Below are 576,716 nucleotides of genomic sequence, written 5' to 3' on the forward strand. Positions count from 1 at the left end.
ACTACCCCTAAACAACACACTTGGGGAAAAAAACCCTCCTTTGGCTACTGGAGAAGGCTGAATTCAGGACATTAGTGAGGAAAGGAAGGACAGTGTGTATAATGAACAACCCCTGTGGGTTCATAACTTTCAAGAGCAAAAGTAGTTAGGCAAAGTAAAGGGCAAGGAAACCTGAGCCAACATGAAGAGTATAAAGCATTTCACAGGGTCAAAAGCATTTGTTCCCTTTACCTTGTTAGTGGATTAATATTGCCTTTAACCTAACCAATTTTGTGTGCTATTTGCTTCCCTGATAGGCTAGCAGGCTCATTAGCACAGAATTGATTCTCTGCTTTGGACTCTGTTATTCACTGGCTGAGTTATCTCAGAAGAACAGGTAATCATTGTGGCTGAAAGGGTCAGGCTTATCTGCTTTGAATATTTAAGTCGGTCCCTTCCAAGTACTGTCTGTGAGAACATGCAGCCATAATACAGGTTATGTGACAAGACAGCAGATTATCCTGGCAGGTCATCAGAGTGACTCTTCTTCAGACAGCATTTAATAGCAGAACTTTTGTACTTGTAGTCTTAAAAAGAACTGACAATGCATGAAAGGCTTTGGGGTTTTGGTTTTGTTTCAACTAAGAGTAAAAATGTTATTGATGCTTTGATGATTGATCGTTATCTAGGTGCTGCCAAGTGGCCACCAAGGAGGTGTATGATAGAATGAGAAGAGAACATATCTCAGACACAGGACCAACAGTCTCTGTTTAACATGAAAGTTCAAAAGGAAGCAAGGTTTCCTGGTTGCCTGCAGGAGCTTGTTAAGACCACCAATAAATAAATTTACACTTACAAACAAAATAGGCAGGACGTGTGATCATTTGGCCAAGTGTAATTTCAATGGAACATTAATACATAGATTGTAAACATAGCTATGTGAAATTCAACCCATGGCATGATTTTTGTTTCTTACCATAGACACACTATGTGGGAAAAGATCTACAAAGTTACACAGGTCAAGGTTCTGGATTCTGGACTCTGACTGACTTTGGGAGGTCCATACCTGAGAATAAACGGTAATCTGTATGTTAGAATAAACTGAGCTGCTTAAGAATCTATAATGCAAGCAGGGAACAGAAAAATAAAATATGCTTTGCAATAAGCTCAATGAAGGCCTAGTAAAGTATAGTGGTTAGCACTAGCAAGGCCTGCATGTACTAGAAATAAGCAAAAGTATTTGACCTAGGTTTGTAGGAGTTTTTGCTATATGTATCTTGTGATAAACAACCACATAAGAACAGTGTGAGCTTAAACTAATGGATTTCTCAGTACATATAACCATGGAGAAACTACATTTATGTATAGGGTTCCCAACTTTCTAGTGGCACAATACCGAACACCCTAGCCCCGCCCTGCCCCTTCCCCAAGGCCCCACCCCTGACCTACCCCATCGCCGAGGCCTTGCCCCCACTCACTACATTCCCCTTCCCTTGGTGGCTCTCTCTTCCCCATCCTCACTCACTTTCACTGGGCTGGAACAGGGGGTTGGGGTGCAGAAGGGGGTGAGGGCTCTGCCTGGGGGTGCAGGCTCTGAGGTGGAGCTGGGAATAAGGAGTTTGGGATGAAGGAAGGGGCTCCGGGTTTGGGGGTGGGGAGCTCAGGGCTGGGGCGCAGGGTTAGGGTCGGGGCTTACCTCGGGTGGCTCCCGGTCAGCGGTGCAGCAGGGCTAAGGTAGGCTGCCTGCCTTCCCTGGAACCATGCTGTGCCCTGGAAGTGGCCAGCAGGTCCAGCTCCGCGCACTGCTCTCGCCTGCAGGCATTGCCCCCCAGCTCCCTTTGGCCAGGAACCGGCTAATGGGAGTGCAGAGCCAGTGCTTGGGGTGGGGTGCCTGTGGCCCCCCCATCTAGGAGCCGGACTTGCTGGCTTCTTCCAGGGCACAGCGTGGTGCCAGGACAGGTGGGGACTAGCCTGCCTTAGCTCCACAGCACCACCGACCAGACTTTTAATGGCCCAGTCAGCGGTGCTGACAGCCTATGCTAGTAGCTGAATTACAGCTCCCCAGAATACCACACATAGGCAGAGGGCTGAGACTTACCTTAAATATGGTCCCGGATGTCTGTGGGATGCAAGGGGAAAGGATCTAAAAGACTTTCAGGCCCACACTTAGTTGGGACATCTGGGATGACAGAATGGTGGAGGCCTTCATACTGTCAAGCCCATTTATGGTGCTCTCCACTTAATAGGCTCTTCATGTTTATTTCTTATGGTCTTTGTAAAGTTGTGAGTATGACAGCCTTGGGGTGTTTTGTTATATGTATCTGGCTTTGCATAATCATGCTTTTGATATATTTGGATTTGAAGTAAAGTCTTCATGTTTCTATTTGTGAAATTCACCAGTCTCACTCAATAATCTTACATAGCTGCCAGAGTAAAAAAACCTGTTTTTAGCTACTTGAGCAATCTGCAACCTAAACTTATGTAAGTTTACAGTGCTCACCAAGTCAACCTGAGAGAGAGAGAGAGTCTACACAAGCCTCTAAGGTGACTCAGTCTATTTGCTGTGTGCTGCTGCCCTCTCCAGTAGTCCCAATCCCCAGGAGTGTAAGTGGTAGGAAAGCCACTCTTTGGTGATTAGTTGGTTTGTTTCCCTGTTTTAGTATGAGAAACAAAAGACAAAGCCTACCAGTCTGCATCACAATGATGCACAGGGGACCAATGGGAATGCTGGGTCTCAGTAAATCTAGTTCTGAAATGTTTATGATTTGTATTCAGACCGATATTCCTTTGCAACAGAATTCTTTTTGCCCTTTTTTGGTTTCTCTCTCAATAAGCATGCACCTCCTGAACAGTGCTTGGTGCATAAATTCTGAAGCCATATTTCGTTCAGCTCAGTTTCCAATCATACATAATTAATTTTTCTTAAAAACATGTGGCCAGACCACATCATATCTTTTTATATTAAAAAAATCCAGCTCATACAAAACCATTCTTCCAATACTCTCCTTTAAGCAATTCTTATCACTTCACCATTCCCAGGGATTACCACATAAAATATAACAATCAGCAATAACCAGCATGTATAATACTCAGAGGGTTCTGACTGTTTTAATTTCTTTCAGTAATTAACATTTAACTCGTTAGTTTTTTAAAAACTTTTAAAAACAGATATTCACTCACCAGAAACAAGCAATTTAATGAAGTCTAGATGATTTTTGCTTGTTTTCCCTGTATGACAAAATGAAAAGTTTTCTATTTTCTGCCCACAGATCTTCTCTAAAGAACTAAAATAAAACATCTGCTGCATGAAGAAACTTCTTTCCCCCCTTTCTCATTTTAGTGGCTTTGGCCCTGAATCTTCAGCTGAATCCATGCCCACAGACTCTTGTGCCTGGAAGGAGCGCCAATTGACTTTCATAGAGCTGCTTGCAGGGACAAAGAGCCACCCAGATGGATCCAACTGAAGGATCAAGGCCTTAGGAACCATCTATCAAGTCCAAAGGGTTCACTCAGGAACCATCTGTAATGAGTGAAATCTTTTCAATGGGTTAATCTACATTTCCTTTAAAAGAAAATGGATTTGAAAAATAAAAACATAGTAAATGACTGCTCAGAGTAAAGACTAATTGTTTTTGGCATTCAAAGATTTTTTTAAAAAATACTCTGGTTTATACAATTGTTTTCTTGACATGCCCATTCATGTGTTTCCAGACCTTTCAGCAGTCTTTTTACTGCTGAGAAGATATATGTGTGAGCGAAAGCACCCCGTATTCACACCCTACACACTGTTATAGTCTTGTAGAAAATATGCCTTGTGAGGTATATTTGAAAACTAACAACTCACTGCTCAATAATATCATGGTGAAATGTATGTAGCAACTTTATATGTAAAGTTATGAATTCTCCCTGTATGAAGTTATTAGCACATGTTCAAAACCAGACAGCCTTGCCTAGGCAAAAGTTGTTAAACAGGTCTATCCTGAACAAAGAAATGTGTATTTACCTCAAATTACATATAAGAAGTAAATAGGGTCCTTGAGACAGTAGTAGGAGGAGATAGCAGGAAACAAAATAGTTTGCATTTTAGCAAAGACTAGCGAGGAAAGAAACAGCATGGAGCCTCTACCAGCAGACTCCATGTCGCCTTCCTCACTGTTTGGTTAAACTTTATTTTGAGGGGTTACCTTCAGAAGAATCCATTTCAAAGGTAAACTTAGCTATAAAAGAAAGGGGCAGAAAACCTTAAGTTATCTCTTTCACCTAAGAAGACAAAGGCACCAGCACCTTTGGGTCTCTGGGAGAAATTCTGACCAAGGAAAGGGTCAGTCATCATATTGCTGAAAGACTGTGGTAAGAAAGACTATCTTAAAAAAAAAGGTTTCAGAGTAACAGCCATGTTAGTCTGTATTCGCAAAAAGAAAAGGAGTACTTGTGGCACCTTAGAGACTAACCAATTTATTTGAGCATGAGCTTTTGTGAGCTACAGCTCACTTCATCGGATGCATACTGTGGAAACTGCAGAAGACATTATATACACAGAGACCATGAAACAATACCTCCTCCCACCCCACTCTCCTGCTGGTAATAGCTTATCTAAAGTGATCATCAAGTTGGGCCACTTCCAGCACAAATCCAGGTTTTCTCACCCTCTGCACCCCCCCGCCCCCCACAAACTCACTCTCCTGCTGGTAATAGCCCATCCAAAGTGACCACTCTCTTTAAAATGTGTATGATAATCAAGGTGGGCCATTTCCAGCACAAATCCAGGTTTTCTCACCCCCCCAGCCCCCTCCAAAAACCACACACACAAACTCACTCTCCTGCTGGTAATAGCTTATCCAAAGTGACCACTCTCCTCACAATGTGTATGAAAATCAAGTAGGGCCATTTCCAGCACAAATCCAGGTTTTCTCACCCCCCCACACCCCTCCAAAAACCACACACACAAACTCACTCTCCTGCTGGTAATAGCTCATCCAAAGTGACCACTCTCCCTACAATGTGCATGATAATCAAGGTGGGCCATTTCCAGCACAAATCCAGGTTTTCTCAACCTCCCCCCCCACAAACTCACTCTCCTTTTTTTAAAAAAAAAAAAAAAGCCTAGAACTTGCTAGATTAAGTTTTAGACTTTTAGATGTGTGCTTTCACTTTTATTTGCTTGTAATAATTTCTAGCTTTATCTCTTATACTTGAATTCACATAAAATCCTATCTTCTTTTGATAATAAATTTGTTTTATTTTTAATCTAAACCAATCCGGTATTGTGTTTAAGCCAAACTGTTCGGTAACTCCAGTTAAAGTAACCAACTGTTGAATATTGACTCTTTACAGGGCAAACAAACCTTAATATCTGATCTGTCCAGGAGAGGGCTGGACAGCACAGGACACACGTTTTGGGGAAAATCCAGGACTAGGAGTACGTTGGGGTCACTCTGCAAATAGTACCCAAGACTGGTGGAAGCCAGAGTGTGACTGGTGTGTTGCTGGCAAGCTGCTGAACCAGCATTGCAGCTATACACAGACACTCAGGGTGTGACCTGCATGCTAGTATACTGGTTGTGAGGGCTCAGGTCAGTAGCTACAGCAACAGAGCATTATGAGGCACCCGTGGTTACAGAGACAGTAGTGACAACCCTTCACTGATCTGGGTTGCACTCCAGAATGGTGACAACATGTCCCAGTGCAACTGTGCTACAAGCCAGAAAGGATTCTAAGAAGCTGCTTTGGCTTGTCATATAGTTTACCAGTTTGCGCGCGCGCGTGTGTGTGTGTGCGTGCGTTGTTTTGTTGTGTTTTGTTTTACCTATTAATTTCATAGTCACCTGAGATACGTACATGCTTTTTCTCTTAAGAAAATATTGTACCATGTATAAATCGCAGTATGTACATTTATTTCTTTTGCACCTGTTTGCTTTACAGAATGAACAGCCAGTGAATTAAACTAGAACGTCTATGTTTGTGGTAAGGTAACAGCACAAATAGATAAAAGCTAAGGCTAACATTCCCCACCACATTGCCATTAATTTGACGCCTAAGTATTGTAACATATGAGGCCAGAGTCTCAAATGACATACATCAGCATAACTCAGGTGACTTCAGTAGAGTTATGCTGGCTTACACCAATTGAGAATCTGGCCTATGGTACAGAACAAAAATCACTGATAGGGCAGTGCATGAGGGTAAAATGCTGGCATTTTTATTTGTTTGCTAGAAAAATGAGCAATCGTTGTCTCCCTAGGAAAAAAATGCCTATATAGAAATAATTATGAGGGCTTTATAAACAGACATGAAAACAACAGTTAGATCAAATTACAGGCTTCTAAACCTTGCCTATGTCTGCCTAAATTTGCATTGAAATGAGACTTATCATACACACTATCTTCAGGTGCACTATAAATGTCAGATAGCAGAATTATTTCATGACTATTGAAGTGCAGTCAGCTCTGGAATAGATTGCAGCAGCCATTACAGTTAGAGTAGGGATAGAGATGGGAAGGTGAGAATTTATGTTGTGATTTAACTCAGGCATTAGCAAAGGTGCTGGAAATTTTTTATAGTGCAGTGCTGATGATGGAAACTGTGTATTTGGTGTTTGGTTATTACTACGACAAGCCAGTGGGTGCAGCAGTACCCCCAACAGCCCTAATTCCAGCACCACTGGGCATTAGGCTAGTGTCACAGGATGATTGGACCCTTTAAAAGTGACTATGGTCTAGTGCACCTGGACAGATTACCTGCTGCTCAGGGGTGCTTAAGGGAAGATACATAAATTATAAAAGGGGGAGCAGTTGCAGCTGGTTGTTGCAGTTGCTTGCTGACACTACAGGGTGTAAGGAAGCTCCCAGTGGGGTCTGAATCAGCAAGGGGGAAAACCTCAGTAGAAATTAGAATGAAGACTTTGCAGGTCTGAGCTCTATTTTTGAAAGACTTAATGCAGGGTCTGTTTAAGCTGAACCTCAGAGGGGGAATGGTTAGAATATATGGCCTTTCTGGACTTTTTTAAGGGTCTCTGAGTGGAGGAGAGACTGAGGTAAGCCTCAGCAGAGCCACACTGACCACCAGGGGATGCTAAAGGACAGGTGTGCCATTTGAAGCAAGCTTAACATTTATTTAAAAAACACTGGGGTTAAACGCCCTACCCCATTTCTGAGAAGTCCATCAGGATTTTTACTTGTCCTCACAATAGACAAAATACCCCTTAATATGTAGTCTGCTGCTTTTGGAGACACCAGTACCCTCCTACGAAGTGCTCAGCTGATATAGAAGGTTACTCCACATTGAGATACCAATCCAGTAACCATCAGTACATCACCTTCTTTGGAACGCCATTCGTTCAGATACTGACCATGTGTGTTTATTTTGGTAAGCTTTTAAGAGCTGACAAGCTCAAAGTGGTAGGTACCAAATAACATGCAATGAGATATATTCTAAAATCAAGAACAGTGTCATCTGGTTACCTCATAGCATATCTCACAGAATGACTGTTTATCACAAGCATTCTATCAAATCAAGCAGTCCTCTGCTTTACAGGCTGGTTTAATCAAACATGATTTTTAATGATATCTTTCAGGATGTTATGTATGTTAACTATTCTAGGGTTAGAGCTTACAGATAATGGGCCAGCCAACACATTTAGAGCTTTGTAAATTGTATGACACCCAAACTAATTTATGTAGACAGCAAATCCCTTTCAGTGATGCTCTTCAGCGGTGAAGAGGATAAACCTCATTACTGAAGCCCTCAGAGTAAAGTCTTAACCACTATGTCATATTATATCCCTGTATTTCATTATCACTGTACTCTGATATTTCTGTCATAGGTCATTAGCCAGGTACGAAGGAGACAAATGGCAAAACTTGCCACTTAACAACCTGCACCATTTTTATACCAGGAGCTTATTTCATCATCAAAGAACAAATAGTTATATGATTCTAGAGTCACAGTTGGTGTGTCTGACAAGTGCTGAGAAAAGCGAGATGCCTTAGAAAAGAAGAAATTACTGTTTTTCACATACAATTATTTTAAATTAGAGTTTAAAAACTTAATGGAAACTCATCTGCTGTCTACATCATTAGTGTTTCTTAGTCATAATTGACTCTCCCCTTTTCTCCTTTTAAGCAAATTGATAGAAAAAGCAACACAGCCAAATAGATGCACTTTTCAAAGCACTGACAATCTCCAATGGCCTGGCTGAAACGTTTTATTCTTTCAAAGCATTTCAACAACCGTGCACAGATAAGTATTTTGCTTAAATAAATATTCACCTGCTGTTTCCTCTCTTTTACAGCTATTGGAAGTTAAAGGTCAGGTTTACAAAAATATTTAGGTGCCTAAGCATGTATATAGGTTCTTTTCATAAATCCTCCTAGAAACCTAAGTGAGATAGACACTTAGGGTAGGATCCACAAAGGCAGCTAGATGCCTAAACCACAGATCTAGGTGCTTAATTCTCAGGTTTAGTCATGTAAGTCCTAGTCTTAAATTCCACGGAGATCCAAAAAACTCCCACTGAATGCTGTAGGGCAACTAAACTCACTTGGTGCCTGTGTTTCTGCCTTTGGGTATGCACTCAGCTGCCTCGCTCAAGGCATCCAAACACCAATCCCCACTAACCACCGGAGTGATTCATGAATTCCATGTTTGCATGTGGTGCCTGAGCCAGCAGGTGGCCTCTGAGCATGTCTATTGGATTGGGACCCATTGAAAATCTGATCAAAGGAGAAAGTGGTACCTTCAGCGACCATACAACTTTTAGCCCACGGCTTCAATTCCCCCCACCCTCTGCCAGAGAAGGAGAAAGACCCTTGTTAAATCCTCTCTCCTCCTCTGGCAGAGAGGGGAGGAATTGAACTTGGGTCTCCCATATCCCAGCTAAGAGCTTTAACTAATGGACTAAAAAGTTATAATTGGGGTTGTGGCACACCGCCCCCTTCCTCCTCCAACTGTTTTCGTGTGGAGTGAGGTAGGTGTTTAACTCATCCCTGCATGAAATGTCTTGGATGCCCATGCTGCCTCTTAGTATATAGGCTTGTTTGTCAGCCTGAGATAGAATTTTAGGTTTGATTAGGTTTTGATACTCTTACGTGTGATACTAATAGGTGTGAAGAACAGTAAACAAAGAGACTGTGTGTTTCATTTCCCACAACCAGATGGGGCTTTTAGTACAATGGGAAAAGATAGGGATGCAGCTGAAGTGTTACTGGGCATGGTGGGAATGTAATATACGAGTGCACACTTAAAGACTGCCTCAACTCCTTATCTCAAGGCAAGGTCAAGCAACCAGTTAGGAGGGGCAAGGTGGGTTGGGAGGAGGCATAAGAAACACTAAAAGCCAAAGAAAGGCCTGGCCTTGGCCAGAACACCACCTCACTCCTTACCCCGCCCATGGGGTACAAAAGGGGTGGGATGAAGACCCCAACTCACAACAATCGAAAATGGAACAGGACCATAAGTTGTAAGGGGTGTGACTAGGGGTGTGCACTGCAGGTATATTTGGGCTTGATAAGGAGGAGGAGGTGGGAATTGGGAGCAGGGACACAGGCAAGGCTCTGCGGCATTAGAGCTGGGAAGGGGGACCTGGGGTGAACGCTCTGTGGTGGAACACTGGGAAACAGACTCTGCCGGTATGTAGAGCTATGAATATGCTTGCTTGGAACTAATCCCAATAAATGTCTAATTGCTTGCACTTCGGACTTCTGGTCTTCTGCTTTCAGGGTAGACGGTGAAGGGAAAGCCCTCTAACATCTTGGTGCCATGACTTAGATGCATCATGCTGGACAGGTGAGTGGCAGCCAGGTAAGTTCCCCTCTCCAACAGTCCACGCAACTGCTTGGAAGGGGTTCTGGTGGACTCTCATGATGGCAGTTGTGGGTCAGTGCCAGCTGGGGTAATAGTTTTTTTGGATAAGTGGATACAGAAGAATCAGGGCCCATTCGAGGTACGAGGGTCAACCAGGGATGAGATTAAAAAGGAAATGGGGATGGTGTTAGGGGGCCCACCCGCCTCAGTAAATGGGTAGCAGAACGAGATCTGTGCCCACTGGGACAGGATGCCTTCCATGGAAGGGAAGTACTTAAGTCCACTTGTAAGAGGTTTGAAGTAAAGACAGCATTATGGGAGGCTGCCGTAATCTTTCAAGTTTGGTGCTACTCCAGCAAAGGCAACTAAAGGATTGTAAATTAGAGTTTGGGTGGCTAAAGATAATTTGGCACTACAGGGTTTGGAGTCAGAAACAGAGTTAACAGACCACTTTAAGAGAGGGGAGCTGCGATTTGGTCCTAGGGGAGTGAAGAAAAGTGAAAAGCAGAGGGTGAGGGTTTTAACCCATGGAGGTACTTGAAAGCAGTTAACCATAAGGGAGAAGGGCACTCCTGCAACTCACGTGGGGTACAAACAAAAGAAATGGACACTGAGGTAAGAAATTCAGGATTTGCAGGAGTGGGTAACAACTCCCACTCTTCTCCCAGACCAAGGATAAAAATCTAGGGGTAAGGGTTCCTAACTGTTTTAACTGTTAGCCTGTACTTTAAACTAACCTTTGTTGCTCAGTTGCCTTCTACCTCCCCCCTCCGCCCCACTTTTGGTTTTCTGAAGTTTTAATGGACGATACTTTGGATACTTAGTGAAAAGTTTTTTTGGACAAAGCATGACAGAAGTATGCTGGATTCTACTGAAATATTTGGAGTAAAAGATCCATGGGCGACCATGGAGACAAATGTTTTACTGCCTTTTTAAATAATCCCAAGGTAAAGGAAGTAGAGGGTAAGGCAGCTGTGTTGCAGGGTTTACAGGCACAATGTACCACCTTAAAGAATTGAATGCAGAAGTAAGTGATTTAAAATGAGTGAAGAGTTACAAGTAGCTTTTGTAGAAATTAATACGACAGAGTTTGGAGGGATTTGGAGGGAAGTAAATGGTTGGGAGTTGTGGAAATGTTAAAAGGTAACGGTTGTGAAGATGTTAAAGAATAACAGTTGTGGTGTTATAAAAGGGGAATTTGTGGTTTGAGAATAAAACCCAGTTATGTAAATGTAAATATATGTGCAACTTGGTACAGTCACATTGAGTGGAACCCTGGTAGTTAAAAAAATTATATAAGGGTGTCAGGTGGCTACTAGCACCACTGTGTTTTTGTCCCCAGGAGCCTTTACAGCTATTCTGAGGGAAAATGGGGCCCTTTTCCCACAGAAGTGTTTTGTAAATATCATAGAATATCAGGGTTGGAAGGGACCACAGGAGGACATCTAGTCCAACCCCCTGCTCAAAGCAGGACCAAGCCCCAATTTTTGCCCCAGATCCCTAAATTGCCCCTCAAGGATTGAACTTACAACCCTGGGTTTAGCAGGCCAATGCTCAAACCACTGAGCTATGATATTAAATAAGAATTTAATATGATTTCATCAAAATCACTGAAGAAATATAAGGGGCTTCCGTTGAAACTTGATGGTCTCCTATTGTACAAGATGGGAATGTAATCTAGGTACAGCTGTGCAAAAAAATAATGAAAACGGTGCAAGGGGTGTTGGGCAAAGACAATTTGTGTGTGTGTGTAATTATGTAAAATTTTAAGGACCTAAACCAGCACTCAGTTTGTAAAATCCTGTTTGTAGGTTTAAGATAAATTGGGTTGGTTTTGTTTTGTTTTTTAAATTAAAAAACAACACCAACAGTGCCACTAAAACGCCATTTGAATCTCTCATTCAGAATTGCAACACTGACAGACCCTTGTGCCAGACACGGGCAGCTAGTGTGATGTGGCTTTGGTATTTCGCATGTAACCCTTTGGGTACTTCCATGTTCTTATAAAGTTTAATATCTTTTTAAATAAGGACCAGAGAATGTGACCCTGGCTGGGGCAGCCAGAACTGGGAGAATGGGAAGAAATTCTGGATCCATTTTTTGGTAACAAATAGCAGCTAAGAACTGCAGGAGGGGAACAAAAAGTTAAAAGACAGTGTACCTCTGAAGTAAAGGCAGGAGTGAAATGTACAGAGAAGCAATGTCAGAAACACTGAGTCTTGAGGTGGCTCTGAGTAATCTGTCACAATGTTAAACCTTGGGATAAATGCTAGTGAGTAATCCCGTAACAATGTATAATGTGTATGACATTTGGGGGAAAATTTTAAGCATGCTAAATATGGTAATTGAAAGCAAATTTAATGTCAAAGGTCTCATGGTAATACTGCCTCTCAGCTATTAGCTGTGAACAAATTTACAGCTTGGCACAGCAGAGAAACCATTACGAACCTGGTCTGCTGTACAAGAGGGGAAACTGAGGTACACCACCTCATGAATTTCATAAATGAACAGTGGGCTAATTCATCATTTCCCTTTAAGGGTAAAAACCTAGCCTGTCTATAGAACAAAACAAGGAAAGTATGGAGGTAATTCTTTTGTTTTTTTCTGCAGTCAGCCAAAAAAAAAAAATTTAAAGGAAGAGGTATTTTTAAGCAATAATCTGTCCTGACCAAGGGGCTGGGAAATGTTTCTTTTGTTTTTCAGACACTCTGTGGGCAAGCTGGCCAGTGGAAGAACAACCCAGAACATCATGGGTCTACTGTTGTGACGAAGATTGTGTTGTTTGTCTTGTTGTTACTGTTATTTTGGTGGATATTGTACAAGGAGGGTTAACACACATAGCAGCAAAGGTCAGCGCATGGTACAACCTGCCTGGAGAGGTTTACCCAACTTGGGGGTGGGGGGGAAAATCAAGTGATTTACTGCATTCCAGGAGAACACCATCCATTCCCAGTTCTTAAATGGAGGGGTCCTTACCTAGTCTTTGACCACTTCAGGCCCGGCCTGCTGCTATTGGGAATTGAAAATGGTGGATGGAAATGGGTTTATTGCACACAAATAAAAAGGAACAGAATGGGTGTTAAAAATGGGGATGGATAAATTCTGTTGCAAGCATCTTACAGGCGGACCCACAAAGGGAAAACAAGGATGCCCTGGCCTGGAATAGAACAATCATTGCTGCTATTCACAGTTGTTGCTATTGTAAGCCCTACCCAAATCCAGTGATGTGAAGTGGCAAATGGAGGAAACATGTGGACTGCTACACCCCCAGGTTGTGGTAATGAGACAGACAGATGAGGACTTTAAGGATTTACTTGTGGAAAACTGTACTACTAATCCCCCCACAGGAATTTGGCAGTGTCGGTATGTTGTGTATGGATTGGAGGGAGGGCGGGAATCCTAACCTGGTGTAGAACGTCAAATTTATCAGGAAATATTGCATGGTATTCCTTAGAATATGCCATAATGAATGGCAGTGGGCAACACAGTCATCCAGACATGTGGTTTATCATGGAGGGCCCAAAAATATAACCTTCTGGGGTGTTTGGGTTATGGGGTCCCACAATTGGGGTGTGGTGTTACCATGTATAATCATAATGGTACCTCCATAGAGGACAATTCTTAGGCTTGCACTTATGTACATATCAGACTGTGCATGAAGTCTCCCCTGGGATGTTGGGTATATGACAATTTAACTGCTTTGCAGAATGAAACCCTACAGGATGGTTAATATGGATGCCAAGCTGGAAGGATCCTGATTTAAGCTGGCCACAGCCTGCAGCTGGAAATTCTTCCTTATGGGCAACCAGAGCTCTTTAATGTGTCCTTTCAGTCCATTACATGGATGGGTGGTAAACCCAGAGAATGGTGAGTGGACTGGGTACACCCCAACTGCAGCACATACATAGAAGGGTTGAAGCAACAAGTTAATTGGTGGGTGCGGGGATATACATGGAATTGTCTCTGCAGAAGGGATCTATGGGCAGTAGGAACCACAGGGTTGGGTGTACGGAATCTGGGGAACAGTTGGGTTAACTAAAGTAATTGATAAGCCAAAATGTAAAACTTCAACAACAAATCAATGAACTACTTGCCTAGCAACTATCTGCAATTGCAATGGAATGCAAAAGGGTGGCAGAAGCGAATCTGCGGTTAACACAATGGACAGGGAACCTTGTGACACAGGTGGGGGATGGCTTCAAAAGTCTAACTGGGGGGACGACGATGGCCTTTAGGGGAATGCAAAATGCTCAGCGAGGGGGCTAGCACTTGTGTGATTGTTGTAGTATCATCTTGGAATGGGATGGCAGCTAAGGTGGTCCCCATGAGCCCAACGGGAATAATAAGAAAGGGAGGAGCTCGCTGGGAACTACTGGGGGAGGATGGAATGGTGGGGAGGACGGAACAGACTCTGCCGCCATGTAGACCTGTTAATATGCTTGCTTGGAACTAACCCCAATAAACATCTAATTGCTTGCACTTCAGAGTTCTGGTCTTCTGCTTTCTGTCTGTGTGACAAGAATCAGGGGAGAGGGTGAAGGGAAAGCCCTCTAACACAGCCTGACTCCCGGCAGCAGGTTCCAATGCATGGATTACTACAGAGATGTAAGCCTCCCAGAGACGTAAGACCTAGACCTAAGTGCCTCCCTCTCTGAGAGGCATGGAGTTTAGTGCACACCCCTGTTGGCTAGCTTAAGCGGCTCCCTGCCTAGCATCCTGGCTTTTGTGGATTGCATTATAAAGCACCAATGTCTCCCCATTGGTTGTATAGGGATCCTAGGTACCTAACTCAGGCTTTGTGGACTGAGCTATCAAACAGCAGCAACAAACAGGGGAATTTTGCGAGGGCACTCTCCAGGCGAAGGAGGCGCGAGCATGTGACCCTTGGGGTGAGTTTGTTAGGTTTCTGCTACATTCATTTGTTTGTGTGCCTGCTTGCTGGAAGTTTATAGCGAGGTCTGTTAAGGGAAGGGAGCTGTGTACTGAGCCTAGAGGTCAGCTAGGTAAGGCTAAGAGCTTCCTAATGAGCTTCTAGCCTGCCAGCCTTTGATCCCTACTCCGTGTAAGATCCCTCAATAAGAGGGTGGGGCTAACTCTGGGGGAAAAAGGGTTTAAAAAGCCAGCTCCTAAGCGACCAAAGAAACTGGCAAATGGGAGTTTTGAGAGGGAGGGTGAGAGCCAGATACACCTAACAAACATTCTCTAAACATAGGCCAATAAATGCTCCCAAAAAACAAACACTCCTGCAAGAAGTTAAAAATAATGTAGGCAGAAGTCCAGCAGCAGAGTGGGGGCTATGCAGTTGATTGTGCTGAATGAGGCATGTACTATTACCTGCCTTGTGGGCAAGTGGCATGTGTGTCCATTTGGTGCAAACAACTCATGGCCCTCAGAGACAGGCTCTTGAGACCAGTACGGCCCAACTGGAGGAACTAAGGGAGACAGAGAGGTACACAGACAAGACATTACAGGACACAGAGTAATCCAACCCCTCAGTCTGACAGCCTGTGCTGTTGAGGAGGATGAAAGTCTTGGGGAAGGAGAAAATCAAGCTGGAACAGAGGGAAATGCTCCCAAAGTTGGGGACCCTGCTTTCAAATGATGTCATGGTATCCCCTCTCGCACTGAGGATATTCTCCCAGGGGAGGGAACCCCAGTTATTAGGAAGAGAATGGTAATAGTAATGGAGGATTCAATTATTAGAAATATAGATAGTTGTGGTGAATGGAAGAACAGTGTGGTCAATTGCCGGCTAGGTGCAAAGGTTGCAGACTTCTCAAGACAGCTAGATAAACTTACTTGCAGTGCGGGGGAAGAGCCAGTGATTGTGGTTTGTGTAGGTACCAATGACATAGGGAAAGGTAGGAGAGAGATCCTGGAGGCCAAAAAAGTGAACCATTAGGAAAAGGGTAGATAAAAAGACACAAAATATCACAATGCCACTATATAAAACCATGGTATACCCACACCTTGAACACTGTAGGCAGTTCTGGTTTCAAAGATATATTAGAATTAGAAAAAGTAGAAGGAAGGACAAAAAAAAGCGATATTATATAGATAGATAGACATATTAACATGCCTTTTTTTCGCAAGATTTTTTTACACTCCAATTTCAAATTATTTTGACTGAAATAGCAAGCAGTCTGAGAATAAACCATTTTTTAAAAGCAATTATCAATGTAATTGATTATTCAGTAGACGATAGTAAATAACTATTCGACAACTTCCAAAAACGAACATGATTAGTATAATTAATCATGTCAGGCAATAAATTATCCATTCCTTAGTGGTCCAAGGAAATAAATAATCCTTCAAAACAATTAGGAAGACATTTATAATTCAATATCTTATGATCCAGCCTCATGGACATAGGATGGTTTGTCAATATATTTAGTTGTATCAATACCAGATAAATTGACACAAGAAATTATAATTCTCAGTCTGCAATACCTCCAGGGAAACACAGTTCAGACCCACCAGGATTTGAATTGGTTCAATTCAGCCTACCTACTTGTAATAAATACAACAGCTTTCCTTTGACTGGCCTCAAGTTCATTAATTAAAAATGCATTTGCAGGATCTGAGAAGTATATTCCACAATGGGAAGAACTAGTGAAATTTGTGCCATCTCCTTAATTACCTTATTACCACATCTTCGATGGTGCCTTAAATAAAACAACCTTTTTAGAGACATGTTCCACATGACTGTGAGTGAGATTCAATAGCTAATATCTGCTCTCATGGAGGTTCATTTTCAGACCACCTAAAAATAAAATGGTCACTCTTAAAAATTGACAGAGCCTTAGATAATGTATTACCACTATTTCCTAGGTATTCCCTATGGTAAGGTTAGCGTAACATAGCAATCACTGCAAACACTGAAGTAACCATATGTATTTAAAACATATTTTAAGGGTGACCACTGTAACTGGTACTCGTACCATATAGGTTCTCAGATACAATAAGAACAGGTGGAATGACAAATATGTTACCATTGTGACACTTCCCCAGTGTACCCAGGGTTGTTTTGCACCTCACCACCATCTTAGTATGAAGTCTTGTCTGTACTTGCAGTAGATCAGCTCCCTGAAATCACCAACCTCTGGCAACACAATCCCATTGCCTTCTAGTTTTCCACAAGCCTTGCTCTCTATCCCTGTACAGGTTAATGATTGGTGCACACCAACCCAAGTCCTCCAAGCTTCCCTTGTGCTCAGTCTCTGTTCCACTGAACACTCATGGAACTATTAGATCTGTTATTCCCAAAGAAATAGTAGACACTAACTTGTAAGATTCAACTCAGGATCAACATTTTAACACAGCACATATTTTATATATGTATTGGAAAACAAGAATAAGTTCATTATCAAAGAACATAGATTCAAGTGATAGAAAATAAGCATACTGGAAACAAATGGTTACATATAAAACAATCATAACATGCTTTGTATATCCTAAACTTAACTAAAAAGGCATTCCTCAAGTCCTTTTCCCCAGCATTTTCAGCCAGTTTGTCTGAGATCCTGTCTCGTAAAATCAAGCCCACTGGTGGCTTGTGCTCACAGATTGAAGGAACATCTGGGTGTTTGTTTGCACCCCAGAGATAGTTTCAAAAGTTCATTCTTACTCCAAAACAGGATAATCCCTTCTGTTCTTGTCCTTTCCTCCAGCCCCCATAATATATAGGTTAGCATTTTGCTCAGATGGTAAATGGGCCTTCACTGTATATGATATAATATTCACTTTGCCTATGACAAGCCGGACTGAAATAGGCATCTTTTCTCCCTGCCTAACAGGCCTGTGTGGATTACCTTTTAGTGACTTGTCTTAATTCAGACCTGGACAACACAAGTTTTAGTATATATACATAACTGCACATTCTCCACACATACATCTTATGATTATGATGACCAGTGTGGCACAGGCATTCATTAGAGACCTTACAGAACATTCTTTAGTGAACCCATGGGATTCCTGTACCCTTATGTATTCCTGTGACACACTGTCACTGCATCAAGAAGTCCTTGGGTCACAACCATCCGGAATAAAAGCTTATAGTACAGTTCAGTGGGTGCATTACTACATTCAGTCCTTAGGATTCAAGCTTTCCCTGCAATGAAACCCTTTTTATCTTTTTGGCATCTTGACAGAATAAGCTATATTACAATGAAATATCCCTTTGTGACATGCTAGAGTATTGACTAATATATCATAACATCCCAATGTCAGCTTTGAATATGTATTTGAAAGCCATTCTTTCAGGTAAATGTTCTGAACTAAAGGATGCAACCAGCGTTGTTGTTGTTTTTTTAACACACACTCTTTCAGGAACTGAAAAAAGAGAAAGTGAAGAAGGAAAAAAGAAGCCAGAGAAGAAATTAATAAAATCCTTGCCAACAGCTTCAGTTCAAATATCATATTTCTGGTTTTGACTGTTTGCCAACATAATCAAACAGGGTGGTAAAACCAGGTCCCAACACAAGGGACTACTATTTTGAGCAATTTGGGGAGGAGCTGGAAACACAACTTTTTTCCAGTAGAAGTGTCAGAAGCATAGCTCATGCACTCAGGTTCACAACACAGGTTAGAAGCTCCTAACAGTGATGTTACCAAGTTTACAGACTGCTCCCCACCACTACCCAAGTTAGGAATCATCCTACTTCTGTGCTGCACAGTACTGTAGATCAGACATTAAGTTAGAGTAGTAGGTACATCAACTTAAGATGACTATGCAATAGTCTTTCTCATAGGGACAGCTTGCTTTGAAGCCTCCTCTCTTGCACCCGGACCTGGAAGTTCTTTGGCTGTGTGTATATTCTGACCCTGAGGTCTGCTTTCCTTCAGACATTGAATTTTTTTAATAGAGCAATGGTGACTGTTTCTGATGGCTCTGATGTAACCACAAATTGGTTAACAAGATAGGCAGAGAGCCACTGGAAAGAGGAACTCAAGAAGAAAGGTAAGGTCATTGATGTCACAGGAAGCAGAGAGATTGAAGCAAATGAGTGTTGAGAAGAGACTTTAAGCCTTGAGAAGGAATAGGTCATTAGTGACTTTTCTGAAATCTGTTTCAATGGAGTGGAATGGGCAGAAACAGAAATGAGCAGAAAGCGTGACAAAAAATGAAATTTTGTCAAGATATGCTGTTTTGTTGAAACCAGAGTGTTTCAAACACATGCCTGTTTCAACAAAGCTTTTGTCAGGAAGGATTTTTGGGTACAGATCTTTCTGAGAGAGACTCACACTCAGACTATTAGTGTGGTACTGGCCTGTGGGAGAACCCTACTCTGATCTGAATCAAGCAGAACTTTTCATCTCAAGACCACTTTGAATCAAGCAGAGCAGGGACTTGCACTTGAGTGAGAGTTAGTCTCCAATGTGAACAAAAACAAATTCTGAAACCTCAAAATTTGCTATAAAACAGAACTGTTGTCCTCCAGAGAGATCTAGAAAGAAGTCAGACTGGAGAAGATTGGATAGGATAGAATTGCTGCTCAGATAGAATTGGAGAATTAGTGAAGACACTGGGAACAAAGAGCTTGCTTCAAGGAGCTTAATGGTAAATGGGAGGAAGATGATGTGGGAAAAGTTGGACCAAGTAGGGTCACATGAGGATTTCTTCTGGACAGTGGAAACAGTATGCTTGAAGGCAGAGCAGAAAAATTGATTTACCAGCTGATGTGATAAAAGTGCCCATACATTTATTACATTTTTTTGCAGAAAGGGCCTATTCCTGTAAGATCCTGAGCACCCTCAATTTCCAAGTCAACAAGAGTCGACGGTGTTCACATTAGAGCATTGGAGTTTCAGGTGCTGCAGTGGTATCTAACTGTTACCTTAGTGTCTCCTGCTGCAGCTTTGAATACATACTAGTACTAGCTGCTGGTTTGTGGGGAAGAAATGTCTATTGATCTTGCTGCAGCAGTTCGGAGCTGTCACCCGTATTCAATGCTGCTACATTAACAACATTATTATAGCAAAGATAGAGGAAAACAGTGCAGCAAAACAGACACTATAGTCTGAACACCAAAATGCTGAAAGGTGAACTGAAAAAAGATCAAATTTAGCAGCCGAAGTTTAAAACTAAATATCAACCAGATTTTGAATCAGGATTATTAGAGCTTTCCACACTGTTTAAAATTTAAAGCCTTCACTCCACTTGTGTATAGCTTTTGTCCATTGTCCCTATAGGCTGCACTGTGAATTTTTTGGTTCTCTTTGAGAAACTAAAGAGCCTAATTCTGTCATCAGACGATAATGAGTGGTGTTGCCGCTCTTTGTGGGCCGACCTGTGCCCCCATTGTTCAAAACCTCACCTAGATTGTATCATGGGAGAAAGATGGGAGGAATGGTTGCAAATAACATGCAAGAAAGTCCCATTCTTCTACAAAATGTAGTGTCTGGTTTAGTATGACATGCATATAAAGATTTGTATTCAGATATAATTCAGACTGTTAGATTAGAAAAATATCCGATCAAGCAGTATATAGGTATAGAACTGGGGAGTGGTAGGCATGATTCCTGGGCTTCATTCCCTGGTCTGCCATGGACCTGTTGGACCAGTTATTTAACTTCTCTGTGTGTTCCAGTTTCCCCATCTTTAAACTGGTGATAGTGATACTTATGGGTGTATTGAGAGGTTTAGGACTTGTCTGCACAAACACTTAATTTGTGGGAAGCTGAGGTGTAAATCTATCCCTTGCTAGCGTGCCACGTACTGATGTGCACTACCAGTTCTTTAGTGTGCTTTGAGCTATCCTGCTTTGAAAGGTGAGTAGATCAAAACACACTAAGGAACTGTAGTACACATCAGTTGGGTCCAGATGCACAGGGAGCAGGGTAGATTTACACCCCAGCTTGCCACAGACGAAGTGCTCGCTCCTACAGACAAACCCTTAGTTCATAAAGTGCCTTACAAGCATTAGAGCTCATTGTATGAAAGGGGTTAAAAGCATTAACACTGCAAGCAATTCAGGTTCAGGCTCCAGCTACCTGGCTTTACATTTTGTTTTTTCAGGCTGAGCTGTTACAGAGCTACCCTGGTTTACAGACATATACTGTACCATTATAAAGTGCAGTGACAGATATACACACATTTGTTTCCCTTATGCTGGGATCTCCAATAAATATATATATACATACATACATACACATATAGTGGTGCTTTTATGGTTGTATTCCAAATACTGAATTCTCCTGTTGATATCCCTAAGACAGTGAAAGCAATCTGGTTTATTCCATGGAGTAACAAAGGGCTATGGAAGCAAATTCAGAGCTCTGCAACCAATAGCTCGTTTTGTTTTTTAAAATCCAAATATTTAAATTCTAGAGTTATAGATTGGAGACAATGCCCTGTCAATGGCATCCCCCTGCCCCCACTATTGTTGCATCCTCTGGCGATCTGATTAGCTGGGTATTGCTTGTACATGCCACTGTAAAACGTTGCCCTGAAAGGATATGAATCAGGGCGCATATGGGATTATAAGTAAACATGAGCCTAATTCTCCACAGCCTTGCACCTTGTGAAGTCATTTAGGCCAGTGCACAGTGGGACCAAAACACCGCCAGATCAGAATGACTCTATTTTACATTAGTGTAAGTCACCCCGTAAGGTATAAAGCAATGAATAATGAGGCCCAGAGTAGGAACACAGGTTGAAAGCATTTTATAAACAAATTAATTACCTCACCAGGATATTACAAGATGTAAGTGATAAATATATAGTTATACTCACTCTACAGATGAGTAAACTGGGCACAGAAAATTACAGGTCACAGACTAGATGACTTAAATCCAGGAGTCCTAATTTGCAGTCTCCATCTCTAGCTACTAGATCAGGGATTGGCAACTTTTGGTACACGGCCCACCAGGGTAAGCCTCCTGGTAGGCTGGGCTGGTTTGTTTACTTGCCACGTCCACAGATTCGGCTGATCACAGCTCCCACTGGCTGTCGTTCACCGTCCCAGGCCAGTGGGGGCTGCGGTAAGCCGCGGCCAGCATATCCCTAGGCCCGCGTCACTTCCTGCAGCCCCCATTAGCCTGGAGCAGCGAACTGTGGCCAGTGGGAGCTGCAATCGGCCAAACCTGAGGACGCAGCAGGTAAACAATCTGGCCCAGCCTGCCAGGGGGCTTACCCTGACGGGCCACGTGTCAAACGTTGCAGATCCCTGTACTAGATAATACTCCCAATGTATGTCTATGTGTGGAGAGAGGAATTAAGATTATGTCAATTAAACTGCCTTGATTTAGTTAGATTATTGTGCAGTCCATTTATCTACAATGATCCCAAGCCCACTGGAAACCCCTCCCCAAAACAAGGACTCTCATTGACTTAATAGGCCTTTGGTTCAGACCCTAGGTACCCTGAGTACCCATGAGACAATATCCAATATTAAACCATTGCTTTGTCTATTATATAATATCTCCCTCTCTGTTTCCTTTCTCCAGTAATTCCTTTAAAAGAGAAAGCAAGTGATTTGGTAAAGTGATGGGATCATATCACAATGCAATAATAACTGAAGGACTGCTCTCCTGCTTTCTTCATACTCTGAGGAAACCCAGAAAGCAATCATGGTGAAAGGAAGCTAGGGAAGATAGTGGACAGCAAATTGGAAATGTGTTTGCAATGTAATGTGGCTGGAAAAAAAAAGACAAATGCTATTTTGGGCAGCATATCACAAAGGAAAGAGTCTTCTCTTACATGAAGCTAGTGGGACACTCAGACACCTGGAAAACTGCATTAGTTTCTGGATACCACATTATAAGAAATATATTGACAAACTGGAGGGAGTTCAGAGAAAACAAAAACTACTAAAGGGCCAGAAGGACTTATTTCAGAGATGATTAAAAGATGTAACTATGTCTAGTCTGGGTAAGTGATGACTAAGAGGTAACAATGTAACAGGCCATGCATAGCTGTAGAATGTCAACACTAAGGAGCATGATGGACTATTTAGTATGGTACACAGAAATGTAACTAGAATTAATTATGAGAGATTATGGCAAGGAAAATTTAGCCTGACTGCCAGGAAAAAGAGTTCTAGACAGTGAGATCTGATAAAATGTGGAATTATCTCGCAAGAGAAATGGCGGAAGCCAAATATTAGGAGGTGTGAAAAGGATTATGTACCAAGGAAACCACAGTTTTGTCCAGACTCTAGCAAGTAAAGAAGTAGTCCAGCCAGGTGTTCCAATACCCAGATATTTAGCAAGCTGAAACAAGCAGCAGGAGGCTGGCAAATTAGTGTATTATAAGCTTACACTATTCAGCTTAATATTTTAGCATGCTGAATACATTGGAAAAATGAGTTAATTGCAGAGCTATCAGGAGGTAACAGTATAAAGTTAATATGAGATCTCATGCAAATATCTATTGATTCATAGTAATGTGTTGTCTACACAGTAACTCCATTGGAATAATGTACTTGAGTTAATTTGGTATTTACTGTAAAATAATCACTCCACTGACTAGCAATAGCAGATACAAAATAGTCATGAGGTTGGGGGTAAAAGGATTGATTTTCCTGGTTATAATTCACTGCACTATTCATAGCAAACAGCTTTTTTCATTGAAATTTGGCTGTCTTCATGTTCAGGAACAGTTCAAGAATTTAGAGCAGTTCTCTGATATTTTGAGCGATCATTTGTGCTGTTCGGATAGGCTCAGCTTATCGCAACTTTCAGTTTTTAAAATTTTCAAGATAGGCTTGCTGGTTACGATTTGTCATAAGTAATGCTTCTGGGTTTTTTTTTTCTGATTGGCAAAGTCTACCCAGTGTGGTCAGTACAAGTAGCAGAAGCCATTTTACTTGTTCTTTGCAGAAACACTGGCAACCTTTTCTATATATTCCAAAGGAAGGGGAAAAAAAAAAGAGACGCTGGCAACTCCAGCAGAGATTGGGATTATAGTGCTCTCTGTGCTACAGTGCATGTGTGCATGTATTCCGTAGCCCTCAGCACCAAAAACCATCTATCACTGGAGATGGGCAGCGGCATTGCTTGGCAGACCGTGAAAGACCCAAGAAGGGTCATTCTGCCAGAAGGCAGAGATTCTGTGAATGCCTTTTCCTCCTTTTGTAAAGCACTTTGGATCTACTGATGAAGAGTGCTATATAAAAGCTAGGTATTATTATCAGTACTATCCCTTGGTTTCAAAAGAGATTTGGAAATTGTTGAAAACTATTTTGGCCAAAATTTTCAAATATGGATGCCTAATATTGGGTTTCCTTATCCATAGCTAGCCTCTTAAGTAGACATGACCTAATTTTCTGATGTCCTGAGTAGAGCTGGGTGAATTTTTTTTGGTTTGAATAGTTCATTTGCTAAAAATGGCAGATTTTCACGAATTGAAGTTGAATTTGGTGAATATTTTTGGCCAAATAAAAAGTGTTTTTTAAACCAGTCCAGATGGCTCATTTCAATGCTTAAGTGATGTTTTAACTTTTCATTTTGAAATGATGCTTTGTTTTGAAACTTAGCTAGATTTATTTTAAAAAAAGGTAAAAACCAAACATAACAATAAAATTAACAAAAAAAATGTTTTGAATGAAAGGAAACATTTTGTCTGACCCCAAATTATTACTTTCAGTTTTTGTTTCAGCAAGAAGGGGGAAACATTATTTAAGTTTGACCCAAAAGGAATTTTGGTTTTGGGTTTTTCAGTTTGGTCACTGATCTGAAAAAAATCAATTTGCTCAGTTCTAGTCCCGAGCACATGCAGCCCGCACTGATTTCATTGGGAAATGGTGTTACCTGGCACTTTTGAAAGTCAGGCCTCTTCTACTGAGGGATTTAGTTGACTAACTTTAGCCAATCAGGTTAGAAAAATTGGGCCTTAGTTTTCTCAGGAGAATGCTCTGGTAATTGAATTAACACAATTGCTAGCTAGAGATGTTCTTTGTTTGTCGTTTTAAGCGCTGACTTTTTTCCCCCCTGATGCAACAGTTATAGAAACATGCCTAGAGTTATCTGAAGCACATTTGAAATATTCTAAAACAGCTTTAAAATTCTCTGTAAACTCAAGTATACAGAACCATACATCATTTTTTTTGGGAGGGGGGTGATGGGAGATCAAGAAAATGTGTAGTACAGTAGCCTAGAATCTTCCTCAATGGATTGGAACACTACGTGTCAGTATCATATTGCAGTAACGGAAATGAACACGCTTTAGGGCTTTCTGTGAATGTTTTGCTTCACAGATTTGCCTCAGCAAGGCAATCAAATTTTTTGGCATTTACATGGCAGGTGAAACACAGTGTCTATTCCTTAAGACTCAGTAGGATCTGTAAAGTAACAATCTTTTCCCAGTGTGTTTTGTACAATGAAAAAAGACAACATACACATACAATATATAAATCAATTGACTATTAGGGGACTTCTGAGTCTTTGGAGTACACCCTAGATACAGATAAAATCAGCACTACTCAACTGGAGAAATAGCATCTCCCCCATTAAGACCATGACATTCTATTTGCTCTGCACATTTGCCATCCAGCTGGATCCTTAGTTTCTCAGTTTGACATGCTGCTACAACAGATGAACATCCAAACATAAAAAAGTACAGTTTAAAAATGATAGACTAAAACTTGTCCCAATATATTTTATGGGCACTGATATATGGAGGTCTGAGGGAGGCAGTGGCAGCACCCCCTCCCCAGCAGTTTTGGGCATAGTGCCTAAATCCTCTTGTGAATCTAGCCCAGGGATAGGCAAACTTTGGCACGCAAAGCGGTGCGGGCCGAGGGATGTGCTGGCCGCCACTTCCCACAGCCAACATTGGCCTGGAGCGGCAAACCGCGGCCAGTGGGAGCTGCAATTGGCTGAACCTGCAGACGCAGCAGGTAAACAAACCGGCCCGGCCCACCAGGGGGCTTACTCTGGTGGGCCGCAGGCCAAAGGTTGCAGATCCCTGATCTAGCCTGAAAAAAAATAAAATGTTTAAGTTTGATAATGTTGAAACAGTTCAATCCAACATTTCCAAAGTGGTTTTTTCCCCCCATTTTGACCAAAACAATTTGCAAGATATTTTGGTTGACCCAAATCTGCATTTTTTGAGCAAAAAAAAGATTTATCCAACAGAATTTTGCTCAGCTCTGTTGAGAATGTCCATTCATCAGTAACAGTCTTGCCAGTCTCCAACAGCACTGAATGCAAAGCTTATTTTGAACCAGTCTGAGTGCTATGGGAGCAATCATGTTCCTAACATCTTTCCAGCTGTAGCCCAGGCCCCTGCACTCAGCAATATGTGTAGCTCAGATTTCTTTTTCTCATTTACTTGCAGTTGCTAACAGCCACAGAGAAACGAGCTAGAGGCAGGACATTGCCCTACATATTAAGAGGCACAAACAGTTTATAAATATTACATGACAGCAATAATCCTATTGATAACTATTATTGCTTACCACAGCTAGGAACTCGACTGGACTTTGTAAGAGTGTTAATCCACTTGAAGTTCACATTTGGATAATTACTGTAACTCTGGAGGCAGTTACAGCCACTGGTGAAGAGCTAAGTCTTGGAAGCAATTGCTTGAATAAACTGTCATTATACTTATGCTGAATGTCATATGTTATTGGAATGCATTGAGGAATTGTTAGAAGTGAATAACTTTCAGCACTAAGTCTAAATTAGAGATGGTGAGATTGCAGGGTACTGAAACAACAGGGCTGGGCATTTATTTAGAAACGTATAGAATCTGAATGTGCTGTAGAAACATAACTTAATTAAGAAGATACATAGCTAAACTTATCCCCATTTTATCAGTGGAGAGACTGACAAGAAGTTAATTGATTTGCCCCAAACCTTAAAATGAAACATTATGGCAGAATCAAAGACTCCTGCTATAACCATCAGAGAACACTGCTTGTATCACTTTATACTTTCACTCCAACCTACAGTTACACTACCATAAAAGCACTTGGTCAGGCTGCAGCCTGAATATCTTTTCTCTCTGCCCTCCACCATTTCAGATTAGATTCAGAAATCATTTGCAACTGCATACAGGGATTTTAGCAATGGGCAAAGATATCAGAAAAATAATAATCAACATTTTAAAAGATTCATCATAAGCCTTTGTCTGGTTGGTTTTGCACTGCTGTGCAGCAAAAATGACTTTCCTGGTTGAGGGCACCTTCTGACTATAAAGTAGGGAATATGCAGTGTGAGCAGCAATCAGATGATCAGCCAATCAGACATAGGAGAATGAAATAGGAAAAAGTGCAGCAGTACCACAAATAGAGAAAGAACTTTCTTTCACAGACGATCATAAGAAAAGCAAAGAGCACAACAGTGACTCTAAAATTAAGGCCTCGTATTGTTTCCTTTATAAAGCACAATTTTCTCAGATGTATAACTCAGTAGTATTAAATAACATTCTTCAAAACAAGAAGCCAAATAATTAGAGCACCAAAACAAATACATTCTTAGTAGCTTCAAGTGCTTCTCTTGTAAAGCTCTAGCCAAAAATTCCCTGCGTTTATAAAATGAAGTATTGCAGACCATTCTTTTTTGTGAAATGTCGTCTTTTTGGCCCTGAAAAAGGCTGTAAAAGGTTAAGACCAAAATCGTTCTATACAAGGTGGGCTTGATCATCTACAACTCCATTTAATGTTGTAGGGAACCGTGGGTGCTCACCACCACTGAAAATCAGGCTCATTTATTGTATACTACACCAACCCATATCAATGTAAAATATAGACCATCTCTTCACAGCTGCCTGGCAAAATATTTCCACGTGGTTTCTTCAGACAATCAAGCATCCATCTCCATTATGACAGCTGGTCATATGGCATTACAGAATCCTGTATTGATTCCTCTCAATTATTCCATACCTGATATGCTCAATCAAAAGATTATTTTTCTGACTTCTCAGCCTGGACTCTGGAATTCAGTTTATCCCCTTTCTATTTCTGGCATACTTATAGGTGATACACACTCTGCAATTAGAATCTCCTTGTGTGTTTTGGACAACTTGCTTGATGAGGTTAAAATAGGCTTCAGGTCCCACTTCAAAAACCCATAACTGTACTGGTTTTTGAAGTGCTGATAGGAGTAAAGTCATTTTTTCCCTCCAGTAAAAGAAGCAGATCAAATTCAAAGACACACAGGGTATAAATGTTAAGTGGCAAGGTGACACTTTCACTGTGACTCTTCTGATCTTAACCACATTTTAAGCCCTCAGAGCAGACAGTAATGTTATTCCATCTCTGCCGCCTAACGTGTGTTGCTGCTCACGTGACTGTCAGATGTGCTTAAGAACATTGGGTCATACAAAACACATGAGGACAAATTATGTTAACATTTATGCTTGTGTAAAAATGAACTCAGTGGAATTAATTTGAAATCTAGCAGTGGAACAGAGCAGAATTTGGCTGCTGAAATATTTAAACAGTCAGTGTGTGTTTGAAGCTTTCTATGATACAGGACCATTCTAGCCTTAAATTTCCATTTCATTAAAGAATTCTATGGGCCATGCAGGCTAATCTTAACATATTTGCCTCTTTACATTAGAACCATAATGTTACTTTAGTATAATACAACTTAGAAATTGATACGTAAATAAGATGCAAAATGTTAGAGATTTTTGGACAGCGCTCCTCACTATGTATGGCCCTTAGTCACACCATGCAGTGGCCCAGATCCTTGGGTCCAGCTGAGCTGTGTTTGGCACAGGGCACAATGGTGTGCAAATCCCATAGCACATAGTTAGAGCAGTTCTAATGCAGGTCTAATTTGACGTTACCTGGTAAAAGGTAGAGATTCCCAGCACACAGTGTGCTCTGGCTATGTCCCCTCACACTCTGGGGGATAGCTAAAGAGGTGGCTTGGACACAGTGTACATCCAAACACCTACAGACGGATGTTCATGAAGACATTTTTCATCCTTTTGTAGAGATCATATACTGAATTGCAGCTGGCATGCTGTTCTTTTCCACACTCTGAATCAGATTAACAATGTAAACTCTGGTAAGTACCCTGGGAAATTGCCAGCCTTATTTTGAAGAACGGCAGTTGTTTTCCATTAACTGGGCTTATCAATATTCTCTGCTCTATAACTACAGTAAGTCTTAAGCTATAATAAATTGTGTTTTGCAAACTGTATATGCACTGGATGTTAGGGGCCTAAGTACATAAAGCAAAGCTTTAACAGAAAGTCATCTCTGCCTTCGAAAGCCCCAGAACATGAATGCTATCAAAATTGCACTGGGTCAACATTTAGGAAAGACTAGCATTCCCCATACAAGGTCCCATGCAATTTTGCTACAGCTAGAAGGTTATTTTGCCTTTTACACCATGAAGTGAAGATGTGTGACTCAGCGTTCAAAAGACCCATGAATATTGCTGGTTTGAAATTTTCAATGAATCAAAGAGTTTTCCAACTCAAAACAACATATCAAGAGAAAAGTTTTGAATTGTTGCAATGTTTTATTTCAGCATTTTCAAAATGAAGCAAGTCTGGTTTTCTAGTTCAAAATGAGCATTTCAAAATTTAAAAAAGTGTGGCTGGAAAAAAAAAGGTAAAGGGAAAAAATAAAGTGTTTTAGTTGACCCCCAAATTAAAACAACCTGAAATTTTTCAGTTGTGTGTAGTTAAGAGCAACTTTTCAGCCCCATACAAGAAAGGAAAAAAACTCAAATTCTTAAAAATATTCACAGGATAGAAAAACTGTGTCCTACCCATCTCTATTATGAAGCATTTTAAAAGATGAAAGCCACACTTGAGACATAGATTTGGCCAGAGCACTCTATTTGCCTTGCTGCAGGGTGAGAGAGACAGGTGTAGTAACTACAGACTATCTTCCAGATAAAAAGTTTGCTAAGTTCACAGGGCCAACCAAACTCAACCTTGGTAACTGCACTGAGCTCTGTGGAGTTCCTTTGGTCCACAGGATTAGATATTTGAAAAATCTTGTTATTTAAGATGTCTGCATATATTTTACAACCAGCTACATATTGGCACCCCTGCACAAATAATTGCATACTACCCACTTCTCTCTCATAAGTCTGCATAAACCACTTCCTTTACAGCCCCAGAAAGTCCACATTTCTGCCTCCCTGTTGTCTTTTAAAGCCTGATCTGAGCCCATTAAAGCCAATGGGATTCTTTCCATTGATTTTAGTGAGCTTTGGATCAGACCCTCGGAAAATTGACCTGCTGACCTGAAGAAACAAGTGACAAATATGGTATAGAGCCCCAGGGTAGGCAGGTACCCACAATCTTTACTAGTACTTGAATGTTTGTATGCCTGAAACTGTGTTCCTTAACTATCCAGAGCAGAGACAAAGCAACTAAGCCTGTGCAGTCTAAAGAGATCTTCATTAATAAACAATTTGGAGGCTGTAAATGTCATTTTCATTTGGTGAATAAATTATCTGTCACAGTAAAGTATTGTCTGCAATTCACTAGAACAGGGATCAGCAACCTTTGGCATGCAGCCCGCCAGAGTAAGCCCCCTGGCGGGCTGGGCCGGTTTGTGTACCTGCCGCATCCGCAGGTTCGGCCGATCGCAGCTTCCACTGGCCGCGGTTCGCCGCTCTAGGCCAATGGGGGCTGTGGAAAGCGGCGCGGGCCGAGGGATGTGCTGGCCGCCACTTCCCGCAGGCCCCATTGGCCTTGAGTGGCGAACTGCAGCTGGTGGGAGCTGCTATCAGCTGAACCTGTGGATGCGGCAGGTAAACAAACTGGCCTGGACCACCAGAGGGCTTACTCTGGCAGGCCACATGCCAAAGGTTGCCGATCCCTTCACTAGAATATATGTCATGACTAGACCCAGGACACATCATTAACTTCAGTAAGTTTTCCCCTTCTTTACTCTCATATTTCTAGCAGTTTTCCTTCCCTACTTTTTAATGTTTCATATATCAAATTAAATATACATCAGACCTTTTCTGTGTATCCTTCAACAAATAAATATTCAAAATTCTGTATATGATAAATACAACAATCAAAACTTCTTGGTATTTTGCCTTAGTAAGAACTCAGTAGCGTCTTCCAGAGATGGTCCCATGCAAACTAAGATCAGCAAGTAATGCACAACAAATAACTTGACATATTTCACTTTGTTTTCCCTGCTTTAAGTTGCTCCTTGAGACCAGACCTTTGTGGATCCATCTCCAACCTTCTGAGCTATGCTGGGTAGCTCAAGCTGAGAGCACCTTAAGAAGAGTTGGTTTCAAGGATCAAGAGGCAGTACTGAACTACTGCAGAATGAGATATGCAGAATTCATATTAGATTTCTGGAAAACATGAGGTAATGCACAATGAGAAACTGAGATCCTCTAGTCTAGTCATACAAAGCAGGCATTCTATAGCCTAAAAAGCCTTAAACTGAACCACAGAAGCTTAAGCTGAGTAGAAATACTAGAACACCATAATGTTGAGAATGACAGATCTGAGAGAAAAAAGAAAAGGAGTACTAGTGGCACCTTAGAGACTAACCAATAACACGGCTGCTACTCTGAAACAGATCTGAGAGAGAGTGCTCAGATTCCGGTTTCAGCTAGAAAACTCAAATACCCTCTTACTTTCTTCAAGGCTTATTTTCCTTCTATGATTTAACTCAGGGAACACAAACCAAGCAGCGGGAATTATTACAATGAAAACAGAATTTGCAGATGAAGTTGCTCTATTCTTCTCTGCTATATTAAGTGACATACTGTGATATATTGGATAGCATCAACAAGGAAATTCTACTGATATCACTTTGAATTATTGAGACAATCATTTTACAGTGATAAACCAGAAGGAAGGGACCATCTTGTGAAAGACAAGAAGAAGATAGTTGCTGAGAAATGGAGGAAAGGATTGTATTTCTAAGCTACTCCAAAAGAAAATTACCTCAGTGTGAGGCTATACAGGACCTGCTATATGAATGTTAATAGGCTATCTTCAACAGAGGGGAAGCCATGTTGAGGGGGAAGGCTAGTAATGATATAGGAAGAGTGTTCTTCAGAGGAAGACTTGAACTTTTAAGTGTCAGGAGATGGGAAACAAACTGTCTACTCAGGAAAGCAGAGTTCCACTCAGTACTGAATAAACCTGGAATATGCACAGGAAGGACAATACAACCTATGCTTGAGTAGTAGAGACCTTATTAAACTTACAAATGTCAATTTTGAGTAAACATTACTTCCTTATGCTAATACAAATGCTGACTACATGGCTCCGATAGTAATGCAGGCTGGTCAAACCAATATTCAAAAGGAACTGAGCATATACCTGACAGGATCTTTGAGAATGGAAGTCCAGTGCAGGGCTGGGAGAGGGTGAGTGTACACATGAGAGACTGCAAAATTAGGTTTCTCAGACTTTAACAGCCAGAAGAGCTCAGATACATAGAAGGTAAGATGTGTATTGCAAGACTTTTATTGCATTGGCTCAACTCATCTCATACTGTGGCCCATTTGGCTGAGCTGTACCCTAGTCTTCAACTGGACACTTTTAGTCTGTTTGATAAAATTTGTTTAATAGATTATAAGGCCAGAGGGGACCAGCATGATCATCTAGTCTGAGCTCCTGCATATCACAGCTCTCAGAACCTCACCCACTCACTTCTGTAATAGGTCCATAACCTCTGGCTGAGTTGCTGAAGTCCCTAAATCTTGATGTAAAGACTCAAGTTACAGAGAATCCACCACTTACTTTAGTTCAAACCAGCTAGTAGCCCATGCTTCAGAGAAAGGCAAAAAACAAACAAACCCCAGGGTCTCTGCCAACCTGACCTAGGGGAAAATTCCTTCCTGACCCCAAATATGGCAATCAATTAAACCCTGAGCATGTGGGTGAGACCCACCAGCCAGATCCAGGAAGGAAATCTCTGTAGTAACTCAGAGTCCTCCCCATCTAGTGTTACATCTCCAGCCATTGGGGATATTTCCTAATAGTCGCAGATAGGCCTTATCACATTGTAAGGCAAGCTCATCATATCATCCCTGCATAAACTTATCAAGCTAAGTCTTGAAATAAGTTAGGCTCCCCCCTTCCCCCCCCCGCCCACTACTTCCTTTGGAAGGCTGTTCCAGAACGTCACTTCTCTGATGATTAGAAACCTTCATTTAGTTTCAAGCCTGAACTTTCAGTTTTCTTTTAGACTTGCATTTATTTAAGGCACCTAGCCTGTCCTTTGGGTTTTCATGGTTGCTCACTCTCAAAGACAGGGAGAGTGAAGTTCTGTTCTCTAACGCAGGGGTTCTCAAACTTCATTGCACCATGACCAATGTTCCCTCTAATTTTTGACAGGCTGTGTGCGCAAAAAATTTCTTCTGTGCAAATTTTTGTGCGTGCGGTGTTTTGCCGTGTGCGCAGGGTTTAGGATCTGTGTGCATGTACACTATTTAGAGGGAACAGTGACCATGACCCCTTTCTGACAACAAAGAATTACTATCTGACCAAAGCCTGAGTCTGCCCAAGCCCCGCCACCCCAAGCGGGGGGACCAAATCCAAAGCCCAAGGACTTCAGCCCCAGGCAGGGCGCTTGTAACCTGAGCTCCACTGCCCAGGGCTGAGGCCAAAGCCTGAGTTCAGCCGTCTGGGACTGAAGCCCTTGGGCTTCAACCTTGGGTGGTTGGGCTTGGGCTTTGGCCCAGGGCCCCAGCAAATCTAAGCCAAATATGTCAGAGGCAGAGGGAACTAGGGAACAGGAAACTCTAAGAACTGCTGAGTTTGTGGAGAAAACTTAGGCTGAAGGCTCTATTACTGTTATCTGAGTCACCAATAAAACTAAACCTAGGGTGGGTTAAGTTTGGACTATATACATTGTGTGTATGTTCTGCTCAGAGCAGGGTAGGAACTTTGCCTATTTACTCCTTTATTTAAAGTATCACTGTAATTTCAGCTTTTAGCCTAAAAATGGGAACCTATTGAGGCTGATTCACCACTGCATTACTCCAGTTTTATGCTTAGTTAATTGGCATAAAAGTGGAATAAAATACTAGTGAATAAAGTCCATTGTCCCCCATCAGGGAAAATATCTTAATAAAATACTGGCTGCACAAAATTGCATCAGAGCTGTCCTTTAAGCACAGCACAGAGGCTATATTGAGAGCACTCAAAAGCTTTGTGAATGAGGAGTGATCATTGTGCTATTAAATGTATGTTTCAGGGCCCTAATGAGCTATGAAAAAGAAAGGAAAGCTTCATTTTTAAACAATAAGTCAACAAGCAGCACATTTCTAGATGATTATAGAACCCCTCAAGGGTTGTTATGAGGTACAAGGCCAAAGGCAGAATAATTTTACCATCCAAAGCACAATCATCTCCTAAAAATGTTAGTTCCTTATCTTACTACTAAGATGCATGCATCCGATGAAGTGAGCTGTAGCTCACGAAAGCTCATGCTCAAATAAATTGGTTAGTCTCTAAGGTGCCACAAGTACTCCTTTTCTTTTTGCGAATACAGACTAACACGGCTGTTACTCTGAAACTTACCTTACTACTGTAAGTAACAGAATTTACATATAAAGGAAAAGCAAAGGGATCCATGCATAGACATTATTGATACGCTCAGAATACTGCCACAGGTGCTGAGGCTTTCTGCAAGCCAGGTCCTGGGGTTTGTGGGTAGCAAACATTTTAACTAAATATCAATCCCTCTAGACTTGTAAACAAAACACTTAAAGACATATAAGATTTGGACTTTGAACACTGTGCGACAGATTCTCCACTAGCTTGTACATCTGTGTATTCATGAGGTAGGAAGTGTGATTTAATGCATAGGGCACTGGTCTGAAACTCAATTCCCATTTCAGCCACAGACCCACAGTGTCGCCTTGAAGAGGTTACTTAATCTACCCTTAGCTTCCATTCCCCATTTGTAAAATGGGGATAACAAAATCCTCCTATTGCACAAGGGTGTTGTAAAGATATAATCCATAAAGGATTGCAAGGTGCACAGAAATTGTGGTGTGGGACACAATCTCCTGGACAGTCACATCTGTGTGAAGTAGGATGCTACCAGACTAGAATGGTCTGGCTCACCTCTCACTAATGTAAGTGACTGCACAAGGTGTCAGCAGTGGACAATCTCTCTTTGTATCCTTCAGTATACATGCTTCACAGGCCAACAAAGCTAGGACAGGCTTCTACAGGATTCTTCAGCTTCACTCTTCTCCCCTTCACCCATGCTCTCAACTCTCTTGAAGTTACCATTTAGCTGTGGCAGGCATTAGTTAATGCCAGTAGGGAAACACAGATACGTGTGTCCATACAAGGGTTGATTCACCACAGGCATGCCCCCTCGTGGCTTGGCATGGCATAGCAGTTCTCTCTCTTGCACCTCCTGCTGATGATCATTCTGGTCCTACTGTGCTCTGCCTCTTCTTACAACTTGTCCTTCTGGCCAGGTCATGTTTTAGTCCCACCCCTTTTGGGGTAACAAGAAGTTCAACAAATAATAGTCTCAATGTCCTTACAAAAGGTCTTTGGACCTGACTCTAGGCTCCATGGTCTTCTCTCAGGGCTTTCACCTGCCTTATCTCCTTCTCAGTGGATTTCATGTCACCATCACTGGTACTGAAACCAGGCCCCCCCACTACACCGGATTCCGCTCCAGGGACCCTATGACTAGGGTTTCATGTCTGTCACGGAGGTCATGGAAGTCACAGATTCTGTGACTTTCTGTGACTTCTGCAGTGGCTACTGTGGCTGACCCCCAGGGCCACTCAAGCAGATGGCCCCAGGAGCCAGCTGCTCAGGTGGCCCCAGGGACAGCCACACGAGCCACTGCTGGAGCGGCCCCGGGGCCAGCTGCATTAGCTGCTACTTGGGCAGCCAGCCCCAGGGACTGCCTGAGCTGCTGCTGGTGTGGCTGGCCCCACAACCACCTGAGCAGCGGTCCCAGGGGCGACTGGAGAAGTGGCAAGTGGGTGACAGTGATGGGTTGCAGCCAGAGCACCTAAGATTTAGTTAGGGGTATATAGTAAAAGTCATGGATAGAACACGGGCCATGAATTTTTGTTTATTGCCTGTGACCTGTCCATGACTTTTACTAAAAATACCCATGACTAAACTGGAGCTTTACCTATAACAAGCGGATATGAGCTGCTCCACCAGATTGCTTGCTACTATCTTCCTGGCCCTCTTCCTATCAACTGCACATCAGGGCTTCTGCAAATGAGTCCTCTGAAGTGTTCACTTCCTGGGCCTTCTGCTTGTGCGTCTTACCTCTCCCCTTACTCATGGGTCTGGCCTCTCCCTGCTTCTCACAGGTTCTACTTCAGGGCCCCCCAGGAGTGTAACCTGCTCCCTGTAGTTCCTGCTTTCTGCAGCCTCTGCCAGAGCTTCCCCTCAAACTTCAGTTCAAATGCCCCTGAGGCCAAGCATTTTTCTGCTGTTAACACCAGAGGCCATTCCCAGCTACCTCTCAACTGTGTCTTCTCCCTAGCCCTCCTTCCTACTGCCCTGTGCTTGCTCCTTTATGAAGCCCAACTCCTAACACTGTGATAAGAGACACGGCTGGAGCCCAGGCTATGAGACCCCATGAGTGGGGGTGGGGGAAGAGTCTTAGAGTCCAGGCTCCAGCCCACACCGGAATGTCTATGGAGCAATTTGATAGCCCCGCAGCCCAAGCCCCATGAGCCCAAGTCAGCTGACCCCAGCCAGCCATGGGTCTTTTTCTGCTGTGTGGACATATCCTCAGTGGCCTAAATGGGCTAAGGCAGTTAAGCCATGGTTAACCAGTGTGGGGTTTATACCCTCCATCAAACTGCTATTCACAACCAATAGTATGATATGGTTTAACAATCATTAGCTATTCTCTCATTTTCATTAACATGACCAGCCAGTCAAAATTGCATATTTGTGTAAGAGCCCTGCAGCTGGTTTATACATAATATTGGGTGTGATGGAATGTCAATGTAATCAACAATGATCTAAGCTGCACTCTTCCTACTGAAACCAAAAGGCGCTGTATCTGGTAAATCAATGTTATAGCAAGACCATGGTGACAAAGAGAGGGAACATGTGCACCATTGGTCCTCATTCTCAGATTTAATTATTAGCTGTGTAATCATCTTGGAAGACATCCCTGGGCTTATTTCACATCTCTATTATCTTCCCTTTTATGTGAATGAGACATGAAAAATTCCTTATTTCTCCAAGGAAACAGTGCTGAGTAGATGACATTCTCAAAGGCGTAATTCCAATTAAATCAGAGTAAAAATGTATGCATCCTTATTGAATTATATATAAGATTCTTCTGAATTTACTGTAGAGTCCATAAATAACCTTTCGTTCAAGGATTTTTGGCTTGAAAGTACACAAAAATATAATTGATTCAGAAATGGTTGAATAATTTATAATGAAGGGATTTTTTTGGATGAATTTTGCCTAGTTTTCTATTCATGAATTGTAATGGCATTGAGAGTGAGTTGATTAAATGTAGTCCATATTTAAAATTTGCCAAGTGCTTTTTGAAAATATTCTTGGTCTTTAGATTTTGGTGAATAAACTATAGCAAATAGTTGAAATTCAAAAGTTTATCTATTTTAACTAAATGTAAGAGACATATGTTTGTTCCCTAACTACATGAGTTTAACTTCTTGGGATCAGATTTTTTATCTGAACACTTGAGATTTCAAAATAGAAGTTTGTTTTTCATGAATTTTCTGCAGTATTTGCTTAAAATTCACTCTTTTGGCAAACATTCCTGCCAGTGAATGCATTGGGTCTGATTCTCCATTCCATTAACATCGGTGTACTTCTATTGAAGTCAATGTTATCGTAATTTAATGGAATGGAGATTCAGGTTCATTGTATTGATGCAGACAGTCAAAGCAAACTTGTTAAAAATGTAAAAGGCTATTCAAAAAACATTTACATTATTTGCCCTACAAGAATAGTGAGAGACTAAATTTTGCTGAAAGTGGTTCTCAGACTAAATATGTACATTAGGCTTAAAGGCCCAAATTCTGCTCTCAATTAGTATGCTGTAAATCCAGGGAAACTATTAATTCACAGAAACTTAATTGAACTGAAAGCATTATTTGACCCTAAGCAATTTCATCAGCAAGTAGAAAACCAGAGAAAAGAGAAAGCCAAAAAAGAGACAATTTTACACACTGTTTACCAAAATCAAATCAATGAAAGTTTGTTTAACAAGAAGTCTGATTTTCTTTGTTTCATGCAGAAGGAATGGATCCATCCAGCACAAACTCAGATTGAAGTCACATTCTGTCCTTGGTTACAGTTGTGCAACTTCATTGGTTGCAGGCAGAGCTGTCCCTTGGATGGTGAATCTTTGGGGAGCCCCGGGAGCTGGTGCGATTGACCGACGCGGTCGGTTGCGGAAGTGATGGGTCATTCCCAGAAGTGACGGGTTCATCACTTTCACCTTAGGTCCCCCCCCAGGGATGGTCCTGGTTGCAGGAGTTTAGAATTTGACCTTTTGACTTCAATTGGAGTTTTGTGCCTCATTTAGTGATTTTTTCACTATGCTGACTTTTGTTTTCCACGCACTCCATCTTCAAACATTTAAGTATGCTGTCTTCTGTCACAGACCAGACACACACTGCTCCAGACTTTCAGAAGTGCAGAACATGTACAGTCAGCGTTAGATTTTCAGAAGAGCAGAGCACATTAGTACTGAGCTTTGCAAATCTGGCCCAAAGCATTGCAATGGGAGCTGCTGGGCGTGGAGTGTTTTTTAAACCATGTTCCTTATTTTGGAGTATAAATAGAAGCTCGGTTCTTTTGAAAGTCTGGCCTCAGTTGGAGGTGTTGAAGCTGAAACTCTAATTCTGGGTTCTACTGGAAATCTGACTCCACGTGTTCTCTTTCAGGGACTTTTGGTTCTCTTGTTGGCTTTTAGAATAAACACCATTCAGACAGAGTACATTGTTCGTTGTGCATGGAAAAACATCTGAGCCCCTACAACAGTATCTCCTGTCCAGCCCTCACCATCCACAACCACTCAGTAAGGTCCTATTATGAAATCCATTGACGTCCATGTAGACGGATTTCAATAGGATTTGAATCAAGCCCAAAATATCCTTGTTAGTGTAAAAGCAGCATCCACATGTTTGCAAACATTTTCGAAGGTGGGAGATGGAGAATCAATATTTTACTGTCTGGTCTAAGCAGCTAGCACACTTTTGATATGATAATCATAATATTGATTGAATGATAATAGTAAATAATCGTATAGATCAGAGGTGGGCAACCTGCGGCCCACCACGGATTACCCTGACGGCCCACGCAGCTTCCTTCAGCTCCCATTGCCCGGAATGGCGTACTGTGGCCACTAGGAGCTGCAGGCAGCCATGCCTGTGGATGGAAAATGTTAAAAAAACTGTCTTGTGGCCAGCCAGCAGATTACCCTGATGGGCCGCAGGTTGCCCACCACTGGTATAGATGGAAAACCAAAGGTAAGAACATCCACCTCTATTTTGCAGTGTCTGAAGAGGAAAAAAATCTGGAAGGAGGGTTTACTTTTCTCAAAGAAATGTAAACCACCGATTAATATAAAAGCCAAATTTATGACCATGTCAGTGGGATATATTTATTTATATATATTTTTTATTTGTCCATTACAAATAAAAGGTGAGAAACTGGACGAGCTTTTGCCTGTGACAGGGATATAATTAAACATAGTTATATGTTCTAAATACAAAAATTCTAGAGTTTCTAGCTGGTTAAATTTTTCTCAACAAAGATAATGTGGTTGATATTTTTGAAACTCACTCATCCTTGACCCCAGTCTAATTAATTTCTGAGATTTATTGTCCTCAGTAGGTTATATAAGGATGAGAGAAACTTAAGATGTTATTTTTTTGCTTAACAGTCTATTTTTTCTGAAAGTTCAGAAGTCTGGCAGAAAACAAAGAAGAAGTTGGGAGGGAGTCCATTGGAAATTATTCAGAACGAAATTACTGTTGTCTTACAAACAGATGAATTGTTTATTTCAGCAGGAGTCATCCTAGGCCTCCACTTCAAAAACAGAATATAAGATTTCAGATGTGTCACATTACTCTTACAAGAACAAATGTCCTGTGCTGGACTTTTTCTACAATGTCTTAGCCTTCTACTTCCAGGCCCCCTTATCTGCCCCAGATAAAGTATTCCTCAGTGAGTCCCTCTCTTCCTTTTCTACTTCTCTCTCTTCTCCTCCCACATCTTGCTGTTCCCATGTCTAATCACATGGTAAAAGTTCACCTTAAATCCATTTGCAGAAGTGACTTTGGAATTTAGGAGCTCGAGTCTCATGGGAAGTCAGTAGGATGAGGGCTTGTAGGTATCTCCCACCTTTGAAACTGGACTTAGCACTCAGATGCTTTTGAAATTTTTTTCTTTACTGCTCATTATGATGGCAATAGTACGACTCATTAACTCTATTCTTTCATTGTGAAAATATGCCAAACACTTCACATATCCTGTAACGGATTAAGATCCTGGGACTAGTGTATGGAAAAGAGGATGGTCCATTGCATTCTCTTAAGTGTCACTGGTGCTCATATTTAAGGTTTTACTATAGTTCCTATCATTGTAATATCAAAAGGGCTTGTTGCCAGTTCTGGGTGCTCTCAGGGGTATTACTCCCATACAACTCCTGGAGTACAGGTGCATCAAAGACCTGGCAGATGCTGGAATGACAAAAGGGGGACTGAGCAATATGTGATGATTGCTGGTCACTAGGCCTGGGTGCTGCTGTGCAGAGGGTCTGGGCACTGTCTAGCACCACTTACCACCCCAAAACTACTGGGAATGCTATCCAGCAAACCAAATGGTAGGTTTTCCATTGTGGTGCTGCATAGGCTCCAGCAGAGAGTGACTGGGTAAAGACAGGTTTCAGAGGAGCAGCCGTGTTAGTCTGTATCCACAAAAAGAAAAGGAGTACTTGTGGCACCTTAGAGACTAACAAATTTATTTGAGCATAAGCTTTCATGAGCTACAGCTCACTTCATCAGATGCATTCAGTGGAAAATACAGTGGGGAGATTTATATACACATAGTACATGAAACAATGGGTGTTACCATACACACTGTAACAAGAGTGATCAGGTAAGGTGAGCTATTACCAGCAGGACGGGGAGGGGGGGACCTGTTGTCGTGATAATCAAGGTGGGCCATTTCCAGCAGTTGACAAGAACGTCTGAGGAACAGCCGGGGGGGAGGGGGGGAATAAACTTGGGGAAATAGTTTTACTTTGTGTAATGACCCATCCACTCCCAGTCTTTATTCAAGCCTAAGTTAATTGTATCCAGTTTGCAAATTAATTCCAATTCAGCAGTCTCTCATTGGAGTCTGTTTTTGAAGTTTTTCTGTGAGCTAAAGATATCTTTAGCTTCTAACCTTAATGGTATCCTAGCATATCTAGTCAATAGGCTAAAGATATCTGTAACTAAGTCCTTAATATAGAAAACACCTGTACAAGTAAATCCTAATAAGTTAAAATCATCTCTCAGTGGGTTATTATCTCTTTGATCACCCAAGACATTTGTAATAGAGAGTATCTCTCATCAATCACAAGTGGTCCCTTCCTGGACATCTGGACCATTCTCCATGGATCACCAGGGTCACAATAAAAAAAAGTTACACCCCCCCCCATTATTTGGTCACACACCAAAATTCAGCATACACAAGGTCCTTAGTATCATCGATACAATACACTTTGGTTTGTACACAAAGGATCATGGGGTTTTATATATAAAGACATATGGGAACACAAAGAATCATGGCGAGTCTGGTTCCTTTGCTGACAAACTGAGGATCTAGCACATAAACATTGTATCTGACTTATTGTGGAACTGTTGAACATCTGAGAAGGCAGTTTGGTTTGGGAAAAGTTCATTTTTTAAAAGTTTAGTTTTTGGGTGTTAAGAATATATTTTAAAGCTATTTTCACTTCATAAAATAACTTCATTCTTTGGCCTTTTCAATGTACCTTTCATGTTGTAGAGAAAAAAGTTGCAAAACTAATAATTATAAATATGTATCACATCAAAAGTGAACCATTTTAATTTATGGAAGAGTCTGTTTTACTCATGCTTTCTGTAATCCTTTCCATTCTCATTAGCTACAATTTCAATGACAGATTTCAACATATGCAAATTTATTCATAGCATTCTTATTAATGATGTAATACAGCATATTAGAAGTTTTATATTCCATTCCATTCTCAAAATTATATAAATGAATCAGGTTTAAAATGATTTTTAAGTAATAAAACCATAATTGTCCAAAGTCATTTTTGTAAGAGTATGCTAAATACACCAATGTTAAGAGAAATGTACTTCAATAGGGCTTATTGCTACACAAAAATGTACAGAATTTAGTGTGCATTTAATACAGCTCGTATGGGCCTGATTTTCAGATGTGCTGAGCACCCACAACTTCAGATGAAGATAGTGGGAACTGCAGTTGCTAACCACTTCTCAAAATTGTGTCTTAGGAGTCCTAACTGCAAGTCCTCTGTCCATCTTCTCTTAATGACTAGACCACAGCTCTTCACCATGTGTAGTAATTCTTTTAGGTTATCTACAGTAAACAATTAGCATTTAGCTTCCCTGAAGAAGAATCCAGGGGTGTCCATTTTATTGTCCAGTTTCATTCATACATAAAACGTTTAAACTACTAACCTCTGTTATATTCATGAAAATACCTCATTTTGATACTTATCAGCAAAAGATCATCTTTGGCTTTCTTGCTACTGTGCTTCTCAAGGATCTCTGAGGGCATCTGCATTGCTCTTTTACATCACATTCCAATGAATGAAAGCTAAAAATAACCACTCTTATTTGGGGTAGATCACTGCAGCAGAAATCATACAGGTTACTGTTTTTAAAAAACAAACAGGAGTTTTGTATGGAATAAGTTATCTGATCAGCAAACCATGCTAGTATAGATCCTCTGCTTCAGACACTTGCTTCTAAACAGATAATGTTTACATCTTAACAGGAATTCATTGGGGATATGGGAGTATAGTCTTATTTTAAAAGGATCTCTGAAATGAAAAAAAATCATAGCTGTCTCACCACCCAAATCAGACAAGTCTTGTTTCCCCAGTGTTACGATGCACTTATTTTGTGTGGGGAGTGTCCTGTCCAGATCCCAATGTACTGTGGAGTCTTGCAGGCTAAATATTAGAGTAATGTCTGTCCCAATAAAGTCTGCAGAGTAGGTGTATGGCTAGTGTTCAGATAAAGAACAAGGAAGAAGAGCAATGAAAATCACTTATTACTAGGGGCGTGTTCTCATTAAAGTAATGAATATTGACAGCAACAAAAAGGCATTAAAGTCTGCAAGATAAAAAATCCAGAAGGTATTTGCAAATTCTTAATATATCACTGAGTGATTGTAACTGTGAAAGGGTATATTGTTAGGGGCTACCAAAGCCTACCCTCTGCCCCACGTTGTTCATGCCAAGATATGACAACCCTACCATCTCCTGAAGGCTCTGTGGACCCAGATTTTCAGGCTCTTATTCACTCTGATTCACTTAACGGGAGTAAAAAGACCTGAGTGAAAACTGAGCAAGGACTTGTTTAACTCATTATTAATTGATTCATGATTTATTTCAAGCATCAACTGAATCCTTAAATTAAGGTTCTATTCTGAAAAATGGCAATCTTATTCAACACAATGGTCACCTGGGCATATCCAGACTCAGGTCTGCTCGCCGTAGTGACAAAAGTAAGATTTTACTACTGTCAACCTTGAAGAAACAGCACAGCTCTGGGAGAGCGAAGGGGATTTTTTTCTGTCTCCTACTCTGCCAGTATGGTATTGGCAGGTTGCCATGTGATCAGTTCAGGACCAAGTTTATTATAACAACATAACTGAGACGAGACAGAAAGGCAGAAATAGATGTAGCTGCATTGTGCTTTTTGAAAAGCCCCCAAAAATTAGCACCAAGCAGTGATTCTGAGCCTTTTATCCCCAAATAGGGTAATGCAATAAATACCTATTCCATGTACTGACCTAACAAAATGGTGCAGGAAAGTGATTGGTTATAATTTACACAAGTACGTGGAACACTACATTTTAGGGTATCAGTATTTTTCTATGGATTTGTCCCAGGTATTAAGCCTTGATGCCTGTTTCCTAACTAGTGCTGCATAGTCACATTTTCATATATAGTACATCTTCATCAATGTCAAACACATAAACAGCCTCCTGAATATATTTTGCACTTGATATTCTACTGGGTATTAAATCCTTGTTCAAAGGCTGCAGCCTGTTCATTTTATTTCAGAGTTTAGTTTAGTCATGGAAGGTTAATTAGCCTTTGGATACATAAATTAGACAAAACAGCAATCCCTCTCCCCCCTTCCTCATGGTCTGGTCAGCTGCTGAGAGTCATCTGAGAGTCTCAAAAGAAGAGTACAAAGGTTCATAATTTAATCTAAATAGCCTGTCATCTTCAAGATGAAACATAGTTGGAGGGATCTTTAATTCATCTGTGCAAAAATCCACCCCACTATATTTTTCTTGAACCACCAGGAAAAATAAAGGGGTGGGGGGGACGTTGGTGTTAAACTTTGGTTTCATTTATCTAGGCCTGTTTGTATAATCTGGAACTCCAAAAGTGAGGACATTAATAGAATTGGTTAAAAAAATTTCAGCAGAACAGTTTTTCTTTGGAAAATGGTGATTTGATTATATTAAAACATTCTGCAGGAACTTTATTTCAACTCTATGACTTCAACTTTATCATTTTGTCCTTTATATATAATTCATAACAAAGCACTTCAAGATGCTTTGTTATGAATTCTATATAGGTCACAAAACACAAAGGTCATTTGAGATTTCCAAAATGAAATCTTTCAGAAGTTTTCTTTTGCAGGAAAACTCAAAATTTAACTGGACAAAAGGGAAATTTTGAAATGTTGGAATATCCTATGGACCAGAAATTCTGAGTTCTGACCAGCTCTAGATATTAGTTGATAAACCACAATAGAGCAAAATCATCAATAATGTTTCCACTTACATGGTTTTGTGAGCTGTGTTCTATTTCTTCCTCTACCACCTGACTCACACTAAGAGGGAATGGAGTGGAGAACTTTGGTAGGTTACATGACTATTTGGGAAAGCAAAACCTCACAACTCTGTTGGCAATGTACCCCTTTGCTAGCTGTGCATAGAACATCTTACATGCATTCCCATCCTGAGAAGACCTGTATGATTAAAGTTGCAACTTCTGGCCAATTAATGATCATATCTATCTCCTTATCAAGTGTCATTCCAGTAAAGGAGATTACAGATACAGGGTTAGTTATATTTTTAATTTTGTGCATGGAGGTCTGTATATACAATTTCCATTATTGTCAATCAGCATTCTTCTAATCCACTATATCTGATCTTGAGAAAGTCCTTAGTCTAATTTGAGAGTAAACCAAATGCAGAGGCATTCGTAAAGGTTTCATTCCACACACACGCACAGTTAATACATTATCAATGCATACTGCGTTTGTATGCTGGTTCGTCACAGATCTCACGTTGTTGCCATGGTTTACATTTGAGGAATTGTAGTGCAAACCTGGGTTAAGGGTTGAAGAGAGAGAGAGATGAAGAAAAATAGGAAAATTCATGTTATGTTACTGTCAAGTTTCCTTCCCCACTCTGAACGCTAGGGTACAGATGTGGGGACCTGCATGAAAAACCTCCTAAGCTTATCTTTACCAGCTTAGGTCAAAACTTCCCCAAGGTACAAAATATTCCACCCTTTGTCCTTGGATTGGCCGCTATCACCACCAAACAAATACTGGTTACTGGGGAAGAGCTGTTTGGAAACGTCTTTCCCCCCAAAATACTTCCCAAAACCTTACACCCCACTTCCTGGACAAGGTTTGGTAAAAAGCCTCACCAATTTGCCTAGGTGACTACAGACCCAGACCCTTGGATCTTAAGAACAATGAACAATCCTCCCAACACTTGCACCCCCCCTTTCCTGGGAAATGTTGGATAAAAAGCCTCACCAATTTGCATAGGTGACTACAGACCCAAACCCTTGGATCTGAGAACAATGAAAAAGCATTCAGTTTTCTTACAAGAAGACTTTGAATAGAAATAGAAGTAAATAGAAGTAAAGAAATCAACTCTGTAAAATCAGGATGGTAGATACCTTACAGGGCAATTAGATTCAAAACATAGAGAACCCCTCTAGGCAAAACCTTAAGTTACAAAAAAGATACACAGACAGAAATAGTTATTCTATTCAGCACAATTCTTTTCTCAGCCATTTAAAGAAATCATAATCTAACACGTACCTAGCTAGATTACTTACTAAAAGTTCTAAGACTCCATTCCTGGTCTATCCCCAGCAGAAACCAGCATATAGACAGACACACAGACCCTTTGTTTCTCTCCCTCCTCCCAGCTTTTGAAAGTATCTTGTCTCCTCATTGGTCATTTTGGTCAGGTACCAGCGAGGTTACCTTTAGCTTCTTAACCCTTTACAGGTGAGAGGAGCTTTCCCCTGGCCAGGAGGGATTTCAAAGGGGTTTACCCTTCCCTTTATATTTATGACAGTTACAAGAGTGATTCACAGAATATCTGAGTTTGAGCCTTTATCCATGAACACTAGTTAAGTAGCAACAAGAGAGTTCTGCAATGGAATTAGCTGCAGCCACAACCTCAGAGGTTAGGATTTTTCAGCTTCTGAAGACCTCCTCTGCTGTATTTGAAAATAATAAATCCCTGAAAACAAGGAATTGGACTGAAAAAAAAATAAAGGAAAAAATCTAGTTAATAGGAAAACGGTCAGCTTGGCTATTAAATACAATACAGTATTTCTTAATTACAGAGCACAAGAAATGGCAGAAAATCACTAAAACCAAGTTTTTTAAAAGAGATCAATTTAAAACAAGATTTTTCTAAACCTGCTCAAGTAAATCCAGAGAGGAGGAAGGTAATGGCATAAATATGCTGCAAGAGACACCTGGAGCATTGTCTGCTGCTTTGTGCAAAAGTTCTGCAAAAAGAGTGATTGTATCTTCATCCTGATCAAACCAACATTTAATCAGAAATGCCATTCCAGTTCTGCTTGAAAGGGGACAGAGGACCTAAAAGAATGAGTTGAGAGGGTTCATGTATCCAGTTTCATGCAGAATACTCTATAAAGAAAGGGCCAATTTCTCTGTTGATTTACAACATAAGCAATCTTGTTGCAGACAGTAGAGCTGCACAGGCATAAGTGGGGGCAGAATCTGACCCACTACAGAGCTTGTACACAAAAAACACTTCTCTTCTCGCTTTTGCCTTCAGTTAAATACTGATAGAATCATTACACTATCTAACAGTTAATAGGTTTCTAGTTGTAGATATTCCACCTTTATATGCCAGAGGGTGGCACGAAATTCACTCCATGCGTTCTCTCCCATTCTAAAAGCTTTTGTTTCATTGCTTTGGCTACTGTAATAGAATGATTGAAACCTTTTCTCGTCCTCTTCGCTATCACCTACAGTTATAAGAGTCCCCCACACTTCACTGAAGCTAACATGGTCTAAGAACTAGTTACTTAGATTCTGTCCAGCCTGAGCAGCCATGAGTGTGCCTCTGTTGATACATACTGTTTAGTTTGTGTGTGACTTATTACATATTGATCTGTTGTATTTTAAAATCTATACTGATGTTCCTTTTCTCTCTCTTGTGTAGGATCCAGAGACTGAGCCTGGGCACAGGTCCAGTGCAAGAAGGTTCCCCTGGCATAGCCATTGCTGCTCAACCTGGTCCCCTTCCCAGGATGTGGCAGCTTTTACTCTAGAACTGGAGAGTGTAGGCGAGCAGGTGGGTGTTCAGGGAACTCCAAATGTAATAGATCAGGGTTTCATGCACAAGCATGAAAGTCATAAATAAGAATTGAACCTGGGACCTTTGACAGCAGACATTACAGGCCAGTACCTCTTGAGCTCAAGGAGAACTCCCCTTACTGAAAGACAGGTTTCAGAGTAGCAGCTGTGTTAGTCTGTATTCGCAAAAAGAAAAGGAGTACTTGTGGCACCTTAGAGACTAACACATTTATCTGAGCATAAGCTTTCATGGAAGGCATCCAATGAAGTGAGCTGTAGCTTACGAAAGCTTATGTTCAAATAAATTTGTTAGTCTCTAAGGTGCCACAAGTCCTCCTTTTCTCTTTGTAAGACAGTTGTAGGCTATTTAGTTTCTGAGATCAGCCACTTGAGGAAAACATGAGCACACACACTAATGAGCTTATTATATACTCCTCTAAGATTCTGATGTCCACAGAGGTTTGAGTCTCAGCTGCAGAGTTATTTTATGAGCCTTGGCTGCATACTCATATCACAGGTATCAGTGAGGATAAAGCCTGGGACCTTCCAGCACCAAAACCACAGGTTTCTCTCTTGAGCTAAAGGAAAAGTGACCCAAACACCCCACTAATTATCTCTTACTTAGCATATTTGATCTATACAGTTGCTGAGGCCAGGAACTAGAAGGAGACATAACCTCATGCCGTAGGCCAATTTAGCGCACCAAACAGTACCAAAGAATTACAGGGAGGGGGAAGGAAGGAGCTGGGATTTTCTGTGTCTAAAATGTGTTTCTTTTGTCCATCTTTGAAGAGATCCTGCTATTGCAGCTTCCTTACTTCTCAAAGGCAAAGTATTAGTTTGGAGGTGAACATAACTAATATGATTACATCAGGCTGTCTGTGAAATAAAATGTGCCAGTATCAACAAAGTTACATCTGTATCAGTTATTTCACAGGGGGCAGAGGTTTCCTTTAAACTGTATCCAGGGGCTCAAGGACTTTTCCAATATTCTTTGTTCATTCTACTTATAAAAGACAGCCTGTATAAAGTGTCTGGTGCTGTAGCGTATGGGCAACTGTGTCAAGTACCCTGAAGCATTTTTCCACTCTGTAACATTTACAGAAAGGAAAAAACCTGTGAGAAGAGTAAAGAACAGTAAGAACAATTCCAAGCTATGCCTGAAATGTACAGAAGTGCTAACAACTACAAAGGATCACAACTCGGAGCAAAGAAGATGCTCATATGTAAATTGGGAGGAAATTGCCCTGATTAGTCATTCAGAAACAATTAAAGTTTTGAAAGTGTTCCTGCACAAGGAATTTTTAGTCATAGGATGACAGTCTCTAGCCTGCTAATGACAGGTTTTAACACCTGAACACAGTGTATTAAGGGGCTTATAAATGAAAGGCTCTAAAGTTATGAGGGAGCTGACAGATTTAGGTCACAAAGGTCAAAAGTGATGCTGATTTTTGGTCTTGTCATTTCTTGGGTGTCCACCCTGACACCTGATCCACAGAGGTGTAAGCACTCACTATTTCAGTTCAAGTTAATGGGAGTGGTGGGTGGAGAACAGGCCTGTCATAAATATAAAGGGAAGGGTAAACCCCTTTGAAATCCCTCCTGGCCAGGGGAAAGCTCCTCTCACCTGTAAAGAGTTAAGAAGCTAAAGGTAACCTCACTGGCACCTGACCAAAATGACCAATGAGGAGACAAGATACTTTCAAAAGCTGGGAGGAGGGAGAGAAACAAAGGGTCTGTGTGTCTGTCTATAGTCTGTCTGTATGCTGGTCCTTGTCGGGGATAGACCAGGAATGGAGTCTTAGAACTTTTAGCAAGTAATCTAGCTAGGTATGTGTTAGATTATGATTTCTTTAAATGGCTGAGAAAAGAATTGTGCTGAATAGAATAACTATTTCTGTGTATCTTTTTTGTAACTTAAGGTTTTGCCTAGAGGGGTTCTCTATGTTTTTGAATCTAATTACCCTGTAAGATATCTACCATCCTGATTTTACAGGGGGGATTTCTTCATTTCTATTTACTTCTATTTTTATTAAAAGTCTTCTTGTAAGAAACTGAATGCTTTTTCATTGTTCTCAGATCCAAGGGTTTGGGTCTGTGGTCACCTATGCAAATTGGTGAGGCTTTTTATCCAACATTTCCCAGGAAAGGGGGGGTGCAAGTGTTGGGAGGATTGTTCATTGTTCTTAAGATCCAAGGGTCTGGGTCTGTAGTCACCTAGGCAAATTGGTGAGGCTTTTTACCAAACCTTGTCCAGGAAGTGGGGTGCAAGGTTTTGGGAAGTATTTTGGGGGGAAAGACATTTCCAAACAGCTCTTCCCCAGTAACCAGTATTAGTTTGGTGGTGGTAGCGGCCAGTCCAAGGACAACGGGTGGAATATTTTGTACCTTGGGGAAGTTTTGACCTAAGCTGGTAAAGATAAGCTTAGGAGGTTTTTCATGCAGGTCCCCACATCTGTACCCTAGAGTTCAGAGTGGGGGAGGAACCTTGACAAGGCCTGAAAAAAATCAGATCCGGAGATAAAGGTAAGAATCTGGGCCAGATTCAGTTCTCAGTTACGCAGGTGTAAATCCATAGTACCGCCAATAATTTCAGTGGAATTGTTCTGGATTTACACCTGCATAATTGTGATCCAAATCTTCTCCACTCCTTTTTTCCAACTTTAAACAAGTTGGCCATCAGAGATGTATCATAGACTAAAAAAAAAGAGTGAAAGGTGCTAACTACAGTCTGGGCAAGCCCTAGGAAGTATTAAAGACCAGGGTAAAATCCTGATCTAATTGAAGTCAATAGGAATTTTGCCTTTGACTTCTACAGAGTCAGGATTTTACTGCAGGAGGAGTGCTAGGCATAGTGTGTTTAGCAGTTACAATACTTAGATTTTGCTAGCAAAGCCTTTAAGTTTCCACACAAATGCAAGTAGTGAGACCATGGAAAGGAACATATTCAATATCTACATCAGAACAAATAAGATTTAGTTAGAAGTAACAGCCTTTACAGTCTTCAGGGTTTTTTGCGGGGGTGGGGAGGTTGGGGGTGCAAATATATGGGTCTGATTGAATCTAGATAGTTACCATGGGTCATAGTCCCTGTGTAGAATTCGCTTCTGAGATCCTTTTCCCATCCCCTGAATGCACCCCTTTCAAGTGGCAGGCCCATGCCTCCATTTCTCTTTGAGGTGGGATCCTGAGATCCAACCACTCTCTGACTGGGTCTACAGGTTACACTCTCTTGGTGCCAACCATGTTGTCTATCTTAGCCCCAACAAGAATTTCCCTTCAGGAACCTGTGGGCAGTAATAATATGCAGTGTCACAGACGCAGCTTCTTCAAGCAAAGTATGATTTATTTTGTCACAAGGTAGACACCCCACCAAGAAATGGATTTAAAATAACTGATCCATGTGAATACTGTCTTACCTACACTTGGCATTCCCCTCAAGCCCCAAGATAGACATGACTTAACCTTGGTGCACACTTCTGGTTAGGGATACAACCCCAAGCTCTGGGTATTCCTAAGCCACTGACTAGATCAGAGGTGGCCAACCTGAGTCTGAGAAGGAGCCAGAATTTATCAGTGTACATTGCCAAAGAGCCACAGTAATATGCCAGCAGCCCCGCATCAGGTCCACCCACCACCACCCCGCTCCTAGCACCTCCCACCCACCGGCTACCCCGCTGATCAGTGCCTCCTCCTCCCTCCGCACACCTCCTGATCAGCTGTTTCATGGCGTGCAGGAGACTCTGGGAGGGGTGGGAGAGGAACGAAGGCATGGCAGGCTCAGGGGAGGGGGCTGGCAGGGGTGGAGTGGGAGCAGGGCCAGGGGTTGAGCAGTGAGCATCCCCTGGCACATTGGAAAGTTGACGCCTGTAGCTCCAGCCCCGGAGTCGGTGCCTATACAAGGAGCCGCATAGTAACTTCTGAAGAGCCGCATGTGGCTCCGGAGCCACAGGCTGGCCACCCCTGGACTAGATGCTGGACAACAGGGGATGGAACACTCAATAATTGTCCTGTTCTGTACATTCCCTCTGAAGCATCTGGCATTGGCCATTGTCAGAAGACAGCATACTGGACTAGATGGACCATTGGTCTGACCCAGTATGGCCATTCTTACGTTCTCTTGGGGACCACATTACAGCTGGACCAGCGCAGACCCCTACCTCTAAATCAGTGTCTGTCAGCCTGCAGCTGCTAACAACTCCCTCACCACCACCAAACTCTAATCCTTATCAGTTTCTTTTGATTTCCATTATCTCAGCCTTGGCCAATAGCCCTGTTGCCAGGCCCTGCGGGGTTCCCCTCTTCATAGCTATAAACCTCACTCCAGTAGTTGAGGAGATGCTCTTCATTTTGCTGTAGACCTTTATTTTGCCTTTATTGCCTGGCTTCTTTAATAACCCCCTTTGATTTAATTCTATAGACATTTCTTATAACTATTTATCTAGTACAGCCAGACAGGTGGTGAGATTATTTGACATAAAGAATAGTTATTCAAGTAGAGGTTAACCTCTGTAGTGCTTTTCCCCTCACTGTGACATGTACAGCTATCCTGTGAGGATCATTCTTCACATTTCTAGTGCTTTTCTGTTTTCACTTACATACCAATGTAAGGTCTTTCATAACATAACAGTGTGGCCTAGAAGACAAGGCACTGGATTCTATTCCCAGCTCAGCCATTGACCTGCTGGATGATCTTGGTGAAATAATTTCACCTCTCTGTGCCTCAGTTTCCCCCCTCATCCCCCCGTGAAAGGATAACCATACTAACCTCTCTTGTAAAATGTTTTCAGCTCTAATGATGAAAAGTGCTGTTGAAGAGCTAGGTACTATTAATATTTACCTCTACTGTAACCGTTTTGCCGCTGTTGAGTGTTGTCCACAGTCAAATGTATCCTTCTGCAGCAAACTAGCACAAGTCCCACTGAAGTCCTCAAAACAGAGCTTATGTGGGACTGCAGTAAAACACAGGCATTGCGGTGGCCCAGTGCACAGGGGTGAATGTCACTCCATCAGAACAGTCAATAAAAAGAAGCCAGATATCCAGAGATTTGGATTTTCCACTGTGGCAGCGTGGACTAGGTCTGGAGGCCCCCTGCTGGAGGCCTCATGGCCCTGCATCACCCTGCCCCAGAATAGAGCAGAGTGAAATCCCCCAGGCTGCCTAGAGTGGCTGCAGAGGAGCAGCCAATCTGGAACCAGAAAGGCCCTATACAAGACAAGCAGCAGAGCAAAGATGTTCAGTTGCTGTGTGTAGCTTGAGGAGTGAAGACTGCGTGACTGGCTGGCTGGCAGAGCAGTAGTACCACGGACAGCTCACTGCAGACAGGACTGAAGCCCAGGGAAGGCTACTGAAGACCATGTGCCTGGCTGGCAGGAAGAGCAGCAGGACAGTCAGCCCGGGGAGAGGCAGGTGCCTCCCTGATATAAGAACTGAAACCAAAAGCAGGCTCAAACCCAACCAATAAAAGTGGGGTCGCCTGCAAGAGGTGGGTGCTGCCCCATGAAAAAGACTGATTGCAGGCATATCGGCCAGAGAAACAGGGGTGCACCTGAGAAGCCCTTTACACCCACCTTCCATTTTTTCTGTTGGGTGAGTTCCTTCATGATCATCATCTCCCAAACTTATTGAACAAGACTCAAGACATGTGAAGGGACTGCCTTTTTTTCCCCTTCAGAAGTCACTAAGCCTTATGCTTTAGCTAGCATCTCGGAAATTCACGTGCCGTATACCTCAAAATGAGGATCATTTACTCAAGGATAAATCGAAGGGGTTTAGCAGTGATTCACATCCTGTGGTGGTCTTAATTTGGGACCAAACTTTTTCGCAACTTGTGAACAGTGGGACACATCCATCTAATAGTGTGGTAAAAAGGACTTCTTTCCCACAGAGATCACAGCTTTATTATGGCTCTGTGGACAGAAAACTTGATTCATACCTGCCAAATAATAAAACAGTACTCCCGTAGTGGGGCTACATTTTTGGATTTAACTCTTGCAGGGCTGACCTTTTCCAGAGAGAGGATTTAATGGGAAGTAATTCTGTGATTGAGAGTTTAATTTATTTTCAGTCATGGGAAGTCTTATTCCCCTTTGAAACAGAATTATTCTTAAAAAAATTAAATTGAGTGTGGTAGTTTTATGATGTAGGCTTCAGCTTTCTTGAGATTGAAGTGAGTTGACTAATCACCAAGATTGCTAGGTAACTGGGACATACTCTAGCAGTTTCTGTGGCAAAAGGCCAGTCCTTTTACTTCTCTCCAGTGTATTGAATGGTCTCATATTTTGGCTTCAAATTTTCCCTCAGTACTACACTAGCTTGGTTTTGTCCTATTTTTGTGCCCACATTTAATAGAAATTCAGCTGCAGTCATTTTCAGCTCATTTGCTCTGCTGAGTTTTTTATTGTATTGGCTGTGTATTGTATCTCATTTTATCCACTTATCCTACATTTTGAAAGGCAACGTCTGACCTTTGCTTATTAGTAACTTGAAAGCTGGGAATGTCTTGAAGACCTACAGCTACAGAGCTTACGGAAATTTGTGTGCCCTAAGTTTGAAATCAGCAAAATGTTGGGGGTGGGTGTACATCCTAATAAACCTGCCATATGCTTTGGATTTATAATTAGGAAACTTGCCCACCTCATTGCACTGTCTCTCAGACCTCCACTCCTTTGCTTCCACAATCCTGTTATGTTTCTTACAGGCCTTCTTTCTTCCATTACCTTTTCCTCAATACCCCCAAAGGACACATAAGGCCTCCTGTGCCAGCCCCTGTGCGCTGCTTTGGTAGTGCACAGAGGCTGGAAAACTAGCTTAAAAAGTGGCGTGGGGAGCACATTTGAGGTATGGCCAGAGCACACTGTTCACTGAATCGCCATCTGCAGAATGGCTCCTTGGGGGCTAGGGTAGCCAGGCATAAGTTAGAACAGGCCAGCAACCCCAAGGATTTGGGGAGTGCCAATGTAGACAAGGCACATGTGATCAAATCACAAACATCCTTCACATCATTGAAAAATACAGGGAGTACAATCACCCATTGATCCCTTGTTTCATTGGACTACTCAAAAGCATTTGATATGGACTGATGTTTGGAGGCTGTTAGTAGACATGGGGATTCCAAAGCATCTCATAAAGCTCATTGCTAGTCTCCACCATCAACAGACCACGAAGCAAACAGCAGCAGGGAACAGGAAGTGGTTTGGTACTGGACAGGGTGAGAGACCAGGGTGTGTTTTGTCCCTGACCCTTTTCAATATGTACATAGAATTTATTAAGAAACAAGCCTTGGAAGTTTTGTCGAAGTGGATGGAGCTCGAATTTCCATTGGTGGACACCTCCTAACTGACCTCATAAGTTGAATACAGGATGCTCTTTGCTACCACCATTGGTGCAATTCAACAAATGTTAGTCTGGTAAAACCACTAATGAAAAATATGGACTATCCCTCAAAGTGGAAAAAATATAATGCATGCATGTTGACATGATCAGTAACAATAGGAGGCAAGAGAACATCGTGATTAATGGTCAAGAGGTAGAGGCAATAGATGAACTCAATTATCCAGAATTATACATATCCAATCAAGGAGACTGTTCATAAGAAATCAGAAGATGACTAGAAAGTCAGCCATGGGCCTCTTACAAAAGTTTGGAAAAACCATGGCATCTCAAAATGTACAAAGGTTCAGTTGATGAAAAGCTTAATTTTTTTCCATAGAAACGTATGTATATGAATCATGGGAAATCAATACTGCTGAAAAGAAGGATATCAAGATCTTTGAGTTGTGGTGCTGTCTAAGACTCTTGCATATTTCCTGGACAGAAGAGAAGATGAATACTTAAATTAGAAATATTATTGGAGAAAAGCAGATCCTGCTGTCACAGAAATCAACAGGTGAAAATTTGTGTACTTTGGTTAAATCAGGTGTAGAGATGGAAATAACTTCCAGAAAATTGTCATGGAAGGAACAGTGGTAAGTCATCGTAGGGGACAAGGAGTGAGAAGATATATAGATGGTGTGCGGCAGATCACTGGGAGGGCATCTGTTCAAAGTTATTGATGGCTCAAGAAGACTTCCAAAAATTCTGCTACGTTGGCACCAATATTCAGACATGAATAAATGGATTTTAGTTAAGTGGCACAAAGCTGAGCTCTGGGGTAGCTGAAAATCTGGACCACATACTCTTTCATACTCCCTTATTCAAGCCTCATGCTATACAGCCTTGTGTGAATGGAATTAAAGCTTTAATTAATTACATTTAAAGTATTACATTTACCCTTAGAAATCTCACATTAAATTTTTCATTTAAATTTATAATCAAATGAGGTTAAGTTCTCTTTGGTTATGATATTGGTCTGATATTTCAAAAGGACTTTGGGGGTTCAGTTATATGTTTTGGACCAGATTCTGAACCACAGTAACACCATTGCCCTTCAGTGGATTCACTCCAGAATAACACTTTGGTGAAACTGAGATCAGATTCTTCCCACAAAATCTTGGAAACTTGGATTTAAGACCAGCCGCAGAGGTCATCAACGGATATTCCTCATGCATTGCGGGACAGGAAATATTCTTCCTGCCTTGTCTGGCAAGAAATCAAAGTCCTTCATTTAGCCCACTCATCTGTATTCAGTTAGTTTTCTCTTGGATAGATAATGGCTGAACTTGTTGGTTTGTCAATAATATTTCTACAAAACTATTTCAAAGCTGTTATATACATTTTGTTAACCTTTAGATAAATCTTTAGCTACTTCTCCTCATCTCCCTTCAAAGTTTACCAGTTGTCATCTGTTTTCTTGGACTCCCAAATGGCTGTATATATTTTCTTTTGCAATCTCCAATTACCTTGCTATACCCTGATAAATACTTCTAACCCACTGGAATATTTTATTCTTTCTGACGTCTCTCTGAACTTCTCTTTTGTCTATCAGCTATCAAAACTAAGTATTTTCATATTCACCACTAAAACTCCTTTGGAATTGTGCCTCAAACCCCTTCTCACCTAACCAAGCAATTCTCCCACTTCCCTGTCTTACTCTCCATGAAACTGAGTCAAACTGCAGCTCACGCTGTTCTCATACTGATAGTTTGTCCTCTCAGGCTACTTGACAACATCAGCAGTCACCGAATGTGTCTTTCTATGCTTCAAATTTAAGCGTCTCACTAGGTAATTTGTGGGGGAAATTCAGTTTTTAAATCAGATTCTTAAGGGAAGGTAATTAACTCAGTCCAGTTCCACATCATCAGAATTATCATCTGAAATTATTCTAAGTGGTTCCTTTTTCGGACACTTTGATACGGAGGCCAAGGATTTGAATGCGCCTATAGACTGAACTACACTAGGATCCCTAGGTGTCACTTCTCTGCACCTGGTGTGAGAGACATTGCTGAGTTGGGATAGAACAGCCTTCTTTGCCAGAGTCCATGTAATGCCTAGTGCTGCCAATCCATTCCCTGTCAGCAGCACTCCAGTAAATTCATTTATTAAAAGACATCGCATCTACATCAAGTTTCCAAGTTCCTGAACTAAAACTTTTCAGCTACAGAAGTTTAATATATTTCTCTTCTTCATATTGGATTAAAATGATGACTTTTCTATCAGTTTCAGCTTATGCTGCAGTGATTAAATGAAATCATTGTTCAATATGCTTAAATTTAAAGAAGTTTTTTTTGGAAAAAAATCATCAACATTAGAAAGCATTTGGAAAGATGCATTCTTCATATTAGTTTATAAATATGGTTCTCAAACAGTGATGCATGGAATGGAATATTTTGAGAAACATTGTTCAATATGCTCAATATCCTTAGGTTTAAAGCACAGCTGGCTTATTATTCATGAAGTGCTGCCACATATGGGCAGAAACCAGTTGCATAAATGATGTGGATTTCTCTCTGGTTTAATGTACCGGGATTACTTATTTTGGTAAAGAAGTTATTTGACATTAACTGGAGTAGTAGGAACTCTGATGGTGCAATTTTTCTTACTCAGTCAAGACCAATGTTTTAAAACATGGATTGTTTGAGATGTCTATAGTGCTTTTACTTTAATCCTTTATGAATATAGTCATACAACTGAGGGATGTTTTCAGAATTTAATGAAGAGATGCTTGTTTCTCTGATCACTAGTGGGCATATAACCTAGTCTTGGATTTTTCTTCCATTGTGCTAATTCAGAGCCACTTTTAAATGGTTTAAAATGTAAAATAAAAGTATTATCTCAGTTAACGATAAGGCATATTCAGTTGTGTGGCAAGTCAGAACAGAGGACTGGGAGTCCATTCCTAGCTTTGCCCATGACTTGCTGCATGATCCAGCACTAGTCACTTTACCTCTTTACACCTTAGTTTACCTATCTCTAAAATGAGGAGGAAACCATTACCATAAGGTGTACTGGGGCTTAATGGATTAAAGTACTTGGAAAGCTACAGATGGAATAAATTATATAAGTGCAGTTTATTGTGCATTATTAAAGGTGAACACCACCTGCCACCATCTGTGTGATGAAATCATTGCCTGATAAAGGGATGCAATCGAAATGGGCCACATTTTCTGCTAGTGAAAAAGCATCTCTCTGATGATTCAGTTAAGCAAGCCATTTCAGGTGCTGTTTAAGACCATCTCCATTCCGCAAAATACTTAAGCACCTGCTTAGCTTTCAGCATGTCAGTACTGTTGAATTTGATAGGATTTAAGTACCTGCTTGTGTTTTGTTGTGTAGGGGTGGTGTGACAGGGTGCTGGGCTGGGACTCCTGAGCCAGCCCTCTGTCACGCCAGCTCCAATTAAGGGAGTTAGATTGGAGCTGGCTAGAGAAACCTGTGCCCGATTGGCAAAGGGGAAACAGCTGCCAGTTTGATTAGCCTGGGGCTGCATAAAAGCCTCAGAGGAAGGTAGCTGGGGGGCAGACAGAAAGGGGGAAACCAGAATGTGGTACCTTTTCCTTCCTGGCTGCAGAGACCCAAGCTGTAAATGGTGAGAAGGTGATGGGATTGCACCCTGTAAATAAACTGCACTGGTGATTGCTGAACCTGAGGGTCTCTGGAGCCCTGCTATGCCCTGTTACAGGTGGACTTAAGCACATGTTTAAGTGCTCTGAAACAGTCTAAAATTCATTTAAAGTATTGCAGACACAAATCGGTTGGTCCGTTATCTTTTACTGTGCATTGCTACTTGTTCTGCATGCACAAAGGTCCAGTTGCACATGCAAATGAAGACTCTGCAAGCACAGCCAATTAGCTGGACAGACATTCTATGGTTTAAAACCTAAGAGTACAACAGATTCCAGAGTCACTTCAAATCACTACACTACATATACCAGGCATTTTAATTTGTGCCATGGCGGGTTCACATATTCCAAGATCTGAAGGGACCACTGTGATAATCTAATCTGACCTTGTGTATAACACAGGCCATAGAACGTTCCCAAAATAATTCCTACAGCACCCAGGGCTTTAATCATAAATCAAATGATAACTGGGCATAGCTCCTTCCAGGTTTACCCAATGGACTCAGCTCTTTCCCTCTGCCTCACAGTAAGGGGCACAGAGTGACAGAAGCCACAATGCTGCGGAGAGAGCCTAAGTCCACAAAGACTTTAGTCTCCTCTCCCCCAGATGTGCAAGGTCCAGCTGTGCAACCCAGAGTCTCATATAACTTTGTGAGCTGGCCCTTCCAGCCTTTAGCCACACTGGACACCAGCTGCAAATTGCAATGAGTCAGTAATTTTAACAGCGTTATATGTATCTCGGATCCTATTGTTTCTAATGTGTCTGTGGTTCCTGGAGGATATGAGGAAGGCAAAAAAATCCACCTAACCAAATGCCAATTTGGCCAAATTCCTTTCTGAGCCCTAAAAGCAGGTGATCAACCAGCTCTGCAGCAACATAAGCAGCACAGCTCCTAATTTCAACTAATGGGAGGGAGGGAGAGAGGGTGGGACAGCTGACCAGACTATAAGAGGCTTTTGAAAACCCAGGCAATCTAAAATAGGCAAGGAGGGGAGACCTGGCGGTCAACCAGCTGGCCTCTCACCCTTTGCTCCACCAATGGCTAAGTGGAGACCCAAAGGAGATGGGGGTAAGCCCCTCTTCCTGCCACACATGCACTTTCAGATTCTCTCATTGCCTGCTGTCCGGTCAAAGGTCCTCTGCCACAGCTGGCAGTGAGAAGGTATTTGAAAGCACCACGCTTTCCTAAAGGCATTTTGATATAGCAGATTTTTCAAAGTGCTCAGAGATAAGTGTGAAGGTCTTCCAGAGCCTCATTAGCCCTAGTCAAACATGAAGAACAATATCATACACATGCATTTATCAAACTGACAGCCTGCTGCTGAAAAATGAACACTTCAAGGAGATGTTTACTATGTTTACCATGGAGGCACCGTCATGTTTCCCCTTCAGATTCCAGATAATAGATGATCACATAATGTTTTACAATCTAAAAATAAGGTGGAATCAAATATCTTTATAAATATGATGATTGCTTTTGTCACTTCAAAAAAATGACATTCATTTATTTTGGCTTTCGAAATTCAAATTCACAATTAAGGGCTAATCCTAAAGTGGTTAAAATGGTATTACCTTGGCAGTACCAGCAGAGGACATTTGATCTATCAATAGATATATATACACTGATTTTATCTGAAGTTTTAAAACATTATTTAATACAAAAGCTCTAGAATAAGGAACAAATCTATATCCAAGTCAAACCTCTTAAAATAATATAAATATTATTATACACTCCAGAAATGGACAAATGTTCAAGCTGGAAGCACTTATATTTACATTTACAATGCTTATCTTATGAAGCAAAACTTGTTATTAACACGCTCTTATTGTGATTCAATTTCAAGACACCTTTGGATCGGACATCTAAATAAGTGGCCCTCATGGCTGACTTTTGGTTGTTCTTGCAGTTCTAAATAGTATCCTAAGTCATCTCCTAGGCGAGGGGTTCTCAACTGTGGTCCACTGCTTGGAAAGCCCCTGGCAGGCCGGGCCGGTTTATTTACCTGCTGCATCCACAGGTTCGGCCGATCGCCACTCCAGGCCAATGGGGGCTGTGGGAAGGGCGGCCAGTTTCAATTGTGTCGAGTGTGTGTATGTATATATAACATTACACACACACACTATATATATATATATAATTAAAATAATGCAAACATGGTCAACCAATATGGGGACTTAACACTCTACTGTGTAATGCTCTAAGACATCTCACTGCCTTTCTTGATCCTGGGCCAACAGGACAGAGCAGCTGCACAGCTACACTAACTTATGTCAGCTGGAATGGCTCCTTAGTATTCCATGGGCCCAGGGTTGCCACCCTATATAACCACCCCACCATGCTGTAAAATGGGCTTTATGTGGAGTGGGTGGCAAAAAGTCAGTCATGGCAATTTTATTGCAACCAGGTGTTTCTTTTACACCAGCGCAACCCCATGCTGCCAGTGTAGTGCAGCTTTAAGTCACTTTTGTATGACTGGAGTGAGGCAAAGGGGACTTACCCTGGGGCACGGATGTGGGCCAAGGGGTCCAAGAATAAATGGATTTGGTCTCAACTTTATGGTTTCAACTATTACAAATATCCTGTATTCACTAAAGCCTGAGTAAGAAGATAGGCTCCACAGAATGTCCTGAAGGCCAATAAATTTGGGCTTTCTGTTGGACCCACTAGTAAAACAATTTCCACAGTACAAAGCCCTCCACTGGATACACCCGACCATGTTCCCACATGCAAATCTATTTATCACGAGCATGTTGGCTGATTTCAGTTATTATCAGGATGCATGCAGGAGAGCCAGTTTAGGTTTTAGTTAACTGTGAAAGTATTTAGAGATTTAAAGAGCAATATCAACATACTGATTTGCACCTGGAAGTAAATAGTAAACTAGTGCACTGAGCATTCATATAATAGCTAACTCACTTAAGTGTGACATTGAGTTATTGACCAGTTGTAACTTCCTAGTGATATTCAAGGATAATCTGCAACATAATGCATATTTTTATTTATAGTTCTCTAAACATTTTAGAGTGTAACACGGCTACCACTCTGAAACCTGTCATTTTAGGGTGTGTTGTTTAAAACAGGTCTCTCATTTCATGCCTACAAATAATTGTAGGTATAAGTAATTTTGCATGCAAATGATGGTAGATTGGCATCTAGCTATCATATTAGACATTATCTTTGATTTTATAAAAATTCTATCAAAGGCTTAGTTGTAGTGAAAATTCTCTGAAATTGCTGTAAAGCACTGTTTTCCCTACCTCCATTCTCCCCTTGACTTCTAAATTCACTGAGCACACCTTCTATAACAGCTCTCTGAAGTCCCTTTCCTCTAATTCCACCCTCTCTGCTTCACTGAAACTACCCTTTCTCCAGGGTATCTAACCATCTATTCTTGGTTAAGTCTCAGGGCCTTTACTATACCCTTGAGCTCTGTGTCTACTTTTTTTCTCCTTCTTGAAATATTGCCTTTAAAGTTGATTGAACAGTAGAATTTTAGCCCGTAGAAATTTTCTCAGGGAAAAAAACCCTCTATCAAATGTTTTATAATTTCCCAAGGGAAATTTTGAAACAATACAAAAAATGTCATTTTGATTTCAAATATCTTGTTTCAATTTTAAAAACCTGACATTTAATAATTCATATGTTCTGAGTATTTTCCTCCCTCTCGCCCTATACACCAACCTTTTTCCCTTAGCAGGGGAGGGGAAAAGAGGAGAGGAAAGGTTCAAGTTTGGAAAGCCCAGTTTTTCCACACATTTTACTGATTTAATTTAACAAGGAAAAAGTGTGAAGGTAGCTTCTTCCCCTCCCACCTCTACACTTTCAGAAAACTATAACAAATCATTGGAAAGCAGAAAAAACCCACCATTTTCAAGCATACATTTTTCTGTTAAAAACAAACCATTTAAAAATCAGTTTCCCCTCATTTTATCAAAAAAGTAAAAATTTCATCAAATAAATTTTTTTCTGCAAAATTATTGGTTTTCAATGAGACCTTATTTTCTGATGAAAATAAATTTCCAAGCAGCCCTTTGTGTCCTCTTTTGGCTTTTCTGATGTTGGCTTTTCTTGCTTGTCCTCCTACTTCCTCACTGAAAGAGTTGCTAATCTTCCCCTCTCCTTGATTAGAGCTTTAGTCCTGCAACTCATGCACAAGTAGTCCTTACTCACATGAGTAGACAATTGACTGAATGAACAAGGATTATAATGGATAGGTGTAAAAAAAAAGTCATGGACTTGATGCTGAACACTCTAGTCCTGATCCTGCAAAGCAATTAAGCATATGCTTAACCTTAAGCACACAAGCAGTCTCCTATGGACTTCAAGATAAACACATGCCTAAGGAGGGCCATGGTATCCAGCAGCTTGTAAGACTGAGCCACAAATTCTGCAAAAAGTTGCCCAGCAAATCTGCATGTAAGAATGTGCCTAGGTTTTGTGTGATGGCTGCATACAGATACAACTGTCTGCTTTTCTCAAAAACTGATTGGATGTGTGGGAAATCACCTGGAATCAAAAGGGTAAATGGATTCCTCCCTCCTCTTTTTTTATTTCAGATTCATAAGTATATATATTGTTGGATACAAAGTGCCAAACTTTATACTAGGTGCCTGTTATGTTGATAACCAAGCATTACAACATATAAAATGTACGCACACTGGGGCTACTGTATCATTTTTATTTCCAGAGACAGTTGATGTGTTGATAGAAAGAGATAATTTAGCTAACAATATAGGGCTCTCTCCCACTCTCAAATACCCTACGTGGATGCACTAACTGAGATAAAAGATGTTCATGTTATATAAACAAATGAGCGCTGATGCCATCCTATAAAGGATTTGTAGGTGGTTTATTATTTTAAAAGGCTGCAGAATGATTGTATGGCCTTTGTTCGTCAGAACCACAATGGCAAACTATGTCAGCTATGCAACCTGGGCTTTCTGCATCAAACTATTTGAGCTTACATTTAAGAAAATAATTAATTGAACAGCGCAAAGAGTGGCCCTGATCCCTGTGTAGTGGGGGCTCTCTTCTTAGAAATCATTTCAAACTCCCATCCTTTACTTGGGGTGGGGATTACCAGCCTGCAATCTCTTAGGGAGGTAAGAATTCACCCAGGGATTAGTCCAACAACTTTGATCAGCAAACATGTCCCTCCAATATCAGTCCCTTAGTCACAGATCAGGGTAATCCCTCCCTTTGAGCTCTGGCCAGTTCATGCATACAGTGCAGAGCAAATTCACAGTGGCCACACAGCCAGGCTGCTCCGTGGCTCTCAAGCGTTGGGGCTGCTGCATCCTTGAGGTAGCAGCTCATGCAGCCTGTGCAGTTTCTTCTTGACTGGTATTCCTATCCACCAGTTAGGGGAGAGCAGGCCGCAAGAAATTCCTGTCAGGTTTATTGCCAACCAGTATTCAAGGGGGCTGGAGAGGCCAGCTCCTCTTGTCTGCCTTCCTCCCAGGGCTGTTAATAGCATTAACCTGACATGTGGAGTGGGTGTTCCACACATGCTACTATTATTACCATTTTGTTTCTATGTCAGTTGGGCTCTAGGTTTACTAGAGCTGGTTACAATATTTCAAAAAAATCAAAATTTTGACAAAAAATTAACACAAAATATTTTCACACGTTTTTGGCCCACTCTGGTGTGTATTGCCCGAATAGGCCACAGTTCTATAAAAGCATTTAAGCACAAGCTTTATTTTTAAAATCAGAAAGTCATGAGGACATCAATGGGACTACTCACATGCTTAAAGTTAAGCACGTGCTTAAATGGTTTGCTAAATCAGGGCCATAATTGCTCGATGGAGATAAACCAGCTTAAAGATGGAGTAACAAGTCCACAGTTCAAAAAAAAAAACTTTTTGGACACAATACTACCTCACAGCCACCCTTAGTTATGAGGGGAACTAATGGAACAGCAGTAACTGTCAAGAAAAAAAGACTTAAGACATTTGAAAATCAGCTATATCTAACAATATTACTAATGCGTTTTTGTTTACCCATGAATGAGGTCTGATAACAGAATAGAAATGCAATGTAGCTTTATTTTTTACGAGCAACCAATAAGTATCTAGCAATCTCTGAGCTCTCTAACTCAAATTCCCTTAGAGTGGCCCCAGCAACCAGTAGTCCAACAGGTCTGTTGCACTGTTCTAAAACCTAGATGCATATTCATATTGATGAGAGGAAGGACTGTCAAGCAGTTAAGGTACTAACCTCAGACTTGGAAGACCTGGGTTTAATTCCATTCTGTCGCAGACATTGGATGACACTGAGCAAAACACACAGTCCGTATCTCAGTTCCCCATATGTAAAATGGGGTTAATAGCACTTCCTTGTCTCATAGGGGTCTTGTGAGGATAAATAAATTGTGGATTATGAAGCACTCACGTACTATGGTAATAGAGGCCATATAAGCCCCTAAGATCAGCAGGAAGCCAATGAAAACTTTCAAGAGGAATTTCAACTATAGTTGTAAACAATAAGGTCAAGAGGAAATTAGAGATGCCAAAAAGAAATTCCATGATGTGGGTACCTTCGACACAAAGGTACCAGTAAGAAGGCTAAGTATATTGATCAACTTCTTAATTGTTATGTATTACCACATGGAATTGCATTCCCCTTCACCCCCCCACTTCTCCTCCCCAGAGACAATGCTCCATAAAATGGCATTGATAGGAAAATTCTGCCTATGACACTTCTTTCCTAAATGCTGCCATTCAAAGGCAGTGTGGTGATAGCTACTGAGGCAACACGGCATCTCCATAGAATGGTACAATCTGGCAACTAGCTAAGTCATTTTATTATTCACCCTTCTTTAGAAGGAGAGTCCTAAAATAGGAATGCTACCTTTGGTGGGAGAGAGAAAAAATGATAACTTGTGATTATCCCATGCCCAAAGCTGTTACTGCTGAATAAGAAAGTAACATGAGAGAGAGAGAGAGTCAGATAGGCCATGTCAGTTTTTATGAACCCAAGGGTAAGTTTTGTCATTGTACAACAGAACTGCATTTGAAGGAAAGGTAATAGATTGTTTCTGTGGAAATATAGTGACTGGGTGAATCAAGTGTCAGAAGCTTTAACCCAAGACCTGTTAGACAAAGATGTACATCTGAACAGAGTCATCTCTTTCTCTACCACCTTGCAGATCTTCATTTCCATCATAAAGACATTGAACATTGTGAAATAATGCTCCAAGCTGCAGGAAGTCATATGGCCTTTCATTTTAACATGGATTCTATAAGTGAACACATCAGGATAGCTCAGTGGTTTGAGCACTGGCCTGCTAAACTCAGGGTTGTGAGTTCAATCCTTGAGGGGGCCATTTAGGGATCAGGCCAAAAATTGGGGATTGGTCCTGCTTTGAGCAGGGGGTTGGACTAGATGACCTCCTGAGGTCCCTTCCAACCCTGATATTCTATGATTCAGAGATTTATCATTTAAAGTGATGTGGGGAGAATGAGCTAAACTGTGCAAAACGGCTCCTTATTAAGAACAGGAACAAATCCATGAGAAGTCCAGGAGATAATAAACATAACCACACTTTTCATTTCAGCTTTAAGTTCATTTTTAAAAACAAGAAGTCCATGATTTTAATGATGTCTGGAAAAAGTTGACAGGAGGTTCACAGAAAAACCGTTTCAGACTTAGGGGTTCAAATAAATATTCTTTAGTACACAGATGTGCAGTATGTTTTGAATTCTATGCGAGGGCATCATCATCAGCTAGGCTTGTTTTCAGAATCCAGTGCTGTCATTTTAAAAGGAATAAAAGCTGCATTATCATTCCTCATCATGAATCACCAGTTTTCATGAACAATAGCACAGACTTTAAGGCAGAAAGGGAACAGGGGATGTCTGGAACAGCCAAAAGTTGGGAATCTTTGATCTTTGCGATGAATTATGATTTTGAACCTTATAAAACAGAAAAGGTTTTTCATTCACTTTGGTGAATCAGACCTTTTAAAGCCTTGTCAGATATTAATCCCTTACAACTGGCAAAACTGTTGATAGAAATGAAGAAAGGTCAGAATATTCATATCTGTGACAGGAATAAAAAGATCTCACTGGCTACACACACACACGGGTGCTCAGCACTTTCTGAAAAATCAGGCCCTTTTTTAAGATGCCCTCAGGTTAGATATCCTAACATTGAAGTACCCCAAATTGTTGGTCACATTTGAAAATCATGGCCATTATATACTCATTTGTTGATATTTAAAAATAAGTATTTGTAATTATATAACAAACTGTCTAGTGGAGATTTGGGGCTAAGTGTTAGGTGGAACAGAAGGTAAAAGCAAACTATTATGCCTGGCTTTCATTGTGCAGACTAATTAGCAATAGGTACTTTCTGTATTGTCAAATTGTTAGTTCTTAAATGTATATTACTAATGCAGCATACTTGTAAAACAGTGAGAGACCCACCCTAAAATCCAATAGCTGTTTTAGTTGAAATGTAAATCTAAGCAGCTCATCTGAAATATATGCATTTTGTTACTGTAAAATTGAAACAAGTGTACAGTTTTTCTCTCTCCAGAGCTTTTAATATTTCAAAACTGTTGTATGATCAATTAGCTTATAGGTTCACCAGAGAACAGTGCATCTACAGTACATTGAAAACATGGGGTTTCAGTCTTTTGTTCCCTAAAGCAACCTCTTTTTACTTACCAAAAATTAGAAAAGTCAAAGCATTTTAATTCAGTTTTCAAAAGTTTGCAGTAAACAACATTCTTCTATTAGCTATATGAAGTTAATGCTCATTGCACCCACCCTAACTGTATTTATTGACTTATACCAGTCATGAATTTGGTCCATTGTGCTTTGTCCTCTTAGACCCCACTAAAATAAAGTTACTATATTGCAAAATAGTCCAGCTGAAGTAAGACTTCTGGATTGAAGAGATGATGAGGAAATTATCCTCAGTTTTGGCAGTGAGCTTGGAAAGGAAGGGAAAGTTTTGGAAGTGATCTTTGGGGATGTGACAAGATTCTGTGAGAGTTTAGATGTGAAAAGAGGAGGATGGGGAGGAGTCCAAAATAACCCTAAGAATGAAAATGTGACATATTGGGAGGATAATGAAGTTTTCGGAGACAGAGAGAGAATCAGGATCAAGAAAGATGTTTTTCAAAGGATAAATATTTTGTCTTGACTACAACATTATGTTACTGTTATTGAAACAAGTATGAAGTGTGTAATTTGAAGAAGGATCTGGGAGGACATATGAAAGAAATAGGTAGAGCTATGATTCTGGATGCCAAAAAAGAGATTGGTGGTGGGATATAGATCTGAGCATAAAGATGACCAGCAGATAAGCTAATTCAGAGTGTGGGTGTAGAGGAAAGGTCAGGACAAGCACCCAAGGAGAATATGAAGAAAAGAAACCACCTAAGCTAACCCTGAAGGACTAGTTGTTAATGAAGGAGACTTTGGAGAGGGCAGAATTCTAGAAATCCAGAGGAGAAAGTTTCAAGGAGAAAGAGAGAGAGTCTATGGTGTTGAAAACAGAAACGCCAAGGAGAATAACACCACAATCATAGAAATGTAGGGCTAGAAAGGACCTCGAAAAGTCACAAGTTCAGTCCCCTGCACAGAGGTAGGACCAAGTACACCTTGTCCATCTCTGGAAGATGTTTGTCCAACCTGTTCTTAAAAACCTCCAGTATAGAGTCATAGAAATGTAGACAGAGTAATGAAGTAGATACAGTAATAAAGAAGTTGTCTTTGGTTTTGGTGAGAAAAAAAGTTTATTTGTGCCTTAAACGAGTGTATCTTCACTGGACTGGAGAGGATAATAGTATGATTAGAGAGTATCTAGAAAGGAGTTGAAGGACAGGAAATGAAGGCCCCAAGAATAGATTCCATCTGGAGGCAAAAGGAAAGAGGGAAATGGGGAAAATAAAGACACAGAAGAGAGCTTGAAACTAAGGGATACAACGATACCCTGGGAGTAGAGGGAGAAAGCTGAGGAGGTATGGAAGCAGAGAACAGATTAGAGTCCACTTTGTAAGACACTGAGAAGAAGAAAGAAAGGTAGCAGGATGAGGAGGGGAGGTGGCAAATGAGAGTTCCAGCTGGATAATGTTTATTTTTGGCTGTAAGGAATTAAGAAGATATAGGCAGAGAAGGTTCAGGGGGATGGTGGAAAGAAGGGTTGGTAGGATGTTTGAATAAGCAGTTAAAGATAAAGAATAGCTGATTAAGACTGGAGGCCTGGGAGTGGATGAGGGAAGACAAGTTGGATTACTTAGCCAGGAATAGAGACCAGCTGATAGAAGGAAATAGAATTTCCCCCAGACTGGTATTTTCTTTGTAAAATGCACAACAGTTCAATATTAGAAACAATTGGTCATGGGTGCAATAAACTGGACTACATCTACTACCCCCACATATACAGCCAACAATCAAGGTGCAAGGTTTATTACATTAAAATGTACTCAACTGCTTTGCATTATTTAAGTTCTAGAGTTTCAAAAACACTGGGATCTATTTTCAGTGGGTTTATTTTTAAAAATAGGTTCCAGAGCAAAAACAACTTAATAAAAAGAAGGAACTGTCATAAATAAAATTTCCAGGCAGGAACAAAAACAAAGCATTAACTTAAAGTTAAGCTTCCCACAGTATCCTTGTTTAGGTTTTGCTAAAGTGACTATTACTGTGAGTTCTAGGGTCCTTCATGGGGAGGAAATACCAGGTACTAACAAAAAGAAAAGGAGTACTTGTGGCACCTTAGAGACTAACCAATTTATTTGAGCATGAGCTTTCGTGAGCTACAGCTCACTTCATCGGATGCATACCGTGGAAACTGCAGAAGACATTATATACACACAGAGACCATGAAACAATACCTCCTCCCACCCCACTGTCCAACAACCACATACCACACAACAGAACCACGAACGCAGGAACCTATCCTTGCAACAAAGCCCGTTGCCAACTGTGCCCACATATCTATTCAGGGGACACCATCAAAGGGCCTAATAACATCAGCCACACCATCAGAGGCTCGTTCACCTGCACATCCACCAATGTGATATATGCCATCATGTGCCAGCAATGCCCCTCTGCCATTTACATTGGTCAAACTGGACAGTCTCTACGTAAAAGAATAAATGGACACAAATCAGATGTCAAGAATTATAACATTCATAAACCAGTCGGAGAACACTTCAATCTCTCTGGTCACGCAATCACAGACATGAAGGTCGCTATCTTACAACAAAAAAACTTCAAATCCAGACTCCAGCGAGAAACTGCTGAATTGGAATTCATTTGCAAATTGGATACTATTAATTTAGGCTTAAATAGAGACTGGGAGTGGCTAAGTCATTATGCAAGGTAGCCTATTTCCCCTTGTTTTTTCCTACCCCCCCCCATCCCCAGACGTTCTGGTTAAACTTGGATTTAAACTTGGAGAGTGGTCAGTTTGGATGAGCTATTGTCAGCAGGAGAGTGAGTTTGTGTGTGTGTGTGTGTTTCCCCGGGGGGGGGGGGGTGAGAAAGCCTGGATTTGTGCTGGACATGGCCCACCTTGATTACCATGCACATTGTAGGGAGAGTGGTCACTTTGGATGAGCTATTACCAGCAGGAGAGTGAGTTTGTGTGTGTGGTTTTTGGAGAGGGGTGAGGGGGTGAGAGAACCTGGATTTGTGCTGGAAATGGCCCACCTTGATTATCATACACATTGTGAAGAGAGTGGTCACTTTGGATGGGCTATTACCAGCGGGAGAGTGAGTTTGTCGGGGGGGGGGGGGTGAGAAAACCTGGATTTGTGCTGGAAATGGCCCAACTTGATGATCACTTTAGATAAGCTATTACCAGCAGGACAGTGGGGTGGGAGGAGGTATTGTTTCATGGTCTCTGTGTGTATATAATGTCTTCTGCAGTTTCCACGGTATGCATCCGATGAAGTGAGCTGTAGCTCACGAAAGCTCGTGCTCAAATAAATTGGTTAGTCTCTAAGGTGCCACAAGTACTCCTTTTCTTTTTGCGAACACAGACTAACACGGCTGTTACTCTGAAACCAGGTACTAACAGGCTCTTTATTCTAGCAGAGACCCAGTGGTGGGAAGGTGCAGCAAGACAAATGCAAATTGGAAATAATGAACCTGTTTTTACAGTGAGGGTGATTAACCATTGAGACTAACTACCAAGGGAAGTGGTGGATTCTTCATCTTTCAAGGTCTTCAAATGAAGACCGGATGCCTTTCTGAAAAAGATATGCTTTAGCCAAAGACAAATTATTGGACTCAACACAGGAGTAACTGCGTGAAATTCTATAGCCTGTACTACAGAGGACAGACTAACTGATGGTTCCTTATGGCCTCAAAAAACTCAATGAAGAGACTCATGCATTAGTTTAACTTTAAACACTGCGTGTAGTGTCATTAATACCTATGGGACCACTTGTGCAAAATGTTATGCATGTGCAGGATAGGGGTCTAGTGTAATAAGTAAGCATTTAAAAATATAGGCCAGTTAAACAATAAAATTAAATATTTGGAAATAATAGTTTAAGGTAACATACATAACTGTTTGAATACCATAACTATTTACATATTCACGAACAAGAAAATTAGCATTAGACATGTTGCAGTTTATAGATTTGTCTGATGTAATGCAGGGTATCTCAAGGCTAAGGCTAAAATTAAGGTTCTTTTGATTATTTCCATCCAAACTCATTAACATCACAGCATACTAAAAATCTTTGGCATATGTTATCAAACGTGTGTTCAGAGTTAGTTTCCTAAATCCATGTTTAGGCATCTAAATAAAACTCACCTGATTTTCAAAGGTGGCTAGCACCTGCAGATACCATTGACTTCATTGGGATTTGTGGGTGCTCAGCACTTCTGAAAAATCAAGCAGTGTATATTTAGACAACCAAATATGAATTTAGTGCCAGATCCTGCAAAGTGCTGAGCACCTTCAACTCCCATTAACTACAATGGAAATGGAAGGTGCTTAGCACTGGCAAGATCAGACCCATTACAATTTTAGCTTAATATTTGATAAAATATTCTCTTCTGGTTCTTATACCCTCTGCTCACTGTCACCCATTGCATATGCACATTTTGCAGACATGATTTCCAGACCAGTACTGTATAATCTTGCCCTACATGTACAGCAATACTTGGGCATAATGGCAGGAAGTATTTTCTCCTCAACTTTGTTTTTAGCTTTCAGGTTTAATATGTGGTAGAATCTGAGATCAAGCAAAAGTTTATACCATACAGGAAAGAGGAAAAGGCATATAACATAGGAAATATCAGAGCATGAACTGCTTATTAAAGAAAAACAAGCAATTTACAGTAGGCAGAGTAGAATAGCATCAGTTGAGAGACACCCTAAAAGCCAGTTAGTTAAATTCAAGAAGGATTTTAGGAAAGCAGGAATAGTGTTTCAGATACAAATACACCTAGGGCTGAGAAACACTCTTGAGCTTAACAGGGCCCGATGCCACTGACTTTAGCAGCAGATATGGAAAGGGAGGTTTAGTTAATGATGAAGCCTTCTGTGAACCAATAGGCTAACAAGCTACTTAAGAAACAAGTGTATCCTGTGAACAACATTAGATACTAAACTAATCCATATGCACTCAAAAGTTAGAAAGTGACAGAATTAAGGTAGTCTGTGCAACCTTAATTCATCCTCTTGTGCGTATACATTATGATTCAGTTTTCCAGTACATGATCACACACCATGTTTTTCACAGGACACCTTAATTGGAATCTTAACTTTGTTTTAATGTAGGTTTTTATGTAATTTCCTATTAAAAAGCAAATTGAAAAAACAAATTCCACCAACCATTTTGAGCCCACTCCCTTCTTCCCTCTGCCATCCCCCGTGGGTCATCAGCCGTCTCACTGAAACTGCTGTCATGGTGTGTTGCGTAATGGCTGTCCTGCTAACTATGGAGCATCCAGCAGACCACATGTATCTTGAAAAAAGAAGACAACGGACAAACTTTTCTTCAAATTAATGATGGGGGGGGTTTTCTAATATTTTCAGTCACCAACTGTGTTGATCAGCATTCATGCGGAAGATGCTGAAATATCTTACCTCAAGGAACTCTCTTCAGACACCATTCAAAGAAGCCAGTGTCTGAGCGCTGCTTTTCTGTGGCTAAGAAGGCCAGAATGTCATTAGCAGAAATAGGGATGTCAGAGAATAAGAAAAGGTCTCTGGTACAAAGCCTCTAGTTTGGGCCATAACCTCCAGATGAACAGGAAAAGAAGGGAGAGACTGAGCCAGGAGTTGCAAGCATATCATGAAACCGGATGCTTCATAGGCATCTCTCTCACTAGAGCGCTCCAGTCGTTTGGCAACAGGACATACCACTATATGAGTAGTATGTAACATAGGGTTAACACTGCCATTGAATAGGAGTTCTGACAAGGTTATATGGTAGCAGGGCAAATGGCGTGGTTATAATAAAGAAAATGAATTGCTATAGCTACATCAAGGAGACAGGAGTAATATTTGACACAAACCAGATAATAGGTGCTATATGACACACAGAACACAGATACAGCAAATGAATGGAAAAAATAACTATAACAAATACAAAAACCTATTACTATTTCTTTTTCTTCTTATTTTTATACACACAACAAAACAACACACTCATATGCTTGAAAACAATTACTGCAAAAATACTTTTACAATATAAACATATGTTGTACATATACATACCACATACTAGAAAGTGAATCCAAATATACTGTACAAAGATTGTTTAAAATATTTGATTTTTTTATGAGCTTGGATCTTCAAAACTATAGAACATCATAAAATCAAAGGGAACAAAAGTAATTAGCAGTGTCCCTCACCATGTCTCATATCTTGAAAATTGGAAAATTATAGAATTAACTCACTGAGTAATCTTAGCCTTACATAATATAAACAAATATCACCAGCACAATTCTGTATTATTCAGGTATCACAAGTACTTTATGAACCATGGCTTGCAAAAGTCAGACAAAGGAAACACTCATTAGGTCCTCCTGCAACATGTTTTAAGTTCTGAGCCTGCAAAGAGAAACATTCTTCATTTCCCATCCTGTAATCAGTGTGTGACATGAATGGAACTACTCACATAGTATAGTCAAGCACGTACATAATTTTTTGCAGGATTGGGCCCATATACCGTATTAATATTTATCTTCTTTGTTGGCCCCGTGATAAGAATCTATTCATGAATAGTAGGTGGCGTTCCTCTTTTCTAGGTATAGTCAGTAACATTTTGAACAAGAATAACTCTTGCAAAGATCTTTTAGAAAGTTCATCAAAATGATATCCAGAAACAGTGCTTGAAGAAAAAGAAACTGGAGCAAATCAAAGTTGGAGTCCCATAATCTTGATTATGGCATCTCTCACCCTGGATCAGGAATTTGATAGGATTGGAGAAAGCCTTCACAAGTGTATAAAGGAACTAGATGTATTACATTTTTCAATCATGTAGATGCAAGGTAATTGGTTATTTTATGTAGTTTTTAGATGTTTTATACACCCACAAAAACAGTTTGATCAAAGTTTCTTTCCCTAAGTATGACAATGAGCATGTTGACCTAGGCTTCCAGATGATTTTACATTCTTTGTCTGTGATGCTGAAATGTGTGTCAGGTCTCTATTTTTGTATATAAATCTAGGAGGCCTTCAAAAGCTATATCAATAACTTACCATGTAACCTTGACAATAAAAGCTAAAAATGAAAAATAAGACTATTTCCATTGAGTTCAGGGCTCTAATAAATGTAATTTCCTCAAATTTTACCTACAGAGCCAACCAGTTACCTCCTGTGACTATTAAACTCCTGTTTCTTTACTGAATAACAGATTTTTATCAGGCCCAGTTTGTAAAGAAGTGAAAGAAAACTTTTATTTGGGAGAAGAATGTGAAAATCTCTAAAGATACGGGGAGGAAAATCCCCTAGTGGCTGTACATTTGCAAACATTGGGCCCAGTTGCCCATAATGCCAGACAGCCCTTTCAGGATGCTTCAAAATCCCAAATTTCTCCACTTAAATACTGGGAAACTTTTTTTTTTTTTTTTTAAGCTAATGGTTGTACCGATCTCAAATGTTTGGGATGAGTTTTATTCTCAGGTACTTTACACCTTTTCTTCCTATTTGGAAGTCTTTGGCCATTTCCACTAGTTGCACCCCTTTACTGACTTCATTATGTAAGCTTTAGATTGCTACAGAGACCTAGATGATTGTTGTCCGTTATTTGATCATGTTTCTTTAAGGAAACTGGGATTCAGACAAAGGAGGTGAACAAACAGTCAGTAGAATTTTCCTTCCTTTGTGGGTTTTTGGCAGCACAGCAAGAGACTGCAGTGTTCAGTACTTGATGATCAGATCAGGGTTCTGATGGTGAGGATTTTGCAATAGAATTAATTAACGTGTTAGCAGCCCCATGTGTTTTCATTTCACCAGAGCAAAACAAACTATTTAAACCTTTTACAAACACACATCTTCCACACATCTACCGTGGTGTACGTCCAGCATGATGTTTGAGATCGGTTGTTACACTGGAAATCAAGAGAAAGTCATAACATCACAGGCACGCCCAACCCAGTACAGGAGCTATGCTTCATTCAGCCCGACACCCGATCCATTTGATAGTTACAATCCTGTGAAGTAGACTCTAATAGGTCTTTTCCAGCTCTGATTTCTATGTATGAATTCTGCATCTTCCCCTCATAGCTGCCCTGCTGCTGCAGATTCCCACCACCAATCTTCAACCTTTGTTCACAAAAACATCTCTTCTGAGAGGAGACTTCAACTGACAGGTGCTGAGAGAGATCAGGCCAGGGTGCGCAGGGATGACGTCAGTTTCCTATCTGTTGTACATGTCAGTGGCAGTCATATAAATCAAGTTAGAAGAGGACAGCATATAAATCAGACAAGAGGGGAACAAAGGCTTTGATCCTAGTCCCACTGATGTAAAAAAATTCTCACAGATTTCAATGGAAACAGGCTCAGAATGAGATGTGAATCAGCCTCTCCCTTGCTTCATCGTTGCACTGTGATGCTTTTATCCCAATTAGGCTGGGGTAAAAGGGCTACAGTACTGGCATGAGAGGTCACTGGGAATAATCCTAGCTCTAGGTACCCTTAAGAGTGCAGAACAGATTCCAGGGCAGCTCCAGGCACAGTGGGGGTGTTCCAACACAGGCCAGAATAGAGTCAAGGCAGGGCATGGGCATGCTGGTCTGTGACCAGAGCATCCCTAGACCTTGGCTATTCCAAACCTCCATGGAACTTGTGAAGTAAAGGCTCAGTTTAGGGTTGCACCCTACCCTGTTCTGGGGACAAACCAGCCTCAACAGCCACTAAACAGGGGCAGCACAAGCTGACTCTACTCTGTTGTTTGCACCAGTGCCTGCACCAGAGATTACTCTGATTCAGATTCCCCATATTTGGTCTAGCTATCCTTCTTAGTGTTTTATAAGGCACCTATCAACTTGGTACCAGTGTGAGCACCTACTTGTTCACAGTCAACCTTCTTGCTGGTAGAAAAGGGTCAAGAGGGTCAAGGCAGTTCCAGGCAAAGTATAACAAATACTAAGAATGGGTTAGAAAATCAAACCCTGATGGAAAAGGAAAATGCTACCCGCGCCAGAAGGTCCAGTGTCCAACATCTTCATGAGAACTATCAAACCTTGAGTATTGTGGTATGGCCAGGATTCAGTTAGTTGTCTCTCTCACTATAGGGCAGATTTTTCAGACCTTGGATGATTCCTGTATCTCTTTTCTGAACTATTTCCAATATTTAACATCCTTTATGATGTGTGGCTACCAGAACTGTACACTGTATTCTATTAGTAGTCTCACCAATGCCAGATACACTCGTAAAATCACCTCCCTGACTCTACTCAGTGTTCCCCTGCTTATATATATCTCCAAGGACTGCATAGACCTTTCTCCCACAGCATCATAAATAGAAGGTCACTTTGGTTCTCCTCTATAACCCCTAAATCTTTTCCAAATCACTGTTTTCCAGGATACAGTCCCCAGCCTATAAGCACGGCCTAAACTCTTTGTTCCTAGATGTAGATACACATTGTATTTGGCTTTATTACAATGCATCTGGCTCATGAGGCTTTGAACACACCTTTATGCAGATAATCCAATATTAAGCCTTTGAATAAATTGTACTTTCACTAATTAGATCCTACAATCCATACAGAAACGTACATGTTTGAAGAGTTTTCCTTACATTTTAAATTTTCATCCAATCCATCAGTTTGAAGCTAAAACATGCTTTGTATCTTTGTGATCAGCAGAGTTATGTTGTTTATCCTCTAACATTACTCAAAATTGGCAGTGAAAGCCACTTTTTCATGTTTACCCTTTCATCTGCTATCTGTTAAAATTGGAAAGCAGGACATATTACATTAAGGGCAGAAAAGAGTAAACAGCATGTACCCTTCTGAGTTTTGTGTAGTCATAATACTACTAAATTTACTATGTTTTCTATTCTCATTCTGGAGGCCTCGTTCCTTTAAGGATGTCTGTTCTGAGTACTGCCTTATTTTCTGCTCTGTTATCATTCTTCTGGGGATTTTATTCTTATTTTCCTTCCTTCTTAAAACATTTCTTAAATAGTCTTCCCATAAAATATGTGGCATCAACAAATTGCATGATGATATGGAGTACCAGAAAGGTTTTACTGAGATGTTCCCGAATGACAATTAGTGAAGTATTTCAGGATTAGCTTTTTTGATTCTGAAGTAGAATACAATTTTCCACATTTTAAAAAACTGAAATAAGACAGAAACTTTGAAATAAGCTCAGAGACACTGAAAGCCACATCTTTCTGAAAGATTACAGTATCTGACACAAATGGAGAAGAGAGTATTAATGATGGATGTGACAAACCTTATCTTTTAGGAACTTGAAAACATGGTTTATGAATTTCCAGCACAGCAGACCAGATATACAGGCTTTGAAACATACTGTTCATTCTTTAATGGAGAATATAACTATGCTAGTACTCCACAGATATCTTCAAGTGTACATTAGATAAGAAATGAATGGGATTGGGGTAGAGAGAACACCTGCAGAATGCAGGTTCTGGTTGAATGAGCACTCTGCCACCTCCTTGACTTTGTACCCCCTGTCCACACACCCTAGGGAGGACTGAGGTTCTGAGTAGGGAAAGACGGAACTGTAGATTGAACATCCTCCTCCTTCATCTCCATGCAAAGAACTCTGTGAGAAATTCATGTTAACTCTGTCAGGGAACCCCTCCTTTGCTGTGGATTTCTCCTTCAACGCGGGGGGGGGGGGGGGGTTCAATACCAGCTGCTGCCAGTAGAAGCTATACCTGCATAGAGCCATGAGCTAATCATGCTGACAAGGAGCCAGGGGAGAGCCACAAGGTCCAAGAGCTGGCATATGGTTTCTGTACTACTGAACCTAATGTCTGGTGAATTCCCAATGATCTGTGGTTTATGGAGACTGAACACCCTGCTTCTTCCATAAAGGAATGGTCACCAACACTTCACAAAAGGTGACAGGAACCTCACAGAGTTTTCTGGATAAGAGCTCAGCTTGGCTCTGTGGGATCACTGGGAACTGAAAATGTTTGGAGGGTGAACCAGAAGGCAGAACTGGGCTCTGTGATGAAAGGCAAGTCAGAGGAACATGAGATCCCTGGCTTTCCATCTCTATTTACATGCATCATGTGGCATAGCTACAACCTTGGCTGAATTAAATCAAGTGCCTGGCCTTGTACCTAAGAAGCCACATGTGTGTCATGAAATGGAGACCCTCTCTCCCACAAAGCCTTCAAGATATACATTAAGTTTGTTGCTTAATCTACCTAAATATCAAGTAACAAACAATATGTGCTCAATTCTCCCTTGTTTTATTCAGAGCAGGATGCGGGAGGGATGGGAAGCATCAGGCAGCTGGTTACAGGGTCTACAGGGCATGGGAAGTCAGAGTATTCCTGCCATACCTCATCCTTCACACAACCACATCAGCTGCTGTACCAGGAATTGGTAGGTGGCTGGAAAAGAACCATACCACCGCCTCTGTGCCAGCCTGAAAACCCCATAAGGGTAAGATAATGCTGCCTGGTTTAACAGCCTTTTATGCTACCAGAATGACATTAGTGAGCTTTAGGATTAGAGTGAAGCAAGCCCCAGGAGTGCAAAGGGGAGAATGGGGAAAAAATAGAGGCAAGTAAGAAAGGAACTTTGCTGTGGCTTTGCTGTGGCATATAATGCACCTTAACTGATATACATAACAATGGCATCAGAAAATTATATGAAGGCTTGCATTGAGATACAAAATATTTGCAAATATAGATCTCAAAAAAAGCTTATGGCGTCATAAGCATTTGTAACATAGCAAAAGTTTTCACCTTTTAAGTGGAAAAAAGAACTAGATGGGAAACCAGAGCACTCCTGCCACCCTCCTCCCTCACCCACCATGACATCAGCCAAGGTTATCGCTATGTGACATAGTAGAGAGGAAAAGGCAGAGATCTCATGTTACTTTGACTTGCCTTTCATCACAGAGCCCAATTCTGCCCTCTGGTTCACCCACCAAACACTTCCACCTCCCCGTGATCCCACAACCATAAACATTCTCCTTAATATTTGAAGAATGAGGACTTCAGAATGTTTATAAAGATATCAGTTGCAATAAGGACATATATTTGGCATGGGTTTAAACTGAGGTTTCTCTTTGCAAAGGGGAGGGCTAAGAGTATCCAGCTTTTATGATTTATGCCCAGATCCTCACAGATATTGAGGCACTTGTCATTAATTTCAATGAGAGTTAGGCACCTAAAGATCTTTGAGGATCTGGGCCTTAGTTTATAGCTCTGATAACACATTGCAAACATAATTACTCTTTGATCCTGAATAGAGAGCCACCTTACATTCTGTTACACAATCAAGCCTTTTCTCAAACACACACACACACATATTATATATATTTATTTATTTATAAATATAAATAAAATCAGTTTTCTTGAGATACCAGACTGGTGTTGTAGATAAGGAAGAGTACAGTCTTGTGGTTATTTACTTTTTGACCAAAAGGTTCCTAGATTTACACCCTATCATTTTCAGTACTTTTACAATTTGCAATTAAAGATGCCTATCAAATATTCTATACAAAGCACAGTAACACTTATAAGCATCTTTCAAAACATACTAAGAGAGAAAATGTGATAGAATGTAAAAGTAAAATTGAAATAATAAAGCTACATTCCAGAGTCTGCATTAACACACTTGAGGTTTTATGATTCAGGAGGTATTACCTTCTTTGACACTTTTGAGCTGCCCTGATTGACAGAAAACCATGGTCACCAAGGATTTTTTTAAATAATGTGAACATTCCAAAAAGTTAAATAAGCAACTAAACCATAAGTATGTAGGCTATGATATTATCCAAGCATCATGTGTATGAAGATAGTTGTACGTATTTCTTAATAGTCAATAATGGCATAAGCAACTTGATAGTTATAAGAATAATTAATAGCCATTTTTGCACCAGTATTGAGTTCTACCCTCTATGTAGGTAATTTTCGTGCTATCCCAGAGGATGCCCCAATTATGGGAAAATAAAACTTAACAGAAAGTCAAAACAACAGTCAAAAATAAAGCTAATGAGCCGTAAAAAGATTAAAGCAACTTTTCTAAGATAAATGTGTGAGCAGAAGACACATTCTGAGGAACAAGAGAAACAAAAACCAAGAGCAAACATAACAGGAATAGAAAGTACTTACCAAGTAGAAGAGTAGCAAGGAAATGCAGCTTGCAACACTCAGAGGCAAAATGACCCTCTTAGGGCAGCAGCTGCTTGGCTCTCCCAGATTTAAAGGACCAGTTACCAGAAGTGCATGCTGGGAAAGGTTATTTTAAAGGAACTCAGACATGTGCAGTTAGTCATAAAGGAGCAGGTTCTAGACTGAGTAGTGGAGCACTCTGCAAGTAGCAACATTGAAATGAAATACTGGCGAAGGCAGTAGAACATGCCTTACAGAAAGTATCACCCAGGGATATGGCTGAGATGGCAAATGGTCTGAGAGTTTGTGAGCTGGAGCCTGGTGTGTTTTGAGGGAGTTATGTTCCCTTGCTATCCTTGATCGCTCCCTCTCCTGCTATACATAAGCTCTGATTTTAATGCAAAATGTCTGAAGTGGCCTGAGTTTAGGATGGTTATGTCATTCAGGAATGATCTATTCCATCCAAAATATGTGCTGATGAAATCCTCATAGAGTGCTGCACCACAGTCTCATGTATTCTATACATACCATATGTACTGCAAGAAAAACTACTTTCGGAAAGTTCCAGTCTTATTTAGGCTCTCTCTTGTATTTCTCCCTCTGTAAAGTCAAATGTCTGAGTTGTACTGAGACCAGGTTGGTGAGTTTATTGGACCAGCTTCCGTTGGTGAGAGCTTTAGAGTTTACACAGAACTCTTCTTCAGGTTACCCATGGGTTGTTACAGTTAAAATAGGTATTAGAATTACAAGAATGTGTTTAGTCTTCATTGAATGTTTGTGAGTGGCTACATGTATTAATATCACTGATTAATACATGTAGCCACTCACAAACATTCAATGAAGACTAAACACATACTTATAATTCTACAATACAATATGGGATGCAGATGTTAAGCTAATATTTGAGCAGTTGTATTGTGAGCCTCTGTGACTGTGTAAGTCACCAGACAGAAAAGGGACAATCGGCATGAGGGGCTAATCTTTAACAGCAGATGTTACACCCTTCCCAGAACTAAAGATCCATTGATACCAGATAGGATGTTGCAATTGGAATTTCCCTACAGACTGTCAACAAGAGGACAAAAGACTTTGTTGTTCTGTCTTTGTCCCCATGAAGATGAGTCATGCAAGTGGACTTCTCCTATCAGCTGAGCTAGCAGCTCACAGCACATGACAGCAGGAGAATAAAACCCCTAACAAGAAGGAAATGATTATCTCTATGCTGCCTGTACTCTAGAGGGCAAGGGTTTTCTAGGCATAAGTAAGAGAGCTGCTTAGCCTGGGTTAGCCCTAAAGGACATATAGAACTTTGTTATGATAGACGCTTCTATTACCTTTTACAACCTAAGATTGTAACTCATGTTTTTACCTCCTTTAACTTGGTAAATAACTCTTGCTTTCTTTCCCTATTTAATAAATCTTTATATAGTTTATTATAGGATTGGCTACGAGTATTGTCTTTGGTGCAACTGACCTGGGGTTAATGACTAGTCCTTAGGGACTGGGGGGGTCACCTGAATGTTGCTGTAGCTCTTGGTGTAAGGGGTCATCTGTCACAAAGGTATGCTCACAAAGGATGTAAGATAGATCAGCGTACTCAAGGAGACTGTGTGTGACTCCATGTTAAGGCTGTTATCGGGCTTGAAGCATTTACACTTGATAATTGGTTGGTGATACCTAAGTATAGAATTCACAACCAGCTTGGGGTTTGTGCCTTAGATCCTAACCATCTGCCCTGAGGTTGGTAATCATGTTCTTGAGTCACTGCAGGCAGCCTGCCCATTTTAGTTGCACTGAGCCCCAGTTCACAGGGTCTGGGTATGATATGATGGAGTCATAGGGTAAAATTTTCAAAAATGATGTGGGTACTTAACTTCCATTGACTTTCAATAAGTGCCCAAGTCACTTTTCTAATTGGTACCCATACACTCTAAAACCAGAAGCGCAGTGTCTTGTGAATAGAAAACTGGAATGGGACTCAAGAGTCCTGGGTTTTAGTCCCTCCTCTGCCTGTCCATGCTGGGTCTCCTTCAGCAGGTCATTTTGTTGTTCTGTGCTGTTACTCCCCGTTTATATAATGGGACTAATGATACTTCTATGGCAGCTAAGTAGTAGTATTCATTATGGGAAGTAGGCACCTAAATGCCTGTGGGGATCTGGACCAAAGTGATTATCACATTATGGGAGCTGCCAGAAACAAATATCTAAGTCATATAAATACCATTGTAATAGTGGGAGCCTTAAACCTGGTTCTTCACAGAATGGCCAGCTTATTTTACAGCTGCATGGGCTGCCTGTTTATGGAACCTTTGGATGAGACAACAGCACTTGTTCATGTCAAGTGAATCCTGTTTGTTTTGCCTCTTCTCTGGGAGCAGAGCTTCTTTCATTCTCAGGGACACGAAGGCACCAGCTGTCGCCAAACTGCAGCTTCATTTCAACCAGATATCATTTAGTTAAAGGGGAAAAGAAACCGAAAGAAAACACTGAAGCTCACATCATCTAAGCCCAAGCAGTGCTAAAGGAACAAAATGCAGTTGCCTAACTCTACGGTTAACATGGTCGTCGTTAGGGAATGAATCCAGGACCTTTAGCGACAAGCACGCGAGTTAAAAGTTAGCACAAATGTCTGTTTATGTGAGTTACTTGTTGTCTCTTTAATTCTAGAAACCTGGCTCAATGATTCATGAAAATCTTGTGATCCTGAATATTTTTGTAGCATTGCCATAGCAACCCGATGTGATATAATAGATACTGGGGATACAAAGTTGCAAAGATTTAGATAGGAGATGTTCCAGATAATTAACAAATATAATGAAAATAAATTGGGGGAAAAAATAAAATGTTAAATATATTCTTGCAACACATGGAAGTCGCTAGGTTCATTAAAATTGGGTATTTACATTCCTACTGTCACTTAGCACTGGCATTAGAATAAAATTTTATGTCAGGCAAGGAATTAAAACCCATACAAGCTATTTTGAATCTCTATCCCATCCGTGCTGGGTTGCTGGACGGGATAGAGGATGCTGTCACAACAGGACCTTAGGGATGCTTTGAAGCATGTGCATATGCCTTCCAGAGTTTCAGGGACTATGGTCATTGCTCCCTATTTGAAGAGGGTATAGGCTTCAGTCCCATCTGTGCCCATCTGACTCTGCTGGCCAGTGTAATAGGATGGTAGGGCTATTACATCAGGCCTCTTCTCATGCCTCTCTGCTTACTTTGAAGAGCCTAGTCCCACAATGACTTTGTGTAGTTAGGAGAGCACAATAACAATACTGGGCCTGATCTCTGCAGAAGAGCCTGGAGAAGATGCAGGGACTGGAAGGTCCATCTGTCATCCCCCTTCTTCTTCTTCTGGATGTGCACTCTTGGCTTAAAACAGGAAATAATGCAGCACCTAAACACCTCAAACCAGCATGGCAAAAGAATAAATTCAAAGATGAAACTATTGAGTTGTTGACCCAAGAGAAGGATGAGCAGAGGGTGGGGCAGCACAACAACCTGAATGTAGCAAAGGAAAAGTCCTTTTAGAGTCATATTTTCAACTGTTTTCATAAATAGAGCTGATCAGAACATTACATTTCATTGAAGACAAAATATATTGGTTATTGTCATAAATATAAAGGGAAGGGTAAACCCCTTTGAAATCCCTCCTGGCCAGGGGAAAGCTCCTCTCACCTGTAAAGGGTTAAGAAGCTAAAGGTAACCTCGCTGGCACCTGACCAAAATGACCAATGAGGAGACAAGATACTTTCAAAAGCTGGGAGGAGAGAGAGAAACAAAGGGTCTGTGTCTGTCTGTATGCTGCTTTTGCCAGGGACAGAACAGGAATGGAGTCTTAGAACTTTTAGTAAGTAATCTAGCTAGGTATGTGTTAGATTATGATTTCTTTAAATGGCTGAGAAAAGAATTGTGCTGAGTAGAATAACTATTTCTGTCTGTGTATCTTTTTTGTAACTTAAGGTTTTGCCTAGAGGGGTTCTCTATGTTTTTAAATCTAATTACCCTGTAAGATATCTACCATCCTGATTTTACAGGGGGGATTTCTTTATTTCTATTTACTTCTATTTTTTATTAAAAGTCTTCTTGTAAAAAACTGAATGCTTTTTCATTGTTCTCAGATCCAAGGGTTTGGGTTTGTGGTCACCTATGCAAATTGGTGAGGCTTTTTTATCCAACATTTCCCAGGAAATGGGGGGTGCAAGTGTTGGGAGGATTGTTCATTGTTCTTAAGATCCAAGGGTCTGGGTCTGTAGTCACCTAGGCAAATTGGTGAGGCTTTTTACCAAACCTTGTCCAGGAAGTGGGGTGCAGGGTTTTGGGAAGTATTTTGGGGGGAAAGATGCGTCCAAACAGCTCTTCCCCAGTAACCAGTATTAGTTTGGTGGTGGTAGCGGCCAGTCCAAGGACAACGGGGGGGAATATTTTGTACCTTGGGGAAGTTTTTGACCTAAGCTGGTAAAGATAAGCTTAGGAGGTTTTTCATGCAGGTCCCCACATCTGTACCCTAGAGTTCAGAGTGGGGGAGGAACCTTGACAGTTATATATTGGTTTCAACAAGGGAATATTTTTGGTTTAGGGCTCTCTGTTCACTCAGAGATACTCTCTCACAATCTATAGCATGGTGATTAGGACACTGACCTGCGATGTGGAAGACCCAGGTATAAGTCCCTGTCTTCCTGCATCCGAGCAGAGTTCTTCACTCTGGATGACTCTGAATCAGGTAGAGCAGTATCAGAAATGACCAGAATGCCCTAGATCCGAAAAACCTTCCTGAATTGTAAAGTTAAGGTTTTGATCTGAAAGCAGGCACTTCAGCACAAATCTCTTTATGCAAAAACATTCAGAAGTTTTGTTTTCATTGGAATGAAAACAAAATTTGAAATCCCAAAAGTTGCCATTGTCCCTCTCCAGGCAACTCTACTCATAACCCATATTTTCATGGGTGAATGGAGATAGCAGAGGCTGTAGCTGCCACTACAATGTTGGGTTTCAACAATGATTCTTGTGGAGTCCAGAATCATAGGAAGATTGTTTATTATTTACATGATTGTGGGAAGAAATCAAGAGGGGCTGGATTGCCAGAGGCTGAAGTAGAAAGAGAATGCTGGGTGATGTATAACACACATGACTGAAGACCAGAGTTATAGCTGTCCTGGTTTTTGAAACCAAAATCACTCAAAACTTCTGATTAACTGGAACCAAAGGCCAGTCACATTTGTAACATCTTTAGTGGTAACATATCATTCATCCACTAGGTGTGTCTGTGTGCTGTACAAAGTTCCTGACAGTGTGTGATCCCAGGTAAACAAAGAAGACAAAGCTGGAACTCTAGCTTTGTGGTAATCTCTCCCTTGCATGTGTTTTGTGTAAATACATGGCTCCTGTTTAGGAGACAACACTCCATAGCAAGCAAGATGCACTATGCATTGCCCCCACCACTTATCCCAGTCCTTGTAGTGATGAGGGATGTCTTCAAAACAGAAAAAAAAAATGTTTGTACTTTATAGGCTTATACACAGTTAAGACATGGAACATTTTCATGCATATTAGATTTTTTTTTTAGCAATTATATCTATTTCGGCCGTTTGTGGACTGGTTCTCCCATTATCATGCTTGAGATTTGCAGGAATAATTGTTCATAATGCTAATTTAAATACACACATGCTCTCTTGCTTTCAGAGGAAAATTCACCTCTCTGGAGGGTTTACTTTTCTTTCAGAAAATAAGAATCAAAGCTTAATATCTTTCCTTCACCAGGACTTTAATTGCACCATTTTACATTTTTCTTCCTAACTCCTGATCAGATAGCAGATGAAATAATACATTTTTATTCATTTATTCTTCACTCTTGGCTACCTAAATTCTTGTCTTTCAATCTTGTACAGGAATTAACTTGTTTTTCTTATTATTAGGCCCCTTAGCTGTGAGAAAGGATTGAAAAAGAAACAGATGTTCATATTTGCATTTGCACAATCTATACCTATTTGCTGAAACTATGATGTGGGAGTTGGAAGAAAATTCTTACATCTCATTTTTTCCATAATTTTGTTTTATAAATGGTGAGTATGTCTCCAATGTCTTTTCAAAGGGCAGGGTTTGGCTGGTTTTGGATTTCAGTTCATCCTATCTATTATACATAGTGTCTTGAGGGAATATAAGAAATATAAATAAGACAAATGTCACATTTGTCCTGAAACCTTATTTTCACTGAGCACACGGTCGTGTGTGTGTGGTTTTTTTTCTGTTGCTAACAATACTCCTATTAATCAAAAAGAATGAGGCAAACTGCATAATGAAGTAAAGAAGTTAATATGCTATTAGCATATAATTGCAATTGTTCTTTTAAATGATATCACAGATTCAGGGGATAAACACCAAGGATTGATGACTGCACAGCACTGCCTTTTATACCACACTGAAATCTCATGAGAAAAAAAAATATTTGCATGAAATGCAAGTGTGGAAATCTCACATGGGTGCTTTAGTTTGCTACATTTTTATAACATTTAAAAGGCAATGCTGTGTATTGCTTAGTAATAGCATTTTTCATTCAAGTGGCATCAAAACTAGAATGTTTTATCCCCCAAAATTTTGAATTCTAGAGGTTCAAATGGAACTTGGATCCAAACCACGCCTGGGTTTGTTTTTTCAATTCCCAAACCTGTAGGATGAGATCTTATAATTCTGAAAACTGTTATCTGAAATCCTCCAGATTCTGGTAGTTCAGGTAAAATGGAATAGAGACGGGCTTGGAATCACCTTTGGATTTGACTTTGATTCTGCCACACACCAAAACTTGATTGATGAGGCTTTGCAGAACTAAAACATGATCCCTTGGTCTATCTCTAATTTGACCATGTGTAATAATGATTTGGGCCAGGGACCATCTTTTTGTTGTGTTTGATCAGCACCTAGGCCAATGGGCGTCCTGGTCCATGACTACGGCTTTTAGGCACTACCGCAAGACAACTAATAAATAGTGATAATATCAAATGAAATTCCAAACAACCTCCGGTACTCAGAATGAAATTTGGTCTTAAAACAGTATCTTAACATACTTTATATAGCTAATGAGTCCACACAGTGATTGTTGTTCAGATTATGACAGCTCTACCCCTGGGACACTGCCGCAAGCAGAAAAATAAAAGAAATGTAAATGATCCGGAAATCCACATTCACAGATGTTAATTTAACAGAATAGCAGATGAGGAATCTACTTTCTCCAGTGCCCCAGACTATGCAATGCGGAGTTCAGTAGCAGCTCCATAGCAACAGCTGGACTTTGACAAAAAACAGAGGAAAGGATTAACTCTTCAAAGAGCAATCCAATAGCCAGATCAAGATTTGTGGGTCATTTCAGAAGTGTCCTTAAATAACCTGTGTGTGCATGTGCAGGTAAGGGGTTTTATAGTACCCATCTAAAATGTAAATCTAGAATTTTCACTGCAGCGTAGGCAAATATAGCAGCCATTTTAGTTTACGTATAGCCTTGGAGATTACAAGTGGCTTTATTAAGCAGGAATATTAGGTAAGATACTGGAGTTATCCTCTACTTTTGCCAAAAAAGAGATGGGCCTGATTCTCCTTTGCCTGCACATTGTGTTGTCATTGATGCTTGTGCAAAGTGGTTGTAAAAACAAACCAGATCAGAATCACAGAGTAGCACACCTATTTTGCAAAAGTATAAATGACTACACAGGGACAAGAGACACAAGGTGGGGGCAGTAATACCTTTTATTGGACTAAGTTCTGTTGGTGAGGGAGACAAGCTTTCAACCTTACATGGAGCTCTTCAGGTTACAGCAACACTGCATACACAGATATAAGGCAATGGAGAAACAGGCCTGTGACCTTTAACTTGTGCCTTGGTGGCAGCTAGAAATGACATGACAACAATTTGATTATAAGTATGGTATCTATCCTATGTAGTCTTCTGTCCCAATCAAAGTCCTGGGGCAGACCCTGCACTCAAGGATTTTCTGGCCTAGACAAAAGCGTGTTACAAAACCTGATTCAGTAAAATAGACTTTGGTCCCATGTGGTTTTTGTGAAAAGCTAGGGGACAACATTCAACATTTGGAGGGCCTGCATCATGAAAGCCAACTCTAATCAATGTAATTAGATGTAAAAAATTGGGCTATTTGGGGATTTTGATGTTTGTTTTTATTTATATATTTATTTTTAGAAACCATTGCACGTAACCTTAAAATTAATAAGAAGAACAAACGTGGGCTACAAGAGCCAAGAAATTAATATGTAGCTATGTTTTCTACTTTTTCAGGATCCATATATATTTAGAAAGTCCAGGATTGGTAGCTATAAAACAAATCTTTGTATACAACATAATTTTCTGTAGACAGGAAAATGTGGTATATATCATTGTAAAAGAATGACCACAGAACTGTTTCAGTATTTTTATATTTATTCTCAATTAAGGTATCTACATTAAGTGAAAAAGAGAACCGGAATATAAAGCCTGAAACAAAGAATGGACGAAAAGTTAGAAAACTCAGGAAATTATCAGTTTTCCTTCATATGCACCTTAATGTATCACAGTATTGACCTATGTTGAAAGATGCAGTTTCATTTCAGATGATATCCCAAATCTGGGGAAAATCCTTCCATTTGTCTTGAAAATACCTTTAGTATTAATTGCTCAACACTCGATTTCTTCTTAATTTAACTGAGAGTTCAAGGTAGATAATGTCGTTAGCCCCTGGAATTCATAAACCAGGATATAGCTAAAGATGTTTTCCTCTAACTGACCGCCTCAAGCAAGCTTGGCAATCAGAGTGCGATAAACTACATACGCTTTTATTATTATTATTTTTTATATATACCAAAATGGGACGGTCTCAGTTAAAGAGCAGAGATATTCTACTGTCCCTGACCCAGATGTGTGGTTATTTCTCAAAAAACAATAATGATGTCCATTCCTGTACTCTGATTGGCTGAAGGCCAAAGGGGCGGGATCTTCATAAGGACTGAAATGTTGTTTCTCAATCACCATACAGTCACTACGAAAATCCTTATGCATGCAAATCTCTTCACTCCCACCAGAATTATCACTCACATACACACATCAAACCTTAACCTCTCTCTTTAATAACCATACCCATCCCCGGTCCTCTCAAACCTTTCCTCCTCCTTGCTTCTGAGGAATTATTAGGACTAGCCTTTAAACCCCTTAAACCTTCATAACAGGGTCTCTTTCTTAAAACTTAACTTCACTATTTATAAAAGTTTCTCAGCTTCTCTTCTCCCCGCCCTCTGTTATTACTGATTGTGGGCATAGGAACTAATCCTTCCAGAGCATCCTGGGGGGCAGGGGGAAGTGGTGAGAGGCATAAGGCTAGGAAGTGGGACAGCACATTTCACAATAATGATGACAGGCATGCTTCCTATTAACTCAGTAATCACTGTATCCTGGTCTAATACCTACCTCACTCAATGGATGTTCTCACATTGAAATAAATAGGCTTTGAATCAAAATGTGCTTCTATAACATGGGACCTTGGCCTAATTAGGTTAACTATTTCATGGCTTTTAATCCTTCTTTCTTGATTCTAAATTCTGTAGTAGACCTTTCATAGACTACCATATATATGTGTGGTAACACACATAGACACACACATGTATAGACTAAAAATTTTTGTCCCCTTAATGTTTTAGTTTTGTATGTAAAGAAATAGGAATTGTGCAACATCTTACCCTCTGCCTCCCCACACACCAAAAATATATGGATTTCCAAGCTTTTACTCTCACAAAGCACACATTTGAAATTTTGAAAATTGAACATTCTCATACATTTATATATATAATTGAGGAGTATCCAGACTGGCCCAGGTTAAATCAAAAAGCAGATAGCCACTGAACCAACTTTTAAATACATTTTAAACATTATATATCTTTGTCCTATCCCCAGCCAGGATTACTGAACTTCTTTATTAAAAGTGATCTTGATAGGGCTGAGAGTCTTTTAAGCAGGGGAGGAGGATCATAATTACTTGGTTTGGTTTACACCAGACTCTTCAAGTCCTCCCCCATAACAACAGTAGATCTAGAAAGTTGGCCCTGCTCCCACACTTAGTATGTGTTAATCTTACAGCGGGTAGGTAAGGCTGACTTTCTTTTTCACTGATCAGTGATTTAGAAATAAGTAGTACAGTGACACAATGTGTTAAAGTGGCAGGTTTACATTACAATGACAATATTCCCATCTGCAAGATGCTGGGAGGCCACAGAGATCCCTCAGGGGTGACCCCTCCTCCTCCTTTCCCAGATGGCACCATCCAGATTCTGAAGTGCCTTAGGGCTGAAGTGAATTAAATGCCAACATGTTATGCATGAGTTTGCTTGAGAAATTCCTCTGCTGTTCATCAGTAAGGCTAATTGACCAAGAAAATTCAGCCTTATATCAAGATTGCTCAATATAAAAAATATTTCACCACAAAAGTTTTGTTAGAAGTAAAATGTTTTTCCTTTGTAATTTTTCCCCCTTTGCCATAAAAGATGAGTTCATGCTGAGTATGGAACAAGCCTAAATGTGCACCTATATTAGTTCCTTAAACTCTACAGTCCCTCCAGAAACATTTTATGCACAACTCATTATGCCTGTACCTTATATAGCTAATATGCATATACTTCTGCAGTGTGGGGGTACAGGTCACTGACTGAGATAATCTGGGTATATCTCACTTAATTTCCTGCCACTGCAGGGGTCTCAGGCATTGGTGCACCTCAGTTCCTCTGCCTGTGGAACTTCATAGTCTAGTCTCCTGAGGGCTGAAATACCTTGGTCTAATTTCAGTTGCTAGGCTTAGTGTGCGGGTGCTGGGTGGTGTTGGTGGTCTGTGATATACAGGAGATCAGATTAGATGATCTGGTGGTCCCTTCTGCACTGGATCCACTAAGGTAGTTAGGCTTCTAGCTTCCTGTCATAAATATAAAGGGAAGGGTAAACACCTTTAAATCCCTCCTGGCCAGAGGAATAACCCTTTCACCTGTAAAGGGTTAAGAAGCTAAGGTAACCTCACTGGCACCTGACCAAAATGACCAATGAGGAGACAAGATACTTTCAAAGCTGGAGTGGGGGGAACAAGGGTTCTCTCTGTCTGTCTGTTGCTTCTACCCGGACCAGAGCAGGAATGCAGGTCAGAACTCCTGTAAAGAGTTAATAAGCAATCTAGCTAGATATGTGTTAGATTCTGTTTTGTTTAAATGGCTGATAAAATAAGTTGTGCTGAATGGAATGTATATTCCTGTCTGTGTGTCTTTTTGTAACTTAAGGTTTTGCCTAGAGCGATTCTCTATGTTTTGAATCTGATTACCCTGTAAGGTATTTACTATCCTGATTTTAAAGTGGTGGTTCTTTTACTTTTTCTTTAATTAAAATTCTTCTTTTAAGAACCTGATTGCTTTTTCATTGTTCTTAAGATCCAAGGGTTTGGGTCTGTGTTCATCTGTGCAAATGGGTGAGAATTTTTATCAAGCCTTCCCCCGGAAAGGGAGTGTAGGGCTTGGGGGGATTTGGGGGGGAAAGACGTTTCCAAGTGGGCTCTTTCCCTGTTACTTTTGTTAGATGGTTGGTGGTGGCAGCAATAAGGTCCAGGGACAAAAGTACCTTGGAGAAGTTTTAACCTAAGCTGGTAAAAATAAGCTAAGGGGGTTTTTCATGCAGATCCCCACATCTGTACCCTAGAGTTCAAAGTGGGGAAGGAACCTTGACACTTCCTTTGAAATCTGTGGGCATTAGAAGCCTAAATATCTTTGTGGATCTCAGCCAACTTGCCTCCCCACAATTCCTGAGTTAGAGTGAGACCCTAGTTTTCTGTAGGCTTCCAGCAGTCATGTGGTATCTAGCCAATGGAGCCAACATACCATTCTGGCGTAACAATTAGGATCTTTATAATTTCTCAAATTAGGGTTTAATGTGTTAACCTTTGATCTCATCCAGCTGAGACCATTATAAACTCAGTTGAATTTCTGGGAGGTGGAAGGGTCAATTACAAAAATATAATTCCTTGAAAACCATTCTGAAGCTTGATGAAAAACTCTACTTGAAGGATCTTGTAATTCAGCAACCTCCTTGGGGGTTGGATCAAAATATTCTATTTTGAAAATTTATGTATTTATTTGGGAAGATCCTGATTAATTTTGAAGCAAATTCTCCCTTGTTGATTTTAAAGGGAATGTGCATCTATAAGCAGGTTTATAATAGAAACTCAGTTGCAACTTTAACAATGGAATGGCTAGTGTTATTCTATAATATACATTCCATGAAGCTTCCTCATGGACTCTTTTCAACAATCAGACAGTCTTCTTTGGATACACATTCTTGAAGTCCTTACTTAAAAATCACTGGGGGACAGGACCTGAGCTGGTGTCAATGGTCACAATTCCAGCTGCTTCAATTGACAGTATTACTGCTCAATCAGCTAGATATTTTTCCCAAATGATACTTTTCATTCCAATATTGCCTCTTTATAATGTAATAATAAGTTCTTTACTGTACATCTGTAGATTAGTTTGTCAATATTTACTAGGATAATTCCTCTTTCATTCTGTCCTACTTACTTCCTTTTTTATTAAACATTTTAAGGAGGGAAGCTACATTTCCCCCATCCTACCTCTATTTAAGCCCAGAGGAGACTGAAGCATTGTGCAAATGCGGCCATAATAATGAGTGAATACAGATCCTGTCATCCTGAAGTGATTGAGTGAGCATGTTTGTGCAATAGAATAGCAAATTAATTCTAGCTTTGGATTTGTCATTCACCACCAATAGGTGGTGCGCTTGCTGCTATTCCACATACACCCATTTACTCAATGTTGAGGTTAGGAGAAGTGTCCAATTCCAGAAATCCCAAGAAACTCAGGCTGATTACAATTTGTTTGCTGTACATGACACCCTCAGGATAAATGGAACATCCCCGCAACCCTCCCAGCACAGTGTTTATTAAATGCTGTTCACAATTATCTTTACAGCAAAGATATTGGCTTATTATGAATTATCACTGAGTTTGTCATGCCATGTTTCTTGCAGAAATTGCCAAAAATTGATACAGGCAGCAATGGACTCAAGCTGTGTAAATTAGCTGTTGGAATTAAGCGCAGGACTTTCAGTCTTTTATATTTAACACATATCCACACACACTAATAACAATATATATGAACCATAATATTATCATTCAGTTTTCCACAGCAACTGACAGGTTACTGTCACTGTTCTTCTAAGATGTTTCCAGTATGACGGATTCTATTAAGCACCAGGGGTGAAATTAACCCTTGGAAAGAGGGCCATTGCTACGCTTGAATCCTAGGGACACTTAAATGGGACTGCCACTGTGGATAAATACTTAAACAGTCATTGGGCCGGAGTGAGTGGGAATGACTTTGAAGTCCAGTGGTTAGGGTACCCACCAAGTGGTTAGACCGAGAGCTGGAAGACCCCTTTTCAAATCCTTTCACACCCTCTGGCAGAGAGGGGAAAATTGAAGTTGGCTCTCGTACGTATCAGGCAAGTGCTCTAATTACTGGGCTAAAAAGTTATAAGGTGAGCACCACCCCTCCTCCTCCAGCCTGCTCCGGTAGGTGGCCTCTGAGCATGGCCGCTGGATTGAGCCCAGCACGCAATTTAGGTGGTTGAACACCTATATTTCCTGATTGAAGAATCGCTCTGGGGTTTAGGCGGGAGATAGGTGTCTGGATGCCTAGAGAGAGGCAGCAGTGCTCATGCCCAGAAGTTGAAACATAGGCTCCTAGAGAACTTCTACTTTGAAAACATAGGCACCAAGCGAATTCAGACACCCACAGTGTTCGGCAGGAGTTTTGTGGATCACAATGAAGCCAAAACTGGGACTTAAACATCTAAATCCAAGACTTAGGTGCCTAAGGACCTTTGTGGATATGGGCCAAAATATCTATCTGCATCATTGGACACTTAAATACCTTTGTAAATCTGGCTCTAAGGATTATCTTTACAGTACGCCAAGATGGAACCTGAAAATCTAAATGTTTTTGAATTTAGAAGGAAGGTCAATAGGATTAGAGGAGGAGGGGATCAATAGCTGGACCTGAACTCAGACCTGAATATTTCACATTGGCCCAACGCCTCAATCTTAAACTATATTCGTAAGTCAAAGCACCAATGAGCCAAAGAGCAAGTTACTCACAAATCTACTTACTCACAAAGAAGAACAAGTCTATTATTATGACAGGATTTTTTTTGTTCTGAATCATTAGTAGTTAAAAAAAATGAAATGCATTCTGACAGAAACAATCTACACCCGTTGCATCCCCTGAGTAACTCACTAGAGGCAAAACTCATTCAACAATAAATTGTAATTAACTGTCCCCAGAGCAAGAGGATGGAATCTTCCATCCATGTCAACAATGTCATTTATTCCTTTTTTAGACAGACTGCAATGAAGCAAAATTCTTCCAGATGAGCTCAGATTTGAATAATTCACAATTCCAGAAACAAAAATAGGATGACTAAAATTATTCGGTCTTTGCATAATGCTGGTATACAAATTTTAAGGATTAAAATAACCCCCAGTTGTACATAGTATATAAACAGTTCGGGAGATCTTCTCTTCCTTTCATATATGAGAATAATTCCCACTATTTTCTGTAGTTGCTAGTAGTGCATTTCACTGTTACCACTGGTTCCATTTTTGTTCATTACTCCCTGCACAAATCTAACAGCTCTTTGGCAAAAGCTGAATTTTTGGCATGCAATCCCTGGGTTCCATGAAACTAGAAGATGGAAAAACAGTCCTGATCATTAAAAAAATGCTGCAGTGCATCAAAAGATTCCATCAAAAGCAAGACAATTTTTCTGTCTGTGTAGGGTAGAAAAGAGAGCATTCGGTCTTGACTCCTTAGGGGAATTACCAAAGTGCCTGTCACCTAAACCTATGGATCTTTACATTTCTGCATGGATTTTGGGACACCAGCATCTGACAGAACTATCATTGTGAAGGACCTTTACCTCTACATGATTTTCTAGCTCATTCAGGAGCTATGCCACCAGTCTCAGTCTGTGAGGATCAGATCAGTTCTGTGGAGTTCGGAGAAGATGTCCAGATAGACTGGCTCTCTTCCCAGCCCTGATTCACTCCATGCCCTTCCCCATGGCCAGACCCTGCTAGTGAACCTTGGGAAAGGCTTCTGAAGATTTTGGGGGAAAGTGAGGATTGCCACAGTCTCTACATCTTTATGTCCCCTCCCGGCTAGTTTTACTAGACATGCCAAGGCACATGTAAGCGGGGGAACAGTCCTTCTATTGTGGGGAACTTTCCTGGCTTCTGCACTACCCCGGTGAAGTAGGCTAGCGAAAGGATCTGAGTCCTCGCTCCTACTTCCTTTACCCAGTGGCCTCCCTGCCCTTAAGGACTCCCCTTCCACTCTCCTGTCTGGCAGAGTCCTCGTAACCCCACCAAGGCTGGGCCCAGGATCCCTGGGGGGCTCAACCCCCAACCCTGCTGTGGTCACCTAGGACAGGGGCTAGAGTGTCCCCACTCCGGGGTACTCTCTCTGCACTGGGCACTTCAGTGGCAGGGAACATCACAAACAGCATCTCTGGAATGTCCGGGTAGTTCACAGTCTGTTCCTTGCAAGTCCCAGGCCTTCTTCTCAGGCCCTGGCTGTGCTGTAGGGATGCTGTGGGTTGGACACTTGCTCTGGTGGTGGCCACCCGCTCTCACGCTCTAAGTGGTAGGACGCTTCTTCCCAGTGTCGCGCCCGCCCTGTTGGGGTTACAATCCAAGCCTGGACTGCAGAGCTTCTTGGCTGAGGCGTCTTCCTGTGCTGGGCCTGCTGCCCAGGGTCCCCCTCGCTCTCCCCAGCTGCTCACCGCACCCAGCTCCGGACTGCTCCAGGCCCAGCTCCACCACTCTGTCTCAGCACTGCTGCTGCTGCTCTGCCTCCAGCTTCCTGGGCTGCTTCTTTGGCCCTTCTGCTTCTGGTTGCTACAGCTCTGCTCCCAGGAAAGGTCTGCTCTGCAGGCTGCTTCTGTGACTCTGTTCACAGCACTGACCTGCTTCCTGGGCTGCTTTTCTGGCCCCTCTGCCTCTGGTTGCTGCAGCTCTCCTCCCAGGGCAAGTCTGTGCTCTCTGGGTTTGGGGCTGCAGCTCTACTCCCAGGACAGGGTCTGCTCTCTCTGCATCTGGCACAGCTCTGCTCCTCAGCTCAGCTTGCACCCCTGCTTCCTCTTTAGCTCGGCCGCACTCTGTCTGACCCAGGCAATTCCAGCTCACGTGGAGGACGGGCCCTCCTGACTCCCTGATTAGCCTGCCTGCCCTGTCATTCAGGCTGACCTGGAGCATTGGCTTCTCCCCATTGCTCCTAGGGACTGTCAGTCTCAGGGTCCTGATTCCCCATGGACCCTTCTCCCTTTTAGTACTGGGAGCTAGCAACTAAAACACCCCCACTGAATGTTAGTAAGGGGGCAACAGTCCCCTTACACATAGACTGGGTCACTTATTTTTATTCCTTGTCAGTCACATAATCATATAATATTTTTAGGGCCCTACTAATTTCACGGCCATGAAAAATGTGTCACAGATTGTGAAATAAGCCCTTCCCCATGAAATCTGATCTCCCCCTTGCTGCTGGGAGCACCGCAGCCGGGGGCTCCTAGTTGTGAGTCCCCGCCCGGCTCGGGAGGGACAGGACTTGTACTTCCCCTGCATGGATGCTTGGGCAGGGGGCCGGAGGGGGAGGAATCAGACCCACTTCTGGGGTACCTTTGGGTTTGGAACCCCCACAGTTACAATACCGTGAAATGTCAGATGTAAACCTCTGAAAACATGAAATTGACCAATTTTAAAACCCTCTGACCACAAAATTGATCAAAATGGACCGTGAATTTGGTAGGGCTCCAAATATTTTATGCATTTACATAAAGTTTAATGCACTTATGTAATGACTCAGGCTTCCTCCTATATGGGCTTCCATGCACTTCCATTATATTTGGACCAGTCTTTGGTAGCTGAGATCTTCTTCAGACTCACTATGTCAGCAGCTGTTAAAACCTTGTGTAAAGCTGCTGAAGTTCTGCTGTCTCAAAGTGGCAGATGCAACTAATTAACTCCATCCAGCATACAAATGAAGTGGGGGCTGCTCTCTACAGAAAGGAGAAGAAAAGAGCTTGACTGACTGGTTTATGCTGTGTTATTATTCTTGAGCGACCAATAAATCCAACCCCCAAGAAGCCGGTTAGTTTGGACACTAATTCAGGCTATGTGGGACCTTTTAAGACGGAGTATAAACTCATCTCCTTATTTAATAGAATAAATACACTGTATACAGAACAGCGGTAGCAGTGACTGGTGATAAAGCTTTCTCTGTATTGGTTTCTTGCAGTGTTAGTTTTATGGAAGTTCACACTGACAAAAACTAACATTCTTCTAACCTTATTTAATGAAATCCACAAAGGGCTTCCAGATTTACTCAAACATTTACACTGTCTTGTACCTTGTACATATATTGACCTTTCATGTGTTGTTAAGTCTTTCATTCATCACCCTTAGCCACTCTTCCTCTACTGGTGGTTTATCCTGTAAAGAGGAATTGGGGCAGAGACAAGTTCTGTGCAGCTCGTGAGAAGCACCACAAGAGTGCCAGGCTAAAGAAAAAATACCTTCTCTAGGGTTTAAGGGTTTTTATTTTAGTTTGTTTAGTTCTAGTGAAACCAAAGAATAAAAAAATCTCCAAACCCCTCATGGACTCTGCCTACATTCCTGTCATTGCAGCTTAAATCCTTCAGCGCCAAAAATCATATAATCAACAAACACAAAATAATATGAGCAAGGCAACTCTTCTGTCTCTAAAGGCTTATCTACACATAGAGGTGATTTGGAATAGCTTTGTGGATTAAGCTAAATTGGGACAAGATACTTTTTTGGAATAAGAGTGTTCAGACATGGAGTTATTGTGGAATAGTTACTTCGATTTAAAATCTTTTTCCTGTAGCTTGCTCACAAAATCTATGTAGAGAGTTAGGTTTTTGAAGTTTTTTTGTTGAAGAATTGCCACTTTTAGGTCTGTAATCGAGTGACCAAAGAGATTGAAGTGTTCTCCGACTGGTTTTTGAATATTATAATTCTTGACATCTTATTTGTGTCCATTTATTCTTTTACGTAGAGACTGTCTAGTTTGGACAATGTACATGGCAGAGGGGCATTGCTGGCACATGATGGCATATATCACACTGGTAGATGTGCAGGTGAACGAGCCTCTGATAGTGTGGCTGATGTGATTAGGCCCTATAACAAAACAAAAAAAAACCTTCAAAAACAGACTCCAGTGAGAAACTGCTGAATTGGAATTAATTTGCAAACTGGATACAATTAACTTAGGCTTGAATAAAGACTGGGAGTGGATGTGTCATTACACAAAGTAAAACTATTGCCCCATGTTTATTCTTCCCCCACACTGTGTTCCTCACACATTCTTGTCAACTGCTGGAAATGGACCACCTTGATTATCACTACAAAAGGTTCCCACCTCCTCCCCCACTCTCCTGCTGGCAACAGCTCACCTTACCTGATCATTCTTGTTACAGTCTGTATGGTAATACCCATTGTTTCATGTTCTCTGTGTATATAAAATCTCCCCGCTGTATTTTCCACTGAATGAATCCGATGAAGTGAGCTGTAGCTCACGAATGTTTATGCTCAAATAAATGTGTTAGTCTCTAAGGTGCCACAAGTACTCCGGTTCTTTTTGCGGATACAGACTAACACGGCTGCTACTCAGAAAAAGTTTAGAATTCCTAAGGTAAAAGCAATAGAAAACCAGTGCAACCTGGAGAGTCATCTGGCTACATGGGCTGATGAGACCATTTTTAGTGACTTATGAGTGTAAATGGGATTCATTATTAAATACCCACCCCAATTGAAACAATGTAAGATAAAACATAAAAGCCTGTTATTTTGTTCTTTTTCTGAGCCCTTGTTAAAAATTAATCTATTTTTTTTAAACGATTAGTTTTTATTGGATTGCCATGCTCTATAATTCTGTTTTGCATACTCGGGGGAGAGGGGGCAGTGTTACTAAATATATTTGCATTTAATTGTACAAACACCAATAAGGAAATCTTACCTTTTTTGTTAATTAAACTCCAAAGAGCAAGTCATCATTCTGAAGTCATCCTGAAGGGACAGAGATTAGAGTTACAAAAATAAACCTGAAATGTTGTTTTTTAATTTCTCCAGTGTAATATATACATATCTACATCAGGACAATTTTATTAAAGCAACAAGAACATGGTGGGAAATATGCACTCCCCTGTCCTTTTTCTGCTATGCAAAATCCGCCCCAGTGGATGGACAAAGTGGAAGGAATAAAGAGTCCCAAAATACAAACTAATCTTCAAAAAGAGCCCTTGTCACAATTTTGGGGAACTACACCAGTCAGGTCTCAGGCATCACCTCTCTGGGCAGGAATCCTGGTCCTACTCCATTCTGACAGGAGGTTTTAAGGCTGCACATTCTGCTCTCATACACTGTGATATCCCCAGTAAGCCATGGCCAGCAGCTGTAATTTGCTTTATTTCTGAGGGTTATGAACAGCATATTGACAACAGTTACAAGTTACTACATAGCTCTTTCTAAGCAAGCACATTTATTCTGAAAGTAAAAGCACTTCAGAGTAAACATAATAAAAACAATAAAGAGATGTAAACATACCAGGAGCCACCTATCAGTCTTATGGGGCCCTAGTAGGCCCATGTCTTTCCAAACTTTCTGCAAAGGTTCTTCTTCTTGGGCAGAAGGTCCTGTCCATTTGCTCCCTGTGTCAGGTCAAACTCAGCCTTTTTTATACCAAAACTCCTCCTTGTGTCTGAGTCTCTGGAAAAGTCTGTTTGAACCATTATATGCCAACATCCCAGCTGATGGTCCCTCTCTAGTTGTTTAGTCTCAATTACTCACCTGCAAACACTGTTTTTAGTTCCTGGAGGAGCTGCAGTAACACTTCTTCATGAAGAACACCACCACACATCAATCATTCATAAAGTTAATATAATGGCCCTGTCATAAATATAAAGGGAAGGGTAAACCCCTTTGAAATCCCTCCTGGCCAGGGGAAAGCTCCTCTCACCTGTAAAGGGTTAAGAAGCTAAAGGTAACCTCGCTGGCACCTGACCAAAATGACCAATGAGGAGACAAGATACTTTCAAAAGCTGGGAGGAGGGAGAGAAACAAAGGGTCTGTGTGTCTGTCTATATGCTGGTCTTTGTCGGGGATAGACCAGGAATGGAGTCTTAGAACTTTTAGTAAGTAATCTAGCTAGGTATGTGTTAGATTATGATTTCTTTAAATGGCTGAGAAAAGAATTGTGCTGAATAGAATAACTATTTCTGTCTGTGTATCTTTTTTGTAACTTAAGGTTTTGCCTAGAGGGGTTCTCTATGTTTTTTAATCTAATTACCCTGTAAGATATCTACCATCCTGATTTTACAGGGGGGATTTCTTTATTTCTATTTTTATTAAAAGTCTTCTTGTAAGAAAACTGAATGCTTTTTCATTGTTCTCAGATCCAAGGGTTTGGATCTGTGGTCACCTATGCAAATTGGTGAGGCTTTTTATCCAACATTTCCCAGGAAAGGGGGGGTGCAAGTGTTGGGAGGATTGTTCATTGTTCTTAAGATCCAAGGGTCTGGATCTGTAGTCACCTAGGCAAATTGCTGAGGCTTTTTACCAAACCTTGTCCAGGAAGTGGGGTGCAAGGTTTTGGGAAGTATTTTGTGGGGAAAGACGCGTCCAAACAGCTCTTCCCCAGTAACCAGTATTAGTTTGGTGGTGGTAGCGGCCAGTCCAAGGACAACGGGTGGAATATTTTGTACCTTGGGGAAGTTTTGACCTAAGCTGGTAAAGATAAGCTTAGGAGGTTTTTCATGCAGGTCCCCACATCTGTACCCTAGAGTTCAGAGTGGGGGAGGAACCTTGACAGGCCCCAAAGGCACTGCATGGGGTTTCAATATCTGTCACAACACTGTATTTTCTGTAACTGCTCCACCTTGTTTAGCATAATCTGGGCACCTTAGTATTTGCAACATTCACTTATACTAAATTAAAGATAATTTCTCCTTCTTTAACATGTCAAACTCACTCCTGGGCCAGATCCTCAGCTGGTGTAAATCAGTTACATTAGATGTAACAGTACTGCTAGACCCAGGCATACAAAAATCATGAGTCACACCTCAAAAAAATGACGACTTTTCTTTGAAAAAATCATAATGCATTTTTGGTTTCTTTTTATTTTACATCTGCTTTATCAGCCTTTTGAATACTCTTGCATCACATGTCCAAACTTTTCTCTGAAACCATGAGGGATAGAATTGTATTTTAAAAAAATAAAAACTGAGATTTTTATATAATCACATGATTCCAGGAGCTGATGCCTTAAGGCAAACACTATATATGGTGAGACTCATGATAAAAATTACACTAGTTGGCAACACTGAGTTACAGTCAAATCTAAAACAGAGCTACATTAATTTACAGCAGCAGAGGATCTGGTCTGAATTTCTGCCTCTAATCATTGCTGCAGCATTCTACCAGCCTACATTTGCCTGTTTAATAAAACATTAAGACATTTAAGCTAAAAGTTCAACATTCAAAGCAAAAATATTGCAGAGCTAGGGTTTGATTCAGCCCCAGAGTATAGGCCCCCAGTGTCAGAAAGACCACTCGTGTAGAGGAGATACAGCAGTGTAATGCACCCAGTTTCTACACTCCCTTGAAGATGTCAGAGTTGGCAAACATAGCCCCAAAGATGGTGGTGCTAGCCTGCGATGAGGCATGGCCAAGATGGAGGATGCATATTTCAGTACATCCTTCATATAGCTCCTTCTATGGAGCCTGAACGGATGTTAATATTTCCTTTTCCTGGCCGAACTTCTGGGGGTTAGCAATATTCACATTTTCTTCAAACCCTCCTTCGTAAAAATTCCCATGGAGAGCAGCGTTTCAGCATTTTGGGGTGTACCTGTAGGATGATGGGGCACGTACATGATGTCTGGCTGGAATTGCTTGAATACGTTTCAGGAAGCTAAGAAACCTGGCCTGGGATTTGTTTTTGAATGTGATAGCTGCAAAGTGTTAGCTAATCAAGTCTGTACCAGTGTCAGTCACATTATTCTCCTGAGGTGAAATTCATGAGGTAGCAATCTCCACTGGTGACAATTACAGGTTAACTTCAGAGGAGATTTTTTTCTTCCACTTTCCTCCTCCGCTACCCTCTAGCAGTGCCCTAGGTGTCCAATATAATTATTATTTAAGGATATGAATATCCTGGTGTATAGGGTTGCCCTCTGGGATTTGTGGCCATTATTTTTAAAGATCGGCATTGTCCTTATTGATTGAGGCATGTTAGTGAAGTTCCCTTGCTGGTTTAGTTTTCCCTGAATTACTCCTCCTGCATTCTACTTGCTGAAGATTGCTGTCAGACTGCAGCTGTGAAGTTTCAGCGGTTTAGCTGTTCCTGCATACTGCACTGTGTATTAAGAGCTGAGCTGCTCCTTTGCTTTGTGACTGCTGCTGACTTGTGTAATTCCGTATATTCTGCATCTTCCATTTCCTCTCTATTGTAACTCCTTCTTCCACTGTGATGGCTTCAGCTCCTATTATCGGTTGTGCAATTGAAACGTTACCCACCGCTATTCTATATAGAATTCTGTTCCCTATTTCTGCCTTAACTGCAGGGCTGTGACTAGGGTTATTTGACTCAAGACAAAGATCCCTGTAGGCCAGGCTGGATTATGCAGACGAACATGCATCTGGAGAGATCAGCCACTAAGCAATATTCTATTCAATTATTTTACTTATCCTTAATGTGTACTAGTGAAATCTGTAAGCCATTTGCTATCTATTCAAGCCACATGGATTTATGGACATTTGCAGCAGTAGTTGTCTCAGGCTTTATGTTTGATGCACTTGTAGGGTAAATCTTTGGGAGGCTGGGGTACCTGCCACTAATCAATGTTTTCATATAATCACACTTCACTAGTTTTCCATGATAATGAAACATTAAATGTAACATTCTGCAGTAAATTTGTATCATTCACCAGATGTGCTCATTAAATCCTGATTGTTTTATTCCTTGAGTTCATTATGCTCTTAAAATGCCATGTGGGTACCTACTATGAAAAGTGACTCTGTAGAAATGGCCTCACAGGGTTTCCATGCTTATCATGTCTCAATGGTTTCTAAGTCAAAGGTGCTCAGTTTACAAGTAAAGATTTTTTTTTTCTAAATTCCAGATCTACAAACTCAGCCTGTGATTTGAAAGTCACACACTGTTCTTCCTGGCTTGTACCTTACCACCATGAGTAATTCTGACCTAGCTGAGATGCATATCAGCTGCCACTAAGGTACGTTTCATGTGTTCACCTTGCAATAAAGATTTTGCAGTTAGAACTTAGTTAGCAGTTCTGCTGATGATGTGTGATGTGCAAATCAAAAGGAAATCCAGCTCACTTTCCCATCCTCTTGTGGATCTACAGAATTAAATTCACCAGTAAAAACTCAGGCCCTAATCCTGCAAAGATTTATGCACATGCTTAACTTTCCACACTGTGAGTACTCCCATGTAGGATTAAGTCACTTATTATAGTCACTATAATCAAGAGATTCACACTGAGGGTGAAATCCTGGCTTAACTGAAGTTAATGGGAGTTTTGCCATTGACTTAATGAGTCGCAAGGAATACACACAGGGTATAGGATCTGTTAGGTAAGATAGATTTGTAAATATTCACTTTTGTGACCAGAAATGAACTTTCAAAGCCTTTTTGGACACTTTGTGTCCCTTAGAGAGAGAGAATGTTTCACCATAGGGCTATCTGCATATCAACATAGCTTCATCATGAGTTATATTCCAAGTTCTGACTTCAAGGTTTGATTTATTCAGTGAGATACGGTTTACTTTTTATGAGATTTATCACAAAGGCGTTAGCTACAACATAGTCCATTGTTTCCCCACCTTCGATTATGAATTTTCCAGACAATCTCTCTCACACAACCTAGTCCTCTTCAGGATTGAATACCTGGAAGAAATCTATCTGACCCCAAGAGATACGGTAATTTCTGGATAGAGCAGTTCTGTCTCTGAAAATATTCTGCATCATTGCTCTTTTTATTAAAATTTTGATTTGGTTGAATTTACCTCTCACTGATTTGAATATCCTCCAAGTCTATAATTGTGGATGGCTGCATGTCAGATGCTGTTCAAAGGTATTCCAGAATCTGATATGACTCTCAATGTAGGCTACTGCTGCCAAATCTGCACTCTTTTAGTGCTTTAATTTGTAATTAAAGACTGAATAACTCATTTTGACAAATTTCAGAACTAGGGCATTTAAATAGGAATAAAATTCAGCAGCAGCGTGAACATTTTAAATTTCATATCCCATTCAAACTGCTGGAATTCTCCTTTCACACTCACTCTATCACTACTCTGAAATATATCACTGTGTTATCTTCACTTCTAGCATCTTCCTCATGCTCTCAGAGGTACCTATACCATTTCTTCAAGCCCCCTTCCTGAATTAGTAGGAAGAGGGAATTGATCTGGGAATGGGTAGCAGTAGCTGAGTGGTTCACAGAGTGGCTGATTGTGAAGAGGACTGTGTGTGTTGGTTCAATGAGGTCACGGGAGTACTGGATAGAGGGGAAGCAGTAGACATGGTTTATCTTGACATGACATCCTTATAAGTAAACTAGGGAAATGTGGTCTAGATTAAATTACTAGAAGGTGGGTGCACAACTGGTTGGAAGACCGTACTCAAAGAGTAGTTATAGTGGTTCACTGTCAGACTGGAAAGACATACCTAGTGGGGCCCCTCAGGAATCAGTCCTGGGTCCAGTACTATTCAACAGTTTCATTAATGACTTGGATAATGGAGTGGAGAGTACACTTATTAAATTTGCAGATGACACCAAGCTTGGAGGTGTTGCAAACACTTGGGAGGACAGGATTAGATTTCAAAAGACCTTAACAAATTGGATAATTAGTCTGAAATCAGCGAGACAAAATTGAATAAAGACAAGTGAAAAGTACTTTATTTTGGAAGGAAAAATCAAATGCACAGTTACAAAATGGGGAATTACTGGCTAGGTGGTAATACTGCTGAAAAGGATCTGGGGGTTATAGTGGATCACAAATTGTGTATGAGTCAACAATGTAATGCAGTTGTGAAAAAGTCTTATTTCATTCTGGGGTGTATTAACAGGAGTGTCACATTAAAGATCTGGGGCGTAATTGTCCCACTCTACTTGGCGCTGGTGTGGCCTCAGCTAGACTAGTGTGTCCAATTCTGGGCATCACACTTTAAGAAAGATGTGTGCAAATTGGAGAGAATCCAGAGGAGAGCAACTAAAATTATATAAAGTTTAGAGAACTTAACCTATGAGGAAAAGTTAAAAAAAACTGGGGATATTTAGTTTTGAGAAAAGAAGAATGAGAGCAGACCCACTAACATTTTTCAAATAATATGTTAAGGGCTGTTATAAAGAGCAAAGTGGCCAATTGTTCTTGGTATCCACTGAAAGTAGGAAAGAAGTAATGGGCTTAATCTGCAGCAAGGGAGATTCAGATTAAATGTTAGGAAAAGCTTTCTAACTATAAGGATAGTTAAGATCTGGAATAGCATTGCAAAGGAGGTTGTGGAATACCCATGACTAGAGATCTTTAAGAACAGGTTGGACAGACACCTGTCAGGGATGATCTAGGTTTACATAGTCCTGCCTCAGCACAGGGGGCTGGACTTGATGACCTCTTGAGGTTCCTTCCAGCCCTACATTTCTATGATTCCATGAACATTGTGAGAGATTGTGTGGGATAAAGGTTGGAGCCCTAGAAATAGAATAAAGGTTTTTCCCAAGTATCACTTCCTTTCAAATCAAGACTCAGGTTTAAAGATTACTCAAGTTATTTTTTATTAATACTTTGTCATAGTCATGATGACCTTTGGCAGAAGGGTGAAGGGAAAAGCACTGTGAAGGTAGAAATAATGAAAGGGAAAGCTACTGATGAAAGGGTTCAGCTGGATTTCAGGAGATAAGAAAAGGTCTCAGAAAAGAAAAAAATTAAGATGCATCAAAGGGACAAAATAAGGATGGGAGGGATGAGGAGCAGTAGATGATGATTTGCCCTCAGTCTGCCTTGGTACTGGGGTAGCCTTAGTATTAATAAGCAAAATATGTATCTGCCCTTACTTCTCCTTGAAGAAGGTGCCACTGCATAGAGAGAACTCAAATGGTCCTCACCTATCCTACTCCCTCCTAACTAAGAATGTTCTTTTCCAGTTTGGCTACTTGCAGTTCAGCAACTTCAGTTCCAGATTAACCCCAGAGTGTTTGGGCCATGTGGCCAGGCTACTCTCTAAAATTTAGCAGCAGCCATCCAAATAATTCTGGGCTGCCTTTTATAAATGAGGGCACAGAGATGCAAGCAGCAGAGCTATGAAAAGTGAGGATCTTTTCTGAGTGGCCTGGGTGGGAAATTCAGCTGAGTGGAGGTGGTAAAAGACAGGAACTGCATTGGAATAAAGAACTAGCTAACACTAAACTGCTTTTTGGGTTGGGACCAACTCTTTCTGAAAGTTATAAAGTTGCTTCACAAGACAGTGGGAAATACATTAATTTATAAAGCACCCATGTTTGGATATTTTTTCCAGGATTCTAGTCCACCTTATATATAGGAGCCTCGTGTAGGTACTATCATACTTTTCATAATCCAGAATTATATCCCTGCTACAAAATTCTACAGGATGAATTAAAAACCTATAGAAAGGATATACGACTTTATTTATTTCTATAGGATTTTAGTAGTAACATGTATTGGTTGTATTACAACAGTATCCAGAGGCTCCAAATGAGATCAAGGCCCCATTGTGTTAGGCTCTGTATAAATACATAGTAAAATACAATCCCCCCTACCTTCAAAAAAATCTTATGATCTAAATACAGCAATTTTAATTTTACAATATGTATCAACCCATTTTAAATTCTTTAGGATGTGTCCATACAAGAAAGCTGAGGAAACTAGACTTTCCTTCAGAAATCTGTCAAAATCAAACAGCTAAAAATGGAATTGCTGGTGAAATAGAGGGATAAACATGGTCAACAATAGAAAGACTGATTTGATAGGAAAGTCATGCACCAAACCTGTCACACTCTGCCTGCATAGTCTCAGAGATTAATTTTTACAAATTATTATCTCTAGCTCTCAGTTTGATCTCTAGCTCTCTGTTTGTTCTGTATGGGATTCTTTGACAGTAAAGAATCCAGCAGATGTTATACCAATAAAATAAAAACCAGCAGGATCTTATTAAAGAGGAAAAGGCAAAATACCACATTTATTGTGAATACAGAAAGAATCATAGTAAGCAGTTAGTTATAGCTATAACATTCCATTCAATCTCATATTTATTCACACATTCATTCATACAAACACACACACACACACACACGTTCTGCAAGGTTGTTATCACAGTTACCAGCCTTAGAGTTGCTCATGCCAAGCCACTGGCCAGGTGGCCTGGACATGAGGAGGGAGCAGGGCCTTGTCAAATGCTCATCTGATGCTCCTGGAAGTTGGTTTGCAGAATCAGACCCCAAAGTTCTCACTTTCTAGAGTCCATTTTTATAGGAATTTCTTTCTATGCCAGTCTATGGGAATTGTTTCATCATGCTGTTGCTGAATCAATCAGCAGATGGCACATTCGTTTGACGGCTCCGTGCTGCTAGATGTTATCTTGTTCTTTGGTTCTCCCATCCTTGAGGCTGTTGGGTGGATTCCAGTCTGTGCTCCGGGGGTCCTCTGGTTATTTCCACTTGACGCCTTCTTCAGCCGATGGACACTGGATTCTTAGGCTGGCACCTCCCTGATCATTCAGTTATTATCCACACCAAGCATCCATCCACATACATCCTCTATCTCTATTTTAATCACAATGGTTAACAAAGTGAGATGAATACAACAAAAGGGTGGGGCGTCTCTGGGTGCTGTTTCTGTTGTTACAGAGTATTGCTTTGAGTCTCTCTCTGTGTGAGTAGTTGTTGTTACAAAGAATTGCTTTGAGAACAGACTCTGTCTTAGAATGTACTAACACAATTAGCAGCTTGCAAGTTTCACACAGAGGGAGAGAAACAGTACCAAAAACCAAGAGACCTCTTAATTAGCAATACCCTGGAATTTAAACTATGGGGAATCAAACTCATTTGTGATTTTAATACAGAACTTCTTTAATATGATCCAACACAGTGACAGTGGCTTCTGAAAGTAAATTGTCTGATTTCATCTTATAAGTATTACTCTGCAATCCCTTTACTCACAAAGCTTAGAATGGTCTCATTCAAATTAGATCTCTTCATTCCTTACACTCCATATTCTAACCAGGTGTACTCTTGAGATTTTGAGCTCTATTTAAATCATGGAGCTAGATCAATTATTTGGTAATTCTCCTTTTCTTTAAATCATTTACACCTTAAGGGCTCAAACAAATGGACATTTCAGATCACATCTGAAGGACTCTTTGATTAATCCAGAGCATAGTAACTCCAGGAGTAGTTTGCCTCCTGCTTAATTGCTATGTTACATTTTCAGAAAAATTATGTTTAGTACATTTAAATTGGCAGTTATGCTGTTTAATTCAAGATGATGCAATATTAAGTCTCAGCATTTTATAAACCTGATGCATCATTTTGTTTCTCTACTTTCATTAGCTTAAGTGCAAATGGCACTGTCAGCTACACACAATTCTTTCCCTGTTCCTGGGGAGGGCATGAAGAAAAAGTAATTTAGGGCCTGATCCAAAGCCCAGTGAAGTCTATGAGAGTCTTTTAATTGATTCCAATGGAATTCGACTAAAGCCATCCATGGAGCCCTTTGCTGGGTACTCTGACTCTCCCACCTTGTATTGGCTTAGCAGGGAACAGAGATGCAAGCAGCAGAGCTATGAAAAGTGAGGATCTTTTCTGAGTGGCCTGGGTGGGAAATTCAGCTGAGTGGAGGTGGTAAAAGACAGGAACTGCATTGGAATAAAGAACTAGCTAGACACTAAATTGCTTCTTGGGAAGCAGAGTCAAGACTCTACCTACTTCCAGCTCTTCTCCATCCTACCCTGCATATCTGTAAATCCTGGGCATGCAGCATTTATCCGCTCTGGCACCTGAAGCTGCAATTAGGGGAGTGCTGAAGCGCCACTTAGGAAAGTAATGGGGAGATCTTACTCCTCTTTACTCGACTGTGTAGCCTCACATCAATACTAACTGAGGGCTAGGTTACAAGCAAGCCCTTAGAAGTATTGACACAGCAGACTATATTGTTTTCCCTCTTGTTTTAAACAAACAGCCTTTCCATTTGTGTTGGAATTATTTATGGTTTAGGCCCACGTTAAACATCATTGGACCCAATCTATCCTTGATGCTGTTCAATGGATATGAAGTTACAACAGGGATCAATTGTGTCTCTAGGTCTTCTATACATGGAAAAAGCAGTTTCCAAAAAGATAATGGCTTATGCACCTGCATTACCCGGTGCACTAATGGAATAGCTTTAGTAAATTTAATTAATATACAGCAGGAAATGGCACCATTTCCAGTCTGGTTTCCTCCCATTTATTTATAAAAATATTACTTGGAGTTTTACTGAAATAGTCGTTTTCTAATTGCATTTTGTTTACTTTCCTATTACTTAGTAGCTATTTGAGAGTTAAGATGAAATGGATAGTTGACGACATAAAGTGCACCACCTAAGTAATTGAAATTACATGGTTATTCACTTTATGTTCCAGGAAGCCATTACCAGAAACTATACAGTACTCGCCTAATGCTTCTAACACTACCACAGCACTTACAGTTGTTTCATGTGACCAGTTTGGAACTAGGTGACTCAGAACATAGGGAAACATCCCAAGCTTGGACAGTAAATATTTCTGGCATAGGTTATTCTGGGCTCTTAAATGTGTATATGAAGATTTTTAAAAATAATCGTTTTGCTTTGGAGAGTCATGGCCAAACTTTGATTTGTGAATGGGGTATGTGTTTGTATTCCAGGCACACTAATATGACAATTTTTCTACACGTTTCCTCCCTCCAAATCCTTCTGAGATACAACATATACAGAAAGAAACCAAAACAAATGCTTGCACTTCAAATGGTGTTCAGTGCTTTGCATTGCTCAAGTCCCTTTTTACATCCTCTTGGGATAGACAAATTGTCAGTGCTGTTAAGGTACTAAGTAAGCGCTCTGTTGACAAGCATGTTTTCCAGACAAGACTTGATTTAAATTTTTTAGCGCAGAAATAGATTAAGTTGACATCCTTATCTGCAATGATGTGCTCAAGCTTATTTTAAAAAGTTATTTCAAAGGGAAAAATATATGACAGTGCCTAAAAGTCTTTAGAAAGTTGTTATTTCCATATAAATATTTTGATTGGTTGTCAACTGTGTTTTTTAGTTTATCTTCACAGTTTTGTTCTCAAATGCAGCTTTGAATATTCATACTCCAAGAAGAAAAACATGGATAGATTTTTATAAAATCTCTTTACTACAGCTTTCCCATATCACAAAATGTTCGTTTGTTTAATAAAATTCACAAATTTTAAAAGTTAAAGATGTTTAAATAAAAGGTGCAATATTTCTGAGGGCAAGTATAGTGTAATTTGGGGGACATCTATTTTCTTTGTCAGTTTAAAGCACTTCTCTCCTCTAGGTGCATGTACCAATAATAAAATATTACATATATACACCCATCAATTACATACAAAGTAACCATAACCAGCACTCAACACACTCTAAAAGTGGAAAAGGGATAGAGAACTTTTGACTCAGACTGAGAGTTCAAATACAGCCTCAGCTGGTAGTGTATGAAAGTTATTGCCAATTAATGGCTGATCATTGGCCTATGTGAAATGAGCTTGAAGTTGTCACTTGAATTCTATGTGCATTAGTGCCTAGATCATTAAAAAAAACATTGCAATTGGCTTCAACTGACACCTTGTTAGTGAAAGAGTGAGTGAGGAAACTCATTATTCCAGTTGAAGTACTTTGGGGGTGGGCAACAGGGGAAAGTGTGCACTGCTGCTGCATGAGCTGCTGTTCTGTAGATAAATGACCAGATTTCTTCCAAGGCATATGCTAGAATTTGATATAGGTTTACACCAGGTGGTATTAAGTCGGCCAGATCATAGGATAGACATGGTACAAGCCACCTACAACTTCCCCTCCAAATGAGATCCTGCAACAACATATTGCTAAGTACAAGAGGGTGTGTGTAAAACTGTTGGGGTTGTGCAAATTCACTAGGGGACCTGATCCAAAACCTATTGAAGTCAAGAAGAAGCCTCCTACTGATTTCAATAGGTTTGAAAACAGACCCAACAGTTTGTGAAGTTCATTAATAAACTTTCCCCACGGATATATAATTGCATATTTGTTCATTATGGAGATTTCACACGTTCTTCTTAAGCAAATGATACCAGCCACTGTTGGAGATTGGTTACCAGACTAAGTGGAGGATTGGTCTAATCCAGAATTGCAGTCCTTGTATTTTTATGTAATAATCTAAATTATTCTTTCATTTATTATCACTGACAACCCAATGGAAGGCTACAGAGAACTTGAAACGGCCTTGTAATGAAATATTTGACAAGAATTTTAAAAATGGCATGTGGATTTTGGGTGGTTCAGATTTTAGATACACAACTTAATACACTTAAAGTGGCCTGATTTGCAGTGAAAGTGCTTTGTGAAAACCAGGCCCCTTTAAGTTGCCTCAAGGTGGGCAACCCAAAAGATCACTAATACACTTTTAATATCTTGGCTATTCACTGTATATTTTTAAAGAATCCATACCAATACCTATTTGTTTTTTAAACTTGCATTTGTTCAACAGGGTATGGCATCAGTGTCACAAGAGTTATCGGTGCTTTATTCATTCAAATCATTTACCCACGACACATCACACTTGGATACTATAAGTGAGAGTTTGTGCTGTGTCATTTTAGGAAAGAGGGAGTAAGGTGTCATCATGTTATTTTTGTGTCCTCCCTAATAGAGCCAGCCAAAAACATCAGTATTCTTTGATGGGGAAAAAGGATATTTTCAAAAGAAGTTAATAAAAAAAATCCTATTTTCCTGCCAGCTCTACTGCCCATACTGATCTACTGCACTTTGTTTAATCTAGGCACTGCCACCCAGAATCACCCTAACAGCTTCCATTTTAGCCCTGACCCCATCCCACCTTTGGCTCACCTCGAACTTGATGGGGGAGCTGTGACTGTTTTATTCAGCTGTTATGCTGGAGAAATTCTTTCCTGGCTCAGTCTGGGTTTTTATGGCCCCTTTATACTGTTGCAGTATAAAGCAGCCATAACGTGCGGTAGAATCCCTTCCCATGTGTGTATCAATATGAGCACTTCATACATATATGTGTGTTACACATATGTCAGGTTTCTCCCTGGAAAACATAATGCATAGTTCACAAGGAACAAGAAATGCATTCCTTCACAAAAAGCGAAGCACATTTGAAACAATGAGAATTTTATTTTATTTTGAAATAAAACTTCCTGGCTATATATTGTCATGATACAAGCAATCTGTTCATTTCTGATTATCAGGTAAATGACAGCTTTAAAAAAAAACCCACAAAAACTATTCAACAGAAGAAATAGAGCTTTAAAAAGGAGAACTGGAGGCAATTCACAACGAACAGTAGAAACTCCAATTACTTCAAGTAGGCCCCAGGGACAGGGCAATGGGTTTAACAAATTTAGCTAAGACAAAAGATTCTAATAGAAAATAAGCATTGTGTAATTGTTTCATGATGAAGTTGCTAGATATGCAACAGCCCAATTAAATAGAAGCTTTGATGTAACCTTGCAGAAGAAGCGTATGGAATTTATATAATCTAATTGAAGCTGATATCCTAGACCTGGCATAATCTGGATTCAGGCCAGAGCACAGAACTGAAACTGCATTAGTGACAGATGATCTCCTGCTGCCAATGGATGGTGGGCAGATATCCATTCTCATTCTCTTGGGCCTCTCTGCCCCGTATGACACTATCTACCATCAGATATTGCTGTCTCGCCTGAGAGAGATGGCAGGGGTCCAAGGTAACGTGCTAAAATGGTTTCAGTCCCTGGAGGGACGCACTCAATGAGTAGTGGAAACTGTATATCCATCACTAGACCCCCTCACTTGTAGAATCCCAGAAGGATCAGTTCTTTCTGGTACTGGTCAGACAACATAGACGGAAGTGCCAGCAATATGCAAATGACACACACTACTACTTATCCTTTATCACATAGAACTAAACCACTACTACCAAGATGGCCCAATCCTTGGACAAGATCAGCTCATGAATGAAGAACAGCTGGGTGAAGCTGAACCCAAACAAGATGGCGGTGATACCAGTGGGCAGAGGAAAGCATTTTGAAGAGTTTCTACCACAGTACAGACACCTTTGGTTGAAGACACATACCCAAAATTAATTGAGCCAGTCCCTAGTTTAGCAAGCTTCTGGATTCCTCACTGATGCTGAACTCTCACGTAATAGCATACATGACCAATGTTTTGTAAGATTGCCAGTTGGCTTGAGACTCTGCCCTATACTGGGAAATAATGACATAGCCTCAGTTATTCATACCTTCATCACCTCTAGTTTGAATTGCAGCAATGCAATATACCTGTAAGTGATGCCTTCAGCCCCAAGGAAACGCCAACTGGTACAGGAAGCTGCAGCACATTTTCTCAGCAACACAAGAACACATTAAACCTGTCTTCCACCTCCTGCACTGGCTTCCCATAGAATATAGAGTCAAGTTCAAAATCTCAGTCCTTATCATCAAGGCACCAAATTGCATAGGCCCAAGATATCTAAAAGATCACCTAAGGGTCCAGGACGAAGACCACCAACAACAACTTCACTCCGCTGTCAAAGCAACTTTCTGTAATAAGGTAAACAGAAGATCTTTCATTTCAGCTGCATTGATAGTCCTCCAAATACTTCTCAACAGTGTGCAGAGCATAAGAATAGGAAAGAGCTAATAATGCTTATTCTGATTATATATCATTTGTATTTTAGTAATTCCTAGAGGACTGGGAGCCACATTGTGTGCAACAATGTAAAAACAAAACAAACAAACAAACAAAAAAACCCCACCACAAAGCAGGAGACAGTTTCTCTCCTAAAGAACTTACTCTCAAAATAAGAAAGAAATGGCCATACAGGGTCAGACCAATGGTCCGTCTAGCCCACCATCTTGTCTTCTAACAGTGGCCAGTGGCAGATGCTTCAGAGGAAATGAACAGAACAGGGCAATTATTGCGTGATCCATCCCCTGTTGTCCAGTCCCAGCTTCTGGCAGTCAAAGAGTCAGGGACACCCAGAGCACGGGGTTGCTTTTTTGATCATCTTGGCTAATAGCCATTAATGGACCTATCCTCCAAGAGCTTATCTAATTCTTTTTTGAACCCAGTTATACTTTTGGCCTCCACAACATCCCCTGGAAACAAGTCCCACAGTTTAACTGAGCATTGTGTGGAGAAGTCCTTCCTTAGGTTTTTTTTTAAACTTGCTGCCTCTAATGTCACTGGGTGAACCCTGGCTTTTATGTTATGTGAAGGGTAAATAACATTTCCCAATTCACTGTCTAAACAAGTCAGGCAAAGAGACAGAAGAGATATGTCAGTAGACAACGTGAACATCGAGGGTTTGCCAGCCTCATGTAAATTCCATGCTTCTCACTCCAGTCTTTGGTTGTGAGGTTTTTTTAAATAATAATAATGTTACTAATTTATTATTAATAAAGTGACACAACCAAAATCCCACTCCAAGTTTTTTTATTATTAATCTACCTATCAGTTTTTGAATTGGACCATGTCTGAGTCACTTGATTTCTGTTATATTAAATGTATTATAGGGCAGGAGTCAAAGAGGGGAGGAAGGAATAGAGAAAGGAGGGATAGAAGGAAGGAAAGGAGTATAAAAGGAAGTTGGAGTGAGATTGAAGAGCAGTGACTGTGAGGGAGGTGACAGAAAGGACTGGGAGCTAGCAGCCAATCAGCAGGAGAGAAAAAGTTCAGAGTAAAACCTGTAGATAGCACACTGATGACATCATCAGCATTCAATGGCCCTGCTAAAGTTGTTTCTTTAGTTGGCTCCTTCTGACTTGAGTTTCATTACCCTCACCCCTGGGGCTGGCTTCACCTTTCTTCCCCAAGCCCACGTGGCTAAAAGCAAGTTGAGGAAACCCAACGGAGAACAGTGGAGTACCCCCTGTGCAGTTCGGATTCTAAAGGAGGCTGGGAGGTGGAGTGGTAGACCTGGCTGAGCCTGATCTTTCCATCTCTACCCTTGGTGCTACAGTACCTGCCTTGTGGCTGTTTTTTACATCTGTTCCTGCTGGCTTGAGTTTCTCTGGCCCTCAGGACTGGCTCAAAAGTTTCTTTTGATGTTGGTGATATACTGAATAAGAATTCAGGCTAGTGGTTCTGGAACTGGGTTCAGAGCTGGATTATACTCAAAAGGAGTTACGGGGCTCTTTTCTGAAATAAAAAATTCCTAAAAAAATCTGACTTTAAGAGTACTGTGTGATTAGAATTAGATTAGATTAGGTACACTTGGTCTACCTGGCATATTTTAGATCTTCTGTAGTTTTTTCCTTTGAAATGCTGTTGTAATTTGTGCTGTGATTTATTTAAAGATATGGAAATCATTATTTCATTTACTCTTACATTTACCTGTTTCTTAACAAGTCATTATGGTCATATAGTCATATTCATTATTTTGTCATACTTGATTTATACTTATTGGCAATGCAAACTGGCCTTTAAGGAAAAGATAGGCAGCTGCATGTGAAAAACAGTTCTTGGTAGAGAGCTGAAGACTGCATTCAACAAAAGGAGTGGCTCTGCCTGTAATTCACCATTAAGGCCACAGTTCAGCAAAGCATTCAAGCGTGTGCTTAAATCTCTCCATATTCAGTGAAGTAAGTAAGCTTGTATGTAAATCCCATTGGTTTAAAATGATAGAGGACACAGACACCTATAATTATAGCACTTATAGTTGCCTGACACTTACCATTTTAAGACCCTGTTTTCAACTGCTTATGCCTTTGCCATACTTGAACCATTTAGGCTGAAATTTTCTATGCCAGGTGACTGCCACAGGCTGACTTTTGGGGAAAATTTCAGCAAAAATGACTCACTGTTTCTGAGAATAAAGTTAGGGTAAAATACATTGTTTTGACCCATGTTAAAAAACATCTCCATGGACATGGAATTTGGTCAGTTTGCCCTGGTATCAGAGATATCTGACTGCCTTTTGTTGTCCCTGTGAAAATCCACCCAAGTTTGTTCAAGTTATGGCCCTCTGAAAATCTCAGTTGACTCATGAAACCTTAATTCAACATACTTGTGTGCATGCATTGTGATACAGTCCTTAAATATATGATGACATACTATTTTGTTCCCCACATGACTCCTACATTCAGTGTAAAGTATGAAGGGTGCTCAGGGAATGAATCAGATTTGTGTAGTGAATGAATATCTATTTACCTATAGGTGAACACCTATACACACACACGATCTATATGGAGGGAATATCTGTGTAACAAATGGAGATGATAGCTGTGTAATAGATTACAGACACATGATACATTTACTGTATACATCACAAAAATAAAAAGTCTTAGGCATTTGAGATAAATATGTGAAATTATTTGCTATTACCACTGCTGTTCATTATCACCCTGATCCTGCAAACACTTAATCACCTGAGTAATGTCATTCATGAAAGGACTCTCACTGAAATCTGTGGGACTCCTCGAGATACACAAATGTTTAAGTGTTCATAAGATTGGGCTGTCTGCTCAGAAAAGATGGGGTTTGATTGAAACCACACTTAAATTCTGCTGTTTAGTGGACAAACACAGGATATTGGTTTAATATCTTGAAGGATATCTGCAGGAGGCATGGGACCTTTTAACTGCCTAGAATTGTTCAAGTTTGCCTAATTTTAATTGAATAAAAACTAGGGGGAAAAAGGAAGTTTCTACCTTAAATTATGTCTCTGAAAACCCAATAGATTATTCAGTTACAGAATGTTCTGAAAGTAGAAAATAATATGATTTGTTTGGGATATTTGTCTCTAAACTGTAGGACATTCACTTCACAGTTCATCTAGGATATAATCACTGATATATACCGGAGACTTATAGCTTGGACCTAGTATTGCAACTCACACACCCTTTAATACAAATGGAGTCATCATACACATTCACAACAGAAAACCAAAATAGGCGAAGCCTTTCAGCATTATTATTTGTTGTGAGAAGGTACCTGTTTATCAGAACAGTTGATCTGGACTGGAATGGCTGAACTGTTATGTTTATGTGGCTTTGGATAGTATTTGCTTTGCTTTTGGCGCATGTCTCCTCCACCATGTGTGATGTCCTCCATAGCTCTTTGCCTCAGGCATCCTGTGACATCTTGGCATCCCAATATTCACCACTGTCATGTAATTAGGATATGTTTTGTACAAAATATGCCTTGTGAGGTACCATTCGAAAAGTCTTGATCTGCTAGACATTAAAATCTCATTGGATTGTATGTGCTATTGTCATATGTGAAATTATGAAGTTTGGCTATGTATGTGTTACTGAAACATGTTGTGAGGTTGAAAACACCCAGAAGCAGCCTTTCAGGTACAACATTAAAAAGGCCAAACAATGTTAATGGCTTATTGAGGAACTGTGTACTATAGAAACCTCTCAGAGATAGCACTACACAACGGGAACTGTTTGACCCAGCAAAAGAGCTTTCCAGCAAGTGGGGAGAAGATATAAAAGGGGAAAAATGACATCATGAGGGGTCCTCACTCTCCCTACAACAACACACTTGGAAATACCTGAGGAACAAGGACTGAACTGTTAGTGAGGGTCCCAGGCTAGAGGGATTTCTAGCCTGTGTATGAAAATCTGAAAAACCCAAGCTGCAGAGCCAAGGCAGCTTGCGCCTTAAGAATCTGCCAGCCTGTTTATCACTAAGGGAGAGAGTTTGCTAATTCATATCCTACTTATCTAGTGTGTTAAGCTCAGTTTGAGGTTTTGTTTGCTATCACTTATAATCACTTAAAACCTATTATTTTGTAGTTAATACACTTATTTTATGTTTTAATCTAAACCAGTGAGCGTTCAGTGGAGTGCTTGGGGGAAATCTCAGCTTGGTTACCACATGTGTGCGTGGTCCTCTTCACATTGAGGGAGAGGCAGACCAGGTGTTAAACCCATAAACTGGCCAGATTTGAGCAGGGCAGGACGGTACTGCTCTGGGGTCCTAGGCTGGGAAGCTGGGTGTGTCCTTACCTGTGTGAATGCTGGTGAAAGTGAAAGCTTGGAGGGCTTTGCAACTTGTCAGAGCAGCACAGTGTGAGAAGGAGCCCATGCTAGTGGGTCAGAGGGCTCAGAGGCACCCCAGTTCCAGGTAGCACCCCTAGGGGAACCTATCACACATCCGTAATACAGATGGGAGAAATGTAATCACTACCTTTTTCCTTTGAACAACCTATATCATTTTACTGCAAAGCACAGAAGACATATGACATTTAAAATACCCTTTTTGTTCACACATGTTGAATACTAGCCAGACTAAATATACTTCTGATTGACAGAAAAAGGCATTTTGCTGTGGTATTCTACTGATCTATTCATCAACTTTTGCTCTGCATATTATTCTATACAATACCTATGTCTGTTGCTGCTGTTTCATCTGTATTCATATAAGCCACACCGTGGAGCCTTTGTTAGAACTCACTTTTTTGAGGCAAATGAGACTACCCTAGTATCAATACATTTAGAGAAAACTAATCGTTCTGGTATTTGAACATTTCTAGCAAACATGAAATATATTAAAGTAAATGCTAGCTTTCAATATTCAATTCAGTAGATAAGGGAATGTCTAGTTTGATTCCCAAAGGGCCTGATGCCGTGAGGTGCTGAACGCTGTCATGATGGAGGATCAGGCAGTAGAAGAGCTAAGTCTGTAACACTCAAAAGTTGAAGCTCACTGCCACACTCTATTTAAGCAAACCATCATGAAGAAGCAGAATAAAGGCAAGAAGTTCTCTGATGGGCTATTTTAAATGAATACATGTAAACTATATGAAACCATGTCATGTCATGTCCCTAACTATTGTAAACCTGGTTAAGGAAAAAGGTTTTCATTCTTCAGCATGATGGTTTCTCAACTTGTGCAAAGTATTTCTGTGTCTGTCTGGCAGAGGAAAAAGGAAGTTGTGACGGGTTGGACCCCTTAAGGTGCCACCTGATATGCTGACATATCACTGAGCCCACCTATCGATCTGCATTTCCTCTCCAGGGTTAAGCCCATGCGAAGAATCCACCCCTACTCCTGGGATTCCTTTGAGCTGCCCACCCCCATCACTCAGGGTCTGGTGCTTAGCTGTTGGGAGGGGTTTACTTGCCTGGAAAGTGGCTGTCTCCACCCTTTCATCAGGTGGCTTGATAGCACATTCACTGACACCAGAATGCTGGGAAGAACACCCCTCCCCCCTTAGAGGGACAGAGTTAATTTTCACAAGTACAACAGGAAAAACATTTTGCAACAGTGGGACCTGGATTGGGATACTCTCAGTCTCCTGTCTCTCTGTTCCCCAGAGGTCAGCTGTATGGTTGCTCCCGTAAGGGAGGTCAGTTATACAGTTCCCTCTTAAAACCTGAGCCACAGGTGAGGTGCCTGGGATTACCAATGCAGATCCCGAAAATTTCTCCCGGGCAAACCCTTCCCTGTAATAAGTGGGAAGACACTCCTGTACTCCCCCACATTCCTTCTCAACTTCTTTCTCTGGTCCCCCCCCCCCCCCCCCAAGGCACACACCCCCTGTGTTCTTTAGGGCGGAATCTGCAACAGACCTTCACTGGTAAGCTTTGTACCCTCCTCCCTCTCTGAATTGGGTTTGCCTCCAGTTACAGGGTCCATGGAATCCTTAACCACCGCAGCGGTTCTCAGGATTGCACCCCCCTTCTCTGGGCTTTCTCCTAGGACACATTTTCCTATGCATTCTAGAGTGAGTTCTGTTTCTTGCTTAACTGCCACTTCCTGGCAGCCAGCAACCAAGAAAGACTCCCTACCATCAGGCAACATACTCCCCTCCCACTGGGAGAAAAGCCTGTCTGCAGCCTCTGGGTAAGAGCTGGCCTCAACCACACCCACCCTGGCTGGTAGACAGTGCTCCACTGCTCTAGAGGAATTACAGACACTCTCCCATTTCCTCAGCAGTTTCTGTAGCTTTGCTCCTTCCCACTGGGGCTTCAGCACAAGATTCCTCCTTGCTGCTGACAGATCTCTGGACAGCCCTAGCCACATTAAAAAAGTCATTTCCCAGAAGAATTTGTGTAGGATTCTGAGGGACCGCAGCAACGGTTAATTCAGCTTGCAAATCCTTAGTTTCCATGTGCACTTTAGCCAAAGGCACAAGGATTTTGTGACCACATACTAACAAAAGCTCTGCCATCTGTCCTGGCAGTATGTCTTTCTCCTGAACCAGGTTCCTCCTGACCACAGAAACTTCTGCACCAGTATCTCTCCATGCAGGGAGTTCTCTGCCATTTACTTGACAGTCTTCAGGTGCTTACTGCCTGGCTGTGAAGTGGCAACCTTTACAAATCCTATGTGATAAGTGGCAACTGCCTGAGGTGCCTCTGTGCAGCAGCATTTCCATGAGTTGCTTGCTGCCTATTCCCACTCAACCCAGGGCATTTATTCTTCAGGTGCTCAGTGGAATTACAATAGCAGCACCTTCAGGGCTCTTCTGCTTTTACAGGAGATTTGGGACGAGGACTGGAGGAGTGAACCTGGGGAGGTGAGTGTCCTCCCTCCCATCCATCCTCCTTCTTCCCGGGGCAAAACGGGGACCTTGCTTCCCACCAAACTTTAACCCCTCTGCCTGTGATTTATTCCTACTAGGTGCTTGGGATTGCTCAAATTTATCTGCAAAAACTGCAAGTTCATTGACTGTTTCCACCTTTTTATCCCATAAACACTGTTTTACATCATCACTAGACATATTCCGGAATTGTTCCTGAGCAACCAAATCACACATTCCTTCAAAGCTTGGAATACCTTTTCCCCGCACCCACTTATCCAGTAAATCTCTCATTTGGGTCACATAAGCCACATTACTTAATACAGCCCCGCTCTTAAGGCTTCTAAATTTTACTCTATAAATTTTAGGTGTAATCTGAAACTGTTTCAAAACCAAGTCCTTAATTTTACCATAATTGGAAGCATCACCCATTGGCATCTTATTGAATATGTCCAGAACTCTACCAGTCAATTTTGCAACCAAAGTGGTCATCTTCTGATCCTCAGAAATCGATTGGAGCATACACAGCCTCTCAAAGGTGATGAAATATTCAACAATGTCACCAGACTGGTTGTATGCTGGACACAACTTCTCCCACAACTGCTCCCACTGATTTTTGGAGAGGTGGAGCCCACTGGTGGGGGCTTCTGTCTCCTCCACTCCACTACAGACAGTTCATGCTGAATTTCTTTGTCTTTCAACTCTAGGGCTTGGTTCTGGGCCTCAATTTCTTTGTCAGCCTCTATCTGTCTCAGTTCCAGGGCCTTCTGATATGCAGCCTTCCAGTGGGGAATTGGAGGACAGAAGCCACTGAACAGACTGGAGGTGAAAGATCTCCACCCTAATGAGCAATTCAATGGGTCACTGGCCTCATCTAAAGACAAGTACAGCAGGACAGGGTACAACCAATAGTAACAATTCTAAAATAAACCAAAAAAGTGGTTGATTGGCCAGTGAATACAGTCACAACAACACTAAGGCCATGAGGTTTTCGGCAACGAAAACCCATCCCCAAAAAGAAAGGCCAGGATGGAGCCAGCACATTTCTGTAGGTGGTCCTGCACCTTCTCGTCAGCCCCCTCCCAGTTCTTCATCACATATTGTTCGGATCCAAAAGATACCACAGCACTTTAATCCCTGAGCTTCCCCATTGCAATTGCGAGGGCAGTGGTGGGAGACCAGCACTCTGCCAAGAGCTCAGTAAGTAACTGCTTTTGACCCAACTGATACTGGTAGAGAATGCTCATTCATATATTTGCCAACAGGTGCAAACCGCCTACACATCACCCTTGGATGTGATAAAAACTGAGATGGCATCCACCTAGGCTGACAAACAAATAAGGGAAGTATCTGACATTCCTAGCAAGGAGAGATTGGTCATTCAGCTTTCTGGGAGGTGTAAGAACGGTTTGAGACTCAGAGCATATAACATCCCAGACTGAAGGCATACCCGACAAACACATCTGCAAGCTGAGACCCATATTAATCTTTACACCATTAACAACATTATGATATGATGGAAACATATATTAAGTAAATGCTATCCCCAATCCCAAAAGCTTTTAACATTTTAAAAGAGTGTCACGGTCACCCCATTATTCTCCTAGTCCACTTAACGAAACCCCACATCCAGATTGAAAAATCCGCTGACAGTAAATACATCACGTGAAAAGTAAATTAACAGTTGCCAGGGATGCAATCTGTCTGATCAAAGTGTATCAAGCACTCCAGATATTTTTTCAGTCCCTTTAATAAGGCTCTAGGTAATATGTTGTAATTATAACAGCAGAAGGAAATAGGTCTGTAGTTCCACATATCACATAGGTCCACTTTCTTGGGCAGCAGGATAATTACTGCCCTGCAATAGGATGCCCTGCAAAAATTTCTCCCTGAGACATTCAGAATGCCACCACCACAAGGAAAAAGTTAGAACCAAAGAGATCCAAGAAATATTTATATGTTTTGGAGAGTGGCTCATAGATAGCTGGGGTTTTTCCAGGAGATTGTTGCTGGAAAGGGAGAGGGGCATCCAGATGCTGCTGCTCCTCACCAGGCAGTCACAGCAAACCTTGATGCAGCTCTGCCATCACCAGCAGATTGCCAGCCTCAGGTGAGTATACAGCAGTGTAGAAAAACAGCTGCTTCTTGGATCTCTAAAGTCAGCTGTCAGATGAGGTGGAAACAGGGAAGCTGTAGAGAGTCCACGGTCTTCTTCTTCAAGTCAAATAGCCATCTATGGGAGCATCAATGTCATGCATCTAGACCAGTGGTTCCCAAACTTGTTCCTCCGCTTGTGCAGGGAAAACCCCTGCCCGGCTGGGCCGGTTTTTTACCTGCCGCATCCACAGGTTCAGCCGATCGCAGTTCCCACTGGCTGTGGTTCGCTGCTCTAGGCCAATGGGAGCTGCTGGAAGCGGCGTGGGTCGAGGAACCATGAAGGTCTAAAATGTTCATTTCCAGGGAACCCACATGATGCAAGAAGTGTGTAGCAGCCTGGGTGGTGTACTGATGGTGGAACAGTTGGATCTGGACCTTCCTGACAACTCACTGCTGTCGCAGGGATTTATACAAGAGCTCTGCTTCTGCTGCTCCCAGTGCTCCCAGAACACAGCAAAAGCCTGTGTGAAAGCCAGGTTCTTCAACAATCTGGCATTAAAACACCACTGGGGAGCAGAGGTAGGGATAGACAAACTGACAGACATTGTGATGATCAGAGAAGAAAGCAGGGGGACATGGAAGACCAAACAAACATATTCACACTGGACTTCACAGCCTAAAAGCAATCCTGGGAGGTTGTTGGGCGTGGTCTTTGGCTCCTAATGGTATGCCCACCAACCCAAAGATCTGCAAATGACAATGCAGCTCCCTGGCTGAAAGAGATTATGGCTCCTCGTGGTTCCTGCCTAAAATATAATCAATGTACAGTTGAAGTCCTCCCCAGCCTTGTGGTCCATAACACTATCAGGGTCACAGTGAAGCAGGGCCTGGGCAAGCATCTGCAAATACACAACATTGTCCCATCCCAGAGTAGGGGATAGACATTAAAGCAGCTTTAAAAAAACAGCACCAATGTGCCTCTACCTGGAGGAACTGGCCCTGCACAATCTCCTTCACAGAGAGAAGCTGCTCGAAACCCAGCTACCCCAGCACCGAGGTAAGAGTTGTGACTCAACTCTACACGTGCTGAACGGTCAGTGCGTGCTTCCTGACCTTGCACAGCAGCTCTTTCTGAGACAGAAATGTTTCCTACAACTGAACAACACATGCCTCAAAACAAGGACATCTAAGTGGACAGAGCACCAAAAACTGGGGAAACAGGCCTCAACTCCCCACTTTCTTGTAGTGCTATTTAAAAAGTTACTGATCTCTGCCTGATTCAAAGGAGAGATTTGTATCCACATCCCCGACCTTCCACGTGACTGCCTTACTCGCCAATCTATAGAGTTGTTCTCTCTCTTTGGCCCAATGCATAATTATTTATACAAAGTAGAACAGCTTCAATATCAGAGACTGAGAGCAATCCACCCCAAAATAGCCTATAGCCTGGTGGTTAGGATACACACCTAGGTTGCTTTTTACCAAAATCAACCAGAATTTGCAAACTGTTTCAGTTGACCCAAATCTGCATTTTTCAGTGAAAAAAGATTTTGTGCAAAAGTGTTTGCCCGGCTCTACAGCTGAACTTTCAGCCTCCTAACATGAACACTTGACCTGCGCTCACTTGAAGCTACTTAGCTGTTTCATTCACAGCACATTTCATTTACCCAATTCCCTTTTCAGAAGTCAGCTGCCCCTTTCAATTCTGGCTCACTTGGCAGAGCCTTACTAAGCCAGATTTTGGTTCTCTGACTTTTCATCGGCACTCTGCTGTGCACTGATTCTTCTAGAAGCTTCCCTACATTTAACATCAGAGAGAAGTCAATGAGGTCAGTGACTGCAGTGAGCCATGTTCCTGCACAATGAGGCACAACAATATTGTCCTAACTGCCTACAACAGAACTTGTTATCTTAGGCTACAAAGCCCTAACCTCCACCATTTCAGTTAAGTGGGAATCTTTATGATCAATCTCTGTAGCAGTAGTGCTCATATCCTTGACTTACACCTTCATTCAACACAGTGTGGGGCCATTACAAGACTCCTGTATCCTAATAATCCATCCAGTAGAGGACAATGGTCACACAGGCATGTTCACCTGAATGTAAACTGTCCCCATCAATTTCCCTTAATATGCTAATGACCCACAACTAATAACCAACCATAACACAATCCTAAATTATATTCTTACTGTTATTACTCCTGTCCTCCATATATTTGTTGTAATCATTTTGTTTATACTTGGACTGTAGTCTCTTCCCGAGTTAATAGGCATGTGTTTTATTGGTTTGTAAAACATCATTCACACTTATGATGTTATCTAATTGACTGATTAAATAAAAATAAACCAGTATGTCATTACATGTAGCTCTTTCCACAGCAGTCCACAAACAAAATATCTAAGAATAATAAGAAGTGTTTTAGACTGTAAATAAAAACAAAAAACAAACCCAACCCCCCCCCCCCCCGCCCAAGAAAGTGAGTGAAGGCAGAAATGGACAATATATATAGTCAGTAGGGTTGCCAACTTTCTAATCACACAAAACCAAACACCTCGCCCCACCCCTTCCCCGAGGCCCTGCCCCTGCTCTCTACATTCCTCCTCCCTCAGTGGCTTGCTCTCCCCCACCCTCACTCAATTCACTGGGCTGGGGCAGGGGTTTAGGGTGCAGGAGGAGGTGAGGACTCTAACTGGGGGTGCGGGCTCTGGGGTGGAGCCAGAAATGAGGGGCTCAGGATACGGCAGGGGGCTCCAGGCGGGGGCAGGAGTTGGGGTGTGGGCTCTGGGATGGGGCCAAAGAATTTGGATTATGGGAGGGTACTGCGAGTTGAGGCAGGGTGTTGGGGTGCAGGAGGGGATATGGGCTCTGGGCTGGGGGTGCAGGCTCTGGGATGAGGGGTTCAGGGTGTGGGAGGGGGCTCTGGGCTGGGGCAGGGGTTGAGGTGCAGGAGGGGGTATGGACTCTGGGTTGGGTGTGCAAGCTCTGGGGTGGGGCTGGTGATGAAGGGTTTAGGTTACAGGAGAGGACTCCGGGTTGCGGGGCTCAGGACTGGGGGTTGGGGCTGGGGCACGGGCTTACCTTGGGCAGCTCCCAGTCAGCGGCACAGCAGAGCTAAGGCAGGCTCCCTGCCTGTCCTGGCACCACACTGTGCCCTGAAAGTAGGTCCAGCTCCTAGGTGGGGCGGGGGGTGGGCAGGGGCAGAAGGCTCTGCACACTGCTTTTGCCCACAGGCACCACCACCTCCAGCTCCCACTGGCTGCAGTTTCCAGCCAATGGGAGTGCGGAGTCGGTGCTCGGGGCAGGGACAGTGAGTGGAGGCCTGTGACCCCCCCACCTTGGAGCCGGACCTGCTGGCTGCGTCCAGGACACAGCCCGGGGGCCAGAATAGGTAGGGACTAGCCTGTCTTAGCCCTGCAGCGCTGCCTACCGGGCTTTTAATGGCCTGGTCAGTGATGCTGCCCAGAGCTGCCAGGGTCCCTTTTTGACCAGGCATTCTGGTCGAAAACCGGACACCTGGCAACCCTAAGAGTCAGGGTTGTTTCTCACCATTTAAGGGCTTCAGTGTATTTAGTAGCCTGTGGTAAAACACAAACACTTCCCATTTATTGTTTACAAAAAGTGTGCATGATCAATTTGTAATAGCGGCTTTCTGAAGGGAAGATACTAATATCAAGGATTTCGTTTCACCAGTATTAAGTGAATTGATATAAATGATGTCACACATGTTGAGGATCATGTCAAAATCATTCACTGAATCATAAAAGTGTAGGCCTGGAGGGGACTTTGATAGGTCATCTAGTCCAGTCCTTTGCACTCATGGCAGGACTAAGTATTGTCTAGACCACCGGTGGCAGATATTTGTCTAATCTGCTCTTAAAAACCTCCAATGATAGTTTCCACAACCTCACCAGGCAATTTGTTCCAGTGCTTAACTACCCTGACAGGAAGTTTTTCCGAATGTCCAACCTAAACCTCCCTTGCTGCAATTTAAGCCCATTGCTTCTTGTCCTGTCCTCAGAAGTTAAAGAGAACAATTTTTCACCCTCCTCCTTGTAACAACCTTTTATGTACTTGAAAACTGTTATGTCCCCTCGCAGTCTTCTCTTCTCTAAACTAAACAAACACAGTTTTTTCAATCTTTCCTCATAGGTCATGTTTTCTAGACCCTAAATCATTTTTGTTGCTCTCCTCTGGACTTTCTCCAATTTGTTCACATCTTTCCTGAAATGTGGCACCCACAACTAGACACAATGGATAATAATGTCCATTATCACTCTGAAAAGAGCTAAGTTAGCCACAGTTGCAGAAGCTATAGAGGGTTTAGCTAGTAATGAGTAAATTGATGGGTGAGTTCATAGTTGGCTCATATGTAATCCCAGGGTTTCTGTCTTCTAGACCTAGAATAGCTTTCATGTTCAATCAGGATACTTAATTTTCCATTTGCAAACCCAACTATTGCCACTAGTTGAGGGGGTCAGCACGTGGGCAGTTTATTATGGGTGACACCTAAAACAAGAGAAGGATAAGTGAATGCTGCTTACTGTCTTCACAAATGCAGGTGATGATAAAACTGTAACTAGTCCACAAAACAACCAGCAATGTAGTATCTATTTTACAATGAGGAAAATGAGACACAGAGAGGTTATATGATCTGGCAGGAACCATACAAGTAGTCAGTAAAAGAGCAGCAAATAGAACTCTCATTTTTCTGGATCCCAGATCTGTACTTTGTCCCTTTGACTATGCTTCCTCTCTAGGTACAAGGAATGTAAGGCCCTTCTAGTGGAGAGGGCATAGAATAAGATCCCTTGCCTGGTGGGGACCACTATCTGGCAAGGTAACACAGTTAACTGCCCAAATATTGTAGAAAAAGTTCAGAAATAGTTTCACATTTATGCTGCTGATAGCCAAACAAACATCTTACTCTGACATATGACACCCTTAAGCACTTGCAAGCAAGTTGAGAAAACCTTGTTTGTTCACAGTCATGGAAATGATGGAATGTGTCATTGTGAACCTGCTGTCAGAATAGGTCAAGTCAGTGTTGAATACTTTGGTACTTAGCTCTTGGCCTCTTGTAACCCATCATTATTTAGAAAAGCAAAAAAAAAAAAAAAAAAAAATTAAAATAACCAGCCAACCACCCTTTATGCTGTATTCATCTGAAAAAAGTAAGCTAGGAAAGAAAAACAAAAATAAAGTTCACTTGAAAAATGCTCCTTGGAAATGGGAAATGATTCAAAGTGACACTTTTAATATTTTTCCATTTTATTTTGGGCTCTCTTGTCAGGCTCTGGTAAAATAAATAATATTGGAGAGAAAGGAAACTAGAGAAACCAATAATTAAGAGGGGCATGAAGATGAGAAAGTCACCCATATATTAGGCAACAAGATACAGAGAAGTAGGGCAACAGGTACATTTTAAATGCTGAGTAATAAACTATGGCATATTACACTCATATGGCAATTTTGTTCAGCAGATCTCAAAGCATTTTATAAAGGAGGGTAAAGGATCATTAACTAGTTTATAGTTGGGAAAACTGAAGCACAGAATTGCCATCTTTCTCAAGAACAGGGACCGGAGAAGATGACATTCTAATGTTGTCGAAGCCAGCCCATGAAGTGTCATAAATAGTTACATCCTTTTGGTTTTATTTGATATTATGTTTGCCTAATGATAATCTAGATGCTGGTATTTGCCAGTGTGGGACCCATGAGACAGGCAGACAGGTGGAAGGTAAGGCCCTGTGAAGACCATGAGGCGGGCAAAACCAGTGAAGCACAGAACTTCCATGGCTGCAAATCAATGGAAGAGCACCTTGTTGGGATGGTGCCAAATTGGTGTGGCCATACTGAATGAATGGTGTGAGCAAAGCTTGATATGACTTAAACATGGCTGAAAGACTACAGAGGATCCTAGGAGCAGATTAGATAAAGGACTGGCAAAGTCTTTGTGTATGAACAATATTGAACCTATTGGTCAGCAAATATGGGCCCATGCAAAAGTCAATATCCCATGTATAAAGTTCCAGCATGGAGCACAGGTTGACCTGGTTATAGTGACCTTACAGCAAGGACACCACGCAGAGAGCCAGAGTGAATAATTGATGAGTGAATAAACGTGGGGTAAGCTTCATTCAGTACCACCACCCTCAGCCCCTTCTAAAATACTAATCAGATAAAATTAATAACCACACGCCCACTAGGCATGTTTTTAAGACACGTGACTCCTTTGAGGGAAAAGAGTATAAGAATCAAGCAAGTAAATTACTGTGGTTAGGATTCCTTAATTGATGCTTGAAGAAGCAACACTGCTTGGCAGAGTAGCCAAAACTCTGCTCCATGGGCTCGAGTAGGACTGTGAACCAGAGAGGTCTCAAGTCAACCAAGGCCTTACCCCGAGGGAATCCAAGACAGACCAGAGGGCTGAGAAGAACAGACCTGGAGGGAAGAAGCCATCTATAAAATTGGTAACCACCTTCTCTGTTTGCTAAGCAGAAACTGCGTGAGGCTAGCGCAGGGCCTGTTTGTATGAGAGAGACTCGTTATGAGGACTGTATAGCTCTTAATGTCTAAAATAAGAGTTATGTGCTTGATATAACCCTTTACTACTTGTTAATTCCTTCTCAATAAACTGCTGTGCATTGAAGATAATTACTGTGGACCTTTTTCCCTGGTATGACAGTAATCTGCTCCACCGGGAGCCAGGAAAGATCCATTTCAGGGGTAGTAGCACCCTCTGTTGTCAACACACCTCTTCCGCATTGCCTGAGGCAGCTCAGCAGGCATCAAGTGAAAAAACTGTTCATTAAGCAGACTTCTTAAGGGAGGGAAATCCTTATTATCAGGGGAGGGAATCTTGGACACAAGAGTCTGAGAGGGCTCAACTTTGATATCCTCTTTAAAGTCAAGGTGAATACTCAAAAGAATAAAAAGGTGGATTAATTCCTCAATGTAAAAGGTGTTTTCATAGAACTCTATGGTGTTTGCAATGCTACATCTTCAGCAGAAGAAAGAATTAAACCCTCTAGGAATGCGAAATTGATAGCTCCATTAGTCAAAGAGCTAGCCTTTTAGTTTCTGTATGTTTATTACTTTCATACCTGGTCAAAATGATTTATTATCCAGTCTCCATACTTTATTTTCTCTTACACACCTTTCACTAATATGACTGACCATAATTCCCTGCAGTCATTCTAATAATAAGTCTGTTAATATGATTTTTCCATAGACCATTTAATTGTCATTATACCTGGATAACAAATGATTTGTCACATAAGCAGAAGAAAAACCTGCTCTGTTTATAACCAAAATTTTTAGGTATGGTTCGTGGTGTCTTATTATATCTCCATTACACCAATTGACCCATTTTGACTTCAGATCTTCTGGCTGAAAATGAGCTTCAAGCCATACCTCAATGCTAGAGCTTTGTACTACATATATAGATCACAATATAGGCTGGTCATGACGGGTCATCTTTATAAAGATCAGTTTTAATGATTGCAATATAATAAATATACACATGAAAGTAAATGATTCACAGTGTTGAATATGTAGGGTGAATTCCAGGTCCCACTGAAGTCAATGACAAAACTCCCAAAATTCCTGACTTCAGTGGGACCAGGAATTCACCTGTAGCTTTTAGATTTCAAGATTAGTTTTATACAATGCAAATGAAAATAACTTAAGTTTGCAGATGTACTGTAAAGCTCTAGCAGGGTCTGATCCTGAAACATTTGTACACTTAGAGCACCTATTCATATCATTGGCTATTAGTTTTGCACTCATGGTTGCAACCTCCAGCTGTTATGTCATGTACCAAGTCTTCTAAAGACTTCCTCCAGAAAAAGAGGCGAGTCCAAATCAGTTCTTTCTAATGCTTATAAATGCATGTTTAAAAACTTTTTTGAGGAAATATCTTTTATGAGCCATTGTGCTGGGTTTGGCCCTAAATGGAAGAATTATAGTTTGAAACAGACTCAGGCATCCACCCATGCCACAGCTGGTCAGTTACACAACGAAAACCTTTTTAATGCTACCACAGAAGTGTTGGAAATGGAACAAGGATCTGCCCCACAGAAAACAATTATTATTAATATGCCTATTTTGGACGTACTGCATTCATCTCTTGGTTAATTTTATGTTAACCAGTAAGATATCATACCCTCAGGTGCATAGGACGTCAGTTTCTGCCATTTATTTCAATTTTGCGCTAGTCTGTTCAGGCTCCTGGGTGTCACATTGATGAATTTGTTTTCCCCTCCCCTCTATTGTTTTGTATAATGTTTCTCTAGGTCACCCTTTTTCTCTCTTTCCAGGTGGTGTCCATATTATCACCTGCCATGTAAGTCGTGTTGGTGGCATCCTTAAAGCCTGTCCTAAATATGTCCACCATCATCTTCTGACCAAATCTGATGCTTTAGATGGGTTTGCTCTACTTAGAATTTGAGGTTGCAAGAATCACTTCTCTTTTTAGCAGATTGCCATGACTCTCTCACATAATGAAGGACGTATATGATGCCAGTGTTAAAAATTCATATTTTTGTGTCCGTGCCAATTCTGCTACTTTTCCAAATCCTTTCAATTTTATGAAAATTGTTTGCTGCTTTTGATATTCATTGCTTGGCATCTAGCATGGGGTCACCATCATTACACATCTCAGTCTCTCGACAGGTAAAATGACCTATATCTAGTGTTTCTTCATCCACTTTAATTGTTACTTTGGGACACTGATATATTGTGTTTTCACCTTGTTGAGGAACAAACCAACAATGTTTTGCTATAGCTGTCAAAAGCTGGGTCTTTTCTTCCATTAAGCTATGTATCAAACTAAGCAGGACAACGTCATCAGCAAAAGAGGTCATCCAATTGTGCTCTATCATTTACATATTTTGCTGGAATGGAAAATCTGGATAACGCTCAAGAACTGGATCTTGAAACAAAATAGACTCCAGGCATGTTTTTTTAAATAAAAAATGCCTTTGAAAAAGCCCAGTCGCAAATTCTCAAATTGCTATTCTCTCTGTTTTTTATTTATTCAGTGTATTTGTTGTTTTGGACAAAGCATGATACAACATTGTATGAGCTGCTTGGTTATGCAACCAAAATAAAAGAATGTGAATGATCCAGAAATCATGGAGACCAACTCTTTCCTCATGTGAGCACACTCAGGAGCTGGACCACAGCAATCTATTTCTGAATTTAAAAAAAAGAAAAAATTGCTCTCATACCTTGCGGGCCTTCAAATGCATCAGTTTCTTTTCCGTTTCAAAAATGCCAGGGCCTAGGCAAACATTTTGCTGGGCCCAGGGCAAACTCATAACACATACAACCTCCCATCCCACACAGACACATTAATTAATGAAAGAAAAATATATTTTATTTCTGAAATGGCATGGACAGGCCTTATCACTTATAACTTCACATTTCTGGCCTTTTTCATTGCAGAGTCATAAGTGACCTCCCTAAAGTAATATTTTCTTACAGGTTCACACACAGACAAAACAGCAAGATGACTTAAGTGTTTCTGTGCCATAGTAGGTCATTTGCAGTTTTTGATGAGTGTCAATTAGCTGCCACTGCTTTCGGTTTGTGCCACACCCGCTAGCAACATGCAAAAAAATCCTACAGATGTGCACACTTCACTGAAAATTAGTTGTAGTTTTTTGTTGTAAGTCTTCAGAAGCCGGTACACCAGATATTCCAGATTTTGTTTGCCAAAAAATTGTTCTGTGTTTAGTCCACAATCCTGATGCTTAAAAAACATGAATCAGTAAGTAGTGCAGCACTATTCCTGCTTCTTGCAAACCTTCCTCTGTGCCTGGTGGTGACATTACTCAACTATCTGTGGAAGTCATTAGACTGGAATCACATGATTCATCTGGTTGCTTTTCTTCATCTATTTCCACGGTCTCCAACTTCACCTTGCTGTTCATCCAGGTCCCCACTTTGTGCATTGCTTGAACCAGACTGTTGAGAGGCCTGATCTATCTGGAAAAAAGGAAGGCTTAACTAGTGTCCTTTAGCAACTTTTCTTTCCCTGTCTTTAAGCTCCTGATATTTCTGTCTGCCCGATTTGTATTTATAGATAGACATGGCAGTATGGCACAAATAATAATAATGACCAGTGACATATGACCCACAGGGACCCTGGAAGTACTGTTCCCTGTCCCCGAGATCTGATCTCAGCCTTTCTGAGCACCCTGGAGGACCAATTCATTGATCCCTGTCTTGGAATCTAGTCTCAGCTCTCACCCCTGGAGGACCAGCTCACTGTTCAGACGGTTACTTCTGTTCTAACACTGCTTCTGATCAGCTCAGGTAAATCTCACAAGATCTGGACGCCATGTAGATGCATTGGTACAAACACGCTCACTGAGATTATATAAAAAACATTTACTGAAACTCAAATGTCCAGAATTTAGTCTGAATATTTTTCTTATAGTGATGGGCTTGTGGCCGGGCCTCAGTAAAGCGTACCCATATCCCATCCCCCCCCCAACATTTTACTTGGGGTTTGAGTATAAACACATGCACCTCCCACATTTGTATATAAACTATGCTCATAGGATTTGTATGACTTGCTTCTTTTTGCTTGATATTTTAGGAAGTATTACTTTTTCTTACATGACTTCTTGGAATATTTGTTAAATGGCAACAATAAAAAACAGATATTTGTCTGTCTAGATAGTTACATGGTCCCCCATCACCTGGATTGCCTGATGAGGTAAGCATTACTGTCCCCATTTTACAGATGGGAAGCTGAGGCAGGGAAACTGGACTCTTCAAATTAGCCTAAAGAAGATAAATACCCAAACATGACTGAACTTCCTTTGGCTCCTTTTGAAAATTCCATCCAGAGAAATTAAGTGACTTACCCAATGTTGTATAAGAGAGGTTTAGAAGAGCCAGCAATCGAACCCAGGTCATTTGAATTCCAGTCCAATGCCTTAACCACAAGACCATCTTGTGAACACACTATAACCCTTCTAATTCACAGTATGTATTATTTGAATTGCTTATGAATCAGCCCTACTTACTCTCACCTGAGATCAGTGCAGGCCAGGATTGTAACCTATGCCACTGCATCAGTAGCAGCACACAGCAGTTATGGCAGTCCCTGACTACGATGGGTTGCATACTAAATGTGTGTTTGGGGACATATTAAATGCATGTCTGTCTTTGTGATTTCTTAAACGAGAGTATTGAGAAGTTGGGGTGAGGTATGGCGGGGAGGGGAGAAGAAAATAGTAAGGTCAAGCACTTTCCTTTAACAGATCCTAATGAAAAACCCCACAATCCTATCAATTCTGTGCTGTTAAACCATACTTTGGGTGAAAAGAGTTTTCATTTGCATTAACAATAAAACCATGTAGCATTACATGCTCTTACCTTTCGCAAAGTGTTTGAAAAGACTTTCAAATCACCAAGAGTGGAGTAAAGGCCATTAATAACCCCAATTTCTGGTTTGTAGCAAGTACTGTACTTTTATGAGATTCAGCAACCTCCCGCATAAAACAGAACTCTCAATATTTTTGTAGGCTGTAAAATAAATATTCTCACTGCAGGTGGTAATCCTTTTTTTTCAGACTTTCATTTCACATGCTTGTCCAGGCAACGTGAGCTTTAAACACATCAGTGGCATTTATTTGTGGCTATGGAAACCTTTTGGCTTTCATACGCACAGCTCTCTGCAGCCTTTGAGATAGATGATCAGAAGTGCTGCTGACCTGCTTACAAAACCTATCTAGGCGAAAATGATGTAGCACAATTATGGCTTAAATCATGCCTCTCAAACAAGAGACACAGTTTTGATGGGTAGCTGCTTTTCACATTCAAGGACCTGATCAAAAATCCACTGAAGTCAATGGAGACACTCCCGTTGACTTCAGCAGGCTATGGATGAGGCCTTAAGAGTCCTTATAACCTGAAAATTTTACAGGGATCAATACTGTATTCTCTGCTCTTCAATATTTGAGATCTTCGAGAAGCTTTGAGCTGACATGGGCTGCGTTAGCAACAATGCACTTTCTCAGGTGAAAAGCTGTTCAAGGCAAGGCCTGCATCTTTATGCGTGTACATGTATGTGAAGACTCTACCACACTGTAGGAACCACCACAGTAATAGTAATGATAACAGAAATATACATTTCTATTTCTTTCTCAGAAAATGCAACCGTTGCCGTTACTAAAATGTCTACAAGAGATTAGCACCTGGATGAAGAACAACTGGCTTGAACTGAACCCTAGTATGACTGAGATGAGGTAGGTGGAAATGCTTCAAGAAGCTAGCCAAGATATTCAATTCTCCCTTCATTAAAGGCATCTGTACTCTAATTGACAATGTAAAAGTCTCGGGGTTTTAGGGGCCCATCACTAGTTCCCGAATACCCAAGTAGCAACAATGGCAGGAATTGCCTTCTGCCACCTTCAGCTTGTCAGGACACTATGCTTTTCATCTCAGATTTCACTGCAGTGATTTATGTGTGCGCTCCTCACCACCAGGTTGAACTACTGTATTTTGCTGTTCATGGAGCTGAAGATATAAGCAACACAGTAAATACAACTGATACAGAATGCTGCAGCCCTTTTCCATTGCAAAGAATACCACCAAGGACACATCATCTCAGTACCCCACTGGCTCCCTATTTGCTTCTGGTGCTTATTTAAGCCTTGATGTTGATCTTTAAGGTCCTCAGTGATTGGGGTCTGGTTACATCTGAGACTGCCCTTCCATTTGTGACCCACCAGCCTTGTTCTTCTGGGAAGACTGTGACCAGCATCCACTGTGAAGCTCTCAAAAGCTGGAGATAAGAGATTCTTGATCAAGGACTCTTGACAATGAAGCAACTTACTAGAGAAAACAAAGCTGACCACTTTCAGAGCACATTGCAGACCTATTTTTGTAAAAGCCTTTTTTGCAATAACCAAAAGGCACCAAAATAAAATACTACTGTACATAAAACAGTAAACAAAACATTTCTCCTGGGAAGCCAGGAGAAGGACAAAGGTCACTGTGGAAAACTATGGGATTCTTACCATATTTGGTGCATAGAAATTATGGGGATATATACCCTTGACATAACTTACAGCGATTCCATTACATGGCAGCATCCTGGCAAAGTTTGTGGTCCAGCCAGTGATCTCCTTAGCCTTCCATTCCATAGAAGCCTGTAGGAAAGACGAAAGGAAAAGTCAGCCATTCTCAGAATCCCAAGGCAAACAATCTGTACCTCTGTGATGAAAATGTCTCCCTGGCTCTAAGGGCAAACATGAGTTTGTATATAATTTCCTATTAAAGCTCCTAGTGGATTACAACAAGCACAGTTATTTATTACCTTCCACTTTTCAAACTAGCTAAGGTGGTAGTACATGACTTTGGACCCAATCTTACATTTTTTTATGCAGGTAAAATTTCCATTGATTACAGATGGAATTTTGCCTGAGCAAAGATGGAAGAGTCAGGTCCTTTCAAAGGAATTTATGTGCTTCAGAGTGAGAAGAGGCTGTGTCTCCGTGTGTCACTCTGGTTCCACACCAAGCTATTTTTTAGTTGCCTTTTTGGACCACTTTTAGTACAACATATTTTTTCCTATATTGGCCTGAGGTGAGTGTCAGGGGTATTGATGCTTTTGTGCTCAGAAGTAAAATAAGGGACTTTTAATAAATTCTTACGACTTCTTCACAGTGGAAAACTCTACAACTAAAAGCTACTCATTGTACAGAGCATAGAACAAATGAGGTCCCTGCACTCAGGGGCTTGCAATCATTGAACCTGACCAATAAAAAGACTCCCATTAAATTTAAAGGGCTTTGGATGAGGCCAGTAGGCCACCACTTCTGCAAATCGATCTGCAAATCTCTGTACTTGTGTGTAAACCTATAGACTCAATAAGGCTCTGAAAAAGCAAAAGGGACCATATGTGAAGAACCAATTGCAGGATCAGGGCCTAAGTATATATGGTTTCCTAACCCATTAGATACCAACCAAATACAAATCATACAGCATTTCAGGAGAACCACAAAATGGAGAAGTACCAAACTTCCAAAGCAATAAATAGAGTTCTTCAAGCCATTATCCAGTTATGAGAAAGTTCTTTTTTTTTTTTAAACCAAAATTCTGCTTGAGACTCTTTGGAAACAGGCTCCCCCTATAGCTCCTGTAAAACCTGGCTGCTAAGCCTTCTTTCTGAACTCAGCATGCACAATTCAGCAGGAAACCACCACCATGTGTCTTTATTGCTGTTTATGCTCCAGGTACATCACAACATGATATAGAGCTGCCTTCTTGCTCCCTTGCTCAGCCTTTTATACTGCTTGCTTTCTTCCCAGAGCTACCCAGCTGGTCAGTTAATTAGCTCATCAGGTCCCCTACAGGTGCAAGTGCTCCTTTGTACCCTTCCAAACAAACTGGTTAAGTCCCTCCTACTCTAACTACACCCAGTGCTAGCTTCCAAAGGGCTCAGTTCGTAACTGCTAACTGCACCCTATCACATGAATTTGTCAAAACTGGTCACTGTAGCTGGTGGGTTTGGCTCCATTAACTCAGGGTGTTGAGTCTGTTTCAGGGGTTTTCCATGTTCCCATACCTTCCCGCAACAACATGAGTTAAGAATGAGGTATCACTTGCACACAACTCAACATTTTGAACAGTGCACAGACATTTTTTCACATGCTTGACTTGTACATATAATATGCTCAATGCATGTGTGCAAGCAAGGGATATGCAGATACATATACCTCTGTGCACACATAATCCTAACTTGCTTATGCATGCCAGGAAATAGGGCTATAAACCCCACTACATTTATTTAAGTATCTCCTCTAATATCAGTGCTCATTACAAATGTCCCAGCTGGGCTTCTCATAGGCACAGGGATCCACACTCGTGGATCACAGAACAGGATCAAGGCCTAAGGTAGGAAAAGAGTTTTCCCTTTATAACCAGATTGTTCCTCTGCCGCCACTATGGTTTGTGAAACCATAAATGTTGCTTTTATCATAGAGGACTGTGATGCCACAGAGAGTGGGTTTAGCATCAGAGTGTAACTCTAAATGTCAGCGCAGTATACCTTAAAAATCACATCAGCATTATTAACTCTGAGGATCCAATAGGAGTTGTGTGCAGAAGGCATGAGGTTATGATAGGGTGAACATATTTCCCTATGCTGTATATGGGACACCTGGTAAAATTACTCATATTCAAGTGAGTTCAATGGCAATCAATCACAACTATGCTGTCCAAACATTCAAATTAACATCAAGTTGTCTGAGCCCGTTAAAAAGGAATACTGCGAAGTTGGATCCTTTTTATTTACCTTCTTATCTTTAAGGCTTTAAGGTTCACATGGGGCGGGGGAAGGATGACCTGGCCCATGTCTTTGCAGAGCTCATCTCTTCTCTCCCCTCCCCTACCCCGCTCCCCTGTGGCTGGAAGCAGCTTGTCCTTTCCTGCCTGCGCAGTGTCAAAAGGCTGCTAACACCTCCAGGCTGATGCTGGCCACCAACATAACTCAGCCGCCTCCTGTCCCCTGGCTATAGCATGGGCAGGAAGGGGTTAAGCCCTAAGGATGCATTGTGCACCAGGGCCCGGGGAACCTGACTGCAGGGGCTTCAGTGAACCTAGCCAGAGAGGTGGCTCAGCAGGAGCGGGTGCATAGGGGATGGAGCAGCCCCATGCTTGCTGGGGGCAGGATCCAGGGTGGTGGGGATGGGAGAAGAGGGTGCTAAGCTCCTGCCCCGGGGGCTGAGGTGGATTGGGATGTGAACAGGCTGGAAATCGCTTCCCCACTGCCACTCCAGAGCTTAGCTGAGGGGTGGAGAGGCTTCCCCACGCCAGTGCTGTGTGGGGCTTTGGCACTCACAGGGTTTGGTTCCTCCTGGCCAGCGTCCCAAGCCGGAGGGTCTTGGGCTTTCCCGGGGCACCGGCCCAACCAGAAGCAGTGAGGGAGGGAAGAAGCCTGCCGGCCAGGCTGTTCATGAGCTGAGCACTCCAACCAGGGGCTGGTTCTCTGCACAGCACTGGGAGTGGGACGCACCCCGCCGCGGGGATTATGGAGGAGCAGTTGGGCTGAGGGTGTGTGTGAAGGGGCAAAACAGGGAGAGGACAGCAAGAGGGGGAGTATGTAAAGGGCTCATTGGTGGGCAGCAGAGGTGATACGTAACTGGCTGCCACCTGAGGCCTACCTGCACTCACCAGCCACCACAGCTCGCAGTGTGCAGCCAGTGCCGGCTGGAACAGAACGAGGCCCTGCTGGCCAAGAGCTAGCATGCAGCAGGGGCTGCGCTGATGGACTAGCGTGGGAAGTGGCCAGCACCGCGTGCTGCAGCTTTGCCCCACCACCAGCCTTGAACACCCACCCCCACCGCTGGCTACTGGACACCCCCCACACTCACACTCACCACTGATGAGCAGGCAGCTGGCAAGCATGGATCTGGCCAGCAGCGGGACCCACAAGTACTGATGCGGGGAGACAGAAAATACAGGATATTTTTAAAGAAAAAGTCAGGACATCTGCAGGGGGGCTTAAATACGGGACTGTCCCTTTAAAAACAGGACATCTGGTCACCCTAGCTTATGATAACATTTGAAAAGGAACAGAAGATTATATGTGGGGATACAAATTGTTACATTCACATAGAGAAATTAGAAGAAACAAAATGATCTCGCTAGAAAGCTGCTACACTGCAGCATAACACACACACAAAAGCAGAGCAAATAGCAAGCTGCTGCCTAAGGCAGAGACACAACTCAACCCACCTTGCTCATGGCTGGCTCTTTGCAGACTGCACACTGAGGACAAGATCACATGACTTCCCTCAAAGTCTACAGACCTAGAATTTAAAGGGATAGCTATAATTTTACCACAATTTTCAATACACCACACAAATGTGTAACTAAGTATGTAGATAATTTCACGCAACCAACCAACACAAATGTGGCCCATGATCAGGTGATAAGGCAAATACAACAGCACACAACAAATGTTTTAATAGCCACAATACCAAAAATAGCATTTTAACAAAAGAGAGCTCCCAGTGATACTTTTTAGTTCAAAGTAGAGGTGAAGCCACTTGCCTTCATACAAGTTATTACTCAGAAAAAATATAAAGGAAAATTAGAAAATAAAGATGCAGTTTGCCAAGTCTACAAGGCTACAAGATTAAATCCAGAATACTGATGCACACCTGTCTGGGTAGCATTTGTAAGGGGCCCACTAAAAACAAGCAAACAGACAAACGAACACTCTACTCACATCACTGCAATCTGTAAACTTGCTGCTTTTCTCAACCACACAACACTGAGTGGAAGGAAACTTCCACTTACAAACCAGGAAGTAAGAGAGGGGTGGATTATCCTGGGAACTACAGGCCAGTCAGCCTCACCTCAGTCCCTGGAAAAATCATGGAGCATGTCCTCAAGGAATCAATTCTGAAGCACTTAGATGAGAGGAAAGTGATCAGGAACAGTCAGCATGGATTCACCAAGGGAAAGTCATGCCTGACTAATCTAATTGCCTTCTATGATGAGATAACTGGTTCTGTGGATGAAGGGAAAGCAGTGGACATGTTACTCCTTGACTTTAGCAAAGCTTTTGACACGGTCTCCCACAGTATTCTTGTCAGCAAGTTAAAGTATGGGCTGGATGGATGCACGACAAGGTGGGTAGAAAGTTAGCTAGATTGTCAGGCTCAACGGGTAGTGATCAATGGCTCCATGTCTAGTTGGCAGCCGGTATCTAGTGGAGTGCCCCAAGGGTTGGTCCTGGGGCCGGTTTTGTTCAATATCTTCATTAATGATCTGGAGGATGGTGTGGATTGAACCCTCAGTAAGTTTGCAGATGACACTAAACTGGGAGGAGTGGTAGATACGTTGGAGGGTAGGGATGGGATACAGAGAGACCTAGACAAATTGGAGGATTGGGCCAAAAGAAATCTGATGAGGTTCAACAAGGACAAGTGCAGAGTCCTGCACTTAGGACGGAAGAATCCAATGCACCGCTACAGACTAGGGACCGAATGGCTAGGCAACAGTTCTGCAGAGAAGGACCTAGGGGTGACAGTGGACGAGAAGCTGGATATGAGTCAACAGTGTGCCCTTGTTGCCAAGAAGGCCATTGGCATTTTGGGGTTTATAAGTAGGGCATTGCCAGCAGATCAAGGGACGTGATCGTTCCCCTCTATTCGACATTGGTGAGGCCTCATCTGGAGTACTGTGTCCAGTTTTGGGCCCCACACTACAAGAAGGATGTGGATAAATTGGAGAGAGTCCAGCGAAGGGCAACAAAAATGATTAGGGGTCTGGAACACATGACTTATGAGGAGAGGCTGAGGGAACTGGGGTTGTTTAGTCTATGGAAGAGAAGAATGAGGGGGGATTTGATAGCTGCTTTTAACTAACTGAAAGGTGGATCCAAAGAGGATGGATCTAGACTATTCTCAGTGATAGCAGATGACAGAACAAGGAGTAATGGTCTCAAGTTGCAGTGGGGGAGATTTAGGTTGGATATTAGGAAAAACTTTTTCACTAGGAGGGTGGTGAAACACTGGAATGCGTTACCTAGGGAGGTGGTGGAATCCCCTTCCTTAGAACCTTTTAAGGTCAGGCTTGACAAAGTCCTGGCTGGGATGATTTAGTTGGCGATTCCTCAACTAAATCATCCTGCTCTGGGCAGACGGTTGGACTAGATGACCTCCAGAGGTCCCTTCCAACTCTGATATTCTATGATTCTATGGCTCCAAACCATAATACTCTGGATAATTCAATTAATCCCTTTACTGCAGTAGCTGCCCTGATTTCCCCTACTCTATCAAACTGCTGGTACCCCTTAATGTCTGTAGCAAACGGTATGTTCTAAGTACAGGACTTGGAGCTATGGATGCCTGGATTCTAATCCTAGCAGTGACTTCCTTTATGCAGTGGGACAAGACACTTAATACTCATTCTGTTTCAGTTTTCCTAGTTGTAAAATGGGAACAGTAAACAGAGCACCCACCTCACAGGACTGAAGATTGTAAAGATTTGTAAAGCACTTTGAAGAACTTCAAAATACTATTAAAGCACTGCTACAGTAGAGAACTCCATTTAGCCATTAAGGTCCAGTTCCCCAAAGCAGAGTTTTATGTATTTTGCTTAAAGTATATCCCTTAAGTGCTGAATTTCCTAGCTTTTATAGGTCAAAGTCAGACTCATTCTATGAGTTACAAGCAGGGTTGTGGGGTGTTTTGGGGCAGGGTTTAACCGAAATAATAGCGTGCCACCATTATAGAAGGTGGCACGCCATTACAGAAGAGTTTGCATGAAGAGAATCATTCCATTTGTCGTGTCAGATTGGTATAGCAAGGTACTAAATATGGTGTTTTGTGTTAACTGTATTAGTAGCATGTGATGAACTTTCCAAACCCCTCTGAGCAAGTGCATTTATCAGTGCTGTAGTAAGACCTGTAAAACAAATTGTAAGTAACTCTTATTTTGTACCTATTGGTAGATTACATGATATTGCTGCCAAACAAGCCTCACAAGCTGCCATACCAGCTGGAGAAACTTCTGTTTAGTATAATATAAGTGTGATTCTGAACAGCTTTTATAGTTATGACTAATTCAGTGTAGCTTCATTGTAAATTAAAGCATTGGGACAGCCAATAGTATAGCTATCAAATGAATGAAATGGCTGTGGGACTGTCAAAATTTCTCCCTCAACCTGCATTTAAAAGGCCAATCTGAGCTACAGAGGTCTCCTGTCAGAAATAAAGCCAATAATAGATTACATTCAAACATGGCTGCTTTGGTATTCTTGCAGGACGAACCCGAGAAAAACAAACCAGTAAAACCCTCTGAACAAGACATCATGATGTATATTTTAATGTATTTTAAAACACACCATTTGTTACTTCTCTGGGCATTTGTACTATGACTAAAGAAATCAAAATGTAGTTAATTTCAGTTAACTTGACAAAAGAACTAACTCTTCAATTAAATAAAATGCCCCCCATCAAGCCAAAGTCTGTCCAAACAGATGGGCTTCGCAATGAGATTGAAGGTCAGTAGGTTCTGGTGCTGTTTGTACAGATTTTGTCAGTAATTGCCATAGTTTATAACCCTTCTTAGCTACTACTCTGAACAAAGCTGCACATAGCTTATAAGGAATGGAACCTATAGCAGAGTAGCTAGCCAGGAAAGCTGAGAACACTATTAGCTCCTCTTATATAAAAGATCTTGTTGGCCCTCACTGGAATAGGGTTAATAAGAAGGTTTAGCTCACCTGGGGGCTGTTTCAACTTCACTTGCAATTATAAAAACATAATTTAGGATTTTAGGGCAGAGGCATTTCGCAAAGGGTTTATTTTTCCTGTTCTCTTTTTCCTTCTAGAGATTTTGTCCAAGAGGCTGAAAGAAGAGGAGGTATTTCTTTGGGACTTGCTGCCTGTGGGCTGGGGGAATGTGGGAATCGATTTAGACTGGTTAAATCTCCAAGAGAGTTTCCTGTCTGTTTGGAATGCTCTCCTGTTATTTCATTCAATGTTCAAGTATTATTTCGGGTGCAACACTTCTGTGAGCTTTAAAGGCCTATTATGCGTGACATTATTTTGCACAAACACACCCTTCTGTATGGAATACTCTTGGCTTAAGACTGCTTAATAAATACCCAAACCATAGAGCGAAAAAAAGGAAAATCAAATCTGAGCCCTGCTGAAATTCAATGGAAGGGAGGTTGATTTGAATTCCCAAATCTTAATCCCAGGTCAGATCCCATACTGGATAGGGTCTGCTTTCATCTTCTTTTTCAGATGAGGCCTGAAAATGGTTCTTATGAGATTCAGCCAAGATGATGATATCTTGTGAGACTGAGACCCTCAGATCCCTACTTTGTACTGAACATTCTACCCCAAACACAATCTGGATACAAATATCACCGCTCTGATTGATTTCTACTAGCACTATTGAAGGCTTAATTCTGTTCTTTGTTACTGTGGTGTCAATCTCAAATAACTCCATTAAAATCAATGGAGTTACTCCAAATTTAAAACAGCACAACTTCAAAGAGGGTCCTCTGGACAGAGTGTAACTGAGAGCAGAATTTGGCTCTAAATCTGGTATATGCACATTTTAGCAATTGCTGAGCCTTATCTGATTTTTGTTCTTTGCTTATATTTTTCCTAGCTTTTGTTTGTCTCTCTCTCTCCCGGAGTCTTCCAAAGTTTGTGTTTGAATAAGCAGCACCAGTATTTTGATACTTATCCAAGTTACCTGAAAGTCTTGTTCGCAGTGAAATTATGTGATTGCTCTTATTTTGTTCCAGCTAATTCATTTATCTCTGCTTTCAGCCTCCCTTTCTCTCTCTCTCTCTCCTCCTCCACCCCCTTTTTAGGGCCATTTACTCACTGCATACAGAACAAATCCCTAAACCTTTAAAAAACACTCTGCCTTTTCTGATCAATTCATATTAGGTAAGAGAGAAAAATCAAAAGAGATTGTAATCAATTGAGACCACTCTCTTCCAGGGATGTGAAACTCCATTTATTGATCCAAATCTTTAGTCTGGTCTTCAAAACATGGAAGCAAACAATCCTCAACCAGCTTCCCTTTGACACCTGAAAGAAACCTTCCCTCTACCCAATATTTCCTTTTTAAGCACCCCATCACCAGTTTTGCCACAAGAAACCCAAGGATCTCCCATCCTTAACTTAGATGCCTTTGGAGATGGGAAGGAGTGTAGGGCACATTGGAGGACAGGCAAGGAACTCAGCAGAGGTGAGAGAAGTTCATCTTCTTGCTAACTGCATGAAGAATCTGTCTCTGTATAGCTATTGTGATAGCTGGGAAATGGTGGGCTTAGGCCCTCCCCCATCAACCACTGAGCCCAGGTTACAAATGATTTCTTGGGACAACAAATGAGAAAAAAGGAATGCAAGTGAGGATCAAAGATTAAAAATCAGGGATCCAGAAGAGGACACTGAGCAGAGAATCCTGGACAGCACCTGCTGCTCTTCAAAGGTCCTGTTGGTGTCTAGAAAACTTTTGAAACCATACATGGAGTTGCTCCCAACTCCAGTTGATTACCCCATGACCTTTTTCTAAAAAACATTCTGAAATTAAGCTTTAGAGATAAATGTTGTGGAATCTTGCACACCAGCTCTCTACAAATGTACACACAAATCCACTAGAAATCATAACAAGGGCTGATGCTATTTTAGAGAACCATTTTCCCCGGTAGCATCAGTGCAAGTGTGCAATGAAGCAGAGATTCTAGAAAAATGGAAAGCTAGCTGTGCTGCTTTAGCAAAATTAATCGTTTGTGTAGCAACATGCTTTAGCAAATCAGAAACTGGATACACTGAATGTGTTAAGGATTATTGCCTGAAAGGACAGTAAGTCTGCTCTTGCTGGAAACCCTTTCATTTTAAGTCATTGGAGTTTGCAAACCTTGGACATATACTTTACCTTCTCTGTAACTCTTTCCTGGAACCAAGCATTTATTGCTGTGTTGAATGTAGCCTCAATTTCTGTTTGTTGCAAAATTTCCTCCAGTAGAGTTATTATTCAGTTTTCAGTACTTTTTTTTCTTCTAAACCTTTTTGGCCTCCCCCATGGATTGATCACAAATAATTTGATACTTGAATTTGATTCCTGATTCTGAAATTCAAGCAGAACCCTGTTTGACTCATTTAATTGTTTCTGTGATGTGAGGGCTCTGGTGAGTGTCTTAGGGAGACCTACCCCAGCTGTATCACACTGGGTCCAAACCAATATTAAAATATCCCACTTGTAGCTAAGGTGTCAAGCTTGCATTCTGCTAATATTCATGTGCATATAATTCAATACCCTGAATGATCATGGATGGTGAAAACCAAAGGGGCAAAATTACAAATTAAGTGAATTAATTTTGAGCAAATACTCAATGAAAATTGATGCTTGTATTCGCCCAGCTGTATAATAGATTTACTTGATGTGCACCCACAGGCACGAAACTGTGAAAATATAGCCCTAATTCCTTTAAGTTTAAACATTCTTGCCTTCATTTTGGAAGGGCTAGTAGATTTTTCATTATCAGGAAGACATAAGAAAATGTGCAATTTCTAGCTTCCAGGGATAATATGACTGACTGGAGTGTGTACAGGAATTTGAGACATATTTGTGATGTCTGTTTAAAAATGTGAAATCACTAAATCTCTCTCCTTGTCATCTTGCTGACAAATGACACTATATTTTGTTCAGCTAGGGCTGAAGCTATACCATGTAAGAGTCCATAGGTGATTTTAGGGGAAAAAGCAACTGTTTCTATCCTGGTGCCAACCCTCCAGGATTGTCCTGGTGTCTCCAGGAATTGAAGATTAATCTTTAATTAAAGATTATGTCATGGGATGAAACCTCCAGGAATACATCCAACCAAACTTGGCAACCATAATATCTTGATAAAAGCATCTGGTAGACAGAATATTCAAGCTTCTCCAGATCTCTGTGTCCCAAACTCTTGAGCAGAAATGCAAATGTCAACATACTCAGCCAATGAAACAAGCTAGAAAGCAATCTATCATGAACATTCCAAGCAAGATACTGTTTCCTGCAAAATCTGAGAGCTGCAAATATGGATCAGAGTCTTGAAATCCTCCCCTCCCCTGCAAAGTTTGGGTATATTCAGATCTAAGATTTTGTTTCTTGAGGGGAAAATGAGTTCATGTCTATAATTAACTCCTTTTCAGATGGCACTTAAACTTCCAGTTTTATAAAAAGATAACAAAATAATCAATTCTCATTCTCTCTTTCCCATCTCCCTCACAAGAAAGTTATTCCTGATTCCAGCAATACTAACAGAGAAGCAAGGGATGTTTTATGCCCGGTTTTGCCAATGAGAATCTTGTTCATTATACTGAAACAGAGCTTGGGAAAACCCATCTGGCAAGCAATCTTGGGAGCCTACAAAGCACTTAATTAAAGTCAATGGAAAGTTCTTTTTAAAAAGGTGGTGTTGAGGGAGTGGAGAATATTAAGGACTTCAAAGTGCTATTTTTGTTCTGGTTTGATATGCAGAATAAAACAACTCAATCTCCAAGTACACACAGACTGGCAGCTTTCAGGCATGCTTTCATCCCAAGCCTATACTGCCATGTGCCAGACATGTGTCTCAAGATCTGTTGCTTATTCAGAGGGAGCTGAGAGAGAAAACCTCATGATCTGCAGATCTTCTTCCCAAGTGAACAAAGTTGGGTGCAACCCTGCATTTTATAAAACAAATAATTAAATAAATACCCAAATGGTCCAGAGCTGTTTCTTACTTCTTATGAAAGCCTAGACAGCCCATTTCAAACATCAGTGCGTGTACAGACAGCACAACCAAACTAAATCCAGGAGAGGCAGGTTTCCTCTCTAAATCGTAACAAACAGTTGGTGGAAAGTTGTGTGATAATTATGAAGAATCAAGTAATGGAATCACATTCTCTGTGTCACTTCATGTGAACAATTTTCAGCCTGCAACAAGTCATTTGAAATGTCTTTACATATGATCCATTTTTATTCTCCCCGGACCTGAATTGGGAGATTATTTCACTCTCTGATGCAAGGATAATTTGTAACACAAAATACAATCATTTTTCACATCATGCCAGCCTTCCCAATCTACACTTTATATTTCACACACCTACTCATGCTGCCCCATCTTTCCAAGCCCCCTCATTTGAGTGAAACACACAGACCCTGAAATCTGTGCCCTAGAAATGTGCACAAGAACATGTTCCTTGGCAGTGTGACTCACTCCAGTGTTTTAGCCTCATTAGTAGGCAAGACAGATGCCCAGCTACCAATGCTGTCTGCAGCATATACATTTTTATATAACACCTCGTTATTTATATATAAAAAGGCTCGCCTTGGGAACAGGGCATTAATTATTGGTTGAACAGTAGTAAGTAAGATTCTCCTGTACTTACAAGTGCCTTGTTTATTTTAAGCTTACTGTATGGTTTTCTTTTTTAATTTTGTCATGAATTATGCTTACTTAGAAGAAAGCAAATCCCCTTTGGGACCTTTTTCCCTGAATGCAGTGCACATTCCAAAATGTCAATGACAGAACCTCTTACAATGTAGCAGATGACAGTTTGCATACTTTAATCAAGCTAGAAAGTTTTAATTATACTGCTGAAGGCATCCCATTAACATTTATTTTCTTTAATAAGGACTTGGTGTGGGAGATAAAATAATAAAAAAAAAAGAGGTAATGCCTGCAGTTCATAGAAAAGGAAAAGGAGGCACTTCTTGGCATCTTAAACACTACCAAATCTGAAAACGATCACTATGAAACAAAGATACAATCTGGTTTCCTAAACGGCAAAGAGAAGAAAATCATGTGCTCGCTAGTGTTAATTATAAATCCGTTTGGACTTTGTAACTGCTCTAACAATATTAGGACCTTTAAATACAGTTCTCCTCCCTATCCATTTCCCCTTCTCTTGCTTGCTGGCATTCAGTAGTGGGAGTGGGTAGCCCCATGCAGTTGGGAATAGTGCACCAGTTGTATGAACAGCATGCTTGCTTGGCCTATTTAAGCTCACCTTGAACAATGACAAGGCAGGGGATTTTAGTATGGGAACTGGAGCATCAAATATGAGGCCTCCTCAGATGCTTGCTCTGGGAAAGAAAGAGAACATTACAAAATGATTTCACTTTGTAGTTCCTGTTGGTCTTTGAAACAGATTCAAAAAAAGAGAGCAGAAGGGCTTGCTTGCCATCTGGTTCAGATAGAGATTTTTGCCCCAATTAAAGGGTAGCAAAATTTCTAAAAGAAATTTAATTTAGATTTAAATAAAGTCCTGATGTCACCATTTCACCTGTAACTTCAGATACTTTTGAAATATATTTAATGATATGAAACTATAAAGGCAACTAGTGAGTTTAAATGAGAACTTTTGCAACTGGGGGCCCTGCCCACTTGCGGGCCTTATACTATAGATTGCTTGGTATTTTTTGTAAGAGTAGGCCAGCTAGCCCCAGTGTGCCATATTTCAAATCAGGTACATTCTGCCTCTGTAAAATTTCTCCTGCTGTCTGAGTCAGATACATTATTTTTCACTCTCCAGCTTGAAAGCATTAGTTGTGTAGTGCTACTGAAAAAAGATACCTGTTATCTCTCTGCCCCAAGGGTGGCAAGGGAGAGCGAAACGATTCCTCGACAATCTATAAAGTGTTTTGGGTTCTTGTTGGGTGAAAGGTGCTATATAAATATTGTTAAATGTATATCACAAAGTAAAGTGAATGGTTCGGTTTCATTGTAATATGGACTACAGGAGAGGTAGGATGATCATACTCTTAAGGACTGGGACTCCAGAGATCTGGCTTCGGTTCCCGGATTGGCTCAGCTGCAGCCTCCCTGAGCAACCTTGGATGACTCACTTGCAGAAAGATTTACAATGGTATTTAAGGCACGAAAAGATGTGGACAGGTGCCTAGTGGGATTTTCAGATGTGCTGGAAATTAGATGCTTAACCTACTTAGGTGCTTTTAAAAATCCCACTAGATATCCATCTGCATCTTTAGTCACCTAAACACCTCTGAAAATCTGGCCCATACAACCTAATGCAAAATCCATTGAAGTCAATGGAGAGACTCAACAGACTTTGAAATCGGGACCTTCGTTTGTCTGTACTTGATCCTCAAAGGTGCTTAGGTACCTAACTGCCTCTTAGGCACCACTGAGAGTCTCAAAATCACCACTCTGCTGCCACCTAAAGTCCCGTAGGTGCCTATCCCTAAGTAGGCATGCACAAAGCCACCAAATCATGGTGCAACCTTACAGCTAATGACCATCTCAGAGCCTTCACCTAAGGCCAGGCAAGATTCTCAGATGAGGCATTCCCTCATCTACCTCCCTACTGCGGCCAGATCCCATAGGCATTCTCAGAGCATGCACTCGGGATCGGGCCTTACGCAAATGACAGCCAGGGGAAGTAGGTTAGAAAAAGCATGTGGTATGTAATATCCAATAGCACAGTGGTTACCACACTCACCTGGGAAGTAGAAGACCCAGATTAAAGTATCTGCTGTGTCTGAGTTGAACCCAAGTCTATCCCCCTCTAAGGAAAGAGCCCTAGCCATCATGCTATAAGGTATTCTGCGGTGAGGCTTGCTCAATCTTCCCTGTTGGAGCTGTTGAACTTTGTATAAATAATTAAATATTCATGAGGGTGGAGAAAGATTGATTCCATAGCCTAGTGGTTAGGGCACTGATCTGGCATGTGGGAGAGTCAGGTGATAGTCCTGCTCTAATGCTTATTTGAAGTGCTCAGATACTACAGAGAAGAGGGCCATACAAATACCAAGATATGTTTGCTGACCTCTTTAACATTTTAACTGTACAACCTAATACAGGATTTTATGTATTCATTTATTTATTGCATTGAATTAGTTATAACTTTGCTTGATTTATTTTTTAAGAATGAGAGGGAAAAGCTCTTTTTTTATTGTTTGATCCAAGACAAATTGTTCTCAGCATTTCAGAATACCAATAAAAACTATTCTGCTAGATCTAATTTTAACCAGAACACCATTTTAGATCTATAGACCCTTGCTGCAGGTCATTGGACAGGTGGGATCAGTCTAACGCCTCATCTTCACGCTTTCCTGCCTGCATCTTTCTAGGTGCTTTGCAATCCCAGGGGCACTACGAAGAAGCATAGTCCATGAGATCACGCATGGCTATTTTGTTTGACTTTTGCAAGGGCTGTGCAAGGCGGGGGCCACTACAATCTAGTTCTTGGCCACTGGAGTTTGATTAGGACCAGATTCCCAGGGAAGTGTTGTTATAGGACTCCCGCACCCTGAAAGTCTCAGAGAGTTTTTCATCAAGAAGAATTAAAATTTCTTAGCTATATTCTCCTACTGAGAAAAACAGATCCTGGCAGACAGAAAGCAAATTAGAAAATTGGGTTCAGTTATCTTTTCTCTGTTTATGCTTCTAATATTTTGACCTATATGGTTTAATGCCATGTAGGAGTGATATTTCTATTAAGAGTTTCCTCTTTCTTTTGACTATTCCCTAGATATCCACCTAGCTCCTACTTTCAGTTGTAGTTAACCAACTGTGTGATTAATTTTCTACTTTCCTTTACCATTATTGAATTTTTATCTGTTTCTTGATCTGAAATAATTTTGAAGGTTTTCCCCATTTCATTCTCTCTTATCTTGGTCTCAGGCAATTCTTCAAGAATAATGTTAGAATACATAGTCTACAGAGGTTTGTTAACCTATTTGTATTTATTTTGGTGTGAACTGACATTAGTTAGGCCAGTAAGACTGCAGATGAGTTAGTCATTTCTCTTAACAAGCAAGAGATTAAAAGCAGAAATGTGCAAAAGAAATACTTAGATTTACAAAAATAGTAAGAAGCCCTCGTGTCGTCTTAGCTGGATCTTACAAAGCAAACATCAACTGTTCGGCAACTTGACTTATTACCTGCTTAGACTTGGCCCAGATTGCTATTTGCTAATCACTAGAATCATAGAACTGGACGTGACCTTGAGAGGTCCAGTCTCCTGCACTCAAGGCAGGACTAAGTATTATCTAGACCATCCATGACAGGTGGTTGTCCAACCTACTCTTAAAAATCCCCAATGATGGAGATTCCACCATCTCCCTAGGCAATTTATACCAGTTCTTAACCACTCGGACAGTTAGGATGTTTTTCCTAATGCCCAACCTAAACCGCCCTTGCTGCAATTTAAGCCCATTGCTTGTTGTCCTATCCTCAGAGGTTAAGAAGAACAATTTTTATCCCTCCTCCCTGTAACAACCTTTTATGTACTTGAAAACTGTTATCACGCCCCCTCTCAGTCTTCTCTCCTCCAGGCTAAACAAACCCAATTTTTTCAAATTTCCCTCATAGGTCGTGTTTTCTAGAACTTTAATCATTTTTGTTGCTCTTGTCTGGACTTTCTCCAATTTGTCCACATCTTTTCTGAAATGTGGTGCCCAGAACTGGACACAACACTCTAGCTGAGGTCTAATCAGTGTGGAATAGAGCAGAAAAATTACTTCTCGTGTCTTGCTTACAATACTCTTGCTAATACATCCCAGAATGATGTTTGCTTTTTTTGCCACAGTGTTACACTGTTGACTCATATTTAGCTTGTGATCCAGTATGTCCCCCAGATCCCTTTCCGCAGTACTCCTTCCTATGCAGTCATTTCCCATTTTGTATGTAAGCAACTGATTGTCCTGTCCTAAGTGGAGTACTTTGCATTTGTCCTTATTGAATTTCATCCTATTTCCTTCAGACCTTTTCTCCAATTTGTCCAGATCATTTTGAATTTTATTACCTTCCAAAGCACTTGCAACCCTTTCAGCTTGGTATCGTCTGCAAACTTTATAGGTGTACTCTCTATGCCATTATCTAAATCATTGATGAAGATATTGAACAGAACCAGACCCAGAACTGATCCCTGTGGGAGTCCACACATTATGTCCTTCCAGCATGACTGTGAACCACTAATAACTAGTCTCTGGGAACGATTTTCCAACCAGTTATGCACCCACCTTATAGTAGCTCCATCTAAGTTGTATTTCCCTAGTTTGTTTATGAGAAGGTCATGCGAGATAGTATCAAAAGCCTTATTAAAGTCAAGATATACAACTTCTACCGCTTCCCCCCTATCCACAAGGCTTGTTACCCTGTCAAAGAAAGCTATCAGGTTAGTTTGACACGATTTGTTCTTGACAATTCCATGCTGACTGTTATTTATCACCTTATTATCTTCTAAGTGTTTGAAGGAGAAGAAAGCACAAACATGCTATAAAGAAATAAAAGATAAAAAATGCTGTTTAACTATGCTGTGATATCTCTCGTGCTTGTTTTTCAAATGCAGCCACCTCGCAGCTCACACTTACTCAAGCAACTGGTACAGTCTATGGCATGTATTGTGGCTGGTTAAGCAACAGCATATTTACAGGTGTGCCTATCTAGAGCACAAGTATCCCCCCTGATATTTTCTTGACTAGCCTGCCAGCGTAAAGATTTTTTTGCAGATCATCACACTCATCTTTCGTAGAGATAAGAGTGCCTTCTCACTGCTGCTAATAATAATAATAATTTCCTCCATAACAAGCCAAGCCTTTGGGCCAAAGTGATCAGTTTCTCTTTCCCTCCTTATTCAGAGTTACTGTTATATTGCCCAACCTTCTCTCAGTGAAAACTGTCAAATTGTTTAGACTACAATGCGACCAGATAAGGGGGACCCATCTGTTGCAAGTTCTTTGGTGCTTGTAGATTCTCAATATTTCTCACTCTTCAGTTTTTAGCTGTAAAACAGAAGAAAGAAGAACCTTACAAGGTTTCATGCTATCATTAGATAACAGCCAGTATTCATTTGCAACATGGCACTCACATGCAAAAGTTATTTGGGTTAGTAGGTACCTGAAAGATACTGGACACAACAGCAACAACAACATCTAAAGTGATTGCTTGCCCATCTTCATTAACTCTTGTTTGGTGAATGAAAAAGAAGCACTTCCAGAGGTTGGCATATGGTAGAATGGTAGTGGACAATTTTCCTTTTTTTTTTAAATTGTGCCAGGTTACTTAGAGTTTTGCTAGTCTACATATAGCCTGTATTCAATTAAGTTAAATCCGTGCTTCTTCTGCCAAGATGGGAACTACAGAAATAAAAAATAAATAGGAGAAATGGTAATTGACATGTTAAGTAAAAGCAATGCAGATAATGACACTTTAAAAGTTAGGACCTTCTAAAGATGTCAGATTGAGAGATCTGAAGATTGAAATCTCTGTACACACACACTAGATTAAGCACCAGAAGCCCTAGTGTAGGTTCCTAATTGTTCCACAAGTGTGTGGGTTTTACTCTGAAAATTTATTGTAATATTAGCATTGTGAGGGTGAGTGTTTATTAACTCTCAGTGACTTACAATCCAATGTACTTCCTTTCCAAGTACACAGATATTTATTTCTAATTGCTAACTCTGCCTGGTTGGCCTCAAATCTGAAAGTCATGCTAGATTCTTTCTGCCTTGTGCATTATCAGCAATACAGATGCTGTAATCCAAATTTTGCCCTCATCTATTGTGCAAACCCAATTTTACTTTCAATTACATTTTTGAAATGCAAAACCCAATGAATAACTGGCACAGAGATAACCAAGGAAAGGATTTAGTTTTACAAATGGAACTTAGTTAACAATTCTTTTAATGATGCATGAGCCAGAATAGACTCTACATAATTTTCCTGTTGCTTTATTGGCTTTACACCAGTTGTAGAAGTAAAAGGGAGGAAATGTGGCTCTAAATACACACAGAGTGAAAGAAGGATCTGTTTCAATAGTAATTTTTCAGAGTAGAACCATACTTTAATAAGACCCACCTCTAGGGGTAAGAGAGTAGTTCACCTACCTTCCCTTTCACTCCATAGCCTTTTTTTCTGAGACTACCAAATACGGTAACACTGAGTAACAAATATATTGGTGGTTTTTGGCATTTAGACTCCTGTTCACTGGTAACTGAATGGGGCAATCAAATGATTCCACCTGGGCCAACAAACTGCTGGAAAATAATAATTTCTTGCCTCTGATGTGGGATAAAGCAAACCATTAGCCAATATGTTGAAGTCTCTGTAACCTAGTGCCACTCAGTTGAGCCATCTAGTACTTTCCTATTATATAGAAACGTCGAGTCAAATTTTCTACCCATGTTGTTGGGCAACTATGCACTTCATTTGTGCATTTGCAAATGGTTAATTAGGCACATTTGCACACAATTACCAACATATGCAATAATTACACTTGCAAATTAAGGAAACAATTGCACTGTTTGCAAATCCTTGAAACATTTCCTGTTACCACTACTACATTTCTAAGTTTCATTTTTATATCTCCAGACAAGATACTAAAATGAAAATAATCATTTATTGCATGGTAATGAAAGGTCACCATACACTTTTCAGAATCTCTATTGTAGATACCAAATGTCAAATTATTAAATTTACCCGCATTTTACGGAACTTCAATCATGGTTCTGAACTTCTTCTAAGATTTAGCATAAGCATAAGCATTCTTAAGAGATTAGGATAACCTTGAGGTAAAACAAAGCAGAAGTAATTTATCGCAAGCAATACAACCACAGAGGGGATTATGTTGATAAAGGAATAGCTCTGGAACATGACAAATGCAAAACAAGTCAGGCAGTAACATACTGCATGTTTAAGAACTGTGTATAAAATAGGTGTGCTTTGGGAAAAATAATTTCACATACAGTATGGCAGTGTTTGATATATTTCATAACAGCAACATGTTGCTCTCTAGAAGCAGTGTTGCTTATCAACCTCTGTCCCCCCATCACCCTTTTTAAAGAATTATTAAGAAGGACAATCAAAATCAATTCAAATAAACTATTTTATATATCTAAAACAGTATGTGTATGAAATTAATTTATAGTCAATCAGTTCAAAATACATTTAAGAATAAGTTATTGCAACCATATTTAAAGCAAGAGAAAACGTTCTCTGGACAATACTTCAGATGGAGGAAAGGTAATTATGACAACAATAAAAGTAACTGAAGGTTAATAGCTGAAAAATATTCTGAAAGAAATAACAATATTTCATCCAGTTGTAGTAAATTCTGACCAAATAATAGAAGATGGACGAGAACAGGATACATGTTTGTGCCCTAATCTGTAGCAGAAGCTTACAAAATTCTACTCCTTTGCTGTAGCCTATGTCTGGAATCAGTTTGGATTCTTCTAGCTTTTTGTTTGACTTTTCTGGAATTTGGCATGGCAATGCACAGATGAGGTGCTAGACTTATCCAAAGTAGAGTTAACTAGGCAGGACTTCACTCAAAACAACCCAATTCTTGCTCATTTTATCATCCCTTTGAATTCCTCCTCAAGGTCCAGAAGAATTTTCAAACAAGTTCCATTTTTTTTACCTCCATGCACTGTAGACAGCTTTGTTTCCAATGTTTTTAGTCTAGATACCCTGTGTCTTGTCAATTATTTTCATATTATGACAAAGCAGTGTCAGCTCAAAAGACTAGGAACTATCAGTCATTGCTGCTTTGTTAAAGAATTCCTTCATTGTGCATTCCTACTCAAATCTAGCAAACCTTAGCAGTTATCTTCCTCTCAGAGGCTTGTTTCAGAAAGTATTTGTCTGTGCAGAACATTTATATGATACAGTTCAACTTTGATTTGTCTTTTGCAGAATTACACCCCCTAATTCTTCACAGGGTTAACTAACTGTGGAGAAAGAGATAAATTAAAAGGTAGATAATGAGGAAAGATACATTTTTCAAATGATATTTGAAAAGTGATGTAAAGTAGACACATACAATAAAGTCCTTTAATTTGTTTTACAGATATATGTACTCCATTTACTAAGAAAAAATGGCAGAAAAGCAAAATCATTCTCTTTACATTATTAAAAGGCTTTTCTATGGCACTCATCATTGTAGTATCTGAGTACCTCACTAACCTCAGTTAATTGAAACTCATAACAGCATCCTGGTGAGGTAAGAAATTAATAATTATAACAGTTTTGCAGATGGGAAAATGAGGCACAATGGCACAGATCCACAAAGGTATTTAGGGTCCTGACTTTCATTAAATTCAATGGAAGTCAGAAGCCCAAATACCTTTGTGGGTCTGGGCCAAGGAGATTATGTTCAGCAATGCTAAGCCCCACAGCTGCAAAATACTTCATTTGGAGCTGTGGTTAGTCAGCTCCTCTGCAAATAGGACCCTAAAGCTCTACAGAAACTCTGTGTAAAAGCCAAAAACAGAAAACAGACTCCAAGTCCAGTGCTTAACCACAAAATCATACTTCCTCGCCAGATATCTGTGGATTACATTTTCTAGTTGCATTTAGGGGGAATGGTTTAGACACCTCGTTCTCAAATAAACAGTTGGCAAGAGGCTTTAGGGAATAGCTACAGCACTTTGATTTGTAGCACATTTAAGCAGCTACAATTCTATATTGTTCAGAGGATCTTTATATCATCTTCCCTATTTATGAAAATTTGTCCTTGATTCGGGAAAATAATGTAAATATTGCCTTTTTCTGTACTGCACAGTTATTAATTTGTAAACATAAAGTCAAAACTAGAAGGCTCTGAATGGTCACTAATTTGGAATTCTGCTCTGGTTTTAGTGATTTATGAGCAGATTTATTAGAAGCTATTTTTACCTAGCTTTGGAACTTCTTATCCTAATGCCAATTAACACATTATGAATATTTTTCTAAAATTCACACACTGAACCAGAGGAACTGAGAATTGGGGACCTTTTTGGCTTTTACACTACTAGCTAAAGAGAAAAATCTTCACTTGGAGCCATAGAACTTTATAAAGTTCACCTCACACACTTCTCAATCTCCCTGCAGTTCTACATAAATTATTATTGTTTAACTTTTAACTAGTTTTGTCTTCTTTTTCCCAAGTTTGTTTTTTTATGAGCCCTGCACCTTACAATTGAAAATGCTAACATCTAATAATTCATCCGTTTAAAGTCCCTTTTGGTGCCTAAGTGAAAGTTAGGGATGGATCTGGCACTTTCTTTAAATAAGCAGAGAGAAATACAGTACCACAACCAACATTCTTGATCACAGGAAAACAGATTCTATGGTCTGATATCTGTGTTGGGGAGCTTGTATTGAGAAAATTGCAGTTACTTCCTAGACAGTCACTGAGTCAGGAGGATCTAGCTCATTATTCAAAATTGCTTTAGAATACCTTGAGCATGAAAGGTGGAATTACAGTGCCAAATTCTACTCTTGGCTGTATTTCAGATTCTTGATTAAAACAGTGCATGGGCCAGTAGGGTTCCCATTATTATCTCACCTATATACTTTATCCTTCTATTTCTTTCTAAATGAATTTTACAGCTAAGAACACTTCTTCTAAATGTTTTTTGTTATTATTATAACGTTAGATTGTAAAGTTAACATTATATAACATTCCATTCAACCCTCCGTTGTGGACAGTAGCTACTTGCAAAAATGTCTGGGCTGAATGAGCTGTGTCATAATCTTATTTTGTATCATCATAACTGTATGCTCATTGAGGTAACCTAGATAGCAATAGACAGTAGAGCCTGCTGATATTGTAAAAACTTGTTTATAGCAACCAAAAGTCCTAAATGCTTCAATTGCATTGCAGTGTAAACTAACATTTCAGTTACAGTCAGCCTCCGTTTAGAATGAAATTATTCTGTGAAATGAATGTCTTCTCTGTGAGATAGTTCCACGGTACCATTTTTGTTTTGTTTTGTTTTTTTTACAAACAGTATGCATCTCTAATTGTACTAGTATGGACAGAATGCATTATTTTATAGTTAGAGGGCAGGTCTGGGTGTCAGGATTTCTAATCTAGCATCTATGACTGAGGCTATGTCTACACTACCGCGGTAAGTCGACCTACACTATGCAACTCCAGCTACGTGAATAACATAGCTGAAGTCGATGTACCTTAAGTCGAGTTACTGTGGGGTCTACACAGTGGCGGGTCGGAGGGAGAAATCTCCTTTCGACTTACCTTACTCTTCTCATCGGGGGTCGAGTACAGGGGTCGATTGAAGAGCGATCTGCAGTTGATTTGGCGGGTCTTTACTAGACCTGCTAAATCAACCACTGGTGGATCCAGAACATCGATCCCTGCTGTAGTGTAGACCTGCCCTGACTCATGTGATCTTGAGCAAGTCACTTAACTTCACTGTACCTCCGTATATTCAACTGCAGCTAATAATCATTTTAGTAGCTCTTATACATCATGAAGGTTATACATTATAGCATTCAGAGATCTTCAGATGAAAAGCATGCTACAAGTCCAAAATATGAATTATTATTGATATTAAATCATGAGAACATTTGACCTAGCATTGCGGCAGGCCTTACAGGCCATTCACTGATCCCAGGTAGGATCCTGCAACCCTACTGCCCTCCCCTAGGACGTGTGCTAGTAAGCTGGCTGTAAGGCCTGCAGCAGGTTTCCCCCACCCCAATTACAGTCCAGCATGGTTTTCAAGAGTGGTTTACCTGAGATTTGGTAATGAGGTGCAACTGAAGAAAATTATGAACAGAGCCTTAAAAAGTGCCTGTGCTACTCTCTTGTGAGGGAAAGACAAGACCTTACTGAGTAGAAGCCCAAAGTTGGAGTTCTGGGGACATAAGGGCCTGTTTATGCTTTATTGTTGTTTGTTTTCATTGTTTTGTGTAGGTCACAAATTGTTGAACAACATGAAGGGAATGTGGCCAGAGGCTGCATTAGTTTGTGTCTATTTGGTTGAAAAAAATCTATGTAAATACACTGGAAGCCCCGGTGGTATTTTTCTTTTTTGCCCACTTTGGGTGTCCTGTAAACTCTGGGTGGGGTTTTCAAACTTGGTCAGCATTGGCCTGACATTTCCATGGACTGAAATTCCAGATATGCTGGAGGGTAGGGATAGGGTCCAAAGTGACCTAGACAAATTGGAGGATTGGGCCAAAAGAAATCTGATGAGGTTCATCAAGGACAAGTGCAGAGTCCTGTACTTAGGATGGAAGAATCCCATGCACTGCTACTGGGGACCGACTGGCTAAGCGGCAGTTCTGAAAAGGATCTGGGGATTACAGTGGACAAGAAGCTGGATATGAGTCAACAGTGTGCCCTTGTTGCCAAGAAGGCTAACGGCATATTGGACTGCATTAGTAGGAGCATTGCCAGCAGATCGAGGGAAGTGATTATTCCCCTTTATTTGGCACTGGTGAAGCCACATCTGGAATATTGTGTCCAGTTTTGGGCCCCCCACAACAGAAAGGATGTGGACAAATTGGAGAGAGTCCAGCAGAGGGCAATGAAAATGATTAGGGAGATGGGGCACATGACTTATGAGGAGATGCTGAGAGAACTGGGCTTATTAAGTCTGTGAAAAAGAAGAGGGAGGGGGGATTTGATAGCAGCCTTCAACTACCTGAAGGGGGGTTCCAAAGAGGATGGAGCTAGGCTGTTCTCAGTGGTGGCAGATGACAAGGAGCAATGGTCTCAAGTTGCAGTGGGGGAGGTCTAGGTTGGATATTAGGAAAAGCTTTTTCACTAGGAGGGTGGTGAAGCACTGGAATGGGTTGCCTTGGGAGGTGGTGGAATCTCCATCCTTAGAGGTTTTTGAGGCCCGGCTTGACAAAGCCCTGGCTGAGATGATTTAGTTGGGGTTGGTCCTGCTTTGAGCAGGGGGTTGGACTAGATGACCTCCTGAGGTCTCTTCCAACCCTAATCTTCTATGATTCTAAGTGTAGACATAGCCTTAGTTCTTACTGTTAAAATAAATAATGCTTTGTTTTTAAAAAGACCGTTGTGTCACTGTATTCACCACTTGTCACAGGCTCCCAAAGAAAAGAACCACAAATGCCAAAACTCAATCAGACCTGTTGGATAAGCATGGTTGATGCTCAGGGTCCTGTAGTACAGTCTAAGATTTCCACACCAGGATAGGTAAAGTCACAAGGCCCGACTCCTGAGGGGGTGCCCTCAGAGAAACGAGAGAGGTGACAGAGATGCAGCTGGTCCTGGACCTGTCACACCCACATTTCCACAAATGGTATTTCATTTAATAATAATTTAAGTTATCCAGAAAAACCATTGCTTCCAGCCATAAATAAGAAATGAAATCAATCAGTTAGAAATAGAATTTTGATTTTAAAAATTCAAAATGGCTGTTTTGTTACTCATGTTCTCTACTAGGATAAAATAAAAAGCCTGAAGTCATGGATTTCACTGATAATAATAAAGCAACTGCTGTCTTATTTTAACAGTCATTTGGGCCTTCCTCTTTTATAGCTCTTGAAATGTCTGCACAGAATAAAACTGAATGAAGAGTTTATTTTGTTTTCTCACAATGCTCTCTTCATTCTGAATATAGCATCTCAGCTGGTACAGATGGGCATAGCTTGCTCATAGTCAATGGAGTTGCACAACTATTCAACCTCTGAGGGTATCATCTTCTTCATTTTTCCTTACCTCCAAAGATAGTTTACTGACCACAAATATACATCTTCCTATGCCTTTGTCTACAGATTTTATTGTTGCTTCATTCTCTTAGTGACTTCCCCAGGCTAATTGGAGTATTTTATTGCTGGCAGTATATACAGTAAGTTTGATGATTTTTGAAAAAAAAACACAAGGTTAAATCTATGTTGAGTATTTAGTAGGGTACCAGTCAAAATAATGTCTTCATGCCAAAAACAGATCACAAAAAGCAGAACGTTGTTTGAAATAGACTCTGTTCTTGCTATCCTACGGTCTGGATTTTTTAAAATTTCCTGATAGCATTGAGTCTTTCAAAGCTTCTTCAATAAGGACTCAGTCCTGAAAGGTGCTGAATACATACAACTCCTGTTGAATTCAGTGGGATCACCTCTCAGGATCAGACCCAAAGAGTCTATCTAGAGTTATGTTTAGGAAAATGAGTTAGTGAACACATATTAATTAACATGCTTTGAAACACCACCTATTACCACATTTAGACAAAGACAGTACTTTTTAAAAATATGTTAAGTTGTCATGGTCAAGCACCATGATAAGGAACACATATTGGCTAAAATGTTTGTAAACACACTTCATTTTTCCAATCTAGACAAGACCTATGCCTTAATTCTTCTCTTCACTTTATAGCTTTAGATTTGAATAACATGTATCATTTGTCTCAATCTGACAAGTCTGTAACAAATTCTAATTCTTTTCTATGCATTTCAGTTATTTTTTTATTTCATAATTGTATTAAATGAGACCATGGTCTTCTACATATTCATCCTGAGTCTATCTTTGTGGGAACCTTCCAAATAATTTCTGAAAGCTCTTTTAGAAATTTCAGCAAAGGCAACCATGTCATCAGAAAATCATAGATCATTCAGGAAATTCTTGTCAATGACCTTTTCTTCCCATGCAAGGTTTTTGAAGATTTTCAGACAAGAGGTGAAACACTGGTTGAGATTTTGTCTCCTTATCTAACAGTCACTTCAGCCTGCTATCTTCACTCGACTTGTCAAGTTTTAAAAGTTGCTACACTGTTCATGTAAATTCAGCTGAATTCAATTTAGTTTTATCTTGTCTTTTTCATACAAAGGATTTTAAAAAGGCTTTACAGTGAATGATGAGAAATAAGAATGGATTACTTTACTAAATTGGGTACAGTTGCTCTCATACAAACAAAGAAACAAAATGATTTCTGGAGATTGGCTGAAGTAGCAATTTAAAAATAAGTAATAATGTAAATAATCATACCGGTACACTTGCACAGAGGGGAAACAAGATATAGAAATGTGGGGTATATTTTCCAGAATTGCATGATAAATTGTGGGTGCACTTATGCATTTGTCCAATTTCCCAACCCAAAAAGGTATTTTCACAAACCTTGATTTGTTCTTGCATATTGGTATGTGCAATTTGTGCTACTCAAGCACAGGGTCTGTGTATACACACAAGTACTTGTGCAAGCATTTGGAAGACAAGTGAAGGTATAGGGCAAAATCCTACCCTTAGTTCACCCCTGCTAACCCAGTGCAGTAAGTAAGAGAATTTGGAAACAGCACTTTCAGTCAAGAAGAAAGGGATGGATTCAGTTGCTATCTGAGAGGAAGTGAGAGAATTCCACAGATGGGGACCCCAAATTTACAGGGTAAAAGAGAGAGGCTACAATTGGTCTTGGGAAGAAATATGCAATGGGGCAAGCCTCTGGAAAGTGAAGGAGCAACTTTGGTTTGGGAATAGATGGGAAAATTAATGAAGAATTATAAAGAAATGCGGTGTTTTGGAATGGCCATAATAGAAATAAACTGTAATCAGCAAGACAGGCTGTGGGAAAAGACAAGAATAGCTTGTAGAGGTCCCCATTCTCTAGAATTTAATTCACTCTCCACAGGTGATTCAAGTTTGAGAAATTACCTCTGAATCTTTCCAGGGACTATTAAAGCCCTGAAGTAGTTTTATGAGCTTTTTGCTTAACACTGATAATAGGCTGATTTTTCTATAGTAGTTGAAGTCCTTAATAATTCCTTTCTTATAATGTAGTATCAAGAGGTTGATAGAAATGTATGAGCCAAAACTGACCAAGAGTGCCATGACTTGACCATTTATTTTTCAGGATACAACTCTTTGTAAAGAAGAGTCTGAATCAAAAGTCCTCGCCCTTAATTCCCCCAAAATTTTGGTATGTTTGGGTTCAAATATGAATATTAACTTTATTGCTTGGACCCATTTATAACTATTTGTAAGTCTTCATATATTTTCTGGTACTTAGTTGGAATTCTAAGCAGGTTTCTTCCCCACTTCATAACTTCAGTTCATTTAAAAAGAATCCAGGAAGAAATGTAGAGGACAGACGAGAAGAGGTACACATGGGAATTTCCAGCTTGTGACTGCTCCCATTACCTTTATTTATTTAATCAAATGTATTTATTTTATGTATGGCTAAGGTGCCTATCACCTTGTTATTTTATCTAAACTTTGGTTGAAAGTGTTTGGGCCTTTAATTTGGAGTAAGGAAAGAAGTTCTGTGTCTTATTTCTGGCAACTTTTATATCTTCATTACACTAAGGGCAGCAAATTGAAAAGATAGGTATGAAATATAATACAGACAGTTTTAAGACTCAGCATAAGGAATGAAATATAGGCAAGCATTCTAGAAGACTCTCTGAAGGGAAGGCAGAGTTAACAAATGTGCCTTTTGAGGAGAAGGTGTCATCCACATTCCTAATGGTAATATTAAGAGCAGGGGTTAGCAGGATAACTTGACAGGAAACTTTATCATCACAAAATGAGTGAAGCGAAACTGAGCTTGAAGTTAAAGCTTATCATTTAAACTTCAGGACTAAAATCACTCTGACAGGAAGTTACAGGCTGAGGCAGTTGCTGTTGCCAGAAGGAGTTTGTATTATTTCTTGGATCCTAGAGATAAAAGCTCTATTCATAAATAATTATTTGAACAATTTTGGAGCATGAACTTTGCGTGGATTAATTTGTTACACAGAAAACACATGGAACAAGCCAGCTGCTACCAATAAAAAAACCTGAGTTTGCACTATGTGAAGGCAGGGTTCTCCTTCCACGCACTTAGACACAGAGTGGCATTTTTCTGTTACATATTCTAGAGTGCATGTAAAAGAATCAATCCAAGGCAACAGAAGTATGCAAAGTGAAGGCATCATCCCTACCTCAAGCTCGACCTTGAATCTGTAAATGACTTCTAATTTTACATCAATACTGTGTTTGTTGTGACTAAAATGTAAACGTTTCTATTAACAACAACACGGGAACAATAATGTGGACTGAAACAACATTGTTAAAGGAAATATGTGCTGAACTGTTTTCTAAAGGCCAAATTATACCTGGAATAAGCATAGTTCCCTTTGGCTTCAAAGAACATGGATCAACAAACAGTTTTTGTTAAAATCAGAGCCTAACATAGCACTCAGCCTTTCCCTGAACCACACCTAATTTAAGGTTAGAAAACATTCATATAAAGAGTCTTTTTTTTTTTTTGTTCTGAGAGCCAGACTTCAACCAGTCCTTGAACAGGAACATTTTCCTCTTGAAGACTTCCAAGATCCCAAGTCTTTTCCTCATTCTCCATAATACCTACCACTTCCCTTGGCTTTCCTACAAATGATAAGCCTAGAGTTCTCCCTCATCTCACAAAGATGAGTATCTGCTCCCCAACACAGTCACTCTCAATTTCTCACATCACTGTCCAATGTTACAGTACTGCCAACCACAACTGAAAACTTATTATTTAATTTAGTATCATTCAGCTTGTTAGGCCCAGAATTTAACAATCTGGTATGTTTTTTCTTATATCTTTTTATAAATTCCATGCAATTATTTTTATTGATGTTTTAAAACAAAAACTACTTTTAATAAAGTTTTTTTTTGTATTAGTCAGCTGCCCACTGAATGGTAGAGCTGGGAAAATTCCAAAAAAACCCTAGTTTGAATAAAAACTGTGAATTCTACTAAATAATCCATAAAAGGGGTTGGAAATGCTTTCTGTGAACATGAACATTTTTCTTCACATGAATATTTGTGCAAAAAGGGCTGGTCTAAGGAACAGGTGATCAGAGCAATCACCCTGGCCACAAACTTCTGGGGAGTGCCACTCACCCAGCCGCTCAACTCTGTACTTGGAAGTGTAAATATTTGTGCAAATGTGTGTTTGCACCACAAGTGGCTTATTCAAACACCCCTCCGGTCTATGATTCATTGGCCCAATCAGGGAGAAGAAACACTATCATGTGACTCCAGAGCTCAATCATTCATCAAATAATTTTGAACACACACATTTGTATAAATTACAGTCTATTTGCAGGTGGTCTAAAAGCAGAAAAAGGTCTAAATTGGTTGAGTAAATTGTTTACTACTCATGAGCAACACTAAATCAGAGCACAGATCTGGGCAAATAACTGATGTTTTGGTTTACTGGCACTTCTGACATTTTGGGGGTTTTTTTGGGGTGGGGGGGGTTGGTTTTTTTTGGCTTAGGTCAAACCAAATCCAAAAATTGCAAAAAATGTTGGTGAATTGAAAAAAAAAATCAATGTTTAAATGACTATTCATCATCATCCATAGTGGCAGTTCATTGTCATTCAGAGTGGAAATAAGGCGTAAAATTTTGACAGTGAAGGTAATCATTGGAACAATTTGCCATGGGTAGTGATGGATTCTCCATCATTGACCATTTTTAAATCAACATTGGATCTTTTTCTAAAAGGTGTGCTCTAGAACTTTTTTGGGGGCCATTCTATGGCCTGTGTTACACAGGAGGTCAGACTAGGTGATCGCAACGATACCTTCTGGCCTTGCAATCTATGAATTTATGTAATGACAATGAATAGTCATTGGCCCAGGGCAAAAGAGTGAGAGACTCTGTAGCCTGATAGATAGGGCCCTCATCTAAGCTGCGGGAGACTTGATTAGCACACACAAGTGAATGAGGACAGACACAGGGATGAATTTTAAGTGGCAAAATGCAACTTTATTAAAATTTTACATTTATGGGTTATCTATCCTATACCACATAACTCAGGTAAACTCTCTACTGTCTACCCCAAAGACATATGGAATCAAAGAGGGACCCTGTTCTGCAAGGACATTAGGTCTTCCTTTTGCCCATAGACCTGGAGTCCACAAGTAAAATCCCATGTCTCTTATTTTCTGGTTACTGGCCCTTTGGCCTTTCATGCGCTCTGGACACAAATTACAACAAACTAACAATCACACAATTCCTAACATTAATTTTCTAAATCCTCTACCTATTTAACCTAACTGTGTCTCCATGCTGATATGAGGAAGGCCAAAAAACCCAGTGTAGCCCCAAAGGGAAAAATTGCTTCCTGACCCCTTAAGCAAGTGATCAGTCAGACCAACAGCAACCTAAAAACACAGTTCCTATACCATATAACTATAAGGGAAGGGTGGATTCAGCTAAAAATGGGGCAAGAGGCCTGAGAAACCCAAAGCCGGTGTTTAAATGATTGTGGGAAGCAAAAACTAGTTGGCTTGCACCTTTCTGGCTGTTCAATGGGCAACCGGGGGAGGATGGGCCTATCCCCGCATACACTCCCCTTTTTGTTTTAAAGCTGTCCAGCACCTAGCAGATCCAATCAAGTTACCCAGCCATTAAATCAGTGAGAGGCAAAGTTCAAGTCCCTTCTCCAGGGACTATTTAATTGTTTATACACAAGGGAACAGCTTCAAAAAGAGAGACTGATGCCAGAATATCCCATAGCCCAGGCACTTGTCCTGCAATGTGGGAGACCAAAATTCAAATCCACATGATGCAGAGCGGGGAATTGAACCAATGTTTCCCACATCCCAGGTGAGTCCTTTAACCCCCAGGCTAAAAGCAGGGTATGGGCCCAGAGACATTTCATTTGTTGGAAAATAAGCTGTTGTCCTGAAAAGTTTCACCCTGCTCCATTAGTATGCGCTGGTAACAAAAGGCGTTGCCTATTCAAGGAAAAAATTTCCTTTTGGAACTCCACGATAGTTCTCCACTCTCTGCATGTGCACACCTTGATGTTGAATCGGAACGTCAAAGATATTGTCCACCACTCAGATTCGCGAAGAGAATTTTGCACTTATTTAGGAAGCAGAAATCTTTGCCGTCTTTTAAATGCTACTATAATAAGTAAACCAAAGGCTGTGAAAAATACCTTGATGCTGCTTTTAAAATAGGGCCTGACAGTGAATTTCAGACAGTTATTGCAAAATTTTCCAGGGGACGTTAGCGGCCCAGGAATTTTTTACCTGAGTAGTTATAAGTCTGATCACCTTTATGACATGTTTTAAAAACTGATAGAAAATCTGCGGTTACGACAGATAGCTTTTTGTGAATGTGCACGGCTACCTTTTGAATAGATTGGTGATGTACTGAAAATCCTCACTGGACATGTGAATGTGACAATACATAGCAACTGCTTTTGTTGTCTCCATGGTTAATAAACATTTTTCTCTCTTCTCTATTTAAAAAATACGCGGATGAGCATATAAATGGGACAAGCTCCTCAGCAGGTATAAATCAGAGTAGCTTCACAGTTGGCAGTGAAGAGACATCAATTTACATCTGTAGCTGGGCAAAATTTTTCAATCAAAACTTGTTTGGGGGGGGACGGGATGGTGGAGACACAGTCAGAAATGCAGATTTGGTGTTGCCAAAACATTTCATGCATTTGTGTCAATTTCACCAAATTGTTTTGGTTGGGGAAAAAAAATCTTAAAAAAGAAAAATCAGAAAAAATTGAAATGTTTTATTTTGACATTTTTAAAAGACACTTTTCCATTTTTTGATGCCAGATGACTTTTTGTTTTTAAATTGCCTTTAATCCGATTAAAAATGCTGAGCATCAAAATTAAATGTTTTAATAAAGGTCAAGTGAAAATGTTTGTTGTTTGACCCAATTTTTGTTCAATTTTTCTGAATTGCCAACAAACCAAAAAAAAAAAAAATCTATTCTGTGCCCAGCTCTGTTTACACCAGCCAAGGTTCTGGCCAACAGTATCTGTGAAAGCTTCAGAAAGTGTTGAAAAGCTCATACCACACAACTTTCAATACTCATGAGTTTTTCTTACCTTATCTTACAACAAACAGATGATATATTGAGGATTCCAGTAAGTGACTCTAATAAAATACCTTCCCCAGCAGAAATTGCAATCTCTTGTGTGGCACAAGAAATGCCACAAAAATATTTGTGATTGTGTTAAAAAAGTTAAAAACATATTAGCAGTTTTTCTTCCTTGCTTCAAAGACAAGTTTTACCTTCAAGTATTGAAAATCTTTGAATATCAATTTATTAGGATTTTTTCCAGCTTCACTGAAATAATAAAAGCAAGATAATTCATCCATATCTGTACTAGTTTTACTATTCTAAGCAAAATTGCAAAAAAAGGAAAGGATTTTACATATAAATACATCATCAACAGTGTTCCTTCCAGCACCTCATCATTTAGATATAAAATTGACTTAATGGATTGGATGAAAGATGGTGTTTCAGTTGTGGAAGAAAGGCTTCACTGAAAAGAGTATTAGTGAATTAACCCCTGTGCAATAATGGCATTCAGCAAACAATATTAAATTTTCAAATCCTGTTTGAAACAAATGAAGCAGATGTACATAAAAATATGGGCTGACATGCATATAGATGCTGAAAGGCATTTGGGCAGAAGTGCATTTCATCTATTTGGCCAGTTGATGCAGTCAAAAGAAAACAAAGGAGGAACCCAGCACTAGCTCCAATGCTGAGGCACTGTGCTTTGATTCCATACTGCAATTCCCACCAACATCAGCAGAGAAATATGCAGATGTGTTTAAAGAATTAAGAAAACTACCAGCAGCATATATAACCTTAAAAAAAAAAGGTTAAAATCTTGACCCCATCATGGTGAATGAGATTTTGGCCATAGACTTCAGTGGATCTATGATTTCATCCAGAAAGTCCATCATATATGCTACCAAGAACATTGCTAAGTCCCAGAGGGACAGATTAGAAATTCAATACCTCATCTCAGAAGTCGTTACAGAAAAAGTGAAGAAAGCTACAGAATAGGCGCATTTTCATACATGCTTGTGTCATATGCCAAACCTATGGACTATACCTTAGTGTTATTATTTGCATAGCAGTAGATCCTAGTGTCTCCAACTGAGATCAGGATTCCCTGTCCCAAAAAACTTATAGTCTAAATAGGCAAGACAGACAGGGGGAGAAAATACAGGCACCGAAAATAGAAGAAGGGACATTGCTGGAGTGGACATTTCCACTCTGGAGGACAGAATTGATCTTAACATTTGTAGCTATCCTTTTCTCCGATGTTCACAATGTCTTTGGTAATAGCGGTTTTAAGACCTTCACAGAATACTATAGATTTGAACACATTACCTTCATTCCTAAATATCCATGGATTGTAGAGTTAAAATTGTTAAGGAATTATATTAAAGGATTAGACCAGTGGTGAGCTGGAGCCGGTTCGCACCGGTTCGCTAGAACCGGTTGTTAAATTTAGAAGCCCTTTTAGAACCGGTTGTCCCGCGAGGAACAACTGTTTCTAAAAGAGCTTCTAAATTTAACAACTGGCCAAAAGTGGCGCCTTCGGCGCCCACTACGTGGGTGCTCTGGGGCTGGAGCACCCACGGGGAAAATTTCTTCGGTGCAGAGCACCCACCGGCAGCTCCCCGCCCAGCCCCAGCTCACCTCTGCTCTGCCTCCACCTCCTCCCCTAAACACACGGCCCCGCTCTGCTTCTCCATCCACCCAGCTTCCCAAGAATCAGCTGTTTGCGTGGGAAGCCTGGGAGGGCTGAGAAGCAAGCGGCAGCTTTGCGCTCAGGCCCAGGGAGGCAGAGCGGAGGTGAGCTGTGGCGGGGGGGCACGAGGAGGGCCGCCTGTGCTGCAGCAGGTAACCGGGGGGGCACAGGGGAACTTCTCCCCGCCCCAGCTCGCCTCGGCCTCTGCCTCCCTGAGCCTGAGGGTAAAGCCACCGCTTGCTTTTCAGCCCTCCCAGGATTCCTGCGCAAACAGCTGATTCGCAGGAAGCCAGGGGCGGAGAAGCAGAGTGGGGTGACGCGTTCAGGAGAGGAAGCAGAGCGGAGGTGAGTTGGGGTCGGGCACGAGGTGGGGTAGAGAGCTGCCGGTGGGTGCTCTGCACCCACCAAATTTTCCCCGTGGGTGCTCCAGCCCTGGAGCACCCACGGAGTTGGTGGCTAAGGCGCCACTTTTGATGTGATCAGTGGGGGAAGCGGCCACTTCCCCTGATCCTCCCTAGCTATGCTCCCCCACCCCTAGCAGCCAGAGGGACCTGCTGGATGTTTCCTGGGAGCTGCCCCAGGAAAGCAATGCCAGGACTCTCCACCTCGCCCCCTGGCAGGTTCCTCTGGCTCTTAGGGGCAGGGTGGGCACCCAGTACAGTGGCCCATGAGACCCTCCTGCCCTGTTCTGGGGGCAGTCAGGGGACAGAGGAGGGGTATGGATGGAGCAGAGGTTCCGGGGGGGAAGAGGTCAAGGAACGCGGGGGGTTAGATGGGGCAGGAGTCCCAGGGGGCGGGGGTGGGCCACGACCCCCTCATGGGGTGAGGAGGGAACCGGTTGTTAACATTTTAGCAGCTCATCACTGGACTAGACATTAAACAGAAAAAATTCTGCTTTGCTTAACTACATCTCAACACTTTTAAGTATCATTGAGCAACCTGTTATTCTGCTGGGACATCAGACTAGGACCAGACTTCCCCTTCTTCAGACTGCACAGGATAAGACTCAAAGATGGTCTCAACCTAGTGCAGGAGGAAAAATAAAGAAAATAAAAGGTTTCACTATGACAAAATTGCTGCATAGCAAAGCGTTTGAACAGGGAGAAGTTGTTGGAACTTGGGTTGCACTTGGAGAGACAGGGCTATGGACATACACCTAGTTGCCTCAAGACCATATGAGATTACAACAGAATGAAGAGTTCTATTGTGAGGAAACTGCAAACATCTGTTACTGGTTGCAATAATTTGCAGAACAAATGCCTTAAGAGTATGCACACAGAAGAACGTGCCTGTGACTTCATCTATATGACAACTAGCAGGCTACCCTGTGGATGCTCCTGCTTTTATAGATATGGGACAACTTGCTTTTATAGATACAGGGACTCCAAGGAAGAAAGCTCACTCGGCACACAGCCATTGATCTGTCATACATACCAATGCCACAAGAGGCAGGTGTATTTCTAGGACCTGGAGCTCACTGACTTGTTACAGCACCTGAAAAAACAACACACAGTTCATAGTAAATAGTTAAAAAATAAACAGACTCATTAAGAGTAGTTGAGTATTTGTGGGATGTAATGTATTGATAAAAGAAAAAGGTTCAGCTTAATTGTTTCTTTGGCAGACTAACGATTCTGTCTGTAACAATTCTGAATTCTGGATGAATTTATGAAATTGTGTCAGGAAGTTGTTGTGCTTTGGAGAGCCTATATGTATGTGAATCCATGCTGAGTTAGCGGGGTTGTGTCACGTCAGGCCAGAGACAATGGTGAGTGAGCAGAACTTTGGGTAAAAAGTTGGCTACTGGACTGAGCTTCACTATCCTAGATGCCACCCTCACTGTCCCCTGGGATCACAAATCTCCTTCATCTTAATCATAAGAGATGTCCTGGCCAGAAAGAAAGACAGACAGACCCAGATGACCTCACTAGCTGAATCCCAAGTACTACCTGCGATGTGAGACTTCCTCTCGCTCTCTGTTCCCTCAAAACGCCCTCCCTCTCCCTGGGTGTTCTTTTCCTTCCAGATCCTATTTCTTCTCTGTCTTATCTCTCTCCCTTTTCCTTCCATCTAACAAGACTATGGCTCAGCCAGCCAGCCTGCATATTTTGCAACATTTCTGTAAACCTATAACTAGAAAAAAAAAGCAGCTAAATGTAATGCCCCAAACAGCCCAATGCTGGTACAAGTTTACCAGGTCTCAAAGTGGCTGATAAGACTGCATACTGTGCCTGTGTCTCTGCAGCAGTGAGTCTGCAAGTGACGGTCAATACCAGAGACAGAAAATGTAGCTTCTATCTTTGCTATTATTTTCTCTCCCCTTTTGTATGTTTGTCTTTTTTTGTCTTCTAGGAAATGGGATCCGGCTTTAACAGCAGCAATAACAACAGCTCCAGCCCATCTCAACTAACTTATTTTCTTTTTCCCCAAAAAAGGACAGTTATTACCATCTTTAATACCCTCTCAAAGACTGTCAAACAAGGAGGGGGGAATTTTTCCTCCTAAAATCTCTGTCCAGCTAAAGGGAAAGGGAACAAGGGATGTTCTTAAAATAAAAGCCTTGCCTGTCGTTTGCATTTCAAATGCTTTGACTGTTTTTCCTTCTTTTCTGTACCTTTAATAAAAGGTTAAAACAAATTTTTAATGGTGTGATTACCGTGGTGCTAAGCAGGCTAAAGTTTCTGTATACCAAACCCCAAACCTAGTTTAATGTTGGACAGTGTTAGGGTTCTGTGGTTCATGTCAACACCTTTGATTCTTAGAGCCCTTTTTTGCCATATAAATTAATACAACCGGTCTGCCACTCTGAGACTGTGCCTAGATACCCAGAGTTTGGGGCAGGGTCTGTACTTTCTTCAGACTCCAGGCATAGGTGCTGGAACTAGGTGTGCTGGGGGTGCTGCCTCACCCCTTGGCTTGAAGTGGTTTCCATCAAGTGGTATACAGGGTTTAAAGGTTGGGTCTCAGCACCCCACTATACAAATTGTTCCAGCACCCCTGGCTCCAGGGGCTTGACACACTCTGGGGATCCAAAGCACAGAGACTTGGATTTCCCTCACAGCAGCCCTCAGCATGGTCTACACCACAAAGTTAGGTTTACACAGGTCACCTTACATTGATCTGTGTGTGTGTGTCTCTGGCCAACATAAGTGCCCAGTTACAGGGACACAGTAAAACCACCTCCCCAAATGGTGTAGCACCATAGTTGACCTACTGAGGCTGATGCAGTGTGAATGTAGACACTGTATCCACTAACATTCCTCCAGCGGCCATCCCTCAATGCCCTATTCCCTGCAACAGTGACCGCTCTGGTAACAATTTAAAACTTCTGTGCCCAGGGTTCACAGACACCAGCAGCCACACACACACCCTTTAAAGCCCCTTGCATGTTTTCAAATGCCTTTCCCTGATTGTCCACTTTGGTAGGCACCCCCAGTAGTTCACCCTTCTTGTTTGAGATGACTTTTATCCTCCTCAGAGGTCTTGCTGGAGATACTCTGCAATCCAATCCTGAAGTCTTCTAGGAATAACTGCCTTATTTCTTCTTCCACAGGAGGACACTTTCCCATGCCACTCACAGTGAGTTGAGCTGGTACCATTGAAGTAAACAGGCTAGCGGCACACGGGCCCAGCTGGCTTCAGGACACCAGGAGTAGTTGTGCTCTTTGTGACCCTCAGCAGTCAGATATCAGCTAAAAATAGTGGAAAATAGTGCCAATATTCAGTACCACTGTGCTATATTCATACCAACAGGGACCAAAATTTTATTCCTTCATGCAATAAATATTCTTAGACTTTCCAGCCTTCGCCTCTGTGGGCCATACTCACCAGGCCTGGGCTGGAGAGCGGTGTTGTCCAATGCACTCCAGAGCTGAAGTGTCAAAAAGCATTTCTTATTACAAAGTGTTTATGGGAATAAGGGAAGGGCATTCTGAAACTTATCTTTTCCTTTTTCTTGTGCCTGTAAATCCAATGGTACATCTGTCTGTTTTATCAGCAAGTTCTGGTGTGGTTGCCTACAGGGTGCCCGCTGCATGCCCATAGAAAACCTGAGCCTGATGAGGAGAAAGCAGCAGAATAGGCAGGACATGCTCTGCAAGATCCTATGCCAATGCAGCATCAGACCATGAAAAAAGGGCTTGGAGGGCCAAATATGACCAACAGATTGTGGAAAGACGGAGAGGACAGGAAAAAGGCACAGGAATCACAGCAGGACAAGGAGCGAGAAAAGCACCAGGGCCTAATCACTTTTTGAAGGCAGCAAAACCAAGTTCTGCAGACCCTGGTTGACCTACTGGTCCAAAAATCCCAGACTCCCCAGCCTTTGAAGTACTTGGAGAACTCCATGGTCACTGCTCTTCACACACTCCCAATATACCACACGGCATCACAGAGTGCACCATTACCCTTACCACTCTGCACCAAGGGACAGCAAGAAAAACCGCAGCTTCACATATGCTAACCATGGTTCTCACAGGTTAGTGTATGTGTAGTCACAACAGACTACACATGTGCGCTCAAAGGGGCATAAATGTTTACTTCCTTTCTAATTTTAAATTATCACCCTGTTATGTTAAAAAAAATATAACGCTGCCTGTATGGTTTTGTACACATTGATTTCCCCCATGCAATAAAGTTCTATTTTTGGAAAATCAAATTATTTGTTCTCCACCCATATTGCAGAATGCATAGCAGCACTCAAAGCGCATAGTAGTTCTAAATGCACACCAACTGCCACATAATTCATAGAGTCAGGAAAACACACAGGCCTGGACGTAAATAAACAGCAAGCAATTCTTAGCAGCACCCAAGGCTTCAGCCCCAGAGAATGGTCCAGCACAGAACACTACTGTAACAGGTGGATAAAATGCCCTTTCAAAGTTTCCCTCAGCTGCATAGCTCCATGTTGGGCCCTTGTAATCACCCTGGTGTCTGGCTGTTCAAAGTCAGCAGACAGCTGCTCCCTGCTCCACCTCAATTCTCCATTCTGGCAGTAGCTTTTCCCACTTAGTATCTGTGAAGCAATTCAGGACACAGCAGGCAACTGTAACCATTAGGATATTTTTCTCACTGAGATCCAAGATAGTGAGTAAACACTGGCAGCATCTTTTCAATTTACCAAAACCACATTCAAGAGCCATTCTTTACTTGCTGCGCTGGTAGCTGAATCTTTCCTGGGTGCTGTCAAGCTGGGCAGTGTACGGCTTCCCAAGTTAGGGGAGCAATTGGTAGGCTGTTTACCCCAGAATCTCTATTCCCATTTCAATATTGCCAATGGTAATCCACCAGTTTGGAAAGAATGTCCCTGCTTACAGCTGGCTGAACAGTCCTGAGAGTGGCCAGGAAGGGGCCATCTCTAGGACCTGTGACAGTTTCATTTTTAAAAAAAGGGAATGATGTTTGGAATGCTGGTTGTTGTTAGTGTTGTGTCAAAGTAAAGTAGGTGTCTGCAGAGGTCAGAATTTGACCCTTCATATCAAAATGCAAGGTTCTACAACTGCTGAGCCCAGCAAAAAGCTGTGGGCTGAGTAAAGTAAGAATAAGAGAATAGAATTGTTGAATGCAAGATATTTTTACTTAACTTAGAAAAACACACCACTCAAGCAACCATAGTGTACAACTGAGCCCTGAATTCTTATTTTCTTTGAAAAATTTATATCAAAATATTAATTAAAAAATTGGAAAGACGTATTTGAAAGGCTGTAAAGTGCTCAGAAATCTACTTATGCAAACTACTATATAAGAGCTAGGTGTTATTATTATTTATTATATATGGCATATATAAAAGGCCCAATACTGGATTTCAATGGTGGCAGTACTGAGCCCAAAGAATCACAATGAACTTCCTTGCAAAAAAATTAACCTCCCCCGTGAAACACAGCAGGTCATTTTTAGGGGGCTTACCACTTTCCTAAAGGTCCTTTAAATAACAAAGACAAAAGCAAAAAATAAATTACCTCAGAACAAATCTGTTGGTCTTTCACTACCAAGTGACGTTTGAATCTGTAGCATTTCATCACAGTATGACATATTTGAACCTGTATCAATATTTATGATATTTATCTTTCCCAGGAGGCAGGAGCCAGTTTTCCTATGCTTGAAGAAGCTGTCACTATACACTATTCTAGTCACATACCCAATGCAAGAGCTGATGGTTTTAACGCCATTTGAAAAAGAGCAGGGGTGAAATGAATTCTCCCCTTTGCTCATTTTTCCAAACAGCAATTTTTATTACCTAGTTAAAGAGTTTCTTACTGCTGCTTATGCGTGGACCACATTCCCCCAATGGACTCAGTCAGCACTTTCTGGCAACATGGCTGCCTTGGACAGAAGCTTCTTTTTGTGAAAATTCTAGCTCAGCATGGGGTATGTAGTGTGACCAGTCCCAACCAGAGTGGCAAGTGATTGATATACGTTTGCAGTTTGAAATGGAGACAGGTAGATATATAAGGCTGAAAGCTTCATTCCTATTGCACCTTATTTCCAGTGGCTGACAAAAAAAGAGCAAATGTTGGTTAGTAATGAAAGGGTAAAAATTTTGAATAAACTCGTACTGTATCTCAAGGGTCAGTGGAGGTGAGGGATGAGAGAGCTGGGAAGAAAGGAAAGTGTAACGGAGACATCGTGGATGACAATGGACTGGAGGTCATGAAAAGTTGTGCAGAGGGGCAAAAGGCCAGTGGACAATGTTGAATGAAGAGAGGTGGTGGTAGGATAGACAGTACTTGTCTCTTGATAGATCAGAAGGGGAGTGGTATTGGTAAAGAATATGTTTAAGAAACAGTCAAATGAGTGGCCATTTTGGCAGGTGAAAGAGTAGTTCCCAGACTGACAATCAAGCAAGGAGGTCTGAAGAGACAGATTGCTGGCAGGTTGGAAGAGACATCAATAGGGAAACTGAAGTCACCAAGAATAGGGACGAGAAATTGTGATGAGTGGAAAAGGAAGAGCTAGGTGTCAAACTCAAAGAGGAAGAAGGTGGCTGGAGGGCAGTTCAAGATGAGAGCTACGTGGAAAGGGGAGGTAGAAATAGTGTTTGAAGGAGTATTCCCAAGGGAAGAGCCTACACCATTGCCCTTCAGGCTCAGTTCAGAAGATGGTGTGCAAAAGGAGAAGAGGCCACTGTAAGAAGGACACCCAGCATGACCCTGCTTTGAAATAGGACTAGATTAAAGTGCACTAATAAACTGTTAGTGCACATCAGCAAGATCCTCATAGACAGTTAGTACACAGCAGGCTAGCATGGGGTAGATTCACATTCCAGCTTGCTGCAAACTAAATGTTCATGTAGACAAGCTCTCTGTTCATGGTGAGAGAGAAAATGCAAGGAGGGCCAGGATGAGGGAAAGTGTCACCCAAATCAAGAAGAAGATAGAGGAGAATACGAAGGCAGGGTACAAACTGGTAGTAGGTTATGGGGTAGTAGGATAAAGGAGAAGGGAGAGAAGTGAACATCAGGAGGAAGAGCTGGTAAAGGAGAGAAAAGGAAGAAAGGAGAGAAGGGAGGGGGAAATTAAGATTTGGGGAAGGGTGGTGGGGAAAATGAGGCAATAGAGGATCACCCAATAGATAGATGAGTAGGGTGACTAGACAAATGGGTGAGCAAAGAATACAGAGGGGGTGAACTGTCTGGCAAAATTATATTCTGCAAAGAAACAAGTGGCTGTTAAAGTTAGTTATAGTTACTTTCCAGAGGGGCCCAGTTTTAAAAGCTCTCAGAATTGTAAGTATTGAATCCAGGCTCTTACTCGGTCTCTGAGGATTCTGACAGAACTCAGTCATCCATAGCATGTGGACCTCCCGTCAAGCAAAGACATTCTGCAAGACAGTCATCAATGTTTTGTGTTCAGCTTTCACTCCTATTGGAAGAGCCTAGTGCTGTATGAAATTTCTGTCCATCAACAAAGTAGGAAGGCTTTTAAATTTTATCTCATTACTCTAGACACTAGTATTTGGACATAACCTAGACTTCCTCAGCTATGCAGTTAAATCCCCATCTCAGCGCCTTTCTGGTAGGCAGAGCTGTATACTCATCCAAGTCACAGCACCAGATGTCTTACCAGGCTTAGCTAGTACCACCACAGCAATATTCACTTGAGTCTCTCTATTAAAGAGTAGTTCATTCCAACTTTTAGAAGCACAGTTTTTTCTATCTATCCATCCATGCAGGTTTATAAAGCACCCATATCCATGTTATCTGAGTGTCTCCAAAATTAGAGTAAATGCATAAAATTGGATCTCACTGTTTCTTCCCCTGAGGCTGCAGAGACTAGACTTTGTGCACTTTTTAAAACAGAGAGAGAGAAAGTATTATATTTTCAGGCTTGGTCCATTGTATGTTTCCTGGTATTCTGAGAGGCTGTCATTTGCTCTGAGAAGCAGGCTGAGAGTTCTTTGCTGTGGGAACTGCTGGTTCCAGAAATGAGTCAAGGCATTTTGGGTTAACAAGGCAATTTATATTATGGAGGAATTCAGCCGGCTATGATTTAGCAGCTGCAATGGTGTAGGAGAGGTGAAATTTCTTTGCTTCTTTTATGTCCTGGGCATAGGGATGCAACAGTTGGTTGTGCCAGAATCTGTCCATGTTTGCTCATGTTTGGTTTTCTTTCCCCCTTCTTCTTTCATGGTTCGTCAGAGAACCTGGAAGCTCCAGTAACAATGTATTACATGGAAGGATTTTTTGGAATTTGTCTGGCTGACAGAGCTTCTGAGGATAGACAATTATGATCGCTTCTTTTTATTTGGAGACAGAGTGTTTTGGTATCAGCCTGGAGGAAGTGGTGGTCACCGCAGAATTTGTTCCCTATATCCACTTCCAGTCTGAAAATCAGGTCTAGGAATGCGCAATATGTGTACAAAAGCCCAAAAAATTACCTGCGAGAAAGTAAGGGTGAAAAGTATAAAGGAGCCAATTTCAGACCATCGTATCAGAGGCATTGTCCACATGGTTGCTGAAATTTACCACAACAGTAAGTCTTGGGAAGTTTATCACCATGTCAGACAGTATATCAGTCAGCTTTTCTAGGAAACCTTTGATTTTTGAAGCTGTAAATTAGCAGGAAACATGTGGGACTTGTCTGTTGATTTGCAGAGTAGCTGGATGTTTTCTCTTGAGGTGGTGTCTCTTGCATTTTAGTTTAGATGTCTCTCTCTATCCTTTCTAGATCTGTGAGGTAAAGAGCAGCTTGTACTGGGCTGGAAGCCTTGTTTAGCCAGGATGGTGGTTTCTCTTCTGATTAGGTCATGGAGACTAAAGCAGCAAGAGAGACAAAACAATGCATCTAAACCAAAAGCGCATAACCTCCTATCTGCCATGTGTAATCTCAGTGAAGTCAACAGGGCTGTATGGAGAATAACCACTGAAGAATTTGGGCCACTGATCTCAGAGTCTACTTATAAATCTTGGCTGAGGTGGTGTATTTGCAGCTTACAGAATGGCTCCAGATACAAATCAGGGAACCAACTGTAGAGGTGAGTCTCAATACATCAAAATAAGTAAATCTAATTTCATGTGGTCTACACTTCCTCTGGACACCTCAGTGTGCATTTTTAACAAAACAGTCTATCTTCTTTTAGACTTATTTAGATTCACACCTACTTACCAACATGTAACTTATGCTGCCTTTACTGTTACACAGCACTTCTGAGTTTGATCCACTGAGTCTGAGGGAGGGTATGTCTAGACTAGGCTAAGAGTTATATGTTGTTAGAACAAGTTAGCCAGCATGTTCTAACCAATATGTTCTAAACCTCAAGGATAGATAAGGCAAGTTGTAATTTGGTACATACTGGCTGGTCGAGTTGAGGCGGGGAGGTCAAAATTTAGGGGAGAGGGGAATCTGTTTGGAAGTTTAGGCTTCAACTCAGCCAGATTAGTGCCAAAGTACAATTTGCCTTGTTCAGATTAGAGTTTTAAGATGTGTTAGTTACAATGGACTGACTAACACCAGTAGTGTAGCTGGGGGGAGCGGGACATTGGCCACTCCCCGGCCGAGCAGAAGTGGCGCCTTTTTAATTACTTGGGGCCTTTAAAATTTTTACTCACCCAGCGGTGCTCCAGGTCTTCGGTGCCGAAGACCGGAGCGAGTGAAGGACCCAACGCCGAAGTGCTGCTGAAGACCCGGAGCGCCGCCGGGGGAGTCTAACACCCAGTTTTTTTATTTTAGGCAAACCAGAAGTTGTGACAAAGTAGGAATTTCTTGTGATATTTTTATGAACCCAGTGTGTGCCTTAGTTCCCCCCCCCCATACTTTACATTGTTATCTAGTGAGGGGGAAAGGATTAAGTTTGCTCTCAGGGCAGACTAAGAGACATAGGTGAGTGTGCGTCACCTAGCTGTCTGACCTGACTGAATGGGTCACTAAAAGGACTTGCTGAGGCCAACCCATTTAAATAGAAAATATGGGAAGACAAGGACAGAACATGGACACCTAGCAACCAACAACTCAGAAGGAGGAGGATTTCCCAGCCTCTCAGCAGGGAAGCTGAGCAGAGATCCCAGCTCCGGAACAAAGGACAGAAAGGTATCAAAGTGGGGGAAATAAAGTGTGGACTCTGAAAGAAGCTTTCAGCTCTCTACTGGGATTGACTAAGGAAGTCAGAGAGGGACAGAGGCTGAAAATGGATCTCACTGCAGTTTGGCTGGTGAATTGCTCTGGCTTGACCAGAATGGACTATGCTTTAACCTTTAATTCCCTATGCTAACCTAAGGACTCCCAATGCTGTGCTCCAGCTGCTCCTCTGTTTTCAAAACACCACATGGTGTCAGTGCAAATACTTGCTGGGGTGCAGGAGTCCTTGAAGAGTGTCTAACAGGAGTCTCTCTCAGTTGGACTCATTGGACGGAACTCATGGTATGAAGAGGGAGTGCTGAAGCTTGAGTCTAGTACAGGGGTGGGCAAACTATGGCCCACGCATCCAGCCCACCACCATTTTAATCCAGCCCTCAAGCTCCCACTGGGGAGCAGGGTCTGGGGCTTGGCCTGCTTCGGCACTCCAGCTGGGGAGCCAGGTCGGGAGCCACTCCACGCAGCTCCTGGAAGCAGTGGCATGTCCCCTCTCTGGCTTCTATGCATGGGGCAACCAGGGGGCTTCACTGCACACTCTGCCCCCACCCCAAGCACCATCCCCACAGCTCCCATTGGCCAGGAACCATGGCCAATGGGAGCTGCGGGACGGCGCCTGTGGACAGGGCAGTGTGCAGCAGAGACGCCTGGCCGCATCACCGTGTAGGAGCCGGAGGCGGGACGTGTTGCTGCTACTGGGAGCCGTGGGAGATAAGTACTACCCAGAGCCCTCACCCCTGAGCCACCCCTGCCCCCAGTGCTCCAACTCCCTGCCCCAGCCCTGATCCCCCTCCCACTCTCTGAACACCTCAGTTCCAACCTGGAGAACCCTTCTGTACCCCAAATCCCTCATCCCCAGCCCCACCCCAGAGCCCACACCCCCAGCTGGAGTCCTCATCCCTCTGCCCCTACCCCAGCTTGGAGCCCCCTCCCACACCCTGAACGCCTCATTTCTGGCCCCACCACAGAGCTCGCACCCCCAGCCAGAGCCTTCACCCCCTCCTGTACCCAACCTCAATTTTGTGAGCATTTATGGCCCACTATACAATTTCCATACCCAGTTGTGGCCTCGGGCCAAAAGTTTGCCCATCCTGGTCTAGTAGGCAGTGAGGCTTTAGAGGTTACCCTGAAGGAAGAGTGGGACTACTTGTGGGGGTCTGCCACACTGAAGGGTTTGCTCTAAGAGATTTTTCAAAAGCTGAGGCACAGCACAGAGCCTGTGGATCCATGACAGAATTCTAAGTTGTTAGAAAAGAGTCAAGAAAAACAATTAACAAGAGTTGATAAAAAATATTATAGTAAGTCACTTCCTCCTTTATCACACATCCTTCTCCTTTGGCCCTGAGCATGTGAATGCCTCCAATCTTCACTTCCTTACACTTAGTCACATATTGGGAAGTGGGCCTAAGCAGGTCTGAGGACATGTTACAAGCTTAAGGAGCCTTAGTGTAAAAGAGTCTGATTTACATGTCTTCTGAATTTGCCTGAGTGACTCAACTAAGGGGTGGATCCTGCATTGCGTCAGAAGGCCAAATAACCACTATAGTCAATAAACATTTTACCTGAGCCAGAAGTGCAGATATGTGCCCCTATTCACTAAGTCCATTTTGAGTGACTTTCTACTAATTGGCAAACATATACCAGTATGTAGATGTAGCTAGACCAGCAATTCTCAAACTTTATTGCACCATGACCCCCTTCTGGCAACAAAAATTACTACAGGACCCCAGGAGAGTCATGGGGGGTTAAAGCCCAGGCCCCACTGCCCTGGGCAGGGGGCCAAGCCAAAGCCCAAGCCCTGCTACCTGGATGGTGGGAGCAGGGGGTCAAAGCCAAAGGGCTTCAGCCTGGGGTGGAAGACATGTAACCTGAGTCCTGCCACCCAGGGCTAAAGCCCAGCTTAAGGCCAGGGCCCCAGCAAGTCTAATACCAGTATTGGGGACCCCATTAAAACGTGGTCGTGACTCACTTTGGGGTCCCAACTGAGCTAGCTAGACATTACTCACACTTTCCACAACACCTTTGAGGAAATGTTAACCTGTACTACTTGTTAGGCTGCAAAGAATTGTTCTATTACCTACCAGTTAACACAAGAACCAGAATCAATCAAGTTCTTTTTCAACACCCTTCATTTTTGTTATTTCTTGATGAAAATGGAATGACTAGAGTTCTTGTGCTCTTAGTCCGAGGCCCAGCAGTGTCATGATCACTGGTGAGGAGACAATCCTCAGACATAGCATTTCTCCTGCGTTGGCTCTTTCCACTAATACTGAAGACGTGCATATGTTTTCTATACTTTTTGACATCATCAGGCTGGCAACTGTCTCATCCAATCATCTTGAGCAAACCAAGTTACTGCTGTCTCCTTCTTGAATGGTAAATATCATCACTGCATGTGTAACAACTGAGAATGGTGCTCACAGCATCTGCCCACATGCTGCAGGATTAACTGACACATCAGCAACTCGTCTGCTATTAGGAAAGTGGGAAAAAAAACAGATCAAATCTAGTTAAAGTTAACACATGCCTCACCAAAAATGTTAGTGCCCCCATACATCCTTCAATCAATGAGGTTGAAGTGACAAATCCACTTATCCGTTATCCAAGTACCATCTTCAAATTTGCAAAAATGATACAGCCACTGGAAGAAGAAATTCTGTCAAATGTTATGTGGTTACTGTTGCTTGGGAAACGACTTCCTTGGTAACTACAACACATTCTCAGTATATCTTGGTATCAATTTTTCTCTTGTTAGGAGAGAAGCTAGCCTGCAGTATGTGCGAAGAAAAACCCCGCAAAGAAACCAATCCTGGGAAAGGGAAAAGAGGGAGCAAATTATATATGCGTGTTTTTTATTTAAATGTCAAAAGGAAACAAGTATTTGAAAAAAAATTGGGATTTTTTAAACTATTATTTGGTAGCAGTGTGTATATATATTATAAGTGAGCATGAGGTCTGACCTACGTGATGCTGAAGTATTAACAATTTAAACAACACTGAGTATAATACAGCAGCTTCTACTGTGGTTGTTCTCCCCCCCGTCCCCCCGTCTATTCTGTGGTTCAGCTGCCATAGTATTTGCTGCAGAATCCACTCTATGATGTAAAATTGAGCTCCAGAATCATCACTTAAAAACAATTCTAGCCCTTATGATGCCAAAGAAAATCACCAAAGTATGAAATGAGTGTAAAACATTCAGTCGTCTTCCTATGTAGTTGTCTTCCTAGAACTGTGGTTCTCAACCAGGGGTATGTATACCTCTGGGGCTAGGCAGACATCTTCCAGTGGGTACAACAACTCATGTAGATATTTGACTAGTTTTACAAAAGGCTACATAAAAAGCACAAGTGAAGTCAGTACAAACTGTAATTTCATACAGACAAAATGAGAAAGTAAAATTTTTTTCAGGAATGGTATGCTGTGTGTGACACTTTTCTATTTTTATGGCTGATTTTGTAAGCAAGTAGTTTTTAAGTGAGGTGAAACTTCAGGTATGCAAGACAAATCAGACTCTTGAAAGAGATACAGTAGTCTGGAAAGGTTGAGAACCACCAACTTAAAAAACTTAGGTCTAAAAGAAGTATGAATAACTGCCTGATTGTTTCAACTAGATGTTGACTACGAAACCTATTCATTGCAAATTAAATGTCAACATCCTTAATTATTTCAGTGTGGATCATTTTTGCAGAAACACTCAGCACTGAATTTTCCAGGCAGCTCCTTTGCCATCCTGGATACTAAAAGCTCAGCTTCCCCTTATTAGAACCTCCATTTCTCCTTGATATCCTCAAAAATGCAGCCAGTATAAAGACCTAAAGCACTGTAAAATGTATGGGAAGCACAAAAGGAATTTAATTTTATATAACACAAGTAATACTATACTGATGATATGATTCATTTTCATATTTAATGTTTAATTTAAGTTCAGTGGGCCTACCTGGTCCCCAGTCACAGCCAACAATGAGCCTCTCTGCCAACCCAAAATAACTAAGCACAGAGTGAACAAGGAAGCCCAGAAGCTCAGATCCTCTCCCTGATAAAGTCATTCTTGCACCATTCAAGCAGCATAAACCAGGCCTGTGGGGATAGCTGAGGATTCTCCTTGCAAAGACAAAATCCTCCTGTGGCAAAGATCCTCTGTTGCGCCCCCTTCACGACTCACTCTATGATCAAGGAGAGTATCTTGTCAAGACCGGAGGACTGGGTCTTGAGGACATGAACATAAAATAATCAAATAAAAAGGGTGATATTAATGTTATCAACTGCATCATTAATGTATTTTAAATTGAGATTATATATATTATATTATATATAAATTACTCTTACTTCTACATGACTGGTGATGTGTCCTTAAGTGGCTCTGTTCTAGAGAAATGAACTTTGAACTCTTCAGCGTTCATTTTCTCTTTGAGCTAGTCTAGCACATCTGGTGAAGATGCTCTATGTCAAAGGGAGAGATCTCTCCTACCAGCACAATGAAACCACCTTTTTCACACCCCTGAGCGACATAAGTGGTAGTGTGTAAAAGCCCTTAGAGGGACGCATGATTACTGCCATTAGCAAGGACAATTCCACACCTGCAGCTCAAGCATGTCCACCTCCTCCCACTCCAAATGGTGGTGGTTGTATTTAAATCACATCTCTTTCAGGAAATGAGTGCCTTACTAAAAGTCAATGGAAACTTTAATCCCAATATACAGTGTGTTCCTTCCAGTTCCAGTGGCTTCCCCCATTTCCAGTATTTGGGGACTAATTCAGAAACCTGCACTCTCTCTAAAACTCAAATGAACTTTTAAAGTATTCCCACTGTGTAGGTAGCAGTTGCTACCAATACTTGCTGTATGTTCTTAGGGGTGGAATTACTCTTGATTTTTTTGTTTTCTGGTCTTGAAATGGAGCTGGAGGGATGCAAAAGGGGTATGAGAGTGAGAGACAGGGATAATTAGCACTATCTGTAGTATGCCTGTCTGAGTCAGCTGTAGTTTCTCATCAAGTGTAATAATGTCCTAATTTACAAAAGTAAATGACACATTAGAGATAAGTCAGAGTTAAAATACATGCCAGTCCTCTCAGGTAGACCCAAAATACTCATGAGCATAAAGTTGCTCTGCCTTGCCATCCTTGAAAACAGTTTGGGGAATGCCAGAGCTTTTCAGCAATGCCATAATGATGTGACAATGCAATGGAAGTAGAATTAGGCCAACACTGAGTGCTTATGAAAATTCTCAGCAGCCTAGACTTGCACCTCCAGCATTTGATTTTCATTTCAGGTCCTGGTAATGTGAGGTGTTGGGTGGCCTCAATTTTAAAGTCAATAGGATCTGAGGAGAACTGAGTATCTCACATAATCAGGCCCTAATATGATATAGCTAGAGGTCTGGAAGTTGCTCTTGACCTGAAATTCTCGGGGACCTGTTGGAGGTAGAGTTGTCTACTGTACAGAGCACTGGACTGAGTGAGACTAAGGAGGCCTAGATTCTATTCCCAGCTCAGCCATTGAGCTTCTGGGTGACCTTGGGCAAGTCACTTCACTGCTCTGTTTCCCCATATGTAAAATGGGGCTATAGATACCAACCTCCTTTATAAAGCACTTTGAGCTCTACTGATGAAAAGGGCAAGATAAGAGGTCGGAATAATGATTATGTTGTAGGGAGCAGAGAGCCACCTTTCCAATGTGCTTTCTACTGTTCTTAGTAAGCATGAAAGTCTGGTGGGCTTTAGTTTTAGGATGAAGATGAAGGGAAAGGATAGGCATTAAAGCTCGCTGAAGTTCTGGATTTTGTAATCCTCACTATTTTATTGTTATAGATTTAAGGAAACAAAGCTTCTCCAATAAAGACTCAATCATCTTAATTAATGCCTCCTAATACATGCTGAGACAGGGACATGTTTGTTCACAAATAAGGGACTATTGACTGTCTGACACCAGTTCTCAGAAATATTAAAAAAATATGAAAACAGAGGTATTCATTGGGGGTGGCGAGGCAGTTCTGACAGTCCACGTCAAAAATGAGCATATGTTGCAAAGTTATGCCACCTTAACCAGATGATTGAATAGAGTAGAATATATATTCTTGGTTTAGGAACTACCTTCACAGGCAGTACCTGTGTGATCTGGATTTACTGCACTGGACACTGCTAAGGTGAATGGATATTTCTGCTTTGCATTCTATGAACATGTACCTTGAACGAGAAAATCCAAGGTTTCATTGTCTATCAAAAAAGGATCAGACAGTCCATCAGAATGTCTTTTCATTTCAGTATTTAAATGAAGCAGAAGGATTTCTGCCTTGCAGGCTGCAAATGTTCTGATAAGCTGCACTCTTTCTGAATCAAGTTTAGGTTATAATTTCAGGTTCTTTTCATGTTGCAGTTTCAGCTTCCATGTCTCCAAAATCAACAGAGGCAGCTAATTGGAAAACTAAATTGTTCAGGGCTAGATTCTGATACCCTTAACCTACATCGAGTAATGTCTTGCTCCAAGTGTAGTCCTATTTGTTTGAGGGGGAATACTGCCCAGAGTACTCATGCTTACAGTGAATTACAACCAGTTATTTTCAGGCACACAACTGTAGGTGCAAAATGGGAGGTTGTTTGTTAAAAGCCAGGCCCAGGTTTAACTGCATGTGTTTTGTTTTTGTTGTACAATGAGAGCTGTATATCTTAATGCATTACATATTGCTGGCTTGATTCAAGCAAATTCCTTTAACTTTTTAAAAAAATTGATTTGTTATCTACTTAATTTCTCTAAGGGTTTACCTATATCTGCATTTCATAGGAATTTAATTAAGATCGCTGTTCTTTCCTTCATTTTGAGCTTACATTTGCAGGTACATCCTCTGGGGAGATGTTTTATATAAATTTGCAAATGCCCATTTCCATAAATGTGAAGGAGGAGGCATTTTATAGTAGAATGAATCAAGCTAGCATTTGTCTTCTGGAGTGTTGCAAACAGAACTATTAGTATCATGTTACCTTATGGTGTAAGAAGGGATATGTGGTTTCCTTTGATAGGATGAAGTATAATTGTGCAATAAAACTTAACTACTCCATAGCAGACTCGAATAAGTGCCTCAATAGTTGGGTACTGCCACAAATGTTTCTCTCGTTTCACCTTTTCTGACAACTAATGTTTCCAAAAAAAAAGACACTGGAACTAGGTTCTGTTGAGGTCATTAAAACAGCCTCCCTTCCAATAGGCAGAGTTGCTAATGACCATCTATAAAGAGAGTTCTTTCCAATGTGTCTCACTGCAGATGGGCATGCACTGTTGGTGTAATAGTCTCTGTTGGATGGCTTGTACAACCAGAGGCTGACCAACTGGTACCAATTAGAGCTGTGTAGAACAGCTGTTCTGTTTTGCAAAGGACTTGGAGATTTTGAAATTTGGCTTTGTTCCAAATTGGGAGAAAACCCCGAACATTTCTAAATTCTGGACAAAAATCCATTTGGGGTCATTTATATTATATGATAACATAGACTACAAAATAAAAAATTTAAAAAAAAGTATTTTCAAAATGAAAAAATCAAAATGTTTCTTTCTGAAAATGCCAAAATAGGATGTTCCAACACTGTTGACTTTTCCCGCTTTGTTCTGCAACAAAATTTCAGCAAAATCAAACTTCTGAAAGGCATTTTCTTATCAACAGAGCTATTGAAATTTCTCTGATTAACTCCATATTAACTGCATATTTCTATCAAAGGTTCACCACTGTCCCCAGATTAAACTATATCCAGACCAGTTGGAGGCCAATCAGAGCCCTGTCAACACGAGTGCTCTTACGTGCCATTGTTAAAGCTGAATCAGTGAGAGCACCAGGTGGAAGTTCGAGCAAAAATATCCTAATGTCGATATCGCCCAAAACATTCCAAGCAAAATGGCTTCTGTCCTGATGAGTAGCAACTTTTGCCCCAATCAGTTTAGCATTCTCCAAACCCATGAGCTGGTCATTTCTCTCTTCCCTGCTTTTAATTGCCAGTTTAGTTACAGCCCACACACTCTAAGATCTCCTTAATATTTATTTGGATCAAACACCATTTCATCTTAGATCACCACAATATTATCAAAGCATTTAATAAAGCAAATACCCTAGAGCTAATGTTAATATGGCTGTGACTTCCAAATCTTCGCTCTACTATTAGGCTATTTTGCTTTTGCTCTGGCATGTCTTAATAACATTCCTAAGAGAGAGTATTTAGGTAACTGAACACTTTTCTGTTACTTTTGCAACACTTCTAACACAGCAACTGAAAATCAATGGCTATAAGCTGAGAGGCACTTACCTTGCCTCAATCATATTTTAAATCATATTTTAAAATGAGCAAGTTATGTCTTGATCCATCTGCTTAAAACCACAATGGGGCAGATTCCCAAGCCCCTGCATATAGATAAGCACTGCTAGGATCCTAGTGAATCTCTTGAGTGAAAGGATTCTGAGACCAGCTCTGGGACTGTTTCCAGACTCCCCAAATTAGATGTGCAACCTGGCACCTCCATTAGGGGTGTGGGTGTCACTCAGTCTCCCATCAAAGGTGGCACAGAGGTCACTGTCCTCCTACACGTCTAGAGGCAGTTACACATTGCTAGACAAAACTCTGTGGTAAATTGAGAATTTGGGAGAGGAATAAAGTAATGTGAATGTAATAGGAAGTAAAGAAACATAAGGAAAATTATACTGACTGTACTGTACTAGAAAGGGTAGTGCTAGATGTTACAGGGTCCCTGCTACAAGATTTAGGGCTCATCTCTGTCAGTCCTGCTATGGAGTCCACATCACTGCCAGTGCAGTTCAGAGTCAGCTTCCCACTGCTGCTGCAGGGCCAGGTAGTCATTGCTGCATGTCAGCTGCATGTCTTCACCAATCCGGAGTCATCTCTGTTCCCTGGTCTGCTGCCAGCGAGACATGCCTCATCATATAATCACCTTTACTCCTTGGTCTGGTCAAGCCTCATCCACTGACTCCCCCTCTCAGGATCTTTGGGTAGGGGAACCCAAAGCAAACAATACCTTTAGACAGAGTCACTGCTTCTTTGGATACATCTCTTTTATCTAGTACTCCCCGCCCCCCCGCTTTTTTTCTAGTGGACCCAAGCTCCATTACCCAGTCTTATTTCACATCTTATACCCCAGTGGTGATCCCTCATTCTGAGCATATTTAGTATAGTTCATATGCCCTTTCATTAGACAATAAGGGTATTTTTTTATCATCACATATGCACATTTTAACCAAAAAACAACAAAAACTTACAGGGTAGAATTATGGGTAACCATATGCAAAGGAAGGAGGCCTAAAATGGCTTTGCCTCTTCTTGCCAACAGAGGGCTCCATCCCTTAAATCATGGAGATTAGAATCAGAGTTGGCCGGAAAACAACCTTTTACTTACATTAAAATTTTTGAAAATTTCATTTATCCTAAATCAGGACCAAGAGATCAAAATTTGACATTTTTCACAAGAAGGAAAGATTGGAAAAGTTCCATTCTGGGAGCACTGACAAAGTTCAGCTTGCTCCCCAGTGTGCCTACAGAGCCAGGCAAGCCCAGAGAGCCACCTTCCTGGGGAAATCAGGGAGCCACCTGCCTGGGGAAATCAGGGAGTTCCTGGATTCCCAGGCAACTGAAGAGGAGGAAGCTCTGAGAGCCCTGGGAGCCCACGAGGAGGGCGATCAAGAAGCCAGGGAATGCAGGGAGGCAGGTAGGAGTGCTGTCAGGAAACCAGGCAGGTTTCAGTCAAAAAATCTGCATAATTTCCACTGAGAGTTTCAGCATTTCAAATTTGACCAGTCAGTTTTTTCTAACAGAAAAACATTCCATCAGAATAGGTACAACCAATTCTACTTACAAATTTAATCACAACAGCATTTCCTGACTATGCATACTACATGGAATAATCCTACAGTGAGCACCCTCATGAGCAAGCTTTATGTGGCTACATGGCTGTGACAGGTCGCATACGTGTAGAGAGACAGAGGGAAGGAAGAGGCTCCCCTTGCCTGTGGTGTGGTTTTGCATCCACCATGACCACCAGTAGAATCATAGAATATCAGGGTTGGAAGGGACCTCAGGAGGTCATCTAGTCCTCAAAGCAGGACCAATCCCCAATTTTTGCCCCACATCCCTAAATGGCTCCCTCAAGGATTGAACTCACAACCCTGGGTTTAGCAATGCTCAAACCACTGAGCTATCCCTACCCCCAGCATTTACTACTGCTTGTGTATGATCATAATAAGCCCCACAAAATCCACAAATCCATTCGAAACGAGGGGAAGGAGGAGCCAAGAGTGTTGTGCAATTTGTTCGCCCCATGAAACTGTTGATTAACAATCTTGTTCCTGATTTGCTTTGTAAACTAAGCGATGGAAGGAGGTGGGTGAGAAATTGGTTGTATTGCCTGCGTCACACTGGCAAACCAGGTCATGTTAGAATCAGGTCAATTCACTTGTGTATTAGTATAGACCAAAATGAATGTAAATGTAAGAGCGTATTCAGGTGTTTAAATTTCATGAAAACTAGTGAAATGTTCCTTGTATTGTTTCAATGTATCTGTTCCTGTTATAATGTAATAGCAAACATGTATATTGTGTATACCCCATAAGTAAATAACCACGTGTAACAGAGGAATAGCAGATCCTGCTGATGCTCTGCTCCAAAAATCACTCAGATCTTCTGACTCAGCAGTCACTGGTGCAGCTTATTTATAATGCAAACCCACCACCTCTCACCACATAGCATTGGGTGTTCCAGCCTTAGGGGGCTTCTCTTCTTTCCACTCGGGCCGGGCCGGGCCGGGCCGGGCCCCACCCCCTTCTGTCTGCCCCTTTGGCTTCCTTCCTCTGAAGCTTTTATGCAGCCCCAGTCTAATCAGGTTGGCAGCTGTTCTGCTTCTGCCAATCAAGCTCAGGTTCCTCAAGTCATCTCCAATTCACCTCCCTTAATTGGAACTGGAATGGCAGAGTGTTGGCTAAGCAGTTATTAATCAGCACCCTGTCACACCATCAAATAAATCTTGTGGAATGCTAATGAAGGACTTAAGGACTTTGTCAGAAAAGACTAATTCCAAAGCAAATGGCCATTGTGTGAGATGACCTGAGGTCAGAGACTCAACATGCATGTGCATTCCTCACTCATTGTCATCAAAGGAAAAATCCACAAGGGTAGAGACACTGTCAGCTTGTCTTCTGCCAGAAGAGGATATAAGAATGCAGTCAAAGAAAGAGCCTTCATCTCTGAACTGTTTGGACTTTTACAGGGAATTGTACCAGATGCAAAGCAGAGAACCTCAGAGATGATCTGGGTACCCTGAAAAGACTTTTGAGAAATTGGCAGTTTATTACATTACTGCCACCATTTAGAATTACAAACTGTGACTCACCTGTAAATAAATTTTACCTGCTTTAACCCCTCAATAACTTTCATTCTTTTTTCTTAGCTAATAAACCTTTAGTTAGTTTACTACAAAATTGGCTGCCAGAGTTGTCTTTGGTGAAAGATGTGGAGTACCAATTGATCTGGGGTAAGTGACTAGTCTCTTGGGACTGGGAGAAACCTGATGTGGTGTGATTTTTGGTTTAAGTGACCAAAGTCCAGTTTGTCTGGATAACAAGATAGGCAGGAGAGTCTAAGGGGACTGTCTGTGACTCCAGGGTAAGACTGGTATAGTGATCCAGGAGTTCACATGTAGTACTGGCTTGGTGAAATCTAATTATAGAACACAGCTTGGGATATCTTCCTGGTTTCTGACAGTCTGCTCTGAGGTAGGCACTCACAGTTGTGAGCCACTCCAGACAGCAGGGAGAAGCAGGTGTTCCTGAAGGTGATATAGATAGAGGGCAGAGAAGGAGTGACAGATCAGAAGGTGACAGCAAGAGGGAAGCAGAAGGGGTTGTTTTGATAGTTGTGGGCATGGAGAGAAAATGGATCTGAAGCCATGTGGACAGACCCAACTAAGTACCAGGAGAAACATGAAGGAAAATTGTTGGCAGCTTTTCGCAGAGGCAGAATAAAAAAATGGGAAATGGGTGTTACCATATTGGGATCAAGGCAGAAAGAAAGAACTGAGGAGGAGACAAGCCAGCAGTTGTGAGTTTATATAACAGCAGCTGGCTGACATAGAGGGGCAAGGAACTGTTTTTCATGTAGCATGGGACAGAAGCAGCAAGTCAGTTCACAGTGGGAAAGACCGGGAGAAGGAGATGCTCCTCATTGGATTTTGAAACATCAAAGGGTTTAGCAAACCCAGGAGCGCTGCCAAGCCTATGAGATTAGAGGGCTGCTGAAGTTAACTGGCATGGTACATTGGAACCAAGGGGTTAACCCTGAGCAAATTTGGTCTAGCAGTTTCAGAGTTCTGTGTAATATGAAACATAGGAATTGCTGTAGAATGAGATGTTTAAGATATCCTAATAAACCCAGGCTTTATATCTGATTGTGTTAAGGTTCTTCTAATTAGATTCATTTCTATCCAAAAGTGAGCAAAGTTGTCATCTAATTGAAAATCAAGCTTTACCGTTTTTAATTTGTCTGTAATTACAACACATTAATTGTGCATCTGTAAATACAGTACATGCATATGGTTTTGACAAAGGGAACCACTTTTATGTGCAATAAACTTAATGAAGGAGTTCATTCTGCAATCTAAGTAATGTTAATTACAGTGGAGTTTCTATACAGTCATCTATGAAATGGAAAAGGAGAAATGAGCGCAGTTTAACATTTTATTACAACAACAATATTGAACATCAAGGTTGTGGTAGGAAACTCTGCTCCTTAAAGCAAAACTAAATGCATCACACAGGCTAAAATTGGTTGTTAGTAAAGCAGAATTCGGTATTCTCACTCCATTTTACAGTAAAAATGTTCTCATATGCAGAACCCTGACCTTTTCACTGTGTTTCTGTCTTCCATCTCCAATTTTAAAGTGCACCTTAGATAGTCATGAGACCCGGCACAAGCATTTGACTTTCTGAGACTAAAAATGATTTTTTATTAAATTATAGAATTATTTCTCCTACCCAAGCAAAGAAGCAACAAAAAGTTATACTGTGCTCCCAGTCATCTCAGTAGACACCAGAGCAATTTTAGCTTATCCTAACCTTTTTCCATTTCAAACCAAACCTGTGAATGCTCTAGGCCTCCATAAACTTCAACTTAAGGAAACCCTTCATTATTTATGAACCTCTAGGTCATACATGAACTTTCCTGATGTCCAGTTGATCAGAGAGGAGTTTATTTCCCAGACTTTATGCAGTTTGCAAGAGAATATGAAGGTTCAAACTTCATTAGAAAAAAGATCCTTAAAGCTCTCTCTTTCCCTCCACCCAGATTCCTGACATTTTCTCTTATGTCATTTGCAACGATGATATTTACGCTGTATATTTATTTGAGTCTGATTTGGTTATTTTCTCTCACCCCCGCCTTGTAAGGCCAACAGGAGTTCGCAAACACATACACAGTAGCATGTCTTATATGAAACTAGAAAAGCCTGTGTAGAAAATTGATAAAAGAAAATACTAGCTATGCAAGTATTTTAATCTCCATTTGAGCCAACAGAATATCGCACAATGCTCAGATTTTCATCAAATGTTTTGAAGATGGGGTTTTGGCTAAGTGGGGCTGTTTTGCCTAGTGTACATTGGTATTAGCAGACACACCCAATCTTTAGTTAATTATAAGTTTCGCTTTAACAAACAATATCTGGTATCTGATAGGGACGTCTTTGCTCTTTTGGATTCCCGATGGCTAACTACTTTTGGTTCCTGTCTCTTTGGTTCTGTAAAACAAGTGGAGTAGCTGATCTCCATGTGTGAGGCACTCCTTTGTAAAGCCTGAAGCCAACCTAACCCTAACATAATCAAAGAGGCACTTAAATACTGTAGTGTGAACTGTGTACCCTCTGTGCTCAGGTATCTTGGTTCAGCCAAACACAATGATAAGCAAGCAGTATCCAGGGAAAACAGTGGAGTTGCCTTTTATTAGTGAATTATCACTGTCATAAATATAAAGAAAAGGAGTACTTGTGGCACCTTAGAGACTAACCAATTTATTTGAGCATGAGCTTTCGTGAGCTACAGCTCACTTCGAAGTGAGCTGTAGCTCACGAAAGCTCATGCTCAAATAAATTGGTTAGTCTCTAAGGTGCCACAAGTACTCCTTTTCTTTTTGCGAATACAGACTAACACGGCTGTTACTCTGAAACCTGTCATAAATATAAAGGGAAGGGTAAACCCCTTTGAAATCCCTCCTGGCCAGGGGAAAGCTCCTCTCACCTGTAAAGGGTTAAGAAGCTAAAGGTAACCTTGCTGGCACCTGACCAAAATGACCAATGAGGAGACAAGATACTTTCAAAAGCTGGGAGGAGGGAGAGAAACAAAGGGTCTGTGTGTCTGGCTATATGCTGGTTTTCTGCCGGGGATAGACCAGGAATGGAGTCTTAGAACTTTTAGTAAGTAATCTAGCTAGGTATGTGTTAGATTATGATTTCTTTAAATGGCTGAGAAAAGGATTGTGCTGAATAGAATAACTATTTCTGTCTGTGTATCTTTTTTGTAACTTAAGGTTTTGCCTAGAGGGGTTCTCTATGTTTTTTAATCTAATTACCCTGTAAGATATCTACCATCCTGATTTTACAGGGGGGATTTCTTTATTTCTATTTACTTCTATTTTTATTAAAAGTCGTCTTGTAAGAAACTGAATGCTTTTTCATTGTTCTCAGATCCAAGGGTTTGGGTCTGTGGTCACCTATACAAATTGGTGAGGCTTTTTATCCAACATTTCCCAGGAAAGGGGGGGTGCAAGTGTTGGGAGGATTGTTCATTGTTCTTAAGATCCAAGGGTCTGGGTCTGTAGTCACCTAGGCAAATTGGTGAGGCGCTTTTTACCAAGCCTCGTCCAGGAAGTGGGGTGCAAGGTTTTGGGAAGTATTTTGGGGGGAAGGACGCGTCCAAACAGCTCTTCCCCAGTAACCAGTATTAGTTTAGTGGTGGTAGCGGCAAGTCCAAGGACAACGGGTGGAATATTTTGTACCTTGGGGAAGTTTTGACCTAAGCTGGTAAAGATAAGCTTAGGAGGTTTTTCATTGCAGGTTCCCACATCTGTACCCTAGAGTTCAGAGTGGGGGAGGAACCTTGACAATCACAAAGGAGTTCATTAATTCTCCTGATGTCCCAGGACCATGAAGATATTTTTACAAAGAACGATTTTCCCTCCTGTTTGATATGAAAAATTGTTCTTCATCTTCACTTGTGCTTCTTCCTCCTTATGTTTGCTTCTGAATGCCTATCAATGTAAATACAGCCTCAGCTTCTATTGCCATGAGGAATGGGCACATCAGTTAGTAGTATAACATTCTTACTTTAATTTTTCTTATTATGGAAGTAGTCGGGTACAGTACTGGAGGCAGGTTTATCGGCGAGGTCCTTTATGTAGCTAATAACTGTGTACTTATTAACATTAGAGTTGCTTGCCATAATTCTGCTTGCTCTTCTCATACTACAAGTCAGTTCGAGCACCACTGATTTACACTGATGTAAAACCCATGTAGATGCAGAATCAGGCTCAGTGATTTTTTGGGGGAAATGTGTCAGTTTTTAGTAGTAATTGGATTGGGTACAGGGGTTCTCTACAACTTAAATGAATATTGCTTTTAAATTATATCATATTACGTTTTGAAATTGTGCAACTGAACTCTCATAATCTATTGTATCAGGTCGACTTGTACTTCACACATCAATCCTACTGTTGTTTTCACCATCCAGCGTACAAACTGCTTAAGAGAAGAAAAAGCTAGAAACTCTAGGAACCAATCTGCTCCTGTCTGTTTATATAATCCCACAGACTTTTACATGAGCTGGCAGAGAAAATTGCCCTTTGTATGCTTTTGTCTCTAGAGGAGAATTGGAAGTATGTCCAATTCTTATAAAATAAGAACAGTCACACTACACACCAAACAGATTTTCCAAGGCCCTGCTCTGAAGTAGAGAAAAAACACGGTCTGCAAGAAAATACAGGACAATTTAAAAAAAAAAAAGCCCATTTATACATCAAAATTAAACTGGGTCATTACATAATGTAAAGTACGTTTTTGGTGGGTATAAATTTAGCAGATTTTATTGGCATTATGTATGACAGCAGTTTTGTGATATTTCAAGTACAGAACAGATCCCTGGAGACACTGTCTAATTTATAATGGGCTAACTATAATAAATTGTAGCAGTCCAAAAACGAACTGGTTTTGATTAAATGAGGCACTTTGGTTTATTTGTCTTACATAGAAGTCCTGTGGAAGCTTTAACTTATTTGAGGTCAGATGGAAACATGGGGTTGGGGAGGGGGTGTTTAAAAATAAAGAAGCAAGAGTGACAGCTATTTTCTCTCTCTCTTTCAGATAAGTAAACAATTAAAAGAAAAAAGAAAAGGAGGACTTGGGGCACCTTAGAGACTAACAAATATATCTGAGCATAAGCTTTTGTGAGCTATAGCTCACTTCAAGTGAGCTGTAGCTCACGAAAGCTTATGCTCAAATAAATTGGTTAGCCTCTAAGGTGCCACAAGTACTCCTGTTCTTTTTGCGAATACAGACTAACACGGCTGCTACTCTGAAATCTGTAATTAAAAGAAAGATACCGTGAATGCAAAAGGATACCAGCATATTTTTTCAGCAGACTAATAAATAATACACATTCCCTTCAAGTGCACAGCATATGGCTTAGTGACTATGGGAAGACAGTGTTTTATCATAATTGGTGCAGTAGCAGTACCTGGTGATTCACCTGCAGAGGCTACCAACACTGCTTTCCTGCAAATTAATTGTCAACTGTCTTCAGAGAAGCTCTTTATTTTCAACAAGTGTATAGCAGTATTAATTTCACACAGTGCTTGCAGGTATATTGTGGGCATCCATGCATCTGCATAGACTGTATCACACACACAGAAAGCTGAGTGCTCAAAAGCAGATTTGACTTGTCCACCGATGGCTCTACTGACTTTACAGCTAAAGACAAAATGGGTTTTTTTTCAGCACTACTTAAGGCCTGGGGGGCTTTTATTTCCAGATTCCAGCCTTTTACTGGGCTTTGGCCATTAAGAATTAACTATAAAAGGCACTATTACTTAGAATCCCTGAGGAGGCCACATCTCTTGAGATCCTTTCATTCTATTATTGAGTCTTTGGGAACAACAACCAGACATGCTCTGCTCCCACCATATTCTTCATCCATTCTAAGGGTACATTATTTCAGTGTGGACACAGAAACAAATGAGACCATTATGTGGTTAAATGTGGAGGCCACAATTTTACATAACAAACAATAAGTAACTGGAGTAAACTGTCCCAAACTAGCTGGTAAGGTTATTCTAGAAGAGACCTCAAACTGCCATCAGTGGCCTATGATGTACAAGGAACCCAAGGGTGAGGGTGAAGGCCATGCCTCCTGATGCTAGGTTTTCATGTTTGAATACTTGCAGGTAGCAAACTTTTTATTTTGTTTCCATCATCCATTCTTATTATAACTAGTCTCATCCAATCAGAGATACTGTACTATGTGATGACATGACCAATCGCAACTAAACACTGCTCAAAAAGTAAACAAAATTAATTAAAAAAAATAATCAAATGCCTTCAAGCAGCACATAAATGTGAGAAAATAGGAACCTCAGACATTCCTTTAACAAGAACAGAGACAGAGCTCATCTAATAAATTATTTGTTACATATCACTCACTAAGGTCTGGTTACCAGGTACATATCCCTAATGTAAACACTACTACAGAGTATGTTCACATTAACTAGAAACTCATAGGGACATTCTACAACACTACTTCATCAAGTGGTTAAGCGATAGGGTCTTTAACACAATAACATATCTTCCTGTTTTCCCATACTTTAATTTCATTCGAATTAAAGCCTCCAGTGTAAATTTCCTGCGGTATCTAAGCAGAGCCAACTATGTTCTAATTAATATACAGCTTCTCATATGCTATTGTTTCCAGTTCAGTAACATGCATGAGTGCCCGCAAAATATAAACAAGATGTTCTAGTTTGCAGCCTAACAGATGGGTCTAGTTATCCCAGTTATTAAAAGAGGAACATCTCCCCCCATTGTTTTAACTGTTCTGACAATTTTCAGGATTTGCATAGTAGTTGAAAAAGGTGGTTTGTCAACAAGATGTTTGGGTGGAATATGCTGGGGCAAATCCTACTCACTGGTAGGAGGGGGAATGAAATTTGGCATTTTTTTAAGTGCCGCAGAATGTCCAATGAAGGGGAAGTCAGATGGGCATATGCTGTGTAGCCTTCCATTCCATCAGCAAAAATGGAACTTATTGCAAAGGGCTTCACTCTCTGAAGACTAAGGAGTAATGTGGGGAAAGCAGATGCTGACTAGGTGAGATGCATTTAAGGGTAAAAGAAACATACTGTACCACAAAAGGAACTTGTAGGATTCTTTAGAATCCCATATGATCAGTGAGAAAAATGACAGTTTTTCTTTTTTCTTTCCTTCTTTGTTTCGTCCTCCTGGAAATTTTTGTCTGGTTGTCATATTAAACAGGTTCTCGCTCTCTATGATCTTAAGTTAGTCTGTAAGTCACCTGTTCAGATATTGTGTATCTGTTACTAGTTAATGCAGGCAAATAATATCAGACATTGTTTAACCTTCCTTAGCCTGATTTGGAGACCTTCCGTAAAACATTTCAGGTGTGTCCGATTGAGTGGGATCAGCTAACATCTTCACACTGAAATCCCAAATTCATAGCATCAGGGTAAAGCTAATGCTATAAAATACAGGGGGCTTCTCCCTGCCCACAATATCAAGAAATCTTCTATTTTTGAGACATCTCTTGTGAGTGGGGAAAAGAGAGAGAGAAAGAGAGAGACTAGAGTCCCACTGTCTTGAGTCATCCATTGCTTGGAAGGTATTGTCTACATTCCCCCATACACCATTCCATTCTCTTCTGTTCTTTATATTTCAATCCTGATCTTGAAAGGTGATCCTCATATGGTATTTTACCAAACCGTTGTGGTTTGACTTTACATTGGATGTTGAGACCAAATTTCATTTGTGATCTGAAACAGATTTGAACCTGTAAGGTCTGCCCGTGTAATAATACCCACCCTGCCTCCTTGGTTTGATCTTAGATATGAAAGCTTGGGAGTATAATACATTCGTCTGGCTTATTTCTACTGGAACAGTGTGGCTCAAATGTGTGAAAGGAGGAGCGCTCTTATTGTGTGTGACCAGTGCCTAATTCAGGTGTGCAGATTTAGAGTTTGCATGGGCACCTTTGCAAATGCACATTACTGTACATACAATCTAGGTATGTGGAAAATGTACACATTCTTTTAAAATATGAGCCTTTATTTTACACCGTGAAAAACATGAATAGGAGTGAAAATGATTAAATTAGTCTGGGAAACCTGAAGTCTTTTTCCTGACATAAGTGCTCATTCTTCTGTTTTTATTATTCTGCCATGTTTCATATCTTCTCATTTTACTTTCACTGAAGGAGAGATTACCGTACAAAGCTTTCACGACAGAATACCATACTAGATAATGCTACCAAATTTGTCCTTTTTTTGGTTGGTGACAGTTGTGCTGTGTGTATATCACTGCATCTTTTCCTTTGTTGCTATTGTCAAAGAGCATATGCAAGGACTTAGTTTCCTCTAACTTGTGCTGCATTGTTCTCTTGTGCCTCTTTGTGATCTTTTATTTTGCAGTTTGTTCATGAATGTTAATGTTATAAAATATGAACAAACAACTGAAGATCAAAGACAAAGGTGATCAGTCAGAGTCTTCAAAACAACAACTTCGTAAATTTCTAATCTGGAAATCAGTACTTTTTTGGACTGAGAGGTTTGAAACTAGGTTCACGTGGGCTGAAATAGAAAACAGAGGAAATTAATTAGACCTATCACTTTAAGCATAAGTATGCCACGTTTTTTTCATGTACCCTTTGAAAGACAGTAGAATAGCCTTGTAGCACCAAAAGTGTATATACACAGATTATATGGCTTTTTTTCAAATGGTTAGTAAGAAAAAATAACAAACATCAGGAGATTTCATTTTCCAGGTTATGTTCTTTCAAAAAAAGGGAAAGTTTAAAGGAAATGGTCTCAGGTGGAAGCATTGCATTAGCCACTAAAGTGCCAAAATGAATGCACTTTGTCAGGTCTGACAACCTGTCAAAGAGTGAACAAAATATTCTAGTCTATGGGATGAGCTGTATTCTAAAGGTTTGTCCCTGAAATATAACCAGAGTACAGGATTGACCAGATCTTCAATTGATGTAAGTCAGCATATCTCCATTGACTTAAGTGATCTTCACCAACTGAGTATCTGGCCCTTTTTCTGTATCTATTCACCATTTGTTAATTTATTAATTACTCTGACTAATAAGCATTCTGCTAAACCAGCCACGCCGAATATCCTTCAAACTATGAGTAGTGTAACAAATTAATAATGTCATGGTGGTCATTAATGTTGATAGTCCAAGGATTTATATTAATGAACATACTTGCTATTTATGTATCAATGTTAAATTTATTAATGTTTAACTGTTACAATCTGTTTGGAGCCAATTTTCATTACTTGACTTGCATGTAATTGTGCAATATTCATGACACCTATAAATAAAAGTAAATTTGTTACTTTAAATAAAAAGAGAAGTTTAATTCACAAAGGGAATAGTGATTTATTAGATACTAATTCTTTCTGTGTGTGTGTGTGTGTGTGTGTGTGTGTGTGTGTGTGTGTGTGTGTGTGTGTGTATACATGGTGTATTTCCTTACCTAATCTCTATCTCTTTACAAATATTTGGAAAAACAACATTTTAATGAGAGAGATGAATATTATTTCTGTTTTACAGATGAGGAAACTAATGCTCAGAGAGACAAAGTGAGTTACTCAAGGTCACATAGTGAGTTAGTGTCAAAGCTGAAGATAGAACAAAGCTATCTTAATTATTCGAACCACTATTCAGTGCTTTTTAATTCTTTTCCATTGATTAGATATCAGATATTGGAAACATTTACACAATGTAAGAATATTATTTTATTTCAATTTTTGAGATGAGACTTACTAATGAGGCATAAATATTTGTATGCTACTAAAATGTGTTTAGCCAAGCTTAAAACATTTTGTTTGAGCTAAAACACCACTTTTGGAAATTACGGTAATGCATATATGCCACATATGAGACAAACATGTTGGCATTTTATTGTGTCCCAGGAATCCTTTTGGACCCTCATACTAGAACCCTTCCTTGAAGACCAGCAGGGGCAGAATGAATTTCCATGATACACACCCCACTCCAAGCACAAATTCAAAATGGAATTTTCCTAAACAATTCTGTAGTGTTTTGCTCCTCATGCCCTGACTCTGCTGACACTCACTCAAAACGTACCTCTTAATGCCAGCATCTCTTCTCTTTGCTGTCAGATGTGGCTCTTCCCCTCTCCAAGATTCTGTATGTCTGCTCCTCTCTGCAGTTCTAGTGGTGTCTGTCCACATTGAAGACTAGTAAAACAGGTCAGTCATCTGCCATTCCTGGAATAGTGGAGTTGAGGGATCAGGGGTCAGGTGGAGGAAACAGGCAGGTGAACAATTTCAAAGAAGCCACCAGCTGCTGTGTGCACTTCCTGACAAGAATGGGAACTGCCTGCAGTGAAGATGGGGATTTGGTTGCTGTTATTGTCCCCACAGACACTTTGTTCTCCCTTCTGGTGCCCCTACTTTTCCACTTCGTCCTTCCACATGGGCCATACTGATGGCCTTTTGTGTATGTGCAATATTGTAGAAAGCCATCCCTTCTTATCACCACAAAATGGCCAGAAACAACTGCTACTCATGCTCCCCCTCCCTGGGATGCCCTTAAATCAGTACAGCCCTGCACTGCCGTCTTTTTGGGCTGGGGCTTGAATGCCACAATTAGTCATAGAATCAGGGATAGGAATGCTCTAAGGCACTGGCTCTGGATCTTTCCAGATTACTGTATCCTTTTCAGGAGTCTGATTTGTTTTGCGTACCCCAAGTTTCACCTCACTTAAAAAGCTACTTACTTACAAAATCAGACATAAAAATACAAAAGTATCACAGCACACTTTTATGGAAAAAACTGCTTACTTTCTTATTTTTACCATATAATTAAAAAATAAATTATTTGGAATATAAATATTGTACTTACATTTCAGTGTATAGTTTATAGAGCAGTATAAACAAGTCATTGTCCATATGAAATTTTAGTTTGTACTGACTTGGCTACTGCTTTTTATGAAGCCTGTTGTAAAACTAGGCAAATATCTAAATGAGTTGATGTACCCCCCGGCAGACCTCTGCGTACCCCTGCCTGAGAACCACTGACCTAAGGGACAGGCTCTCCCCACAGCAGTAGCCATCGCCTGTCCATTTTGCCCCTACCCAGTTTCTTTTGGAATGCCTCGTGAGCTCCTTGAGCATAACTGAGACAAATTTATACCCATAAAGATTTATGTTCTCTTCATCCTGTTCTGAAGTTTTCTATGCTATGTACCTGGAGCTATGCACAGCCAGAATCCAGATGCTTTTACAACATCCCAGCCCTCTGGTGTTGATTCAGAATATTGTGAGTATCAATTAAAATGAAACCCTATTCTCAGGTGGTAAAATTGCAAGTATGTAAAGATAGACATGATGTTTCAAATAATACACAACATCTGTGAGTCACACATCTCAGACTCACAGCTACTAATGGTAATTCCCCTCCACTGACCTCCAAACCTTCAGGTTCTTATAAACGCCCGGAGGAAGAGACTCTGATGAGGGAAATCTCTTGTGTGTAACTCCTTATGGAGCTCTTCCCCAATAATTACATCATGGAATAGGCCACATGGTCTGGCCTGCAAACCTGGCATATCCCTAGGTAAATGTGGAAGGCCAGGGTCATCTGTGTGGACTGCCCCTCTGTTTTACTCTAGCTCCTTGTTGTCCCCCAAACTGAAGTAGCAATGCTCCATTGAAGCTATGCCACCAAGTCCTTCCTCCGTCATGGCTGCTCGCAGGAGGAGGTCTTCAAAGAAAAGATAAAACTTCTGCAGGCTCTATTCACTTTTCAGGTGGCTATATGGCCAGATGGTTGACTGTGTGTTCCACAGTTCCCAGCTACTCATTCCTATGAATAGACACTGGAACCACGAGGGCTCTATAGCATTTGCAGGAATGATGCCGCACAAGCAGCTGACCAATCTCCTTCTGTCCTGGAGGGGGAAGATACGCATCAGATGTTTAGAGGTTCTCCTTAGACGTATGGACCCAGTTTTCCCAGAACCATTGATTTCAGTAGGAGTAATGCTGGAATAAAGGCAAAATGAAAACTGAGGCCCTCAAGATGAGGGTAATTAACCACTGAAACAATTTACACCAACGGTCTTGGTGGATTCGCCATCACAGGCAATTTTTAAATCAAGCTTGGATGTTTTTCTAAAAGATATGGTCTCTGAATTATTTTGGGGAAGCTCTAGGGCCTGTTTTATACAAGTGGTAAGACTAGGTGATCACAATGGCCCATTCTGATCTTCTTTACATCTATGAGATTTCACTCTAAATATCTATGGTGTGAGTAACATGCCTTCCCAACATTACACAACTACATGTACATTCTGTTAGGTTTTCTTTATTTTTTTTTTTTAGTTCAAGAATTACACACTAGCCAACATTATTATTATATATTTACATGCTGAAACTGGCTGCAATAAGTTTAAATTCAAGAAAATATCTCTTATGTGCTACTCATTTACAATCATCATTTTACTACCTCATTTATCCCAGAGGTTAGCAGTCCTTTTGAGAAAGACATGAAGATCTGATGCAATGATATCCACTAGTATTTTGCGTTTTCTAGCCATTGGAAAATGTGCATTATGTGCATATAAGAAAGGCTACAAGGTCATTAGTAAGGCTGATGATTACTACATTATGAAGTAAATAGTACTAAGTAAAAAAGAGATAAATCAGAACTGTGCAAAGACAGTACTAACAGAACCATTTAAACACCCATGCAAATAAAAATGTGAAGGAAGTCAAATCATAGTCAGCTTGTTAGAATTACTTATGATTCAAATGTCCACATGATCTTTAACTCAATCCATACGATGGACCATAAACAATAAAGCCTGGCGAATATTTGTCACATGGCAGTAACAGTGCAAACATACAAAATGTTTATCAAATTGGAATAGATGACCTCATGACCGAGAGAAACATTAAAAAAAAAATAGTATGACAGTGTAGCTAAGATTTCCAACATTTCATATTCACTGTCAAAGCATTTACTAAAAATAAATAAATAATTTGATACATATAAATGTGTGTCTTGCATATTCTTGCAGAGATGATCTATTTCAATTAGAATTAATTAATGGATATTTAAAATGTTGTTATTTTTACAAAGTAGAATAGGGCAGTGGTTTTGATTAACATTCCATTTGCTCCTTAAAAATTTTGACAAAGTTCCTAGTGCATTTTGTTAAACTTTACCTTTGGTGTTAAGCAGTGACTTATTAGTTTTCCCTTTTTAAACAATTTCTGAAGTGAAGATTCTTTGGCTTTGGGGGACTATGCTATCTAATGACGGTCAAACAGGTTTTTATTTTAAAGTCTACTAATATATATATATCATAAGAGAGACAGATTTCAGGAACAGATGCAGCAGACAGGCTTTCTGTAGCGAAATCATTATGGACTGAATTCTCCTTTACACTAATATCCCTTTACTTAACAGGCCAAAGTGGTGTAAAAGGGTCTCACTGTAAATGAGAATCAGATCCTACCATCTTAACGTTGATCTGAGTACTGAGCGCTGAACTACAATCTTCTGTTGCTTTAATTTTTTAATCATACAAAAATAACCTGTTATGCAAGCAGTAACATTGTTGCAATGACAATTTTACACTACAGTACTTTCCTTGAATTTTTGTATTAAAACTCTTATCTCAAATCCAAATCTGTTTATGCAAAAGGGTGTTTAAATTACTCTGCTAGAGCACTGCAATTATTGTACTTAGTAAAAAAAAGTCACTAAACAATTACCTTATCTATTGACTGCTCATTTACAGCTTATTTAGTTATTTACATAATTTTAGGACACATTAACCTAAACCATAAATAGAATTAGCTTTTTGCCTTACCATAAAGTACAAATTAGAAGTTAAAAATGTTTAAGAAATCTGATAATATTTACACAAGTTCAGCTTAAATCATGGTTGCTCACATTATATGTTCTATGTACACATAGCAAAATGTTATGATCACTACTATTATAATATTGTACCCTGGACATCCCCCGCCCTAAGTTATTTTTCTATAAATATTAATATTTTCTTTTTTTCTTGGTATCAATAGGACTTTTTTGTTATTGAAAAGTTACTAGTGGACAGTGTTGTTACTAAAAAAAAGGAGAAGAAATAGGCAAGCAATGTGAGGAGTAGTCTAATTTCAGATGCAAGGAGGTACAGTACTATCATAAATGTCAAACTGTGCAATGCTTCATAAGAATTATATGCATTGATCTGCTGATATAGAAATGCCCAGTTACCCTGTATAGTAAGATTTTTTTAATACATTAATTTGCTTTCTCAAAAAATTATTCATACTCTGGGTGATGATAGAAACAAAACTGTTATTAGCTTATTCCTTTAACACACCAACATATGAATATGTGTATTTATATAATGTGTATATAAACACATATGCATATATAGATATATATAAATATATTTGTCTATATACACATATACTTGGATAATGTTAAACATTTGTTTACTTCTCTTATGTTAAGTAGCGTGTTAATTATGGAATTGGAACATGGTTTAATATTTATAGTAAAAGTTATTTGACCTTTAATTTTAATGCACACTTTGCCCAAAATGAACAGGGTTTGTTCCCTCGGTAAAAGACCACCCCCCTCACTTTCTCTATGCATTGTGCTTTTGTACCTGACAGATTTTATGTCCTTTGTATTAGAGTCTAAAAACTCTCTGAAGTATTCTGTAACATATTATTTAAGACTCTGGTTCTCCCTCCCACCCCCGGGAACGATAAAGGAAATATTCAGAATGACATTGCTTGAGTCTTTCTTCCCAGTCATTAAACCGCAATAGGATAGAAACGTAACATTCCTTATGCAAACACAGAAATATGTTGCATGAGTTTTCAGTTCTGAAAATGCATATTATACTTACTAGCAGTCATATACAGTTTATATTTACATATTGATCTCAAATATATCATTAATTAAAACTGTGCCATATTATAGTCATAATTTTCCCATGAATTTCACAAAGATGAAAAACACCTTAATTGCTGGCTGTTCTGCATAATGAAATAACAACATGTGTATTTCTAATTATATTACAAACATTATCTAAATTGTAACTTTAATATTTTAGTTAGTGGATCTAACAACAGTGAACAGGAGTGGAAGGGTTTGGAGTATTCTTTTTAGGTAAATTCTAAGGTAAAAGCTAGTCTGGTTGGTCTAATTTACTCAGAGGGTAGTACACATGATAAAAAGCACAGCTGTTGTATGCTGGCGTAATTTATCACTTTTGTCACAAATGTCCCAAGAAGAGGAGGTAATGACTCACACTCCCTTAGTTCTGGTTCTTCCAGGGTCAGGGTCTTGTCAGTTATCCTCCCCTACACTACCCCCACCACCCACCCTATTCATATCACAGTGTTTAGCTTTAGTACAAAATTATACCAATCCACATTTGGAAGGGTTTTCCAAAAGTTTTTGTACATGACATTAGTAGCCAAAAGGAAATTAAAGTGCTCCTTCCTCCTATTGATACATCCTTCCCAGTGACACCTGAGCAGAAACCAGACATTTTCTCTTACCTGACAAATAGCAACATTAGAGAGTATTATGGCTTGTACTATATCTTCAGACAAATTAATATGCAATACTAGGATCTGATCTCCATGGTTTTGACTACAGCTGACTTGCTAAACCAGTGCAGAGAGTAAACATACTCTCTATTAGGTTTTATATTTGAGGCATATCTACCATTTGTGTACACTGTGCTCCCTGTATTTAAACTATGCTTCTGTGAAACACAAGTGTTAAAGGCTCTTAGTGCATTGAATGAAAACTGTGAGTATAAGACAGCATTGGGTTATCACAAAGGGTGCCATATATAAAAATAGACTTCTAAGACTGTTACCAATTTGTGGTGTGGATCCTTTCCCGAGAAGTTAGGATGAGTTTGCATGCATGATTCATAGAAGTTCAAACTTCAAATGCAGCTACAAAAGCACATTGTTCTGGTTTGTGAAATGCACTGAGAACTCATGTGTGAAAGCCATGGAAAGGCTAATCACATGGTCAAAAGCTTGAATCTACATGCAGTTCAGGGTTTGACCAAAGAGGCAGTACTGAGTACCCACCATTCCCCTAAAAAAGAGAGTTGTGGGTACTCAGTGCATCTAATTTTCAGGTTCTTTCCCAATAACATTCAAAGCCATTTTTTCTCTCTTTCTGAAGCAGAAACCCATGGTAATGTGGAATAAAAGTAAAAAATAATGGTGTAAACTTGGCCTATTAATCCTCAAAGCAGTTTTCCTCTAATCATTTGTCTCTCCTAACCCTTCTCCACAGAAATTTCCATGAGATACTACTACTTTTTTAAAGGAGAGAAAAAAAATCTGCTTTTTATGAAAAATGTTAAGGAATCATTCTTAAAAGGACTGGCAATTGAATCCTTAAATATGGAAAACATAACTGTAAATTTTCCTCTGCTATATCAGAAATACTACTATTCAGAGCATGCTGGAATTTGTGGTTCTTTAAGAAATCTGTATATAGCTGAGAGGTAGCATAGTTACAACAGGATGTGTCTACTGCTATCGTAACTATTTTTCGTTGAAGAGCAGAGTGAATAATTCTGTAGAAGTCATTAGAAGTTGGTGATTTTTCTTACCACAGTTGTCAATTTTTATTTTTCATTAAATGAGCACATTTTCTAACTTGCCTGACCCTTTAGGAATAGTTCTCCTATAAAAAAAATTACATGGAAGGAAAAACAAGAGGATACTATTTTTTTTTTAAATAAAAATCTCCCACATTTTCTAAGGCAAAATTGAATTTTGCCAGTTTTTAAAGGAAGCCATTAGACCTTCTAAAGCAGGAAACACTGAAAAGCTTAGTTAATCTGTTAAAGGCATGCCTACCAAATTGTTCCCTTTATAATATCTTATTAAATTAAATTAAACAAACAAACAAACAATGCATGGCACGGTCTAGTCCAGCTGGAGAAAATATCCTATCTGTAAATTTTCTATTGAAGTTACAAAAATGGAAACTTTCTGAAATCTGAATTCTTCAAACAGCTAACATATTAATTCCTGTAACTGTCTGCTCTCTCAATAACTTTTAAATTGGACGTTAGATTCTGAATATAAAAGCATTCTCAGGTGTAAAGCACGGAAGCCTACAAACCTGAAAAAAAACACTCAATTCCATATGAATCTTTTGGACTCATACAGGGACATTGACTGACAACATTCATTTGTACAATATGATTCTAGCCTTCCTTTTCTTTGGGGCTGCATTCTTGAATGGTTGCCACTTGTCTCCCCTTTTCTATCCTAAAAGGGCAGGGCACCAATGGTTTCCATTAGCCGTCTGTAAAGTTACTATTTGGCCAACCAACATTTGGCACTTTGGACAAATAATTCCATCTCCCAGGAACTGAGCACATCAACATGTCCACCATTTAGGTCATGATAGGTTGGTCCATCTCTAAATCTGATTTCCACATTCCCCCACATATCAAAAGTGCAATGAATTGTGACCATGACCTTATGCCAACTCTTTAAAATCCAAAACAAAACTAGTATTACTTGCTTAAGTTTCTGTACAAACTCCTAACCTGCTCATAATATCAGTCAAAGATTTAGTCTTTCAATAAAAATTAGCAATTACCTGACTACTGCTCAGAAATCTTTGACCATCATCATCATGAAGGTGAGATGATAGGCACTACTTGTTTGAGTTTACACATTTAGAAGATAAGTGTATGTTTCATAAGCATGATAGCATCTTAGTACACTCTTTAATCAAGTATAGATGCATATGTACTCGATGTGCAATTTCAAAGAAATGACACATTCTGCTGTTAAAACTCAAACCTGTCTCCCAAATTTCCTTTTTTTATAGTTTAAGTTTTTAAACTCATATATATGAGTGTTGAAAAAAAATGATTGAATGGAATTTTGCTTTCACTCTTCATATACACCCACATTTTTAAAAGGGGGAACATGTTTCTACTGTAACTAAGAATGTGTTTATGACTTAGCAGAAGCAACTGAAACATTATAAAACAGACCGTAGAGTGGGCCAGCAACTAAGGTGTTTTAAAGTAACTTTTGTCCTGAATAGAATTTTTCTAAGTCCCACTTTTGGCTGTACAACCAATTTGGAGAGAAATCCAGTTCTTGCTTTCTGTGTGGCTTTGTTTTTTAGTTCACATAGTAAAGCCAATAGACAATATTGAAGAAGGAAAAAACAACAGGGAAGAATATGCGTGACCATCGATCTATGGCATTTACATCAGTCAAGTCAGGGATGTTAATTTTCAGTTGAGAGGCACGTCTCCGTAGCCTACTTTTCTTTTGTGCCACATGTCGCTCCAGGGCATTGCGTCCAAAGCTGTGTCTGGGCAAGCCAGCTTTCCGGTACTGGATGCTTGAAGTATCGTAGGCCAGCATAGTGCTTCTAGGGTCCCCAAGCCCCATAACAGCCTCGGAGGCAGCCATCTCATTTTTAATTTCAAGTGTGCTCAACAAAATGTTTTCATGTGGATCCATCTGCAAGATATAAGAAGGCAGCTTTAGCATGGGGGAACGAAAAGCCCAATCAGTTGTAAACTGAGATCACATTGACAAAGGTTGGACCTAACAATACCAATCCACTTGATTCCTATATATCGAAAAAACTTCTACTCCTGTCCTTTAAATACAACCATTACAGTTTTTACTGTCATTCCTTTGTAAATGGTAATAGTAATAAGGCCTGTCCTGTATGTCTGAACAGATAATATTTGCTGGATCCCAGATTTTAAGAGCAGAGGCCATACACAGTTATGACCCAGCGTCAGTGGCCACATCCTAATCTCACATGTCTAGCACAAACCTCCATGCATCTTGAAAAAGTATGGTACTGCCCTTGTGCACACATATCTGGGTTTAATATAGTGCTAGGAGTTTTTTGGTTTTGGTTTTTCTTTTAACATGAAATGCAGCCTCTGCTTTGACAAAACCTCCAAATGTGCACGACAGAGGTGAATTCAGTGGTGCTATACATGAATGCTGGAGCATGCCTATGAGGATAAAGCAAACATGATTTGCTCCCTCAAGATACTCAGCAGTTTTGTAAGAAGATCACATAAGAAATCTTGAAATTCTAACACAACCACTGGCGACTGGGAGAGAAAATATGGACATGCTCTATATTATACCTATAGGCAGTCTCCACTCTCCAGTGCTCATGATCTTCATAAGCACAGTGCATGTTGGGTCATCTCATCAGACCAGAGCACTGGCAACAGCACAGGGCTGAATTTTAGAGGCAAGAAAAAAAATGCATTTATTTCAGAGTGTAATCACATTAAATTTAATTGCACATTTGTTTCAATATGTGGTAACTAACTTTTTTAAAAAAAAATTAATAACTCAAACAAGGCAATTCAATGAAAAAAGTATTCAGTGAAAAAAGTATTAATGCAATGTTATGATTAAAAGCCTGAATACACAAAAGTCAGGGCATTCAAAGATACGGGACTAAATTCTACTCTAGTGTAAATCTGGAATGCAACAGTGGCCCTTAAAACTTTTCCATTTTTTAAAAAAATAAATATATAAGCTTACCTAAATCTTTGTACTTTTCCCTACAATTCCCCATGTAGTTATCACAAGAAATATTTTGAATTATGGAAATACTGAGGTTAACTAACAGCAAATACTAGATAATTAATTAGGAAAAATGACGAGTTACAAGCCCTTTTGAAAGTTTCATTTTCCATATTGTCTAATCCAGATATGAGGGGTGAAAATCTGACCCTACTGAAGTCAATGGGAGATTTGTCATTCACCCCAATAGGGCCAGGATTTCACCCAAGAGGTTTAACAAAGGTCAGGCCTTGGGTTACTTTGGCTTAAAAAGGAAGATAGACAGCTGTACATTTATAAGAATCTACCATAGGAATGACTTTGGTTTAAACAAATTTGGCCACAGCTGAAGTTCTTTGAGACTGAACTGAATCTGAACAGTTTATCTACCCTCTGGCTGCACTGATATCAGCCCACAAGGTGTTCTTTAAAGAACATTATAGAATATACTTTGTATGAAAATACAAATACAAGTTTTATTATAGTCAAATAGACTTGGAACTAGACATGCTACAGTAAACAGCTAAGAACTTTTCTCCACTTAACTATTTATTTCTTTTGCACTGTGTCTTGTATGGCTGCTGTTGATATGTCATTAAGATCACTGAAATGTTAGCCTGCACCTAGCAAATGTGGCAGCACAGCAAGCTGCTGCATTTAGTATCACTAAACAGAAAGGAAGTAGTTGCAAGAATATATTTTGTTTTAGAACCTTTATTTATTTAAAATTCTAAACTAGTCTCTGGGGATAGGTGTCTTCTTCTGCACATATCACGTTTGTCTACCATGACAGCTGGAAAAGAGGTTTTGCAAAACCTCAACAACTTTTCTGAAGAAAAACAGAAGTAACCTCGAACACATTAAATTAGTGTTGGGCGAACCTCCAAATGGCTGAATGCTCAGATAAGCACACAAAAGTTCGCATGAGTATCCAGAACTAATCTGACCTTCCCACACCTGGAACATTTTTTGAACATCTCACAAGAATAGTAATTTTCCCAGTATTTCAGATCTTTCACTTCCAATCCAGGAAGCACAGAGGGATGTGAAAATGAAAAATAATAAAAAATATAAACTTAACTTTTGATCCTCAAAAAAGGTTCACTGTGAGATTTGAGTGAGGAATGTCATTTGAATTTACCAGGTTCGCCCAGCCCTAAATAAAATGTACAGGTACATTTGTTACTACATAGATGTTTGAGATAGAATGATAATGAATCATGTTTACTGTACACAGCACGATCCCAAAGCGCTTTACAAACTTTAGAAAGAAGAATCACTTCACAAGCCAGTGAAATGCAATCACCTGTCAGGTGAAATGTGGTGACTGTCTATCAGTGCAGAACAACACACTTTATTTTAATACAGGAAATGAAGAATGCTGTAGCCAATTGAAACTATGGGGTGGGTGGGTGGTGGTGGGAAGGTCAAATAAGCAGAACATAATTACACAAATTGAAATTTGGCCAGGAGGCTTGGGGTTGCGGCGCCTACTCCTACAAAAAGTGCCATGGGATCTTTAAATGACCATAAATGGTCAGGACCTCAATTTTAAGTCTCTAAGGATAAAAACATTTAAAAAACAATGAAAGATACCTTTGTTGAATACATTTCTGGACAATGATATGTGCCAATTATTCTTCTGTCCTGTAAGTTAATAAAATCAAGACCAGTTTCCTTAGAGATAAGGTAGCTGTTATCTTTCAGTAAAAATTAATGCACTATAGGGTATTAATAGGATATGCATTTTTAATTAAAGGTACAGGGCCCTCTAAGCCAACAGCCAGCATAAGTATATTCTGGCTTTAGAGGTGCTATTACTGCCTTGGCCCTGCCACTGTAGGTAACAAATTAGTGACGTAAATGCATTTTTTCTGACTGGTCATTCTGACCCAGGAAGATATGATGATATGAAAAGAATCATAGAAATTATTTTTGGGGGAAGTGGGCATACAAGTGGTTTCAAAGGTGGTAGCAGAAGGTTAAAAAAAATCTTTTGGTGCTGAATGATTGTTCAACCATACAACAGGACTCCTTATGGTGAACAGAGTTCAAACATAACGGAGAAATTCCCAAGGGAGGAGGGAGGGAAGAAAGGAGGATGGGAAGATGATGAAAAAAGTAGCAGTAAGAACTATGGAAATAAAAGGTGAATTCAGAAGTGGAAAAGTGGTGCCTAGAGCACAGCACACATGCAGGAGTTTTCATCACCAGTCTAATAAAGAGGATGGCAAAATAAATGGCATAAATGGTATTCATAGTAGGTCTAGGTCGAGCTGAGAAAAAATGACCCTGGAGCCCTATAAGAAGGTTACTGATCTTTTCTGATGGCCTCCCAAACAAAAGAAATACACAGAGAAGAGAGTGTTTAAATGTTATCATTGTATGTTCTCCCTGCTACACAGAAACTCCAAAATGATGGCTATCTAAAGGAATTCCTGTTACACTTATTAATTATCCAATGTAAAATATCTTAAATGTACAACTTCTACATTCATTCTCATGGGTATATAAATTTAGGAGGATTCACTTCCACAATCAATCACTCTTCTCTCTAGATGCTGGTAGGGAATCAGTAACTTGGTTTTGGAGTATTATCTCCTGCTGTATTCAACATTTATTTATCCCTGTAATGGATAACTTAGCCATTCAAAACACATAATATCATTGACATCTTTACTTTCTGGTATTCAAACAAAATTCTTCTTTAATCTATATAGTATAGATACTTGCAGATACGGATTGTTCATTTTAAAGACAGGGTGGCACAGAAGAAATGTATAAGATAGATATGATGGCTGGTATTTCAGTGAAATCTGAGTGAAACAAGAACATAGGTGAGAAATGCATAGAAATTATGTACAATTTCATTAGGTAAGGGTATGCCCTGCCAAATTTGCCATAGCCAAATTGGTCCACTCTGCCAGGACAGGAAAAGCAAAATTACCTAATTTGTTCAGAAGTTTATTTGTCTAATTTCACTCTAGAAAATATTCAAAAAAATTTAATGGTTTACAAATGGCAGCCAAACTATATGTAGTTGTTCTGGAGTGGTAAATGTGCTTCTAAAACTAACTGTATATGCACTTCAAAATGCATGTCAATATTTCAAAATCTCCAAATATGGACCTGTGCCACTAAATATGCACATGGGTGTTTGTGTCCCCATAGAAGAAAGCGAGCTTTACTTTCAGAACTATAGCAACTGTTCAGAAAGAAACCTGACAATAGGCAAAGCTCTCCTGGGTTCAGATTTTGTAACAACTTGAAAAGTGAGAAGTTCACAGACTTTGCAGTTAACCTGAGGTGAGATGTGAGCAAACATGGGCTGAGTTATGATTTCAGGTGATTTTGTTAGATTTTAGGGCAAGATGGAAATTCAACAAAACTCTGCAGAGTCAGTAGTGATTTCCTTCAGGTTCTTGGGTTTATCTAAACCCTAAAACTCAAAGTAAATCAATGGGGTTTAACTCACACTGATAGGAAAACAGATAGGAAACTTTGAAAATAAACTGAAAAAAACATGTGAACCAAGACTGCTGAGCTTTACGCATCTCTAATTACTTGCACCAAAATTCCCAGGGGCCTAATTTCACCAATGGGGGTTAAAAAAAGAAAACTCAGCAAACTCCATAATTTCACATTTCCACACAACATCTACATTCCAGACCTGACTCTATGTTCCCTCAGGGTTTGAGCCAAAGCCCACTGAAGTCAATGGAAAGACTCATTAATTTCAAAGGGTTTTGAATCAGAAGTTGAATTTGCTCCATGGCTTACAATGTGGAGGACACTGTTGGAAAAGGCCAGAGATGTGATTCTTGGTATCCTTATATCCAGTCTTGGTCCCTAGACTCTAGTTTACAGCAGCCATTTTGTAATACCAGTTATCCTTATCTATTTCCAGGAGTAAATAGACACAGGCACCTGAACCATCCAGTGGAGAGAAGGATGAGGAGCAGTCTATATAGATACAATTTCTCCCTCCCTACTTTTAGCCAGGGAAAGTTTAGCCCTACCTTATCCCCTAGCAGAATGGGAGGGACTAGGCATATAAACAAAACCTTTAAATTGTGTGTTCAATCTCCATTTCCATATAGCAGCTTTAGGTGACTGTAACCTGCAACTAAATCTCTGAATCAGGAAACCATCCCAATTCAGGACAGCACTGAAGCAGATGCATAATTTTAAGGGGTCTTAAGCACATTATTAAAGTTAAGCATAGACTTAAGTGCTTTCCTGAATCGGGGCTTAAAATATTACCCTTCACCCCCTAATCTACAGTAGTAATGTGTGCAATAGTTGTTAGGTATTATGAATCCTCAGGTGAAGGAAGAAAGATTCATTAGGAGAAGGAAGGAATTTTACAAGGCAAAGCAGGTAAGACAACACAGGAATGAACGGACATATAGGAAAACAATAGTGAATGTATTTCAGCTATCTCAAAGGAATAAGCTTACACATACACACACACACACACACCAAACAGTCCTTTTTAAAAATCTCTGTAATGATATTTGGCAAGTTAAATACCTATTATTACCAAATACACATTGTTTAAGCTACACTGCAATTCAGAAACCTAAAAAAAAAAGAAAAAGTATGCATTTGAAAAATGTTATTAGAACTTCATTGATCGTATTTAAGGGCAATCACCACCTCTTTAAGAAATCTGAGTGCAGAGAAAATGGGATATCTGTAAAAATTTGACATCACAAACCACCATAATTGAAGTGGAAAAAAAATTTCATTTTAACCTGTATTGGTTGTAGCTTAAAGCAAACAAAAAAACCTGTGAACCAAATTTTCTCAAATGTGCATACAGCATAGACATTTTTTTTCCCGATTGGAAACTAATCTGAAGGTTCTGAAGTTTAAAATTGGACCTGTCTGAACTATCAAATTTTTTTTTAAATGGGACACTTTTTTGTGTGCTGGGGGAGGGAAGGAAACAAACCTTTATCTGAAGTAATATATAAGGAAGCTTTTGAGTAAAGCTGACTGAAAATTTTAAAATTTCAAAATAATGAAAATTTTTAGCAGAACTATAAAAATGTTGAGAAATTTAGGACGTAGTGAAGAAAAGGGATTTTAAGTCCTTTACTAGGCCATTCATCTAGTCACTGGATGCCTTCCCTATAGAGTACCTGCACTGGACATCTGCCCCACACTTACAAATTAAGTTGTGACATATAGCCTACCACCTTTTCTTCTTCCTGACACCCACTGTGGGGAAGGCGAAAAACCTCACTCCACCGAAGCCGATCTGGCGGTGAGGGAAAATTTCCTTCCCAGCCCCCCTAAAAAGGAGCGACTAGCACAATGCCCACAGTATGTCCTAACTCAACCTGATATTACCCATCTCTCGGGGAGGGAGGGCGGCTGCTACCTTGCCTGCTGTGTGGAAAAAGGGCTTCCAACACCCAGGGCCTTCTGATCTCAGATTCCTGAGGAGTGAGTCAGCACCACAAACCTGACCACTGATCACCTTTTGCAGCAGTTTCTGACCTCCTCCCTACCGCCGCATAAAAGCGCCGCTGCCTTCCTTCAGCAAGCCCAGACAATGTTCCCTGCCTCCGCTTCAGGTGCGGTGCGGTGCGGTCATTCTCACTCTTTTTGGGAGATCATCACACATCTTATTTGAATCACATTTACATAGGTCTACCTTTTGGGAGGATCATACAAAAATGCTTTTGTTGTGAGGGAAATCTTTGCAGTTCATTTTTAAGTGTCAGATTAATTGAATACAACATTACCCTAGACAATAATTTAAGAGCAAAAAATTTATTTCCTTTAAAAAAAAATGAAGTCTAATTGACAATATAAGCCTGGGGAGGAGGGAGTGAGAAACATTTCAGATGATGATTAGCTGTGAGGCTTATGACTTAACTAAGACAGAAACAAGCTGAGGAACAGGAAGCATGTGCAAAAATGTATCATGTATGTTTTCAGTATCTTAAAGATATTTGTTTTTTTCTTGCATATTGAAATGATTTTTGTACATAAGGCAGAACTCTCACAGACTTCCTCTCAGTAGGGTCTACACGAGTGGGATCCTACTATTAATTAAGCTTATGAAGTACCTCAACATGAGGAGCATGCACCAAAAGCCACTACAGAAAGAGCGCCAAATGGCTTATCTCCAAACATTTATAACTGAAATCCTCTATTGCAGCTCTTTGAATGTTTCCTGAAAAACCAAATATGCTGGAAATACTGGATTGTTATCACAACTGGTGGTAGCAATTTGAAAAGATAGACACAAAGATCTTACGCCATCATTTGGAAATAGTTGTGTTTTTGATACACAAGCTAGACAGTCAACATAATGCTAATAAGTTTTGGCATATCTAGCCCATTCTCAAAACAAACTGCTGTAAAATGCAGACAAACTACTTTTCCTACATGAAGTCAAGTCAAATATATGAAGCCTTAAGGGGCAAGCACTCAGGCACACGGGGATGTTTAATCACAACTTGGAAGATAAGAAACTGGAGAGAAGATTGCATGGCATGTTCCATTCATCTTCATACGACATAGTTGCTTGGATGCAGGTTAAACTTCAGGATTTTGGAGTGTGTCAGAATTATGATTCTTTGACGCCCAACTCAAAGCTTAAGGGAGGAACAGGTGTCACTGGCCTTAAGAAGCAGTGGCAAAGACTATGAATAAGAAATGGGGTGAAATTTCTCTTGACTCCAGCAGGACCAGAATTTCATTCATGATTATTATGGAGAATTATTTGCAAATTTCTAGCCACAGGAAAATGTTTATATTTTTGAAGGTTATCTTCACAACAAAGGAGCTGAAATGTCTTTGTAAACAAAAATGAAAGAAAATGAATAAAGGAGTAATTTCAAGGTCAGAAAAACTGGCTGTGGGCTTCACTGATCGTTTGGTATCATTAAAATTAGCAGTGCTCTGTTGTAAAGTAATTAGAAAAGCTCCTCTATCATTTAATTTGTTAGAATTAGAACATAATGTGTGGCTTACCTGTACCTTGATATTCTAGTTTTAGGGCATGTTTGGGGGAAATATGCACGACAAGAACAGAATGAGAGTTTCTGTTGCAGAAGAAATAGAGGCATTTTAGGCTTTTTTCCAAGTAAAATTCTGCATGGATGTCAAAAATATCCAAGTACATTATATATTTAGATTTATACATACACTCATTCTAAAGTAGGTAAAGAAAGGGAACACACTGTTTTGCCCCATTTTCAGTTGGAAATTTGAATTTTTTTATGTTCAGATTAGTTATAACACACACACTAATGTATATAGCCACTCTGCAAATTCCAGAAAATGCAAATTATCAACAAAAAATAGGGTGGGAAAAAATTTTTTTGGTGGATATTTTCTTCTGTTTATTTACCAGCTTGTGTGTAGGTGCATTTATATATTGTATATCTATAAATGACAGTGTATTGAAAACATTTGCATGCGTGCACACACACACACACAGAGCACGTGTAACGTAGGATTCTATAGCAACATCTTCACTCCAGGTATTTTAAGAACATATTGGGTTTAATCCCAGAAAAAACAAACAAAATTTTTGTGTCTTGGAAAAAAGTGTAAAATGACTAACAGTTTATTAGACAACTGTCACCCTCAATTATTATGTACAGGGGTATCAATATTTTCAATTTGCATCTGGAAAACACCTGGGTTATTCAGGTCATCCCAAATGAGTGCTGATAAAATTGTTATGCCACACCACACTATATATTTGGCATATGTCATATGGTACAAAAACCTATTTTACAAATGTTTTTTAAATTGTTTGGCTTTTGGAATTTTCTTTTGTAGCCCTCTTGCTGTAAAGCCATGTGCTTAAGTTACCATGAGTCCCAGTCTATAGGGCTCAGAGGGAGCCATGCTGCCTCTAAAAATGACCTAAAGTATTTTTTTTTTAGTTTAAAAGTTCTACACCTTTATTGTCTGATAACTCAGAACTTTATGTAGCAAGAAGCAAGGAAAATTCTCCCATTTCCAAAGGTAATTCTGTTTCTAGCCCTGCAGGAACCTGAGATAATGGAGGAGGGAGTGGTCAGAGGGTGAGTGAAACAATTTTACCTGGAAAAGTAGCTTTTCTGTAGTTTCCCCCAGGGGAGACTGAAGGTAGCCTTGGCTGTGAAGTCTCTGGCAGTTAGGGAACTGAAGCCCATTTTGGGATCAGAGCCAGCATGGGAGTAGAGGGCCTTTATGTGGAGGGACTCTGGACCCATCAGGTTTGAGAGTAGGCCCCGCCATATTTACTGGGAGAGAGGAAGGTAAAGCACATTCCCTCTGCCTCCATTCTGACTGCATGTTGCAAGGTAATCTCCTTGAAGAAATCCCTATGGACATTTCAGCCACTTCAGTGAAAAAAAGTCACATCCAGTGACTTTTCAAGGCAGGTGGTGGGGACTGAGGAGAGACCGAGGATGATCTGGCCCTTTGTGTTTCAATATAACGGGTAACCTTAATGCTGCATTAATGTAGCTGTTTGTCCTGTTTCAGACTGATTTCACGATAATATATTTAAAACTGGGAAGTAAGAAATAAAAGAAATAATATAAAGAGTTTAAAAAACCCAACTTTTCAGCCTACTCTCACTCTTGCCTGGCGACTCTCATTTGGGAACCTGCTTCCATTTTTTTTTCCTGTCCATTTAAAGAATTCTGTGTGAGCCAACATTTAAAAGTGCAGCAGTTCCCAAAAGAATGTCTGGAAACTTTAAGCTTCTGGGTGAATTTAACCTTTATAGCACAGGGTTGTTTTTTTTACCCCCTCCCATTTAATATAATACCACTTTGGAGCAAGGACTGTCTTTTTGTTCTGTGTTTGTACAGTGCCTAGCACAACGGGGTCTGCCGGATTTACAGCTTACGTGCCCATAGGCACAACAACATCTTCAGCGCCCCCCTGGCCTACAGCTGACTTTCATGTTTTCTGTAAAAAATGAAACTTTAACCCACTTTTAACTTTTAGGCGCCTCTGGAATGCTGGCGCCCCTAGGTACGTGCCTACTGTGCCTAACTGGAAATCTGGCCCTGACTGGAAGACCTAGATGTTACAATAATACAAATAATAAATAATAATAATACACATGCAGAATAGGTCAACATGGAATATTGCAATGTGAGTGCATATTAAGGCCCTCCTGAGAATCAGTACTTTCCACTACTGAAAATCATAGAATTGTAGGACTGGAAGGGACCTCGATAGAACATCTAGTCTAGTTCCCTGCACTCACAGCAAGACTAAATATTATCTAGAACATCCCTGACAGGCGTTTGTCTAACCTGCCCATAAAAAGTCTCCAATGATGGACATTCCACAGCTGCCCCAGGCAATTTATTCTAGTGTTTAACTACCCTGACAGGTAGGAAGTTTTTTCTAATGTCCTACCTAAACTGCTCAGGCTCCAGTTTAAGCCCATTGCTGCTTGTCCTATCATTATTAAGGAGAACAATTTTTTCCCTCCTCCTTGTAACCTTTTGTGTACTTGAAAAAAAAGAGTTACCTTTTCCATAACTGGAGTTCTTCGAGATGTGTTGTTCATGTCCATTCAACTTAGGTGTATGTGCTTGCCACATGCACCGGTGCCGGAAGTTTTTCCCTCAGCAGTATCCATAGAGGACTGGCTCTGGCGCCCCCTAGAGTGGTGTGGTATAAGGGGCGCTGCCGGTTCTCCCCACCCTCAGTTCCTTCTTTCTGGAAACTCCAACAATGGGGAAGGAGGGCGGTTGTGGAATGGTCATGAGCAATAAGAGCAACACCTTTTCCGTAACTGGTGTTCTTCAAGATGTAACTGTCTTTTCTTCCTGTTCTTCTTTGAATGATTGCTCATATCCATTCAACTTAGGTGAATCCCAAATAGTACCCCTCAGAGGTCCCTGGAGCAGTACTGTGGTCTCGGAGATACTGTGTGCTAGGACCGGTACTCCTGCTGGGGGGAGCGTGCCTCCAAAGGTCTGTGCCCAGTGACTGGCTAGCTGCACCTCAAGCCTCTCTGCCCATGCCCAAGGTCAGGGACCAAATGGGGCTGAGCTGCATCTGCCTATTGCAGTCAGATGTGTGGCAGTTACGGGGAATGGTGTTGCTGAGGTGGGGACCGAAGCAGTTTGAATGCGGATTTACCCTGTGACTGCGGGAACTGGTATGGGCGGCACCGGGAGGGACATGATCTCCTCCGCCGCCTGCAGGGCCTCCAGCGTGGACGGCACCCGGAGCTGATGGAGGACTCTGCCGCTATCCAAGGTGTGGGTTGGGCTACATCGCTCCAACAGAGCTTGGGCCCGAGATCCAGGCGTGGGTGAAGAGTTGCCCGGCACGGGACCTTGTTCAGACCCAGTATTATCCTTTCCCTTGCGGGACGTTGGAGGCCGGCCTCATCCTGCTTTCTTGGGCTTCTTCATCAGAGCTATGGATGGGGACTGGTGCTGGCCGGTGGGCGGTCTTGGTGGGGCACTGCGTACTGAAGTCACGGTACTCGGCGCCAAGTTGGAGCGTTGCTCTGGTGCCGACTCCATAAGGAGAGCTCTTAAATGAATATTGTGCTCCTTCTTAGTCCTTGGCTTGAAGGACTTTCAAATTTTGCACTTCTCACTACTATGTCCTTTGCCCAAGCAATGCAAACAACTGCTGTGTGGATCACTAACGAGCATAGGCCTCTTGCAGCAATCACAGGGCTGAAAGCCTGGGGATCGGGGCATGCCCCATCCTGAGGCAAAGTCCCATTCGGGACCTACAAAGTCCCTAACTATAGCTAAAGGATTTATAAACACTAAGAAAACTATATACAATATAATACAGGAGATAACTAGCTTGTACAGACGAGCAGCTACAGCACTAGCTGAAGCAGCAACAGTTCCAGCACCGTCACTGGTGGCAAGAAGGAACTGATGGTGAGGGAACCAGGGCGCCCTATATACCGCAGCATGTGTACGCCACTCCAGGGAGCTGGAGGGATACTGCTGAGGGAAAAACTTCCGGCACGGGTGCATGTGGCGAGCACACACACCTAAGTTGAATGGACATGAGCCATCACTTGAAGAAGAACGATCATCATGTCCCCTCTCAGCCTTCTCTTCTCCAGACTAAACAAACCCATTTTTAAAAATCTTTCCTCATAGGTCATGTTTTCTAGACTTCTAATAATTTTTGTTGCTCTTTGCTGGGCTTTCTCCAAATTGTCCACGTTTCCTGACACATGGTGCCCAGAACTGGACACAGGACTCCAGTTGAGGCTTAATCAGTGCAGAGTAGAGGGGAAGAATTACTTCTTGTGTCTTGCTTACAACACTCCTGAAGGCAAGGTAGCAATCATTTCCACTATTTTGAAAATAAGGGAAATCACTCAGGACTGAGATCCGAGACAGCAATTTTGTTTCTCAAACAGTGTTGAGGAGTTAACTGCCTCTGTCTAGTAGAACTTACAAAAATATAGACAAGGTGTTAAACTGCTTTTGTATCTTTTACAAGAGCACAAGACACTCAAAATACATAGTTATTTGGTGGGGAAAACTTGCAAAAGATGGACTCAAAAATGTCAAATCTCTCTCTCATCAAAACTACGTATAGGTAAATCCCAGTTATCCTAATGCGCATGACCTGAATTTTGGATTCCTTGAAATATATTTCTCTCTCTCAATTAAAATAATAATAAAAACCTTAAAAATACTCAAAACAAATTTATCAAAAAATCAGATTTTCTAAAGGTTTCAGACATCACTGAGTCACGAGGATAAGAAGTTCGCATGTGGTATTCTTGTACATCTTTATGATGATAATATTAATGGTCCTTGCTTCAGCCAATAACCTCAACATTCTTATGCACAGTACCCTGAAAGGTAGGTTTACTATATTGATTTTAAAGAGGTGCAAATGACTTGTTCAAGGTCACAAGGCTGAAGTCTTTAGTAAGACCAGGCAGAATCTAGCAGTGTGGTTTACAGTCACTTCCCTATTGTAACTAGGCAGAGGTCCCCCTATGTTTTATTTGCAATAAGCTTGATATGCCAAAAGTTCTTACACTTGACTGTATTAGCGTTTTGTTTGGCATAGTTGTGTCTGCTGTAACAAAATCTGAAATACAAATATGAAATGCATAAGAATTATACGGGCTAGTTTCTTAATTTAGGGTCAGTGTTGGATGACAGGTTCTTCGATGATGTAAGTAGCCTGATGTGCCTTAAACAAGTAGAGTGTCTGCACACTGTTCTTAAATGAATTAAAGATGGCATTGGGAGGATCACAGCCCCGGACAGAAAACCCCACATGTCTGACTTGACCTTTATTCTGATGTCAGTTGGAATATCACTATGGATTTTAGAGATAAGTCACCTTCTGATCACTTCTATAAAAGGCCACAAGCTAAGATTGGAACTTTCTCAAATTGCATTCAGATCAAACTCCTAAATAATGCGAACGGGGCAGAGGGTTTACTTTTTTTTTAAATTTGGTTTTCAAGTGTTCTTCTGTGATGTGTGAATGGCAAATTAAGGATGAAAGATGTGGGGTCAATACTGGGCTTTTCTGTTTATGGTGCTTTTATTGTCACTGTCCATTTTTATGACAGATCCCATAATCTGATTCAGCAAGGAGGGCAGCCTCAGGCTCAGCATCAAGAATAACTCCCAATACAGTTTTAGTAGTAGTGTAAACAAAACAAAAACAAAATACACTCATCTTTCTACAGTAGTAAAAAATGTTTTAGTTGAAAATTTAGCAGAGTATTGTTAGTGCTCAATGCCCCCAAAAGCACAGGACAAAAGGGCATGTGTGATATAGCAGATATTAAATGCCCTTGCCATTCTCCATTCCTCCTCACTACAGTCTCCCTTCATCTAAAGTAAAACCTGCTTCCACCTTATTTCTCTCATCTCTGTGCTTAATAACCTTGGAGTATAGTTATTCCATTTTAATACTTATGGCAAGATCCTGACCCCCACTCTAGCCCATTCTATGCTGTTCTGGTGGTGTGACGGGGCTGGAAATCTGGCATAAACAGACAGTCAGAGATTTTTCCAGCAAACCCTCAGATGGTAAAACACTAGCATATCCAGCTCTACACCATGTAAACCATACTCTCCTCCTTGTGCTAGTTCAAATCTGAGAGCCTGTGTGTGCAAGTCGGCGTGCAGCCTTGCGATGCTACTCTCCAAACCCTCCCTACCTACCTATTTGGCAGGGAGAGTAGTGAGTGTGCATCCCCTGCTTTCCCCTCTTCTCTCACATCCAGACCCATGGTCCGGTAAGCCCTAACATGGTTGCACAAGGGTGTGCACGCTAGGGATATGTGTCTTATTCCCCAGCCAAACTATGGTGGCTCTGATTTGCTCAGCTGGTGAAACAGTTTCTCAAAATCCCTTTGCCTCCCTAAGCTCCACAGTTGGCCTTAAAGAGGCAACATTTCTACTGTAACTAAAATCTAAAAAGATGTGGTTCCATCCGAATATTGTATTATGGGTTTCAACATTTCCAGAATCAATTTCTCCTACCCCATTTTCTGGCAGAATGTCATCTTTCCTTTGATGATTCTACTAGATTGTCACATGGCATTGGGTAACAGTAATATACTGTAACTATCAGTCACTCTGACTTTAGTCACTTATAGAACAGAAGCTACTGAATAAAGAATCATTAATTGTTCTAAAATATCCCACAGTACATTTAAAAAAGCTGTTGTGTCCAGACAAAATCTCTTTTCTTAACAGAGATGTTAGCAGTCAGCTCACATTTATATAATCTTCCTACTGAAAGAATCAATTTAAATGGTGTTATAAAATGTTTAATAATATATATATTAAAAGGCTTGGTGTTAGACTTCAAGGGGGGAAATTACTGTATTAACGTTCACATTAAGATAAAACAGGCCCTTGAGTATAGTAAAGTATAAGTATTTGTGTGCCTTAAGTCATCACATGTTGTAGATACACAACCTGTTTCAGTTAAAACATCTCTGTGCTTCAGATATTTTGGGACTATCTGGGCTTTACATATAAATAAATTGTATAAACGGTGAAACAGCACAGTTGGTAACACATCACATTGTCCAAAAAGTGTTTTGAACACTGAAAAACTAAAATTATTATTCTGAGTTGAAGTAGCAAAATGTTGATTTTAAAAAAGCAGGGTTCTTCAATAAAATTTTACAATTTTTGCTTGAAATAATGTGGCTAAATGTACAAAGGACTGCCAACATTATTACATGGGACTATGTCGGACCCTTCAGCATGTTAATAAACAAAAACATTGTGACTGCAAAGAAAAAATATTTGAATTTAGAAAATGACTAAGTGAAGTATGAGTGAACTGTGTTTATGCAATAGAAAAGGTATAGCACCAAATACTGAGGTAAAGTGACTGCATAAACACATATGGGGCTGGCTTCAGAGACATACACAATGTACCTGCCAGCATCAAGTAGTACCCTGGTGAGGAAGGTACAGTCACTCCTTGGGAAGTTAAGAAAAACACTGTTTTATTTCAGTGCTCCATCCAAACTGTCAGCATTAGCTTTCTGTTAAATAAGAGAGTCCCTTTGTGAAAGCTGTAGCAGAAATACTCTGTGCTAATATACCCCCCTGCTGCACTGCCCATACCCCTCTTCCTAGCCTGTGGTGCCTCACAGTTTTGAGGTAGCATTTCCCCACCCTGCTGGTGAAAGGTACTTCACAGTGCTTTCCACCACCACAGTCTCCCCCAGGCAAAATTTCTACTGACAAGGCCTGTCATAACCATAAGGGTAGCCTAAAATTCATCCTTACCTGTAAGGGGTTAAGAAGTTCAAATAACATGGTTGGCACCTGACCAAAAGGAACCAATGGGGACAAGAGATACTTTCAAGTCGGTGGGGGGGTGGGGGGGATGGGGAGAAGAGGGTTTGTTTTGGGTTCTTTGTTTCTGTGGCCGTTCTCTCTTGGGACTGAGAGGGGCCAGACAGAAATCCATCTTCTCCAGCCCATCCTAATCCAAGTCTCCAATATTACAACCCGTATAGGTAAGCCAGGCAAGGCAGATTAGTTTATCTTTTGTTTTGCTTGTGAATTTTCCCTGTGCTAAGAGGGAGGTTTATTCCTGTTTTCTGTAACTTTAAGGTTTTGCCCAGAGGGGAATCCTCTGTGTTTTGAAACTGAATACCCTGTAATGTATTTTCCATCCTGATTTTACAGAGATGATTTTTACCTTTTTTTTTTTTTTTTAAATAAAATCTTTCTTTTAAGAACCTGACTGATTTTTCCATGGTTCCAAGACCCAGGGGTTGGGTCTTTGATCATTTTGTAACCAATTGGTTAGGATATTATTCTCAAGCCTCCCCAGGAAAGGGGGTGTAAGGGCTTGGGGGGATTGCTGGGGGAAGAGGAACTCCAAGTGGTCCTTTCCCCTGGTTCTTTGTTAAATCACTTAATGGTGGCAGCATACCTCAGTCCAAGGGCAAATAGAGATTTGTGCCTTGGGGAAGTTTCTAACCTAAGCCGGTAGAAATAAGCTTAGGGACTCTTTCATCTGTACCTTAGAGTTCAGAATGGGGAGGGAAGCCACACAAGGCCCTTGAACACTAGTTTATGGAAGAAAAGGGCACAGACCAGACCTGCAATTAGCCCAGCATGTTTACTATATGCTTCACTGTGCCATCTATAACATCCATTAAATCATCATGTTGCAATGAGGGAGTTTTGCTAGTTAATCATTATTACTGCCATTTCAAGGTTCAAGGTTTGTTATACCTCCAGAGAAGCCACTAAAAGAGTTAGCCTGAGTCAAGTGGGATGGAGTACTAATGAGAATATTTGTCGAGAAAATATTGACAATTCCGAAGGACATAATGATGGAAGCTCAGCATGGCGAACCGTAGGCTGCTTGGATAAATTCAGGGCTAAAAAGAAGCTATATTGGAAATAGAAAGTCAAGAGGTATCCAGTCAGGATTACATGTCCTGCATGGGAGAAGGAAGAGAAGCAGAGATGGTAGAAAATATTGCTTACTAATGGGGACAGAGCTAGAAGCTATATCAAGGATAAAACAAATCCAGAATGAAAATTCTGCTAAGCAGTCAGGAAATCAGTGAGAATGATGGAAGATGGTAGAACTAATGCATTTAGTAACCCTATTTAACAACAACAAAGACAACATTACTAGGCTCAACAATGCAAGAATAAATCCACAACTTAAAAGAGATAGAACTGAGCAAAAAGTTGCTTGAAGAACCTGCAAGTCTAATGGGAAGCAGACCTACACTCCAGAATTCTGGGGGATACCTGGGTACTGAGGTAATAATCATCAGCTAATATCTATATAAGCTGTGGAGACCTTGAGGTCCCAGAAGATGGAAGTGTGTCAACATGGTACCATTTTTATTTCAACCCTTAAAACTTCACATCCATCCTTTGCAAAGTAATGAAGCAAACAGGGAACAAAATTATAATAATCTAGAAGCAAAAGCATCCTGAGGCTAAACATGGGTTAAGAACAAATCCTGCCAGACCAATTTCATAGTCTATTTTGATATGACTGCAAAATTAGTAGATGAAGGGAATGCAGGGGACATTATGCTGGGATTTCAGAAAAGCACTTGATACAGTATCACAGGGGATGGGAGCCAACACAAGATGTCTTGGACAGAAATACAATTAAAATGGATCAAAAACTGGCTATCTAACCGTATACAGAGAGTAATCGTAATTGGTAGTCCGTCTAGTTGGGGAGAGATTTCCAGTGGGGTCCAGGGATCGGAATTCGGTCCCATTTTGTTTAATATCTTTATAAAAGACCTGGAAGACAAAGTAGAGAATAGGGAATGGTGGTCAAAACTAGAGGTGGCATAGAAAAATGCAAAAGCATTGTAGGAACTGTAAGGACAAACTAATAAAAATGAGTTTTCACTTAAATAAAAAAAAGATTATACTTTTGTGACAAAATGATTCTAAATATAAAATAATTCTAAATGTCCACAGAAAATGGAAAGAAAGGTTTATTGACCTCTAATGCTATTCTTAGCCAGATAGAGGAGTTCACGGTTAGAAAATAAAATCCAATATAATACTAGGTTGGGGTGAATAAGTCATTATCTCTTCAAGGTGCAGAGAGGCAATACTCCTGCTTTATTCATCCTTACTACATCAGCACGTGCAATACTGTGTATCATTTTAGGCACTTTAGTACGAAAAGGATAATAAATTGAAGGTACTACCAAGATGACAAAAGGTAGGAGGAAACATCACAAGGTATGAGGATAGACTGGGATCATTAAATATATACGTATATAGCCTGGAACAGAGCGGTCAAGAAAGAATGTGTTAACTATTTGCAAATGACTTGAGTGTCCGCAATAAAGGGAAATGGGAACTGTTAAAGTCAGCACAGGAAGGCAAACCTGGAAGTAATAGTATGAAATTGCTTACAAGAAAAACAATGAGACTTCACATGAGGAGAAAGTTTGTTAAAAAGAGTTAAAACATGGAATAAATTGCCGAGGTCAGATGATGAAGCTTCAACTTTAAAATATAAGCAGGTGAGGACAAAACACCTGAGAAATACAGAAGGGAAATTCCTGCATACTACAGGAAGGTGGGGCTTGATCATCTACATGATCTTTCCAACCTGCAGTGTCTCAGAAGTAAAATAAAGCTTGTCATATATGATTTGTTTTTAACTAGTCCATGGTTACATATTTCCAGATAAGCTATTGTGAAATTTTCCTTGCTCTTGTGTACTTTTTAACTTTCCTTGATTTTATTATTGAAACTATGCACTGCAAAACAAACAAACAAACAACAAAACCACAAACAAAAAGGATATAGGATCACAAAAAAAAAAAAAAAAAGAAAGACATTGCATTTCTGTCCTACCTGAATTCTGAAAGATAAATGGATGCAATATAGTATGAAATATAATTGAAAATATTAGATTTGACCACACTGTCATATGGAAAAGCTCACAGGAAGTCATGGATGAGGACTGGTGGGGGTCCGTCCAATGTCATAAACCGGAGGCTAATACTTCTGACTCTCAGAACCCCCAACCTCCACACAGATCACAAGGGATTCACAGGAGGCCAGGGACATAAAAAACGAACTCCTGTGCCTTTCTACTGATTCTGGAACTCTCTACTCCTGGACATCAAGGAGTAAGTGAAGCCAGGCTGCCAATGTTTCTGCCTGCTCTGGAACAGCTGCCTGGAGGGGAGCAGAACCCTGCAGCAGACTGGGATCCCACAAGTCCTGCTGGGATCCCACAGGTCCTGCAGGACATGCTGCCATAATAGCAGGAGTGGGTAAAATGTATTTTCTTGCGGGAGCGCTTGGGTGGCCAAAAAAAAAAAAAAAAAAGAAGACTGTGATAATTTGCAGGAAAACACTTTAAAACTTTTAATACTTAAATTTAAGCAAGGGATAGAAAGAGATTTGATGTCTATTACTTTAACTTCGGTTGTATTTTTACATGGTTTAAGCAAGATTTGTTTTAATTCTTTTAGTGGTAAAAATTATGTCTATATAAAACTGAGGTTTTTTTGTTTTCAGTAGCAGAGGCAAATCCATCTCTCTTGTGAGATTTGTGGGATCTAGGGTTCTAGATCTAAGGTTTTTGTGGCTGGAAGCAGGATAAACATGCAAGAAACAATACAGGAGTGGTTATTGCAGGGCGGCATGGGAGTGGGATTAAAAAAAAAATAGTCCCACGCAGGACTCTACAGGGGAGTTCAACAGTGCAAGCAGGAGGTGTGTTCATTTTTTCCACTGATTCCTCATGGGAGGATTCAAGTATGGAGGGGATGATGAGTATTTCCACTAGGGGTAGAGAAGTTGTAGCAAGAAAAATGTGAACCTCTGCTGGTTTCTGTGTTAAACCTTGAAATTATATTGCAGAGTTGTTGGACCCATGGGTAGTTCTACAAAATATAAATCAATCAGCTTGGTGAATTGCAACATTTCCAGTGATTATGGATCCTCTTTGTAGCCCACTTCTCTATGATGTTTGTAGTAATACAGCGATATGACAATTTAAAGTTTATGGGCTAAATTTTCAATAAGGATCCAGAATTTTTGTGCTGCTCCAGAGATGTAAGAGAGATTCTGGCTGTAACTGGGCAACTGAAAATTCCCTTGGCAAGGGCAAAAGCTCAGCTAGGGAAAGCTGGCAGAGCCAGCTCCTGCATCAGTTGCCCCCTCCCTGCCCAGTATAGGGAGCGCACTGTTGGAGGGAAGAGGCAGGGAGGAGCTCTGCTCAGCTCCACTCCATTGACTCCCACCTGGGATAAGCTAGAGCAGACCCTAGTCTGCTTCAACTTTGGGCCAGCAAAAACAGGTCAGAATCAGGAAGCTGTAACTGACTCCCTGACACCTCCCCTTTCTGGCACAGGAAAGAATTTGACCCTCACTGAAGTTATTTAACTCCTTGAGATGGAGGGTTTAAAACTGAGAATCTCTGAATATGATCCATATCTATGTGCTTGTTAGCACCTGAATTTTGAGATTAACAGGATGAGCCAAATGGGCACAGTTTGTCACTGGATGAAGTTACTGGTCATAACATTATGTGACTGGCTGTGTGTGTGGATAATTATACAGAGGATAGTACAAGGAAACCTGTGACCTGCAAAGATATACAGTGCAAACTGCACCTGGTAGCTCGGATGATATCACAGTAATTATGTGCCTGAATCTTTTCATTGATTTCAGTTGGTTTTGAATAAGGCCTTCTGAGAGCAAAATTAATTTGGATGGTGATGACAGAACCCTAAGATCTGTAACGTTATTCAGTTTTCTGTGTTGTGTTCACTATATATTCTGATTTTCCTAAGATTCTAACAAGAAAAAAAATGCTTTTTATTGTAAGTTTACACAAAATACCCTGTTGGGTTTTTGTGGGGCATGGTTCTGTTTGTTAAAGGAAAACAAGTTTAAAAAAAAAAACAAGTGAAATAAAATCTTGTGATTTTTTAAAATAGCTTTTAATTGAATTTTATTATGAACACTGGAATGATGAAGGGTGAATGGGATGAGTTGTAAGAGTGTGACATCAAAGGTAAATACCAGTCCTCATGCATTTGCCTTAATTCATTTGTACACTACAATCCCATTGGATAAAAGCAGTTGTCGTATGGTTTTCTCATATTACAAAAAAATAAAGTTAAGATAAAAAAAGCATAGCTAGTATATGAAATCTGAGCTATGAAATATAATCCTCCAGTTGAAAATATTCAGTAAAGAATGTTTTTTTAGGTGCCAGCTAACAGTGGAATATTAGTGCCTGCTGTTAAAAATACATACCTGCTTCCCATTCCCCTACACCCACACTTTGTACATCAGCATAAAAATCTGGGCAGATATTAAGTATTCCACCCCCAGAGCTGTGTGAGACTTCTCCATTTCCATCCATGCAAACTTTTTCCTCTACTTTTGAATTTGCACCCTTTGAGTTTCACGTTGAGTTACATAAGTGAAAAATCCCCCAAATTAAAAGAAAAGCCAGATGAAATGTCTTTCATCTGGCTTCTGATCGAAAATTAGAACTCAGAGAAGTCACAATTTTTGTTTTGTGGATTTACACACAACGTTTTTTGCCATTTCGTGCTTGGCATGATTTGGTGCTTGCCCCCAAATTTAGCTTTATGTGAAATTTTACCAAAACTGCTACTTTGAATAACGGCCTCATTTTCATTACACAAAAGGAATGCATGCACTTGAAAAAGGCATGTATCTTAGCAACTTCCCCTCTCCCCCCCAATGAGCCCATTTTCAGATTCATAACTGAATGCATAAAAAAATTTGACACCATAATTCTGAGTCATTTTGCATTTTGCCAAGAATATTTGAGACACTTATAGCGGATAACATGCAAAACCACCAAGTTTTAATACTTTCCTTTGAAAAAGAAAACCCACATCCCATCACTTCAGTTTCTCTGAAAAGTTTTAGGAATCTGGTTCAAGTTTGGGGTTTGTTACTAAGGTTTCATACAGCTTGTTCTAACACATGAGCTTATAGCCATCATTTTGGATTTGCTCATTTAAGGCCTCTAAGGAACAGGTTAATCTTTGTGGTTTATTTTGAAGCTTTCCTACCTCCATTTTGAACGAGAGCGCATTTCTGAGCTCAGCCTATTCCGAGTATGTGCTTTTAAAAGAACATTCTAACAATCATAGTTCCAGCTAGAGGGCAGCATGCATTGCTGATATAGTTAAGTTTAATGCTTTGCAGAGCTAAGACATGTTTCTAGGAATCCTACTTGATATGTTCTACTCAAGAAATGATATTTTTAAGCTTTGTTTGGAAGAAGTGAATCAGCTGTGGTCGCTATGAATGGCTAAAATATATTCCCCACTTCAATTTACCTTATTGACATCCATTCGCAACTTCTCATTGTTGGCACTGGCAGCTTTTTCTGCTGCTTTCTTTTGACGTTGGGGTCCCCTGCCAAAGAAGATGTAGTTGACCAATGCATATTCCAGCAGGGCCATAAAAACGAAAACAAAGCATCCCATCAGATACATGTCAATGGCTTTTACATAGGGAATTTTGGGAAGAGTCTCTCGAAGATGGGTATTGATGGTTGTCATAGTGAGCACAGTTGTGATTCCTGGAAAAAGGAAGACAGTTTCATTGATTATATTCATGTTAAATTTCTATCATTATAACTCAATCTTTAAATGCCAGCACAGCAGGGAAGTTAGGAAGATATTTTTGTTCTCTGCTTAAAAAGCATGGTGTTAGTGCAACTTATTACAGTTATAATTGTCAAGACAAATACACAGTAATCTTGACTCATACAAATATGATTTCTTAATGGGAACTGTAGACTCTCCTAACTACCTGGGTTATCAGCTGCCAGTATAGACATACTATGTCTTGCCTCACTGCTTTCCTCTAGAATGTTTTTGCTGCCTGTCTTTAGGCTTGAATTCCTGGGAAGAAATCCTGGCCCCATTGAAGTCAATGGCAAAATTCCCATTGGATTCAATGGTACCATGTTGTCACCCACTCCTCCCTACATCCTCCAGTTCTGATTTCCATGGATGGAAGTAGTATCAGCAGGAGTAAGCTTGATTTTGTGTTAATTTTTGGCAAGCATCATTCACATTTATATTTGCAATGTGTGCTCAGATACCATGATGAGGGGTGAAATAGAAACAAACCCTCAAAAGGATAATTGATTAGATACATTAATACAAAGAGCAGTGTTCTCAGCATTAATAAGGAGAATTGTTTTGCTTGTGGAATTTAAGGTAACACTATGGAGAGGAAGCCCTCTACCTGGCCAGGGAGATTGGTTAGTCAAATGCACTACTCTGCCACAATTGTATCTACTTCACACCTGAAAAGGAAAAGCAATGTATATTCCATACTACAGTATTGTAGGCTTGCTCTGGATTGCAATGAGCAGAAACAAATAAAATACATGTTATTTTTAGACTAAAAACAAGTGCAATAAAAAAAGAACCTGATTGAGACAACCAGGCTAATTCCAATTACAATGATTATATAGTTAGCTAATTCAGACATTAAATCACTTTCAATTTTTATTTCAATTGTGATAATTTAAATGCTGAATCAGATAATACAAAGCTTAACAAGCTAGGCAAAGAAACCCAAGAGAGATTTTTTTTTTTCAAATCATGTACGAAACGCTACACCAGAAGTAAAAAAATATATTCTACTAATACACAATGCATGATAGGAGTAAAAATGCCTACCTAAAGCAACTCTTGCAGCTGAAGCATCATAATTAATCCAGAATGAAACCCAGGAGAGGATAGTGATCAGAATGGAAGGCATGTACGTCTGCAGAATGAAGTAGCCAATGTTTCTCTTAAGTTTAAAGCTGAGAGACAGCCTTGGGTAGGCACCTAAAAAGGGAATATTTAGGCATGGCCGTGATTTACTTTTGTATACCCTTAACATTCTTTGCATCATTTCAGTTTTACACTCTTGTTTCCTATGTTACAGATTTAGCGTACACACAGAATTGCCTTAGTTGGGGACAACCAACTGCAGATTTTATAATGAAGTCTGTATTCAACAGTATTTTGTACTAAAGGTGTTGAGACAGTAATACATAGATTCACAGCTGCTGCTAATTAAAATCTCCTATAATCAGCTGTCAAAGTACATTTCAGAGTGCCAAACTGTGCAAAGGATTTAGTCTTTGGTGGCTATTGTATGGCAGCTCAGATTGGGAAGATTGCTTCGCACCTAAAGTGGCATTCAAGGTCACCAGGCGCTAAGGAGTATTGCAGGAGTGCTACTCAGGCAGGGTGATAGTGACCCTGGTACACAGGGCCCTCACTGGCATATGCACACTGGACTGCCACTATTTTGAAGATTTCAGAGCACACATTCTTTGCATAAGTCTCTCCCACAGAACTGAACTTCACCAAGAATGAGCAAGTGAATGGGACTTTCCTGAACTTGGCTACAGACAGACAGCAGCCGTGTCAGTTACTTAGGAAACAACAGTCAAATAAACAGTACCGGTATGATTCTGCTACCTCTCATGTTGGTGTCACTACACTGTCTTAAATGGAGTTACTTCTGATTTACACCAGATGTAGGTGCTGTGTCCCAATGGACCACACCCCCAAGATTTAAGTCCTTCAAATAATAAAGACAGCCTCCTTCTTGGGGAGAAGTTCAGCCATAAAAGAAACATACGGATCATAATGGAAGGTCGGTGACCAAACAGTATTGACACTATTTTTATTTCAACAGCTCCAGCTGGAGTTACACTCAGTCCTCCTAAGCGAGGAGCACATCTCTCTTAGCACCGTCCAGTGTCTTGAAGGTGAAGTTAGAAAAGGGAAATGCTAATGGGACAGATCCATGAGGGCTCCAAGAGCCATCAAAAACGCAACCCATGTGGAGAAAATATTATCAGCCTTTTTTTTTTCTAAATGCATATGTTGCCAATTCTGCTTTCCCTCTTTGGGCTACATAGTGCCTTCCCGGCCCTGCTGAAAATCATTTTACTGTCGACCAAGGGAGAATTACAAAATCCTGTCCAACAGGATTAGAAGCTCGTGCAGCAGAAGGTGAACTAATTTGCATAAGACCTCGTAGCTTGGCTCCATCAACCAAAATACAGAGAAGAGAGACGGGTTTTCTTCTGGGTAGGTTATGTCTTGAAGAATTTAGCAAGCTGAGGTGCACAACCAATTTCTTCAGCTTTCATGGGCTAACTTACTGTAGAAGCCAGACAATATAGTTTACTGGAGCGAGCCGTAATACTAGAGATTAATGTATCCTAATTAGAATGAAAGGTCAAGAGGGCCAAACACACAGGAATTCTCTGTGTCAATTCATCAGTGATGTTGTATGTACTAGACTGTGAAAATTCATCAGAATATCTCATTTGCATATTCAAAATTGTTTCTCTAAGCTACTTCTGGCAAATTTTCATTCAGATCAAGGACTGCACCCTTGCAACAAATCTATTTCTAAAATTATTTTCAGTGAGCAAATACAGTTCCCCTTAAACTCCCCTTCTACAAACCTGTAGAGAAAACAACATTCTTGGTGACAAGCCTGAAGTCTACAATGGAGAATTGTGGCAGTTCAATCTTTGTCACTCCTGTGACTGCATTATCACCCCCACGCCAGTAAAATTCAATGTCATCTGTTGTATAGCCATCTATAAAACAGGAGCAAAGGGTTATGGCTCTGATATCAAGCAAAGTTGTAATGAACAGTTCAGTACATTCATTCAGGAACTTGGAGTAATTTTAATTGCATTTCCTAAATTAAAAATATAAATAATGTAACAGATGTGTATACATAGTCACAAACAATGTACAGTCTAGTTATAAATATGATTATATCAAATGGCAATTTTAAGTGTGTGTGTGTGTGTGTGTGTATATCTATATCTATATCTTTTTATTGATTCAGTCAGATTACCTTAATAAAATAAACTGATAAAAGGAAATTAGATTATACAAGTACGCAGTACAGGTGGAGTCCAGTATACAGTGGCTTACAGATTTATTTAATCTCAACTATCAGAAAATAGCATGTAATGTACAATATAGTCAGTCTATTGTTGAATATGGAACTTCAGATGCTATATTCAAAACCTATTTTATTTTTTTTTTAATTAAAAAATAGATTCACCCTTTTATTGCCCAGAAATTAAGAAGTCAAACAAAAATAGACACTATTATTGTAGACATCATAAATAAATGTGTGAGCCCTACCTATTTTGGCTGTACAGCAGCACATAAATTGTCCCTAAAGCTGTGCAAATGTGACATCTGCCATCTTGGCCAACACAAGGATTGACTAGGAATCCCCAGAACTGAAAGAATGAGTCTCTACAGCATGAGCTAAAGAAAGACGCAAGCTCTGTAGCTTCTTGGTGTAACAGACTAATGTTCTCTGTGGACCTGGCAGAGACGGGGGTACATAACACACACTGACAGCAAGAGTATATAAACTAGGGCTGTCAAGTGATTAAAAAAATAATTGCAATTAATCGCACTGTTAAACGATAGTAGAATACCATTAATTTAAATATTTTTGGATGTTTTCTACATTTTCAAATATATTCATTTCAATTACAACACAGAATACAAAGTGTTCAGTGCTCACTTTATAGTTATTTTTGATGACAAATATTTGCACTGTAAAAAACAAAATATATTTCAATTCACCTAATACAAGTACTGTAGTGCAATCTCTTTATAATGAAAGTTGAACTTACAAATATAGAATTATGTACAAAATATAACTGAATTCAAAAACAAAACAATGTAAAACTTCAAAACCTACAAGTCCACTCAGTTCTACTTCAGCCAATCGCTCAGACAAACAAGGAATGGGCAGCATTACCTCCTGCAAATTGTAACCAATGTAACCTGAAAGTGAGAACAGACATTTGCATGGCACTGTTCTAGCTGGCATAACAAGTTATTTATGTGCGAGATGCACTAAAGAGTCCTATGTCCCTTCATCTTCAACCACCATTCCAGAAGCCATGCTTCTATGCTGATGACGCGTTCTGCTCGATAATGAGCCAAAGCAGAGTGAACCAACGCATGTTCGTTTTCATCATCTGACTCAGATGCCACCAGCAGAAGGTTGATTTTCCTTTTTTGGTGGTTCAGGTTCTGCAGTTTCCACATCGAAGTATTGCTCTTTTAAGATAGCTGAAAGCATTCTCCACACTTCATCGCTCTCGGATTTTGGAAGGCACTTCAGATTCTTAAACCTTGGGTCAAGTGCTGTATCTATCCTTAAAAATCTCACATTGGTACTTTCTTTGTGCTTTGTCAAATCTGCTGTGAAAGCGTTCTTAAGACAAACATGTGCTGGGTCATCATCCGAGACTGCAATAACATGAAATATATGGCAGAATGCAGGTAAAACAGAACGGGAGACATTCAATTCTCCCCCCAAGAAGTTCAGTCACAAATTTAATTAACATTTTTTTTAAATGAGCATCATCAACATGTCCTCTGGAATGGTGGCCGAAGCATGAAGGGGCATATGAATGTTTAGCATATCTGGCACGTAAATACCTTGCAAATCCGGTTACAAAAGTGCCATTCAAATGCCTGTTCTCACTTTCAGGTGACTTTGTAAATAAGAAGCAGTCAGCAATATCTCCCACAAATGTAAATAAACTTGTTTGTCTTAGCAATTGGCTGAAAAAGAAGTGGACTGAGTGGACTTGTAGGCTCTAAAATTTTACATTGTTTTCTTTTTGAGTACAGTTATGTAACAAAAAAAGTCTACATTTGTAAGTTACACTTTCAGGATAAAGAGATTGCACTACAGTACTTGTTTGAGGTGAATTGAAAAATCATTTCAATTTATCATTTTTACAGTGCAGATATTTGTAATCAAAATAATAATATAAAGTGAGCACTGTACACTTTGTATTCTGCATTGTAATAGAAATAAATATATTTGAAAATGTAGAAAAACACTCAAAAATATTTAACAAATTTCAGTTGGGTTCTATTGTTTAACAGTGCGATTAATCATGATTAATTTTTTTAATCACAGTTAATGTTTTTTGAGTTAATCACGTGAGTTAACTGTGATTAATCGACAGCCCTAGTATAAACTACTAACATTAATGAAGGAGGTGCAAAAGCAAGTAAATAAACTAGACACAATGACTTGTAACGTATTAAAAATGCAGGAAAATAAATGTTTGTTAACTGTAAAGGACAATTGTGATAGGGACAGAAATTTTATCTGTAGTCTTCCAGGGTAACTGCATAAGAACGCTTGATGGGCAGTTGAGCATGATTGTAAAATCTTACAATACGTTTAAAATAAAACCTTTTACATTGCTTGAACGTACCTGATTTCAAGGATAATGGACATTTATAGCACACTGGCAAAACACTGCACACTTCATGACTACCTGAAAACGTATTAAACAGTCTCCAAATCTCTTAATTTCTGATCAGCCAAGTGTAGAATAGTACCACTGAAAAGGTGAGCAAATGTACAGTGCTTCATCAATTTATGAAGATGCAAACGCAGGAATCCTTCAGAACATTAGAATGGCTGGGTTCAAAAGCCTGCCCAATATACAGAATTAGTTTTAAAGCAGTCTCATAGTGTGTGTTTTTCTATTGCACTGTGTTTTTGTCAGTTTCAGCTTTCTCTGAAAATGACCGTTTTCCTTCTATATTTTATGGTACTAATTGGAAGTCTAACACTCTTTGAGGAAGCAGACAAAGAAAATAGAACAACAGAAGTGAAAAGTAAATCAGAATGCATGAAAAATTTCTCCTGGTGTAAGTGGGATATTTTCTCTCACTTTGGGCTCCATCCAATGAGGTGCCAAGCACTATCAACTAATCATCATGAAGGACTGAGCCCCAATACATGGGACCAAAACTGTGCATGCTACAAAATCTTGCTTTACTCAGTGTGGGGGGTTTCATGATTTGTTAGGTTAGGGCAGAGGTGACCCAACGTGTTTTCAACTAATTTATCATCTTTTATTCATAGTATTCATGTAACTGGTCTGACTCATTCTCGTGTAATTGCTTTTGTTTTATTCCCTTTTGAAAACTCCATGCACAACAGTTTGTTAGTTAAAGTCATCTGTGAAAACAGACAAATAAGCTTTCTATTTATTGTGGAAGAGCGCCATTCCAGGGTGTCCCATTGTGACCTAAGGCAGCCCTGCACGCACCCTGCCCTCAACAATCTCACAGTTCTTTGTAATGGCTCGCTCTGTAATGGGCTAGAGCGCTTGAACAAGATTCTCCCTGTGTGGGGTCTTTTGTCTTAACCCCCCAAGGCCCCCCAAAAAAACAAAACAGAATTTGAGGCCCTCAGGCCACACCCTTCCTTCAGCCCACAGCCCTTCATCTTGGGATCTGTGTAGCTTCATTCAGATGTCTTCTCCAGGGTGCAGGAATCCCACAGTCGCCTTCTGTCTGTGCTGTTCCCAGGTGGGAACACCAAATAACAAATGCTAAGGAATTAAGAGAAATCAGGATATTTACAGATGTCTTGCTACAACATTTCCTTAATCTTAGCCACAATTAAAAACTTTACATATCAGTCAATGATTGAATAGATTGTTAGCAATTGGTATTGACAAAAAACCTGGTCAGAAAATGAAATGGAGAAAAACTGTGCACATTTTTGTGAAATTTTATTTTTCCTTAGGAATTTGACCAGTTTTGGTTAGCAAACACCATTGGTAAAGGACCCGATACTTCTCCACTTGGAAGAGTAAGGATCCATAGCTCAAGCTGCAGCAGGACATTCTCCCTAACATATCCAGAACCTCCATAAGTGACATGGGCTTGAGTTCAAGCAGAGAAGACCCCAAAATTGATCACTTGTTATAGAACATGCTTTTTCTCCTTTGTTTCACTTACAGACCTTTTCCCCTTGTCACCTGTAGGTTTGCCAGAGGAGACAAGTGTAGTTTGGGTGGACAACCTTTACACCAAATGAATCTTTCCTTTCTCTACCTGTGAACTAGGCAGTGCCATCAACAGGATTAAAGTTGGCAAAGTTCAGCACTGGCAAGCACCCACAGTGGATCTGGAAGGTCATGGTGTTTGATATTTATAAATACAGTAGATGTCTATATAGTCTAAAATAATGCAAGTCTGGGAAAGAGCCAAGGTCACTGCAATCTGTAGACAAAAGCCTGATCAGGTGTAGTCCAGGAAGCATCAAGCGTGATTGCAGAATGAGTTATACTGATGCTCCTGAAGTGCTATAGTTGCCACAATAACCAATGATCAACATGCTTTTTGATCTTCAAGACCCACCTGCTGCAAGTTGTTTGCATCTTTGGAAACTAGAACCATTAGTATACTATAGAAAATTATCTTCATGGAAAGCTACACAGTGGACTTTAAGGTTTCAGAGCATTAATCAACAGTGCAATGTATATAGTACACACAAATATTTTCCTATGGATAGCAAAGCTTCTGTACAACTTCCGTAGTTCAGATTGGATTGAAATTGTTCTACTATACTGACTAGATGATTAAAAAAGCCAAATTACATACTTACTTCAGAGATGGGAATTATTTTTTTCTGTAGGGAAAATAAAGCATTTCACAGCTTAATTATGCTTTCCTGAAAACTGCCTAATTATACAAGAACCCCTTCTCAATCCCTCATTTCTTCAATTAACCTTATTCTATTTTCTCCGCAGCCTGGAAATATCTAAAGGTAGATATGGAAGAATGTGCAATACTTTAAATGTTTCTTTCCAACAGAGATGGCCTGAAACTTATGGGCTCTATTAACTGCTGGACAGGTTTAAGGAACACATAGGTAAGGCATCCACTTTCCCCTTTGCCACATCTGTCTCTGTAATCGATACCACTGTAATTTCTGAATTAATGGACTAATTTATGTGGAAAATGCAACTGATAACCGCTTACATTGTTTTCCACTCCCTTTATATTCATCACTCCACAATGTTACTCATGGTAAATGTGTATCACACATTGTTAGGGTTAGTCCTCCAGCATCGTCTGCATGTTACTGTACTCAATGTACTCCACGTAAGTTTGTACGAAAGATTCCCCCCCCCCACAGTTCCTAAGGTTGACTCCACTTAGAACCAAATCTGTTGTCATTTCCCCCACTGCCATCTGGAAAGAAGACTTTCTTTTCATGCTGTGCAGCAGCTGCTCCAAAACGAAGAGCAAATGAAGAGCTGCCTACCAAAGAGGGAAACTGATGACAAAAAATGGGACACTGGTTACTAACAAGGTGTTTCTAGTCTGTGCAGAATCCTTGATTTCAAGTACTATGAGGAAATGTGCTTCATTCCTTCTCTCTCTCTCAAAAAAAGGAGGAGGATAGGGTAAGGGGTGCATGGATGGACTTTGTTAAAGATAGATTTAGGGGACAGACTACTATGTTTTCTTCTTCCATGTTTGAATGGAAACAATTCTCTACACATTTATCCTGAACAAAAATCCCTTATTCTATGTACTCAGGTCTCTGATCATACTTCAATGCCTAAAAGGGTTTTTACCAAAGATGCCTGGAAATTCTGCAATAGATCAGGTCATCATGATGCCCTTTTTCTTCCCTATTTATGGTTTATCTTCGAGGAAAGATGTGAACATTTTAATAAGAGATAATGTTTTCTGGTCTACCACCATCTCTGTTAGATCTTTAGAATCTACATTTCTGTTTTTGAAGGTAAAAAAATAAAAATGCAGCAGCAAACATGCCAGCACAGATCAGTAAAGAAAGACAGTTGTATGCTATGAAAAAACAAGTAAAAACAGTGTCCTTTGAGAGGTTATGCAAAAGCATTCTACATGATTTACTGTGTAGTTTACTTTAATTTATAGGAAAACATCTGCTCACACCATATTCCAAATTAACATTTATTTAATTTCAACATTAAGCTCAGAATTCTAGGAGATCTCCTTGAGCCCTCTAGGATGAATCAACAGCATGTTTTGATGTCAGGGTTAATTACTGTACTTTAGAACTATAAACAGAATAGGAAAAGAAAAAAAAATAAATTAGCAAAACAAGTTTATTAGTGTCTATAAACTGCATGCTGTGCATACATTAAAACATCAGGATAATTATTTTTTTCCATTTGGGAAAATAGATTGAAGAAAGTGTTTTAAAAAACCTAAGCCAAACTTTTATGAAACACAACTTATTACAAGTCCTTTTCTGAATCTTTCCTCATGGATATTTAACTACACGTCTCCCACTCAAACTTCGGTTCACCCAACAAATGGCTGTTGATTTCTCTGCCAACACTTTCTGAAGCATTCCAACTTTTCCTTTAGTTTCTTCAAGAAAGAGGGTGTCAGTTAAACAGCTCCTGTGTTCTCAATGGGAGTTGCCAGGTGCTGAGCACTTCTGGAAATCTGGCTTCTTCATTTAGGCACGGTGAGGGGAGTTGAGCCCTTTTGAAAATCTTGCCACAGGAATCTAAGCAAAAGATTCCAAAACATTCAGTTTTGCTGTGGTAAAGCTGTGCACAACGCCCTGCTATTTAAGGCACTAGAGAACATCTATGGTACAGAGAAGTTAAAATGGGGCTTTGATGTTGGATATTAACAGCTTTTTCATTCATCAGTAACAGAAGACAGACATTTCCTAAAATTCTACAAGTATTCAGAACCCCATTAAAACATTTCTCCTCCTGGTCTATGTAGAATGAATAGTCCCATTGATTTCATTGCATGGAGGAGGAGAGAGGAATATTATGGGGGGAACTGCAAATGAGTGCCATTGTGTACTGCTAAAATACCTACAGGTAATCTGAGACAAACCTACTACCTACAAAACATCAGCCAGTAAAATGAACTGATGCATTCATTTCCTGGGTGGATGTTTTGCCAGTAATAGTTATAGGTCCACTTACCTGTGAACATAATATACGTCAGTAGGTATTTAGGCTTCAAGACATCCCTACTTGCTAGTTAAATGATTTAATGCCCAGGCAATTTTAAAGAGTAATAGCAGCCTGGAAAAAAAAAATCAGCTTATAACAATGATAAAGAAAACATAAAAAGAATGAGTAATAGATCAATATTTCTAAAGTATCAGAACACTTATGGATCCTGCACACCGAGTAGGTCAAGCACACCAAGACTAATACTTCATCATTCATTTTGTACAAGAAGATTCCTAGCAGAAGGCACAATTTAAAATGTAATATGATTGTAAGAGAGTTATTGTTCTACTGTATATTACACTCTACCTAAGTATGTTACCAGGAATGACTGATTGCTTCCCCCCCCCATATCATTTATATATCCATCAGAATCACGATTCACTTCACATTTAGAAAGTTTTATTTCTCGTTCCTGTCATTTGTCACACATCAGCAGTCAACCAAATCAATACATTGTTCCTGCAAATATGGGGTCTGATTCTGAGAGGAGCTAAGCCTTCTTAACTCCCAGTAACTCGAAGAGCAGTTTATGCTTTCTTAATACCTCACAGGAAAGGGACAATGGACTATGGAGTATTTTGAAAGAAGAAGAAGAAAACACACAAAAACTATAGAAAAAGAGCCATTAACTTTTTGCAAGTTGAAACATTATTGCTTAAGACTGAATGGTTTTGCATTTTAAACTCAAGATGTGGTTAATATATACAATACATAAAAATAAACCTGTGTGAGAAGTCTATAAAATCTAGTACACAGTTTATTGTGTGGAAGTATTTGTTTACACAGGGCAACAGTCAATACAAATGGGGGCTATTTTAAAGATATACGCACACACACATTGTATTGCACACACATCCAGATAAGGTGTGTGTATAATATAAAAAATGGCAGGCAGTGGCTCATATTTCAGTATTTATATTGTGGTAGCACTGGAGATAAGGGATCAGGTCCCCATTATGTCCAATATATAAATAATGAAGAGCAAATCCCTGTCTCAAAGAGTTTATAATCTAAGTATAATAAACATAAACAAACCACAAAAAAAAGTGAGAAACTGTTAGAATCTAGTAGACAAACCCAGGTGAGGGTTCTAACTCTGGTTGTGTCTCAGCTTCAGGAGCAGTCATGGTCAGATATGAGGTATTTTGCTGGTCCCGTATTTGTGGAGCCATATTAACTGCAAGGCAGCAGAAGCCTACAGTGAGCCCTTTTCAGCTACCTCCTGCTTGGTCTTGACCCAACTACCAGCTATAAAATGGAAGAAATTGCCCCTCAAATTGGCATACTCTTTCAACATTTATAGGTGTCAGCAAGTGTGGTGGCACAGAAGGGGCAGAACATGACAACCTCCTTCCTGCTACAGGCCTGAAGCCCGAAGACATAGACAGAACTGATGATACATGGCGCTTCTTGTCCCCCAGCTCTTCTTCTTTCAAGAGTGACATGAGGCACATCAGAATTAGGCTGCATATGGCTTTTGAGTGAAACACTATCCACCACAGCCACTTTTTTCTTCATTATTGCAAAGAGTAGCATAAGAAGGCACCCAATATAAATATGCTGGTGAATTTTTATTACAGAAAAAAAGCATGTTCGTAACCGAGGACAGACAGGTGTGGTATTGTATACATAGAAATTATATTTTAAAATTAAGAAAAATCTACTGACCCACTAGAAAGGAAAGACTACAAAGCTATTTTAGGTCTCATACCCTGCCTCTGTCAACTAGATTTTCTTTGGCAAGCTAAGAATGTAATCATGAAATAATAGCCTCCCTAAAACAATAAAATGGAGAGAACCGGTGGATGAGATTAAATACTAGGTTGAATGCTTTCACTAATAATATACAAGTTTGTCAGAAACTCTTGGGTTTAAGGCATATGAACCTATTCAAATAAATGAGTTGCTCTATAAGAAGTCTAATTCAGCATCTTGACATTTGTAGATCCTTTACCATGGAATAAATTGTATACAGAACAAGGGCTTGGAAGATAAACATTTACATTTCTAGTACAGTGTATGGCTGAGTATATATACTGTAAAGGTAACATTCTCCATTTTTATTTATAGAACACCTGTGTATACTACCTGCTTCAGGTGATTTCTTTACTGGTGCAGTAGCTTTTAATAACCTACAATGGTATTTAAAGATTATCATCACTATTTTACAGATGGAGAACCCGATACATATCTATGGGTTTAGTCATGGACTGTTTAGTTTAACTTCTTTTTATTCATGATGTGTGACTGTCATCTAAATCACACAGGAGAGAGCAATGTATGTACGTATCACTTAGGAGGGAGCAATAGACCCATTGCCATACTATATGTACTTTTTATTTATTTAGATTTTGGTCTTACACAAAGTTGACATCACAGGGCCCCCTTTCGAACTTCTGCCTGCAATTTACATACATATAAAAACACAAGGACAGAGGACAAAGATGTAGAAGTTGGCCAAAGCAGCAGCACTTGTTTCTCCATTGTTGCCATCTATCATTTGACTACTATTCACGTGACCAATACAGGTTAAACCTGCTCACTTCACTTTCCCATTACCCAGAAATCCCAGCCTCAACAGCTCCTGCCCTCTTTTAATGCCTTGTCAAACAGATGGACTTTGTAGCCTGTGTGTGTGTGAAAATGGGGATTACAGCACTTTCCTACCTCACAGGAGTGTTGTGATGAAAAATGAATTAGATTGTGAAGCATTTTGAGATCGGTTGATGAAAAATGCTATATAATAGTAATAGTTATGATAATTATAGCACTGCCTATTAAGGATGCCTGACCCATTTTCAGTTGCTTTTAACTTTGACAAATATTAACTGTTCAGGCTGTAATTGTCTGTGTTGGGTATCTGCTGTCAGGTTGATTTTTGTGCGGAGATTTCACAACCTCCCCTGGAAGGTTATTACATGGTTTTACTACTTTTTTAGTTAGGAATATCCTGATATCTCACCTAAATCTCCCTTGCTGCAGATTAAGTCCATTACTTTCTTTTCTTACCTTCAGTGGACATGGAGAACAATTGATCAGTGTTCTCTTTATAATAACCTTTAATAAATATGGAGACAGTCATCAGGTCCCCCCCTTAGTTTTTTCTCAAGACTAAACAAGCCTAGTAATTTTTAACTTTCCTTATAGTTCAGGCTCTCTAAACCTTTTTATCATTTTTGTTGTTCTCCTCTGGACTGTCTCCAATTTCTCCACATCTTTCCTGAAGTGTGACATGCAGAATTGCACACAGTACTGTACTCCTGCTAAGGCCTCCCCAGAGCTGTGGAGAGAAGGACAATTATCTCTACTTCATTCAATTACCTGTACCTTCATATGAAGCCAATCTAAATGTATGGCCCAGGTAACCAAAACATTAGACTGGGATTTTCTAGAAAACAAAGGCAGTTAGACATCTAACTCTCACTGAATTTCAGTGGCATTTGGAGTCCTCACTCCTCTAGGCTGCTTTAAATGCCATCCTTAATTAATTGAAGATCTTACTTCGACCTTATAGAGTTCTTTAAAGCAGAGGCAAATCCAAGTCACCTTACTCATGTTGAAGTCAATAGGACAACTTATATAAATAAGGGCAATAGGATTTTGCCTATAGTCTAATTCATCTGGCGATGGAAAAAACAGTGCACATGGACCACTACTACTGACCCAAGAAATATAAACAAGTTCCCCCCCCCCACCCCAATCGTTGGTCTTTTTGCATATAGTATTAACGTTCTTTTTGCGTTTAACTTCAAAAACTCTTCCCCTGGCCTTCAGGCTCTAAGAATTTAAACAGAAAGGAGGTTGTACAATTTTCTGACTACAGTGAAACTCAACTGAGCCTCCCAGCTGCCAGTTGCAGTGACCCATCAGAAGTGAAGGGAGGTGGGGGTCGCCACCCTCTTTGGGTGGTACAACAGCAGGGCCAACAAAAAAAAGCCTTGGCAGCTAGAACTCAGGGCCTGGAGCTTCCAAGCTGAGACAGTGGGTTCTGGGGACCAACCAGAATCCAGGACAGCTGAGAGGGATGTGATTGTTTCAAAAACAATTCTGAAAGTGCTTGCAGATAAAAAAAAGTTACCTGTGCTTTAAATACCCTTGAAATGTATTTAAATGCAAGAACTAAGTACAGAATATTTAAAATACTTAAGTGGAAATATGTAGAGCATTTTAAATGACTTAAGTGCAAATGTACTTCAAGCCCTGAGTTCTGACTGCAAGGGCCTTTTTTTTTTTTTAAAGTACAAATGTACTTAAGTATATGGGAACACTGATGTATGTGCACAGGCGTGCACACACACACAGAGACGTACAAATAGCCTTTAAGTCACTTTGTAGCCTCAGATCCCTGATGTATATTCTCACTGCATCTGGTCTTTCTAGCCCATGTTCACTTTTTGTCTGCATACCCCTTCCATATGGTTTTCTTCTGCTGACAGGGTACTCAGTCTTCCCCTCCATGGAGGGTAGTGTTAACTGCAGACTGTCAGTTTTTTATTAACTGCATCTGGGACATCTTTGGACGCGTTCCTTTTGTGAAAGTCAAGAATGGCATAATTTTAGCAGAACAAAATGGCACCAACTTCTCAGACAAAGAATAGAATTTGCATTCTTTTCCTTAAGGCATTGTACTCTTTCTTCCTTGAATGAGACTTTAGTTTTCCCCATACACATTATTTTTTTCTACTGCAATGAACAGTGAAATGTACACAGAAAATATCATATTAAACAGTTTTCAGTTTGGAAAATTCACAAAATAAATCAGTTTATATTACTAATCTACAGCCAAGTGTCAGACTACATTTAATTCCGTATTAATCCTCCAACAACTACAAAATCATTCACAAACACACAATTGGTTGTACCACACACATCAGGACTAACCAGAGTTCTAAAATGTTAAATTTCTTCGTATCTGAGGAACACTTGAATAAGAAAAGAATGTTGTTGCCGTATTTTGATTAAATGCTCTTTCACAGCAACACATTCAATTTCAGTAATATTATAATTTAAAAGTGTATTAAGTGGACTACAAGGATGCTAAATAATTATGAGTCCAAGATACTGGAGTGTCCTCATAAATCACAGTTTGAGCATCTAAGCAGGTGTGCTGAGAAGTACGTGTTTACTACTTTTAAGAGGAGATTTTCAAAGGCATAAAGGTGAATTGCAGTATCAAAGCATGGAGTTGTTACGTATCTCTATTACGAAGAATGATATTTAGATGGTAATAACAATTTGCTATTTAAATTTGAATCTCTATCAGTTGTAAGTAATCAGTGAAGATTTAATATAGTAACAGCAATCTTATTAATTCTTATGTATACGTGATCTATTTTGTACCTATTTATCACTGATTGAATGAACTTTGCTGAAAATCTCAATTTCTAAAAGACATATACAATCAAATACTAGCAGTTTCTAAACAATATCTAAACATACACTCACAAAATAGCCAATTTGATCTTTTCATAGCAGTGCCCAATATGAAAATACAAATACGCTTCACTACTACACAGAATGTTGATAAAGTTCCAAAGCACGGAAAATGTCACAGCATCATCCATAACTGTCTTCCACATTCAGGTAAAAAAAAAGGGGGGGGGGGAATGGAAGGAATAAATATTCTCTTCAACACCTAAAGGCTTGCCATGAAAACAAAGAAAAACAATGTCTGTTTTGCTCATCCCAGCAGACTTAAGGTTCAGGAGAGAAAAAAAACAAACAAACCCCACCTTTCACCTTAAATAAACTGTGAAATGCACTAAATGAAACTATTAATCCATGTAGGGGGTCACTGTTAGACCTTCCTGATAGGAAGGTCATCAACACCACGGCTGCAATCTAAATACAAATTTCAGAGTGGAGATGCCAGTCTAAAAGGCAGAAAACAACAGAGAAAATGAGTCACCTACTAGCTGGATATGGAAGTGTGCCATTTGGCATTTGACAGATACCAAGCAGATCTTTGGATTATCAGCATCTGGACAATCAACCAATTCATCAAGAACATCAATATCATTCACCAAACAGGGTAGAATAGATTTAGGGCTAAAGTAAACTTTATTATAATTTCCATTATTTTTATACCTTCTAGGTTATAAAATCATCTCCCAAAATTGAATTTTCATGTTCATGAACCACTTATTATTATTCTTCAGGACTCAAGTATAAACTGGATTCTTTCTACTTCTAACCTTCCAAATTATCAATATCTCACAGTATCAGCACTTTCCCTAGAAATGAAGTACTGTAGCCATGTCAGTCCCAGGATATTAGACACACAAGATGGGTGAAGTAGTATTTTTTATTGGACCAACTTCTGTTGGTGACAGATATGCTTTTGAGATACATAGAGAAGAGCAGCTCTGTGTAGTTTGAAAGCATGTCTCTCCGACCAACAGAAGTTAGTCCAATAAAAGTTATTACCTCACTCACCTTGTCTCATAGAAATGAAGACTGTTTGGAGAGACCAGAAGCATAAACCCAGATGGTGCAAAATGATCATCATACATTTGAAAACCACTTTAAGTAAAGAATGCCCTTAATTGAATATTTTGAGGCACCACAACTGGTTTAAGAATCCTAGCTCTGTCCTTATTTCCAGGTTATGTCCACAGCAGTAAGTGCTCTGTATCAGGCCTTGCAGTAGCATTCTCTCCTTGAAAAATACTACAACTGAAAATAATTTTAAAATACAACTGAGCTAGAAATAAGCTTAAATGCTTATGACTGATTCAGAATGCCGAGACATTGCCCTTTTCACTCCAAACTCTGCTCCTCCTCGCCAGACCCTGAATCTTCAATATACAGAGTGTACCAGATACATTCACACAGAGTGCCAAGTGTGTGACAGATGATATGATACATCGGATTCAAAATTTTCATCTGAACACAACTCTGTGAATGAATCATTTATTTCTTAAGGATTAACTGGGTCATTATATTAAATCCTCCTTTAAACTGGTGGACATGTGTTTCATTTGACTAACATTTCCACTGGATTTGCATTGCATTCTGTTCACTTGCTTCTTAAGGGATTACATAACCTAACATGTACAGTATAAAATCAACTCTATTTCATTTCAGGATCTGTAGCCTGATTTTCTGCATCTTCAGATTCACTAGTCCATTATAACTGGATGCATTCATGAAGACTAGTAAGTCATCACCATCAATAGTGAGGAGGCCACAGCTGAGTCCTGAGATGTACATGGATCTAAGTGGTGAAAATCCATAGGTACCCGAGGTAGCAAGTTCAACTCTGATGTTCAGTGAAGGGAAACACTCACTGCCAGTCCTGTCTAGCGGTTGAGTGGGGTGTGGCAGGCTGACTTCCTCCCATCTCGGGCATTCCCCTTTTCCATTGTAATGCCACTCTGCAGTGGTCTGTCCTTTCAGGGTATGTCTAAACAGCAAAGAAAAACCCACAGCTGGCCTATGCCAGTCGATTTGGGCTCACGGGACTTGAGTTGCGGGGCTTTTTCATTGCTATGTAGTCAAAGTCCAAATTGGGACTTGGAGAGACCTTGTGATGACTTTAGACACCACAGGCTATTTATTTAGTCTCAGATTTAGAGAGCCAGACATTTATAGGATCTGTCTATGTCCAGAGTCCTCAGTAAACAATACTCTTCCTATTCAATACAATTGAATCCTGACTCTCCTCTATCACATTAGAGATGGAGTTGAGTAGGCTGCAGCACATTCAGGTGCTTATCCAAACCAAGCTTCTGAATCTTTTGACAATTACCACCCATCAGTACCCTGCATGGAAAATTGAGTATCTCTGTGACCAACATTATTAAAAACATAATGCAACCAGAAATATAACTGAAACAGTCATACATGAATGTCACAGTCCACACCACTGCTCAGCTATGAACCAGATACTGTACTGAACAAAGTGTATTGGGATGTATCTGAGACATCTTGGTATAAGGCCACTAAGTCTGAATTTAGAAGCCCATGTTAAGCTATTTTTGAAGATTTTGTGCCTCATGACTATCGTCCCTATGGGCCACATTTTCAGAACCCCTCTGAAGGAGCAAATCTCCCCCACAAAAATTTCATCCACAATTGAATTGGACACATGTTTGAGTGTATGTGCCTCCAACTATCTGAATGTGAGAGTTATTTGGGTACTTAGGAGTACAATTACTTAGCTTTGCACTGAGGATACATTTTGTCAGTGCAAACTGCATTTAGGCCAGGCCTCATCCTTTCTGAAAATTTATTCGTGATAGTGAATAGGGCCAGAATTTGGCTCTATCTAATTGAAATTTATTCCACAGAAAATTGATTGCAAACAAATATGCGCTCTGGAAATAAAGAGGAGTTAATTTATAAAACAACTTTTTTCACACACATAAACAATTACTGGAATTTACAAAACACATCAATTTGAATCAATGTGTGTTGGATGCGACTCCCCTTATCTTACTTAAAATGTTGCTGGTGTTCCAAAATTGCTATTGTGAGTTTCCAAGGTGACCATTAAAAGGGCTATTAAAGAGTCATATGAGGGAAGAAGGATAACATGATCGTCAACTCAAATGTTGTTTGTACATAAAAACACTGGTTCTCGATGTCTAGGTTCTCAATGATCCCATCAATAGCCTAGAGTTCTAATGGTGCTGTACATTAAAAAATGAAAGAAAAAATGAACAACATCTGGCAACTTTAATATATTAGTAGCAAAACTGCATTAATACTCCACTTTGCTTAATTATTCCATAGCTGTATTAAAAATCCAAAGCCGCACAGAGAAAAACATATCTGTAGAAGGAAGCCCTCCTGATTGGTGTTCATGCTGTTTGTTCAATTTAGGAAAATATTATTCATTAAGATCTGTTCAATTGCGACTATTTGTGAAGCAATGTCATGACAAATTACCTCATCTTTACCCTCAGTATTCCGGGCATTACAATTTCTAAAAAGACTATTTTAAAGGATACGTTTGATTATGGGGGAAAAGGGATGCTGTTCTACACTACTTCTGGGCAAAGAAAAAAATGCCTTGCCAAAATCATTAAGTTAAGGAGTTAAGGCTTTAAATAGGTATAATCAACTCATTAAGAAAAAAGCCACAACTGCACATGGGTTAGAGTTAGGGTTGTTTCCTGGACACTTAACTATGAGTTTCCAGAAATTATTTTCTTTTAACAACACACGTTACAATAAAAGTTCTTTTGTTACATATGATATATATTTGCAAACTTTTTTTTAGCCTAGACTTTTGTCTGGATAATTCCCTTCTTTTCATAATGTTGTCAAGGAGAATTACTGGTACTCCATGTGGAACTATTTACACGTTAAATGTGTAAAACAGAACACGGCTATTTTGATTAGATACATAAGTCTCCATGTTGGGACAGCACCAGTGTTTCTTCAGAGCTTCAGTAAATCTGTAAATTTCACAGAAGTCTTCACACAGGTTGGTTTGGCTCTGAATTTTGAGCGATCATTAGACTGTGCCTGCTGATTTCTCAAATTCTTTCTACCTGGCTTTAGTGCTTGAAGGCAAGGTCCTGGAAACTCTGACTATCGCAGAAGGGAACATACCACTTAGCGGGCAGAGGCCCAGATGCTTTGCTGGGATACTGAAATAGTTAAGTAAATTTCTACACCCCCCAATTCCTCCTTTAAGGATCCAGCTCAGAAAAACGGAGATACAAACATATCTGATGTTTTGTGTTGTGAACAGGTCTGCCGACAAGGGGGGCAAAGGAGACAATTGCCCAGGGGCCCGGGCAATTTAAAAGGGCAGTAGCAGCGGCCAGGAGCCCTGGGCCCTTTTAAATTACATGGGTGGGCCGCAGGGCTCCTAGGCGTGCGTGGGGGTGATACCGGCGGCGGAGAAGGCAGCTGGGCATGCATGTGGAAGCCCTGGCCATGCTGGAAGAGTGAGCACCTCTCGTTAGCTTTCAAGGGTGGGGGTGCTGCTCAGGAGGCAGATAGCTCTTTTTCATTAGTGCTATGCTGTTTCTTTAGCTATTATACTTCGCTGCTGGCTCCATGTGTATAATGATTGTGCTATTAAATCAGTTGTCAGGAGCACCTGCAGGGTGAAACAGGCTGCTCTTGTGGTCTTCTAAATCTAAACAAACAAGTGAGCCATCAGCCATCCCATGAGATTATGTCAGTAGTTTTCAAGAGCTCTCAGACCCTGGCTGAAGCCCTGGATCTGGGGTCATCCCAGTAGTGTAGCTAGGCGGGGAGCGGGGCAAGGGCCACTCCCCCACCGAGCAGAAGTGGCACCTTTTTAATTACTTGGCGCCTTTAAAATTTCTACTCAACCGGCGGTGCTCCGGGTCCTCCCACTCTCTTGTGGGCTTTCTTCAGACATAGCAGCCTGGCAGCCTCCATTCCCTCCTACAACTAAGGTTGCTGATTGCTGTTACTGGGTCTTAAATATTTCCAGACCCATTCAGTCTCCAGTCCTCTAGGTATTTCTGCAGCTCAGGAGAGGTCAAAATAGTCCATCCCTCCCTACGTGATTCCAAGGGATAGAGAACCAGTGTGGGAAGATCTCTTAGAAGGGCATATTCAGCAACACTTGCAAATGCAGACTTTGAACTATCGAGTCATGCTAGTTAAAATACAGCTTCAGGGCTCTGGTATTAGACCAACTGCCTGGACAGGCTATGAATGCAGTTAAAGATCAAGGGGGAATATTCTTGCAAAGGTACCCTATCAATCCATCTCTACCATCTGCTGTGCTGGTGACAATACTTCAGGATTAGACTAGATCACCAAGGTCAGGTCACAATCCAGTGCCTCTGGACCCAGACGACCAAACCTCACCTAATATCCTGGAACTGAGAACGGTCTATCGACGCTGCCAGTCCTCCCTGCCTTGCCTGAAGGGCACCTGTTTGCAGCAGCTTGTGGACAATATACTACTACTGCCTTGTGCTATAGAAGCCGGCAGGGTGGGGCCCATCTATGACCTCAGAGGGCTGCCACACTTTGGTGCTAGTGTGTTAATCACATTGCACCCACAAAGCTCTCCCTCCTCCAGAGACAGAGAACTGCCCTGGCAGGAAGCTGCCCATCACAAGGGGTCCCTGAGGCAGAGAGCCAGCCACAGAATACCCTACCAAATACCAGGCCGGTTCTGTTCCAAGAGCCTAGGGTCTGCAATGCATTCACTGCTTCAGGACTGAAGCCTGTCGCTTCTCTAGGGCTTTCCTCTAATTCCTTTCATTCCCAGGGTCCTGGCAAGGGCCAGGCAGGACAGAGCCAAAGTGCTGCTCTTTGCCCCAGCTTTATAGTCCCCGCTGCCTCATCTGCTGGATTTCCGGTCCCAGAGGTGAAGCTGGACTCTACACCCAATCCCAGATCCCTGAGTCTGAGCCTGGCTGCTGGCAGTTGACCAGCCAGGGCTGAGGTTGCTCACCAGAAGTCTCTGCTCTGTGAGGTGAGAGAGGTTTTCCATCAAATTCTCTATTCCCTTCATTCAAGACTATCTGCTTCACCCCCAAGATTTCTGGCCTCTTGCTCAAGGTAGGATTTCAGCCTTCTGCCATGTATTCTCAATTACTGAGATAATGTCCTGCTCTGTAACCACCTTGATCCCAGAACATAAATGTGATATTCCTCAAATTAATGGAGCCCCACCTACCCACCCACCCCCTCCCCCCCCCCTTGCCAGGAAATTCAAAGCTGTTGTTGCTGTTGTTATTCTTATTACTATTTGCTGGGGCCCCGTTGTGCTGGGTCCTGCACAAACGCATAGGAGAACACCAAACCTTCTACAAAGAAGCTTCCAATCTAGATGGACAAGCTGCAATGAGTGATAGCTACCGACAAAGGCAGGAGGATATGGGTACATACAACATTATATGATTGTTTGTGTGTGTGTCTTTGGAACCCCGCTTCAGGTAGCTGAAGGTTGCTATCAAATCCCACCCTCATTGTTCTCTTCTGCACATTAAATAAACGCAGTTCCCACAGCCTCTCCTCATAAGTCATGTGCCCCAGCCCCCTAATTATTTTTGTTGCCCTCTGCTGGGTTCTCTCCAATTTCATTCCATAATGTATTTATTTAATTTAAATATATAATTCGAAATAAATTCTACATCTTATATTTGGCTCACAATTTGTCAAATACTGGTGCTGTAACTGAAAAGAAGTTAACTACATCAAGCAATGCCACAACTTACGGATAGTGGGTTCTAATGTGTTACCAATAGGATAAAAAGTCATGTCGTAAATCTTAGCTGTCCCTTTCTAGGGGGTGCATTAACTGTTATGCTTTGGGGCCCGGAATTGCTGTCGGCAGGCCTGGTTGTGAATGTGTGTGCACGCGCACGTGAATAGGGGTGTAGGTTGCTGGAAGGAAGATTATCATGATAAGAAGCAGATAGGACAATACCAAATGAAGAAAGAGAGGGGTAATGACTGGCTTGTTGCTTCTTCAGATCTACATGCTAAGCAAGACTGGCTTTCCCTTGAACAGCAGCCCCATGACTGCTGTCAGGAGCCTCCTCACTCTCAAAGCAGGCATCTCCTCTCGCGCAATACTCTCCTTTGGTGGAGCAGGAAGAGCCCTTGAAAGCTTGTGAGAGAGGAGAGACAAGGAGCCAATGAGAGCTGCATGCAATGGTTGTTTGAACCTTGAGAGTTAATTATTATGCAGGTTCAGTTTTGGTTTTCAGGTGCCATAAAACTGAAACAAACTTTTAAAATAGTTTTCAGAGCATCTTTTAAATTTAATATTTTCTTTGCTTAATATCTTCTTTCCCACCCTTGCTGGTCCTGTATTGCTATTCTCAGATTTCCCTTGTATGGTACCATTCGGGCACTATCATCTTCACAATTCAGAAAGCAACAGCTCCTTCCTCATGTTGAGAGAATCCTTTGGAATGTATTTCTGACAATTGCTATTCACCCGAGAGGTAATTCCTGGCATACCCAGCTAGAGATGGTACCTGTAATTGAGGCAGTTGCCATAAAGCCCTGGTAATACCAAGTTTTTTAAGGAGCTGTATTCCACCAGTAGGTTTTAAGTCATGAGACTTTTATTCTGTTTTCTTCCAGTTCTTGTATGATAACTATGTCAATATGCAAATGTATATTACATAAAGTTGCCTTGTGGGCTGGAAAAGCAGGATATCTGCATGTAAATGTGCATTAAAAAATCAACAACAATATTTTAACATACATAAAAGGTAATTAGCCTCAAATACAAGTGTGTGAATAAAATGCAATTTTTATGCTGAGAACCCCATGTGGACTGCACATCACTTGTGCCTTTCAGATAGATGCCTTTCTTAAAAAAAAAAGCATACACCAACACATGAATAATAAAATAATGTATAATACACAATGCAGCAATGAAACCACTATTAACATTTTATAATCACTATATTTTCAGAAGGACACATCTGCACAGCTTCACTAATGAAAAGGCTGATTAAGATGCAAATTCTGTCCCATTTTTTTTAAAATTGCCCAGCTATATTTGCTTGGAAGATTATACAGTGAATCAAACTTGTTACTAACCCTACCCCTTCTCTGCTCTCTTCTGCTGCCCAGAACCTCTTATAGCAGCAAATCTTTCCTCTATCCCAACATATACACACAACCCAGTGCTCATCTACATGGTACACCATATCCCCAACTACACTGTGATTATCAGTTTCAACTCCTCCTTGCCTAGAAAGTGCCACTCTTTACTTGTCTGTCAAATTCCTCAACCAGAAGAATGACTATTTGTGGGAAATGGATCAGCACATGAAAGAGAGGGGGCTCTGCAGGGGTATGAATGCACAACCTGCGGAAGCGAGTCTCCCAGCCCAGGTTGACAGACTCATGCTAGCACTCTAAAAAATAGCTGTGTAGACAGTGCTTTGAAATTGCGGCTCAGGCGGGGGCACTGCCAGAGACCAGCCTAGAGGTCTCCTTGGGAGTAATTTTAAAGCCCAAACCGAGCCCAGGTAGACCACAACCTGACTCAAGACCTAGCATATCAGGTTGTTTTCATACCTGACCTGAACCCAACACTTGTAGTCAAATCCTGTTGGGTTGCAAGGATCTAGCCAGTGGCTCAGACTCCATTTCCTTTCCTTTGTTTCCACTGCAGAGCTGCTGGGTCTAATTGCCAGGTGGCCCTATCTCTTCCCCCACCCCACCCCCCGGTCCTCTGGCTGCTGCTTGCTGCCCTGACAACATGCACCCAAAGGGCAGCCAATTCTCTGCCCCGGGTTACTCCCACCAAATTTCTGTCAGAGCCACTTCACCCTTGGGGCTCAGCCTGGCGGGGCTTCAAGCTCCCCATGCTTGCGACCCATCTCAGGCGTCCTCCTGCCAGTGGATTTGGCACAGTGGCACTGCCTTGCTGCACTGCGTGTGCTGCAGAGTGAGAGGTGGTGCGACTCATCAGCATGCTCACTCCTCAGCGGGCATGCACAGCAAAGTGGCAGTGGCTAGCAGGTGATGGGCATGCAGCTGCTGCCACCCCAAACCCCTGGGCAGGAGGAGGTGATCAGAAACACCCAAGAGAGCCGGGTTGTTTTCATACCCAACCTGAACCCGACACTTGTATTTGAGTCCATTTGGGTTTGGGTCAGGTTACAAAGCTCTACACTAGCCCTGTAGCAGGATCAGAGGTATGCAAAGGTGAGCTTTGAACTACATACTTCCCTGACCTGTGCTTTTGTTCAGACACACCACAGAATCTAGATGATATCCTCCTACGGATTAAAAGCCCCTCAACATCCTTTATAAAATGGATCAACATCAATGAAAGACATGCTAGTTACAAAATTAATTGAGGAAAATATTATCTCTTTAGAATTTCTTAATGTTAAATACATGACAACTTGTCAACACCCTCTCTTTCCACAATATGTGACAAAAATCACATACCTTTGAGCAAAACAATCTCAATTTAAAATCAAATCAAATAAACTGCAAATCTGGAATGTGCTGATCAAGACCTGCTGCTTCTCTACCAAAAGAAATCTTTTCATGTCCTTGTTCATTACAAGTACTTGATGCTTTATTTAATGAGGAAAACGGCAACATTTTGTTAAACTGTTAACATTTTCTGTAGGATATGCAGTATGCCTAGTTTGTCTAAGGGTCAACAGCTGGATTTTAAATTCATATAATACCATCATTTTGAAAAAGGCCAACTGTAATGATCAGGGTGTGGGTGGTCAAACCTAAAGATTAGAGTAAGGTGTCAACAACCCAGGGGTCAGAGCTGGAGACAGAGTAAAGGAGCAGGGACCTGGAGAGAGGAAACAGGAAGAGATGGGGGTCTGGGATAAGGAGAACAGGAACCAGGAGCAGGCGGGGAAGAAGCAGGCCGGGTCCATAGTGCAACCAGTCAAGGATTCCTCTAGTTACTCAAACAACTTCCTAGGCCTATTCCTGGTTTAAATAGTTTAAATAGTGCTCCGCAGCCAATAAGGAGTGCTGGACGTTTCCCTCAGATCAGGAGCTTTGGGGGTAGGGCCTTTTGAAAGCTAGTGCTTTGCTGGTTCCTTTCTCCAGTTGCTCAGCTGAGATACTTGGGTAGCGGCCAGGTTCAAGGCCCATGATCACTCACACCAAAAACAACCAAAGCATTAAGAGAACACTGGAGGTGGTATTAAAAAGATGTAACAAAAACAACACCGAAACAGATCTCCCCCCGCCCAAATGTTCACAAATATAGGTCCCTATTTTCATTGAAAAAATTCAGATTTTGAAATTTTTGACCAGATCTGAATTACACAATTTGGTAAACTGTGGGATAATTCTTATATCATATATACACACACGAATACATTTTTAATATATAATGCATTAGAAAGGTGGCACTTCTGTTTTCTGTGCTTTTCATCAAAGGCATTACACATGTCAAAATTTCACAACCATGGAATAAATCAGAACTTGCATTGAAAAACCGTATGTAAGGGGAAGAAATAGTTGTGGGGGAAGTAACAGATACTCAGCTGGTGTCAACTCTCAGTGTAACAATGACAGTTTAAACCCTCTAAGAATCTGCTATGTGGACTTTGTTTCTCTCTGATTCTTTCCCCAGCCTGAAAAGTGACTCCTTAGCTATCATATTGGTTAATTACTTTTAGTTATTTGAATGGTTATGACAATATTAGTAAATAGCTGATTTTTGATCAATACGATAAATTGGGAAGAAATTCCCTCACTATTAAGAGGGAAAATTAATTCAGATATCGAAAGTCCAGGATCATTTGAGCATCTAAGCTCATGGATGACAACTACAGTGCAAAACAGATAAATTCAGAAAAATGAGTCTTGGAATAAAGATTAAAAAGAGTAGATAATTTCTAAACTAGGAGATAGTTTAGAATACAGACGGAGAAAGGCATTTGGGAAAGCATTTTATTTTCAGTCTTATTTGGGGGTTCAGTAAGTAATTACATTGCAGAGCTTTATTGCAAGCTAAATATAATTTAAACCAAAGAGACAAATGTGTGTAAATAAATAATGTAAATTTTAAAAAATGTTGATTTGTGAATAGTCTAAAGCACAACAAATGCCCAGTCAAGCTGAAGAACTCTGGCAGCATACTTACAAAAATATACTTCTCTCATAAAATATAATCTATATGGTGAATCTTTTATTACAAATCAAATATATGTAATGTAAATGGTTTTAAAATCACTTAAAGGTCTGGATGGTTCCCCCCACAAGCACAGAATAAAGGTATGTAACAAGGTGCATTTCCATTTGGACAATTCTCCAACATTTTCAGAGCAACTAGAAAGTAGTTTTAGCAAAATAAGAGCCCTTCAGAATATCTGGGAATCAAGAATGCTATGGAGGTAAAGAAGGGTTAATGGTTTATAATTGCTATCAGTAATAAATATTCTGAATTTCTAAAGTGCCTTTCATCTAAGGATCTTAAAGCACTTAAGTGGCAAATAACTCAAGTTTCATGTGAAATGGGTAAGGATACATAAAGAACACTTCACCTACCACAGAAATGCAGCAGCAGTTTAATAGTACACAACAGCCTCACACAAATTGTGATAGGAAGTGAAGAATATCATTTCCAATGGAAACTTCAAGGAGAATTGAGCTGGACAGAATTTTATTATCAAAGTTGCAATTTTGCCCAGAGACTGGGCTTCTGTTCTCATGGGTAAAGTGCATGGCATCTGTATTAACAATTGTTTGGGTTGTATTTTCTGTACTGTCCAACTGACAGTACTCCCAGTAGCATTTAGGGTACTGGTTCATTATTGATTCAGATGGAAGAGTACCACCCACTGAATCAACATCACTTACTGTGGCACATAAGCACTTGTTTCCCTTAAAAGTCTCCATTCCAGAAACTGATCTAGACCAACCATTAGTACTTATCCGCATGTTAGAGGCAGCTTAAATCCTGTTTAGATATTATTTTACCTACCATCTCTGCTAAATATCATTACATTTTACAGATGCAGAAACAAACACAGGTGGTCTGATACCAGGAATTTTTCACCTACTTTGTATTAGCATAAATGATGACACAAGATGCAGCGCATCAGAGAATCAGCCCCAGAAAGTTTATGTGACTTGCTCACAGGGCACTGCTGCCTAAGCACTGAGACATGGTTCTAATCCAGGTTCTGATGCTGAATTACTGAGAGAGTTTGGATTTATTAAATGCCTTGTGCATCAGCTTTCTCATATGTAAAACAGGGTTAATGAAATTGACTTATTTCTTATGCATGTTGTGAGGGCTAATTAAATATTTGTAAATTGCTGTGTAAGCGAGATGCATTATTCAAGCCAGTCAAAAAAAAGTGACAAAAACAACAAAAAAGTTGACAATATTTTTGCAGTAATTTTTCTCCCCCATTTTTTGACCAGCTCTGAAGAAAACTTGGTAGTCCCTGCCTCTTATTTATATAGTGCATCTGGGGAGCCATTTCCTTCTCTTAAAAAATTCACAAGTGCGATTCCTTTGTGCGAAGTGTTTTGTTTGTTCACTTCCAAACATCAAGCAAGTGGAAACTATGTAACATGTTATTTCAAGATCTAGTTAAATTGCTCCAGTTTTGTGAATTCAAGCCAAGCTAAATGTTATCCTCTCCCGCAAAATGCTTGCAGGGAGTATTTTGCTCAGCATCTGAATGAATATAAAAGAATTCAGACCTTGCCATATCTTGTTGGTTAAGGGGGCACAATTTTTGGTTAACCCAATTAAGGTGAGTCAAGGTCAAGTTGACTCAAAATGTGACCAACCTTCTTGTATCTGTCAACCCCATTTCATTTGTACTTATGACTTAAAATATTATTTTATTAAAGGTAAAAAGTGTAATTGCCAGTAGCCCAACGTTTATGAAACACTGAACTTCTAACAAACAATATACATGCAATGCAGGACAAAAGAATCATCAAAATTTCAACTTAAAGTTTCTGAAGGGCTATTACATAAACAACGAGAGTAAAAGCATTTTGGAAATCTTACTGAAATACCTTGACAGTGTCTTTTTTAAGTCATGAAAACAGTTTTGCCCTTTCTTCGAACAAGAGAAGGAGGGAGCACCTATTACTTTAATTCCCATTCAGCCACCCATGCAATATTAAAAAAGTAATTTTTCACTATAAATTAAATTGGAGCTTTACAATTCTCTCTTTTAAAGAAAACTGAAATCCTAGGTGTGCTTAACCACCCTGACAGTTAGGAAGTTCTTCCTAATGTTCAACCTAAACTGCCCTTGCTGCAATTTAAGCTCATTGTTTCTTGTCCTATCCTCAGAGGTTAACAACAATAATTTTGCTCCCTCGTCCTTGTAATACCCTTTTATGTACTTGAAAACTGTTATCATATCCCCCCTCAGTCTTCTCTTCTCCAAACTAAACAAACCCAATTTTTTCAATCTTCCCTCATAGGTCATGTTTTCTAGACCTTTAATCATTTTTGTTGCTCTTCTCTGGATTTTCTCCAATTTGTCCACATCTTTTCTGAAATGTGGCACCCGGAACTGGACATAATACTCCAGTTGAGCCCTAATCAGCGTAGAATAGAGCAGAAGAATTACTTCTCGTGTCTTGCTTACAACACCCCGGCTAATATATCCCAAAATGATGTTTGCTTTTTTTGCAACTGTATTACCTTCTCAGGAAGGTGGGAGACTAGCAACTTCAGAGTCCTATTGCTTTCCCTAAAGGGCCATTGACTAACCAGCCAGACTGATTGCATTTTGTCTGATGGGCATTTCCCAGGTGTAAACACAGTTATAATTGTTACATAGTCAATATTCCTAACTCCAGATATAGAAATGATACATGCATACAAATAGAATAATCATAGTAAGTACATCATAACCTTTCCAATGATACCTCACATGACCTATCTTGCTGTAAAGGTTTGGACTCACCCCTGCGGCGCCTCCTGCTGGTAGTCATTGGGATTACCTCATCCAGCCACTAAAGCGCCCTCTTCAGGCCGGTGATCCGCCTTACTGCTGGCCCCCATGTCCCTCCCAGGACCCGGTGCCCTTTTCTCTGGGGTGCTGCCCCCCTGGCAGTACCCCCACACTCTCAGATTCTGGGTCTCCCCACCCAGGGGAACCCCCACCTTCTAACCCCACCTCGCCTCAGTCTGGGCTACTGCCAGTCCCCACTTAGCCCCTTGTATCGGAGGCAGACTGCAGTGTATATGCTACTCATCATAGGCCAGGGGTTTTGGACCTGCTGCCTCTGCCTACCCGTGGGCTGCTCCTCTGCAACCCTCCACCTATTTGGCCTGTAGTCAGGCCTGCAGCCTGAGGCTTTCCAGGCCGGAGCTCCTAGCTCCTCTGGCCCTTCCCCAGCCCTGCTCCAATCTAGGTGTCCTGCTCAGAACCTTGCAGCCAGGCCCTTCTCCCTCTCAAGGCAGAGGGAGACTAAGTGGGCTCCTGGCTCACAGCCTCTTATAGGGGCCAGCTGGGCCAGACTGAGCTGGCCACAGCTGTGGCTGCTCCCTTAATCTTGCTGGGCTTTTCCCCACAGCCTCAGCCCTGTCAGGGCTGGAGCAGGTAACCACCCTGCTACACTTGCGTAAAATACATCTTAGATATGCCATATTCATACCATAACAATATCTCTATGAAGAATATGGGGTGTAGTGTCACACTTTGGTTTGGGAAAAATAATATATTGTACGTTGTCTATGTTCTACTAATAGGAATTCTGAACACATGGGAAAGTAGATTCCCCAAATTCACAGCTACAACATATATTTCTTAATAATAAAACAATAGAAGATGCAAAAGGTATAATATCAGTTGGGTTGTAGGAATTAGTCATTACTACTCCAAATTAATATTCTTTCTTCCCTTTTCTGGGAAACATCTGGGACCAGATATTACCACCTGTCTCTAGATGACCTTATTCCACAAGAAGCTCTATTGAAATCAAAGTGAGTATGCATACTACTTAAAATGAATAAGTGCAGCAAGAACTATTTCTTAGACTGGGACAAACACAGGCCTGGTTACAGCATCCACTACAATGTAGTAATAATAGGCTGTGCGTTGTTTAGTGTAGATGAAAAAGCTGAGTGGCTCTGCACACTCCTAAGAGATAAGGAAAAGACAGTGCAGGTCAAACCTGTCTGGCTTTTTCTTGCACAGATTTCCTCAACACTCGTACACTCCCAACCTGCTTCACACTCCTGGAGTTTGTGCCATTGCGTGTTAGTGAGGAAAGTCAATGTGGGGTGAGGAAGGAGCACCAGTGACCACAGACAGGCCTCTTTCTGCCCAATTTTGACCCTCCAAACTTCTATACACAGTAAACATTTGGGACACTACTATTTATCCCCTCTCAGCTGCAGGATTAATTTGCATTTGAACCAGCGTGGCTGCCACCTTCCATAAAGGCAAAATTCCTCTTCATTTCAGCCAGTGCTTGACTTGGCCAGTGTGGGGGAGGCAAGAGGGACAAGAATGAGGAGGAAATGTAAATGTTACACCTATTGTAGCTGGGTAAAAACAATATACATCAGTAACAATTATATACCATACACTTTTATCTCCAAGACCAGCCCAGTGGTCTAATGGCAATGTAATTCAAGGGCTAAGAGTTTGGAACAGAGTTTAGTCCCCTGTTCCTTTGGATGATATGGCCTGGGAGAACTACAGAGGCAGCATCCTTATGCAATGAGAGAAAACTCTGATATTGTAGATGGACCTCTTCTGCAGCAGTGCTGAAAAAAAAAATCTAAAAAGAGTGCTGTATCATCAGCTGGAATGAGGATCACTGTTACGTGGGGGTCCTTGAATAGGATGGTGCATGGAAAAAGAAATATATATTGGTGTTCTTCACAAAATCACCACTTATTAGAAATGATCTGATCATTGCCTGTGGAAGGTTTTTTTTAAAAGATTACACCTTTAACAAATCTCTTTTTAACTGTCTTTTCAAAAGCCAAGTTTGAAAAATACTTTTATGCTGGCAAGAAAGACTTCAGGGTGTGATTTGTGCTGTGAAAATGCCACCTGTCTACGTGCTGAAGGCGTTTTCTTCCGAACTCATTGCACACCTATGGCATTTGGATACCCTAGTTCAACTCTCACCCAGCAAATGAAATTAATTATCCACTATAAAGTGGCCCTGAGCTGTTAGCTAAGGAAATAACACACTCTGTGATTTCACCTAACATCAGTTATACATCTGGATCTGTAAAATCGTGTCTTTTAACTCTTCCTATTGCTGGCAGATTTCAAATCACTGCAGTATGTAAATTGCATTTTCAAAATTAAGACTGGTGATTTGGGGTGCCCAACTGGAGATACATTAAAGGAGCATGTTTTCCAAAGGGATGGTGCTCAGCATTTTCTGAAAATCAGGCCATTTGAAGGTGTCCCAGAAAGCTAGAGAAGGCTGGGATTTGTAAAACACAATCCTAATGATTTCTAGCATACTTGGCTGAACCATCACACCGCAACTTCTCCCTCCCCTCAACACTGAAAAAGACTCAGGCAGACCTCAGAGCTTACTCACAAAGAAAGCCTAGGATATACACACTCTATGATTTACATATAAAACCATGAAGTAGGAATTATTTGCTGCATCTTCTGGTCTGGAGCATCTACACTGTTTGGGGGCTGCTACAGGCACCTTTCTACTGTATGAAGCTCAGCTCTGGACATATTTTTCCATGGAGCCACCCCAGTTGGTCTCCCTGACAAACTTCACAGTGGAGTCAGTATATACCCAAAACGTGTTCGGCAAAAGCTGTGATAGGGAGTGATAGAGTATAGCTACACTTCAATTTTTAGTCACATTTTAGCACAATAATCAACATACTTGTAAGTTTCCAAATGAGACACGAGCCAATAAAAAGCAAAGATGAAAAAATAACTACAACGGAGAAAGAACAAAAACACAGGTAGGCAGAGCATCTCAATGATGTTCTCAATAGCCCTACTGCAGCACCAAATTTTGATGAAATGTGAACCTGATCAACTTGTTATTAACATCAGTCCAATAGAGATGTCAAAAGTACAGGTTGCAAAAAAGCTGAAAAATAAAGTAGTGGGAGACGATCGAACTACAGCAGAAATGCTGATACTAACAACAAAATTGACAGAGCTGTTCGGTGAAGTTTGGGGAAAAGACATGCAGGTCTGGAAGGGACCTTAAAAAGTCACCCTGCTCTGAGAGGCAGGGCCAAGTAAGCTTAGACTACCCCTGAAAGGTGTTTGACTTTGTCCAACTTGTATTTTAAAACTTCCATTGATGGGGATTCCACAACTTCCTTTGGAAACCTATTTCAGAGCTTAACTACCCTAATAGTGAGAAAGATTTTCCTCATATCTTACCTAAATCTCTCTTGCTGCAGCTTATGCCCATTACTTCTTGTCCTATTTTCAGTGGATATGGAGAACAATTGATCACCGTCCTCTTTATAACAGCCCTTAACATATTTGAAGACAGTTGTCAGGTCCCTCAGTCTTCTTTTCTCACGACTTAACGCCCCATTTTTTAACCTTTCCTCATAGGTCGGGTTTTCTAAACCTTTTATCATTTTTGTTATTCTCTTCTGGACTCTCTCCAACTTGTCCATATCCTTCTTAAAGTATGGTTTCAGAGCAACAGCCGTGTTAGTCTGTATTCACAAAAAGAAAAGCATGCTCAAATAAATTGGTTAGTCTCTAAGGTGCCACAAGTACTCCTTTTCTTCGTAAAGTATAGTGCCCAGGTTTGGACACAATACTCCAGCTGAGGCTTCATCAGTGCCAAGTAGAGAGGAATAATTACCTTTCTTGTCTTACCTGTGACACTCCGGTTAATATACTCCGGAATGAAGTTAGCCTTTTTTGCAGTTGCATCAAATTGGCGCCCTTTATTCAATTTCTGATCCATTATAACCCTCATATCCTTTTCAGCTGTACTATCACCTAGCCAGTTATTTCCTGTTTTGTAGTTGTGCACTCAAGTTTTCCTTTCTAACTGAAGTGCTTTGCACTTGTCTTTATTGAATTTAATCTTGATGATTTGAGATGAATTCTCTAATTTGTTAAGGTGTTTTGAATCCTAATCCTGTCCTTCAAAGTGCTTGTAACCCTTCCCAACTTGGTGTCATCTGCAAATTTGACAAGCATACTCTCTACTCCATTATCTAAGTCATTAATGACAATACTGAATAGTACCAGGTCCAGGACTGACCCCTGTGAAACCACACTAGATACGTCCTCCCAGTTTTGAACTACTCTTTGAATACCGTCTTTCAACTAGTTGTACACTGTAGCCTAGGGGGATAGCTTGCCTTTATTATATTCACTGCTTTGTATTATATTCTGCTTTGCATTATATTCAGCAGTAATTCAAGAAACCTACAGGCCTGTATCCTGTAAGACATTAGCTTCAGCAAGTTAACTTAAGGCTTGAGGCCTATGAACTTTGAACAGATAAACTTTTCACCGATAAACAGCCCAACAGAAAACCCCGAGTATCTGGGGAGCTGAAAATAGAGTTTAAGGGGAAGTTCTGACCACAGGTACATGAGTCAACTACAGAAGTGTCCTGGCAACGAACTGACGTACGTAACAGGAACACGAGATACATCTAAGGCTAGCCTGCTTGCTTGCCTACATATAATTTCTTATAAGTTTATTATTTTCTTATGGGTTTGTTTGTTTTGTTATAAAAGGTTTATATTAGAGTATATTTTGGCTGTAACACAAGGAACTTACAGGCCACATCCTGTATGTTGAGCTAAGGCAAAGTTAACATACATATGTTTGGGACCTTTCACGTAGATAGATGGTGATGAACTAAAGCATAAGGTCCATATATGGCTGCAACCTTTAACTTAGAGGATGCGTTGAAGTAGTTTAGCAAAGGGGGCTTCCTATGTTTATATGCTTTTAATAACTTATCAGGTACACCACAACTTGGAAAGAACCGAAATAGCTGGTTAGGACAGAAATAACAAATGTGATACCTAGCCACCAAGGGGCCATGGTAACGAATTAAGATGGGGAAATACAAATAAGGAAAAGGGAAAAAATCCCCTACTGAATATGCATCAGACTTAACGGCGTCAGCGTAACATATTATAAAAGTGGCATCACAGCCTAGGGGCGGTAGGAGAGAGAGACGTAGCCCTTGGGAGGTGCCAGAATGATGGCCCCTGGTGGTGATGGGGAAGGTGATGGTGATGAGAAAGACAATGGCTAACACTTCAGGTAGTTTTACAAGGGATGGTATGAGTATATGGCTGTGCAGATGTACGTTCTGTAGTATCTCTATCTATCTTACTGAGTTGGGGTATTTATGACTGTGCTAAATATATTAATAAACTATATTTGTAAATATAAAACAGTTCCTATAATATGAGTGTTACAACTGTGCACATCGGGGTTCCCAACTATATAATAATTTAAATAATACTGGGCCTGATCTTGGGGCAAGAACCTGTCAATCCTCAAATTGGTAACTGGGGCTTCTTAAGTAATCAATATAATACATACCTAATTTAAAGATCAGGCAAGAACAAATCCATGCTGGCTATTCCTTATAACCTTAGTGTTATCCTCCAGTGCCTACAAATTTATTGTTTAATAATTTGTTCCAGTATTTTTCTAGGTATCGAAGTTTTGCTGATTGATCTACAGTTCCCCAGGTCCTCTTTCTTTACCCTTATTAAAGATAGATGCTATGTTTTCCCTTCTGCAGTCTTCTGAGACCTCATCCATCCTCCAAGGGTGATCAAAAATAATTATGAATGGTTCCAAGATGGCTTCAGCTAGTTGCTTAAGTACCCTAGGATGAATTTCATGAGGATTTGTTGACTTGAATACTTCCACCTTATCTAAATACTCTTTAATCTGTTCTTTCCCTGGGCAGCACCATACTGGCCAACACAGACCTCAAGAAAGAAGTGATATCATGGATAGGAAAGGCATCCCCAACATTTACTAAACTCAACATATAGGAATCAGAGATATACAGAACTGAGAATTTTCAATTCAAATGTAATCTCAGTGCTAACTTATGGCTGCAAAAGCTGGAGATCTACTAAAATGTCAGAGAGGCCTTCGAAAATAAGTCCCCAGGAAAGATTCTGGACATTGATTGGAAAGACTTAATCACAATTTGAGAAATCACAAACCAGCAGCTCATTTCCACCAGATTCAGAAGGAAGCACTTGCCATATTTGGGGCATGCACTTTGGATGCCAACACGCAGACTCCCATATAAAGCTATGTGATGAGGTACACAAACCCCACACTGGACAAGAAGGGGTTAAGGAGCTGCTCTGCGCTCAGCCAGCTCCATCTTGCCACAAGCTGGAGGAGGAGTTAAAAGAGAAGCAGAACACACTTGAGGGCAGATCAGGGAAGAGAACAGACCTATAACCCTCAGCTCCTGAGGAAAGTGACAAGGGAAGGCAGGAACTTCCCAACAGCCACCGCCCGAAGGTCCCTATCTGAGAGAAGGGAGGGCCTGATCCTGATAGTGAGGCATTCCTTGCTCTCTTATTAAATCATGCTTTTTTTTTTATTAACTACCGCAGAAGAGGAAATACTTTGAAGTGACCTGGCCAGAGCAGGAAGAGGCAGGCCACCGCAGAGGCAAAGGAACAAGCAGCAGCAAACTCCCTGGGAGAGTGTGCTGCCATGCTGTGCCATAAGGATAAGTCAGCAGTGAGCTGACCCCTTCGCAAGCTGTCAAGTGGAAGCCAAGTGGGGTGAAGAAACAAGGGCATCCAAGAGAAACTTTAAAAAGAACGTTTCGCAGGGAGGGCAGCGGAGTTGATCCCAATACCATAGAGTAAATGATAGCAGCAGCAAATGACAGAGAGGAATGGAAGTGATTGGTTTCCATTCTGTCCCCCAATATTGGTGAAGAAAGAATATAAAAAACATGTGGACAGGACACACATTTATTCTAGGTTTAGCGGTAATTAGGAACAAATGTATGTGTCATGGAAGATTTGAGTCGTACCCACATTAGAATTTACAACTGATGCATTTGAATGCACAATGAACTAAATGTTTGTGCTACGTGACAGTGAACTGGATATGGTAATTGATTTTTAATAGCAAAACACCAAACAAGTTATCAGTATATCATTAAGGCTGGACAATGGTTTAAATAATAAATTAATGGGAAACATGTCATTTTTTGAGAATAAAACATGCAAGAAAATTGGGTCAATTTTTTGGGTGATATTGAAGATTCAGCAAAAAATCCCAAGACTTTTGATTTTTGTGCGTGCATAGCATTACTTTACACTTGAGTATTTAGTGAGGGATGCATTCTTTTTTAATCCATTTCTCCTTTTTGTTGGTCTTCTGTGCACTGGCTTTCATAATTAAGTAACTGGAATTTTAGATTTTTACTCTAAAAGTAATTTGCCAAATACTGAAAATAGGCAATATTTGACATTTATGGAGGAAATAATTGTATAATATTTTTTCATATTCTAGAAACTGTATGCGCTTAAAGCAAACCAGTTCCAAGGCTATCATTACTTTGTTTACAGCTTTTTCCAGAGAGTATTTAAAAATTACTGCCCTTTTCTTAAGGCTTACAATGGAGCATGGGAATTAGTTTAATTATTCTTAATTATCTAAGAATAAAACAGACCTATAATAGATCACAAGGACTTGATGAAGAAGGGCTAAACCTGATTATCATACTGGTAAAAATTTCAACTGATTCTTGTCTATTCTGATGGGTTAACAGTTACAGCTAGACCAACTGCTAACCACCAATGGCTGAATTGAGCCATTCTGAAGTTTAGACAAGGTCTTAATCTCTGGCTACCTCTCCATTTTGAGGAGTAGTTAGTGCTGACAATCCATCTACATACTTTTTTTTTTTTAAAAAAGACATCTATGCTTCTTACTGACTACTTAGTCAACTTCTTCCCCTGCCCCAGATTTTTTTTTTCCAGTCAAGGGATTTGTTCCCTTCATCAGAAAAAGAAGATTTGTGAATGAAATAATGTGAGTGGCCAAAAGCAAATCACAATCAATGGTAGACTTGGGAACTCTGCAGGGAACATGCTCATGCACTCTACCTTGACTTTATCCATCATGTATTTCATGCAGCTAGCAACCTCAAAGGTAATGAGTGATGTTGGATCTATTCAGGATTTGATCGTATTTATCCACACTATTCCTGTGATTTAGCTTCCTGTGAATGTTGATAACACCTGCAGCTTTTATTCTGTGACTAATTCAGTGACACCAAACTTATTACTCCTGGAGGAATTCTGTGTCAAAAAATTAAAAATTCTGCACCAAAAAAAAATTTTTTGCATACATTTTGAAATTCTACAAATTTTATTTGTCAAAATAACATTACATAACCACACCAGTTTCAATTATTTTGGTAATTTATTTCAAAATACCTCTCAGCAAGTATGTCTAACACTACAGACACACACAATATTCTCCCAGGAGTAGAGAGTTAAAGAAACCCATATGACAACCCAGTTCCTGTTCCTCTCCCTCTACCCTGAGCCAGACACCCACAAGCCCTTCCCACTGAGTCCAGCCACAGCCCCTCCGCCAAGCCAGACACCTGGCCCCCACCCCTCCCAGAGCTCAGCTGTGGTCCTCCCAGGCCAGACACCAGCCTCCCCGTACCCAGCCATGACCCCCCCACCAGACCAGACACCAGATTCCCCCCTCCCTGATCCCAGCTGTGCCCCTGCCCCCCACAGGCCAGACACCCATCCCCCTACTGCCCAGGGATCCAGAAGGAGATACAGACTGTTTCTGGGTCCCAAGTTTGAGTGGAGTTTCCCGCACGCCACCATTTCCTTCCTTCAGGGCGTGCAGGGAACTGCAGGTGCTAGGAACTCCCTTTCTCTCCCTCCCTCCCTCCAGTGTCTTCTATGTGTCAGCTTGGCTCTGCTGGGTCCAGTGGCCCCAAGTGGCAGTCAGCTGTAGCCCATTTCTGTCAGGGAAAGGAAATTATGCACAAAAACCATTAATTTCTGCAACATTCTGAATTGCGCAGTGGTGCAGAATTCCCCCAGGAATAACTTATTCTGAGCTCTAAAAATCATGGCTAAGTGGCAGTGTCTCAGAATTTATTTTCCTAATCCACACCAATTTTGAATATAATTAGTCAACAAACCAGGTAATGTTATGATCTAAGCATCACTCAAACTTACCTCTGTGCCTTGTACATTACATGTAGTATCAACTGTACATGTACATGTAGCTAGCTGAAGCCTTTCATAGCATATAACTTACATTTAAGTATATAGAGTATATATGATCGCTGCAATTTGTCCTATAGCTTCAATGTCACTTTCATTAAAAGGTATTAGCTTATTATCTTTATATCTTAATTGATCAGTAAGTAAATTTCCTCATTTAACACCACTTTTCTGAAGATGTTATAATTGACTCCTGTGTCCAGTTTGACCAGATCAGATTACCATTCTCAGAAATTATTGAAGCCCCATGTTTTTCTCTAGGGTATATACCAGGGGTCTCAAACACGCAGCCCGTGGGCTATTTCCTGCGGCCTGCCAGCTCCCCGCGGCCCCCCCCCCACCAACTTTTACCTAGAGCGGCTCCAGCCAGCCACGCACTGAGGGCAGGGTAGGCTCCTTGCCTGCCTGCCCTTCCCCTGTGCCGCTCTGGGAAGCAACCAAAATCTGGGGTGCCCAGGGGTCTGTGTGTTGCCCTGGCCGCTCCTCCAGGTACCTCCCCCAAGCTCCCATTGGCCACGGTTCCCAGCCAATGGGAGCTGCGGGGGCAGTGCCTTGAGACGCGGCCAGGGCAATACACAGACCTCTGTGCCCCCCCGTCCCCCAGGGTCCGGCCGCTTCCTGGAGTGGTGCGGGGACACGGCAGGCAGGCAGGCAGGGAGCCTGTCCTGCCCCCGGTGCATGCCAAGCTGGAGTCCGCCCCCTGAACCCCTCTTGCAGCCAAACCTCCTGCCCTGAGCCCCCTGCCCCCCAACCACACCCTCACCCCTCCTGCACCTGAACCCCCTGCCGCATCCCAAACCCCTCCTGGGAATGGGGGCGGGGAAGGGGTGGGAAGAGGCAGGGCAGGGGCGGGGCCATAGCAGGGGGTGTGTGCCAGTGATGCGGACCTCGGGCCAAAGTACTAATCCTCACGTGGCCCTCTTGGTCATTTGAGTTTGAGACCGCCTGTATATACCAAGTTCCATATATATCCACAAGCATGGCCAATCTCTACATGTGCACACTTAGCGTCCACATGTGCACATAGAGCTGGGCAACTGGGCTATTTTCTCCTATGATTTAATAGAAAAATTATTGGATAAGGGATTTTCAAAGTCACAAAAGGCAGTTAGACACTTAAATCCCAAGACAATGTGAAAATGCTTAACTCTCATTTATGCCTTTCAAAATCTCCCCTAATTTATTTTTGGAGGGAGGGCTCCCATGTATAGAATGGAGGGGCTTTTATGCCTATTTTCTTAGGTTGTGAATCAGAGTGATACTTTGGTCTTCTTTTACTAGTTTTCCAGGAATCACCCTCTCTCTTTCATACTACTGCTGCATAACTTTGTGAGTGTTGGATACTTCACTTTTTCTGTAGGTGGTGTTAAACCCACAATTACATAATTGTGGGAAGGCTCTTCCTAAATATTCAAGGTATTCTTTTTCAGTCTTTGCTTTCTTCTTTTCTTCCTTTACATAAAGCATTTTGCCACAGTTGGGACTTGTACTTTTCATCCACTTCAATTTAAAATGTATTGCCAAGTGTATTCTGAGCTACACCCACTCTGCATATGTTTAAGGTCTGAATCATTGTTTCTAAGAAGAAGAGATGGGCTGGGACATGGACCAGGAGGCTATGTTACAAATGCAGGACCCAGAGGACATGCTTCCCCAAGTAGTTGCAGACAGCCACCCACCATAAATACTAGGTCTGGTGGATGGTTCAGGGAGGTGGTCGTATTGGGGGTTGTGGTAGCTCGATGTAAGTGAGTGGTGCTGCTGGGAATGAGGGATAGACTACTTTACTTTGTTGATCACTGGCTCAGGAGGACCAGCACTCAGAAATGCTAAGTTGTCCTGGAAGCATTTTGTACTGGTCTGCCAGAGTGGTTCTGTCTTGACAAGTCACAAAACATTGGACCTTGAAGCACACATTGGATGGATCACATGAGGGTAGTCCCATTAGTTTCAATGGTCATATGTGTAAGTGTTATCTGAACTGGAGATTTATGATATACACTATCCGAGATCTTGTAATCCCGCTTTGCAAATGACAGAACGTATTAAACTAGGAGTCTGAGAAATTGTGAGAATATTAGTTGCAAAATCATATTGGAATTAAAGTTTGTGGGAAAAAACAGATACGAGATTGGTCCCTCAAACCAGGCAAAGTGCAAGTTCTGTAAATGTCAGGTATTGCCAAGTATTTGGTGAACTATGCTTGGAGTAAAAATTTAAAATTCTAATTATTCAATTATCAAAACTAATGCACAGCAAACCAATGGAAAAGCAGCAACCCAAAAAGAAAAGTAATACTCCCTAAATGCTCAAGTATAAAATGGTGCCATGCACCTAAATCCAAAGTCTTGGGGTTCTTCTGTGTATGACAAAAGTCTCTCCAATATTCTTCACCAAAAAATGGGATCACTCCCCCCCCCACCATAATTTATTGTTTAAACCATTGGTCAGCCTTAATTAATCTTTCCTTCCTTTCCCATGCTGTTAGTCTTCCTTTCTTACAAATTATTACACACATCCCTTTCTAAGTATGTTTGTATGCATTCATTTGGATCTTTGGGTATTCAATTATGTTAATCAATATGACTGTAAATTCTAGTGTGGGCACTACAGAAATGTATCTTCAAATATACACATACTTGTTCCTAGTTCTCTTTAATGCTAGCACAAAAATGAGTGTCCTATACACAAAAGGATTTAGCATTGTGTGAATTAACACATTAAAACATGATTAAAAATTCAAGTGTAAACACTCCCTATTTGTCTTGATCTATCATTCCTTATGCCTAGACAGATTTGGGAAACATGCTCTCACTATCAGGTCATGGGCAGCCAAGTATAGTAGTCGGAGCCACAGTCTGAAGTCATAAAACAGAAGTCAAGAGTTGGCTGGGTCAGAATACCAGGAGGTCAAAAGCAGAAGACAAACTGGAAATCAGAACCACAAGTCAGGAACCAGAGTCAGGCCAGGTCAGAGGCAGGAGACAAACCAGAGATCACAACCACGCTGGGTCAGGATGGCAGGAAATCAAGCTGGGGAAGCAGGAGCAAGAAGCACAAGGCACAGAATTCAGAGCAGAGTGGAGTCTAGTTGTTCAGACAGCTTCCTGTTACTGCTGCTGGCTTAAATAGGGCCAACAGCCAATCAGCCAGCAGGTAAGCAATTGTCAGCACTCTGCCAGGTTGGAGAGTGGTTACTTCCATGAGTCCTGTGGACCTAGCTTTGAGACCTGTGGGTCATGACACAGGTTTTCCTCAGTAACACTCTATTTGGCCTACAGAGCAGCAAATAATAACCACACCCACAGTATGAAATGAATCCTCCTTCATCCCTCAATGCATGTGGTGGACCACCCATTTCTTTTGTACATAATAGTTGAATGCAGATCCCTTTTAATGCCGTCAGCAATTCCTTTCATAACTTCCACAATATAAATTTGTGGATATCAGCCATAGTAATATATGTACCTTTACACTAGTATAACTATGTCCTCAATAGAGGTTGCGCCATCTTTAATTGTGTTGGTCTCCAAACTGATAAAATGGTACAAAAACAGTTTATAGAGCAGCCCGTACTCCAGTCCAGGACTTAGGAGATTGTCACAGGAGATCATCTAGTCCAACCCCCTGCTCAAAGCAGGACCAACCCCAACTAAATCATCTCAGCCAGAGCTTTGTCAATCTGGGCCTTAAAAACCTTTAAGATTCCACCACCTCCCTAGCAACCCATTCCAGTGCTTCATCACCCTCATAGTGAAATAGTTTTTCCTAATATCCAACCTAGACCTCCCTCACTGCAACTTGAGACCATTGCTCCTTGTTCTGCCATCTGCAGAAGCAATTAGAAATCTTGCATATTCTTTAAACAGACTGTATATTCAGGAGGTGACGGTGTCTTCTAAGCCAACCCTGAAGGCATGGAGCCAATGAAACAATGACAGCAACCAACTCTGAATCTAAACAAGCTTAAAAGAAGAGGATGTTCCAATACTTTCATGGAAATAGGAAGAAGAGCATAAAAATCTCTGAAGTGAGCATCGCGTGCGCCCCCTCTCCACCTTACGCTACCTTGTTTAAATGGCAAGCATTCACCAATTTAGCCTGTCCATCTATACAAGCAAGCTGACATGACAGCTAAAGAAGAAACAGACCCAAGGAAACCTCCCCAAGACTTCAATATGGATTGGTGACAAAAACTAAAATATTGCCAGAGGATTAGATTTAAGACTCTTGTAATGATTTTATTGGGATACGAAAATGCTGTTGTAACTTATATTATTAACAGTTTCTCTTGTTAATCACAAAATCTGGTTAGACCAAGTATTCCTGGAGAGGAGAAACAGCTAAATGTTGGTAAACAGAGAAATACTGGGATTTAAAATTATTAATATTGGTTAAATTGACCTGTCTCAAGATAACTGCTTCAATAGCTTTTTCTAAGTAGCTGATTTAAATATTTTTCTAGTTTCATAGCATTTAGTTAAGATTGCTTACTTTGCCCAGTTATAAAGATTCTTAGTTACCAAGGATATACTAAAGCACGGATACACAATTATTTTCATAAATAAGACCTTGGTCTCAATTTACCAAGAGAAAAGTGCCCTACCAACGGCTATCCATTCTCAAGGACATCATCTCTGTTAAAAGCTCTCCACAAAGAGACATACAAAAAATATTATAACTGATGTAACCAGTTCATCATTTGTGTTCTATCATTTGTGTTGGTTTGTTTAATATTGTCTTTTCCTTTCTTTAATAAAATAGCCCTGGTTAATAATTGTGATTATTTTGCTTGGTCTCAGTCATTGTATTTACTTAGTTATGTAAAAGAATAAAATAGGGAGAGTCACACCCATGAGTTGGCAGTAGGAGAAACAATTAGTAAAAAGTGAGCCAACCATTTCTTATTTCTCAAAACTAAATACAATACTTGTAGTATTTTTAACATGAAATTACTTTACACCAACAATTAGAAAATACCCATTTCTACCTCACAACCTTTTGGGAAAGGAGCCAGTGAAAGAGGAATGTTTCTGAATTCCAGTAACAGCATGTGAATATTCAGCCCATGCATAACTGTTGACACAATGTAAACTAGAAATGACTAACTGTGCTACATATGTAAAAGACAACATAGTTAACCAAATACAGGATGATTTTTCAGAAGGCACTATTACGATATTATAAATCACCTTCACTCAAAAGTAGGTGAATTGAAAATGAAAATGTATCATAGACAGAAAGACAGACAGATTGGACTCATATGGGAATATGTAAAGCACAATCTCACTGTGACTCTCAAACATAGGTGGAATCATTTTTTTTTCATATAATTTCTTCCCTGTAAGATGTAGGGTCATGATAATCAGCAATGCAAATGGCAATGCAGTGAAATAATTCAGGACTTTTGTTCTACTTGGCTATAAATAGAGCTTTTCTGAGTCCAAGTTCACTGTACGTGGGTTCCATTTCATTTTCCCCAATGGGGGAGTTTGAATAAAGTTATGTCTTCCAGTTCAGCAAGTCAGTTCCATACTTTATATTATACTTCCATCTCCTTTCATTTCTCGGTTCCCATACTTCAGTGCTCAGAGCAATAAGCCAAGATAACAGGACTACATCAGCAATGCAGGGTTCCACACAGAGTACTGTCAATCTTCTGCATATACCAAACTAGATGCACTATTTCTGTTGTCATAGATTGTGCACAGGAGAAGAAGAAATAGTTATGGTTCAGGTAACATTAACAAGAAATGATAGTCCTGTTGCAATTATGTTACATAAACATCTCACCATAAAGATATGTCAGTACAGTATATTTTAAGCTCCCATATGTCATTAGAATTCATGCTAAAATAACCTTACAATGCAATCTTTATGGACAGATCTCTGTGGATTAACCAGTTTTTCAGTTTTCTCTTACATTTTGTTAAAACTTTAATACTCTGAGCAATGACATTTGACATGCTTTCTGCTACTACTTTTGCCAAACACCAGCATGTGTCAAAAAATCGTAAATGATGCCCTTCAGATTTAGGACCATTAGCGAGAAACCAATTTTTTACAGTGATACTGTATGTTGATTTAAATAAGATCAATATTCAATAACACTGTACTTTAAGCATATATGATTGTACTTCCACACCTGTGCCATTAGTCTTATGAGTATCTTTACAAGGAGCATTAGTCAGGATTCTGAAAACTAGAAACCCCTAAGTTGTTTAAAGATTTTGTCCTTATTCTTTCCTACCATAACAAAAACTTACTAAGATTAACTAAATGTCATAAAGTAATATAAATATTACAACTGTTACAATATAGGCAGCAGTACTTCAAGTAACAGCCTTTTGTCGTGTAGTCTGAGCTTAATGAATTGAAGTAAAATTGACTTTTTCTTACAAACGCTAATTGAAAAGAGGCAACTATTATCCCTGTAAAATATCAAATCAATAATGGAAAACAATCAGTTCTGGGCTTTTAAGCCATGGCTTACATTGAGGTAATGAGGGAGAGGAAGATTTAAGCTGCATCAGGAACACTAGCTGGATTTCTGTCTGATTCCTCAAAAAATCATCTTAGAGCTCCTGAAAACAAGTTAGAGTAGTAGCTCCAACGTTCCCTGAAAGGAAACAGCAATAGATTCTCCTACATGTCAAGTCAACAAGGCGCAGGGAAGATAACACCACAGTGCCAACATTGCTCATTCACACGTGTCCCCATTGGGATACTAACTCTATGTCAATGCCTACGCTTCCCAACAGCATTGGGCCCATTCCTGCACTGCCATAGGAGTGGAGCCTGAACAGCAGTAATGCCATAAGAGTCCTAGGGGTGATAATGGAAAGAAGATTAGATACTAACTTCTGATGCAAAAAAAAATAGGAGAATATTATTTTGGGCTACATGCAAATCACACAAGAGAGGTTACTGGCTGCATAATGGCACCCAGAATATTGTTAAAGTTCTTGGGCACTGTGACAGGGTCAGGCCAGATGGCTACAAGGGTGGTCGAAGGTAGATACATTAGTTCGACGTTAAGCAGGTCTCTTTTCCCTGGGTAAAATAACAGGCACTATTCCAGAACACTCAGGAACTTTCTAGAACTAATTAAGGCAGGCAGGCTAATTAGGACACCTGTAGCCAACTGGGAAGCTGCTAGAATTAATTAAGGCTAATCAGGACACCTGGTTTAAAAAGGCTCTCACTCCAGTTAGTGAGGTGCACACAAGGAGCTGAGAGTGAGAGGGCGTGCTGTTGGAGGACTGAGGAGTACAAATGATATCTGGCATCAGGAGGAAGGTCCCGTGGATACAGGACAGGTGTTGGGAGGAGGATACAGAAGGTGTTGGGAGAAGGCCATGGGGAAGTAGCCCAGGGAGTTGTAGCTGTCACACAGGTGTTACACAAAACACTATAGACAGCTGTGATCCACAGGGGCCTGGGCTGGAACCCAGAGTAGAGGGCGGGCCCGGGTTCTCCCCATCCCCCCAACTCCCTATTGGATACAGGAGGAATTGACTTGGACTGTGGGGTCCCACCAGAGGGGAAGGTCCCTGGCCTGTCCCCCAACCCACTAGGTGGACCAGCAGAGACTGTGGGGATTGTTCTCCTTCTTTTTCCCCATGCTGCCCAGGGATGAGGTTATCTGAGTGAATGGCAGATTTGAGCCATGAAAGTGGCCAAACTGAGGGCTACTGTGAATCTCTGAGGCAAGGAAAATCCGCCAATAAGCGCAGGACCCACGAAGGTAGAGGAGGAACTTTGTCACAGCTCCTTAAGGCCAGAAATATTGACAAACTGAAATACTACGAAGGACAGCAACAAAAGGGCTAGGCACCGGTGGAAATTCCAGGTGAAGCAGAAGAACATCCTTTCATCAAGTCCACATTTTTCTCAATAGCACAATGAACTGACATTGTATCAGTTTACATAGTTTTATTTCCTATCCCACAGTAAACAAGGAGAAGAAATACAGCCAGCATTCAGAAGTAATGAAATCAGGAGGCTCCAGATATCAGCTCAATATCAAATATCAGTTCTCTAGCTCAGAACTCAGCACACTAGCATTCCTCTCTTTTCACCTGCTGTTTTCAAAGCATAAAAATATCTACGTCAAGAAGACACAGTCTTCAGAACAGCTATTTATTCTACATAGATGGACCACAGAGAAATGTACAAGATTAGTTGCTTCACAGCATAACACATCATGACAATTGTAAATATCAAAAGCACATTCCCTATGCATACTATACCATTGCTCAGTTGGATACCAATAAACTCAATGTATTATGTTTTGGACCTTTCTTGCATATCGAGAGGAACTGTGTAGATCACACATAGGAAGTATCTCACACTTTGTATTAAAAATATATCTAAACAACCTATTTTAACATGTTTGTGGATAGATCCGACAGAAAAGGCAAGAGAAAGAACAACAGACACTCACTGCTAGGTACTGCAGTCAAAGGCATTTATTTCTGCTGTGTAACAGACCATGGAAGGGAAAGAGCATAGATTTAGCTTTCTATATGAGGGGTTCTCAGAGAGTTTACTTGTGGACTACCTTCTCCTCCATCTAAGATCACAGAACATCCATGTAGAAGCTACAGCAATTGCCTAAATGCAAATGTAATACACAAGTATTCATAGATTTGTAGTTTTATTTTGTTGATATCTTTTGGGCATTAAGAGGGTTGTTTGCTTTGGAAAAAAAGTGAATCTCACTGTCTACATTTGCTTTTAACTTCCTCTCCCCCTCCCATTTGATCTATCCCACTCATCTAGAACCAAAGACAGCCAGCATCAGGTGACCAGCGATCAGTACGTGACCTGCAAGTACCTTGCTGATCAAAGGTGGTCCAAGGACCCACTACTGAAGAGAAATTCTCAACTCAAAATATAAAAAATATATATTTCAGCATCACTTTATATTTAAAGTATTTGCATTGACACGAATTAGGACCTAGGTGAACAGCTTTGTAGATCAGAGCTTTAAGAAATGTATAATGCAAAACTAGTCACCAATTTATAATGTGACTGCACAGAAGTATTTTTCCCCCCAAAAAGAATGTTTCAAAATTACAGTAATCTAGCCTGGCCTTGTAGGTCTAGTGATGGTGATTTGCTCTGCCATGATGAAGACCAAGGTAACATTGTGGATTTAGGTTTCTGCCCTTAGAGAGAGCAAAGGCATAATATGCATTTAACTCTTCAGAGATGGAAATGTCTCATATTGTTGAGCAGCAGCTTCTCCAGTCAATGAAGGCTAACAATTGACAGGCTCTGGAGAAAACCCTATCAGAGTCCTCAGCTGAAATGATGGTGCTTGATGGCCCCTTGACCAAAGGAAACATCCTGACATTCAACTGGCATTTCAAAGGATACCATATTTCCCCACTAGCAGCGACTAATAACAATCCATTTTGCTTGCTGTATAGTCTTGAAATGGCTGTTCTTATATCATATAGTTTCTCTAGGATCGTGTTTTTACATCTCAAAGTTAAACTTACTGAAACAGTCACAGTAGTTCAACTAAGTGCGTGATACTGGTCTAAGCTCAACCAGAAAAGATAACACATTTGTCCTGCCCAGATAAGGTTTTGTCACCACAATAGAAAACTCCTCATAACTGGTAAAATATATCTGACTGCTTACAAGCAGAGAGGACACGATGCCTAACATGCAGATTTATTCGAATGGGTGAGATTTCGCAAATGCAGTGGCGGAAGAGAACAATATTTTCTTGAACTTTAAAAGGTCTTTATACCACAAACTATTTATCTGAATGCACAATTTTCAGCATTGGCATTCCAATTTGTGTCCCATATTTTCCATCTGTGAACACAGTGATCTTGTGGAAGAGGATGCCTAGGAACAACTGTATTTGCTGGTAACAAACAAGAGATTGCAGCATGTTCTACCAGGATCACTGGTTGAAAAGTATTCACCCTTAAAGAGCTCTGAAATCAAAGTGGGTACCATAAAAGGCCATGGGAAAACCACTGAATCTAGTCTTTCATCCTGATAGGAACAAAGTAATACCATGACCTTAACTTTCAATACATTGTAGTCTGACCATGACCAAAGTGTAATCTTTACTGGCTTTGTCACCAAGTCTTGGCCAAATATAAGATCCAGATTATGTTCAAACAGAATGCAGAGCACCAGAAATCAATAGGGATAGGCTCTGGCTACTCTTAGATCACAAGTTAATTCTGATGAAACACTGTTCACAAGGACTTCAGAATCACATAAGAAAATAAGGCTAGCTCAGTGCTGTAGAGGTCAAAATCATGACCAGATCTCATGGAGAATAGTGGGTGACCTGAATTCTACTAATCACATGTAATGTTCATCTTGGAACTCTCAAACCAGGTGAGTACAGTGAAATAAAATATCCGATTTTAAACTGGAATACCTTCTGATGCTAAAGGCAGCTGAAAGTAATACAGGCACTGCACCTGCCTAATCCTCTATGGGTTGCAGCTGCCAGAAAAGAGCTGATTTAACACTGGGCAAGTTTGGTTATACCTACCAGGTCAGGACCTCTTTGAAGATTGAACCATGGGTAGAAACATATTTATGAGCTACAGCTTGCATTAAACAGTATGAATTAATACTGGGACTCTTACTGCTGATACCTTCTGCTCCTAAGATTAAACCAATAGTGCTAAACTGTCTAATCAAAGCTGTATGTCTGATGCATGCCTTGCCTAGGCTCCACAAAGCTCAAACCATAGAAACCGGAGAACCAAAGATTCCAAAAATAATCCTCCTTCCAGACTTCTGCATCTCCAATATAAACTTGTGTTTCAATCTCGTAAACATCAACTGCCAGTTGTCCAAGCGGTGCAGTTACTGCTGCAGAGTCTGAGGTAGGGTTGTGTAGGGTAGAGTGCAAGTTTGACTTCCTAACTGATTGTCACCTCTTCCTCACAATCCAATCAAACTCAGGTAAGTGGAAAAGCAAAAACCACTCCAAACAACCTCCAATCCCTTCAACCATGTCATCCAATTTAGTTCTTCTACTTCCTATCACCCTGTCATTAAAACCACTCATTACCAGACAATTTGAAAATTATGAATTAACCAAGGTGAACTAATAAAATCTGGTCCTGGACAGCTTTGGTCCTGGAAAGCTCTTCATCATTTATATGACATGCCCAGATGGATATTTCAGATCAATTAGCCAGGTAATAATAGGAGTAAGTACTTACATCATACCTTGCATCAGAGTACCTAAGAAAGAAAATTTAATTAAGCTGCCAGATGATCATTTGAAGTACTATCATCCCAGTTTCACGGTGGGAAAAAATGAGAAACAGTGGATACCAGACCAAAAGTTTGTTTTCATAAACATATAACAGGTTTCAGTGCTTTAACTTATGTTGGTATTCACTGATTTTTTTTTCTAAACAGAAATTGTTGTATATATAGAAATATATAATGTATATGTGTATAACCGTGAGTGTTACATATCTGTACCTATCTAGATCATATAATGAAATGTACTAATATTAATAAGTGGTTGTGTCACATGACAGGGTTAGTTTAATAAAATAATATTGTAAAGGATTTTTTCCTTACACAGGTGTTTAATTGCAAACATACTTTAATGAGTAAGTTCAGCCACTCAGATGTTGTTTTGTAAAAGCTAAAATCTTAATTTCACTTTAAGTCATTATTCAAATATTGTATCACAGAGCTTATGTTGAACTAAGACAACCCCCCTATGTGTGTGCTTTTAGAAATGCTTAGGGGAATAACCTTGGGTGGGCTTTTTAAAAGCACTCTGTGTTGGTCTATCTCTGCTTCCAATGAAATCAATGGGAGTTTCACCATTAATTTTGGGTGTAGAGCAGGGGTGGGCAAACTTTTTGGCCTGAGGGCCACATTGGGGTTGTGAAACGGTATGGAGAGCCAGGTAGGGAAGGCTGTGCCTCTGCAAATAGCCTGGCCCCCATCCTGCATCCACCCCCTCCTACTTCCCACCCCCTGACTGCCCCCCTCAGAACCCCCCAACCCATCCAACCCCCCTACTCCTTGTCCCCTGACCGCCCCCTCCCAGGACCCCAGTCCCTAACTGCCCCCGCAGGACCCCACCCACATCCAACCTCCCCTGCTCCCTGTCTCCTGACCACCCCCGCCCCGAACCTCTGCCTCATCCAACAGCCCCCTGTCCCCTGACTGCCCCCTGAGACCTCCTGACCCTTATCTAACCCCCCCTCACCCTGCCCCCTTACCAGGCCACTCAGAGCAGCAGGACAGGCTTACTGGAAAGCCTGGGAGATAAGTGCACGCAAGCCGTGCTGCTTGCGTGGCGGTGGGGGAGGAGGGACAGCAGGGGCAGGGCCGGGGTCTAGCCTTCCTGGCTGGGAGCTCAGGGGCCAGGCAGAACGGTCCTGCGGGCTAGATGTGGCCCACAGGCCGTAGTTTGCCCACCTCTGGTATATAAAAGTGAGGTCAACCCTGAGTACTTTTGAAAATTCCACTCAGAAAAGTCTCTCCCCATCACCAACATTTGTTGGCCGTTTTTTTTCTCATGGATTGCAACACATCCTCCATGTTTCTGGAAATATTCTCCTGTTTTAATTTAACAGTCTATGTACAAACAATTTTTCACTTAATTAGGAACATGTGTATTAAAAAAAAATCCTCAAATGATGGAAGAGAGATTGACCTGATTCCTTGGCATACAGGAGAAGTAGTTTAAAAGATTATGTTTTCTTATATATTAGATCATAATATCATGAGACAGACTAATGAGCAACTGCAGTTAAACTATTTGTAAGAGTAAATATAATGAATTTGGAAATTAAATAAGAATGCCAATGTTCACACGCCAAGTAAGTGCAATTCTAGCAATTTATTTTATATTGCTGTTGAAAATGAAGGCCATAGTTTTTGAAAGTGAGTTAACAAGGCCCAAGCTTCTGAACAGCATTTTTGATTTTCCTTGTTGTGAAAGGCAAGCTGATGTCTAATCTCATTAACACATGGTTGTTATACTGGCCTAAGGCACACATTAAAGCCATTATACTGACCATGGGCTCACTTCTCAACTTCTCATTCACGCTAGTCCTAAATGCTGAGCTACACTTGAATAAAGAGTTCAGGATTAGATTCTATGTTGGCAAGACACAACACCATTTTTGTAACCATGTTCAACCAGTTCTCTCATGTAAAAATATGAAAACTCTACACTGGGCGAAGAAAGAAAATTCTGAGGAATGTCACTGCTATTTTGAATATATGGTTCTAGTCTTTGGTTAAACTCCAGAATAAAAGATGTTCCTCACTCAAGAAAATAAATCACTGGCAGCCACAACCTTGTCATGTTTGGGTGTGGCTGATGGAAAGCGGGGCACAACGTCACCCCCCGTGGACCTACAAATCCAAAGAATAATGAGTTATATAAGCAAATGTGTGAAATTAGGAGCACATATTGGAGCACAAGAAAGATAGCTGAGAGCTTGCACACACAACACCCCGCAGCACAAATAACAGATTGGCATGTGCTGTGCTCAAGCACTTATATCTGCATCATTTACTGGTTCCTAAAACCAAGCACCCTTTACACTGCCCTGTCACACACAGATATCCAGGCAGGTAAAGAACAAACTAGCAACTGCCATAGACCCCTACCTCGTACTCCTCTCTCCTTTTCTCCCATATTCAGTGGGCTGCTAATGTGGGTTTACAAATGACAAGCAATTTTAATTAGACACACATATACAGCAATCAAAAATATGTTTTTATTTTTAAATCAAGACATTTAGTTAATAAAACCTATTTTTGTTATAATAAAAATAAGCCATATGAACAAACAAACAACACAGCAAAAAATACTGCAGCACATGAGATGTCAAAACAGGGTCCAGAAAAAAACATCAGATTACACTCTAAACAGCATATGTCACATTGTACAATATAAATCTCAGATAGAGAACGACCTCTGAACCTTTTACTCTCAGAGTAAAATGCAAAACACACTTCTTCCACCTAGCTTGTCCACAATAACAGCAAAAATAAATACAAATGCACAAAGTTGACGGTACAGAGATGGGTACTTCTTTCTTTGCTAGAACACGCTGGCACTCAGATACCATGGTGATAAGAACCTTGCTAGACTGGGGGAGGGGCAGAAATGTAACACATTTACCTACTGTGCTTCAGGGAGCTGCCTCAGGTTCAAGAATGCTGTTCTTGAATTCTGGAAGGAAAAGAATGCCTAGTTAATATAATATGCACACAATGCTCATGTCAGATGTCTCATAGAAATGTGAAGGAACTTACTCAGACTCACAGAGCAGCAGCCAACCCCCAGTACCCATGGCCTCATAGTACCACTTGCTTAGTGGTAGTTGTGTGTGACGGGTGCAAGGTTGTTTAGCCAGGAATCTATCCCCAACCAAATGCTGACAGAAACTGGACCCGTTGTTGTTACTGTTGACTAATTGGTATGGTTCATTTGGTCCCTGAAAGAAAACAAAAGAGAGAGAGAGTCAAAGAGAAGAACAGGGCCCAGGACTGCAGCCATACCCAGGTATCTCCCAGTGAAGGCAATGGGACTTTGATCACTGGGTTCATAGCCTGCACTCTGGTCAAAAAGAAACAAATTAACAACCCAAACCATATTTACAAATAAGTGACTTACCATCCTTTTTTATATCACTCAGGAGGTCTTGGCAACGTCTTGGTACAAGCCAGGTTTCAGACAGTGAGCTGCTGAGCCGGCCTTGTATGGCTGAGGCAGAGTGAAACACTTGTCTATTTCTGCTCTTGTCGAGCACCAGGACTGCAAAGATGAACTCCCACAGGACAGAAGTGCCTGCTAAACTTAGATACAAGAATTTCCTATACCAAAACACCATAAGTATCAGCCTTCAGCATGGGCTGTGCCTGCTACCGAAGTCACCTACTAGCTCTGTCAAATGAAAAATGCTTCATCAAATAGGACCATAAACAGGGAGACCTGTAGTGACCTTAGAGGGAGGATGTTGTATTAGGATATTCAGAACAGCCCTCAAACACTTGTTGGGGGTTGCAGTGGCTGAGGGAATAGCAACCTCCTAGTACAGATTTAGGTACCTGTATTTGACATGATACCAAACACCCTTCAAGACTGGGATGTTCTTAACTTCTCCTGCTGTGGTACTCCAGCCATCATTAGTTCTCTCCTTCTCCTCAGGGTGCTGTACTTGAGAGGGGCTATGTCAACAGAGCAGAAAAGAATATCCTTCGGTGTACATGGCTGAACAGTGATTGCCATCACTGGGTCCTTGTTCTCCCACTGTCTTACCTTCTAAATGTTATAAACGGTAATCACATTGGAGTGAAGTGGCATCTGTTACATTCTGGTGACCACAGGTATTTCAAAACAGTGTCATCAATCATAAACACCAGAACCGACAAGGATCCGCAACACAGAGTTCATTACCCACTGGAGCACCTTTATTGCTGACATTGGACAATAAATAAATAATAATAATATACTATACAGCAAAGTCCAAATCCAAAGTTGTAATCTGAGGCAGTGCCTTTCTAACATGTTCCAATGGAACTGTCCAGTTTCATGACCGCAGGCACAGTGAGGTCAAACTCCATGTTGTGCAGATGTGTAGTATCTGAGAGAATGGATTTTTATTGTGGGGAGTGACTGACTTTCTATTTGGCCAGTGATGGTGTCACGGAAGTTTTCAGGCAATTGTTCCTATAGGCACATTTTCAGTGGAAGACAACTCCTTATTTTTGGGGGAGTTTGCCTCTAAAAATAAACCAGGGACACCAGTGTATATGCAGAATCTAGCCTCTAGGGTAAATGTCAGGAGAAGTAATTTCACATTTTTGACAATACAGTTCAAAAAGTGTGTGGTAGCTTCTTGGCCTGTGTGCAAGAGATATTCACTTGATTATGTCCCACTTGGGAACCAATCAGAGGTCTCATAACCATTTACTTTACCTTTACTTTGTAAATATAGTATAAAATTCTGAAGTAAGACTAAAATCAAACATATAATAGAGCAACTCTTGTTACACATTTATCTCAATTAAGCCGCATTCAGAATATTCTTATGGTAATGCCATTTACAAACATTACTTATAACTCTTCATGGTTCTTCTGAACAGTCTGTGCTGCATATAATGTAAAAGGAATTGTGAAAACATCATTTCCCGTCTCATAGTGGTAAATAATTACTTAAGAGGCAGATGGAGTATGTTGGAGATATATAAATCAGATACAGTAAGGCAGTCCCTTTTCACAGTTAGAATGAAACATGCATTGTGAAATGTGCAGATATATTACTGATCTAATTCATTGCTTTCTCTTCTCTTCCCCCAAGTAAAAGGCAACATTAAAAAAAATTCACATCACTAAAAATCGTCACCATAAATGACAACCTCATTGGTTGTTTCAAGGAGGATCTTCCAGATCAGACTATAATACACTGGCAAGGGGCAGTGAATACGGAAATATATTTACGCTTACTTTAAGGCTCCTGTATAATGCCAGAGTGGTATAAAGCAGCCTTAGCATAAATGAGAATTAGGCGCTTTGTGTTTTCACCAACACAATGAATTCACGGCAAATAGGGATTCTTAATTTTTTGATTGCATTCACTACTAGTGAATAAAGGCACTTAAAAAGCCCAAAAACCATGCTCGAAAATATAATCCGTGTAATATTTCTCCCAGCTAATTACACATCCTTCTCTTTATAAAGATTATCTTGGAATCTGGCATTTTTACTTGTGTTGTGTATTGTTACAGAATACACTCAATCTTTGTGTTTAGTCTTGTTATGCTACAAGCTGAATATGAAACATGAATATGAATCATGAGACAGCTCAACATTTTATAATCCAAGTATTTGATAGGTCTAAAAGAATGAACTTTTGATATATAAACAAATATCAACATTTCAAATTACAAGCAATGTTTTGCCCATGACAAATTTACATACCCTTGATGGACTACCATATGTGCTTTGAATTTTCCTAAAGCTGGTAGAATTTCTTAGTAAAGGATTTACATCACAATTTGCATGCCAATATGCTCTAGAAAACTTGGACAATGGCATTTTCACACATCGATTACAGTAGCTTTAGATTGATGACAACTGCATCCGCTAGCATTGCTAAAAATTAGATAAAGCCATAACTGAACTCTCTTTAAATGAACTACTGCTATCATAAGGAAATACTAACTTTCAACTCTCTATTCTATAGATGTAAGGCACAGGAAAACATGACTACTTCCAACAACAGAAAGTAGCTACATTTTTCTGATACAGACAGACTTTGAATAGGCTGAATTACCAGTACAAAGCAGTACAAAACAACATGACCAAAATGAATAAAAATAATTTCAGTTCACAGTGTGTACATCATCAGAAAGCTGCCATTCAGTGCTTTGATCTCAAAGGGATGCTAAAATATCAGAATGGTTAATTTTATACTTGCTCCTACTATTCAAAATCTTCACACTGATTGCAATGATTGAGCTAATCGAGGTTTATCCAGGCTTGTCATTGTCTACACTTAATGGTCTGGACTCCTATAGCTACATCAACTGCTATCCATCATCAATTGCTGAATCCAGGCTATTCCTAACCATTGACAGAGCCAGAGACACATTTAAACTCTTACAGTCCTGACTACAAATCCTGTGCTCTGGCCACAAGTTTTAATATAGAACTCTGTTTCTTTAAATTTCTAACATTATAACTCAAGGGGAAAATACCAAAACTTTTTTCCTAGTGCTTGTGAAAGATTGGGGATTGGCCCCAGACAATAAAGTCCTCTGCATATCCACAGCAGAGATACATAACTGACAATGGCAATTTAAGGGTTAGTTCACCAGTATGTCTTCTCCACCCTATCTTGGGGTGGGGGGGGGGAGAAGGAAATAGCCTCAGGGAGCAAGATGGTAGTGGGGTCTTCATGGCCATTTAAATGACTTGTTTCTAAGGGTCTGAGAGTACTTCAGAACATCTTACACATTATCAAAAATTCAGTTCTAAACACTAATCATAAAAAAAAAATCACAGTCCAATTATATTCAAAATATACTGTTTTATCCAAGCTAGAGAACTATTACATATTTAAAACTGCCTATTCATTCACACAAAGTTGTATATTTTTACTATCATTTAATTTACTATTTTGTATAGTTTTCCTTCTCCATATACTATAAATTTCGAAGTTAAACAAAACTATCATAATTTACATGCTTTGCCAAAGAAAGATGATAGGTTATTTGTATTCTGCATTTCCAGGCAGTTTAACAAAATTTGGGGTTACAGTAGGCAAAACAGTTGCAATTGTACTTTTAATGTATAATCTACATGCAGAAACATTATTAAGCTAAAGTGCTACGTCAGCTGATTTTCTCTGACAGAACCGTTATGGGAGGCTGGTAATGCAAACACCACCTTGTGCTTCCTGAAAGCTGAATTCAAATGCGTATCAATAATTAGCAAAACTTAGAAAGGAAACAAGACATATTTATAAGCTAAAAATGACCAGGCAACTTTCTGTTTAAATAGTAAGGTACCTACAGAAATATCACACATTGGACTACTAACAACCAGTGATCCCCGAGTCAGATCTGACACACACAACTCAGGTGGACCATGCCGGTGAGCTGCAGTGCAAATGCAACACCACTTTATATAGCTTGCTACTTTTCCCCCCTGAGCCCCAGACTAACTTCTGTATGAAGCCAGATTATCCAGGAAGTGGTTTGTTTTAGCTCAGATATGTTGTTCAACTGTTTTAATGAGATATACAAGCTCTTGGTAACAAAAGGCTGTAAGAACAATTAGAGGGATCAAACATAAAATAGGCTAGGAAATTTCTTCCCTTTCTGGAAACAACCAAACAAAGACAGGAGAATTTGCTCTTATCCTTACATTCCTCTTCATGAACCTCTCGGTTAGAAAAAAAAACGAGGAATACTTGTGGCACCTTAGAGACTAACAAAGTTATTTGGGCATAAGCTTTCGTGGGCTAAAACCCCACTTCATCGGATGCATGCAGAGGAAAATACAGTAGGAAGATATATATACACACAGAGAACATGAAAAAATGGGGGATGCCTTACCAATGGTAATGAGACCAATTAATTAAAAGTGGGCTATTATCAGCAGGAGAAAAAAAAACCTTTTGTAGTGATAATCAGGATTGCCCATTTCAAACAGTTGACAAGAAGGTGTGAGTAACAGTAGGGGGAAAATTAGCATGTGGAAATAGTTTTTACTTTGTGTAATGACCCATCCACTCTCAGTCTTTATTCAAGCCTAATTTAATGGTGTCCAGTGGGTTAGGGAGCCGATACAGATTCTATGAAATACTATGAAAATATTAGTACTAAAAACGGTTTTCTCTGCTGCCAATTTTGTAATGAATGTTCAGTACTAACTCTCTAATAAGTCTATAGTAAAGCAATGGCAAATGTCAAAATGCTTTTCTATTTCTCTTAATGATGTAGACTATTCACATACACTGTTTTCAGAACAGAGAATAAACATCTGTGAATCTAAGGCAGCGGTTCTCAAACTTCATCGCACCGGGACTCCCTTCTGACAACAAAAATTACTACACAATGCCAGGAGGGGCGACCAAAGCCTGAACTTCCCCGAGCCCTGCTGCCCTGAATGGGGGTGGGGGGAGCCAAAGCCTGAGTCCTACCGCTCTGATCTGGGGGCCTATAAACTGAGCCCCACCACCCAGAACTGAAGCCCTTTGGTGTCAGCTTCAGCCCTGGGCGATGGGGCTCAGGCGTCGGCTTCAGCCCCGAGCCTCAGCAAGTCTAACGACAGCCCTGGTGACCCCATTAAAAGGGGGTTACGACCCACTTTGAGGTCCTGACCCACAGTTTGAGAACCGCTGACCTAAGGGTATCAATAATACTGGAAGTCACCTACAACATTAATAAGATAAGCTCCGGATTCTTTGATCCCTCTGATATGTTCAAGCAATGGTTAGAAAGCGAAACAAAAGGATACATTTTGGTCTCCCATGTTTCACACAACAATGATGAATTAATGCACCGTATTTATTTCCTCTAAAATGTAGAGGTATGCCTATTTTTGCAGAGCAAAGTAGTTTAGGACAATAAAATTACAAGTAGTTAGCATCTTACGCCAAGGAAAACATCTGAAACGTATTTCAATTATTTTGCACAGTGTATAAGAGCTACCCTAAGTAAGCAGTAAGTCATGGGTACGTGTTTATTGTGAGACGAAACATGTCTCAGTGTCACAAGTGCACTGTAAAGCACGAGGCGTGAGGTCAAGTACCTACTTTCATTATCTGAGAAGCGTAACTATTTCATAACAACCACACTCCCGTGAGTATGTTATTCCACTTAGAAAAAGTATAACTGACCTCTCGAATAAAACAGATATTAAAGGAGAGGAATTAATTGACAGGATGCATGTGGAAACATTGGGGATGGAGGATGCTAGCCAATCACAGATAGCTACAGCACCACAACAGGAGGGAGGAGAACCAGCTGCTCTATAGGGTGGAGACTGACAGCTGTCCACTTCAGGCAGTGGACAGTATTGCATCCCTCACCCAGGTCCCCCGTTCATTGAGGCGAACAGCCAGTATGTTCTGGCAACAGGAAGTGAGAAAAATGGCTGTGGAGGAACAGCCACCTGCCCCCAGTGCTGGGAAACTCACGGCCACTGCACCAAAAAGGAGAAGGTATAGGGTGCTGGTGGTTGGGGCCTCCCGTCTGAGGGAGACGGGAGGCTTCCACCTGACAACCTGACACTATAACCTAGGAGGTGTGCTGCTTGCCTGGAGCCCGCATTCAACATGTTATGGAAAGAGGCCGAGGCTCATCAACTTTCTGATCACTACCACATGCTGCTCATCCATGTGGGCACTAATGACACTTCCAAGTATGACCCTTAGGAGATCAATGGTGACTTCAGGGCTCTGGAAGCGAGGGTGAAGGAGTATGGGGTGCAGGTGGTGTTATCATCCATCTTTCCAGGTGAGGGTAAGGGCCCAAGCAGGGATGTGCATTCTAGATGTGAATCCATGACTGCACAGATGGCGCTGACATGAGGGCTTCCGCTTCTTCGACCATGAGATGCTGTTCCCCTGCTTGGTCAGGTGAATCATGTCTCTTCCCAACAGATCTTCTTCCTGGAACAGCATCTCATAGCTGAGGAAGCCAAAGCCATGCTCTGTGGAATCCCCACTGTTGGGAGTTTTCAAAGAGGTAAGAGATGTTCTAGGCTTACTTGGTCCTGCCTCAGCACAGGGGGCTTAACTTGATAACTTCTTGAAGACCCATCCATCCCTACATTTCTAATATTTATTATTATTAGCTTCCTAAACCCATTTTATTGCCAACCAAGAAAAGGACAAACAAAAAAGGTCTGATCTTGGGATATTCCACTGTCCAGAAGAATCTTTAAAAGTCTCTCCCCTCTCTCTTCTGCTGTCACTCTTTCTGACTTATCTTCAAAAGATCATATAGTAACTTCATAGAAAGATAACCAGGGGATCTATTATAATTTGAGCACAAAGATCTATTTCAATCCTAGTTTTCTAGAGGAAAATTATCTTCTCTCCTCAATAGAAGAGTCATAAAAAAAACGCACAACACACCTTTTCCATTTAGATCCTAGAGTCTGCAGAAGTTATAAATCTGCAGAGAAGAAATGTTGCATTAAACCTTTGAATGAGATGGGACTGCATGTAATCTTGTGCGTATGGAAAGAAACAAACTACCCTCAGCTTTTGATAAAAAAATTTTTCCACTCAGTTAAGGGGTACATTCCATGAGAACACCCATCAGAAAGCATGTACATGATCACCTGTAGTTCTTACTTCCCCTAATCTTTCTCTCCCCCTCTGTGACCATACTCAGACATTTAAAAAACATTATACCCCCAAATAAGAACACCTTACTATATTAAACTAAAATGCTCCTCCGTTAACCCATGGTACGTAATTGGTGGGCGTGGGATCGACGGGGACATGGATGCCATCCACCGCCTCCCTACTTGTGTGGGAGATGAGGGGACAGAGTAACTTGGGCTCCCACTTGTCTCCCTTCCCTGGTCTCTAACAATCTGTGCTCTAAGCTTTTCCCACCTGTTCCTGCTTCCACAGGATAACCGGAATCTAAGGAGACTGATGGGCTCCTAGATGGAGAGGCAGGGGGAGGAAGGAAGGGTTGTTTCTGTCCACTGCTAATCTGTAGTCACTTTTGCTTTTTCCTTAGGATTGACAGGGTTTATGCTTATCACCAAATTTTATTTGAGGTCTGAAAGGTATATTTTGCTCATATGGCAAAATTGGCAAACCTTGTGCGGGTTTTTTCACCTTCCATCCAGCATCCTAGAGGTCTGGTTTAGGGATTAACATTACATTTGTCACAACATTGGCAGGTTCCATTGCAGTTGGTGGGTTAAAAAAGGGTCCAGTGTGAGGTCGTTGTAACCCAATGGGTTGCATGGACATGGGCCTTGAGCATGATGTTGCATGGGGAGGGGTATGCCACCGTGCCTTGCACAGCATGCAGCTCCCCTTAACTCTCCTACCTCTATAATGGATGACGGGACTAGGACTCTGGCTGCCCGCTTGTGTCCCCAGACAGGCCCTGGGGACATTGCCTGCATACCCTCCTCAAATTTGTAGAATCCAGGGCAACTAAGAAAGGGGGATGTCAGACTGGACGAGAAATGATCCCCAAACTCAGCCATGAGGATACACCCCAGCTGTGTGTGTGTGTGTGTGTGTGAAAGAGAGAGATCTACATTGGGCCATGATCACGGATATACTGGTCAACCACAAAAGGAGGATGGACTATTCTGTCACCAGCTTTTCCTCTGAGCAGTATAGGACAGCAGTAGCCTCTCTTTCTTTTACACTCCCTCTTTCACTCTGATGAAATTACAGTCTCTGGTTTAACTCAATCCATATCATTCCCCCATCAATAGGAAAATAAATAAAACACAACCAGACTGAATTTATTAAACAGTGTCCTAGCTCTGAATAGGATGCTTTGTTTCAGATGAATCATGCTCCCATCAAAATAACTAAATTTCTCACTTGTCTCTGATGCACAGATTTTAATGTATCATTCAAGTTTGTTCCTCAAGGTGTGCCTAATAGATGTACTCAGCTCAGCATGAAATGAAGACATCTACTGGGCTTAAGGCAGGAAGCCTGAAAGCTTTGAGTGAACTGTGCACCTAAACCCACTGGCTAGGAGAACAATTCATTCTACCACAAAAAAAAAATGTTGTAGCAGTTAGATGTGTGTGTAAGTATGCATACATGTGAGTGCAGATATGCATGATGGATGTTACATGTTGGTCTGAAGTGTCATAAAAAGTTTCTTGATGGAATCTGGGACAACTGCATCAGTCACAAATGGCACAAGTGAGTTATTCAGGTCATCCAAACAAGTGCTGCTAAAACCTGCACACGACACCATACTCGTATACATTCCATATATGCCAAATATTTTACAAGGGGAAATAAACTACCTTAGGAAAGTTTTAGAGAGTTGTAAAAAGGTATTATTTTTCATATTCTTCTATCTGGAAAGTCATATGCCTTAGTTACCATGAAGCCAAGGTAATGAACTCAGAGAGACAGACACAGACTTCTACAGTTACCTATGTGTCATACTTTTAAACTCTTATTTTAAGACCTTCCAAGATCAGAACTAAGTGCTTCTATGGCTCAATGGAAAGTCTGAAAGCTCCCTTTCACAAGAAGCTCCCTGTTTATAGCCCTGTAGTACTGCAAGGTAGCCAACTCGAAAGCTTGTGAAACGTAAATAAAAATCAGTCATGGGCCCAGGGCTGAATGATGATTCTGCCTTAGTTGGGTATATTTTTCAGTGGAAATTCCATAGAGAAAGAAACGATTCTTAGGCAGCTTGAAGCTGCTTTGGAATGTTAGAATACGTCTCAGAGGAGATGAATATGTAGGACAGGCGGTCAGAGATGCACGATGGTTGTCCAAAGCATGTGAAAAATTCATTGAACACATGATCTGAAATGGATCACATGGATGTCACATCTCCATGTGTGTTTATATATATCAAAGATATATACAGATAAATAATGCATTTAATATTACTTTTTAATGTTTGTTTATGTCTCTATACTGTATTATACAGTGTGTGACATAACTGCATCATTAAAGCAAAATAAGATGTCACTGATGCTTTAATTCAGTGTTTAGGAAGCTGTTTTTCCCAGTTACTGTTGTTGCCATTTGAACACAATGGCTTGTTTTTACCATAAACCATGGTGTATTATGTAACACGTCTTGCATTGCTAGAAGGGAAGATGGTATGTGTCACCATTGGGTATATTTTTTATGCCCCTTGGAGCGATTGCTGTGGACTCAACTGAGATTTTACATTTACTAATGACCAGCTTTGGCATTCTCAGAAGCACCAGGCACAAAGTGAAAATTGTAGGTAAGCAGACTTCTGTTTACATTGACTCAGCAATTGCTTTTGTGCCCAAATTGATATAGGAGACCATGGAAGAGCAATACACTGCTGATAAATTTAGCTCATACCAGAAATGCTGGCTGCACCACACACTGACTGAGGAAGGGGTTTAAAAGGTTTGAATTACAACCCAGATTTTCTCTACATTTTAGAAAAAAGTATTTACATTTTGCAGAGGGCCATAAAGAAGCAACTGTTTCATATCAGATGCCATGCACATCTCAGACACTTTTCAGCACGTCAATATCCCATGTCTGATAACTCACCTACATAGCTCAAAGAGATGACCAGTTCACAAGGTGTTTGATATGAATGTCAGGCCTTTTATGAGAGAAAATCCACTGTAACCGTGATACGGTATTACTGCCAGTGCTCTTATCAGCAGGTAACTCCTCATCTTAGAGGGAGCATAGAGCTGTCTAAATATCAGGCTACAAATAATCAGAACGCTGGGAACTACATGTTCAAACTGGGGGATTCAATTCAGCTTTTCATCCTTCCAGGGAAGATAAACTGAAGTCCAAATTGTTTTCTGAAAGCCCAAACACAGTAAACTAACAACAGCTTTACAATCAAAGTTCTCTCTGTTTTGCATAACCACTAAACACTATACGGGATGTTTCAAGAACAGGTGTTTGTCTTGCAGTTTTTCACCAAATACTCCCTTTTCCTCCTGTTGCGGTGTTCTGTGCATAAGCTGTCCTTTTGGCTGTCCCACTTTCCCTGAAAAAATGGCTGCAGTCCACCCACGTACATACAATTTGTACAGAACTTTGATTTGTTTCGGAAGGAAGGTACCATTTAAAAAGTAAATGCAATGCATTCCACCTTTGTATCCGTGCATCATTTCTATGTTAAAAATGTCTATTTACACTGAGTTCCTCAGGGCAGAGACCATGTTTTCCTCTGTGGTTTTGGTAATCTCCTTTCAAGATCTCAAATATTCACTCTTCAAATATTCAGGGGGAAACTCACATCTCGGTAGCATGGAATAGGTTGGGAACAGGGGTAAGAACACTGGTTTAATGCAGAGCAGGCAGTTTCTGAATATTCCTTACTAGAGCTAAGCAAAATTTTTTGACTTAAAACTTTATTTGGCAAAAACTGCAGATTTGGTGATACCAAAACATTTCATGAATTTATGCCAATTTTCCTGAATTGTTCTGGTCAGAAAAACCTTGAACAAAATTGAAAAATAACTGAAACATTTCAATATTTTCAAAATGCAACATTTTGAATGACTTGTTTCAAACATTACTTTAATTTTATTTTAAAAAAATTTCAAACGCTCATTCTACTTAAAATAGAATTGTTGTCGTTTTAACTTTTCAAATGTGCCAATAATTCTGAAAATTTTCATTTTTGGTTTGACCCAAAACAATTTGTTTTCTGATTTTTCAGAATTGAACTGAAAAATCCAGTAGTTTCATAGCTCTAATCCTGACTCCATACAGACAGGTTGTTTCAGTGAGGTCTGGACAAAATGCATTCTGTAGCTATTCTTACTGCTGCTCCAAATAGGAGCAGTATGGGCTTCCCCTATACACATGCCGCCAATGGCACTGGCAGTATGTATTTAGGTGTATGTGGGGTTCTGGCAAGGCCTTAGCATAGCTGACTGAGTTTTCTTTGGACCACAGAGTATTGGTGAGCACATCAGCCAGGCTTTTTGCCCAGCACTCAAAGGAGAATTTAGGTCAGTAGCTTTTCCTGCTATTAATTGGGTACACTAAGGGCCGGTGAGAGTGAAAAGCTACCTGTATTTTCTGCTATTCCTTAATGCACATGCATAAGAGATGTCCGAGGATTGTGCCATAAAACATCTTTTGGAAGTAGAAATATTTACAATACAAGTGAGCAAACTATAGCACAGAAAGGTTAAGTGAACTACCAAAGCTCATGCCGTAAGTCAGTGGAAAAGAATCCAAGATCTTAAATTTTAATCTCTTGCATTGACACTTGACAACACTTCCCATCAATGGGAGTTACACAGAGAAATTCCCTCAGAGCTCATTTAAAAGGTACCTCTACACTGCTCACTGTGGAGAATATCCTTACAGCCAAGACAAAAAAGTGCAAGAATATGCAAAAAGCAAACAATATTTGAAAATTCTAAAGTATTTTTCTCTTTCTAAGCAATCTGTACGTATAAATGACGAGAAACATGTATAAACTTTGAATTATGTATGGAAAATATCTATTTTTATCAGTTTGTATTTCTGAGCTGCCATTTCCTCAAAATTTTGTAGCATATGTGACATCCTCATCATAAGCCTATAAAGAGAGATTGCACAGAAATTTTCTGTTTGTTTTATACTTCAGCAACAACTGGGCTAAATATTTAAAATGTTATGGGAGACATTTTCAAAGGTGGTCTCTTATGTGCACTTATGGAGCAATTACTTGCTTTTTGTTGGATAAGAACACAGAAATGGACAGAGATACAGTACTGTAATAAGGTGGACAGATTCACTATGATATTTCAGTACAGATAATGGTTACCTGCATGATGTGATTGCAAGAATCCTAACACTGCTGTACTGAACACATTATTTTGTAATGAGATGAACAAGAATTGAAATGAACTTTAAAGCCTGTAGGTGTCATTGTGTAATTGAAATGGGTAATAGTCCAAACGCACTAGATGAAACTGGAATAACTGCATTTGAATATATTCAGAAAAACCCATGATCAAATCCCAGATCAATATGAATGATTTTACAGTGAAAAGCTCCTCTGTTTCAGAATAGATTTGTGTGTGGACGGCATCACTTGAAATCCAGAGTCCAGCAGATGTGCAGGAAGGTATTCTATTTATTTATTTATTTAAATGAGGTGAACCAATGTTCCGTGTACTTCCTAAAACATCTGTTTGCCTCCAAGCTCCCTCTAGACTTGTGACTCATTTGCTTACACATTTGGTTCTTTTCAATCACTAGAACTGCAACACACAAATGAATGGAAGGTGGGAGGATCAACTAATCTAGGATGACACAAGGAGTTTAGCTGTTCATACAGCAGTAGCAGAGGGAGAAGGCAGAAGAGAAGAGTGATCTATCCTCTGACATCAACACTTCATTGAAAAGGAAGCTATCTCTGTTGCCATTATCCCACTGGGAAGGTGATGACCAGCTGACTTTACTGTAATGTCTCATTCTTACTACTCAGCAATGACCTGTTCATTGGCTGCCAGCAGAGAGAGAGAGAGAGAAGAAGGAGATGAAAGAAGATAGAAGATAGGGAAGCTCTGAACTTACCCACCCAGGAAAGAGCTACCTGATAGTAGTAGTACAAAAGCATCACAGAAATAGAAAGCAGATTTTCAAGACATTTCAATTCTTTATGGATGAGCTGTACAAGCCATGATCACAGAAAAACAATGTATGTCCACTGATCTATAAGGCAGTAGCATATATCCCATATTTCAGTCAAAAACTATGGCACTATTTTAATTAATTGCTTTTTCTGCATACAGTATACAGATAACAGGGCATTAATCCTACGCTTTGAACTGATACTGTAAAAATGCTTTCTTTTGCTTCTCTTGATTGATGATACCGTATGGCCTCGTATTTTACCTAATAGTGAAACTTTCCATCACAGTAATTTCTTAATCCATGTTTGCAGGAAATTAAATCGAACTCTTCCGTTGGCCCAGGACAATACATTTTTTTTTTTTAGATCTGCAGCAAATTTCAATCTGGAAAATTTGACTCAAGAGTTGTAACGGTTGGACAAATTTGCATTGTACCTGGACATGCAGACCTATCAATAATTTCAATGTGGAGCATTGATATAGGGTTTCAGAACTCCATATTAAGTATTAACATCTCTCTGACTGTTTTCTTATATGGCCCTCAAATCATAATATCTTGAAAGGCAGGTTAAATGTAGCACGCTTTATCATCTCAAATTTTACATTTTGGAACACTGAGCCGCAGACAGGGTGAGTGCCTTGCTGAAAGTTGATCCATATGATAATGACAAAGCTGAGATTGGAATTCTTGAGCACTTGGTCTTCAGTTCTCTGTTTAAACCACAAATTTTACTGCCTCTCCAGCAAGGGCACACATAGAAATGCATTTTTTAGGTTATTCCATGTTTGATTTTTACTCTCCGTTGTTCATACATTTCTGTTTCAATATATTTTTTTTTCTTTGTCAGATCTATCCTTTTCCACTTTGCTCACACTGGCATCAAGCTTATTTTATAAACGAGTCTTGACCTTTACCATAGCACAGTTACTGCTCCTCTTACACACAGGCAGTTGGTGCAAACTACACAAAATGAAAGGCATGCATCCTGCTAATACCACATAAACGTTCAGAGCTAGCAATATTTCTAATGGATTCTGCTGGAACATTTTCTGAAGCAGCGAGCAATATTCGAGAGGGGTGTTAGTGTGTGTGGGAGATTCCTTTCATTAAAGCATTATTCTCTGCAGGCGTAAATCCACAGACCCATTGCTGTTATACCAGTAGATAAATTGATTCACTGTTTTTCTCTCCTATTAAGTAATGTACTAGCATAGTTTGTTCAGCAGTGTTTAAACACTGCAAATTAACAGAGAAATCCTGGCCCATTGAAATCAATGGAAGTCCTGCTACTGACTTCAAGAGAAGGAGGATTTTACCATATATATATATATTTCCAAAAGCAAAGTCAGTCACAATATTTGCTACTCAAATATTTCAGTATAAAATAAGGACTTTTTTTAAAGAAAAAAAAAAACAACCAACCACCTAAAACATCCATAATCCGATGAAGTGAGCTGTAGCTCACAAAAGCTTATGCTCAAATAAACTGGTTAGTCTCTAAGGTGCCACTAGTACTCCTTTTCTTTTTGCGAATATAGACTAACACGGCTGCTACTCTGAAACCTGCCTTTATGCACTGTGAAGGATTTCAATGGGAATACTCACAGGGTCTAATTCAGAACAGTATCCCTATTCAGGAAAGCATTGAAGCACATGTTTAAATATAATTGAAGTGAATGGGACTTGAACACATGCTTAAAGTTAAGCCTGTTCTGAAGTGCTTTCCTGAATAGGGGAACCAGTATGTGAATTTAAATACATGTGTAAATCTTTGCAGAATTGAAGCCTAGGCAACTAATGTTCATGTATACCATAGAAACCTATATAATCAAAGCTGTTTTAGAGTGTAAATGTTTTAATGCATGCTGAACATTTCATATATTAAAAAACATTCAAACTATTTTTTGTTTGCTTGCAAATCACTCAAATTCCATTCAGAGAAAGTGAAATATGTCACATTTCAGCTTCATGATGTACCACAGTTGAGTGATCTGCTATTCTACTAAAAAACAGAGCTTACCATGGAAGTGCTGACACATGCTTAATTACTATGTCAAATAACTTGTTGCCTGTGATATGGTATTTATCATATGACCATACATTGTTTTGTTCTCTGATATATTAAAATTCTCTAAAGAGCTTTCAATGTAAACAGATTTTAAATTTTATTTCACAGCACATGTCTTAGCTGTATGGAAAGCCTGACCTTTAATAGAGAGACTAGTTATTCAATCAACACATATAATAGATGGTATTACACATGCACCAAAAGTCTAACTACAGTGTCAGTGATAAAAAAAATCAACTGTAAAGAAAAATTTAAGCCCTTGTTTAAAAATGAAAACAACCAGCAACACAGTTCAGCAGCAGAGAAGGATAAAGAAATGATAGTAATCCTCTTGCTCCTCACATGAACTACAACAAGCCATTTGAGTGAGACTTTTAAAGCTGAAATTTGTCCATCAAAACACAAAATAAATTCCTCTAATCCTTGTGCCACAAATTACTAATCCATCTGGAAAGCTAAATGTGTTGTGTGTGTTTATAAGGATCTAAATATCATCAGACAGAAAGGCAACTAGGTTAGCAACATGTACCCATACATAAATAAATAAATACAAACGTCTGAAACAGTTTGACCATACAGTAAGCAGGATTTACAAAAGTACTTACAGCTCTCAATCTCCAGTGTGCAGTTTTGTTCATCCAGCGGGTATCTTCGTAGGTCCATCATACAAGCAGCTGTTGTTGTAATTCTAGAAGAGAAGCATATATGAGGGCCATTGTTGTTGTGTGTGATTCACATCTGTGATTAAATGGAGTTGAAACAACAGAGAATGGATTCTGCATGATAAGCAGTTTTGCCTCTTTGCTTATTACTAAGATATTGCATGTGCTGGCTTTTCGTAAGGGTTTTGTACTACTAATCTAGTTTATGGAAGCAAACTGATATGCCAATTTGGTGGACAAGTGGACAGTTTATTATATTTATATGTCCCCCATCACCATAGTATCTCAAAGCCTCACAGTCTTCAATCTAGTTATTCTGACAACACACCTGTGAAGTAAGGCAATATTATTATCCCCATTTTACAGATGGGGAACTGAGGCAGATAAAGACTAAGGGTATATCTACCCTGGGGGGGAAGGTATATTCTTAACTCAGGTTAGCTACCCCATGTTACCTAACATGGGTTAAAATAGCAGTGAAGACATGGTGACAACTTTTAACTCAGGTTGGCAGCTCATATTCAACTCCATTCTCTCCTGTAGGCTGTTACATGAGCTGCTAACCTGAGATGCTGTGTCTTCACTGACATTTTAACCAAAGTTAAGAACACACCTTTTGTTCCAGTATATTCACTTGTACCTAACCTGCCTAAGGTCACACAGGAAGTCTGTGGCAGAGCACTGAATTGAATGCAGATCTCCCAAGTCTCAGGCTAGTACCCTAACCACTGGACCCTGCCTCCTCTCAAGTGGAGTGCTATTTGCTGCCTTGAGAGGTACCATGGTTTCATTCCCAGCTCTGATTTCTCATTTTCCTGATGACAGTAACCAGCTGGACTATGAGTCAGACAGATGTCCCACAAATTCTCTTTGCTCACCAACTGGGTGATCCTATGAATTTCCTTAGTGACACTGAATAGTGCCAAATGAGCGTGTGTAAAACATGCTTTGCATAAAAGACAATTAACAAATAATATTTATTCTGCACAATTGCATATACAATTCAATTCTCCATTCTCTCTTACACTCAATAATACTGTGCAAATGAAGGCTTATTTTAGTGGTGCATCCTCAGCAGCAGCACGACAAATATTTTCAGGACTGTTTTTACAAAATATTTAGAACATATTTGTGCCTTGACATTACATTAACATGTGTCAACTGTGCCTTTTAGATGTTGTTAGAAACATCTGTACCATCACAAATCTTTTACTGCTAGATTTCAGGGAGGAATAGATCTGAGCTGAATGTGAACCAAAGCACAGAGCACAGCAGCAATATTTTACTAATTTTGCTCCTCTCAAATCTCTCTCTTGTGTAGGCAAAATAAATTTTTGGTCTTTCTCCCCCCACCCTCAAACCACACAATGTTCTATAGAACTCCACTGCACTTGAAAAATAGTACATTTTGGAATTTTCCAGTCTACACATGAAACAGCTATGTTCTATTCTCCCTCTAACTTGGGATGTGGGAACCCTACGGGATTAGTTTTCAGATTGATAAACATTTCCCTGAGATGCACATAACTTCTTTTCTCTGACACAGTACTGACCCTCAGTACATGCTTTCCTATTCCTTCTCCCTACGAATATTAAAGGGCATGAGGCCTAAACTTCCTTCCGTTGGAATCTTCTTCAAGACCTAAGAAACCCCTCCATTGCTGGCCCCATTTTTCCATCTCTAAACACCATGGCCTACTCCCAGTCCCAATGTCTTATGTAGAAGCAAGAACCATACCAGTGCCTGGAGAGAACCAAAGGTCACTCAAGACCCTTTAGCAATCCTCTCAGCAGGCAAATATAGCCTCTGGGGGCAGTATGCCCACTTCCCCAGCACCCTTTTTGATATCATAGCCCCAGAAATAGAGTTGCCTGAGCACGACAGAGATGATAAAAGGAGCAAAAGGAAGCTCAACTACATAAACTCTGAAATTGAAACCCTCATTACATGTGAATGAGCCCTTCAAGCATGAACTGCTGGGCGAGGACTCAACATAAAGCAGAGGCTGTTATGCCAGGCTGTAAACTGGATAAATGTTGTGGGGCCAATAGCTGGGTTGCAGCCGCTATGGTATGCTCATCCCAACAGCAAACACCAACTTTGCATCCCATATAGCCATCAGCTTAATGGAATAGATATGTTTTGTGTTTCTTTAGGCTTCCTTTTCACCATTTGATCTCTCTTGAAGTACCTTCCACAATGTGTGCAATGTATAATGCCTAGTTCAGGTGGGACATTCTCCATGACCCAGAATTCCTGCGTAATTTGGTACTGGGACTGCCTATCCACAGGGGACCAGATGTGGTCCACTGCAATACTGCAGCCTCATACTGGTGCTGTCACATACCTCCTAATTACTACAGTGATCCCCTCACTTTAGGTTTGCACCAGCCTCTTTATAATGCCTACCTTTGCCTCTCCTACTCACACTCTAATCCTGACACTTTTCCTTTTCTCTACACTGATCCTATAAACACTCACCACATCTCCTCTGTCTGTCTCCTTCAAATCTGTGCACACGGAAAGTGTGGGAGGTGGGTCTTTCATCTATGTATTGTCTGTCTTCTGGGGAGACAGACTTCAAGCTCAACGCTGCTTGAGCAGCGTAACATACATTTCCTGAGTTAGCCAGGCCTCTGGTACCTGGAGCAGCTCTCCAGCACTCCTGGCCCCTTTCAAAATTACTAGGGGGGCATCCGTTCTCCAGGACCATGCCCCTGGCCCACTGGTCAGACAATTCAGGAACAAAGAAGCAGCATCTTTGAAAATTACCTTCATACTAAACTCTCTCTTTAACCTCTAGATGGGCACCCAAAGAGCTATTCTGCACCTGCCCGAAGGGGAAAGAAGAAGAGAGGCAGAAGACAGCTGTTGACTCCCATGAAGGGGGAACTCCCGGAAGTAGAAGGGGTAAGCAACTGAAGAAAATACCTGTCTAGACATTGAGGATTATTCTGGGTGGAGCAGGTAGCACCATCTGTATTTAAGATTGTCCAACACTTTCCATTATAAGACTATTTCCTGTGGCTATTAACTTTGCCATTCAGGCAAATTCTGGGTGCCTGCCTCAGGCTGGTTACGTTGGGGAAAGTTTCAGCAGAAATGTTTCAGCTGTTTCCAAGAATGAGACCAAGGACAGAAATGTTGTTTTGCACAGGTTAAACAACCTATAAACAATATAAAACAAACCCTACAACTGTTTGGCTGAGAAGTTCTAGCACCTTCAGGCTTTACAGAAGGGATTTGAAATTTGGCAGGAGGTTCGTTCTTGTGTCAGGGAAGCGACCAACATTGGTCAGATAAGTTATTGATAAAAAAAATCAGTTCACACGTGTTCAGTATAGACTTATTAGCATTTGGCAGCTAAATTTTCTGAAGATTCTGTCAGCCCTGAGCATGCCTCATCATCTCACAACTCCTATGTGCCGATCAATCTGTAGGTGTACTATCCCCAGCAACTTTAATTCTGGTATTTCTTCATTTTGAGTGCTTGACTTTGAAACCTTAACACTGTTTTAATGTAATGTGTATGTTTGTGTGAGTATGTAATTACTACTTAGAATACAAGAGCACCCAGAGGCATCAGTCAGGATCAAAGCCCCACATATAATGCTGTATGAACACAAAGAAAGTCTCTTGCTTCCTCAGAAATGGGAGTAAGAAAGAGTAGTTGGTAGTGAGTAGGGTAGGGCCTTAATCAAACCTAAACAGTTTAGGATGATTTATTTCAACCCAGATAGTTTGTTCATTCCTATCCACGGTGAAAATCAATGGAAAAAATTATCTGTCCTTTTCTCTTGTCCTACTCTCCCCCATGATTTTATCTTGACTTTTATATTCTTTTACTCTGGTTGACAATACTGATAAGGGAAGACCTAGTCACCTCTAACATCTTCAAAAGAGTTACTTATTTTAAAGTACCGGTAATGCATATAAACGTTAACACCTTCAAATAGTGACTGCACCACATTCTTCAATGTTCTAGATACGTGGATATCTACCCCATGCCTTTTTAGAGAGAAGAACCAATACCTTGTCATGACAAGAGAAAGAAACATTTGAAATGGACACACAACCTTTCCCCAAAACAATGATATTCCTCTTCCATAAATGCACTGAAAAGATTATTTGTTTCTAAGTTATTTATGACAACTGACATGCATAAATCATGAAAAATACTTTGCAGAGCAGAGCCCTGAGAAATGACCATTGAAAAGGAAGCTTAAAAATACCCACAATTTTCTGACTCTATACTACACTCATGAGAGGCACGTTGCTCTTGAAGAAATACTGTATGAAAGGAAATAACACAGAAGCTGTCTGCTATTCTGATTTTTGATCTACTTTTAATGAAATAGAAGCCTTTTGATATTCCATTTTATGAGCCTGCTAACAATGAAAATCAGTCTTCAGCAACCTTCTTCATGGTGTATATTTCTGATGTGAACCACTGCAGTGTATCAGAAGGCATCACTTTCTTCTATTTATTTTTGTTTAAGTTAAATTGACTCAATAAAACATATCATGAAACATAAAACCTCAAAAGGAAACTGTACATTTCAAAACAGGCACAGTTAGGTTCCAAATAATACTACAGTTATGGAATGAATTATATATTGCAATGCATACAGAACAGACACATTAGATAGGCAGGCTATAGTCTCAGAAAGGCAATTATGCATGTGTACAGCTGCTACAACATGAGTGTTGAAGGTCCTCCTTCCCCTTTGCACCACCTATGCAAGGGCCGGTCACAACTACAACCCACTGTGCTTGAGGAAGGGCACAAACTGCTTCCCAAAGATGGTGGGAAGGAAGAGTGGACACAGATTACTCCCTCTTTTTCCTGGCCTTTGGTACAGGATTGCTACACTGGGGGAAACAGGCCATACTCTTCCAAAAGGATGAACAACCTGTGTAGTTCTTCTAGCAGGTGCTTCATGAGCAACTGTGTCAGCCAGAAGACCAATCCCTGTGCAAGTTGCACATGGGGTGTTGCAAACCCACACAACCCCCTACTCAAGTTGGCGGCAAAGGCCGCAATGTGGCTCTTCGATTCTAACATACATCACGAACTAGTAATAATACAGAAAATAATAATATCTAATGGATGCTGTTATGGCAGAGTTGCAGTACTTATTGTTTCTCAATGTCATTCAAACAAAGCACAGCTACTCAGTTTTGTCAGCACTGCAAACTCCACCTGGTATCAGAAATGTAAACTGGGGTCTTAATAGTCCTGATGTCGCCAATAATAAAGGTACTTACTGGAGGATAGGTGAACAATTCTGCTGATGTGTGAAGTAGGCCAACACCCTTCCCTATAGCTGTATTGCCTCTGCGGGGCAAATCAAAGTAAAAAATAGGGGGAACTTATTTTGGTCCCTAAGTAAGTAGATATGACTGAATACACACAGGGAACAGAGCAGCTGAGTAAGGCAGTGTATGAGTATTTCTGGAGAACTGTCTAAGGCATTCCTAGCTATCATGCTTGCTTGAAGGCTGATCCAGCTCCTATTTAAGCCAAGGGCATAATCTATCCCAGAGGAAAGTAAGAAGGCCAAATTCTTCCCTCAGATGCATACACACAACTCTCACTGAAGACAGTAGCAGAATCTGGCTCTTAATTAGCAATCCCACTATCAGTTCACAAAAGCTTTGATGTAAATTATGTTCTGCAGCTGATTATGTCCCTTTATCACTATCATTATCAGACTCCTCTGCACACGATGAGTAAGAGTCACTGGCTCTTCCCCTATCTGAATTAGTTATCTAAGCCATGTACTGTAGCTATGCTCAGTGTTCACTTCAGCTCCTTGGAAACAGACCTGCTGTGTGACAGTTGGAAATGTTGGCAGCAGTAGGCAGAAGACCCAATTACAAGTATGTGGAAATCTGGAGACAAAACTGCATTGTGACTAATCTCTCTCCTGCACAGGAATATCAGCTTTAAGGATACATGATCAAGGTTGTTAGAAATATTTGATCTATCTTTAAATCAAAATATACCTCTTTACAAGTTAACTATAAGTGGCAAAGCCTAAAGAATTCTGTTTTCTCCTTCCCGTTCCAGTAAAAAATGTCATAAGTGCTTCCCCCTTATAGTCTCAGGGTAGAGGGTGGCTTTAGCAGAGAATCTATAATAGTGACATTTCTAATAATATATTGGTAAAGCAGAATGTTCTGTAACTAACTACCAAGATTTTTGGAGTGCAAATGCTTTTCTGCACAGAGAGCTTCTTAATACATTTTTGTAGAGAAAACTAGCATCTGGAGTTATTGATGGTAAACAGAGAGGCAATGACATTCCTAGATTATCACAGAATTTATAATTTCATCCAACCCAAAACTGCTACAGAGGTTTCATGGACATCCTGGCCTATGTAGTCACATAGGAAATGGTCGAGTCCCCTTTGGCCACCAAACAACATTTAGACATGTTATGTTGTCTGATTCTACCTGTATAATTTTTGTATGTGGGAATTGGGCTCCGAGGGGACTCATTCAGCTTGATAAAGCTGGGGGTGTGACAGTCTCTGGCTTCTTTACGAAGCGGCAAAAGCAATGTTGAAGGAGCTGATAGGCCCCAGCTGACATCTCTCTGGTTGAACTTTGGAAAGGAACTCAGGAAAGAAGAGGTACCAGACTCATCTAACCATGGAGTTCGCCACCCAAATGGCGATATGAAGGGTAAAGGAACTGTCACAGTTCCACTGGGGTATGGATAAAAAATGGGAAATAGGAGCATTGAACCCTTATTCAAGTCTTTTTTTTTTTTTAAATTAAGACAACTAGTCAGGAAATGGAGTCCACAGCTTCATGGGAAAAAAAAAGAATGAGATGTTGGATAGTGTACAATAAGTGCTTGTCTACACTTCACCACAGTTTGCACTATGGGAGCACGAACAGCAATGTACACCAAAGTGCTGTACTGTAACTCCCTCGTGTGGCTGCTGCAGGTGTGAAGTAAAAGGATCCTAATTTGCATTAACGCAGTCCTCTTCAAACAGGATAAAGTAATGCAAACTCGTGATATTTTAGTTCACACTGAGGAGAGTTACAGTTGAGCACTTTGGTGTATACTGCTATTCACAACCGCATAGTCCAAACAGACATAGCCTAAGAGTAGCTGTCTATTAGCTTTCCTCCTAATTAAGCAGTTCTACTACTCTCTGCTGAAGAGACAGTTCTGCTCTTTTTGGTTCTGCAAAATGGAATGATCGCTAGCCTGCTGTACCATCAGCATGAAAAACTGGAATAAATAGGGTAATTTCTGATTGTTTCATGGTGGAGAAATGAATGTCACTGGTGCAAATTTTATCAACTGATTTGAATAGAATCAGGATTAGCCTTCCTCCCCACTGTCCCCCGGCCAACAGCGCTCTGGTGCAGAACTAAGTTAGAGAGGTAGTATTGACCATTATCCTGAACATACACTGGAAACCTGGAACAGAACCACAACGTCATGTTCATTGTTTAAATCCATCTAAATAGTATGCCATTGTGGTACAATTCAATCTGCTACTACAACATATCTGGCATTGGATTTGGTCTGTAGCTATTCTGACCTTCTCTTATATTATTGCAGTCTACTCCAGATGATAAAATCCACAAAATCACAGTGGGATAACCATGCAGAATAAATAGGAGGAGCAATTTAAAATTTTAATATTTTATCATTGAGAAATGTATATCTGTCTCAAACCATTCACTTTGCTTCATCCTTCCCCCAAATATATGTAATACACACAGTGCTTGCAGAACATCGGAACAACATGAGAATGATAGCAGGGTGACTCTGAATAAAGCAAGCAGCCTTAGAGTAAAGGACCAATATGGCGGCTTTGCCAATATGCAGTTCACTGACCCCTTACCTTATTACCAACATTGGAGAACTGAAAGAATACTTAAACATTTTTAAAAATATTGTTCCTTACTCCACTTGGAAAGAGTTCATGTATATTTCATTCTGATAAAGTAATGTGAACAGTAAATAAAGAATGCATCCTTTCTGCTCTTTTCTGTTGCAGTTTTATATTGTTACTGCTCAAGTTACCATTCATAATCCTTGCAGCTGAGAAAGCACTGCAGGTCATTTATATAAAGGAACTTTATTTAGCCTCTGTCGGAAAAAAAAATTACTAATCAACTCCCAGGAATGAACTGTTTAAATGTATGGATTTCAGAGCACATGAAGCCCCTTCCTCAGACTACGGACAGCCTTTTTAATTCTTTACTTTCTTTGTCATAACTTCAAGCTATTGTAGAGCATAAAAAGGTAGACTGACTTCAACTTTAAAAAAATATTTTATTTCTTATATGACATTAAGTTTAATAAAGAACCATTTAAAAACCTACAAACATGATAGCTGTGTTATCAAACGAGTCTCAGGGAGTTAGTGTATCAAGTTCCATTGAAATTGGGCACCTAATTCCCTTAAGCTCATTTGAAAATTCCAGCCCGCCTACCTATTTATCTACATGTTGCATGCTTCTGCACATACGCGTATATTCCCAGAGGAAAAAATACACTGAGTTCAAGTTAAGGTAAAGGGCAAATAGTAATCTGAGGGTAAAAACATTATAGTGTAGTATTTATCAAGTTGCAGTGGGGGAGGTTTAGGTTGGATATTAGGAGAAACTTTTTCACTAGGACAGTGGTGAAACACTGGAATGCGTTGCCTAGGGAGGTGGTGGAATCTCCTTCCTTAGAAGTTTTTAAGGTCAGGCTTGACAAAGCCTTGGCTGGGATGATTTAATTGGGGATGGGTCCTGCTTCTGAGCAGGGGGTTGGACTAGATGACCTCCTGAGGTCCCTTCCAACCCTGATATTCTATGATTCTATGATCCCCAAAACAACCACTGCAGACCTATAAAATTCAGCATTAACTCTGAATTTTATGAGGAATTCCAACTTGTTTAGGTCGAGAAGTGCACAGTTGAGACACCTAAAACAACCTAATTCTGCCTAGTAGTGCATTGTAACACTTGCTTTTGGGAGGAGGGTGGACAGCCTCCTTCCAGGGAATGTGCCACAGAGCCTGCCCGCAACCACAATGGTTGCCGTAAGACTCTGTGGATCCTAGAAATTTCTATACTCTGCAGCCCTGGCAGTACTTCCCACTTGACAGCCTCCTCTCCCCACTTTCCCACCCTCCACTTCTGTGTTCCCTAGTAGGGAGGCTCCAACTTTATGGTTCTACCAGGAACTTCCATGGCCATGGCTGTCCCTAGTACTTGCCTTAAAGACGTCTACAATAATAAGGCTACGTGGCAAATTAGAGGTTGGGGCTGTGTTACCTTTCCTTATAATGCACGGGTGGTGGAAAGGATGATGTGAACCCTGCCCCCAGAGAAGATGGGCCTGTCCTGTTCCTATTCCTGACCCACCCCTTCTCCTCCTACAAATCCAATCCTGTGAGACGCCTCTTCCGCAGGGCCTTGAGCAAGTGGCACCAGGAAGGCTGCTGACACGGAAGGGAAAAGCCACATGTGTGGGCTTGATCTGGCAAGATGATATTTTCCATATTATAAAGAATCAAATTTTCACCTGAATTTCAAAATTAGTGTGAAAGTCAAAACAACTTTGGGAATAAAAGGTACATTTAGCCTTATGAATGCAGCTTATTTTGTAATTCTAACAGAAGACCTAAGATAAAAGCCCAAAGCTCCTATAATTCTGGCTTTTGTGACTCAGAACGAGAAGATTGGTTTTTCACAGGGAAAAGTCAATTTGAACAAATAGGTTTAAATGGACTTTTTGTGAACAGGGCTACTCTCAGATTCCCTCCCCTCCTACCCCCCAAAAAAGAAGGCTAGTGAAAGCCTCTACAATAGATTTTGAATTACCATGCACTTCTGTCACGAATCTTTATAATAGGGCAATAACACACTCTGCAGGTGTCCTTATGAAATTCTAAGACCACAGCACTCTCACTGTCCTAAATTTCAATCATGCTTTAAATTCTGTTGATCAGTGCAACAGTGAAGGGTTTAAGACAAGAGGTAGACAGTCCTCCGAGGTATTGCTCCTGCACAGCAGAAAAAGGGTAAGTGTGTTGTTTATTGTAGCGGATATTGTTAGACATTTGTATATATACATAGATGGGTTGTGAACAAAACTAGCCCTAGCTGAAGACAGGATTACAGCCCAACCTAGCTTCCCCCCCCCACCCACCCTCTTGAGAAGGGAGAGGATCCCCTTGAGATGCTCTCTCTGATAGTGTGCTAGTGAGTATAAAGAGACAAATTCATCCCTGATGCAACTCCACTGAAATTAATGGCATTATATAAAGTGATGAATTAAGACCTAGCTATCTAAAATTCAGCAGAGGGGAACAATCAGTAGAATGAACTGGAAATGGAGCATCCTGCACTGTCCTTGAGAATGACAGAGCTACAGCTCTGGCATGTCACTCTGGAGATCACTAGGAAGAATTTCATGTGACTAAATTTGAATTTTCCTAGATGCTCTCGCTGCAATGCTTAGTATCATCACTTTCTCCTGCTGCATTTCCTCTCCACCACCTGGTGGTATGCTCCAGCATGCAGGGCAGTTACCATTAGCGATTCATTTCTTTCTTCCTACTTCTGAGAATAAGCCCAGTCAGAGAAGATAACTTTATAACACAAAGATGAGACTTTCTTATGTTTTTAATTCCTTGATGAAAGCTGAAAACTTAATCAGTTTATTCATATATGTACTCAGAACATTACATAGAAAAGCCTCAACTATAGATTTATTGCCCTGTAATTCGCTGATTACACACACACACACACACACACACGGTTGGTTCTCTAAGCCTACTGGAATGCAACAGTCAATAATGGGAATGAGTTATGGTGACTCCATTGCAGTAGCATCTATTGAATACACTGATTAAATTTACACTTACAATGTGATTGTAATTAAATATTGTCATAGGATCAATGTTTTCTACTCCTCAAATAAACATTTCAGCTTTGCCCTGGTATTTATGGAGCAGCAGGAGACAATTACCCCAGAAACACGGTTCCATCCCATTGACATTATCTTTGTAAATATCTCTGTATTATTAACCTTTGACAATAACACAGCAAAAATTATGCATAAATAATCCAGAAGGTTTTAAAGCATTGAAATTCAATAACTAAAGTATTGCATTGGCATGTTATGCCTAGTGTGATAAGCATTAATAGCACCACTGAGATAGCACGATACTAAGATATCATTTCAAGGTTCAGTGTGGCCAATGACCATTATTAGGAGACAACCATTGGTAATACTCCACCCCATTATAGTCTCAAACTATTTTTCCAGTCTACTGCAAGATATCTTGTGGAATTTGTGAGACATCTTGCAGTGTTAAGAAATTTAGATGTCAGTACTATTGGCAAAATGATGGAGTACATTTTCAGTCAGGCTGAGAGCCAGCCTATCTTCATTCAGTTGTATCTTGCACCAATAATATTTACATGTGCAAAATTAATTGCAAGCATATTCTGAGTACCTGCATCTCTAATTAAATGATTAATGCTTGCAAGCGCAAGTACTCAGATTTTTGCCTGAAAGTTACAGATGTAACCTGAACTTTACCCCTTTTTGTATATGCTTCATGGTTTGGCATTTAAGGCTAGTATTTTCAAAGGAACCTAAAGTTGTTAAGCACCCAAATCCGATTGACTTTCAATAGAAATCAGGCATGTAATTTCTTTAAACATCTTTGAGAACACCAGCCTTATTATATTGTTTCTTGTATAATACAATATAACAGCATGGGATTTTTTTTTTTAGAATAAACCTTAAAACCATGAATGGGTACTAGTGTGCAATTAATTTAAAGTATACCAAATAGCCAACTAATGATCACTATTGACAGGGGATGGGTTCATATGGTAACCTAAGAGTGAAAAATAACTTATGCATATACCTACATCCACACATGCCCCCCCATTAGTTATCCTGAGATGTGCAGCCCCCCTCCCCCGAATATTTATTAGTGGAGATAGCTCTCTATTTATTTCAAGATCTCTTCAATGTCAGTGTTCAGTAGTTTTGTAATGATATTTTCTCCTTTTGCAGCCAAATACCATTTTCATTCCTTACCCAACACACTAATAAAAACAGGGTCCAAATCCTTTAGAATTATCACACATTGCTTGCTTTGTTATCCTTTACTTCATGCAATTGTGAATTTGTTGATGATACACAAACTGTTCTTCACTGCTGGATTGCCTGTCTAATTCATTTTATAGATTAACTAAAGCAAACACACAGATCTAAAGACAACTCCAGGAGATCCCACTTACTACCCTTCATTAATTTATGCAGTTTCTCTTCCAGACCTCGTTCTTTTTCATGCTTTATATCTATTTTCACTATGGGAGTTGAGTTACAAACTTCTGTATTCCCATAGCTCACAAATTAACCATAAGCTTATCATGTGTAATTTTATTAAAAGCTTTTAAAAACATCAAATGTATTGCCATATGCAGTGCTATTATCAACTTTGTAATCTCAGAAAAGGTAACAAGGTTAGTTTTACAGGAACTTCCCTTTTTCAAACTATAAGTTAAATTAGTGCTATATTTGCACTCTGGTTTTCCTTTCATACAAGTCGCTCTTAGCAGTTATGCCAAAGTAGTGATCATTTGCTTTACAGATTATTGCTGCAACATTGTACGGGATACATTTAACTGCAACCTAGCAGTGTACAGCAAGTAACAAAGCATTGGAGATTTTAACAGTTGAAAAGCATGAATACTGAGGCCTTGTCTACACTACCGTGGTAAATTGATCTAAGTTACGCTATTCCTGCTACGTGAATAATGTAACTGGAGTCGACGTAGCTTAAGGTCGACTTACTGAGGTGTCTACACCACGCTGCGTCAATGGGAGACACTCTCCCATGGACTTACCTTACTTTTCTCGTTCCGGTGGAGTACCGGAGTTGACCGGAGATCACTCTGCTGTCGATTTGGCAGGTCTTCATGGCCTGATATTTGTGCTTTATCTGAAGTATGCTGGCCAGGAAGATGTGAAAAGAGAGCTGAGGAGTATACATTTTTGTTCTCAGACAGCACCGATGTGTTGCTCCAGCAAGGGGTGGCTGTTGTACTTTCACCCGATGCCTGGCATGCATTGCAGGGTTGTTGGGTGATTAATGAGACTTGGCATCCAGTTCCATACTGGCTGTGGGCATCTTACCATCATTGCAGCGTTTGGTCTCACCACCACCTATGCCAATGATGCAGGTAATTTTTACCAACAACAACAGCCAAGAAGATTTGTCATTCCTGGATGACTTTAATGGGCAGGTGGGAAAAGGACAATGAAACCTGAGCAAGTATGTGTGGGAAGTTTGGTATCAGACTCCTGGAATCTGCGGCTGCCAATGACATGGTGATTGGCGACCTTCTCTTCCACCACCCGAAGATTCAAAAGCAGACCAGAGACAGCCTGTATGGTTTCACCAGGACTGTTATTGATCATGTCCTCATTAACAATCGCTGGCATGGATGTATGAGTTTGCAGAAGTGTTGAACTTGACACCGGCCTCTGCTGACAAAAGTATGCCTCTGACTTCAAAGACAGCAAGTTAATGGACTGAAATTAATTCAATTTCACAAAAAGCTCTTATTACAACCAAGTTATCAGATGGCTCTCTCTTCTGAACTTCACAGGGACATTGATGCATTAGACGTCTGATTCTGTCATCTGATGTAAAGTCAGTGTTGATCGCTGCCAGCTCAGTGCTGGCACCTCAGATCTTCAAATGCAAATCCATGGATCAGAAAGGACATGCTCACAGCCATTGAAGCTAAGAAAAAAAAAGCAAGGCTACAATCTAAGTCTTCATATGCATATTTATTGAGAGAAAAATCAAAGGATGAATGTTGACAAGTCATTGTGTAAGAAAGGTAAGGAATCCTGGTGGTCAACTTAGGCTTGCCGCAGGCACAATCTCCACACACTCTATTCAACTTTTTGGTGTTTTCTGGTTTCCTATCTCCATGGAAATTCAGCAAGGCTGTGTTCTGTCACCAGCATTGTTCAATATCGGCACTGATTGGTTGATGGATAAGCTTAAGCAGGCAGGCACTAAGCAGATCACCATTCTGCTTCAAGATCTTGAGTACACCCTAGTGTCTTGTTAGCTTAGTTTAGTGAACTGCTGCAGCTGAAGGCCGGCCTGGTTGGGCAAGAAGCAGTGGGCACTGGCTTCGTTATTAATCTGGATAAAACTAAGTCCCTGGCCATTACCATCAAACAGCTGTCAAATATTTGCGTAGCATCATAGACAGTGCTGGAGGATGTTCAAAAAATATGGACACACATGTAGCAGCCCCTTCTGCCATGTTTCAGGCTCTTCAGAGGCATCTGTGGGGATGTTGTGACATCAAGCATGCTATGAAGCTGCAGATCTATAGAGCCACAGTTATACCAACTCTGTTGTATGGAAGTGAAATCTGGGTACTAAGGAAGGTTGAAGAATACCTGCTTGATGTTTTTGATTCTCGTCTCTGTCAGCTGCTCCATGTTAAGTGGCAGCGCAAGATCCGAAAACAGCTGAAAACCAGCAACCACGTCCATTAGTTTCAGTGGCTTTCTTGATATGGACATGTTATAAGAATTCCAAAGTAATGAATTCCAAAATGTGTGTACCAAGGAATTCCGCTACACAGCCAGCAATCACAAAAGCTTTGGTGGTGCAAAAAGATTGCTGGTGATGGACGAACTAAATATACAATCAGACCACCTTAAACACCTTGCCAGAGAGATTGATCCAGGTGGTCCTTGATTTGCAAGAGGGCCACGTCCTTTGGGATTTGCCATGATGATGCATTAGAGATGCAAGGGCACAATCATTTTGCATCATAACGTATACACACATGCATACATGCACACACATGTGCACACTTCTGGCCAAGTATTCACATTTGGGTGCCTACTCACACATTTAAGTGCCTACAGAGGCACTTTAGAATGTAAATACCCATTTCAGGATTCTACTCCATGATCTTGCAACTGACTCAATATGCACAGACCCTTGTGCCTGCATGGAACCTTCAGTGAAATCAAAGGAGGCCTCATGCGAGCATAGAGGTCTGCCTTGGCAGAGTCAAGTTGGAAAACGAGGTCTAAGTTATTATTTATTCATGTCCTGCAGGGTATCACTGAAGAATACTGAGGAAGGTGCATGGCAGGGGGAGGGGAAAGCTCTACCTGCAGAAAAGGTAGAATTTTAAAGGGCCAAACCCATAAATAAAGGACTTAGGTGCCAAAGATTTGAAAATTGAGCTCCCCATATATTTCACAAGAACATTTAGTTTAGATAATTATGCCAATCTCATACTATATAGCATCTTTAATAATAAGAGTTGGCACTTTTATCAGGCATGTAAATCTAGGGATCTTAACACATTTTACAAACATCAACTAATTAACCCGCACAAAATTCAAGAGAGGTAGGTAAATCATAGACCTTTAAGAGAACTAGGCGTTTTCCCAGTGGTGCAACAGGCAGACTATCAATGCATCCAGCCCTATGCTCTTATTTGCAGAGGCCAAAGTAATCTTCAAGAACCTCAAAGAGCTTAGAGACTTCAATGGATATTGTGACACAGGAATCTCTTATTACCAACTGGCAAGGGGCAACAAGGTAGTGCCTAGGAGTTACAGGGAATCTTCTGGGTGTGGTATTGACATTCTTTTGGTGAACTAGAATGTGTTGTGAGGGTTCTAATAAAAGCCTGTGTCACAGTGATCATCAACATCATTGCAATACGCACATATGGATGTTGTATATGGAGTTACGTATACACATTGGAAATTATGTTTTTAAGGTCTGTATCTAGGGACTGGTGGCCAAGAAAGGTAAAAAACGGTTTTCTTTCAGACAAGAAATGTTTACCTGTCTACATGTAAATTAAGTATTGTATAGTTCACAATAGGCCACCAGTCTGAACCGAATGCTAATAAAGGACTGTGAGCTTCAAAGAAAGAAAAGTAAAAGCAAACGTTGTGAAGAGGAGTCCTACCTGGAGGGGCACATCAAAGGTTTGTTTTAATATATTTGGCAGACTCCCTGGCATCTTTCACCAAAGAGGTACACGAGCAGTGGGTCTGCTTCCTGAAAGAGGGGTCTCAACCAGGTTTGGTTGAAAACGCTGGAGAGAACTTTGGGTGAGATAAGCTTCTTTGGACTTGTTAGTTAAGTTTAGTCTTTAGCAAGCATGATATGATTTTTCTAATATTCTTGTTCACTATGACTTAAATTTCTGTTCTTTGATAATAAACTTATCCTTGTTTTCACTGTACGTATATCTAAGTGCTGTGTGTTTAACAGAGCTGTGTTCTGAGGTATACATAATAAGCTGTGGTATACTCTTCCTTTGGGAACAGTATGCCTCATCATCCTGCGACTGTTCAGTGGAAAAGGGGCTGGATGCTGCCAGGAGCTCTCAGAGGACTCAGTAGTTTGTGTGTGCTTCGTGCTACCTGTACAGAGAGAGTGAGGCCTGTGGTGTTCTGGAAGGTAGAGCTTGTGTTGCCAAAGGCTGGTGGTTTCAGGAAGCTAACCCATATCACACACAAACAAGACTTCCTCACGCTAAGGGCAGATGGTGTTGAGGTACCTCACAACCCTGGGTACCCATGGTGAGCATCACAGATAAACATTGAGTTTAGCTTTTGATAAGAACCAAAGGTGATTCAGGCCCTGATTCAAATGTATATATTCGAGTTGAGTTCAGTACAACTCTTCACATGGTCAAGTGCTTGTCAGATTGGAGCTTTATACAGTTGCATTTAAAAGGACCAAGGTAAATTTACCATACTGCTTAACAGAGCTTGCAGAGATCTGGAATTAGAGGCTGATATTGCCTCCTGTAAGCTGAATGGGCTGCAATACCATTAAATAAAGAACAGCATGACAGACAAGTTAGACTTGATTGGTTTTGTCTCAATGCCATTTCTATTTTCATAACATTTGTTTTGCTTGTATTAAATGAATTAGGTCATTTGTTATCTAGGCCAGACTATTGTTTAATATTTAAACAAAAAAGTGGATTATTTATTAATTAAGGATTTAGTGCTCAAATTTACTCTTCCAATTTATTCAGACAAATCAGCCGTGTATGTATGCTATGCAGGATTTAAAATGAAATATACTCAACTAATTCAGGAATGTGCCAGATTATGGTTAAAACTTCATGATATGTAGCTTTACAAATAAAGCATGTGGTTTCCTTTTTTAACCCACACTTGGTAAGTAAAAATCTTTGAAGTATGAAATACAGATTACAGAATAATATGCCAAATACCATGAAGAGAACTACTGATATGCAGTATATAAACAGACAGACACACACACACACTGCACATGGGCACAGAGATATCAGTCCTACAAGTTGTATCATAGTGAATAGAACAGATCTTGCTGGATTTTGAATGTAAAAGGAACAGATGCAAAAAGGGAATAAATCCAATAAGTACTGAAAATATGTAATATCAGTGCACAAAAACTGAAACAGAAAAATATAAAGTATTATAGCATGTCAGTCCCATTGGTCTATTTTGATTTTTCCATCTTAAAAAATATTCTGAAATTTCAGAAATATACAAGTGACACATTTGCATATTTAGTTGTTTGAGGATAAAAACATTAACACAACTCTTAATACATTTCTTACAATTATTAAAATGTTATGTTGATTAGAAAAATCTCTAATGGCAAAAAACAGAGGAACTTCCTCCATTTTCATGCAGTCAAATGCCCATTGTTACAATTTATATATTTGTACTAAAACAGGGTCTATAGGTCACAATTGAGATCAGACATCCATTGTCCTAGACACTATGAACACACAGTAAGATGCAGTCCCTTCCTTAAAAGCTTACTGTCTAAGGCACGGATACTACAACTTGTCCCCTTGGGTCCATATGCAGCCATATTAAAACTGAGAGGTGTCTCTCCACCCCAAACCAAACTTCTTGCAGGATCAGGACCTAAATAGCTGCTGAGCCGAAGTAAAAGATATTCCACTGACTGCAAGAATGGAAAGGTTTGTGAGGCCTGATTCAAAGCACACTGATGTCAAAGTTAAATATGTTAACTTCAGTGGGCTTTGGATCAGGCTCCTACTGCCTGATTTTCTGGCTAAGAATAGCTGTATTTGTGGGGAAAGGCAACACAGAGTATCCTGTTTATTGAATAAAGCCTTTTGACTGGTGCTAGGTCTTGAATCAAAAGATTGGGTAAATTTTATCTTTTAAAATTGTTGTTTTTCTTAGAGAGAATAATTCGCAAGTTGTCTGTGTGGAAAACTCTTATGCAGCTAAACTCTCCTTCTCTCCTTTTTCCTGAGGTGCCTGGCTGCTGGAGGGGTAACCAAATCCAGCAGAGCAAAACATTTTTTTTTTAATAGGAAAAAATAAATTACTTATCAATGCCTCCTGTCACAAACTAACAGCCCTTTCTGTTCCCTAGCTCTAGCAGAATTCATATCAGCTGTAGCGTTGGACACATACCCTTGACAACCCCTGTGTCATATCTGTTCAGTACAAGAGGAAATACATTTTGCTGCTTTCAAGCTTTGCAGGAATTGAGTCATTTTCTGTGTTTCCCTGAACTTTGTGCAAGAGAGATTTCACCCAAAGAGGAAGCAGTTCCTACCATTTGTACATTATAAAATGGTAGCATAGGACCTCTCATTAGAATTGGTGCATGAGTTTCAATTCTAGTTTATAGCAGACAAACTTCCACTACAGAAAGCATTAGACATCTGATTCAAATATTACATTATTTTCACATTATGAATGCTGGCCTGTCAAAACACATGGCTTATGGCAAGCAACGGTGACAGCACACCACCGTCTGCATTAATTACTTTATCATAGCATCTCTGCAATTTCATAGCATACCATAAATGATAATGGCCCGTCACTCTAGCCAATAGGGAATAGTATTTATGGGAGTAATGCTAGAACACCTTGCTGAAATTAAGAGCACAGGTAGAAAAATCCTGGCATAGCTGTGAATTTTCAACCTTCAATATCTTTAGTGTTTACACAGTAGAAAGGGATGAGGAGGGAAGGGAAGAGCAGAGTAAGAGGTCCATGTTTTTATGGACAAGTGGTTTCCTCTCAGTGTTTCTATTATTTGATTTTCAAATGGAAAAATTTCTGCTTTGTCCTGAACTAGCAAGACAGTTGCTTATAAATACAGATCCAGCATTCTTCTCTAACTCATCAGCAATCTCGTGCATATTTCCAAGAATGCAGTCAATTCCTGCACAGGGGAAAAAAATCCATCTGCTGTATTTTTAATTCTCACAAATATTTCACTTGCATACTAGTTTAATATAATATGTCAAGAGTTGACCAGAATTCATCATTAATCATAGAATCAAGGACTGGAAGGGACCTTGAGAGGTCATCTAGTCCAGGCCCCTACACTCATGGCAGGAATGACTATTATCCAGGCTATTCCTAATAGGTGTTTGTCTAACCTGCTCTTAAAAATCTCCCTCCCTAGGCAATTTATTCCAGTGCTTAACTACCCTGACAGTTAGAAAGTTTTTCCTAATGTCCAACCTAAACCTCCCTTGCTGCAATTTAAGCCCATTGCTACTTGTCCTATCCTCAGAGGTTAAGAAAAAAAAATCTCCCTCCTCCTTGTAACAATCTTTTACGTACTTGAAAACTTATCACGTCTCCCCTCAACCTTCTCTTTTCCAGACTAAACAAACCCAATTTTTTCAATCTTCCCTCATAGGTCATGTTTTCTAGAGCTTTAAGCATTTTTGCCTTTCTTCTCCAATTTGTCCACATCCTTCCTGAAATGTGGCACCCAGAACTGGACACAATACTCCAGTTGAGGCCTAATCAGCGTAGAACAGAGCGGAAGAATTACTTCTTGTGTCTTGCTTACAACACTCCTGCTAACACATCCCAGAAGGATGTTCAGTTTTTTGCTCCAAATACATTCCAAGAATTTATTGCATAATCTGTGCCTTGCTGTGTTATTTTCCCAACAGATGTCTGAGTAGTGGAAGTCCTCCATCACCACCAAGTCCTATGCTTTGGATGATTGTTAGGGTTTAAAAAAAGCCTCATCCACCTCTTCTTCCTGGTTAGGCGGTCTGTAGTAGACCCCTTACCATGACACCACCTTTGTTTTTTACCCCTTTTATCCTTACCCAGAGACTTTCAACAAATCTGTCTCCTATTTCCATCTCAACCTCAGTCCAAGTGTATACGCTTTTAATATATCAGGCAACACCACCTCTCTTTTTTCCCCTTCCCTTAGCAAGCTATACCCTTCTATACCAATATTCCAGTTGTGCGTATTATCCCAGGTCTCTGTGATGCCAACTATGTCATAGATGTGCTTATTTACTAACTATATCCTAGTAATGTTACTACTGTTAGTGATGGTGGTCAGTGGTGATTAGCCAGTGGAAAAAAATTACTAAGGATCATGGAAGATTCTTCATCACTGCAATTTTTAAATCAAGACTGGACTTTTAAAAAATATACTCAGATCTAATAAAGAATAATTTTGAAGTAGTCCTATGGCCTGCATCAGACTGGATGATGATGGTCCCTTCTGGGGTTGGAATCTGTGAATCTATGAAATTCCGTAAATCTAGTTTAAGCTAAAACTAGATTTAATATCTCGGCAAAATCTTGTTGATGATGCCTGACTCATTTACACCAGCAAAAGGGAAGCCAGGTTAATGGCAATCTGGCAAATAGTGTCAGTGTTTGCCAACTGTTTCACACATATTTGATGTGAGGTGAAATGACTTTCACATCCACTTCTTCAGGTCAACAAATGAGAATACTAGTGACCTGCGTGTCAATGCTGTGTTAAAGAAGAGAGCCAGAAGGTGGATCTGCCTATGTTTTTATCCTCATTTTACAGATAGGGCAACAGACCCAGAGATAACTGGCTTGGCTCTGTGATTAGGAGTTAGGTAGCGATTGAGTTATTAGAAGACCTGGAATGAAATCCCTTCCAAATTCCCATTGACTTCAAGGGGGCTAAGATTTCACCCCAGGGATCTAATCCCAGTTCTATTGGTGATTTGCAAGAGTAGTCCTCTACTTCCTCCTATATCTGCAATACAGGATTTTTGATTTTCCACATACAAATTGAGCACAAAATAAGATACTAAGGTAAGTACCAACTAACCTAAGTAACTGTAAAAGCTGGTCAAGAAAGCTGGAAAAAAATGAGCCACAAAGGCAAAAAACCTCTAATATACAGGACTTTGAATTCCATTAGCCATATGCAAAATGGACTTGCTTCACCACAGCTATGCAAAATGTTTGCAGTGGAACATAACTGCCTATAAATCTTAGCTTAGTTGTGGGCTTGGTTACAAACTCTCACAGGTCTGTGAACATTTTGAGCCAACCAGGACTGATTTATGGTTATGCACTGAAATCATGCACTGAAATTTCATGTGTTTTCAGTAGAAAAGCAGATAAAACTCAGTGGTTCTGGCAGTGATTTGTTTTGATATTTTGAGGCTATTTCAAACTTCAAACTTGGAGGTAGAGATATGAACTCAGACAAAGGAAGAAAGGAAAGTCAAAGGAAGAAAGTTTGCATCCAAATTCTCCCAGTAACAAAATGTACTGTTTAACATCTATCTCTGAAACCAAGTTCTAAGATTAGACAAACTATGTAAAATTTACCATAAATAAAGAGGTGAAAAATCTTTAATAAAAACTATTTAAATGATATCAAAGTTCACATGAGGAGATGGAAATTGAACTATAAAGAGGAGGAACAGAGCCTACACCTGTACAATTAAAATGTGGTATAGTAGAGAGATGTAGGAGGGAGTAGCAGCATCATTTAGGACTACATAAATCATTACGTAGAGCCTAATCTCCACTAGACAAACAATTTAAAGCCCACCACTGACTGAAGCTTCTGCTGTGGCTCATACATTATTCTCAGTTGATCCCACATATACATAGGTGGGTGGAACTTATGCACTTGGAAGAGGAAGAGAATAACTAGAAATAGGTTATATGTGGTATCAAAATAAAAATCGACCATCTAATGCTTTAAGAGACAAAAAAGTGTTCTGAATTCAAGTCAGCCTTACAGTAAAGCAGAGAGAAAAAGGAACACTGTGAATTTTACAGGAAAATGATGACTCAGGGCATAAACAAAGTCTGTAACTGAGTGAAAAACTGACCCCAGAAACACAACCCACGTTCTAAATGATTTACAGATTGTATAGACTTTGCATTAGGAGATTGCTGGATGAGCACAGAGTGATGAGGCAGAATAGTAGGGTGTTAAGCAAAGCCAGAAGAGGAGAGGATAAAAGTTGTTTAACAACAGAGTGAAGCAGGATAGACATGAATACATTCCTACTGCTGTTATTGGAGGAGGCTGGCTTATTAGCATTGTCCTGCCAGTCAGGGGATATATTTAAATGGAGAGCTTATTTTCCATAGTTAGAATTAGAAACAATACCAGAGGTGATACTTAGAAATCCAACTGGGGTGGGAGAGGGAGAATTTCTCTCCTTGCAAATCCTTTTTACTGAAGTTGATGGGAACTACAGAGTCTAACTTACTGCTGTTGGCTGGGAAATGGTTTCACAGGGCAGACCTTGGTGGAGGAGCAAGGGCTCTCTGCTGTGAATTTCGTGCTCTGCCCCATTGAGTGGCATGCTACCTCAAGGATGGAGAATAGTAGGGCAATATTTGCCAATATTGTCTCTCTCTAGCCTTGGAATCACCACCTTCACCCACAGTTCAAATGATAAATCCTTTAACAGAACCAAGTTTGCTAGACCTAGAAGGCAATGGGATGAAAGAAGACTAATACAAAATCAACAGTAGTAAGTGATAAAAAATTCTCCCTCCAATGTTCCTGGAAAGACCAACGAGAAGGGGTGAATCTTCACCTCCTAAATATTCGCTCTATGTTCAAATTGAAACTGAACCAAAACTTAGGTCTGCAAATATTAGATGAAGCTTTTCCCTTTTCCACTACTGTTCATTTTTTGGTGTATTTTTGTACTTCCTTGCTATAATCATAATGGAAGCAGTAGGTATGTTCACAAGATTTCAAACCCAATTTTGCAGACCTAAAAGGTTCAGATACTTCAAATTTACATCAACACGTTGAGGTGGTCACACAAATTAAATGCAATCTCTAAATTTATCATCAGCTTGCCCATCACTAATACAACTAATACCAGTAAAAATTTATAAGTGGCAGATATCCCTCAGAATACAAGTAAATACATTACTTAGCAAAACTAAAAGCCAGGTTCTTTCACATATAACACTGACATATTTGAGTCTAAAAAGGCAGAAAGGAATGATGAGTTTATATGGAAGAAAAACTCCTAATCAATGCTTTTTTACTTTGGAATGTAAATTTATAATGATCTTTCCCTCACTTGTCCCAGTGATCTACCATGTCCATGAAATTATGCATTGCACATATTAGTCAACTATTAAACCTCACATTTGCTATTACTAATGGTCTCATACTCCATTGAGGCAGCTTGTATAACTTCCCTAAAATGATATTCTAATCAAGTTCTATAATAATTAATAACGATACCACTTAGCATTTATTTTCATCCTTAAATACTTACAAACATTAAACAAACAACCTTTTAATTTTACTTTACATGCCCCTTTCCTATTACTCGGTTCACTATTCCTAGTGAAAACCCTCTCCACTGCTTCGCCATTACTCATCTGATCAGTACAGTACAGATATATAAAGTGACGTAAACAGAACAGAGAGAGAAACAACATTGTAACTGACTTCTCACCCAAGTCCTTTCATGTAGCTTTATCTTTTTAAAAATAGCCTATCACCTGTTGGTGAGCACTTTTCACAAAGTGATCACTCTTTATCTGACCTATCACTCCTATCCTCAAAGGAAACCTGCACTATGCTTTCAAAAGACAAGCCTGGGAGTTTAAATTCATTACTCTACTAGACACTAAAAATCATGGACTGAATAGATTTAAGGTTTATTACAAAAATCTGTAACCCACTAACCCCCTCTTTTTGTCCTATGACTAAAGGACACTTAACCTTGAATGGTCCCTTAGAATATGTGCTAACTAATTCCATTAAACAATCTGTTCTACCTTGCATAAACTTCAAGAAGAGCTCTTTGTGGCTCAAAATCTCGTCTCTCTCACCAACAGAAGTTAGAATAATAGAATATCAGGGTTGGGAGGGAATCTCAGGAGGTCATCTAGTCCAACCCCCTGCTCAAAGCAGGACCGATCCCCGACTAAATCATCCCAGCCAGGGCTTTGTCAAGCCTGACCTTAAAAACTTCTAGGGAAGGAGATTCCACCACCTCCCTAGGTAACGCACTGCAGTGTTTCACCACCCTCCTAGTGAAAAAGTTTTTCCTAATATCCAACCTAAATCTCCCCCACTGCAACTTGAGACCATTACTCCTTGTCCTGTCATCTGCTATCACTGAGAACAGTCTAGAGCCATCCTCTTTGGAACCCCCTTTCAGGTAGTTGAAAGCAGCTATCAAATCCCCCCTCATTCTTCTCTTCTGAAGACTAAACATCCCCAGTTCCCTCAGCCTCTCCTCATAAGTCATGTGTTCCAGTCCCCTAATCATTTTTGTTGCCCTCCGCTGGACGTTTTCCAATTTTTCCACATCCTTCTTGTAGTGTGGGGCCCAAAACTGGACACAGTACTCCAGATGAGGCCTCACCAATGTCGAATAGAGGGGAACGATCACATCCCTCGATCTGCTGGCAACGCCCCTACTTATACATCCCAAAATGCCATTGGCCTTCTTGGCAACAAGGGCCCACTGTTGACTCATATCCAGCTTCTCTTCCACTGTAACCCCTAGGTCCTTTTCTGCAGAACTGCTGCCTAGCCATTCGGTCCCTAGTCTGTAGCGGTGCATGGGATTCTTCTGTCCTAAGTGCAGGACCCTGCACTTGTCCTTGTTGAACCTCATCAGATTTCTTTTGGCCCAATCCTCCAATTTGTCTAGGTCCGTCTGTATCCTATCCCTACCCTCCAGCGTATCTACCACTCCTCCCAGTTTAGTGTCATCTGCAAACTTGCTGAGGGTGCAATCCACACCATCCTCCAGATCATTTATGAAGATATTGAACAAAACCGGCCCCAGGACCGACCCCTGGGGCACTCCACTTGATACCGGCTGCCAACTAGACATGGAGCCATTGATCACTACCCGTTGAGTCCGACAATCTAGCCAGCTTTCTATCCACCTTATAGTCCATTCATCCAACCCATACTTCTTTAACTTGCTGGCAAGAATACTGTGGGAGACCGTGTCAAAAGCTTTGCTAAAGTCAAGGAAAAACACGTCCACTGCTTTCCCTTCATCCACAGAGCCAGTTATCTCGTCATAGAAAGCAATTAGATTAGTCAGGCATGACTTGCCCTTGGTGAATCCATGCTGACTGTTCCTGATCACTTTCCTCTCCTCTAAGTGCTTCAGAATTGATTCCTTGGGGACCTGCTCCATGATTTTTCCAGGGACTGAGATGAGGCTGACTGGCCTGTAGTTCCCAGGATCCTCCTCCTTCCCTTTTTTAAAGATGGGCACTACATTAGCCTTTTTCCAGTCATCTGGGAATGGTCCAATAAAAGTTGGTCCAATAAAAGATATTACTCACTTACCCACCCACCTTGTCTCTCTTGGTAGGATACAGTCAATATGGCAAAGTATATCAAAAGAGAAAATAATATTTCATTTCAATTTCCTGGATATTTTGGGGCAATATAGTTAATCTTTTTATTTCATTTATATGTAACAACCACCACTGTAAATGAAAGGAGCGTGGGTGGGAGTGGATGGGGAGTAGAGATTTAACTCATTGACTGGTAAGTGAAGAACAACTTTATGGAAAATTTATATTTTAAGAAATTTTCATACAGAGCAATTCAAGTACAAATTCCATAGTTCTTATACTTGTTGGAATATGCAACTCATATGAGTTGCACTGTGCCCTTAAGCACACCTCTGTGTAATAAGTGGGATGCCACGGGAATGGTCTTTGCAGTAATTATGACTCCTCCTGTTGCTACAGTGGGGTGCTGGAAGATCCTATTTATATTATTTCTTGATGGGATAACAGCTTATTTTCCCCCATGTGCCCAGCCCACTCTGCTGACAAATGTGTAGTGGAGCAGAGCCCCATGCTCATTTGTGGGAGGGTGAGTAACAGTTGTGTAACACTCCGGAACTGGGCACAAGATTCAGGTAATACTTATGTGATCATGCCAGGGAATAGAAGGCTTCACTTCCCTGCATGTCTGCCTCAGGGACAGGGGTAATTTAGCTCAGAATAAAGTAGAAATAAGGCTATGCATACAACAAATCAAAACCTTCTCTAGCTGCTGAACATGAGTATGGGTATTAGCCAATAATGATAGGTCTAATGGGAAATCCAATCTAAATACATCAGAGTCTCTAGGAAAGAACATAAGATAGACAGACTGGATCCTGAGCTCATTCAGATTGTGTAAATCAGGCCCAGTGCCTCCAAGACAGCATTGTAAATATTTACATTTTAGCCAGATCATCATACACATACAGGCCCAGTCACATAACCCACATGTGGATTGCAGAATGCTTCCTGTGCAATATGCAGTGCCCTCAACTTCTATTGTAGTCAATCGGAGCTGAAGGTACACTGGTCTCCAACGTTGGGGCCCACACTGTATACTAAGAATACAGGAATTACCATAATCGATCAAACTAGTGGTACATCCAGTCTAGTATCGGTCTCCTACAGAGGCAAGTATCATACTCTTCAGATGAAGAAACAAAAAACACAGCAGTGAAATACGCTGTGAAGAGAGAATGGTTCTTCCTAACCCTGGTTAGTTAGAAGCTGACTTATAGCCTGGAGCAGGAAGGCTTATATTCATTCCAGTCCCCCTTTCCTCCTCCTCCCCCCCGCCCCGGTCCATGCTCCCCCATCCTCACTATCCAGATGTTATTATCCAGCTAAACATCCTGCTAAAATCTTGGCCTCACTAATAAATTGTGGCAATGAATTCCACAGGCTAATTGTGTGAAAAAGGGTTCAGTCCTAGGCAGTCAGTTTTACACACTGGAATTATATGAAGTAAAAACCAATGTATAATTAGAAATAAAAAAAACCTCCCTGAACATTAGGACATGTGCAACAAAAGTCAGTAATTTTCAAAATGTTCATTTCCAATATCTTTTAGGCTCAATGACATTATAAATGTTTCCTAACATGGCATGAAATAGCTACTTGCACCATTACCAAAAACTTAACACAAGAGCCTACAAAATTAATTGATCCTGACTCCAATATTTCTTATTAAGATTTTTTTACTGCCATTACTTTCAGAAGGATATATCCATCTCAATGTAGTTTGTTCTTTACATGCTGCATTTTTTCAATGAAATGCTTCGGCACTAAAATGTATTTACTTGATGGCAAACAAAGAACGTGAGCAAAAGAACACAACACCTACTGGCATGTGTCTCTTGTGGCATTTACATTTCCTCTTAAAAAGAGCTTCCTCCCTTCTGCTCATTTCATCCATGCTGGTTGGCCAGGATCATAAATACCACAATTTCTCCACTGTAACAGAATTGCTAACAACTCTCTAAATGTATGAAGGATTCTTGAAAGTATTTAAAAAAAAATAAAGCTATAGAAGATTAGTTGCTTATTAGAAGGAAATGTAGCCTGGGGGAAACTTTGCACGCAAAAACACCCCAAAGACTAATTCTTAAAGAAGCAGAGTAGAAATTGGCATTAGCTGACAATAACGTATAGTAACTGGACTGCAACAATGCAATGTAACTTTTAACATGCACAACAAAAGAAACACGAAGACAGACAAATGCTTGAAGCAGCGATTCATTTCTTACTGCCTTTTAGTTTTTCCAATACACAAATGGGGAAACAAGACACTCTGAAATTCACATACAGAAATAGATGGGTATCTACAGTACACAATAGACACTGGGGAGATGGGATGAAACAGTAGATGAAAAGATCATGCTGATGAAAGGATAGAGCTTATCAAAGAAATGTACGGTAGTCACAAAATCCTTTATACCCTAAGTTGACCACAGGAGAGTGTTCTGTAGTCTTATCACTTTAGCAGAGTTCAGAAATGTCCCTAAGTGGGGACTTATTAAATAAATGAACCCTTTGGCAAAACAATCCACTTCATGAATTGTTGTGAGGTTCATTTCCATTATAAATTATTTCTGTATTGTTCTCCAGTGTAAAATGTACCTTAATTCACTGGAGGATTTATCTGAATTTAAGGTGAAGCATTTAAGGGTTTTTGTATGCATGTGATTCCCCACCCTACCCGGCCATACAATATCAGCTAGACTGCTTGGATAGTCTTTCATTGTTGATCCTGTTCTGATCAAATCTATCATTAGAATTACTACCTATGATTACCACGGGAAAAGGCACCAGTGGCTCGAGCTAGAGGAAGCCATTCTCAGCAATAGATTGGGGCACGAATGAGGCAGAAAGGTAGCCAGTGGCCACAGCAGGCATTGCCTGGAGAGCAGCTTGCAAGGAAGAGTACATAGCAGGGGGAAAGAAGATGACACAGCCAAGAGGGGAGAAAATTGGGAGAGGCCAGATGGGTTGAATCTTAACCCTATTGCAATCAATAGGAGTTTTACAACTGACTTCACAGGGATTAGGAATATGCCCAAAACTGGGATAGAACTGATATATGCAGATCTAACAGAATGGAGCTGAGCATGGGAGAAAGTTGTGGCCTGAAGGGAGCTCAGCAGAGTGAAGTGGGCACTTGCTAGGAAGTTCAGGGCTTACCTATACTAAAAACATTGCACACATTTAATTCAATCAGAATTTAATTGATCTAGTTAAATCACTACAAGCCCCAATGTAGACACACTGAAACCAGTTTCATCCTTGTTTAAAGGGATTTCACTTGGGTCAGTAAATGACCAAATTGAGCTAAACCAACTGAAGCAAGAGTTTGCACTGGTTTAGAGGTTTCAGAGTGGTAGCCGTGTTAGTCTGTATCAGCAAAAACAGCGAGGAGTCTGTGTGGCAGTCTCTATGGTGCCACAAGGACTCTTCATTGTTTTCACTGGTTTAGAGTGATTTAGTTAAATCAGTGTGACATTTCTAATGTAGTTCAGGCCTCTGTGACAAGGAAGGAACAGAGAAAACCCAATATATGTGGGTTAACGTGCATATATTCAGTGTTATTAATTTTTCATTCAAAAATAATATAACAACCAGACACAAAACTTTTACAACAGGCTCCATGTGACAGGAAGAAGGTAATGCTGCTTTGTGGCCAGAGATAACAGGGTAATATGTGCACATTGTATGGTACATAGTATATGGTAAACAAATATCTTGTATTCTATTCTCTGTCAGGATTCTAACTTGATGAAGCACAAGCAACTTAGTACAGCCAAATAATCTACCAGGCAATTTACAGAGCCATATATGCCTTCGCACATTGAACACTCAGACATACCAAGTACAAAACACTGACTGCCTAATTATATAAACAGGAGCCACTGGAATCAGTGGGCTTTGGCCCTGCTGTGTGGCAAGTGTCTAACCCAGCGATTCTCACACCAAAGTGGGTCGCAACACTGTTTTAATGGGGTTGCCAAGGCTGACATACTTGCTGGGGCTCTGGGGCTGAAGCCTGAGCCCCACCACCAAGGGCCAAAGCGCGTCAGCCCTGGGTGGCGGGGCTCTAGTTACAAGCTTCCTGCTTGGGTCTGAAGCCCTTGGGCTTCAGCTTTGCCTGGATGGAGTTTGGGCTATGGCTTTGGCTCCCCCACCCAGGGCAGCGGGGTTTGGGTGGGCTCAGGCTTCAGTCCCCCCTCTGGGGTTGTGTATTAATTATTGTTCTCAGAAGGAGCTCACGGTGCAATGAAGTTTGAGAACCCCTGGTGTAACCTTTGGCAATCCTGACCTGTGCAATATGGCTGGAGTCAAGAAATGGCTCTTAGCAGCACACTTGAATGTCATTCTATTATTTAAGGACAGAAATTGGCACAGAAAAAATAATATATGTATATTAGTTTTTCTGTGCCAATTTCTATATATAAAACCACAACAAAACACCATCTGCTGGTTGGAATTTAATGATGTAACTCCCAGGGATGGCATGGCCAATACCACAACCGGCTCTCCTCAGAGACTCCCCCAGCATACCTGCCGACGTTTGTCAAACCCAAAGGAAATGAACTGGATTTTCTGCTCAGAGCTGCTCCCTTTGCTTCACTCAGAAAAATGGAAACTAGCCACAAATAGCCAACAGAGAATTCACTTGGCATAGAGCATTCTTTTCTAATGCGAGCAAGCTGACTCAAGATACTGGGCATGATGCCACCCTTCCCAGAAAGGTGTGTGTGGAGAGAGCATGGAGGATTTCTGCTCTGCTACACGTATCCTCCACTGGTGTAGAGTCCACTAGGGACCTCAAGCCATTGGTGGAGCTTTGAGTTGCCTATCAGTAGGTGGCATCGGGGCTGCTCCTGAGAATCAGAAAGCTAGAACAGGCCTCATCACACCTCCTCAGCACCCAACCCCTTGTGCACGGTGGAGCTCTGACACTGGAGAGAATCTGCCCTTATATCTGCTCAAAACTGAGAGGGACCACAGATTGAATGATGTAGGGCTCTACAACAGCAAGCACTCCAAATTTCTTCTGCTTCAAAAACAGCAGCTTCTCAACGACCAATGCCTGGGTCAGATCACTAAGGTAATGCCAGCAACTAGGATCCATTCTGCTGTAATACTACAAACAAGTCTGCATGTAGTTCCTTCCTCCTGGTTTGATCCACTAGTCTCCCTCCGGCCCTGTGACATGTTTCCCATCTGTTCATGCAGATGGCATTCTCCAGGAAAGTAAAAAGATCTGGTGTCCCAAACATCCTTTTTATTCAATCTCTTCTACTTGCTCAGGCATATTCATGATTTGCCTAATGTCATTGATTAACAGAAATAAGCCCGGGTCTACACTATGGGGTTAGGTCAAAATTTAACCACATTAGGTCGATTTAAAAATGAATGTGTCTACACAACCAACCCCATACCGTCAACCTAAAGGGCTCTTAAAATCGACTTCTGTACTCCTCCCCAGAGAGGGGAGTAGTGCTAAAATCAACCTTGCTGAGTCAAATTTGGGGTAGTGCAGACGCAATTCGATGGTATTGGCCTCCGGGAGCTATCCCAGAATGCTCCAATGTGACTGCTCTAGACAGTGCTTTGAACTCCGATGCATTAGCCAGGTACACAGGAAAAGCCCCGGGAAATTTTGAATTTAATTTCCTGTTTGGTCAGTGTGGCGAGCTCAGCAGCACAGGTGACCATGCCGTCCCCCCAGAATTACAAACAAGCTCCAGTATGGACCGAAAGGGAGACCCTGGATCTGATTGCTGTACGGGGAGAAGAATCTGTGCAGGCCGAACTCCGATCAAAAAGAAGAAATGCTAATATATATGCCAAAATCGCACAGGGAATGGTGGAGAGAGGCTACAACAGGTACACACAGCAGTGCCGCGTGAAAGTTAAGGAGCTCAGGCAAGCCTACCAAAAGATAAAGGAGGCAAACGGTCGCTCCGGGTCAGAGCCCCAAACATGCTGCTTCTATGATCAGCTGCATGGCATTCTAGGGGAGGACCTAGACTTCACCACTGTCTGTGGACACCTGCAAGGGGGGAGTCTCATGCAACAGGGAGGAGGATTTTGTGGATGAGGAGGAGGAGGAGGAGGAGGAGAATGCGCAGCAGGCAAGCGGTGAATCCATTCTCCCCGGCAGCCAGGACCTTTTCATCACCCTGGAGACAATACCCTCCCAAGGCAGGATCCCTGACCCTGAAGCTGGAGAAGGCACCTCTGGTGAGTGCACATTTGTAACTACAGTACAGAGTTTAAAAGCAATAGTGTTTAATGTTTGATTTGCCCTGAAGAATTGTGATGCATTCACGGCCAGTACAGCTACTTGAAAAGTCTGTTAACGTGTCTGGGGATGGAGCAGGAATCCTCCAGGGACACCTCCATGAAGCTCTCCTGGAGGTACTCTGAAAGCCTTTGTGGAAGGTTTCTGGGGAGGGCTGCCTTATTTCATCCTCCACGGTAGGACACTTTACCATGCCAAGCCCGTAGCAAGTATTCTGGAATCATTGCAACACAAAGCATCGCAGCGAATGGTTCTGGGTTTTGGTCGCATTCAAGCAACATTCGGTCTATATCTTTCTGTGTTAGCCTCAGTAGAGTGATATCATTCATTACCTGGTTGAAATAGGGGAATTTTTGTAAGGGAACAGTAAAAGGATCCCGTTCATGCTGGGCTGTTTGCGCTTGGCTAAAAGGGATCATCCCGGAGAATAGCCATGTGGCGGGGGGAGGGGTGAAAGGATCATCCCAGAGAATAGCTACGCGGTGGGGTGGGAGGAGGTGTGTGCTGCACTTCCACCCAAAAACCACAGCCCCTCCTTTTAAATGTGAAACCCAACCAGCATTGCTTGCTATGGCAAAGGATGGCGCTGCAGTTTGAAACCATTCCCACATGTTATGAAGGCGTAAGAAGCCAACCCAGCACACCAAAAGGTTTACCATGGCTACCTGGAAACCGAATTCTGTTGCCCAGCTGTTTGTCATGTGTTACCATGCTGGCAGGTGCTCAATATAAAAGGCAAAATGCAACCTTGTACCTAAAGCACATGTGCTGTCTGCTGTGAATTGCTTGATTCACTGTGAAAGTCTCCCTTTTGTTCTCAGAAATGGATCATCTTAAATTTTACTCTCCCTTTTTATCTCCCCCAAGGTGCAAATGTTTCTATGCTCCCCCTATCATCTCCATCCCTGAGGTTATTGCAGATTAGAAGGTGAAAAAAAAACAAAAAAAAAAAACCCTGCACTCGCGAGGACATGTTTTCCGAGCTCATACAGTTCTCCCATGCTGATAGGGCACAGCTTAATGCATGGGGGCATTCAGTGGCAGAAGCCAGTTAAGCATTAAGTAAGCGCGAAGAGCAGAGGCGATGCTGAGGCTAATGGGGGAGCAAACGGACATGATGAAGCATCTGTTGGAGCAAGGTCAAGTATTCTTATTAAGACTTTAAAATGTCAGTCTTCAGGACACATGCACTTGTTCCCTTGGGACTGATGATTTATGGATACAACATTCATATAGAATTACTACCTTTAGGGTTATTTTTCTCTGATTACCCCAGAAGGCCCATTTTCAAAAGGGTCCTCCAAACACCTGTGATCATGCTTTAAGAATTCTTACACCTGTGTGCACACGTGCAGTAGTGTAACACTTGCACATATGCAAACCCATGGAACCCAGTGACCCCAAAGGGATTGGCAAGTGCATATTCTAATACCTTGTGACGGGGTCGGGACTCACCACTGCAGGCTCTCCCGCTGGCATTTCTAGGAAATAGCTCTGTCCTCGGGGAGTCCTCTGCTGGTGGTGTCCCATTCGTCATCTGCTCCCCCGTTGGTACCCAGACCCAAGTTGCTCCCTACTCAGCGATGTCTGCTTCTGGTCACTGCCCTCCGGCAGTGCCCCCTAGTCCGTCCTCACCCCCTTCTGGAGGGAAGAGGCGGCAGTCTTTCTCCTCGTTCCTGCCACATTGGCCAACCGCAACCCGAAGTCTAGCTCCTCACATCTGGGGCACGTTACAGTCTGACATGGCCGCTCTTCGTCGGCCAGGTGCGATGCAAGGGGAAAGGGGGCAGGACCTAGACCCACGTGCTACTCTGGGTCCCGGCCCAGGGACCCTCTAGTGGCAGCCTCCCTGCCTTGTTTCTTGTCTCTTGCTCATCTATGCTCCCTGGGCCGGGGGTCTCAAACACACGGCCTGCGGGGTTCTTCCCTGCGGCCTGCCAAGCTCCCCGCGCCCCCTCATCCCCTCCCCAGCGTGCTGCGTCCCCAGCCTACCTCCAGCCTAGGGGTGAGCAAACTATGGCCCCGGGCTGGATCTGGCCCTTCAGGGCTTTGGATCCGGCCCACGGATTTGCCAATCCCGTGGTGCTGAGGGCCCCGCGCTGCTCCGGGAAGCGACGGGCACCGCTTCCCTGAAGCCCCATGGAGAGGGGGAGCAGAGAACTCCGTGAGCTGTTTTTGCCTGTGGTTACCTCCCCTGAAGCTCCCATTGGCCGGGAATGGGGAAGCACGGCCAATGGGAGCTTCGGGGGTGGTACTCAGAGGCAAGAATGGCTCACATAGTTCTCTGCTCCCTCTCCCCCCGGGGCCGCAGGGACAGGGTGCCCACTGCTTTCCGGGGCCGGGGCCAGCAGGGAGCCTACCCTGGCCCTGGTGCGCACCCCTGCCACCCCGGAGCCGCTCAAGGTAAGCAGCGCTGGGCCAGAACCCAAACCCCTTCTGCACCCCAACTCCCTGCCCTGAGCTCCCTGCCTGTACCCCAACTCTCTGCCCTGAGCCCCCTGCTGCACTGTGCACTCCCTCCTGCACCCCAACCCCCTGCCCTGAGCCCCCTGCTGCATCCCACTGGCAGGGGTGGGGGTGGAGTGGGGGCCAGGGGCAGCAGGTGATGCAGCCCTCGGCCAACGTACGAGTCCTCATGTGGCCCTCCTGGTGATTCAAGTTTGAGACCCCTGCTCTAGGCCCTTCCAGTCAGGGCCCGTAGCCTGGCAGGTATTGGGCTGGAGCTCTCCTCAGCTTCCCCAAAGCCTGCCCAGCACTGTGCTGTCCAGGGTGCTGATCTCCTTCCCTCAGGAGACAGACCTTCTCCCTTGAAGGTCTGGGAGAAACTATCCTGCTACTCTGCTCGGCAGTCTTTATATATGGCTGAGCCTGACCCTGATTGGCTCTCCCTCAAGCCCTCCCTGATTGGCTGCCAGTCCAAGCAGCCGCTCTGGCCTGCCCTAGCCCTATCTCACGTGGGGGTGGGGCAGCTGCCCCACCACACACCTATACACGCAAGTGTGGAGACTTTTGACAGCACTTCCACAGTTGCTGGCACCTCAAAGCTTGGTGATTGTATATAGGTGCATAAAGAGACCAGGAGTTGAAAATGTACCCCACAAAGTACATTCCTAACATGATGGAAAAGCACTTGTTTGCAGTGCTGAAATTCTCAGGTTCAAAGCCATCTTGGCTCCCTCAAACACATTTTTCCACAAAGCTTTTACAATGCTTCAGTGTATTCTTCTTACCATATCAGAAAAGACATTAGGACCAATTTCCTATAATTTTACGTATGCTAAGTAAAAATGCTAACAAAAAGAAATATACATTGTAAAAAGGGGACAGCTGTACCTTGCAGGCAATGTAAAATTTGTCCTTCAAAAGATAACTGCACTTATTTTTTTCAACATAGGCCTCTGAAAGGTTACATAGTATGAAACACTTGTTACTACTTATAACCTTCGGTTTACACATTTGAATTAAAATTCATATGTGTGTGACTCTCAGTGGGCTAGAAAGTGACACCATTGTGACAGCAGCAGGAAGGGGTCATACTGCCAAAGATAGTAAACCACTTTCAAATACGTTTTTACTGCCAAAGAACAGAAGTTTGAGCACAGGTGTTTACACCATTCACATGCACTGATAAAATTCAGTGTCTTATGGCCCTCAGCAGCCACGTGGCGATCTGCTGATGCTGAAATCAGCTATATTTCACGCCTATCATGAAAATCATGCAGGATGTTTCTCAAGAATACTGGCAGCATTACTTAGCAATATTTAGAGAGAAAATTAGGGATCACAGTAACTTACCACAGCTGTGCTGTTGTACCTCTTGTGACTATTGGCCTACACAGTGTATCTCTATTGTAAGCTCAAATGTAAAAGGTATGTGAGCGTTCACAAGATGTTAACTTATTTGTCATGATTATTGTAAGTTGTTTATGATGCTGAATGTTGTAATAAATGCATAAGAACCAGACAAAGAAGATGGATTAGTCTGAACCAAAAAGGCCACACTGATATAATCCAAGGACTGCTGATACGCTTGGTAAAAACAGAAGACGCGGAACCAGAAGTTAATAGATCAAAATGGGGATAACAGATATTAGGCTTAAATGGTAGACAAAATAATGTCAGGGATGAACTATGATGCCCACTTTCCCCCTTTCTGGGTTTCTTAAAAAGAGACTTTGAAAAAAGACATGCTCAGTTCATATCATTTCAGTTCAGCTCTCCCTCTCATCTCTTGTCCCTCCTTGCATCCCAGCTCATCCCCCGAACTGCCAGCACTGCATCTCATCTCATCTTAACATATCTAAAGGATTTTTGTCCTGAGAGGAAGGCTGAGTGGCCTTAATCTTGTTCAAGGAGCTTTGTTTTCACCTCTGGGTGCTGAAAATTATCCCATTATCATGCCATCCAATCCTCAGCCTATCAGTAGGGATACCTAATTGCCAGCACTGCAGAAGCACATAAGATGCTGCATCGTTTCCCCTTCCTGTTCCTCCCCACCCTTCCTTCTATCTTATCTCTCACTCCCTTGGTTTTTCATTGAATCCTGAAGTGTTATGTTGTATTCATCCAAGCCTGCCTTGTCTAAGAAAAGATCCAATCAAATGACATCCCTGACCAGATCGTAAACCAAGATCCAAGCAGCAGATGTCATGGTCATCTTGCCAGCCAAAAGCATCCACTCATAACTAACTAGTGGTCCAGTGTTCCAAAAACATCAGCAAAGACTGTATTTCACCCATCTTTTCTAGCCAGTCTCTCCTCCATCTTGTGTGTGTCTGTTTGTTAAGAATGGGATAAGTAAACTCCATCTCACATCAGGACTGAGAATAAAATTAACTCTTTCCTTTTCATCAAAGAAACCAAAGAGTTCTAAAACCAAGAGAGAGAGATATTTGCCTTGAAAAGGAGAAAGGCTTTTAAGGTTTTGACCAAGTTTGTTTTGCATAATCACTCAACCACAGTTTCAATATAAATGCCTATCTTGAATTCTTATTCCATCTTGTGTTTAGTCAATACATTTTTAATGTGAATAAATGCTTTTCGAGTGTTTGTCGAGTAATAAAATAAAATGTTTAAATATCCCCTAACCTATTTATCACTGTTTATAAACTTTTTCACTGATCAACATTAAACATTTTTAAGGTTTTTGGATCTTTGAGATTAATATTCAAACAACATACTTCCCTATATTTATTCTCTCCCTCCCCAACAAAAAACACCTAAAGGTTTTTTGTTGTTTTGGGGTTTTTTAATTACAGCTGAAATTTTCTGGCCATCCCCCAAAAAACCCAACAAATACCAAAGAACTGGAAATTTGAAAAAGGAGTAAATATTTGCTGAGAAAATTTTTGCTTTGAAAAATTGAAGGCCATTTTTCATTAAAAAATTCATAATGAAAAATGTTTGACCAGATCTTTTGAGTATATTTTGGATGTGCAAAAATAGGGTGTGTATTTAAGTTTTATCTGGTCTCCACCGGAGCAGTTTTGGGCAATCTGAAGTTCAAAACAGGGACTGATGACATAACGTTATTTCTCATCAGTAGCACGGTTAAAGTATTGCATACAAATCTCCAGCTGAGAGGCAGAAAGCTGTTTTCAACAGACTATGTTTATTGCCCCACTTTTTACAGCTGTTTTTCCTGCTGCGGCTGCTGAGGCCATTATTGTTGTTAAAATATGAAGACCAAATCGTTTTTTCCCCAATAATATCTGATGTGAACAATCTGAATTAGCCATTTCTGAATTAGGACTTCCTTCTGAGGGTTTAACAGGCACTCAGGAATGGGCTGCTTTTTATTCTGTCAGATTTTGCAGATAATGAGCTGTATATGAGAAGTTAAATTGCTGATCAAGTTGATTATACAGCAAAAAATATTTGAATTATGAACCTAGAAGAGGAGATTAGGAGTTGTGGAAAAGGAAGCAAAATCTAGAAAGTAGAAATAACTTCAATTCACGTAACTAAATATTAGTAGCCAGAAATAAATGCAAGGCAGAATAAACCTCCCACATAATTCTGCACCTGAATAGGAGCTGTAAAGCTTCAATAAAGCTTGACTAAGTTCAAATAATTAAGAATCGTTTTTGGTTTTCCTGGAAATTCACAACTGGATCTTTACAAGTAAGGTAAGTTAGGTCTTTGCAAATAAAATACTGAGAAGAGAATTCTTTTCATTTCTGACAAAACTATGGAGACCTACTTCATTTTACTCCTCTTGCTAAAAAGCCTTGCCCAAGGAAGACTGGTGTTGCACCTTTTCTTTCTTTTTTTTATTTACAAATATGCATCCATCAGTGTCTCTGGGCAGATGGATCATTCAGTCATTCACAAACACCACCGCTATAAAACATCAAATCATTCTGACCCAGACAAACTTCACAGAAATGTAAGGACCCCTCCAGCGACGTAGAATTCCCGGAACACACAAGATTTTAAGCTACCCACTAGCTCAGCAAAGCTTGCCAAATCTGCTGAGATACGAGACGCATTTCAGTAAAGTTCTGAGGGCAAGAATCAGGCAGAAGGATACTTACCCAATTTTTTTTGTATGAAATGACAAACACTTTTGACCCTACCGGCTGTTTCTGTTACTGGTATCATATATGGCAAATATTTTATGTATGGAAATCTCGACAAAGCAGTACATTAATAATTACATATGTCACGTAACTTGGTTTTGGCTAGGTTTCAATACATTAAAAGATCTGCCATGTTTTATTGATTGAATGTTTGCTTCAATATAGTCATTACATTTAATTTTCATATCTACAGCACACAATTGAGCTCTTTGTACCAAGTTCAATTTACAATCTCTCTGTTTAAAACCATTACATCAATTGATTGCTAATTGTTTCACTGTGGTTCTGCACTCCAGCTCCCTTGTCACCATGCTCAATTGATGTCCCCACAAATCAATAAAACACCAGGACATGCAGTACTTGGTATATTTGGCAGCAGAGGAGATTTTTCTTGCCAGATGTACCATGCAAACCAGGCAGTAGACAAGCAGTTAAAAAAAGGGGAAGGGGAATCCTGTCTATTGTGACTACTTTGAAAATCACAAAAAAAAGAAGTATCCCCAGACACATTCTATTTCTTTTAGCCTCAACACTGTCTGAGATCCATCTAAATTTTCACTATGCACAGAAGCATCATCCTTCTAAAACTTTACAAACACTAATGAAAACAAACTCTTTCAAAGCTAATTTGTTCTTACCTCCTCTGACCTTGTTTGTTTAGGAAACAGACTCTATTTTAGTCTGCACGACCCATGGTACTGTAATGTCATTTGCTTTTTGTTTTCATCAGACATTATGTTTTATTTAAAAAATGACAGTTAAAATACTTCGAGACACAATTTGGGTGAGGTAATATCTTTTATTAAACCAGCTTCTGTTGGTGAGAGAGGCAAGCTTTTGAGCTTACACAGAGCTCTTCTTCAGGTCTTCAGATGAGCTCTATGTAAGCTCAAACGCTTGCCTCTCTCACTAACAGAAGTTGGTCCAGTAAAACACATTACCTCACCCACCTTATTTCTCTAATAGCCTGGTACCAACATGGCTACACCACTACCACATAGTTAAAATATTATAACTTGTATGAGGAAACTGGGTCCATTCCTTTCCTTCTCTTGAAATGTGAATACAGTAATTATTTTAGAAGGCTAATTGCCAGCTAGTGTCCCACTGGTTCTCTGTCACATTGCCAAACACTTTGCTACAATTCGGTTTAGTCCTTATCTAATACCCTATGGTAAAATACATTAGGGACAGGATAAAATTACTAAAATCTGGGGTGTCTACATTCATCTTTTTCTCTCTTGTTTCCAGTGATAGGGCAAGTCAGGTGATTACATAACTGCTTCCTGATCCCTGCTGAAATTTACCTTAAGAAAGTTAAATATAATTAGATGTGACATGCATATGATCCAATACTATGTACATGTCTTACTAGGAAAAACAAAGGTGAACAGCATCAAAGGACCAAAAGGCAAGGACCAAACTAAAAGAAGGGGAAATGGTAGGAGAGCTAAATTTATATCCTCAAAATTAGAGCTATCTTGATAACCTGAAGAGCAACTGCAATTCCATAACTGACTTGGAAAGTCTTTTTATTAAGATAATCTATTTAAATGAACAAGAATTAATAGAAGCTCAATTTTTGTTAAACAAGAGTTCAGACTTAAAAAAAAAACATTCCCCCAAATTTAGGAATATGCATCTTAAAGTGAAGGAATGTCACTGCAAATATGAGTGGACAAGAGGTAAGATCAAGTACATTAATGTAAGCATCAACAATTTTCAGAACACTAGCAATGTATGCAGGAATGCATGCAAATGGACAATAAGCAGGCATTAAAATGTATGGTCCTGGAAGATTTTTGCTTTCATTTTAATTCGTTAGATAACATTTTAATGTAATTTTGATTTAAAAGACGGTTAAGACATTGAAGACTGAAGCTGAGCACTGACTGTCTAATCACACTCTGGATTACAACGAACAGAACCTGTAACTAGGATGTCAAATGAGTTTTACGGGCAGGGCCTGATTAAGGCAGGGGCTTTAGGGGCTGCAGCCCAGAGCCCTGGCTCAAGGGGGGCCCCCGCAAAAATAAATCACAGGCAGTGATCTCAACTTTGGACTGCTAAAAGTCCCATGGCGCAGCGGGGCACTCAGGCACACTGCCTGCGTGCCGTGGCTCCGCATCGCTCCCGGAAGCGGCTGGCTGCTAGCACATCTCTGTGGCCCCTAGTGGGGGGGAAGGCGGCTCCATGCACTGCCCCTGCCCCCAGCACCATCCTCACAGCTCCCACTGGCCAGAAACCTGGCAATGGGAGCTACAGTGATGGCACTTGTGGGCATGGGCAGCACACGGAGACACACTGTCCTCCTGCCCCCAGGGGCCACAGAGACGTGCTAGGAGCCAGCTGCTTCCGGGAGCAGCATGGACTATGGCAGGCAGCCGGCCTGAGTCTTGCTGCGCCACCAGCCAGGAGCCACCTCGCACCTCCTCCTGTACCCCAAACCCCTGCCCCAGGTCAGAATTCCCTCCTGAACCCAAACTCCCTCCCAGACCCTGCACCCCCTCTTGCACCTCAATCCCCTGCCCCAGCCCCCTCCTGCACCAAACTCCCTCCCAGGAAAAAAAACTTGTATACAGGGCCCCCACAAACTCTAATAGCCCTGGGCCCACAGGAGAGTTAATCCGGCCCTGCTTGGGGGGGGGGGAGGGGGAGTCTGTACACTTTACCTGGGGAAAAATGTCCAATAATCATTAACAAAAAAAACAGATGTTTTAATAGTGAAGTTTCTAGTTATATACACATGGTTTACCTGAGAGTAATTATGAACATTTGAAATGCTTGTATGGCAGTGAAGAATGGGAGGAGGGCAGCTCATAGCCCCTCCCCATCCCATTCCTCCCTGCCTCCTTTAGGATACGCTGCACCTCTAGGGATGCAGGGAGCAGCAGTCCCTGTGCTCACTTGCCAGGCTCTGCCGGGGTTGGAGGGCGGGGCGGGGGGGGGAGGGGAAGAGAGAGAAATACGGTTCTATCATCTAACATTTCTGGTCTTTGAAAAGTGTCCTTACCTCACTGACATTTATAAGAGACAAACTTAACATAAAGCATATTTCAAATATATTGCATGATGGTTAGCAATTATATAAGCTATTGTATTCCTCCAAATATCTCGTATGAATTGATTTGCATATACATTTTAATTGATTAAAAAAAAGACTCCTAAATAAAAGGAACTCTGTCTGTGAACCCCTTACATGTTTGTATTTTCTTCTTGACCTTAACACATCATAGATGTTAGAAAACAGTAATAAATAATAAATAATAATAATCCCAACTACCTTTATCTCTTATTATTTTTTATTGGTGTTTCTTATTAGCAGGGAGGAGAGGGTTATGTTTCCTATTTCCCAGAGCCTTTACCTGAGTTTGCTGACTGAAATGGGAGGGGTTCTCTCTCCCCCCTCACCCCCCACTAAGAACTACATGATTAGGACCCTGTTTCATATGAGTGGGCCTAAGCACTGCTCTATTATTAGAGCTGATTACTTTGATCTGGCAGTCTTCCAAGGGCTGGAGGCTCTGAGCTGACTATTACATTAAAAGGCAATATGGACTCTGTATGGTTCATCCACTGAGAGAAAGCTAGACCTCTCTTTCTCTTATTCTTTTCTGTTTCCATCTGGAACCATATCTGAGCAAGCTCCCCTTCATCTCTCACTCTATCTGCCCTTTGCATAGCTGCATGAGGGCCAGCCACAAGTGCAGCTGCTGCACTTGAGGAAGGTGCACACACTGGGGCCGCTGCCTTCGTTCACACTTAGGGGTTCAGTCCACCACAAAGGTGGCAGGGAGGAAGGAAGGGAGTGGCCATGAGCTGTCCCCATTCCCTCCATACTAGCTCAGGATAGCAAGAAGCACCTCTGAAGGGGGTAGCAATGGGTATGCTTCCACTGGGTATCAGACCTGAGGCAAAACTTTTCTCCTGGCTCCAAAGACGAAGGGCATCTCTTCACTCTGGACTGCATGCAGTTTGCAGTGTTTGGCCCAAAATAACTATTGTCCAACATTCCTAGTGCATTTTGGGTACCATATTGTTAAAGATATCTGACGTTTCTAACCACACAGAACTTTGTGAGAGACAGCAAGCTTCAAAGTGTGGTCTATTTTCTGCATTCATTCCCTACCCAATAGGGATTTCACATGGCTTCATCCAATAAGAACAATCTAGTTCTTGGAGATTATCAAGTAAGTGGTGCTACAGAAATGCCAAGTATTGGTAATGTTCCATCTGATTAAACTATATATCAGCTTTAGAGCCCAGATTTTTAAAGCTATTTATTTAGGCCTTGTTGTGCTCAACATTGCAACAAACAACTAACTTAGGAACCTAAGTCTCATTTTCAAAAGGCATTTAGGCACTTAGGAGGATTTAGGCATTCGGCATCTAGACTCCTAGGTGCCTAAATCCCTTTTGAAAATGAGACTTAGGTTCCTAAATCAGATTGATATTGCAATGCCAAGAGCTGCAAAATGTAACTGTAAATGGGAAATTGTCATTGAGCAGCTCTGTTTCCAGTGGGCCCCCACAGATCGGTTCTTGGCCGTATGTTATTTAAAATTTTTATCAATGACCAGGACGGAAACATATAATCATCGCCGGTAGTTTGCAGAGGATACAAAAATTGGGGGCTGGTAAATAATTAAGAGGACAGGCCACTGATTCAGAGCGATCTAGATTGCTTGATAAACTGGGATCAAGCAACAATATGTGTTTTAATACAGCTAAATGTAAATACATCTGACAACAAGGAATGTACGCCATACTTACAGGATGAAGGACTCCTGAGAAGCAGTGACTCTGAAAAACGTTTGGGAGTCATGGTCAAAAGCAAGGATGGATGAAGGAGTGGAATCCGGGCTGAGGAAGACAGTTGGGGTACAGAAGGGGATACAGGATGTTGGCTCTGGAAGGGGGGTCAGGGCTGGGGCAGATGGTTGGGGGTGCAGGAGGGGTATGGGGTGCTGGCTCTGGGATGGGGTCAGGGCTGAGGCTTGGGGTTCCGTAGGGGTTTGGGGTACAGGAAAGGTACAGGGTGCTGGCTCTGGGAGGGAGGGGTCAAGGCTGGGGCTTGGGGTTCAGTAGGGAGCTCGGCGTGCAGAAGGGGTACAGGGTGCTGGCTCTGGGAGGGGACTCAGGGATGGAGTGCGGCCTGCTCGCGGGCAGCACTTACCTCCAGCGGCTCTCTGGCAGGTGAAGTGAGGCTAAGGAAGGCTCCCTGCCTTCCTGGGCCCCACACTACTCCCGGAAGGGGCCAACACGCCCATGCAGCCCCTGGAGAGGGCGGATGGCATATGGCTCTGTGCACTGCCCCTTTCTGCAAGCACCGCTCCCACAACTCTCCCAGCCAATGGGAGCTATGGGGACGGTGCTTGCAGGCAGGAGCAGCACGCGATGGGAGATCCCTGCTCTCCGGGCTGTGGAGCTACGCTGGCCGCTTCCAGGAGCAGCGTGGGGCAGGGGTAGGCAGGGAGTCTCTCTTAGATGGTTTAGAAACAACAAATCCTGCATCTTGGCAGGGGGTTAGACTAAATGACCCTTGCAAAACCTTCTAACCCGATGATTCTATGGTGGATAATCAGCTGAATATAAGCTTCCAGTCTGATGCTGTGGCCAAAAGAACTGATGCAATCCTGGGATGCGTAAACAAGAGAGTCTGAAGTAGAGGTAGAGAAGTTATTTTACCTCTGCGTTTGGTACTGGTGCAACTGCTGTTGGAATACTGTGTCCAGTTCTGATGTCCACAATTCAAGAACATTGATAAATTGGAAAAAGTTTAGAGAAAAGCCATGAGAACAATTAAAGGATTAGAAAAACATGCCTTATAGTAAAGACTCAAGGAGCTCAATCTATTTAGTTTAACAAAGAGAACGTTAAGGGGGTGCCTTCATTACAGTTTATAACAGGGGTGGGTAAACGTTTTGGCCCGAGGACCACATCTGGGAATAGAAATTGTATGGCGGGCCATGAATTCTCACAAAATTGGGGTTCGGGAGGAGGTGAGGGCTCTGGTTGGGGGTGCAGGCTCTGGGTTGGGGCCAGAAATGAGGAGTTCAGGGTGTGGGAGGGGACTCTGGGATGGGATGGGGGAGTGCGGTGTGGGGGGTGAGGGCTCCAGCTGGGGTGTGCGGGCTCTTGGGTGGAGGTAGGGATGAGGAGTTTGGGGTGCAGGAAGGTCCTTCAGCTCGGATAGAGGGGTTCGGAGAGCAGGAGGGAGATCAGGACTGGAACGGGGGTTGCGGCGTGGGGAGAGGCTCGGGGTGCAGAGTCCAAGCAGTCGCTTACCTCAAGCGGCTCCTGGAAGCAGCAGCATGTCCCTTCTCCAGCTCCTACGTGGAGACACGGACAGGTGACTCTGCACGCTGCCCCATTCGCAAGCATTGCCCCTGCAGCTCCCATTGGAGCACCGGAGGGGGCCATTGGAATGGGGCCATAGGAGCGCGAAGGAGCTGGAGTGGGGTCATGGTGCCTCGGCTGGAGCGCCAGAGCGGGGACATGCCATGGTTTCCAGGAGCTGGGTGGTGCGGCCCCCTACCCTGCGCCCCAGCTGGAGCTCCAGTGCAGGGCAAGCCCCAGACCCCACTCCCCAGCAGGAGCTCGCAGGCTGGGTTAAAACGGCTCGTGGGCCGTAGTTTGCATGCAGAACAAGTATTTCCTAATGGGCTCTTCAATCTAGCAGAGAAAGGTATAACATGATCCAATGGCTGGAAATTTAAGCTAGACAAATTTAGACTAGAAATACGACATAAAATTTTATGAACAGTGAGAGTAATTATTGGAACAATATATTAAGGGCCGTGGAGGATTCTCTATCACAGAGAATTTTTAAATCAAGATTCAATGTTCTTCTAAAAGATCTGCTCTAGGAATTATTTTGGGGAAGTTCTACACAGGATATCAGACTAGATGATGACAATGGTCCTTTACGGCCTTAGAATCTATGAAGATTCTGGGCCTAAGTTAACAAGTAAAGATAAACAAAATACTGTTGATCACACTATCAAGTACAAGAGACCTGATTTTACTCTAGTCCCAATGTAAATGAGAACTAATTTTACCCAAGGCAATAGAGTTACACTAACATGAAGCTGGTGTGACAGAGATACATTATTGGTCAAATTTTCATTCAATTTTTTTTTAAACAAAGAAGGTTTGCCAAAATGGACATTTCATTTTCAAAGAATTTTTTTTTTTGAGTTTTCCTCAAAAAATGGTGCTTTTCAGAAAAAGCCAAGAAAAATTCAGAAACCTTGAAAAAGTCAAATCTTATGTTTAGTTTATCATTGCTTTGTAGAATATTCTAGGGTTGCAAAACCATATGAAGGTTTAAGAATCCTTGTCAGGGTTCCCTCCCCACTCTGAACTCTCGGGTACAGACATGGGGACTCACATGAAAGACCCCCTAAACTTATTTTTACCAGCTTAGGTTAAAAACTCCCCAAGGCACAAATTCTCCTTTGTACCTTGGATCAGGTAACGCTGCCATCACCAAGTGATTTAGACAAACTTAGGGAAAGGCCCACTTGGAGTTCCTCTTCCCCCCTAATATCCCCTCAAGCCCCCTTTCCTGGGGAGGCTTGAGAATAAACAAGATGAGCACAGACCAACCTTGGGTTTTTTTAGGACACTAAAAAAAACCCCAATCAGATTCTAAAAGAAACAGAACTTTATTAAAAAGAAAAAGGTAAAAGAAACACCTCTGTAAAATTAGAATGGAAGATAATCTTACAGGGGAATCAGATTCAAAAACACAGAGGATTTCCTTCTGGGCCAAACTTTAAAGTTACAAAGAGAAAACCAGGAATACACCTTCCTCTCAGCACAGAGAAAATCACAAGTCAAAACAAAAATAAACTCACGCATTCCCTTGCTAGTACTTACTAATTCTAATGGAGTTGGATTGCTTGCTTCCTTGATCTGTGTCTGGCAAGCACACAGAACAGAGAGACCAAAACCTTCCCACCCCCAGACTTGAAAGTATCTTGTCCCCTTATTGGTCCTTTTGGTCAGGTGCCAGCCAGGTTACCTGAGCTTCTTAACCCTTTACAGGTTAAAGGATTTTGTGCCTCTGGCCAGGAGGGAGTTTATAGTACTGTACACAGGAAGGTTGTTACCCTTCCCTTTATATTTATGACAATCCTGTTAAACTGTAAACTGTGGTACAGCCTTAATTATGGGTTTTGCAACCCTAGAATATTAAATACTGAATGTGTTTTTCCAGGGGAAGACACAAATTTACTAGATTTTCATTGTTGCATAGCAAGAAGTTTTATCCTCCTTGTATTTTTTGTTTTTGATGGTTTTTATTTCCAAGAACCAAAAACCCCTCTGATTTTATAACACTCCCAAACACCAAAGAACCCCAACAACAAAGCACCAAAACAACAAAAAAATTACTACCTAGTAACACAACACCCACCGTGATTCCAAGGCATAATCTTAGTTTGTTCTCATGCACAAAACACAACAGGGATATTACTAACTAACTATAATGTGCGAGCATTTGGAGACTTTTGGGTGGCATAATTGAACCTGAATAGCAGACAACATAATTTCAATTAAATTCCCTGAATTTACCCATGACAAATTATTCCTCTAGAGTTCACAAGGCAATACCTGGTCTGTATTAAAGTTCCAGCCGTGAAATAAATTGCTTTGATTTCTGTCAGCAAAAACCAGGACTGAACTTTTAAGATTTCATGGAACTGCCTCAACAAGTTCATGTTGCATTAGAAATGATATGCCATTGCAGCTACAAATGCACATTCCCCCAAAGCTAAAGTATAATTTCATGCAGGTCACACTTCTGTTATCGACACACGTATCTCATTGGGATCACTTTTTGTGGTAGCTAGAATAATGATTCTTTATATTTGTAAAATACTAATCTTTACTTTGAAACTGTAGTACAAGAGGCAGTGACATGTAGTGAACTAAACATGGAGCTTGGGAGCCAAGAGAAGTTGGAGCCTAATCCCAATTCTGTTACTCGCTAATTATATGGCTTTGGAAAAGTCAGTGAAGCCAAAATTTTCAAAACTTGGGCCTCTGAAGTTAGGCTCTTAAAAGCACCTAACTAATTGCCTTCATTTTCAGGGGGAAATCTTTAAACTATTTGCAGGGCCAACAGAGTTACTTTCAAGAACAGTAATGCACAGAGAGATCTGGAGATCAGATAGATCAGTGAGTTAGCTCAGCAAACCTAACAAGTTTTATACTACTAAAAGCCACATTTCAAGGGTCACTTGCATACCTAATATCAGCCAGCATATGAAGGGGGGGGAAGGAACATAAATGCCCCCAATATTTTTCAGGCCAGGACACTTACAGTAGATACTTCTAAGCAGATGTGGAGCTACTTTTCCATATATTCAAGTGGCAAGCTATTTTTGCATACATTCAAGTTCAGAGTAAACAGTAAAAGTAAACAGGTACACACCACTTCTTTTTTTAGCAGCATATCTGTACAGAACAAATAAGTTAGGTGCACACTCCTAGTCATGATAGCTATAAGCTGACAACAAATGGAAATTCACCATCTATCAGTTCTAAGTTCAAGCTCCCCCCAAAGCATCAATACACTTACTCTTTTCCCCTGCCACCTCACACCCTCTTGAAAATCTATACATTCACTGGACTCTTATTCAATTTTTCTTTTATGTATTGTTTATCCTGTATGTATTTACTTTGTAAGTTTATCAACTCCCCCATACCCTTATTTCAGCCAGTGTTTTTCCAGCTCTCACTTGCATTTCTCTCTCTATCCTACTTTTTCTTCTCTACATCCTTTATTTTTGTGGGTGAGAGGCATTTCCTCCGATCCTCTTATTTTTCCAGTTACTCCCAATCACTCATAAGCAAGCATGGCATTGACCTTCCACCTGGAACCCATTCATGCTGCTCCTTCAGTCAGCCTGAAACGGTTAATACAATGGTTAATCAAGCAAGTGGCTGAGTGCATTGCCTCTGCAGCACTCCAAGCAAAAAAAGCAAAGGACTTTGATTGTTCCCTGAACTCTGACAGGCTGCCATCTAACCACCAGTCCAGCTTCAGCTTCTCTCTGCTCCCCTTTCCTTTTAATATCATATCCTGCTTCTCTAGTTCCATCCTCATCCCTTTGCTCTCTTTTGGGAATCCACATATTATTCTCTGAAAACAGGTGTGTGTTTAGTCCACTTTAAACAAACACGTAAGAGGCTTTCCAACCTTGGCTACTTCACATCATGCCGTGTCAGCTTGGCCATCCTTCTTTCAAGCCACCAAAGGCAGCTGAAGCAGCCTCCAATTTGTGTAACATGCTCTTCCCTCTCCACCTCCCAAACTTCTGAAGATTAAATCTGTTCCTTGAAGCATTGCTGTTACTATGAACACAACCTATACTGTGTTTGGGGGCAAGAACAGGATAGTGTGGCGCATTATGCAGATCAGCATATAGTACGTAAATAATAAATATTGTTAATCAAAACCACTCGTTCTGACCTGCTACAGTCAAACATGTCCAGACTGAACATGACATCATTCATAAGAAAACAAAGGAATTGGATACCTGCTCTTTATTGCAGTAATGAGTGCCAAGAGCAATTTAAATTTTGTTGCACAATACAAGGATGGATGCTAACTACAATGTTCATAAAGCAACCACCACAAACCACCTATATCACTTGTAAGTACGTCAGCACAACTGTACCCACACAACAGCTGTCTATATTGATTCCTTTCCCTTCTTAGATCCAGATCCAAAGAGGCTTTTTGGTGGTGGTAGGGGTTTTTTGGTTTTGTTTGTTTCTATTAATTAAACAAAGACAAATTCACAGTAATTAAGACTGAATCCTTTCATTTATCAACTAAGTACAGAAAAGACAACATGGATTATACAAGTCCCCACATTGTCCAATGTGCTTCGAAAGCAATATCTGGGAGGCCACCACAAACAGGTAATTGAATCTCCAGATCGATTGAATCCTGGATGTCTTTGCTGAGACTGACAACAAGAGCGCCAATAATTAGAGGCATTTGTGATGTGAACATAGGAACTTACTTCACACAGGGCTCTGAATACTCCTTAGATAGTAACTACTTTTCATCACTAACACTCTGGGCTAAGGGGGGAGGGAGGAAAGATTCAGAACAAGAACCCAAGGTGTCTGTAGAAACAAAGTTAAACTCCATCTGTTTTAGTTCAGTACATGCTGAGGGCAGGGCAACATCTGAGAGATCTGAGTAGGAAGTTTGTCACACTGTAATGCAGGAACACTCCAATCATTTCAGGTCATTACCAGCTTTGTAGTTTTAAATTGCCATTTTCAGGAACTGTTTTCTATACAAGCCATGAAAAAAGAATTGTTGAGATTTCCTCTAGTACAGTTAGACTGTTCCATTGCTTTACCATGACACCACTGAGGACACATTTAGCAGCATATCCACCTAACATCACATATAACAACAACGTAAAAGACACAGAAGAAATATTTCAAAGTCCAGATGCACCTCAGGAAAATGGAGAAAATTCTCTACCAGCAAAAGAAAGTGCAGCCCATTCCTAGCAGCTCATCCCAAAAATGATTTATAAAATGGAGCACCTGGATTTTTTTAACACAATGAATTTACCCCCTTTTTTTCCCCCCCTAACCTCCACTTGATATTTTCTATTTCAAATCCTTTAAGGAAGCACTACTGAAAATTACACTTAATCCAGAAAGTTTATTCAAAAAAGCTTGTATAACTTTATATGTTATTAAAACAAACATCTTAGAACATTATTAAACGTGACACTTAATCCTCAATGTTTATCCAAAAAGGCTTTTATAGTCTTATCTGTTATTAAAACATTTAAGAAGATGACATTGTTTGCACTATGTCAGCAGTTGAGACAGATGGGTAGTGAAGATCTACGTACAGTACCTTTCTGTTTGAAACTGATTTAAAAATGTAGTTAAAAATGGATGTCACTGACCTGAGACCATAGAGGACTGTTCCATCTGGATGCAAACGAATCATTCTGTTCTTCACAGTGACCCCATGTACAAATGATTTCTTGTCATTCAAGAAGTAGGTATCAGGAACCCAAAGCTGATCAGCTACTCTATTGTCCAGTGTAAGATTTAAAGGTATTACATTATACGACAGCCTCTTATCCCTCCACGCTTGCTGAAAGTACATTGTCAAAGTATAGTCCTGCAATATTAAAAACAGAATCATTATTTGCAACGAAACAGACTATATACGTAGGCATATACGACAAATGCATTAAAACGCAGCTTATACTTTGTGGCACCACTTGCGAACAGAAACTTCAGCTTTGTATTTTCACAGGTCATTTATTTATGTGTATATAGAGAAGAAAAGACTACATACACTCTTAACAATAGGGATTGGAATAAAGGTAGACTTGGGTATTACCAAATGTTATCAAAATGAATTTGAGGGCCTATTAAAAATTTTAACTCTTTTTAACACTGCTGTTTAAAGTCTGTCTACAATTTATGAAACATATACTCAAGGAGGTCTACAAGTCTTTGTGTTCTAGAACACAGGAAATTCTAAAACATGGAATCTGAGACAAATTATGTTTTAACGTTTTATCCCATGATCTCTGCTGAATTCAGTGGTGTAACAAGGAATGTGTCAATTCAGAATCAGTTCCTGTAACGCTTCCTAAAAATACACTCAGCCTTTTTGACATTCTTTTCTACATGAAAAATGACTGTGACCCTGTTAGCTTTCATTAAGGGGACTAAAACAACAAGAAAGACTCCTAGCTCCAATCCCCAAAAGTCTTATTTATATATTTAATTTTATGGATTAAGTCCCATTTAGTTCAATGAGACTGTTCATAGCATATAACATTGAACACATGTATATGTCTTTGTAGGTTTAGGAACCAATTGACTTTGAATCAGGCTCTTAATGAATACTTTGGAGTTATGCTGGTCTTTTGATAATTGAGCAGAGATATACTTGTAAGTGTATCTCTATGAATTGTTAAACAAAAGAGGAACTATATTAATTATATATTGTATATTATATTAAACATAAAACTTTTCACTCCATAGACAAAACCTAGTACAGGTATACAGTCTCTCTCTGACTGTCCATGGATGGAATAATGACTGTAAAATTAAACCAGAGACAGGCAGCCTTCATTTGCAAACTACCCGAAGAGGCACAATGGCATAACTTCTGTTTTCTAAGAGATCAGAATAAGGCTCACAGTGTTTTGTTTGGGTATTGTCATTTAATATGATCTTCATTGCTTCGTGAGAATTGTTAGCTTAAGAAATATGATTATTGTCCCTTTTAGTAGATGCAGTCATTAAAGCTGCTTTGATTATGAACACCCCCGGAAGCCAGAGAATTTATTATTTTCTGAGAGCTTGTAGCTATCCATCAGCCTGAGAAAGTTTTGGGCATATGAATCTTATCTTATTTTGAATAAGTGATCATTTACTGTGACTATGCCTCACATGTTAACTTTCACTATTTGTCTGCTAACAGAGAAACTCAGAGACACTCTTGGACAAACACAAGTTACTCTGCAAACTGCTGTACTAATTCTCAGTTAGTTTACTTTTTAACTACTCTTCACAACTATTGTCCAGAAGGCAAGAGAATACAGTTGAGAATGGAAACTAGTACCACAGTAGACAGAGGAAAGAATTCCACCCCCCACCCCAGCTGAACCTCCCTAGTAAAGTTATCTGTAACTTAGCAGCCCTGAAATTAACCTCTCTCAGGACTGTCAGGGGTGCATGAGATTTCACTTTTCAAATACTCACAGGCACACTCTATGACAGAACAGGCAAGAATAATTCCTCACAAAACACAAAAATGGAGGTCTATTAACATTTTCCCTTGCCCACACTTGCCACTTCCAGTGTTATGTTTAAGGGACAAGCTTTCAAAGGACACATGAAAATACACACGTGATGTAGGCACTCCCCAAAATTCACATTTAAAAAATATACTTCACATTTCTAGAAATCCCACCTTCAGATGGGGAAACAGACAAAGAGGTTAACTGACTTCTTCAGCGTTACACAGCAAGGCCAGGGCAGAACTGTAAACGAAACTGATCTGACTTCCTGATTCCTAATCCCAGGCTTGAACCATTAGACCAGACATTTTCCTTGGCTAAGCTTTTCACACATAGATCAGATTTGTGGGTGCAATTATTGACTTGATTATAAAAACAGGTCAACATGCAAATACATGCATTTTGAAAATATGACAGGAACAGTTTTTTGCTTTTTTTCAACCTCCATTTCCACTCACTGAACTAGTGGAATGATGCTTAAAATACAGTATTTGAAAGTTAGCTGGTCCTGCTTCTCCTGCAGTGCACAAGTCAATGTATTTGAGGTAGGGTAAACTCTCACTTTTTTCTAAAGAGAAAGAAACATTCTCTATAGGACAGAAACTCTCTTTGAATGAATGATTACATTCCTGTTCCCAGCAGAGTCCATCAAGGAGAGTTTCTAAATGCTTTTTTTAGTCTTTCTTCCCAGTCTGGTTAAAAGTGTGCTCTGATTCAGAAAGCTATTAATAGCCTTGCTTTCCCTTCCACATATAATGGAATAGTGAAACTTTCATATAGTCCTCTTCCCTCTGCATTCTACATTTAAAGGTGAACAGACCTTTTAGCCTAAATCCTTAGGTCAGGGTTTTATATTTTTCCTGTTGCTGGAATCACATACACCTAAACAAAACAAGAAATATTTTCCTGTGCACCCTTTATAATAATGGAAACACTCATTCCTGTACTAAGGACCATGCAAGTAGGTAAGTGAAGAAGGAATTTTCAACAATTTTATTATAAAATATGTTTCCCTTTAAAAATGTTAAACCTATCCATACAGTTTCTTAATGATATGACATGTGAAAAAGCTTTAAAAAAAAATCAAATGTTTTTCTTAGTTCACCATAAAAGATTCAGGTCCTTAAAAATGGGATTCCAGTATCATGTTAACTATTTTATTCTTCTGTCTACTAACAGATCTGCAAAATTTGTTCCATAACCAGACATTAAAAGCTACTCAGTTATGCATTGCCAGTAAGAAAATGTATTATCTTCATTACAGTAACATAACACCCCATTTCTAAGTTTATGAGCCATGGCTAACTCTCCTCCAATGCCCTTAGAAAATCAGGGACAGTGAATTCTATGCATTTTCTAAATTACGGCCTACACGTACTGATATCTTTCCCTGCCAATTACCTACACAACATTAACAAAGAACAACTTTCCTTCTTTATGTATCAATAGAGGAGATGGGCCTTCCTCTAGTGAGCTGAAAACCTGGAATCTGAATAACTCCAAACTTCCAAAATCTTTGGAGTTGATGCTCTGATGCAGCTCTTGGATCAGAAAGACAGGGCCATGCCATTGGGGGCTTGTCTACATGGTACTGCTGTGCAAATTAGAGGGGCATGTTTTCTAGGGTATTCTAACTGCCCCGCATAGACCTGCTGGCATGCTCCAAATGGTATCCAAGTGAGCATTAATATAATCCAGTTTGAAATGGGGATCTCTCAACATGAACTAGGTACCTTTTAGAGCCTGCCAACAGCATCTACACAGGGCAGTTAGAGAGCAACTCTACAGTTAGAGCACTCTACAGCTCACACACCCCCTACTTCGCACTGTGGCACTATATAGAGAAGCAGTAAACTGGAAGAACAGAAGCAAATCCAAATTTCAGAGAGGTTCAGATATGGTGTTGTAGTTCAGATCTATCTCTAATCAAAAGGACTGAATTTTCCAAAAGTGACCAGTGATTTTGGATGCTCAACTTGAAAGGGATCATTTTTAGATAGCAATGAGAGTTCTCACTTTCAGAAAATCAGACCTTTTAAGGTGTCTTAAGTAGCATATCCAAATATGTAGACACACCAGCTCATTAGTCACATAAGATACAATTCACAGCTCAGTAAGGAAGAGAGAAAAATCTATTTTTAAAACCTGAACTGAAACAGGAGTAAGGAAATCAAATGCACAATAGAGTCTTGGTTATAAAGAGGTCTGTCATGTGAGCATCTCAAGGCATATAACACTTTAAAAGCGATTGCAAACATGTTCAGCTAGAAGCAATATGAAAAAGAAAAAAAGTCTTTATCTTACTGTTAATAAGGGAGTTCCCTGATGCCCCAAGGGCAGAGTTCCAATGGCATGCAAATGCTTTGTCCTCACAGAACAAATGATGGACAGAGAACTAGATGGAACTGGAGGACAGGAAAGAGGATTTTTATAAAAAAAGGCAGTCACTTCTTGAAAAATTCACATGAAATAGAGGTAAGGATTGTTAGGAGGTAAAAATGAATGTGTAGGTGAAACAAGAGCCAATGCACTTACAAAGCCTGGCACAAAACAATAATTACAATGGGTTGAGTGAAATGTGAAACCAAGGCTCAATGAATAATCATTTCTGTCTCTGTGCATATGTGCCACATACGCATAGCCAACTCAGAGATTATTTGTGCATGTGCACATACAGTGGATAGCTCATCTAACTTTCATGAAGCTTGTTTTCAATCCAGTTAATCAACTCCTCCCATAAATAATTCTTAAAAAAACAAACAAAAATGCTATTTTTAGAGCTGAGAGTTCTAGTCCTGCTAATGAATTTGTAAGGGTTAGAAATAAAACAATTTACATAGGTTTGATTTTGTTGACCTCCCTGCCTTCCCACTTCGTTCCCAACAAACCCTGAGCCCTTCTCTTTCATGTATTAGATGTCTCCATGATTTTTCTTGGATCCATTTGGGCTGCTTGGGAACACAGGGATTTCAGGGGAGGAGGGATCAAGGGAGACAGGCTGTGGGATTGGAGGCCCACCATTTTCCCAGCTCTGCAAACTGATCCAGTAAAGTACACAAACACATGCACATCATTAAGCATGTGAGCAGTACATATGAAGCCTTTTGCACAGCTTTCATTACTGTCCCATTGTTTCATCCTAAGTAAGCTTTTTGTTTCTGTCAAGATACACAAAGATCATAAGAACAGCAAGTTCAAGATGAAGTTAACTATTTCTTTATGTTAATAAAAATTCAGTGATTAGTGTATTAAAATTAGCATTAATATGGCTATCACCTGGCCACAGTCATTAACTTTCTGCAAGGATATCTGGAGAAACTTTTCACTGCTGCTAATATAAATACATTAGAACATAACAAAGCATTTCACAAATAGACCATGTTACAGTCAGCCAAGTTAATGATTGATGAAGATCAGTTTCCACTATCCAAATGAAATCACTGGAAGTAACTGTGAGACTTCATGGTCACAAATATCAACAACTTACAGATAACACCCTTCTCTGTTCTGTGTTCACTGGGGACACTGATAACAGTCCATCCAGCTATCTCAGGACCTGGTCAAGATCAACAAGTGGATGAAAGGCAGCTGCTGACACAAAACTTAAGCAAGACAAAGGTGATGCTGTTGGTAAGGAGGCTGCATTCTGAAGGACTAGCCACCATCACCCCCTAATAAAGATGTCTCCCCTGAAACAGACAAATTGTTTCATAATCTCCTTCTGGACTTTCAAATAGTTACAGCTGCTGAAAAACACCTTCTATCTGTGACTGGCAAGAAGATTGTGCTCTGAAATATCACGAAATGATCTGGCCACAGTGGGCAATAATATGGCACTTTAAGATACTCCACACACACATAATCTGATAGCAGAGGAAAAACTGCCAGTCATCACTCTGAGCGTGACCTGAAAAGAAGGAAACTCCTCCAACTCTGTACTTTCAATTATCCTCTGGTACATTTTCTAGATGAGATTAATGGTATTTAATTTAACAGAAAGATCTAATAACATAAGAACAGATATCGTCCTCCCATCAACAGAGAAGAGAGATGTATCTATCAACAGATCTAACTAATACCCTTTCCATTCCATGTTCTGGCCTGAGACCTGCCTGTGAAAGCTCTGGGATTTTTGTGATAGACAGCTGTGATAAAATATGGCTTTTACTAGCTTTAACATTTTTGGTGCCAAAAGCTATGCTCAATGAACAATCTTATTACACCAGATCATCTTCTCTTTAAGCCATTGTTTTGGCATAATCTTCTCTGAGAATGCAGCTAGGTATTATCATTTCCATTTTACAAATGGGTAAACTGAGGCACAGTAAGGTCACGTGACTTGCTGTATATTCCATATAAAGTTTGAAGCACAACCAGAAACAGAATCCATCTGTCTTAGATTCCTGACTTGTGCTTCTAACCACAAGACCAGCCTTAAATATATGGTGAATAGTCTTTAACTATTGCACCCATAGCACAATTTACCCACAAAAGCCATACGTCATTATGATATGTCATAAAATGTAGCCGGAAATTGGTTACAGCTAGAGTACCAGACGGTCAACAGCAATATATTCTAAGGCTTCTGAGATGTCCACCTTAAATAACTGTCCAAGTATGGGACACATGGGTGATGGGCCCTTGATAAGGGTGATCCCAATTCAAAAGACTTTAATTATCTATTTATTCTTCTGGTAAAAAAATCAAGGATAAACACTGTGACTTTTTCTGTTTGATCACTGTCTATTAATTAACTTTCTCATCTAACAGTAAAGTGTGACTCTTGTGTACGCAAATGTATGTTGCATGCTTTTTAATACAAAAACTAAATAAAATATTGGGGTGGGAGGGAGAAGGCTTTAACTAGACACAGGAATAATCAATTAATAATTAACATTTAAAATCAAGAAGGGCCCAAGACAGACAAGAAAGTTTCTAAATTTCAGGAATGTTGAGAACTGAAGTAGTGTTCAGATGCAAAGGTTGGATCCTGGTCTGAAGTTCTTCAGAGTTTGAGGACGTTCAAATCTAGGCACAACAACGTTTAAAGCTTTATTCTTTTTCTTCTACATTCAACAAACACAGAATTCACAATAATAAAAGCACTGACTTACATCTTTATTAGGGGACTGCACAGCTATTGAAACACTTTGAAAATAATACAACTGAACTATTTTAGGAGGAGAAAAATAAATAAGTATGAGGAAAATTTAAAGCCATATAAATAAAACATGCAGCAACAGGAAGGAGAATAAGTTATTTATTTCTTCTCATTAGAAATGACTGAAAAACTCATCTGTGGCTTGGTTTAGGTCCATCTCACACAGATTTCCCAGTTATCCCTAATTTGTAAAAATAAAAAGTTTATTTCAGTCCCCACCATGAGATTTAAAGCCAGATGCTTTCTTTTGGAAAATGTTTGAAGCTGAACATTGCTGTGTGCTGTAATTTATTTATTACATGCATTTATAAGGGGCACTATCAGTGACATATTCAAAGGCTACTAATAAAAGAAAACTAAAAATACAACATTTACTTATGGAGCAAACAATTTGTATCATTCCACTCCTTCAGCAGACATAGCTGGCAATTTAACAGACAAGAGGCCAGTTTTCTCAGAGGACTAACCAGTATGTATGACAACCCAATGTCACAGAAAAAACAAATACAGAACCCAAAGAGATACAATGCGATGCAAAAGATACAGAGGCTCTGACAGATTTCTTTCAGGAAGGTCCTCTATAGCAGAGGACCTACCACTGAGAATCCTTTCCAGTCCCTGACCTCCTTTGAAAGCCATCCGATGAAGTGAGCTGTAGCTCACGAAAGCTTATGCTCTAATAAATTTGTTAGTCTCCAAGGTGCCACAAGTACTCCTTTTCTTTTTACGGATACAGACTAACATGGCTGCTACTCTGAAACCAAGAATCGGAGTATCCCTGTTGATCAGAACTACTCATTTGGGACTGAGGGTAAGAGAACACAGTGCAAAGCATGACCTTGAAGCTTCAGAGAGACCAACAGTGACCTATACAAGAGTAGAGGGTATTGTCAATTTAATGGCTTTGTGCCAACGGATATTCCAAAGCAAATGTCAACGTAAATTCTACCAATGCATGTCATTTCAAAAGGTACTTATATTAGTTAGTGACTCTCTAGTTCAAATACACATGGTCAGTGTTCAGCCAATATCTAAATCCTTTGATAGAGCTAGATTTGAACATCTTTGGTCTTTCAAAGCCTCTTCTCCTGCACTGGATTCAAAACACACAACAAGCTTCCTAAAAGGTAACTCATCATTTTCCTAAACAGGAATTGCATGGTCTGAAGCACATTTATGATTCTTCCAAAAGCAACAGATTCCAACACATAACCCAAATGTTTATTCCATGAGGGGTTATTCCAGAAAATATGTACCATAAACATCCCATATCGCAAGCACGGGCAAAAAACAGGCAAAAGGCATCTACCTAAGGCAGCATACCACTAAGGACCACACATTACTGAGTGTTGCAACAGACTTCCATGCCGTTTATGTTCACAGCTAACATTCTTCATGTTTGTCAGATGTGTTTGAACCCTAGACACCCAGTACCAAAGGCACAAGTCCAGCCCAACTGGCTAACGAAGAATTGCAGCTCTGCTGTTTCAGGTGTGTTTGGGGGGCAAAAAGCCCTTGGTTCAGTTCCCACTGATGACATGAAGTCTGTGGGTAAGAGGCTACATTACAGTGTCAAGACTGTGTGATCACTAGATAATGCCTCCTTCCTCAATGCTTTCAGTATCAAATATTTACATTGTTTCTACTGAATTATAATTACAGTTACACTGAATTATATATAACTGGGCAATACAATACTCTTAGCCTTCGTGCCCTGCAATATCATGCAATTAGTGCTGGAGCGTTTTCTCTCATGCCAATTAATTAAGGAAGAGACTTAAGCAAGAGACACACTTGATTTTAGGCTCAAACAAATCACCCAGGCAGAACCATGACATCGCACTTAACCACAGGCTAGCAATGTGTGTGTCATTCTAATAAAAAAGCATGTGCAGCATCAACACTATGCCTTTTACTTCCCTGATTTGTTGCCTCCTGACACCAAGAGGCAATGTGATCAAGTACATTAAACGTGGGGTGAGAGCCGGGAAATCCAGCTCTGCCACTGACTCATTGTGAGACTTTGGTCAAGTCAGTAAACCTCTCAATGATTCACGGTTTTGCCAACAATTCGAAGAGGTCAGTCATCTTGGTAAAATGTTGCGAGGTTCTTAGAGGAAAGACAGTGTGTGAGTGCGAAGTATTAACAGAGAGTTAAGGCGTGTGAGTTAATATCTTTTTACTGGCCCAAGCTCTGCTGGTGAAAGAGACAAGCTTTTGAGATTCACAGAGCTCAGGTCTGGGTATTCATATTAATTACATTAATTATTTAAAATATTAATTAAAATTGTTAAAGTATTAACATTAATTTAGCACATTTTCTTTAAATAGCAAGACAATTATTTTAACAAAAAATGCTCTGCCACAGACAACATCAGGTGTCACTGTAATCTAGTCGTACATTCATGTCTACAAAGTACTCTAAAACGTGTCAGCAATCCACACGAGATACCCAAAGGGTTACACTTTACATTTGGGTATCTAATTTTTTGACTGTGAATTTTAACCCAGTTGTGTATCACAAAATTGGCTATAAGGCCAACTGCCAAAGATGTTGGAGGAACTCTGGATTCACAGGTTACTTACTGGTTATTCAATTCTACAATAACAAAATTTCTGATGAGAGCTAAAGTCAGACAATAGAAACAGTATTTGAGTTTGGAATTCAACATTAACAGGCTGTGACTGAAGGACCACTTGTCATAATTACTCTAGACTATGAAAAACATGCTAATGTTGTTTATTTGTGGTAGTCACAATATGTGATCTTGCAGAACTGGAGAGAGCTACAAGCAGATTTTTACAAAAGAAAAGATTTGTTGGCAAAAGCCACTTTTGATGATGATCTAAAGGAAGAGATCAGGAGATGCTGAACATGTCTTGAAGTCCTTATTGATATTTTTAATGAAATATTAGGGAAACCTGTGGCATATAAAGAAATTTCAAGGACAAGAAGAAAGCATGAACTGCGACGGTGTAATAATTGCCTAGAGCTGGTCAAAAAATTATACTTTTTTTTGCAAAAAGTTCACGAAAAACTTGTTCCTTTTTTCATCCAGTCATAGTTGTAGCCTATTGCCCCAATTCAGCAAAACACTTAGGACCATGTTACCTTTAAGCAAGCACTTAATGTGCTCCAGTGCTTTGCTGAATTGGTACCTATATGAACACTGACATATGTACTCCTGTGATTTTGTTTGTTTCAATGGCTGATTTTCTAATAAGTAAACCTAACACTAAATTCCTAATGAGATTTTATTATTGTAAAGAAACCAAAGAATAAAATTGAACACTTACGTTTACACTTCTAAGCAATACTAAATTGAAAAGCACATTTTTCTTAAAAGTTGACTTCTGGGTAACCATAAATAGCTGTTTAGAAAAACTAATTCAATGAGAAAGATTGATAGGTATTTATTTAAAAATAGCAAAGTATCTTTTTTAAATTAAATGTTGCATATTGCAAAACTTTGCATGAAGAAGAGCTACAGGATATCCTTCAAAACATTGCCTTACTGAGATGCAATCCTTTCATTCTCTTAATTTAAGATGTGTGTGAAACTAATGGTGAGATCGCTGGCATCACTATATGTATGCCAATATACTGATTATCTTTGTCTCTGTCTTCTTTTCATCAGACCATATGTAACAGACTTCAAATTCTCCACTCTATGCTTCACTTGAGCAGCGATCAGGACTTGAATGAAAATCAAATGGCCTAAAACTCAATCCAGAACAAACAGAGATGATGCTGGCTCATAAAATCTATAAGCACTGGCTCACTTATGGCTGTCTGGCCAGTCACTGTTGAAGTGGTTTGCAGTCTATGTACCTTTCTAGATTCAGTAAGCTTCAAGTCCTAGATTGCATCAGAGAGAGAGAGAGATCTCATCTGTGGCAGACCAGAAGATCATGTTCTTTCAGATACAGACCAAGTTTACCCATGACTTTTTACTGCTACGCCAGGTTACCTGGACTTATTATGAAGGGCTCGAGGAAGCTTTGGCTTCTACAGAATGCAGTTACCTGACTTCAGAGAAGCAAACTGTTGAAACCACATGACAGCTGCACTCATCACTCAGCACTGGCTGTCAGTTCAAGGTTTCAATTGCCATTTATAAAGTCCTAACTGGTTTAGACTTAATTTATGTAACAGATTGCTTGCTCCTCCATGACCCAGCATAGCTCATCGGGAACGCTTAATATAAGGTTGAAACTTGGAGGTGCTGGAGGCAGAGCATTCTCAGCAGACCCTCACCTCTAAAATTCACTACTGCCAAAAATACATATGAGACTGGGCTACATTGAAATGTACTGCAGAATACATCTCTTTGTCCACACTAAATGGAGGTTCCCAGTTCTGTCTGGCATTCAGCCTAGGATTTTCTCCATCTCTGTACCTAAACATCTCAGTGTGGCAAAGACAGTCACAATGTGTTTGCTTATTATATGTGGGTGATGTTCAATTCCATCAGTCCCATAAGGAAATTTCCACTGCATAACAATGAGTTCCTGTTCAAATGACACTCCCCTCCTGCAAGAAAGGTAGAATTTTTAAGGCTTCAGGATTGTACATTGAACCTTGATGCCTTTCTAGTGACAAAGTGATGCACAATCTAGAAATACTTGCAACATCATATAACACATGGCAACAGCTACATTCCAAGTGGCACATCCTGCACATTGAAGCAGAATTTCCCTTACAGGAGCTAAAATGAACCACAAAAATGTTCTCTTCAGTGAGAATTGGTTGTGTAATCCTAACTTGGTCAGCAGTTTCAAAAACAATCAAACAAAAAGAGCTGACTGGAAGTTTTGATTAACCTGTTTCTTTAATCTTCATTGAGCCAAATAGCACTCTAGCCAACTTCTATCCTTTGCACCCTCGCTTGCAAATGGACAGGCTGAACACTCATTTCTAGAGAAAAATACTATTTCGGTATTCTATAACATGACTTTTCTTTGCAGAGGAACTCATTTTGCTGCATTTTGTTTGGCAAGAAGCTGGTAATGGTTTTTTTGTTTGTTTCATTAAGCAGATTATTTTGCTAATGTTTCCCCTAAAATATAAAGCTTTCTAGCCTTCTGTATTAGTGATGGAGTGGAGATGTTTCTACAGGACAATTTTCACAGCACAGATGCACTCAATAAAATACAGTGTGTCTGTGCTGTAGAAGCTGTTTTCACCATAACTAAAATACAGGAGCTCTTATCGTGAAAACAACAATGGTATAATACAGTATGGTATATTTCTGCACCAACTAGAAATCTGGAAGGAATGATGTTGCTGTTAAGATTTCCTGCCCAATATTGCAGACCAGAGGCCTGGAAAAGTGGCTGAACTTTTGGATGCTTCCTCATACCAACAGAACTTTCCAGACTTTTGGGTATTCACCCATCACTATCTGTGATTAGCACTCAGCCTTAAGTTATTTACATTGCCCTCCGCAATGTAGGAGCGCATAATACTGGTAACAGTAAGGAGACAATCCCCTCTTCCTTAACCCTCAATATGACAGGAGAACAGTGGGGTACCAGCAACAGTGCTCCGACTAGGTTAATGAGGTGGGGGGCTGATGGTAATCATCCACTAGGTAGAATGAGGGTGTGGGGGAAGGGAACTGACAGCAGCCCTGTCCAAGGTGGTGTAATTTACAGAAGTATGACCTACGCTGGATGAGTTGTTGCTAGATCATTCTCATATTTTACTTAAAGATGTGACCTCATTAAACCACATTCCTGGTGTCCGGGACAAGTCTTATGTTCACAAAAAAAGGCCAGCGTCTGAAACACCAGAGATCCCTTTTCCCACTCACCAAGCAGGAGAAAATGGCTATTAGGGCTTCCCAGAGACGAAAGTCTCTCCTCCTATAGCAAAGACAGAGATAAGTGGCAAAATGTAGTGCTAGCAATCAGAAGAATGAAGAGAGAGGTAGAGAGACTTCAAAGATATGATGGTAACATAAACCAGGAACTTTTAGTTCGCACCCGAGGGGTCCAGCGCAGGAGTTACAACATAGCACTTTGGTGAGCATTGCTATTCACACCCCCATAATCCAAACTGTAGGGTAGCATAGACATGCCCTCAAATAATCTTCACCAGGTCACTGATGACTCTTACAGTGTATACATGCAAGGGAAACGGGGGAAGAGGAAGTGTGTCACTAAGAGGTGAACACACTGGTTAATTTAAAAGTGCCACTGAATTGCTCCATCTGGCCCTCCTTTTCCCCAAGAAAGTGTGCAGAGGGAGTAGAGTCTTCGATAACGAAAGAATTTAATCCTCGGCACATCCTCCAACCAGCAAAAGCCAAATGATATTTGTTTCTCTTATAACCCCTGACTGAGAACCACTGCGATAGACACATATACATGTTCAGTGAAATCTATTTTATTCACTCCATGTTAGGTTAGAAATATGCTCATTTTCTCAAAAAATAATTTCATCCCCCTTTTCTGATGTCCATGATTGAACTTTTCTATCAGCTCTCACACAGCTGACAGTACCATTAATTCTAGCATAACCTGTGAAATGATTTTCATATCAGAGCATGAGGTGGCTGTGAAACTGTTACTTTAAAAAAAAATCTTCCAAGTAACTTTGTCCCTGTGAAAAAGTTAAAGCAATGGTAGTCAAGTGTGTGTTACTATTCTTGTTCTTCCTTTCTTAAAAACAAACAAACAAAAAAAACTTAGCTCTGCTTGGAAAAAGTGTAGTTTCCATTTAATTGTAACGTTAGTGAAAAATACCCATAATCTGGAAACATCACAAACTCTGGGTGCTCAGATCCTCTGCATCAACTGGCCACTTATTTCTAGTGCCTAATTTTAGGCACCAAGTTTGAAAATTTTAGCCATTTTTTGGTTTAATGCTCAACCATACAGTGATAGAGCATTTATTTTCTATCACTTGGACAGCATGTTTAAAATACTTAGATGAGTCTGGTTTCCCTTTTGCCATTCTTAACCCTTGATTCACTGTAGAAAGAATACTGTTTTGACTGTTAAGGTTAGCTGTGGTGGTCTCAAACATGATAGTAGCTACTACTGAAAAGTAGTGAAATATTAACTAGAAGATAGTTAACCAGCAGAAAATATGCTCCTGGAAAATTTTTTGAAAGTAGTTTATTTCATAGAATAATTCTGCTGATCTGGACATTTTCTATTTTATTTTTACACACTTTGGTATGTCTAGGAACAACTACAGAATTATTGTTTTCAGAATCCATCTGCTTCTTAAGCTTATTTCCCGTTTGAAGTTACCAACCTGTGCTTGTGACATCACAATTTACTGTTATGAAAATGCCCTTAGCAATATAGAATAAAAGTTGGCACACCATCATGAATACATATTGCACTTCAAAAGCTCTTTCCTGCAAATACATTACTCCTCAAAACACCACTGTGAGATAAATATTATTGTTAATTAATGTTTATGCAGTGCTTTCACATGCTAAGCACTGTACAATTGCTAAGTATTACTCCCATTTTACAGATGAGGAAATAAGTTGAGAGAGGCTGAGGCTAGAGTTTTGAACAACTTCAATGAATACTGAATAATGCATACAGCCCTATCTGGGTGAGCGCCCTACAAAAATATTAATTATAAAAGAAAAATCATGCACAGGCCTCGGAGTATTATATTTAAAATAATTTTAAAATAAAAATTATTCTAAGATTTAGAGTTAATTTCAAAACTATAAAATACCACCATTCATCATATTCCCTTTACTAATGTACTAATGTAAAGTTAGCTTAATTAATTCCATTATCTTATAATGGCCTCAAAGAATCTCTGATGCCTCATGGAAATTATGAAATCAGAAACAACTTGGATCATGTGTCAGATACTAGGGTTTTATTTTTGTTCCATTCTTTTAAAACTAAAACCATAAATTCTGAATCTTCCTTCCTCAAAATATACTTATTTCTGTTGCTTATTTCTCATCTCAAGTCCCAGTCACATCATAATAATCTCCAAAAAATAAACATGAGGTCTCAAATAGAGGAGATTATACTGACAATACTATTTGAATCTGGTGTAGATTGGAGCCACGTTTTATGGTTCCATAATTACATCTGTCTGTACACAGAGGGGAGCCTGCATTACCAGAAGTTCATTCGCTGTATTCTGTATCCTACAGAAACCCCCACAGAAGGCTACCATAGGATTCCAGCTACTTCAAGGAGTATGGTCGGAGTGAGGGCTGGCACAGGGCAGCCACCTACAGCTTCATTCCCCTCACTGCAGTAGAGCTGCCCTTCATGTCTGTCTATGGGTTTGGGAAGGAAGGATGACTTCAAAGGACAGCTATGGCAGGGGAAGCCCATGGAGGAGTAACTCCAACAAAGGCTAAATAGACTAAGCAGAACAGAGGTAAGTGGGGCATCCTTAGAGCTCCTTACCGCCTTCAGATCCCACAAGCTCAAATTGGCATTGGGAAATACTTGGACTCAGGTACTGGAACCCCACAGAGGTGGAAAATACAGGGCAGGAAAATGAGTATGAAATTCCAAGCAGCAGCTCAGAGAGGTTCCTTTCCCCTAAACAACCTGTAACCACAGAAGGGAGAACAGAGTCATTAGTATTTATTATTATTATTTTTAATCATGAACACAGATTCTGGATGAGTGTACGTATGTTTACACAAAATTGAATTCTAAACCTAAAATTAACGGTGTTCCTTTAAATTAATATCTCCTCAGCACCTTACCAAATGCACTGAAGGTGGATCTAAAAAAGGAAATGGATCTTGGCAAATGCAATTTGTCAGTTATTTTTAATGTCATTCTTCAACTGCATGTGAATCAACACCAGCAGCAGTTCATTACTATTAAACACTTTCACAGATTCTTCTACTTCTCTGCCCTGCTGATTCCCAAGAAGTTCTCTAAAATGGTTCATTAATCTGTTAGTGACAAACTGATGCCTTGAAAGAGGCAATGTACTCCAGAGAGTACAAATCTCCCACAGGTATGTTCTCATAAGCATTTATATATCATGGTCTAATACACCAGAGATTACCTATTGCACCTCAAACTAATGTGTTTCTTTCCTATTTACATACACATCTTGTGGGAATAGACACAAAATATCTGGTTCAGCTACACTCAGACAAATAACCCGTAGAATCTTCCAACTGTATGTAGAGATTTAATGGTGATTGAAGAGTGTGAGGATGGAAAAAAAACCACACAGGAACAGTGTCATGTCATGCAGGCCTTTTTCAGTATTTTAAATGCTTATTCCCCCCCACACCCACCCACAGTCTGTGCTAGGCTTATTCTCTCTTAACTGTCAGACACTGCAGAGAGCTGACAGTATTAAAGTAAAAAGACCATTTTAAATAAGCACATGTGTTTGCTTCCATAGTGATGACAAGCTTGTGGAAGCTGCTATGAAGTCCAGTTTGCACAGCAACCCAACACTTCAGCAAAGAGAATACACTGAATGGTGGCACTTCCAAGAGAATAACTGATGTACCGAGATGAAAAAGAAATGCATGTGATTATCCTGCAGGGCAAAAAAATCTGCTAAAAAATTACTGCAGGCGCCTAGACACTAAATATTTAACAGTCATTGTACCCTCATTAATTATACCTTGACTTATCTATGCGTTTTATGATATCACAACCTAGGCTGGAATTAGGCCAGGGCTCAACCAAGATGAGGATAGTTACATCTCATACAGGGTCATCAGAAAGCAGGCTCCATTAGTTCTAGAAGCTGAATCTCAACACCAGTTGCAATAGAGGTGTATCAGTAGCAAATGTATGACGGCCAGAAAGGTTAGTGCATCAGTTGTCTCCTCACCACATACACTTTTATGCCAGTTAAGTGTTAATATTTGTGTATACTTCAAACAGTAAATACGCCCCCGAAAACTGGTGCAACTGCTTAAAACCCTCAACGCATGGCAGCATCTAATAAATATGGCAGAGTTCTAAGATAATTTTACTTTGGGCCCAGTGAGGTAGGCAAGATGACATAACACATTTATTATTCTAAGCTTGCTGTGAACTTCCCTGTCAGGACAATACTCGGTCACATTTCAATAGACAGATTGTGAGCTACTGTGCTAACTCTATGTGCTTGAATTCCCTAGGAAACAAAGAATAAAAAGAATTAATTGAGCATTGAGAGTCAGAAAGTGTTATAAATGAAATAAGTGTAGGTAGTTACTTTCCCCCAAAATAGCAGAAAGTTCTTTATCCTTCAACGTTTTACATTCATCTCATGAAAAATGTCATTTGAAATATTACCATTACTGTGAATCACTGGAAGAGCCTTTTTTTCAGAGTAGCAGCCACGTTAGTCTGTATTCGCAAAAAAAAAAGGAGTACTCGTGGCACCTTAGAGACTAACAAATTTATTTGAGCATAAGCTTTCGTGAGCTACAGCAGGAGAGCGGGGGGGGGAACCCCTCTGCCATGTACATTGGTCAAACTGGACAGTCTCTACGTAAAAGAATAAATGGACACAAATCAGATGTCAAGAATTGTAACATTCATAAACCAGTCGGAAAACACTTCAATCTCTCTGGTTACTTGATTACAGACCTAAAAGTCGCACTATTACAACAAAAAGCCTTCTAAAACAGACTCCAACGAGAGACTGCTGAATTGGAATTAATTTGCAAACCGGATACAATTAACTTAGGCTTGAATAGAGTCTGGGAGTGGATGGGTCATTACACAAAGTAAAACTATTTCCCCATGTTTATTCCCCCTCCCTCCATTGTTCCTCAGACATTCTTGTCAACTGCTGGAAATGGCCCACCTTGATTATCACTACAAAAGGTCCGCCCCTGCCCCTCTGCTGGTATTAGCTCGTCTTAAGTGATTACTCTCCTTACAGTGTATATGATAATACCCATTGTTTCATGTTCTCTGTGTATATAAATCTCCCCACTGTATTTTCCACTGAATACATCTGATGAAGTAAGCTGTAGCTCACGAAAGCTTATGCTCAAATAAATTTGTTAGTCTCTAAGGTGCCACAAGTCCTCCTTTTCTTTTTGGAAGAACATTATCATTTTGAAACAACGGTCGGTGGAAATGGCAGTTCACACTGGCTGCTAAACTTATGTTGTGTTCTCACTTGACAATGCTATTAGTCACTAGAGCTAGTGAAAATGTTTCAATTAAAAATATTCCTAATTATGGGGTTTTCCCCTAAATCTTTTTTTGTTGTTGTTGAAAAATGCTAATTTCCACTATATTTTCCAATTATTCAACAGGAAATTTTTAACAAAATATTTCATTTTGAACCAACATTTTGAAACAAAACATTTCATTTCCAATTGATTTTTCAAAACAAAAATGCTTTGTTTTGATAAAGAATTCCAACGTTTTTCTTTTTTGCCATTTCTGAATTGAAATTTTTAGAACTTTTTGTTCTGTGAAAATTTTAGTATTTTAACTTTTTGTCCCGATTTGGGATAAAAACAAATATCAAAATACCAGGTGCCCTCTTCCAGATATGGATCTACTTTTTCAACTATCATATTTTGCAATTTTGGCTTGCTCTGTGTTTCAATATCTTCCCCAGAGCTGAAGTCTGGCTTGTGGATTTATCGTTCCCTAGATCTTCCCGTTCCTTTTCTTAATATGGGAAACACAGTACATTAAACATTCCACAGTTCTCCAATACAATCCATGCACTTTGAACTATCAAACATTTTAGCCAAAGGCCTTCCCATTTCCCTTGCTACTTCCACCATAATTCTGAGAAGAAATTCATCTGTGTCTCATGCTTTATCAGTTTTTAATAGTTATAACAGCCTTATTATCTTCTCCCACAACAGTAAAACCTTTTAAGATCTCAATGAACTCCCTGAAAAAATGTACAGTCTCTATCTGGGATGTGCATTCCACTTTTGTTAATATGGAAAGGAAAAATCATTTTAACCTTAAGAATGATCAAAAAAGTCATGGAACAAAAAATACAGACAGATGTGGGAGTACAAAGAAACAATGAGATAATACTTATATGCCCCCCATTACTTTAGTATCTGAATATCTCACAGTATTTTAATCTATGCACTGTTATTGTAGCCATGTTGGTCCAAGCCTATTACAGAGACAAGGTGGGTGAGATAATACCTTTTATTGAATCAACTTCTGCTGGTGACAGAGACAAGCTTGTGTCTCTAATATTTTAATCTGCTTATCCTCAGAACATGCTGGTGAGGGTAAGGAAATATTATTCCTATTTTAAAGATGGGAAACCGAGGCAAAAATAAACCAAGGGACTTGTCCAAGGTCACAAAGGAAGTATATGGCAAAGGGGGGAACTGAATTTGGATCTTTCAAATCCCAGGCTAGTACCCAAGCCAATGGATCATTCTTTATTCCTCTTCCTCTCTAATATTAGCTCTGATTAACCAAAAAACTGAAAACTGTGGGATGTCACTGCCACGTGGAACACCAGCCATTGCATCAGTCCCACTGCTGTGACTTCACATGGTGTTTATACTGCCTGATGTATGCAGTGTGCGCGTGGGGGGGGGGGATTATGCTCTGAATTAAGATGCCGCACTTCCTTTTTCCTTGTTGATAGCACAGGGTCCAGCAGAAGGTATGCAGGAATTAGAAGAGAAAGAACAAATATAGTGTGACAAAGTTCCTCCTCTGCCTTAGTGGGTCCTGCACTTTTTGGCGGATTTGCTCGCCTCAGAGTTTCACGGTAGCTCTCAGTTTGGCTGCTTCTGCTAGAGGCTCAAACTTGCCATTCACTCAGCTAACCTCATCACTGCCCAGCATCGGGGAAATGGAGAACAATCCCTGCAGTCTCTCTGTGTCCCACCGAGTGGGTTAGGGACAGGCCAGATCCCTTTCCAAATTAGACCTTCCCTTCTGGTGTTCCTCACAGACCAGGTCAACTCCTCTTGTGTCCGATCAGGAGTTGGGGGGATGGGGGGAACCCAGGCCCACCCTCTACACCAGGTTCCAGCCCAGGGCCCTGTGGAATGCAGCTGTCTAGAGTGCCTCCTGGAACAGCTGTGCGGCAGCTACAACTCCCTGGGCTACTTCCCCATGGCCTTCTCCCAGCACCTTCTTTATCCTCACCATAGGACCTTCCTCCTGGTGTCTGATAATGTTTGTACTCCTCAGTCCTCCAGCAGCACGCCTTCTCACTCCCTGCTCCTTGCAGGCCCCTGCTCTGATCACTCAGGGAACAGATTCATCCAGTGGCCAGTATATTTGCCTTCTACCAGACTCCTGTACCCCACTGGTCTGGGTCTGTCACAATAGGAAGAAGAAGAAGGGAGAAAAAGACAACAGGACAGACCAGAAGGGAAGCAGGAACAGGGAGAGAAAACTGAGGGAAAAGTACATAGAACAGCATCATGAACTGCATCTATAACTTCTAAATCGAACTAGAAGTGTTGCCTCCACAAGGGTTGATTCAGCAACTGGGGAACGTCAGGAGCAAGACAGAAGCTCGACTCCTCTGATAAAAGCCAAGAAAAGGAAAATTAAAAATGACTGATTGGAACAAGAGAGTGAAGATTTATTTATTTAGTATTAACACAAATTCCAATTCCGTCTATTTTCATTTTTTAAAAAATCCTTAGAGGGAACATCTGGAACTATCTGACCCCATCTGCCACAAACTTTTAAGATTCAAAACCTACAGCAAAACCCAGCCTTTTCTTAAGAAGTCTCTCTGAGTTATTTTTACAACTACCCAAAAAGGAGTATGTATGAACAAAATTGGGCAGAAGACACTGAATTCAGAACTGTGGATAGAGAACCTACAAAAGTAGAAATAAAACAATCCAAGATTAGCTTATCACTCATTTGGTCTGTAAATGATCTGCATCAACCTCAGAGAGCTACTTCCCTTAAATAAAAAGAAACCTTATGGCTGGTTCATCAGCCCAGTCCGTAACCATATGTAAAACTCATCTGTTCATCTCCTGATTTCTCGAGTGATGTAAACCAAAATATCATTTTGAAATTAAAAATATACTTTTCTAGAAAATTGCAGGAGCGTATCTAAGTGAAAATCCTGCCATTCTGGAGCAGGACAGGTGGTGGCTCAGCACATATCAGAAACCGAAGCACAAACACAGTAGCACAGCTGGTCAGAAAATGTGGAGAGAATCAAAATACATTTTACTCTTTTGCCATGTTATGATCATTTTATCTGAAAAATTTCCAGCTAACTCTAGCATCTAATTTATATCCAGCTTCTCCAAATTACATTCAACCTGTATTGGATCATTAACACATGATCTTGGACAAGTTATTACATAGCGTGAAAAGCAGACATTTGATCATGAGTTTGATGTGATATAGATCAAATACTCCAATAAAATGTTGTGTTTCACAACAATGTATATATCAAAGAAGGTGTAATGACAATTGGGTCCTCCTCATTCTCAGAGACACAGGAAATTGGTGAATATCAAACTCCTGTTCTGTAAGTGTATCATTTTGGTACCATGAAGTGCACTTGTTCTATAAAAGAGATTATGGAATTTAGGGACTCAAGAAATTCCATTTCTGTCTCTCTACATTCTTATATCAAGCCCATTCCTGCATCATGAATGATTTTTGCAGCTGCCACTTTTGCATTATTTTCTTGGCTCCTGACAGAGGACTAGAAGAGGATGCAGAAAGCCAACTAATTCACAGGTCAGAACCAGGAATCATGGAGGCTTTCCAAATCTTTCCTCCAAATCTCTCTTCCCTCATTGGGTAGCTTGATAAGGCAGTGTTCAAACCACGGTCAGGCTTCTGGTGCATATTTGTGAGGATGAAAATAAAATCTTTTGTTTAAATTGCCCACATGGAAATACCAAATATAAACTGCACAGAAACATGTACCTCAGCTAAGCCCTTCCAAGACTGTCTGGTAATCGACAGTATTTTAAAAGTCAAAGAAACAGAATAACTGGATTAATAGAGACCTGTAAAGCCTGCACTAGTCCTTTCCACAATGTGTTGAATCAAAACCATCAGTATGAAGACTTCATTGTACTAATAGCGTCTGTACTGACATGATAAAAATGGACCAAATATCTGTCCAGTTTTTAACTCTATTTCTGATTTTTCGTGCTTTTTCATATTATCTTAACATATACTCACTGCCTGTGTACACCTGAAATTCAAGCATCCATAACCAAGTAATGAAACTCTCCAAAGTGTCCACCAGTCACTGAAATGGACATAAACACACACACAAAACAATCAAATTTAATTGCATTCCATAAAATAACTCCAACTAACTTTGTTTAACACACAGACTAACAATATTTTATTTGTCACACCTACAGTGGAAAACTCTCATAATATATTAAAAGAAAAATCCATTTTGTACACACATCAGAACCCACAAATACACTGTACTGTATAAAATGTTGCAGTGGAGATTTTCAGTAGTGCTCAGCATTGGCCTTAAAGCATTAAATCAATGGCAAAACTACCAGTGACCTTAATGGGAAGAGTTAGGTCATGCTGATGAGCACTGTTGAAAATTCTACTGATATATTTGATTGATTTTGCACCTATACCATACAGCTGTCAGTTTTGTTTAATATTTTAGTTTTAACAGCCTGGCAAAGTCATTAGCTAAAACCATTTGTTTATTCTTTCAAATGATTAGATTTTAAATCACTGAAATGAAAGCATAGCTTCAGCAGGTGCTGAACAAGCAAAATCTCAAACACCCCAAATATTTCCATCCTCTTGTTCATACAAGTTTTACACAATATATCTGCATGAGCACACAACGGGTTAATCAGTGAGTAGAGCATATAGATTTGAAATCCACTACTTGGCAGCAGGTTAGTTCATGCACGAACCACACACATTTATATATCAACTCAAACGCAATGGCTTTGATTATGACACATCTCTTGCTTTACAAGAATAGCAGTGATTTTCACTCCGAATCCTATGGCTTCCTTCCTATGTAGTCTCATCCAGCCGTACAGAGTGTAATTGAAATTTAAATTAAAAGGGACTCTTATGAGACATTTCCATGTGACATATAAAGGTCATTGTTAACTGCTTTCCTTATCCAGAGAAGTTCTCCCAATTTGAAAGTATGAAACTTAAGTATAATACTTGTCACAAGCAGTCTCTTGCTGAAATGCCAATGATCTCTCAGTTTCCCTGGGGGAAATCCATCCATGGTGCAGCAAGCCAGCACAAGGCCCCATGCATCAATTAAGCCACGCGTAGCAAATATTATGGGATTCTGGTTGAGCCAGCGTACTTCCTCTGCATCGCAGAGATGGTTATTGTGGAAACAAGCTGGTATTGAAAGCCACAGTAAGGGTGGGAAGAGGTTCAGATCCAAATTCATATGGATGCAATGGCACCAGTAACTCCTCACAGCTGACACAAAGGATCTCTGAGGCAGCTATTCCAGACCCTAGGTCTGAAAAGCAGCTCTGGGTTACACGTGGGGAAGAATTTACTTTCTGAACTGTTCCATCTGCACAGAGCCTGGAACCCTCTATTGCGAGTAGGGGGTGCACATCACCATGTATACACTACATTCTTTGGAGGCTACTGTGCAGTACCTTGGCTCTGGGATACTCAGGTTAAATTGTGCAAATTTAGAGTAACAGATTGGACTAGTAATTTAAGAATTCTGTGTTCTATTCCCAGATGTACTACTGACTGGCTGTGTTATCTTGAGAGAATCACTTTATTTCTGTCCTCAATTGATATTCAGTTTATAAATGGCTCTAATACTACTTAATACTAGGGCTGTCAATTAATCGCAGTTAATGCATGTGATTAACACAGAACAAATTAACTAGATTTAAAAAAAATAGTCACAATTAATTGCAGTTTTAAGTACACTGTTGAACAATAATAGAATCTTTTAAATTTATTATAAATATTTTTGGATGTTTTTCTAACATTTTCAAATATATTGATTTCAACCGCAACACAGAACAAAGTGTACATTGCTCACTTTATATTATTTTTGTTACAAATATCTGCACTGTAAAGAAGATAAACAAAAGGAATAGTATTTTTCAATTCACCTCATACAAGTCCACTCAGTCCTACTTGTTCAGCCAATCGCTAAGGCAAACAAGTCTGCTTACATTTACGGGAGATAATGCTGCCTGCTTCTCATTTACAATGTCACCTGAAAGTGAGAACGGGTGTGTACATGGGACTGTTGGAGCCGATGTTGCAAGGTATTTACAAAACAGATATGTGAAACACTTGTATGCCCTTTCATGCTTCGACCTGTAATCTCTGAAATTTTACTTTCTTTTGCTTTTGAGTGCAGTTATGCAAAAATAAAAAATAAAAAAAAAAATCTACATTTGTAACTTGCGCTTTCACATTAAAAAGATTGCACTACAGTACTTGTATGAGGTGAATTGAAAAATACTATTTCTTTGGTTTATCTTTTCTACAAATATTTTAAATAAAAAATAATAATATAAAGTGAGCAGTATGCACTTTGTATTGTGTTGTAATTGAAATCAATATATTTGAAAATGTAGAAAATCATCCAATATATTTAGAATACATTTAAATTGGTATTCTATTATTGTTTAACAGTGTGATTAAAACGGCAATTAATCGCAACTTTTTTTATAGTACTTTTCCTGGTGATCTCAAAGCCCTTTGCTATCTTCAGGTAATGAGTTCTCCTAGCCTCCCCCCGAAGATAGCAGAGGGCTTTGAGATCACCGGGAAAAGTACTATACTGGTGATAAGTTTTAGTATTACTTCTCTTATAACTGTATCTCCTTCATCCAAATTGTTGAATCTCAGAAAATACATGAGAATAAGGATAAAGAGTTTTGTCTGTTTTAAACATCAGCAAAATTACTTTAGTTCAAGCCTACAGGAGCTGAGTAAAGGACAAACCGATTCTTACGTTACTTTCTGTGACCAAACCCCAAAATATTTTTGCATGATAGATTGTAACATTTTCTCACACTGACTGAGCATTACGAACACAGAGAGTAGTTTGAATATCTCACCCTTAATATATGTAACTGTTCAGGCATTTGCATGGCCCTCATCACTGTAGTACCATGACAGGATCTAAGCAACTAATGTGTCACTGCACAACCCTAGTACTTTTTGTATCATCCAAAAATGTGCAGCAACACCCATCTCACTCTTCTTGAAACTATGTAAATCTGTAACCAACTGGTGCACTTCACAACCAACATTATTTTGTTTTGCTGTCAAACCAAATCACCTTTTTTGTCACAAATCCAGAGTGGTAGTTCCCATGTCACATATAAAAGTACAAACTAAATTGGGTTGAAACCTGCATTATAGTTCCAATATAGATTTAAAGCCTGTTCCTCCTTAACTAATGCTACAGCTCTCCTCTTACAGTAACAACATCGAGCAATACAAACCATTTCTGCCATACCTAGCACTTTTATGATTGCTGATTCCTGTTTGTGATGACACTTTATACATGTTTTCATGTCGCTAAAATATTAAAACATTTTAATATGTACTTTTAGAGACAGTGGATGTGTTGACCATTTGTGATTTCACATTTAATGTTGTCTCAAACTATCCCCTATTTTAAGCAGAAGATGACACCAACATTTCAGCAGGTATCAGTTCTTAAGGAGGTCAATATTTAAGGGCAGTTTGTCACCTGACTTGCAACAGGATCTGTTCCTTAGTATTTAACAACTCAAACTGTAGTTCATACCATTAAATACAGAATGTTTGCAAAATATGCACGATAAAACAATTTTTAATTGGAATTTCTGGCCCTGATTGTGCAGATCCTTACTGATTTCCCATTGATATCTATAGGAATACACATATGAGAAAGGGCTTGAGGGACACTTCTCAGGTTTTTGCAAATACAATATAATATGAGCAGTTTATATAGAACATCAAATTAACTCAAAAAGAGAGGAACTGAATTTTCCCACTGTAATAAGCAGCTCTTTTAATACATATGATAGAAGCTATTAACAACCAACCAACTGCTAGCTTCCCACGTCCCAGCTTTAAAGTTAATTGGTTTTAATCATTTCCTCTAAATTTATTTTTATGGAAAATAATTAGAGATATTGTCAGGTTAAAAATCATGGGCCTGATTTTTAAAAGTGCTGAACCTGGAGTCAATGGGAGATGGAGGTTTTAAACACCTATGAAGTTCATGCATAAGATTTTTGTTTACAATCATATTTTCTTGCCTACGCTGAAGCCTGGCCTCCCATAAAACACACTGTGGGTGCATCTCAGCATTGACATCTCAGATTATGTGCACCCACAGTCTGGAAGCTGGAGGTGTTGATCTCCAGACTATGATTAAAGGTGCTCTCTGAAAGTAAGATGTAATTTTTTTTGCTTTGATTGGACATTTTGAGACAAGCACACAATAAGTTAATTGCATAATTTCTTGCATTAGACATCATGTTATTAACGTTATCGAGCATTACAATTAAGTACTCCTTTTAAATTATCTCCTAATCTTTTGCAATGTTCCAAAAGTCAAGGTGAGACCTCAATTGGCCTAAGGCATAACATGCTTTTTCTATAGCAGTTTATAATTAATAAATTGCAGCAACACCCTATGACCACACACTTATTTAGAGGCTCACTGCAATATCAATCTCGATATCTGTTCACAGACATTAGATGAGGAAAATGCATAATTGGAAAAACTCACAGAATCTGAGAGGATTACTATTCCTTACATATAAGAAAAAAACCCTTAATAATAGCAACATTGACATGGGGTGACAGGGTATATACTTTAAGCGTTATACTTTAAGCGTTATACTTAATGTTAAATATGTGCCTCAATCCCACTGACGTCATAAGCATAAGCTTACATTTCAACACATCCTTAAGTACTTTTCTGAATCAGGGCCTCAAGAAGGATTTTGAAGATAAATTAAAGGTAAATTCTCAGACAAAAGTAAATGTATGAGAAGTAAGGCCCCAAACCTGCCATGTGATGTACCCTTGCACCCACATGGAGCCTCACTGATTTTGGATTAAACATACGAGTAACTATAGACATATGGGGTTTGGTCCTGCACTTACTGAAGTCAATGGCAAAATTCCAGGTGCAGGATCAAGTCTATAACTAAACCTGTACTCTGTTTTTGTAGCTGTGCATTAACATAAGTGTTTCCAAGATCACGGCCTAAGTGTTTTACAAAAAGAAAGAAAAATGACACTCATATCTGATAATCAATCTGATTCAAGTCTGAACTTCCCCAAATTTCAGATGTTTTTGGTTCTATTGAGGACTCTAGTTTTCGGTCCTCTATAAAAAGATTTTCTTAAGATACAAAATTATTCAGATGCAAATTTCCCCTAAGTTTGGGGCACAGGGGGACTATATAGTTTCTATTTGATTGCAACCAATTTAATTTGATTTGCATCTTATTGAAATTATTGACCTATTAAGTCAGAATATTCCTCAATTAAATAGTGTTTTTATTCTAACATAAGTATTATCTTTAAATGCCTATATAGGAGTCACTGGATTAGACAGCCACGGTAATATGCTTGTGGTGCAGAGGAAGCATTAAAACAGAAAATAAAAACTACTGGAAATGTTGTGGATGATAAAACAATCCACATAAGCTAATATACAGCTTACAATATATTTTACCTAGAGAAAATTTCTTAAGAACAAATTTATCTCTACACTTTGCTTTAGCAAGACACAATGGCAAACATCCATCAGGATGATTTCCCAATAGACATATAAAACACTACATACCACACAACTGAGCCTCCACCTATGAGAACATCACACTGGGGGAGAGGGCAGGTGAAGAAGCCCTACCATGACTGTGTTAAATTCCACTGCCTCCCACCCAAATATGAAGTCATAATGAGACAGATATGATAATCCCCTTGATGATATTCACCTCAATACATTAGTTAACTGTAAAGAAACAGACATCAGGAACCTTTATTAATAAACTACACGGTTTCAATTATGAGATGATATGGAAAAATAAAAATAATCTAAACACAGGAACTGCTATATCAGATTAGACCAGTGCATGTTCTAGTCTACTATTCTGTCTCCAAAAGCTTCAAGTGATAGTACAAGAAACCCTTATGGAATAATTGCCTATATTGTAGGGCAGAGTTTCTCAAACTGGGGTCCGCAGACACCTGGGGGTCCCCGGGCCCCACCGATCAACTCCTCTCCCTCCCTCTATCTCCTGGAGGCTACTGAAGCCAAACCGAGAGATTTTAGGCCCTAAAAGTCTGGCGGCGCAGAGGGGCTAAGGCAGGGTCCCAGAAGTGGCTGGCATGTCCCTGCAGCCCCTGGGGGGAGGAAGGGGATCTCCGTGCACTGCCTCTGCCCTGAGCACCGACTACACAGCTCCCATTGGCCAGGAACTGCGGCCAATGGGAGCTGCAGGTGTGATATCTGCTGGCAGTGGCAGCGCACGGAGACCCCCTGGCCCCCTGCCTAGGAGCCACTTCCAGAGAGATGTGCCCATCACTTTCGGGAGCCGCCCGGAGGTAAATGCCCCCAGCTGGAGCCCAGACCCCAACCCCTAACCCAGCCCAGAGCCCGTACCCCACACCCAAACTCCCTCCCAGAGCCTGCACCCTGAACCCCTTCCCGCACCCAAACGCCTTCCCAGAGCCTGCACCAACACCCCCACCTGCATCCCAATCCCATGCCTCAGCCTGGTGAAAGTGAGAGAGGGTAGGGGAGAGCGAGCAACGGAGGGAGGGGGATGAGTGGTGGCACTTGGGAGTCCCCAACACATTTTAAATCAAAATGGGGGTCCTTGGGTTGCTAAAGTTTAAGAACCACTGCTGTCGGGGAAGTTTCCTCTTAACCTCTTTCAGGTCTCTCTCGAAGAGGCTGGATTGTATGAAACAAACATTCTTTCCCCAGTTGTCATCCACTTCATAATTTTTTTTGACTGACCCACATGATCTTCATCAAAGTGACAGTGAAATTTACTCAAGCACTTTGCTTTGGACAAGGGAAACTCAATATATTAACTAGGGGACATTTATTAATATAAGAAAACTATCACATATACATTTGCCACAATTTAACGTAACTAGCCATTCCCTGCTTAGAATAGGCACAGAAAAGGAGTGGTAAAAGTACAGCAAAAGAGGATTCCGATTCCAACAATAGTACAAGTGCATGCATCTGATGAAGTGAGCTGTAGCTCACAAAAGCTTATGCTCAAATAAATTTGTGAGTCTCTAAGGTGCCACAAGTACTCCTTTTCTTTTAACAATAGTATAGTTTACATAGCACCCATACATATTATCTATCATTAACCCTAAGAACCACACTTCTTTAAAAAAATGGATGCTGAAATTTAGCATTTCTGGCCACCAACCTTGTATAGAAAACAGACAGGCTAATGCTAAAGAAAACAAATTTTTATTCATTTACCTTCTGTGTGAAATGAACTGTGCAGTGAATTATTTCAAAAGAGGAAAATTGTAATTGCATGTGTAATAAAGCTGAAAATTAAGGAGAAGCAGATGGGAGACTAAAAGTTCTTTTTTCGTTACGTGATAAGAGGATGATTCATAAGTATATGGCATTAGTTAAAATTACTTGTGGAACAAATGTTTACAGCAAATATGTTCCTCCTTAGGACCTGTGATGGGGCTTGCCCGCCATCACCTGCAAGGCAAGGGAAAAGAACCCCAATTAGTCATGCTCTGCACCTAGGGAGTAATTAACTAATTGCCTTCTGGCCAGAGGAAGCAGAGCAAGGCCTTATAAGTAGACAGAGGGAACTCGGTGGGGAGGGAAGCGGGAGACTGCAGAGAAGGTCTCTCTGGTGCATAGAAGCCCTACGATAGGATTTAAGAGAGGAAACCATGGAGGAAGAACACTATAGGAGCATGTTATGTCCCTGAGGTACAGCCAACAAGGGAGAGGGGTGAAAAGGCTATTAATTTGAAGATTTGGTTGGACATTCATTTGAACTTGTGTTACCCCAGAAGACTTTCACATGGGGTGGTTGGAGGGCGAAGCCACAGAACGTCCAGAGGGGAGTCAGGAGAAGATGAAGGCTGGGAAAGTCCATTGCAGGGCTGATGGAGAGTCCAGCAGGGGTTGGCAGAGATGAGGACTGCATGCACCACTGTGACCAAAGACAAGGGGCGATCCAAGGGAGGCACAACTACAGGACCATTTGCTATCACTTCACCCCCAAGGAAAGACCTCTCTATAGCAACCCTCGTTTATATAATAGGAAGGGAATAAACACATAGAAAGAAGGAAATCGGCACAAATAATTTTTAAAACTATTGTGTCTTAACTTCAGTGATTGGTGCCCTAACCTTTCACCACAAGAGACCTGGGCAGAATCCCAGCTTAGATCACAAGAGAAAATGAATCTGATGGTCTGGTCCATATCTCAAAACCACCAAAGCACTTGCCAAGATCTGTTCAAAAGAGAACAAGAGAAGAAAAGCAAAACTAGTAAGGTGGAATATTAGTCCCATGGAACTGGCCGAATTTCAGTTTCATTACCTCCTAAATACTGTTTTAATTTGACCATTTTTATTGTCCCTCTTCTACTTCTAGAGACATTTCTACATGGGGAAAACAAAAACAAACATGTTTATGGTGAGGATACCTGTTAAGTATTATTTTACATTTATCAATACTAAAGCCTCTGTCTTGTGGGAACCGACGCAGAAGGAATTTAATAAATAATTTTGATCTTTCACCAGATTTTTCCCAATGGTACGTTATCAGAAAATACAACGCTTCACAGACAGTCCCTGAGTTTTATTTTTAATATATAGATTAAAATTATAAACACAGCACTTACATCACACAACTCCACCCTAGGTTTGGCCTCATTGCAGTGGTAACTCAAGTGACCTACATTTAAGTTAACTCCTATAAAGTTAGCCTACCTCAAGTAAGAGTGGTCAAACTGCAGAACACCCCTGGATTTACACCATGTTTGGATTAGCAACACAGAGTAACAGAGTTCCCACTGTACTACTAGCTCCAGCAGTCAGCAGCACTCAAGTTTCAACCCACAGCCCTTGATGGACCAGGAAGCTCGAGTTTAAAGCACCACTTAACTCAAGCTAGAGACTTTTATGTGTGGATGAGAGCTCGGTTAGAGGTAGTACTTGAGTATTATGTCAAGCTAACACTGCTCAGCAGTGAAGACAAGCCTCCGGTGACACTCATATGTGAGTTTCCCTTTAGGGTATATAGTTAGGTTAATCCATTCACAGTTCATACCCTCACCATGACCATTTGACATTCTGGACCACTGAAAATGGTACGTTAAGTCTGACACATAACAGCTTCCTTAAAATCAAAATAAATTAGGTCTTAAATTCTAGCTGCTGTCAGCAAACATTTAAAAAGAGCTGTAAAAATTAATCTGTATACTGGGATTTCAGAGCTCTTACTGACCATCTCAGTCATTTAACGCTAATGCCATATGACTCAGTTGCTCTTCAGCATTGTTTGGGGACAGGGTATAGATGTCAAGTTGATAAGTCTCTGTTTAGCCCTCCCACCCCCCCCCCAATAACACTGAAGTTAAATGTTTGCTATTGTTTTCCTTGTAGATACTCAGCCACTGAAATCTACTTTGGGCTGAAAATTAGTATACAAGTCCCAGGAATAAATAATGTTGTTTGGGTTTTTTTGTTTGTTTGTTTAAGTTTTCTATATTTGTTGTCTGCTTCAGTTTTACTGTTGAAGTTTCAAATTGGGACATTTGGATAGCATTTGGTTGCTGTACTAAACTGTACAATTTCTGAGGCTGTCTTATGTTTTCTGATGAATGTTTCTTAAACTAATCTCAGGGGAAGGCAAATACAGTGAAATCAGATCCTCTTTCATTCCTGTTCGGTGCAGCTTGTCATAAGAAGCAGACTCTCGAGATCTTAAAGCTGAACTAACTCTCAGCCTTGGACTTATACACAAGTGCTATTGTGGATGTTGTTCCAGGTGCCCATTTAGAATGGAAGGTGCAAGAAAAAAAGAGGATTTATCACAAAACCCTTAAGATTGAATTCAGACAGTTTAGATCCATGATCTCAGAGCATAAATCCACAGTTGTGGTTTAGATAAAGACACCAAAGTTCTTCTTAATGATGATATTGTCTTAAAAAGCCAGGGTGAAAACCTTTGTTTCTCTGCCTGACATCCCCGCCCCACAATATGGAGCTGCATGGGTCCACAGTAAACTTTGCAATGTAATTTAAGGGTTAACTTGATTCTTTTGAAACTATTTTTCCCCTACTCTCCTTTTGGGTAGTCAAACAATTAAGAAAACACAATCTGTGGCACAGACTGAGTCATGCACGCCCCATACTCTCTTGAGAAACAGAAATTTGAAAGCTACCAAAGAATCTCAATATGGGGGTGGACTGTATTATAAATACCAAGGAATAAAATCTCTGTGGTATGTTCTAATATACTTCTCTGTGGACTAGATATAACATGTCTATTTTGCACTCAACCTGGTTAACTGCAGACAAACACACTATTTAAGCTTCTAATCTATTCATTGGTACCTGGTAAATTGACCACTGGATGGATTAGTTGTGTACACAGTGCAGTGGAGGCACCATGAGCTAGATTCACAAAAGGCACCTCACTGCCTCGTTAGACATCTAAGTCCAACATGTAGGCAAGACTGACATTCACTGAACCACTAACCACTAACCTTAGATGCCACCTAACCTTGTCGGAGCTTAAAGTCCCCATGGCGCCTAGGTTTCTGCCAATGGGCATGGGCCAAGCTGCCGAACTGCTAATGCTGTCCCACAGTTAACAAGCTGCTTGGAACCCTAACTCACTCATAAGACCCAGCGGGATTCTAAATCTAGGCATACCCCCCTCCCCGCCCACCTGGGGGACCTAATTCAGTAGGTGGGCTCAGGGCACAAAAGACCAATAGCGTGAGAATTATTTTTGGAGGAGGTGTCCCCCAGCATACCCGCTGTGATATGGAACAAATGGGTTCAAATCCCTGCTCCAAATAAGGCAGAGTGGGAATTTCTCACTGAGTCTACATCCCAGCTAGGTGCTCTAACCACAAGGCTATTGGCTATAGTGGAGTAGGTTTCTCTCTCTCTCTTCACAAGAAACGGCTGATCTGGTTTAGGTACCTCACTCCAGATATGCTCACAGTTGAGAATCCCAAGCAGAGATAAGCACCTCCCCTCTGGTCTGTCAATCAGGATCTCAAGGCCCAGAGTGATGGGAGCTAAACACCAGAGTACCCCACACCTTTTTCCATTCATGGCAGCTTTATCCACAGATTTGCTGGCTTCTTACATCTTCTTGTGTTCGTCTAGCCTGCCCCCTACACTTAGAATGACTGTACTGAGCTCACTCCTAAGTCCCCTACCTTCACTACTATGATGCCTGTGCACAAATTACTGATAGGCAATGACAAACTTGAGGGGTATGCTGGGAATACTAAACCCCACGTCCTTCCCTCTAATTCTTTGTCTATGTATCTGTATTAAAGTGTGAGAACTCTAAGGCAGGGGTCACACCTTCTCTGCTTGGCACATAGCGGACATTACAGGTCAACATGATGGTAGAGTTTGAGTTAAGTCCATATATTACAACACACTACATATGCATATTTCACAGGGTCAGTAAGTCAAAAGCAGACATATAGTACGTATCACATAACTTTCTAAAGAGTTACACAACCAAATCAAAACGAAAATAAAAACAAAAACAACCCCCCCCCTTTAGATTTATAGAAGAATCCTCCAGATAGACAAATTGTAATAGCAAATTATTTGCCTATAAAGACATACTAATGATACGCATTTTTGTTTTTGCAAGACAGCAATTTCTAACTGATGTTCTAGATCAAGGAGGATATTATTATGTCCCAAATACATTTAAAAGGGACTTGTATATCAAATCAAGGGTGCCAAAATTTTCTTATAACGAAATAACTGTAACTGATGCTTTGATATCTAAGGAAATCAGACCATGACTCAGGATTTTTTCCCCCAGAGTGGACAAAGATATTCAGCATTTTTTCCCCCAAGCAGCGATGTTTCCCCAGGAATTTTAATTAAGCTGTTCACATTTTACATCTGCTTTCCTCTTTTTTTTTTTTAATGAAATTATGTTTCAATGATCATGGATGTCACAGACTTTGAATGGCAGCGTATCTAGTCATGGTGGGAAACAACTTAGTTGCATAGCCAAACATTCTCCTAAAATAACAGTTTATTGTATTATGGACTGTTGTGAAAAGGTGGCTTGAAAATTAACTGATGCCATCTTTTGTACTTGGACAGCAAGCATAACAACAAGCATGTGCAGCACTAGCATATTGGAAATGAGGTGTGGTAGATTGTTTCCAGCCTCTCCAGTATGAATTTTACTTGCTGTATAAATATTGAAGGCCTTAATACCTGGTGTATGCTCCTTAAAGATGTCATTTCTCTGATCTGAAAACAGGTTACCTGCAAATGGCCTACAATCCCTCTATTTGCACAGAACATATAGTACTACTATATTGAATGCCAGCCCTGTGAAAGAACAACCACCAACTGCATATGCAAGCTTTGGAGGAGGCAGAGGAGGAAATGGGGAATGGACTGGGATTAGGAGAAAATTAACGTTCCCTGAGATTATGCACTAGCTTGTGCAGACCTCCAGGTGAAAACACAATGCACACAAATGGACCAGATTGTCAAGTTCTCGCTCTCAAATTTTTCCCAGATCAGAAGGGCAAATGGGTGATTCAAGCTGTATGGACTACCATTCATTTACCATTTCTACGTTGCTTGACGGAAAGATGAGGAAAGGCAGCCAAGAGAAATTACCATGAAGTTTGGCCTTCAGATGCCGTGTAACAAGAAGTGACAAGAAACCTGAATATACAAGCATGCGTCTTCTGCTGACCCTGCCTTTTCTCAAGTGCTAGACCCTGAATAAAGATGAGTAATGCTCATGCCATTTAAATGAAGAAAAGGGAGGTGAACTTGTGTGTGTAGTGATGTCTTGTAAGAAACAATTTTCTAAAACCATTATAATCACCGAAGGAAAAACACCCTTTTTTGAGTCTGGGTCATGTGATATGTCAGTGCGTGGGCTACATGCGGGGAAAAGGAGTTACTGAATGTAGACACTAAGAATGGACTATAATTTTTTTTTTTAAGTCTTCAATGCTCCTGGAATTGCTGAATAACACTAGGGCACTACAAAACCCAAGTCTCACAATTCTCCAACCTCATATAATGTAATGACATCCTATTTCTTTCCTCTGTTTAATTATTTTCAGATGCACCCCTCCATATCTATTCTTAGGGTTCTGTTATGAAATAATGTAACAGGTGTACAAAAACTATGATTTTACCCTCACAGATCCTGTACACAGCAGCAGAGGCATGGGATTCACCAATGAGGACATATGGAGAGCTATGTACAGGTACGTGAATGAGCATCTGTTTTTAAGTAAGGGCAAAAGATTCTCTTTTGTGCAGGCAAATTAACTTTGCAAATGAGGACTGGAAGCTATATTTTAAATTCCACGAAGGGGAAGCCATCCCCCGCAAATGACAGGCATGAATGCACAAGCTGGTTTCATTGTCCAGTGAAAGAACCACCTGCATTGCTGTCCACTTCTGTTGCGATTTTCAGTTTGCATAAAAAAATACTGGTGGCCTCTTGTCATATATGCTGTAAGATTACCACATGCTATGGGGATGGTGAACCATACTGTAAACCTTCATATTCCAGATGGGGCACACTAGTTACACTGCTGAAAAAGCAGACTTTTTAGGGAAAAGGTGTGAACAAGACATGGACAGCTGCAAAATAAACAAGCATTGTCTATAACAATAGGAAGCCATGCAACCGGGTGGTGGTGAAGGAAGGTTCTCAAGACAGAATGTGACATGACTTCTGCTCTATCAGTCTAATTAGGAATCCACGAGGTTGGAGCCATATTTTTCCACAGATTTCCAGCCTATGTGAGCTTTTCAGGGCCGGTCTTCATTCCTTTCAATGAGGGGAAGATGCAGTGGATCAGCAGAATCCCCAATCTTGTGGACCAACTTAAGTTTTTCTGGCATGTTTTGTGCAGAAGGGAACAATGTGGCCCTCAGTCATTTCTCTCAGTAATATCGTGTTACTTAAGAGATAATGACAATGAAATAGTGCATTGTCACAGGACAATGGTCTCCTGCTTGCTATATAAATGTCAGGACATCTAAAAAGAAAGTGGTTATCAAACTACTATATAAGTAGGCCTAATTAATGTAAAACTTGATGTTCATAATCTTGCAAAGGTAAAAAAGAGGAGGCAAAAGAATCAGAGTTGAGCTTGAACATAAAAATGCTATAACATCATGAATTCTAATTTCCCTTCTCTGTTATAATTGCCTTGAAACTGCAGATGCTTCCCTGTTCTAGGCAATTTTGGACCACTCCACTTAACCCCCACTGTGAGGCTATTGTACTTCTCAGGGAGAACAGGGAGTCCAGATTCCTCCTGAATCAGATTTGGTTGGGTAATGATGTAAGTGTCTGCTTCAAATAAGGCTATGACTGGATGATATGACAACTAAAGAACTTTGTTTCTGTGCCACGAACTGCCCTCCTGTGGTATAAGTAATGCATAAAATATAGGAATTGATTGTGTATCATCTCTGAAATATTTGCCCTTCAAGGATCTATCTGGTCTTCTCATAGCATAAATTCCTTTAAACCATATGAAACACAGAAATGGCCATATTATAATAAACCAATGGTCCTTCTGTGCTGATCTCTTCTTAACAGAGCCCCTCATAATGCATCTACCCTGGATGCTAATGAGCCTCTGCCTCCAAGCCTCATCTAACTTTTATCCTAGCTAGTGTAATCACAGACACATTGTGAAGTGAACCAAGAACCGAGTATGTAACGAACAATTTAAAAGCCACCCTTTCAGAATGGTGTTGAAGTAGCCCTGGAGGTCCAACCTCATCAATCCTGACTGCTCCTGCGGGGCTTATGGGTCTTGCTTTGGTCTGACAGGCCATCTGTCTTCCTGAATCTATTTCTGCTCTGTGAACAAGTGGTCCCACGGCCTTTTCATGACATTTGGCATAAAAAATGCTGTGCTTTTTAAAAATCTGGGTGAAATGAAACATAGTAGATCTTTCAGCACAAATTAATTCTACCATACACCTTTCTCAGGGAAGTGGGGATCAACATTATGAATTTGTCACCTTGTTGACTGTGTGAGTGAATGGGAGCAGGGGGCTGGTGTAGAAAGAAGGGGAGCAAAAGCAGAAAGTATCTTTAATGCCACTGAAGTGAAAAATTGGTTTTTACTTTTATCTGTAGCTTTGGATTTGCAACTATTGCTAGTCAATGAATCTTAATACCTCTAACAACATGGGAAAGGCATATTGATTTCAGTGATGTTTGAAAGCAGTGACTTGGCCAGCCTGGATATTACTCATGAAAGAAGAAAGACTGTTGCAGTGGAGGGAATGCAAGTATTTGTAGGAGTACTTCTTCCTCTGTGCAGGCTTGGAAAGACCTTTAGAGCTGCCCAACTACTATACTTTATACAGGTGGGGAGTGAAGGGGGCAAAAAAACTCATCATGGTACGTAAATGTATAGAGACATCAGAAAGCTGAAATGAATAGTATGAAAGTCTATAAAACATCAATAGTTGCATGTTTCATTTGGAAGGTATTATCTGATGTTCATACAATATGACACAATGTTGATATCAGCTACTGTTAGGATAAAGATATTCAGGCCTGTCTGCAAAGGCCTGTACTTTAAGAATTTAGGTGTATTCTTATCACTTGGCTAGTGATAGAGGTATAAAAGAAAGAATCAGAATCACTGTCTGCTGGTGTAAGGGCCTTCTCTTACTGTGACAGTCTGAGGCCCTGTTCTTAGGCTAAGGCCTTTGGTTAAGCAGCAGAGGCAGCCATAAGCTGGGAAGCGAACGGTCACATCCTCACATTCCAAACTAGTCACATTGAAATAAGGTGCTATTGGGCTGTTAGGAATACAGTCCTGTCCTGATAATGCCTATCGCCTCCAGAGAAAGGGAAGTGCCTAGAAAATGTAAAAGGAAACTTAGTTTGATAGCATCCTGTCTGGCAAGAACTCACTTATCAATAGCTGGGATGTGAAATCCTCACTTCTGTATTGTCTTGTCATTATAGTTCCCACTTTGTTATTGTTTGTCTGTATAATCTCTCTCTGGTTCTGTGATTGTTCCTGTCTGCAGTATAATTAATTTTGCTGGGTGTAAACTAATTAAGGTGGTGGGATATAATTGGTTACATAATCATGTTACAATATGTTAGGATTGGTTAGTTAAATTTCAGGAAAATGATTGGTTAAGGTATAGCTAAGCAGAACTCAAGTTTTACTATATAATCTGTAGTCAATGAGGAAGTGGGTGGGTGTGGGTCGGAGGGGGAGATGGGAACAGGGAATGGGGGTAAGAAAATTGGAATCAAGTTTTGCTAAAGGGGGAAATGGGAACAGGGAATGGGAGTAAGGAAGTTGGAATCATGTTTGGCTAAGGGTAGGAATGGGAACAGAGACACAGGTGTAAGGCTCTGTGGTGTCAGAGCTGGGAAGGAGGATACTAAGGAAGGAAACTGGAATCATGCTTGCTGGAAGTTCACCCCAATAAACATCGAATTGTTTGCACCTTTGGACTTCGGGTATTGTTGCTCTCTGTTCATTCGAGAACGACCAGGGAAGTAAGTGGGTGAAGGAATAAGCCCCCTAACTGCTACCACCAATATCTTCCTCACCAAACACCCATGTTCCAGTCTTAAAACACCATTTAATGGGGCACTTATCCTATCTAACTGATTAGCTAACATGTCTCGGGTGTCTTTCTGCAGGTATATTAAAGTGGACATGATCACTGAAAAACTTGGAACAAGTGGATTTGCATGGACTCTTTCCTAGTCACTGGGTGTCCTGTTCTGCTGCTAATGGCACACACACATTTAATACATTTGCATAGATTTAAAAATCTATATATCACAAAGGTAATAAGGTGAGAAGTAGCAGTCAGCATGGATTTGTCAAGAACAAATTGTGTCAAACTAGCCTAATAGCTTTCTATGACAGGGTAACAAGCCTTGTGGATGGCGGGGAAAATGGTAGATGTGATATATCTTGACTTTAGTAATGCTTTTGATACGGTCTCACATGACCTTCACATAAACAAACAAGGGAAATACAACCTAGATGGAGCTACCAAAAGGTGCATGCATAACTGATTGGAAAACCAGAGAGTAGTCATCAGTTGTTCACAATCAAGCTGGAAGGCCATATCAAGTGGGATCTCATGGGTTGGTCCTGGGTCCAGTTCAGATCAATATCTTAATCAATTATTTAGATAATGGCATAGACAGCACACTTATTAAGTTTGAAGATGATACCATTCTGGGAGGGGTTGCAAGTGCTTTGGAGGATAGGATTAAAATTCAAAATGATCTGGACAAACTGGAGAAATGGTCTGAAATAAATAGGATGAAATTCAATGAAGACAAATGGAAAGTACTCCACTTAGGAAGGCACAATCAACTGTACACATACACAATAGGAAATGATGCTTAGGAAGGTGTATTGCAGAAAGGGATCTGGAGGATATAGTGCATCACAAGCTAAACATGAGTCAACAGTATAACACCACAGGAAAAAAGTGAACATCATTCTGGGATGTACTAACAGGAATGTTGTAAGCAAGAAACGAGAAGTAATTCTTCTGATCTACTCCTTGCTGATAAGGCCTCAGCTGGAGTATCATGTCCACTTCTGGGCACCACATTTCAGGAAAGATGTTGACAAATTGGAAAAAGTCCAAAGGAGAGCAACAAAGCTGATTAAAGGTCTAGAAAACATGACCTATGAAGAAAGATTGAAAAAACATGGGCTTGTTTAGTCTGAAGAAGAGAAGACTGAGGGGGGACATAACAGTTTTTGAGTACATAAAGGTTTGTTAAAAGGGTGAAAAATTGTTCCCCTTAATCTCTAAATTTAAGGGAGAAGAAGCAATGAGCTTAAATTGCAGCAAGTGAGATTTAGGTTGGATATTAGGAAAACCTTCTTAACTGTCAGGGTAGTTAAGCACTGGAACAAATTGCCTAGGAATCTCCATCACTGGAGGTTTTGAAGAACAGGTTAGACAAACATCTCTCAGGAATGGTCTAGTTATTACATAGTCTTACCTTGAGTGCATGGAGCTGGACTAGATCACCTCTTGAGGTCCCGTCCAGTTCTACACTTCTATGATTCTATTAAATTAAACCTCAATCTACATTCAGTAAATCTCAAAGTGAAACATTATAATCGCTCTTTATGGACAATTACGCAGGCCATGTCTCTTCCCTGAGGGGTCTTTCCATCTCAATACTTCAGAAGGGCTAGTTTCTGAGTAATTGTGCACCAACAATATTATTGTTATTGTTTTCCCTGCAGAAGCACCTCAGGAGGCCGAGTCATATACCAAGGCCCCATGGTGCTTGGCACTGTACATGTAACAAAAAGACAGTCTCGGTCACAAAGAAGTGAGTAAGGGCTTACACCAATCAAGATTCATATGTTCAACGGTGCAACGTGATGCATGTAAAGCAAAGGTAGCAAAACTGCATTTTCACTGTTTCACAAGACTTTTACCCAAAGCCTGCAGCTGTTTTTTCCCTTACAGTTGGCTTTCAGTAGCAACTGCAGCTCCTAGCTGACAACGCTCCTCACACTCTCACTGTTCTGTATTCTCTGACCCTATGGTCTTGAAGTAGCTATCTGCATTTTATGCAACAGGTACCAGCCTGCTCATTAAAACCCTTTCTTAAGACAGACATCAGTGTTGCTCTCTTGATTTGCAGTTGTTATATTATGTCTTTGGATTAAACTGTAAGATCACAGGAGCAGGGATTTGTGAAGTTCTCCGCATATACTATAGTGCTCCATATAAATGACATCTGACAATTGAAGGTGAACATAGTTCACATTTAAAATTGGCTTTGCACTGTCTTTTCATCTCATTCTGCACAAGAAGTAAGATTGAAAATCTGGGAGGAAGGCAGCTGGTGCAAATGAGAATAATACACTTGGGGAAAAATAGTCAAGTTTTATACACTTTTTTGACACGTGAGGCCTGATTTGCAAAGAAGCTCTCCTTCTACATGCATGCCACTTTAATGTACAAACACCTCGACGGGTCCTAATATTTGTATGCTCAGGTAATGGAATTTATAAAATTCAATGGCCAAATAAAATTTACCTGCCTAAAATCCATCACCTCAGCACAATCACGGCTGAGTTGTGAGGAGCAACAAATATTACAGAAGAGGCAAATCAGCTGAAGTGGGGAAGATGAAGAGGGTGAGCAGCAGCAGAGGTGGAGAAGATACAGAAAAGGAAACAACAGCAGAGGCAAGTGCAGAAATGTTTTCAGCAGAAACAAAGACCCTTACAGACTGGTAAGCAGTGATAGGGGCAGGGGAGCTACAAAAGGGCAAGAGCCCAGGGGCAGAAGCTGATGCAGAAGAGGCAATGTCAGCAGAACCAGGTGACCTCAAAGGAAAAGGCACAAAAGAGGCAGCAGCTGTGGAATCTTCTGTTACACTGTACCTAGGTTAGCCATCCCAGGTCAAAGTCCATTGGCGGCAGGTTTCATCCGTGTCATATCTTCCCAGCACTATAAGCAAACTGTATTGGTGGAGATTAGCAGTGAAACTGCAACAGCTTGGGTAGGCAAAGGGGCCAACCCCACAACAAAAAGTACAGACAGCATGGTAATGCAGCTGCTGTGGATGGTGAGAACAGTAACATTATTAATGCATAGAATAGATAGATTTCAAAATTGAAACGAGGATCTGTCTGCTGACGGTCACCACATCATGCATCAACTATGTTGCCCACAGCAATGAGTGTCGTTACTGATTTTTAGGGCTGTCAATTAATCACCGTTAACTCACGTGATTAATTCAAAAAAATTAATCGCGATTAAAAAAATTAATCACAATTAATCGCACTTATAACAAGAGAATACCAATTGAAATTTATTAAATATTTTTGGATGCTTTTCTACATTTTAATATTAATTTCAACTACAACACAGAATACAAAGTGCACAGTGCTGTCTTTATATTATTTTTTATTACATATATATGTACTGTAAAAATGATAAACAAAAGAAATAGTATTTTTCAATTCACCTCATACAAGTACTGAAGTGCAATCTCTTGTGAAAGTTGAACTGACAATGCAGATTTTTTTTGGTTACAGAACTGCACTCAAAAACAAAACAGTGTAAAACTTTAGAACCTACAAATCCACTCAGTCTTATTCTGCCAATCGCTAAGACAAACAAGTTTGTTTACATTGATGGGAGATATTGCTGCCTGCTTCTTATTTACAATGTCACCTGAAAGTGAGAACAGGCATTTGCATGGCACTGTTGTAGCCGGTGTTGCAAGGTATTTACATGCCAGATATGCTAAACATTCGTACGCTCTCCTTCATGCTTCAGCCACCATTCCAGAGGACATGCTTCCATACTGATGATGCTTGTTAAAAACATAATGCGTCAATTAAATTTGTGACTATACTCCTTGGGGGAAGAATTGTATGTCTCTTGCTCTGTTTTACCCTCATTCTGCATATATTTCATGTTACAGCAGTCTCGGATGATGACCCAGCACGTGTTCATTTTAAGAACACTTTCACAACAGATTTGACAAAATGCAAAGAAGGTACCAATGTGAAATTTCTAAAACGAGCTACAGCACTTGACCCAAGGTTTAAGAATCTGAAGTGCCGTCCAAAATCTGAGAGGGACAAAGCGTGGAGCATGCTTTTAGAAGTCTTAAAAGAGCAACACTCTGATGCGGAAACTACAGGACCCAAACCACCAAAAAAGAAAATCAACCTTCTGCTGGTGGCATCTGACTCAGATGATGAAAATGAACATGCATCAGTCCGCACTGCTTTGGATCATTATCAAGCAGAACCCATCATCAGCATGGACGCATATCCTCTGGAATGGTGGTTGAAGCCTGAAGGGACATATGAATCTTTAGCGCATCTGGAACGTAAATATCTTGTAACAACAGCTATGAAAGTGCCATGTGAATGCCTGTTCTCACTTTCAGGTGACACTGTAAACAAGAAGCAGGCAGCATTATCTCCTGCAAACTGTAACCAATCTTGTCTGTCTGAGCAATTGTCTGACCAAGAAGTAGGACTGAGTGGACTTGTAGGCTCTAAAGTTTTACGTTGTTTTATTTTTGAATGCAGGGGGTTTTTTGTACATAATTCTACATTTTTAAGTTCACCTTTCATGATAAAGAGATTGCACTACAGTACTTGTATAAGGTGAATTGAAAAAATATATTGTTTTGTTTTTTACAGTGCAAATATTTGTAATAAAAAATATAAAATGAGCACTGTACACTTTGTATTGTGTTGTAATTGAAATATATTTGAAAATATAGTAAATATCCAAAAATATTTAAAATAAATGGTATTCTATTGTTTTACAGCATGATTAATCACTTTAATAGTGCGATTAATCAGGATTAATCACAATTTTTTTAATCGCTTGATAGTCCTACTAATTTTAGTTTGTTTTATTCAACTTCATTCAATTCTTTAGAGCTCTTGGTTCAGTTAACTTATTGGCTGTCATTAAAAGTAAAAAAAGAGAAAAACAAAGCACTTGGCAGCCTGGCATGCAATAGGTTAAACAAACATCTTTACTTAGTACTAGCTGAATATACTGTTTACTCTGGGGAAAAAACCCTATAGCTTTAAAATGAAGAGTATTTAATATTTCTTTACTCATTTTTTGGGAAAATATTTCATTTGAGGTATTATGAAAATGGAGCATGGAAATAAACCCAACATTTTCCACCCTAGGGACTATTTACGAAAGAGAACTATACTATTCTGAGTCTGAGGGAGCAGATTATGGCATAAAAGTGAAGTCGAGAGGAAAAACTCTGCATTACTGAAGTATTTCTGCTTCTCTTTATGGGGAACCCTCTAATTATTAAACAAGAAATTCTGGAATGCTTCAGTTATCTAATAATTCCAAAATGGATTTAAGTTCTTTTGAACCCCATTGATTTTCAGTTACACTGCTGACATGAGTTCCAAATACTTCCTACATCAAGCTATTCAGAAAAAGCTGCCACCGTTTTAATAAACACAGCTAGTTCTATCCTACAAAAGTTTTGTTGGCATAGCTATTTTGGACAGGTGTGTGAAAAAATCCACACCCCTGACTGACAATACCTCTGCCAGCAAAACCCCTTGTGTAGACACAGCTATACGGCAAACGAGACCTTTTGCTGATATAGTGTATGTCATTCAGGAGGTGGTTTCACTATACTGGCAAAAAGTGTCTTGATGCTGGTATAAGCTGTGTCTTCACTAGGAGGCTCTGCCAGTATAGCTGTATCAGCAATTAGCCCTATCACTTTCCTCCTCTATTTCAGCACTTGTGGTCAGACCAAATCCTGATAGGAGATGAGCATTTCCTGTGACGCGCTGAGTGTCCTTAACGACAAATTATGTCATGAAAGATCCTGCAGGATTGGATCCTTAATACGGGAGTTGCTTATACTGTTCAGGGCATGCAAAGACACAATGCTTTAAAGTACAGATGGACAGCAACAATAATTCATCATCATGAAGATATTACTGAAATTACTAATTTGGGGCCAGAGTCAATAAACCTTAATACTACCAAAGGGTTTGGGAACTTTCATAGAGTTTGTTTTCATAGATACTAAGGTCAGAAGGGACCATTATGATCATCTAGTCCGACCTCCTGCACAATGCAGGCCACAGAATCTCACCCACCCACTCCCAACTAAGGGGTTTTCTACGGATTACACTGCTTTAACACAGGCCTCCACAATGCAGATGCTGGACAAAGTGGGATTTCTTTTTGTTTTGTTTTTAAGTCAAGTTTTGACCTTGTGTAGCAAACAGAATTTAGATTGAGAATGGAAATTCATCTGCTGTCTGTCATCACATCATTTGTCAGCTGCATATGGCCCTAAGCAACGTGCATGCCTTTAGCATATTGCTAATTTTAGTTTGTTTTATTCATCTTAGTTCATTTCTTTTTGTTCTTGGGTCACTTCATTTATTTGCTGTGACTAAATAAAAAATAAAAAAAAACATTTGGCAAGCAGGCTCCTAGTTAGTGCCTTACACACTTTTAAAATATCAGCTATCTTGTTTTGACTTATAATGCTCAACTATACAAACCTGAAGACTGGATGCTTATTTTCTGGGATGCATGCTAGGGATGAAGATATGTGCTCATAGGAGGTACACACAGCTATTCTATCATATTTATATCTACTTTCTTAATTGAGGCAGTTAATCAGCTAGAGGAGGTTCAAAAAGTGCAGGTATATGAATTCTGCGCCCCCACATCGGAGCAGAATTCTGTCAGGAGTAACTTTTGCAACCATCACCCACGCACTCACCGATTTCCTTATCTACTATTCGCAGCATTATGTCTCCTTCCACTGCAAGCTCTTTGAGGCAGGGATCATATCTATTGACGGTATATATTCTTTAAGGTGCCATGCATCATGGGTGGGTGTTATGATACCACCACACCTTTCAGATGGGGTATAAAGCTCATGCTATAATAATTAAATATCCCAATCCACTTGTTGCATGTTATCTCCGATACTCCATAAAAATTCTAACAAACAATCATATTCTGCCTATCTAAATTCATTGCAGTATCACTGGACTGAGGTACTGTTACTTCCAATCTTAAACTGTTCCATGGTGTTGCTCTTTACAATTACACAATCAAGCCCCACCATCTCAGAAATGGCTGAAGTTACCTCTATAGCATATTCCTTGTCACATAAAGGAAGAGGTGCCTAATTAACCGATGTCTGTAAAGCTCTTTCAGTACCTTTGACGAGAGGTGCTACAAGAGTTATTATTTGTCAAGTGCCCAAAATACCTGACAGGGCTTATGAAAGATATGGCTTTGCTCTGAAGCATTTACAATATAGTTTCACATGCACACGTATTAAGAAGGTATAGGGAAAGAAAGATGAGGGTTGGAGTACCAGGGCCATAGCTTCCTCCAAAAATATTGGCAATTTTATTAGACAGAAGTAAAAAATATGAGAAAATGCCATCTAAAATGAAGTTAAAACAGCAGTTAACTAAGAAGGATATTTTTGTAAAAAAATTTAAAACAGACATGAAACATACTGGAAAAACAGACAGGATGGGCCATAAAGTGATTGAACAATTAATTCTAGGACAAGAGCATGAGAATGGACATTTCAAATATTCAAGTATTAGGGGAAAAAGATACTTTGAAACTTGGAAATGGTATTACTTGTACTTCCATTTCACAGGATTATAGATGCATTCACACACACACACACTGGACAGACTAATGTGCAACAAAGTATTTCGATTTAAAATATATGAAGGTAATTAAAACCAAGGCACTCAAAAATGAGACATATATAACATAATATGGTAACTGTTAAAACCACACATATTTGGAGTATAACAAGACAAGATTTTCATTACCCTAATAAGGCAAGGAAAATCCATTAAAAATACTTGAACCTTCAGAACTACCAAGGAAGTAAACTGACATTTATCTAAAAGGTGAACACAAAAAGGCAAAGTGATAATCTTGCTGACTGGGTTAATTTACTTTCATAGTTCCATAATCACTGGATTTTTTTCCCTTATCCACCTTACCGTTAACTTTTCATTTAAATAAAAATACATGCAACCATGACGTTTAGCCAATTCTGTTTGCCTTTTGCTGTAGTAGCAAGAACCCAGTAAAGAGAATAAACTCTACTCTTTTCCTCAATGTGGTCTATGTCTATATAGTCTATAGTTTTAAGTATAAAGAACTGAATATCATATTCCATGTTCAGAGTTTTCTAAAAAACTGTAAGAGAAAACTATTTACTTAGGGGAAATGTCCTTCAGACATCAAAGGCACATTAATGCGTATTGTAAGTCTCTCTCAAGACATGCTGCTACCAAGTGACAAAATTCATTTATCATACTTTCTGATGCACATTAACTACATTAATAGAAATTATTTTAGCAAGAAGATCCATCAGATATTCGCATGTTGAAGGCTGCTGAAGCTGAAAATTGTGCTCCCCCAGTAGCTCAAAAGATAAATTAAGCCACATACACAAAATCAGTAATGTTAAGGCTTTGAGATAATCCTACAGAAGTAAGGCTGACACACTGTCCTTAGCTTGCACCGTTCTGGACTATTTTTCAAAGCAATGGCTTAAAAGGAAATTGTCGACCCAGATATTTAGCTTACACTTTAAATTTTCTTAAATCCTTCACTGCTGGATCTGTTTTCTTGCAGTCATTATGAATGGACACGTCGCTGAAAACAATGAAACAGCAGGTCTGTACAGCACTAAGGAAGAGTTAATATTGTATGCTAACATCAAACCTTTAATGCTCTATTACCCCGTATTTTTTATTTCCATTGCTTTTGTTTATTAGTGAGAGGCCTGGGAAGCACCAGGGGAAAAAGGCAAAAGCAAAAAAATGTCTTATGAGCTGAGTGTATGTGCAGCAGCTGTGAACAAATAATCATTAAAAATTACTACTACTTAGCATTTTTCATACCTATCCCCTTTTAGAAATATTAACTAATGAAATCTCACAAAAGCCCTGTCATAAATATAAAGGGACGGGTAACCACCTTTCTGCATACAGTGCTATAAAATTCCTCCTGGCCAGAGGCAAAGTCCTTTCACCTGTAAAGGGTTAAGAAGCTAAGATAACCTCACTGGCACCTGACCAAAATGACCAATAAGGAGACAAGATACTTTAAAATCTGGCGGTGGGGGAGGGAAACAAAGGGTCTGTCTCTCTGTGTGATGCTTTTGCCGGGAACAGAAAAGGAATGGAGTCTTAGAACTTAGTAAGTAATCTAGCTAGATATGTGTTAGATTTCTGTTTTGTTTAAATGGCTGGTAAATAAGGTGTGCTGAATGGGATGTATATTCCTGTTTTTGTGTCTTTTTGTAACTTAAGGTTTTGCCTAGAGGGATTTCCATGTTTTGAATCTAATTACCCTGTAAGATATTTACCATCCTGATTTTACAGAGGTGATTCTTTTACCTTTTCTTTAATTAAAATTCTTCTGTTAAGAACCTGATTGCTTTTTCATTGTTCTTAAGATTCAAGGGTTTGGGTCTGTGTTCACCTGTACAAATTGGTGACGATTTTTTACCAAGCCTTCCCCAGGAAACGGGGTGTAGGGCTTGGGATGTGTAAGGGGAAATGGATTGTCTGGGTACACCGCAAGAAGGACAGGAGACTTGTTATGGGTTTTAATCAGGCCACAACTTTATTATATATATGTCTGGGACTACCCAGCAGATAAAGTGTACAGTGCAGGCAAATCCATGCTTATTCAAATCAGTTCTCTGGGGCTTTCACCAGCCCCCCTTTGTTTCCATCCAGATCCCCCAGCCCCCATGGCTTGGACCTTACCATCCACGGAAGAGGGATAAGGAGGGCTAGGAGAACAGGGGGGAGGGTGTTGGCTCCCTGACATACCAATCATAGGAGTCCCCGATCCCCCTTCCCCGTTCTGTTTCTTTATCCAGTACCTCCTTTTATGTCCTTTATCAGGCCATTTATCTGGTCACTGACTGCCCTCCCAATGGAATACCTGCACTGAACAGCTGCCCAACATTACAAAATAATTTGCGACATATGGCCTACCACTTTTTCTATTAACCAGAAAAGGTCCATCCTCACACCCGTTGTGAGGAAGGCGAAAAAACCACACTCCACCAAAGTCAATTCTGGTGATGCAGGAAAAATTCCTTCCCAGCCCCCCTTTAAAAGGGGCGACTAGTGTAATGCCCACAGCAGGTCCTAACCCAGCCTGCCATTCGCTTCCACTAGGGGAGGAAGGGTGGGTGCTGGCTTCCTCGCTGCTTGCACATAGAGACTTGCCCCACCCAGGTTTCATACCTTTATGCACATTCCTGGGGAGGGGAAGGGGGTAAGTCATTGCCGCAAAGCTGACCACCGAGCACCTTTTGCAGCAGTTTCTGACCTTCTTCCCCCCCCACCCCACCTCCCACCCCTAACCACAAAGCAGAGCTGCCCTTCTTTGGGTAAGCCCATACAAATTCTGCCCCACTTTAGCTGTGGTACAGTCACTCTTTTTGCTGGCCATACACTACCAGGGAATTTCTCTAAAGCTGGAGATATTCCTCACTGTAAACAGTGGCTCTGTGGTCCCTGTACAGCTATACAAAGGAGCCACCTGGAACCCATTTCTCTGTGTAAAACATACATTAATAATCACAGTTTTTAAAGTGTATTGTACACTTGAAAAATCTATGGGTCTGAACTTGTGAGGTGCTCAGCTCATATTTATTAGTACCAATCTGTAAAGAGGCGTAAACACACCCTGATTCCATTCTCACATATACCTATATCACTTCACTGGAGCTATTCCCGATTTACACTGGAGTGAGAAAAGAATCAAGCACATAAAACACGTGCCTAATGAAGCTATTACCAAATGCTATTGTGCATGCAGAACAGGCGATACCATGACAAAGGACAGCATCACCATTAAAAAGGCAGCATTTACCAAAAGCTGACACACAGCAGTACTTAAGAAATAGTACTAAAGTTTTTTCCCTATTCTAAGTATACAGAAATAAATAGTGTATCCCAGAAACCATTACCTGGGGGCATATTATCCTTAAACAAAGAAACATTAACGGTTTTTACTTTTTTAAGATAAAAAAGTCACTATTATTTTACGGCACTATTTATTATAACAAAGAACATTTTCATCTAATAGGATTTCATAAATGGTAATAACAAACAATTGTCTTTTATTATACTAATCACTCCAATTGCCTTCAGAGGTGATACTGGCAATTGTAGATCGGTGAGCCTAAAGTCAGTACTGGGAAAATTGGTAGAAACTATAATAAAGAACAGAATTACGAGACACATAGATAAATATAATTTGTTGGGGGAGAGTCAATCCAGCTTTTGTAAAGGGAAGTCATGCCTCACCAAAGTCCCTCAATGCTTTGAGGGAGTCAACAGGCATGCGGATAAGGACAATCCAGTCGATGTAGCCTACTTGGATTTTCAACAAGCCTTCACCAAAAGATTTTAAGGAAACTAAGTAGCCACAGAATAAGGGGGAAGGTCCTCTCATGGATCATTTACTGGTTGAAACATGGGAAACAAAGGGAGAGATAAAAGGTCAGCTCCACAATGGAGAGAGGTGAACAGCAGGGTCCCTCACAGGTCTGTACTGGGACCTCGGCTGTTCAACATATTCATTAATGATCTGGAATAAGGGGTGAACAGTGAGATTGTGAAGTCTGTGGATGATACAAAATTATTCCAGATAGTTAAATCCAAAGCAGACTGTGAGGAGTTACAAAGGGATCTCACAAAACTGGGCAAACTGGGCAACAAAATGGCAGATGAAATTCACCACTGATAGGGGCAAAATAATGCACATTGAAAAAAATAATCCCAACTATACATTCACAATGATAGGTTCTAAATTAGCTGTTACCACTGAAGAAAGAGATCACTATTGACAGTTTTGGTTTTTTTAAAAAACTTCTACTCAATGCACAGCAACCGTCGTCAACAGAATGTTAAGAACTGTTAGGAAAGGGATAGATAAAAAAATATATAATGTCATTATACAAATCCATGGTTTGCCCAAACCTTGAATACTGTCTAGTTCTGGTCACCTCTTCTCAAAAAGGATATAGTGAAACTGGAAAAGGTTCAGAAAAGGGAAAGATGATCAAGGCTACAGAACAGCTTCCATACAAGAAGAAATTAAAAAGATTAGGGCTGTTCAGCTTGGAAAAGAGACAACTGAGAGGGGATATGATAGCGGTCTATAAAATCATGAATGGTATAGGAAAAGTGAATATTTACTCTTTCACACAATACAAAAACCAGGGGTCACCTGATGAAATTATTAGGTAGCAGGTTTAATACAAACAAGAGGAAGTACTTTTTCACACAATTCACAGTTAACCTGTGGAACTCATTGCCAGGGGATGTTCTAATACCCAAAAATATAAATGGGTTAAAAAAAGAAAGCGGTAAGTTCTAGCTGGACTGTTCCATCAATGGCTATTAGCCAGCCTCTGACTACTAGAAGCCAAGAGTGAAAGGCAGGAGTGAATCTCGACATAAATTTTCCTGTTCTGTTCACCCTCCGTGAAGCTCTGGTTCAGGCCACTGTCAGAGGCAGGATACTGGGCAAGATGGACCATGGTCTGACCCAGTAGGGCAACTCTTATATTCTTATGCCTCCAGAAAAATATCTGTGCAATAAAAGACAAATCCTTAAGCCAGTGTGCAACCTGAATAATGTGTAATAACCTGAGAGAAGCAGGAGACATGGGCCCAACATGAAGTGAAAAAATAAAGAGTCTTTGGAATCACAAAGGCAGAGTAAGGATTACAATGGGCGGATGAGCAAAGAAACAACAGCTTGAGGTACTGTAGCGTGTCGATGAAAGAGAAAGAGATTCCTGGGGGAGTTGCAGCATAGAGTTTTGTTTTGTAATGACAGCATGGCCTTTTCTAGTAAAATAGGGGCATACAGCAGTGCATGCCCATAAAATCTTATAGACGGTAACACAAGGAATGCCTCTCTAAAATGACTGCCCTTCTGGGAACTCCTTTGCAGATCTGGATGACTGGAAAGGATTGATAATGATTTATAAAGCAGATGCAACAAAACAACAAATCAAAGGGAGCAGAGAAAATACAAGTTCATGATAAGAGATTAGAAATCTTGCATCATTACTGAAAAGATATGTTGTTGGTAATTTTTTTCTCATGTGTCAACTTTAAAGAAGATGGTAGCCAGGCAATACAAAGGCTATAATAGTGACAGCATGTAAAAGAACTGCTAATGTAAATAATATTTAGCAAACGTTACTACCAAAAGAATAACCCACAAAAGGAATTAGAAAAACACATCCCAGGTCCATTTGACATGAATCAAGGAGATAAGAATTGATGTGAATAATGACTTACATGATCAAAGTTACTGAATAATGGAAAAGACAGTGAAAACAATTATATCTTTGTAAACTCAACAATCACTTTTTGAGACTACAGACAGAAAGAATCCCAAAATGACAAACGAGGGGGAATTCAATCACCACAGCTACAACTCGATAGGAGTCCTCACAGCAGAAAAGGAAATTATTACGATTGTTTTATTTATATAGTATTGACAGAATGTACAAGTTTGTGAAAAAGATGTGCCATTTAGTGTTTTTCTTCAGAAAGGCCCCATTGTGAAAACTACTCTTGTTAGCTCTTTGCAGTACATTTTCACCTTGCTTCATAATTGTAATGGTTACAGACTGTCAACCCATTATCAAGAGGAAGGTGGCTGGTAAGCACTTTCTGAAAATCAGGCTACTTTAAGCTACCTCAAGTTGGACACTAATAAGTTGAAGTCACCTTGAAAAAATCTGTACTATAGCATACTACAGTTGAACGGTACCTCTCCTAAAAAGTAAAGATTTTTTTCCCACCTGAATGAAGTACAAGGGTAAATCTCTTTAACCCCCATTTTTGTCAATTTACATTGTCAATATATGCTATATTTTAGTTGTCTAGAAATATTAATGCAGATGGCTTCAGAAACCTGACTGGTGATGAGTTATATTTAGAAAACATGAGGGAAACAACCTGACATAGCAATTCCATTCTGCTGCCAATGATCTTCTTTTGAGACTAAAACAACATGGCAGCTATTCACACCTTAATGAATAAAAATCTCTGTAAATTCCAGCTGTGAATCAGTAATCAGTATTTATTTGTGGAGGAGAGAGATTGGCAATTGTTAATTCCTATATTTAACACTGTGGGAACAGACTTCTGAAGCCAGCACTATCACTAAGTTGTCACTAAATACAAATAAGTTTTTTTTAGAATTTAGCTTTCTTGCAAAATGCTGTCTCAAAGGTGTATTTTAATGGAGGTGATCTGGTGACTAGCACCATAGGGCAGTGTCATGCAAAACGCTTGGATAAGCTGGCAGCTTTGGGCTTCTAGTGGAGTTCTGTCATGCAGCAGAGAAAACAGCCTTGAATATGATGAGGGTATTTCTACACAAGCCTCCTATTAGATCATTTACGTAGTGCTCTTGGCTGGAGCCTCATAAAAGGCTTTAATGGATTTCTTCAATAATTAGGATTGGCTAATAGATTGATGCCATTTAAACCACATCTTTCAATGGTTTTCAGCTTTTTAGAAATTATTCTTTTAAAAGTTAAGATAATGGTAAACAATATTTTTGATAGTTAAAGGAAAGAATCAAATATTATCCTCACTATGCATAACATTAATTGTAATGGTTTGGCTTTATCATGTCCATGATTTTTTGCCGTTAGTAGATTCACTGACAAAAGGAAAAAAGAGACAAAAAACAGGAACACTTCAAAAAAAAAAAAACCGGGGTGGTTGTTTGTTTGTTTGTTTAAACCAGATTGAGGGGTAAATGTTTTATCAGCAGGAGTTTGAGAAGGATGCATTAGTCACAAGTGGCGATGTTACGAATGACTATGCTAATCTACCATGGAAAGGTGTTCTGAGCTTTAATGACACATTAACGTTCTTAAAATCTTTGGGATGTTCAGATAAAAAAAAAAATCTTGGAATAGTGCCTTCTAACATTATCAGTGCTGATCTGCACATCAGTTGATTTTCAAAAGGCAAGTTCCCTTATGACCATGAATCCAACTGTGCGGGGACAGAGAAAGATAGATCACTGCACACCATGATAAACCTGTACAAATGGCCAAGAACAGCTCTGATTTGTTCCAAGTGGTTAGGGTTATATGGTCCTATAGTTAGTAACTAACCCAGGCAAGAACTGTAGGGAGTATAAACACATCATTCAAAAAAGGGAAAGACCCCAACTTTCTATTATGCCTGTTTCTACCTTGGATTGTTTACAAAATACTATATTCTAAACCTGCTCCTAGTTCAGGAATGAAGTTTGTCAGTGATGGACCTTGGACACACATCATTTGTGGGGGAAATTCCACATAAAGTAGAACACATGGAAGGAGTTATTTTTATTTGCTAGATTTTTGTTTATTTTTTGAAGCAACAGCTTCAAAAAGAGAGTTGGAAAGTTAGAAACGGAAACAGAGGCAAAGGAGGAAGTCATAATTCCCAAATAAATGTAGCTTATTTACTTAGATAATATGTTACTTTGGGGGCAAGAACCATCTTTTTCTTCTGTGTTTGTACAATACCTAACACACAAGGGTCCATGACTGGGGCTCCTCGTCGTTACTGAAATAAAAACAATAACAATCATAGTATCACAAAGTTCCACAATTACAAGATGGGTATTATAATCATATGCCACATATGTGAGAGGATGCAACACGTACAGGTGTGAAAAATCTGTGAAGTAGAAAGAACATTTCAAATTGAAAAAAGAAAAGGAGTACTTGTGGCACCTTAGAGACTAACCAATTTATTTGAGCATAAGCTTTTGTCAGCTACAGCTCACTTCATTGGATGCATACTGTGGAAAGTACAGAAGATCTTTTTATACACACAAACCATGAAAAAATGGGTGTTTACCACTACAAAAGGTTTTCTCTCCCCCCACCCCACTCTCCTGCTGGTAATAACTTATCTAAAGTGATCACTCTCCTTAGAATGTTATGATAATCAAGGTGGGCCATTTCCAGCACAAATCCAGGGTTTAACAAGAACGTCTGAGGGGCGGAGGGTAGGAAAAAACAAGGGGAAATAGCCTTGACTAGAGACTGGGAGTGGCTAAGTCATTATGCAAGGTAACCTAAGTTAATTGTATCCAATTTGCAAATGAATTCCAATTCAACAGTCTCTCGCTGGAGTCTGGTTTTGAAGTTTTTCTGTTGTAATATCGCAACTCTCATGTCTGTAATCGCGTGACCAGAGAGATTGAAGTGTTCTCCGACTGGTTTATGAATGTTATAATTCTTGACATCTGATTTGTGTCCATTTATTCTTTTACATTGAGACTGTCCAGTTTGACCAATGTACATGGCAGAGGGGCATTGCTGGCACATGATGGCATATATCACATTGGTAGATGTGCAGGTGAACGAGCCTCTGATAGTGTGGCTGATGTTATTAGGCCCTGTGATGGTGTCCCCTAAATAGATATGTGGGCACAGTTGGCAACGGGCTTTGTTGCAAGGATAGGTTCCTGAGTTAGTGGTTCTGTTGTGTGGTATGTGGTTGTTGGTAAGTATTTGCTTCAGGTTGGGGGGCTGCCTGTAGGCAAGGACTGGCCTGTCTCCCAAGATCTGTGAGAGTGTTGGGTCATCCTTCAGGATAGGTTGTAGATCCTTAATAATGCGTTGGAGGGGTTTTAGTTGGGGGCTGAAGGTGACGGCTAGTGGCGTTCTGTTATTTTCTTTGTTAGGCCTGTCCTGTAGTAGGTGACTTCTGGGAACTCTTCTGGCTCTCTCAATCTGTTTCTTCACTTCCACAGGTGGTATTGTAGTTGTAAGAATGCTTGATAGAGATCTTGTAGGTGTTTGTCTCTGTCTGAGGGGTTGGAGCAAATGCAGTTGTATCACAGAGCTTGGCTGTAGACAATGGATCGTGTAGTGTGGTCAGGGTGAAAGCTGGAGGCATGTAGGTAGGAATAGCGGTCAGTAGGTTTCCGGTATAGGGTGGTGTTTGTGTGACCATCGTTTATTAGCACTGTAGTGTCCAGGAAGTGGATCTCTTGTGTGGAGTGGACCAGGCTGAGGTTGATGGTGGGATGGAAATTGTTGAAATCATGGTGGAATTCCTCAAGGGCTTCTTTTCCATGGGTCCAGATGATGAAGATGCCATCAATATAGCGCAAGTAGAGTAGGGGCATTAGGGGACGAGAGCTGAGGAAGTGTAGTTCTAAGTCAGCCATAAAAATATTGACATACTGTGGGGCCATGCGAGTACCATAGCAGTGCCGCTGATTTGAAGGTATACATTGTCCCCAAATGTAAAATAGTTACGGGTAAGGACAAAGTCACAAAGTTCAGCCACTGGGTTAGCCGTGAAATTATTGGGGATAGTGTTCTTGACGGCTTGTAGTCCATCTTTGTGTGGAATGTTGGTGTAGAGGGCTTCTACATTCATAGTGGCCAGGATGATGTTATCAGGAAGATCACCGATGGATTGTAGTTTCCTCAGGAAGTCAGTGGTGTCTCGAAGATAGCTGGGAGTGCTGGTAGCGTAGGACCAGAGGAGGGAGTCTACATAGCCAGACAATCCTGCTGTCAGGGTGCCAATGCCTGAGATGATGGGTCGCCCAGGATTTCCAGGTTTATGGATCTTGGGTAGTAGATAGAATATCCCAGGTCGGGGTTCCAGGGGTGTGTCTGTGCGGATTTGATCTTGTGCTTTTTCAGGGAGTTTCTTGAGCAAATGGTGTAGTTTCTTTTGGTAACTCTCAGTGGGATCAGAGGGTAATGGCTTGTAGAAAGTGGTGTTGGAGAGCTGCCGAGCAGCCTCTTGTTCATTTTCCGACCTATTCATGATGACAACAGCACCTCCTTTGTCAGCCTTTTTGACTATGATGTCAGAATTGTTTCTGAGGCTGTGGATGGCTTTGCGTTCTGCACGGCTGAGGTTGTGGGGCAAGTGATGCTGCTTTTCCACAATTTCAGCCTGTGCACGTCAGCGGAAGCACTCTATGTAGAAGTCCAGTCTGCTGTCTCGACCTTCAGGAGGAGTCCACCTAGAATCCTTCTTTTTGTAGTGTTGGTAGGGAGGTCTCTGTGGATTAGTATGTTGTTCAGAGGTGCGTTGGAAATATTCCTTGAGTCGGAGACGTCAAAAATAGGATTCCAGGTCACCACAGAACTGTATCATGTTCGTGGGGGTGGAGGGGCAGAAGGAGAGGCGCCGACATAGGACAGCTGCTTCTGCTGGGCTAAGAGTATAGTTGGATAGGTTAACAATATTGCTGGGTGGGTTGAGGGAACCATTGCTGTGGCCCCTTGTGGCATGTAGTAGTTTAGAAAGTTTAGTGTCCTTTTTCTTTTGTAGAGAAGCAAAGTGTGTGTTGTAAATGGCTTGTCTAGTTTTAGTAACGTCCAGCCACGAGGAAGTTTGTGTGGAAGGTCAAAAATGGATACTCTCATAAAAAACCAACCTTCCACACAAACTTCCTCGTGGCTGGACTTTACTAAAACTAGACAACTGTGCCCACATATCTATTCAGGGGACACCATCACAGGGCCTAATAACATCAGCCACACTATCAGAGGCTCGTTCACCTGCACATCCACCAATGTGATATATGCCATCATGTGCCAGCAATGCCCCTCTGCCATGTACATTGGTCAAACTGGACAGTCTCTACGTAAAAGAATAAATGGACACAAATCAGATGTCAAGAATTATAACATTCATAAACCACTTCAATCTCTCTGGTCATGCGATTACAGACATGAAAGTTGCGATATTACAACAGAAAAACTTCAAAACCAGACTCCAGCAAGAGACTGTTGAATTGGAATTCATTTGCAAATTGGATACAATTAACTTAGGCTTGAATAGAGACTGGGAGTGGCTAAGTCATTATGCAAGGTAACCTAGTTCCCCTTGTTTTTTCCTATCCCTCCCCACCCCCCCAGACATTCTTATTAAACCCTGGATTTGTGCTGGAAATGGCCCAACTTGATTATCATACACATTGTAAGGAGAGTGATCACTTTAGATAAGCTATTACCAGCAGGAGAGTGGGGTGGGGGGAGAGAAAACCTTTTGTAGTGGTAAACACCCATTTTTTCATGGTTTGTGTGTATAAAAAGATCTTCTGTACTTTCCACAGTATGCATCCGATGAAGTGAGCTGTAGCTCATGAAAGCTTATGCTCAAATAAATTGGTTAGTCTCTAAGGTGCCACAAGTACTCCTTTTCTTTTTGCGAATACAGACTAACACGGCTGTTACTCTGAAACATTTCAAATTGAAGGCAACACTAGAGGTTTTAAGAACAGGTTAGACAAACACCTGCCAGGGATGGTCCTGCCTCAGCCCTACATTTCTATGATTTTATGTACATGAAAAGAAATAAATCTCTATTGAAGTTCAGGAATAATTTGTCTATAAATAGTCAAAGCTGCTTTAACTCATACAACTATCTACTGACTGAAGTTGCTGAATCAATCAAAAACCCAATCATGTTTCCTAAAAACAAATGAAAAATTGAAATAGATCTGTTGCTTATTCATACTGACAGCCCTGCACCTTGAAGCGGGTGGTATATTCGGTTGGCTTGCTGAATAAAGGGAACTGTGCTTTATGGGGGGTGGTGGGTGGAGGGAGATGAAAACTGCTGCAAAAGGGTCTGACTCATCCCCTGGGAATGAGGAGTTTAAAAGGGGTGGCCTTGTGATTTAAGCCTCCATTTTTGGTACCTTCAGTATCAGCAAGCTAGTACTTGGGTCTCTTAGGGACTCTACAGGAAGGGTTTTGGAACTGCATCCTAAACAATGGCATGAGCATTCAGTGATATTATACTTGCGAAGGTCAAAGACGGATCTAGTCGTCTGGGGTAAATTTGTTATCCTCCGGGAGGGTGGTGAGCCTGGGGTTTGCCCTGTTCAGGCTCTGAAGGCCTACTTGACAATATGGCTGGAGGGGGAAGGCCCCCTTTTTATGCATGGTGATGGGAGTCCCCTCAGAACTTACCAATTTGTTGTCATGTTCAAACCCGGGCTGACTAGGTTGGGGCTGCCAGCCAATGAATTTGGTTCCCACTCATTCAGAATCAGGGCAGCAACAGCAGCAACACAGCTAGGTATGGAAGCAGAGGCAATTCAGGCCATCGGGCGCTGGCATTTGGAAGCGTACCGAACGTATGTAAGACCTCAGGTGGTAAGTCAGCATTAATTGGTTGTAATCTCATTAGAGATGTCGGATGACCAGCCATGCAGACCATGGTGTGGATCTGGGGGCACAATATTGTCTTTTGGGCATATAGGCATGTGTCCAAGTTGCCCAAGTGTTCGCAGCTTGGCTTCGGTGTTGAAGCAGCACTCAGTTGGCGTGCAAAGAGGGACATGTTATGGGATCAACTTATACTGCGGCTGAATGCTGTGCAGGCCAGTCAGCAGCCCCCAGATATAATTGTGGTGCACCTTGGGGAAAATGATTTGGGAATGCTTAAAGGGGTTGAACTAATGCTCGGAGCCAGGAGGGACTTGAGGCTGATCCTTCAACTTTTTCCTGGAGTTAACATTGTATGGTCAAGTATCAGAGCGGTAGCCATGTCAGTCTGGATCTGTAAAAGCGGCAAAGAGTCCTGTGGCATCTTATAGACTAACAGACGTATTGGAGCATAAGCTTTCGTGGGTGAATACCCACTTCGTTGGATGCACGCTTCAGCACAAGGTCTGGTGGGGAGCCATGAGCCCTCCCCACCGCACATTCCCAGGGTGGACAAGGCAAGGAGGTATGTGAATAGGGAGGTGGCCAAATTCCTTGGGACCACAGAAAGGGCAGTAATTTCATATCCTGGCATAGCATAGCCAAGCTAATGGATGGCACCTCCCTGTGGTGGATGTCCAGTGCAGGTACTCCACAGGGAATGTATACAGTGACCAGATAAATGGCTTAGGAAAAGACTTAAAAAAAGGCATTGGTAAAGGAGCGAACGGGGGGCGGTTGGGGACTCCTATGATTGGTACGACAGTGAGCCAACCCCCCATTATTATAGCCCACCTTAACCCTCCTATGAGGGGGGCTGAATGGTAAGGTCCCAGCAGTGGATTTGCTGGAAGGACCTGGATGGAAAAAGAGGGAGAGCTGGTGGAAGGCCCCTGGATAACTATGGAATAAACAGAAGTTACCTGCACCGTATAAGGCTATATGCCAGGTAGTCCCAGACATCTAATAATAAAGTTGCAGCCTGATTAAACCCATGTCAGATGTCTCCTGTCCTTCTTTTGATATAATCAGACAACAAACAGCAAACAGCCAACTAAAACCCACATTGAATTCTAACGGTCAAGAAATGAGGGAAGAAATGAGAGAAAGGACCTGCTGTACTAATAAGTCCATGGTTAACTACAAACAATTTTCACCCATCACTATTTTATCATGTCAACTGTTTGCAAATGTCCAATTATCTGCTATTCTGGGGGGTGGGGGTGGGGGAGAGGAAACAAACTTTATGGTGTTAACTGAGACCAAGTTGAAATTCAAAGAAGACTACTTCAAAGAGTGTTTAAACAATACCTCTGTTCTAAGGATTACACCTCATAAACCTCTTGAGAAATGGGTTTTTTACAGAGGGGTAAACTGAGAATAGTTTACAACATTTACAGTTATAATTACCGTGGTTTACATAAGAACTTGCATTAATTAAGCCTGTGGCACAGATTTAGAAATAGAACTCAGTATGATCTTAGCCCCCTGCTCTAACCACTCAACAAATTGTTACTCCAAAACCAGTTCTCTCACTTAACTATGATTACACTGATTATGTAAGAACATTAACAGTAACATTAGACAAAAGTATTTATCAGTGACCGAACCCTCATGTATCAGGGCATAAGCCAACATAGTTGCTCAGGGTTAAGAAGAAATGTTCTCTATTGTGTAGCTTATTCCATAATTTTCCATTACAAGGATTCTTGCACATTCTCCTTAAGTATCCGGTGCCAATGTCCAAGATGGTATATATTGGACTAGATAAACCACTAATTTCATGTGGTATGTCAACCGCTAAGTTCCTATATGTTTAAGTGTAATAATTTCCAGGAAGATGGACTTTCTAAAAATAAGATCAGCCATATGCAAAAACAGTCATCCATGAAAGTGAATGTCTGTTCAGAGTATTTCTTAAATGAATCCTCACTTAAAATCAGGCACTGTGCATTTTAAACATATTAGTTACTTTGCTTCATATTTGCTGCTCACATATGATTCAGCTCTGATCTGCTAAACTGAAGGTCAAAAAAGATTCTTTCCTCTCTCCAGATTTTTATTTTTGTATTATAAACAAAATGTTTCTTTTGAAGAAGTTAAAAAGTGACACTAAGATGACACAGCAAAGTGGTGTGGATCAAAATGAGTGGGAAACTGATTAGAAGCACAATAATTTCCTTGGATGTTCACAGAACAGCTGATGCCTCAAGGAAAATTTGGAAAAATATTCTGCATAGAAACAATCCTGTATACATATCATATACCACTGTATTTCTCGTCTTTTCTTCCATCACTGAGAATATTTGCATGAAAACAGACTTCCTTCTCTGTTCATCTGCTCCTACTACTTATAACTCACTTCTCAACTTAATTCTTGGTTTGTGACAGCACCATTAGTTACAATGGAAAAGACTGGGATATTACCGTGAACTCAAGACCACAACCCTCATAGGACCCAATTCAGCAAAGCATTTAAGCTCCTGCTTAAAGTTAAGCACTAGCTTAACTCCCACTGACTTCACTGAGACTTAAGCACCATGTTTTCAGTTAAGCATGCACTTACGCGCTTTGCTGAACCAGCCTCATTGCCCATGTGTTTGTATGACATTCAAAGTGAATAAGGATTGCAGAATCAGGTCTGAAGAGAAATCAGTGAATTCACGTGAGGAAGATCGAAAGAAATAACAAATCTTGTCTCTAGAGAAATAGTTGGGGATTGGTCCTGCTTTGAGCAGGAGGTTGGACTAGATGACCTCCTGAGTTCCCTTCCAACCCTGATATTCTATGATTCTATGAAGGTGGGTGAGGTAGTATCTTTTATTGGACTAACTGCTGTTGGTGAGAGAGAGAAGCTTTTGAGCCACACAGAGCTCTTAGCTCTCACCCACCTCATCTCTTTAATATCCTGGGACCAACATGGCTTCAACTACACTGCATACAATCTTGTTTCTACACATTCTTAGTAATGAACAAGACCGGAGACAGAAAAAATGTATTAATTATAAATAGGTTTATTTTTAATCCAAAGGTTTTCTGAATTTTATGCCTTAACAGCTCTTCAAGACAAAATAAGCCACATTTTATAGACTGCCAGTGGTTTGCACATGTGCATAATTTGTGTGCACACCCACTTGCCTATTTGTGCAACGAAACAGTTACATGGTACACAAATATTGTAGTAAGTACCACAATTACTGAATACACATATAACATGTGCAAATGAGGGGGGTGCACATCCTAATTCTACATGTACACAAATTGGAGGCTGTATTGAAAATCTGGGACAGTGAGCAATCCTGGTGTTAGCAACAGTGGAAAATCTTCAAAAAAATTGTGTGTGTAGACAAAACCTGTGATTAAAAAAATAAATAAATTGAAAATGGCAAACAATTTCATTTTGATATTTTATTAATAAAAACTGGATGCAATTCACCACCAACTATGGCAAATTACTTTAGAAACAATATGAATTTAAGGTTATCTAATTTTTCTTTTAACAAAAAAACATCAACAGTTCGGTGATCCTAATGATGTTGCATACCAGAGAGAGAGAGGCTGAATAGCAAGAAAATTAGGTAAGTATTTAATTAAGTATATTTCATTGTATGCTAGCCAGAAAAAAAGGACCTGATTCAAGAAAGCACTGAAACAGGTGCTTAAGTCCATCCTTACTCAGGAAAGCAAAGTTAGTAATTCATTAAGGGTAAAGTATGGCCCACTACCGAAGACCAGCTCTTCAGGTACAAGAATTATTTAAGTTCCACTTAAACCTAGTTTAAGGGCTTAAACAGGATTTATGCAGTGCCTTGATCAGGCTTTTTGGAGACCCTAAGAATTATAGTTTGCACCAGACAGATTTTACACAAGTCCATTTTGGATCACTATTAAACTATTTCTATACCTGTCTGTCATTCACATATGGAAACAGAAATGTTTGTTGTATGGCACTAACTATATACCAAGTGTGCAACTGCTGTATTTAAAATACATTAATAAAAAAAGATTTATTCATGATGTAAATTAAATGTAACCAGTTATGGGCCATGGCATGACATTGATTTTTAAGCACAACTCCTCATTCATTTCAATAAAATTTTCTGTCTATTTATTTATTTTTGCATGTCAGGATCTTATTAAATATCACTAACGCTCTCTATATGAGCAACCACCAATATAGGAGAGAAAACTGAAAGAAACTGAGGATCTGAGAGAGTTTTGGGTCAACCATGCCACATTTATGGAAGAGACCAAAATTTGTAATTTGTCATCAAGCAATTCAATGAGAAATTAAAACCAGGCTATCCCACAAGAGGAAATACATTTCTGAAAGTCAAGAGGTCATAGAGAAAATGTCAAGCTTTCTTATATAACCAAAGGAATACTGGAGGAATCAGGAAGTGGAAATACTAAAAGGAATGCTCACATACACATACTTGAGCCAAACTTAATTAACCCCAGATTATTATTGCATGTGCTGCAAAGTTAATGGACGTACAGAAGTCATAACCAGTGCTGAATTCCACAGATATGTTCAATCTCAATAATTGCAGCAAAGACTGAATGTTCAGAAGCATACTCCAAGACAAGGGAAAGTTCTGCAAAAACTGGTAAATGGCACCATATATTTCAAGAATTATATTTTTCCTTTAAAATAGATCAAGCTTCATATGAACTAGCAATATAGAAAGGACTTCGTTTTAGTGTTTTTACACATAACTATGATTTCAAAGTTAAATCCTGATCTTATTTTTTAGGAGGACTATAAATAGATCATTAGTACACAGTAATCCCTTTTTTCCTTTTTTTTAAAGAAAAGGGAATTCAGTTGGTCTCCGGCTAAAAATGTCCAAGCTCTGTCTTTTAGGTATCACCAAGCACTGACTCTCCATCAACCCAGAAAAAAATAAGAATTCTTCTCTGACTCAGTTAACTTTTCACTTTAAGACCTTTAACAAGGAATGTAAATAAAGATTAAAATGTCTAGTCTATTGCTAAGCTCAAATATGTGCAATAGAATGAAGACTATTTGTGGCTAAGAACAATTAATGTTTGCCAGCACAATTAAATAATGTGATTTCTTCTACAATAGAACCTCAGAGTTATGAACACCAGAGTTACGAACTGACCAGCCAACTACACACCTCCTTTGGAACCAGAAGTACACAGTCAGGCAGCAGCAGAGACCCCCCCCCCAAAAAAGGCAAAGCAAATACAGTATATAAGAACGGCCATACTGGGTCAGACCAATGGTCCTTCTAGCCCAGTATCCTGTCTTCCAACAGTGGGCAATGCCAGGTGCCCCAGAGGGAATGAACAGAACAGGTAATCATCAAGTGATCCATCCCGTCACACGTTTCCAGCATCTGACAAACAGAGGCTAGGGACACTTCAGAGCATGGGTTTGCACCTATCCTGGCTTATAGCCATTGATGGACCATACAGAACTGAGTTAAACTACTAAGAATAATAAAGGGAAAGCAGCATTTTTCTTCTGAATAGTAAAATATCAAATCTGTATTAAGTCAATGTTCAATTGTACATTTTTGAAAGAACCACCATAAGATTTTGTCCAGAGTCATGAACAACCTCCATTCCCGAAGTGTTCATAACTCCGAGATTCTACCATATTACAAAATTAGATCTTATTTATCCATCTTTATCAAAGGAACCTATTACACTGTCATTTAGATTGGCATTCTCTTCAAGATCTTTGAAATTAAACAATAAGTGCCTTCAGGTATAGAAAATAGGTATACTCTCTTTTTGAGTTTGCAAGGTTGGATCAATATATCAGTTTTTACTTTATGATAAATGTAATTTAAAATCACTTATCTTACTCATGTCTTAATCATTTCCTGTTGCATTTCTCTCTTATGGTCTCTGGAAATCCCTATTCTCAAATATCATAGGTACAGAATACAGAAACATCAGTGAATCAGAAAATCCATGTCCCATCAGTTTCTTCACTACAGTTACTGGGCTCAATTCTGAATGGAAATGATGTAATTGCAACAAGCATATGACTCTGTTTCTCTGTCATTTTGCAGGCATCCTATTGATTTACCAATCCAACTCAAAACTGCCTTCAAAATTTTCCATGAAACGTTATTACTTTACCTTTCTGTACTCATAACCCTCTCAATATTTTGTTTATGGCTCCTTTTCTCTCCCCTTCCCATTTTTCTGTACAGGTGGATATTTTTTGTCCTAATGTGCTTTCCTGTGCCTCATGAAGTATCTCTCCACTTCCTCAGATTTAGTTTTCCTTTCCCACTATACTTTTGATTGACTCTCTGGGAAATGTTTTGTGATACTTTGTATGAAAGATGCTACAGAAAACTGAACTTTTTTGTGTCATCGTTGTAATACTATGGTACTTATATAGCACATCTTATCCAAGGACAACAGCAAGCTTCACAAACGCCAAATGAAGCTTCACAGAATCCCTTTAAGGTATGGGCTCTTTCCTTACTACCCTCAATCTTACCCCCAAGCATCTTCTGCATGGAAACTCAGTGGAGTGACTTCCATTGGGAAAAAAGGAGAGGAAAAACATTGCTGTACAAGCAACACTTCTCCTTCCTATGATTCTGCATTGCCTGAGGACTCCTTCGGTGTCAAGATGCTGGAGGACAATCCAGAACTTAGTCACTAAATAAGTCTGACGTTATCCCTTACAGATAATTTTGTTATCCTAACATTTAAAAATACTATTCCATTTATTAATGCCATTTTAGGAATTTCTATAAAAAAAACAACTCATTCCACTTCCAGTCAGGTAGTAGAATTTTAAAATTTTGAGTTGCCCTGCACTTTAAATATATCTGCACAAATTTCTGAGTCAGTTGACATTAATAAAGACCTTCAAGGCTTGTGATTACAACTCGTGTTTATTTAGTAGGTTAAATTAGTTCAGGGTGTTTTCTTTTTTCCATGTCTGATAAATTGTGGCATATTTACTAACTAGCAAGTCACAATGATTATACCTCATTCTCTCCACAGTCTGGTATTTTCACTATAGTCTGTCTCGTAAATTTTAGACAGTAATTTCACCCAAGATTCTATTCTGTAGGGTTCAGAAATTAGTGGTTTGGTATGCTTCAATAATACAGTCTATCTAATGAAATTCACAGGGTGGCCTCATGGATAGAGATTGGCAGCCACAATTTGTTTCTGCCACCAACTTACTGTATAACCTTGGTCCACTCACTTAGCCTCTCTATTCCTTAATTTATTCATCTATAAAATCAGTAAAATAGTGAAATACCTCAATATGGATGTTGGGAAGCTTACACAATTACTGTTTATAAAATGCTTTGAGAGCCTTCATGAAAGGTGCCACATTAGTATCAGTGTCTATTTGTAAATGATTTACCAGATTTTGGTCTGAGTTACAGTGCTGTAAATCCACAGTAAGTCTATAGATTTCAATGCAGTTACTTCAGATTGACACAGATGTAATTGATATAATAATCTGGACATCTAATCTTCTGCTCTCTACTAAAGCTTTTATAAACACATTAAAGAGTCAAGAGGGACATTTTCTCAATATATTATTAAAGGAAAATCTTCAAAAACTCAAACTCAGGAAATCAGGGGCCTGGCCAAGATGCTGAAACACAGCACTGGGACCTGAAACCAGAGAGCGCTCCTAAAACTATTTAGCTTAACCCTCCAGCTTAACACTCCCCTCAGATATGATCAGGTGAATTTTACTAGCTACTAGGAACCACAGCAACTTCTGGTCCGATCTCAAAAGCAACTTCAGCACACTATTCTGTAGCATCCTCAAGAAAAGAATCATACTGTATGTGATCATCCCCAATGTAATCTAAATTGCCTTTCTCCCTTAGAAATAAACATTGTCCTTACCCTATAGACTCTTATTAACAAATACACAATATACAAAATATAGGAAAATATTTGTCCAAGTCATAGTCTTCAGAAAAGCTTTTGGCTCAGTCTGGTAACCAGGACTGATCCATAAAATGCTACAAAATGGAAATTGTGGGAAAATGTATGACTTCCTTAGCTCCATGAACCAGTTCATTAAATGCAGATAGCAAAACACAGAATGTAGAGTTCTTCAAGCAGGAAAGGGCCATAAAACAGGGATCTAACCACAGCCTGACCCTCTTCAATAAATACATCAATATATTGATGATAATGTGTTTTATTGGACCAACCTCTGTTGGTGAAAGAAATAAACTTTCAAATTTACACATAAGCTCTTCTTCAGGGCATGAAGAAGAACTCCATGAAAGCTGGAAAGTTTGTGTCTTTCACCAACAGAAGTTGGTCCAGTAAAAGATATTACCTCACACACCTTGTCTCCAGTATTCCCAGACCAACAGGACTACAACAATACTGCAAACACATAAATCAATGATTTACCAGTCCAACTGAAACAATCCCTAGACTCCTACTAAATGACTTGGAGATAAAATGCTGCTCTGTGCTTACGACCTGGTCATATCACTTATGCAAGATGGTCTCCAGAGAAACTTACACTTTCTATTACATGAAACCTACAAGTCACTGAGGAAATAACAAAGATCATATTTCAGAAAAAAGTCCCAACTTAACCAAAACAGATTTTTATGTTTTTTTTTTAATTACAGAGCTACTGAAATTGAATATATCCTAAATTATACATATTAAGCCTCGTAAGAAATGTATCAAATAGCTTTAGACTGGGACTACCAAATCATGACAGGAAATCAGCTCTGTGGGCCTTTTGGGGCCTCACAGAACCACTCACTATATAGGCCTCATATAAAACTACTACCAGAAGTATTCAACAACATAATCCAACCCCATCTACTATTTGGGAGTGAACTCTGAGGCCCAAATTTTAACAATTCATTGGGATAAAACCCCACCAGAAACCCTATATCTACAATTTTGCAAACAAATCTTCCTTGTGCACAGGAACTCCAGCACTAATGGCTGCAGAGCAGACCAGGGCGATACCCCATGCTGGATCAATATGCAGAAAAAATTATTCAACTTCTGGTCCAATCTCAAAGTAACAAATGCTTCCTCCACCATAAAGCACTAGAAGATCAAAAATTTAATCCAAATGGAAGTAGGACCCACTCCTACATATCACTTTCTGAGGCTATAAATCCAACCTCCTGACCAACAGAGCAAAGAACCCCACCTAGAATTGAAAAATGCTCAGTATACCTGACCACCACCTACAATACAAGTACACGAGTCACTGGAAAGAACAGACCAAAAACCAACATAAACTAGACTGCTCCAGATCTCTACTAGCGAATACCTCACCACACACACTAGCAGACTATCTCACCGCAGTGAAATGTGAAAAATGAAAACAGATTCTCACCAAATACAGAATCCGTAACCATAAACCAGAATTGGAAATTGGGAGGCACAAAGCATACTCCAAACCCAGTAAGAAATGACTAAGTAGCCAATATGACAGATGACGAGATTGAGACATTCCCAAATACACGAAAGTTAGTGCAGTGGAAAATATGAGAGACGTTTCCTTCAATTATCAGAAATCACAAAAAGATTTTTCTTAAAAATGTGAGGAGGCAAACCGTGCCTGATCCTGGAAGAAAGAAGACAAATGGCAGAGATGGCAACACGCTACGCAGCAATCTGAGGAATGGCTAACTGCTGAAAAATGGACTGAGGGCATGTCTACACCGCAATTAAAAACCTATGGTTGGCCCGTGCCAGGTAACTCGGGCTCAGCACATGGTGCTGTTTAATTGTGGTGCAGACATTCGGGCTCAGGCGGGAGCCCAGGTTCTGAGAGGTGACAGAGTTCCAGAGCCCAGGTTGCAGCCCGAGCCCAAATGCCTACACCACAATTAAACAGCCCCACAAGCCCAAGTCACCTGGCATGGGCCAGCTGTGGATGTCTAAATGCAGCACAGACATACGCATAGAGACCTACCCCTAAACAGCATGTAGCTGTACCATAGAAGGCTTTTACCTCAGGGGTCTCTTTCTTATTGCCAAGGTATATGTTTTTAGTTTATTGTGCCAATAAAGTCTCACTGAATTAAAAAATTGCATTGCAAGACATCTAGGCATTCACAGCAACTCATGTTAACTACCACATAATTACTACCCATTAATGGATGCTTCTGGCTAACGTCTTGGAAAAGGATAGTCCAACATTAGGTCTCATGGGAAATCAGCTAGGAGCTCAAGAAAACCCATTCCATGAGTGTGAAAGGCCTAATACACAGCAGAACTTGTTGTGATTCAGATGCACAGAGACAGGATGCAGTAGACTGGCTTGGGATCTAGAAACACTTGTATGCACTTAGAGCTGTGCTCCAAGGGGCTTGACCTGCCCTGGCATACTTAGGGGCTGGAGGGGAGGCGTTCGAGTGTGATAAGATGCAGAGCAGGGCTAAGGAAGGAAATGAAGAAAAAAATATGTGTTTGCCTGTAGTTGGCTCCAATTACCTTCCCCCTGCGTCCCAAAAAGTGGCCTTGTAACGTATCCTAAGCAATCAGAATGTGGAGCTTACACTTAAAAAAACTGAATCTAAAATATTATTTTTTTGATTTTGCAAATTTAGAGTTTGTGAAAGATACAAGAGTGACTGCCCAAGAGAGACAGCATCATCTTCCCACAACCACTGACCTTGCATGCTTCTGCACTATGTCCACCAGTGTGCCTCAAATGTGACCTGGAAAGCCTATCACTAGGGCTGATATTTCAAGTCCTTGTCCAATTTTATGCCATAATTTGGCCTCAGTACTGAAACTGCAAACAAGAGTAAGATTTAATGCCAGTTGTGGTGGTTTAACATTCTAAGGAAGAATGATAGTTCAACACCATCACACCCATAGGTAAGGAACCCAGTAACAAGCAGCACACAGATATTTTAATTTCTAATTTTGTAACAGTAATCCTAATTTCAAGGATGTTTTCCTACGTAGAGTTTTCCTTAAGGGGGCAGAGAAGTAGCTTTCAAAAAAAAAAAAAAAAAAAAAAACCCCTAACAGATTATTTTATTTTGGTCTGATTTCAACAAACTACTGTCTTAATTTAACATACACGCTGTAAATAGATCTTAGCTTCGACAAGAGACCCAAAAAAACCCAACCCAACAATCCCTAAGTGCCTGTTATTTAAATTCAATTTAAGGCACTAAAAATGCAATTGTTAGTCCTTTGTCACTGCTCTGTGCTGTAACAGATGTTTTATGCTGTCCATCAATCATCATTCCTGAAGTTTCATTAGTCTTTAAGTAGACACTACTCAATTAAAGATGAAGGCAGATGATCCAAACCATTTACACAGTGTTAAAAACGATCTATATGAAGGTAGCTGCATAATAATGAAAAATTACAGTCTCTAAGATCTCTCTGAACATCAAATTTTATGATTACCTTGCCAGTATACATAAACACTGAACTCTTCTAGGTTTCTTGAATGCAAAAAAAATCACCTTTAAGATGTAAGAAATTTTGCACACTACACTACCTTATAAACCCATCATGACTAAACAAATAAATTATAAATATCCTACTCTACTCAATTACCAGTACTGACTTTGCTCTTTATTTATTCAGATGTATTAGCTGTGTTTGTCTTGAGTGCTACTTTTAAACAACATTTTAAAATAGGATGTCTAAACAATGCTTATACTCAGATTCATATAAGAAAATCCCATACTACTATATTACTAGACCAGACTTACCACCATACCTTCTGCTTGACCTATTATATCCTCCCTATCGCTACCAACTCCCCAACATCACATCAAACCTAACCCCACAAATCAACTTCCCAACAATCCTACATATCTAGGTGTAAATGACCCAGCCAATCTAAAAGAAATTTGGTCTCACTTTCTAGAAATGTTTGACTAAAAACAGAGAAGAATTTTTGTGTGATAGTATTTTAACTACTGTTGTTAATTAAGCTCAGCTCTTTAAGATGGTATTTCTCATCTGGGCCAGTGCAAGGGAAACGGGAAAAAGAGAGTCATTTAAAGTACCATTTAGCATGGGAGGAATAGACATTCACCCTCCCAAACTTAGAGTGTTTGTGAGGATGCACTCTGCCCATGTACCTCAAAAGAGTTGACTGTTAAAAGCTGATGGTGGCTCAGCCAGATGCATGAGAGCCTGGGCTCTCAGTACAAGAGTGACAAAAGGAGCAGGCGCCTATGCATGGACATACATAAGGAGGTCAGTTTGTCCTTTGTCATTATGTCCTGGTCAAGCAAGCTAGAGTGGGACTCGTGGTCTCCAGATTTGTAGTCACGGAAACAGAGCATGTCCCATCCCAAGAAATAGTTCACTTGCAAGGATTGCCTCCGCTCTGTTGCTGACAGTTTCATATTGATAAATTTGTAGCCAATCCAGACAAATTGCTGAAGAACTAAGAATATGTCTTCTTTCTATTCCATACAAGACAAAGCACTGTTACTCTTTTACTATTTGAAGCAAAATAACCACCAGGCTGAACCAAAATTTGAGGTCATCTACCTGAGCTGTCTAGTTGATAATCATGTTACAAAACAATGTTATTAAGGGACAGGAGTGGTGGTTGTATTCTGTTAGTATTCAGTGGTATGCCAGACCAACACTTCTCTGGTGACCCCTCAACTTCTGCATGGTTGGAATAAAACATTTCTGAACAGTAATCAGTGCTATTGCCTGAAGCTGCTAACAGCAAAACAGACCAAACTACAACTCAGTTATACCAGTGGAGATACCCTATAATTATAGCTGTGTAACTTAGAGCAGCATCTGGTCAGCAGCTTGGAGAAGTAGAAATTGACCCCACTCATTCCTCAGGAGTTAACTCTCAAGTCTAACAAAAACTGAATGTAAACATTTTAAACTATTTCACTATTGAACATTTTATCAGAAACATATAGAAGCTACTGTGGAATTGCAAATTGAGTATGGGATTGTGGACAGAGCTTGAGTACATTTTTTGTTTAATCCCAATTTGACTTTAGAGCTGGGACAGGAAAGACTACGGCTTTTCACTCCCTTTGTCTTTATACTGACTAGCTAGTTCACCTTAACAGTCAACCATGTAAACTACAGGCTGACTGCAGCCATCTTAAATCTGCATTCTCTGTAGGAAAACATCCCCATAAATAATGTGTTTGGTTTGCTGAACTGCAGGTGTTGTGGTTTTGATTTATTAGAGAGTCTGTGATCCTGATACAAAACCCACTGAAGACCCACTGAGGCCACATTGCTTAGGCTTTTTCTAGATGCAGGAAGTGCTTGTGGTATTTGGGTATGAACGATATGGAACTTGAAAAAAACAAACAAACAGTCTGATGGAGCTTTTATGTCAGTTAAGTCTCTCTCTCTATTTCAATTATCTTCTGTGCTATTAAATGGTATTAAAGTTAGTCTGATTTAATATTGGTCTCCCCACACCCAACCTCCTCAGTCACTGATAGTGACAGATAACTTATCATAACTAGAGCTTGGCCCCCTTTACTTCAGAATTAACATCACTAGCCACATCCTTTCCTCCTGCAGACCTGATTCTGAAACTATTCTGCACACACAGCTCTTGTTGATTCCAATGGGAGTTCCATAAGCACAATCAGCTGTAGACTCATGCCCTAATATCACTCCAGGCCTTTGTGAAGTTCTCTACACATCCTCAGTTATAACAGTTACAGATTGATGGATAGTGTGTTATACTGGCACCCTTTCTATGCTGAGGTCAGTCATGCCAACTTCAGAATGCATTTTACTTTGCTGAAAATCTGAAATCCAAAACCTCAAAAACAGCTGTCCCATATGGCACCGAAGAATGCTGAGGCAGTTCCACAAGCAGGTCTGGATCTTTCTGCAAATGAATGGCAACTATTCTACCCTCAGACACAGAGGTGTAATATATGTGTTTTGGCTGCAGTGAGAGCCATTATGTCAAATAACCTTTGGCCATCCCAGTTATTTGATATGTCGTATTTTGGAGTTGGGACAAGGAAGCAGCAACTGAAACGAGGCAAAGAATAGGGAAAGGTTCAGATGCAAGGTCAGACGAAGACTAGACCTGTGTTCTCACAAGATTTCAGCTGCGTCTCAACTCAAATAAGAAAACAGACAAATCCAGTTTTGGATCCGACCCAGGTGCAGGTTTGAGGAAACCAAATCTAGTATTCCCACCATGCCTAAAACTCTCACCCTTCCTCCCCTCCTCCCCCCCGAATATCTTATTTTTGCACCAAGCTTCAAAGCAACAGGAAAAAGCACTGTCAACTCGTACTGAATACTCAATGCAGTAATGTGCCTTTATTTCATGAGCATAAACTTATCAAGCACCACACTTTTATAAACAAATGCAAAAATGGCAGCAGCAGTCATTCTGAATGGTTCACAAACAGTTGCAAAAGTATAGTGATGTTGATGTCCATTCATTATTAAAAAATGTTAAGCCAACAGGAGCTGCAGTTGTCCATCTTTCAAGAAGCAAAGAAGGGAAGTGCAAAAAAGAACTGCCTTATGGGTCAGACCAATGGTCCATCTAACCCAATATCCTGACAGTGGCCCAATTTCTGACAGTGGCCCATACTAGGGCTTCAGGAGAACATACATAAGAGGGCAGTTGGAGTGATCCGCCCCATCTTCCCCTCCCGGTTTCTGGCAGTCAGAGGTTTAGGGTCACCCTGAGAACAGGGTGACATCCCTGACCATCTTGGCTAACAGCCACTGATGAACCTATCCTCCATGAACTTATCTAATTCTTTTTTTAACCACTTATACTTTTGGCTATTGCAACATCCACGGCAATGACTTCCACAGGTTAGCTGTGCATTGTGTAACAGGGGTACTTACTCTTGTTTGTATTAAGCCTGCTGCCTATTTAAATTAATCAGGTGACCCCGGGTTTTGTATTGTGTGAAAGGGTAAATAACACTTCCACACCATTGATAATTGTATAAAGCTCTGTCATATCTCGCCCCACCCCTTAACCTGGCTCTTTTCTAAGATGAATAGCCCTAATCTTTCTTAAGAGAGAAGGTGGGTGAGGTAACGTCTTATTGAACCAACAAAGGTATTATCTCACCCATCTTGTCTCACTAACATCCTGGGACCAACACAGCTAAAACAACACTACAAACACTAATCTTTTTTTAGTCTCTCCTCATGTGGAAGCCGTTCCATCCCTTTGATCATCTTTGTTGCCCTTCTCTGAACCCTTTTTCAGTTCCACTATATTCTTTTGGAGATGAGGCGACCAGAACGGGACACAGCATTCCAGGTGTTGGAACACCATGGATTTATATAGTGGCATTCTGATATTTTCAGTCTTATTTTCTATGCCTTTCCTAACAGTTACTAACATTTTGATAGCCTTTTTGGCCACTGCTGTGCACTGAACTGAAGTTTTCCGAGAATTATCCAAAAATAGAGATACAGTAATTCAATTGCTAGAAAAGAGTGGAGCACATTTTTTGTTTTGTTTTGAACATCCAACCATCCCCCTCTCTCTCCAAATAATATTTCACTTCCTGAATAATGAAGAGAATGATAAAATCTTTACCTGTACTGCAGTCAATACATTATTTAACTAAGTGCATGACAGCAAAAATATGATCATTTTTAGTATATTCTGGTTTGGTAACTCGATGCAGTTTTACTTTTTGGTTGTAATTTGCTTTTAATGCATATTGAAAGGAATAACTATGGATACAAATAATGTCAAAGCATATAGGGAAAATATCAGAATCTTTTATTCCACTTCCACCCCAGCTCATGTGTTCACATGCAAACATGTTCTCATTTCGGACTTTCTTTTTCATAAATTATGTGGGTGAAAAAAAATCTTTTCTTGTTTTTCACAGATTACTCAGAGAACAAAGCTAAAAGATATATTATGCTTATAAAGTTGGCATAAGCAGATAAATGTGGAAACAAACACTTTCCCTCAAAGGAAGATCTTTATTTTGAAAGATGTCTCTTATTTTGAATCCGCTCTAGATAATTACTGCCTTTTCAGAGCTGTGAAATGGTTATCTAGTCATTGTATACTGCAGCATAGATGTCTCATCACTAAAATGTCAAGTGACATATCAAGTGCTGATACATTTTCTGTTCTCAAAAAGTCAATCCAATTAAAAAGTTAATCAAAATTAAATTTGACACTCAAGTCCTTTCATTAGCACACACCTTACCTCGGTCTTGTAACTCAGAGCAAGAGAGTTCCTTTGTATTACTTTATTCATAAGAGGTGGAAGATGACAGAAAGACACAGCTGAAGACTCAAGTCTTCCATGTACCAGAAGAACCGGTTTAGCATTGGCAGCAGCCACATGGATTTCCCATTACCCCACTAACATACTTCAACCCTAACACTGAGTCCTGGGCTACACTAGAAAATTAGGCTGGCATAACTACGTTGCTCAGGTGTGTGAAAAATCTACACCCTTGAGCAACAGAGTTAAGACAACTTACATCCCCCTGTAGACAATGCTAGATTGACAGAAGAATTCTTCCATCAACCTAGCTTCCACCTCTCAGGGCAATAGATTATCTATGCCAGCAGGAGAAACCCTCCCATTGGCATTGCACTGGCGCAGCTGTAGTGATTTAAGTGTAGACATACCCTGAAGAACCAATCCTAGTAGTTGGAAAATACTTCATTCTCCATGCCAAGACTGCTTGGTCTCCTTAAGACTCTCCACTGAAACTGCCCATAACAGCCATTATGTTTTTTGTGATGTGTTCATTTGTCCAACAGTAAGTCTTGAGACCACCCACTGACTTCACAAAAGACACTGAACTGCTATTAGACAGTGACAATTCTGGGCACTGTTGACCTAGTTCAGACTCACACGTCATGTCTTAGAAAGGAAAGGAGCCATCTCACTTGGAAATCTCAAGTCATCTAGTCACCTGCTAGCACCCCAGGTGCCAACTTCCACTTTTCCGGGTGGGTGCTCCACCACTGCGGCCCCATCCCATCCCTTCTCCCAAGTCCCAAGCCTCACTCTGCCTCTTCCTGCTCCTCCCCCTCCTCCAAGGCCTCTCCCCTGCTCCGCCTCAGAGTGTGCCCAGCCATCTCTCCACCTCTTCCCACCCCTGCTTTGCCCCATTCAGTGCCTCCTGCCCGCCACCAAACAGCTCATTAGTGGGTGGCTGGTGGGTGTTGAGCACCCCCTATTTTTTTTCTGTGGGTGCTCCAGCCCTGGAGCACCCAATGGAGTCAGTGCCTATGATGGGCACACAAGGTGAAACTCAGCACTATGCAGTCAGCACCACTTTAAACCCTCAAAATAAAGTTTACATGGGACCTGCATGGTGCACTGTGGGCATCCTCTGCGCGGGGTGAATAACATTTAACTTAATTTCCTAATGCAGCAAGGTAACTGGAATCACTATGAATTTCCCTGAGAGTAGTCACTTCTATCACATTATAGTAGATCACTGAAAACTGTACTTATTTCTAGGCATTTAAACTAACAAGAATGATTACAGTTAAAGGTCTCTTAGTATTTCCATTACAAACCTATTTTCAGGGGCTTACACATCAGCCATGGTAATATAGTCTTACTGAAACTTGGTATAAAGGTCTCAGTTATGCTTAACTCTACAAATGTTCCTAAATCTTAAAAAGGGCTTTTTATTAAATTTTAAAAGGGTAATTTTGCAAGTCATTTGTCTATGAGAACAAGTTTTAAAGTATTTTATCCCAAGCAGCCAAAGGATCTTTATATTTCCTGAAACAAGCATTACATCCCTAATTTAATCAGAGAAACAATTCTTTAGAGGATTTCTCATACCAGCATTCAATACAGTGATAAAAACCACAGCTAGCTTAAATACTACAGAAGGGTATAATGGAATGAGTGTTTTCTTAAAATTGGAAGGGATTTCATCATGCTTAAAAGAAACGGCCAGTTCTCGATGGGCTTCTGTGATTGTTTCTGGAGTTACAAGAGAAGTATAATAGTAATGCAGTTAGTTAAAATATGCTACATTTCATTTGTAAATATGACATGCATGAACATATTTAGTTCTGTTTCCCTCCTCCCTATCTTTTAACTAGAAGAATAAAATAATTTTAAAACAGAAATAAAAAATATATGAAAAAAAATTCTGAAATATTTTATTTGGAAAATCCCAAATCCATTCCATTCCGTGGAAACTAACTGGGACTCAAACTGTATCGATGTTTTCAGTGCACGTGAGCCAAAGACAGATGAGCGCTAATCACTGTGACAGCTCAGAGGGAGCCAAAAGAGCCTCCTATTTCAATAGTCCTTGAAACAGGAAGAATTTCCACAATAGTGGGCAACAACTCTTTTGGAGGCACTAGATCTATTAATTCAAAAATATCCATTATAAAAAGAGAACATAACTATGGATTTACACAATAAACCATAAAGACTTTTGGACTACTGGGTAATAAGTTCTATGCAAATGAAAATACATATTTACCCTTATGGATCATAATGACTTCAGGCTATTTCACTCCTTTGGCTAAATGGGTGTGATGAAGTATGTATTTACTCTTAAAGATATCTTTTAAAAGGCCTAAATGCAACACTTACATAGCCTAAAGCAGTGGTTCCCAAACTTGTTCCGCCGCTTGTGCGGGGAAAGCCCCTGCCGGGCCGGGCCGGTTTGTTTACCTGCCTCATCCACAGGTTTGGCTGATCGCAGCTCCCAGTGGCTGTGGTTCGCTGCTCCAGGCCAATGGGAGCTGCTGGAACCGGCGGCCAATACATCCTTAGGTCCGCACCACTTTCTGCAGCCCCCATTGGCCTGGAGCAGCGAATCGCAGCCACTGGGAGCTGCGATCAGCCAAACCTGCAGATGGGGCAGGTAAACAAACTGGCCCGGCCTGGCAGGGGCTTTCCCTGCACAAGCGGTAGAACAAGTTTGGGAACCACTGGCCTAAAGATAAATTTTACTACTCAGTAGACTAAAATGTGTCTGTGACTCAACTAAATAATTCACAATTTAAACTCCCATTAAAGATTTAATACATAATAAAATTAAAGGGTCACATTTTCAAAAAAAGCAACATCCAGAATTGGAGACAGGTTTCCGAAAGAGTTCAGATCCCATTCAGGCACTTAAAGTTGGCTAGTTTTCAAGGGTGACTGTGATTTAGGCCCTAATTGCACATCAAGCACCTAAATGAAGTGGCCATATTTTCAGAAGTTCTTAGCATCTCACAGCAACTATTGTTATCAAAAACCTAACTATATTATTTCATTTAGGTGCTTGATATGCAATTAGGGCCTAAATCACAGTCAGCAGGAGTCTTTTCATTAACTTCAGTGGGCTTAGACATTTGCAAAAGTAATAATGGCTATTTAGCACAATGAACACTTTTGAAAATTTGGCTGCAGTTTTCAGACAAAGTGACTCAAACCAGAAAATTCAAGATAAAAATCCTCAAACATTTCTTAGCTCACAAAGCTTTTTTTCACATTTCAGTTATGGCCATTTGCTTAACTTCTGTTGTCTGACTTGTTCCTGCTACTATCTAAGGGTATGTCTACACTACGGAATTAGGTCGAATTTATAGAAGTCTTTTTTTAGAAATCGGTTTTATATATTCGAGTGTGTGTGTCCCCACAGAAAATGCTCTAAGTGCATTAACTCGGCGGAGTGCTTCCACAGTACCGAGGCTAGAGTCGACTTCCGGAGTGTTGCACTGTGGGTGGCTATCTCACAGTTCCCGCAGTCTCTGCTGCCCATTGGAATTCTGGGTTGAGATCCCAATGCCTGATGGGGCTAAAACATTGTCACGGGTGGTTCTGGGTACATATCGTCCCCGTTCCCTCCCTCCCTCCGTGAAAGCAAGGGCAGACAATCGTTTCGCGCATTTTTTCCTGAGTTACCTGTGCAGACGCCATACCACGGCAAGCATGGAGCCCACTCAGGTAACCGTCACCGTATGTTTCCTGGGTGCTGGCAGACGCGGTACTGCATTGCTATACAGTAGCAACAACCCCTTGCCTTGTGGCAGCAGACGGTGCAATACGACTGGTAGCAGTCATCGTCATGTCCAAGGTGCTCCTGGCCATGTCAGCCGGGAGCGCCTGGACAGACATGGGCGCAGGGACTAAATTTGGAGTGACTTGACCAGGTCATTCTCTTTAGTCCTGCAGTCAGTCCTATTGAACCGTCTTATGGTGAGCAGGCAGGCGATACAGATTGCTAGCAGTCGTACTGTACCATCTTCTGCTGGGCAGGCAAGAGATGAGGATGGCTAGCAGTCGTATTGCATCATCTTCTGCTGGGCAGCCATGAGATATGGATGGCATGCAGTCCTTCTGCACCGTCTGCTGCCAGCCAAAGATGTAAAAGATAGATGGAGTGGATCAAAACAAGAAATAGACCAGATTTGTTTTGTACTCATTTGCTTCCCCCCCTCCCCTGTCTAGGGGACTCATTCCTCTAGGTCACACTGCAGTCACTCACAGGGAAGGTGCAGCGAGGTAAATCTAGCCATGTATCAATCAGAGGTCAGACTAACCTCCTTGTTCCAATAAGAACAATAACTTAGGTGCACCATTTCTTATTGGAACCCTCCGTGAAGTCCTGCCTGAAATACTCCTTGATGTAAAGACACCCCCTTTGTTGATTTTAGCTCCCTGAAGCCAACCCTGTAAGCGGCGGCGTCAGTCACCCCTCCCTCCATCAGAACAACGGCAGACAATCGTTCCGCACCTTCTTTCTGTGCGGACACCATACCAAGGCAAGCATGGAGGCCATTCAGCTCACTTTGGCAATTAGGAGCACATTAAACACCACATGCATTATCCAGCGGTATATGCAGCACCAGAACCTGGCAGAGCGATACCGGGCAAGGAGGTGACGTCAGCGCGGTCACGTGAGTGATCAGGACATGGACACAGATTTCTCTGAAAGCATGGGCCCTGCCAATGCATGCATCATGGTGCTAATGGGGCAGGTTCATGCTGTGGAACGCCGATTCTGGGCTCGGGAAACAAGCACAGACTGGTGGGACCGCATAGTGTTACAGGTCTGGGATGATTCCCAGTGGCTGCAAAACTTTTGCATGCGTAAGGGCACTTTCATGGAACTTTGTGACTTGCTTTCCCCTGCCCTGAAGTGCATGAATACCAAGATGAGAACAGCCCTCACAGCTGAGAAACGAGTGGCGATAGCCCTGTGGAAGCTTGCAACGCCAGACAGCTACCGGTCAGTTGGGAATCAATTTGGAGTGGGCAAATCTACTGTGGGGGCTGCTGTGATGCAAGTAGCCCACGCAATCAAAGATCTGCTGATATCAAGGGTAGTGACCCTGGGAAATGTGCAGGTCATAGTGGATGGCTTTGCTGCAATGGGATTCCCTAACTGTGGTGGGGCCATAGACGGAACCCATATCCCTATCTTGGCACCGGAGCACCAAGCCGCCGAGTACATAAACCGCAAGGGGTACTTTTCAATAGTGCTGCAAGCTCTGGTGGATCACAAGGGACGTTTCACCAACATCAATGTGGGATGGCCGGGAAGGTACATGACGCTCGCATCTTCAGGAACTCTGGTCTGTTTCAAAAGCTGCAGGAAGGGACTTTATTCCCAGACCAGAAAATAACAGTTGGGGACGTTGAAATGCCTATATGTATCCTTGGGGACTCAGCCTACCCCTTAATGCCATGGCTCATGAAGCCGTACACAGGCAGCCTGGACAGTAGTCAGGAGCTGTTCAACTACAGGCTGAGCAAGTGCAGAATGGTGGTAGAATGTGCATTTGGACGTTTAAAGGCGCGCTGGCGCAGTTTACTGACTCCGTTAGACCTCAGCGAAACCAATATTCCCACTGTTATTACTGCTTGCTGTGTGCTCCACAATATCTGAGAGAGTAAGGGGGAGACGTTTATGGCGGGGTGGGAGGTTGAGACAAATCGCCTGGCTGCTGGTTACGCGCAGCCAGACACCAGGGCGGTTAGAAGAGCACAGGAGGGCGCGGCACGCATCAGAGAAGCTTTGAAAACCAGTTTCATGACTGGCCAGGCTACGGTGTGAAAGTTCTCTTTGTTTCTCCTTGATGAAACCCCCCACCCCTTGGTTCACTCTACTTCCCTGTAAGCTAACCACCCTCCCCTCCTCCCTTCGATCATTGCTTGCAGAGGCAATAAAATCATTGTTGCTTCACATTCATGCATTCTTTATTCATTCATCACACAAATAGGGGGGTGACTACCAAGGTAGCCCAGGAGGGGTGGTGGAGGAGGGAAGAAACATGCCACAGAGCACTTTAAAAGTTTATAACTTCAAAATTTATTGAATGCCAGCCTTCTTTTTTGGGGGCAATCCTCTGTGGCGGAGTGGCTGGTTGGCCGGTGGCCCCCCAACCGCGTTCTTGGGCGTCTGGGTGTGGAGGCTATGGAACTTGGGGAGGAGGGCGGTTGGTTACACAGGGGCTGTAGTGGCAGTCTGTGCTCCAGCTGCCTTTGCTGCAGCTCAACCATACACTGGAGCATACTGGTTTGGTCCTCCAGCAGCCTCAGCATTGAATCCTGCCTCCTCTCATCATGCTGCTGCCACATTTGAGCTTCAGCCCTGTCTTCAGCCCGCCACTTACTCTCTTCAGCCCGCCACCTCTCCTCCCAGTCATTTTGTGCTTTCCTGCACTCTGACATTATTTGCCTCCATGCATTCGTCTGTGCTCTGTCAGTGTGGGAGAACAGCATGAGCTCAGAGAACATTTCATCACAAGTGCATTTGTTTTTCTTTCTAATCTTCACTAGTCTCTGGGAAGGAGAAGATCCTGTGATCACTGAAACACATGCAGCTGGTGGAGAAAAAAAAGGGACAGCGGTATTTAAAAAGACACATTTTATAAAACAGTGACTACACTCTTTCAGGGTAAACCTTGCTGTTAACATTACATACATAGCACATGTGCTTTCGTTACAAGGTCGCATTTTGCCTCCCCCCACTGCGTGGCTACCCCCTCAACCCTCCCTGTGGCTAACAGCGGGGAACATTCCTGTTCAGCCACAGGCAAACAGCCCAGCAGAAATGGGCACCTCTGAGTGTCCCCTGAAGAAAAGCACCCTATTTCAACCAGGTGACCATGAATGATATCTCGCTCTCCTGAGGATAACACAGAGAGATAAAGAACGGATGTTGTTTGAATGCCAGCAAACATACACTGCAATGCTTTGTTGTACAATGATTCCCGAGTACGTGTTACTGGCCTGGAGTGGTAAAGTGTTCTACCTTGAAGGACGCAATAAGGCTGCCCTCCCCAGAAACTTTTTGCAAAGGCTTTGGGAGTACATCCAGGAGAGCCGCGAATGCCAGGGCAAATTAATTCTTTCACATGCTTGCTTTTAAACCATGTACAGTATTTTAAAAGGTACACTCACCGGAGGTCCCTTCACCGCCTGCCAGGTCCAGGAGGCAGCCTTGGGTGGGTTCGGGGGGTACTGGCTCCAGGTCCAGGGTGAGAAACAGTTCCTGGCTGTCGGGAAAAGCGGTTTCTCCGCTTGCTTGCTCTGAGCTATCTACAACCTCATCATCATCATCTTCTTCGTCCCCAAAGCCTGCTTCCGTGTTGCCGCCATCTCCGTTGAAGGAGTCAAACAACACGGCTGGGGTAGTGGTGGCTGAACCCCCTAAAATGGCATGCAGCTCATCATAGAAGCGGCATGTTTGGGGCTCTGACCCAGAGCGGCCATTCGCCTCTCTGGTTTTCTGGTAGGCTTGCCTCAGCTCCTTAAGTTTCACGCAGCACTGGTTCAGGTCCCTGTTATGGCCTCTGTCCTTCATGCCCTGGGAGTTTTTGACAAAGGTTTTGGCATTTTGAAAACTGGAACGTAGTTCTGATAGCATGGATTCCTCTCCCCATACAGCGATCACATCCCGTACCTCCCGTTCAGTCCATGCTGGAGCTCTTTTGCGATTCTGGGACTCCATCATGGTCACCTCTGCTGATGAGCTCTGCAAGGTCACCTGCAGCTTGCCACGCTGACCAAACAGGAAATGAGATTCAAAAGTTCGCAGTTCTTTTCCTGTCTACCTGGCCAGTGCATCTGAGTTGAGAGTGCTGTCCAGAGCGGTCACAATGGAGCATTCTGGGATAGCTCCCGGAGGCCAACACCATCGAATTGTGTCCACAGTACCCCAAATTCGACCCAGCAAGGCCGATTTAAGCGCTAATCCACTTGTCAGGGGTGGAGTAAGGAAATCGATTTTAAGAGCCCTTTAAGTTGAAATAAAGGGCTTCATCGTGTGGATGGGTGCAGGTTTACATCGATTTAACGCTGCTAAATTCTATCTAAAGTCCTAGTGTAGACCAGGGCTAAATGTCTTTAAGTTGAATCACTACTGAAAGCAGGTGTGTCACTGAAGCTTATCTGAGGGGAAGACCGTTTGGAAATCTGAACTACTGTTTACTACTGAACTACTGTTTAGGAGGCATTAATTAATTATGCAAATGAATAAATATAGGTAAAAGAATGTAGATGTCTTTGAGTTTGCACTTATCAGATCACCTCAGTATACCGTGCCTTTGCAGATTCAGCGTTAATCTTTTTGCAAAAGAATAAATCCAACATGTTTAAAAACAAATAGGGCTAAATTCTTCTCTCAGCAACACTGCTGTAAATCCAGAGTGATTCCACTGATTTTCCTACAGAGGTATCACTGAGAGCAGAATTTGGCTGTTATAGAGTCAGGGGTCTTCAAACTATTTGATCAATATAAACGATAAATCTCACAGGACCCACTTCCATAACTGACACCATTACCATAGCCATTTTGCTGGAGGAACATATAAAAGGGGCTGACTAAAAGAATTACTCTGTCGAACAATATTTAGTGAGGGAAAACTTATAGGACTTAACATAGAGGACATGCAAAGAGCATCCCAGGATACACAGGGATAGCAGAATCTTGTTCATGCCCCAAGCAATGTCTGACGGCACAGGAAGGATTCAGACTCAGAACATTACCTCTGAACTGAATGAGCCTAATGTACAAATTCTGCTTTCAGTCAGACTTGTACCATCCTACTCAAGTGTCTGAAATTGTGTCTTTGAGGACAGAATTTTGACCACAACACCACATTTTCAGTAAAGGCTGACAATAATGAGCGTACACATTTGTATGTGCAAAACCAAAATCTGGCCCCCAAATGAGTACGTAGATGTGCAATTAGGGCCCAATCCAAAGCCAATAGGAATCTTCCCATTGATTTCAACAGGTTTCACCATTTGCAAATGTAAATAATGTCTATGCAGCACAAACTGCATACAAATTTTTTTTGCAGATACAATTTAGGCACCTTCATTCGATAATCTGACCCTTAGCCACAGGTGGAGATCCAAATGATCATCCGCACAGAGGAAACAGTATTTCCCTCAATGTTCTATCACCATTTTAGTGGTCACTATTATCTCTCTTTTTTGGTAATATTGCTGTTTAAAATAAAATGAGAGAGGCGGGAATGCTCATAGATGCATACTGAAGAGTAATTATTATAAAGCACAAAGGCTTCGTCTGTGCTGTTTATCTTTTTGTCAGTCCATGCTACAACACTATTACAGTATTAATATGCATTTTTAACTACAAGTTTCTGTGAATCCTCAGGAGTCAATTTTGAATATTAGTAACTCATGCGTTTTATGTTTTGTTTTTAAGGGCTTAGGTCTACCTAAAATGTAACAGGATGAAATTTTTCATTATTTTAAAGAGGTGTTACAAAAACAAAGAAAGGCATCCCCTTTTTATGGATTTGTCAGAAGGGGCCATATCCTGCTCTCCTTATTCACACAAGCAGTTCCACTGGCCTCACTGGGGCAGGTAAGCAAGCATCATATCTGCTCTGAGACCTTTTCATACCAAGTTTCATCCCAGCTGAGTACTGAAAACCAAACTATAAATCATGGACAAAGAGGGTGGCTTTTGTCATGGAATAATGATACACTTAACTTTAGCAGCACTCGGAGGCACCAACACAACCACAGATACCTCTTTAAAACTGTAAGTGACGTGTTTGTAGAGCATGATATAAAAAATATTTTTCATTCCATCACAGTTAATTTATAAAGATTTTATGGGATTGCCACTAGAGAAGTTATGAAATACAGCAAGCCATGTACTAGCAGGTAACAAAGTGCACAGAATGTCCTTTCCCACGATTTAGCACTATAAGACATTGTCCATAAAACATGGTAAATACAAATATATCTTCTCTTCTCTGGCAGAAGCCAAATTAGTTAAAATATTTATGGATAAGTGCTAACAGGAAACAAGATGGCAATAATTATTAACTCAGCTGTACAGATCATCTCCAAGGCAATCGTTTTACATTTCTGGCAACTATCCATTGGTCTGAATAATAAATCCAAAGAGATCAATTTAAAATAAACGTCTACTACTTAAAAATAAAAGACTGAAACATTGCACCATAGAAAAAGTGATGTCCAATGCAGTATGTTTAATTTGTTAAAGGAAAGCAAAGAAAAAGATGTCAGGATTCTGTTGCTTTAGGGGCATAATTGTAAAGAAATGCTGCATTCATTTTAAAATGAACAAAGATATTACACAAAAATCCTTGACTTAAATGTCTTAAGTCACATGATACTGCAATTTCTTGCACACAGGATGGACTGCTTCACCCAGACAGAGCCTCACTGACTTCAGTGGAGCAGTGAATGGTGACAGCTGTCCCTCTGTATGAAAGAAATTGCAGGATCAGGTCTGTAGGGTCCAATTCATTACTCCTTCAGCCAGAAAATCTCCCACTGAAATCAGGCCATTGAACTGGGCACTTACTCTCTTCCTTAAAGGTCAGTGCAAAGACCATACATTTAAATAGAAGCTGGTTATGACACTTTAACAGGCGCCTTTCTACGGTCTCAAGATTTATAGGTCACGGACATTTACTAAAGTTTATTTCTGAAACTCCGTGCAACTCTCTATCAGTATGTCTACATGGCAAAAAACCCAAAAACAAAACAAAACACAACAGCAACTCTCAGAGCCTGGTCTACAGAATCGGGCTCATACAGAAAAGTGCTAATAATAGTTGTGTGAATAACCTCAGTGCTAGCTTGGACTCACAAAGTCGAGAGCAACACACCCTAGAAAATCAAAGGAAACACCTTCAGAAGTGGCGAGGAGGTAGTCTTTGGGGTGGGGGTGGGGGAGTCAGGGCTTCACTATTTAAAACACCATTAGGTGGAAGCAGGGTACACACTGACATTGACATGAAGCACAAAAAGACAGCCAGTTCCAAAGAGCATTTATAAAGTGGGTCACTGCTAACAGCATAAAGAATACAGCTACCACCCTTTAAACTTTGTAACTTATGTTTTTCCAGCCCATGGTAGCACACGTCTCTGTCGCTGCCTCCACATTAAATACTTTTCTTTATTTTTAATCTCTTTCACGCCTCTTTCTTAAATAAATAGTACAGTGCTGAACCACAACTATAATTTGGATTTGATTGCTAATGCTGAAGGAACAAATGCTTCCTGTCTATTGTAGGGAGGAAGAACACACAGGTGGAAGCTAATATATCATCCATTAGAAGGTAGAAAGAGGGGCTTGAGAGTGGCTACAGGTAATCAGACAGAGATTGGTATCAGCACACAGAGTTTTCTCTAAACATAAGGTAAGCCAATGAGTTAACAGTTAATGGAGAAAGCTACTACAGGAAATGTAGACATGCAAAGTGACTATTTCCTATAAATAAAATACATCTCACTCTCATCTTTACTCTCTTACTGCAGTAGGTGTCCATTTCCCAGGAACTATTTGAACATAAAATACATAATATTAAGAATGCATCTTTTGTACTATACTCAGTTAAAAAAGTATTTTTAAAGCTGAACTCAATTCATATGTAGGTGTTTTAAATAAAACCATTTACATTATAATGTATGCACATTATACAGATCTACTTCATATATTTTAACCGATGCCTATGATACTGATGGCAGCACTCTCACTTTTGGGCCAGGTGCTCATGGATTCAAGTCTTTTACCATCATCTGAGCTCTTACTGGGTTTTTATACCCCAGACCTGGGAGAGGGCACTGCACTACTAAATCCTTCACACAAGATACTAAACTGAGGTCCCTTCTGTTGAACCCTGCACTCTCCAGGAAATTAAAGAATTCATGATACTATTCAAAATGAACAATGGATAATCTCAATATTCAGACCAAAATTCCTTTTTTCAATAAGACATTTTGTCATATCCTAGACATTTGGGAGCTACTTCTGCATTCATCGAAGTTGCTACATTTGTCTACGTTAGCATGCACTACCAGCAGGGATGTGCAGTTAGGATAATTTTGGGGGTGCAAAAGTTCTAAATCTACAGAAATATTTTCAACATGAGACTCAGACTAGAAGCTTTTTGGGAAAAGACCATTGTCTTTTGGCCGTACAGCTCCATACGCACCCATGTCACCACAGAAATAATAAACCACTAATGAGCAAATAGTAATTGTGTGTTATAAAAGCAAGAAAGTGATGCCCTCCAATATGTGGTTTTAATATTCATGTTTAGATGCCTTATATCAGGGCACATGAAATGGCCATACTCTACCACTCCTGCCCTTGCCAGTATCTCCGGTACGTAAACAATAAGAAGGAATTATTGCCAGCAGGCACAGTGTTCTTCATCTCTTTCCCTCCTTCTCTCCTTCTCCTCTCCCCCTCATGTTTTCCATCTTCCCCTTTTCTCTATTTGTCTTTTCTTCCTCTCCTTCTCTTTCCTTTACCAGGGCTCTATCCCTCTCTTGTTCTGCCCTTTTCTGGTTTACCTGGCTCCAACCTCTCTCCTTTCCCCTTAACAGCGTTACCCACCACACTCCTTCTCCAACTCACTCCCACACAAGCAAATGGTCCCTCCTATCCTGTCTCCCTGCCAGGCCCATCGAAAGGAAAATGGGCTCCAGTACATCATGTTCACTGAGGTCCCACCCTGTCCAATTTCACTTTATTTGCACAGAGATTATAGAGCTTTCGGTGGGCCCGGTACAATTGCTCCGCTTTACCTCCCTCTCATCAGCCCTGCTCCCACTTCATACACCCAGAGGCAATTTCTGACTACCTGAAGTCTGAAAACCCTCATCAGACTAATTCCATAACAGCAGCCTGCTTCTGTTGCTTCTTTATTAATGTTCCCTCTCTGGAGTACCTCAAGGAACTGTGGCAGATTTTAAGAGAACACAGTGGTGAGTATGGACTAGTGATGGAAACTGAAAACCCGAGGTCCACTAACAGAGAATTGCTTTGTCCTACCAAGAAAAGTGCAAGTGCACAGTTCTGGGATCACTACATCTTGATCTATCAGTATCTTACTTTGTATTTAGTAACCAACTCTGGGGCACCTTGAGTACAGAAGTTGCAATATAATATTAAACTTAATTCTCTACAGAGCTTAGATGCTATTAGGGTCTTGCATAAAAACATCCGCAGATTGTAAGAAGTGAATCTTACCCTGATAGACTAATACTGCCTTTGTTTCCCGTAACTCCTTCTCAATGGAAGGATTATACACTCAACCAACCATGATGACCCCCAATAAGACAAACCAGTCTATTGTATTAATTTGGCTCCATGCATGTGTACTAAAGCCACGTGCCAATATCTACATAATACTGTTGCTCTTTAAAATTATGTCCAAATGCATATTTTGAATAAAGTCACTTGTTTAGATTCCACCTTCCTCACCTCAGTATGGATTAACAACTATAAGTAACACATCACTTAAAGTAAATCTAATTTTGGGGATAAAATATATCAAGCATTTCTCTCTCTTTTTAGGATATTCTGTATCAGAATCCCAAAAGAGCCACGCGTGCACACACAAATTGTTTCGAACTATTTTAAAAAAGTAAACCAAAATTTGCAACCTAATTCCAGGCCAGTATTCTCCTCTGAGATCAGTATATCATCCATGGAAGGTCAACAAGCAGAACAAATGCAGAATATGCTATAGAGGACACTCAGTGAAGACTTCAGAGGAAAAGATATATCCCAAATTTCCTTCTGTGCCTCAAAACAAATGTATAGGTTAAAGTTTGTTTTCTAAACATAATGGAGCTATTGGGGGCGGGAGAAGGAATCTTAGCTGCTGTGTCAGTGTCAAAGTCTCTGCTCCAATTATTAATCAAGAGGGTGCAGATTTGGAAATCTGACATCTCAGCTAGCATTAGTTGTTTAAAAATAGACTATTAAGCCCTCTGGAGATATTATCTTTATAATGAGTCTGATTAGTACTAGGGAAAAAGGAAGCTGAGAAGGAAATTCAAGTACAGTAACAAACACCTGGAAACTCTCTTGAGAATGTTGTATTAGGCTCACTGCAATCCAGTTCATCTTATGTAACACAGAATTCATTATGACAGGAAAACCATTTTGGTTTAAGTAGCTATTACACCTCTTCATGTTTATTTTCAACTTTCACCTGCACCAGGAAACCTTTAAGGAAAGCTGCAGCATGACTGGCACAAAGCATACTCTCAACAATGGTAATACAGGGCCTGATTCAAAGCACAAAGAAGTCAATGGAATTAGCTATGGTTACTATGGTGTTGCACAAAAGCATTACCTGAAGAATTTTACTCCTGTGAAAAATATGAAGCCTGAAAGCAAATTCAGACATGAAACCTATCAACTCACAAATGTATCTGAAGGCCTCACTACTTCCCTTTATGTTCATTCAGTATAGCCCAGAGTTGAAAAGTCAAGTACATATATACTCTTTACCAACAGGTTTTGAAAAAGAAATTTAATCTTATGAATATATATCCAACTTTCTGACTAGGAAAGGTCAGAAGTAAATGAATTTCTTCCAGTTTTAACGCTGTTGCTGACAAGAGTAACTATTTTGAAGGCAACTGCAAAGCCTGACTTAATGTGGATGGTGATGATAGAAAAACTTTCTGACAATGGAAGTTTGTCTGTATGTATGTCTTTCTGTTGGAAAAGATGGGACTCTGAAACTAAGTTCATACTGCAGATATCAGAGATCTTCTTGTGTTAATATCCCAGGTTGTGTAGTCTCACTTGCAGGCAAAAATCTGAACTCCCATTAAAGTTAGTCAAGCTATAAACACATATAGGCAATGATTTGTCTTCAACTGAAGTCAATGGGAACTTTGCCATTGACTTCAGTATGGGCAGCAGAAGGTCCACAGGAAGGAAAGTGGACCTCAAAATGAGATGAGAATCTTTCTGAAGTAATGACAGCTGCAAAGAGATTCTATCAGTTAAGGCCAAAACTCCCAAGAGGAGCAAGACACGACCCTGTATGTTAAGTATTTCTTTCCTTCTCTTCTTGTATGCCTGTCTTCCTAGAAGCTCATTTCCTGTTAATCAGTAAAGATATTCATTATGATTTATAGAGTACTATAAGTGCATTCTTATGTGTTTCTTATTTTACAATTAATAGGTTGAGGAAGTAATTCTTACTATTGTTGATTAGGAAACCCCTGACCTCATACTAAAAGATAAAAAAATTACTGGAGAAAAACTTGTAGTTTCAGGAATGAAATTAGTCATGTTCCACCTATTTAAGCTCAGATACATTTATATAATATTTAGACTATAACCCTTTTAGCCAATTGTGATTGGTAAAACTGAATATATGTCTCTTCACAACAAACCCGCCTGCCAATTTTGCCAAATTATCCAACAAAGTCTTTAAAGATTTCATTGTTTTTCAAAAGTAAAACTTTTCATTGAAGAAACTTAAATATTCAAGACATACACAAAAAGTTTTCAAAATAATATTTAGTTTGTGTGTGCTGTGCCACATTACACAGGTGACATTATCATTTTTCAATAGAGATCAAATTTCTGGAAGTTATTTAACAGATTCTGCATCCCCTTAAATGAAAAAAAAAAAAAAGTTTGGTATCAATGTCCAGTTTTGATTTTGGGATGTAACACTAACCTAACAGTTCTAGCTCACAGCACTGGCTAGTAAAACTCACCACTCTCAAATGGATGTTTATAAAGATTCTACATATGCCATATCTGTTCTACCCAGATTTCATTAAAAGGAAGCTGCTTAAAATAAAATGCAATTTTGTTTCTTTAGCACTTAAACTTCCTGAACAGAACATACCAAAATATCCCATGATAACAAAACTAGAAGTTCAGTGTAAAGATGTTTTAGATTATATTTTAGGCATCTGCTTTAAAACTTAATACTTAGGAACTGATTCTGCTCCTAGTGAAGTTATTGGGAGCTTTGCCATTGCCCCAAAATGACAGCAGGAGCAAGCACTCAACTAGCAAGTCTTCCAAAAACAAAAGCTAATATTCTTATCATCTTAATGTTACCATTTTATATTCTGGACCATTTTCTGTAAGTCACAGAACACCTTCAGTTATGAAAATAAACCATAAATGGCTGCCAGTGCCCTGTACAGACAGCATTTTTGGAAAGTATTAATTCAGATCAGACCATTGAACCATTAAGCAAAATATATTTTAATGGGTACAAAGGTCAAGATAGTGCAAAGTGGCACTTATATAACTTTTTTGAAAAATAGTTTTACATATATAGTTAGAAGTACCAGCAATGTCAGACAATTTGTTTTTAAACAGGATACTTATCTCCTTCCCAGTCCATACATTTCATTAATACGTATTTACCGTGTTGCCTTTGCTGCTAGAATGTTTTATGTCTGTATGTCACCATTCAGGGCCCAAACCAGTTCCCTTAACCAAATAAAACTGAAAATAAGTTTAAGACTGCAGAATTTGGCCCATAACATTTACATGTAAGCAAAGTGATTACTAGGAAAGTTCAATCTAACCCTTGAAGAGCTCCTTCTCAGATGTTAGTTTCAGGAATGCTGCTGTTTTCTCAACCGTTCATTAGACCCCCCCAATAATGGAAGCAAAACACACTAATGATTTAGTTAACTTCTTATTATCCTTTCAGCAACTTCAACATTTGATTAAGTATAGACTATTAATGAAGAGCACAGGAATAGCTCTGATTTACATAACAAAGGAAAAATGTTTATTGGGGCTGATTTTTGTGTGTGCAGTTTGTTTGTAAAGCAACTTGCTTTATTAAAAAAAAAAAAAAGCTTAGGCAGAAAAACAAGTCTGTAAGCAAAACCTCCACTTGAACTCAATTCCCACCCACATAATCTGAAAGGTATTTTTGATGTACAGCACAATGCTTTGTGACATTTTTGAACTGTATATTAATGGGCCATCACCTCATCCATAAGAGAAAAGATAGCTGCATAGTGTAGTTCCACATCTAGTTTAGTCTTAGATCAAGTGTAAGGAAATCTAGCTAGGAACAGACCTAGTTCTCTACCCAGTTCACAAACTTCCTCCACACATTTAAGCACTTCTCAGTGACTGGCATATGAAAAAGCATGAAGGTCTTGTAAGTGCATCAAATAATTCGCAGGCAGTCCAACGTGGCCTTGCTAGCTGAAGTATTTTCGGGTCCCTTCGCTCCCGATAGGCACAAAGTGCAAAGAAAAATAAATAAATGTAAACTCTTTCAAAGAACTAACAGCAAATCGGGGATTGAGTTGAGGGGTATTATAATTTGTCTTTCGGCTGCAGTGGAACCCCGTTGTCAGCAGGGGGCGCTCTTGCACGAAGCAAAACAAGACTAACATTGTTCCACTGACTATAAACTCAAGGGCCCGCTCAATAGCGCTTACAGTACGTCTGAAGTGGTAGCTACTAAACAGTAAGACTGTCAATAAATCGTACAAGCTTTGAACATGTTGTGAGTCATAATATAAAATAATCCTTAGAGACTATATTTCAGATTATTAATTTATTGGATTTTTCTGGGGGAGGGGGGGAGGCGAGGGCAAGAGGCACAAACCTGAGCATCCCTAAATCCAACCCCCCTCTGATTTCATGCATTTATCCATAGATTTTCATGGATTTTTTTTACTCCCCAAAATCTGCATGCAGGTTTGGACTGGTAACATTTGCTGTAGCAAATAGGCAAAGGCGGCCCCTATTCGGTGTCTCGTAATGCCAAAGAGGAGAACAAGTCCTTAACAGGTTTATAATGCACACAAAGAACAGCAAGAGATTTGGGGGGTGGAGTGGAGAATGGAGAGTATGGTTGGTTGATCACCGGTTGGGGAGTATTAGCCATTGCACAATGTAGCCAGATGAGAAATAATCAGACATTTCTCCCCCAACCCCCCAAGCTTATTATTACCACAATCTTCAGGAGAGAGAGGGGATAAAAAAAACTAAATACTCACCATATTGACTTCTGATACCATGTCTATGCTGGCAATGTCTATGTTCATGCCAACAGCCACTGGGGGACCTGCAAACCAACGAGATGGTCCGCAATGTGATCTCTAAGAACTTAACTCATTCTTACCAGAGTTATCAAGACTAATCAAAGGGCGATATGGCACGAGTGTTGGTAACAACAAAACAGGCTCTCCTTTGATACCTGGAAAACCCTCCGTTTGCAGAGTATTCACCCTTTGCCTCCGCCGTCAGCTGTAGGGACATTTTATGTAACATGCACACACGTGTTAATAACGGGGGCTCTACAGACACTGGCTATATAGACAGACAAACACAAATCGATTATTGTATGAACCAGTTCAAATCGGTACCTGGGGGAGGGGGAGAAAAGATCGGACTGCACATTTTAACTCTTTCTACTCGACACATGCGACATGCAAACTGAGAAAAAGGGAATCTCACCTGAGATTCAAATGATTTATACCCGGCTCTTAAGATTGCTTTCTGGAGTAGTATACACACATTCAGGCACACAACTAGTTCAAAGTTGCAGCAAACATTGGGTTAAGTGACATTTTCTGTATCAATTAACAACATATCTTTTGTACTCAAAAATAGTGACTGTGGTCACAGACACCGGCTCACTAGAAAAAACGCTGGATAAACTTAAGAGATTTTCATCTGAATAACGCCAATTAACCGACGGTTTAATTATGGGTTAATAAGTTATCAGCACACACTCTCACAAATGAGACCGATTACAAATATACAGGAGATTTCAATGATCACATTAAGAGCATCCTGTGTTAAGAAAATTCAGTAACAATTGGCTTAACTTTCGGTCAGCTTGAGAAAAATGGCAACATACACACCAAAGCAGCAGCACCCACAACACGTTTAAAAACACACACACACAGGAGACACAGCCTGGGTATGTAACATCTCCTATTCAAAAAGCAATCAAATTACCTCCAAAATCTGGCCTCAGGCGAATGTCATAGCCTTTCAGCAGTCTATCAACGGTCTCTTTTACCAGCGACATATTGCTAGGGTCATTGACACTAAAAAACAATAATACATATGTCTTATTTCTCAGATCCGATCTCCCCATTCAGGGAACAGTAGCATACAGGGCAATTCAAAGTGAAGGAAAAGAGACGTCTCAGTCACTTACCTCTGTGCACACACCATTGCTATTATTAAGAAGAATGACCAAATCCCAAAGTAGCCCCTTTTCCGGACTCTCAACATCCCTTTAGCTTTTGATATGATTTAGGGTTTCAGTGAAGAGGAGAAGAGATCCAACTTATTCTGGCCAGTGCAGTAATTCTAATGTGAAGCGCATGCGCACGGCGTACCACAACATCAAAAGGAGCAGTGGTTGCTGCTGGAGATGGAGCAAATTTCCTTGCCAAAAAAAAAAAAAAAAAAAAAAAATTAAAGGGGAAGAAGGAAATGCATTCTTTAAAAAAAAGGCATCCCACAGAAGGATCAAGTGTATTTTTGTTGTCCTTTTTGTCAGTCTACTACAATATAATATAAACTGCAGCAAGCAGGGAAGTTTCAGGAGTTGCAGGGTACGGCAGTTTTGCAACCTAGCTTAACGGGGGGCGGACATGTGCAGGATCCGATTAGAAACAGAGGGGGAAAGAGGTTTAAAAGAAGCTGGGGATGCAAATCGTGCGAGAGGCAGACAGGGGGGTAGCTTAACTTTACGCTCCCCGGAAACAGTCTACGCGGAGAAAGGTGAGGGGCAGAAAAAGGGACCTAGATTGGCAGGGGGGAGGGAGGGAGAGGGTTGAGCCTATGGTAATCTTTCTGGGGGGAAATGCAATGATGACGAACCAGGTTCTTGTAAGAAGGGATTCGGATGTTTCCTACTCTCCTGGCAGGAGCTGTTCCTAGGTCAGAGGAATTGGGGAGGGGAGAGAGGGACTCGCTATATGACGTTACCAGCCAGGCAATTCTCAAGATTATTTATAACATGAAAAGGGAGGCAATTAAAACGAACGTCTCCCTTTTATGTTCCCATTCGATTTTAGCGTGGCTCTTAAAGAGTACAGCAATGGCTGGCAAGGATGGGCAAGTGTGGGGAGGCGGGCGGGGGGGGGAATCATGCTCTTTTCCCCTTTAGCAGGGAATGCAAATTCCTCAGGTAGATTTAGCCTGGCTACGGAATGGGGTCGGGGAGGGGGATACCCTGCAAAGAAAACTGGGCTTTTAGTGACCATTCCATACCCGGTGCATTTCCACTCACAGACCCTCCTTACCTTTCTGAGTAAAACACCAGAGCGGCTGAAATGCAGCGTTTAGCCGAATTAATGCTTCAGAAGAAAGCAGAGACGAACAGAAAACTGGTTTGAGGATGTTTTGAGTGACATTTAAATCCTGAGCAGAAGAGAGAGAGGGGGGGAGGAGGGAAGGGGGAAAAAAAAGAGAGGACTTTAAATTATTCTTTGCAAATCTGCCCGCTGCTGTAGCTCCTTTTACACCTCCTCCTCCTCCAAATACCCATTTGGACCCGTGGATCTGTGTTGCTTCATTGAACGGATCTGGGGTGTGCACGCGTCCTCGCCTTGCCTGGATTGCACACGGAAGGGAATTAGGCAGAGACACTTTAATTCCCCAGTTCACAAAAGCAATATTTAATTCGCTGCAAGGGGAAGGGAGGGAGGGAGGAGGAAGGAAACAAGGGTGAGTGTTGCACAGAGAGAGAGAGAGAGAAATGTGAACCGTGGCTAAGGAAGAGACGCTTTGAAAGCCCCCGATTTCCCTCAATAAACGTTTAGTCATTCCACTCACAGCAAATGACAGGAGCTCCAGGCCTGCTAAATCTCCTCACCCCCGCCGCCCCCGGGGAATGGTTTAAAACCTCATGCCCCCCTACTCCACAGACCACAGCCCATTGCCTGGTGAAAGGCTATTTCACATGCATGCATATCACAGTCACCAAACAAATAAACGCCTCCGATCGCCTGGACTAGGGCTTTTTTTTTTTTTTTTTAGACATATGGATATATTTTATAAACTGAAGCAAGAGAGGTAGCTGAGCCCCGCGTGAAGAGGCAGAGCACAGTCCCCGGCCTCCCTGGGCATGCACTGCATTTAAAAACCAAACCCACTGGCTGGCTGGAGATGCAGCTGCAGCGTGCGCCAGCCAGCTGTAGCGACCCCCAGACCCGGCTATGTCCACGTGACGCCAGGCAACATGCGGGTCCCGGTAGCACGGGTTGCTCTTGGCGGATTGCTGGGAGGGGAGCTCGAGGAAGAGCAGCTGGGGCAGGAGCGAGAAGGGCTGGGTGGGGGTTCGAGGAAGAGCACCTGGCCAAATAAGATGCATAAGAAGAGGGTGCAACTGAGGAGGCATGGTCTAGATGTGTGGTATGGGAAATGGGTGCAGCTGAGGAGAGGCATTATAGGTAGTGAGTGCAGCTGTCCCAGGAAAGGGGATACAGCTGAAGAGACATTGTCTCAGGAAGGCACCTGGGAAGGGGGTATACATAAGAAGGGGCATGGACCAGGAGTGCAAATGAGCAGGCCTTGATTGCAGGTAGAGGGTAAAAGCACAGATAGTATGTGGGAGAAGGGGTGTAGCTTAGGAGACCTTGAAGAAACAGCAAGGATGCAAAGGAGGAAAAGCTGAATACATGAGACATAGATGTAAAGCCCAGCAGCCATTTAACAAAATTCTGCAGGTATGTTTAAAATAAATGCAATCAATGTTCAAATATTGTAGGTTAGTGAGTGGGAAGGATCAGAGTCAAACCTTGTAGGGGGTCAAAATATCTTCCACCTACCCTTCAAAATATTCCTTAGGTAACACAGATACCAGTTTACCACAGTGTAGTGCATTCCACAGGCAACTCATGCAAATCCACCTGTCTGCTACACTCACACAGTAAATCATATCAATAGGAAATAGGTAGGGTTGAGCAACCCCCTACCACCACAACCCTTAAATACCCCCCCCCCCCCCCGACAAATTTAAGCCTTTTCATGAGATCTCTGTATTTATTTGGTTTTGGTTCCTCTGAAAAAATATTAGACTCAAATTATTTTTGAAGTGCCAGAGTAGGGGAAAAAAACAGGTTAATATGCTTGCAAAGAGGGCTGAGACTCTCGCCTATTATGGCGGTTGAAGTTATGGTACAGGGAGAATTCATACTTATGAACGCCACAAGGTTAACAGGCTAGAAGTGTTCTCAGGAGCTCTGAAATATCTTATTTATGTATTCTAAAAATAATCATGCTTGAGTAGAAATTTTTAGCAGTTTGTCACACTGTGATGCCCCCCCCCCTTTTTTTTTCCCTGTTCAAGACTGAGAAATAGGATTTTTTTAGTGCATGATGGATGCTATGTTAACCAACGAAAGTATCTGTTCTCTCACAGCTGGGATGCTTCACTTTCAAAGCACTTGAAAAATGGCCCTCGAAGCAGGTGGTGGACATTCATTTGTACAATGAATCCTGTATTGTTAGATATATGTATAATATGCATTTCTTTTTTTCTGCAACCACATGATAAAACCTGCAATCTGGTAGTAAAAGGCATTGATTGTGCCCTTTTGTCCTCACCTGTAAGGATTTACGTTGGAACCGCATCTGACATTTCAAATTCCTACGTTATTTTCAGCTCTCTGATATTACTATTATATTGAACTGCTATTAAAATATTTCTTTCTTTCCTGTCCAAATGTGAATCAGATAAATAGAAAGATCTAAGGCCCACGGCTGGGAATATTCAATGCTGGATTAGGGGAAAGATTTATAGTTTAATACCATGTGACAGGGCTAGAAACAGAGGAGTCAAGACATATATACAAAAGTGAATACAGTTTTATATGGCAATGTAGATAGCATTTGTACTCAGCTTTGGCTTTTGAATAGATAACAGCTCAAAACAGTGACATCCTTACACATAAAAGTTTATTTTGTTAATGTATTTATTATAAATATCAATTTTAAAACAGTGATACAAAACTGTATATAAAAATAAAGTATGGACAAGCAACTAAAAACAAACACTTTACAACAACAGAAGCTACTTAAGTTTATTTTAAAATCTAAGAACCTGATGACACTATACAGTAACTAGGGGCCCAAGATCACTCTGTTCACACTGACTTCAGTGGAAGTTGAGGGTCCACTATACCCCATGGGATCAGGGCCTGAGGCAACTTGTCCATTCTGTTGATGTAGAAACTGCATTGGGAGGACCACCTCCTTCTCATATGCAGACATCAGAGCTCAATGTCCAGGTTCCATATCTAGAAGATAAGCTCTATATCAAGGGAGGCTAAGCATTATAAACTGCCATCCAGATGTGCCCCACAGACAGATGGAGAGGAAACCTAGCTAATCTGGTGCATGTTGTGGCTAGACTGGACAAGCTAGACAGTAGCCTGTTGAGCTAATCGGGGGCACCACCAAACAGCTGTTTGGCCACACCACCCAACAGCTGGTCAACAGCCACTGCCAAATAGCTGTTTGGCAACTCCAGGAGGGGCTTGGGGGAGGTTGGAGAGCAGCGGACCGGCCGGCAGGGGTCTTGGGGAGGGGATGAAGTGGGGACAGGAAGAGGCGGAGCGAGGCTGGGGCCTCGGGGAGGGGTGGGGCGAGGCCTCAGGGGAAGGGGTAGAGTGGGGGCAGGGACTCGGGGTGGAGCACCCCAGGGGAAAACCACAAGTTGGTGTCTGTCTTGCACTAATAATATGAGTGGCCAAATTCAGCTCCATGTTGACAAGCTGAGAGTGGTGATTGCACCCCCAAACCCTAGATTACTATTCAGCTGGAGCAAACATAAAGGTCACTAAAGATGTAGGGTCTGCTCCCCAGGAGATTCCTGATAGTTTTTGTATTAAGGTGGAACAGGAAGAGATGATATTTAAGGATGCTCATTTTCAGGTGAGGCAGTACATCAGGCAATGGTTGAGTTTTGCTCCTAACTATGTGACAACTGGTTGGAATGGCAGCAGCCATCCCTGTGCACAGATCAGGATGGGTCACTTGGCAAGATGGTTGTTTAGATTGAAAGTAGTTGCAACTGTCTTGGTTTCACTAAGAATTAGTGGAAATAAATGTCAATGTCAATGTCTTGACTAAAAGAAAAGGAGTACTTGTGGCACCTTAGAGACTAACCCAATTTATTTGAGCATAAGCTTTCGTGAGTTACAGCTCACTTCATCGGATGCATGCAGTGGAAAATACAGTGGGGAGATTTATATACACAGAGAACATGAAACAATGGTAACACCCATACAGGTAACACCCATTGTTTCATGTTCTCTGTGTATATAAATCTCCCCACTGTATTTTCCACTGCATGCATCCGATGAAGTGAGCTGTAGCTCATGAAAGCTTATGCTCAAATAAATTGGGTTAGTCTCTAAGGTGCCACAAGTCCTCCTTTTCTTTTTGCGGATACAAACTAACACAGCTGCTACTCTGAAACATGTCTTGACCTGAGATTCACTTCAACTCTATGGGAATAGTTTCCTGTGTCAGCAATACAGATGTCATCAGCATACACATACTTCTCAGCCCACGTTCCAGGAAGGTCATGTGTTCGTATTGAACAAAAAGGGGAACCAAAATTGATCCTTGTGGAAGCACTTTGCAGAGATGTTTAAGATGACTGATTTTCTGCCTGACTTGCAGGATGTAACTTTGGTTAATCATTTCTCAGATGAACCACACCTTCAGCCAATATGGAATAAATTTCAACAGCAGCTTGTCAGTCAGCCTGGTGTGCCACAGAATGCCATAGGCTGACATCAGGTCAATAAGGGCTGCGCTAACTTTCTTTCCTGACTCAAATGGTTTTCCGTGCCTTGTGTCAGACAGACTGCCTGATCTTGAGTGCATCATCTCCTCCTGAATCCATCTTGAATGCAAGACAGCTGAGAATCGGCTACCTACTTGTGCAAGCACCTGGATTGGCAGGAATCAGTCCTACTCCACTGATATGGTTGAGGTCTGGCATCTCATGATTCTGCAAATTTTATACCATAGTTGAGACCACCAGATTCCCAATGAAACCCAGGACTGGCTTCAGCTCTGGAAAGACCTGAGATATTTGACTAAAAAATGACAATTTTGTGTATAAACAGAGGGAGTCATAGTATCTAAAAATGATCTACAATACCTTGATCTCCTTACATTTGTATTCTTGGTAGCTTAAAACACCTGGCTTCACAAGTAGAGAGATGCAAAAAATAGTCCTCATAAAATGTTAACACTCTAAAGCAATCTTTTTTTTTTTTCCCTGCAGCATATACAGAATATACTGTCCCGTGATGTGAAATAAGAGTTTTGGGCCAGATCCTGAGCTGCTATAAATCAGTGTACCTCAATTGAAGTTAATGGAGCCAGAGATATGCCCACTTACACTAGTTGAGAATCTGTCCCTTTATTTCTTTATTCGGGGCTATGCGACTTGTGAGTAATAAGTCAAAGTCATGCTGACAAGACCTTTATACCTCTCTTCACTATCATGTTTTTACACACACACCCCCCCGTACAAGTGCAGTTTCCCTACTTCTTGGCCTTTTCAATAAGATGAAGAGTAACAGTGGCAGTAGCATGGCCAATTAGGTTAATCTGAGGTGTGATTATTGCTCCTTGAAAACTTCCTTCCCTGAAAAACCAAGGGCTGCACTGCACCCATGTATCTATTTGCTACACCAGTACTGACTTGAACTCTAAATACATTCTATGGGTGGCATACCTGAGATCACTTATTCACTGACGCTTTAAAAACTCCTGCACCCCAATCTGGGTCTGTGCTGGTTATGTACTATGTATGTATCTTGTGACCCTAGTAACAGATACTTGTAATCCCTCATAACTGAAGCCTGACCCCAGATGCCCAGCACCTTCTCTCAACTTGTGTAAATTTGATTTTAAACATTAGCTTTAATTTTTTAAATCTGCTCTTATGAGTTAAATATCAGATGCATTCCCTACCATCTAATATGTACTTTGTCTTGGGGACTGAATATGTCCTGCAGCCATTGCAGGCAAATGTTTGTGATGATGTGTTTTTATAAGTCTTTTCCACCTCTAACTTCTCTAAGATGAGACTTTACTGAATTTCAATTTGAGTCAGAACATGTCTTATTTTACATGAACATTAAAGTTGCAATGCATTTTACCACTTGGTTTTCTTTTTATCATTTTATGTTTGAAAGTTGAACTGACCAATCTTATGCATAAATTTGGTCTGGTAAATTGTTTAGAGAATAAGTAACATTAATACAATGTTCACTATACTTAATTGCAGGAGGAAAGCAGGGACGGGGAGCAAAGCATAGATGTTAATTAGCTTTTCTCTGTATGGAGAGTTTTTGTAATTGGAACTCAGATTTGTTCATTCTAGAACAAACTGCATATTATATTCACAGAGTTATAGTATATGTAAGAGCAAAACACAGATCATGACCCAGACTGTATTTTATAAGTGAAAAGAACTGAAAGGAAACATTAAGGTACTGAATTCCTATATGTCTTTTAACAAACATACCTTTTAGCATTGCCTGGGATCAATAGATGTTAGATGTACATTGCCCTAAGCCTTTTAATACAAAATGAAATTACTGATAATATAAAAATGGAAGTGAAATGGTTGTGTGAGACATCCCCAAATGCTATGATCGCAGAAAAGCGTCACTTGTAAGGAACTGGAGCAAAATGCAGAACATCTGGCACCTTGGATTATGACCAAAGGAAATCTAAAACTCTTATCAAATTATGAAAGCGTAAAAATGTTGTTTCCTTCAAAGTGGTGGAGTAAATAAATTAGTGTAACAAGAATATAGACAGCAAAATTGAAGTTCCACAGTCATTCAGTGTTCTCAACATGAGTGAGCCAGCCCCCACCCACTATAGTGGTTTCCACTACATTTGGCATCAGATTTCAGCATCAGGGAACCATGGAAAGTTGAACTGACCCTGGGTATACTGTACCTCCTCATCCCAAATGTTCTCTTGCAGCTGTGGTTAAAGAACCTTGGAAAGCTCCCTGGTCCAGAGATACAGAACTGGGAGATTATCTGTTGGGGGTGAGGAGGAATGGTGGAAGTGGATCTGAGAGTGATACCGGGCAAGGAAGAGGGGTTTTGGTTGACCAAGACAGTTGTTCAATGTGGGGGGGGGGGAAGAGAATGGCTGGGAGCTAGAGTAAGATGAGGTAGTTGGACTAACTGGGTAAGAGCTGAATAAACCCAGTAAGGAAATATTTTAAAATGGGACCAAGGATGACTGGGACAGATGAGAGTCTATTTCAGAGGCTAATTGTCCATGTTTAGCTTGTACCACCAATTTACCTTTGACTTTTAAAGGCAAGGAGACCAGGGCTGTGAAGATAGAGGAATTGGGTAGGGGAGAGGTAATAAAAATATTTAAGAAATATAAAAATCCACAAACCAATAGGATGTGTGCCAAGATCACCTCACTTCCTGTGTGTATGTTTGAATTTGTTGTCCTGTCCCTTATCTGTTTGTCTTAGGCCCCAGCCCTGCAATGAGACCTGTGTAGGCAGATCCTCATGACTATATGGAGTCCCATTTAAAGGCAGGGGAATTCAAGAGGGATTCAGGGGTCTGGCTGCATGGATTGATTGTAGCATTGGGCCTTCATTAGCAAGCTCTTTGGGGCAGGATCTTGCCTTCTTAAATTATTTTAGAGCTCCCAGCGCAATCGTGGGTACTATTATAAATGATTATACAAATGGTTAGAGCTGGTTGGAAAATTTGTATGAAAAACAAGTGAAGTGTTGTGAATTCCACCCCCCCCCCCAAAAAAAAAAAAAAAACACAACAAACACCCCAGCTCTCAGGTGCTGGCCACTTGTACATGTCAAATCTTAAAACTAAAACAGAAGTCAACCACCCGAAAGATTTTAGCATTGTGTCTTCACAACACTCATTTCGACTGTGAGAGTACATAGAGTTCAATCTCCCAGAATCACAAATGGAATCCTCTTTATTCTGAGCATTATGAAGTCTCCTGCTGAAAGGAGAAATTAGGAACAGGAGCCAGCAGAGAAGGTGGGAGTTAATCCAAGGAAAAGACAAAATAATGGATATAGACAAGAAGGGGAAAGAAAGGAGAGAGAAGAAAAAAGACTGGGGTAGGTGTACCAGGGTATGGCCCACAGAAAGGGGAGGGGGTGATGGGGTGCCACGCCCCCTCTTCCCTGCTGCACATGCTCCAAGTGGAGAATTCAGATAAAGGAAGGCAGCCCAGGCCAATCAAGTGTGGGGATGCAGGAGGAAGGGAGTACACTGCTGGCTTCTGCAGAGGTACCTGCAGTGCCCCTGGTAGTAAAGCCTGAGAACCTGGACTACCCGCCAGCTGCTGTGGAAGCTGCCTAAACTATGCCCCACCCCAGAGAGACACGAGGCCTATAGATTGATTGCTTGCCTTGCCTTGCCCTGCCCAGGGGGCTAATTCTGCAGACTGTTTGTTTTGCTGCTCAGAATCCATGGATTTCCTGTTTAGGTGACCCTGTGCGGGGGCCAGGCCACACTTGACAGAAATCACCCACTTAACGGGGAAGCCCATGACCAAGTGGCAGAATGGGCCTTCACAGCAGGTCAGTCCCCTAATTTAATATTTCAAATGGTGCTCCTGAAAAATGTGGCTGGAAATTACTGTTTTAGGTCTCCAGTCAAAGTAATTTCCCAAAAGTGAAATAATCTGTGTGCCTGACATCTCAGACACAGGATCTGCATAAAATGTTTGCACTGTCAGATACAGACAGCCCTCTAAAAATATGTATGGGGGAGCCTGAGCTCTAGGAAATCAAACATGAAATATGGTTTGACCCAGAGTCGCTGGTTTGAGACTGAATTATTCAAGTTACTCTAATCTGAAATGAGTGAATCAGGAAGCATTTTTCAATCTAATTTATATAGCACTTTTCATATATAGATCTCAAAGTGCTTTACAAAGTTAAAAATGCCCATGGCTAGTCTATTGTTGGGGGCTGATCCTCAACTGGTGTATTTTAAGAAATGCAAAATATTTGCTTGAAAAGAATGCTAGAATTCCGTATAGTTAATGTAACAAACAAGCAAACTTCTTCCCAGATCATAGTCTTAAGTAAAGCCGCCAGGTCAGAAGTAGAGGAGTCCATATTGAAAAAGAGTTTAGCCTAAGGAGAAATGTAATGGGTGAATATTTGCTTGTCTTCTAATTGCTTTTTGAATCATTATTTTGAAATGGGAACTATGAGAACAGAGGTTTGTAATTTACCATAAGCAAAATTATGGCTGCCCCTTTATGGGTGTTTGAGAAAGTGTGTGGGGGGGGAAGAGCTGAGGGAATCTAGTCTCCCTGTATGCTGGAGCCAAGCAGAATGCTGCTTCTAGCATTCAATGAGCAAAAGCAAGTAGCTAGTGCTCTCTGCAATGCTCTAGGTCAGTGGTTCCCAAAGTGGAATCCCTGGACCCCTGGGAGTCAACTGTGGGTTATGCAGGGGTCTGTCCCTGGAGCCAGGGCTGGAACAGCATTCAGGTGCTTTTGTCACATGGAGGATACTATTTTGTTCTTAATGGTGTCCTCCACACAGCATGACCTCGCACTCACCGTGCATGAGAAGTCATGCTGCTGGGGTGTTCCCACACTGGCGGGGGTGGTCTGGGTCTGGCCAGGTCCAGGACATGTAGTCAGATGCCAAAGGGGTCATCAGGGGGCAAAGAGTTTAGGAACCACTGCTTGAGATTCTGACTTGGGATGTGGCCAGCTGGTTTGACGACATGCCAATGCCTGGGCCCTCTCTCTCATTGTCACCCCAGTACTTGCTAGTGTCCAGAGACAGGAGAATACATGGCACATTTCTGCAGAAGTTATAAACATGCTTTCCACAGCCCATTTCACCATGTCTCTGATGCATTCTGCCTATGTGCTATGCAGGCACAGAACTGCCTCTCGTCCCTACATCTCTTCACTCCACCCCCAAGGGCAGTGGCTCTAGCTGCAGATGCCAGAATTTAGGTCTTTCTATATGGAAGGTTCTAGTCTGCATTGACTTAAGAGCAATTGATGAGATTCTACTGACATCTCATGTTAAATAGTATAAAAGTGCATTGTTTCTTCATAGCTATATTACAGGAGAGTCCAGAGGTCCCAGTCAGGATTGTAAGACACTGTTCCAACCAATCCAAGCACAAAACACCTTCTCCTAAGAGCTGACAGTCTTCTAAAAAAAAAAAAAAAAAAAAAGCTCATAAGGAGCTACCTGGAACTTGAGAGGTTTATAAAAAACAGTGAATCCCTGTTAAGGAGTTCAATATGAATGGGAGTTAGGTATGGAGTGAGTTAGGTACCTACAGTAGAGTGAAGTAGGTAAAGCCAGGTGAGAAAACAGAAGTGGGAGTTAAACAGAAAATAAAATTAACTTTGTACAGAATGCACAGATACCTGCCACACTGGGTCTCTGGGGGGAATTACTAAGAATAATGCACTTAAATAGAGAAAACTAACCGAATGTCAGGACAGAATACAAATGGAATATAAATCTGGGGAATGCTCTCACTAGGGAAGCAGTTGACAGAACACAAAAATAATAAGATACCTTTCATCCACAAACATCTCAAATATTATTCTTCACAAGTATTGAGTAATTATTATTCCAGAATACACTAATTTTCACTCCACTAATAAACCTGATAATCCCCATCAAAACAGCCAGTGCTATTTCTGAGCAAATAATATCAGAGCACTGGGACAAGGTCTCATATTGCTAAGACTTCTTAATGTTAAACTACTAAAGTTTTTAGTATCATGATGCATTTTAAAGAATTAAGACTAAATTCACATTTGTCAAACTAAATGGACAAAGCACATTTTGTGAATTGTTATCCTTGTTTTGTCCCTCTCCCCATTGTTTTTTTCCTTGTAATTTAAAAACCTCAATAACGCACAGAGAGGTCTCTCAGATATTTAAGCAAGTTTCTACACTATTATGCCAGTTTCACAAATGAGTTAGAAGAGACACAGGCTGGCCAAGGGCCCAGAGGAATGGTAAGTGCAAAGGTGGCTGTAAATCATCTTTGTTAATCTCTATCCTGGACCTGAATTTGGCCAATATAGACTTTGAGCATGAGTTATAGCAGCCTGACAGTTGACCACATTCACAGGGGACCATATTCTTCTAGCTCGGGATGCCCTTTTTTCCCCTTGGCAATATTGCCTGCACCAGGGTCAGAAATGAGTATGGCATAGGCTATCCCCCACACTTGAGGATTTCCCAGTTCAGAAGAATCTTCAAAGGTCCCGTTAAGTTGGCTTTGAGACTGCTTTGTATTGTTGAAGCTAAACAGAGGAGCCAGAGTGGGACCAACTATAATGACCCATGACTGGGAATAGATGTAACTTCAGCTCTGGATTGTATTGTAATAGAGGTATTAATGCAGTTTATTTGTTTGACTAGGAAGAGCAAGTTGATGTATACCCATGCTTGACGTTGCCACACAGCAGAACCTGAAAGTATTCTCCATATGAATAGTGACAGTATTCATGGCATCTTCTTACTCACCAGATATGCTCCCCAGGCCTGAGCCTGATCAGAATTCACATATTTCAGAGGAGTTACATCATTGTGAAAGCAGTATAGTTGGGGTTCAGAATAGACCTCTTTGGGTTACAGCACATAAAAGTTGTTTTATTTTTTACTAATTTTTGCTCCTACTTGTTTTGGCTCTCCAAGGCTAAGAGGAACCAGATAGTCCTTCTTGTGCACCATCAGCAAAACAGTTTACTAAGTTCCAGCTACAATTATGCAAAACTACTGAGGGCAATAGGTTTGCACAGGTGTAAATGATGGTATAATTTGGCATATAAAAATTCTTACAGTGTAGAAGGGTGCTCCTAGTTTTAAATAAAAATTGTAAGAGTTGTTGTGATAACCACTTCCTTAATTTTTGGGTCAGTCAGTTTTGAACGGTCCATGTGTATGTCATGTGTTCATAGTCCAATAGGCAGATGTAACATTTTAGGCATGGCCATATGTCAAGGTTCCTTCCCCACTCTGAACTCTAGGGTACAGATGTGGGGACCTCCATGAAAACCTCCTAAGCTTACTTTTACCAGCTTAGGTTAAAACTTCCCCAAGGTACAAACTATTTTACCCTTTGCCCTAGGACTTCCACTGCCACCAAACATTTATCTGGGTTTATTTTATTAGGAAAGCGTTGTTTGGAAACTTCTTCCCCCCCAAAATCCTCCCAACCCTTGCACCCCACTTCCTGGGGAAGGTTTGGTAAAAATCCTCACCAATTTGCATAGGTGACCACAGACCCAAACCCTTGGATCTTAACAATGAAAAAAGCATTCAGGTCTTACAAGAAGACTTTTAATAGAAGTAAAAAGAATCACCTCTGTAAAATCAGGATGGTAACTACCTTACAGGGTAATTAGATTCAAAACAGAGGGAATCCCTCTTGGCAAAACCTTAAGTTACAAAAAGGCACACAGACAGGAATATCCATTCTATTCAGCACTACTTATTTTATCAGCCATTTAAAGAAATCATAATGTAATGCAGACACAGACCCTTTGTTTTTCTCCCTCCTCCCAGCTTTTGAAAGTATCTTGTCTCCTCGTTGGTCATTTTGGTCAGGTGCCAGTGAGGTTATCCTAGCTTCTTAACCCTTTACAGGTGAAAGGATTTTTCCTCCGGCCAGGAGGGATTTTAAAGGTGTTTACCCTTCCCTTTATATTTATGACACCATATGATGCCACTTTGTCACATGTGCATAGGTATTTGAAGGACTGTGGCCAAAGTCTGTTATGGCATTCACATGTGTGTCAGATGTTAATACTACTATATTATCTTTACAATACAAGTTTTCTGGTTTGTTCAATTTCTTCAAGTTGGTCTCTAACTCTTTAAGGAAAACTAATTTAGTCATCTTTAACAAAAATGACTTTGCTGGGAAATTTATTAAAAGTCCAATGCAAATAAAAATTTCAAAAGCGTTTTTGTATTCAAAAATGAGACCCTTAAAAGCAAACTGAGGGAGCTGTTGTGCTTGATATTGGGAGAAGACCTACACATAATTTGTATTTCCGAAACAAGGTGGGACAAAAGTCATCAATGTGATACCATAACTGTGATATAAACTTTATGGAGAAGGTAAGGTGTGTGTAACATATGCACACAAACACTTTAGGGCACGGATCCTGGCATACAGCTAAAATATAGACTGCAATTCAAAGGGTGGTTTAAAGCTCCCCTTTGCATTCCCCTGATCCTGCTACTCTTTGGTGCATAGCCACCTCCCATCCTCTGTGCTGGAGCAGTCTAAAGGCTTCTCTAATTTCCCCCAGCGTTCAACACCACAAAAAACACATTTCAGAATTTGTGTGGTGCAGGGGCATCCTACTTCTAACCTCCCTTCCTCCCCTCCCCCCTGCACACACACTACACTGACATAGAAGAGAGTAGTGTATAAACTCCTACATCAGCTCTGTTGCTGGGTGGTCTTTCCTGGGCCAGTTTAGACTGGTTTATGATCAAATTATATCCACAGTGCAAAAGGCCCTAGGATTTGGCCCCATGTGTATGGATACATAGTATAACCCAGATGGCAAGAATACCATTTTCATGCTAAGGTGGCTGTAGATCTTTAGACTGTTGAGAGAGATCAGAAGCAACTAAATCTGCTGGGATAGTAGTGTACCATATACAATATAATTTGGAGACACAATTTTGAATACAGTAAACAACTGCATCTTGGAACAGCTCATGCTGCAGTATACTAGTGGGTTATAGCCCACAAAAGCTTATGCCCAAATAAATGTGTTAGTTTCTAAGGTTCCACAAGGACTCCTCGTTGTTTTTACTGATACAGACTACCACAGCTACCCCTCTGAAACCTATACAAAAGAAGAGGCTACTCTTGACTTTACCCTAAGTAACTTTCTGAACTATTTCCTGTATATAAGTATGGCTGAGCCACTAAAGAATGAATGTAACATAACAATTAAATTTGACATCCTCGGTGAGATCAGACAAAGAGGTAGTACTGTAACATTAAAAATCAAAGCAGGGGATTTAAAAAAAAAGGTGTGGGGGGGAAGCTAGTTAGAAAAAGCCTGAAGGAAAAGGTTGGAAATTAAAATCCAAAGAAGTCAGCATGGAGGCTGATGGAGAATAGTGTCAGAGAAGATAGTGTCAGAGAAGATATATGTTAAACCCAAAACAACAAAAAGGAAGCTAAAATAGGAAAGAGACCCTGTGGTTAAATGGTTAACTGCTCCATTTTTAAGGCTCCAAAACTATCTTTGACAATTGGAAATCGTTCCCAAGTAATGTCAATAGAACAGGACATACTGAATGGTTAGGAAGAAAGTTAAATCTCATGTACAAATAGACCAAATTATTTAAGTACATCACAATTTGAAAGCCTGCAGGGCATGTGCGAGTTAGAGGATCAAAGCATCAGAGTCATTTGAAGTGAGGTAAAAAATAGTTTACCTCATTTTTTAAGCACAGCTGATATTGGGGAGATACTGACAACAAAAATACAGTTTGTACGTGTTAAGGAGGAGGCATTGTCAGAAATAGAGGCATCAAAAATATAAAAAAGAACTGATGTAACATCTAGATAAGCTGAACTGCAGTAAGTCACCAGAACTAGATGACAGCATTTAACCAAGAGTTTTGAAAGAACTCAAGAATGAAATAGTGAGCTACTAACATACTTATTTGTTTATCAAAATTCATAATTTATCAGCTACCAAACACACTTGAAATATGGCCAACCGTGTCCATCTTTTTAAAAAGGAGCTTAAGATGACCCAAGAAATTGGCAGACTGATGAGCCTTACTTTAGGACCAGGCAGCACAGCTGGGAAACTCATTGAAAACAGAATTGTAAAAATTCATAAGTACAAAATAAGAATAAATGAAAATGGGTTTTGCAAGGATAAATTTTGCCTCTTTAATCTGTTAGAATTTTAAAGCGTTGACAACATAGTGGAAAAATGGTGAACTGGTAGATTTCAGATGTTCACAGTTTCTCAATGATTTGGATAAATATCCTTTACAGGAGGTTATAAAGAAAACTTGGTAATAATGAGGTGAGACGTAAAGCCCTATCTTGCATTAGAAAGAAGTACAAGTTAAGAGGTGAAGAGGAGGAATGACTGACCAGTCTTTAACATGAGGAGAGATTAAAGGTAGCACGAGAGGTTTGTATGCAAATGGATTTGTTTAATAGCGGTCAGGGAATGGGGCTGAAGAGAGATGTCAAATTTTGAAGAAAAGACATCATACAGACAAACAGAAGATTGTGAGCAAGTGAAACCACCTAATAAAAAGTGAGGCACATTGATTGGGCTAAGAGGGAGAGCTACATAACTATTGCCTCCATTTATCTATTCTGTTCTTCAGTCTACCTGCAAATGTCCATTCCATAGTCTCCAATTGCCCTCTCCATGAAAATTTACCCATATTGGACCAAGTTATAAGCCTCCAAAATTTCCACATGAGCAATACACTCTGCACAACATGCTAGAGGATTACTGGTAAAGTCTCTGAACTTTCCATCTGCTTTGAGCATGCTGAAACCCCACACAGCCTCATGAATGCCAGTGGACTGAGGAGGCTCCCAGCCCTCATTGAGCCTCTCTCTATGGTAATTACAGAGTTGGAGATACACATGTAGGGGATTCAGCAGTATCAACATCCCCTTTGGAGTGGTGGGGGGAGAGCAGGCTTATCTGAGCCAGGAGGAGATGAGTTATAGTTTCATTTCTTCCACTAAGTGGTGATAATTCTGTGCACTGCATGTCCCTTGCCACTGAGCAAGGCCTTATGCTCCAACCTTAGGATGAAGATCATAGAATCATAGAATATCAGGGTTGGAAGGGACCCCAGAAGGTCATCTAGTCCAACCCCCTGCTCGAAGCAGGACCAATTCCCAGTTAAATCATCCCAGCCAGGGCTTTGTCAAGCCTGACCTTAAAAACCTCTAAGGAAGGAGATTCTACCACCTCCCTAGGTAACACATTCCAGTGTTTCACCACCCTCATAGTGAAAAAGTTTTTCCTGATATCCAATCTAAACCTCCCCCACTGCAACTTGAGACCATTACTCCTCGTTCTGTCATCTGCTACCATTGAGAACAGTCTAGAGCCATCCTCTTTGGAACCCCCTTTCAGATAGTTGAAAGCAGCTATCAAATCCCCCCTCATTCTTCTCTTCTGCAGACTAAACAATCCCAGCTCCCTCAGCCTCTCCTCATAAGTCATGTGTTCTAGACTCCTAATAATTTTTGTTGCCCTTCGCTGGACTCTCTCCAATTTATCCACATCCTTCTTGTAGTGTGGGGCCCAAACTGGACACAGTACTCCAGATGAGGCCTCACCAATGTCGAATAGAGGGGAACGATCACGTCCCTCGATCTGCTCGCTATGCCCCTACTTATACATCCCAAAATGCCATTGGCCTTCTTGGCAACAAGGGCACACTGCTGACTCATATCCAGCTTCTCATCCACTGTCACCCCTAGGTCCTTTTCCGCAGAACTGCTGCCTAGCCATTCGGCCCCTAGTCTGTAGCGGTGCATTGGATTCTTCCGTCCTAAGTGCAGAACCCTGCACTTATCCTTATTGAACCTCATCAGATTTCTTTTGGCCCAATCCTCCAATTTGTCTAGGTCCTTCTGTATCCTATCCCTCCCCTCCAGCGTATCTACCACTCCTCCCAGTTTAGTATCATCCGCAAATTTGCTGAGACTGCAATCTACACCATCCTCCAGATCATTTATGAAGATATTGAACAAAACCGGCCCCAGGACCGACCCCTGGGGCACTCCACTTGACACCAGCTGCCAACTAGACATGGAGCCATTGATCACTATCTGTTGAGCCCGACAATCTAGCCAACTTTCTACCCACCTTATAGTGCATTCATCCAGCCCATACTTCCTTAACTTGCTGACAAGAATACTGTGGGAGACCGTGTCAAAAGCTTTGCTAAAGTCAAGAAACAATACATCCACTGCTTTCCCTTCATCCACAGAACCTGTAATCTCATCATAAAAGGCGATTAGGTTAGTCAGGCATGACCTTCCCTTGGTGAATCCATGCTGGCTGTTCCTGATCACTTTCCTCTCATGCAAGTGCTTCAGGATTGATTCTTTGAGGACCTGCTCCATGATTTTTCCAGGGACTGAGGTGAGGCTGACTGGCCTGTAGTTCCCAGGATCCTCCTCCTTCCCTTTTTTAAAGATTGGCACTACATTAGCCTTTTTCCAGTCATCCGGGTCTTCCCCCGTTCACCACGAGTTTTCAAAGATAATGGCCAATGGCTCTGCAATCACAGCCGCCAATTCCTTCAGCACTCTCGGATGCAACTCGTCCGGCCCCATGGATTTGTGCACGTCCAGCTTTTCTAAATAGTCCCTAACCACCTCTATCTCCACAGAGGGCTGGCCATCTCTTCCCCATTTTGTGATGCCCAGCACAGCAGTCCTATTTTGCACATGGGGTAAGAAAGTGTACAAGGTTATTTATGAGGCAGCTTGCAACAGAACCCTAGACTCTGACATAGCAGATCTAAGTCTCATCCATTTCAGCACACTGCCTTTAAGAATGAGTGCACCCATATGTACTTGGCTGAACAAACAGCACCCACTTCAGAGCCAGGGATTGAACTCAGGATTATTAAACTTTCTAATAAATAGCTATATAAACCATTGGCCAGGTGTGTGTCATATACCCTTGTTGTGGCTGGTTCACATAAAGGATAATAGTCTGTCATAAATATAAAGGGAAGGGTAAACCCCTTTAAAATACCTCCTGGCCAGAGGAAAAATCCTCTCACCTGTAAAGGGTTAAGAAGCTAGGATAACCTCACTGACACCTGACCAAAATGACTAATGAGGAGACAAGATACTTTCAAAAGCTGGGGGGAGGTAAAACCAAAGTCTGTCTGTGGGATGCTTTTGCCGGGGACAGAACAGGAATGGAGTCTTAGAACTTAGTAAGTAATCTAGCTAGATATGCGTTAGATTATGATTTCTTTAAATGGCTGAGAAATAAAGCTGTGCTGAATAGAATGGATATTCCTGTTTGTGTCTTTTTGTAACTTAAGGTTTTGCCTAGAGGGATTCTCTATGTTTTGAATCTAATTACCCTGTAAAGGTAGTTACCATTCTGATTTTACAGAAGTGATTCTTTTTTACTTTTTACTTCTATTAAAATCCTTTTCAGAAACTGAATGCTTTTTCATTGTTCTTAAGATCCAAGGGTTTGGGTCTGTGGTCACCTATGCAAATTGGTGAGGATTTTTACCAAACCTTCCCCAGGAAGTAGGGTGCAAGGGTTGGGAGGATTTTTTTGCGGGGAAGACATTTCCAAACAATGTTTTCCTAATAAAAATAAACCCAGATAAATGTTTGGTGGAAGTCCAAGGGCAAAGGGTAAAATAGTTTATACCTTGGGGAAGTTTTAACCTAAGCTGGTAAAAGTAAGCTTAGGAGGTTTTCATGCAGGTCCCCACATCTGTACCCTAGAGTTCGGAGTGGGGAAGGAAACTTGACATAGCCCACTACTGCTACCAGTTACTTTAGGTCAAGTGGCAGACATCTGTATTGTAGTTCCATCTCTGCTGGTGTCCCATGGAGGGTTGAGATTTGGTCAATATGGTTCCACATAATGGAACTTCAGGGTTGTGGTTTTTTCAGTTTTCATTTCAGTCTTAAACCCCACTCCCCCCTAAAATTACATATTTTAGAAAACAAGTAAAAGAACATTAAAGTTCCAAGCTCAAGTATGCATAAGTTAGGAAATGTGAGAATTAAGATTGAGCATGCAATATTGATTCAGCCCTATTGTGCATTTATATCATGATAGTCTTTAATTATATGATATACCATTTGTTCTACAGGACTTTCCTTATTCAGGGTACAACTCACACAGCATGAGTCAGAGGGTTGTAAGAAAAAAAACCCAGTTTTTTGGGTTAAGGTACTGGACTGGAACCCAGGAAAGCTGGGTTCTATTCCTGATTCTGTGACAGACTTCCTATAGAAATTTGGGCAAGACCATTCATATGTGCATGGAGACCTAATTAAGGTTTCACAAGCAAGAATAACTATTTCCTAACTTTTGAGTTAACTTTGTAATCTTAACATTCTTTTACTGTATGGGGTTTTAATATAATTCATAATGTAGTATTATCAGCATGACTTATCTCTAATATGCAGATGAAGAAATTGAGACCGGTATGCAGGGGCTTGCCCAAGGTTGCAGTGAGAGTCAGGATCAAAGCAAGGAGTTCATACCTCCCTGACCTGTGCTCTATTGGAACATGCCCCTCCTATACCAATGGCAGTAGATTGCAAAATTAGGTGTTTTATGTGGGTTTTACACTTTCCTCTTAAGCCCCTGATTTAAGGCCACAAGTACTCCTGTTCTTTTTGAAGTAGATGAGCTACTTGTCCTTTGTGACAAGTGGTTCTCATTTCACTGTTTAGTAACACACAAGACAGTGGGAATTGCTTTTAAAAATGTAAAGGGATTATAAAATGTCATGGCACTTAGCCGGTTTTTGAATGAAATGAAAAGCATGTGACTCAGATTTTGACTGGAGATGTGCCACAATCTAAGTGGTATATCACAGCCAAAAATATCAGGTGGAATAGGCCTTTCACTTCAACAAGACATGTCACATGCCATGAAATGCTTCCACCTTAACTGCAAAATAATGCAGTAATATAAAAGATGATTTATACAGTCTGTATTTTGCATTTTCTAAGTTTTTTGCTTCTGCATTTTCAGCTGTAAGTTGTTTGTCTCACAAATAACTAATCACTAATAAAGATGTGTTACTTAGCTTTCCTTTAATAGAGGCCAGCAATTATTACACACTGACTATTCTAGAGTATTACTGTGTAAATAAAAGAAGCTCAATAAGCAGAGGAGTTATGAAATATATTCTTATTCATTTAATACACTTTCAGGAGAGCCACTTATGCATGTCCACCTCCTCCAATGCAGTGCTGCGGGAAAATAGGAAGAGATCTCCCAGTATGCAGCACTCCCTGCTTTCTTTACCATATGCCTTCTAAATATGCTTCTCTGTCAATATGTTACTTCTATCTAACCTAACAATCACAATAGAGCCTACTGACTCTTAACATAAGTTCTGATGCATCTTGGTTACGAAATTGTAGCCTAGTTGATAAAACACTTAAGTAAAGTAACCATTGAATCCTGCAACCATTTCACATCTGTTCCTACCATTTTGAATTTCTGAAGTAACTTCATTGAATGTCTGTCTGTTCCAAATAAAGACCACAATTCAGCAAGGCACTGGAGCATGTGCCAAAGCTTAAACCTCAATTTGATAAAATGAGAAATACTCTATACCAGTAAAAAGAAAAGGAGTACTTGTGGCACCTTAGAGACTAACATTTATTTATACCAGTGATTCTCCACCAGGGGTTAACAGAGATCTTCCAGGGGGTACTTCAACTCATCTAGATATTTACTTTACAACAGGCTACTAGTGAAGTCCATAAACTAAAATTTCAGACAATGACTTGTTTATATTGCTCTACATACTATACACTGAAAAGTATGTACAATATTTATATTCCAGTTGATATTATATGGTAAAAATAAGAAAGCAAGCATTTTTTTCAGTAATAGTGTGCTGTGACACTTGTATTTTTGTCTGATTTTGTAAGCAAGTAGTTTTTAAGTGAGGTGAAACTTGGGTGTACACAAGATAAATCAGATTCCTGAAAGGGGTACAGTAGTTTGGAAAGGCTGAGAGCCACTGATCCATCTACACTGAGCAAAAACAGATCAGTGATATTTATTGGTAAGAGGTACTATAAGCAAAAATTAGCCAGATTTTACAGAGAGAATAGAGTATGTTCAGGGATACCAGATTCCTTTATGCAAATCTAAAGGAAATTAATATCCGTGTGGGTGAATGGTAAGTTGGTTAATGGAAACTTAACCAGGGCTCTAAAATGCTACACAGAGCAAATACATAAAAATATTGCAGCATGTTGAGTGGTTTTTAAGAAATGAGGAGGGAAAAGGGAAAAGAAAAAGGGAAAATGATGAACAGCTAATATAAAGATAAATCATTTTAATATTAGTGGAACTGATAAATAAAGTGTATATCTTTAAAACTGTGCACAAAAATGTGATGTATTAATTGTGTACTCTCAGTGGCGGGGCTCAGTTTTGAAGATTTTATCCTAAAACCACACACCTTTTAGAGACTATTAATAAAGGCAAAGTAAGCATTAGTTACTTTAAAAAAAAAAGTATTGGTAGAGAAAAAGGTTTCTTTGTATCTGTATTTAAGGAGAATATTAAAAATACATCTGTGGAGGATGTGAGAGTATTCCCTACTTTGTCCCGGTGAAGATAGATTATTGAAACAGCAGTACATAAATTTAAAAGGAGTGATGAGTTAGCATCCACAGGTGATATGAGATTAGGAACTCAATAGTTGAACCATTAGCAATTATTTTTTAGAAAGCCTTTGATACTGGAGTGGTACCGGATGACTGGGGACCAGTTACTAGAGTTTTCAAATTTTAAAATGAGTTTCTAAATTATCTGAAAATTATGAGGCACATGGATGTTAAAACGGTCTTTTAATTATTTATATATAAATAATCCCATTCTGTAATGGAAACAGAGATTCAGTTTACAGATAAGAACATAAAACCAACTATACTTGGTCTGACCAATGGTCCATCTAGCCCAGTATCCTGTCTTCCAACATGGCCAATGTCAGGCCCTTCAGAGGGAATGAACAGAACAGGCAATCGAGTGATCCAGCCCCCTCATCCACCTGTGAAATTCTGCAATTGGAGGAGTAATATGAATTTTCCTCCTCCTCCTCCATTAAAGATGACAGGTGTTTCAATCACCACACCTCCCAAGATTTGCTTGGATTTTAAGAAGATGCGACCCCTGCCCATAGGCCACTTGTGTACATAGGCCCCACTGGCTTCTAATGGACCCTAGATAGTCTTTCATATAGAGTTTATACAGCCAAGGATCTCCTAATTACTGAATGCTCTCAGAACCATCCCCACTATACCATGATTTTTTATTAAGTGACTCAGCATTTAGATTCTTCAGCATGCATCAGCAATAAAGATCAATAGATATCATTATTAAACACCAGGTAGATTTACACATGACACAAATATAACTATACTAAATCCTGGAGTCTACAGAGGCAAAACACTGACTGAAATTGAGGGCTGGTTAAGGACTTGAGGATAGGACATTTCAGATAAATGTATACAAGTGGTGTGCATTTATGAAATAGGCTACAGAAGTGGACACTCATTTTATGATTGTGTGCAATGTGATAAATATTTTCCCCAAGATGTAGCTCTTAATCCAAACTTCTGAAATACATAGAATTATTTGCAGAAGAATGAGGCAGACAAAACAGTCTATTTATTAGCTATAGAGCAATCAAAGCACTGGTAAATATTCACCAGGTGCATACCACTCACTATATGGTCAATAGAATCCATCAAAATCCATCACACAATGTAGAAAAGATGGGATCTAAGTTAAGAAGATTTCTGTATTTAGAAGGTTCAGTGTAAATCTTTTGAAAAGTAAATCAAAAGCTAAGGTCACGTCTATACTACCCGCCGGATAGTGATCGATCTATCAGGGATCGATTCATCGTGTCTAGTGTAGACGCGATAAATCGATCCCCGCTCACTCTGCTGTCAACTCTGGAACTCCACCATGGCAAGAGGCAGAAGTGGAGTCCACAGGGGAGCAGCAGCCATCGAGGATGCAAAGTAAGTGATTCTAAGTCGATCTAAGATACGTCGACTTCAGCTACGCTATTCTCGTAGCTGAAGTTGCGTATCTTAGATCGACCGCCCCACCCAGTGTAGACCAGGCCTAAGACACCACATATTCTGTTAAAGGGACACTGTAAAGATTTTTGGCTCTGAAATATAACCCCCCATGACAGTAGTTTCCTCTGTAAGCTCTGACCCTTAAGAAGTCCCTATTTGCATTATTTTGTGTATTGATCCATGCTGCCTCTACACAAATAGATGGAGATATGACTTACTGTGAGATTCACAGGAAACCATTAAGAAAATGGGTATTGTCTCAAGCACATTACACTTTTGATTTATTTTAATTTAAATAAAAATACACCTATAACAAGGCTCTCGGGAGATAAGTCTTTATCTTAACATATAGATAGTATTACAACAAAACCCCAGCAGCATTTAATTGCTATGGATGATTTAGGATTTATGTACTATTGTTCTAGTAATAATATTATTGGGCATATAACTTTCATCATAGTTTGAGCAACAGCATGAGAAGTTTCATGTAAAAATGTACCAAACAGACATTTAAATCTGAGGCCCCTATCTTACAATGAGCTCTATATACCCATATCCCTGTACTTTGTTCTCATGATTTAGTGAGGCTCCACATACGCTCAGGGGTTTGTACAGGCAGCAGGCGTCTGTACAGGCAACAATCATTGCCCTGTAAAGGATTAGTATCAAGGTAGAATAGCACAAATTTTTAGGCCTACCAACTTTGAGCTCAATCCTGTTCCCTTTGAAGTCATTGGTAAAACTTGGGGTTGGACCCTCTTTAACAATATCTCTACCTTTCATATGTAACTGAAGAAAAACTCTTTAAACACAGCACTACTGATATTTTCTGACTAAATGAAATATTCTTCTCTTCATCAAAATTGCCATCCTTCAACACAGTGAACAACATCATTGACTTTATATTTGGGACTACACAAAATGAATGTTATTTAGAAGTATTTTGAGATACAAAATACTGTGAAGTGGCTGCAGATTCAAAATGGGGTCCTAATTTCTGCTTAGCCAAAACTTTATGCCAATGGTACACATTCATTTTAGAATACAAAAAAGTCTTCCACTTGTCTGTGCAAATGGTTTTGGACTTGCAAACTTAGAGGCCATCTTGAGCCCATTTTGAATGAGGCAATTTATATCTGGAATGATTAGCAGATGTCCTATTGAGCTTTTATATTAAGCGCTTTCATTTTTTCCTCTACTTCCTGTTCAGGGCACATGCTACATAGTTTGTGGAAGCTCAAGGTTCTACAGTAGCAGCTCTACTGGAACCAAACAAATCAATATGTAAAAATAAAAGCCTCTTTAAAAATGCCTAAATAATATAAGAATTGATGTATAAATGCTGTGTTGGCATTAGAAATAGCTTGAGGAACACAAGACAGAGTTCTAAACTACCCAAATTGTAGAAAATTTAGTATGATTGCTTTAGAGAAGTCAGCCCTTGAAGGAAGTTTAAATATTGAATCAGTACATAAGAATGCACACATTGAAAATGAACGCTAAAAACAAATACACTGACGGGGATGGACAAAATAATTCAAGGCTAGCAATCTAATGAACTGCAGCTTAAACTGGCTTAAAAAGTTAAAGGGGCATGCTTTCTCTCATTCTCTGCTTAATGGCCCCTAAAATTAATTGCCAGTTATACTGAGTTGTCCCTAGCATTTCCATTAATGCATGCTTTCTGTTATAATAGCATTTTACTCACAAAATACATTACACTGAAAATGTGAACATACTAAATTAAAATGTGGTATTTGGAGGGTGTTTTAGATACTTAAGTAGAGTCCCACATTCATTTTGGTAAAATCCTGAAAGGTAATATCCTGAGGCAAACAAAAATGAGTTTACTATATACACATAATCGCTGGTTATATTTCCACCTTCAAGTATATACAGCATGCATGGGAAGGCAAGTAGCTTTGCAACATTCAGAAAAGGTTTTGTTTTCCCTTTTATATGTTTAACCCAATTCTCATTAATGATTACAGGCTTGAGAAGACACAAGTACAGGGATTGGCAACCTTTGGCCGGTTTGTTTTCCTGCCGCCTCCGCAGGTTCAGCCGATCGCAGCTCCCACTGGCTGCTGTTCGCTGTTCCAGGCCAATGGGGACTGCAGGAAGCAGCGTGGGCTGAGGGATATGCTGGCCGCCACTTCCCGCAGCCCCCGTTGGCCTGTAACAGCGAACCACGGCCAGTGGGAGCTGTGATCGGCCAAACCTGCGGAGGCAGCAGGTAAACAAACCGACCTGGCCCACCAGGGGGCTTACCCTGGCGGGCCGGGTGCCAAAGGTTGCTGATCCTTGCATTAGTGTTTCTCTTCTCCCACCATTACAAATGGAGTATGATTTTCTGTACTCTGCTTTGTTAGCACATTGGGATAGCTACTTAAAGCGGACACCCTTCTGTAACTATGAAGTAAATTTAGGTTTTACGGCCCCCATCCAATAAAGGCTTTAAGCATCTCTCTCTATCCATTTCGTCGTCTCTTTTCTTATATTTAGATTGTAACTTCCTTGGGAAAGAGACGATTTTTTTGTAGTGTTTAGCACAAAGGGGACATGATCCATTGCCAGGGTTCCTAAGCCCTGCTGCTATGCAGATAAATAATAATTAAGCATGTACCTATTTTTAAGCACAAATCCCAAAGAATTCATTGGAACTACCTACAAGTTAACCATATGCCTAAGTGCTTTGCTAGGCCAGGGCCCTCGTTTATTTCATTTAGATATTTCACGTGCTCTACCATTCCGCCCCCGCTCCAGCCCTCCCGCCCCCCAAAAAAAAATCTGCCAGAAATTTTAAATAAAGAGGTGCTCTATGTTTACCAATAATGTTCCCTTGGCTCCTGATCTTGCAGACATATACTTGCTTCGTTTTATGCACATGAATAGTGCAGTTGACGCTTAGTGCAGGGACTACACAAATATATGAAGCAAAGCACATGCTTTGGTGTTTGCGGGATTGGGCCTTGAATGTAAAGGGAAGTTTTTGTCTATATAAAGTTATACATTTAGGAACAATGAATGTAGGCCACACTTATAGGATAGGTGATCCTATTATAAGAAAAAAAAAGAAGACTTGGGGGGTCATGGTGGATAATAAACTGGACATGAGCTCCTGGCCAAACGGCTAATGTGATTCTTGGATATATAAAGAAAATAATTTTGAGTAGGGAGTTTCTATTATCCTGTGTTTGGCACTGGTGCTCCTACTGGAATATTTTGGCCAGTTCTGGTGCCCCTATTCAAGAAGGATGCTGATAAATTGGAGAGGGTTCAGAGAAAAGACACAAGAATGATTAAAGGATTGGAAGACATGCCTTATGGCAATAGACTCAAGGAGCTCAATCTATTTAGTTTAACAAAGAGAAGATTAAGGGGTGACTTGATCACAGTCTATAAATACCTACATGGGGGGAAAAAGTGATAATGTGCACTTCAAGGAGCTTGATCTATTTAGCCTGACAAAGAACCAGTGGTGACTTGATCACAGTCTGTAAGTAACCTCATTAGGAACAAAAATTTGATATGGGCTCTTCAATCTAGCTGACAAAGATATAACAAGATCCAATGGCTGGAAGTTTAAACCAGACAAATTCAGACTGGAAATAAAGCGTATATTTTTAAGAGTGAGGGTAATTATCCATTGGAACAATTTACCAAGGATTGCAGTTAAGTCAACATTGGATTTTTTTTTTTTCCTAAAAGAGATTATCTATTTCAAACAAGAATTATTCAGGGAAATCTTATGGCCTGTGTTGCACTGGAAGTCAGACTAGATGACCACACTAGTCCCTTCTGACCTTAAAATTTACGGATCTAGCTTATCTCTTATATCCTGTTAATTCTTTTGAGACGTTAGATGTGAAATCAAAGGTTAAAAAATGGATATGTTGCCTCCCACTTCCTATAGGATCCAAAATATACAAGTTTTTAAGAGCAGATTACTATTTATTTTAAATTAGTATCTGTAAATTTAAACTGGTATTAGAGAGTAAAACGTGGTCAACTCCATTACTGAAAAATTGTCACAATTTTGGATGAGTCAGCAGAGATTTATACAAAGCTCTCATATTAACATACTCATTCAATAATGAATGTCACATGTTAAGCATCTCTTCTAAACTCATATGGTTATATCTTGGCTTGGATCCTGTCAGAAACAGCACATTTATGTTACAATTACCTGCGAGCATCCAACATAGTATGTCAGGTTTAATCTTCCAGCTTCTAAGGTCAAATTAGTTAATGACAACTTCTCCTTAGCCATGGACAAATTATTTTTTAAATCCATTTTGCACTGGAATACTGCTCATTTGTGATACAGTGAGCAAACCCAGGATAGGTAAGCCAATGCATTAGAACAACAGCTCTGTGGTAAGAGTCTGAGAAGCTACAGAAGTAGAAAAAGAGCTCATTTGAGTGACTGCCCACCACATAGCCTACTTCATTTGTCTCCTCCTTCCTGATACTATGCAGAACAGGATATGGTATATGGGGTGAGGGGAAGCACCGAGAGAACTAGGGCTTCAAGTGAGCCCCAAAAAGGCTAAGTTATGAGTGGGAGGATTGACAAGGATTTCAGGATTCCTGTTGTGTCCCTCTTGCTCCTGCCTGGGCCAGGGAGAGAGGAAATCTTCACATGTACTGAGTCTTCATTTCCAGCTGACATCCCTATCTTAGCTATTAGTCAGCTCAGATGTGTCAAGGTAGAAGGGAGAACTAGCACTTTATGCAGGGATGCTGGGAAAGGCACAAACTCTTGGCATCCCTTTCCAAGGCCCACACTATCATGTAAGGCAGTAGGGGTGAGATTTAAAGTTTTAAATTGCCTGGATGCAAGACTAGGCTAACACAAGGCTGCTCCTTGCCCATTTCAACTTCCTCCTTGAGAGTCCAAAGTGCAAAATGGGCCTAGATGTTGATTTTGTTGGGGGAGTGGGGACAGGGAACACCTGAGTCAGGATTTGGCCTGCTGGGTCTTTGCTTGATTAAGGATCACAAAAGGAAGCCCCGATTATTGCTTGCACGCGGTAATATACTATTTCAAGCCAATACATTTTAGTCAAAACATATTTTGCATTTATTTTCCATACAACTTTTGTATTAACTATTAGTATTTTTTTAGTGATGTATTTTTATTGAGGTTTTAGTCACATTAACAAAACAGCAGCTAAAACTCGGAACACAACTTTGAAAAGTTAGGAAATAAACATGTCTTGTACGTACATATGATCTCTCCACTTCTGAAAGTGCAGCTCCTGCCTGTCTGTGGTGAGCTATATTGGAATATGCCTTTCAGAAGAAGATAGTCCTCTGGAGTTTCTTAATCAAAAGCAGTGCTATGAATATTCAGCTAACAGGAAATGGTAGTAGGTTAGGTATAACTATGGAAACAAGAGCGATAAAGAGAAACCAAGATGTCTTTTGTCCCTGTAACAACACGTGACTCACCCCGCCGCACCTCCTGCTAGTAGTCTGGGAATTAGCTCGTTTTCCAGCTCCAGAGCGCCCTCTGGAGGCCGGCGTCATCGCCGCCTCTAGCCCCTGTGTCTCTTCCGGACCTCGGTGCCCCTTTGTCTGGGGGTTCGCCCCAGCAGTATCCCCTCAGTCTCCGGGTCTCCCCAGGGAACCCCCAACCCCCTAATCCCACCTTGCCTCAGTGCCTACTGCCAGTCATTTAGCCCCTTCTCACTTCTGACTGCAGCCTGTAATAGCCACTCATCATTGGCAAGGGGGGTGCGGGTGGTAGGACCCGCTGCCTCTGCCTAGCCCCAGGCTGCCCCTTTGCAGCCCCAGCACCTGGTTTAGGCCCCGCACAAGGCCCTGTGAGCTGGGGCGGATCATCCGGCTGGAGCTCCCCAGCCCCTCTTGCCTTTCCCCCAGTGCTGCCCCACCTTAGGTCCCTACTCAGCTCCCAGGCAGCCAGGTCCTTCCCTCTCAAAAGCTAGAGAAAGAGTCTTAAGCACCTGGCTCACTGGCCTTTTATAGGGCCAGCTGTGGCCTGATTGGGGCATGGCCCAGCTGCAGCTGTTTCCCCAATCAGTGAGCCTTTAGCTCGCAGCCCCAGCCCTCTCCCAGGGCTGGCTTTAACCCTTTCCAAGCCAGAGCGGGGTGACCGTCCCACCACAGTCCCATTCTACTATCAAGGTCCCTGCAATTCTGTAATAGGTTTTATTGTACGCTTAGGCAGTGTTTATATATTTTGGACCAAATGTTCATCTGGGCATCAATCCAAGATTCCAGTTCTTTTGGTGTAATTTTGTGTCTGCAAAAAACTGCCCAATGTGTTCCTCTGTGGATGCCAGAATCAGTAGTTAGATAAAAGAGGGCAAAAATGCGAACACAAATTTTCACATGTACAAAATTATACCCACAAAAAAAGGGAGGGCAGTTCAAGAAAATGTAGAGCTTTGTAATTCTGAAATGACAAATGGACATTACAGTCCATTACTTTGCTTAACACATTCATGACAGACTGAAATACTTTTGTAGTGTCTGAATCATCAGAAGGGTACTATGGTAGCAACCCATGTAGCATTTGCTATCTTTTTCAGTGTTTTAAACTTATCATTTAGTCAGTCTGATGAGGTGGATGAACTTTGCATAATGCCTGGCAAAACAGAGGTTAAAACCCATATCCTAGGCAAGCAGAATCCCTACAGCTGCTGTCAACTATTAGCCTTGTCAGAAATTGCTCAGCTGTTTTATCAAGCATAATTCGTACCATGCACAGATTCCCTTATAAACCAACAACAGGGAAAGAACTGGTAGATGAGAACATTGAAAGTTAGTGGTCACCAAGTAAATGATTCCTATTTATTTCCACACTTGACTTTGTGCTGCAGGAAGACTCCACATACCCTTTCTTATTTGAACCTAAGCCAGAATTACCCAAGTCTTAGTTTTATGACTAGACTCTGGCTGCAGGCAGTCTTTACTTTATAGTCAATCTAAACAGACTCTTTTGTTCTACTTTTACCAGCTGCTGCATCTACCAGCTTGTCATCATGAGGATGTCACAGTGAGGTTTCCTCGTAGTAGGCTGTGTGGGTAGCAAGTAAAATCAGACTGCGAATTCCACAGCTGAGTTAATTAGTGGATGTCTGGTCGGAATGCTGGCATAACTTGCCACTTAGCAGTTCCCATTTTGAAACAGGTGAAATGATACAGAAGTCATTATTTCTCCATATAATCGTATATAGGAACCACCATACCTTACCTATAACTGCACAAATGCACAAAGGGCTTTTAAACTAAAAGTAGTACTTGAGCAAATTACTCCATCAGATATTAATAATCAAGATCTTACTAAAATGCCATGGAGAAAGGCAAGTGTATGGCCCACATCTCTGTAGTGTCTGAACACCTCACAATCTTTAAAGTATTTATCCTCACAGCATTCCTGTGAGATAAGGCAGTGCTATTATATTCATTTTACAGATGCATGGTCTGGAAGCACTAATTTTAACATTGAATAGTATCCAGTGAATCAAAAGATTCTGAAAGTGTTGCCACAGATACCACAAGGGGAAGGATCAGCGATAAGAGAACTGGAGAGAGTAGGAACCAAACAAGTAGATGGTGATTTGTGACCAGATGGGAAAGAGAACTAGGAGACAGTCAAGCAGGCTAAAGATATCAAATTATTATGTGTGACAGGGTTGGAGCAGATGGCTATAGGAGCATAATAGAAGGCAGATATATTAGCCCCAGGCTAAGTAGGTCCCTTTTCTCTGGGTAAGGTAACAGGGAAGGTTCCAGAACAATCAGGAACCTTCTGGATACAATTAAGACAGGCTGATTAGAACACCTGCAGCCAATCAAGAAGCTGCTAGAATCAAGTAAGGCAGGCTAATCAGGGCACCTGGGTTTTAAAAAGGCGCTAACTTCAGTTTGTGGTGTGCGTGTGAGGAGCTGGGAGCAAGAGGCACTAGGAGCTGAGAGTGAGAACGCGGACTGTTGGAGGACTGAGGAGTACAAGCATTATCAGACACCAGGAGAAAGGTCCTCTGGTGAGGATAAAGAAGGTGTTGGGAGGAGGCCATGGGGAAGTAGCCCAGGGAGTTGTAGCTATCGCACAGCTGTTCCAGCAGGCACTCTAGACAGCTGCATTCCACAGGGCCCTGGGCTGGAACCCGGAGTAGAGGGCGGGCCCAGGTTCCCCCCCAAATCCCCCCAACTCCTGGTCAGACACAGGAGGAGTCGACCTGGACTGTGAATTCAGAAAAACGGCCAAGCTGAGGGCTGCCATGAAGCTCTAAGGCGAGCAAATCCACCAATAAGCGCAAGACCCACCAAGGTAGAGCAGGAACTTTGTCACATATGTCATTCAGCAAGTCACCTACCAAAGAGCATGTCTCTGGAAGAATGGAACAGAAAGCTACAGAAGAAATAACTTATGGGCATCCTTACAGAAAGAAGTTGATAGCTACCAAGAGAAGTTCTTCAACAATCCTAAAAAGGCAAGCAGGTGTAATCCATATTAAGAAGAGAATTCGGTAAAGAACAACAAGATGGTGGATGGTGTGCTGTCTCCCTGAAGCCAAAATATGCGCTATAATTACAAGATTGGATGGGATTATGACCTTATCTGGCCAGGATTCACTGGTGATGATACAATTTGGAATCAATGTCATGGCATAACATGGAACTACACAGATTATAGAAGGCTTCAGGGCTTTTCGAAAAGAGTTAAACAAAGACAAAGAGAACGTCTCAGGGATCCTCCTTTTCGCCGTGGTGATTTTACCTCTAAATATGACATTGGTGAGAGAGATACTGGAATATTGCATCCAGTTCTGGTGTCCACATCTTAAAGAAGATGTTGAAAAATTAGAGAGGGTACAGAAAAAAAGCCAGAAAAATGATTCAAGGATTGGAGAAAATGTAAAGCATTGAGATACATGAAGAGCTTGATCTGTTTGGCTTATCAAAAAAGAAGCTTGAGAGGAATATCATAAATACTTCCATACAATGTTTAAGTTCCTGTACAGGGAGAAAATGCTAGGTACTAAAGGGATCTTTAATATATAAGAGAAAGGCATAACAAGAACCAATGGTTGGAAGCTGAAGCCAGACAAATTCCAATTGGAAATAAGACACACATTTTTGACAGCTAGGATGATTAACCACTGGGACAAACTGTCAAGGGAAGTAGTGGATTGTCCATCTCTTGATGTGTTCATATCAAAACTGGATGCCTTTCTGGAAGATAAGTGTTAGCCAAACATATTATTGATCTTAATACAGGGGTAACTGGGTGAAATTTATTTGCCTATAATACATTGGAGGTCAGACTTGATGATCTAATGGTCACTTATGGCCTTACGCTCTATGAATGTCATTAAAGTCCAGGGCCATCCCTTGACCCAGTAACTAGTAGTGTGACTAGTTTGGTTTGATATATAACAGGCACAAATGATTATGGAATAAAAACTTTCAATAGTGTAAGACATAATTTAGACTACATGTTGACCATGGTAGGACACAATCCCATTATAGGTAGTTGTCCACATAATTCTTAGTGGAGGTTACCTATTGGGGAAAACAAAAAACAATAATATAGGTGTATATCATGGTACCTCAGTATACACTGGGATTCAAAAATAGGTAGTAAACTCTCAGATAAGCAAAATATTATCCAAAGAATTAATTCTAATCAGAAAAAATAGGGTATACAAATGGCAAGTAAGAGAACCATGCATACTTAACCAACAAATCCACCATACCACAAAAATACATTACAAAGTACACAGTACAGTGTAACACTTTTTCAGGACAGTTTGTCACCATAAGAATTTTAAGACTATTTTTATAAAACGATCATGGGTTCCATTTAAAAATAAATAAGATGAAACAGCAACAGAAATTGTTCCAGCGTGAACTGCAGCTGAGAATGAATATGGTAAACAGAACCCTGCATGGTCTAGTAAACTTGACCACAAGGTTTTACTACTATTCTCTTTTGCCAGTTCGACCTATGGCTTCTGAGACAACCAATGGCAGAATGTTAGGGTATTCAGAGATTTAGATAAGCTCCTCATTAAGTTCAGATGCTTGATACAAAAAAAAATGTTTCTAGTACTGGACATTAAGTTAGTCTCTAAGGTGCCACAAGTATGCCTTTTCTTTTTAAGTAGCAACAGTATCTGCATGTATTAGATTATGATGATTTTTTTTAATCACGAATGTGTTCTAGCACAGTAAGCTGAATCTCATCTAAACAGGAAATTTAACTTGCTGCACTTGCACAAAAGTATCATGAGCTTCTATAGAGTGATTAAAGTTGATCTATCATTATTTATATTACAATAATGCCTAATGCCCATGCCATACCAGGGCCTCTTTGAGGAAATCAGGCAAATCCAGAGAGTGACTATCTTTAGGAGATGCTGCAAAACCTTCCTCTTTGAAAAAGAATAACAGAATAACACTAACAACATTGACAGTCCCTTCTACCTGTAAACCTCCAACACTGACATCCCCTCCTGCCTGTAAAACCCTTCTAACACTCACCCCAAACAGGAAATTAATCAAATCAAACAAAATCCCTGCTTTGCTACTGCTATTGTTTTTACATGAAAAGTGCACAGATACTATAGTGATGGGTGACAGGATAAACCCATAAGATAAATAATACACCATGCGTATACCTAAGAGACAGTCCTAACCCTGAAATGCTTACAGTGTCAAAAGACAATATAAAGAAAAGATGAGGGAAAAGGAAATATTATCTCTGCTTTACAAATTGGGACAGTGAGGCACAGGGAGATTAAGTGACTTGCACAGGTCACACAGGAAGTCTGTATTCCTCCCAGGATAAAAAGTTTGCACTTTTGTTGTAAGCATCAGCAAAGAGTATCTGGCTCAGAAGAGAAGGTGTAAGAGAGTAACTAGTTGGAAATCTTTGCTTTCTTTCTTTTTCACAAGAATACTTCTATTTGTTCTTGTACGGTTGAAGAATGCGTTGCAGATGCAGTAATGTGAAGTACAGAAGGTGCTCTTAGGGAAATGGTATAAATCCAGAACTAAAAACATATTCAAGGTAGAGAACCAAGAATGCATTAGAGCAACATATAACTGAGATCCGGATGCAGTGTTGGAATACTGAGGGTGCGCACCTTAGCAATCAATGTTGAGTGAATGAGTTGTGTCCAACACCCAATAGAAATGCAACATATTGAAAGTTCTTTCCTCTGGAAGAATACATGCAGTGATTTATGAAACATACAGGTGGCATCTGAACCTGTAAAAGCAGACTTAATAAAATCAGTGAAGGATGGGGACAGGCAAGCCTACCTCACCCCCTGTCTGGGAAAGGTTTGTATGATGGTCTCACAGGAGTTTTTGATGACTTCTCAAAAATTGGTGCAATGTGATTCATTCTGTCCGTGTTGAATCTTTAAGTCTCTACTAAACATCTTATACAAATTTGTACTGACTAGGGTAGATCTGACTTAAGGGCCGGAAAGTCTGACAGCCACATAGCTATGTCATTCACTTCCAAAGACAAAAGGAGAGAGAAAAGTAGCAACAATAAGCTAAATCACAGTTGGGACCTCTAGGCAGTAACCATAACGCAAATAATGAAAGGAATTGTCTTAAACGTCACATTCTGTGGCGAGTGCCACAGAAATGTCAACAAATAAAAAAAACAAACATATGCCTCCAGTGCTTCAGCAGGCTTTTCTGTAGACAAGTTTGCTTCTAATGCTTTTTGTTCATTCTCAGTCCTTCTCCTTTTTTTGACCCATCTTCTTCTTCCTCTCGTTGTCCTTGTTCCTCATTTCTCCATCTGTCTATTTCTCATGTTCCCCCACTCCTGTCTTGTTCATGTTCTTCTGGTATTCATCCTTTCCTCCCTCTTCCCCTCATGCTGTCCTTCCCTTCAGAGCCAAAGGTCTCCCTCTACCTTTTGAATATGCCTGCCAAAAGTCAGACTTCATGATGCCAGCAGGCCACCGTACAGGCTGGATGAAGCCCTAGCAGTATGGAGGGAAAGATGGGAACAGTTCCAACAGTCAAGTTAGAAAGCGCAGGGATGGGAGTGGAGGCCGTGTGGGACCAGGTTCTTCGCTGGGTCTCTGTGGCCTCACATACAGTCATGAAAACCAGATCCACAGTGAACAGGGCAGGGAAATAATGATTGGGCAAGATGAAGGGAAAAGAAAATGCTAGAATGTAGGAGATAGGGGCCCCAAACCCATGTCCAAACAGCATAAAATATGGATTTTTTTTGTAATAATAAACAGTTCCATCTGGAAGATAGTTCCCTTTCTTGTATTTTTGCCCCTCTTCCTATCTCCTGTGATTTTAGTCTTCTCAGGCAGTGGTAAGTGCTGTGTATCCTGCCTGCCCTTGATCAGACATCTCTGAATAAAATCGGGAAATAAACTGAAGACAATTCCAGATAAGAGTTAAAATGTTTCTAGAAGAAACAAGAACTACAATGCAGAGAAGACAAAATTTCAAACTATTACTCATTTCTGATCCAAGTTTTCAAAGATTTGACATATCTAATGTTCTATACAGTTAATTTCTAAATAAAAGAATCTTAAATTGTAAATCATTTAGTGCTACTTACTTTGTGCAACCTATGAAACGTCTGCCACTCGAAACTGCCCACGACTTTAATAATCAATCTGAGAACACAGCCAATCAAATTCCATCCTACAATAGTTTCCTAGGTAACCAACAAAGATACTGACATGGACTGCACACAGGAGAAAGAAATGGGGGAAAAAAACAACGAAAAGCTGCAGCATTTCCACTTTTTTCAGTACTTTTGATTGCATATTCTAAAATGCTGCAAAGACACCAGAATTGGCAAACATGGTAGCATAAAAAATACAGAATTGAGAGGCAGTGGTAAAGCACTTTTGTCTCTAGTGATTCAGAAGCTCACCTGAAGCTTTGCTTATGTTTTCTCCCCCGAAGTCTTTTATTAAATTAACATTTGTTCTTTGGATGGTTGGTTAGTCACTCCAGTGTGGATCATTATGTCACAATACAGTTTGAGACACTCTGATTTGTACACAGATTTGTATAGGATCTTAGATAGCCAGCTACAAAATACAAAGAAATATATCATTTGTTCTTTAGTCTAAGGGAGGAGTCACTGAGTTGCTCATTGCAAACGCTCTCTTCCATCTTCTTCCTTCCAACCTATATCCCCTCCCCACCTTGTCATTCTGGAAGCACAGTTGGAGGAGTCGTAAGAAATAACTTGGATCTATTTAGCCCATGTGTCTCACCAGCATCTGAGCACCCGCTTCAAAATTTACTAATTTAAAAAACTGACTCATTTAAAATATCCGCCTGTTTACATGGCAAGTTAGTGCACAGCAAGTTGGTGCGCTGTAGATTCACACCCTCGGTTGCTGTGTACTGTCTTGCTAGGTAGACAAGCCTTAAGTATTGGGGAAAAACTCATCCGGGTGAAATTCACTCCTGTGCAGAGGGCCAACACAAGACCTATGCACTACTTAAATCCTACGAATAAGGCTTAAGTTATGCACAGATACACTGAATTCTAGGTATGACTATTTTACACAAGCCTACAGCTGCATCTTCAATGTTTTTGTCATGTCTGTGTTGCTCCAGAAGATGCTAGGCTCATAGCTTTGAGTTGAGAAGGTTTCCCTAAACAGCTTTGAAAACATATTTCTGTCCTCTAGTTATGTTACTTGGTACCAACCTGTGGGGTGGCTACACACCATGTCCACTAGTGCCTAGGATGAGACCAACAAATTTGCTTTCACTTGTGAACTCAGCCAGAAATGAAAGGATAGTATAGCAACCCACTGCATCTAGTAGGCCCACAGGAAAACACATTACTTATATAAGGACAGAGAGAAATATACAGTAGGTTACCTAATATCATCTTCCTGTTGTCAGACCAGCATAATTCTTTCATGGCAATTCTGAGGTGATCATTTTGGTTTGTTAGCATATCTCTAGCAACTTTGAAATGAATATTCACATTGATGAATCTTTCATGAAGGAATTTAATTAGCCTTTGCTAAGTGTTGGATGAGACAAAAGCTGCTTTGACACTGCTTGTGAAACTGACCCTTCAGCTTGCAGATTGCTCTGGGTGAAATGAAATATGCTGCAGACCTAATAGGCTTTTAATGGTTTAAGTAAATCTGGTTAGGTTGTTAAATTTAAGAACTGCACAGTAGATGCTAAATATTCTAAAATGCAATTGTTTTTGCTTATTGGAAAATTAATGCTAGCACTGTTTAAATGTTACCAACTTGTAAGCAATAGCTTATGAAAAACAGGTTATCAAATTGTAATTTTAATAACATGCAATTCACATTAAATCTTCCTATGTAAGATTGCGATAAAATAGTTTCAGAACACATCATTAATTCATTTAAATTCTGCAAATATTATGAAAAAGAGACAGAGTGGAGTCAACTGCCTATATTTAATAAACAGCTCTGTAAATAAAATGAAAGTCAAATTTTCAAAGGAAGGTGCATGCAATGAGACCATAATAACCTTTTTTTTCATATGTCAGTTGGATAACGGCATGCTTAACCTTCTGTCTACAGAATAACAGGCTTTTTGAGCAAGTTTTTCCTTGTACTTCCCCATTTAGAAAATTTACCCATTAAATTCTACCCTAAAATAATCCTGAGATGCATTAAAAATTAGGCTTCATTTAAAAATCCCCATAAAACATAATAGTAAATAATAATAAAATCTCTGGGAAATAGAACAATGATTCTTCTAGCTTTCCCATTTACTCATATCTAGTTCATCCATTCAAATTGTATAGCTGGGGAAAAAAAAGAATGTGTTTATTAAGAATTTGTATGAGAACAGATTGACCCAAATGTCTGTTACCAAAATAGATTATATTAGCTGGAATGGAGCATGTTGTTTCCCATGCAATCAGCATGAGCCTCATGAAAATGTCAAATCTTGTATATACAGTCTGATGCAGGATATGTCAAGGTAAAGACTTTTTTCTAAATGGTAAAATAAGTTCATTAGAAATACCATGGAGTTTTTTCTATGGCACAGTATATGAGGCTTATAGAAATACTACTGTATTTATTTACTGGTTTCTTTTACAATGGAGATTTTAAATAATTAATTTCTGCTTATAAACTGCCAAAATAAAAATAGCTATTTTTAGATAATTCTCTCAGGTAATCAATCGATCACTAGGATTGGAAAGCAGACCATTAGTGTGGTCTCTTGTGCACTCTAATACACAGGCCCCCAAAACCTGGGCATCTTGTCAAATCACCTGCTGAGTCTGAAAGCGCAGTCACTGATTTTTCAAGGTATAGGACAATAAATTGCTATGAATACACAGGATATCTCCCTCTCTCCCCAAGCCCTTAGTTGTACTGAAAGTATTCTTAAATGCACTGATGCATCTGTGCATCTGTGCCTACCAACAAACAATGCTAAGTCTCAGTATTTATATCTCTGAAAACTAAGACATTACCCACTGTGGATGCTAGTACAACAGGGAAAGTGCAGATTGTTCTATTTCATTATCACCCTGCCTTCAATCATTTCGTATCCCTCCTGCCCCCGTACTATGTCATTTTTAGATTTCGTAACATTTTGACTTGAATATTCAGCACTTTTGTTTTTGTTTCCATATTACTCATTTTGGCACTCAGGCTGGAGCAAGTTGGCAAAGCTACTCAGAGGAAAGGTGGTTGTTGCTGGCAAATGGCTGTCTATCTGGGGAAGAAGAGCTGTCATTGAGCAATCCACTGATGTGGTGTGGTCAGAGGACAACGTGCATCCAAAGTTCTGCAATAATTGCATTTCTCTTTCCCTATCAGCCAAGCCTAACAGAAGAAACATTGTGATGACTATTTGCTCTCCTATTCTGCATCACTCACAGGGTGGGAATGTTGAGGCTTCTCTGCAATAAGGGATAAATCCTGCCCCCTCTGAGTCCCACAGCACAGAGCCAGCTGGGGATCTACAACCCAGCCTGCCCTTCACCTTGGTTTAGAGGAGAAGAGGTAGATTGGGGACTTCCAGTTGAGAAACCTCTTCTTTGCCAGCCAGGGCTGCTGATGCTCCTCCTAGTGGAGGGAAAGACTGGAGGGAGGGTAGCGCCAGAAATTCCCTATCAAGCAGCAACCCTGCTGCTCTCATTTCAGTTTCACCTGCTTGGAAAGGGAGGTAGATGTCCCTCTGCTTTTAGGATTCGTCACCGAATTTGGCCTGCTGGTTTGATCATTAGCTTCCCTGGCTTGAGCTAGGTACCGACAGGGAGTGTGACGTGAACACTGATCCATGCCCCCCATAATAACTGATAACAATATCTAACTCTTTTATAGCCCTTTTCCAGAATAGGGAATTGTGCTTCTTCCTGTTTAACTCTTGGAATGGACACTCCTGAGGATTCATCAGGTGGAGAGCAGCCTCTGTGAAAGTAACCCTGTACACAGTGCACTACTGATGCATTGTCTGATGGCAACAAAGGCATGGAAGATCAATACAAGGACTGCATTAGAGAGAATCCTTCTCACTGGCCAAAGAGCAACAAAGACCTCATAGTTAACTGCTGCTTACTTGGGAATCCAGGTTCCAATAGAACCTTGAATCCATGAATTGCCATGGTGCTAGGTGGCCAAAGACCCTCAACATACAGTGCTGATATATTTCACCCTTTCATTTGAATATCTCTCCTCTTTCAAAAAACTAACAAAACCCAACAAACTCATGTCAGTTGTTGGCTGTGTGTGTGTTTTCTCCATGTGCTGAATTGGCTCTGGCCACATAGCTCATACAGCAGACTTCAACTGAACTGTCCAAGAAGACCACAGACTCAGTGAAGGCACTCAGCCAGGTTCACTGCCAACAAAGCATGGTATTAGTGCCTTCTATGTGCTACAGGTACACTCAATACATGTATGCCTGTGACAATGGAGTTGGCTCAGTGAGTGGGAGGACTTTCTGCTCCCCCCTAGGCCGGACAAAGATACCCCCTCTGTGACATCTCTTTTATACACTGAAACAAACAAGTTACTTATTGCCCCTCTGACGTGGTTAGTTACCACCCTTTACCTTGTACCTGTTGGTTCAAAGAAAGCATCTCTATCCATCATCTTGTCATCCAGATCTTATACTTAGGAGGAGTCAGTGTGTCCCTGTATTATCTTCAAGGAGTGTGTTTATACCATACCTTTGTACTGTAGGGTTCTGGTGCTGCCCTTTTGGAATGTGTTTATGCAAGTATCCTGTGCCTAGCACTTCTTAGGAGTGTTTGTGTTTTTACAACACTAGCCCCGTACTTATCAAGTTCATGTTCTGGACAGTGAACCTGCAATCAGGCATGTTTTGTAGCAGGGCCTGACTTTTGCTTATAACCTGACTCTTGCTAACTTTGCTTTAGTTAGTAGGTCCTGACTTTTGTTTAGGTCTTAGGTCTCACATCAGGCCCCTTAAACTAGGCCTCATGTTGCAGGGTCTCTTTCTACTACACAAACAAACAGACATTGCTTCTATCTAATTCTGATTATGTTGTAGCCATTTCACTTTTATCCAGAGCCCTATCATAGTTAGGCTGTGCAAGAACAATAAAACTATAAACCGTGGGTTGGAGAAAAAGAGTTGTAGAGGTGAATGTCATCAGCATAGGCATAAAATTAAGTCCAAAGGTTTCACAATCTTAGTGGCTTTATATACACATTGGACAGGAAGAGTGACTCCTTGTGGGACCAGATATAGGATAACTTCAGGGAAGATGAGTAACTATCACAGCAACACTCCAGGAGTCCTCTAAGAAGGAGTAAAACTGCTTAAAGAACACATCATGCAACTTCATAAGTTCTGCCAGTTGGATCAAGAAAACTATGTGGACACTATTATCCAAAAGCTTCTGACAGAGTTAATAAAATCACCACGAACACTTTACCCTTGTTCATCACTAGAAGGAATTCATAAGCTGTTCATATCAATCCAGTCTGTTCTACACATTCAAAATAGAGCTGGTGATCCGTTCACACATTTAAGCCTTGTTTTTGTTTGCAAATAATGAATAGATTGATTTTTTAAAACTAATTTGTTTGCGATTCACAATTATTTAACAAATTTTTATGCAAACATATGTTAGCCTATGATTTGCTAATAAGCTACTCAGCACAACTGTTGCTTCAAGTACTCACTGTTCATAATATCTCCTTTGCCCTGTATGGGTCATCACCTGAGTCACTTGATATTGTTTCTGCTTTCTGATTAAATGACTCTCAAGCCCACAAAAATGTGGTTGTGGAATATTTACATGTTCCCTTTTCACGAATGTTCTTGCAAACAAACTTTTGCTTGTGCAAATGACTGTGAAAAGCAAATAACACGGGTGCAGGAGTACTGCCCAAGAACATTTCTGTTTAGTTGAAAGGCTGATCTCAGAGACTTTTTGTAGCTTTTGCCCAGTTGAGTCTGAAAACAGAATAGTAAAAGATGGGTAGGTCTCTAGTTTATTGGCTGCTAATTGGGTATGAATGCAATTCACTACCAGGGTAGTACTTTAAAATTTGCTAATTGAATAATCTCCTCGGGCCACATCCTGGCAGTGTAGCCCATCTGGGTACAGTGATGGCAGAAGTGGATTGCTGACTCTCATTCTGGGTGCAGTTGAGGTAGGAATCCCATTCTGCCTACAGAATCCTAGAATCATGGAACTGAAGGTTGGAAAAGACCTTTCAGTTCATGTAATCCATGAGAGTGTCTAATCCCTCTCTACCTGCAATCTGATGTTTTCCTCTGCTGCAGTTACAGACAACAGGTCTCAGGGCCTTTGAGAGACTTGGGAGGAGATTTCAGTCTAGTGATTTTAGGTCTGGGAAAGGTGCAATGATCAACAGGAAAGTAGAGTGTTAACCCTCTCCTTCTCCCGTGCTGTGTGGGCCACCTGTCCAAGCACAGTGGTCGTTTTTAATGTATTTGTTAATGAAGTATTACATGCAGTTTCAACTTTTTCTTGCCAATTTCAGACTAAATGTCTCTTCTCATTTGAACAGAATCGTGACAATTACCAGCACAGAATACAAAATCTGTGGTTAACTAAAAGTCCACAAATAGGGTGTCTTTGTGTTGCTTGTTTTGTACTGAACTTTCAGTCAAATTTATATACGCATTTTTTTACTGTTTATTATTTAATTACAAAATCATGCATATTCGGTACAAACATATTACATGACGGTCTTTTGAAACCTATGTGTCTCTTTATGTTTAGTAAGATAACATCAAAAGAAACCAAAAACGTAACGCTAAATTGAAAAAAAAACACAACCTCTGCTTTCTTGTGTAGCAGCATAAGATATTTATATATGAAAGTATGTTTCCTATTGTGTTGGTTATACAAGTCATCTGTTAAACCCATCAAAGGATTTGGAGTTTTGTTTTTCAGTCATGAGCATTGGTAGTGGACTTATTGGGGTTTACTTGCATTTTTTCCCTCATCTATAGTCAATGCTAATGTATGAGGTTAAAACACTGGAAAGATTAACATTACTATAAAAAAACCCAGTATAATTCAGGTCTATCTATTCTGTACAATGCATTACAGAGGAAATTAACTGAGTCCTATTTCTACATGGAATCATTTATACTTAGTTAGATTTGTGGTTTGTTTTTTGTAAGATTTACTATAAATTAGTATCGGTATTAAGCCAGAAATGTTCAACAAGTTAGTGTCTGCGTGACTTATCATTAGAAACAGATGAGTGTTACCATATTAGTGTTTACAACTCATACTAATCAAGCATGTTCACAGAATGTAATATGGACAAGCACCTGTAATAGGTCACAGAATTCCGAATTTCCATATTCCTATTGAGCTACAGTATCAAAATTTAAATTCTTATTAATTTAGGAGCCACCCTTCCAAATATGATCTTCCCTTCAGAGGAAAACAAAAGGCCATCCATTTGTTTTTACCAGATTTCAACCATTCAGTTGCCCTTGAGCCAGATTTAGAAAGAAATTTAGGTGCCTATAGATGCAGGTAGGTACTTCTCGAAGTCCCACCAGGTACCTATTTGAAAGTCAATGGAAGTTAGGTGCCCTAACCTGCCCAGGCACTTTTCTGCATCTTTGCATCTATCTGCACCTTTGAAAATTTGGCCCCTTGTCTTCAATAACAGGGGTAACAATTTACAACAATTTATGGTTCTTTTTTCTGTTTCGTGAACATGTCAGGTATGAGAAATTCAAAAGTTACTGGTGATTCTGAGACATGCGCAATCTGAGACATCTTAAAAAGGATCTGATTTTCAGAAAGTGCAGAGCACCCCACCTTCTGAAATTTTGTTTCAGGTATTCACCGTTGACCCCTGATCAAATCTTGGAGGGTCTATAGTTTGAGATAAAATATATTTTATCTGCTATGTATGCTTCTGGAAATAATGATGGAAGCTATTAAACCTATAACAGCAAGTAGAAGAAACAAAATAAACAAAATATATGTATTAAAAATAGGCTTGTCTATACATCTTTGGCATTAAGAATTAAGGGTTCAGAGTGAGGCCCAGAAAAGTTGGCAGCTGGCATAAGCTAGTGTGAGTACTATATGCTTGATGGAAAGTTATTAAATGATACATATTTGTCCTAAGGTTATAAAATTTTGCAATATGCATAATTGTGATAAATAGGTAAACCACAAACACATACACGGTAGCATCTCAGGGTATTTTTTCAATAAGGTAGCCATGGAGCTAACTGCATTGGCGTATCAAAACTACTGAAACATTCATTGACACAAATGACAAATGAGATGTCAACAGTCGGAAGTTTAACTATTGGCCAGAATACCACATAAGGTTGGCTGGAATATCACACATAGGCAGGGGTCAAAACCTTTTCAAATGGTTCTGAACACGTGTGAGTAGAATAGGAAATGGTGTATAGAAGATGTGGTTATCTAACCTGTGTTGGGACACCAGGACGACAATGTGGGACAATTGGGTAGAAAGCCTGGCCCAGTGGCTTCCTGTTGGGGTGATCTCCACTTACTTTTCCTTCCATCTTTGTTTCTAATGTCTCCATAAGGTTTTAAAGTATGCATGCTGTATAAACAAATATAAATAATGCAGGAAACCACTTTGCTGTATTTATTTTTACACATATGTGTATTGATTTTTTCCTGTGATTTCAATTATATTTATCTGTATTGAGTTTGTGTGTGCTCCACCAATTTTATCTTCTTAATTAACTCTAAGTAATCACCTGAATTGGAAAAGAGCCTGTAACAAAACACAATAATTTGATCAGGCTACACAGGCATCTGAAGCTGAGTAACCAAGAATTCTTAATACTACTGGTTAGTTTTGAAAATCTTGGCCAAGTCCTCCAATTTGGTGAAAGGAAGATCAGCAAAAGTCACCAGCTCTGTTTATTGGCTTATAACCAAAAATATTTTGATAAAGTATAATTATTTGGTTACCTTAACTTCAACTTCACTATCACCATTTCACCCTCAATGATCATTTTACACCATCGTTCCTGGCCACTGTATGAGAGAGAGAACCTGTGTCAAACACCGTATGTGATTATGTAGTTAAAGACTGTAGCATAATGCATACGCACACGATGGTTGACTTAGGGTTGCACAGGCAACTTTAAAGCTGGCATTGTCTAACTCAAAAGTGCTTGACTTGGCAATCAAAATAATTTTTTATAATGTAGGTTTAAAAAAAAAAAAACCCAATTTCCTATATTTTATAAGAGGTAACAGGAGAAAGAAAATCTAACACGAACACTTCTGTCCTACTCGCAAGCATCTGCAGCAGGATTTGAACCTTCAACCATTGGCACTGACTTCTACTAGTTGAGCTACCACACGATCTGCTTAACTGGATAATAGGAGACAGCTGTTACTCTCTGTGTGGATCTCCTACTCCACAGCTCAGCATCAACATTGTGAAGGCTGGCCCTGCCCTAGGAACCCCGTGTGGCTGGGGATGGCTAGAGAAGTGGAGCTCGCTTCTGCATCCCCCATGGAGCGCTGATGGGCTAGACAGCTGGCTGGAAATCCCACTCCCATTACCTGCTGCGAACCCTCCCTCTGATTGGAGGGTGGCATTGACACTGCAGAAGGAACTGTGGAGCTGTAGGAGCAAACATGTGCTGCAGGGACTAGCTGGCTTGTGAGCCTGAGCTCAAGACTGGGGGCAGGCCCAGAGAGTGGCCTGAATGTTTGGTCCCTAGCAGCCTACACCATGTGTAAGAATCTGCCCAAAAGCAAGCAAATATCAACCCTGGGAAGGGCATGTGTGTGAGGGGGATCCTGCCCCATATGATACCCCAGAGGAGGGCCCAGACTACTTGGAACATGTGCGGGATCTGGGCAGTGGTCTAGGGGAGCCTGGCCTAGCTTTCTCTTCCAATCTTCCTCTCCTACAGGTGCTTTTGCAGCAGCTGGGCTGGATTTCTGTTCCCAAGGATTCCCAGTGCAACACTTGATGCTACTATAGTTTCAGCAGGAGCCTAGCCTTAGGTTGTTTAAGGTATTTGGTTTGCTGCCAAAATTAAGCAACAGCAACACAGGCGAGATCAAGGAAATGATGATTTGCTTCAGTTTAGATCAGCTAAATCGGAACAAAATTTCATGTTGCAAGCAGAAGGTAGCTCTCTGATCAAAGACCTGTTGTAAGCAATGGAGAGGTTAGAACTTCTCTGTCATAAATATAAGGGGAAGGGTAAACCCCTTTGAAATTCCTCCTGGCCAGGGGAAAGCTCCTCTCACCTGTAAAGGGTTAAGAAGCTAAAGGTAACCTCGCTGGCACCTGACCAAAATGACCAATGAGGAGACAAGATACTTTCAAAAGCTGGGAGGAGGGAGAGAAACAAAGGGTCTGTGTCTGTCTGTGTGCTGCTTTTGCCAGGGACAGAACAGGAATGGAGTCTTGGAACTTTTAGTAAGTAATCTAGCTAGGTATGTGTTAGATTATGATTTCTTTAAATGGCTGAGAAAAGAATTGTGCTGAATAGAATAACTATTTCTGTCTGTGTATCTTTTTTGTAACTTAAGGTTTTGCCTAGAGGGGTTCTCTATGTTTTCTAATCTAATTACCCTGTAAGATATCTACCATCCTGATTTTACAGGGGGGATTTCTTTATTTCTATTTACTTCTATTTTCTATTAAAAGTTTTCTTGTAAAAAAACTGAATGCTTTTTCATTGTTCTCAGATCCAAGGGTTTGGGTCTGTGGTCACCTATGCAAATTGGTGAGGCTTTTTATCCAACATTTCCCAGGAAAGGGGGGGTGCAAGTGTTGGGAGGATTGTTCATTGTTCTTAAGATCCAAGGGTCTGGGTCTGTAGTCACCTAGGTAAATTGGTGAGGCTTTTTACCAAACCTTGTCCAGGAAGTGGGGTGCAGGGTTTTGGGAAGTATTTTGGGGGGAAAGACGCGTCCAAACAGCTCTTCCCCAGTAACCAGTATTAGTTTGGTGGTGGTAGCGGCCATTCCAAGGACCACGGGTGGAATACTTTGTACCTTGGGGAAGTTTTGACCTAAGCTGGTAAAGATAAGCTTAGGAGGTTTTTCATGCAGGTCCCCACATCTGTACCCTAGAGTTCAGAGTGGGGGAGGAACCTTGACATGGTGGCATAGTGGTGGGATTAACCTGAAATCATTTTGAGATCCAGTTGAGATTTTTTGAACTAGAAATACAGATTTTAAAAAGGAATTTTTTTTTCCTGTGGCTTTGAAGCAGCTTTGAAACTGAAAGCATCTTGGGTTTTCCCTGCTTTGTGGCCAAGCAGAGACAAAAGGGGATTATCTTGTGAATTGCAGGTTTTCTTTGCCTGGAGGCAGGGTACTTAACTCCTGCAGGGAAATTCACAGTCTTCCAACCCAGAGGTTTTTTTTTTTTTCTTTTCTTCCTAAAAGTAAATAGGGGGTGTGTGTTCTACCCATTTGCTTTTTCTTTGGGCTGGGTAAGCAGGTTTCCAAGTAGTTTGGAGGTTTTTTGCTTTAAGTTGGGCCCAGAACAGAGACAAGGGAATTGTCTTTTTCTGTAGGCTGACAATCACTATCAGAGAATAGGTATTCTATTCCAGCACAGCAAAATTTTACAGCCAAGTTTTGTTTGTTTATTTCTAAACCTCGGGTGTAAAGTTAGTTAAAAACAGAGAGGTTAGAATGACCAAATCCTCAGCTCGACTACAGCTGGAATTAGCCAAATTTCAGGCTGAGGAAAGACAAAGGGAACATGAAAGACAGATAGAACTCATGCGGCTGAAGAAGGAACAAGAAAGGGAGGCAGAACAACACCAAGCGGCTGCTCACAGGAGAGCTATGGAAGCGAGGGACAAAGAACTGGAGGAGAAGGAAAAAGAGAGGAAGTATGTGGAGGAGATGGAGAAGATAAAGGCTCAGCAGAATATCCCAACAAACCCTAGTAATCCTTCTCCAAGTACCACTTCCCATCCCAGAAAGTTCCCCACCTACAAGGCAGGCGATGATACTGAGGCCTTCCTAGAAAACTTCGAAAGGGCCTGCCTTGGATACAACCTCTCTACTGACCAGTACATGGTAGAGCTGAGGCCGCAGCTCAGTGGACCCTTAGCTGAGGTGGCAGCTGAAATGCCTAAAGAACACATGAACAAGTATGAACTGTTTAAATCCAAGGCGAGAGTCAGAATGGGGATAACACCCGAGCAGTCTCGTCGGAGGTTCAGAGCCCTAAGGTGGAAACCAGACATGTCATTTACCCGACATGCCTACCACATTGTGAAACATTGGGATGCCTGGATATCAGGAGCAAGTGTTGAATCTCCAGTAAATTTGCCCTTCCTAATGCAAATGGAACAGTTCTTAGAGGGTGTTCCTGAGGAAATAGAAAGATACATCCTAGATGGGAAACCCAAAACTGTAATCGAGGCAGGAGAGATTGGAGCCAGATGGGTGGAGGTGGCAGAGAAGAAGAAAACTGGTCGCAGTTGGAGCGGAGACCAGAAGGGACCACCCCAGACCACACCCTATTACCGGGGGCCGCCCAAGGCCCCACCTACCTCCCAAAGAACCCTCCAGACCCCTTATCGTCCTGCCACCCCGTTCTCCAGCAACCCTCCTCGCCCCAGTGACCCGTCAGCTGGACGATGTTTTAAATGTAACGAGCTGGGGCATGTAAAGGCCAACTGCCCCAAGAACCCCAACAGATTACAGTTCATTGCACCGGAATCACACCAGAGGTCCACAGGCCCAGATACTTCCCAGATACCCTTGGAGCGGAGGGAAACTGTGAGTGTGGGCGGGAAGAAGGTCACCGCGTGGAGGGACACCGGAGCACAAGTGTCAGCTATCCATGCTTCCTTAGTGGACCCCAATTTAATCAACCCAGAGATCCAAGTGACGATTCAACCCTTCAAGTCCAACTCTTTCAATTTGCCTACAGCCAAGTTGCCTGTCCAGTACAAGGGCTGGTCAGGAATGTGGACTTTTGCAGTCTATGATGATTATCCCATCCCCATGCTGTTGGGGGAAGACTTGGCCAATCATGTGAAGCAGGCCAAGAGGGTGGGAACGGTCACCCGCAGCCAGGCTAAACAAGCCGTGAGGCCTAGCTCTGTTCCGGAAACTGCTATCAGGACCCAGTCAGAGGTGATGGACCTGGACCTTAGGCCAATGTCTGCAACAGCAGTAGTGGATCCAGTCCCAGAGACCCAGACGGAACCAGTCCCAGAACCGGAACCAGCCGAACAACCAACACCAGACCCTGTGTCAGCACTGAATCCAGTACTTGCAACCTCAACACCAGAGGGCCCCACTGAACCTGAACTGGCAGCAGCCGATAACCCTACACAAGAGGCTCAGCCGGAGCCTGAATCCCAACATAGTGCACCAGCGGAGAGCGGTTCACAGTCAACAGAAACAGCTCCATCCCCTATATTGCTTCCAGAGGGACCAAGCCTAGGTCCCCAATCCAATGAGGAACTGATGTCTCCAGCATCAAGGGAACAGTTCCAGACCAAACAGGAAGCAGATGAAAGCCTCCAGAGAGCTTGGACAGCGGCACGGAGCAACCCACCGCCTCTCAGCTCTTCTAATCGATCCAGGTTTGTTGTAGAAAGAGGACTTTTATACAAGGAAACTCTTTCTGGTGGACACCAGGAAGACTGGCATCCTCAGAGACAGTTGGTAGTTCCAACTAAATACCGGGCCAAGCTCTTGAGCTTAGCCCACGATCACCCTAGTGGCCATGCTGGGGTGAACAGGACCAAAGACCGTTTGGGGGGGTCATTCCACTGGGAGGGAATGGGCAAGGATGTTTCTACCTATGTCCAGTCTTGTGAGGTGTGCCAAAGAGTGGGAAAACCCCAAGACCAGGTCAAAGCCCCTCTACAACCACTCCCCATCATTGAAGTTCCATTTCAGCGAGTAGCTGTGGATATTCTGGGTCCTTTTCCGAAAAAGACAGCCAGAGGAAAGCAGTACATACTGACTTTCATGGATTTTGCCACCCGATGGCCGGAAGCAGTAGCTCTAAGCAACACCAGGGCTAAAAGTGTATGCCAGGCACTAGCAGACATTTTTGCCAGGGTAGGTTGGCCCTCCGACATCCTCACAGATGCAGGGACTAATTTCCTGGCAGGAACTATGAAAAACCTTTGGGAAGCTCATGGGGTAAATCACTTGGTTGCCACTCCTTACCACCATCAAACAAATGGCATGGTGGAGAAGTTTAATGGAACTTTGGGGGCCATGATACGTAAATTCGTAAATGAGCACTCCAATGATTGGGACCTAGTGTTGCAGCAGTTGCTCTTTGCCTACAGAGCTGTACCACATCCCAGTTTAGGGTTTTCCCCATTTGAACTTGTATATGGCCGTGAGGTTAAGGGGCCATTGCAGTTGGTGAAGCAGCAATGGGAGGGATTTACACCTTCTCCAGGAACTAACATTCTGGACTTTGTAACCAACCTACAAAACACCCTCCGAACCTCTTTAGCCCTTGCTAAAGAAAACTTACAGGATGCTCAAAAAGAGCAAAAAGCCTGGTATGATAAACATGCCAGAGAGCGTTCCTTCAAAGTAGGAGACCAGGTCATGGTCTTAAGGGCGCTCCAGGCCCATAAAATGGAAGCATCGTGGGAAGGGCCATTCACGGTCCAGGAGCGCCTGGGAGCTGTTAATTATCTCATAGCATTCCCCACCTCCAACCGAAAGCCTAAGGTGTACCATATTAATTCTCTAAAGCCCTTTTATTCCAGAGAATTAAAGGTTTGTCAGTTTACAGCCCAGGGAGAAGATGATGCTGAGTGGCCTGAAGGTGTCTACTACGAAGGGAAATGTGCTGGTGGTGTGGAAGAGGTGAACCTCTCCATGACCCTTGGGCGTATGCAGCGACAGCAGATCCAGGAGCTGTGCACTAGCTACGCGCCAACGTTCTCAGCCACCCCAGGACTGACTGAACGGGCATACCACTCCATTGACACAGGTAATGCTCACCCAATTAGGGTCCAACCTTACCGGGTGTCTCCTCAAGCTAAAACTGCTATAGAACGGGAGATCCAGGATATGTTACAGATGGGTGTAATCCGCCCCTCTGAAAGTGCATGGGCATCTCCAGTGGTTCTAGTTCCCAAACCAGATGGGGAAATACGTTTTTGCGTGGACTACCGTAAGCTAAATGCTGTAACTCGCCCAGACAACTATCCAATGCCACGCACAGATGAACTGTTAGAGAAACTGGGACGGGCCCAGTTCATCTCTACCTTGGACTTAACAAAGGGGTACTGGCAGGTACCGCTAGATGAATCTGCCAAGGAAAGGTCAGCCTTCATCACACATCTCGGGCTGTATGAATTTAATGTACTCCCTTTCGGGCTGCGAAATGCACCCGCCACTTTCCAAAGACTTGTAGATGGTCTCCTAGCGGGATTAGGAGAATATGCAGTCGCCTACCTTGATGATGTGGCCATATTTTCGGATTCCTGGGCAGACCACCTGGAACATCTACAAAAAGTCCTTGAGCGCATAAGGGAGGCAGGACTAACTGTTAAGGCTAAGAAGTGTCAAATAGGCCTAAACAGAGTGACTTACCTTGGACACCAGGTGGGTCAAGGAACTATCAGCCCCCTACAGGCCAAAGTGGATGCTATCCAAAAGTGGCCTGTCCCAAAGTCAAAGAAACAGGTTCAATCCTTCTTAGGCTTGGCTGGTTATTACAGACGATTTGTACCGCACTACAGCCAAATCGCTGCCCCACTGACAGACCTAACCAAAAAGAAACAGCCAAATGCTGTTCAGTGGACCGGAAAGTGTCAGAAGGCCTTTAACAAGCTTAAAGCGACACTCATGTCTGACCCTGTACTAAGGGCCCCAGACTTTGACAAACCGTTCCTAGTAACCACAGATGCATCCGAGCGTGGTGTGGGAGCAGTTTTAATGCAGAAAGGACCTGATCAAGAATTCCACCCTGTAGTGTTTCTCAGCAAAAAACTGTCTGAGAGGGAAAGCAACTGGTCAGTCACTGAAAAAGAATGTTATGCCATTGTCTACGCTCTGGAAAAGCTACGCCCATATGTTTGGGGACGGCGTTTCCACCTGCAAACCGACCATGCTGCACTGAAGTGGCTTCACACCGTCAAAGAAACTAACAAAAAACTTCTTCGGTGGAGTTTAGCTCTCCAAGATTTTGATTTCGACATCCAACACATCTCAGGAGCTTCTAACAAAGTGGCTGATGCACTCTCCCGTGAAAGTTTCCCAGAATCAACTGGTTAAAATCGTCCTTAAGATGTGGAAAATATTGTTAGTCTTTATGTACTTGGTAGTATATTTAGAGATGCATGTGTCTTATTAACTCTGTTTTTCCTAGAGCTCCAGGAAGAAATCCCAGCCAGTGTTTCACCCTAGCTGAGATTTGGGGGGCGTGTCATAAATATAAGGGGAAGGGTAAACCCCTTTGAAATTCCTCCTGGCCAGGGGAAAGCTCCTCTCACCTGTAAAGGGTTAAGAAGCTAAAGGTAACCTCGCTGGCACCTGACCAAAATGACCAATGAGGAGACAAGATACTTTCAAAAGCTGGGAGGAGGGAGAGAAACAAAGGGTCTGTGTCTGTCTGTGTGCTGCTTTTGCCAGGGACAGAACAGGAATGGAGTCTTGGAACTTTTAGTAAGTAATCTAGCTAGGTATGTGTTAGATTATGATTTCTTTAAATGGCTGAGAAAAGAATTGTGCTGAATAGAATAACTATTTCTGTCTGTGTATCTTTTTTGTAACTTAAGGTTTTGCCTAGAGGGGTTCTCTATGTTTTCTAATCTAATTACCCTGTAAGATATCTACCATCCTGATTTTACAGGGGGGATTTCTTTATTTCTATTTACTTCTATTTTCTATTAAAAGTTTTCTTGTAAAAAAACTGAATGCTTTTTCATTGTTCTCAGATCCAAGGGTTTGGGTCTGTGGTCACCTATGCAAATTGGTGAGGCTTTTTATCCAACATTTCCCAGGAAAGGGGGGGTGCAAGTGTTGGGAGGATTGTTCATTGTTCTTAAGATCCAAGGGTCTGGGTCTGTAGTCACCTAGGTAAATTGGTGAGGCTTTTTACCAAACCTTGTCCAGGAAGTGGGGTGCAGGGTTTTGGGAAGTATTTTGGGGGGAAAGACGCGTCCAAACAGCTCTTCCCCAGTAACCAGTATTAGTTTGGTGGTGGTAGCGGCCATTCCAAGGACCACGGGTGGAATACTTTGTACCTTGGGGAAGTTTTGACCTAAGCTGGTAAAGATAAGCTTAGGAGGTTTTTCATGCAGGTCCCCACATCTGTACCCTAGAGTTCAGAGTGGGGGAGGAACCTTGACATTCTCAAATAAAGAAGAACTTTGTATAACTGAAAGTGTTAGAGGGCTTGCTGCAAGTTCACCCTGTAATACCCTGGATCAAATCAAATAGCCCTGTGACAATGTAATTAAATCAAAAATGAATCCACCTTCCCCATATAATCCTCACTGGAGTTCAACACCATTGTTACACAATTCTTCAAAGGCAAGGGAGAAAAGGTGAGCCTTGTAGTGTGCCTCGGGACTTTAGTATTACTTTGTACCAGCCACTGACTTTGCTCGGGGCACCTAGTTTCTACTCTTGGCTGGATGGATTCAGTGAGTCTTGTAATTCAGAAAATGCTTTGAAATTTATGTTCTTCTTTTTTCATCTTCTCAGGAGAACTTTTATATTTCAAAAATCTCATTTTTTAATAATAGGGTAGTTGATCATTCCAAGATGATCTAAATGCATTTAAAAGTAGTTTGGTAGTGTTAAAACAAATTCTTCCCTCATTATCTTAGCAGTTGCCTATTCATATATCTAAAAATATAAGCAATAAATATTCTCTAAGCAAAAATCCTTAAGCAGTATTCCTCCTCTGCTCAACAACAGCCAAACACATCATACAGATTAATTTTTTTTAACAGCAATTTGTACAGGAATTTCCATCAACCTGCAATCATCACAAAGAACACATATGTCCCACACTAAACTTTTATTGATAAAATAGTTTGAATTACAGTTTTGGATTTTTACTTCTACACTGTTTCTTTGAAATAAAAGGCATAAACACCAGAGATGGGTAAACCTTCCACTGGGTGGAATATTTACACAATGCAACTGTAGTTTAAAGTTTTACATTATTTCACTAAAAGGAAGGAAACAATACAGCAATGTAGGAAAAAAATCAGTTCCCTTTTTTCTAATCTACAGCTTTGGAAAATTGATGATAGTCATGAGGAAAATTTCTGGTAGGGCTCTTACTTCCATCATAAGTTACTTTTTAATAAGGAAACCAACATTTACACCATAATTATTTTTGTAATTTCCCCTCTCACTTATAAAGAAAATTCTGTTTTTATGGAATTTATTATCTGTATTAGTGGGAACATAAAGCCTTTATTTAGGAATGTTTATAAATAAAGTATAATAATTTCCCTTTCTCTATAGGGCAACAAGTCATTTTCAGCACTGAAAAATGTGAATGACCAATTCACATATACCTAAAAGATGGATCATACTTTGTGTTCCTTTTTTTTTCCAGACACAAGGAAATTTGTAGACCAGGGATTGGCAACCTTTATCACATGGCCCGCACATCCCTCGGGCTGCGCTGCTTCCCGCAGCCCCCATTGGCCTGGAGCAGTGAATCGTGGCCAGTAGGAGCCCCAATTGGCCGAACTTGCGGCAGGTAAACAAACTCGCCCGGCCCGCAAGGGGGCTTACCCTGGCAGGCCGTGTGCCAAAGGTTGCTGATCCCTGTTGTAGACCATTAGTATTTTTGAATTTTGTTTTCCCCTTTTAGACTTGTCCCTTTAGGTTTGAAAGATCCATTAATGCACATCCCTTAGGAATTTTAGGAAACTCAAATGATTGATTCACAAGATATAGGAAATAAAAAATAGAAATGTTCCAAATTTAAGATCCTTAAATCCCATGTACATAACAGCATATGTTACACAGAAGCATTCCTATAGTAATTGTGTTCTTTTAACACAGCATCATCTTGAACTTAATATCAAAGTTCTGTTGATGAATTCACAATTAATCTCAAAAGTGGCCTATCTTATACTTGAGAGACAAGGTGGGTGAGGCAATATCTTCTATTGGACTAACTTCTGTTGGTGAGAGAGACCAGATTTTGAGCTTATGTAACCCACACGCCTCCTGGGTGTGGTGTTCTGTTCTATCTAGTGGCACTGAGACCACTTAGAGGGAGAGAGAGAGAGAGAGAGAGAGAGAGAGAGAGAGAGAGAGTTAAATGAGTCTTCTCTACAGTCTTAGCTAAGAGATAGTAGGTTTTTAGTTCATGTGGTAAAGGCTCATGTGCACTAAGCTCCAGAAGTCCCCGGTTCGATCCTGCCCACCAACAACTAGGGTCTGTCGGTGTTACACTTACACAGAGTTCTTCTGAAAAACTGCTCTGTATAAGCTTGAAAGCTTATCTCTCTCACCAACAGAAGTTAGTCCAATAAAAGATATTACCTTATATCGCTAATATCCTGGGACCAACATGGCTACAACAACACTGAACTACTATTTTATACTTCTTTCGATGAATAACATCTGTACAATATTTTTGTTGGCTACAATTCCCAAATTGGTAGGCTATAAATGAGGAGGTTACGTCTATTCTCATGGCAATAAAACAGAAGGACCTAATCCTGCTCCCGCTAACTGTCAATAGAAATTTTGGCATTGATCTGTATCGCTGTGATCTATATCAGGTTTAATGATTTGATACTGCTCTAACTGAAGTCAATGGGAATGTTTCCATTGGCTTCAGATCCGGCCCTAAACCACTGATCTTGCAAGCAGCCCAATTATTTTCAGAGAAGTTACTTATAAAAGAACTACTTGTGCAAATGAGAGCACTAAGCACTGCAACGGATCAAGTACTGTATGAGTCAAGACAACTAACATTGTCTCCCTGATGAATCGCTCTATGAAGCAATATTGAAATACATCCTTTATTGTTAGGCTAAACTGTCACTAAGTATATCCTAATTGGACTAAACTAATACATACCAACATATACCCAGTACATCCTTCTTTTCTCTGTTACTTTGGACCAATATCCAATGCAGAAAAAGCACACCACAGGGACAATTCTGGAGTCCCGCTAATTCCTATTTTGGACTGTCTGGTAATTCTTGAAAATGGTTTCTTTTGACGATTTATGTCTTTCTTCTATGGGAACATCCAAATTTCCTACTAAAAAATCTTTCCAAGAACAGGCCTCTTGTCCTTCTGCTCCAAAACATATAGCACAAAAACACTTCAGAAGCAGATCCCATATACATCCCACTGTGCACTTGGTTTCCAAAGCCAAAACCTATACAAATCAAAACTTAAGCCCCCAACCATTTTTATGGAAAACCTAGTCCCCAAACTAACAGATCTAATTTTTCCTGACTCCATATTTAACAATCAAAATGATTATTTCCTTAATTTCTAAAAATTACAGAATTGTTTACTGGTTTGGTTATGACCAGAAAAAAGTAGACATTAAAGCAAACGTCTCCATTTTTCACCTACTAAAAAAATTCAAGAGTACCAAACTTTTGCATCCCTTTACAAGCTTCTACCACCTGCTCTAATAAGTAGCTTGCTTCTACTTGTTCAACTAATGGCCACAATTTTCAAAAAGTGATTAGTGATTTTGGGTTCCCAGTTAAGACACTTGGGAGAGACCTGATTTTTCAGAAAGTGTACATCCTACCCTATTGAGTCTCACATATTGAGGGACAGTTTCAAAGAAAAAAAGTCATCTTGGTTTTGGTTTTGTTTTTTGGTCCCTTTTTATCCCATAAACACAGTTTCAAAAAAGGAAAGGCCTGGATGTAGAAACTGACTATTTTCCACACTTCCCTTGAGAATAAAAAAATGAAGAATGCCTACACCTTCAGTTTTTTGAAAAGTTAAGTCCGTAAGCTGTATCCAAAATAAGAGCCTCGTTGAAACCCATTGGAGTCAATTGAAAGACTCCCATTGACTTTATTCAACTTTGGATTATGCCTTTAATGCACACATAACTATATTATACTCCTGTGCAAAAAGGATACTCAGAGGTAGCTGTATATGTACAGCTTACTTTTTAACGTGCAATGACTTGTGGATGTGTATATGTGTAGGTACCAAGGGCAAGATCAGCACTGCAACCTCTAACATTTAGAAGCCCTGCCACCTAGTGGAATCCACAGCCCTGAGTGAGACACTCAGGCTCCCTATACAATTCATGGTGAGAGTTAGGCACTGAAGAATGTGAATCACAATAGCCAGCAAACTGAGCAGGGAGCCAACACCTAAACAACCAATAGGAGCGAAGCGAAACACTGAAGCGAAGGGAGTGGCCTTCTCCCAAAGAGAGTTAAATACCTAAATCCAGAGTAGAGGAAGCTATCTCCCTCTGCTTGGTATTCACAGCCATGAACCCTCTCCTGAAGTTAGGTGTCTAGGCCCTTTCTCACAAAAATAAATGAAGAGGAGGTACTCCCCACCACCTTATAGCCTTCACCCCAGTTGTTAAAGCACCCACCCAGGATGTGGGAGACCTGGGTTCAAATCCCCTCTCTGCCTGATGTAGAGCAAGGACGTGAACCCAGCACCTTAATCAGTGAGCTATGGATTATTCTGGGCATGGGTCTCTCCATCTCCCAGTTACATGTATCCCACTTTGTATGACTAGTTTTTGTACTTGGGTCTTCCTACAACCCAGATGAGTGCCCTGACAATGGGCCTAGAGAGTTGTTCTCATTCTGCCTCTCATCCAAAGCATAATTATTTATACACAAAGCAGAACAGCTTCAATAGGAGAGATGGAGAGAGACCCACTCAAGAATATCCTATAGCCCAGTGGTAGGGCACTTTTCTGAGAGCCAAGATCATGGGTTGAAAGTCTTGCTCCACAGGAAGTTGAAGCTGGGTCTCTCACATCCTGTGTGAATGCGCTAACCATTGTACTTAAGTTATAATTGGCAGCGGGGGGACACTACCGCCTCCACCTCTGTTTTAGGTGAGGACCCATCCAGTAGGCATGCTCTGAACATTATTGAATTGGGTCCCACAGGCAGGGTGGATGGGGCAACATTTAATTTGAGGATGCTGTCAAGACTTAGACATCAGCTGGGCATGAAGACATAGGCTGCTTTTGGCATGCCCACTAGCAGAAATTTAGGCATCTAGGGGACTTTAGGTCCCAGAAAGATTAAGTTGCAGTTCAGTGAGGTGGAGGGGGGAGGTTGATCTAATATGCCTAATATGACAGGTAGGTGCACAAATCCTTTTGTGGATATAGCCCTACATATTTAAAAATTATCCCAAAGAGTCATATACTCTGTCCTTAATCCACCTGAAAACTTCCATCAGTGTCAATGATCAATCTATGCACATATCATTGTAAGCTTGGTCGATTCCAAGTCTAATTTCCCCTCAATTACTGTTAGCATCCATATTGGGATATTTGTGCATATAGGGCCTAATCATTTCCAAAATAGATGGAAAGAAAATAGAACAAGAAATAAGATGGGGCAAAAAGGAGGTTAACTTGGTAGAGTTGCACTGGAGGACATGAGCTGGTTCCTAAAAGGACACTGGAGATGTTAGGTTAAATTATATCCTATATTATCTTCACTGTGGCTCAGCTAATGATTTTACTGATCCCTAGTTGTGTTCAGTATCCAATGGTTCATTGGATCATGGTATTAATTTCCTAATTTATTTTCCTTAGTTTCATCTGCAAGGATGCTTTAATTGTGTTAGACTCTTGAAAACAAAGGAGACCAATCCCATCTTTTAGAGGAAACATTACAGAGATGTTAAAGAGCCTTGTGGGACAAGTGGAAGGGCAGAAACTTACACTTAAAAAAAAGCTGTAATTTTTGGTAGATCATTCCAATTTTGCCAGCAGGATAATCTCAGAATTTTGAGGTTTTCTATATTGTTTAGCAACAGCCATTACAGAGAAAAGGAAGCTTAATTATTTTATGGAGATAACAGATTGTAAAATGTGTCTTGGGAGTATTTTTGGAAAAGTTAAATGGAAAATGTGGCTGGATGGGTCAAGAACTATCATAGACTGGGATAAATTTGCAAGAGTTTACAGATGCATCAGGTGGAAATGAATTTCTCCAACATGCGTGGTAAGCACTGACCTGAGCTGCTGCTGGAAATGAGAATTACAAAAAGTTACTTTATTTGAACTGTATTAAAACTTAGGTGCCTGAAGTTAAATAAAACTGGTTTCATTTCTAGAAGTGCTGAGCTCTCACAACTCCCCTTGATTTGCTCAGCACCTTACAAAATCCCAGGATGTGCCTGTGTGTATATACATGCTGGACATATACATTGTATAGATCTACAGGCACATATTGTTGTGAGGAAAAATATTTCCAATACCAACTGTTAAAAACAATTGTTAAAGTCACTAAGGAAACAGTTATGTATGATCCAAAAAACTTAATGCTGGGTTTCTGTGCAGAACAAAATTATTTTAGACAAAAAATTAGTTATATACGTGGCAGAGCACACTGATAGATTGGTGCATAAAGAATTTAAGATAACGGATACAATTGCTCTGGGGATGTTACCACAAACATCAGAGAACAATATAAAAGGAACAGGAAGAAATTTTGGAACCATTCAAAGTACTAGGATCAAGTGAATCAGTTGTGAGCCCATCACCATAAAAATATATTTGTTCCTTGGACCAGCACTTAAATTCAAAGCTTTAACCATAAATTAGAAAGATGACACAATGAATACTCAAGATTCTTTACTTTAGTAGGTCTGTTCTCTTGAATTCAAGCTATAGTCCTCCTTCAGTACAAGTAATTTATACTCAAGTCACTTAAAAATCACATGGACAGGCTGAATATATGGATTCATATTATGTTATGGAAAGTATTGAACGGTTCATCAGGAAAACAAAAATATTATTTAAAAAGAAAAATTTATAGAAATGCAATTTAACCATTATATCAACATGGGCCAGTGACTTATCCTTCAGATGACATTGGAATTTCTGAATGCATCCTTTATAGATTTTGTATATTTTTCTTGTACTAAAGAAATATATCACAAAATACATCTGATCAATTGCAATAATATTGCTGATTTTTAATCGTAAACATAAGGTTTGTAGGAGAAACCTGATTTGAGGTTACATTCATCCAATCAGTAAACAGAAACATAACAATGTGAGCTAAAGGAACTGTTGATACTGACCAATACTACTTGTATTTTGAGTTTCACTGATTTCAGATAGGACTTTTGATGCAATGAATGTGCAAACAGCAACTCCAAATATACCAAACCTCCCCTTGCAGCGAAATGATTCTATGAAAAGTACCACTTCACTATGCAGCACATTAAGCCTCTTCCCTCATACGTATGGCAAGCTTCTAGCAACAGAAGTGGTCCATCTCCCTTTACTAATCATACAGGTAGACTAATTCTACCTATTTCTACCTGCCTAACTCCTATTTCAGACAAGATCACTTTCCAAGTAACTGCATCTTTTCCCTCTAAAACTGGCTTTTGGTTTGACATATCTTCAGAATGAGTCAAGAAACATATTTTCTATTATTTTTTTGTTTTGTTTCTTCTTTTTTTTCATTCTTCAAGCTATTTTTATATAGCTTAAATTGAAGTTTCTTTAAAAACTTGGAAATTATGGTGGAAATTAAGAGGTGAAGATTTTTCACAGTGCTTTTTTCTTAAAACACAAAACAAACCAAAAAAAACCCCAACCTTCTCTGACTTCTAAACAAAAGGTCTCTGGATTTAGCAACCCTTTTCAAGAAAGTTTATTTGGCATAAAATAAAATGTTGAAGCCAGAAGAAAACTCAGTGCACTGATTTTTTTATAATGAAAAGAAACCACTGTAATAAGGTATTCTTTTTCCAAAAAAGGTGACATTCATGTGCTGTACTACAATGCTTCACAATTGTCCACTATTAATAAGGCATATGAATATAACATATTAGATTGCTTCACACACTCTTGATCATTTTGGTTATTTAGAATTAGAGGAGGACAAACATGACTTGGACTTCTTTTTTCCCCAGGTTGCAGAACTTGTCTGTGTATGTGAACCTTTGTCCTGTCGGGGCCAGGAAATAAAATTTCGGGTTCTTGCAACATTCCTGTCCGCTGCACTCTTATTACACTCTCTACCTTTCCTGCAACCTCTTTAGTTTTCTGATGTACATATTATCATCTTTCAATACAGAAACAGAAAGAACTGTTTTACTGCTCAGTGTTTCGAAAATGAAAGGTGGCAGATACAAGATAACCTGCCTTTATGCTGGCTTTACGATGTCCATCTTGATCCATCACTGAAATAAAATTAATCATGAAATCCAACAGGAGACAATTACAACCTAATATAGTCACTTTCATCATCATAGGTTTCTATTATAGTGTTGGTACTGGCTTTTGATCGACATTAGTAACTTCATGTCCATGCTTCATAAAAACCAAAAATGAAGTGCCCTAATACTGACAAAAATATACGTATAAAAACTTCAATTTGATCACAGTTCTGAAAGGCAGAAGCAGAGGAGAATGATCATAATCATCTTTACTTGTATAATTTTCATAAAGTCCAACATTCTCCCAAGAGAAATCAAGATCAGGACTCTCAAATAAGTAAAACTTGTTCACATAGCAATGCTTTACATCATAAAAATATCCTGAAAGGTTCAAACAAGAACCGAGTTACAATAGATACACTTACGTACGCTCTCTTGTCAAACAGTACTGTGGAGTAGCTCTCCAGAAGCTAAGGTGGCAATTTTGTATATTTTCCCCATCCTTGTCTCAGGAACAGGCATTCCATTTAAATGTGGCTTTTAATTAAGGGTGTGTGCAAACAAATGCCCCCTGCATTTATCAGATCAGATGGGCTAACAAATGACAGACACATGAGATGGATTTTAAGCAGCAGGCTGTAACTTCATCTAACACTGGAGAGGGGAATCATGTGCCTCACTCCCCTGCTCTCACATATCAGGCATTTACTGGGTTCAGTGTTGGGTTCAGGACTCCCACCACACAACCAATAACTTGGGATAAACCAGCCTAGACCCACCCTATGACTCAGCTCATTTCTGAATCCTTTCCACCTTCTCTGCAGAGGTAGAGGTTCCTAAGGGAGAACTTTTTTCTCCCTTTTTCCATAGGCAAAAGGGCCAGGAGTGCAATTCTGGGTCTCCATTGACCTCTGGGAGTTGGTCCCTTTTATCCTTGTCTGCACTGGATACCTGCTGCAAGTTGTGACAAGCTAAAACAATCATACTTGCCTAATGTTAAACTTTTTAAGTCTTAGTGCTATACCCTAACTGTGCTTCCATGATGTTGCAAGGAAGATGCAAAAACCCACCACACCTCTTGCCAATTTGGTTCAATGGGAAAAATTTCCTCGTAATCTGTTTCAGGGAGGATTTTGGCATTTTAAACTACGATTTTGTTCTGATTTGGAATGAAATCCAAAAAAATTGAAATGCTCTGTGAAAGTGAAAGGTGACTCTGGGGCAATCTGGCAAGCTGCCCAAGAGCCGTGGAGCCTAGAAGACGAGGATTCCCGACCCTAAGGCAGTCTGCCTGGCAAACTGCCCTGCAGTTGTGGACCTTGGAAGTCCTGGGAGCCAGGCTACTGAGGGAGCTGCAGGTCTCTGGGAGCCAGGGCTCACAGAGCTTCCAGCTTCTCAGCTCCCCATCAATCAGACAGGTGGATTGTGGAGGAGCTGGGCAAGTGAGCTGGCAGGAAACCAGGCAGGCTTCCAATAGAACCCTGCCTGAAATCTGTCAGAATTGTCAGAGTCCAACCATATCAGCAAAACGTTTTGATTTCGGCAAATCAGTGAATTCCAATGAAAGATTGTTTTGTCAGAATTTTTCCAAACAACTCTCTTTATTATCCCTTTTCTGGAGGTTGGGAACTGAGGCACAGAGCAGTTAAGTGAACAGCTCAAAGTATCACAGGAAAAAAAAACTGTAGGTGAGCTGGGAATCTCCCTATTTCCAGTTCAGTACCTTACCCAAAAGACCATCTTATCTTTCTTTCAAGAATAGGGTCCTTATGCAAACATTTATACATGAGTTACCCCACACACAAAACTAGAGTTCAGCTGGACAACTCCTGTGAGTGACTTTAAGCACGTGCATTAAGTGTTTGCAGGATCAGATCCTAAGCCTGATATCTGTAGAGTAACACACACATTTCTGGACTAAGGAGATGATTGCGGAGTTAACATTTCTGGATACAGAGTTTGTTGAACAGTCAAACTAAAACAGGAGTGGCTGAAGCAATATCGTGGAGGAGAATATGCTGAGTCTGCAGAGGAAAATGATATTGGTTGACAGATAGAAGTTGATACAAGTTATTGAACTTTATGGAAGTTTCAGAACACAAATGTAATTAGATGGTTTCTGATTATAGTTATAGCCCGTCACAACAGACTGTTTATTTTATTTTATTTTTTAAAGAAGATGCTTATGAGAAAACCAGCACTTTGAACACAGGGGATTCTAATTTCTCAGATTCTGACTGGAATAACAGCTATGCAAAAAATAAGTAGGGAAATGCACCCCATAAAGTATTTCAGGATTGCTTTCTTATGCAATCTGTTGAAAATCTGTTGGCCAGAGGCTATTCTGGATCTAATCTGAGGGAAAGAGCCAAGCAAGATAAAGCAGTTGCAGCCAGAGATTGTCTAGTATATAATGATCACAATATTCTTAGTTTATAAATTAATAAATATGTGCTTGAGTAAGCAGTACAAATAATCTCATTTCAGAAAGCTGAATTTCAGAGAATACTGTAGAGATTTTGGACACAATGTGCACTTAACTCAGTGACAAAACTCACAATTAACTTAATTGGGAGCTGCATCAACCAATTTTTTATTATTTCTAACACTACAGTATATGGAAAATTTACTGAAGAAAAGTGGACACTATCGAACATGCAGTTAGAAACACTGACATGGAAATTTCTCCTCAAAAGCAATAGAGGCTAAGGTGGCTAAGTGGAGATCTGAAACAGTAATATAAACATTAAGCAGGAGGGTTTTTTTTTTTTAAAAAAAAAGTTATAAACAATCTAGTGAGGATCCAGATACGGGTAGCTATAAAAATCAAGAAAAGCAAATTAAAAGGATAAATTACTGCAAAGAGAAAATGGAATATATTCACAGCAGGCAGGATGTGGAAAAAGGGAAATTGGTCGACGAATGATTATACTGGGAAATCAGATAAGGAGGATAAAAAATAGCAGTCATTAAATAGTTATTTTATTTTGATTGTTTTTAAACATAACAAAGATTAAAAAGATGTCTAACAGCTGTCTCATCTTTTATATATATTTAGATTATATTAGACATCTCATTTGTATACATATATTAGACAAGAGTTAGTAAGCAAAAAACAATTGAAATAGCTGAGAAAAGAGTGGAATTTTTTTAAATGGACCAAATATCCACTACAAAATAAATACTTTCATATGTGCTTCTTTTTTGATCTATTTATTTATATCGGAACTTTTAACATGTTTACAAATCATTGACCTGTAAATGTCAGAAAAAATTGATGATGATTACAAAAGTGAGCTTTTCTTACAATATCATCAGCAGCCGCATTGATGTCAATTTGAATCAGATTCTTAAAGCTAAGCGTGTGTTTTAAGTACCTTAAAGAATTAGGGCCATGATCCTCACTTCTAAGGTAAATGAGAACCAAAATTAATGACCTTCTAAGACATTTTTTGTAGCATATCAGTGAAGACCAGTCAGATTTCTGAGAACTGGAAAGTGAGAAACAGGGTTTGTTTTTGTTTTTGCTTTTTTAAAGTAGCTTCAAGATTAACCGGCAGTTTTGGTACAAAACTGTTTTTAATATTAGCTTGCCAGAAGGTGTTAGAAGTAATATTGTAGGGTTTTAGGAGCTACCATTAAAAGCACATTTTGGTTAGATTTTCAAAGGAGTCTAAATGAATTTCAGATGGAGTTAGTGTGTCTATCTCCCAGATTCCAATGAATTTCAGTGGAGTTAGTGTGCCTATCTCCCTCAAGCCGCTTTGAAAATCCCAGGCTTTATTTATAGGTCAATTTTATGAGGAAGAGTTTTTTCTTAGCTAACTGGGTTAGGTTCTACCATAGTCTAGTAGAGAAGGCATCAAGATGGAGAAGACATCATTATGAACTTACAAGGAGCAGTTGCTAAGGCATTGTGGTGTAGATATTATTTTAGTGGACAATACACTGCTCTGGACTATACTGAATTGCACATATGTAAATGAGAGCAGAAATATGGCATCCATTTAACAAATAGTCATAGGATGGCAATCAATAAATATGTACATCATGTCTCAATTTACACTGTTTTTGTATCCCACTACAGTGATGCTTGGACCAAAGATTAAGACAGTGCAAAGCGGTGGGTTTGGACAGACTGTTATTGGAACTTGATCCTTGATCCTTATAGAAATCTCCTGGCTGATTATGTTGATGAACACAATAAAGGTCCCTTGATCTAACAAATCACTTCAGTATAACTTAAGTCAATGGGACTCTCATGCACTTAAAGTTATGCCCATGATGAAGTGCTTGGCTGAAGAACATTTAATTAAAATTACATTAATAGGAAAGACTGGGCACTGAAAAACAACAACAATTGGAATTCACAACTGAGCACCTGTTGCTCTACAAACAGAAAAACCACATTAACAAAATTTGACTTGTGGCATCCAAGTTCATACTTGTAGAATCAAAAAGAGGTAAGTTGAATAGAAATGTAATGGAAGAATCCTCACTACATCCTCACATTGATGCCAATACTAGCAAGACAGAGCAGAAACTACAATCAATGAAAAAAATTGATATATCTTATGACTGTGCATGAAAAATGAAGGAAATGTGCTATAGTGTATATGGCAGAAAGCTGAAGGAGGTACTTTGTTAAAGAGGTGGATGAGGAAAGTGAACACAAAATTACACATGAAAACTTCACGACTAATTAAATAATTCAGAGTTTTCAGTCACAGTTCACACAGCCATTTTCATGGGCTTGTCTGTGTTGAATGGAATAAATGTGGGAATTGGAGAACGGACAGTAAAACTCAGGCTAAGCTATGCACAAGGAACAAAAGGCAAAAACTCATCAATAAGAAGAGAGCTAGAGTGGAAAAGGTATTTTTGCAGAAGAAGGATCAAAACTATTTGATGGAGATTTAAATCTGATTCAAAGTTTTGAGAAAAAAAACAGGAATCAGAACCTAATACAAATTCCACACGCTATGAAGCCGTAGCCACATAATGGAGTCATTCAGAGTACAGCATACTACTACTTTGCCGGGCATGCGTCACCTGGTAACCCCATCTGATTTTTTTCTTTTTTTCTTTTTAAATAGCTCTTCATCTTTAATATACACAAGGATGGAAATCTGTCTGGTGTTTCTCACTGTTGGAAGCCAGAAACTCCATGATGCACAGTTTAGGATCTTGTAACAAGGTGAGGGTTAGGTCCTGGAATAGATTCTAAAGGAAAGAAAGCTTCACCACCACCAAGCCTGGATATAATGGAAAGGAGAGACTATTTAGGCTAGGAAAAGAGTCCTATGAGCAGCCACGCATGTGGAGACGGCCTAGACTGGGGTTTATATAATGTGTAGTTTGCTGGAGCCATGTAAGGACTGAACTAGATTAAAGGGCCCATTTATGATTTTTTCTAAAACAGTATTAAGAGGCTGCTCAGAAGACCCCAGGCAAATGGAACTGTAGATGTGCATTTGGGGTAAGGAGGCATGTTCCAACTATTGATACACACAATTTCCTTGACACAGGAATGCACATACTCTATGTATGGGGGAACCCAACCACCGATTTAGACTTTCCAATTTTCCAAGGTCCAGACACGGATCAGTTAGCTACCCAATAGTTTCATATTATGCATTATGAGCCTGAAATCTAGAACTCCCTCCCTCAAGTCATATACTTCATTTGATCTTTTGCATAAACCTGCCATAGAGATCAGTAGCCCAGAGGCTGTCACGTAGCCCCCAAAATGTTAGAGGAGCTCGACACATGATCAAAATGTTACTTCTTAATTTAATTTATCCAAATAGCTGGTCTGTTTTTGTAGCTGCATTTTACTGCTCTTACTATAAAGTACTTTTTGATAGCCACATAATTAGGTAGCTTATGAATGATTATTGTAGCTAATGATGAGAAGGCATCAGATCAAGTGTTTGTGTATGGGGGTGGCGTGTCAGAGTATGGATCAGGTTCTGATACCCTTACTTTGAGTACGTATATACTCTGCAAGAGTTCTGTTGATTTCAACAGGGCATTACTAAAGGTGAGTAGGTGTGGCAGATCTGCCTATCAATTAAAACTATATTTTTGCCTCCAGAATATATTTTTAAATCAACAACCACAACAACAAACATTTAGCAATTACTTTGAAGGAAACAAATTTCTGTGTTTTCCTCTCTGAGTTCTTGCCAGTTCTCCCTTGTAGTTATGCCTATAAATATTTAGAAAGCAGTTGTAACAATAAAAGTTTCAGTATTTTATAACCAGTGACAAATTACTGAATCCAATAAATGTTTTTGTCCACTGTAAAACATTGGTATGAAGTAGAGTGTACAAAAGCATAGATGTATTTCACAGAAAATGGCAATTTGGACTAAATTACCAGCAATTCTGAATGTATTTCTACTAATATGGCAAATGATCCTAAGATTTCATCAGAGTGGTCTAACAGTTTTATACAGCTGATAAATTATTTCCAATATTAACAGTTGTTTCCTTGTGAAATAGGGTATACAAGATATCCTTTAAATTAAATATAATGTAGCAAATGTTTAAACATTATTTAAAATAGTCTTTTATTATTTTGCTTCCATTGTAGTCAATGGAAGATGCTTGCATACCATTAGGGGTGAAGATAATCTTTGATGTAAAACTATATAACCAAGTTACCTTTGTAATGAATATTTGATTGGGAGGTGACATTTTTAAATTGTATTAATTATGGATTTTCCTTTTTTCTTATATCTTTCCCTTGGTTTCTCTTAAATCCTCTTGATATTTAATATATAATATGCTTATTTTTTTTACTATACTAGATCAGAATATAATGAACACATATGGGGCTAGAAATGTCTTAAAATATATTTTATAAATATGTTGCATTTATTAATATTTCGCCCTCTGAACTCATGAGTATTTCCTTACACATTTAGTTAATACCTCTCCTCTGTTTCAGTGCTTCTTTCCTTTTCATTTTATGACATTATCTTTCTTCAAGCAATCTCTGGTAACCTCAGATCATCTTAATTCTTTGCAGATTTAGGTAATAATATATTCTAAAACTCCCAAGGATGTGAATGAAACAATTTTATTGAAGATTCTAACATTCAATTACTCTAAGAAATCAATGATAAATTCTACTGCACGTAAGATTAGTCCTATGGAGTTCTAGGTGCATTCTAGGTGCATTCAGATACAGCTTCCATATGTGTTGCATGGGTTAAACAGCCCAGCCAAGTAAGTAACTGGCACACTGGACATAAGCATGGTCAAATTCACCAGTGTCTTGTCAAGACATGCAACATCAAACACCAAAACCCTGGATAAAAATGACTTTTAAGATTGCTTTATTATTCAGGCATTAGAGCCTAATCTGCTGTCAATATTAATGTAAGGAGCTCAGGGGACTGCATCTTGAGATACAAATATCTGTGTCACTTCTGGAGGTGGAATCAGATGCATGAGGTTGTTTTTTATTTTTCTTCCCCATTTCTGTGCCCTCCTTACCTGGTGTGTGTATATCTAAGACATTAAAATGAAACATCTGGGAAACATCTGCCATCTCTGCCCTGAGGATTAACTTCATGATGACCCTTAAACTTCTCCTATTATGGCTTCTCCTAGAATACTCATACTTACATTTGACCCATGACTAGTAGAAGCTCTGCTTTTGGTCTGTGTTCATACATTGTGAGGATGGGGGCAGGAGTGGATAGCTGCACCACCCCTAGATCTTGCAGGGCCCTGTGTTAAATAAGATGTACAACAATTCCGGCACTTCCACAATCTGCATTCCACAGAGAAGGGCGGTAGGGTTTGGCAGCTGGATAGGTCAGGTGTTGTTCTGAAGATCGGGTAGGGTTTAAGCATGAGGAGATCAGAGTGCATGCTATTAGTGGGAGGCTGGAGAGGATGAGCTTCCGTCATTGATCTTTGAAGGTGTGGGGAAGTGGTTGGAAGAGGTCTTGACAAAAGACTCCCTGATTTCTTCCCCGCCCTCCAAAAATCAAAGACCCTTGGGCAATTCAACATTAGGTACAGACCTAGTGTCAGCCCTGTGGGTTAAAGATATTGTTGGATCTAATGAAGCATTCCTGTTAAAACTGTGTCAATATCTCCTTTTGGAATCCTCGCACACTTTGTTTGAAAAGCTCACTCTGAATAGCCTTCACTTGCATGAGTCCGTTAGAATTTTTTGCAATATTATGAGCACTACTCAATTATGTTACTCATATATAAAATAGAAAAATATAAAGCAGATATGTTGTATATGTTTGAATGTGATTTCCACTTAAAGGGAGCATAAAGTATAAATGTATTACAATGTTGAAATGTTTCACCATTCCTAAATCAAACCACCATCTTCATGTTTTGTAGTCAGATCACTCGTGCATTTTGAATTTTATAGTACAGTATGTTGGAATAAAATTTATGTGTAAACATTTATAATTCATTCAATCCATACATTTAATTTTTGAAATACAGTACAAGCAAACATTGCCTCAATGCATCTTCACTGATTTATTAGGGAAACAAATATTAAATAAAAGCATAAATATTATATAATCCTTAATAGAAAATAAGATAATCCTCTTTTTTAAAATTAACTTTGTCTGAAGAAGATTGGTTATTCAGGAAAATATGTAGGCAATGAATTTGCAAACACTTCAGAAATGTTTTATGTAGCTGAAGATCAGAATAAATGCTTAGTATTAGCAGTTGGATTTAAAAGTGTGTCACTCCTGAGGAACTGTTTTTGATGGATTAAAGTTACATTGCTTCCCATCTTTCATAAACCTGAAAAAACTTGCGGAGCTTGTCCCTTCAGACTAGACAAATTGAGTCCAATGATGTGACAAATTAATAGTAATAATTAAATAATTACTTTTTTATATTCAGGGTGTTCTGTTTTCAAAGCATTTGTTTTTGTTTGCCTTAGAGCAGTTTGGCACTAATTCAGTGGATCTCCATTATGAACTATAAATTCAATATTATATATTAGTGCAAAATTAAGGTTGTGCAAATAAAACAAGAAGTTAGAAGATTCAAAAGTTGGTGTCCCTGCAACAACATTAATTTGGTCTCATTGCACATGCTGTGTAGCTTATGGTATATGTATTTATTTAAAAATAAATAGAAATGTAAGAAGACAACAAGAAAAAACAGGAATAAGAAGTACCGCATTGTATTTCATCTGCTAGATCAGACTCTGGCATAGGGCTCCCAGGGTACAATGTCCACCAGAAAGAAGGTCCAAAATTGTGTAAGTGACCCTCCACCCTTACTTCTGAGTGATGCTGACTGGGAGTCAACATAGCTAGACCACCTGGAGGATGTGCTACATACTCCTCTAGAGTCTGGAACACCAATGGAAACTTTTCTCTGAGTCAGGGAGCAGCAACCTTTGGCACGCTGCCCGGGAAGCAGCGGCCAGCACATCCCTTGGCCCATGCCGCTTCCTGCAGCCCCCATTGGCCTGGAACGGTGAACTGCAGCCAGTGGGAGCTGCGATCGGCTGAACCTGTGGACACTGCAGGTTAACAAACCGTCCTGGCCAGCCAGCGGATTTCCCTGACAGGCTGCGTGCCAAAGGTTGCTGATCCCTGCTCTAAGTTGTGCTCCGTGGACGGCAGTTAATATCACTGAAGCTCAGCCTCCACCCACCCATGTAGGGCATAAATCAAGTCCCAGAACATATGAGTTAAAATTGTTGTTGTACTTGTAACTTATGAATTTACTGACTTTTTTCAAATTGTAGTTGTTACAGGAATATGTAAACCAAGGATAAACAAGCAAGAGAGTGGATGTGGAACCCACTTACCAGCCAGTTTGAACTGGACCCAACAGCTAACTAGGGACCTACTTGGAGACTGGGGAAGCCACAGAGCATCTGGAGGACATACTCCGAAGTCAACAATTTAACATTTCTCTGACACCGTATATCTCAGTGCATTCTGTTGTGCAAAGACAAAGAGTCCAGGAAATTCAATGGTTGCACATTGAAATAAACAATATTTGGGGGGAAAACTTAAGAAGCTGGGGCCAGAAGACTCCAGGTTCAAATGCAGCATGTAGACTTTGCACAGCTGTAGTCTTAATACACTGTAATAAATATGCACACTTCCCAAGTGGCACACAGTTATGCAGACACTCTGATACTAAAGTGAAGAGCAAGACACAAGGGCTGATGCTTCAGGACATTCCATGCTTTTTGGGATGCATTCATGTAAGATAAATCTGTCATGACATGTTTGAAAATCTCCTCAATGACTTCAGAGCCAATATCCCATTTTCAAAAGCACCTATGTCACTTAGGAGTCTAAGTCCAATGGGATTTGTCGGCAATGGTGGTGAAATACCCCACCCCAGACTTGTCATCGTGGGGGATTTCAATACTCATATTGACAATGCTGTAGATGCAGAAACCCAAAACCTCATCGCCTCACTTGTGTCCCTGGGACTTTCAGAGTCATCTTTGGCCCAATACGCACAGCCTGATCTTCAGCCTAGATATCAAGATAAAGGATATTACAACCCAGCCACTGTCTTAGACAAACCATTACCTCAGAGACCTTCCAATGCTCAGGCAACAAGAAAGATCCTGATCCTGATCTGATCACAAAGACTCATGGATTCCAATAAGTTTGAAAGCCTGCTAAAGTACAACAGTATCCCATCCACAGGACAAGGAGTTGAGGACCTGGTGAATCATTACCATTATACTCTGGCCTCGGACATTGACACGTTGTCCCCCAAACTGCCCCTTCCTCCTTGCTGATCACACAGATCTCTCCTTGGTTTTCTGACACCCTATACTGGATGAAGAGAGAGAGTTGGAAACTCAAGCATCGATGGTGGAAAACAGAGGTTGATTAAGACAAGATGAAACATAATGGATTCCTCAAAGCCTATGCTGAAGCTATTACAGGCCAGGAGAACCTTCCCTATCAACCTCCACCAACGTGCCAAATCCCACCCAAGAAGCTAACTGGCGGGTAAATTGCTCTAGCAATCCTGAGTGCCTACCATCTGCATCATCCTACTTCACTGAAATATCATGTACATTCAGGAACTCTTCTGGACACCCTAAAAGAGTCCCAACCCAAGACTTGTGAATCTGACCTATACACTTCCTGGCTTGCGAAAGAGTCATGAACAATTGAAACTACTCCTGACCAAAATAGCCAATGCCTCATTCAGAGAAGGAATCTTCTCTTCCTCCTTCAAACACTGAAGAAACTCTCTCCTAGATATTTCACTCCTAGCCAGCTATTGCCCAGTGTCAAACCTGTCATTCCTGAGCAAGCACATAAAGAACCAACCACAAGGGCCAACTACAAGCTCATCTAACTGAAACCAACATCTGAGACTCAACACAATCTGGATGCAGGACAGAATAGGGGTCTGCTTTAGTGGCACTGATGGATGATTTTCTCCTGTCATTGGATAGAGGACAGACTTGCATTTTTTTACCCTCTTGGACCTTTCTGCAGCTTTATACCAATGTCTCACCTGAGAGAAGTGGCAGGAGTCCAGGGTAATGCACTAAAATGATTTGAGTCCTTCCTGGGACACACACACACACACACACACACAAAGAATAGTGATGGAAACTGCACCTCCACCACTAGACCCCTGCAACTGTGAGGTTCCACAAGGATTAATTTTCTCTCTGGTCCTTTTCAACATGTACATGCAACCACTAGATGAATTGGTCAGATGACAGGGACTCAAGTGCCAATAATATGCAGGTGACACACATCACTACTTATCCTTCACCACATACAGCCATACCACTACCAGCCCAGTGCTTGGATAAGATCAGCTCATGGATGAAGAAAAGCTGGCTGAAGCTGAACCTGAGCAAAAGAGAGGTGATGCTGGTGGGCAGACGAAAGTATTTTGAGGAGTTTGCAGTGACAGTGTAGTCTCCTTTGAGTGAAGGTTCACATCCACAGTCAGTCAATTCAGTCCGTAGTCTAGAAGTACTCTTGGATTCCTCACTGATGTTCAGTTCTCACATTGAGTAATGCTATCTACCATCTCTGGTTGGCTAGGAGACTCTGTCCCATCCTGGCGGATGAAGACCTCCTCTGATGCAATGGAACTCTCAATAATAAGAGTAAAACTCATTTGTGAGGGAGCCAGAACCTTCTCCGGGTTGGTCCAAGACTATGGAATGAACTCCCCGCCCCCCCCCCAGGAACTAAGGACTATCACAAATCTCACCACTTTCTGCTCCAAGTGCAAGGCTCATTTCTTGACCTTGTCTTGTCTTATATAAATACAGAGCAACAAGTATATATAACTTACCAAAACAAAACACTCCACTCCATGTGATTCTTTCTCTGGTGAGAGGATGTGTATTCATGGCGTTTAATGCACTCATGGAAAGCACTCAGATACTGTGGAGTTGAACATGATATAAACATGTATATAGAATACAGGCTTAGGCTTCTAAGTCATTTAGACACTTTTGAAACACACTCTCTGCCTTTCTGTGTAATAATCTATCTGGAAGCATTCACTTGTATACTTTAAAAAATTGCTGTGTGCATGGTCCAAACAGTCTTACTTTTACCTAATTAAAACCATTTTGTACTTGAACCAGCAAAACATTACTCCTGTAGAAGACTAATTAGATGTCAAATTTCCACTTTCAAATGTCTATTTTATTTAGATCAATGTCTAAAAAAATGTGCTTTAGAATTAATAATTGTTTCCTCTTTTTTTTTTTAAAAAAAAAATCTATTTCACCTTCTTCCAATTCTAAGAAGGCTGTAAGGGTTTCCCTCATAATTTTGGAAAAAAACCAAGTGTAGAAAATTTGATCTGAAGAGGTGAATTCATTACCTTTTCAACTACTGGAAATGGCCCACCTTGATTATCACTACAAAAGGTCCTCCCCCCCCCACTCTCCTGCTGGTAATAGCTCACCTTTCCTGATCACTCTCGTTACAGTGTGTATGATAACACCCATTGTTTCATGTTCTCTGTGTATATGAAATCTCCCCACTGTATTTTCCACTGCATGCATCCGATGAAATGAGCTGTAGCTCACAAAAGCTTATGCTCAAATAAATTTGTTAGTCTCTAAGGTGCCACAAGTCCTCCTTTTCTTTCAGTCAGACTAGTCACCTAGATGGATTTCCATTTCATGGCTCTGGTTCTAAAAGCTTCTCTCAGGAAGTTAAGAACTTGTCTGCACATGTCCAATTGTCTCTTGCACCTCCTTTAGGCAGACAAGAAACTCATTCACTTTCAGGAGTATTGTTGCTCTAGTGATTCAGATGCATTATTTTTATCACAGTTTTAATGATGTTCCATAAGGTGATAACGTTGACAGCTGGAGAGTGAAACTGCCTCCACACTTACAGCGTTGCTATCCAAAGCTCCAGCTGTTGCCAGTTTCCCAGCTGGTCAGTTCATTTTTTTTACCAGGTTTCCAAACTTTTGGTCTATTAAGGGCTAGATCGACAAAAAGGACCTATTCTCTAAGTTGCAATGCCTAACTCTAGGCACCCTGTTGCCTAGTGGACAGCACAGCAGATGCCCAGGCTCCCTACAGAGTGCATGGGAGAGTTATGCAACTAAGAATAGGATCCACAAAAGCCAACAAGTTGAGCAAAGAGCTGCCTGACCTAACCAACAGGAGAGGAGAAGGGTGAGGCCTCAGGCCCACTCCTCAGAGGGATTTAGGCACTTAAGTCCAAGTCAGAAGGAAGTGCCTATCTCTGCTTGGTATTCACAGCCAGGAACTCTTTGCTAGAGTTTGGCACATAAGCCTTTTCTTGTAAAAATGGAGGAGGTGGTGCCACTGGCTCCCTTAATTAAATAGTCATTAGGCCAAAGAAGGCCCCAGAGAATAATGCTGTATCCTCTTGGTTAGAACACTTACTTGGGGTGTGGGAAACCCCTGTTCATGTCCCTGCTCCAATGACTATTTATACAAAGTGGAACAGAGTCAACAGACAAGACTGAGAAACATCCACCCCAGAATACCCCACAGCCCCAGGGCACTTTCTGAGAAATGGGAGATGTGAGTTCAAACCCCAGCGCTACATCAGGTAAGCAATCCCAGCTCTCCCACATCCTGGGTGAGTGCCTCCACCCAGTGCTTAATTTGTAATGAAAGAGATGCCAGGGCTCAAGCTTTTTTACTTTTATAACTGACATGGCAAGCCCAGAGGTGCTGGGGCTATGAACTGGCAAGCCTAGGGGTGCCAGGGCTCAACCCTGGCAAGCCCTGCCCTAAACACTGAGCTAAAGATTGTAACAGCATTTCCTCCTCTAGCATGCCAGTCAAAACAAGGAAATGCTCCTCCAGGCAGCACTACTAAAGTAGGGCCTCATCTTGCAACTACTACTCACATGAGAAGACCTTACTCACACAAATAAACTATCGAAGTCAATGGGATGGCTCATATGATTAAGGATAGTCCATGTGAGGAGGAGTTTCAAATTTGAGCTAAAATCACTGTGTAATTTGAATTCTCTCTCTGTCAAATACTGAGATGTTTTTGACTGTCTACTCTGTCTCCATCCATAGCCTTCTCTTTGCCTTTACCTGTCCTGGCCTGAAATAGAGAGACATGTGAAATTATGCCCAGTGAAATTTATCTCATAAGATTTTAATTAATTTAGTTTGCTCACATGTTGCATACAAATATTTCTGACCAAATAAGTGATCTAATAATTTTTCTATATGATGGACATACCTAAAACCAATTTTCCAAAAGTATGCACCAATTTGGGGTGTCTCAGTGTTGGGGGGACCAACATGGGGATGCCTTAGGCCTGATTTTCAGAAGTTAGCATCTGCAGCCCCCACCAAATTCCATCAGTCACGGGTGCTCAGCACTTCTGAAAACTCAGGCCCTAGGCATATGAAACTGATGCACCCAAAGTCAGCAGCCACACTGAAAGACATTGGTCTAACTGTGTTAATGAATTAAATATACTGAGGTAGTATACGATCTGTAGCAGTGATGGTCTCTTAAGGGGACCAAATGGAGTTTGGCTCCCGCAGAAAAATGGAGAGTTAATCGAGAAACCTGCTGGCAGCTCCTGCCATATGGACACAGCAGGATTGGATCAAGAAGCCAGACTACTAATCATGTCCAATTTCTGGAGAAAGCATTCTCCCCTTCATCTGACTCATGTCCTGACCCACCCTGAGTGGCCTTGTCCTTCCACTTTGTGCATTAAAAGCCTTGTTTTGAACTGGACTGAAGAGAACTCTATATTGCAGTACTTGATTTGGTTAATAAGAAAATGTGTGCTCTATTTAAGCAATAAGAACAAGGTGCAGGCATTTCTGGGGATTACTGAGTGACTGGGAGGAGCCAATGGCACTGCAGCATTGAACTATTAATCCCCAGGAAGTGCCTTGTCTTGAAGTAGCTGTTCTTATAAACTAAAAAAAGAAAGAGCCAAAATTGGGTTTATCTATTTTTTATGTGAGATATAGTTTCAGTTGATACGTACAAGGCCTTTCTGGAGAATTAATGCCCTCTCCTTTAGCCATCATCTCAAGGTTCAATTCGTTTTATGATTTCTGTTTGAACACTCAGGGTGTGAGCAATCTGCGGAGGTGCTCTTGCTTTTATTTTGGAGCAACTGCTTTCTTTCCTTCTGCAGCCGGTGAAAAGATCCTATTCCAGGAAGTGGTCCTGATGTAAGTCAGGGGATATAAGTAGCCCTGCAGTGACTATAACAAAGTCTCACAGCAGAGCCAAAAAAAATTGTTAAGACAGAGGTGTTTACATATTTAATACTAATGGAAGCATGTTTGCTAAAAATGGGTATTAGTGGTGTTTAAAGGCTAAATGCAGTTTTAATGTTCTGACTAGAGTGGATGCACATAAAAGCTGTAGCGAACACACCAGCGAAATCAAGTGTATTAGAGAAATAGGGGGACCTTTCAAAGTGGTGGGCCTGGAATCCTGGTTAGCGATCCTGAGAGGGAATAAAACCCCATGGCATAGTCGCTTTGATTTTCTGATTTCTCTGTTCCATACAGTGAATCTCTTTAATACTTAATATACTTACTGTGATGTTTATAGGTTAGATAGACCCATTCTCACAAAATTTCATGCAAAAAGGTCTCTGAATGATAATAGATCATTAATTTTGTTAGCAATTATATAGTTTAGAGCATTTTTACCCTTTTTGGTTGACCCCAAAACTTCAAGGGGGGGACACACCTAATAAACAAATCAACTGGTGGACTACATATAATTAAAGAAAGATCTCTGCTGTGACATGAACATTCACCTCCAACAGCCTCATAGACTCACACTGCATTGGGTCTATCAATGGGAACTTAAATATATTTGCTTACAGCCTCAGTGAAGAAAATGTATTTTAAACAACAAAATGTTACAAAGAATTAGTCTGCTTTGATCCAGTGACTTGTTTTCCCGCCTATTACTATTAGGAGACAACACATCTAGTTGTTTTATTTATAACAGGGCTAAATGCATGCATGCTAGCGATATCATTTAGTGGCTTTGGAAGAAGTAAATAATATCACTGAAAGATAGGCCTGATCTTACTTTCCTTTAGAACTGGCTGTATTAACACAGTTATTGAAGAATGGGACCCTTAATGATCCAATCAGTAATACCTATCATTACAACATTAGCAATAAACCCTAGTATTTAAAATGGGATAGCACCAATCCTGGCAGAAGTAGCATGTTTCATAATGCTCTGGTTTAAAGTCTGTGTATAAATAGTTCCATGCAACCGCCCCAATAAAGACCAGTATTAAAAAAGAAAACCAGCTTTGAAGGGTGAACATATACATATTAATGGGGGATTCAAGAAACCTTATGATAGGTTGAAAGGCCTTGTCACAGTTAAATCTGTTGGGAAAGGTCAGAAAACAGCCTACTGGAAAATAGTAGATTTTTTTTTTTTTAAGTTCTAATGATGCAGAAGCTGCATAATAATCTCTCTGTGAACCACAAAAATAATAAAAGCTGAGGCCATTTCTAACATAATCTCTATCAGCAAGATGCCAGCGCTTTTCCAGATTTCCTAACGGGTCCCTGCTAATTCCATGCCAAAACTAGCAGTGGATTTCTTCCTTTTAATCTCCCCTAATGCCTTATTCGATTATTGTCACTGCTCTCCGACCGTGCACCGTCCCTTCAAACTCTAATTCCCCAACTGAAACAGCCAGACGAGGCTGAACCGCGGTGTGGAAATCAAACCGCGCTCACACACACGCACAAAAGGGTGCGGAACCAGAAGAGGGAGAAAACAACCAAGTCCATCCGCACAACTGCACTTTTAGCTCATAAACCGCAGGGAGAGGGGGAAAGATGGGCTCTGGAACTTGCTCCAGTTGACTAGGCGGAAGGCTATCTGGGAGTCCTGGCCGCAGTGCTGAAGCATGGCTTGGCTGTTCTCTTGGATATGCATCGCTATCTGGTGAGTAAGCTCTTCAGCAATGCTAAAGACAATCAAAGACTAAGCAACCCAACTCCCCTGCCCGGGGTCGAGTCAGTGGGGGAAAGAGGGTGGGTGGCGGGGTGTACGTTTCCTGGTGTTTCCCTGACGGCCCTGGCTAAAGAAAAGCAACCGTTGACTTTGCGCAGAAGGGGAAGGAGTGGCTGGATGATGGCATTGTTGGTGTGTTAATTGCAGTATAGACAAGGCGCTGGGGAGCCAGACTGATGAAGGGAAACTGTACTCTGAAAACATCACCCGAATTCTGGATAAGTTGTTGGATGGATATGACAACAGGCTCCGACCTGGATTTGGAGGTAGAGGAAACCCAGTATCTTTAACTATAGCTCTCCCCTCCTCTTGTGTCCTATCTGTTGTTGCAAAGTAAATCGTTCTTAGAGATAGGGAAACAGGTCCATGCCCTGGATTCCTACCCTCTTCTCCTATGGAGAGTCACACCAGCGGAAGGTGTCCTCCCACCCCGCGCCCCCCTTCCATATAGATGTGTCTCAAGTTTGCACCTAATTACCCCTTCATAATGGAGCTGTTGACAGGAGAAACAATTGCTTTTGATTTACACAAACCCTTAGACATCCAGAAGCAGGAGGTCAGCGTGAACAGCGGTCCCCGCGTGCACACCGTTTGGTTTGCAATGCACTCGGGAACAAGTTCCTCAAGGGCAGCTTTGCGGTGCCCCGGGGGGCCACGCTCCTGCCCGAGGCAAGTTGCTGTGTCGGTATGCGGGCTGCTGAGTGCAGTCCTGGCGGTAGCATACCTCTCTTTACGTCGGACCCTGGCAGTGCTCAGAGCTTGTTTGAATGTCCGCTAGGTGCTGTTACAGAAGTCAAAACGGATATCTATGTGACCAGCTTCGGCCCCGTGTCAGACGTGGAGATGGTAAGACTCATTCTACATTACATACCCCCGGGCCCCAGGAACGGTTCCCTTTTTGGCATTCTCGCCACACAAACCGTGGGATCTTTCCAGCACGGGAGCTTCGCTTGTCCCTGGCCCTGGTCTTGTTTTTCAGGATTCATTACGGTGGCATCTGAGTGGACTGTCATTAGAGCAGATTACTAGGTTTAATCTTCTTGACAATCTCTGTCTCTGAGGGACCGAGCAGAGAGCATTTTACTGTTGGGTTGCATATAGCTAGTTCCACAATCCTGTCAACCTAACGGGCCGTGCAATTTCGGCAGCATGTGCAAGGAAAATTTGAGAGGAATGTGTTGCAAGTAAGTTTGTTTCCCAAGCTAAAGCAAGGAGAGCAATTGTTGATTTGCTGAGCGTTGAATGAAAGGAAGGATTGGTTAAAGATGCATAAGCACCGTTAAGAAGATTGTAGGCATATGTGCCACAATGCATAGCTTTACAGCAGGGCTGCGTGTTAGGAAACAGTAAAATAAAGACATGAGTAATTCAGGAAGACTGATGAGCTCAATCTTTTCCTTTTCTCAGTAGAGCAGTCGAAGCTATAAGGCGCGGCACCTGAATACAGGTAGCTGCAGACTCCCATAAAAGTTATTCGTTTACAACAACGTGCATAGAAACCAATAGCAAGAGTTTAAACCATCGAAACTAAACCATTTTCCATGCTCCCCAAATAATCATGAAGCATATTTTCATTCTAGAAATGGTGTTCGCTCTCCAGCTATGAGTCACAGTGGCTGTATGTTGTCTAACTTGGGTGGTTACTGTTAGGTGTCTATATTTGGGCTTCTGAGTAACTTATTTAGGTGCTTAAATAGGGATTTAGGAGACTAACTTTAGACACACCTACTTGAAAAGTTTGGACATGAACATTAGAAAAAAGTTTTTGCAAACATTAATTTGCAGTAGTACTATGAAGTAACTTGACACGCTGTGTAATCACACTATAATGAATATGTATAAGATTTTTGTCGCAAATATGCAAAATAATTTGCATAAGAGATATTTAGGGTGTCTTTTTTGTTCACTGTCACTAAGTACTGAGAGTTTATTTTAGCAGTTATAAAGCATATAAAATGAGACATTTGTATCTCCTTACAATTGCAGTTGTTTGAATTATATATATAAATAAATTATATACATAAATGTTTTGTGAGAGCAAAATGAACTTTCTTTGTATTCATATCAAATTATCTGTTCAGTGATTAATTTGCAGCTCTTTATTAAAATAGTAAGAAAATAGGATATTTTTCTCATAGACTGGCTTTTTTTTTTTTAGCAACTACTTGATAATAAGATTAACACGATTAAGCAGCGGTGAATGAAATGTGGTTACCATGTGTGTTGTCTTCCACTGAGTTATAGTAGGTCAGTACTGTTGGCCACGACCTCTGATTGATTTGTTTTCCTGTAGGAATACACAATGGATGTTTTCTTTCGGCAGACATGGACTGATGAGAGGTTGAAGTTTAGTGGGCCAACTGAAATTCTTAGATTGAACAATTTAATGGTCAGTAAGATCTGGACACCAGATACCTTTTTTAGAAATGGAAAAAAGTCGATTGCTCATAATATGACAACTCCTAACAAACTTTTCAGAATTATGCAGAATGGAACTATTCTTTATACAATGAGGTAAGATGCTACTGTGCTGTTTCCCGTTCAACTTGTTTTCTTCAGCTAATGAAGGAACTGAGTACAATTTATTTTAATGTATTTTAGACTGACCATTAATGCTGATTGTCCCATGCGGCTGGTAAACTTCCCTATGGATGGGCATGCTTGTCCATTGAAGTTTGGGAGCTGTAAGTTTTGTAAAAGTTTCAGATTTTTTAATATATATCCATATTTGAACAACAGGATGTAGGGCCTGTTAGTGACTTTAAGAACTTGAAAATGGGGTCTTAGGGCAGTCCTTAATGGGAGATAACTAACTATAGGCCCATATTCCACAACAGAATCTGCTCATGCATACCACTAGGACCAGGGCTTTGCATAGTCAGAGGAATCCAGGCTAGTGGATCTCATAGCAAGCTCATGGCTATAAATTGAATTGTTTTTTGTCATTCTGACACAGCCAAGTCTATACTGGTACCTTTTAAACAAATCTATTGTTTTAGCAGTGAAGAAAGATTATCATTACATGCCCTCACTAATTAAAGAAACTGGTATATTTTGAATGAAGAAATATGCTGAAATGACCACTTGCAATCAACAGACTTTCTGCCCTCAGCTGGAGGGAACCACCCCTCCAGTGTGGGCAATAGCAGAGTAAGTGGGATAACTCTCAGGGCCCTGACAGTCTCAGAGAACCACATGTGGCAGATACACATCAAGAGGGGGCTTATGCAGAGAAAGGGGGAACCATCATCCCAGGGAGCCATAGTGATAGCTTATGTTTATTAATAAGGCCCTTTAATGGTAGGTAGATGGGTGGTGGTTGTAGTCTATATAGAAAAGGGGGAAAACAAATACAAAGGCCATGGGTACAGAGTCACCTTTTATTTATTGAGGGAAACAAGACAAATATTAAGGGAGCACAATGCATTATGAGTTGATAGGGAATTTTAAAATTAGAATAAAAAAGAACCTTAACATAATTCAAAACCCTCAAGCTGAGGCATGTTCTTAGGCTATGTTATGGGTTCTCAACCGGGGCATGACTACCGTCTACCCTTCTTATGTTGCTAAATGGGAGAAAAGGGTCCTGTGTAGATGCTAGCTACATGGGAGCCAGGGTGGAAGAGGAAGGTTGACAAGGAGAAGTTATTTACCCTCATCCTTCCTCTCCCCCATCCTGTTTGTTATGCTCAGGAGCTGAATCTTAATTAGAATTGAATTTTAATTAGATTAGAAAGAGCTTGTAATGGTAGGGACCAAGTCTCCTTGTTTGTACAACACCTACCATAGTGGGGCCATCGTATTTATTTTGGCCATTAGGCACTACTGTAATATAATTAATACTATCGATTCTTTCCTCCATGATACCCCAGACGCCTATCCAAAAAGTGAAATCATTTACACATGGAAAAAAGGACCTCTATATTCAGTAGAAGTACCACAAGAGTCTTCCAGTCTCCTCCAGTATGATCTTATAGGACAAACAGTGTCTAGTGAAACAATTAAATCTAACACAGGTAAGACATAGCCTCATGTAGAATTGACACATTATAAAAGACTCATTGGAAACCAACTAAATTGCTCTCGTTTTTATCTCTTAACTGTTTACTCTTCTCCCCCTAACTAAAATTGCTGAAAAGTTTCGTTTGTTTCCTGCAAAAGACTGATTTTCAACATATTGCTCATGGGTGGGCAAAGTTTAATGCAACTTCCAGGAAAGCTGCTTTTTCAGTAGCAGAATAACATATCAAAGTAATAACTGATTCACCTTTTCCCTTTATCTCAGTTGATTCACTTTAGCTTCTATTGATCGGCTAAACTTTACCGTATAGTAGGAGGCCCATTATCGCCACTGCTTTCCTCAAAACACAGCATATTAATTTAAGACATTCCAAGGTTTACTCCAGTAACGTTCTTTCATATATTGCCAAAATAATGCTGACATACTTGTCTCCTAACAGGTGAATACGTAATAATGACAGTTTATTTCCACTTGCAAAGGAAGATGGGCTACTTCATGATACAGATTTATACTCCCTGCATTATGACAGTCATTCTTTCTCAGGTGTCTTTCTGGATTAATAAGGAGTCTGTTCCAGCTAGAACAGTTTTTGGTATGCTGTGTTAAAGTCTCTGCAACAGCTCATGTCATCATTCCATTTATTCATCGCCTTTCATTGCTTGTTTGTTGCAGGTGAATATTCACTTCAGCTGCTCTATTTTCATCTGCAAAGGAAAATAGGCTACTATCTCATTCAGATATATATTCCATGCACCATGACTGTAGTCCTGTCTCAAGTTGTGTTTTGGATCAACAAAGAATCTGTTCCAGCAAGAACTGTGGCTGGTATTAATGTTTTTACCATGAAATTAATTCGTTGTATTGAATCCACAGTATTGAACAGCTACTGTAGTGTGATGGAAATTTGTTTTTAAGTAGAGAAAGAAAAAGCTAATGGATCCCAGGGAACAAAAATAAATAATTATATTGAAACCAAATCAATAATGTTAAAAAAATCCTACTGGGAACATAATTCTGTTCTCAGAAAATTTACATCGTCAGTTTTGACTATTTCTTCTGTGTAATGTCCATAGACATTCCAGGCATATGTGCACGGAGAATTTCAGAGTTAAGATCCACCATTCAGATTTGAGAAAAGAAGTTTTCCCTTGATTTGTGTTGTGTTAAAACCAATACTTAGATTCAAAGAAAGGTTTACCTATAAAATTAATGAAAAGTAAACGTATAGTGTTAAATTGGAGAAGTCTATGAAAAGTTATGTTAAAAGAGTGACAAAATGCAAACAGAAACCCCATCACAAGCTCTCTTCTCTGCATGTCTCTCATGACACTGGGCCTCCTTCTCTCCGATGACTTGGGTTAATGGGTGGACTATCAAGTTGTATATTTTGGATTCTCATGTCTCATTTATATATATTGGCTTTTGTAACTTAGACTCTTCTGTTTACTTCATTCTTAATTTTGGACCTGTACTATGCCCATCAACATCAAAGACAAAACTTCTACCAACCAAATGGTTGAGAAGGACTGGAGTATACTTAGAGCTGGACAAAAAATTCTCATCAAAAATATTTACAGCGAAAAATGGAGAAAAATTGTAAATTTTAATGCGTTTTTCCCCAGATCATTTTTCAACCAGCTCTAGGTATATTATTGTAAGTTCCTTGGAGCCCAGTCCTGTAGTCTTTGTATTGACCAAACTCCTGTATTTGCCTTTTATACTAAGACTGCAGGATCTAGGGTCATATTTTCAAAAATTTTGGTTGCCCAACTTCAGGGGAGAGGAGGATTGTTTTTTATGGGTCTCACTTAACTGCAATGGAACTATTAATATACGTACAGCTACTTATGTGCATGTTAGAGCCAATGGACACCTTGGGCCCAATTTTTAGACGTGCCAAGCGCACACAACTTTCATTGACTTGAAATAGAGTTGTGCATGCTTGTTCATTCTTACAATCCTAACTGCAGTTGGGCACCCTAAAAAACAAAAACGTGAAACCCAAAATTAGAGGACACTTTTGAAAGTTTGGAGATTAATTTTTATTTTCTTAAGCATTCAGACAGAACTGTAAAGAATAATCATGTACTGGGATGAGTTGATATAATAGATTATAAAGGGTGCTTTATTGCTGTTGAAGTGCAGTGTGTATAGAACAAATGTGGGCTGACAATCTGACATCATAATACATAGTAATAACTCCCAGTACTGTGTTGTTCATGGAACAGTTACAGATGATCAGAAACATATCATGGCATATTTGGTGAAATGTATACTCTTCACCTGACAGGCTGAATGGGTGATTTGGAACTGCTCAGTCTATTAGGTAAATAGGTCTTCAGACTGATTTTTTTAAAAAAAATATTTACAAACATCTGAAATGACAGCTCTTATGAGCTATTTCAGGCTGACGAGTAAATACAGAATTAGGAGCAGAGGAATATTCTTAGAAAACACAGTAAATGAAAATGCCATTGCCAGTTTTGCTGAAAATTAGTAATACCAAGACTGACACCTTGTATAAAAAAAACCACCAAGTCCATCACTCCTTATTCAGGGCATTCAGTCCAATGACTATACTGAAAGTTTCAGCAGAGTAAGGACTGAAGGATTTATCCCCATTACAGTCTGAATCTGCAGTCTTTATTCAGACAAAACTGCCTTGACTCCAGAGAGTTTCACCTGCAAAATGATTGTGGGGTCCGTTCCTTGCTACCTAGAGCAAATTTTCAGGCCCAGTGACAAATCAGAGGTTTAAAATGGAAGGCCTGACATCCCATTATGTATAACATTGGAAAACACTTATGTTATAATTAGTATTTAAGTGAATTTGACTAGAAAAGTCATCTGAATTTCCCCAAATTAAAGGTTTAAAGAGGGGGAAAGGAGAAATTAATGATGGGAGATTAAAGCTAGTTTTCTAAAACCAGTTCCAATATTATATAAATGGGACAACATTGTAAGCAGATTGAATCCCTCAAAAAGGGGTGCAAGATTACAGTCTACAAATATAAGGAATGCTGTGAGCCCAAGATGAAGAAGCAGGAGTCATAAAGATCTGCTTGCTAGAACCCTCTGAAAGAAACAGTGTGGTAGGCAGAACCATCTCAGGTACAGTAGTACTCCTTTGTACTGCTATGTACTCAAAAAGGGCCATGCGTTCCCAATATGCATTTCCCTATATATGTGTTACTCCTGCCCTGGAGTGGAATAAAGAACATGGGTATTTCTAAGTTATCCTTTAGCTTTAGAACCTACTCTGTTCTTGGTGTCACCACTTCATCCAGATGCCATGTCTGTCTCAGAGTCCTCACAAAGAGTCCCCTCTATATGAATTTTAGCTGATAGGTTCAGGATGGAAAATTTTATGCACAGATAGATATGGTCACCTTTCTCTTGTTTTTGTATCACACTGGTAGCCAGAATTTGACTGTTGATCTAGCATATTCATTGAAATCTCAGATGTGGAAAGATTCTTAAAGCAAAATTATATTGTGAAAGTAGTGAAATAAAATGAATTTTACACAGTTATGTTAACCAATCTCTCTTAAAACTTACTGAGAAATATTCAAAATTAGAGCCAAAAATAAGCAAATATCAATTGTACAATTTTTTTCAACTGTATTTTAGCATTCTGCTAGATAAAGCAAATTTTGTCAATCCAGAGCATTTCAAGAAAATCACCTTCTAAAATCATTCAGCCCTCACTGATAGGAATCTTTCAGATTCTTAATATCTAAATTCCAGTAGTTATAAGTATTTATAGACACTGAATCCATCATTACATTACTAAATATTGCTAAATAGCACATGACCATGTTCTAATCTCAGCATACGTAATCTTGAAAAGTTCATTTGTGTGCACATGTGAGACATGGACTTTTGGCATTGAATTATACCTCAGGCTTATGTATACTCCTGTTATAAAAATGTCTGCCAGATTTGGGGGATGAGAGATACTATTTTTTTTTAAATCTTCTACTTGCATTTTATTAAAAACGTGTTAGGTTATGACATTGGAACAGTGGTACTCAACTGCAGATAGTTGACAAGCTGCAGCTTGAGAGAGAGTTGCAGAGAGAACCTAAAATAATCAACTCACATAGTCCAGAAGCTGCAGTGAGATGTTACATCAGTATGTGATGACACTGCATTCTCATTGCTCAGCATCATTCATAGCATACTGATGATCAATACAACGTACCATAACATTTTCTACCTTCCCACCCACCCTTTCCTGACCACTGGGAGGAGAGAAGCAGTGTTCTGCAATCTATTTATTTCAATATATGCTATCCCCAGACCCACCTGCCACAGTAAAGAGTGAACATTGATTTTGGAAACTTGCATGCCATGAAATCTCTTTGTTCTATCAGGCATCTGTGGGGAACATGTGAGTGATCAACCCATTCTCACTTCAAATAGGAAGAATGAGTAGAAGGTTAATCAGGCATATGTATGCCATAAGACATGGAAAACATAATGTGGGTCAAGAGACAGAGGTTCAGACTTGTTCTGTTGGAACAAATGTGGACCTTAAAGGTTATGGTGTTTTCCACACCTACAAGTCTCTAGGAATATGCAAACTGGGGGTCCTCATAAATGTATGAAATATCTTAGTGAATCTTACAAACACTTTGATCAAATTAGGCAGTAATTTTTTTTCCACAAAGAAATAAAAATGCTGCATATGGGACTATTCCTCAGACACGTCCTGTTCTTATCTAAAAGTCCTCAGGGCTCTAGCATGCCACTGGTCTTCATGCAGAATTCCCATGAATTCTGTATGACATTTTATGTTCATCTAATGTAACCTCAAAGGTGGTGGGGAGGAGGGAGAAGGATGCTGAAATTACATGTCACTAAATTATAGTATTTTAACCTGGATTACAGCAATAGATGGTGCTCACTAACCTATAGGTAAAATAGGTTTTTGAAATCTGAGCGCTTCCCTTCTTATAGGGGAATTGCCATGTGTGGTCCTCATGTCATTCCTGCAAATACCTTCTCTAGAAAGTGGTGCTTCCAGGCATGTTGTTATGTCCATGTTTTAGCATCATTCTAGAAAGAATCCCTACTCAGTAGCTGGGTATCTAAACTTTACATTTGTGTACCATTTTCAAATAAGGCATACAGTCTAGGGTGGCTTATTCACTATGATTAGATATACAAATATGAACTATTTGAAGCACAAGGAGTACTTTGCAATCTGTTAATCAGCTGAGAGGGAGCACAGTAATGAAACAATAGGAAGTGTAATCTACAGATGTATAACAATTTGTAAGCAATATGGATATAAGCAAAATCCTAATACCTTGATTTTCATTCTGTTATTTTAAAGGGATTACGACAGTTCTAACAATGACCACTTTAAGCATCAGTGCCCGCCACTCTTTGCCCAAGGTGTCTTATGCTACTGCCATGGATTGGTTCATAGCTGTGTGCTTTGCCTTTGTCTTCTCTGCACTTATCGAGTTTGCAGCTGTCAACTACTTTACCAACCTGCAGACTCAGAGAGCAATGAGGAAGGCAGCCCGGGCAGCAGCACTAACAGCAGTACTAGCCGCAGCAACTGTACCGGCAGAGGACGAGACGGTCTCGGTAATTGCTCATTTTTCTAATAATAAGCGTCATATAGGAGGAGACAGCTGAAGTAGTGACCGCAAAACAATTGAACAATGTTAAAGTGATCTTAGTTTGGAACAGATTACATAACTGAGTCACATCCATGCAAATGTCAAGGAAGTTATTGCTCTAACATCAGACGGTGAAAGTAGTTCATTTTCAGTTGTTTGTATAAAGTGGAGATCTTCTTCTTCGGTCATTCTGATTTGTATAAAGCAAGATAATTAAAGAAAAAACAACATTAGACAAATGTGACACACAAATACTTTCTTTAAGCAATGCTATAAGTACTGTGATTCACGGAAATAATCCCTTGTATGTGGACTACATCATAGTAAGATTGCAGAATTTGTAGGGCACTGTTCAAAAAAGAGTGAGAGCATGCATTGGCTGGATGGTTATTGGATCACTGTAATATACATACCATAAGTGGGTCAACTGGGGGAAGGGGAATTAGCTTTTACATAAACTTGGCATCTGTTACTCGAATAAAGAGCTGTGTTGGTGGAAGCTTTGAGAAAGACACAGAGATACAGTTTTAAAGGAAGAGGGGTAAATATTCAGCACATGTGATAGACAGAAATGCTTTCTCTTATCAGAAGCAAGATATGTTAAATGGTTGAAAATTGGTTTTAAATAGTTTCACTACCAAGTCTCCCTAAGTGATGATATGGCCCCCATTATCACCAACTTCAGTTTATTTATATGCACAACACTAATCCAAGGTAAGTTAATACTGTATTATCATCATCTCCATTTACAGATAGGGAACTGAGGCACATAATGATTAAGGGACTTGCCCAGGGTAATCCAGAAAGTGAGTAGCACAACTGAACCCAGTTCTCTTGAATACCAGTCCACTGCCTTAACCACAAAGCCATTCTTCTTCTCCATTTCAAATCTCAGAGTCCCTAGCTAAAACATTTCTATTTAAATGTGTTTTAAAACAGCTAAAACTGTAATAGGCTAGGTGTGCCCAAAACCATTTAATGAGTAGTAAGGTCCATTTAGTAACAAAGGTGTTGTTGGGCAGCCTGTTGCTGCTCCCCACTGAAATAGAAAAGCAACATTTTCCTTAACATCAGTCGCAGAAGAACTGGGCTCATAAATCTCAGGGCTCGTCTAGAAAAACAGTTAGTGTGTGGCAAGCTGGGGTGCAAGTCTACAGTGCACTAGTATGCCGTTCCCTAGTGTGCTTTAATATACTCCTGTAAAGCAGAGTAGATTAAAGTGTTCTACAGAACTTTTAATGCATGCTAGCAGGGTGTACATGGACAACTAGCATACTCTAGTTTATACCGCAGCTTGCCACACACTAACTAGACAAGCCCTCAGTGTATTTTAGTAAAGATTTGTTTTAGCATTGGGGAAAAAAATATGAGACTCCAGAAAAGACGGACAAAAAAAAAAAAAAGATTCTCATAAGATCTTTTGTCTTTCAGAAAAGTTTAAAAAAAAACGTATCACACATTAACAACTCAGAAAATGAATGTTTTTTTTCCTGCCCAGATTGTGTAAAATGAGGTTAAAGAACCTCTGCAAAAAACTCAAGCAAGACTGACTTGAGCAAAGCTAGTAATGTGTGATAGAGTTTGCAGAAGTTTGCAATAATGGATAATGAAAAAGTAGATTTTCAATTTTGATGAAACTTGTAAATAAATATACATAAAGTAAATCTAAATGTGCATGTAGAACATTTACATTTTTATTATTCTAAGAACCCTTAATAATAAGTTGCCTCATCAAAACTTACAATAAAAACAGATAATATATTTGTTAATGTTCAGATAAAATAATTTTTTTCAAATGTCATGACATTTGAGAAAGGCTCAGTTGTTATGACTGAAATATTATCATTTGACTGAGGACATTACATACCCTACGGGCTGTATATTGTAACAGCAAATAAATGCTACAAAGGAAAATGCTACAGATCTAAAGACTAGGAGCACTTTAAAAGATCCCTAGTCCTCTTTTTTTTCAAATATAGCTTTTTCACAGGAAATTACTCAGGCAAATATCAAAATACTAAGTTAAATAGATCATCTTGCATGACACAGTAAAAGAAAATATTAACAGAAAGCACATCACTATATGAGAATAAGAACCCTAAACTGGAAAGATATTTCGGGTCTGAATCCCTGAATAATGAATCAATGCTGTTCATCATTTGTTCCATTTAAAGACCCAAATATATAGAATACTAAAGAAAATATAATATGGTCTGTAGAGGGTCCATTATAGATAAACAATTAAATTAATTCAGAAAGGACAGAAGGAGGAGAAAAGAACAATGTGATAATGGTCCATAAAGTCCTGTGTTCTTGGAGAAGACAAAAATGTAATTTTACACAATTTAGAGTCCAAACACATTAGGCAGAGACATCAAATTATATCCAGTAAAACACTTACGTAAGTACTGCAATGATTAAAATTCTGAGATCCCAGAAGAAAAAAATTATATTAGAAGATCCAACTCCTCTTCATAGGTAGACAAACATTTGCCTCATTTTTTTTTAAGACACCGATACATACAGTGGAACTTGAATAAGACAATGTGGCTCATGGAGGCCTGCCAGGAAAACTTGCCCAATGGAGTTTCTATTTGCTGTTCCCAGAAGTAGCAGTGAGGAGGCCCCCCCACAGCACTGATTGCCAAAGGCATCATGAGCCTGATCCTGCAAGGTGCTGAGTGTCCTTAGCTCCCACAGAACAGAGAGTTTAGCAGAACTCTTCCATTTTTAACTCAAGAGTCTCTAGTGAAAAGAACATTACATTCATGTTGCAATTGTTCAATCAAATACCAAAATCCAGTCAGCACTTTCATTATTCTCAGCCTCTTCATCAGTTCTCAAAGTCCTCATCTTGGGTTTCAGAAATGTACAATCCAGGGTTTTGGGTGTGATTCTGCTCTCTCTTATAGTGAAGTTAGAATGGTGCAAAATCTGTATAAGGGAGAGGAGCTACAGAGCCATTACCTTTCACAGAGGAACTACCCTATTTTTGAGCTCTAGTGCAGATCACAGAGGTGTTTCAGCTTCCCCAAAACAGGGCCCATATTCAGCCAATTTATCTTCACACTGAAGCGATTACAGCAAGTGACTTTTTTCAGTTTGCCCTCCTCTACATAGTCTGCTGTGGGGTGACTCTGCAACAGATGCTACAAAGCAAAGGCAGTGAGAGCCCGGCTGCTGAGGACATGGCTCCCCATAGCTGCTTTCCCAGTCACACCAGGGCTTGATTCTAGAAAGCTTGGTGGCTCCTACAGCTGCTGAAGAGATTTACATATTCTCCATACCACTGCAGCCCGATCTGAACACAGGCTAAAAGTCTGACCTTGAAGGAATCAATAAAGCAAACAAAGAAGTTTGAACTCTCACTCTGTAAAGTTTCCCTCTCAAGGGTTTAAATCACAAACAAGTGTAGAAGTAAGTACAATCAATACATTCCTCTTTTTTCACCGTTTTAACAATAAAAGCCAGCAAGTGAGTAGTAAAATACCTAAGAAACACAGTCTACAAATATTTTCCTTAACAGAGCTATTTACAAGTCATACATGGCATCTAGAACTAGGAAAGAAGCAAAAACCAACCAAGCAAATAATATAAGCCCTATTCAAAAGTCTCCAAATTTTAAAAGGTTGCAAAGAGCAGTGCATAGACCTTCTCCCCAAGCCGAAATCCAGAGTTTGTATCTTTAGAGAGTCAGCAGTCACTTTTTATAGCTGTAGAATATTGTTCCAGTTCCACCCTGCTTGTTTGGCATAAGGATGTACCCATCTCCTCAGCAACAGGAAAGGGAAAACCAAGGGAAACCACAACAAGAATCAAGAGTTCTTATGAACTAGAAGAAGGAGATGTAGTAAGCACTTACAAAAGTGGCTTGTTTAGGACTGCAGCTGCTTGGCTCTGTCAGATTTAAAGGGCTGACCCCTATAAAGGCATGCTGGGAAAAAATTCTTGTAAGAAGGCAGCCCTGGCTCAAGGGGAGTTAATAGGATCTAGAATGTCATTAAGGAGGGTGTGTCTGTGTTTTGTATACTACTGCTATATCACTCTCCTATTTGTCTTGTCTCTTTTTCCTTCTCTTTCTAGAATCCTGCCCCTTCTGTTTTTTATTCAGTTCTTATGCTTTGGTTCCTTACTCCTTATCTGATTCTAAGTCATATCATTGCTTTCTTTTACAGTTCCTTTTCTCTCTGATTTCTGCAAAGTCTATTTCTTCTTGTTCTAGATCCTTGTATAATATTGTTGCAGGACTTTCTGTCTTTTCTAAGATGTCCTCTGTGTGTCTCAGAATTTTTTTTAACAAGGCCCTGTGCTATTCTTCCTCAACAATGTTTTAAAGAGGAAATTTTTTCTCTAAACCCCCACCTTCCTAAGTAGCCACCAAGTTCATGTGATTAAAAGAAACCCCTTAATTAAAAATCTTCATGTTTTCTTATGCCCTCAGATCTTCTTGTCTCCTTTTTTGTTCTGGTCTATTATTTCTCCCTCAAAGAAAAAAAAAACCTTTCTTCCACTATAATGGTGGGTTTTCTTGTGTTTTTTGATAATTGCCAGGGGTTTAGTTTTATCAATTGGGAGTTTGAGGAGAAATGTAGTGAGCAGTGTTTGTGTCAGAAGGAAGAGTGCTATCTGCCTTCTGTCTTTATTGAACTTACTCCTTGGACAGTGAAAGCTGATGGAGAATGTTAAGGTTGGGCTAGTTACTGAAGAGTCCAGGAGCAGAAAATATAAAAGGGTTGTGTCTGTGTTAGACTGGGAATCATTCAGTGCTACCAATACAATTTCATTAGTGGTAATAATGGGGTGAGTTACAGGGTAAATAAGACACCAGCATTTTTGCCAATATGTTCTCTAAGCCTGCCCCAACCAGGCTAAGTGAGATAGTGGTGTGTATGCCCCTGTCTACACAAACACTTCCACTGGTGGTATAGTAACGATGAGATAGTTGCACCCAAACGTTTCATTGTAGCAGACAAGACCTGAGAGAGAAGATCTAGTATTGATTAAAATTCAGAGTCATTTGAAAGCTTTAGTTGCTTGAATAGTTTTAAACCCAGCAAGTTAAAGTGGATTCAGAATACGTTCAATTTTTTACAGTTCCAAATCTAACTTTGTCTACTACAAAAATCATTCAAAATATATTAAAAGTGTCCCTCTCACCCTTTAAGATAGTTAATTTTGTTTAAATGCCTCTTTTATTCAAAATCTCTTACTAATATGTTATTACATAATGCTCCACCAAACCTCTAATCTAAAAATAGAGAAGGCACAGGGCCAAATTCTATTTTGTCATACTCAGTAGAGTTGCTGCAAACTTCCAATAAGTTCTTGGACTGTTAGATACAGTGGGCTGAATTCTGCTCTCAGTGAAGTGATACAAACCCAGAGTGACTTCACTGGTTGCCAAGGAGTCACTATGAATTTCCCTCAGCTAGCTCAGAGCCGAATTTGGCTCATTGTATTTGTCAGCTGCAGGTGATCTCTGTGTGAAATACAAAACTGTGGGCATTCCACTCCAATATATGACAGCCACCAGCTGAGAATGCATCTGGACCCTGATGGAAGCCCATTTTTATTCTTACAGTAATTACATTTGCTTTTATAATTACAATTACAATTAGCATATCAGAAGCAAATTCAGTACCAATAGCATAGGAAAGCAGGGCAGCGTTTCAATTGTATTCCATTTAAAATGTGTGTGTTTTAAATATGAATCATATTGTTTGGTTCTTCACAGCTTTCTTTATTTAGTAGGCTCAGATTCTGAAAGTGTTGCATGGGTCCCTGGGTGCCTCACAGAACCCTCTGGCATCTCATTGACTTCAAGAGGGAGCCAGGGTCCCCCAGTATAGAAAAGGACAGGGACCAAAGTCACTTGGTGTGCATGCTGTTGTACAGTATCCAAGAGCTTTTGCAGCATGACAGTCACAGAGTTTAACAGGGATTATTTCCTATATAGAGCTGGTCAGAATTTTTGATGACATTTTGATAAACAAACAAATAAAAACACTTTCCAATTCAATATTTTTGTGAAAGCTTTTTGCTGTTTGTTTTTTCAAACAGCTCTTTTTCCTAAGCCACAAAGTGATATGGCTCAGACAGCAGAGGATTCTTATTCTGTCTTTAAGCAACATTCCTCAAGTGTAGAGGAGCCTGATGTCTTTCCAGTAGAAAGGATTTAGTTCCCTGTGATTACATCAATCAGAATATATTGGACATGTTTAATGAGTATCCTGATGTGGCTGAAAGGAGAGGGCAAGTAACTGATTATCATTTGTATCCACATGTCTTCCATGTTTCCTAGAGCTACAGAGCTGGGCAATAGGGATGGGAGAGAGAAGAGACAGCTGAAATCAAACACAAATATATTTTAAATGTCTTGCATTTCAAGATATGAGGGTTTTCCCCCACTAGCATTTACACATTTTTGCACAGTATTGCAGTCTGATCTCAGTAGTCACAGCAGCACATCTTAAAATAGGACAAAACAAATATGATTGCACAGGAATGAAGGAATATCAGTTGTTTTTGTATAAAAGCTGCAAAGATTGCACAAAGTAAGTGGAGAGACTGCCTTCTGCTCACAGTTCCACAGGGGCCATTTCAGAATTATTCCATTTAAATTGCTGGGTTGGCACCAGTGTATCTAAGAGCAAAATGTGGCTTTAATCATTTAACATAAATAACATAAAATAAATATATTTTGTCAGAGGCTCTGCAGTGTCAATCTGCATTTTGATGTGTCGTATCATGGAACTGCATTGATATAGCAAGATCGTAAATCTTTAAAAGAGCCTTTTTTTACCTGCTGAGATGTGATGTTGGAGTTCTGTGTTTCTTCTGCAGATGTTAATAGTGTTAGTAACAGCTGTGGGCCCAACTATGCCAATTCCTTACCTGTTTTACATGTTGGTGATGGAATCAACAGATGTTGGGAGCAATGTAGAACTTTGGAGAGAAGGTTATTAAATCGAGGGCCAGACAGTGAACCTCTTATACTGACTGGTAAGCAGTTACTCAAAAGGTTGGTCTTGTTGACTTCATTGGAACTACTCGTATGAGTAAGTGTTCACCAGTGTGAGTAAAGGCTCAGTAATCTGGCCCAATTTGGAAATAGATTTAATATTTTCAATGGTGTTTTGGTTTTAAATGTATATCTGTGTCACTGGGATCTAAAAGAGTGTCCTTAGAGTCCTTTTGCCATTAGGTCAACAAATAAAAATAAGAAAGAAAGCTTTATCAATTATTAATTATTATTATCTAAGTCTTATAGTGTCTAGGGTTCAGATCCTCAAAAACAGTCAGGTACCTAACACTCGTAATGGCCCTTGAATAATCTTTGAGGATTTCAGGCCACTAGTTAGTGATTTCATTTATATTGTGTAGCACTGGTAGGAATGTCACATATTCATAGGAAGGAAAGGGGGAAAAGAGTAGGAGATATGCTTTTTTCTTCTTTAATGCTTGTCCAGGCATATTGAGCTTTGGCACTAATTTCATTTTTATTCCAGTGTGATGACAGCAAAATTCTATATCCTTAGCCTAGTAAATTATAAAGGAAATAAGAACTATCACATTTTTCTATCTGAAAGTTTAGAGTTTATTGCCATTATTTTCTTTTTACTTCACTGTACTGATAGGAAAAGTACATAATCTTAAGTGAGCAAAGAAGACAGCAATAAGAACAAGTACGAATTGTTTTAAAGTTTGTTGTATCCAGGCACATACATAAGATGCTCATTTTAGTGCCATGCTACAAGCTGCACTGACAGCAAAATCACATATCCGCAGTACAAAGGAAGGCAGATTCATAGATAATTTCAAAGTGATTTTTAATTAAAAATATCCAGAGAAAAGTATACACACAAAATTAATAATACGCACACAGCATTCCTATAAAAACAGAGAAGGCTGGAACACAGAATTGCATACATTCCAAAGCGGTATTTGCTTTATCTTTTCTAACTGGAGGTAAGGGCCTGATCCTGCAATTTGCTGAGAGCTTCCTGAGTTGTGCCAAGAAAACCCTAGCAAAGTCAATGAGAACTGAGGGAGATCAGTATCTGGATGGAATAGACTCGTGGCTGCTTTGTGGGCATCCAAAGAGTATAAATTAGTTTAGTTGTATGACCTTAGTTAGTCCTAGACTGCACCTTACTACTCTATGCCATACAGCACCTCCTGTTTAGTTTTGAGTCATTGTGCAAAGGTCCACACGCATGGGTCAGACTGCAGGCATGGGGCAATGTTTTTCATTGTGCTGCAACATCACAAATCTGCACTGCCAGCAAAGAGGCCATGTAAAGAAGCCAGTTTCTTTTGCAATTTGTCAACTCAGCTAACAGTGTTTGAGATTTTGTCTTAGGTGCGCTGGACAAGTTTGCTTTATTCTAGTCCATAAAATCAGGGATTAACATAGCTTGCTAGTTGTAATAGTTCATATATTTTCTTTCTGTTTAGTGTTTTGGGCAAATTTCACCACTGAACCCTAAGCTCAATGCTCCTTGTCAAAGAAAACTCTCAAAAGGGAAAATCCAAATAGAGAAAATTAATAACTGCAGCAACTACTCAGAGCTTAGCTGTCACAGAACCCCATCCCCCCACACAAACTTTATCAATTTAATTTGAATGAGAGCCACAGGTTGTTGCCTCCTCTTGCTGCTCTTCCTTTGGCCAGGGTCTCTGGGTAGTCTTCATTGGTAGCTGAGAAAAAGTTGTATTATAAACTGGAGAATAATTTACAATGATAGTGTTGGTAAAGACAGACCATTGCAACACATCAGACCAAGTCCTAGGCTTCTATCTGCCCCTTTTGCATTGCTTAAGTAGCAAACAGGAATCTTTAATTTGGTTTAAGCAGCTATTTGAGGTTTCCCCTCCAGAGAGTTATACCAGCTCTACCTCATGTTCCTCAGTGTATGGGGGATGTCCAAGGAACTGGCCATTAACTGCTGGAGCAATAATGTTTCCTGGCTGCTGGAATAGGCCACTGAGGTGTAACTTAAAGCAATCGGATGCTCCTTTTAATTGCTCCAGTTGCCATCCAGCCACTGCCTAGGTCCAGGGTTGGGAGCATAAAACTATCTTGTCTCTCTCCTTTTATGTCTTCTGCTGAGCACAGCTCAACAGGACCCAAGAATTGGGACTAATTAATATATTCCACCTTGAATCTGTGATCAAGGATTCTGTGAATGCAATGCTAAATGAAGATATACAGGTGGGCCCTTGAAAGTAAGGGAGAAGTTAAAATAAAAGGAATCTCCTGTATTTTGTGGTGGCAAAAATCCCCCAATTGTATCATCATCTGATGTGAAGAGCATGTTTTTTCATGGCATGTAGGGACAGCAGTGCTGGAACAATTTGTATAGTGGGGATACTGAGAGCCATTGAATCAAACTGTAAACCCTGTATATGATGGAAACCACTTCAAGCCAGGGGGATGTGGCAGCAACCCTGCCCCCCCGCCCTCGTTCCAGCACCTATGGTTAGGGATACTTATTTCTTAAAATTTGTGCTATACTAAATAAAGAACTGGCCACACCATGCTCTGGGAATACTTCACTCTTAAAAATACACCCTCCAATAAACAACCTCCGGCAAGTACCTGCAGATAACCCAGCCTTGTAGCAATGTAAATATAACAAAGATTTAATAAACCCATTGACAAAATCACCACCTCCCCTCCCCTCAACCAACTCCTTATACAAAGGGATTTCCTATCTTTGCATTAACAAGGGAGGAATAGAAGGAAAGTTAGTGTACCTTCTGCCAAAGCATCATCAGCAAACAGTGGGCCTATTTTTCTTTTCACTATGGATGTCTACACACCCTGGGGGAGCGAGCTTCCCAGCCTGGGTTGACAGACTGGGGCTAGCAGGACTTGGCTAGTGCTCTAGAAACAGCGGTTTGAAGTTGCAGCTTGGGCTGGAACTTGGGCTCTGAAGCCTAGGAAATGGGATGGGCTTTGGAGCCTAAGCAGCAGCCCTGAGCAGCAACTTCAAAGCAGTGTCCACACAGTTATTTTTAGAACACTCTTGTGAGCCCCGCTAGCCTGTTTACCTGGGCTGTGTAGATACACCCATTTCGACCAGCTAGACACCATGGTACCTCCACGACTTCAGTGTACTGAATCCTGATTTATACCAGTGTAATTCAAGGCAGAATTTGGTCTGATCTATATATGTCAGAATGCTGTTTATTGACAAGTGATATGATGAAATAACAAACACTTTTTAAAAAGAATTCGCCTGCACTGGGGAAAGACTAAAGCTAAGACAAACCACATTGTGTGTCTAGCAACATTGCAGTTTCGAAAGCAGGGCAGAAAAGCAGAATGGGATAGTGACTCTGAGCGAAAGTAATAGCTCAGGCTCAAACAGTCAGTCTGTTTAGAGAGAAGGATTATTATGATTAGTGCCAGTGCACATGGATAACCCTCTTTCTTTTTCTGTGACACATCTGTGGATGATCCCCCCTTCAAACCTGTGTGCTGCTTGCAGTGTAACTGGAAAATACAAAAATCAAACATCTGTGTTCCAGATAGACATAGCCCCACAGTATGTATGCCACTGATAATCCATCTGCAAAACATGTTACTCTTCAGTTACTTGACATAGTGTGGGCAGGGGGCTTGGGATTCAGGAAAGAAACGGGGGCGGGGGGGTAGAAACAGAGAGAGAGAGAGAAAAAAAAAGCATTATCTATTGTGCAAATAGAAGCTTATTTTTCCCCACTGCCTTCTGTTTGTCTTTTTAGACCAAATTCTGCAGGAGGATACACATACACAACTTCCATCGATTTTTAATGGGAAATCAGCATGTGCATCCATGAGCAGAATCTGGCCTTTGTGAGAAGTGTGCGGTTCTCTTTCATACTCTAGCAGTGATACGGAATACTAAGAAGATAATTCTTTTACATCCCTTTTGTTTAGCAAACATAAGACATATTGTCAATACCAGGTTATCTGGTTATCCGTAAGTGCATGATATTAACTATAGATTACCATCAAATAGAATAACTGTTTCAACATATGCTCATCTCTTAATATGCTAAAGGCCCAATCCTGCAGCTTCTGCATTGAAATGAAGTCCAATGCATGGAGCAGCTGAAGAATCAAGCCATAAAACTTCTACAATAAGACACTGGGATGTTCTTAAATGAATGATTGTCATAAAAATAAATGTCCAAATAATGAATTTTGCAGAGTTTTGTCACCAAAATTAGACAGCCAACAGCATTTTACTGTGCTACACAATTCAAATATAAAAACATAGAAATGGCCATATTGGGTCAGACAGTGGTCCATCTAGCCCAGTCTCCTGACTTCTGACAGTGGCCGGTGCCATATACTTCAGAGGGAATGAAAAGAACAGGGTAAGTGTTGTCCAGTCCCAGTTGCTGGCAGTTAGAAGACACCCAGATTATGGAGTTGCATCCCTGACCATCTTGGCTAATAGCTATTGATGGGCCTATCCTCCATAAATTTATCTAATTCTCTTTTTAAACCAGTTATACTTTTAGCCTGCACAACATCCCCTGCCAAAGAGTGCTGCAGGCTGACTGTGCTTGGACTGTGCATTGTGTGAAGAAGTAATATCACAACTCTGTTTTACAATACAAGTATTCTTAATCTAATGATATTTAAATTGTTGAAGACTTCAGTCATCACTTTCAGTCATTCTATTTCTGCAGAGGATGATGGAAAAAGCTCTGTAGGTTTTCACTAATTCACATCCACAGAGATTATACTCAATTTAAGTGCCAATATTTTTATCCATAACCCTGAACATAGGTTCTTGGGACACCTTCCTTCCTCAGTTTCTGTAAGCCTCAAGCCTAGCTATGATGATAGTAGACAGAACTGAGCAGTATCAGTGAATCCACTGGATTGTAAACTCTTTGGGGTATGGTCTGTCATTTGTTCTGTGTTTCTACAGCAACCAGCACAATAGGATTCTTGTCTATGACTAAGGCTCTTACTTGCTAAGGTAATATAAATAACAAATAACAGACTCACATGGTAGAAAAACTTCAGGGGCAGGAATTGAGAGAGAATTAAGATAGAACTGAGCATAGATATCTCCTTGGTGGTTAAGGAGCCCCAGGAGAGTTCATCCATGCTTAATAAGCACAGTCAACCTGTTTTCAGTCTTTCTGAATCAAGCAGGGTAGGAAAACATTTGACAATGAACTGGGCATTGTCTGGATCCTTTATAAGGAAGGCAAACACAGAATGCATCAGTGGGTCTGTCTGAAATTTATGGATTTCATGGCCTGGTTGGGTTCGGAAAGGGGTAGTTTGGCAAGGGGAACAATGGAAGAACAGATGTTGATGTCAGTGATCAGTGATGGCCAGTGCTATTCTGCAAATTATGAGAAACAGCAGGGTTTCATTTTTATTAAACATAGATTATGCTATAAAAAAGTGGCAGTTCTAAAAAAAATCCTACTTTTAGAGAAAATGTCTGTCCTCAGCCATCTGTATACAACTTCTGTTGGAACCAATGGGATTTGTGTGCACATATCTGAGGGTAGAATTTGGCCTTATAAGCTGAGGCACTGACGTAGAAGAGAAGTATTTATGTCTATTTAATCTCTTTTCTTCTGTGTTCTCTCATCTGTCTTTTCTCTCTGGTTTCTCTTCTGATCAATTGTCTTTCCCTCACCCAACCCCCATATATAATAATGGTAGCACAACATTATACGTAGAACCTTTTTCTGCTATCAGCTTCTATCAAAGCTCTGAGCCAAATATTGCCTGAGATATCTGCATGTATCTTTCATGTCATGAGAGTGGTGCACAGATATACACCTGTGGACTGACTCTGGCTATTAGCATGTCTATGTGTATTATTTTTGTGACTACTTTAAACTGTGCAAAGAGGAATACAAAAAAAAAAAAACCCTCAGAAAACCAAGAAGAAAGGCAGGAGGAAGCCTAATTTCAGTATGTTGAAAGAAACTGCAACTATGTGTCTCAAATCTCACAGCTGAGAATCTGGTAATGTTTTCTCCCTACAGCATTCTGACTCCAATTGCAACCTGAAGAAGCGAATGAACTCCACAACCTCTCAGATGGACCAGTCTCCTGAAGCCAGCATAATATCCAATAGTGCATCTCAAAGTCAACCGATATCTATTCCCCCACCAGCACTCGGAGGCACTAGTAAAATAGACCAATATTCCAGGATCCTCTTTCCAGTGGCATTTGCAGGATTCAACCTGGTATATTGGGTTGTTTACCTTTCAAAGGACACTATGGAAGTGAGTACTAGCATTTAATTGCATTCAACTGTTACAGAATGGAAGTATGCTTTGGGGGCCAGCATTCTTTTTAATTCAGCCTTGGAACTTCAGTTACTCAGTTCTTTGCAGCATGGAAATTTTTAATAATACATATTAGCAGCCAGTGAGAATGGTATGTTGAAGACAAGGAAGTAATATTATTCATAGGGGAGAAATTAAAACCTTTTCTTTCAACATACTTTGAGCAGGTTGGGGGCAGTTGTCTAAGATTGTATTCCTAGCAAAAAAATATATATATATATAATTTTATTTCTTTCATCACTTAATCTTGCTAGGTGTGACAGGGAATGGCATAGTATTTGTTGAAGCAGTGCAATGAAGGAGATAAGAACCCTAATATAGCCTATGATTGTCTTAAGATGATGAGTTTATTTTGCATGGTCTCTTAAAAAAAAAAGGAAAGTTTAAGATGCATTCTAAACATTAAACAGTAGGGGAAAATGGCTGCACTTGCATTGTACATTCTCTAAATATTGTTCCATCATTAATTTATATCTATATCTATCTACCTATCTATATATAAAAACCCTGGTGCATCTTTTTACCTCAATAAAGTTTGAATACACACAGGCACATACTCCCACCCCTCCACACCCCGTCCCCCTTTGCATAACTCTGTTTAAAAGATTTAGTCTTATCTGCATTAAATGGCACAATGTCTTGTCCTTCGTATTCCCAGCCTCATTCCTAGGTGGCGTGGAAAAGATGCATATGATGCAAATTAAATGCTTCTGGGATAATCTGTCAATGATTAGTTTATCATTTCCAGGCAGTCATTAAAACCCTAAATCTTTCTTCTAGTAGCTTAAATTCTCCTTTGAATTTACTCTCTTTCACCTAAATGCAGCAGATGGGACAAAAGAATGATACAAACCATGAAGTGTTTACTTTGTTGCCATGTTGTCTTTGAACACCTAATACATTCCACTGGATGTTATGAATATACTGTGCTCTGTGTGTGAGAGTTACAGAGAGAATGGCCACATTTGGACAATACTGAATACACAACAGAGAGCGAAAACATATATACTTCTCTCTCTCTTTCTCTCACACACACACCAATCAGAAATATTCAGGTTCCCCTAAAACAAATATATAAAATACATAATTACATGAACTGGTAGTATGAGAGTTTGGGGGGCAGATCCTCAGCTTTTGCAAACTGGTATAAACTCCACTGACTTTACTGGAGCTGTTCTGATTTGTACCAGATGAGGATCTCGCTCTGAAATTCTAAATTGAGGTATGGAAAATGAAAGACTATTGTTGTTTTCCCACAGTAGCTATGGAAAATTTAAGTTGAATCAGGTATATTACCATAAATATTAACCCTAGACTTTTCAAAGGCATCTCAAATTGTGCTGACTGCAATAATTTTTCATGTGTCACTTTTAAATGCTCCCAAAAGGCACACACAACTGAGAAATTCTTTTCAATACTAGCCTTATAGTATGGCAAAAATCCTAAAGCAGAACTACAAAAAGGGAGACTATTGACACTTAGTGTTTCAGTATTTTTCAGACACCTCTCTGTAAATTACATTTTGCTTTTCGTTTACTCATGTGTGAAGAATGATGGCTTTGATATTCATTGTTAGAATTATAATCTACTATATCATCTCACTAACTTTTCATTATTGCTTTAAATGCCTGTAGTCGTTTTGCTATATTAATCTTTTCTACTCAAGGCATAAGTGAATTCTGCAAAGCCCAGGCCATATAAACAGGCCAATTCAACTCAATTGCAGGATTAGGCCCAAAGTTACTAAACAGGGATACGCTACTGAAATAAATTGTTTTAACAAATTGAATCCTGCCACAATATCTTTGAACGTCATTAATATTTTTCACACCCTCGCTACATTGGACCAGTGTATAACTTGCATAAGAAGTCAATGGAGATTAGTCAGTAGACTTGCATCTACTTTACGGAAGTGACACATTCAGTCCATAGAGCCTTTCTTTTCCAAAAAAAGAAGCAAACTATGTACATTTTGATATAACAATCCAGTTTTATTAGATTTTTTAAAATCAGTTATTTATGACATCTTTTAAAAAAAATAAATACCTTAATATTATCCAAATATCCATTCCATGTGCAAACACTCTGGCACATTCTGTATAGTAATATTATCAGGGACTAATGTCCCCAGTCATGAATGTGCTTAAATGCTTTGCAGAACCGGTGAATAGTTTCACTAATCATAGAGCAAAGTTACACACATGCTTAAATGCTTTGCAGGATTAGGGCCGACAGGAGATCTAGATCACTGTAATATGGACCTTATGAAGTTATAGTTTTAATTATTTATCACTTGGGCTTCACAAATTAATAACAGCTTGCATGTGTGTTTGCATTTTTTTAAAAATAAATCCACTTTGTACAGTCAGATCTCATAATCTAAGCAACGGTAGTCTGGATAAGTAGTTGAATGGGAGACCTTTAAGGAAATCATACAATAGGTGTTGCAATAAGTGGTGTTGTTGTTTCTGAAAGTGGTACTTTTACCCCTTTAGTCTGTAGTCAGTCAAGATTGCTCCAGTATGTTTTATGGGGGAGAGTGTGGGGCTAGAACTACTGGGTCAGATCCTCAGCTGATTTAAACTGGGTGTAGCTCCATTGAGCAAGGTCAACGGAATGATGCTACTTTGTACTAGCTGAGAAACTGACCAACCATTTTTTAGATGAGACTTAACAACGAGCTCTGGTTCACTTGTAATAAAGACCCATGGCACTTTTTGTAAGTGCAGGTGTGTTAACACAGATGTCTTGGTTGTTTTCCAATTCAGATCATTATATAGTCTGCCCAAATTCTTTTTTTTTATTTCAGTAGGCTACAGTATTCTTCTTTACCTCATGACCTGGAGTCAGACCCTCATCTGGAGTAAATCCGCATAGTTTCACTGAAGTCGGTGGAGCCATGCTGATTTACACCAGCTGAAGATCTGTCCCCTAGACTTTTGGGAAGCATTGCTGTGCACTATCAAATAGTTACTGCTTATTGCCCAAATCATAAGTGGCTGCATTTTAGCGGTGAATGAAGTGATCCCTGTATAGTTTGCATGGTGCGTCAGTTAATAAAATTTGTAAAGCACTTTGGGATTCATAATGAGGTGCAGTGCTTTATAAATGTTAAATCATTATCATTAAATAATTTTCTTATTAGAGAACAGTATAATTCTGGAAAACGCAATTAAAAAGGAAAAAATAAAAATATTAAATGCACAAATGCAATAATTAGATTTTTGTATATTGAAAGAAGTGCCTTCCCATGTTTACGTATTCTGAATGTTGTTTATATATGCAGAACAATAGAAAATACCACAAGGGAAAAATATACTATAAATACAAACAAAATGATCAAGGGAAAAATGTTGTCCTAATGTATACATAAATCATATCAACTTCAACAAGCTAAAAACTGTAACTGAGCATTTATGCCCATTGGTCACAGAATACCACAGGATAAATTTATGGTTCCTTTGTACCAATCCATCTGTTCAAGGCAGCGATAAACCCAGTGGATCCAAGCATTGGAGGATTTCTCCTAGAGAGAGGAATCCACTGATGGCAGAGTGCTGACACAGCAGGTCCTATGTTGTACAGTCCTCCTAAAATCTGGATTAAGGCGCATGGCTGGGGAAAGTTGGTGCACTGGGACGTTACTGAATCCAGCTGAACTCTGGGTGCTTGAACAGACCCTGGCAGCCTTCCAAGCTGGTTTGTTTTATGCAGTTGATAATTCATGACATCAGGAATGGGGGTTGCATAAATGGTGTAATGCCAGACCCTCTCCCCCTTACTGGTCCTGTGCCAAGTACAACTCAGCTGGATCAGAGAATTTCACAAATAAGTTTAGCAAATTTTTTGTAAAATTGCTAGTTTGATCTATGTTGGGGGTCCCCTGAGACCTCTTCCACACGGTTACCAAAGAAGTCATTTTGACTCCAGTCTCATCACTCAGGCTCCTTTATTTTGCATACATCAAAGCTATGCTGAGTTGATCAGATTCAAGTATAGGGGGTGGGTATAGGCAAAAGTTTTCCTTACATACATCTTTGCCAACACTAACAACACATGCATTCTTAACAATACAGTGCATCACACGCTTCCGGATTGGTTTGGTTACTCTGCAGGAATCAATCCCTGTACAGCATGCTCTGTCCACACATTGTGCACGCACGACCTACTTTTTACCTCATCTTACATTTCAGGCTTATCTTGTCCATTGTAAATGGTACCCTGAAATTCCCCCTTATCTCAGCTAATGCAGACATCCTGTCTCTAGCCAACTGATCAATTTACCTCGCCCATCATGCTCACTAAGAAATGAGGCAAATAACTTACTTATGCCCAGGCCTACATTACATTTAAGTAAAATGACAGAACCCTCTGAAATGAAAGAAAAGCAAATGCAAGTTAAAACAAGATGATTTGGGGAATTTTCTGTTCATGAAGAAAATAAGGTAAAGAGAAATGATTCACATCTTGGCTAGATCATGAGTGAAAATGAGTTTTCTTTGTCCCTAAATAGCAATTATCCATGTCATAAAACCACTACACAGTTTGGTATTTTTGACACACTTGGACATTATTGCTCAACACCTGTTCAGGGCTGGAGTAGCAGTGGTGTTGCAGGGCCACAGTTGTATCAGCAGAGTTGTGAAATGAAGCTAACACAATGTTCTGCCTGCTGTTTGCTTGGCTTTACAGTTAGTGATTTTAGAATCCCACTGATTTTTTCCTCTCATGCAATTCGTAACAGGAAAATTGAAGTGTTTGTAATGTTTTATATAAAAAAATCCTGAAACCACAGATGTCAGTTTCTAGACCAAAATGAATTTTGGTAGCCATGTTATAAGCCTCTGCAAAGATAGATTTATAACTGAAATGCTGACAGATGTTTAACTGCAGCAGCATGGATGTACCATTTATAATGTGAAAAATCAAAGCATTAAAACTACTACTTTAAGAGGACTTATTTCCTTTCTATATAAAGTCAATTTGTAATTAATTTAGCTGCAAAATATCAGAATATAACTTCCTCATCATACCTACATGACACTGGAATACTGCCAACTGTATTTGCATGCACACACTCATCCGCTGAGTACAGTGGCAGGCAGCATTCCAAAACCACCAGGACAGACAAGTCAGATACAGGGATTTATGAGTGGAGAATCTAACAAATTTGAAAATAATATTGGTTGCTTCAGCGAAAGCTGCCCTAGTCCTGAAATAATCCTAACTATTGGAAATAATATGCGAGGGATAATAAATTCCCCCAAATAAACTTTGTTCACGCAGTTCTATGAGACATACTGTCCAAAACCAAAGTGCAATTAATAATGTATTAGAAAGATAGCCATTGCCATTAAAAATTTGGACTAGTGGTCCATTTGCTCCAGTGTCCAGTCTCTGACATTGGCTGGCTGCTTCAGAGGAAGGTGCAAGAAGCCCTGCAGTGGGCAGTTATAGGAACATCTGCCCCAAAGGAATCTTTCTCCATCTTTCACAATCAGTAAGAGTCTGATTTATGACCTGAAGAATGAGGATTTATATCCCTTCCCAAATTGTGGTGGTTTTTTTTTTTTTTTTGAAACCTCCATATTATAACTCTGGCTGTTTTTGTTATGCGCATACCTGGAGATGAGCATGGTGGGGTAGAGGAAGGAAGCTTTGTAGGGGCTTAAAGGTGAAGATGTAGAGTTGGAATGTGATGCAGAAACTCCACGGAGATGTGAGTGAGGAATTGATTTTAGGAGCAGCAGAGTGGATAGACCAGCAGAAAGAAGTGTGAGAACTGGAAAGGCGTTTAACATAAGAACAGCCATACTGGGTCAGACCTACGGTCCATCTAGCCCAGTATCCTGTCTTCTGACAGTAGCCACTGCCAGGTGCCCCAGAGGGAATGAACAGAACAGGTAATCATCAAGTGATCCATCCCCTGTTGCCCATTCCCATGTATAATATGTTAACATTCATAAAACCTCGCTGACCCTTGGAATGTATATAATATCATGCTTCATTTTAACCACTGGAAAATAAAATGAACTGCAAAAGAACTAACCAGAGTCATTAGCATGCATACTTAGAATTCAGCTTTGCTGATCCCAGTAGTGAACATTGTTTCTAATCCTGAGAAGATTCTTCCTTACAATATGTTGCTGGTTTAAGCCTGCTGAGGCAGCTGGGAATCAATAGCTAAGTTGTGTTGTTGATTGACTGCATTGTTGGCAGCACATGACTGAAATTTCCCTTGTATCTTTTCTTCCAGTTTTTTGAACCCACTGCAATGCATCTTCGGAATGACTACCAGCCCAACTGATATATGCAACACCGCTTTGACAAATCACTGGCCGTCTTGTAGAGCTCAGTGACTTCAGAGGATGAGTGTCTATCTCTGCCTGCTGTAAATGTAAAATATCATGTCTTTATGTGGGACACCATCTGGAAATGTAGACTCTTGGCCGCTTGAAGGGACAGACTCTACGTAAAGTTCTAAGGTGTTGATTCAGAGTGCAAGCTCAAGTTCTTATTTTGTTAAATGGTTTAGGACTGGGTATTATACTTGTTCTAATTCTATTATGAATGTTTGAAGGTAAATCTTGAACCAAAATTGAGATTCCTTGTAACATCTCCCTTAAGTACTTTTAAGGGTACTAATGAAAACCTGATTCTGAGCTAGCGTGAGTAGGCTCTGCTCCATTGCAGTCAATAGGGCTGTTGTCAATTTACACCTAATATCTGTTGAGCTGTCCTGTCAAAGAGGGCGGAACCCTCTCCGGTTTTCATGATGAATGCTGCACATTTGTTTCTATCCTTGTTTTTATCATCTTGTTTAAATGTAAACTTTAAATGAAGATTCACACACTGTTGTAAAAAAAATCCAAAACCATATGCCAAGCAGAATGGAACAGGACATCTAAACCATTGTTTATGAATCTGATCTCGTAAATTAGGATATTGCACTTTATCTTGCCAATACACAGATAAGTACTACCAGCAAGTTTAGTGTCACTTTCATCCCCATTAGATTTGAAGGTATTTACAATTTGATTCACACTCCTGTAACAAAGAAAGGTCTAGTCTTTGTTGTAGTATTTATGTTACATATTTCTTTGCTTTCTGACATTTTATTATATACCCACCCTTCATCTCCATTATCCTTGTTATTTAAGAATGTAATTGGAGAGAACTTACCCCATGAAATAAAACCTGAGCCTTCTTTCTAGCAAGCCCAGTGGATACTGGTAGGCACTGAGAACTACATGCAGTAGAAATAAACTAAGAACTCCCACATTTATATTAAACTGTTGTTAAACTAAATGGAATTAAAATGAATGGGATTAGGTGCTGTTCATAGATCTAAGCATTGCAAAGGATTTCTTGTTTCATCTAAACCAAACCTCTTTATCACTAGTTAATATTCAGGGACTAGATTTTCAGCTCTTGTAAGTTCTCCGTGCTTCACTGACTTCACTTGAGCTATGCCAATTTACACCATCTTAGGATCTGGCTTTAGTTGTCTACCTTCCCCCTATTTTAATAGGCATGTAGCTTCTCCTGGTCTGGCAACCAGACAGCTAACACTAGGTCAGATCCTTAGTTCAATTTCAGCCTCCACCTGTGTGTACTTTATGTGGGTGGAGTAAGTTTCATGCTCAGTACACTTGGGCTAATATAGTAATTGCAGCCGACACACAGAGATGTCATTATATGCAGTTTATTTTATTCCAGAGGCAACAGACTGGCATGTTTGAATGTACTTGTAAGTGTACTGAATTATTTCCCATTTGCTCTGAAACCAGAATTGTGAAAGCTTTCCCCATTTTTAGTCTCCATACAATATCTTCATTAAACACGGACCCCCCCAACTTTGTATTTTATAATTTGTAAATATATTTACTTGACAAAGAACAAACTGCACTCCTGGGGCCCAAAGGTTATTTGTATTTTAAAGTGGATATTTGGCTTGTGTAACTGTAGTCATTTTTGCTTTACAAACACGTTTATATTAATAATACACACCCCTGTGAGTAATCTACCACAGGTTTCAAAATAATTTTGGACAGCCTTGTTTATAAAATATAAATGTATAAAGGTGAAGGGAAAGCTAAACTGGAATTGAAAAAAGCTTAATTTTGTATTTAACTTTGTTTTAGTTAAAATAACTCAATGTAAACATAAGCTGTGAAACAAATCCTTTCAAATGCCTTTGAAAAAATGTGCTTGACACCTATAGCTCCCCCTGATTACAGTGTTTTAAGCTATAGGTTGGTTCAATGAAACTCATCTAAACTTGGAAATAACATATTAGCGCCTTCACAACTGACGTTGAGCTCTCAGGTTTTGACCCATATATATTCTGTATAGTATGGGCCCAAATTCTGTTCATCTGACTTCAGTGGGATTTCTTTCTTACCTGTGCAGGGTGAACAGCAGTTGCCTCTGTGTATCTGCTTGGACACTTGAGCATATGTAGCTCAAATTAAAAGAAATTAAGGGAAGTAGTTAATTTTCCCTTGCATTTTCTAAAGGAGGAACAATCCTGCTCATAATTACTACTACATGTACACTGCTTTTATAAGACGTGAACCATTTAAATAGGAATAGTAGGAACTAGACAGTGGTGCTGTAAGTAGTTCCACTCACCACTATTGCACCCCCTTGTCCTGGGGTGTGGGATGGCAGGTGCTCTCTGCCTCAGTTTACAAGGAGTAGCAACTGGTCCAGACGAGGGTGGTCTGTACTATAAGCTCAGCATACAATCTTTAAATGGTTAACTCATAACTGCCTTAGAATCTGGCTATCCATTCTTTTAAATGGGCAAACAAAAATAAAAGACACACATGTGGCTGCAGTGCTATAAGCCAAGGACCAGATTGGACCGAACGTGGCCTGGTTCTGAGTTAGCTCCTTCATCCCAGCACTACCCTCAAAGGAAGCAGGTAAGCCTTCTTAATTGGCCTGCTGGCTCCCTAGTCACCCATATCACCTCCTGGTCCTTCTAGGCCAGGGGCGGGAAAACTTTTTGGCCTGAGGGCCGCATCGGGTTTCAAAAATTGTATGGAGGGCCGGTTAGGGGAGGCTGTGCCTCCCCAAACAGCCAGGCGTGGCCCAGCCCCTGCCACCTATCTGACCCTCCCAGCTTCTTGCCCCTGACAGTCCCCCTCAGGACTCCTGTCCCATCCACGCCCCTCTGCTCCCTGTCCCCTGACCACCCCCGGAACCTCCGCCCCTGACTGCCCCCAGCCGCCCCATCCAACCCTTCCTCTCCTTCCTGACCGCTCCCCCAAGACCCCTGCCCCATCCAACCACCCCTTCTCCCTGTCCCCTGACTGCCCCCTGCCGCCCCATCCAACCCCTCCTCTCCTTCCTGACCGCTCCCCCAAGACCCCTGCCCCATCCAACCACCCCTTCTGCCTGTCCCCTTACTGCCCCCCACTGCCCCATCCAACCCCTCCTCTCCTTCCTGACTGCGCCCCCCAGGGCCTCTGCCCCATCCAACCACCACTTCTCCCTGTCCCCTGACCGCCCCCTGCCGCCCCATCCAACCCCTCCTCTCCTTCCTGACTGCCCCCCAGGACCCATGCCCCATCCAACCACCCCTTCTGCCTGTCCCCTGACCGCCCCCTGCCACCCCATCCAACCCCTCCTCTCCTTCCTGACTGCCCCCTGGGACCCCTGCCCCATCCAACCACCCCTTCTCCCTGTCACCTGACTGCCCCCCACTGCCCCATCCAACCCCCCCACACTGGTGGCTGGCAGCACGGCTGCACCAGGACAGACAGCTGTGCCGCCCGGCTGGAGCCAGCCATGCACTGGGTCAGGCCGGGCTCTGCAGCTGCACTGCCCCAGGAGCTCGCAGCCCCACTGCCCAGAGCATTGCCCACTGAGCTGAGGGTGCAGGGGAGGGGGAACAGCAGGGGAGGGGCCAGGAGCTTAGGAGCCGGGCAGGAGGGTCCCACGGGCCGGATGCGGCCTGTGGGCCGTAGTTTGCCCACCTCTGTTCTAGGCCTCTGGAGGACTACATCTCTCAGGTAGCACAGCTGAAGTGGGTTTTTCTTAAGCAGGGGTAGTCAGGACACAGATGCTTCCAGCAGGGAGGCCAAGATGGCCTGAGACACCCCCGCACAGGCACTTTGAAAAGCTAGAGATGGGAACAGGTATATGCCTAACAGGATGCTCGGACCAGAAGACACAAGAATCTTCATGAATAATGAAGAAAGATCCTGGGTTTTCACAGCTTTCCTTAAGTCCTAATAAAAAGTGAGCTCCGATTTTGTACCACAGACTATTCAAGATGTGGATTTGAATTAATCCAAAATGTGGATTTGAATTAATGAATGGGAAGTCTGTAACCATGGTAATTGGGGAGAAAGATGACTAAGAACAGAAAATGGGGCAGAATTATATTGTAGATACAGTGGAAAGCCCCTTACAATAGAGAGGTTACCTGTACCGTTGTAGGTGGTCAGTGTTTGTCATGGTTTATAAACTGAATAAAATTCCAGCCAGGGTTTTAAAATGTGGAACATAGGGATTGCCATAGTAGATCAGATCCGAGGCACACCTAGCCCAGTATCATATCTCCAGCAGTGGTCAGTACCAGAAACTTCAGAGGGAGGTGTGAGAACCCGTCAGGAGGCAGATATGGAATAATCTACCCCCACACTAGGTCTCATCCTAATCTCTAAGAGTTATAGATTGGTTTAAACCCTGAAGATTTAATGTCTCTTCCAAAGTTTGTATTATCATTTATTATAACAGCAGACCCAGAGTTATCTAGAATCTTTGTGAATATTGCTAAACTCCTGACCACAATGGATTTCTGTGGCAATCAGTTCCTTAGTCTGATTCTGCATTGTGTGAAAAGAAATTCCTTTTTTTGTTTTGAATTTGCCCCCTTTTAATTTCATTGAACATCTCTTCCCTTGTGTTTTGAGATAGTGAGAAGAGAAGCTCCGATTCTACTTTCTCAATGCCATTCATTTTTTATATATATTTGTATCACAACCTGTCTTATTCACCTCCTTTCTAAGGTAAGCAATCCCAACTTTTTCAGTCTCTCTTCATGTTAGAGATGTGAAAAGTGACTGCAAAAATGCAATGTTGCTGTAACATATTTGCTAAGTTTACTGAGGAAAAAACAAGTTATTCACAATATAGAGCCAGCATAGCTGTGGGAAGAGTAAGCTGTATTCCATTTTGTCTTACATATCCTCAGCAATATTGTCACCTGAATTCTGACTCCAAAATGTGTTGCATTGGTGATGTACGTAGTATAAAGATTACTGCTTGATTTTCAGATATCAGGTTGATATTCCCATGCTGGAATATTGTGTGTTATCTGAATACATTGGACATAGAAGTTACCGACAAAGTGTATATATGACACACACAGACATGCCACTTTTGCATTCTGATTTCTGACCATAACTACACAATAAATCTTTCAGATCATCATTTAAACAGGAGCTATTTCCTTTAAAAATAATTATAATAATAAAAAGTCACCTACAAAAAGCGGAGCAAACAAGCACGTTTCAACGTACCTTGAGAATCCAGTTTTGTCTCCCTTGTTTACTAGGCACCACCTAGAACTCTATACCGGACACAGATATTTAGTGGCTGACTAATACACTGCAAGTCAGAAAGCCATTACACAAAGCACCTCACCCAGAGATATTTCCATATTTGTATAGGAATCAAAACTAGGCACAGCCCAAAGTAGAGGGATGTCAGCTGTGTGATTTGAACTGAAACACTGTCATAATCAGTCTCCATTCAAATTCAAACAGGATCCACAAAGCCGCATTACTCCCACAGGGCCTGACTTCCATTACCCTGACATTGAGCAATACCTTACTGCAGGAGTACTCTCATTGCATTGTTAAAATAATGTAACTCTCTAAACAATGCAAACATTGAAATGGGTCCTTTCAATTCTTGCTGGTCTAGCTCATTTCTGTGTACTGATATTCTTATTTAAATTACCTCATGGTAACTACACGTGAACAGTTATGACTCCCCCTGACCTGAATCTTGGCAGTAGTTTTACAATAAGATGTGTTCTTCAGATGCGAGCTTGTTCAAGCTGCTGAGGCTGCATACCCTTGTGAAGCAGTTATTACAATGAAATTTCTAATCCCCTTTTGAAACTAGTTTGGAAGGGCACGCACAACTCTACCCCAAAGGACTTTGATTGATGCCCTACTCAAGGAATGTAGCATATGACACTGTATGCACCATTGTTTAAAAGGGTTTCTTTAGCTTTTTTCCAAGTGATGATCATTATCAAGTGAATTAAATCCAAAATTAAACCAAGCAAAACTCAGTCCTGCAGGTTGTATCAGCTCACTCTTGCCTAATCTCACCTGATACTGTTCTCACACAATTCTAATCGTTATGAATGTGATGGAACAGCATGAATTGAAGGGACACTTTTCAAAAAATACATTGTTAAGAAAGTCTCTTTCTCAAGGATGTTATAACAAGAATGAAAGAAAACTACTCATTAAGAGCTAGGCCTAGCTACCTGTTACACAAGTATGCAGTGTGTGTGTGTGTGTGTGTGTATGGGAAGGGGAGAGACAGAGAAAGGACCCTCCTTGTGCTCTTGAATGGCACACATAAGGCACTCCTCCTTAATTAGGGTCTGATCCTGTAAGCTGCTGAGCACCTACAACTCCCATTGACTTAAATGAGGATTGGAGGTGCTCAGCACCACTCAGGATCAGGCCTTTACTTGCTAAAGGCACATGATGCCCTCCCACAGAAGGTGAGGAAAGGCCAGAGGTTGGCTGCATGGGGAGACGTATGCCCTTTTCAGAGTTTCTTAAAGGTATTTTTAAGTTTTATGACTTCTCCTATTTGTAGGATTCTCTCTATGGTAGCATATATGTATCCTTTTTTAACAGCAACAACAAAATGCCCAAAAGGAAAGCTGCACCTTCAACTTGAACTTAAGTAACTAGAAAAGAGTTGAAGGTGAAAATTCTCAGTTAAACTTCTTAATACAGGTGTTTTCTCCTGGAACACACCAGGTCTACTGCAGATATAAGCTCTGCTTGTTGATACACATAAATTCCAGCATTTTCAGTCTTGTCTTGGAGAGATCTGTGATTATTTTCAGGGCATAGTATAGCCTCTGTGTCTAGAAACATCTTGTTTTCCAGTTCCTCAGGTTCCTGAAACTTCTTTGATGCCTCCAGTTTCTGAATCCTACAGTTCTAGAATCCTCTAAAGAATGAATGCAAAATTCAGCTGTACAGGAGAACCTCGATTTTACAAACACCAGTCACTTCAACAAACCTTTTTCCTGACTCAGAGGGAGAAATCACATCACAAAAGTGATGCTGATGAAGAGTAAGTCGACATACCTTGACATCTTCACAGTCTGATGCCCTCAGTACATTAGCATGCATCACTTTGCAGTAGTTTGAAGGGCGAGGAAGAAATTTTTCCCTAAGTCGTACTGGCAGTGACTTTGGGTTTGTTTCACTTTCCTCACAGCGTGGCATGCGGGTCATTTGTTGGGATCATCTGGGTATCTTTCACTTAATCTATTTCCTGCCACTCTAAAGGCCTCAGGTATTGGGGCACCTCAGTCCCTCCTATGCGCTGCCTGAGGCATATAATAGTTTAATCTTCTGAGGACTGTAATACCTTGGTCTAAATTCTGTTGTTGCATTCGGGGGCCAGTGCTGGGTGGTATTGGTGGGATGTGATATACAGGAGGTCAGACGAGGTGGTCTCTTCTGTCCTTAAATTCTAAGACAAGAAGAAATTGATGCAGTGCTCCACACTGCAATTTATGCTCAGTAACAATTGTAATTTTGAGATGTTCAATTTTATGAACTGCTCGATCTCCAATTAGTTTGTAAAAGAGGTTCTACTTGTACTGCTCAACCTCAAACCCAGGGACTTTTATGCCTTAGGTATAAAAATAAAGAGTGCTCAGCTGGTGTTTGTGTCTGGCTACAATGCTCTTTCAATAACTCTTCTCAGCTCATGCTGTGTTTCTTCCAGCTTCGAACTGCCCAAAAAGAGCTCTTGCATTTTCTTATGATTAAGTAATACACATTTTTAAACAGATAATAAAATCTTCAACCATGTTAAACATAATCATATAAAACTGTTGTATCCCAAGACTTGTATTTCATAAACCAAAAAGTATATTTTCACTAAACCAAAGCAGAAATGCTCTGCAACACTACCTTGAGATACCCAGTGAATAGAAACGTGTGACTTTTCCAGTCTGTGGGAAATTCTATAATTTCTAAATTTGTTTTCACTCCGAATCAGAATGAACAAAAAAAAAAAAATTGCCCTGTGAAATAAAATTTCAGAAAAGATTCTATTTCATGTCATTTGAAACATTGTTCTGATAACATCAAAATGTGTATTTTCAACATTTCAACATTTTAATTTAAAAAAAATATAATAAAAATAAAATTTGAAATGAAAAGTAACTTCAAAATCAAAAGCATTCAATTCTGAAAATGTCAAACTAGAACATTTCAACCTTATCAAAATGCTTTTTTTCCTTTTTTTTTTTTTAAATAAATTTTGTCAATATCAATACACTTCTCCAGGAAGTTTTGATTTCAGAGAAATGGCATTTTTCTGGTGGAAAAATGTTCCATCGGATTTATTTTTTACCAGCTTTAATCAAGACCTTTCACAGTAATTATTATAATATCTTGCTAAGGACACTAGTAGTAGAAAATGGGTGATTTTACCATATGTGGTACCATACATAGGCACAGCAACTAGGACTACTCTCAACTGGGAAAAAAAGATGCAAAAGAGAGAAGTTATACTGGTATCTGAATTATAACATTTCTGTCTTTGATCCTTGGTCCTGTAGGTCTGTGTTACTGATCAGTGCTTTTACAAGGAGATAATTAGTGCATGACAATTCAATCTGCTTTTATTATCATGTTCCCTGAAGCCACTTTTTTTTATTTTACCACTGATATTAGAATCCGTAATCATTTTCATAGATTTTTAAGTACTAGAGTCAGCTAGAAGTCAAGCATTGCACTAAATTCTATGCTTCTCTTAAGAAATAACTGATCCTTCAATTCTAGATATCATTGGATATTTTATATTCAACATTTGCTCTAAAGTTTTGGTTTTTTAAATTTTGTCTTCTACACTCCGTGCTTTAGTAAAATTTCTATAGCGAGGATGTTAATAATTTGGATTTAATAAAGCTAGCAATCCATATGTTAGTTACTGTGGTACTTGTCATAATCCTAGTGGTAAGAACAAGAATATCAACCTCTATAATCAACACATGTCTTCTCAAGTTTTAATTGGTCATAAAAATTCCTTTGGGGCTAGAACTTGGGATATTAAGTTTTCAACTTGGAGATCGTAATGTTAGGCAATGCAGTCAAAACTTTTCTGCCCCCTGATTTACTCATACATATATATATATATATATATATATATATATACACTAGATGTTAGACAATAAAAGTTTGTATGCATGTAGCTCAGATAACTTACATTTTTAAGTAATAAAGATAATTTATAGGTACTTAACATTTGGAAGGTAGGTAGCATACATGAAAGTATCTTTCTAGCTAATATTGTTTATTGCACAAAACAGCTCTAAGAGCAGTGTCTATGACTACATTGAAATGAGCCCTCTAATGTTATTATAGAGTTAATCAAGTTTAAGAAAGTTCCTAAATACAGATGTAGGCCAAGAACCACAGCTGGAGTAAATCAGTGCAGCCCTACTGAAGTCAAGAAAGCTACAGGTCTGTCACAGTTACAGGACTAGCTGTACCTAGGTGTTACAGTATTCTCACATTCTTAGACCAGGTCCTGAACTAGAGTACCCTGTGGGTCAACTGAGCATACCCAGCAAGTGCAACAGGATTTGTGTACCTGTGGTTATTCCCTCTGACTGTTTGTGTCCAAGTGGCTTAATGACACAAAACAGCCTTCTTAAATCAAAGTATTGTTTCATCTTAACAGTAGGAATAACATAAGAGAAAGAGTGTTCTAGAACAATGGAAAGGCTACACATGTGACTGTTTTAGTGAAGGTTTATCATCCCCTGTATTGGAAGCCTTAGAATATCATAGAATCATAGAATATCAGGGTTGGAAGGGACCTCAGGAGGTCATCTAGTCTAACCCTTGCTCAAAGCAGGACCAATCCCCAATTTTTGCCCCAGATCCCCAATGGCCCCCTCAAGGATTGAACTCACAACCCTGGGTTTAGCAGGCCAATGCTCAAACCTCTGAACTATCCCTCCCCCCTTCTTATTTCCTAACCTCCTGCTATTAAACTAAACTGACATATTCACACTATAAACAGCCCAATGACTTAATATAGTCATATGGTAACAATCCCAATCACCATACAGTATTCATGAATTATTAGCACCATGTCCTTCACAAGATCTACTGGTTAAATATTAACAAGCATTTTTACAATTTTGTAAATATGTACATATCAGATCTAGAGCCCAAACACTGAATTACCTAGTAATCTAGTGTGTCAACTCCCATAATATATGCTGCCAAGAGAGGATTTTCTTTTGTTAATTAACTTAGTTGTGAATATAAAAAGAAAGTGTAACTGCAAAAATATATTCAAATCACAGTGCATTCGGTGATTAAGGTTATAAAAACACATCTATACCTTATGTTTTTGCATCCAGGAATAGCAAAAGTCTACAAACAATGCTGCAGGTGATTACTCATGTAGTTGGGGGCATATCTCCTCAGTGGAAGAACTTCCACTGATGTCAGTGGGAGTTGAGCATATACACTGAGGTCAATGTATGGCCTTATCTGTGCACCAGTAAAATATAGTCACGACAGGGGGAGTTGGGAAGTTCAGCTTTACCTCTGAATTTTCAGGCTTTTGTGGGCTTATCTCATGTTCTTAATTAGTCTTATTTCAATTAATAATTTTAAAGTTTGGACAAGGAGAATTTTTAGTGGGATTCATTGGTAGAGTGAGATATGAATAGCACTGTCTATATTAAACCACTAAGGAATTTTAAACTCTTCATAGCAGAAAGCTCATTTTTTACGTTTTTGAGATTTTATCTCCTCCAGTTTAAGAAATCCGTAGGCACGGACCCTGTTTGACCTTGTGCCTGAAATCATTCTGACATTTGTCCCTTGAGGTACAATTTGTACATCTGTCTCAATGGAAATTAATGGTCTTTTCCTGCTAGACAATATGGACCAGATCCTTTGCTGGTGTAAATGTACATTAGTTGAAGACCTGACCTCATGCCTTTAAGATATTTGAGCTGAAGCTTATTCAGACAGTATTTAAATCAGTGTGACTAAGTAAGATTAAAGTTTGTCTTGTCTTTCTTAGGGCTTTATTCTGATTTTATTTACAACAGTGTAAATCAGGAATAATTCCACTGACGTTAATAGAATTAGTCTGGAGTTAAACTAATGTAAGTGAGATTGGAAGTGGGGCCTTATATAAGAAAGCTGTTTTAAATATAAATTTTTATTTTTATGTGATAGGTCAAATGGAATGGTGATATTGGTTAAATCTAGCTAATCTATTACAAAAAAATTATGTAAATACATTTGAATAAATGCAATCCCTAAAAAGTTCAGTTATAAAAGCCCAGAGAATATTGACAACTATAATTAATTAAATGAATTAAGGCAAATGTGTCTCTGAAAGCTGCACTTAGAAATGCCTGCCATTACATTAAAAAAAAAAAAAAAAGCTTTGCGTACAATATGAAGGCAACAGGGGAGCTTCTAATGGTGAATAAAAGACAAAACCCTCATCGGGAGTCAGAATTGAGATGCAAAAGAGACCACAAATGCCTTTTTTAAGAAACTCTGCATATGATATATCTATTAATTTATTTTTATTCTTTGGCTGGAAAAAGAGTTTCTAGATCAGAAAATGGCTTTCTGCATTTGAGATGTGTTCATTAACAGCTCCTTACAGAGCAGTTGCAGAAGCATTATTGTGAGGTTATTTTTAATTAAAACCAATGGGTAAATGTGCTTTATTCAGCATTGATAAAACAGCCACAGAAGCTAAATAAAGTTTAAAATTCTAATTCCAGGAGCACTATGCAATTCATATCTACATGATTCCAACAACCTCGATTTATTTTAGGAACATAAAATAATTTGTTCACTCACAAGGTACCATTTCACTAAATTTTATACCAATCAAGCACTCAGCACTTTTATAATCAAACACCTTTTCATGTTCCCAAATCATCAGAAATATATTCAGGTCAGAGATGTGTGAGTTTAACACTATGACTTATGAAGAGTTCCATTTAAAGTTACAGCAATCTAAAGGCATCTCATAATATATATGTCTGATGATACGATCTGTGTCTCACAGATATCAACTTGCAAAATTATATATTGAACCCAATCTTTAGGTCTAAGAAATCTATAGTCAGTGTAGGACTTGAGGAAGAGGAGGCAAAACTGAATATATACTACCTTTGTGCTCATCTTATCTAGGGGACACTTGGGGTCCATTTTGGCCAGCCACAGGACTGCTCTAAGCCATGGGTAGTGACCCCTTAACGGGACATGATGCCATTCAAAGATGAGTTGGAGAACAACAGCACTTTAGTTACTCTTCCTTCACTGACCACACCCTTGACATACCCTCGTCACTGGGGGCTGAAGGAGGAGGTTGTGGAAACCTAGCTACGTTGGGAAGATCAGCTCTGTACCACCTGGTGATTTCCCATGCTAGGGAATCCTTCACTGTCTGGTTAAGGCAGCTTTATAACCCCACTGCACCAATGGAGTGGTACAAAGGGATCAGAATGTGGGGCCTAGGCCTGGCCCATTGTTCTTATTAAGAGCTGGTCAGCATGCTTTTGACAAAATGTACTTTCTTCAGCATGGTGTGTGTCATCGAAGTCAATATGTTTCATGAAGACATATCTTCTTTCATGTTGCTGGCATAGAACAGTAACTACAATTTCACCTGAAGATGTATCGATTTTGACTAAGTCTGTGTTTGGAAGATCTCTGAGGTCCAGAGTGCTCTGGTCCCTTCTGACTAGACAGAGAGCATGCAGAACCAGAAACCCAGACCCTCTCGAGTGAAAAGAGTTGTTTTGAGAAAATGCTGGTTTGTGAAAATGTTTGAAAGGTTTTGTTTTCTTTCCAGTGCTGAACAAAGACAAATTTCAAAACCTGAAAAGTTGTGGTGACATGGAATTGTCATTCTCTGGTCAGCTCTAGGTTTTAATACTATGCTTCTTCTTAGACACTCAGATAAGTACATCAATAGATTAGATTCAAATATATAAGAAATATTAGGACGAAATAAGACAGACCACACCAAATCATCCCCACATAAGCAACTGCATTCTGTATTAACAGCAGAGCACACTGCTTGAGCAGAGGGCAGACAAAGATTACTTGGAAGAATTTGGATTACTTGGAAGAAACTTTTCTGTTTCTAGCTACAGTGATGTTTCTAGAGCCGGCACTAGAGGCAGGAGACCAGGGTAGTTGCCCTGGCCGACAGCATCTGAGGCTGCCATATCAGTGGGGAATTGGGGGAGAAGAGGTGCCACATCACTGAGTTGCTCCTCTCTGCTTTTTGTTTGTTTGCGGGGCTTTTTTGGCTCAGCCACTTGCAGGTACCGAAACATTTTCCTCCCTGGGCTGCAAAACAACTAGGGCTGGCCCTAGATGTAGCTGCACCAGTGCAGTTCTATACATTGCACTGGTGTGAAAAAACCCAAACAAACACAAAACCCAGTTTCAACAGAAAATTTTTGACCACTCCTACTTACACTCTAAACAGAGAAGGTAGAAAAGGGTAGGTAGTGAAAGAGAAACAGTGTCACAAAGCAAGTCAGTGACAGAGCTGAGAATAGAATCCAGGTTTCTGGAGTCTCAGTCTAGTACGCTATCCACTGGATGATGCTGTTTCATCTAAGATTTCAAATAGGAGGCTATATTATAGTAGATAGAAAATTCTTCAGGATGAGGGAGATTTACATTCTGACATGAGATTGCAGCAAAGAGTTCTTGGTGCACCATATTGTGTGTGGAGCAAACAGAAAAGCTAATGACGCTGTCAGCATTCTGTAATCCGCACTATGTAATATGGGGAAAATGCAGCATACAGTGGTTCTGGACTGCAAAATCCAAAATGGCATCCAATACAAACTTAGACTGTTGCAGATGGTACCTTAAATTCCTTGGCTGTTGCAGCTAGCGCTGCTCAACAGCTCTCATGGTCTGAGTGACACTGGTTTGGCACAAGCCATAAAAAGGGGGCCGTTTTATGTCATGATGCAATAAAACTATCAGTGCAGAAAATCATTAACCCTTACATGCGGAGATCTTGGTAAAATAAAGTACCAAAATCTGATCTGAATACCATTACTCAACAAATCAATACTTGCATACTGAGATATATATGACACACATGAATTCAGGCCAATTGTTAATAGAACATAATTAAGAAGCTAAATATATCTTCAACTATCATGTGAATTTCACAACTAAATACAAATTTCAAGTGAATTTGCTAGAAATGTGATACTATTGATCTAACAATGTATAAGGTGTGAGTCCATCAGAAAGATGGCAGTGCAGATGTGCAGACAGAACTGTAAAGATTTATGGCCTATTTTAAAAGGCTCCAAGTTCCTGCAGCTTCCCACTGGTTTCAAAGGGATTTGCAGGTGCTCAGCACTTCTGAAAACCAGGCCATTACCGTACAACAGCTTTCATGATCACTGAGGATTTTATAAAGGACCCCTTGGCATGTCATTTTATTATATATTTTTGTCTTGTTTTATGATTTATTCAAACATTTTTAAAAAGCATTATAAGCCATCTCTGATTGCAACTTACATGATTATATATATATAATATATATACAGATATATATTATATATATATTTTACTGGAAGAATAAGTAAATCTGTTCATACCCATTGTCATCCATTCAAGCCCCTAGCAATCAATCTCACAGCATTTCTCTCACATTTCTATGGACTGTGCCTTGAAGAATTTTTCTCTTATTGATTTAGAGAATAGCACTTACTGAATCCTCTCCCAAAATATAGAGGTTATTCTCCCTCAATAATAACTGGAAGGAGAGAGAGACTCCTGCAGAATGATTCCTACACAGACACTTTGTTATGATAAAGAGCTTTCTCCTGTGAATAATATTCATGCATAGATTATTCCATGTCATTTTCTGTCAATTGTCAAATAAATTATTCAGAAATAACTTTTTGGTACTAGTAAAGCAGATACAGGTGGCAGAACAAGATCTGTCAAATAATTTATTCTTTTTTTTTCTGTGAAGCATCAATAATTTTGTGTGAATAATTATTTTCACTATCTGCTCTGATCATTTCATAATTAAGGGTCTCCTGCTCAGACACTCATTTTGCACAACATCTTATTCCACATCCAAAGAACCAGCATCTGTAGTGTCAGCGTCTGGCCCAACATGGTGACATAATTTGGGAAATTTTCTTTCTATTCTTGGTATTCACGGGTGACCATCAAGGGCCCAAATCTGCAATCCTTATTTAAGCAACACTCCTAATCAAATCAATATTTTTCCTGAGCAAGAATTGCAGACAGATGTATGTCAAATGTATGACAGTATACAGTTTTAAACTTTCCTGAGCTAATGTTGCTTATGGTGAAGAGTGTTTTTAAATCTTCAGGAGGCCTTTTACTAACTAAATGCTAAATTTATGTCCATTTGCATCCAAGACTATAGCAAGCTATGGTCAGGGAGCAATGAATCAGTTGATGTCTGTATAAACATCAAATTGTGGTACTTATACCCCTCGTGTCAAGCTTCACTTTTGCAGACTACTACTTAATATGTTCATTTGACAAGAGTTGTCAGTCCAACTGAGATTGCATTATGATTCTCCACTATATTGTGGAGTGACAAGACAGGAGAAAATCAGATTCTCTATCTTGTAACAGATGTAGTGAGTGTAAAATGCTAGTGTTCCCATTTGCTTGTGCTTACTCTAAAGCCAGTGGAAAATTCAGCAAAAAATTAAATTTTGTCAAAATTTTGAATTATTGTAAAATTGCAGCCACTCTAGAAGATGGTTGAAAAACGAAACAACGAAAAAAGAAAGAAGCCTGGAAAGAATTTCAATGAATTTTTTTCAAAAATATTTTTCAAATTTGAAAAATAGAGCAGTTTTTGAACAGCTCTATTTTACACCCACTTTCCACTGATGGCAGTGGCTGCACCAGATGCAGAGAAGTGGAGAATCAGTTCCCATGTCTTTCCTCTCTGTAGGCTAGTTTATGTCAATGGGAGTAACTGTTCATCCTGAGTAAAGTAGGCAGAAAGACACCTCCCCCACCGACACACACTTTTATGTTCTTGTGTTGAGAACAGCTCAGCCAGAACAGAAAACCAGGTGCCTAACATTTGTGCTTGAAGAAGTTAATGAGTCTCTGTACACAAGACATGGGATAATGTTGAAACATCGAAGGAAGTGAGACTGTACAAGAGCATGACATTTACATTTGGAAGCTAAACACGCTGATGAGGATTCTGCACACAGAGCATTTGTCAGGCATGGAACACATACTTTCTGAGATGTATCTCCTTTGAATTTTCACCCCCATGAGACTGTGTTTGCATGAGTGACAAGGATGTCAGTCTTGGTGTTGGGTTAAAGGCATTGATGGGTTATCTGTGCCCAGACAGACTCCATTCTGCCAGTGAGAGTTGCTAAAACATCCCTGAGCTTCTAGAATTCCCCTAATTGGCCAGGTCTACTTTCCATTCTTCAGTCTCATACTAAAGAGATTCAGAAGTCAACCAACATTTTGAAATCCATGGTAGGGATAAGCCTGACAGGAGAGAGAATTTACAAACAAACAAACCCCTACTGTGCCTAGGGCAGTAAATTATCATTGCTCCACAGATTTCCCAAGCTGTACCCAGGACCTGCTTTGCACTCTGCTGCATGGGAACAAATGGCATTCTCCTACCCCTGATAATTTTCTTCTAGAAAATATATAGTCTTTTTTATGGTATTATCTGGTTTAAATTTAAGTCATGGCTTCATTCGCCTATATGAACACCTAAGTTCCCTCTGAGCTGTGTGGCTGCAAAGCAGCCTATTAAGCACCGTGCAGACGCTCAGGGCTGTGGAGGGGAGCGATGCCACGGCTGGGGAAGAGACTCCCCTGCCCTGTCCCAAACCCAGCTCCGGCCCAGCCCTGCCGCAGCTGGGGGAGTGGTGCCTCTCCTGAGGCCCTAACACAGCCTTGGCCCAGGCCTGCTGTGGCCAGAGGAGAGATGCCTAACCTGCGGCCCCAGCCACAGTCCTGCCACAGTCGAGAGAGGCACCTCTCCTCCCCCAGCTCACGTGCTGCTGTGGGGAGAGAGAGCCGTAGCTCCAGAGCAGCCTGCACCCCAAACCCCTCATCCCTGTCCCCACCCCAGTGCCCGCACCCTCAGCCAGAGCCCTCACCCCCCTCTCGAACCCCAACCCTCTGCCCCAGCCCTAAGCCCCCATCCCTGGCCCCACCCCTGAGCCCACACCCCCCAGCCGGAGCCCTCACTCTCCCACACTCCAAACCTCTCGGCCCCACCTCTGCCACATTAATTTTGTTATGTGCACCAATATGGAGGTGATGTTACACATAACAAAATTCATTCTGGCACATGCGTGAGAAAAATTAGAGGGAACACTGATGAGCACCCCCAGATGAATTGAAGATGGACAATTTAACCAGTCTTAAAATGTCTGGTCCCTTTGCACTGAGTCAGAGTGCACCAAAGATGTCCTAACTAACTTATGCTGTCTGCAAATAGGCTCATAGAGGTGAAAATAAGGTTGAGTACCAATGTGTGTGGATCCTGGCCATTTCTAATTTTCCCTGATGTTCTGGCAGCTGGGATAGGAAGTAGTGTAGGCATCCTTGTGCTGGTTGTAGGAGTAAAGGATAACCCTTTCACTGGGGTAAACTTTTGGGGCTGTCTATACTGCTTTTATGGACAAATTTACACCAGATGTATCATGCCACTAAATCCAGCCTTACATCTTCAATATTATTTGATTAATGCATTTTATGGTTTAAAGATAAAATTTTCTTGGGGAATGTGATGGGTTGGTCACAGAAACCCCCTTGGGACTGTCACCTGACGTGCTGAAGTGACCTCTGAGCCTGTTTTCCCTTCCAGCTTGGGACTTCCAGAACCCTGCCTTGTTGAGCCAGACACGCTAGCCTGCTGCAACAAAGACTCAGGTCTGGTCCACGCCCCGAAAGCTGCAGTTTTTCACCAAAAACTGCTCAGCAGGTCAGCGATCTCCAGCATCCAGACTCCCAGTTCCCAATGGGATCCAAACCCCAAATAAATCCGTTTTACTCTGTATAAAGCTTATACAGGGTAAAATAATAAATAGTCTGCCTCTATAACAGTGATAGAGAGATATGCATAGCTGTTTGCTTCCCCAGGTATTAATCACTTACTCTGGGCTAATTAATAAACAAAAGTGATATTATTAAGTATAAAAAATAGGATTTAAGTGGTTTCAAGTAATAACAGACAGAACAAAGTAAGTGTGTAAGCAAAATAAAGCAAAAACACACAAGTCTAAGCCTAATACATTAAGAACTGATTACAGACAATATCTCACCCTCAGAGATGTTCCAATAAGCTTCTTTCATCATCCGATGAAGTGAGCTGTAGCTCACAAAAGCTTATGCTCAAATAAATTTGTTAGTCTCTAAGGTGCCACAAGAACTCCTTTTCTTTTTGCGGATATAGACTAACACGGCTGCTACTCTGAAACCTTTCACAGACTAGACTCCTTCCTAGTCTTGGCCCAATCTTTTCCCCTGGTACAGTCCTTGTTAGTTCTAGCAGACATCATAGGCGGAAAGCAGGGGCTTTCTCATGACTGCAGCCTCCCTTTGTTCTGTTCCACCCCCTTTTATAACTTTGGCACAAGGTGGGAATCTTTTGTCTCTCTGGGTCCCCACCGCTCCTTCTAAATGGAAAAGTACCAGATTTAAGATGGATTCCAGTATCATGTGACATGGTCACATGTCCTGTGAGACCTCATTACTCATTACCCATGGGCTGGCCTGCAGGTAAATACACAGAAAGGCTTGCAGGTAAATACACCCATTCACAACCAGTTGTCCTAATCAATGGGAGCCATCAAGATTCTAAGCCACCATTAATGGCCCACACTTTGCATAATTACAATAGGACCTCAGAGTTATACTTCATATTTCTAGCCTCAGATGCAAGAATGATACATACATACAAATATGAGGAATATATTCAGTAGGTTATAACCTTTGTTATGATATCTTACAAGAGACCTTTTGCATAAAACATATTCCAGTTACATCATATTCACACTCATAAGCATATTTCCATAAAACATATGGAGTGCAACATCACAGGGAAGCATAGAAGAAATCTGTGGGTCCCTGTCAATACATATCTACTCACACAGTTGCTAAAAATGCATATTATCTGCTCAGTGAAAATGGTTTGGCTCCAGCAGTACTTACAACATTACTTCCGGGCTTTCTGTCAGCATCATCTTCTGCCCTCAGTTCTCACACTCCACTGTTTCAATCTCTACCTGTTACTGCTCTAAGCAGCTCAGAACAATAGCTCTGAACATGAGATAGACAACTTAAGAAGATGATAACAGAGAAAGAAAGACCATAAAAAAGCTGTGGTTAGCTCATACAATGGACCATATAATGAGAAAAACACAGGCCACTAATAGATCCCAGTCTTCTAAAGAGATAATGATGTAACACACATCTATTAAGGGTAAAGAAAACCCTGCTGAAGTCACATTAAAGATCTTATTTAAATGATCAAATCTGAAATAAATCAGAGCCCACATCTGACTTGCTGTATTGTGTCTTGGTCTTGCACAGGAAAATGTAGAGATCAAGTGGAAGACTTAATTTTAGCTATCCAAAACAAACTGGCCTGATCCGCCAGGGAGCTTACCCTGGCGGGCTGCGTGACAAAGGTTGCCGATCCCTGATATAGCACAACATTTTGAAGTACAAGTGTTTAAAGTTGGGCACCTAAATTCATATTTAGGCATCTGAACAAGTGGCCTGATTTTCAAAGTTAGGAACCCAGAGCTCCCATTGACAGAGGGCTCATCTATGATGCCCTGCAGTTTGGAGTACAGGGGTGTCAATAGCAGTGCACATACCCCAAAATGCTGCTCTGTAATTTCCTCATGTGAATGCTGAAGGTGCAAACTAAAAGGTTCCTTGTTCACATTCATATAATCCTCCTCTTCAAACAGTCCACACGGGAGTTATAGTGCAGCACTTTGGTGTACACTGCTATTCACACCCCAGGAGTCTGAGCTGCAGGGAAGTAGAGACATAGCCAGAAAGTTTTACTTCCTCTACCATCCACCCCTGCTAATAACCCAACCTCCTTCCCAAAAAAAGTGCAAAGGCACATTACTTTATTATTACAACTTATCCTTAAAGCAGAAACTAAGCATGGATAATGTCAACTCTCAAGGTAAAGGTTTTGAGGAGTTACGAGAATTAGAAAACGGGACTTTTATGGAAACTGTTCCATCTTCTTTATATATATTCATGTATACATATGTACACGCACACACACATTTTCAAGGCCTGTTCCTTGCCATAGAGCAACCCTTAGAGGACACCAGCAGTGGAGAATAGGTAAAATGTGGTGGGTCTCAGCTGCTTTCTCTCCTTCCTTCCAGAGTGCTCCTGGAAGATCCCTTCCCTCGCCTGACATATCCCCTGTACTAGGAGGGGAGCTAGCAGAGAGCTGTCATAAAGGATCTCTGTCACCTGGGGAGAACCCCTCACTGGGTTATTGCTCAGAGATTGTTTCTGCCACCTTGAGCAGCATAAAGTGGGTTGATCATGCTGCAGGATGAAGCCCAGCATTTTAGAACTAAGTGGCTTGCATCCAAAAAAATCAAGCCAACCAAATAATGTTTTGGAGGCTTATTTATGATAGTTAATTTAAAAACATTTCTCATCCTGTGTGACTTAGGACCCTAACCTTTCCATTGACTTTATGAAAAACATGTGTTCTTGCTTGTGACCTGTTGGTCTTACATTTCCATCTCATTACCTCCTTGAAAGATGTGCAAGACTCTCCGCTGTCTACTAGGAGCAAAAAGCCGGGTGGGAAAGTCTCACTTTAATTAACAGAAAAACACTGTTGGCAGGGCTCAAGGGCTTCACTCATGTTGCTAAATAAAAAATTGTCAGCGTGCTTGTTAATGTGAGCAGATAATTATGAGACTCATACATACACATACTTTTGG

General features: G+C 40.4%; 2 protein-coding genes across 3 annotated transcripts; one reads left to right on the forward strand and one right to left on the reverse strand.

The window, feature by feature from the left end:
• Window positions 1-210,068: 210,068 nt before the first annotated feature.
• On the reverse strand, window positions 210,069-447,494 carry GABRB2 (gamma-aminobutyric acid type A receptor subunit beta2). 2 transcript variants are annotated; one of them, XM_077824076.1, is made up of 10 exons: window positions 447,418-447,494; window positions 447,213-447,304; window positions 446,246-446,313; window positions 353,053-353,273; window positions 302,493-302,575; window positions 235,974-236,111; window positions 234,178-234,330; window positions 232,819-233,063; window positions 228,146-228,256; window positions 210,069-210,416 (listed from the first exon to the last, which is right to left on the reverse strand). In XM_077824076.1, the coding sequence occupies exons 1-10, from the start codon at window positions 447,492-447,494 to the stop codon at window positions 210,069-210,071; spliced, it is 1,536 nt and encodes a 511-aa protein (XP_077680202.1). The 2 variants fall into 2 exon arrangements, with proteins under 2 accessions (XP_077680202.1, XP_077680203.1); XM_077824077.1 differs by lacking the exon at window positions 228,146-228,256.
• A 78,828-nt stretch (window positions 447,495-526,322) lies between these two features.
• Window positions 526,323-555,716, forward strand: GABRA6 (gamma-aminobutyric acid type A receptor subunit alpha6). Its single transcript, XM_077823949.1, has 10 exons — window positions 526,323-526,360; window positions 526,577-526,695; window positions 527,208-527,275; window positions 528,723-528,943; window positions 529,031-529,113; window positions 530,302-530,445; window positions 530,890-531,042; window positions 535,792-536,051; window positions 549,104-549,346; window positions 555,666-555,716. The coding sequence occupies exons 1-10, from the start codon at window positions 526,323-526,325 to the stop codon at window positions 555,714-555,716; spliced, it is 1,380 nt and encodes a 459-aa protein (XP_077680075.1).
• Window positions 555,717-576,716: the final 21,000 nt, after the last annotated feature.

Source organism: Eretmochelys imbricata, chromosome 8 (genome assembly GCF_965152235.1).
Source record: "Eretmochelys imbricata isolate rEreImb1 chromosome 8, rEreImb1.hap1, whole genome shotgun sequence".
Lineage (NCBI taxonomy): Eukaryota > Metazoa > Chordata > Testudines > Cheloniidae > Eretmochelys > Eretmochelys imbricata.

Coding starts and splice junctions, on each gene's coding strand:
- GABRA6 (XM_077823949.1), top strand. CDS start 526,323: ATGGCTTGGCTGTTCTCTTGGATATGCATCGCTATCTG. Junction 526,361..526,576: donor TGGATATGCATCGCTATCTG/GTGAGTAAGCTC, acceptor TGTTAATTGCAG/TATAGACAAGGCGCTGGGGA. Junction 530,446..530,889: donor AACAATTAAATCTAACACAG/GTAAGACATAGC, acceptor GTCTCCTAACAG/GTGAATACGTAATAATGACA.
- GABRB2 (XM_077824076.1), bottom strand. CDS start 447,494: ATGTTGAGAGTCCGGAAAAGGGGCTACTTTGGGATTTGGTCATTCTTC. Junction 228,257..232,818: donor TGCGAATGGATGTCAATAAG/GTAAATTGAAGT, acceptor TTTGTCTTCCAG/GTCTTTTATAAAGATATTAA. Junction 210,417..228,145: donor ACGATTACTCTCTGTATACG/GTTAGATAGCCA, acceptor TATATCTTGCAG/ATGGATCCACATGAAAACAT.